At 40.5% G+C, this 555,804-nt stretch overlaps 5 protein-coding genes and 4 long non-coding RNA genes across 41 annotated transcripts; 4 read left to right on the top strand and 5 right to left on the bottom strand.

Moving 5' to 3' along the window:
- Window positions 1-2,231: 2,231 nt before the first annotated feature.
- SETDB2 (SET domain bifurcated histone lysine methyltransferase 2) lies at window positions 2,232-81,876 on the bottom strand. 11 transcript variants are annotated; one of them, XM_055542153.1, is made up of 22 exons: window positions 81,204-81,849; window positions 78,003-78,357; window positions 70,395-70,520; window positions 69,017-69,082; window positions 65,366-65,462; window positions 60,560-61,123; window positions 55,669-55,785; window positions 52,471-52,640; window positions 50,218-50,437; window positions 49,593-49,692; window positions 48,134-48,227; window positions 29,455-29,576; window positions 20,570-20,677; window positions 14,663-14,796; window positions 10,090-10,124; window positions 9,822-9,893; window positions 8,553-8,608; window positions 7,647-7,829; window positions 7,192-7,240; window positions 6,085-6,216; window positions 4,839-4,910; window positions 2,232-2,964 (listed from the first exon to the last, which is right to left on the bottom strand). In XM_055542153.1, the coding sequence occupies exons 2-22, from the start codon at window positions 78,016-78,018 to the stop codon at window positions 2,825-2,827; spliced, it is 2,673 nt and encodes an 890-aa protein (XP_055398128.1). In that variant the 5' UTR covers window positions 78,019-78,357; window positions 81,204-81,849; the 3' UTR covers window positions 2,232-2,824. The 11 variants fall into 11 exon arrangements, with proteins under 11 accessions (XP_055398128.1, XP_055398119.1, XP_055398126.1 ...); XM_055542143.1 differs by lacking the exons at window positions 2,232-2,964; window positions 4,839-4,910; window positions 6,085-6,216; ... (6 more) ...; window positions 20,570-20,677; window positions 29,455-29,576 and adding exons at window positions 40,939-41,397; window positions 41,958-42,046; window positions 45,707-46,032 and having other exon boundaries at window positions 81,204-81,351; window positions 81,709-81,875; XM_055542144.1 differs by lacking the exons at window positions 2,232-2,964; window positions 4,839-4,910; window positions 6,085-6,216; ... (6 more) ...; window positions 20,570-20,677; window positions 29,455-29,576 and adding exons at window positions 38,693-40,636; window positions 41,958-42,046; window positions 45,707-46,032 and having other exon boundaries at window positions 81,204-81,876.
- A 2-nt stretch (window positions 81,877-81,878) lies between these two features.
- CAB39L (calcium binding protein 39 like) lies at window positions 81,879-166,728 on the top strand. 10 transcript variants are annotated; one of them, XM_055542157.1, is made up of 12 exons: window positions 81,904-82,030; window positions 92,059-92,207; window positions 92,842-92,916; window positions 109,738-109,875; window positions 122,734-122,874; window positions 126,497-126,661; window positions 132,416-132,534; window positions 141,643-141,811; window positions 146,715-146,774; window positions 151,594-151,659; window positions 155,343-155,486; window positions 164,433-166,728. In XM_055542157.1, the coding sequence occupies exons 5-12, from the start codon at window positions 122,773-122,775 to the stop codon at window positions 164,610-164,612; spliced, it is 1,005 nt and encodes a 334-aa protein (XP_055398132.1). In that variant the 5' UTR covers window positions 81,904-82,030; window positions 92,059-92,207; window positions 92,842-92,916; window positions 109,738-109,875; window positions 122,734-122,772; the 3' UTR covers window positions 164,613-166,728. The 10 variants fall into 10 exon arrangements, with proteins under 10 accessions (XP_055398139.1, XP_055398132.1, XP_055398129.1 ...); XM_055542154.1 differs by lacking the exon at window positions 109,738-109,875; XM_055542155.1 differs by lacking the exons at window positions 81,904-82,030; window positions 109,738-109,875 and adding an exon at window positions 82,074-82,248.
- Window positions 166,729-187,945: 21,217 nt separating this feature from the next.
- On the bottom strand, window positions 187,946-218,167 carry CDADC1 (cytidine and dCMP deaminase domain containing 1). 2 transcript variants are annotated; one of them, XM_055542140.1, is made up of 10 exons: window positions 217,965-218,167; window positions 216,837-216,934; window positions 212,224-212,298; window positions 208,995-209,172; window positions 206,762-207,331; window positions 202,645-202,694; window positions 199,379-199,548; window positions 197,551-197,740; window positions 194,997-195,057; window positions 187,946-190,857 (listed from the first exon to the last, which is right to left on the bottom strand). In XM_055542140.1, the coding sequence occupies exons 1-10, from the start codon at window positions 218,044-218,046 to the stop codon at window positions 190,784-190,786; spliced, it is 1,548 nt and encodes a 515-aa protein (XP_055398115.1). In that variant the 5' UTR covers window positions 218,047-218,167; the 3' UTR covers window positions 187,946-190,783. The 2 variants fall into 2 exon arrangements, with proteins under 2 accessions (XP_055398115.1, XP_055398116.1); XM_055542141.1 differs by lacking the exon at window positions 212,224-212,298.
- LOC129624362 (uncharacterized) lies at window positions 217,566-220,732 on the top strand. Its single transcript, XR_008700906.1, has 2 exons — window positions 217,566-218,908; window positions 220,651-220,732. It is a non-coding gene; the product is annotated as an uncharacterized LOC129624362 (long non-coding RNA).
- A 6,308-nt stretch (window positions 220,733-227,040) lies between these two features.
- Window positions 227,041-230,169, bottom strand: MLNR (motilin receptor). The gene is made up of 2 exons (XM_055541818.1): window positions 229,272-230,169; window positions 227,041-228,469 (listed from the first exon to the last, which is right to left on the bottom strand). Exons 1-2 carry the CDS (start codon window positions 230,167-230,169, stop codon window positions 228,099-228,101), a joined length of 1,269 nt encoding a protein of 422 aa, XP_055397793.1. The 3' UTR covers window positions 227,041-228,098.
- A 3,013-nt stretch (window positions 230,170-233,182) lies between these two features.
- Window positions 233,183-245,962, top strand: LOC129624358 (uncharacterized). 4 transcript variants are annotated; one of them, XR_008700901.1, is made up of 7 exons: window positions 233,183-235,462; window positions 235,577-236,126; window positions 236,382-236,531; window positions 237,381-237,541; window positions 239,710-239,805; window positions 241,455-241,508; window positions 245,829-245,936. It is a non-coding gene; the product is annotated as an uncharacterized LOC129624358 (long non-coding RNA). The 4 variants fall into 4 exon arrangements; XR_008700902.1 differs by lacking the exon at window positions 241,455-241,508 and having other exon boundaries at window positions 233,184-235,462; window positions 245,829-245,962; XR_008700903.1 differs by lacking the exons at window positions 241,455-241,508; window positions 245,829-245,936 and adding an exon at window positions 243,339-243,467 and having other exon boundaries at window positions 233,184-235,462.
- A 55-nt stretch (window positions 245,963-246,017) lies between these two features.
- FNDC3A (fibronectin type III domain containing 3A) lies at window positions 246,018-487,839 on the bottom strand. Of its 10 annotated transcripts, none has more exons than XM_055542130.1 (27): window positions 358,977-359,292; window positions 344,966-345,124; window positions 337,970-338,107; window positions 318,937-319,012; window positions 294,835-294,911; window positions 281,814-282,051; window positions 278,837-279,106; window positions 277,688-277,746; window positions 276,154-276,311; window positions 274,170-274,229; window positions 272,818-272,956; window positions 270,669-270,722; window positions 268,272-268,396; window positions 267,736-267,910; window positions 266,080-266,166; window positions 263,389-263,527; window positions 262,801-262,869; window positions 261,898-262,016; window positions 260,423-260,528; window positions 260,160-260,335; window positions 258,720-258,833; window positions 257,871-258,020; window positions 257,492-257,775; window positions 257,179-257,391; window positions 254,706-254,872; window positions 253,404-253,531; window positions 246,018-248,548 (listed from the first exon to the last, which is right to left on the bottom strand). In XM_055542130.1, exons 2-27 carry the CDS (start codon window positions 344,966-344,968, stop codon window positions 248,234-248,236), a joined length of 3,639 nt encoding a protein of 1,212 aa, XP_055398105.1. In that variant the 5' UTR covers window positions 344,969-345,124; window positions 358,977-359,292; the 3' UTR covers window positions 246,018-248,233. The 10 variants fall into 10 exon arrangements, with proteins under 10 accessions (XP_055398105.1, XP_055398107.1, XP_055398106.1 ...); XM_055542132.1 differs by having other exon boundaries at window positions 344,966-345,121; window positions 358,979-358,993; XM_055542131.1 differs by lacking the exon at window positions 358,977-359,292 and adding an exon at window positions 358,408-358,670.
- Window positions 449,783-512,617, top strand: LOC129624357 (uncharacterized). Its single transcript, XR_008700899.1, has 3 exons — window positions 449,783-449,997; window positions 468,156-468,225; window positions 512,415-512,617. It is a non-coding gene; the product is annotated as an uncharacterized LOC129624357 (long non-coding RNA).
- On the bottom strand, window positions 507,109-512,408 carry LOC129624360 (uncharacterized). Its single transcript, XR_008700905.1, has 4 exons — window positions 511,986-512,408; window positions 511,298-511,414; window positions 508,428-508,597; window positions 507,109-507,346 (listed from the first exon to the last, which is right to left on the bottom strand). It is a non-coding gene; the product is annotated as an uncharacterized LOC129624360 (long non-coding RNA).
- Window positions 512,618-555,804: the final 43,187 nt, after the last annotated feature.

Here is a 555,804-nt window from a genome sequence, read left to right as displayed (position 1 = left end):
GTGGATGAAGCCAGGTCCTGGGATCTTGCTTCAGGGCCCTGGGCTCCCAGAACTGGTGTCAGACCCCTGGTGGGTATGGTCAGTTCCTGACACAGCTGGCTACAGGGTCTGGGGTGTCTTTTTTTTTTTTTAAACCTGTGCTGGGTCTTAGTTGTGATATTCGAACTCTTAATTGTACCATGCAAACTCTACTTCTCTGACCAGGGATTGAATCCAGGCCCCCTGTATTCGGAGTGCGGAGTCTCAGCCACTGGACCACCTGGGAAGTCCTTGGGTCAGGGGTGTCTTGAAATTGGGTTTATCTCCTGGTGGGCGGGGCTTGGGCCCATCTGGTCCCGGGACTGGTACTGGCCTGCTGGGGGGCGGGCTGTGGTTGTCCTGAGGAGGGTGAGGCTGGTCCCCAGGCCGGAGAAGGCTCACTGGTGAGTGGGCTGGGGCTCCGGGGAGTCTGGGGCTGATGTCTGCCCACTGGTGGACAGAGCTGGGTCCCAGGGTGGTCAGGTCTGCTGTCTCTGCACCGGGGCTTGGCCCTCTGGTGGGCAGGGCTGTGTCCGGGGTGGCTCTGGGCTTGGGGGTCTTAAGGCGGCAGGTCTGCTGGTGTGTGGGGCTCTGTCCCCACCCCAGTTGTTCTGCCTGAGGTATACCAGTTGCTGCTGCTGTTTAGTCGCTGTGTCCAACTCTTGCAACTCCATGGATTGTAGCCCGCCAGGCTCCTCTATCTGTGGAGTTCTTGAGGCAAGAATATTGGTGTGGGTTGCCATGCCCTCCTCCAGGGAATCCTCTCGACCCAGGGATTGAACCCACATCTCCTGCATTGGCAGGTGGATTCTTCACCACTGCGCCACCCGGGAAGGCCAAGGTCTCCCAGTACTGGTACCTGTAGGCTAGTGAGCAGGGGCACAGCTCTTACTGAGGCTAAAGCTAGAGGATTCCAGAATGGTGTAGGCCACTGGTCTACCAGCAGTGTCCACGTGGTAGAATGAGCTCCCAGAAACGGCCGGTCTCTGTGTTCCAGGTGAGCTCCAGTCGCCTCCCAGCTCTCAGGGAGACGCTTCACGATGAGCAGGCAGGTCTGTCCCAGGCTCTTTTCAAATTCCTGCTTGTGCCCTGGAGCATGAGTTCCTGTGTGCAGCCTTTAAGAGTGAAGTCTCCATTTCCCCCTGCCCCCTGGGACTCCCAAAGGCAAGCCCCACTGACCTCCAAAGCCGAATGTCCCGGAAGCTCAGACTCATTGTTCCTTGGGGACAACCTGTCGGTAGGTCACTCACCCCCAAGTGTTGGTCTTGACTATATTGTGTTTTTGCACCACCACATATCTGGTTATGGTTCTTTCTTTTTATCTTTAGTTGTAGAAAAGACTGTTAGGTACCTTCGGTCTCTGATCCATAGCAACACATAGTTGTGTGTGTGTTCTTGTGTTCACTCAGTCTCTTTGATCCATAGTAGTTCTTTGTGTGTGTGTGCACACATGCTCAGTCGTGTCTGATACTTTGTGACCCCAGGGATTGTACCCTCCAGGCTCCTCTGTCCATGGAATTTCCCAGGCAAGAATACTGGAGTGGATTGCGACTTCCTTCTCCAGGGGGTCTTCCAATCCAGGGATCGAACCCACATCTCTTGTTTCTCCACCATTGGCAGGCAGATTCTTTACCACTGTACCACTGGGAAGCAAGTTGTAATTTTGGTATGCCTGTGAGATGAGGTGAGCTCAAGAGTCTTTCTACTCTGCCACCTTCTAATCTAAAGTGTGTGTATATATATATATATATATATATATATTTTTTTTTTTTTTTTGGCTTCTGTAGTTTGTCCTCTGATGATTCTGATGTGTAGCCAAATTTGGAAACCACTGAGATTTTGCCCCCAGTTATTAGTGACTTGGGCTGGGGTTGCCATTACAGCAGGGATGGACATGTTCTTCATTTACATCATACTCTTCAACAGATATTTTTTGAGTGTATTATGTGCCAGATACCATGTTGGGGACTCAGATCAAACTCATGCTGAAATGTAGCACTGTTGTGGATCAAATAGTGTGGTAAAAAGGTAGAAACATGAATGTGAAGTTTTCAGAGGTCAGACATGAATAGGACATAACATCTGAACTGTATATTGTTAGGTTGAGAAAAACCTCCAAAGAGGCCCGTTTTAAATGTTTATTTTGAAGATGATATTGTACTCACGTGGTGACTGTGGATGAAGAGAAATTTCAAAAGCAGACAGGTTTGGTAATGTATAATATTAAAATTTATTATATCAAAGAGGCATTATGGGCTGGAACTAGTCTCAAAAGATAAAAACAGTCTATGCATTTAACGTTTACTGAGCATGCTAGCTGCTGGAAACGTGACAGGGAGAAAAACAGGAATGGGAGTTTCTGCCCACAGGCTGCTTACACTCCAGTGGTCTGATGTGCGATACAGTGGCTTACACCGAGAAGAGACGTGAGGAGAAAGGATGATCTCGGTGACGACCTCACAGCAGAACGTGCAAAGGCCCTGGGGCAGGAGGACCTGGCATCCACTTGGCTCACTGGAGTGGGGGAGGGGAGGAGGCCACTAAAAGATTTTTAAGAGCCATGGGAAGCATGGTCTAATTTACTCAAGTAGACTCTGAGGAATATTTTACTAGTGGGAGAGAGGTAGAAGATGACAGTAAGGAGGGGGAGGCAGATGTACCCATCAGCAAGAACAGGTAAGAGCGGGCAAGGACCAGAGACTCCCTGGGGGCCTGGTGCTGAAGGTGTGTGGCTTTCACAGGCCGGTCTCCAGCTTTCACCCTGTTTGCAACTGTGCTCGATTCCTGGCTTAGGAAATGGTGCTTCTTAAGAAGACAGGGAAGAATCTGAAGTGGAACTTGACTGAAGCCCAGAGCACAAGGTTTGTTTTAAGTCCTGGAGTAGCTCAATCTCTTCCTTCAGCTGCCGTCGCCTCTCTTCAGATTGATGAATTTGATTCTCTATTGCTGTGAGAAGGAAGGTATTCAGGTTACTCAGTGCTTCTGCACATAATGTACTGTTTCTGGCCGCTTCTGAAAGTGCTCAGTGCACAGCACTGTGCCCCAAATGAAAAGGGTCCAGTGTCTCGTGAGTTTTCATGCCTTTGCTTCCTCTTCTAGTTCAGGATCGAATTCTAGTATTTATCACACTTAAGGCGGGCCCATAAATCTTTAAAATTTTGTATACAATTAGAAAAGGTAGCTTCTGTATATCTTTGAGGACTTGAAAGCAGCGACTGTATAACCTTCATGCTGCACATTATCCATTTATTGGGAGAGGATGTGGTTAGACTACCGAGGGTAAGGCAGATCTTTCAGACAAATGCATCCTAGTTTTAATGTTACATAAGAGCTTCTGGCTTTATTTAGAAATAGGAGTGCTTTTATTGTGGCAACTTAGAAGCTACTTTAGTTAGGCTTTATGAATTTATACTACTACTCAATGGCAATGTCATTTTTTTAAAACGTGAAAATGGAAGAATATTAAAATATATACATACACAGAGTATCTGTATATCTGTAGTTAACTTTCTGGAACATTGGAAAGGCTGAATTAAGCATGAGAGTTACCCCTTGGAGCGTCAGAAGTTAAATCTTCTAAGTTGGTTCTCATGCAATTCCAAATAGTGTCTCCTCCTAACAGTCTCTCTTCCTGGTGCTCACAGCCCACAAACAACACACTGTACTGCTCCCAACTGACTCACCTCGGTGCTAACATGTGCTAAACATGTCACTTTAATACAAAAGAAAAATAAACACAAACGAAAGTCAAAATACAAAATTGAGTGCTTTCAAAAAAAAAAAGGTACTCCCATTAGAAGTATGCAGACAGTCTCGAGAGACTGGTAAAAAAAAAAAACAAAACAACATTGTTGGTAAATTAAAAACAACATTTTCCTGCCGATTATAAATGTAACACAAAATTCAAGCAGAAATGTGTATTATGAAAACAAAAATGAGAAAGGCTTGTGCATACTGAGAGAGGAGTATGAACTAATATTTTCTTCACAGGGAAAGTATTTTCTTAATACATTTGCTGAAAAGACAAATACATCTCAGGAAAAGAACAGAGTGTAGGCCATTGTTCATTTTCAACTTCAGGGGGAGCCCTCCGCTCCTGCCTGGGATGTGCCCGGCTGTGTGTGGCAGCCTTGTGGGGAAGTCAGGTGAGACCCATCAGTGTGGAAACCTAGGCTCTTTCAAAGGCATCTGGAGCAGCGGTGAAAGGACCCGTGCTCAGTGTTTTATGGAAAAATTATGTCTCTGTTTCCAGCAGGTTTTTTCAAAAATTTCTTGGCAGTTCTTTTTTGATGATGAACTTTAGAATCGATCACAACTTTCCCTCTCCCCCATTAGATTTGAAGGTTAATGTTGGCAGAATTGAAATTTATATACATCACACCAAGTGAGAGGGAGATGGTGGCATCATGATTTATATCACAGCCTCACCCATTCCTGCTGACGTTCAAACATGGTGCCCAAATACTTCCATTCTGCGGTCAATTTTCTGTTGTTGTTTCTACTTTTTTAAATGAGTTTTTTTCTGATTAGGAAAGTATTTTGTGTCTGTATTAAATGTGGAAAATACAATGAGCACTAAGACAACAGAAGTTACGATAGTCCAGCCACTTACAGATACCTGCTGCTTCCATCATGGGCAGGTTTCTGTGCACGTGTGTTCCTTCTGGGTGTGAGGGCTCATGTCTGTAATGGGCTTTTTAATTGAATGAAACTGAACTGAACAGTCTTCTAGAATAGGACTTTTATCACCTGACTAGTGTTATATTAATTTCAGTATGGAAGTATTTATGAACTCTGCTGCTCAGTTATAACTCACATACCTGCTTGAAAGTTTACAAGTGTGTCTTCAAACAATCTACAGTCAAAAAGTGAAGTCCCGATTTCTTCATAGTCTGGAGGGAGAAAAACATTTTCAGTTTTATATAGACAGAAACACCTCACAGAGTAACCCCAAATAAGGAGCAGCACACAGAGCAGGCACCCCCTGCAGCAGCCTCCCCAGGGAACTTGCTGGAAATGCAAACTCCTAGCACCTTCACTGGATCAAAAAGGTCCCTGGCCCCTCCCAGGAAGGGGCCACCGTGTTAACAAGCTCCCCAGGTGGTCCTGAGGGGCATGCTCAAGTTTCACATGTGCTTGATCTAGAGACAAGAATAAGCAAACAAAAGAATTTACTGGGTGATCTTTGGCAAATGTTTGCTTATAACTTCACTTTTTGGTTTTGTCCTATAGAAAAAAAAAAATCCCCTTCAAATAATCATATATTTTACACTGTTCCCTAAAATACAGTCAGGCTTTTCCTTTTAAGACAGCTATGCTGCTAACCACCTGTGCGGTCAAAAATCCAGGCTAAACTTTATAGCCAGCCCCCCAACTATGCAGTTCCTTGATCTGTGGTTTTGCATCCACAGATTGGGTAGTATTTTATCGTATAGTATTTACTGAAAAAAAATCAGGTATAAGTGGGCCTGTAAAGTACAAACCTGTTATTTAAGTGTCAGCTTTATTTATAATAAAGCTTTTAAGCTCCTAACACAGCTTATAAGAAGGGTACGTGGCTATATACCTGCGTGTACAGATGGAACTTAAGCTGCCAAAAGAGCTGTTTTGGAAAGGCATCTTTAAACCCAAATCAACAAAAACGTTAAAATTTCTTTATGTTTTATAGTTAAAAAAAAAAGGCAAATAGCTTTTTAATGAACAGAATCTGAGTCAAATCAAAACTAACATAATGAATGCCGTTCTCAGATCTTAGTAGTGAACATGCTTAGTTGCGGGGAGGGGGCAAGTGTGTGAGTGAATCTAGTTATGAACCTCTGGGAAAAACACTAAAACTTCCAGGGCACCAGGCTATTTTTTTTTCTTTTACTACATTAATGAGTTTGTGAATTACTTACATCCTGTTGACTTATAGAGATCTGGATCAATAAACTTTATTAAAGAATGAGATAAAGAAGGAAAAGAAGAAACAGCATAGAAAATGTGTACTTTAGGAGGGTGTTTGTTTTGTTCACGATGTAGGTCTGTGAGACATCTCTGTATGTAGAAAATTTGTTATTTCAGTACCTGATTCTGCAGTGGTCTCATCCATGAGTCTTTCCTGAATCAAATGGAGTTTGTCTAATATTTCTTCAAATAAAGTGTCAAGAAGCCCTGCTTCTTTACATTTCTTGAGAAAAGCAGCTTTCACAATTGCATCTAAGAATAAGAAAAGAATTTTAGAAGGACATGGTACGTCTCAGGGCAGCCATCCCACATCCACTCACTTCTTCAGACTTTCCCTAGTGGTGGATGAGCGTTATCTGGTAGCTCAACTGGTAACGAGTCCGCCTGCAATCTGAGAGACCTGGGTTCGATCCCTGGGTTGGGAAAATTCCCTGGAGAAGGGCATGGCAATTCAGTCCAGTATTCTTGCCTGGAGAATGCCCATGGACAGAGGGGCCTGGCGGGCTACAGTCCATGGGGTCACAAAGAGTTGGACATGACTGAGTGACTAAGCACAGCACAGCACCTGTATCTTTTCTATTAATTTCACCATAGCTCTTTTTTTTTCAAGCTGAAACAATGAAATGTTATAAAAAGGGAAAACAACTTCTCTGCTTAGAATAATGATGTAAATAGAATTTTCTAAAATTTAGCTTCAAATCTTTGAGATAGTAGTCTCATTTTTTTTCTGTCACAATTGACTGTTTATCATTATGGAATATCTATTTCCTTAACTGGATACTGGAGTGGGCAGCCTTTCCCTTCTCCAGAAGATTTTCCCAACTGAGGGATCAAACCCAGGCCTCCCGAATTGCAGGTGGATTCTTTACTAGCTGAGCTGCAAGGGAAGTCCATTTCCTTAACAGAAAGGTAAAATTACTGGCTCAGCCTCCTGGGGTGTGGGGAGGGGATCACAGGGTGAGGGGCATGTCACTGGACTCTGAACTCGGGCAACCCTGGCTTCTGTATCAAGAACTGTATCCTTTCCTAATACTGAAGAGCAGTGGACCATCCCACCCTGTTACCTTGATCTGTTGAGATTTTGATGGAGTGGATAGTCATGACAGAAGATTTCTACTCTCACAGTTCACTACTACAAGTCCAGAAGAATAAAGTGGGATACCAACTCTAAAATTCACAGTAATAAGTACTGTAAGTCATATTTGTTACTGAAAACTTATAGCAAACCTGTGTGTCTGCCGTCCTTTTCCTTCTTCAATGCCATTCTCTCAGGTGGCTAGGAGAGAAGAATCAAAACTACTTTACACTGATTTTTTACTGCTGATATTTAATACAGTAAGTCCTCTACATATGAACAAGTTCCAGTCTGAGAGCACGTTCGGAAGTCCAGTTTGTTTGTGATTCCAACACTAACCTAGGTACCCAACTAACACAATCAGCTGTACGGTACTGTAATGGGTGTATGATACTTTTCACAGAAATAATACAGAGCACACCAAAAGCATTTGTAGTGGCACAGTACCTTGAAAAGTACAGTAGTACAGTATAGCAGCTGGCGCACGGGGGCTGGCTGAGTGGGAGGAGGAGCTACTGACTGGAGAAGGGAGAGGAGGTGGGAGATGCTCTAGAGCTGAAGGGTCGGCAGCGGTAGGAGGTGGAGGGCAAGCCGCAGCTTCACTCACGCCTGAGGTTGAGGGCACAGGTTCTGGTTCCTTGCTGGATTCAATTCTATCTACCCTCTTGAAAAAGCGATCCAGTGTTGTCTGGATGGGAGCTCTCTTTTTCTCATCACAGGTGACGGGGCAGCACGGGACTGCGTTCTGAACGGCTGCTGCAGCCTTCGCATGCCGCTCTACGTTCGGGTCCTGTGCTTGAAATAAAGATACTGTACTACTGTGGTCTCTGTACTGTAAAATGCACAACAGAACCACCACCTGTAGAGGGTGCACACCGGTGACAGCGTATGCCAGCCAAGTAACCGGCTTATGTGACTGGACGTGCGAACACACGTCCGCGTCTTCGAAAGGGTGCAACCTGAAGGTTCATATGTAGGGGACTTACTGTATTGCATAAAATGAGAAGTTTTATCAAATTCAGTGATATGCCTATGGTGAAAGTCACGTCTGTAGGCGTAAACATCAAATGTATTTTTGTGTTGTCTAACAAAACCGTAAGAGGTGTAACAAGCCCCTCTTGTATAAAGGGTGAGAGGTGAAGGCTACTGGCTCATATTAATTTAGCTTATATGAGCTACTGCAAATCCCCAAAACATTTTCATATGCTTTACCCATAACAGGAATCCAGAAAATTATGAGTCACGTATTAGGGCAAATATGGATCCTGTAGCTAGGAAATACTTGGCTAGGTAAGGATGTTCCATGTACCACGTGTGCTGATTTGGTACCAGGGCACGTATTACAGGAGCCACGGGATGGTCACCTGGAGGTTATGTACTTGCACACCCAAGACACATCCGACTTCTCTTTTGTATTCATCTTATCATCTATCACTGTGTCACCCAAAATTCAGAATGGTTTAAAAGACTGTAGGGAGAAAATTAAAGCTGTAATAAAATGAAGTCAAATTACCTGTACATGATGACGTTTACTTCTTCCTCTTTTTCTTTTCACTCCTGAAAAGCAGGCTGAAAAACAAATTATGTAGACACTGGAATTCGTAAAGGAAAAGACTAATGCTTGACTACATAAAGTGTACAAAGTCAAACTTGGATATGTCAGACTTAAGACTAAATGTCTGCAAAACAAATGACAAAAGGGCAAATTTTAAAATATAAAAAGACCATATAAATCAATATGAAAAAGGCAGCTTAGGTAGAAAAATGGGCAAATGGGGAGCTCTGGAGAAGAGGGTTCATTAAACAGAAAAACAAATTAGGTCACAGGACTGACCAAAAGATAGAGAAATACACTCAATTTCACCCAAAGTAAAGATATTCAGAGGAAAACAATTTTTCACTGGACAGATTAAGATGAAGATGTTTAATATATAAAGTTTGCAAGGATTTGGGTCATTGTGTGTACTGCTGGTGTGGCCTCTAGAAGATAACTAGCCAACAGTTAACCCAGAGTTTCACTCTGCATACGCTTTGACCCAGCTATCTACTTACAGGAAGTCAAACAGCATTGTTAGATACCTGCACAAGGATGATTCCAGAAGAATACTACAGTATTTAATGTGATAGAAAAAGCTGGAAACAAGTGGTTCAGCTATACAACTGAGTAAGATACACAGTGGAAGACTATGAAGCCTATTTTAAAAAATGAGGTAAGATCTACTCACAGCCACTGACAGGGAAGAATCTCTAAGATACATGAAGTGAAAAAAGCGAAGTACAGTAGTAGATATGTTTGTATACACAGAACACTTTTGGAAGAATTAAAAAAAAAAGTTTTCATCCAGGGAAAGGATTCATTACAAATGGTATTACAATTTGCTTTTTGAAACACATTATGGTCATCTTTTCCTGTCAGTAAACATTGATTGACAGTATTTTTTATAGTATATCTGATAAGTTGAAAGGCTAATGGTTGAAGAATGAGGGTAACTCTTGGGTTTGGAGAGCACTGTTTAACACCGCACAGTGCAGCTGGCAGGACAGGGAACTAAGCCTTTACCCCTGAGGGCTGACTCCCACGCACAGACCGCAGCCCGGAGAAGCGCGGGCGAGACGGCTGTTGCAGCTGCGCACAAAGGCTGCCTAACGAGCGGCCAGGGCCCGGCTGTCCTCGGAACGGAAATGCTAATCATGCATTCTTAGGAAAAGTGCTTTCAGGGAACATACAGCAATTGATACTCATTTTAGAAGACAAATAGTCACAAAAGCCACAGCTTTTTACCGTGTCTTGGTTTGGTCTGCTCACTGTAGTGAGAATGGAAGACACCAGACAAAGGCTTCACCGATGGTAGATCTAGTTACAAAGAGAAATTTAGTCCATTATGTACTGCACACTGCACAGGGACCAACAACTTAATTTTAAAAGTATTTAACATTTTAACTCAAAAACTTGTATTTTAACTTACTGAGGCCAGTACATCAGATTATTCCACATCTCACCTAAATGTTTACCTTTTTTAAACCCACAACACTGAATTTTAGATACTTACCCTTTTGAGAGTCAGCATGTTGTTGGCAAAACACTCTGAAAACATGAAATTTCAGAGAGTCAGATATTTTGATTTATATTTTTCAAGTATTATGCCTATTGCTTTGTAACTTAAAAGGGAACTAACCTGTTTTTCATGAGGGCTTAACCCTAAGTATTTATTTTAAAAACAAAATTGCTGGGCTTCCCTGGTGACTCGGTGCTAAAGAACCTGCCTGCCAATCCAGGAGACACAGGTTTGATTCCTGATCCAGGAGGATCCCACGTGGCCTTGGAACAACTAAGCCTGTGTGCACCACAACTACTAAGCCTGTGCTGTAGAGCCTGGGAGCCGCAGTTACTGAGGCCATGTGCCCCAACTGCTGCAGCCCGCTTACCCTACAGCCTGTGCTCTGCAACAGGAGAAGCCATCACAATGAGAAGCCCCCGCTTGCCACAACTGGAGAAAAGCCTTTGCGGCAAAGACGACGCAGCACAGCCATAAATAAATAAAATCATTAAAAACAAAATTGCTGGGATTTCCCTGGGTGTCGAGTGGTTAGGACTCTGTGCTCCCAATGCAGGAGGTGAGGGTTTGATCCCTGGTCAGGAAACTCAGATTCCACATGCTACATAGCATGGCCAAGGGAAAAAACCCCCAAACAAACAAAAAAGCGCTGCTCAAGCCTGCATTCATGATTGACACACATCAGGTAGCCCATACCAGCGTCCCTGGTGCCCTTGAACCACGTGGACCATCAACATGTTCTCTGCAGGGGTGAGTGCTGATGACATATTTCAAACAATATGTTTATTACATAGGGGTCAGTGGGATTTTACTGTATAAAGATCCTGAGCAATCCAACAGCTAAGGCACAAATTTTCATCTGACTATACAAAGTTGCTTTTCCACAATAAGCACAAAATTGGACTTCCCTGGTGGTCCAGTGTTTAAGAACCCACCTGCCATTGCAGGGGACACGGGTTATTAATTCCTGGTCCAGGAAGATCCCATGTGCCACAGGACATCTAAGCCAGCATGTCACAACTACTGATCCTGTGCTACCCCAGCCCACGTGCTCCAACTGCTGAGCCCATGCGCCCAGAGCCCGCGCTCTGCAACAAGGGGAGTCACCGCGATGAGAAGCCCGTGCTCTCCACAACCAGAGAAAAGCCTATGCAGCAACAAAGGCCAGGCGCAGCCAAAAAGAAACAAGAAACTGAAACCGCAAATTGCATGCATTAATCTGCGGAGTGAGTAGTTCTCTAACTCCACAGGCATCGCCCCCAGATCTTTGATCGTCACAAGCCTGGAATTGATCAGCCATAGAAGAGAAGGAAGAAGTGTAGCTGCAGCAGAGGAGTGCTCTGAGTGAAGGAGCTGCCCTGGACCCGGTTTTTTCTGCAGCCTTTGTTCCTCCTCTGCCCCCAGATCTTTTGTCTTTAAGGTGCTGACCCCCAGATGCAGGGTCCCCCACGCCTAGGAGAATGTATGAATTCTTCCCATCTTATACCAGTGCCCGCCTCCTCCATGCAGTTCTCCCAGCAAACCACCCCCCATCCCCAATCAATATTAATCTCCTCATCCTTTGGATTCTGGTATCTCTGAGCACTTTTGTTTGCCAGGTACACTTAATTTTTTATGGAAATTTTCAAACAGAAGTGGAGGAGATGCGATGAACTCCCATGCCCCCACCCATTTTCAACAATTATCAACTGAAGGCCAAGCCAGCTTCACGCAAGTCCCCTCCTGCTCCCATCCTGCCACAGGCTGATAGTTCTGACCTTCTGGTCCTCCCGTGAGGTGATGGGTTTAGTCCACATCTTGTTCCTCTTTATATCACAGCACATAACAACAGGTCTTGTGCATGACAGGCACTCTGAATGTTTCAATTCAATAAAAAATCGATGAAAGTTCACCTGGTACTTGATAGTGTTAGTCGCTCAGTCGTGTCCGACTCTTTGCGACCCCAGGGACCACAGCCCTCCAGGCTCCTCTGTCCATGGGATTCTCCAGGCAAGAGTACTGGAGCAGGTAGCCATTCCGTTCTCCAGGGGATCTTACTGACCCAGGGATCAGACCTGGGTCTCCTGCATTGCAGGCAGATTCTTTACTGTCTGAGCCACCAGGGAAGCCTGATACTCGATAAAAACTATGACAAAAAAGGATTATTTTATGGAGTCTCTCTTCAGTGGTTCTAATATATGATCAGTATTTTTTCAGACTTTAAGGTATAGCAGGAACTTCTTTTTGTTTGACCTTGGAGCTCTGCTAATAATAGTCTTTCACAGTGGGTGTTTCAGGACTTTGGAGAAGTCATAATAAAACAAGCTCTTTGGGAAGGTAAGTAATAAAAGTGAAATAGAATATTACAACCCATGGGTTTCTCTGTAAATCAAATATAAAAAGAATATAAAATTAACATATTCATACATTTCCTGTCTAGTCTCAAGCAAGAAAATACCTATGGAACTTGTAAAATCAGAAGTCAAATTATTTTATAAATTACTTTAGACTTTTTGGAATGTTAGGTTTGCCCATATTTTGGCATATATGGCCCCTAAGCTTAAAGAGGATGTGGTGGCAAAGAGCAAAGTCTCTGGAGCCCTTTAGCCCAGCTCTGCTACTTGCCAAAAGTGTGGCCTGGGTACAAATTACTGTCCCTCAGGGCCTCAGTCTCCTCATAATAGTATGGGAATAACAGTATCTACCTTACTGGACTATTATATGAGTTTTAAATGAATTAATCTTTGCAAAGTACTTTGAAGTATTCCTGGCATAAAGTAAGTGGGTTATAAAGTTAGTGTTGGAAGACTTTGATAAAATTGGGGGGGGAAGTCTACCCTCCATATGGAATTTTAAAATATCATTTAGGAATGTAATAGATATTAAAAAATCGTACTAAAGGTAACCCTCTGGGAGGGATAAATTAGGAGTTTGGGATTAGCATATATATACTACTATATATACAACAGATAGCCATCAAGGACCTACTGTATACCACAGGGAACTCTGCCTAGTATTATGTAACAACCTGTAAGGGAAAATAATCTGAGAAAGCCTGAGCTGAATCACTTTGCTGTACACCTCAAACTAACACAACACTGTAAATCAACTATACTCCCAATTATAAAATAATAATCCTCTCAACACGGATCCTATTATTCAGATACTATGACTGAAAAAAATGTATATATTTCACTGAACTTTAAAATGTCCAGGATTTCCTTGGTGGTCCAGTGATAAACAATTCACCCGCCAATGCAGGGAACACAGGTCCGATCCCTGGTCTGGGAAGAGTCCGCATGCTGAGGGGCAACTAAACCTGTGCGCCACAACTGAGCCTGTGCTCTAGAGCCCGCGTACCCGGGGCCCGAGCTCTGCAACGAGAGGCCACCACAAAGAGCAGCCATCTCAGCAACTCGAGAGCGGCCCCCCATCGTCACAACTAGAGAAAGTCCGTGCGCAGCAACGAAGACCCAGCGCAGCGAAAATAAATAAAATGTCCAGTTCGATCAGAATCTATTCACATGCCCCGAAGAAGTGACAAGTGTCTGCCCGGCTTGTCCACGCTAGACCATCAGTCTCTGTTTTACTCCATCTCATAACATTAAAAAGGTCAATACTGTTAAGACCATTATATAACTTTCTTCACCTTTATATAACATATTCTACACTGCATCTATATATGAAAGAGTTCACTTACAATGACCTGAATCAATTAACAACTGGCTTACTGATTTCCTCTGACTAAACTGTATAATGACTTAACTGACATCTTTCATCAGAAGGAAGATCAAGTTTCTCCGGGTAAAACAAATACACTTGTAGTAGACTTGAAATACGCCTCACTGCGTAAACATTAACACGACAGAATTACTGAAAGACAAGGAGCAGGATCTCAAAGCCAAAACAAGTTTTTCTTCAAGGACTTGATGTCTGATAACTGTACTTGCTGCCTACTTTGTCCTTTTCAGAGGCTATAGTGAAGAGGGTGGTGACATCAGTGGGGAAATGCATCCACTTGGAGACCAGATGGTATAGGGCACCTGTGACTAAGAAGGCTCCTTCCTGTTTGCAGACGAGAGCGAGTGTGGACTGGTTCCCAGCCTTGTGGCCACCTATTAGGTCACTTGCACCCCTATGACAAGCAACACTTTCTGCCAGGAAAGACACGGTGCAGGGAGAGCAAACTCCAGACAAAACCAACCCTGCTTTCCTTCTTACAACTATTGTTGCTGTTTAGTCGCTAAGTTGTGTTCAGCTCTTTGTGACTCCGTGGACTGTAGCCCGCCAGGCCCTCTTGTCCGTGGGATTCTTTCTCCAGGCAAGAACACTGGAGTGGTTGCCATGCCCTCCTTCGGGATCTTTCTGACCCAGAGACTGAACCCACTTTCATGCACTGGCAGGTGGGTTCTTTACCACTGAGCCACCTGGGAAGCCAGGTTCCTAACTGGGCATCTCCCAAACCACATTCCTACTTGGAAAGAATTTGTATAAAACTAGCTTTAAAAAATCTTCTCTTAATCTAACCATTCCATATTCCAATCCACCCCTCCCCCAAATGTGGCTTTAAAACAGTTTTATTAAATACTTATAAATTCCTGTACGTCCATCAACTTGCAGAACTGCGTGGTCGTTCTTGGCACAGAAAAAGTGGTAATTCTTGAAACAGGATTTTAAGTCACATCCCACGGTGGCTCCTTTTTTCCCACAAAACGTGCATTTCTACAGAAGAGGAAATTTACTGAGTAAGCACCTGCTTTTTCAGAGTTTTTGTTGAAAATTAAAAGGCAAGAGGTCATCAAGTGCTATTTTTAAGCTGGCTGCCCTCATGTCCTCAGTTACAAACACTGGGTCCTGACATCTGGCTGCTCGTTTTGGAATTTCAGCACAACCTCAGCTAACTGGAATGTTTTGTAATGATCTGAGTAAAAGAAAACTCTTGTTTCCAGCTCCTGTCCCCTCTCTTTAAGAGATTTCTAAAAAGCAGGGCTGGCAACACTGCCTGGCTCTAGGCAAGAGGTTCTGCAGGCGACACTGAGCCTGTGGCCAAGGGCAGCTCCAGGGGGTGCCCTAACAGCTGTGCCATCTCGAGCAGGCCCCCTCCCCTCTCCTGGACCTACATTCTTCCCTGGGGATAACAGCGCGTGTCTCACAGACGCTTGACTGAGGAGACATGAGAGAAAGGAAGGGAAACCTCTTTAGCATCTATGCAGAAAGGCCAAAAATGTAAAAAAAACAAACATAAAAAAGCTTCTGAAGAGTAAGTTTTTTCCTTACTTCAATTCATTTGATCTCTTGCCTCTGTATTAGTCTATTGGCCTGATAGGAAGGTGGGGTAGAGATGGCTAGAAGGACAGAAACCTAACCATTTGGGGGAATCCCAGCCATGACCAAGGTTGGTTTATATCACACTCTGGCTGCACGAAGTACAAGCTCAAGGTAACCACCTAGCAGAACAGGAGAAAGCTCACACAGTATCCCAAGAGCAGCACAAACAACTCTAAATAAACAAAATGCAAATATGGGAGAGCAATTAGATTGTGCGAAAGGCAGGATGTGAAGTCAGAGTACAAAGAATGATCAGTTAACGCTGGGGGGGCATCTAACTAGATGCACAGAAAAGAAGTAACAGTAAGATCCCTACCTCACAATATATTTCTCAATAAATTTCATGTGGAATAAGGCTTTATATAAAAAATAGGTTATTTTTAAAAACCTACTGAAATCTGGAAAATATGAGAAAAGAAAAAAGTATAGTACTGAGGTGAGGAAGGCTGTCTAAGCAAGGCAGGAAACTCAGAAGCCACAAAGAAAAAGACTGATCTGACTACGTAAGAAAATGTAAGCGCCACCTTTAAGGTGATAAGATACCATAAAAAGAAAAGAGGAGGACTGTTTGCTGCATAGTTAAATGGGTTAAGAATCTACTAATGCACAGAAAAACGGGAAGAGGCAAACCACACCAGAAATACAAACAGCCAATAAACATCAAATTAGAAGATGCTTGCTCCTTGGAAGGAAAGTTATGACAAACCTAGACAGTGTATTAAAAAGCAGAGACATAACTTGGCCGACATAGGTCCACATAGTCAAAACCATGGTTTTTGCCAGGAGTCACGTACAGATGTGACAGGTGGACCAAAAAGAAGGCTGAGTGCTGAAGAACTGATGATTTCTAATTGTGGTGCTGGAGAAGACTCTTGAGGGTCCCTGGGACAGCAAGGAGATCAAACCAGTCAATCCTAAAGGAAATCAACCCTGAATATTCATTGGAAGGACTGATGCTGAAGCTCCAATACTTTGGCCACCTGATGTGAAGAGCTCACTCATTGGAAAAGACCCTAATGCTGAGAGAGATTGAGGGCAGGAGGAGAAGGGGACGACGGAGGATGAGGTGGTTGGATGGCATCATCAACTTAATGGACATGAATTTGAGCAAACTCCAGGAGATAGTGGAGGACAGAGGAGACTGGTGTGCAGTTCATGAGGTCACAGAGTCAGACACGTCTTAGCAACTGAACAATAAACACTGCCTCACTGAAAGACCACAGGGTAGCTGTTGACCTGGCAGGCTCTCTTCTAGGACAGGGGAAACAGGAGTGGATAAGGTACCTGCCATTACGAAGTAAACTTTGTGGTGGAGACAGACAATGATCAAATAAAGCCAACTTTAAAACAATGACATACGCTTTGTAGAGAATTAAGGCCAAGTGATAGAGTGTCTCTGGTTCCCTACTTCAAATTGGGTGGTCAGTGATACCCAAGGCCTCCCTAAGGCGGTAACATTATAAGGGCTCCTGCTGCTACTGCTAAGTCGCTTCAGTCGTGTCCGACTCCGTGTGACCCCATAGACGGCAGCCCACCAGGCTCCCCCGTCCCTGGGATTCTCCAGGCAAGAACACTGGAGTGGGTTGCCATTTCCTTCTCCAATGCATGAAAGTGAAAAGTGAAAGTGAAGTCGCTCAGTCATGTCCGACTCTTAGCGACCCCATGGACTGCGGCCTACCAGGCTCCTCCGTCTATGGGATTTTCCAGGCAAGAGTACTGGAGTGGGGTGCCATTCCCTTCTCCGATAAGGGCTCCTAGCCTACATCAAAGCAGAGGTAAGGACATTGTCAGCAGAAGGCCTTGTGTTCTTGTGACAGGAATGAGCTTCCGTACTGGCCAGCTTACAAGAGGGACGGGTAGTGTTACTGGAACAGGGGGGAGGCAAGGGGGAGAGTCTGAGCTAAGATCCAGGGGCTAACAGGGCTTGGACATATGGGCCTTATGAACCACAGTGATGAGCTGGGGTTTTATCTTCATGCAAGGGGAGCATAAACTGACTCGTAAAGACACTGTTCTGGCAGCTGTGTGGAGGATGGGCTGGGAGGGGTGGGCAGGAGAGAAAAGCGGGACAGGTATCCACGATGTTCAGCAATCGTCCGAGAGAGTGGGGTCAGACCCCACCCTGGTGGATGGGTGGTGGTGAGAGAGAAGAGGAGGGCGCAAGGTCTATAGGGTGACGCTGATGGGCTTGATGCTGGGATAGGGCTGTGGAGCAGATGATGGCGGACAAGCGATGTGCTGTTTGCAGAGGAGAAGCGGAAAGGTGTGGATGGACCGTGTGCAGATATGTGCAGGGGATGGAGCTATTTTTTTCTGGGCCAGTTTAACGGGAGATGCAATTAGACATCCAGGTAAGTATGTCAGGCTGGTCTTCAGGGCTAGAGATAAAAGAGTCCAGGGATAAGAGCTGTCCTGAAGCCACGGGAACTGGATGAAGTCATGGAAGAAGGATGTTCAGATTGATGGAGGAGCCCAGGACAGGGCCTCGGGCACTCCAAACCACAGAGGGTGAGCAGAGGAGGAAAAACAGCCCAGGCACCTGGGAAGCAGCAGCCCGAAAGGTAAGACATCCCGGCAGAGTGTGTCCAGGATGTGAGAAGAAGGAAGTGCTGCAAGATGCAGGGCAGGGACCAGTGTGTGAGGGTCCTGCCGGAAGGTCACCTAAGTCAGACAAGTGACCGTGTAACTGACCAGCTTTTGGTGTATGAGGGAGGATTTTTTTTTTTTTTTTAAATGACATGATCAGTTGATCATGTTTATATGCTGACGGGAATAATCAAGTAGAAAGAGGGGACACTGATATGAAGGGGCGGGGGAGGAAAATGCAAGAGCCTAGTCCTTGGGGAGCGGGTGGGGGAAGCGGCCCCAAAGCCCAAGTGCAGGGTTAGCTTTGACAGGCTGGAGGTCTGGGGCAGGTAGGTGGAGTATTCAGGAGGAGTTCCTGTCTAATTGCTTCCACCTTCTTGGTAAGAATCAGGCAAAGAAATGTATACCACCAGGAGGGAACCCTAACTTCAGTGATGGCCTCTGGGTGTTTCTGATGTATCAGTGTTGTTCATCAGTTGTAACAAATGTCCCCTCTCCAGAGGGACGGTGTTGATAAAGGGTGGGGAGGGATATGGGAACTCTGTACTGTCCCCTCTTTTTTTGTGAACCTAAAACTAAACTCTTATCAAAAAGAAAAACAGAACCAGGACTTCCCTGGTGGTCTGGTGGCTAAGACTCCAGGCTCCCAAAGCAGGGGGCCCTAGTTTGATCTCTGGCTGGGGAACTAGATCCCACATGCTCTAACAGTTCGCACGGCGCAACTAAGACCCGGTGCAGCCAAATAAATAAATATTTAAAAAAAAAAAACCCACCAAAACCCAACAGGCAGAGTCATCATCTTGGGAATGAGAAGTTGGGGTGGGGCAAGATTTCAAAGACAGATGAGAGGACATGAATCAGTTCGTGCGGAGGGTGAAGTGCTGACGGTTTGTTTGAGGTTTATGGCTGTGAATCTAAGATCAGTGAGAACGTCTGGGTTTTCTCGGGTTAACTGCTCGGCTGCCAGCGCTACTGAGCTCCTGCAGACGTCATACAGACGTGCTTCCCCAGGGAGGGGTTCTGCTCCGTGAGCACGGAGGGCGTCCGGCAGGGCGGGGAGGGCCGCAGGGGAATGACGGCTATGTTAGCCCGTGGCCAGGGATGGCCGAAGAGCCACTGCAGATGGGCGAGCCGGGAGGCCAGGACGAAGACTAAGCAGGGGAAATGGTCAGCCTCTCCAGGGGTCAGGGAAACGCAATGTAGCACTTGGTGAGACTGGCAAAAATCAGCAAGGTCTGTGACACTCATTTTTGTCTAGGGCTGGGAGAAGCGCTCTTTCATCCACTAAGAACAGACATATAAAGTGGTACAGTCTTCCTGGGGGTCATTCTGTCAGCATGTTTCAAAGATTTTAAAGGGAATTCTCTCTGACTCAGCTGTTTCTAGGACTGTGCCGTACAGTACCCCTCATACCAGCACATAAGGGTAATGCACAAAGACGTTTACTGTGGCTTTGCTGTTCCAGTGAAAACTAGAGTCAGCTCACTATCTAAGGGCAAGGGAATGGCCTCACACCTTCTATTACATCTATATAATTCTGTGAGGTCAGTAAAGAGAATGCCAGGGAGAGTCCTATGCTTGTGGTTCTATGAACACACCACATCTTCTTTCCGGCCTTCCATAAGCTTTTGCACACCCTGTCCCCCCTCTCTGGAATTCCCGGTCTTCATTTTCACCCCCACCCCCAGCGTGGAAGGCTTCCTGAGCCCCAGCTGTGCTGAGCTGCCTGCTCACTGAGTGCTCAGAGCAGGCACATCTCAAAGTGCATCGGGTGCTGCGGAAACTGCCCCCGTATATGCTGACATCGCACAAGGACTAAAAGAATGTTTGCTCTGGATCACTAACCTGACTGTGGGTTGTGGTGGTGCTGAGCGTGTCAGTGCTTACGCTTACTGTACTGCTGACTAAGCTGTGAAGGGTGCTGTCACTGGGGGAGTCTCCTGCAGCAGCCCCGGGAGGGTAACTGCCCAGGGTGCTTCCTTCCCAGGGAGCTGACCCCAGCTCCAAGGGTAGATCCTGATTACGTACGGTCGCCTCTAGCAATTGGTGCAGAAAGAGAAATGTGGCCTAACTCAGCTTTCAGGAGGGCTCTTAGGCCATGCTTGGGGAAGAAGTTTTTACAGACAGGAAGACAAAAGCTTGATGCTTCAGCAGCTGCCTGTGGCCACCCTAAGATCACAAAGGGACCAGCTGATGCTGTGGACAGCAGGGTGGAAAGGATGATGGGCCCTTGATGACGTCACTGAGCCCCTGAATCAACCAACTCTGAAGCCAGTTTTTCCTCTGGCTAAGTGAGAAAATGAGCATTCTTTTTTTTAAAAGCCAGTCTCAGCTGGAGTTCCTTCTACTTTTAACCAAAGCATTCTGACTCATTATCTATTGATACTTTGCTGATGAAACACATTGTAGCTTATTTTAAAATATTAATATATTCAATTGAATGTAAGTTTCCAATACAGATCCTACTTCTTTCAGCTCTCCAAGATACATCTGTATCCCTGGTTTATTAATCAAATAGACATTCTTTTGAAGGCATCCCCAAGGGTCTGTTCATCTTCGTAAGAAAATCATTCATACTTACCAACTTCCTTCCTCTCTTGATTTCTTTCTTTACTGATTCCACATCAAAATTTCTATCATTATTAGATGGATCATAGTCCTCACATTCCACAAGTGCCGAGGAATACAGCTGCAGATTGGGAAAAGAAAAACAATCCAGATCATGTACAAAGAAATGTTGAGAGCTACAAGTCAGAAAATGGTACCAAAAAAGTGTTCATCCGGAATGGAAGCTGACAACCTTTTGGGGTATGTGAGCAGACCTCAAGCCACCCAGCTTTTCTCTGGGAATAGTCCTGATCCCCGGGCATGTTTCACACTGCCTAACCCTGACCCTCAGTGGCTAAGTGGACTTGGTCAAGGCCCAGATCCCAAGCTGGGCCAACCAAAGTTCCTATTCTAGGAAAGTTAAATAGGCTCTGAGGCACACAGTCAGAGAAGAGAAAGTCAGTCTACTGAGAGAGGGAAAACAAAAAATGAGGGCTAGACAGGACATCCAAGGTTCCTAAGGGCTTCTCAGCTCCTGTTTCTTGGCCGCGCCTCTGGACCTGCCTTCAGGAGCCACAGAGTAGCCCTGCAACTCATTACAAAGCCTCTTGTGTATTCAGGTTGGCTTGAATTTCTAAGAGCTTCTTGAGACCAAAAAAATCCAAACTACTTCCTAATTAAAGACCAACATTACAGTATACTTAAATTATAAAGCGCATGAAAAACATAAGAAAAACATTCTGACCTGACAAGGCAAAGATTTCTAATAAAAGCAGAAACTATAAAAAAGTTGTCAAGTTGGTTGGGACTTCCCTGGTGGTCCAGCGGTTAAGAACCCGCCTTCCAATGCGGAATGTCCTCTGAGGACATGAGTTCGATCCCTGGTCAGGGAACTAAGATACCACATGCCATGGAGCAACTAAGCCGGTGTGCTGCAAAAAAAGACTCCACATGCTGCAACCAAGACTCAACACAGCCAAATAAATAGATAAATATTTTTAAAAGGTATCAAGTTGGAATTCATCAAAATTAAAAGTTTTTGCTCTTTGAAAGACATTGCTAAGAAAAAAGAAAGGCAAGCCAGAAATTGGGAGAAAATATTTGTAATTCATATGCCTGACAAAAAACGTATATCTAGGATATAGGAAAAACTGTTGCCACTCAATAAGACAATACAATTAAAAATGGCCAAAAGATCTGGACAGACACTTCAGAAGAGAAGAGTTACAAATGGTGAATAAGCACATGGAAAGATGCTCAAAATCGGTAACCCGCAGCCACAGCCACAATGAGATACCAATACACACTCACCAGATTGGTCAGAATTAAAAAGACTGAAAAATAACCAAGTGTCAATGCAGGTATGGAGCAAATGAAATGCTTACACATTGTTGGTAGAAGTGTAAAATAATGCAGTCACCTTTAAAGTTAAACATACACTTACTTTATGACCCAGCATTCCTCTTCTAGGTATTCATCCAAGAAATAAAAGCGTATGTCCACATTTAAAGAAGGCAAGAATATACAATGGAGAAAAGACAGTCTCTTCAATAAGCAGTGATGGGAAAACTGGACAGCAACATGTTAAAAAATGAAATTTGAACATCTCATCATACACAAAAATAAGTTCAAAATGGATTAAAGACCTAAGTGTAAGACTGGGTGCCATAAAACTCCTAGAAGAAAACACAGGCAGGACTCTCTTTGACAAAAAGCAGTATTCTTTTTTATCTCCAAATGCAAGGAAAATATAAGCAAAAATAAACAAATAGGACCTAATTAAACTTAAAAGCTTTTGCATCAACAAACCATCAATAAGACAGAAAGACAACCTATTGAGTGGGAGAAAATATTTGCATATGATATGACCAGTAAGGGGTTAATATACAAACAGCTCATAAAACTGAAGATCAAAAAACAACCTGATTAAAAGATGGGCAGAAGATCCGAATGGATATTTTTCCAAAGAAGACATGCAGATGGGCAAAAGGCACATGAAAAGATGCTCAGCATCACTGATCATCAGAGAAGGCAAATGGAAACCTGAAAGAGATGTCGCCTCACACCTGTCAGAATGGCTGTCATCAAGAAGACTGCACACAAATGCTGGTGAGGATGTTGAGAAAAGGGAACTCTGTTGGATGTTGGGAATTTAAGTTGGTGTAGCTGCTATGGAAAACAATATGGAGGTTCCTCAAAAAAAACCTAAAAATAGAACTATCATATGATCCAGCAATTCCACTCCTGGGTATGCATCCAAAGAAAATGAAAACACTAATTCAAGAAGATGCACGTACCACAATGTTCATAACAGTGTTATTTACAATAGCCAAAGTATGCAAGCAGACCAAGTGTCCATCAACAGATGGACGGATAATAAAGATGTGCAGTGTGTGACTCTTTGTGACCCCGTGGACTGTAGCCCGCCAGGCTTCTCTGTGGAATTCTCCAAGCAAGAATACTGGAGTGGGTAGCCACTTCAGAAGATCCCTTCTCCAGGGGATCTTCCAGATCCATGGATCAAACTCGAGTCTCTCTCACTGCAGGCAGATTCTTTACTATCTGAGCCACTAGGGAAGCTCCTATATATATATAATATATATACACACACATATATATGTATGTATGTATGTGTATATTTAGTATGCACACACACAAACACACAATGCAATACTATTCTGCCATAAAAAAAAATGAAATTTTGCCATTTGCAACAACATGGATGGATGTGGAAGGTATTATGCTTAGTGAAATAAGTCAAAGACAGTACTTGTCATCACTTATATGTGGAATCTAAAAAAAATAAACTAGTGATATAATACACAAAAAACATGCCTACATGAAGACACATATTCAGATGTGCACAGCAGAGTTATCTTAAAATTCCCAGGTGGTGCTGGTGGTAAAGGACCCACCTGCTAATGAAGGAGACACAAGAGAAGCAGGTACCATCCCTGGGTTGGTAAGATCCCCTGAGGAGGGCATGGCAACCCACTCCAGTACGCTTGCCTGGAGAAATCCCATGGACAGAGGAGCCTGGCGGGCCACAGTCCAGAGAATTGCAAAGAGACGGACACGACTGAAGCAACTGAGCACAGCACACAGCATAGCCCCACAATGAAAATAATACATATGTCTATCAACAGACAAATGAATAAACAGATTAGGACAGATCCATACAATGGAATACTGTGCGGAACTAAAAAGGAACAAAATACAGATACAAGAAACACCATGGAAGAATCTCCAAAGACTGTTAATGAGCAAAAGATGCCAGACACAAAGCATACATACTGCTTCCTTTCATATGAGATGAGAAAGACAGGCTCAACCTAGAGGTGCTGGGGCTGGGGGGGAAGTGGTTACAAGGAGGCATGAGAGAACCTTCTGGGGTAATGGAAATGTTCTACATCTTGATGGTGGTAGCGGTTACATTGGCAAATACATGAATTAATACTCTCTGAACTGTACACTTAAAATGAGTGCTTTTTAATGTAAATTGTACCAACAAAGTTAACTGAACATACAAAATGAACATTAAAAGTATATTAGGATAAACATCACAATCAAACAGTGTTATTCTCAGAATGGCTTAACAGCAGAAAATAAACAAGCACATATCTTATAGTAACAAATTAAAAGGAGAAAACTTGAGACATGAAAACCAAACATATCAGAATCTTCTGCTATAAAGAAAGTTATTGGGACACTTGAACCTGAAACCTGAGTGGTCTGAGGATCAGGTGATAGTAATATATTAATGCTGAATCCCTGATTTTGATGGTTACATTGTGATTATGTGAATATCCTTGTTTGTAAAAAAGACGCACTAAGTGTTCAGGAAAGATAAGATATCGTGTCTCAATTTCCAATGGTTCTGTCAATGAAAATAATCAATGAACAATCTATAATAAGAATGGATTTGAGCCAAATGAAGGCCTAGCCCGGAAGTCCATTTCCCAGATTACTCTAAGAAACTGCTCTGCAGAAGCACTGTTTCTAGTACAGTTTTATACCTTGTTAGAACAAAGAACGTTAAACAAGTCAGCGTTACATTTCTTCAAAATTATTTTAAAAAAAAAGAAGAAGAAAAAGAACAGACCAGCACGTATGCAGTGAGTCGGTATGACCTTGGTACCTGGGAAGGGAGGTTTATCCTCAAAGAAGGACCTGTGTTGGCATGCCAGGAAGAGAGGCATTTAATCTTTATTTTTAACATGGACTTTCTTTACCTCTGGTCAATGTGCCCTTATTTCTAACAAATAAAGCAGATGTACAATGTATATTTGATAGGCCACAGAAAGACTATTTTAGTTAGCATAAAATTCAAGTTAACTCATGTATAAGCCAGAATGACTTTCCTGTATCTCAATATGTGAATATTTCTTTGATCAGTTCCAACAAAAAAGATTCTTTGTACTGTATGTGCAACTTTTCTGTAAGTTTGAGATTTAAGAAAGTCAAAGTATGTATATAAAAAAAGAAAGCATCTAGCATTGTGCATGGCCAGAGAAAGAGAGGGAAAGAACCCAGAAGATCATTACAATAGATGCAGAAAAAAGCACTTCATAATATTCAATACTTTAACTTGTAGAAAACTAAAAATAAAAGGGAGCTATCTAATTTTAATAAATTGGAAGTATTAAAAACTTAAATACAAATGTAATGATAAAACCTAGAAGCATCCCAGTAATATAAGAACAATCAAGGCTCACTAAAATGCTTCTAATCACCAGTATAACACAATGTTCTATAAAAATGTGGTAAAATAAGAAAAAGAAATTAAGAGGCCCAAAAATTTATAGGAAAAAAAAGTCTTCACTTATAGATGAGGACTGCCCAAATAAAATATCCAAGTAAATCTGATTTTTAGATGCAAGAATTTGGCAAGATTTTTGGATGAGTTAAAAAAAAAATCAATAGTGTTTGTGTATATCAATTATGTTGTTGTCTAGTTGCTAAGTCATATCCGACTCTTTTGCAACCCTGTGAACTATAGCCTCCTCTGTTCATGGGATTCTCCAAGCAAGCATATACTGGAGCTGGCTGTCATTTCCTCTCCAGGAGATCTTTCTGACCCCCAGATTGAACCTGCATCTCCTGTATTGGCATGTGGGTTCTTTACCACTGAGCCACCTGGGAAGCCTGTATACCAATAATAGTCCATTTTAAAAATGTATTAACAAAAACAAAACAAAAACCAATGCAGGAATAGACCTGACCCAAAGTTCTGACAAAAATTGTTGGGCATTTTTGAAATTCATAAAAGATCTGGCTAATTGGAGAGACACCCCTGTTAATGGAAAGACATATTGTGAGGGTGTCTATTTTTCCTAAATTTATCTATAAATTCCATAGAATTCCAGTTAAAATTCCAATAGAAATTTCTGTGAAAACTGATAAGCTGATCTCAAATTCAAAGTGCAAAAAAAAATAACTAAGGCTTATCGTAAAATCATAGTAATTAAGAGCATTGTACCAGCTCAGGGATACATAAGTGACCAATGGAACAGAATGGACAGCCAGAAAGATATCTGTGCCCATATGACAATACTGTTAAGGGCAACAGGTAAGGATGAAGGTTCAAGAACTAGACATCCAGGTGAGAGTCCTGGCTCAGTCACTTACAGCCCTGCAACCTTGGGCAAGTCACTTAATCTCTCTGTGCCTCAGTTGTTCCACCCTTAGTTTGGGCGTAATTACAAAACCTCCGTCTTAGGGTAGTGGTGAGGATGAATAGTTCAGCACAGGTAAGCTCCCAGAGTATTACCTTACACATAGTGGACACCAAATCATAATAACAATAACCATTATTATCACTACAAATCAGTAAGGAAAGGATAGTTTGTTTTTTTAATAACAGTGCAGGAAAGTGAAAGTGTTAGTTGCTCAGTTGTGTCCGACTCTTTGCCATCCCATGGACTGTAGCCCACCAGGCTCCTCTGTCCATGGGATTCTCCAAGGAAGAATATTGGAGTGGGTAGCCATTTCCTTCTCCAGGGGACCTTCCCAACCCAGGGATCGAACCTGGGTCTCCCACACTGCAGGTGAGATAGAGCTGGGGGAAGTAGTTAATCACATAGAAAAAACAAAAAAAAAGTGAGAGAGTCAATTCCTAGGTAGGTTGATAAGAAGTCCAGGGTACTCAAGGAGGAGAGAGGGGGCTGGAGTTCCCAAAGAACAGAAAAGGACAAATGTTTTTTTCTACACTGCTTTGTCTTAGTCAATATAACAATGAATCTTGCTCAAAGACATGTTTCTCCTTAACAAGAACCTTCTGACTAATCTTGTTATCTTAAGATGTATGTTGTGGGAGTGCATCTGTAAGACCCTTTATTATAATAAGGTATATAGTGCCCTTGCAAAGACCAGTGAGCGGGGTACTCTCCACCCCTCTTCTGATGTCTGTGTCAGAAGCTTTCTCTGTCCCTTTTTCACTTTAATAATACTGCTACACAAAAGCTCTTGAGTGATCAAGCCTGGCTCCTGGTCCCAAAGCTAAATCATCTTCAGATACCATGAATCTGGCATTGTTCACCATAAGCTGTCAAAAGTAGATCCCTGCTTTATATGGTAATCCAGATAAATTCAGTTGCATCAAAAATATCACTTCCCTTAATTATTTCAATCTTTCCTTTAGCTTTCTAATTTGTTGTTGTTTAGTAGCTAAGTTGTATCGAACTCGTTTGTGACCCACAGACTCTAGCCCAACAGGCTCCTCAGTCCATGGGGTTTCCCAAGCAAAAATACTAGAGGGGGTTGCCATTTCCTTCTCCAGGGGATCTTCTCAACTAGGGATCAAACCCACATCTCCTGCATTGTCAGATGGATTCTTTACCAGTGAGCCACCTGGGAAGCCCATAGCTTTCTAATTTACCTCAGTCCTAAATGAGCTGTTTCTAAATCCAAAGGCATTCTTATTATCAACAATAAACTGATTAGCATAATTTAAAAAAGAAACTAAATGAGAACAACACAATTTTTAAACTTTTTGGGAAACAGAACCTTAATATGGAAAAGAAATTTTTAGGGTGAAAATCCTACAAATTATAAAGGAAAATGATGAATGTTAATTACATTACAAGCTTCCATGCAACAGGAAGCACCATAAATAAAATCAAAAGCCAAATATACGATAAAGCATTGAATGTATTTTTATGTAAATAAACATATGTAAGTGAAATTAAGATCTCAAAAATAAAATGTAGTCTCTGAACAGAAGTCATAGAATCAACAAACAGAACTGCAAAAAGAAAGCAAATAGAACCACACAGAAGAAGCACAGCAAGGGAGGTGCAAGCCCACTATGTCATCCAGGAACTGCAAATACAAACAAGAGACTATCTCACACCCATCTGAAAGGAAAACATTAAATTCCATAGGATCATGCCAGACACCAAACCACAGACCCAAGGAGGAACTGTGAAGAGAAAGAAAAGAAAAGCTGCAGGCTGGGAGAAAATACATCAAATATATCTGTCAAAGGACTTCTATCCAAAATATAAAGAGCTCTTAAAACTTAACAACAACAAGCTAATTAAAAACTGGACAAAAGATCTGAACAGACAACACCAAAGAAGATATACAGATGGCAAATAAATACATGAAAAGATGTTCAAAATCTCATGTCATCAGGCCATTACTGATTAAAATACGAACAACATGAACTCTCACTCATTTCGGGTGGGAATGTAAAATGGTACAGCCACTGTGGAGGACAGTTCGGCAATTTTCTACATAATTACGCACACTTTTTACCAGATCTAAATAAATAAATAAATCACACAGCATTATGTGTTGACAAAGACGCAAGAACAGTGGAAGTCGAACTTGGCGCAATCCCTTTGGAGAGCAGGTTGGCACATTTCCTGAGGTGCAGAATGCACTCTTCCTGAGTCCAGCAGTTCTGCTTTTTGCTAAGTGCCTCCCAGATCAGAGGAAAGCTCCCATGAATTAGGAGACCTATCCAGGGAAGGACTTCCCTGGGGGTCCAGTGACTAAGAATGTGCCTGCCAATGCAGGGGACTTGGGCTCGATCCCTGATCCGGGAAGATCCCACATGTCTTGCAACTAAGCCTGTGCACCACAGCTGCTGAGCCTGCGCCCTGCGGAGCCTCTGCCCTGCAACAAGAGAAGCCCCAGCGCTGAGAAGCCCACACACCCCCAACTAGAGAGTAGCCCCTGCCTGCTGCAACTAGAGAAAGCCCAGGCGCAGCAACGAGGACCCAGCACAGTCAAAAGATAATAAATACTGAAGAAAGAAAAACAAAATCATTTTAAAAAGACAGTAATTACAGTCATAAAATGGAATACTGTAACATTTAAAATTAAAGATTAGAGCTACTATCAACATGGATAAGTCTCAATAATCCACAGAATTTGATAGAAATTCTGTAGAGTCCAAGAACATGTAAAACAATATCATATTATTGTTTAGAAATACTTAAATATGTGGTGGAAGCATAAAATTAAAAACACAAGATAATAATAAGTACCAAATTTGTGTTGGTGAAGGAATGCCACGAATGGGACAGAGAAGGGAGAGTCCTTAACTATCTACGTTGTTTTTCCTTAAAAAAAATAAAAGCTGAAGTGAGTATCATATAATATCATTTAATAAATCTGGGGTAGACATTTTATAAATGTCTATGGGTATCTGTTACATTTGAAATATTTAAAATATCTTTAAAGAAGCTTCTTCACCATAATTCCTTATGTTTGATCAGTTATAAATAAAACCAAAAGTAATCAAAAAATATTACTATCTGAAACTTTAAAATGAGAAAAATATGCTCCCTAAATCCCCACTTAAAAGCCCAAACCATGGGCAGCCAATGTGTTGTTCTTTGTTGTATTCAAAGTACATTTATATATTTCAGGATGTCCTTCCCTGAAGGACTCATGTGTGTTCAAACTTACCAAACAGTTTTCATGAGCAGCTATATTCTCTGACTGTGCAAAGTACAGGACACTACACTCGAGGTCTTTGGGGCAGAGCGCGCATATCCTTTTTTGCAACCTTTCTGCAACCTGGAAGACACCTACAAAGTAACATCCCTCATGAGAAATGGAAAAGTGGAATTTCTTGGTCTGTAACTCCTCCACCCATCTGAAAGGAGAGGGCCGGGCACTTGTTTTTAGAAGAGAGTTTTAGCTCCCAGGGAGAAAAAATTCAGGACCCAAGTAGAAAAGCACCTTTGCAATTTTTTAAATTTTACTTTTGCATTTTTTAATGGCTTAATGAAAAAAAAAATGTTTTATTTAAAATGTCCAGGAACTTTCTAAAAACTAAATAAAAGATCTAAACATGAGGGACAATGGGGTTCCCAGATGGCGCTAGTGGTAAAGAACCCGCCTGCCAATGCAGGAGACATAAGAGACGCGGTTTGACCCCTGAGTCGGAAAGATTCCCATGGAGGAGGGAATGACAACCCACTCCAGTCTTCCTGCCAGGAGAATCCCATAGACAGAGGAGCCTGGTGAGCTAACAGTCCACAGGGTTACAACGAGTCAGACATGACTAGAGACACTGAGCACACACAGACATGAGGAAACCCTTTGCCTAACAAACGTAAGTAGGAATCTAAATACAAAGTTCTCACATCACTTCCCTGCCCATAGGAAGTTCTCGATTATAATTACTGACATTATAAATCAGTTGTATTCAAGAAATAATGCTCTACCTACCTATAAAAAAGAATTTAGATCCTTATACTATATTAAAAAATAAATTTGGGGTGAATTAAAGAAGTAAAGGAACAATGTACTTAAATGTGATGTAATCTAGCATTATAATAAATTAGGAGAGAAAGATACATGATAGGAAGCAGATTTTTTTTTTTTAAGAGATGAAGAAAGGAAAGAAACAAGAAGGAGAGCTAGGAAGAACAGGGAAGAGTCAGAGACGGAGAAAAAAGCCAGCTGTTTCCAGCATTCCACTTGGACACACCAGTGGGAGACAACCTTTACTCTAATCTATTAGTTGCTGTGAATTTGGCCACAAGCATCCATGTAGTATTTCTTTGCCCTTTCCAATGCTCATCCTCTTTATTCATCTGGTTTTCCATAGCAGAAGGCACTTTCAATTTTACCTTCAAATTTTAGTTCTGAAACAAAACTTCATTTAATGGTGAAAGGGTTTAATTTAGATGAGGTTAAACTGCTTAAGTGCTTCTTAAAAGCGCTTTTGGTTTTTTGGTTACTCCAAAGTGGAACATCTCTGGGCACCTCTCTTAAATTAGACTCTGCATCTCACGCTGTCTGAAGACCTCACTTTGGAGCTAGCATTTGTTTCACGTTCAGATGAGTTTCTTCTTTAATTACCATCTGTTTCCTGGATTGGAGTCCTGCTTAGTGGGGCTACAAATGAGTGATCCTCCTGCTCCTATCAACCAAGAAAACAGGAGTGGGGGAGACCGAGAGAAAATGCCTCAGATGAAATGCAACCGGCGAACTGCTGCTTTTCATTCCTCTCCAACTACCACCGAGTTGGGAGCGCCTCTTTGTACAAGAGTCACCGTGTTGAGGGCTCTAGACCAGCGCTGATTGTAGAAACACCATGTGAGCCACAGGTGCAGATGAAGAATTTCTAGAAGCCTCATTTAAAAAGGCAAAGGAGGGACTTCCCTGGAGGTCCAGTGGTTAACACTCTGTGCTCTCCATGTAGGGGGCATGGGTTTGATCCCATTGGGGATCTAAGATTCCACATGCTGCATGGCAGGTCCCCCCTCAAAAGGAAGGTGGTGAAATTAATTTTAATAGGCTTTATTCCATCAAATATATCCAAAATACTACCCTTTCAACATTTAATCAATAAAACAATTAATTCATCCTTTGTACTGAGTTTTGAAGTCCAGTGTGTTTAGTGCTTACTGCACATCTCAACTGGACAATCCACATTTTCAATGCTCAAGAGGCAGAGGCAGATGGTGGCTACCATATGGAAGATATGGTACAGATGGAAGGTACAGCAGAGGATATAAAAGAAACATGAGACAGATCTGTTGCCTGCAAGAAGCTTACAAGGTAAACAAGGAGACGAAGTAGCGACTAGGAAAGTAAAATAACAGAATACCTGGCACAGAGTAATGTAGCTGCTGAGCAGGAAAGACCTCACTTTGGAGCTAGCATAAAATACGTGCTATGGTAAGAGGAGGAAGTGCTCCCTGCGGGATGGGGTGCTGGCAAGGACATGGATTTGAGCTGGTACAACCTGGAGATGAAAAGGGGAGTCAAGGTGGGAGGGACATTGCAGACAGAAGCACAGACAGGGGAAGAGGCCAAGAGGTCTGACTGGGAGACAGCCGATCAGCGGGACTGAAGAGCAGAGTTCGTGCAAAGGAAGCTGGAAAAGAATTTGAGGAACAGATGGTGAAAGGCTGCAGGAAGGATTTTTGAGGAGGGGAGTAACATGATGAAAGCGCTGTCTTAAGCTCCATTTCAGTACAAGGAGAGAAATACGGTGCACCTGGACAGAAGGCTGGATGTCATAATGCTGTCTGTTCTATCTCAAACAAGGGCAAACAAAAACATGCTGCCTGCCATCAAGCCATCAGCCACTGCAGCAATCCCCACCCCCCAAAAATGGTGTGCCCTCAGGGGAATTCCTGGAGAGGGAAATGGCACCCCACTCCAGTGCTCTTGCCTGGAAAATCCCATGGACGGAGGAGCATTGTAGGCTGCAGTCCATGGGGTTGCAAAGAGTCGGACACGACTGAGCGACTTCACTTTCAAGTTCTCCTATGCCTGCAGTGACGGAGGCACTTTGAGCTTGCGGTGGTTTCCTTTCTTTTGGTTCTGCTTGGTTTGACTGTGTAGGGAGGCGAGGCATGTTTTTGTACCTTCAGGAATTTACATGGGAGTTCTTTGTTTTCTTTACTTCTGATTGCCACATTTTCTAGATATCCACCTCTGAACAGATCTCCCTTCCCCAGGACAATCTGCTGAAAGTCACAGCCTGACTGGCCTGGGGGATATAACCCAGTACTACCTGAGAGATGGCAATACTTTTAGAATAATATTGAATTACAGAAGACAAGTCCTTCATTGGGATGAAAGTGAAGGTGTTAGTCACTCAGTGATGTCTAACTCTTTGTGACCCCATGGACTGTGGCCCGCCGGGCTCCTCTGTCCATGGAATTCTCCAGGCAAGAATACTGGAGTGGGTTGCCATTTTCTTCTCCGGGGAATCTTCCTGACCCAGGGATCAACCCCTGATCTCCTGCATTGCAGACAGATTCTTTACCATCTGAGCCACCAGGGAAGCCCCCATAGGGTGAAACAGGTGCATTTTCTTGCAATTAATTTCCCAGGTTCTTTCAGATAGGATGACAGTTACATTAGCCACTGTTCCTTATTTTTCCTTTTTTCTCATGCAGTTGTTAAAAAAAATTAAATTTAATTAAGCTTAAAAAAAAAAATCAGTTCACCCATTTCTTCCACTCTCACGCTCTTCTCTGGCAATCACCAATCTGTTATCTGTATCTTTGAACTTGTTTTTAGTTGTTCAGCTTTTATTGTTGTTAAGATTTCACATTTAAGAGAGAGCATGCGATATTTGTCTTTACTTATTTCATTTAGCTCAATGCCCCCTAGGTCCCAGGTTGTCACAAATGGCAAGATTTCATTCTCTCCAGTGTCTCTTCTTATCATTTAGCACAGAGCCCCTCAGGGTCCCTTGGGAATGTTTGCCTACTGTGATCAGGTTTCATCTGCCCTCTACAGGCTTCCCCGATCCATCTCTACATCCTCAGAGCTCACTGTCATGTTTTCACTGTTACAGTGCCCTGTACACATTCTGATCACTGTTCATCGCACTGAATTGTAATTATGTTTGCAATTCCATTTCTTCCTGTAGATTGTCACCTCTTTGGTGGAGGGGTCCTCAGCACAGGGACCAGAAGGTCTTGGGTGCACAATATACTTTTAACTCAAGTTAGTTTCCAAAGTCTCCTTCTCCCAAAGGATAGGCTCCCTACCCCACACAACAATTGAGTAATTTACTAATTCATGTATTTCAAAGAAGCAATTAAATATGTGAAAAGGTCTGTCTTCAGTATAAACGTAATTTTTATTTTTAGTACTTGAGATATTTTGAGAAGCTAGGCGATGGCATCCCACTCCAGTACTCTTGCCTGGAAAATCCCATGGATGGAGGAGCCTGGTAGGCTGCCGTCTATGGGGTCGCACAGAGTCGGACACGACTGAAGCGACTTAGCAGCAGGGGAATTCAGGATGGTGAAACCAGAATACTTGCTCTAAATACTTACAGTGCCTTTCTAAGGAATAATTTCCATGAGCCCAGATTCTTGCATCTTCCCATACTTAGAAAAGCTCTAAAATCATTAACTTGAGATTTCGTTATTAGCAGTAGTCTTCTGATGTTCAACCACATGTTTGTTTTCAGCAAAATCTACATATCCTGGCTCCTCCCTCACCTCTTCAAAGCAGTTCCTGAGTCTGGCTCCCAGGCTACAGTCCTGAGTAAGGTCCCCACATGAAACAAAACTTGCAATTTTTAGGTTGTGTTTTTCTTTGGTTGGCATAAGTTTTAGATTTAATGCCATTTCAAGTTAAATCTCAAGAAGGTTATTTTAAAGAGGTTTAAAAATGTATTATTTGGAAGAATAAATGATTACGGGCAGTGAACAAAACTCAGGGAAAAATGAGAGAGTGTCTGTCTGATTTTAAAACATACTATAAAGGTACAGCTGGGACAGAAAGTTAGATGACTGAGTCAAAAAAGAATACAAAGTGCAGAGAGAGATGAATCATCATCTCTAATTATGAATATAGGATATCACAAGGTGGCATTTGCATTTCTTCTCTGGCACTGACATCCTTAGCCCATTTTTCTACTGGGTTATTCACTATTTCCTTCCTATTTCCTGACTTATAAGAGCTGTACTGTCTCCTGGTTTATCCAGGCTCACCATCACACACAGGAATGACCCCCAGCAGACATGCTTGTACTATGTGATGCTTTCCCTATGCACAGCTGACAGTCCTAGAGGACCTACCTGCCCGTCCCAGATATACAGAATTCAGAATAGAAGATTTTAGTTCAGACTGGGCTGGCTTCTTGAAGAAGGAGATGTAAAAAACTGAGAAGCTGTGAGTGTGGCCATCTTCTATCCCATTAGCAGGAAAACTGGACCAAAGAAAGAGAAGAACAAAGCAGATATGCTGAGTGCTGTCAAAGTTTATGAAGACTTTTCAGGCCCTGGTTCCTGGCTCTTTCTGGAAAACACAACAGCATCCATGCTCCTGGGATGAGTCTGGTCTCCCTGCTTTCCAGTAATAAGCATCCCCTTTGCTTAAATGGTATCAGGTTGATTTTGCACTATTTGTAGCCAGCAGGCCCTAGTGAACACTGGCACTAACATGGCCTGATCTCTGTGTGCAGGCACATGTGCACCTGAGAGTGAGCTGTGGCAGCAGTGTGGAAAAGTGGACTGCCTTGCCCTCACTGTCTTTTATTTGGTCCATTCTGATAAGCTCATGTCCCTCCTCCTGCTTTCCCTTGTCACGCCTCCACTTCCTTCTTCACATTACTGCCAGAGTGGGCTATCTACAATGTCCACTGTCTGTGTTTCTCTCCTGCTAAAAACCCTTCTCTATCACCCAGAGAATAGAAATCAAGCTCTTTACATGCAGACTCACTGGCTTCTTCAGTACGTGATGAGCACCTATTATGCATCCTTTTAGGCACTAGAAATAAAGCAGGGAATAAGATGTGAATTTCAACACTCATGAAACTTACATCCTAGTAGTAGAGACAGACCCTCAAACACATTATTTTCAGGTAGTAGTAAGTGCTATGAAGAAAAGCCGAGCAAGGGAAGGAGGGTGAGACTGATGAGGGATGGGGGAGGGCTCTTCTAAACAGACAGGGTGGGCAGGCAAGGCTGTCTGTGGAGGTCACCGCTGAGCAGAGATTTGAATATGGTGGGGGTTTAGAGGACTCACAAGGCAGCGAGGGGTGGCAGGCATCAAGATGGGTAGGGACTGGATCAGATCAGGACACGGGGTACACGGTAGCCACAGTAAGATTATTCTGGAAGCAATGAGACTACTGGAGGGCTTTGAGCAGGAGAATCACATTTGCTTTTTGTTTTATAAGGTCCTTTTGGCTACTGTGCAGTCCTGTCTGTACGAGAGGCTAGAGTGGAAGCCAGGAAACCCACAGTCTAGGCCTGAGATGATGGTGGCTTGGATGGTAGTGATAGAAGTGGCAAGAAGAGGTCAGGCTCGAGATACATTTTGGAGACACAACTGACTGGTCTGCCTAACACGTGAGGTGGGAGGCAAGGAGGAAAGAGCGGCACAGAGTGTGGCACTAGGGTCTTGGTCTGAGCACCTGGGTGAACGGAATGGGGAAGGCTGCTAGTGGTTGAGTAGGTCTGGAGAATGTGGGTATGCGCAGGCAAACAGGAGTTTGAGATCACTCCAGGCATTGATTAAATTGGTTATAGGAGTCTGGAGTTTGGGGGAAAGGTCAAGAAACAACCTCATCTCCAGTAACTCATCTTGCATTCTGTATGATCACTAGTGCTAGTGTTAAGTCACTCAGCTGTGTCCAACTCTTTGCAACCTCATGGACTGTATGTAGCCCACCAAGCTCCTCTGTCTATGGGATTCTCCAGGCAAGAATACTGGAGTGGGTAGCCATTCCCTTCTCCAGGGGATCTTCCCGACCAGGGATCAAACCCAGGTCTCCTGCATTGCTGAAAGAGTCTTTACCGTTTGAGCCACCAGGGAAGCCCACTAGCTAAATGCTCGCTGGCTAAAATGAAATAGTCAACATGTTGCTTCACTTGTGGCTGCCACATTTGATGTTTTGTGGCTGGCGCCTTTATTCGAGTCTTTATCTCTGGACTGCCCTTTCACCCTTTCTACCCCTGGGTGACTGACTCTTGCCTTTTAAAATGAAGACAGGGTGTCCCCTGAACACCAGGCTGAGCTGAAGGAGCCCCTCATTTGTGCCTCTGTGGTTCTCAGCAGCTCACACACGAGTTGCCTATTAGATTCTCTAGGGCAGGGTCTGCCTAGCTCATCTCTGTATTCCTGGCACCTGGTCCTGAGCCTGCACTGGGAAGAAGGTCTACACGGGTTAGAAGATCCACACCTGTTGAACTGCAAGAAAGCTGCCCCCTCAAGAGGCTGCTGTCTCACTTAAAGACAGGGCCACAGACTTGAACTACTAAATGGAAAGGAGGGCATGGTTCCAAAACATTACATTCTCTGTGGAGTTTCCAAACTGCTTCCTCAAACCCAGCCAGCCCCACCCCCTCTCCCCGCCCGGCTTCTCCGGTGGCTCAGCGGTTTAAAAATAAATAAATAAATCCGCCTGCCAATGATCCGCCTGCCAAGACACCCTGGAGGAGGGCATGGCTACCTACTCCAGTATTCCTGCCTGGGGAATCCCTTAGACAGAGGAGCCTGGCGGGCTACAGTCCATGGGATCACAAAGAGTCGGACGCGATTTAGCGACTAAACAACTGATCCTGAGACCCAACTGACCAGTCCCTTCAAAAGGGGTCCACCTCCAGCCTAGCTCCCCCTTCCCCGGGGCACTTCTCCGATCGCATTGTTTTAAAAGCGGGTGGAGCCGCGCTGGGAAAGGAAACCCACAGGCTTTTCTTTCGCTTTCCCCAGCTGGCTGCATTCCTAGCGCTGTAGGACCGCAGCAATGGGCTGTCCCATCTGCAGTTGGGGAGGCAAGGCACACGATAAACGGAGGCAAACGATCGCCCCTCCGAGAGGCCCCGGGTAATGGTCTGGGCGCGGGGCCGCCGGCGGTGGACGCCCGGGGGCCGCGAGGCAAAGACTTCAGCGCGGTCTCGGAGGGGGGCTGGCGACTCCCGTAAGGCGGCGACCGGAGAGCGGCCCTGGGCCCCTACCGAGCCCCACCCGACCGCCCCCGGCGCGGTACTCACCGGTCGGGAGCGGGACTATGTCCCGCGCGGCCTGGGCCTCGGACCAGCAGGCGCCGCGGGTCGACTCGGGCGCGGAAGGCCCCGCCGTGTCCATGTCTGCGCGCTGCGTCCCCGCCGCCGGAAGTCCGCTTTGGCGAAATCAAGCTGATGGATTTCCCCTGCCGGGGAAGCGCACCGAGGCTTTGCAGACGGCTTCTCTACCTCCGAGTCTGAATTTGAACTACTTTAAAAAAAAAACAAACAAACAAACAAAAAAAACGAATCACGCCAGACGCTCCCCACCCTGTGCCCACTTATCCGATGGTCGGAGGAAAGGTGGCCGAAGCCCCTGGACTCAGCTGGAGAAGTGATGGGTCTTCCTGAGGGATTACCCGTTATTTTCAAAAAGCCGTTATCACGTGGGGCTTCCCTGGCGGTCCAGTGATTGATACTCCACACTTCCACTGCAGGGGGCCCGGATTCAATCCCTGGTTGGGGAACTAAAATCCCACATGCCATGGGGCACAATCAAAACTAACACTCCACACCTCCCCCCCCCCCCAAGTATTAACTGAGTGCAATGCCAGTTTCCAGTGGTCAGCCATTATTTCACTCACACACACCCCAAGTTTGGGCTGAATAGGTCTATCATAAGCGGAGGCGGAATTAACAGTACAATGCCAGTTTCCAGTGGTAAGCCTTTATTTAGCACCCATAATGTACACAGCACCGTACAAGATGAGGTTACTGGCGCACGGAACAAATACACAAAAAGAACATAGTCGCGGGTAATTAAATCGCAGTTACAAAATAAGTTGCTCTGTAAAAAAGAAACATGTAATAGCTGGTGGTTTGCTGAGGCAATCAAAGGAAAAACTTCTCCAAGTCTTGCTTTTTGAGCAGGTTTTGAAGAGAGGAAAGGAGGCAAATTGGGGATAGAGAAGAGAAACTGTTAAAAAGGATAACTTAGTCTTGACCCACACACATTAATTACAGAAGCAGGTGTGTGCAGCAGCAAAACGAGAGAAAAGGGCAGGCTCTGGCAGCAGTGTTTTGCCTTCAAGCGGTAAGACTGACTCATTGCCAGGCCAAAAAGTCCTAAAGAGACTGAATAAGAGATTGAATAGCTCAGCTGGGCCAAGTGAAGCAGGTGAAGGGCCCCTTCCCCCATTCTCAGATCATAATCTCAGCTTTTCAGTGTTCCACTCCTGAGGAGGAGCAGACTGCCAAGATCACTAAGGAGAGCCTAAAACCTGAAAGACAAAGACCAAAGGAAACATAGAAAAACAGAAACCTTGCAGGTCACAGAATATTCAGGAAGAAAATATAGGCATGAATGCCTGTGTGTGATGTACTATATAAATAGTATTTTCCAAGAGATAAGATACTGCAACCATGAACCAAAAATAGGATACTATTGAAAAACAAAATGTTCAGAGAGCTCTAGAAATAAAAAAATGAGACCCCCCCCCCTCAAATAAACTAAGAAACCAAAAATCCCACCACAATAGACAAATTGGAAGATTATGTTGAGGAAATCTCCCAGAAAGTAGAGCAAGAAGACAAAGCTGGAAATTAACAGAGAAGGTAAGAAAATCAGAGAACCAATCCTGGAGGTCTACTGTCTGGGTAACAGGAATTCTAGAGAGAGAGAACAGATAAGTTATCATTAAAGAAACACTTCAAGAAAAGGACCCTAAGAACAAAGTTTTCAGATTGAAAGATCCCACCAAGCACCTAGTATCAGGTATAATAATAGACCTTTACTGGGAACAGAACACTGGGTCAGAGAGATTGCTGTAAGGTTCAAGAGAGAGAAAGACTGGTCACGAATATAAGAGAGAAAGAATGGCCTCTGACTTCCAACAGTCACTCTGAAGGCCAGAGGTGAGAACGTTTTCAGATTTCAAAGCAGCAACACTGGAATATAGTAGGTATGTTCAAAACTGGGTATGAAAGCTACTCACGAACTCACTGCCCTGCCAAAACAGCAATCAAGTGTAAGGGCAAAAGAACATGTTGAAACATATGGTCTCATTTTTTTCCCTTTCAAAAGGTACTGGAGGATGTGCTTCACCCATAAAGTGAGAGTCATTCAGTTGTGTCCAACTCTTTGTGACCCCATGCCCATATGTGGCAGTAAATCAATGAAAGGAGAAATAAGGGGATTTAACTAGAAATAGACCTGACGTCGGAAAGACAAAGGGAATCTCTAGGACGCTGACAGGAGATGACAACTGGGAACCAGTACAGATGAAGGAGATCAAGATGTCAGATCTCTGTACAAATCTCCCATACTTTTCAAGTGCCATTTCATTTCAGTGCGTTGCCTAAAATTCCTGTATCTTTACTGTGAATAAATGAACTTCTCAGCTTTCCCCATTTGTCTATGGCTGTCGGGTTACAATTTCTTGCTCACTTTCCTAGCTCTTTGGTTTCCCACTCTCTAAACTACCTTCAAGTTAAATTTTTATTTACTTCAATATTTTCAAGAAATTAAATCCGGTACAAATTTAGATTCTTGTTTGAAAGGTGCTGCTGCTGCTAAGTCACATCAGTTGTGTCCGACTCTGTGCAACCCCACAGACAACAGCCCACCAGGCTCCTCTATCCCTGGGATTCTCCAGGCAAGAATACTGGAGTGGGTTGCCATTTCCTTCTCCATTGTCTGAAAGGTAACCAAAGGTAATTAAACCCAGAAGCAAGCTGAGAAAAAAGAAAAAAAACAAACCCTAAAAAACCCAGAACTACTTCAATTACTCCTTTTTGAGCTAGTATTCCTATGCTGGTTCCAAGGGTGGGGAGAATTTCCTGACAGCCAAATGTACATCTTTGTTATAGATAAAGTTAGTTTTAACTCTTGGAGGCTCTCACCCCCTTTTCACTAGATGATCATGGTCAGGAAACCTACAACAGAGTAAATCTTTCCCTTTTTCTCTAGGAAAATAATTTGCACATCATGCCCAGGAAACTCCAACAGTCTGTTTCAGACTTTTTCAACAGAATTGTTGTAAGTGAAATTCTTACCCAGGACCATCTCTTCTGGCAATAAATAAGCCACGTCTGACTATTCTCTTAAGTTTCCTTTTCTTACGGTTCTACTCTGTCTAGAACAAAAATATTTCAGCTCCTCCAAGTTTCTATTCCCTCTTTTCCTGTGTTTGTATAGAAGGAGTGAAGAGAATCTGTGGAAAAGAAGTTTCATTTCAAAAAATGTGCCAAAACTTTCCCCTAGGAGAGTTTTCTCTTCTTTCTCATTCAAGTGGACTGACATTATTTCATGGAGCTTATCCAATTAATTTAAAATACTTGGAAGTAATTTGCATAATATTAATATTCTTCAGGCTCTGATGCCCATCTTATGGCTCACAATGGTAAATTATTCACCAGGAATTAAACATAAATAAATTTTGCAGGTAAAGAGGTGAAATTTGGCCCTGTGGGGCCCTGAAAGTCAAAGATAATAATTACAAAAGCAGTAAGAAGTGCTGAAATTAACTGTGACATTTGTTCTTTTGAATACATAATTTACAAATAAGTTACAAATTATATAGTGGTATTTCATATAAAATATATACATCCATTCTACTCATGTATAGTTGAAGAGCAGTAAGAATAAAGAGATAGACTATGCGTATGAAAATGTCCCTATTTTGTTCCAAGCATTTCTAAGTAATGCAAATAAACTCTCCCAATAAGGGTAAACTGAGAGGAATTCTCTTGACAGATCGTAATGTAAATTAATTCCACTGACCACAGGGGTTTCTTTTGCATGGCCCTAGGTTCAGCTTGATCAGCTGATTTCATGAGCAGGTATTAACTACAGATTTATAATATTTTTCTTCTACATTTATTAACCCCACATTGGCAGAGGATTTCTTTCTCAGGCATAGTCCCAGCTTCATAACCATAATCCCATGTTAGTTCTGTTCTTGCTTTCACATACCTAGAAAGTAGAAATTTTAAAAATAATCATAAATTATCCTGAATGAACCAAATTTGATTATAATCAATTTTCATATGAACATCATTAACCCTCCTCAACAATACGGTTTTCTCTCTCCAACATCCACTACTTAGGAATGCTCTCTTTATTTGAGTTTTATTTCAAATCTACTAAAATCCCAAATAAGAAGAAACTTGTCAATATCCACAAGGGAGGAAGTGTGTTTTTAAAGAGTGGGCCCCAGCAATGCGCTGAGGCCCAGGGAAGTAACCGGGGGTAGTTTTGACTTAAAAGATGTAGCATTCAGCATCATTTATTCTCTGAACTGAACTGGCTGAGACCTGCCATTTTTAGCCTTTTTGGACATTAATTCTAAGAGGAAATAAGAATTAAAATTTCAACTATTTAAAATTTTATGGCCTCTAAACAGTTTGGGATGACTGAGTATTCTAGGGTACCAGAGAGTTGGGGCTATAGCATGTATCTTCTTTTAATATTTTTGTACTGTTATTTTTATAGTCACAATTTCAAAATTAATCATATTAAAAATTTTTTCAAACCTGTTGGTGAAGAACGCCACCAAGGGAAAATTTCTGTCATGTGTTTCTACAAAAACATTCTGTACCAAAAGATTTGGGCAACAACTATGCTGTCAACAAAAATAGACAAACACATGTTAGATATAGCATAAAGCCTGATACATTGTTCTCTGAAGCATTAGAATACCATTCTGTTTCCAACACATCTTATTTTTCTTTTTTTTTTTCTGACTAGTATGCAAACTATCATAGCTCATTACAATTTTGTTGATGGCAGGAATTCATTCAGAAAGCCCTGTTTTGACATTCTTACATCTTGCCAGTAGAAATGCAAAATAGTAAAAACTCCTATTTATCATTATTATAAATGCATTTATTTTTGGATTCAACAATCCAGTATCTGGGAGTGTATTCAACAGATATATCTGCATATGTATCCGCATAAGATTATTTACTGAACATTGTTTTCAACAGTAGAGGTTTTGAAGCAATGCAAATGTCTATCTAAAGAGGATTATTTAAACTTCTGGATAGCCACACATTGGAATCATATGCACCTATAAGCAAAAAAAAATGAGGAACTCTGTGTACTCATACAGAAAGATCTCCAGGGTATATTGTTAAAACACAAGGTGTAGGACACTGAATGTAATATGCTATCTTTTAGGTAAGGGGTAGGAATAAGAACACATCCTTACATTTACTTGTATTTGCATAAAGAAACACTATAATAATATACCAAAAAGTAATAAAAAATGATTTACTATTGAGGGTGAACAAGGGCAGAGTACATTATTTTTAAAACAAAACAAAAAGTTTAATATGAAGAATATGCTATGACCTGAATTTTACATCAAACAGATCCTTTGGAAAGGGTATCTATGTAAGTAATTGATTTCTCTGCTGAACACAATCATTATTTATTGTTTTTCCAAGGCTTCTAACATGGTGATAACTATCTCCTATCACCACCATTTCAGTGTTATTTTGCTACACATGAGCTGTTATTGCTACACAGTCATCTATCACCAGATTCATAAAGGGATCGAATCCCAGGAATATTCCTCAGACACATTTACCACTGTTAAGACTTCAATGATAACTTCCCATCATCCATACATTTTTTTTCAGTTTGAGCCTGGTGAGCTTTACACAGGGTACCTACTTGGTAGGGTCAGAGCTGCTGTGAAACAATTCTGTTTGTATGTATTTTCTAAGGTGTTTTATTTTATGTAAGTTTTTAAATCATGAGAATGGATTATCTATGTAGAAAATTAAATTAAAAAAGACAGAAAAGCCTTTTTTTCTCCTCCTATTAACAAGGGGGGATCCAGCTCATGAGACCAACCATATCATTCCAGTGCAGCCACTATTCAACATAACTGACTGGAAAGAAAGCCACAACCAGTCTTTTGCTAGGGATCATTCTTTACTGATCTCCTGGCTCTCCTGGCATGTTTAGTAGCTTCCAGCATGTCTGGCAATAGTGTAGAAGTAGTGAAAGTGCAGGAGACCCAGGTTCGATCCCTGGGTCAGGAAGATCCCATGGAGAAGGGAATGGCAACCCACTCCAGTATTCAGAGAGGATTCTCTTGTTAACCAAGTGTCCTTCTAACTAGGAGAGAGAAAAAGAAAAAGGCCAAACAGATTTCTCTAGCAAGGAAAAAAAGTTCTTTGGTTTCAAAGATTTTCTGACTTAAGAGTACTTTTTCTTCTGATGGCACATGAATTACATGTAAAATTATCACGAAACATCAAACCATTCAAATGTCACATTTTAAAGAGGTGTTGAGAGAATTCCCTGGTGGTTCAGTTCTTAGGACTCTACTTTCACTGCAGAGGTCACAGGTTTGATCCCTGGTCAGTGAACTAAGATCCTGTGAGCCAAGTAGTACAGCCACAAATAAATAAATAAATAGGTCTTGGGTTTAGCAAAAGAAATACATAAAGGACTCTTGGGCTATGCATGCTTCCCATTATTTTAAGGGAAAAGTCAAAGCTGCCCATCCCACTAACTGAACCCCACAGAGAGGAAGAAGAGCTCTGATACAGAGCAAAGAGAAAAATTAAGGCCATATCCAGAGATCAGTGAACCTGAATGGACCTTTCCAAAGGATGTGCGGAGGTTATCATAAAGTTTCCGTCCTGCTTCCACGACTCCTTGTCACCCTTCTGGGTAGGATAAGTCAGAACAAAGTGGAGCCCAGAGAGGAGGAGGAATGCAGGTGGCTTCTGCACGGTCCGGCTGGCCAAAGACAGGACAGTCTATACAGACACTGGGACTAGTGGTGAAGGTATTTTTCTTTTTTCCCCTGGAAAATTTCTGGGATTATACATTCTTTGAAAAGCATGTATGATGGTAGGAGGCAGGAGAGACGAGACTGGCAGTCTGATGGGAAAAGCTAACTCCAATTCCACCATACACAGTAGTTATGGCCAATAATACAAAGTATCCCTCTCATCATGAAGATGCCAGGAGTCTTAAGTGTCAATGAACCTTGTGAAGTGAAAGTCGCTCAGTCGTGTCTGACTCTTTGTGACCTCATTGACTATACAGTTCATGGAATTCTCCAGGCCAGAATACTAGAGTCGGTAGCCTTTCCCTTCTCCAGGGGGATCTTCCCCACCCAGGGATCGAACCCAGGTCTCCCGCATTGCAGGCAGATTCTTTATCAGCTGGGCCACAAGGGAAGCCCAAGAATGCTGAAGTGGGTAGCCTATCCCTTCTCCAGCAGATCTTTTCAACCCAGGAATAGAACTGGGGTTTCCTGCACTGCAGGCAGATTTTTTTCCAACTGAGCTATCAGGGAAGCCCAATGAACCTTAAATCAGAGAAATCATAAATATTCCTCTATATAAATGAAAATAAGTCTCATTACATATATCCCAAACATATACAGAAACAGCAAATGACTATGGCTTAGGAATAAAAAAAGAGTAAGATAGTAAAATGCAATATTCTGATAAATAGTTTTCTGTACTAAGCCACTGCTGCTGCTGCTAAGTCGCTTCAGTCGTGTCCGACTCTGTGCGACCCCAGAGACGGCAGCCCACCAGGCTCTCCCATCCCTGGGATTCTCCAGGCAAGAACACTGGAGTGGGTTGCCATTTCCTTCTCCAATGCATGAAAGTGAAAAGTGAAAGTGAAGTCGCTCAGTCGCGTCCGACTCCTAGTGACCCCATGGACTGCAGCCCTCCAGGCTCCTCCGTCCATGGGACTTTCCAGGCAAGAGTACTGGAGTGAGGTGCCATTGCATTCTCCGGTACTAAGCCACTAAATCAATCAAAATTTAGTGAGAGCAGTAAAACATAAGTGCTCCCAACTAAATTTTTTTAATAGAGGCATTTCTGAATAAGACATTCTATTATATGACACAAAAGAAAAACTTATTCTATGTGCCCCATTGTTTTTTTTTGAAGGAATGCATCTTAAAAGCCTTTCAGTAAATATATATATTTTCTTACTTATAATTTCTTATAGTTTCTTTAAGCAAATGTTTACCGTGTGCTAGATACCGTTTAAGCACTTCATATATAATACATTTAATCTTCACAACACTCTAGACAGTTATTAACTCCATATTATTGAAGTGGGAAATACAGCCTGGAGAGGTCAAGTAAGATGTCCAAGGCCATGTAAGTAGAGGCCTGGCATTCTAATCCAGGTAGTGTGGCTTTGGAACCCGTCAGTCACATTTTCCTCATGATTTTGTGAGGAAGCCTAGGGAAAAAATGTATTTAGATATAGGAATCTCAGCCCACATACTCACATTAAGGAAGCGGCCCACATTTCCTTCTTTTGTGGCATCCAATAGAAACACATTCCCTTTATTGAACTTCTCTAGAGAATCAGATGAAGCATCCTTGGTTTCATTCGGCAACTCTTTACCACAAAAGACCTGCTGGTTTTGACATGCTGGAGATTTTTCCTCTTGGGGCTTTTGTATTTGAACCTCATTCTTATTATCCAGTGTGACTGCTTGGTGACATGTGTCCCCTGGCGGAGTGTCTTCTCTACACTTGGTTATATCTATCACATCGGAATCAATCACAGGGTTGTCTTCACAATCTTCAACTTGGTTTGAACTTGAGTCCTCTAATAAACATTTTGGAAGGAATTGTCAGGGAATACAAATGGCTGAGCAATACTGCTGAGAGTAACAATACTAATTAAGTGCAAGTTGTGTTAATTATTGCTAATCCGTACAATGTATTAAGGTACACAGTACTTCAATTTTACAAATGAAAACTCTGAGCTTCTGAAGGCTTAAGGGATTCACTCAACTAACTAGCAATAATAATGAGAACCAGAAATATCTGATTCTATAGTCTACCTTCTTTTTACTACCCAACAATACCTTTTTATGAATCTGTATACATGTTGCTTCCTGTTACTATAGTTAAGCTCTACTCCTTACAAATTGACTTCTCTTCAACTTTGGACTCTGCATTTAAATATATTCTAAACAGCTGTAACAGAGAGGGTTTAGGGAGCATTTTAGGCCTTTATGATACCAATGAAAGACTGGGGAGACCCTGATTAAGAGTCAGCCGCTCTAAGGTCCAGTAGCAATAACTACCGCTATGGGTTTTGTATATGTGTTTTTGCTAGAATTACACTAGCAATTTTTGCTGTAATTACACAGTAATTACACTTTTACAAACAACAATACTTTAGAAGATGAACTGCTTATTTTTCTTATCCAGTAATGCAAATAATTTTCCAAAATATTCAAAAGCATGAATGCATGTCAAATGGAATAAGTAAAATTATTTATTGTTAAAAAGTCATTTGTGCCTCCCAATTCAGTGGCAGAAAGAAATTATACTTTTCTAAAATTAATGTTTTTGATGTAATCATCACTGTTTCTGGCTGCTTTTTCCTATCATAGGTTACTTGCAGTAATATTAATAACTGATTTTGTAGTGCCTGCTATATGTACTGTAGTGGTCAATGAAAACAACAAAAGAACCAAGAGCAATAGTACTCAGATGACTTTCATGCATTAAATGGTGATATATGAGACTGTTGTCCCAAAATACACATCTTTGACATAAGAACTATTTTGAGCTAAGGGCAATTTGAGCTAAGCAGTAATACAGGAAAAGCTCTCAGTCCTCTCCTCTCTCTGCCTAAAAACAGGATATAAATTTACAAAGGTGTCCCTCTTTCTATTAATACTAGGAAGGTGGGGAGTTGGGGGTATATATGTCAAGGAAGCCCAAAGGGAGAAGAGGCCACGGTCAGTCAGTTCTTCACAAAGGGTCATCCCTCTCCACTGAGGGATATACTGAAATGTCAATATACTAAAGTCCAGTTTTGTCAGGTTTTAATATTAAATTGGGCTTCCCTTGTGGCTCAGCTGGTAAAGAATCTGCCTGCGGTGCGGGAGACCTGAGTTTGATCCCTGGGTTGGGAGGATCCTTGGAGAAGGGAAAGGCTACCCACTCCAGTATTCTGGCCTGGAGAATTCCATGGACTGTATAGTCTATACCATGGCAAGACTGGTAACACTGAAAGATGAGCACTCAGGGTAGCAATATTTTCACTTTTTGCTAAGCATCCTCTGGGGCAGCACTGGCTGGAATACTGCAGGAGAATGTCATGTCTTTATTTTAAAAGGAGCCTAAACAAAGAATCAGGAAATGGCTGCGCTGGGCAGGGCTTCCAAAGCCAGAGATGGACTGTGAGTTGTCCACGCTATTCTCCTGCCCAGCATCAGGTCACGGCTGGCATCTAGACCAGGGGTCAGCAAACTTCTTCTGTAAGGGGCCAAACAGTAAACACTGTGGTCTACCGTCTCTGTGGTGAGTGTTCAGCCCTGCCACCATAGTGCGAAAGCAGAGACAATACTAAATCAAAGAGTGTGGCTATCTTCCGATACAATTTATTTAGTAACACTGAAAATATAATTTCCTGTAAGTTTCGAGTGTCACAAAGTATTATTTATCTTCTCATCTCTTCTCAGTTATTTTAAAAGGTAAAAATTATCTCAGCTTACAGGCCATACATAAACTGGTGGTGGGTTGGATGTGGCCCACAGATCACGGTTTGTTGACCTCTGATCTAGACATACAGAAAGCCCTGTGATGAATGCAGCATTTTTGTAATAGTGTCTGAAAAAATGAGCTACGAGTATTGAGCATGAGAGACAAAAAGGCAGAAGCAGGCAACCACAGAATGAAACAAAGCCTACTTCTCGTTTCCTTGGCTTTAGAGTTCAGATGTACTTGAGCTGGATTAAGTTCCCCATTATCTTCTGAGGTGACAGACTCTGAGGAAGTAAATCCCTTAAAAGAAAACAAGGAAGATGTCTTTACTTTCTAGGTTAGGAAAAAGAATTTAAGTTAGCAGTAAGGCCTCTTTCATCAAGTATCAATCTTCATAGGCTGCAGCAATTAGATTAGTTTTCAAAGACTCAAAGCTGATACCCTGAGGAATCTCTGACAGGATGGAGCCCTTTGAGCTGTGTTCTACTCCCAGGCACTTTCATGAGCCACGGCTATGAAAATTATAAGGACTGTCAAGACATTCTTGAGGCATTATAAATTCAAAATAAAATACAAATATATCTGTCAGTATCCCTCAATTCTGATACCAGATGATAAATTTGGCTTCCACTATAAGATGTGCAAAGATTAAAAACACTCTTTGGGTAATTACTTGAAAGAAAAGGCTAAAGGAGCTGCTTATCTCCATGAGTTGAGGAGACTGCAATCACTTTATATGGTAATGATAACTTTCAAAAAGGGGTATTAGGTTTAGCACAATGCTTGGCACGGAACACATTTGACCATTATTATTCTTTTCCATGGACTTCAACGTTCAACATGTGTTGAGCACTTAGCTGGGTGTCAAGCATTGTGCTACACTAAGTTTCTGACATTATCTCATTTAACCCTCTTAATTCTGACATAGATATTATTATTCTAATTTTTCAGAAATAGAATTGTAGACAGAAGATGTTAACCAGCTAGTTAAGGTGCAGTGTTGGAGGGCAAACCAGGTCTATGTGATCTCCTGGCCCAATCTTCGCATGATGATGTGGTATTAAGGAGTTATCTTCTGTATGTTACTAGGCAGAGGGCAAGTATTTGTGTACCACCTACGTTAGAATTTTTTTTTCACCAACAAGCCATGAACTACCATTTTGTCTGTCTGTTCCGTTTCTTGCATCATTCTCTTAAGTTACAGTCTCTGACTAGTTATTCTTCTCAGGACAGACTGCAAAGTGTATCTTCACAGGCTATCATGTAAAGTGCTGCTTTCTGGATGACTCTCTCATTAGACTGCTTCTGTTCTTTCTGCTACATCTCACAACCATATCTCCTCAACCTAAATTACTCCATCCTTCTTTCTTATGTAACACTAACACTTTAGCTTCTTCCATGAATTCTTACACTGTATAGCTCTAAGTCTCAGTAGAATACACTGTCAGATCATGATCAACATTCTCCTTCTGTATCTAAGTTGGGAACATGCCAACTGTTACTTAGGATACAAAGTCATTAAAAAACATAGTCCTAACACTTCAACAGCACCACATTACAAAATAATAAAAGAAATCCTACACATCATTAACTAACACAAACAATTTGAATTAAGTAGTAGTTCATGTTCTCAGAAGGGCACCATCTGTGTTTTACACTTTTTACCATATTTTTCCCATTGTGTTGAATAATGACCGTCTTGGTTTTAGGACTTCTTATGACTGAATGATATTGAATTCTTGAAATGCTGTTATATTTCATTCCTCTGAAAAGGAAAACAAAGTTATTCTGTAAATCACTAAAAATGCTCTTTACTGTGCCCTGAAATATAGACAGCATCACTGTTATGTAAATATTCATTAGAAATTAATCTAAGCTATAACACCTATGCCTACTCCTCACTAGAATAGGCATATTTTAAAGCAAATCATTCTGGAAGTATATTTAAAAAACGAAGAAAATCTAAGAAAACCTTTGCAAATAAAATGGTCATATAAAATAAAAAGAACTGCCAAAGTCATGACATCCATAAACAATCTGATTAAAGTCAAAGTTTTTAAAGATGAAGTTCCACAGATGGAAACTGAGGAAATACAGTATGTTGGTTAGATTTTTAAATTTAAGTGCCCTAGATTTCTCAGTGTGAAACTTACAACTGGGAAGCAAATTGATATATACGAGATACAGAAGTTGGAGTGGAAAGTAAGAAAGAAGAAAAAGAAAGAACTACTCTTAATTGGTATTAAACAGTATAGGTCAGTCTTGACTGGGTTCCTATGATCTCACTCACGTAATAGGCTCTTTGGTATTATGATGGAGCTTAGGTGGATACTCCTGAGTCTCCATACTTCTAGGACGCGCTTCCAGTTCTATTGGGATAACTTCAACCTCACAATCTGCAACTTCTATTTTCCTCTTTCTGGAAAACATATTTTTCATAATATTCTCTTCTTTTCCATTTTCATCAATAGCATCAGGTTTCTCAGTGTCAGATCTGCTTAGTAATCTTCCTAAAAGAAAAAGTAAAAGAGCTAAATATGACAAAAAGTAATACAGTTACTAAGCAACAAAAGGGCATCTCTTCTGCTCTATTAGAACCGTGTATGGAACCTCATTTCTAGAATGAAGATAAACATTAATTCATCCCAGAAAACTACTGTGAGAAATAATAAAAATAAAAGACCAAGAAGAGACTTCGTATCTTCCAGTACATGAAAAACGTAGGAACAAGTATTTGTCTGAAGTGGAGTAACACAGAAGACAAGAGATTCAGCTACAATATAAAACAAAAATACAGATCAGAAAGCACTCTAGAAAATTAGAGAGGTGAACTCTAGTCTTACAATTATACCTTTTGTGTCTAGTTATGAATGCTTTATCATTTAAAAACTTTATTTATAAAGTGATGTATTTAAATCTGTGGTGATATGTGCCTGTTCTCATCTTAAGCCTTAATGTAATCAAAATGTTAGTCTGAAGTTTATGCATTTTCTTTCAAGGAACTTAAAATTACAGTTAACAAGTCAAAATTAACAGCTAGATTAGAGAGATACCCTTAGGTGCATTTTCTAGCAATGCAGATAAAGTCAGTAAATGATACTTCCTGGACACCATCTGGCATTTTATGGTAAGCTAACTTTTATCAAAGAGTTATTTTGAGAAATATGAGAGACAAATGTCTAGGCAAGTTGTGCAGTATTTGTGTCTGTAAGTGGGATGTGGCAGGGATCCAGCTGTGACCGTTCTGAACTCTGAGGATTCTTGCCCTCACTAAAGTGAACCTGGAATTCCAGATGAGGAGGACTGCTCTGGTCCCTGCTGCCTGGCACATTTCCTTCAGACTGCCTTGAGAGCCACATTTCACCAACCGTTCTCACTTCGTGGTACACACAGAAAGTGAGGACTTTTGCCTAACACTCTGGGGTAAAAGGAAGAGACTACTAGAGATGGACCTGTCTGGGCTGTGGGCTATAGCCTGAAAGAATCAGTAATTTGCACAACCGTAACACACAGAGAATTGATGCTTTTGAACTGTGGTGTTGGAGAAGACTCTTGAGAGTCCCTTGGACTGCAAGGAGATCCAACCAGTCCATTCTGAAGGAGATCAGTCCTGGGTGTTCTTTGGAAGGAATGATGCTAAAGCTGAAACTCCAGTACTTTGGCCACCTCATGCGAAGAGTTGACTCATTGGAAAAGACTCTGATGCTGGGAGGGATTGGGGGCAGGAGGAGAAGGGGACGACAGAGGATGAGATGGCTGGATGGCATCTCCGACTCGATGGACGTGAGTTTGAGTGAACTCCGGGAGTTGGTGATGGACAGGGAGGCCTGGCGTGCTACAATTCATGGGGTCGCAAAGAGCTGGACACGACTGAGCGACCAAACTGAACTGAACTGAACACACGGTGGGGAGGCTTTGCTCATAACATGGGCAACTCTCTATAGAATCCCTGAAATGGAGTGAACTGCCTTGACTGACTTGGAGAAGGCAATGGTAACCCACTCCAATACTCTTGCTTGGAAAATCCCAGGGACAGAGGAGCCTGGTGGGCTGCCGTCTATGGGATAGCACAAAGTCGGACACGACTGAAGCGACTTGGTAGCAGCAGCAGCAGCAGCCTTGACTGAATCATCACCTAAAGGTATTCATTATAACATTAACTTGTTAAATTCTAATAGCTCAAGATGTTGACGAAGACAGTCTCTGACCAATAATCTTTACCTTAGTAAATCATTTATTTTTCTATTTAAAAGTTTTCTTACTTTACCCCGAAGCATCTGTAGCCACAGAGACCAAAAAACACATCTCATGCAGTAACCCAAGTTTTATCCTTTAGCCTTTCTTTTCCGGAACACCTGGTACCTCCTAACGCATGTCATCCCTTCAGTGCTCAATTTCCCAGTCACTTGCCTTCCTCTGATACTCCTCCTATATTGTCGCTCTTGTCCTTGCTATAAGATCTCAGTAGCCTTGACTAGTAAAATGGAGATTCAGAAATGTAGATCTTACCAAAGCGTAATGTGAAAGTAAACCTTTGCTTTACCTGAATAAATGCAAACAAACGTCCCTCTGTCAATGTCATCTAGACAGCGCACTCCCCATCCCTTCTTCTCAGTTTTGAACACTTGTAGCCTCACTTGAGGTCCGTGCTGGACAACTCGGTTTTGACATATTCGTCGATCACACTTGCATAATAGGCTGCATTCATAAATGCTTGTCAATAAAATATACAAGAGAAAATCAATTAGACAAATTAAAAGCAAAAGCACTTTCTATTGCTACCTCGCTAATAATCACTGAGGGAAAGAGACTGAGTGTGAAGGCTCCCAGGGCTAGACTGCCTAGTTCCCATCACAGCTCCAGCACTCACTAGCTGCGTGCCCATGGATTTAATCTCTTTGTGCTTCAATCTTCCATTTTTAAAATGGGGATTATATGGTACTACCATACAATATGGATTATATGGCATAGGGTGGTTTTGTGAAGATTAAATGAATTGGGTAAGTCAGACAGAGAAAGACAAGTATCACATGATATTGTTTATACGTAGAATCTAAGAAAACGGTATAAATGAACTTATTTACAAAGTAGAAATAGAGTCAGAGATGTAGAAAACAGACTTAAGGTTACCAAAGGGGAAATTTGGGGAGGGGGGGGATAAATCGGATCAGGGTTGACATATACACACTACTATATATAAAATAGACAACTAATAAGGACATACTGTATAGCACGGGAACTCTACTCAGTACTCTATAATGGCCTATATGGGAATAGAATCTAAAAACAAGTGGATAGATGTATAACTGAATCACATTGCTGTATAGCCGCAACTAACACAACATGGAAATCAACTACATTTCAATAAAATTTAATTTTAAAAAAGATTAAATAAGTCAGTATTTACAAGGTGCTTGAAACAATGCCTGGCACAGAATAAGGGTTAGCTCTTTTAAAATGTCTCCCAATGTCTAAGAAGGGAAAATCGAGTAAGAATACTTTTCTGTTTGTCTTTTAGTAATAACCACCTTGAAAAGATGAAAATTCCCAATTCTCAGATGACCTCTGCACAGTATATATCTTAATGGGGAAATGTCTACCCAAAGTAAGCTAACCCAACAGGGGTAAGAGTCAGAGGCAAAGCAGATGAGTGTCAAGTACAGTCTGCATGTTACATGTGTGCACTCTGACTTCCATTTCCAAAAATGATATACAGGCCTTTAAAAAAATTCTTTAATTTAGATTTTTGGTATAAGAAATTAATTCCAGCTGAACTATTTAAAATCCTAAAAGAGGATGCTGTTAAAGTGCTGCACTTAATATGTCAGCAAATTTGGAAACTTGCCAGTGCCACAGGACTAGAAAAGGTCTGCTTTCATTCCAACCCCAAAGAAGGCCAATATGAAAGAATGTTCAAACTACTGTACAAATGTGCTCGTTTCACATGCTAGTAAGGTAATGCTCAAAATCCTTCAAGTCAGGCTTCAGCAGTACAGGAACCAAGAACTTTCAGATGTATAAGCTGGATTTAGAAAAGGCAGAGGAACCAGAGATCAAATTGCCAACATCTGTTGTCAGAAAGCAAGAGAATTCCAGAAAAACATCTACTTCTGCTTCACTGACTGTACCAAAGCCTTTAACTATGTGGATCACAACAAACTGGAAAATTCTTAAAGAGATGTGAATACCAGACCACCTTACCTGTCTCCTGAGAAACCTGTATGCAGATCAAGAAGCAACAGTTAGAACCAGATATGGAACAATGGACTGGTTTCAAATTGGGAAAGGAGTACGTCAAGGCTGTATATTTTCACCCTGCTTATTTAACTTATATGCAAAGTATATCATGAGAAGTGTCAGGCTGGATGAGTCACCAGCAGGAATTAAGAATGCCAGGTGAAATACCAACAACCTCAGATATGCAGATGATACAACTTTAAAAGCAGAAAGCAAAGAGGAATTAAAGAGCCTCCTGATGAGGGTGAAAGAGGAGAGTGAAAAAGCTGTTTTGAAACTCAAAACCCAACAAAGATCATGGCATCTGGTCCCATCACTTCATGACAAACAGATGGGGAAAAAGTGGGACCAATGACAGGCTTTATTTTCTTGGGCTCCAAAACCCTGTGGACAGTGACTGCAGTCATGAAATTAAAAGATACTTTCTCCTTCAAAGGAAAGCTGTGAAAAACCTAGACAGTGTATCAAAAAGCAGACATCACTCTGCTGACAAAGTCTGTATAGTCAAAGCTATGGTTTTTCCAGTAGTCATGAATGGATGTGAGAGGTGGACCATAAAGAAGGCTGAGGGCCGAAGAACCGATGCTTTTGAACTGTGGCGAAGAATTGATGCCTTTGAATTGTGGTGCTGGAGAAGACTTGAGAGTCCTTTGGACTGCAAGGAGATCAAACCAGTCAAATCCTAAAGGAAATCAACCCTCAATATTCAATGGGAGGACTGATGCTGAAGCTGAAGCTCCAATACTTTGGCCACCTAATGCAAAGAGCCAACTCAATGGAAAAGACCCTGATGCTGAGAAAGACTGAAAGCAAAAGGAGAAGGGGGCAGCAGAGGTTGAGATGGTTGGATGGCATCACCGACTCAATGGATATGAATTTGAGCAAACTCAGGGAGACAGTGAAGAACAGGGGAGCCTAGTGTGCTGCAGTCTATGGAGTTGCAGAGTCAGGAACAACTTAGCAACTGAACAAGAACAACAAATAAGAAATTAAGCATTCAGTTCAGTTCAGTCGCTCAGTCATGTCCGACTCTTTGCGACCCTATGAATCGCAGCACACCAGGCATCCCTGTCCATCACCAACTCCGGAGTTCACCCAAACCCATGTCCATCGAGTTGGTGATGTCATCCAACCATCTCATCCTCTGTCGTCCTCTTCTTCTTCTGCCCTAATCTTTCCCAGAATCAGGGTCTTTTCAAATGAGTCAGCGCTTCGCATCAGGTGGCCGAAGTATTGGAGTTTCAGCTTCAACATCAGTCCTTCCAATGAACACCCAGGACTGATCTCCTTTAGGATGGACTGGCTGGATCTCCCTGCAGTCCAAGGGACTCTCAAGAGTCTTCTCCAGCACCACAGTCCAAAAGCATCAATTCTTCGGCAGTCAACTTTCTTTATAGTCCAACTCTCACATGAACAATATTTATAAGACTAAATAGGCCACAATGATAAAGCACCCTTCTTCAAAGATATAAACACCCTGCAACAAATCCACAGCGTATCTTACCCAGTAGGTATCTGTCTCTCTAGTCTTTTATATTTATATCCAGTGGTTATTTTATTATTTGACAAGGGGCAAGTCTTGGCATTCCTTGCTGTCAGTTGAAGACATGCACATTTTGTTCTAGGAGGAAGACAATGGATGGAGAAGTCAGAATAAAAAAGCATCAAGTTAAGAGACTCTCTTGACAAAAGTGTAAAGAATATAATTGTATTTAAAACAGTTGTTTGGCTCATGGACAGTCAAGACTTCTTCCCTAAATAAAATAGACCTCTTTGAAAAACAACATTTACCAAAAGTTTATAAATAATTATAAACTGCCCTGTACCTCGACTTGCTCATGAAATAGTTAACTATATGAGTTTTAACATTTCAAAATGAATTCCTTTCATTTCCTATTTAGCAGAAGCTTCATTGTGAGAATTCTCCCAGGTTTGCCCTCCTACAATGGATACACTAAACGTGTCAAGCTCAGAAGAGCTTACATAGTTTGGTGTATGTTTTATATTCTCTCTCTCTCCAATGACATAAAAATAGATTGAGGAGATGGATGCCATGCATCCGGCTGTTTTTCATAGCACTGCTAAGCAGTAAACATGAAAACCTAAAAACAAATTTCCTCTCTAACTACTGAGATGACTATCTAACGTGACAGGGACTTAACACTCGATAGGCGTGAGGAACCTGGGTGTCTCAGTTACAAACCAGATGTGTGACTACTGGTTAAAAATCTCTGACTCTCATCTCCTGTGTTAAATGGCAAGTGACTTAGATCGTTTCGTCTGTGATTCACTTCAGTATTTTTCTGTATATATACATGTCAGAGTGGTAACTACTGTTTGCAACAGAAAAAATTAACAATATATTGATTGACTTGGATTCTATTTACAGATGTAGAAATCTATTGTTGCTTTTTCAATGTAAGTTTGTTTACAAAGTACAGACAACACAAACAATAACAAACACTCATTTTGACCAGACAGAATCAGCTGTCATCGTTTTGTCTAGTCCTTTCTCCGATGTATATACAGCTGACCCTTGATCAGCACGGGTTTGAACTACACAGGTCCACTTATATGTGGATATTTTTCAATAGTAAATAACAGTACTACATCATCTACAGTTGGATGAAAACTTGGATGTGGAATTATGGATGTGGAACCGCTTATGTGGAGGGCCAATTATGTTACATGTTGTATTTTTGAGGGCTGGCACCCCTAACCCCTACATTGTTCAAAGGTCAACTATAATTTACAACATATATACTGGATATATGATCTTCCTTAAAAAAAAAAAAAAAAAGATAAAACTAAGCTCTCAAGAGGTTTGGTGAGGCATCCTTTATACTTTTACATATATATTTACCCACAAACAATACAATGTATTGTTTTAAAAAATTACCATAGTTATTATCCTACAACTTGTCTTTTCATTCAATATAATGCTTTTGAGATCTACCTTTTTAACTTTTCAGCATTTAGAATCACAATTAAACTGCTTCTCGTTTTCAATACAACAATGCTGCAACATCCTTATTCTTATGTCCCTGTCTAAGCATCTTTTAGGTAGCAGCTTTCAAATATTTTTGACTATGACTCACAGCAAGAAATGTCTTACATTTCTAAGAAAAGATCCTACAGAGGCATGCATATTTATATGTGTGTATATGTAAAGTAAGAAATAGCAGTCACATATAAGTACCTTATCACTGTACTTCCTGTACACATGGTACTTCCTGTACAATTTAATTTTTAAGATTCTAGTTACAACCCTTTAAGTGATTTTACATCCTACTAAACGTAGAGCTTAATGATGCTAAAGCTGAAACTCCAGTACTTTGGCCACCTCATGAGAAAAGCTGACTCACTGGAAAAGACTCTGATGCTGGGAGGGATTGGGGGCAGGAGGAGAAGGGGAGGACAGAGGATGAGATGGCTGGATGGCATCACTGACTCGGTGGACATGAGTCTGAGTGAACTCCGGGAGTTGGTGATAGACAGGGAGGCCTGGCGTGCTGCGATTCATGGGGTCGCAAAGAGTTGGACACGACTGAGCGACTGAACTGAACTGAACTGAAACTTAGAGCTTGGAAAACAATGCTCTAGGTATAAAAATACTATTGCTGAAAAACAGGAATGCATATGTAATTGTTTGAACACCCTCTTAACACCCCCACCCCCCACCATATAACTGTCTGGCTTTTTACAGAATTCTAGATTTATATTTATTTTCCTTCAGCATTTTAAGCTAATATGCCTTTTTGTCTTCTATTATTTTTGATGAAAACTGCCTTGTCAATGTATTTTTTCTCTTTTCCATCTGCTAGCATATTTATTCTTTACCCTAGATACTTGCGAAGTTGCATCATGATATATTTAGATGTACAGTTATCTTATTTTCCCTTCCTAGTACACAGTAGGCTTTTTCACTCTGAGGACTCCTGTCTTTCTTCAGTTCTGGAAAATTCTCAGCTATTATCTCTTTGAATGATGCTCTCTTCTCAGAGGTATGTTGGAATTTCTCATTGACCTTTCATATTTTTCAACCTGTAAGTTTTTTTTCCTCGTATCTTTATCTCTTTGCATTCTGAGAGAACCCTTCAGTTTTGCTTTGCTATTCACTGATTGTTTCTCCAGCTATACCAATGCTACCACTTAGTCCCTCTACTTAGTTTTTTATTTTCATAACCATATGCTTTATTTCCCGTATTTCTAAATGGCTCTTTTACTTATATAGTATAGTTAAAAATAATCACCTCCTCATTTTATCTCTTTGGACATTTTAAACATACCTATTTTAAAGTCTCCTTCAGTCATATTCTACATTTATCTCTGATCCCGCAGGTGTGAACTCTGCCATTTGTTGGAACTTACGCTGCCTTCATGGCCCTAACTGCCTCTGTGTGCTCTGGCTATGCGAGGTTGCACTTCTGTACAGGTCACTCCTGGTACTCCTCTACACTGGCTGCTCTGGCTCCGGCCTATGGGTTTCACACTCTAAGCCTGGCTGTTATCAGTACAATTCTACAATTGCAGGCCCTGTTATTAGCCAACCTCCTAGCCTTGGGTAGGTCCCTGTTTCTGCCCCCTTTCCCTGAGAGCTCGGTGCCCACTCTCCACCATACATGGGACATGTTTAATTCCCATTCCTGTCAGTATTAGAATCCCTGGCCACAGTGCTCGTGTCCAATTCCAGATTCCCGTGAGCCTCAGCTTTTTTTTGTGACTTCTCTTCTAATTTGTGACCAAAAAAACGAACATATGTATGCTGGTGGTGCACGTTACATGGGGATTAGTTTCTATGGTCTAAGGCAAAAATCATACACCATCAAAATTATTCTTGAAAAAAACCTTGTTAAACTAACCATAAAGTTCAGTAAACACTCTCCAACCCAACAGTTAGTTTTTTCCTTTAGCACTGAAGGAGACTGGGCTTCGCCAGATGTAGACAGGTTAGAGGCAACGCTTAAAAACAACCTATATTTAAACAGAATAAAACTTGGCACAGTGAGAGGTTTCCTCTATGACAAAACCTAAAGCAACTGGGCCAAACTGTATTTATGTATCTCATCTCACACTCCTAACTGACAGGATGGTTAAAAACTACTATCTATACAATTTAAATTAATTCTCTTTATCTCTCTCATGCATTTTCTTTTTCCTAGTATAGGCAGCTAAATTTGCATTAAGTTAAATGTACATATTGCCTAGGAAATCCCATGGACAGAGGAGCCTGGTAGGCTACAGTCCATGGGGCTGCTAAGAGTCAGCACGACTGAGCGACTTCACTTTCACTTTTTTCTTTTCTTTTTTTTTCCACTCTCACTTTTCACTTTCATGCATTGGAGAAGGAAATGGCAACCCGCTCCGGTGTTCTTGCCTGGAGAATCCCAGGGACAGAAGAGCCTGGTGGGCTTCTGTCTATGGGGTGGCACAGAGTCGGGCACGACTGATGCGACTTAGCAGCAGCAGCAGCAAATGTACATATAATGCAACTCTGCTCTACCGATGCAAACCTACGAATACCAGTAAATTATACACCTTTAAAACAAAATGGTTTTCAAAGTCTTAATATATTAGAGCATGTTTTCATTTTTTTATGGAATGTCAATTTTAGGATCAGGACAGGCACCATTAACTGTCTAAAAAAGGAGCAAGGAAAAGACGTGTGAAAAGTAAAACATGACATATAACAGTTAAGAGCATAGGAGAAGGAAATGGCAACCCACTCCAGTATTCTTGCCTGGAGAATCCTGTGGCCTGAGGAGCCTGGTGGGCTGTTGTCCACAGGGTGGCATAGAGTCGGACACGACTGAAGCGACTTAGCATGCATGCTTGCACTGGAGCAGACAATGGCAACCCACTCCAGTGTTCTTGCCTAGAGAATCCCAGGGACGGGGGAGCCTGGTGGGCTGCCGTCTGTGGGGTCGCACAGAGTCGGACATGACTCAAGTGACTTAGCAGCAGCAGCATAGGTTCAAATCGTGGTGCTTAAATTTGTTGACCTTACATTTGGTTTCTCAACTTCCTCATTTGTAACATGGAAATAATATTAACTACTCCATAAGACTTTGTGAGAACTAAACAAGAAAATAGAGGGAAAGCACTTGTCACAATGTTTGGCACAGTTACACGGCATTAGCTCTAATTATTGCTATTAAGAGTTACAGTAACAGATTAAGGGGAAAACTTGTCTCTGCAAGAAATAATTCCCAAATAAATAAAATAACAGGTGAAGAGTTTCCTTCCTATTGCTAAAGAGAGAGTGCATCTATTTTCAATTCTTGATGAACTGGTTTTAGATAAGACACACAGACAAACTGATACACAGCAGGATTTCTTGACAAGTGCCCCTACATTCAGAAGATTTTTTTGAAATGCCATGTTCTTCTACTCACATGTCTACGCAGCCCTCAGAACAGTCACATGAATCAGTAAACATGTTGGAAAAGCTGTTTAGATAATATGCTCGTGGCCACATAGTCTTTCTGTACTTAAACTGTGGAAGTTTTCTATTGTCAATTTCATTACAGAAAGAAATGGGCACCGATTCCACGCCATTGCTAATATCCACATCAGAAACAATTTCTTCTTCCTTTGGGTAATTCCGAGTCAACTGAGCATAGGTATTGAAAGAAAAGTTATCTGTAAATAGAAAGTTACACTCTGTCTCAAGCAGGTAACGAAAAACTTCCTCCATGTTTCGTAGACTCCTTCCACAAGGGGTTTTATAACTCACGTGGAGTGCTGAAGAATGAGAGTTTGTCTTCGCGTGTCGTCTTTGGAAATGGCATTTGATTGGTAGCTGCAGAGGGTTTTCCCCCTTGGAGGTAAATGGCATTTTCATCAGACAGGAGCCAGAGCACTGATGCTTTTGGTAAGATAAATTTAAAGAAGATTCTTTTTCTCTAAAGTCTGCAACTTTATTTTCCATAGGGGGAATTTCCTGGTTTTCTGTAGATCTGTTTAAAATTAATTATTTATTAGAACCTCAAATTTATAGCACAATTCCCCATATTAAAAAAAAAAACCACTACGATGATATTTAATTCCTATATTAGTTTCTTCTCAGACAACATGAAAATAAGCCAGACCCTGAAATAAAACATCTATGTTTTGCAGTTATAGAAAGTTATGTAAGTGTTTTTTTTTAATCTTCTTCTGAGCACCTAATACATGGTATTTTTTTTCCAGCACCACTTCTTCAATGAGTGTCCAATAACTCAGTTCAATTCTGGCATTATCTACCTGGAGTCAGCATCAGATTCCACAAATTAAAGGGTCTAGTCCCATAAAACTGCCCCCAATCCAGATGGGAAATGCAATTTCCAGGTCACCACACTTCTGACCAATCCATGAGTTCCCACAACCTCTTCCTCTTTGTTAATGGGCTGGAAAGACTCACAGACTTCAGGAAAGCACTTTAACTACTATTACCAGTTTATAATAAAAGATGCACTCAGGAAGAGCCAAATGGGAGAGAGGCATGGGGCAACGTAGGTAAGAAAGGGCATGGAGTTCCCATATGCCCTCCCCTCAAAGCGTCTGCCAACCAGGAACCTCCAAGAGCCCTGCTGTTTTTTATAGTGGTTTAACTGCTTAAGCATGAAAGATTAAATCACTTGCTACTGGTGATTATCTCCACCTGCAGCCTTTCTCCCCTCCCTGGAGGCTGGGAGGTAGGGCTGCAAGGGCATCAAAGATTTCTTGAATGCCTGCTACTTGCCAGGTGCTATGAAAACAAAGATGAGAGCTCTGTAATCAAGGAACTTACATTCGCGGCAGAGAATTAAGTATTTATAATAAAGTATAAATGATATTATGAATAATGCCATGTTAAATAATGTTATGGAAAGACATCTCATCTTTTATTTTTCTGATTTTAAGGGTTCTAATTTTATAATTAATTTTTTAGGTTTGAGAGTTCAATTTCATCTGGAGTTTATATTGATGTAACATGAATATCTAACTTAAATTCTCCAAATGATATCCAATTGTTCTAGAGTCTTTTACTGAATACTGTAAAGAGTCTTTTCACCTAACTTTGACTTACTAGCTTAATATCTTAAGTTTTTATAAATACACAAAAGTGTTCTCTTATTTTCTAGACTCATTCTGCCTTTCGATTGAATTCTTTTTTTTTCTTTTGGCCATGCTGTATGGCATGTAGATCTCAGTTCCCCAATCAGGGAAAGAACCCATGTCCCCTGCACTGGGAACATGGAGTCTTAATCACTGGACAATCAGGGAATTCCCTAATAACAAATTTGTAAATGAAAAACATGTATTTTCATTTTCTAGTTGCTGGAACCATCCTGAAGCCTAGTTTAGATATTGTGATCTCCTTCACTGGAGCTATGAGCAGCAGCACAGTGGCCCTAACTCTATCGTCTTAGCTTGAAACTCTTAACATTTCCTAAAAAAAACATTATAACGTATGGATAATCCAGAAAATATTTCTATAGTGTTCATTAAAATCATTGGTTTTCTGGTAATAGTTTCTTTTTTAAGAACACTATTCATCATTCTCTTCTTTCTCTCATCCATTTGCCCTTTTCTTCTACATTTTGGGTAATCTTATATATTCCAGACTATACCTTTGAGTTCCTTAATAGCAACTTTTACAATGAATACTTCCTTAAAAGAAAGTTTGGGGTAAAACTGATCACTGTACTACTATTTACATTAGGTAATATTTGGAATGATCTATCCATCCTTAAAGGGATGAATAAATAAAATGTATTTTCACATTATGGAAATCCAAACAACAGTTAAAGGGAATGAAACAGATCTATAACACAGCAAACAACATGATGAGATCTCAAAACTAATGCTGAGTAAAGTAAGAAGGTACATATACGAATATTTATGTAAAATTTAAAAACTATAAGTAACAGCACTAAATATTACTTATGGCTATGTAAATATTAAAAAAATGAACTAGAGAAAAAACTGATGACAGTGACTGCTCATAGAAAGGCAGAGAGGAGAACAGAACTTTGTCAGGGTGAGAAGTCAGGTATGGCTCAAAGAGACTACAGTGTTTTGTTTTCTTTTAAAAAAGACACTGGAAACAAATACAATGAAATGTTAATAGCTGTTAGTTCTGGCTGGTGTTAGTCTAGTTTTTGCTATACTCTTTTATATGTTTTCAATCTTAAAAATTCTCAAAAAGATAGTAAAAAATATTGAATGAGAATGCAGCTAAAAGATCAATGCAAATCTATCATATCCATGGACTACAATGCAATAGCACCTAATACATTAAAAACGAGGGAAGAAACAAACAAAAAAAGAGGTAAGGTTATATTTTCCCTTAAATAACTTCAATCTATTTTAGTGGTTTTTAAATAATAATGGGGGTACATTCCATAGTAAAAATATAGTCTATAATGCATTTTTTGCTTTGTTCTTCCATTTTGCTTTGTTTTTCCATTTAACTTCTATCTTCTTAGCCTAGTCCATTTTAATAAGTTTTTGATTTATTTATTTACTTTGGTATTCAGTATTTCCTTCTTTTTTAAAGACTGTGCCTGGAATTACTCTTTCTTTATTATTAACTGCCAAGTTCCTTTCTACCACTTTTTCTTATAAAGCATTATAGTATATTCTGAGCTATAAGCACTACTATTTGTCTACCTGGGATATATATATTTTGGCTTTATTCAGTACTTACTGAAATAAATTATCTTAAGCTCTCATAGCTTTGTTCTTTGTTTTGTTCTAGACTAATTTACTCTTGAGTGATTTACATAGCTACGGTGTGGCTCAGAGGATATAGTGTCTGTATGCAATGCAGGAGACCTGGGTTTGATTCCTGGGTCGGGAAGATCCCCTACTACTACTACTACTACTACTACTACTAAGTCGCTTCAGTCGTGTCCGACTCTGTGCGACCCCATAGACGGCAGCCCACCAGGTTCCCCCGTCCCTAGGATTCTCCAGGCAAGAACACTGGAGTGGGTTGCCATTTCCTTCTCCAATGCATGAAAGTGAAAAGTGAAAGTGAAGTCGCCCAGTCGTGCCCGACCCTCAGTGACCCCATGGACTGCACCCTACCAGGCTCCTCCATCCATGGGATTTTCCAGGAAAGAGTACTGGAGTGGGGTGCCATTGCCTTCTCCAAGAAGATCCCCTAGAGAAGGAAACAGCAACCCACTCCAGTACTCTTGCCTGGAAAATTCCATGGATGGAGGAGCCTGGTAGGCTACAGTCTGTGGGGTTGTAAAGAGTCGGACACAACTGAGCAATTCCACTAGTGTTGTATAACCAGTAAACTGAGTGTTTCATTTCCCTTTTCAACTTGATTTTGAACTTTAAAACAAATAAATTATGTTTCAAGCTGGGTTCTGTGGCATTCTTTTTAACAAAATGTCATCAATTTATTTCTCCTATTTTTGGGGAAGGGGAATATGAAATACTGATGATTCAAGAAGTTCTTTGTTATGAAGGGATTAACTCAGCATATATTCAAGAGACAAAATTGTATCTGGGGTATCCTTAGTTCTAAAGTTTATTAAAAGATTTTATTACTTACAGATTTAACAAATAACCTATGTAGAGAATTATGACCCTATATAAAATACACAACTTTTAAAACTTTTCCAGAAGGGTAGGGGAAATGGATGGTTAGAGAGTTTGGGATGGACAGGTATACACTGCTATATTTAAAATAGATAACCAACAAGGACCTATTGTAAAGCACAGGGAACTCTGCTCAATGTTATATGGAAGCCTGGATGGGAGGGAGTTTGGGGGAGAATGGATACATGTATATGTATGGCTGAGTACCTTTGCCGTCCACCTGAAACTATCACAGCATTGTTAATCGGCTGTACTCCAATACAAAATAAAGAAGATCTAAAAAAAAAAACTTTTCATGGGAAAGAATCCTTTTTTTATATATTTTCCCCTGGTGGCTCAGACAGTAAAGCATCTTGTTTACAATGTGGGAGACATGGGTTCGATCCCTGGGTCGGGAAGATCCTCTGGAGAAGGTAATGGCAACCTACTCCAGTACTATTGCCTGGAAAATCCCACGGACAGAGGAGCATGGTAGGCTACAGTCCACGGGGCTGCAAAGAGTTGGACACAACTGAGCTACTTCACTTTATCTACTCTTACGTCAAATGATTAGCAACAGTAAATCGCTTTCTGGGAACAAAAGCACTAACAACATAAATAAATTTAACTTTTATACATACAGAGAGGTGCAGTCTTTTGGAAAGAAGTCTTCATATGATGTCGAGGGCAATGAACTTGATTTGTTTTCTTCTGTGTTCTTGGTCACAGATCTATGATCTACGTGAAAAAATTACAAACAAGTTAAAAATGAGTCACTGTAATATCTAACTAATAACTCTATTAACTAGAGATATAAGGAGCCCTTAAATCTGAAACCATTAAGGTTTCAAAATTGAGGCAAAAATTAGGTATCAACATTTTCAAAAATATTAAGAAAATAAGATAGGATAAAATAAGACATAGAAGAAATTTCTACTGCAGAAATTCTAATTTGGCCCAAACTTTATCTGAATTTTAATCATCCTTTAAAGCAAACATCAAGTATCCCTATTTCTGCTTGTATTTTACAGAAAAAATAGTGTAACTCTCAGAGACTCTATTAAGGTCGCAAAATGGGAAACCTTTACATTTCTCTTGCTTTCTCATTATTCTATTACTTTCTATTTTTGTAGAGGAGGGAAAAGTATTTGGGTTGCTCTTTTTGTCTTTTCATTTGTTCATTCATAGTTCTCTTAGTCTCCCCTATATTTTTCTGCACTTAATTTCATCTTGAGCCAGGATGTCCCTGGTTCGTTCTTGTCTCTGTGTTTTCCAACTTCACCTATTCTTACTCTCTAACATGACTTCACTACACAAATAAGCTATGCAGTTAATGAAAAAAAGTCAGAGATTTCCTGCTCTTATTTTGGAGAAAAAAAAAAAGCGAATATGCAGAACAGTCTATGTTTGTTTTTTAAAAAATTGTTTTTAATCATGGTTTTTCCTATGCAGTGGTAGACCTTAATAAAAAAGTGATTCTCTTCCTGCCTTATTATTAACTTGCACTGGTCCTTTAGTGTAGACCAGTCTTATTAAACAGAAAAAAAAAGTTTAAGAAAATAAAAGAATAGTTTAAGTTATAATCCAGGGTCATGTGTGTAGATGCATGTGTTGCTTCAGTCATGTCCAGCTTTTTGTGATCTTAGGCCACCAGGCTCCTCTGTCCATGGCATTCTCCAGGCAAGAATACTGGAGATGAATACAAGAATATTTGCCACGCTCTACTCCAGGGGATATTCCTGACCCAGGGATCAAACCTGCGTCTCATGTTTCCTGCACTGGGAAGCAGGGTCTTTACCACTAGTGCCACATGGGAAGCCCTAATCCAAGGTCATCCTTGGCTAACTGGAAAACAAATATCCCTCTTTAGTTATTGAGGTAAAGAAAGAAGATTTAAAATCTGATAGATGAAGAGAGCTACAATAACTGATTAATAAATAAGTTTCGGCCAGTGGCTAAGACTCTGTGCTCCCAATGTAGTAGGGGGCAAAAGTTCAATCCCTGGTTGGGGAAGTAATAACCCAATGCCACATGGCACAGCCTTTAAAAAAAAAAAAGTGTAAGTTTTTCAAATTAAGAATTTCTAATTTTTCCCAGCAAATTTCTTTGAATGAGCCATATAACGCCATACTAACAGATACAAATATAACAAAGGTATATAAGCTCAGTCAGAAACAAGATTTACTAAAAAACATGGAGATTTTATACTAACCATTAGAAAAGAGGAGAAAGGAGAAATAATAATTTCTTTCAAGAAAACAGTTTCCAGTTCTTGGTATAGGGATACATCAAATATTTATAGAATTATACACAAGCAAAGAAAAATCAAACGTAAATGACTGGTTTGGGGAATTCAGGCTGGATCTGGGATGGCTTGTTTTGACCTCAACACCGAATCCTTTTGTTTCTCCCAGTCTTAGTATTCCTTTCAAAATAAATACTAATATGAAACCTAAAGTTTAATAAAGTTACTATGAAGTGTTTAACCCCTACATTTGCTAGTAATGTCACTACATAATTCCCTGATTACTTTAAAACATTTGCTAGCTCTACCACTAGCAAACATATACTTCTATTTTGATAAATTCATTATACTTCAGATGAACATATAAAAATATGAAACTAGAATACTCTGCATTTCTACTAATGAAATCATTATTTTAAAAGAACCAAGACAAAAACCCAACTTACCTTCTTTTACTGGGAAAGATTATTTAGAAAGAAAAAAGTTGTTTAGAATTACTTCTTCTTACCACCTCTTGCACTTATAGGGTTCTCTCTTAGAAAACTAATCTAACCCCTTAAGGGTATGTTGATTCTAAGTACTACTGTAGGCCACTGGGAGAAAGACTGTTTTCTTGAAAGAATGTACTCTTTTCTAAAACTTTACATTAGCTACTGAAACTGAAAACATTTCTGAATAACAAAACCTTTCTTTAAAATAAACTGATGCATATACACAATGGAGTATTACTCAGCCATTAAAAAGAATACATTTGAATCAGTTCTAATGAGGTGGATGAAAACTGGAGCCTATTATACAGAGTGAAGTAAGCCAAAAAGAAAAACACCAATACAGTACTGCATATATATGGAATTTAGAAAGATGGGAACGATAACCCTGTATGAGAGATACAAAAGAGACCAGTCTTTTGGACTCTGTGGGAGAGGGAGAGGGTGGGCTGATTTGGGAGAATGGCATTGAAACATGTATAATATCATATGTGAAACGAATTGCCAGTCCAGGCTCGATGCATGATACAGGATGCTCGGGGCTGGTGTACTGGGATGACCCAGAGGGATGGTACGGGGAGGGAGGTGGGAGGGGGGTTCAGGATGCGGAACATGTGTACACCTGTGGCAGATTCATGTTGATGTATGGCAAAACCAATACAATATTGTAAAGTAATTAGCCTCTAATTAAAATAAATATATATTTTAAAAAATAAAAAGTAAAATAAACTGATGATGTTAAACCATATTTTCAGAGATTTAAAACTCTAAGGCTCCAAATTATGACAGTTAAAATGATTACAATCTGTTGAAAATATTTAGCAGTATTAATTAAAATTCAGAAAATGTATTTCCTCAATGCTTTAGCAAATTGGTGATAGTCTAAGATTTATAAGCTAGTGATTCTGATAACTTTTTAATTAAAAAGTTTTTAAACTGAAGGATAATTGATCGACAGTGTTGTGTTTGTTATACAGCAATGTGACTCAGTTATACACACACACACGTATGTTCTTCATATTCTTCTCCATTATGGACTCTTACAGCATATTGAACATAGTTCCCTGTACTACACAGTAGGACCTTGTTGTTTACCTAAAGTAGCTTCTCAATTTTTCTTTTTCTAATCCTAGTACATCATCTTTGTTCAATTCCTTTAAAGATGATACACCGATGTTCTAATAATAATCTAGAAATGAAAAAAGTTTCCATCAATTTATCTATACCAAAATATATCTTTCTAGTATTGTTCTTTACACAAAGCAGGTTTACAGTGGTTTGGAGTCTTGGAATTCTGTTTGTGCTTCTTATAAGAGAAGCTTTTTTGAAGAAGAGATACATTTGTTCTTCCTGAGAGGTTTAATAGAGTGTGCATTTCCTATTCTGGACGGGCAGGACTTTTCATTGACTAGGAACACTGATTTCCATAACTGACCTATATGGATCTTGCAGTTTTATCTTAAACTGTCTTTGCTTCATGCAACATAATTAAGGCTGGCTTGCTTCAAAGCAAGAAAACAGCAGAGAATATTCTAGGTTAGGATTAGAAATGTACATACCCTTTATCAATGTTGAATTGTGGTTTATAATTGCATCTTTTACTAGAATCATTGCTTGGATGTATTCTGTTAAGGAAGGGAAAAAAGAATGAAAACAATCAGCAGCAGCATCACCTTTATTCAAGATGTCAGCTCCTGTGCTATGCAATTCACTGACACATACTTTATCTCATTCAATCTTTGGAACTCCTCTGAGAGATTTTTATGAGTATCTGCTTTAAAGACAAAGAAATGGAAGCTTAGAGGTTAGTAGCTTACTGTTTACTTCAGGTTAATCAGATAGGAAGAGGTAGAAGTGAATTCAAACCTAGATATATTAGATTCATGAAGGAATGAGAATATTAAAATGAAAGACAGTATTAATTTTGTAGACAAACACACAACAGATTAATATCATAGAATATCCAAAAAGAATTAAGAATATCCTGGGGAAAACAAAGAATAGGAGGGGGTAAATTTTGTTTGAAAATCATATATTTTGATGGAATGAAGGAAGTTTCCATATAAAAGTCTATATTCTACAACTACCTGGGCTGAAGACAAAGAAACAGAAAAAATAAAAACCTGGATGACTGAACTGAGTACCTATGTAAAACACAAGGTTTGCTTTCTGAAGACTACTAAGGCAAATTCTGTTTAAAGCAGGCAAAACATATCCATATATGTCTAAGCTGTCTCTGAAAGACTGGATGATGGATAATCTGTTACATTTTTCTGTATGTACCAAATGTTCTACAAGGAGCACATACTAGTTTTGTAATACACCCCTTCCACCCCCACATAAAGATAAAGTGAGGGAGAGAAAAGTAGCCTGAGATAAAGAGAGATTTATTTATTTATTCATAATTTATTATTCAAAATAATCATCTTCATCCGCTTTTACAAGAGTTCATGCTATGCTATGCTAAGTCACTTCAGTCGTGTCCGACTGTGTGCGACCCCATAGACGGTAGCCCACCAGGCTCCCCCGTCCCTGGGATTCTCCAGGCAAGAACACTGGAGTGGGTTGCCATTTCCTTCTCCAATGCATGAAGTGAAAAGTGAAAGTGAAGTCGCTCAGTCGTGTCCGACTCTTAGCGACCCCATGGACTGTGGCCTACCAGGCTCCTCCATCCATGGGATTTTCCAGGCGAGAGTACTGGAGTGGGGTGCCATTGCCTTCTCTGACAAGTGTTCATAGTATGATAAAAATGAGTTTTTATAGAAACAGAACATACACACAAAAAAAGCAAACAGAACTGATGTCAGGTTCTTAGAAAACAAAATAAAATATTTTGACCTTTAAAAACAAATAGCAATACTGGAATTAGAACTAAACTGTATTGCCAGTGGGTAATATTTAGCATTAAATGTGTTGAAAGTTTTTATTGCTTCATACCTTTATTTGTGGCAGACCCATCTTTGATCTTTTGTTTCAGTGACTGCAGCACATTTTGCACTTGTTCAAATATGAAATCCACTTTCCCATCATCTTCCAGCTCCATCCAGAAAGTTTTTGCATCACCTAAAGAAAAAATAGGTGAATAGCCTAAGAGCTCAACAGACATAGACTGTAAATTTTCTAAGGCACATGCTATTAAAAATCCACCTGGTTTCTAAATAAAATCAAGATTTAACTGGGCTATTACTTTCCTTTAGGAAAAAGATTTTCGTCACCGTTTCTTCTTTTCTCTTTTGGCCACATGATCTTAGTTCCTTGACCAGGGAGTGAACCCGGGTCCTTGGCAGTGGAAGTGTGGAGGCCTAACCACTGAAGTCCTTGGTCACTATCTCTTTAGAAAGAATGAAAAACGAAGAAGATGACCTAGACATCTCCCTTATTTCTGCTAATTAAAAAAAAAAAAAAGTGTTGAAAACATTAGTGAAACTATTTCTTGACTGGAAAACAGAAGGAATGATTTCATTCTGGGGTGGAAGCGGGCGTACTTATGGACAACTATACATTTAAATTTTTTCAAGGACGTAACCTCCAATAAGTATGCAAGTGGATGGTTTCAGAATGAAACATCTCAACAACTGTTGAAATAATGAAATATCTAACACTAATGCTTTTAAAAATATCTTTGCTATCAACTTTTTAATAGTTATGTTGACTGAAGAAAAACAATCTAAAAGTTGCAAATTATGTTTTATTTGGGCAACTACTGAGGACTACAGTCTGGGAGACAGCCTCTGAGATAGCTCTGAGAAACGGCTCCCAAGAGGTAAGGGAGGAGTCAGAATAAACAGTTTTTGCTGAGAGGAAAAAATAAAACATGTAATTAAAGACTGAATGATTACTGCCAATCACAAAGAACAGACGTCTCAATTTAACGATGTTAGTGCTTTTTTACGTCTAAGGAGATACAAGAGTCTGGGCTCACTTAAATTATTCTTCAGATATGCATCTTAACTATCTACGTCAGTATCTAGTTTTTCTACCTTCTGAATTCTCCTCAGGGAGTGCCACTAGGGGCAGATGTAGATGTTGGCTTGATGGCAGGCAGCACTCACTATCTTCTGAAGTGGCAGGCAATATTTTTTGTTCACAGTGACATGAGGCAAAATAATGTTTAAAGCTTTTATAAAGTTATATAGATAAACCAACATTTCAGATGCTCAGCAAACTAACACTGTAATCAAAAATTTCCATCCTTTCACAGTTGAAAACAGAAATATGAGAAACGCGATGAAAATAAACTGACAAAAGTCAAATCTCACACCATGTTTCAAAGTAATAAAAATATCCAAAATGTTAAACACAAATTATTTCTAAAATAGATAACATTAATGTATAAAATGCTTAAAATGAATTGGGCCTTAAGCAAAGGAGGAAATGCACTGTAGACAGGTCACTTGAGAAGCCACTGGGAGGATTAATGAGCAGAGAGCACAGTAAGTTCACCAAAAAATACATTTTCCTTCATAAAAATTAAACCCAGAACCTCCCAGTTAGTAACGGTGGGGAATTCTTCAAAAGAGGCTTAGACTTCAAAGTCCCAACCCTCCTTGGCAGTCATCTTACCCAAAGGGGACCTCTGGCTAATGAGGGCTGCTGCTCTCCAGCAGCCTCAGGAGGAGCATTGCTTCCCTGTTAACTCTCTGGCCTATTGTGTACTACACAAGACTAAGCCTACTTTTAATTCCCCAAAGCACAGTTCAGACAAAGGTTTCAACACTTGAAAAAAGAAACACAATGTGAAAAGGCAAAAGGGATGAGAAGTGATGTTTTAGAGAAAGGTAGGGGCTGTGACATGGAGGGCCTTGTGTGCCATACTAAGCAACCTTATTTTTACATGGAAGGCAATAGGGAGCCACTTACGAGGCTTAAGCATCTTATCATTATGTCATTAATTTGTTTTTAAAAATCTCACTCACGGGGCAGTGGGAAAAGGGAGTCAAGATTGATTTCTCTGTGTCTGATTTGGTCAACCATATGTATAATACTGGTATTATTTGCAATAGTGAATAAAGGTAGAGCAACAAGTGAGAAATTCAAGCAGCGTAGGTAAAGTGGATATGTAGGTTCCAGAGTAAGATCTGGTCCAGCTATACAAGTTAATTTTGGAGTCAATAATACAAAAATTCTTGATTGAAGCCACAAAGGAGATGTGATAAGAGAGAATGCGTAGAACGAGAAGGGTTTTCTGTAAAACATCAACATGTAAGTGATGAGAATAAGAAAAAGGAATCATGGAGACTGAGAAGAAATATAGCAACAGATACTTGAGTTGAAACTCAAATCAGTAAACTAATACTGCTGCTACTTGCCTCTAGAAATGAAGAATATCATCTTACAACTCCACTGTCTATCCAAGCTTGCTCCATTATTCAGCTAGATATTAAGATTTATTGCAAGAACATAATCATGAAGCAAGAGGTACACACCATTGCAAAGAAGGAAGACAAGCAAACTATACAGTTATACTATATGCCTTCCAATCTCACATGAGCTAGAAAGTCTTTGTAAATAGGCAACGCTCATGAATCACATTGACCTGAGCTCAATTAGTAGATGAATATTTATGAACTGCTTCCTAAATACACTGATAATGACCTAGGTACATGTATATGTATGTATTTGTATTTCTCCATCCATTCCTTGAAGAGCTTCAGGGCAGTGGTCCAGAGAATCTCTAAGACACCTTTGAGCCTGTTATCAGCAAAGTATAGTTTATAAATTCTTGGATACTGGGGCTTCCTGGATGGCTCAGATGGTAAAGAATCCACCTGTGACATGGGACACCTGGGTTTAATCCCTGGGTGGGGAAGATCCCCTGGAGAAGGGAATGGCAACCCACTCCAGTATTCTTGCCTAGAGAATCCCCATGAATAGACAAGCCTGGCGGACTATAGTCCATGGGTCAAAAGAGTTGGACATGACTGAGCAAATAAGCACAGCATAGCACAAATCCTTTCAGACAATACACTAGGTCAAACTATTTTAACAGTAATACATTATTTGCCTTTTTCTTCCCTATATTGACATTAGCTGATGGTTCAAAAGCTCTGGTGAATAAAAGTGCTGGAGCCTTAGTGTGAATCAAGGCAGTTGCACCAAACTACCAGTTAGCCATTGTATTGTTTACCACCAACTTAGGGTCCTTGATCAGATCAGATCAGTCGCTCAGTCGTGTCCGACTCTTTGCGATCCCATGAATCACAGCACGCCAGGCCTCCCTGTCCATCACCAACTCCTGGAGTTCACTCAGACTCATATCCATCGAGTCAGTGATGCCATCCAGCCATCTCATCCTCTGTCATCCCCTTCTCCTCTCGCCCCTAATCCCTCCCAGCATCAGAGTCTTTTCCAATGAGTCAACTCTTCGCATGAGGTGGCCAAAGTACTGGAGTTTCAGCTTTAGCATCATTCCCTCCAAAGAACACCCAGGACTGATCTCCTTCAGAATGGACTGGTTGGATCTCCTTGCAGTCAAGGGACTCTCAAGAGTCTTCTCCAACACCACACTTCAAAAGCATCAATTCTTCGGCACTCAGCCTTCTTCACAGTCCAACTCTCACATCCATACATGACCACAGGAAAAACCATAGCCTTGACTAGACGAACCTTTGTTGGCAAAGTAACGTCTCTGCTTTTGAATATGCTATCTAGGTTGGTCATAACTTTCCTTCCAAGGAGTAAGCGTCTTTTAATTTCATGGCTGCAGTCACCATCTGCAGTGATTTTGGAGCCCAGAAAAATAAAGTCTGACACTGTTTTCACTGTTTCCCCATCTATTTCCCATGAAGTGATGGGACCGGATGCCATGATCTTCGTTTCCTTGATAAAGCAACATAAATAATTACCACAGTACAATGAATGTCTCTTTCAAAGAAAACCACTAGTGAGACCGTTTTGAGTGGTAAGATAAACTAGCTTTCTTATTCCCCATCAGTTCAGTCACTCAGTCGTGTCCGACTCTTTGCAACCCCATGAACCGCAGCACGCCAGGCCTTCCTGTCCATCACCAACTCCCGGAGTCCACCCAAACCCATGTCCGTTGAGTCAGTGATGCCATCCAACCATCTCATCCTCTGTCGTGCCCTTCTCCTCCTGTCCTCAATCTTTCCCAGCATCAGGGTCTTTTCAAATGAGTCAGCTCTTTGCATCAGGTGGCCAAAGTACTGGAGTTTCAGCTTCAACATCAGTCCTCCCAATGAACACCCAGGACTGATCTCCTTTAGGATGGACTGGTTGGATCTCCATGCAGTCCAAGGGACTCTCAAGAGTCTTCTCCAACACCACAGTTCAAAAGCATCAATTCTTCAGTGCTCACCTTTCTTTATAGTCCAACTCTCACATCCATACATGACCACTGGAAAAACCATAGCCTTGACTAGATGGACCTTTGTTGGCAAAGTAATGTCTCTGCTTTTTAATAGGCTGTCTAGGTTGGTCATAACTTTCCTTCCAAGGAGCAAGTGTCTTTTAATTTTATGGCTGCAATCACCATCTGCAGTGATTTTGAAGCCCAGAAAAGCAAAGTCAGCCACTGTTCCCCCATCTATCTGCCATGAAGTGATGGGACCAGATGCCATGATCTTAGTTTTCTGAATGTTGAGCTTTAAGCCAACTTTTTCACTCTCTTCTTTCACTTTCATCAATAGGCTCTTTAGTTCTTCACTTTCTGCCGTAAGAGTGGTGTCATCTGCACATCTGAGGTTACTGATATTCCTCCCAGCAATCTTGATTCCAGCTTGTGCTTCCTCCAGCCCAGCATTTCTCATGACCATGGAAAACCATTTTTACTTAAAAGAAACACTAATAAAAATTATGGTTTTCTGACTGGGTGTTTGGTACACATTTTCTCAAACTTGAAGTACAAAACTAACGCCAGTCATTGCTAATGATAAAATTCAAGCTACCAAATTAAAATTGAAAATTTAGAAAACTTGTATCTGCCATAAGTTTGAAAGGTTCTCACTAATTCATCAATTTTTGATGATAGCAATATTAAGAAATGTAATTTTAAAATATTGTGATTAAATGTGTCAACATTTGGAAAAATCTGCATAATTCATTGCACCAATGTTTTCCAAGTGGCCAATGCATGATGTTATAAAATCATACATGTGTAAGAGACCCATTCAAAGTGCAAGACAAATCAATGGATTTTAGTGTAGCAGTGTACAGAAAGCTCACTGATATGAATTCAGATTCCACACTATAACTAACCTTGAAGGAATGACTACTTGTTGAGTTTTGTAGTTGTATCAAATAAAAATTTCCACGATCATCTGAGAGGCTATTAAAAACTTCTTGTCTGTGTGAAGCTTCATTTTCTTTATACATTTACACCAAAGCCTCATATCACAACAGACTGAAGGCAGAAGCAGATATGAGAATCTCTCTTCTATTAAGCCAACTATCAAAGAGATTTGTAAAAATAAAAAACAGTGGTTTTCTGATTTTTTTGTTTCAGAAAATAGTTCTCTCTCACGTAATTTATGTTAACATGTTGGGTTTATTATTTTAAAAATATAGGTCAATTACCATTTTTGAAGCTTCTCAATTTCTTAATATAGTAAATATGAACAGATATGAACCACATAAACAAAAGCTATTGAGGGTTTTAAATACTTTTAAGAGTATAAAGTAGTCCTGAAACCAAAAGAAGGCTTGAAACCACTGGTCTAGATAACTGTCCAGTGAAATAGGTACTACAATCTGTGTAACAATTCACCTATTACACACATGTTAAAGGGTGGTGAAACCATTCTGTACACTACTGTAATGGTGTATACATGACATTATGCATTCATCAAAACCCACAGTACTTGAAAGCACAATGAGGGAAGCTTAATGTACGCAATATCATTTAAGAGATCAGGGATCCCAGGAAGGCATGTATACACAACTTTGCTGAAGGGCTGGGTGGAAAAGATGCTGACTGAAACAACTTTGGAAATAAGTGGACTCTGTAAAACTACCGGCAAAAGGAACTTGCACAAGCACTGAGGTTTCCCACGACGGAATCAGTATATACTTCTGATACTGCTATACATATATATTGGAATTAAGCAAATAAATAAGTGGATAACAGATAATGGGAATTTACGGATAAGCAAAGAGACTAGGTTAGCATACCCATGTGGTAATGGATTAGAGCCAGAAACATCAGTATAAACTCATGTTTAACTTAATATAGTTAGAGATGGTTACATACAGAAATATTTATAGATACGTGTAAATACAATTTATATATATCTTGCTCTGTCAGTTGAGAGGGCCTATAATCAAGACACCCCAAGAGCAACAAACACACCTACTGCCCAGATCTTGGTTTGTAATACCATCCTCCAATAAAAGGAACCAGGTAGGCTCATTCAAGAAACGGCTCATTCTAGGAGGATGGCAGGAAATATATGAGATCAACTTGGGGCATCTTTTAGTACCAGAAAATAAGAAAGTGCTAAAAACAAAAACCAACTGCACTGATGGGGTATGTCAAAGGGGGAGGAGACTGACTGAAAGAGCTCCAATGCCCAATCCTGGGATAATTTGAATAACAAAATAAAAAAGTACTGGATTATAACCCCAAATATAAAATATGTACCCAAGAATCTATACTGATATAAATACATGACTGAATAAATACATAAATTGGGGAGAGGAGACCAATCTCCCTTGCAGAAGAATTTTGAATAATAGTGTGAGTATCCTGCTCTCAAAGAGGAGGAGTATGACTTTCTACTCCTTAAGTATGGGCTGTACATAGTGATTTCCTGTCAAAGAGTAAGTAGGGAAATGGAGGGAAAAAGAGAGCAGTAATTTACAGTGGAGAAATCACTGAACATGATGTCAGCCAGGCTGAATAGCAACAGGCGAGAAATCATGTTGATAACATGTACCTTGACATCATTTGGTAAAAAATGACACTTTACCTCTATGGTCTTTCTCCCCCAAATAAACAACCCCAGGTCTAATCATGAGAAAAAGAAATATCACTTAATAATTCCGATAGAGGGGCATCTTATAAAACACTTGTATACAAAATCTTACAAAAACAATATATGTCTGAGAAACTGTTATATCCAAGAGGACCCTAAGGAAACATGACAAGTAAATGTAATGTGGTATCCTGAATGGGACCCTGGAATAGAAATAGACATCATGTAAGGAAATAAGAATAAACTATGAACTTTAGTTAACAATAATGTGTCAGTAACAATAACTATAACAAATGTTATCAGCCAAATGTTAGATTTTAATCATAGGCAGAACTGTGTGCAGGGAACTCTGTACCAGCCTTTCAATTTTTCTGTAAAGTTGAAAGTTTTCTAAAAAATAAAGTATAGTTTTTAAAGTACATTAAAGTACTGACTAAGCATTACAGATAGACAATTAATTATAAAGAGTCAAAACTGTTGTTCCATGAGAATAAATCCTTAATTGTAATTCAGGAAAGTCCATGCAATGAAAAAACTTGAAAATTCAACAACTCAACTTCATTAAGTAGTCTATATACTTTTAAATATAACTTTTAACAATGGTTTTTCAACCTACCATTTTTTTCTCCCATCTTTTGGCGCTGCTAACAAACATCAAATTCTTTGAAATTAATTTTATCAAAGAACTGAATCACTTTGATTGTAGAATATAACTGGAATCCAACTGTGGTTTCTGAAATTTGCAGTACTCAAAAGAAAATGTATTATACTGTTTTAAGCCGAATATTCTTTGACACCTGAATTTTAAACAGTGCTTGAAGAAACTTTCAGAAATGATTACTAGTCCAACTTAATGATCACTCCATGAATCTTTAACAAGTGAATACATACAGTTGTATCAGATCATCAACAGTATCTTTTTAAAAACAAAAATCAACTCCATCTTTTGGTCCATGAATACATGAAACATTCTGTAAGGAAAACAATAAGGAATGGTAAATGGCATATTTGAAAATAATAAAATATATCAGAAAAACAGGGCTGTTGTAACAATAGCTCTATCTTTTAAAATAGCATGAATTATCATGAAAAAAGAATACATATTAACTGGAAAAACATGCAAAATATCAATATTACAAATATTATAGAAAAATTCAAAATTACCTATTTAAAATATGTTAATTAATATAAACTATCTCCATTTCATAAACCTTTAAAAACTTTTAAATGGGGCTAATAATGTTAATTACTTCAAAAGACTGTTGTGAGGCTGACTTAATCCCTTAGAATAATACCTGGCACATTACAAAGGACTCAATAAATGCTAACAGTTATTATTATTCTTTCCGTATATATACTTTAAAAAAAAAATTTGAATTTTAGTATATATAAATTTTTATAATTTTCACTGATAATATATCTTGCACTTTCTCTCATCATTAATGTTTTCCTATAATATGACCTTTTAAGTGACTGTACAATATACTTTGGTCAATAATCCATTAAGTTAAATTATACTAAAGAATTTTAATAATTAAAATGTAGTAAGTTATTAAGTAAACCTCTATATCAGACATTTAGATTATTTCTATTTTTCCAATACAATAAATAATGATGGAATATACTTTATGCCTATCCCTGATTATTTCCTTAAGATACACACCTAGAGGCAGAACTAAAGGTCAAAAAGAGGTCAGCACTTTTAGTCTCAGGATGTTAGTCAACACATGATAAATTCTTCTCTTACTCCCACACCGAATTCACAGAAATCTTAATTTTTTTAATTAAAAATATAGAATCATGCTGAAAATAAAAAGGAAATTATCTATAGACTGAGTCTGTGGGACCTCTCTGTGGAAAGGAAACAGATGGGAAGTTGCAAAGATAATGCCAACCACAAACGTACCATGGCAAAATAAAGAGCAGATTCTCTCAGAGGAGATGAGTATATACAACCAAGAGTCATCAAACATCTGAAAAAAGTTACACCATGGAAGAGACTTAACAAGCCCACCAAACTGATGAATTGAATTGAATTAAAGAGAATTAACGGAGCATCCTGAAAATAATTTTAAAACAAATATTATTGTATTTAATATAAAAGAACTAAAGAAATAAAATACAATTACAAAAAATAATTAACTGGATATCTTGGATATAAAAGTAGTTGTTAAATAAACTCAATAATTAACAGTCACAGTAACAGATTCAGATGAAGAGCCAGTTAGTAAGCTAGGAGACAAAGTTGAGTAACTCACTCAGAATACAGAGCAAAGAACTGGCAAAAAAAGGGGTAAGTAGAAAGAAGACAAGGCAATAATGATCAAAAAATGCTTATAACTGGAAAACACATAGGCCACTAATGGTCCACTGAGTAACAGAATAAACTTATTAATACAAACCATGGGTAAACTTCAGAACATCAAGAATAAAGACAAAGCCTCAGAAACTTTCAGAAAATCTAGATGATTTAAAATGAATGTTTATCAAACTGGTACAGACTTCTCATCAGAAATGTCGATGCAAAATGTTAAGGGAAAATAAGTCTGAATCCAGAATACTATTCCAGCCACCTTATGTTTCAATAGCAAGAGTTTAAAAACAAAAAAAGACTCTTACAGACACTCAAAGAGCCATTCAGAGACTCTGAAAGAAATGAAGAAGTACTTCATTAATAAAAACTAACATAGAAGGAAGTACTGAGTAAAAGAAACAAAAGTGAGCAAATATATAAATAAAACACATTAATGCTAGATTAAAAACAGATTAAAAGTGGGTTTTAATGACAAATGAAATAATGCTAGAAAATAAAACCACAGGAAACGGGTTTTTTTGGAGGAGGGATGGAAGGGGATTGTAAGATTACAGAAAGTAAAGTAAATCATACTAAGTTCTTTGTAGAGAGGATATCAATACGAACTAAATGTATGAATTGCATTAAAAATATAAAAGTGACACACTGTAAAGCAACTATCCTCCAATAAAAATTTTAAAAAATGTAAAAGTACAGTACGAAAAAGAAAACCGAACAAAGAAAACTTGGGGCTAAGCTCATTTAAAAAGAAAAATGGAAAAATACAAAATACAAAAGATAGGAATAGAAACATCGTAAAAAAAGAGGATGTGAAAAAGGCCAATTATGTTAGTAATCACAAAAAAGGTTTTCAGTAAATCTGCAGAATATTGTAAAGCATAGAGAAGAAAATTTAAATCTTTCACAATCTCATCATCCAGAGACTACCAATTTAACTTTAGATTGTAACAGTATTTAAAAATTTGTTCATATTTTCCCTTCTTTTTCATTTTGGCAGGAAAATACTGTTTCGCTTCGATTTATGGTTCGTTTTCACCAATAGGCTTTTGTGAAACTGTGACCATTTCTTCTGTTATGTTTTAACAGTGATGACAGTAATGAACATTTATTGAGTATAAATCATGTGCCAGGCAGGCCTCTAAACACTTCCTGTGTTCTGATTAACCTGCATAACAATCACGAGGGACAAATTGCAGCATGCCTGGTTTTTCTCACAAAGAGGCATGTTACACTGTACATAGCAAAGACAAACTAAGGAACCAAGCAGCCTGGTTTCTGAGCCCGTTTTTGATCCTTCTAATCTACCGCCTCATTCTTAACACACAGAGAACTCACTCCAGGATTCCACTTGCTGATGAGCACAATTACATATTGTTTATTTCCTACCTATTGGGGATAACTACCTATCGGGTTGTGGTTAATGAGAGGAGCTCTGAGCATCTGCTCTCAACTCCGTGATCTTGGGGAAATGATTTTACTTATTCAGCGTTTCTGTAGTCTTACCTGTGAAATGGGTCAGTGGTTAAACCATCAAGTTCTGCTTCTGGATTTTGGACTGCAGTTCATTTTCCGCAGCCCCCATTACAGCTTCAGGTTCCCAGCTGCTTTAGGAATCACCTCTCAAGAACGTGTGCAACCGGATGACAAGAGACTGAAATGCGGGGGGGGTGAGAACTCAGGGCGCCGCGGTCACCCTCTTTAGCTCGGGACTGAACACGCGTAAAAGGGAGAAGGGAGGTCCCAAGGGCTGGGATCCAGGCGGCAGAGTTCCGCCGCGTTCCCTGGTCCTGGACCGAAAGAGCCTTCGGGAGGGCCACCCACGGCAGTTACATTAGCTCAGCTAACGCTTTCCACGCAGCCCGCGACAGCCGAGAGCTGCGCTCAGCCCGCCCCGCTGGCGAGGCTGAGTTCCCCGCGCGTCGGATTCCTCTCCCACTCCAAGCCGCCGAGAACCCGCGGCCTCAGGTGCCCCCTGGCCGGAAGTACTTCACCGTTTACTAGACCTCACCTCAGCCAACAGACCCGCCTCGCCTCAGCTGGGTAGGGAGGACCGCCCATATTTCTAAGGTCCGTGAACCCGAAATGGGAGGAGTAGGACACCGACCGCTCCCACTTCCCAGCCCCTAGCTCATTGGCTGCACACCCCACCGGGTTCACGCCTTAGAGGTTCCGAGCGCGTACAGCCTGCAACGCGGCGGCTCTTCAGCGCGCCGCCTTCCGATTGGCTGTCAGAGTTCTCGGGTTGTCTCGCGCGCTCCGACTGGACCAATGCGGATATCCACAGTCGAGAGGCCGGCATCGCTGGAGTGGTGGTTCGTCTGTTTCCTCTGGTAGGTGTTTGGCTGCCATCTTGTGTGTGGCTGGGACTGGGCTGCTGGGCTTTTGGAACCTTACTTAGCGGCTCAAGCTGTTGAGATGTCCTGAAGAAGCAGTGGAGGAAAGAAGGGGCCTGAGGAAACAGACCTGGAAGCTTCTTACCTCCCTGAAGGGGAAAGGTTTTCCTGATCTGAGTCTCAGCCCTGACTGGAAAGAGAGAGAAATGATGGAGGTGATTAGGATCACAGACTTTGGTTTGTTATTGTCAGGGCTTGGCGTGGACTCTGATGCTTTAGCAGTGATCCCTTGGGTTCCAGGGAACTATTCTAGTAATCGTTGTCTGCGAAACATTCTGACCATCAACCCTCTATACTGACAAGGAAGGTTGTCTGATGGACTGTCTGATTGAGAAAGGAACAAGACTGGTGATGGAAGAGGAGAAAGGAAAGAGACGTCTTCGTTTTCTGTCGTTTGCGAGGGAGTGACTACTCATGTGTTTTGCTTAACCTCTAAGGCCATCCTTTGGAAGCCGTGAGCCCCAGCTTCTGCGTTAGGGCAGTTTTATTCATTAGTGTACAGCCGGCACTCCTGCAGTGGTTGTTTTTTTTTTAAAGCTAGAACGTGGATGGCCTTTGGGAAGAATTTTGTCAAATCTTGGTTTTCCTGATTACGATCTGCTGAAGATTTGGGAATCTCAGGGTTAGCTTTGGCATGCTTGGTGGCTTCGTCCTGGGTAGGCAGAGGTTTGTGTAAAAGAAAGCATTTTTAACTCCCAAGCTCTATGAGATGGGAGGACAGAGGCAGGAATTACCTCCTTCTCCTCTTTATTATTTTTAAAAATCAAAGTAGAAAGCTTGCTTGGTTATTCATTTGAGGGGGAAATTATCTCAGATCCGAAAACCTAGCTAAAAGGCTAGTATTTTATTATTAACGTTAGCAGTTTTGATACTGAGAAGAAGCGAAGATACTGCCTTGAGTTTAGAAATCATTTATCAAGGTTAACTGGTAACCATCAAGTCAACAGTGCCTTGTATTTTGTGGCAGGAGTATCAAGGAGAACAGCAGCAAAATGTAAAATAAACAATTGAAAATTAATTTTCTTTAAAAATTTTACTTTTTATCCATGAATCTTAAAAACTTAAGTTATAAGAGTTCAAGTATCAGTCATTTATTATGGAGTTGATGGCTTAGGTACTAGGTGCCTAAGGAATTTTGGTATCTATGGGGAGTTTTGGAACCAGTCCTTGGCTCTGGAGAACTATATAGGCTATCAAAGGGACTGGTGGCTAACAAACACCAGTAACAAAGTAGATGCTCAGTAAATGTTTATGAAAGCCTTTGGATAACGATAACACGGTAATAGTTCTTGGCATATATTCAAAAATGGTTGAATGAATGAATTAAATAATACAGCAATTGGGAGGTATGGATATACTTTTTTTTTTCAGTTCAGTTCAGTCACTCAGCCGTGTCTGACTGTTCGACCTCATGGACTGCAGCACGTCAGACGTCCCTGTCCATCACCAACTCCCAGAGTTTACTCAAACTCATGTCCATTGAGTTTACTCAAACTCATGTCCATTTTCTTTTCTTTAGCCTAACTAAAAAATAACTTTTTAGTCTGCTTTCCAGAAAACTTGACCTTCAGTTTGTTTTTCTTTTCCAGTTTATACATTAGAATAATACTAAGGACAGGTTCATAATCCTTTTTTTCTGAGGTCTGTTTTTGAGATCCTACAGTAGAGATAATGAAAATGAACCTTTAAGTAATAATGCTCTATTTGCCATTTTTTTCTTGAAAGTATCCAGTCTCAGTAAATGATGCCAAACTTATTGCTTTCAGTCTCTTCTGCTGAAGAAAATTTATTACTCTTCTACACAACTTAAAGTCAAAATACTGTGTTTGCATTTACTATAGTGCATAAATATGTTCTGTATATAAGTAATTTTAAAATAACAAGGTAGGTGAGTATCTGCAGACTTTTGTTTGAAGAATATACTTCTCTAGATTTCGTAATATATAATCTGAAGATCCATAGAAATGTTTTAAAATAACACTTTTGCGTGAACAATGTCAAGTGATGTTAAGTAAAAGTGATTTAACTTTGATATTAGAGATTATTTTTTAACGCAGTCTCATATATACAAAGGAGAAGGCAATGGCAACCCACTCCAATACTCTTGCCTGGAAAATCCCATGGACGGAGGAGCCTGGTAGGCGGCAGTTCATGGGATCACTAAGAGTGGGATGCGACTGAGTGACTTCACCCACTCCAGTGTTCTTGCCTGGAGAATCTCAGGGATGGGGGAGCCTGGTGGGCTGTGTCTATGGGGTCGCACAGAGTCGGACACAACTGAAGCCACTTAGCAGTAGCAGTAGCAGCAGCATATATACAAATTTAGATTTTTTCCCATTATCAAGTGATACATAGTTTATAAAAGAAAATTTGATGGCACCTTTTAAATATGTTTTGTGACTGAATGTGGATTAGAATCTATCTAACACGGCATTTTAAAAAGTCAATAAAAATTGTTTTCAGAACCTGTTTGGAATTCTTTCTTTTGGTACTTAAAAATGCCAGAAGGTTTTATGTGTGAAGGTTTTAGAGTGATGATAAGCATTTCTTTTATATTATTATTAGAGTTGACTTAAATATTATATAGTTTCAGGTGTTCATTGCAATTCAATATTTTTATATATAATACTTAATACAAAGTTAATATAAAATATTGACTATATCTTTTACTGAACCAAACGTGAGTCTGCTCACCTGCCATACAGCAAAGCCAATTTATTGACAGTGCCTATGGTAAAGGAACAGAGAAGGCAATGGCACCCCACTCCAGTACTCTTGCCTGGAAAATCCCATAGACGGGGGAGCCTGGTGGGCTGTAGTCCATGGGGTCGCTAGGAGTCAGACATGACTGAGCGACTTCACTTTCACTTTTCACTTTCCTGCATTGGAGAAGGAAATGGCAACCCACTCCAATGCTCTTGCCTGGAGAATCCCAGGGATGGGGGAGCCTGGTGGGCTGCTCTCTATGGGGTTGTACAGAGTTGGACACGACTGAAGTGACTTAGCAGCAGCAGCAGCATGGTAAAGAAAAGTGCAGCGATTATTGCAGGCCCTAATAAGAAGTATGGGCAGCTCATGTTAAAAAGAGCCAAACTTCTGTGTGGTTTTCAGGGAATCGGTTTTAAAGACAGCATTTCAGGGTGAGGGCTGCAGAATTCATGACTTTCTTCTGATTGGTTGGTAGTAAGGTAACAGAGTGATGCTTCAGAAGTCTTAATCGTCAACCTTCTGGCCCTAGCTCATCTGGGGTCTAGTGCTTGAGGATGTAGTCACCATCCTCCACCTGGGTGGGGAGTTGGGTGGGGGGCTTAGTTCCCTATAAAGATATCCGTCAGATTGTTATGTCTTTATCACTGATTTATTGTCATTACTTTTCTTGTTTAACTGCTTTTCCTTTGTTTCTGCATTCTCTCGTTTTCATAATTAGTAACTGCCTGTGTCTGCTCTTTGGAACTCAGGGAAAGCCTGGAAGACTAAAGCCTTTTTCTATAAACACAGAAATGGGGAACACAGAGGGGGCTTTTGTACCAAGGAGGGCCCGCAGGAACCTGCTTTGTTTCAGTACCTCCTTTTCTTTGATACTGCTTAATCTTGAGGGGAACAGGTGGGGACAAGAAAGGAAATAAAGTTCTGGTGGGAGAGGTTAATCATAAACTCAGTAGAGGAACTCAGTTTTAGGGGGACTCAGTTTCATATTCCCTGTGCTATGCATTACGTTCTTGTAACTTTTTAGTTTTATACTTAGCAGTTTGTACCTCTCAATCCCCTTCACCTGTTTTGCCGCTTACTTATACCTCTCCTCTTTGGTAACCACTAGTTTGTTCTTTGTATATTATCTGTGAGTCTCTTTCTGCCTTGTTACATTTGTCTTATTTTTCGGATTCCATATATAAGTGAAAATACAAGCACTTTTTTATTTAAAAAAAAACAAACATTAAAATGTGATAGGTTTTCCTCTCTGTAACTAAATTGCATATAATCATCCTTTTAAAATTTATTTTGAAGTACCGGAAATACTTTGATGGGCTTTGGAATTAGTTTTGACCATGTAGATGTCACTTTAGGGGGAACATTTTGAAATTTTCAGAAAGATTTCTGTATTCTTCATTAATTTGATGTGTTTCACCATTATTTTTCTGATATTCAATAAGGTCCATTATGGGAATAAAACAATGTGACTAAAAATAAAAAATTATTTAAAACTTACAAAGATCATTCTATTGTATAGCTCAGAGAGCTATATTCAATATCCTGATGTAAACTGTATTGGAAAAGAATATAAAAAATGTATACACATATAGCTGAATCAATTTTCTGTATGACAGAAAGAGACACATCATTGTAAATTAACTATTTCAATTTAAAAAAAGAAAAAAGAAAACCTGTATAAAAATCAAAATGACTACCGCAGTTTGTGCTTTTCAGCTGTCAATGGAATTGATTGGATGTCTGAATCATGAGAGTGTCTGTTAACTACTGAATATGCTTCTGCGGTAAACACATGGTACATTTATATTTCACTTAAATGAAATGTTTAAATTATTATATATTTAGGGTTTTTTTAAAGCATAGGGGAATTGAAATACTACTTCTTCCTTTGAAATCTCACTTGTTCCTGCTGTTCATTTTTGTGTAAATGAGCCCTAATTCTAAAGTTCTGCTCTCTAAAGCACTTAACACACGTCTCACAGCCTTTTGACAGTTAGATCTATTCAATTTATGTACTACTCACCCTCTTTCATGTTCCTATCTTGATTAATGGCTTTTCAGTGGCTCAGATGTAGAACAATATTCTTATGTCTCCCTTTTGCCCAATTTTATAATCTGTAACTTCAGCCTCCAAATGGCTTTCTTCATTTTCTACTATCACTGCCACTGTCCTGATTTATTTTAGGTCTTCCTTTTCTTTTTCTTAACATTTCATATGCCATGGTAGTATTGCTGCTACTGCTGCTAAGTCACTTCAGTCGTGTCTGACTCTGTGTGACCCCATAGACGGCAGCCCACCAGGCTCCCCCGTCCCTGGGATTCTCCAGGCAAGAACACTGGAGTGGGTTGCCATTTCCTTCTCCAATGCATGAAAGTGAAAAGTGAAAGGGAAGTTGCTCAGTCGTATCCGACTATTCACGACCCCATGGACTGCAGCCTACCAGGCTTCTCCATCCATGGGATTTTCCCAGCAAGAGTACTGGAGTGGGGTGCCATTGCCTTCTCCGATGGTAGTATTGACAAAGCCCATACTCCTTAACCTTAAATTTGTATTAGTTAAGACATAAGTTTGACTTCCATGACTGCACGCATGGAGAGTAGACCAAGTAAACTTGGAAAGAAAATCAGATAGGATTAGATTTTTTTAGCAGTGATATTTTATGTCAGATGTTAACAAAGCATGGTGGTAGCTCAATGGTAAAGAATCCTCCTGCCAATGCAGGAGATGCAGGTTCGATCCCTGGGTTGGGAAGATCTCCTGGAAAAGGAAATGGCAACCCACTCCAGTATTCTTGCCTGGGAAGTCCCATTGACAAAGGAGCCTGGTGGGCTGCAGTTCACGGGGTTGCAAAAGAGTTGGACACAACTTAGCTACTAAACAATAATAGCCCAACATGTTTTAAAAATTCAAGGAAATAAATATTCCATTTCTCACCAAACTATTAAGAATTCAGGACATCAACAAGCATTTACAAACATGAAACAACTCAAGGAATGTTGTTCCTAGGAACGCTTCTTGAAGAATATGCTGGAGCATTTCATACATAATAGTGATAGGAATCATAATATAGTGATAGGATGGTATGTAAATGTTATATAATCTGATGTTGAAATAATACAACCTACAGAGAAAGGGAGGAGGAGGTGAGTGGAAGTGCAAAGTAGAATAGTGGTTGCTTGCTTCAAAGGAATTAGCTATAAGGAAAAGGATAACGCTTGAAGCTGACTGATGGACAGAAACATATTATAAATAAGTATACATACTTAGATGTGAAGCACTCATAAAAGTGTTACAATACCAAGTGGAGAAGAGGAAGTTACTAATTTTATTACTGCTAATAGCAGGGAACTAAGGGTATCTTAAAAAGGGCGGGGGGAAAATGAAGAGTATTGTATAAAGCTATTACTATAGAGTTAACCCCTGATAACAAAATACACAACACTCCCCTAAATGTTAAAAGAAATACCTACCCTAAAAAGAGCAAAGAGAACAGACCATATAATGATGTGAACACATATTCTATATATTTTTATCTGTACACACACAAAATGAATATATCAGATGTATTAATAAATGTGTATGGCTCAACTTAATGATTGTTGTATATGAAAGATACAGTTGTAAAAATCATAAATAAAGGGAGTTAGTAAATGAATAATTTAAAAATAATAAGAGTGTAAGACATCAAATAAAGGCAAATTTTTTAGAAAGCAGGGTTCATCATCTTAGTATTAGACAAGGCAGAATTTAATTGAAAAAGTATTAAGATGAAGGATATTATAAAATAGCCCTTATAAAGCTAAGGGCTATATTTACAATAAAGATTTTTTAAAATATCTATTTACCAAATGACACATCAATAGATATAAAGTAGAAACTGCTAGAGATGTAAGAAGGAACATAAGCCTGCTAATAATAGAAGACTTTAACACGTGTCTCGACGTAAGTCAGGTTAAGTGGACCAGAAAAATCCTTAAGGTAGCTCTTACAGATTTGTATCAAAGTCTGAATCCATTAATAGAGAATATATCTTCTCAAGTGCACAGAGGACAACTGTGTCTAATATAGATGAAAATCTATATTAGACCACAAAGAATATCTTGGTTCCAGAATACAAAAAGTCAAAATTTTGATCACACATAGTAAGTCAAGAAAATAATTCAAAAATTAAAAAAAGAAAACCTGGCTCAAAGTTTTTGTAGGATACTGTTAACTTTCTAAATCCAAATCTCTCCATATATCCTTTTTGAAAACCACACAGATCTATAAGGAGCGCAAAGTAAACTACCACCACCCTTGCCTAACTATGCTATGCTATGCTAAGTCACTTTAGTCGAGTCCGACTCTGTGCAACCCCATGGATTGTAGCCTAACAGTCTCCTCCGTCCATGGGATTTTCCAAGCAAGAGTACTGGAGTGGGGTGCCATTGCCTTCTCCGTTGCCTAACTAACATAATTTCAAATTATGGTTATGTAGGCAAGTTAACACTGAAATGAAACAGCGTCAGCTCTAGAAGCTGTGCTCAGAATGACAAGTGAAGTTGAGACTTCAGAACAGAGGAAAGGGAAGCAGGACCTGGGGTCAGTAGAATGCAAGTAGAAGAGAAAAGCCTACCTTAAAGAGGAAAATCCTTGGTGGCTCAGTGGGTAAAGAATTCACCTGGGCTTCCCAGGTGGCACTAGTGATAAAGAATCCACCTGCCAATGCAAGAGACGCAAGAGACATGGGTTCAACCCCTAGGTCGGGAAGATCCCCTGGAAAAAAGTCAAAATTTTGATCTTTTGCCTGGGAAAGGAAATGGCAACCCGTTCCAGTATTCTTGCCTGGAAAATTCGGTGGACAGAGGAGCCTGGTGGGCTATACAGTCCATGGAGTCGCAAAGAGTCTGACACATCTGAGCATATATGCATATTGCAAAAACAGCAAAAAATGATTCATGTTGACATATGGCAGCACCAACACAATATTGTAAAGCAGTTTCTGTTCAGTTAAAAATAAATAAAAATTTTAAAACAGCCACAAATGATTATCTTAAAAAAACCTTTCTCACCCAAATCCAAAGTTACCTTTCTGGTAAGAATACAAAAGTGCAAAGCCCAGGAGGGAATTTGACAATATCTCATAGAATTACATATGCATGTATCTTTTGACCCAGACATCTCCCTTTTAGGAATCTGTTCTAAGGACACATTGGCATAAAATATAAACTGGCATTTGTATAAATTTAGTCAAACACAATTACTTGTATTAGCAAAAGATTGGCAACAATGAAATAATTTCCAGGTTGATGGTATCCCTTCCAAGCCACCCTTTTCTTCAGAAGGCATAAAGAGAATGCAGAAAGTCTCCATGCATCAATATAGGGTGATCTGCAGAGTATATTTTGAGATGGAAAAAGCAAAGGCCCAGAAGAGTCTATGTTGCTGTTGCTAAGTCACTTCAGTCGTGTCCGACTCTGTGTGACCCCATAGACGGCAGCCCACCAGGCTCCCCCGTCCCTGGGATTCTCCAGGCAAGAATACTGGAGTGGGTTGCCATTTCCTTCTCCAATGCATGAAAGTGAGAAGTGAAAGTGAAGTCGCTCACTCGTGCCCAACTCTTAGCGACCCCATGGACTGCAGACCACCAGGCTCATCCATCCATGGGATTTTCCAGGCAAGAGTACTGGAGTGGGGTGCCATTGCCTTCTCCATAGTGACCCCATGGATTGCAGCCTAACAGGCTCCTCCATCCATGGGATTTTCCAAACAAGAGTACTGGAGTAGGGTGCCATTGCCTTCTCCGGAAGAGTCTATAGATTAATCTATAAGTAAAAGGGATGGTGCCAATGATGGAGAGATTTCTCTATAACTTGTTTATGTAGTTTTGATCTTAGAATGACGTATGTTTACATATTCAAAAATAAAGAGGTAGAGAAATCTGAAAAGGAAATAAATTTATGTAACTATAAAGAATTTTGATGACATAGCCACTCAAGAAAAGGAACAATTTTAGTAACTTTATCTTTTAAATTTATTTATGGCTGCACTGGGTCTTCGTTGCTGCTCAAAGGCTTTCTGTAGTTGCGGTGCTCAAGCTTCTCATTGTAGTGGCTTCTCTTGATGCAGAGATGAGCCGTAGGGTGTGCAAGCTGAGTAGTTGCAGCTCATGGGCTTAGTTGTCCCACAGCATGTGGGATCTTCCCAGACCAGGGATCGAACCGATATCCCCTGCATTAGCAGGCAGATGCTTAACCACTGGACCACCAGGGAAGCCCTAATTTTAGTGACTTTAGAACATAAATTCTGGACTGTACCTTGGCCCTCTGCATCTGCAGTGTCAACCAACCACAGATTGAGCATGTTCCGGGAAAAAAAAATTCAAGAAAGTTCCAAAAAGCAAAACTTGAATTTGCCCCAATTTATAGAGCATGTGCATTGTTAAATAATATAGAGATGATTTAAAATATATGTGTAATGTGCATATGATATATGCAAACACTATACCATTTTATATAAGGGATCTAAGCATCCATGGATTTTGTTGTCCATGAGGGGATTGGGCTGGAACCAGTCCCCCATGGATAACAAGAGATGACTGTACCTTAGTGGAATATATTCAGTAGTATAATTGTTGCATTGCTATTTTTGAAGTATTTTATGTCTATTGTTGGGTAAAATAAGTGTTGCAAAATAAGTGTTGCTGCTGCTGCTAAGTCGTGGCAGTCGTGTCCGACTCTGTGTGACCCCATAGACGGCAGCCCACCAGGCTCTGCCGTCCCTGGGATTCTCCAGGCAAGAACACTGAAGTGGGTTGCCATTTCCTTCTCCAATGCATGAAAGTGAAAAGTAAAAGTGAAGTTGCTCAGTCATGTCCGACTCTTAGCGACTCCATGGACTGCAGCCCAGCAGGCTCCTCTGTCCATGGGATTTTCCAGGCGAGAGTACTGGAGTGGTGTTACAGAATATTAATTCTTGAACAGAGCCACAGTAGTTTATCAGGGCTGTGACTTAGAAAATTTAGCTTGGAAAGTCCTTTGCTAGATTGAGCAAAGTGGAAATGAAGTGCAAAATTACACAGAAAGACAGCTAACATAACAAAGTGCAGGTCACAAGGCAGGCTTTGTGCTAGGCACATATATATATAAATTTGACTCTTAACAGGTGTCCTTTGAGATTTGTGATACTATTTTCATAAGAGGATCAGAGATGTTGAGATTTAAACCCAGATCTATGTGATTCCAAAGCCTGTGTTTTTTCTACTACATTATTGCAGGATATATACATCAACTATTGAGAAGAAAGAATATCAAGAGCTAAATGTTCTATTTAAACTGTAGTTGCTGCTCAGAAAATAAAGATGCAGACCCAGAGTCAGTGGTTTGTACGTTCTTCATGCAAGAGCATTATACTAAAGGAGAGAGTGTAAGTTTTCTCTTATTTCTAGTGGGAAAATGTAAACATACACACATGTACACGTGTACACCATCATATGGATATTGAGAGAAAAATTTTATAAAAGTTGCCATTGATGACTGAAATTAGTGAAAGAAATGAACTAAAGCTATGGCAAAGCAGAAAAGAAAAAAGAATCTAGTAGTCATGGGTTTTCATGGTGCTTTTATCAGCAAAAAACCTTTCAAAGCTTCCCTTTGTGATATTTCAGAATCTTCTAAGCTTTGCACAACCTTTTTGTACATATTGAAGATGTGTAGTTTAGAAAATACTAGTTTAGATAAGGTTGTTTCCTCCTGTGTAAGGTGAAGGCTGATAGAGATTTCAGCCGTGTTAGAGTTCCTCTCATCCATACCACCCTTTCACATTTCTACTTATTTCCCCCAATGTTGAAATATTTTTATTTGGTTCAGTACTACTTTTTAAAATGTCTACCAGTTAAAGTAATCGGGGTAGGTTATTTTGATTTGATTTTTTTGTATTGATCTATGGTGATGATGAAAATTCAATTTATAATTCTGTGTACCTGATAACAATAAGAAAAAACTGTTAAAATTTCTATAAAGATTTTTTAAATTAAGTTTTTAGCTTTTCTTTTTGTCAGAACCTGTGTTGATCAGTGACTGTGGTGAAGGCTGAGAAAGTTGAAGCAAATCTGCAGATGATACAAACTTCTAAGGTAAGCTAACATACTGGATTGGCCAAAAGTTCATTTGGGTTTCTCCATATCATCTAACAGAAAAGTCTGAATGAACTCTTTGGCCAACCCAATAATAACTCAGTCAAGATTATAGGTGCCCTTGATAGACTTGTAGACTACCCTAACACACTAAAACAAGATTTATCAGGAATAATTATAATATTCCAATTTAAATTGTACAAAGCCATTGCAGAAGTATTAAATAGGTTTCCATTTCTGAGAATATGATAGAGAAAAGAAAGTGAAGTTGCTTAGTCGTGTCTGACTCTTTGTGACCCTATGGACTGTATGCAGCCTGCCAGGCTCCTCTGCCCATGGAATTTTCCAGGCAAGAATACTGGAGTGAGTTGCCATTTCCTTCTCCAGGAGAATCTTCCCGACCCAGGGATCGAACCCAGATCTCCTGAATTGCAGGCAGACTCTTTATTGTCTGAGCCACCAGGGAAGATCATGATAGAGAAGACATCCATAAAATATGTAAAATAATAGATTCCATATTAAAAAATCCTTTAAAATAAATGGATGAACCTATAAGAAAACAAAGGAAACTTTCTGGGGCTAGAAACCAAGCAAGTCTATTCTGTGAGGTAAACAAGTGCTGAAATCACTGAATTCTTTGGCGGCATCCATCAATTTCTGTTGGCATAGAAACTTGTACATGGAGAAAAATGGAGACTTGGGGAAAATCCCTTGCATTCAGCAAAGTGTAGGGGGCCTGTCAGAGACCATCCTGGAGAGGCATCAGGGAGTTAAAATCTTCCTGAGCAATTCCTGGTTGCTACTGCTAAGTCACTTCAGTTGTGTCTGACTCTGTGTGACTCCATAGACGGCAGCCCACCAAGCTCCCCCGTCCCTGGGATTCTCCAGGCAAGAACACTGGAATGGGTTGCCATTTCCTTCTCCAGTGCATGAAAGTGAAGAGTGAAAGTGAAGTCGCTCAGTCGTGTCCAACTATTCTCGACCCCATGGACTGCAGCCCACCAGACTCCTCCATCCATGGGATTTTCTAGGCAAGAGTAGTGGAATGGGGTGCCATCGCCTTCTCTGGAGCAATTCCTGGTTACCAGCTCACATTTACTTGGATTTGAGGCCTTATTTTACACTATTTTCATGGTCTCTAAACTCTACAAGTAGAGAGTTTTAATTTATAATAGACTTGGGTCTGTGACAGTTTTCAGAAACCATCACAAATCCTCCATAGAGAGGATTATCAACCTAGTTATCAAATAATCATAGTTAAAATTCTAAACAATAAGCTCATACACATTTTTTTTTAGATCACAAAACACATGGGAGAAAAAATAAAAATACGTTGATCTAGAGTCAGCAGAAACCAGAACTAAAACTTATCTACAGATATTTCAGCTATTAGAAGTATCCAATATATAAGATAAATATATTTAATAAATAAAAGAGGGATTATAAAATATAAAAAGTAACAGACTATAAAAATGGCCAGGCATACTAAAATAAGAACAAATTAGGATATTAGAAATGATAAACCCCATAATAAAACTAAGAAGTAAAGATGTTAAACCCAGCATATAAGGCACAGTTAAAAAGAGAAAGAAACTATAGTTGATCTTGTGAATTTTTTTCAAAAAGTACCTACTACAGTACTACATGATCTGTGGTTGGCTGAACCCACTAATGTGGTTACTGCAAGTACAGAAAGCTAATTGTAAAGTTAAACATAGATTTTTGACTGCATGGTGGTTAGTACCCCTAACCCTCCATTTGTTCCAGGGTCAACTGTGCATAGAAGGCCATACACAAAGAAAAAAGATACAGAAAAAAATAAAAGAAATTGTGAGATGAGTTAATAGAATAACAGGATACAATTTGTGCAAGAAAGTTAATACTAAAGTAGAAAAGATGAACTTCTCTACAGAGAAAGCATCATCCCCTTTGTAAGGGGATAAAAGAAAAAAAAAAAAAAGAACTAATGAGTTCCCCAACTCATCACATAAAAGTCAGCACTTCCTCCTTGTCTTAGTTTTTGATTCAAGACAAAGAACATAGTAGAACAGGAAAGTGATTCCTAATTTAAAAAAAATCAGTTGTAGATTTATTCACAAATATTTGCTGAGAATAAAGCAGAATAAAGCAGTGAACAAAACACACAAATTCCCTCCCTTCAGATTAATTTATGTTCTAGTGTCCTTAAAATCAGTCAGGAAGTCAACATCAAGACAACAGCATGCTTTTTCCTTTCGTTTTCATTCATAACTTTCCTCAGCATGGGATTATAATGGAAATCCAGGAGTCTGCAGACTGTATCATATTCAGAGGATACAATAGTGTAGAGTGTGTACATGATGTGTATCAGAGCCTACGTTTTTTTAAATGCCTATTTAAAGAGAAACATAGCTGCTACTTTTTAAAAAATGAAACTTTCTACTTACAAATGCTATGGTAGAAAGCTCAGTGTTTTTCTTTTTAAACTAGAACATTTATTGAGCAACTAATTATCGAAACCCTTAAGACCAACTGGATGCTGCCACAGGTCCTCTTTTGGGATTCAGTTCAGTTCAGTTCAGTCGCTCAGTCGAGTCCGACTCTGCGACTCCATGAATCGAAGCACGCCAGGCCTCCCTGTCCATCACCAACTCCCAGAGTTCACTCAAACTCACGTCCATCGAGTCGGTGATGCCATCCAGCCATCTCATCCTCTGTCGTCCCGTTTTCCTCCTGGCCCCAATCCCTCCAAGCATCAGTATTTTCCAATGAGTCAACTCTTCACAAGAGGTGGCCAAAGTACTGGAGTTTCAGCTTTAGCATCATTCCTTTTAAAGAACACCTGGGACTGATCTCCTTTAGAATTAGGTGATGTTATTCAGGAATTCAAGCCTGAATCTGCTGTATACAACTTTTAGGTGCCTTATTTAACTAGTGCCAGTGGCATCTCTTTTAGCCTCGGCACTCCAGTTATATTTACTCTTGCACTTGGCAGGGTAGTCACATTTGCCACAGATCGATTTATGTCAGTGATAGGACTTAGAGCTACGACAGCGGCACAACACGTGTCTTATTGTGACATTTTCCGAACAACGACGTTGCCTTCCTCCTCGCTTCTGGTTATTACAGAAAAGAATAGAGAAAAAAATAGTAATCCTAAAAACAAAGAAAATTACTCTAAAATTTTCCACTGTATTTCCTTCTAGTTTTATCTGCATAAAAATTATATGTGTATGCTGCTGCTTGGACATGGAAATGGCTGTGTATATTGTGGTTGTTCAGTCACTTAGTTGTGTCCAATTCTTTGCGACCCCATGGACTGCAGCCCAACAGGCTCCTCTGTCTGTGGAGTTCTCCAAGCAAGACTAGTGGAGTCAGTTGCCATTTCCTTCTCCAGGTTGTATGTATATATGTAATTAAAAGTGAATTTGATGTGTGTATATGGGCTTCCCTGGTAGCTCTATCAGTAAAGAAACTGCCTGCAGTGCAGGAGTCCCAGGTTCAATTCCTGGGTCTGGAAGACCCCCTGGAGAAGGAAATGGCAACCCACTCCAGTATTCTTGCCTAGAGAACCCCATGCACAGAGGAGCCTAGCGGGCTCTAGCCCATGGGGTCGCAAGAGTCAGACACAACTTAGTGACTAAACCACCACCACCACCATACTATATGACAGCTGATTCACTTCATTGTGCAGCAGAAACTAATACCATATTGTCAAACAGTTGTATTCCAATAAAAAATAAATTTGAAATACTCATATATTTTATCATTTAATTTTTATTTAGCATATTTTTCTTATATGAATATATGAGCCTTTCAAATGTTTTCACAGTTGAAAATGTCAAATGTCATTTGTCAAATATCAAATGTCATGTCAAATGTCATATCAATTTGTCATGTCAAATGTCAAATATTTTGACATTCTATTAAATTCTATAATAAAATGGTATCATAGCAGAATTTATTCAACCATTTCTTTTTTGTAGCTATTCCAGGCTTTCCTATCATAAATAACATTGTATTACATCACTGAATATCTGGTCATATTTCTGATTACTTTCTCAGACTAGCTTTCTGTTAGTAGAAATGGTGTGTTAAAGAGCATAAATCTGAAAAATTGCTTCCTAGAAATATTCTTAGTGATTTTATTTTGCACAGCAGCATATGAGACTTTGTCTCACCGCATGGCGGTAGTCTATGTTTTAAAAAATCTTTCTTCTATTTCTTAGGAAGATTCTGTTTCTTATAACAGTTATGCTTCTTTTACTAACGTGAAAACTTTCATCTACATTTTTGATTCTGTATTGAAATGGAGAAATTGTCCATCTTTTAGTAGTTGGCACAAGAATTAGTTCACATTTTCTTTGTAAAGCAAGAGACCGTTGTGTGTTTATATTTAGTACAGATTTTTTTTTCCTGTGGTCAGTAGTTATTTATAGATTGTAATTACTTCTCCTGTTCTAGATCATGTTTTAGAAGTCTTTAGAGTTATGGTAAAATGTGTTTTATAAAGAAAATGGAATCCAACTATAGTTACCGAACCAATTCCATAGAGATTTTTCCATTCAGCATGTATGTTTTATTATAAGTTCTATGTATTTGTTTGCTCTCAATGGATTTGTTGGAATCTGAAAATTAAATATCTTGTTTAAAAGGACTTTCCATTATTAACAAGCTTCAAAACATAGAAAGGGACACTTTGAGACAAGTTTCCCTTGACATTTTAGACTGAGTAATTTATAACTGAAGGTTTTCTTTCTCTTCATTCAGGCTTATCTTTCTTTGTCCTTTCTGTGTTCTTTTTAAATCCTGTTTTCTCCTTGGCTCTAGAGCACCAGCTTACAAATTGTACTTTTAAAGATTTATAATAGAAACTATATGATTTTTCAACATAGAATTTTTCATGTAGCTCTGATTTCAATAATTTGTAGCAAAGTGAAAGTTTGTAAAAACTTGGAAAATTAGAAGATGACATACTTTATAAAAAGAGCAAACATGGGCTGAGAGTTGTTTAAAAGCTATGTTGTGTTCGTAACTGACTCAAGAAAGAACTTTTCATTGAAGTATCAACTGTGGAAAAAGTAGAAAATGGCTCCAGCACAGAAGGGCAGAGAAATACGAGACTCATCACCATCTGACCCTAGTTTTATAGCACTCAGCCCATCTTTGTTGGTTATGATGCTATTGTACATTATACCTGAGGGTTCCATGACTTCTTTCTTATGTCATTCTCTCTTAGTCCTTAAATTGGAAGCTGGAAGAATACCATAGCATGTTTCTTACCTAGTTAGTTTTTGTGGTGTAGTTTTAAGTGAAGTTGTAACCATTGCACGTAGAATTGTATGTACATGAATTACAGCCTTTAGCTTTTCTTCTTACTGCATTTATGTGTTTTTGTAACCTCACTTTTCACTCTGCTCCAGTGCACATTCTGTGACTTCACTCTTACTCTCCTGAGATGATTTTGAGTCCTTCTGAGAAAATGGAAGCAGTCATGTGCTTTGTAACTTCATTCCTCTTTACCTGGACAGTTTCTTTACTCACTTTCTCTTCCTTTTTCATTTTAGAAAGATATATATAATTCTTTGTGGGGGTTAAACTTTCCACTTACGGTCTTGATTCCATCTTCTGTTGTGGGCTTAAGACTCTTGCCTCATTAATTGTCCTCTTCTTATCTTGCATCTTCCTCCTGTCTGTTCCACCCACTCAGTCTACTGAAAGTTCAAAGTTAACAACAAAAAAGCAACAAAAGTCCCTTCAAGCTCTCCTTCTGTTCCTTATCAAATGCTTGGAAACAGTGTTATATGCTAGTGCCTTCATCAGCTCATCCTTAACCTCTTCCAGTCCTACTTTTGCCCTGGACTTCTTGTTGTGTGTCAGGAACTGTGAAGACTCTGACTTTGCTGGGTGAGGCAGCTGAGCCATGCTACCTAGATGTGAACCACTATTACCAGTTTCCCAGAAGGGCTGGCTAGGAGTCCTCGTCCTGCTTTACGCTTTGCTATAGTGCCCATATGGGCTTCCCAGGTGACGCTAGTGGTAAAGGACCTACCTGCCAGTGCAGGAGACCAAGGAGATGCAGGTTCAAGCCCTAGGTGGGGAGGATCCCCTGGAGGAAGACATGGCAACCCACTCCAGTATTCTTGCCTGGAGAATCCCACGGACTGAGGAGCCTGGCGGGCTACAGTCCATGGACTCGCCAAGAGTCGGACACGACTGAAGCGACTTAGCACGCATGGTGCCATATGATCTGGTGATCACAACCTGGCTTTGACCTCTCTATCAAGAAAAACACAAAAAGGCAAAATGATTGTCCGAGGAGGCCTTACAAATAGCTGAGAAAAGAAGAGAAGCTAAAGGCAAAATAGAAAAGGAAAGATATACCCATTTGAATGCAGAGTTCCAAAGAACAGCAAGGAGAGATAAGAAAGCCTTCCTCAGTGATCATGGCAAAGAAATAGAGGAAAACAATAGACTGGGGAACTCTAGAGATCTCTTCAAGAAAATTAGAGATACCAAGATTGCTGGGAGAAATATCAATAACTTCAGATACACAGATGACACCACTCTTATGGCAGAAAGCAAAGAAGAGCTAAAGAGCCTCTTGATGAAATTGAAAGAGGAGAGTGAAAAAGTTGGCTTAAAACTCAACATTCAGAAAATGAAAATCATGGCATCCGGTCCCATCACTTCATGGGAACTAGATGGGGAAACAGTGGAAACAGTGTCAGACTTTATTTTTTGGGGGCTCCAAAATCACTGCAGATGGTGACTGAAGCCATGAAATTAAAAGATGCTTACTCCTTGGAAGGAAAGTTATGATCAACCTAGACAGCATATTCAAAAGCAGAGACATTACTTTGCCAACAAAGGTCTGTCTAGTCAAGGCTATGGTTTTTCCAGTAGTCATGTATGGATGTGAGAGTTGGACTGTGAAGAAAGCTGAGCGCTAAAGAATTGATGCTTTTGAACTGTGGTGTTGGAGAAGACTCTTGAGAGCCCCTAGGACTACAAGGAGATCCAACCAGTCCATCCTAAAGGAAATCAGTCCTGAATATTCATTGGAAGGACTGATGCTAAAGCTGAAACTCCAATACTTTGGCTATCTGATAGGAAGTACTGACTCATTTGAAAAGACCCTGATGCTCAGAAAGATTGAAGGCAGGAGGAGAAGGGGACGACAGAGGATGAGATGGCTGGATGGCATCACTGACTCAATGAACATGAGTTTGAGCAAGCTCTGGGAGTTGGTGATGGACAGGGAGGCCTGGCATGCTGCAGTCCATAGGATCGCAAAGAGTTGGACACGACTGAGCGACTGAACTGAACTGAACTGATCAGCCTATATTTTAGGATTTTAGGGGAATATGAATACTTAAAGGTCCCCTTCCTTGTCCTACTTCTTTGGATATCACTATTTCCCCTAATACTTTTGGTTTGTAAGAATTGAAAGCGAGCCTTGGCAATTAGATTACAGGGGTACGCAGGGTGCTCTTCACTGCTCTACAGTGTTCAGTACTGTTATTGCACACTTCATATTCTTGATGCTCTGATTTTTGGTCATAGTGATGGTATACTCTTCTGGTTCTCCTTTCCTTCTCTGACTATGATTTCTTTAGTCACTGTTTTTTTCTACCACCACCTGTAGGTGTTCTTTATTTATTTATTTTAGGTGTTCTTTAAAGGTTTGTTCTTGTCTTTCTTGTTGGTCTCTCATATTGCATTGACTTCCCAGGTGGCACAGTGGTAAAGAATCCACCTGCCAATGAAGGAGACATAGGAAATGAGGGTTCGATCCCTGGGTCAGAAAGATCCCTTGGAGTAGGAAATGGCAACCCATTCCAGTATTCTTTGCTGGAAAATTCCATGAACAGAGGACCCTAGCTGCTAGCAGTCCATGGTGTCACAAAGAATTGGCCAAGAGTGAGCAGTTGATGAGCACACATTGCATAGGCAGCATGGGTGATCCCCGATGTATATCTCTGGCTCTATTTTCTCTCCTAGTTCTGTGTGTTCAACTGCCTCTGTAAACATCTATATCCAGAAGTCTTGCTGGCATCTCAAACTTGTTACATAAAAGCAAGTTGTTATTGTGTAAAGATTTGTTTTTTCTTCTTTGGCCCGTATTTACTTTGAAGATATTACCCATCTGCTCTCACATAGGCATGGAAACTCATCATCTTGTTTGTTCTCTCCATTACCACCTACATTTATTCAGGTGCCAAATCTATTGTCTCTGATACTCATGTAGTCCTCTCCTTCCCACTGTGTAGTTAGTTTCATTGTCATCCTGCTGCTGCTGCTGCTGCTGCTAAGTCGCTTCATTCGTGGCTGACTCTGTGCAACCCCATGGGCTGCAGCCTACCAGGCTCCTCTGCCCATGGGATTCTCCAGGCAAGAGTACTGGAGTGGGGTGCCATTGCCTTCTCCACATTGTCATCCTGCTGCTGCTGTGGCTAAGTCGCTTCAGTCGTGTCTGACTCTGTGCGACCCCATAGATGGCAGCGCACCAGGCTCCCCCGTCCCTGGGATTCTCCAGGCAAGAACACTGGAGTGGGTTGCCATTTCCTTCTCCAATGCATGAAAGTGAAAAGTGAAAGTGAAGTTGCTCAGTCGTGTCTGACTCTTCGCGACCCCATGGGCTGCAGCCTACCAGGCTCCTCCACCCATGGGATTCTCCAGGCAAGAGTACTGGAGTGGGGTGCCATTGCCTTCTCCACGTTGTCATCCTAGACTACTGCAATTGCCTTTCATTTCATCTCCACCTATTTCTCTACCTTGTTGATTCTTTTTTACTCTTCTAAATTCATATTCATGAAAGAGTTTGATTACCTCACGGCTCTCCTTTGCCCACAAATTAACAGTTAAACTCATTAGCCTAGTATTACAAACTCTTCATAATCTGGTCCCAATCTGTTTTTCTTTTTACTGTCATTCACATAGCATTTGCTTCTGATAAACTAAATTATTGTTTGTTATTTACATCTTGCACTTCCTAAATCCTCTGTTCCTATCTCCATGTGACCAAATGGTTCCCATCATTCAGAACTGGGGTCAGTGCACCTTTTCTCTGAACCCTTCTGTGATTCCTCAAGATACAGGTATGGTTTGGCTCTCCTGAATGTTTTGGCATTTCATTAGTCTTTTCATTTGTGATTCATAACTTTTTGCCTTACACTGTAGTGATTTTTGGTACATGTATTATACCCCCTAAGAGAATGTGAATTCCTTATTTCACTCGGTATCCCCAAAGAGCATATTTTCCTCAGATGGTTGGATGAATGAATCCTACATATGGACATGATAAGAAAGTTGTAACAGGGCCTTGCCATTGTGTTCAGGGCCATTGCATATTAGTTGTATGGTTTGTCCACTGCTCAAAACTCCTGGCTAGGGAAGTGAGTAGGGCCTGGAATCCAGCTCACATTCCCCCTTCCCTCCAATCAAACTACGTGCCAGGCTGATGCAGGGGTGCATCTGCCTGAAGAAAAGAATACTTGTTCTTTGCATGATGGTGCTATAGTCTGGTTAATCTGTGCACCTGCCTGATTGCACCTGTCCCTTTTTCTGACTCTTACCAAAGTAAGCTAGTAGCAACCCTGAAAGTACCGACAGTACTGATTGAATTCATTATGGAAACTACTTTGGGGACTTCCCTGGTGGTCCAGTGGCTAAGGCTCCCCGCTCCCAGTGCTGGGGGCCCAGGTTCAATCCCTGGTTCAGAAACTACATCCCACATGTGGAAACAAAGAGGAAAGATCCCACTTGTGGCAACTAAGACCTGGTGCAGCCAAATAAATAAATAAATATCAAAAAAACTCTGCTTTGTGTCACATAGAAAGTACCCCAGATTTGTTTGTTGAAATGAAAGATGTGGATTAATCAAGTGTAAAATAAAGCATTGTTATAGACAGTCTCCTTGATAATTTGCAATTACTCTCAAATTCATAAATATTCTGGAACCCCCTGTGATAGTTCTAGAACCTTTGAGATTTCTTGTACTATTTTACTTAGATCAATTGGCTAATATCCCATTTCCCTTTCCCCCACCTCAGCTCTATCTTTTGGTTAGAGTAAATTATACTAGACGCCAGAGTTTCTGTACTCCTGTCCTGTGCTTTTTTAAAATGCTGCATCCAGGGAATTTCTTGGTGGTCCAGTGATTAGGAATCCATGCTTTTAATGCCAAGGGCAGGTTCAGTTCCTGATGGGGGAACTAAGATCCCACAGGCCATGTGGTGTGGCAAAAAAAAAAAACCAAAAAACCTGCATCCAGAATTCTTTTTTTAATTTTAATTGGAGGCTAATTACTGTTCAATTTTATAGTTGTTTTTACCATACATTGACATGAATCAGCCATGGGTGTACATGTGTTCCCCATCTGGAACCCCCCTCCCACCTCCCTCCCCATCCCATCCCTTAGGGTCATTCCAGTGCACCAGCCCTGAGCACCCTGTCTCATGCATCAAACCTGGACTGGCAATCTATTTCAGAATTATTTTAATTGAGTTATTTTGGCCTGGTTGGTGTATAAGACTTTTTTTTCTTTTTTGGACTATGCTATGGCAAACTCAATGGACATGAGTTTGAGAAAACTGCAGGAGATAGTTAAACACAGGGAAGCCTTAGGGTGCTGCAGTTCATCAGGTCACAAAGAGTTGGACCCACCTGAGTGACTGAATAACAAAAGTGTCATACAGGATCTTAGAACCTCAACCCAGGATCAAACCCACCCTTCCTGCAGTGGAAGCACAGAGTCTTAACCACTGGACTACCAGGGAAGTCTCAAGACAAATTTAAAAGTCCTTAAACACAGAGTTAATGACTTGGTGTGTGGGTTATGTGTATCTCAGGGGCTCCTACTGTAGCACTTTGCATCTACTAAGTGTTTCATGAATGAGGTTGACTACAAACTACCTGTGACCCCCTCCAAAGGATCTGCCTCATCTGAGAGTAGTCACAGAGAAACTTCAAGTTGGATGATGTACTTTTAGAATATAAGAGTTTTGTGTTTTTTTTAGTTTTGTGAGTGGATCAGTGTCTAACATTTAACAGTTAACTAGATGCCAGACATGTATGTATATTATATTTCACTTGATCCTCATAACTAGTGCTGGAGTGTATATGGTTGTATCCAACTTAAAGATAATATTGCTTATATACAATCTGTTTTCATTCAAGTCCGGGTCAGCCTAATTCCAAAGATTCTGTGACCTATGAAACTAGCCACTTGATATAAGAAGAATGTTCACAGTAGTTTATCACATAAAGCCCTTCAGAGGCTATATAGCTATATTCATTTATTAGTGAATAGATGTACATAGAGATATATTTTATCCTGGCATTAGGGAAACAAGGTGGGCCTTCCTTAGACTGGCATGGTAGAGCTCCCTGCTGAGACCTGAGTATTTTAGCTGCCACTGCAGCGCTGTACCAGCAGGGGGCCAGAGTAGTGCTCCAAATTGAGAAAAGGTCTGATGTTCTCAACTTGGAACGACTGCTCCAGCATTTAGGAAATACAGCCAGTGGGCAGGACTGTCACCTAAATTCTCTAATCCAAGCTTCCTCCTTCCTAAAAAAAGCAGGAAGAGATGGAAGCAGAATTAGCATGACAACAAAAACAGACTAATGAAGCTTTGTTATCTTGCTGAAGATCTTTTAAAGCTTTCCAAATTGAGCCAAGGATTAGCAATTAATGGATAATTGGAAATGTGTTTTCATTCTATCAATTAACCCCATTTCACTGCAGCTTGGATACCTCTAAAGCATTTATCATCTAGCATTTCTTCTATATTCTGCTTTTATGAAAACAATTTGAATATCTTTAAGCAAGTTCCAGGGAATTATGAAAAGTATCTGTGGTACGTGGATAGCATGACAAACTCCTAAGGTAGTAAATAGATTCTTTGCTTTGGGGCTTTCTTTTTGGCTTAAGACCATTGAAGAATAAGTCAAATGTTATTCCTAGGCTACGTGAATGTGTAGCTGTGGTATTAATATTTTGTATCTACACTGTAGTCTTTAAGAAGAGAGAAAAATAGAGAAACAAAAGCATAAATGAGAAGTGAGGGGGGGAAACAGAGAAGTAAATACCACTTAAAAAAATCTTTAGTTCTCCAAATTAGCAAAATAATAGCAGTAAGTTCACAATACTTGTTAGCATATTCAAATATATATATATATATATTTTATGGTGGTGAAAGTAACAGTCATTTCTGCTTTAACACGTTTTGAAAACACAGATTTGTTCCAATATGATTGATGTATTAGGAAACATTTGAACATAATGCAGATTTCTCATTTGCTTTTGTACAGTTTCATGAATGCAGAAAGCCACCCAGCTGAACCAAGCCATGGAGAAATACACAAAACACAGACATGCACACATCTCAAACACATACCAGCCATCTCTGTATACCTCATATTATGTGAGTCACATTCATCCACCTTTGGTGTTACAACTTTTCAGCTGATAACAGACAATCCTCCCATCCAAGTACTAACCAGGCCCAACCCTGCTTAGCTTCCAAGATGAGATGAGATCAGGTGCATTCAGGGTGGTATGGCTATCAACAAGATAAATCCTATTTCCACTTTTGACATAATTCACAAGCTATAAGTCTTCTAACATCCACCTCCACAAGCAAATATCAGGTCTTTTTCAAGGAAAAATGCCATATTTATTGTGGTCTTTATTTTATGTATTTGTTTATGCCATATTTATTTTATGTATTTCTTAAACCACTTGCTGTAAAAAAATGTGTTATTTTTATTATGTTTCTACTTTAAGAGAAATAAGTATGTTTCTTATTACATTATTGAGTATTGAGCTCCAACCCAGTTTCCCCCACAATTTCTGTGGTTCTTACTACATGATACAGAGCTGTGTAATGTGGTGATTTTTAGGAACACTTACCTTCTTTTGTAGTGAAACTGATTGTACATGTTAATTATAGAATATTTGGAAAACACTGGAATATATGAATGTAATCACCAGTGTTCCAGGACTTCCCTGGTGGTCCAGTGATTAAGACTCCATACTCCAAACACAGGGGGCCCAAGTTCCATTCCTGGTCAGGGAACTAGATTCCACCTGCTGCAACTGAAAAAACAAAATTCCCACATGCCACAACTAAAGATCACACATGTGGCAACTAAGACCTGGCACAGCCAAGTTAATATGCAAATAAGTAAATAAAAAGAAATATTAAAAGAAATTTTTTAATATATTTTTTAAAATTACCAGTGTTCCAACTAACGTTAACACTTGGTATTATTTCCATATCCATATAAAAAGAAATGTTTGTGGAAAAATTAGAACAAAAATTGGGAGCTCATATTCTTTATTAAGCTTAGGATCTTGGATTTTTTAACTTGATATTATGCAATAAATATATCCCCATTTCTTTAAATATTCTTAAGCAGTTTGACGATGATATTCTGTATGGATGAATGAACTCCACTCAGTATTCAGCAGGTATGCTGAATGGCCTGGGACTATGCTAATTGTTTGTACATTTGCTTCAATTGATCAATGCCCATGCTACATGGAATCCAATGATTAAATATAGTCAATCACGTAGTTTTGGACTTTCTGGGGAGGGGTGTTTGCTGTCCGTAGTAGAGGTGGCTCAGTGGTAAAGAATCCACCTGCAATGCAGGAGGTGCGGGTTTGAGCCCTGGGTCAGGAAGATCCCCTGGAGGAGGGCATGGCGCCCCAGGCCAGTATCTTGCCTGAGAAATCCAGTTTACAGAGGAGTCTGGCGGGCTGTGTGTCCATGGGGTCACAAAGAGTTGGACATGACTGAAGCAACTGAGCACGCACGGTGTAATAAATATCTCTGTATATGCTTCCTTGCATATTTGTTATTCTTAGAATGAATTTGTAGACATTGAATTACTAAATGAAAAGGAATATGAATAGTTTAAGCCTTTTGCAACTTATTGTTAATATCCCTACAGGGAAAAGTTATATTAGTTTACACTCTGTGTTAAAGTACTAGAGTTCTTGTTTTATTTTACCATCACCAACCTTAGAAGTATAATTAAAGCAAACACAAAATAAACTTTCTTATCTGTTTAGGTAACTACAGTGTTATTGATCAGGAGGGAAGATTGTGAGGAAAATAGAGGCTGACCCCTTTCCATAGAGAGTTAAATACAGAAAGATGTGGACCATGGGAAGTGGAGTGATGTACAGAACTAATAAATAGGAATTTAGTTAAGTAATAAGAGGTCTTTTAGAAAAATGCATGCAAGATAAAGTGAAAGGAGGCTGTAAAATGTCTGCCTTCTTGCAGTAAAACTTGTTGGCTGACCCAATGATACAAATAAAGTAGAAAAAAAGAGAAAGTCTTATTTAAGACCTTCCAGATATCACTTCCAATTGCCAGATTTTAAGCCACCCTCCTCATAATATTGTAAATAAGCAAAGTTGCAGGTAAATGAAATGATCATAATCACCGAAGTGGAGTAATATGTGATTTCACAGAGTTCTACCTGGGTAGAATTTGAGTCACAGGATTTTGAGTAAAAGATAATGAACTCATATGAGAAATTTGAGCAATTGTTTTGTGTGTGTGTGTGTGTGTTTAAATTTTTGGCCACACGGAGTGACATACAGGTTTTTAGTTCCCTGACCAGGAATCGAAACTGTGCCCCCTGCAGTGGAAGTGAGGAGTCTTAATCACTGGACTTCTGAAGAAGTCCCTGAACAATTGTTTTAGATTTGTCTTATATGTTGTTACAGGGCTTCCCAGGTGGCTCAGTGGTAAAAAAAAAAATCTGCCTGCCAAGGCAGGAAACATGGTCCCTGGATTGGGAAGATCCCCCAGAGAAGGAAATGTCAACCCACTTCAGTATTCTTGCCTGGGAAATCCCCCAGACAGAAGAGCCTGGCAGGCTACAGTCCATGGGGTCACAAAAGAGTCTGACACAACTGAGCAACTAAACAACAACATATACCATTGCAGATCCTCTGGGACTTGCTTGTCTCATTTCAGCTCTGTGCAAACCCTCATGCAGGTACAATCTCACAGCTTCATCTCTCGTCCTTCTGCAAGCCCTCTGCTACCTGCCCCAAGGCTTCCCTGTGGCCACTGCTATGAGGTCTCCTCAAGGTCCAGACCCACACTTGTGCAACCCAGAAGAACAGAGGAGTTAAACTCAAGGGTAGGGGATTTAATGCCCTTTGGGGAAAGCCTTTGATCAAGAAAAGATGAGAGCCATAGGTAAATTCTTCCCCTTCCTTTTCCACCCTCCCACCCCCAAGCCCTAGGGGTGATCCTGAAATGCACTTTATATGGCTTCTAAGAGGCTCAGTCTGATGGATTTAACAGGTGGCCAGCTTGGTGAGGCATTGTCACATTGGCTGTCCTCCTTTGCTTTATTTCCTATTCCCTCACTCCTGCTCACTGTGATTGGATTTCTTATTAAAATAATATTGCATGAGCTTTTTGCTTCAGACCATGCTTTTGGTGGGGGCAAAAACACAGGCTACACGGACAGCAGCCAAAAGAATAGTGCCTGAATAATAATTGACTGAAGCATATTGAATATATGAAAATTTGTGAACCTAATAGCGATAGTCAAAAGAAAAGAAGGAATTCCCCTACCAAAAAAACCCAGTCTCTCATTTGCCACCATTGAAAGTGAATATTATGAGCCTCCTTCTCTCAAAATTGATGATCAGGACTTTCCTGGTGGTCCAGTATTTAAGATTCCATGCTTCCACTCCAGGGTGTGATCCGTGGTCAAGGAACTAGGATCCCACATGCCACACAGCATAGCCAAAAAAAAAAGATAGTTTGCTCTATAATTATACATGTATAATAATGAAAAAATGTTTTTTGTACCTTTAGCTTTTAAAATTCTCACTGAAGGGGTGTTACATATCCTGACCGATAATGCTTGTTTGTGATGAAGTGGGGAGGGATGGGGAGCGTTTGGTTTGCGCATAAATGGTATAAACCATTTTGTGTTTGGTGTTGTTCTCTATGTTCTATGTAATTTCCTTTGTATAACTCATATTGATGCTAAATTTCAAAATATGCCATATTTTTTAAAATTTTTTCACAAAATTACATTGGAATTATGAATACTCATTCTAACACCTCCCTTGCTTTTTTAAGAATCTTCTGAACTATATAGTTAGATGCATTATTCATTGCATCACTGACCCCCTATCTCCCTTGCTTTTTAAATATCAAGATTAAATTGCTAATATTGGTGTATTTACTTCCTACACTTTCTTATTATGACTGAAAATAGCATCTGCCCAGAGGAACTAGCATATTGGCAGATAAATCTGTTATTACTATCAACATGCCTTTGTTATTTACATTTTGAAACAAGATGGTCAGGGCAATTTAATCTGTTGACAAAACCCCATGCAAGTATAGGACTTAGAGGGGAAAAAATGTGATGAGAAAAAAATTTTGTTTATCCCTAGACTTTTTTTTTTTCTTGGCCAAGAATTAAATTTGCCTCAACTTAATTGCTTTACGCACATTCTTGTAACATTGCATGATTGGGAGAGAGGGAGAAAAAGATGGAGCTGTGACTGTGTGGTATGTGTCTAAAAGCGTGCATTAGAGGAGAGGAGAAAGCACAAGCAAGCTGGTTTGACCAGAAACAGAACTGCCTGTGACAGATTAAGAGACAAGCAAGGCTGGGAATCTGAGAGCAAGTAAAGAGAGTGGAAATTTACAGCTGCCCGGTGTGAGTGTTCAGTGAGCATTTTCTGCTAACGTTTTCCGGTGGTAACTGTTACTCTTCAAAGAGAGAGACAGAAAGTCAAGACAGATCGTGGAAAGTCTTTTCTCTGCCATGCTTTGGTAATAGGAGGCACCCTCTGTTAAATGGAAGATAAAGGCTGCTTCATCTAAAGTGCTTTGAGCCCCAGAGAGAGCTGTCTTCAGCACCTCACCATGGGTCTACTTTTCGCTGCTTAGACAAGCCTGGATTTTTCTATAACATTGGGTGAGTTATCAACCAGGTTACTTATCCTGGTTCACAGAAATGGAATTAATATGATAAACTTTCGTTTAGTTGAGGTTTTACAGTTACTGCTTATAAATTTGTTTTATAAACCAAGCTGTTACCTCGTTTCTTTGTGCATGATGAACTGCTGTTACTAGGAGAGGTTTAAAAAAACAACAACTACAAAACAATACTTCTCTGTTGCCTAAGGCACTTGAATCATTACCAACTATTCTGTGTCCATGGAATATCTTATTTTGGAAATGGGTTTTTATTTACAGTGTTTCCAAAAATAAAACAGTGGCAGGATACCATTTTTCATGTTTCTCTTTCAACTGAATGAAAATTCCAGTTACCTCTATCTGTTTATTGTCAGTAAATTTAATATGATCATTGTGATGTTTGATAGTGTCAATTATTATAAATTGCAGTATTCCCTCATAATTCAATTAGGAATGTTAATGATGCCATTAATTAAAGGGATATGAAATTTGAATGTTGAATGCTTCAGTTAGACTCAAAGTTCTATAGTGAAAACAAAAATTAGATAATTTACATCTCACACTTACCATTTGATACAAAATGAATGCACATTTCAAATTAAGGAATAAGGAATAAGAACAGTTATTTTGTTCTCATAGATGGTACCAAACTCTCATATAATATTGTTATTCTGGTAAAGAACTGTTGTAATCAGTTGCATTTATGTATGTAAGCAGTAGAGCAGAGAAAAAAAGAGGAAACTCTTGAAATATGTATTCACATTCCAATAAACTTCATTTTACAATCTTAACAGAGGAGATTGTATACTAATTTTACACGTCTTTTTAAAGGCATCCATGGAAGGCATGTAATCGTTCTTCTGTGGGAAGAAGGAAGTATATATTGTTAGCTGCTAAAGTGAGTCATCGATTAAAGATGCATCTAAGCAAAGTTTCTAATCTACTCTGCCAGCCTCAAAAAAGATGTCCTTAGTTACTGATTCAAGTGAGTCCTTTAAGGCAGAACAACTTAGCAGAAGTGAAAACTTAAGCAGAATGTCAGTCAACAATTAAAAGGGTTTGTACTCGAGGTATAATGTAAACTGGCTGTACTTTCTCTAATAGTTCCTGTATGTGTTCAGAAGCCTGTAGAACAGGTTTTGTTTCATGGGTTTGTGTGTGTGTATGTGTGTGTTTAAACCTGTTGACCTGTGTATAAGAAAAAACTTAGCTGGTCTGTGGAAACCTTTTCCGAACTAGTATCTTGTTCTTGAAGTCAAAAGTAAATTCAAAGCAATTATATTTATATCACAAACCAAGTTTTACTTCTTTACAGAATTCCCCACACTCAGTGCTTAGACTGATAGAATTGCACATAGCTTTACAATCTTCAGAATAAGCTTTTATTTTAAACTAGTATTTCATTGATATTATCTTAGTAGTGGCATCATTTCTTAAGCCTATAGGATTGTAAATATATAGAAATAGAGAATAAGTCATCCTCAGATTCCAAGTGTTTTGTACCTTAGAAATTTATTTGTGAGTGGGTTGTTGGGAATTTAGGAACCATCTTCCCTGGGAAATGATTTAACAGATTGCTTGATTTTATTATAGTATAAGATTATATTTTATTCACACTATAGAAAAACCATTGCCACCCTGAAAAATATTAGAAAATCAGTTATTGCAAATATTTGGACATGACTTAGCAACTGAACAACAACAGCAAAAAATGATGAAACTAAATCTAAAAACAATTCAGGGTTGAATAAGACATTTTGTTTTTCCTAAATATTAATACTTGAAGAAAAGCAATATGTTTATAAATAGCATTTCTATGTACTTTTAAGAGCTTCTAAAATTAACTGCACTGTTTTTGAGACCTAATCTTTCATTAAAATCCGTGATTTTTCTTTTCCTTGTTACAGAAATATTTCTAGCCATTGCTTTTATACTTATCAGCCATTTCTAAGATCTAGCCCAGTATCTGGCACATAAGTAGGTAGCTAATAAGTATTTACCACATGGGGACTGAACTCTTTCTTTGGTTCACAAAAATGGAACTGAGCAGTTTTTCCAACGTACCCCAAAAAGGAAAGGGGTTTAGGGGCACACAGTTTTCTTTATGAGAAAGAGATGGCCCGTCAAGAATTGAATTTTAAGAAGCAGACAAAGCAATAGTAGTACAGAATAGGCCTAACTGTTAAAAGAAGAAGAAAAGACCATGGTGTCACTTAGTGACAACCCTGAATAAGTAGGGATGGTGATGAGGGGGGTAATTTACAAGCTTGGTGTCTTGAATACATGGCACATTCTGAAGTAAGGTGTCAACTTCAGACATATTACTTATTACATAAGTATTATATATCACTCTTACTTCAACTCAGCAAATAATGGCATAATAACAATAATGGTGTGCTTTGTAATTTATTATATCTGGGAAGGCAATTCTAAGTTATGATTTTGCAGTAGGGAGAGGCCTATTTGGGGTATAACAAATACAGTAGAACTCTTATGTGAACTTTTTTAGTTTAAAATTTACATTTATTCAAATGTACCCATTTTAAGACAATGTTTCACTGAATGTTGAGAAATATATATACTCCTGCAATCTCCATTCCACTGATTTTTTTAAAAAATATTTGTTTATTTATTTTTGGCTGCATCCAGGTCTTACTTGCTATGCATGGGATCTTCTCTGTGGCAAGCGGGATCTTTCAATTTGGTCAGGTTTAGTTGCCCCGAGACATGTGAGATCTTAGTTTCCTGACCAAGGACCAAACCCATGTCCCCTGCCTTTGAAGGCATATTCTAAACCACTCAACTCCCAGGAAAGTCCCCATCCCATTGATTTTTAAAAATGAAACTTATTGGCCCAATTATTTTCCCCCATACATGTACTTTTTCATTGCATTATTTCAATCTGTGAGTTGTATATGGAATAAAAGATAAAAGAATGGGAATTTCTGAACTTTCCTGAAATTTTCTTTAATGTGGTTGTTTAATTTTTTTTTTAGTTGAGAGAAGGTTACTGTGACTTAAGTTTAAATTAGCAAGCTCTATGGAAGACTTTTGGAAATGTTCCCCTTTTAACTTATCACTGATTATAAAAGAAACCTATATGAAGGAAAAAAAGGCTCATTTTTTTAAAAAAATTACTTTTAACTGGAGGATAATTGTTTTACAGTGCTATGTTGGGTTCTGCTGTACAACAAATTGAATCAGCTATATACTTTTATATATCTATCTATCCCCTCCCTCTTGCACGTCCCTCCCACACAGCCCCACCCCACCCCTGCAGGTCGTCACGGAGCGCTGGGCTGAACCCCTGTGCTGTGCAGCAGCCTCCCACTAGCTGTCTAGTTTACACATGGTGGTGTCTGTCTATACGTCAGCGCTACTCTCTCAGTTCACCCCACCCTCTCCTTCCCCTGCCGTGTCCACAAGTCCACTCTCTACATCTGTGTCTCTATTCCTGCCCTGAAAATAGGTTCATCAGTACCGTTTTTCTTGATTCCATATATATGCATTGATATGTGATCTTCATTTTTCTGACTTATTTCACCCTGTATGACAGACCCTGTGTTCATCCACCTTACTACAACTGAATCAGTTTCGTTCCTTTTTACGTCTGAGTAGTATTCCACTGTATATAGGTACCACAACTTCGTTTTTCATTCATCAGTTGATGGACAGAAGATACGGTTTTACCCATGGAAATCCTGAGACTTTTCTTTTCTTTAGAGATAAATTTCCCACTCCCTTAAGATTTCGTGGAAAACCTTTGAAGTTAGAACTGTTATTGAACAGTACAGTTGGAGATTAGACATAAAGGCCTAGAAATTCTCATTAGCTATTTCAGTTCAGTTCAGTCGTGTCTGACTCTTTGCGACCCCATGGACTGTAGCACGTCAGGCTTCCCTGTCCATCACCAACTCCTGAAGCTTGCTGAAACTCATGTCCATTGAGTCTATGATGCCATCCAACCATCTCATCCTCTGCCGGCCTCTTCTCTTCCCGCCTTCAGTCTTACCCGGTGTCAGGGTCTTTTCCAATGAGTCAGTTCCTCACATCAGGTGGCCAAAGTATTGGAGCTTCAGTTTCATCATCAGTCCTTTCAATGAACACCCAGGACTGATCTCCTTTAGGATTCACTGGTTTGATCTCCTTGCAGTCCAAGGGACTCTCAAGAGTCTTCTCCAATACCACAGTTCAAAAGCATTAATTCTTCGGCGCTCAACTTTCTTTAATGGTCCAACTCTCACAACCATACATGACTACTGGAAAAACTATAGCTTTGACTAGACAGGCATTAGCCATTTATTCCCCTTTAAAATACTTTAAAGGATACCATGAGGGCATTTAAGGCCCCAAATGACCTCTTCTTCTAGCTTCTCCTTCCCCCTTTAAATGCAGTCCTCTCCACTTACATCATAAACATGTTTAGATGAGTCATTGGAGTGACTGACATTGGGTCATCTGTAGAGGTGCACACACGTAAATTAGGAATATGAAATATTTCACTGTGTCTTAGGAAAAGGAATGCTGCCAAAATCTACTAAAAGTCTACAGGGCCTGTGTTGCCTGGGAGCAGAGCTGAATAATTTTTTTTGGCTTTCTCTCCAGGATCTAAGCCAAGTACAACTCTTTAATGAAATTTCATAGCCAGAGTAACAGAAATCATTTGTTTGACTAATGCTTTGAAAAGACATGATGATCAAATATTCCACAGTTTGAACTTTAAAAAACGGTTATTTAGTCATTAAAATTTTCATTTATGAGAAGGTGTTTCCATTGTAAATGCATTTGCATGATCTATTAAACAAAGTTTGAAGAAAAAAAGAGAAAATTTTAAGGAAGAAGAAAATTAAATATTCATAATCCAGCTACCCAGAGGCAATCACTGTTAACTTTTTAAAATTATTTCTTTCTGCATAAGTGTTGTGTATTTGTGGTTTTGCTTGCTTTTATGTAGTTGTTGTTAGACTCTATATTATGGGATGGTGCTTTTAGCAGCCTGTACATTTTATTTCACATTCTTTGTAAACATTTTCATAGCCATATACTGTATTCCATCAAATCTAAGAAGTCATTGGTTGTAAGGCATACACTTTATGTACCACATACAAATGAACAAAAATACCCTGCCAGTTAGAATAAGGTTCCATCAATTATTAAGAGACATGCACATTTTAGAGATGTTGAAATGTGAGAAAAAAAAAAAAAGAGTTGTAAAAATAACCATTATTAGTTTATTTTCTTAAGACAAACTGATAGAAACAGAATTACTGAGTCAGAGGTTATGATATTTAAAGGCTCTAGATCCATGTTGCCCAATCCCACCAATAAGAAAAGAGAGAGCCTGTTGCATCTCACCATCAATAGACAGAATTTTCTCAAACCAACAAAGACACTATGTTACATCATGAGCAAAACAGTCCTTCATTTTTTAGCTTTGCATGTTCCCATTATAGAAAATAAACATTTACTATGTGTTTAACTATATATCCTCCTTTGTGGCTTTCTAATATGTATACATTATTTCTTCATGATTTTCTTATTTGTTTTAGATCTCCTTTTATAATGATTTTAGCCCTCTGTCTTTCATATTCATGTCACATAATTCTCTTGTTTTTTGCCTGTAATGTTATTATTATTATATCCATAAAAATTCAAAAAGTTTTGATTAAATTTGTAGCATATTCATATTAACTGATTTGTCAGTCTTTTTTTTTTTTTTGAGATTTACTTCATCACTTGTAAAATTTGAGAAATTATTTTGTATCCAGAAGTTTGAAAGTCACTTACAGTCACTTCTGTATCTGGCCTGTTTTGTTCCATTGGTCTGTTTTTCTTGTCTTACTGTTTTACTTACAGCACTTTATAACACTTTTAATTTCATTCCCCCGTAAGAAATCTTCCATTTTAAAATTTGTTATCCTTGTTCTTTTATATTCTTGACTGAATTTATTTACTAAAAACTTTCTTGGATTTGTGACTGGAGTTGTATCAAATTATGGACTTTAGGAGTAATTGACATTTTAATGATATTTAAATATTTAATATTTGATTTTTCTGTTCAAAAACAAAATAGGTTTTTCTATTCAGTTCCTTGCTTAGTTAGATGGATTTTTTCCCTCACAAATCTGTTTATTGTTTCAGAAAAGAGGAAATATGCTCATTATAGGTAATACAGAAAAACATCAAGATGACAAATCTCATTCGGATAATATGAATTAATGTTAATTGAGCCACATTCCAGAAATGATTCTGTGGTTGTATACAGTTAAAAAGGTGGCTTGCTGAAGGATTGACTAGATAAATAGACATACCTTGTACATCTTTAAGTACATCTTTCATTTGTTAGTTTTCTGCCTCAGGAACAGTAACTATCCTTATGTTGGATTATTGCTGTCAGTTTTCCATAGTGATAGATTCTTTACTTTTAACTTTTTATTTTGAGATAACTATAGATAAGAAACAATACCAAGACATCCTGTATACCTTTCATCTAGTTTCATCCATAGTGACATCTTGCATGCTAATTAGCAGTTAGTAAAGTGAAGTAAAAGTCGCTCAGTCATGTCCGACTCTGCCACTGCATGAACTGTAGTCCATCGGGCTCCTCTATTCATGGAATTCTCCAGGCCAGAATACTGGAGTAGGTTGCTGTTCCCTTCTCCAGGGGATCTTCCCAACCCAGGGATCGAACCCAGGTCTCCCACATTGCAGGCAGATTCTTTACTGTCTGAGCCACCAGGGAAGCCCAACTAGCAGGTAGTGAATTAATTTAATGGATAATGATCAGGACTCTTTTTTTTTTTTAATGATGTAGGATAGAACAGATAGAATGGAATCTATCCAGAGTTCAGGTATTGTTTCATGAGACAATTATACAACCATTTATATACTCCTTTGCTCTGGGTCACAATATAAAGTGCATTTTTTTACTATATGTCACTATTTTAAAAGGTGAGGGAGTTTCCTGGTGATCCAGTGGCCAAAATTCCTTGCTCCCAAGACAGGGGCCCGGGTTCAATCCCTGGTTGGTAAACTAGATCCCACATGCTGCAACTAAACATCCCCCAGGCCACATCTAAGACCTGGAGCAGCCAAGTAAATAGATAAAAATTAAAAAAAAATAAACAATTGAAAACAATTAGAACTCAGAGAGTGAGTGAAATTCGCTCAGTTGTGTCTGACTCTTTGCGACCCCATAGTCCAGGGAATTCTCTAGGCCAGAATACTGGAGTGGGTAGCTGTTCCCTTCTCTGGGGGATCTTCCCAATCAAGGGATGGAACCCAGATCTCCCACACTGCAGACAGATTCTTTACCAACTGAGCCACCAGGGAAGCCCAAATTGTGATATAGTCATAAGTGCATGCTAAGTCGCTTCAGTTGTGTCCAGCTCTTTGGGACCCTATGAACTGCCAGGCTCCTCTGTCCATGGGATTCTCCAAGCAAGAATAATAGAGTGGGTTGCCATGCCCTTCTCAAGGGGATCTTCCTGATCCAGGGATCAAACCTGCATCTCTTGCATCTCCTACACTGGGAGACAGGTTTTGTTTTTTTTTTTTTACCGCTAGCGCCACCTGGGAAGCCAGTGGGATGCTCTGTAGCATGTAAGATAAATGTGAGATTTGTATCAATACACAAATCTCATAAACATAATGTTGGTGGGGGAAAGAAACTGACTTGTAGTACCATTTCTGTAATGCTTCAAAGCACACACAACAATATCACATATTATCTGTAATATTAGTAAAAGTGTGAAAGTATGTATAGCTAGGGTACATGATAAATAGATACAGTACAAGCCAGAGGTGAATGGGATCGGAGAACTGAAGCTACCAAAGTGGTAGCTTGGGTTGTTTTAATTTTTGAGCTGGGTGGTAAATACACAGGAACTTGTTACATTGTTCTCTATTTCTTCTTCTAGATGCCCCAAATATTTTATTTAAACTAAATTAAAACACCTAGGGGGAAAAGCCAAGTTGAAGCATATTTTGATTAGCTTGGTGGTGTCTCAATCCGTTTGTGAGCCAACTGCTAGAGCCAGGGCAGTGGAAGAGATACTCGGCCCTGCCTGGGTCCTGTTCTCACCCTTTTGCTAGAGTAGGTGGGGTGGTGTGTGTGAGGTGGGGTGGGAAGGAGAGCAGAGAAAAACAGGCACCCAAAGTACCAGAGATTTTCTTTTCCTTTTCTGATTCAGTTATTTCTAATTTCATTGTTATTTCCATTCTTTTTCTTTGAGATTTTTGAGGCAATTTCCTTTTTGACTTATTTAGTTCAGTCCTTTCTTCTTTTTCTTCCCACATGAATGAATTGTAGATTCTCACCCTCCCACACCAAGGCTCTCTTTCAAGAACTATTTCTGGTTTTGTTGAGCTTTTGTGGGTTTGACTCCATCTCAACTTTTGGTAAAAATTTTACAAAGTGTACACAGCCTATTTGCACATAAATATGATGGCCAGAGATTTAATTATGAGGTTATAGACTTTCCTTTCAGGACTCTAGATTCTCTCCATGGCTTCATGACATGTAATTTTATGAAAGTCCAAAGACAACTTAATTTTGATCCTTTTTGTTGTTAGTCATTTTGTAGGAATGAGTTTTAAGAGAAAAGTGTTGGTTTCTTCTGAAAGCCACACTGAGTTTTGTTGATGTTGTTCAGTCGCTCAGTCATGTCCGACTCTTTGCAACCCCATGGTCTGCAGCACGCTGCCGCACAGTGAGTTTGGGGTCTCATTATTAGTCTCAGCTAGAAAAATCCTTTCAATGTTCACATTTAGATCTCTTTTCTACTTAAGCTGTTTTATCTTTGTTGCTTCTACTCCATGTTTTAGTTCCTTTTGCACTTGTTGGCTTCCTCCGCCTCTTTTCATTGTCATAATACGTGTTTTTATAGGATATAACACTGTATCTTCTCCATATTTCTATAATACTGGGTTGGCCAAAACATTCATTCAGGTTTTTCCAATGCAGGATACACTACACACACACACACACACACACACACACACACACACACACGAATACCTTATCTTGATCCATCATTTTAGTTTGAGCTTTTCTGGTGTTCTGGCCAAACCCTTCTGTGTGGCTGTCTCCCACTACATCGAGAACTCTCTGAGGCTTATTAACTCTTGCATTTAGTAGTGCAAGGCCTCGAACCTTACAGGAACTCAGTAAATATCTTTTGACTGAATAAATATGGACTAATTGTGTACCTTTCAGTTGTCCTCAGTCAATGTTCCGTGGGGTCACTCCTGCCCTGCACAGATCTGGATTGCCATGCTACCTCTGGGGGTGTCTCTACATGTGTGTGTGTATATTATGTGTTGCTCTTTTATCTTGACCAATTCTCCTCTCTTTTTGTCTAGGTCCTTTCCTTTCCTACCTCCCCACCCCCAGTTATCTCTGTTCTGTCTCCTACAGAGAATGAATTCTGGAAGTAGCCTTTCCAGTTGGAGTCCACAGGACACTTATCCCCTTTTCTTGTACTGCTTTAAAAAAAAAAAAAATACAACCTGTGTTATTTGTTGTTTGTTCTGTTTACTTACTTTGTAAATGGGAAAAGTACAGCAGGGCCTGTGTCAGTTATCTGGCATTTGCGTTGCTGCGTGGCTTACCGTCACCACTAACCTGGAGGGCAAGTTGATTTTCAGTGCCCCGGGGGCATTCGTCTGGGCAGTGTTGGTCTGTTGGACCTAACATGGCATCTTCTCTTGTTCCTGCTTCTTGTGTTGCTGAAATATAATGCATGTTCTAGAAACTCTGAGGTAGAATTTATGGGAAAATTACTAGTACCACGTTATCCCAAAGAGGCACCATTTTCAGAACTCCCCCTTACACCCTTTATCTTTGGCCTTGATAGATACTAAGAATTAGACTCAGAATGGGTGTGGGCCAGTGATGAATAAGCAAGAGCTCACTGTATTTGGCCTATCTAATTTGAAAATATGATGCTCTATCTTTGTTTATGAATCAACCTTACAATATAAAGGTTCCTCAAAAAATTAAAAATAGACTGACCATATGGTATAGCAATTCAACTTCTGGGTACTTATCTGAAGAAAATGAAAATGCCAATTCATAAAGAACTATGCATCTTTATTGCAACATTATTTACAATAGCCAAGATAATGGAGACAACCTCAGTGCCCATCTATGGATGAATGGATAAAGAAATGCTCTGTGTGTGTGAGGTGTGTGTGTGTATAGAACAGTATTATTCAGCCATAAAACAGTGAAATCTTGCCATTTGTGACAACAAGGATGGAACTTTGAGGGTATTATGCTAAGTGAAGTAAATCAGAAAAAGACAAATACCATATGATCTCACTTATATGTGGAATCTAAAAAACTAAGAAACAGAAGCCAAGCTTATAGATACACAGAATGGATTGGTGGTTGCCAGAGGCAGAGGGTGGGGTGTGGATGAAATGGGTGAAGGGGGTCAAAAGGTACCAACTTTCAGTCATAAACTAAGTAAGTCATGGGGATGTATTAAAAAATAAAATAAGGTAACTTACTTGGTACTAACAAAATGTATGTGGGCTTTCTCAGAGCCTTTGGCAACATTTGTCCTGATATCTTCATGAGTGAAATAGAAAAAATATGAGTTAAACGTTATGACAAGGTGAATTCACAGTTAGTTTAAAAAAACACTTATTAAAAACTTAAATGACATGTAAACAAGCATGATAACTTTTGAATCATAGTGGATCAGTTACCAAGTCAGAACTAGATTAGGATTTAAATACTTCATGTTTGTTTAGCAGATACGTTGAATGCCAGCGTTATAATTCTCGACCACAAACAACAAATACTGAAGAAAATTTTTGGAAGGATTCAGGTAACTTAGAGATTTGACAGAAATCCTAGGGAAGCAGATTTGGGAAGTAGGAATCTAGGGGGTGTAGTGTTTAGAACCGTAACCAAGGTTATGCTGGATCCATAACTGGTTAGAGTATTGCTATCAGTTGCTGTTATATATTTGTGTATAATATTCTTCATCGATTAATTGCATTATTGTTAATAAGAAAAATATGAGGAAAAATGGAGTTAACCCAGAAGTCTTTCTATAGAGGTATTGGTAAAATAAAATTTAATAAGAAATTACCAAATACTCATAGTAATTATATGTCTGTATAATGGATGTTGTTGTTGTTGTTCAGTCGCTCAGTTGTGTCCGACTCTTTGTGACCCATGGACTGAAGCACGCCAGACTTTCCTGTCCTTCACTATCTCCTGAGTTTGCTCAAATTCATGTCCTCTGAGTTGGTGATGCCATCCAACCATCTCATCCTCTGTTGTCCCCTTCTCCTCCTTCCCTCAATCTTGCCCAGCATCAGGGTCTTTTCCAGTGAGTTGGCTCTTCACATCAGGTGGCCAAAGTATTGGAGCTTCAGTTTCAGCATCTGTCTTTCCAATGAATATTCAAGGCTGATTTCCTATAGGATTGACTGGTTTGATTTCCTTGCAGTCCAAGGGACTCTCAAGAGTTTTCTCCAACACTAGAGTTCAAAAGCATCAATTCTTTGGTGCTCAGCCTTCTTTATGGTCCAGCTGTCACATCCATACATGACCACTGGAAAACCATAGCTTTGACTAGACAGACCTTTGTCAGCAACATGATATCTCTGCTTTTTAATATACAGTCTAGATTTGTCATAGCTTTTCTTCCAAGGAGCAAGCATCTTTTAATTTCATGGCTGCAGTCACCATCTGCAATGATTTTGGAGCCCAAGAAAATAATGTCTGTCACTGTTTCCATTGCTTCCCCATCTATTTGCCATGAGGTGATAGGCCCAGATGCCATGATCTTAGTTTTTTGAATGTTGAGTTTTAAGCCAACATTTTCACTCTCCTCTTTCACCAAGAGGTTCTTTAGTTTCTCTTTGCTTTCTTCCATTAGGGAAAGCCTAAAAAAATACTATAGCCCGAAAAATACTGTTTTTAGTACTCTTATATTTTGGTTTTAAAAATATATTTTTAAATATAGAGAGAAAAATTAAGGAGGAATATGTATAAAATCTGCTAACAGTTGTTACCTCTGGATCACTGGTTAATGGGAGCTTTTGATTAATTACATCATATTTCTGTAATGTTTGACATATTTTTGCTAATTCATGTAGAGCAAATGAATATGTTTCTCTTAACTGGAGCCTTTAATTTAGATCTTTTTCCCTAGCACATTTTTAGTATAAACAGGGTGATAATAGCTATATTTGGCTTTTTCTGCTCTATGCAAATAAATGTTCTCAAAAAGAAGAACTGATTTTTCTTTTCCCCTCCTCCTCACCTCCCCACTCCCAGCCATCATGGTAATCCTCATTTCATCAGTGAGTATGGCCAGCTGAATATTTGAAGAGTAAAAAAAAAAAAAAATAAACGGATTCTAAATAATTTTACATTGTAATTTTGTTATTGCTATGGAGTGGAATGTTTTAAAATATTGCTTTACCAGAGCTTGTGGATCTTAGTCTGACTTTTGTTTTACATGTTCTATTTTATTTATCATCATTAATATCACCATATTCCTCACTCTCTTTAGTCAAAATATCTAGTTTTAAGTATCAGCTTATTCTCTAAGAATACTCCTTTTCCTATGCTTGCATAAATCTTTAATTTCTCTTATAAGAAAAATATTAAACTCTGAGTAAAAACTTTCAGGTAAACCTTTAAAAATATCTTTCTTGAAATATTTTACACTAACTTAAATTTGGCATGAAACTTAAAACTTGTTTTAGTTTGATCGATTTTAATGTTCCATATTACTGAATTGGTTGTTGAAAATATGACATTTTGGTATAACAATTTAATCATGTTAAGAATTAAAATCATAATTTTTGTTTGTTTACTTGTTTTTAGCATTCTATATTGCATGAAGAGATTTCTATAGATGAAAAAATGCCTCTGTTTAGTAAATCACACAAAAATCCAGCAGAAATCGTGAAAATTCTGAGAGACAACTTGGCCATTTTGGAAAAGCAAGACAAAAAGACAGATAAGGTATGAGCTAAAACAATAATGTTGTTATTAAAATACATGAATAGACCAGAAGCCAATGTAAAAGCTTAATGAAGAATCCTAAACATGGTCTGCGATGCACTCTCAGGGTCTTTGTGAATACATTTAAATTGGTTTCAGGTCTTATGCCATTGATAATTATTGAATATGTTGTCTTGAACTCTTCATTGATTTTCTAGAGCCTCAGACCAACCTTGGATCCTCTAGAGTTAAGGAGTAACAGAATATTACTCAGTCATAAAAAGGAAAGGACATCTTGCCATTTGCAACAACTTGGATAGACCTAGAGGTTCACTATGCTAAGTGAAATAAGTCAGAGAAAGACAAACACTGTGCAATTTCACTTATATGTGGAATCTAAAAAACAAAATAATATTAAGGAGAAACAGTTATTGTCAGAGGGGAGGTGGGGTTGGGATTGGGGGAAGGAATTGATGAGGGAGATTAAGAGGTACAAACTTCCAGTTGCATGGGTATGAGACAGTGTTGAGAATATAGTCAATAACCAAGTAGTGTCTTTGTATGGCCACAGATCGTAACTAGACTTATGTATTTTAGAAATGTATAGAAATGTAGAATCACTATGTTGTGTAACAGAAACTGACATAGTGTTACAGGTCAATTATACTTCAAAAATATATCAACAAACAAACTCAGAAAAAGAGATCAGATTTGTGGTTAACAGAGGCAGGGATGTTGAGAAGAAGGAATTGGATTGTAGTCAAATCTTCCGGTTGAAAGGTAAGAAAGTACTAGAAATATAAATGATAAATGTGATTAACACTGCTGTATGTTATATATGGAAGTTATTAAGAGAATCCTGAGTTCTCATCACAAGGAAAAAAATTTTTTTCTCCTCTGTTTCTTTAATTTTGTATCTGTATGCAGTGATGGATAAACTTATTGTGATAATCATTTCATGATGTATGTAAGTCAAATCATTATGCTGTACACCTGAAACTTATAGGACTTTATGTCAATTATATTTCAATAAAACTAGAAGGAAAAAATTCAGAATGAAAAAAAAAACATCTAAAGGGTTTTACAGTTAAACATCTAACAGGTTATACTGTTAATACTTACACTGTGTATAATGTTATACATGAAGGGTAAAAAGTTTGTGTTTAAAGATCATCTGACAGCTTCTACTACGATGCTGCCTTTTTTCTCTTTTTGGCCACACCACAGCGCCATGTGGAATCTCAGTTCCCCAACCAGGGATTGAACCTTGCACTGGAAGCATGGAGTGGTAACCACTGGACTGCCAGGAATATCCAGTGCAGCCTCCTTTTAACATTGTTTTAAAGTCCTACTGAGAAGCACTTCCTCAAAGGAAGGTCTTTTTAGTATCTTAGATATTCCCTCAAGGGACATTGAATCTGACATATTCAGTTTGTCTCTAAAGTGACTGGGGCTTCCCTGGGGTCTCATCGGTAAAGAATCCACCTGCAATGCAGGAGACGCAGGAGATGCGGTTTGACCTCTGGGTGGGGAAGATCCTCTGGAGGAGGAAATGGCAACCGACTCCAGCATTCTTGCCTGGAAGATCCCCATGGACAGAGGAGCCTGGCGGGCTGCAGTCTATGGGGTCGCAAAGAGTTGGACACGACTGATCACACCTGCACCCCTGCACCGACTGCACGCATGCTCTAAGACCCTGCGGTTCCCTCCTAGTGTAAACTCTAGAGATGTTCTTGCACACGTGCACCAGGATGCGTTGTCAAGGTTGTTCATAGCATTGTTGTTCATAGTAACCCATCAGTGGAAACACCTCGATGTCCATCAACAGTGAAACTGAGAAGTTGCAGTCCAGCTATCAATAGAATACTATAGCACAGTGAATTTAAAGAAGTGCTGCGACATAGAGCAGAAAGAATGAGCCTTACAAATACAGTGTTGAGTGAAAGAAACAAATCATAAGAGGATACAGGTGCTATTCCAAGTCAGCAGAACTAAGCTATGTGTTTTGGGAAACAAACATAGATTTTAAAATAACCTGTAAAGAAAAGTAAATAAGTGATTGTCATCAAAGACATAAAAGGATTTACTTCTAGACTGAAAAGCGGGCATTCAAGGTGGCTTCTGGGATGCTAAAAATGTTCTCTTTTTTGACCTCTGTTTTGGCCACACAAGTGTTTGCTTTATAATTATTCTAAACTCTATATATGTTTAATCTTCTATAGGTATATATCACAATTTAAGAAAACTTCTTACCTTTAATAAATTAAGGATTTCTTCAGTCATATCATGAAATGTATCTGGAAATTCATTTTTTAATTAACAACTACTATTAGTTAGTTTTTTATTATTTTTGCCTTATTCTATTTCCTTCTTTAATTATAATGATTAGAGTACAATATTTGAAAGTACTAAAACTATACCTACTTTAAAATATTCAGCAAAGTGTTAACTAACTTGCCTGTTTGTTTTCCTTACCTGTTTTTTAAATTTTTTTGCTATAATTTCTTAGTATAATTAAGATACTACACAATCTACCATTTTAAAGTGTGCAATTCAGTGGTTATTAGTTTATTCAGAAGGCTGTGTACTCATCACCACCATCTAATTTCAGAATGTTTTCAGCACCTCATTCTGCCCTCCCCAGGCCCTACTCACTGATATACTTTCTTCCTCTGTAGGTTCTCCTGTTATTCTTCTAATTAATTAGTTTGGCTGCACTGAATCTTAGTTGCAGCACATGGAGGTTTTAGTTGTGGCAAGTGAACTCTTAGTTTCAGCATGTGGGAGGGCCCCCTGCATTCGGAGGGTGGAGTACTAGCCACTGGACCACCAGGGCAGTCCCGCTCTTGTTTTTCTTTAGAATGTAGTGAGATTTTATGCCTTTTTTTTTAAGTTTCATAGATAACAAAATGATAATGGTTATGTGTGAGGGATCAGTGGATTGACAAAGGTTATGGGTTTTGACAATATATGATTTTGTACCTGTTCCATTTAAAAAATAAGAATCATAGGGATTTGTTGAAAATCATTAACAAAAGCTTTAAATAAGACTACTTGCTACTGATAAGTCTTCAACATGGATTGAATTTAATTTCCAAGAGTTAAATTTATGATTAATTACTAGCAAAGTTCACTATGAATATGATTTAAAGAAAGATCATTTCAATTATATTAACCAAGTAGAAATACTAAAGATCTCTCTTTTATAAATTAATTTCAGTAATATTTTCAAAAAAAACAAAAACAGTGCCTACTACATGGCTTTTGTTTGTTTATAACTGTATTGAGTTCTTTAATCACAAATAAGCAGAAAATAGGTAACTAGTGGGAAGCTGCTGTATAGCACAGGGGGCTCAGCTGAGTGCTCTGTGATGACCTGGAGGGCGGTGGGGGAATGGGGTTGGCGGGGTGTTGGCGGGTAGAAGGGAGGTTCAGGAGGGAGGGGATATATAGCTGATTCATGGTGTTGTACAGAAGCAGCTCACGCAACACTGTAAAACAGTTATCATTCAATTAATAAAAAATAATAATTATACAGAATTTTAAAAGTAAATAAGCAGGGCTCAAGAAGTGGTTTTTGTTTGTTTGTAGCCTGAAATTTTTTTTTTCACTCTTAACTATTAGCGTATATATTGGTCCCTAGGCTTCAGAAGAAGTGTCAAAATCACTGCAAGCAATGAAAGAAATTCTGTGTGGGACAAGTGACAAGGAGCCCCCAGTGGAAGCTGTGGCCCAGCTCTCACAGGAGCTCTACACCACCGGGCTGTTGGTGACACTCATAGCCGACCTACAGCTGATAGACTTTGAGGTACACCATCTGCCAAAGGATGACAATTGTGCTCTTCAATTTTTATGCACATGACTACCAATATTTGACTGTCACTTTTTGTTACCGTTGTTGTTGTTCAGTCGCTAAGTTGTGTCCGACTCTTTACGACCCCATGGACTACAGCATCCCAGGCCTCCCTGGCCCTCACTTTCTGCTGGAGTTTGCCCAAGTTCATGTCCACGGAGTTGGCGATGCCATCCAACCATCCCATCCTGCTGCCCTCTTTTCCTTTTGCCTTCAGTCTTTCAGGGTCTTTTCCAATGAGTCGGCTGTTTGCATCACATGGCCAAATTGTTACTATTTATATATTATTTAAAATCCCATTTTCTCCACTAAAACTTCTAAAATCACCTTAATCTTTTTTTTTTAAAAAGCAAAAGGTATACCATAGTTAAGTTTTATGCAGCTAAGTAGTGAAGTTAATGGTCAATAATAATAAAAGATAACTTGAGTGCTTACTGAACGTTGTATAGTTTTTAAGCACTCTTCTAGTTTAATTCTTTTCTTTTTAAGTTTTAAAAAATATTTATTTATTTGGCTTGCCAGGTTTAATTAGGGCATGTGGGATCTAGTTCCCTGACCAGGGATCAAACCCTGACCAGGGATTGAACCCAGACCCCCTGCATTGGGAACATGGAGTCTTAGCTACTGACCACGAGGGAAGTCTCTCATTTTATTCTTAAAGCAACCTGTATAGGATCAGTACTATATTATTAGCCTTGATTTATAGATGAAGACCCTAAAGTTTAAAGATATTAATTTCCCCAAAGTCACTCGGTCACTAAGAGCCTAAGCTGAGATTCAAATGTAGTATCTCCCAGGCCTGTTTCTTTAATTAAAACATTTATACCAGTGATTTAAGAATTTTGTTAAATGCTACTAATATAGGATATTTCTCTCATTTTTTGAAAGCAGTTATACCTAATTACTGAAATAATATGTAAAACAATAATCTAGAAACATAAGGGGGTGAATGTGTGTAAGCATTTTATTATCTATGGTATGTCTAACTTAGAACAGTGGTTTCTCAATGAAATGTGTGGTTGTAAGACACATTTCATGATGGAAATCTTGGTTTTGATTTGATTGTTGTTTTGCTACTACTATCAGGCTTTAGATACTGTCAGGTAAGCACTTGGATCTCCATTAATTCTCAGAGATAGAAGGGAATGGAGATTTCTGAAGTAAATTGCTTTAGTTTTGTCACCGAGGAAGTAAAAGGAGACTCATTACAGTGATGGACCAAGATAAGGTCGGGGCTCTGGGGATGTGTGGAAATACTAGCTCACGGTTCTCTGGATGGCTTAGATGGAAGAAGATTTTGGCCAACTAGAGCTGAGGAGCGGAGAAGGCAATGACACCCCACTCCAGTACTCTTGCCTGGAAAATCCCATGGATGGAGAAGCCTAGTAGACTGCAGTCCATGGTGTCGCTAAGAGTCGGACACGACTGAGCAACTTCACTTTGACTTTTCACTTTCATGCATTGGAGAAGGAAATGGCAACCCACTCCAGTGTTCTTGCCTGGAGAATCCCAGGGACGGGGGAGCCTGGTGGGCCGCCGTCTATGGGGTCGCACAGAGTCGGACACAATTGAAGCGACTTAGCAGCAGCAGCAGCAGAGCTGAGGAGGAGGAATGCAGGGCAAGACTGCTCTGTGTGTTTGACTAGAAACAAGACTGTCTGAGGGCCCCCCAGGGCCCAGATTTCAACTCAGCCTCCCTTTTAGAAACCTCTGTCTTGTCTATGGCCATACCACTCTGAACGCGCCCAATCTTGTCTGATCTCCGAAGCTAAGCAGGGGTGGGTCTGGTTAATACTTGGATGGGAGAAACATGTGTCTTTTTCTTCCTTCCCTCCCTTATCTGTTTCTCTAACTTTGACATTTTCTGCTCAATTATCTCCTTTCTTAGTTTTCCCTCTTGCTTGTCTTGTCATTCTTCCTCCCCATCTTACTCCCTATTTCCCTTTTTAAAAATAGTTTGTTTAGTTATTTATTTTGGCTGCACTGGGTCTTAGTTGCAGCATGTGGGATCTAGTTCCCTGACCAGGGATCAAACAAGGGCCCTGTGCATTGGGAGTGTGGAGTTTTAGCCACTAGACCGCCTAGGAAGCCCCTCCTCATTTCCTTTTTTAAACCAGACTTAACGGAATTAAAGTGTAGTTTTATCTTTGTGTTTATATACTTTCATGTTTCCTTAATTTAGTTTAAAATGAGGTATTATGGACATTTGTAGGAGCTGTGCATAGTGGGAAAACCCTTGACTTAGATTTAGAATTGTTTATGGAGTCCCTGCTCTGCCATTTGGTAGTTAGCAACATAACCTCTTTGAGACTAAACTTTACCATCTATAAAATAGGAATAATATCAACTTACAGCATTGTTTTTAAATATTAAACTAAGTAAAATATATATACATATATGTGTTACGGAAGAACACTTAAATATATATGCAAATATATAGATGCCAAATAGTATATTCTCATCTTTTCTCCTTCTCAAACTTAAGTTAAATATAATCTGGTTTATTTTTGTTATAACCCTTGATGTCTGTTTCTTTGTTTATTATTTTAGTTTTAAATTTGGTTGATGAATGACCGTAAATGGGAAACTCCCCTGCTCTTGGAATATGGTGTTAGATTTCTGTAAATCTATTGTTTTGTGTGTTTCCCTGAAAGCAGCAGTGTATTAAGCTATTATCATCATTAATTTAGCTTGAGTTAGTTTATGAGATTAACCTAATCTGCAGTGGGATGCTGGAAGGACTATGACCAAGGTTGGTTATGTTTTGAAGACTGAGTCAAGGGTGAAATATTGTCGGGTCTGGTGACCTTGTGAAGCCTTGAGCAACCACAGAATAGATAGGCTCAAAGCGCTCGCCAAGAATTGAGGAGATGGGAGTAGACCAAAGAAAAACTTTGTATGTTTCACATCTTTGTGCTGCATTGACTTAGGTAACAAAAGAGGAACAGTAAGAAAGTTTACTTTAAAATTATTTGGGAATTAAGTCATTAAATTGCTTAAAAATGGACTTCTACATTATCAAGTAGAGTAAAATTTTATTCTCTAAAATCCTTGGGGAAAAATATTTATCTTTCTGAATATTTGAATTTTCCATGTAGCTGAAGATTAAGTTAACTCTTCAAATGGAGAGAGATAAGTAGATAAGTAGTACTTTTGTGGCTTACTTTACATTTTCTTTATAAAATGCATTGTAGACGTGCCTGTCTTCCAAAATGATGTACTAGATGTAATAATTTTCCCTGGTGACTCAATACTATCATTACAAAGGCTTGCTGTCGTGATAATTGCAGGCAGTTTTTTTTTTTCCCAGCTTTATTGAGGTGTAGTTAACCAGACAGCTCTTGACTTTGTTCATTCAGTTGTCACCTAGAACATAGTTATAAATGAATGTGATATTCAATAGGTGAAGCCATCCTCCTCAATCAAGCCCACAGAAAATAAATACTTATAAATGCTTCTTGGTTGAATGAATGAATGAAAAGCAGTTAAAGTTGAAAACAGTTTAGTTTTAAGCATTCCACCGATTACATACAGTATTTTCAGAAAGAACGCACCATTACGAGCATTATTAGACTACTTGCAGAAAGGTACTATCCATTTCTATGGACTAGAAGTGTTAAAGATCAGCCTGCAGGCAGCAACTTTTCTTCTCACGCTTAAAGTATCCACATTAAAAAGTGTGTTTTGTGTGTTAAGTCACTTCAATCATGTCTGACTCTGTGTGACCCCATGGACTGTTGCCCTCCAGTCTCCTGTGTCCATGGGATTCACCAGGCAAGAATACTGGGGTGGGTTGCCATGCCCTTCTCCAGGGAATCTTCCCACCCAGGGATTGAACCTGCATCTCTTCGATTGTAAAATCTTTGGTGTATTTTTATAACAGGAAAGGAAAATTATTTCTTTAGGGATGGGCTGCAGCTTTTGCCCGATAGCCTAAAAAGATAGAGCATTGCTTACAGAGAAAAACAGACCTTTTGTTTAGAAGACACCTACATGGGCTTTTTTATTCACTGTGAAAAGTGAGGTCTCCAGGCAGTGTTTGAAAGGAAAAGACTGCAAGAAAAGAGCTTAGATTCCTTTTGCAGAGTAAAATAACAGAAATTTGAGAAATGTCCTCTCATTGGCTAACTTTGATAGTAGAAGGAAATAGGAGATAGGAAAAGGGTATAGAGTAAGGGCAATTGAAGGCTCCAGAACCATGACAGAGGAAGGGGCTTAAGGAAAAAGATAATCAGAAATGCTGAGGAATCTTTAATAATAGTGATGTGTGGGATTCAACTGGAAGTTGTTTCTGCAGAGTGCTGTAATTACCCTTTGTTACCCTTAAACCCTTGATAAAAGGAACTATGTACTAATAATATGTTGAATGAAGGAGAAGAGGCGGTTTTCTACACTTGGGATAAACCATATATAAAATAGCTAGTTGAGGAAATAACTGGTTGTAGAAGGCAAGACAATGGACAAGGGTTGAGAGGAGCTAGGAGCAGGGATTTGAAATCCAGAGCTGACATCAGTGGTGGTGGCCCAAGGCGTTGGTTTAGATTGAGCTGCTGCTGCTGCTGCTAAGTCGCTTCAGTCGTGTCCGACTCTGTGCGACCCCATGGACTGCAGCCCACCAGGCTCTTCTGTCCATGGGGTTTTCCAGGCAAGAGTACTGGAGTGGGGTGCCATAGCAGAGACCAACTCAGCAATCTGTGTGACAAACCCACTTCCTTCTTCAGAAACCAGGAGGAAAGTAGTCCAATGGGCTGAGCAAAGTACTGGAAGACCCTGCTGGGATGTGAATAAGGGCTCATTAGAAGATAGACCTTTGGGTTACAGTTGTTTAAAAAGAAAACTCGTTACTTTATAACCATAAATTTTTGTCTAATCCTTTAAGCCTTAAAGATGCTGACAGAAAAAAAAATTACTTCAGCATATTCTTATGAGTTCCAAAAAAAAAAAAAAAGAGTTATGGCTGAGATTGCAAGCTTTCTGCTTTATGGGCTCAGGATCAAACTCAGAGCTATGGTTTTTGAGGTTTGGCCAGTATTCAAGACACAGCCCTAGACTCTTTGATGTTTTGAAACACAGTGTGATAAGAGATCAAAGGATGAAAACGTATTGTATGTAAGAGTCCATGCATTCATTTTAAAGACAGGTGTGCCTTGCAGAAATAGGGTGGATACAATCAACTGTTCGGGTTGAATTAGAAAGCAGCTCCAAAATGCAGAAAACTTCCTACTGTGATATTAATCACTAATGATTATTTCTTGCTACATTAAAAAACTAAAAGCAAAAAAAGCCCTCTAGAATCAGCTTCTCAATAAGCCAGTTTATGGTCCTAAGTTTTTGAAACTTTCTATCCCCTTAAGACCTTTTTCTGTTCCCCAACCCTAATTAAAAAGTGGTCCTTAATCTTTGATTTTATTACTGTAAAAATAGAGATCATAAAGCCTTTAGACACAAGCTTTGACTGTACTTCATGCATTTAATGATTTGAAATGCTTACTATGTGTGTAGGGCATTGATTTTATTTGGACTTGACTCTGGTTGTTTGTTTGTTTTTGTACCCATCTTTAGACAGATGAAGTCAACGAATGCACAGGTGGGAAAATATCATATTAAATGGACTGAGTATGTTTGTATATAAACAGCTTTTGAAATAATGTACATGCCATACAATTCACCCATTTAAAATATATAACTTAATGGTTGTTTCTTTAACAGGGAAAAAAGGATGTGACCCAGATATTTAACAACATCCTGAGAAGACAGATAGGCACTCGGATTCCTACCGTGGAGTACATTAGTGCTCATCCTCACATCCTGTTTATGCTCCTCAAAGGGTAGGTGGATGCTTTCCTTTAAAGTAGGTTTGAGTCTGGAGAAGTTGTTAAAAGTAGATAGCGTTAGCATCATTTCAGATATGATCGATTCCCTTTTGGATTCATATTTGCTGTGCTTGAAGTCAGCCCTCCAAATCTATGTCTCTGTGATTGTTCAGGCTGCAACAAAATGCTTTCTAAGTAAAATTCCTTCCACCTACTGCCCCTCTTTCCTCCACTTTCCTGTCTTCTCTACCTATTACATTATAGCTTACACTTCCCAATCCGCCCTCTTTCTGGCTGCCCACTTACCCTCTTTGCTTCACTAGGGGCTCAGATGGTAAAGAATCTTCCTACAAGAGACCCAGCTTCAGTCCCCAGGTTGGGAAGATCCCCTGGAGAAGGGAATGGCTACCCACTCCAGTATTCTTGTCTGGAGAATTCCATGGACAGAAAAGCCTGGTGGGATACAGTCCACTGGGTTGCAAAGAGTTGAACACAATTGAGCAACTAACACTTTCACATTCACACTTTACCCTCTTTACATAAAATTGAATCCCCTCATTACACAAATATACACAGACACGGATGCATACATACAATGTCCTTTCAATGGTTATCTTCTACTCAGGTGACATGCTTTCACGTGGGGATAGAATAAATATCACTGTACATATATGGCACCACAGGGCAGCCAAAAACCTAAAGTCTAGTCAGGTAATGAAATCCCCGATTATGACTTTTTTATGTTTGCTCATTTACAAAGGTTTCCTGGGCATTGTGAGGCTACTGTAACTCCTAGGATCAGAAATATGGATGTAGAAGGCTTGGGGATAGTAGCCTTTTGTCTTTTGTCTCCCCTTCTCTGTCTTTCTACTTTATCATTTTGAACTTCACATGCTATTCCATACCATCTGTTTGGTCCATCTCATCTGTTTTCAGTTCCCAAGTCCTTGTGCATTTTAAAATATTTAATTGTATCAAAATAATACATGCCACATAGTTGAAAAACCAGATATAGGGACTTCTTGGTGACCTGGTGGCTGACTCCGCCTTCCCGATGCAGGGGGCCCAGATTCAATCCCTGGCTAGGGAGCTAGATCCCACATGCCGCAGCCGAGACCCGGTGCAGCCGAATAAATAACCAGACTCAACAACAAACAGCGGCTCTTTGCTTTTTCCTTCTCCATCCCTCAGTCCCATTTACCAAAGACACCCACTTTGATCTTTTTTATTTGTTCATCTGGTATTTACCTCTATATTATGAATTAGGAGCTTTTACTAAGTTTTGATTTGTCCATTTGAAAAATATATCTGTTAAATTTCTCATGGACTAGGTGACAATTTTGTTTTTCCACCACCACCACTACTCCATTTTCCTTCCCCTCACCTTCCCAATATCCTTTATCACAATTTTTTATTTCATTAAAAAGGCACATTTATATTATTATAGCTATGTAGTGTACTATTACTTTGTTTTTCTGTACAAAATATTGTTTTTACTGGAGAATTAAGTCTTTAAATTCTGTGAAGGGCAATATACTTGTATCATGTATTAGGGTAGTTTAAAAGTATAAGAAACCTTAAGCTTTATAAGAAATATACCCCACAATGTAGTGGCCCCACTACAAGGTAAATGTATTTTTCACATAATAGAGAAGAACAGATGTTCTAGGTCAGCAGGGGTTCCTTCAAAGTGTGCTTCCTAAGATCACTTTGTTGATTGCCAGTTCAGCCCACAGGAAGGCAAAAATACTTGGGAGAATCTATGAGCCAGGCCTGGAAATGGCTTGTGTTACTCCCACTCACATTCCATTTGAGAGCACTTAGTCACTTGGCCTCTTAATTCTTAAGGGAACCTGAGAAATGTAGTTAGCGCCCAGGAAGAAGAGGAGAAAGGATTCTGCAGACAGCCTACAGTCTCTGCCCCTTAGTGTTTCTTTGAAAATGTATTCCCTTCCATATTCTCTGTCCTTACTTTCTAGACCTCCTGTTAGTCAAAGCAAAATCTCTGAGGTTGATTTCTTAATTCTTCTGTTTTCTGTTTGTCTTTTTGTCTCACTAGTCAGAAGATATTCTTAATTGTATCTTCCATTGAAGATAAACTCAACTGAACTTTCCTTTCAACTACCGTATTTTTAATTTATAAGAACTCTTTTTTGTTCTCTGATTATTCCTTTTTCTGGTCTCTTGCACTTATCTCTGTGACCTTGGGCAAGCCTCTGCAGCTTTCTACCAAGTCTCAGTTTCCTTATCTGTAAAGTAAGAGTAAAATTTATAATATTACCTTTGCACAAAATAATGTTACATTATATGCATTGTCAGACAGATTTTCGTGTCCAGCCAGGGTTCTGCTATTTACTTGCTAAGACTTTGGGCAAGTTACCTTCCTTAAGTCTTGATTTCCTCATTGCAATCTGAAGACAATAATAATACCTACTTCAGTAGGTCATTATGAGTCTTTTAGTGAGGTAGTTTCTGCAGAGTTTAGCACTGAGCACATGGTACTCTACTTGGTAACTACTAGTCTAAAAAATTATTATTACTATCCCTCTTAAGAGCTGTAGTTCACACTGAGTAAAATTTTGAACAAATATAATTAAGACCATACATAAGTGTCAGAATAATACTGTAAAGGGAAGTGTTCATTTTCAGTTCAGGTAGATCTTCAAGATTTAATGGGATATGATCTGCATACCTGGTCATTGGTGGAAAACACTGAAATGATCAGTTTGTACCCCCATCTGGAGATTCTAAAATGTTAACCTAAAGCATTTAACATTATCCTATAGGAAATGGGAAGCCATTGGATTGTTTTGGGAGGAAAATATCAGATTTGTGTTTCAGCAAGTGAAGACAAATTAATAGTCATTTGAAGTTGATTTATAGGACTTCCCTGGTGGTCGAGTAGTTAAATTAATCTCTGCATTAAATTAAATCCAGAGATTAAATTAACTGCCAGTACAGGCAGGAATCTGTCTGCCAGTGCAGGGATCCCTCCATGTTCGATCCCTGGCCCAGAAAGATTCCACATGCCATGGAGCAACTAAGTCCATGCGGCACAGCTGCTGAGCCTGCACGCCCTAGAGCCTGTGCTCCACAGCAAGAGAAGGCACTGCAACGTGAAGCCTGAGCGCTGCAAACAGAGAGTAGCCTGTGCTTGGCGCAGCTAGAGAACACCCAGGCACAGCAATGAAGACCCAGGGCAGCCAAAAATAAATAAATTATTTTAAGTTCATCTCCTTTGAAAAAATAAAATGGAGTTAGCTTGTAAATAAGTGATCCCTTGACAATGCTGAAATATGTTGTCCTCCTAAAATATGTTGGAGAGCACATCAGCTGATGTGGAAGAGAAGTGGTGTGGATGGTTTAAAACGGTATCTTCCGCAGTGAGATCATTATGTGAAAGGAGACATGCAGCTCCACAAACTGCATTCTTGGAGTGGGAATTATTTGTTTGGAGGATCTCCTTTCTGTAGTTGCTGTCACTGAATAGCAGTCAGATGATGGCAACTGTCTCTATTATAATGATTCTTCCTTTATTTTGTAACCCAAAGTTTAAACTCATTCCTTCACGTCCTGCTTTATAGACACCACTTATTGAGTGTTTGCTATGTGCCAGGTACTACATTCAGTGTCTTTACTTATGCTGTTTCATTTAATCCTTCTATCAATACGCTGAGGACTAGGTATTATCCTCACCATTTTACAGATGAGGAAATTTAAACTTAGAGTACGGCTATTGCTCAAGGTTATATATACAACTGAGTGACAGCCAATTTTTCAGTCCAGGTCTGATTCTAAATTCCATTTTAACCATTAATACATCCTTAAAAAGACTCGAAGCCCTTCAGATAGGAAGGAAGAGGGAATTATAGAAGACCCTGAGGACAGAGTAGACAAAAGGAAGCCTCAAATGGAATCACTGCACCTGAATCAACTTTCCCCATTACCATTTTCTAGGTTAGCTTGAAATGCCTGCAGTTTAGCTAGCCGTTTGGTGAAGGTCAGCATTTTTACTGAATTATCTCTTGCAAAGTTGCTCGAAAACTTAGAACATAACTTTACTGGTGCACTCATATATCAAATAATGTTGTTATTTAGGGATATGGTAGTAACATGCTATATTGGACCTAAGTTGAACCATAAAGAATGTAAGAAAGAAAGAAGTTGATTCTTGTCTATCAAGGAGAATCATTTGGATATGGGATACAAAACTTGGTAAAAGGATTTGGAGCCCAAAGTTTATGAAAAGATTATTTAAAAGGACTTTCTCACTTTAGACAAACTTTTCTCCTGCCCCATGCAAATGACATTCCAGGATACTGAGAGAATTTGAGAATGAGGTTGCTAAACTGCTCTCGGTGAGTAAGGAACCACTGCCAGTGGAAGATGTTTCAAGTCCAATATTAAAATAATAAATTTCTCCTAATAATCTTAATTTTAAAAATTTTATTGCAAAACTTTTTTCAACCATATACAAAAGACAAAACAAAGAAATCCCATGTTCCAACCTTCATAACCATTGATATTTTGCTGTGTTTTTTTCCCTCTATCTTCCCAACACCCCTCCCTTATTTTTTCTGGTTTTTTTTTTTTTTTTTTTTGTAGTATCATTATGAACTAGTGGACTTAGTATGTTTTCATACATCTTAAATAATTGTACTTTTAATCAAGCATCAATTTTTTTTAAGTATATCTATATAAGATGTATAAAAAACACTAGGAAAAGTTTTATAAAGTATCTTTCAGCAAACACTTGGCCTCCTCAATATAATCAAGAAGTTTTGCTTCTAATATAGAAACATTTGCTAACTTTAAAAATAACAAGCTAACACTGTCCACTGAAAAGGCCTAGAAGCAGTAACAACCCAATGTTAATGAGTATCCCTAGCATTCAGATTGTAGTTTCTAAGAACCATTTCTAACTAAAAAGAGCCAGAGTCCTTTGTTCAGTTCAGTTCAGTTCAGTTCAGTCGCTCATTTGTGTCCGACTCTTTGTAACCCCATGAATCGCAGCACGCCAGGCCTCCCTGTCCATCACCAACTCCCGGAGTTCACCCAAACCCATGTCCATCGAGTCGGTGATGCCATCCAGTCATCTCATCCTCTGTCATCCCCTTCTCCTCCTGCCCCCAATCCTTCCCAGCTGGGAGGGATTGGGGGCAGGAGGAGAAGGGTCAGCTGACCAGAGTCAGCTCTTCGCATGAGGTAGCCAAAGTATTGGAGTTTCAGCCTCAGCATCAGTCCTTCCAATGAACACCCAGGGCTGGTCTCCTTTAGGATGGACTGGTTGGATCTCCTTGCAGTCCAAGGGACTCTCAAGAGTCTTCTCCAACACCACAGTTCAAAAGCATCAATTCTTCTGCACTCAGCTTTCTTCACAGTCCAACTCTCATATCCATACATGACCACAGGAAAAACCATAGCTTTGACTAGACGGACCTTTGTTGGCAAAGTAATATCTCTGCTTTTCAATATGCTGTCTAGGTTGGTCATAACTTTCCTTCCAAGGAGTAAGCGTCTTTTAATTTCCTGGCTGCAATCACCATCTGCAGTGATTTTGGAGCCCCCCAAAATAAAGTCTGACACTGTTTTCCACTTTTTCCCCATCTCTTTCCCGGGAGAAATATCAATAACCTCAGATATGCAGATGACACCACCCTTATGGCAGAAAGTGAAGAGAAACTAAAAAGCCTCTTGATGAAAATGAAAGAGGAGTGTGAAAAAGTTGGCTTAAAGCTCAACATTCAGAAAACTAAGAGTCCTTTGTAGAAACGGCTAATGCCAGGTCTGTGTTAGGAAATGTACAGGATGGCCAGAGAGCAAGGAAATGTTCACAAACTAGTGGGAGTGATATCAAACGGACAGGGGTCATCTGGAAAAGGCCACTTTTGCTTTTGATGCTTTTCCTAGCGCTGGCTGCCCTTGTTTCTTCTATCAGGAGCAACAAAAGTCATTTTTCTCCTTACACAATATAATCTGCATTCTTAAACTGAGATATTCTTGCACAGGATCTTTGTTCAAATCATTTTATGTGTAATATTAATTTTGCTCACCACCAGATGAGGTAAGTGCTCTTACACTTTGGCTTTTATTAAATTTGAAACAGATCTTCTGTGCTATTATTTGAATAAGCATGCATATAAAATAGTGTGCCTTCTCCACACTGACACAATTAACTATACGGTCCAGACTTCCCATGTGGTTTCCCAGATAGCTCAGTGGTAAAGAACCTGCCTGCCAGTGCAGGAGATGCAGGAGACTCGAGTTCAATCCCTGGGTCAGGAAGATCCCCTGGAGTAGGAAATGGTAACCCATTCCAGTATTCTTGCCTGGAAAATTCCATGGAGAGAGGAGCCTGGTGGGCTACAGTCCATGGGGTTGCAAAGAATTGGATATGTCTGAGCTACTGAGCATGCATGTGTGCATATTATCTAAACAGCAAATCAGTAGGAGGATATGGTTCAGTTCTATAAAATAATGATTTACATTTATTGGAATAACTTTTATCAGCAACCTGCCACTAGGTTAGTTGTTGTGGAGAACATAGTGATTTGTCATGGTCCTTGTCCTTGAGACCCTTATCCACAAGTAGAATAAAATAGATGAGGTAAATATTGATTCTTTAACAAAACCTAAGGATATTAATGTTCTTGGGATTTGAAACTTAAGGTACTTAACTTATGGAGCACTTCTTTATAGAGCAATCAATAAACTATCAAAAGTCAGTATCCTGGAGGATAGTCAGGTTGAAACATGTGAATTACAAGTTCCTTAAAGGGTACTGAGGAAAATTGGAAATTTCTTTATATATCCCAGTATATTCCTAACTGTAAGAAGTTGTCAGCTCAGAGGAATGACCGTTCCACTCTTGGGTGCAAACCACTAGGATGGAATGACCAGTGTTCTGACCCAGAGTTGCATTTTGAAAAATACTCTCTTGGTTCTCAAGAATAAATAGTCTCTGCATCACAGATGGTTCGGATAAACTTCACCTAATGAAACAAACAAAAAAAAGGAACTAATTATACATAAAAGTTGCGAGTAGAAACTTTTTTTCTATAGTTTCCATTTGATTAGTTAAGAAATGAGAATGGCTAGAGATCATACAGTATTTTCTATAAGCCAAAGTTTGTGTCTCATTAGAGACCTAGTATTAAGAAGTTTAATCAGAGTTTGAAGTTTACTAAATTCTTTATACACCTTTGTGAAAGACATTATGCTAAGCACTCTCTGGAGACTAGGGTAAGGATAGAGGCAGGTACCAGTAAGACACAGATACCCCATGGAGATTCACACAGAGGAGGAAAGCAAGTAACACAATGAGTAAAGCGTATCCTTAGCAATTGAGCTGTTTGTGATGAGGTAAAGAAAACAAATGTATAACAATTTATTGCAATGGGCCATACTGAAGAATGAGAAATGTGTTAAAGTGGAATTACAGACAAGCTATTTAGGAGTCTGAAGGCGGGGAGGGTGACTCTGAATGGTAGGTGATTGGAAACACTTCAAGGAGGAGGTGGCATTTGAACTAAGTTTTGAAAAATGAGAGAGAATCTTAGAGGTGAAAACTTACGGAGCAGGGCATTCTAGGTTGAGAGAAGGCCATACCCCAGAGAATTAAGGGAGGTGATGGGAGATGAAATTGAAAGGTTAAGTTTAAAGCAAAATTATGAACGTCCATAAATATCTTACTAATAAGTCATTTTAGGATTTTAATTTTGTGCCCCTTACGTTTTTTCTCTAGGTCAACAGTCTTTTTTTTTTTTTTTTTATCACTTCTTCAGTGCTCTATTAGTAAATGACTGTTCTTCTCCTTCACATTTCAGAAAATGTACCCCTCTATGAAGGGGTACATCTTTAATAAAACCCACCTTATAACTCTTCCATGCATGCCAGTAGGCTGATTTTCAAATTCTTCTGATAAGAGAAATTACTAATACTATAATTTGGCATTTTTTAATATTCTACAAAGAATCGTACCTATCTGAATATATTAGCATTTAATGTTAACATGAGTTTTTCAGGGACTATTCAGATGATATTTGTGAATATTATTCCACATAAAAATGGGAAAAAATGAATAAATACCGCCCTGGTTTAATGACTTCTCTCAGAGACCTTTCTTTGCTGTTTTCCCTACTATAATTATAAATTTGAAGTTGCCAAGTAGCCTGTTTCCTAAATTGTGGGAAAGAGGTTTTATTCTTGAATCTGAAGTTCATGTAAATATTCTTTTGTTATTCTTGAATCCTCAATTTCCCTCAGCCCAAATTTATTCCTCAACCTACCCCAACATCTACAAGCTCTGTTGACTCTTCCTCTGAACAATATCCATGACCTACCCACAGTCCTCTATTCTACTACCATTGCCCAACCCAAGCCCCCATTGTCTCTAGCTGGGCTGCTGTTCCTCCTCACTAGCTAGTCTCCCTGATTGTCCTTTAGCTCTGCAGCCCATTTTTTCCTGTTTTACAGAATTCTCCACAGGGAGCCAGAATGATCATTTTTAAAGTATCTGATCAGCTGTGTTAATTGCGTACGTTAAACTCTGCAAAGGCTTCCTACCACATTTACCTTGGCTTACAAAGCTGCTGGTTCTTTCCTTGGACCCTTTGCACTTTTAGTTCCTTTTCCTGAAATGCTTTTCTCCTTCCAGGACCACTTAGTCTAAAGTAAAACAAATTAAGGAGTCACACTGTCTAGAGTACCTATTTTATTTTCTTCAGTTTCATAGCCCTGAAGTATATGAAATTACCTGGTCATTGTTTATAGTCTGCTTCCTCTCCCACCAGACGCATTTTCACTAAATTGTGAATGCTAGGAAGGCTGTCTGCTGACTGTTGTATCCCCAACAAAAGATACTGTTGTATCTTTTCTAATCAATTCCAAGATTTCTTTAAGTATGTTGAACATGAACATTTGATATCGCTTCAGATGCCTTTGCTACTTTTAAGGTATCCCCAGCATCTGAAATAGTGCCAGGCACAGTGTAGGTATTTAGTGGGTATTCAGTGAGTGGTGTTTGAATGAACTGTGACAGATGGTACCTATGCTTCCATTAACAGCAGTATTGAAATGGTTCTTTTAATACATAGTTCTCTCTCTCTCTTGTTTGTGCTTTAGCTATGAAGTCCCACAGATCGCCTTACGTTGTGGTATTATGCTGAGAGAATGTATTCGACATGAACCACTTGCCAAAATCATCCTCTTTTCTAATCAATTCCAAGATTTCTTTAAGTATGTCGAACTGTCAACATTTGATATCGCTTCAGATGCCTTTGCTACTTTTAAGGTAATTCCCTGTCCACCTCCCCGCCAACCCCTGCCAGAATCAGCAGGGTTATTTAGTTTCAGTACTTAAGTCACTTGGCTCTAAGAGGCAGTTTAATTTTAAAAACCAGAAAATTGTGTTTCTTAGACCTGAGCATAGCCAACCGTGTATGATATGGATCGTAAGAGAATTCAGTAACAGAATACAATCTACTAGACCCGTCTGTCACATTGTGGAAAGAGCAACTCAACATGCTTGTCATGGGGCTTCCCTGGTGGTCTAGTGAGTAACAACCCACCTTGCAATGCTGGGGACTCTGGTTCAACCCCTGTTTGGGGAAGATCCCACATGACATGAGGCACCTGGGCACATAAAAAGTCTCACCTGGCCAAACAACAGTTGTACAGTGGCTACAGATGAAGCCCTCAAGAGTCTATCCTAGAACACATGGTAAGAGGGGCCTTGGTGCGTCAAATATGAAGAAGGACATTTAACACAAAGGACCGTTCCATTTCTTTCTAGCAAATATTTGTGCTGAAATAATTAAGAAGGTGTTCTCTATTAGTAAATCCTGTAGTGCCTTTTTTTTTTTCCCCTTTTCTATCTGATGACCCTTCACCATCATGGAAACAAGTTAGTTCCTTTTTTGAAAAACCATCAATAAGACTTCACAAATAGCTGTACACCTACAACAGCTCTAATGAACGGGAGAAAAGCAAATTCAATTCAGCATTCATTTCTGAAAATTTCCCCAAAGATTTTTCAACATTTAATAGAATAAACAAATGTGATAATAATGTCTTGACATCATATGATAGACCCAATTTAACTTTCAGCACAATATTGAAGCACAAAGATAAATTACGACAGTTTGTACTTGAGCGTATTTTTTGTTGAACTTAAGTCCCTGAGAATCTAAATAACCTTAAAAAAAAAAAACTTTCCTAGTATGCTACTGATATTGAAAATGCCAATTTTCTACATTTTACCAAAATGCTGTGTTCAATATAATGTAATGAACGCAAGTCCCTTTTTAAAAATCAATTAATTAATTTGTTTTTGGCTGTGCTGTGTCTTCATTGCTGTGTGTGCAGGCTTTCTGTAGTTGCAGCTAGCGGGGGCTACTCTTCCTTGTGGTGTGAGGGCTTCTCATTGGAGTGGCTTCTCTTGTTGGGGAGCACAGTTTCTAGAGCAGGGGCTCAGTAGTTGTGGCACACGGGCTTAGTTACTCCGAGGCATGTGGGATCTTCCTGGACCAGGGGTCGAACCCGTGTCCCCTGCATTGGCAGGTAGATTCTTATCCACTAGGCCACTAGGGAAGTCCCATTTTTTTTTTTAAGTAACTGCTTTCAAAGGGATTTGTTTGCTCGATTGGTTGGCTGGTTTGGGCTTTTGTTTTTAACTTCTTAGGCTTAGCCTCTTTTTTTGACCTGTAGGATGACTGTTCTTCAGTTTAATTATTGACGTTTTACCATTATTGGATTGTATTTTCTCATGGCCTTGTCTGCAAATTTTCCATTCCCCAAAAAGATTCCTTATAACCACAGTCTCTTCCATGCCCCCCTCTAAGAATTGACATGCTAAAAAGTGGTTTGAATTCCATCTCTGTCTGCACCTGATTTGCTGTACGTCCTTGAGCAAGTTAGTTAACCCTTGGTCCTCATTTTCTTCATCTGTGAGATGAGGAATATAATCCTTGTTTTTGCAGAATTGTGCAGATTAGAAATAACCTATGTAAAGTGCGAAGCACACTCTCCAGCACGTAGTAAATGCAGCTGTTCTGAGCTGCTGTGATCTTGGGTCCCTGCCAAGGAACGTGTGTCTCTGTCATTTCACCCCGAGTTCTTCCAGGCTGTGCAGAATTCACTAAAATACCAATATCGATAATTTTTAGCATAAGACTTAGACCGTGCAGAAGCTAGTCCTGTCAAAACAGAATTCTTAGGAGGTGGGATGAAATAATACACTATTTTGAATACTTTTTAAATTTTTAAAAATTTTTTAAAATTTGAATTTTAGTTTTCTTGGCAATTTCCAGGCTTTTTCCTTTTTTGGGGGGATCCTAGCTATTTTTTTTCCCACTCAGTTCTTTGATCTTTAATAATGCAACAACTGTATTTGTCTATATATTGTGTATATATACATGTGTGTGTGTGTGTGTGTATATACACACACAGACACACATATATAAGATATTATAGAAAAATCCAAGTGAACATTTTGGCCCACCCTATATATGTATACGGGGCTTCCCAGGTGGTGCTAGTGGCAAAGTACCCACCTGCCAATGCAGGAGATGTAAGAGACACAGGTTTGATCCCTGGGTTGGGAGGAGGGCACAGCAACCTACTCCAGTATTCTTGCCTGGAGAATCCCATGGACAGAGGAGCCAGGCAGGCTGCAGTCCATGGGGTCACACAGAGTTGGACACAACTGAAGCGACTTAGCGTGCATATTTGTATATGGGGCTTCCCTGGTGGCTCGGACAGTAAAGAATCTGCCTGCTACGCAGGAGACCCAGGTTCAATCCCTGGGGTGGGAAGATGCCCTGGATATGGTACAGTCCCTCCAGTTTTGCATTATTATGTGTATAAATTTGAGGGTATATCTATATGTATAATGTGTACACACTCACTTATTGTCTCTATCCACACACATATGTGCTGGAGGAATTTTTTCCTACCCTATCATATATTCTATTGTTGGAGTTTAAAGTTATTTTTTCCCTTAGATTTGAAGGAGCGGCTGCTCACAGAACCCCTCCTTATTTCTCTTTCTTTTGTGTAGCACTAATGGAGGGTGAATGGAAAGCCTTCACAGGCAGCACGTACCCGCCGGTGCTCGTTCCGGTGTCACCATGGTTGCAGGTGTAGGGCCCGAGGCCATGGCAGATTGTGAGCCTTGTACTCAAGGCTGATGGCGTCATAGATGCAGAGCTCCATGGGTGCAGCCATCCAGAGTGCCTGCTGCAGCCCATGCAGAGACCTTTCTAACCTGAGTCAGCTCAGAAAGCCACTAGTAATGCTCAGGAGATGGGGGACGTGAAAACTGGGCATTCCAAATATTCACTTAGAAGAAGGCTAAGGACTCCAAAAGTATGCTGTGGAACTAGGGGGTCCCTGATGTAGCAACTAGTTTGAATTTTGACTGGGATGAATTCCTTAGAGGGTTTTCCCATTTTAAAATCCCAGTTCCAGAACTGTACTGTTACATTCTCCTGGGGAAACAAGTACATGTCTCCATTGATAGGTCCGGTGGTCAAACAAGTTGTGATGATAAGTAATAGGAAATGAAGTTAATAGCCAGTTTCATTATTTTGGGGCTTGAAAATTATAGTGCAAGCTGATGAGGACCTACCATATATCACAGGGAACTCTACTCAGTACTCTGTAGTGACCTATGTGGGAAAAGAATCAGAGAGTGGATATATGTGTACATATATAACTGATTCACTCTGCTGTACAGCAGAACCTGACACAGCATTATAAATCAATTATATGCCAATAAAAATTTTAAAAAAGAAAACTGTAGTGCAAAGTACTTTAAATATTTAACCTTTTATTGAAATAAAAATAAGTGAGTTTCACAACCCAGGACTCAGTGGCAGCCTGGAGGGGTGGGATGAGATGGGAAATGGGAGGGAGGTTCAGGAGAGAGGGGACATATGTATACTTGCGACTGGTTCATGTTGATGTACGGCAGAAACCAGCACAATGTTGTAAAGCTATTATCCTCCAATTTAAAAAATTGTTTTAAAAAGAAGTGAGTTTTACTGTTGTGGCTGCCTTCTTTTTCTCTGTGAGGTTATGTTGTGTATCTTGTATATACTGTTAATTAAATTAGAAGTTTTAATTAAATATGTATTAAAGCATAAGAATTTATTTTGGAAACTTGAAAATTCATGTTGTTTTTAATTAAATTCTGCATAGTACCTAGGCAAGGCATTTAACCTTTAAGCACATCAAGAGGATTAGCTGGGGCTTGTTTTCTTTTGACATCAAGGTGACTTAAGGTTATAATTTAGGTGTGGATTTCCAATCAAACGTTCCTTTATGCTTTTGTTCAGTTTCCTGGGAGTTACGTCTATAATTAGATCAGGCTGCTTGTCCTCAACTTTGAAAGGGTGCGTTGTGCTGCTTAGTAACTGCACAACACTTCACAGCCCACTAACCCAAGTGCAGGACTAGGACAGTGCTGAGATAAATGTCACCCTTGTGGGACTTCCCTGGCGGTCCAGTGGCTGAGACTCCATGCTTCCGATGCAGGGGCCCAGATTCCATCCCTGGTCAGGGAAATAGATCCCACATGCCATAACTAAGGGTTTGAGTGCTGCAACTAGAGATCCCACGTGCCACAACTAAGACCCAGTACAGCCAAATAGATAAGTAAAATAAATATAGTTTTTTAAATGTCGTTCTTGTGCTTCCGAGAACCCTAGGCACCTCCATTTCAAAAGTGATTTAGAAGAAAACTAAAGGTCAATCATTGAAAATCTGTTACCTTGTGAGATACGGTTTTAGTCCATTCAGAGTTTTTTGCTTTTAATAGTTATTAATGACATTTTAAAAGATCATCATAAGCTTTATTTGAATATTTATTGTATCATATTTACAATGTATAGTTATGGGCTTGAAGAAATATAATGTAAGTTTGTCTCTTTGGTGGCATTTGTTTCACTAGTTAAATTATTTCTGTAATCTAACAATGATACGAATTTAAAGCACTCTTTGTTGTTTTTACCATGAAACAAATTGTATTTCACACCTTAAACTAAGAAATGGAAATAATTCTGGGATGTAAATGAAAATATTCTGAAATTGTTGTGCTTCAAATTAATTGACTTAGAAAATCTTAGAAGAAAAGAATAGATTTGTAAAATTTATTACCTATAACAATTTTGTTTCATTGACTGTTCTTTTTCTAGGATTTACTAACCAGACATAAAGTGTTGGTAGCAGACTTCTTAGAACAAAATTATGACACTGTAAGTAGAAGTCATTTTTAAGTCTCTATCTCATTCTTCCTTTCTCTCTCTCCTTCTTAGATCTCTTAGCACTTACTTCTATTTATGAGAGAAGTTGAAACCAACCATCCAGCCGCTTGGTTTATTACCCGGAAGTCAGATCATTAAGAAACTATGAAAAATAGAGGCTAGCAGGAGATCAGGGCGTCCTTGTTTTTCTTATCTCTTCCTGTTGTGCTCTGGAGCTCCAGGAAACAACCAGCACCAGCTCACTTTGACCTTGACTTAAGAGCATCCACGTTGCCCTTAAGAGGCAGTGCATATGTACGTGCTAAGTCCCTTCAGTCATGTCCGACTCTGTGCGACCCATGGACTGTAGCCCACCAGGCTCCTCTCTCCATGGGATTCTCCAGGCAGGAATACTGGAGTGGGTTGCCATGCCCTTCTCCAGGGGATCTTCCCACCCAGGGATCGAACCCATGTCTCGTACGTCTCCTGCATTGGCAGGCGGGTTCTTTACCACTCGTGCCACCAGGGAAGACCCAGAATACTGGAGTGGGTTGCCATTCACTTCCCCAGGGGAATCTTCCTGACCCAGGGATTGAACTTAGGTCTCCTGCATTGTACCAGATACTTTACCATCTAAGCCATATAGGGCACCCCACTGTTAATAAAATGAATCCTTTTACATGGTTGATAACTAGTTTCCCTGACTAGTAGAAATACCAAAATATACATCTGTCTTCCAGCTCCCTTCTCTAAGGGTGAATCCATCTCATCCTTTTGATAATCAGCTATCATTGTTGCTGAACCAAACTTACCCAGCATTCAGCAAAGCCAGTCTGCTGACACTGGGTTGTGGTGAAGGAAAGTCCAGCATTTACTGCAAGGCAATAAATGCTCAAAAGACTCAAATCCTGAATAGTTTTCCAGGAAGGGGTGAGGGTTGTGAGTGGACCGTCTTCTGACTGGTTGGTAGTAAGGTGACATGGTGGTATATCAGAGGTTAACCTCATCAACCCCTTCGTTTCAACCAGTATGAGGTCTCCATACTTGTGGTCAGTGTACAGTTAACTTCTTCCACCTGGTGGGGATTTCAGTCTCTCTTAAACAACTCAAGGATATGACTCAGGATATTATCTATAGACTTTATGGAGGAACTAAAGATCCCTGACTTTGTTTTTGGCTAAACTATTACTGTTTTGTCTGGCTTGACTGTTGTTCTTTGTTTCTGCATTTTCTTACTTCTCTGATTAAATTTGCTCTTTGGAACCTGGGCCTTGGAGGGTAAACCTTTCCTAGAAACAAGAAGTGGGAGACTCGGGAAGGTATGTCCCTGGGACTGCCCTCAGGGTCCTGCTTGGTTTCATCATGTGACTCTTCTAGGAAGCTTTCCCTAACATACACCCTAACCCCCTCACCCCCAAACACACACAGACACACACACTCTCTCTCTTTCCCTCCCATTCTCCTTCTTTCTCACACGTTTTCCACATTGTATAATATTATTATGGTGTGTCTTTATATCTTTTTGTCTGGTTCATAAGCTCCCTGGGAGGCAGGAACCTTATCTGTCAAACACAGGGGTTCAGAATGCAGTACAGATTTATGTCTAGTTGCTTTGCTTCAGAATCCTGCTGAATCTCTTACTAATTATGATTCTGAACAAGTTACTGTGCCTACTAAAAAATGAGGATATTAGTAATAGCTACTTCATAGGGTTGTTGTAGGAATTTGACAAGATTTAAGGTTTTGGGGATAGCACCATGGATTAATTTTTATCATGATTACTTACATCCCTAATACCTAACTCAGTACCATATATTTGGTGGTGTTAAATGAACATTGAATAAACAGACCCAACCAAGAGCTGCTATGCTTTTGCTAAGTGTATCAGCAATAGAAACAGCATTCCGTTCAGTTCAGTTCAGTCTCTCAGTCGTGTCCGACTCTTTGCGACCCCATGAACTGTAGCACTCCAGGCCTCCCTGTCCATCCCCAACTGCCAGAGTCTACCCAAACCCATGTCCATCGAGTCAGTGATGTCATCCAACCATCTCATCCTCTGTCGTCCCCTTCTCCTCCTGCCCTCAATCTTTCCCAGCATCGGGGTCTTTTCCACTGCGTCAGCTCTTCACATCAGGTGGCCAAAGTGTTGGAGTTTCAGCTTCAACATCATTCCTTCCATGAACACCCAGGACTGATCTCCTTTGGGATGGGACTGGTTGGATCTCCTTGCAGTTCGAGGGACTCTCAAGAGTCTTCTCCAACACCACAGCTCAAAAGCATCATTTCTTCGGTGCTCAGCTCTTTTTATAGTCCAACTCTCACATCCATACATGACCACTGGAAAAACCATAGCCTTGACTAGATGGACCTTGTTGGCAAAGTAATGTCTCTGCTTTTTAATATGCTGTCTAGGTTGGTCATAACTTTCCTTCCAAGGAGTAAGCATCTTTTAATTTCATGGCCGTAGTCACCATCTGCTGTGATTTTGGAGCCCAGAAAAATAAAGTCAGCTACTGTTTCCACTGTTTCCCCATCTATTTGCCATGAATTAAAGTAAAACATAGCACAGGCTTAGAGACAAAACTTCACATGATTTGTTGCAGTGTTAGTTTAGCTGCTCTAGACCAGTATTGTCCAGTTTAAACATAATGCAAGCCCCTGTGTAATTTAAAATTTTGTAGTTAGCCACACAAAAAGATACAAGGAAACAGATAACTCTGGGAAGTTATGGAATACCCTACCCATATCCTGTGTTTTCACACATCCAAATCATAGAAATTAAACTATGGTTTTCTTCTTCATAAATTGTTTGCTGCTCTTCCTTTGAGATTAAGAATTATCAATGTAATCATGAAATCAAAAGTGATTTTCATACCCTAAAATTATCAAGAGAAAATCCATGGAATCAATGGGAGATCTTTGATCAAAGTATAAAATATGAAGGGAGAAAAAGATTACTGCCAGATGTATCCAAAAGCTTCAGGACCAGAAGAGACTCATATATTTTTGAATTTAGGGAATAAACTGCTATTATAGTTTGTTCAGTAACTGTAGATGCTGGATGGAGTGTTAAAGACTCATTGTTGTTCAGTCACTAAGTAATGTCCAAGTCTTTGTGACCCCATAGACTGCAACGCACCAGGCTTCCCTGTCCTTCACTATGGAGATAGTGCATAGTTTTTTCAAATTCATTAGATGTAATATTTATAATAAATGAAAATAAGAGGACAAAGATAGCTTATGACAAAACCTGTGTATCAACTACTCATTTTTTCTATAGAATGAGTGAAATAATGTGCTGTGCAGTTTGCACTCAAGGATAACAAGCAACAATTTGAGAGACCGTAAGCTCATTCTCTTTGATGGTTGTTTACCTAAATTTGTCTTTATAGTCACATCTTGCGTAATTTAGTAGTCTCACAGATACTGAGCCTATTGCACCGACCTGAGCATTGGCTTCAAGAACTCATGCTCCTTAAACATTTCCTACTTGTTGAGTTTCTTATTTCTTTAGTAGTAAACCTGAAGCTGGAGAACATGATATACGACCTAAAATAATCAAACTGGTAGCCTAGGGAGTCAATAATACCTTATATGCATGTATTTACATTTTATGGTTACAAGTAACATTTACCACGATGTTTGTCTGATACATTTAGTGACCCACAAAGTCCTTCTTGTGTTCCATGACAATCAGAATAAATAATAAGTCCTTCAAGTAAAAGAAAAAAAAATTACTGTGACTTTAACGTGAGCTCCATGATTTTGTTTTCTCAGTTTCTGAATTCCTCTTGGGTATTCTCATCAGTGTGCACAGCTTGTCCTCATCACTCATACCTGGCATTTGGTCTTCCAAGGACCCTTTGCTACCCTCCCCAGCCCCTAAACTCTCTTGCCTTCAGTTCTCTGCCAGGCTTGCCCTCCCACCCCAGTGGCCTCTGAGCGTGCCTATGTGTGACCAGAGGCTGACACTGGACTTTCCCAGCTGCCAGAACTCTGTGTTCAACCGAAGGGCCTAGACTGTGTTTGATGACTAATCACACTAGGAAATGGGCCACGTCACCAGTGTCCCCCAGCTTCTGGGGAGAGTGGAAGTGCTCCCAAGAGGCCAGTTGGGATTCACACGGCCATCATGTGGCAGAGTGGCCCTATTCCTCTACCTGTTCATGCTGTGAGTTTGCCAGTTTGATTTTTTATGAGTTGCTAAGTGTCTTCAATCTTTTCTCAAATTTTCCAAAGACTAATAGCTACCAGCAAGACCGCATCAATGCATTTCTTTAAAATGGCATAAAATGAGTTATCCTGCAGCTCATTAGATGAGTTAATAGATGCTTTCTTCAGGACTTCCCTGGTGTTCTAGAGTTAAGAATCTGCCTGCCCATGCAGGCAGTATGGGTTCCGTCCCTGGTCTGGGAAGATCCCACATCTGAGGGGCAATCAAGCCTCTGCTCCAACACTACTGAGCCCATGCACTGCAATGAAGACCCCACACAGCCAAAAATAAAATAGGTGTTTTAGTCAAAGTAATTTATTGGGAGGACTCAATTACTCCATTTTCCTACTCAATTTCTAATTTGAATAACTAAAATAAAACAGAGGGAAGCATGTCTCTGGTGTCACCCGCCTCGTCGTCCCCCAGTATCTCTATGAGTAAGTGAGGATGGAGAAACGGGGAAGCTTCCCCATGGACAAAGGCAATCCGCCCAGAGATAAACAGCACAACCGCTGGGCTGGGCTGAAGGACTGGGGATTTACTTCAGAAGCAAACAGACTTAATGCAGAGAAATCACTGCTGGGTTTACATTCTTAATATTTCTTTTCTTTTCATTAGATTTTTGAAGACTATGAGAAACTGCTTCAGTCTGAGAACTATGTGACTAAGAGACAATCTTTGAAGGTAATGTCAAATTTCTTTAAGTTAGAGTCTCCAGAAGTTGACATTCTTGTTCCTAAACGACTGGTTTAGTAGTGGACGAGTAGGAACTTCTCCGGTGGTCCAGTGGTTAGGACTCTGAGCTTCCGCTGCAGGGTCAGGCGTTTGATCTCTGGTCAGGGAACTAAGATCCCTCAAGCCATTCGGCACCACCAAAAAACAAACCAAAAAACAGTGGGCAAGTAAATACAGAAAAAGTATTCTCTTTTTTTGTAACTTGAGAAGTATTTTCTATGTTATGACCGTGTGTGTTAGTCACTCAGTCGTGTCCGACTCTTTGTGACCCCATGTAGCCTGCCAGGCTCCTCTGTCCATGGAATTCTCCAGCAAGAATACTGGAGTGGGTTGCCATTCCCTCTCCAGAGTATCTTCCCAACCCCGGGATGGAACCTGCATCTCCTGCACTGCAGGCAGATTCTTCACCACTGAGACACCAGGGAAACCCATATGTGTGGGTATATATTCAGATAAATATATATGTATGTATATCTGTATATATATCTTTAGAAGCTTCTTGTCAGTTTTACAACCAAGCATAATTTTTTTGAGAGTCTGGGAGCCATCCCCCTGGAATGTGAACGTTTAGGAAGATAGCACTCCTGCCTCTCCATCACTGGAGAATTTAACCTTGGTCCTGCTCTCCAAGCTGTAACCATTTGCTTGTCAGAGCGATAAGAAAAGATTTATTATCCTCTTCATTAGTTGGATAAAGGCAGCTAGGTAAAACAAATGGCTACTTCCATGGCCGGGTGAATTCAGAGTGGACTAGGAAAGAGTGCTGTCAAGCCCTCTTATAGGGGAAAGAAAGGAAAGTGAAGTCGCTCAGTTGTGTCTGACTGTTTGTGACCCCGTGGACTGTATGTAGCCTGCCAGGCTCCTCTGTCCATGGGATTTTCCAGGCAAGAATACTGGAGCGGGTTGCCATTTCCTTCTCCAGGGGAATCTTCCCGACCCAGGGATCGAACTCAGGTCTCCTAAATTGCAGGCAGATTCTTTACTGTCTGAGCCACCAGGGAAGGTCTCTTGTAGTGGGGTGACCAGAGTATATATATATATATGTACTGGATTATAACTGCCTATATAAATGAGGCAGGATTGTATGTCTTTGTAATGTCTTCTGTGTAGAGTGCCTATAGTGTCATGCTCTGGATACACATATTCAGTAATAAAACTGCTTTCTTTCTTTTCTACACTTTGTGGAGAGGATTCTGTGTTGTTTGGACTTTATTTCCCCAACAGTATCCACACACCTCACACAGGTTGTCAAGGCTCCTAACGTGAGCAGGATTTGACACATGCCCTTGTGAAGCTTGTATTCTAGATAAGTTTACAAGTAACTCTGTTCTGAAAAGCAGAGTAAGTACAACTAGGAAAAAGCAAAGAGCACAAAGGCAGGAGAGGAGATTCAGCTGAGGAAAAACTTGAGGTTGAGCTATAGAAACAGAAGGTAGAATGGTGGTTATAGGGTGAGGGGCAGGGGGATGGAAGATGTGGGTCCAAGGGTACACACTTCTGGTTATAAGATGAATGAATTCTGAAGATCTAATGTACAGCATGATGGCTATAGTTATTAATACTGTATTATAGGACTTCCCTTGTGGTCCAATGGTTAGGACCCCAAGTTTTCAACGCAAGGGGTGCAGGTTCCATCCCTGGCGAGGAACTGTGATCTCACATGCCATGCTTGCAGCCAAAAAAAAAAAAAAAATTCATAGTAATATTGTAGTGTATGCTTGAAAGTTGCTGAGAGTGGATCTTAACTAGTCTCACCACAAAAAGAGGAAAGGGTAACTACATGAGGTGATGGATGTGTTAATTCAATTGATTGTGGAAAATATTTCACAGTATGTACTCGTATCAAATCTTCATGATGTACACTTTAAATGTATACAGTTTTGTCAATTACACCTTGCTAAAGCTGGGGGGAAATTGGAGCAAGGGGAGTTATGCCACAGAAGCAGAAGAATGAGAAAAAATAAGTGAGGTGGTGGAGGGAGGGATGCAGTAGCAATGAGTCCAGTCACAGTGGGTTTTGTTTTGGATTTTTAAAAAATATTTTTATTTGTTTATTTGACTGCACTGAGTCTTAGTTTTGCTGTCCCTATGGTGAAAACAAAAGTTCAGCTATTTCCTGCCAGAGGGTCTGCAACTATTCTCGCTTTTGGCATTTGTTTTGAAGTGTCTTAGTCTGTTTGGAGAAGGCAATGGCTCTCCACTCCAGTACTCTTGCCTGGACAATCCCATGGACAGGGGAGCCTGGTAGGTTGCAGTCCATGGGGTCACTAAGAGTCAGACATGACTGAGCGACTTCACTTTCACTTTTCACTTTCATGCATTGGAGAAGGAAATGGCAACCCACTCCAGCGTTCTTGCCTGGAGAATCCCAGGGACGGGGGAGCCTGGTGGGCTGCCATCTATGGGGTCGCAGAATCGGACACGACTGAAGCGACTTAGCAGCAGCAGCAGCAGTCTGTTTGGGCTGCTGTAACAAAAATACCATAGACTGGGTGACTTAAAGAACGCACATTTATTTCTCACAGTGTGGATGCTAGGAAGTCTGAGATCAAGGGGCCAGCAGCAAGAAAGCTCCCGGGGTCGCTTGTGTAGGAGCACCAAACCCATGCATGGTGGCTCCACCTTCATGTCCTGTTGACCTGCCCAAGGCCCCACTTCCTAATACCATTGCGCTGGGGATTATGATTCCAACATATAGATTTACAGGGACAAAACCCTGCAATTCATAACATGGAGTAGTGCTGCATTTTAGGAATTATTGTCCCCAGAAAATGTTCTATTTTACTGTTTGATAAAAACTTGCTATACGTATTAAATTTCATACGGACTCAGGGTCAATGAATTTTTTTTTTCTGGCTCTATATTAGGTTTTGTCATAAGATTTAGGGAGAAGGTAAGAGTCACTTAATATAGTCTGTTTTTCCAGTAAACTACCAAAGTATATTTATTCAGATAAGGGAGGTATCATTGTTGAGTCAGTTTTATTATTCTTTCCTATCTCGGTGCCTAAGGAGCAATACGTTAGTGAGAATCACATTAAAGCCAGGGATAAAAATTATAAACTAATTTCTGGCTAAGTCTTGATGAAAGCTGCAGAGAGAGCTTTTGTTTGTCTGCACTGGGTCTTCGTTGCTGCGTTTCTCTAGCTGTGGCGAGTGGGAGCTGCTCTCTAGTTGCAGTAGGCGGCCTTCTCATCACAGTGGCTTCTCTTGATGCAGAGCACAGGCTCTAAGGTGTGAGGACATAGTTGCCCCTGCGCATGTGGGATCTTCCCGGACCAAGGATGGACCCGGTGTCCCCTGCTTTGCAAGGTGGATCCTTAACCACTGGACCACTAGGGAAGCCTGAAAGAGCTTTTTTTTAAGCTGCAACAGTGAATGGCATTAAAGAAAAACAAAAGACTCAGAAATGCATTAAGCACTGACTTTAGCAGGATGGTATGAAAAGTTTAAAAATAACAAGGATAACTACAGCCTCCATGCCTGTGCTTTAAGATGCACTTTAGGACTCTGATTTTTTTTTTTCTCATCAACATTCATAACTTACATTTTGTTTTCTGGTGAGAAAGGAGTGGGATATATTTTGAATAAGAGGACTCTCAGATTCTACTTTGATTTTGTGTTTTTCTGTAGCTGCTAGGTGAACTGATCCTGGACCGGCACAACTTTACCATCATGACCAAGTACATCAGCAAGCCAGAGAACCTCAAACTGACGATGAACCTCCTCCGGGATAAAAGCCCCAACATCCAGTTTGAAGCCTTTCACGTCTTTAAGGTAAACAGCACCCTGCAGAAATAATGTGGACATTCCTTTTCCAGTTTCAAATGGCAAAATCCCATTTTGGATCTTCCTTTTGACTCGAGAGAACATGAACTAAGCAATCTGTAGGTTTTGCATGACTTAGGTGAAATTCTAGAGTTATTTGAGTGGATGCCTATTTGTTTCAAAAAGATTTGCTGACGAATCTGTATCTCGAAATATTTGCATCTTTTTCAGTAAGAAAATAGGTGGATACTGTTTCCCAGGAGTTACTAAGATAATCAGTGATTGAGCTAAAACCCAAACCCTGAGTGTCAGAATTTGAATGTTTCATTTCTGCCTTAAATGTTCCTTTGAACTTTAAATGAAACCGAAAGAAACACAGTGTACTACTCATTCCTAGCTTAGAAATATTTTAATGCATTTTAAAAGAACACTAGTCTATATAATACCTGCTTTTTCGAATATTTTTTCTGTGATGTAAGAGTAATAAAATCATCTCCTAGAAACTTTAAGCAGTAGATTTGTTTAAAAGTAGAGTAGGAGCTTCCCTGGTGGTCCAGTGGTTAAGAATCCACCTGCCAATGCAGGGGCTGTGGGTTCAATCCCAGGTCGGGAAGATCTCACATGCCGTGGAGCAGCTAAGCCTGTGCGCCAGCCAGGACGCCCTAGAGCTCGCGCTCCACAAAAGGAGAAGCCCCTGCAGTGAGAAGGCCGTGCACCGCAGCTAGAGAGTAGCCCCAGCTCACTGTGACTTGCAAAAGCCCATGCGCAGCAGTGAAGACCCAGCACACCCCAAAATAAATACATAAAATCTTTTTAAAAGAGTGAAAAGAAAGTGACGTCACTCAGTCATGTCCGACTCTTTGTGACCCCATGGACTGTATGTAGCCTACCAGGCTCCTCCGTCCATGGGATTCTCCAGGGGAGAGTACTGGAGTGGGTTGCCATTTCCTTCTCCAGAAGATCTTCCCAACCCAGGGATTGAACCTGAATCTCCCGCATTGTAGGCAGATGCTTTACCATCTGAGTCACCAGGGAAGTCAAATCTTTTTTAAAATAAATTAAAAAAAATAAAAGTAGGGTAGGTGAGAGAAATCTAATCTATAATGCACTAACTGTGACTTAACTCTTGTAAAGATTTTAGTAAATTTTATTTTCCTGTGCACGTATGTAAACGTTTTTTTCTGCAGCTGAATTCACATTGTACACAGTATTGATACACTAATTTTATCACTTAATACTATACCATATGTGAACACTAATTCATTGTTGTTATATATAGCTTTTTAAAAGAGTCAATAGTTTTACTGGTATCATAGTTTTTCACTGAGTATATTTAGTTTACTTAAATATTCCCATGTTGTTTATAGTTAGGCTATTTTCAATTTGAGGCTACAATGAGCATTTTATGTTTCGAGCTAATTTGTTTCCAATTTAAGGATTATTTTCTTAGGATCAGTATCTAGAATAGAATTAAGGGTGGAGAGAGTTTCAACTCTTTTTCTTTTTAAAATCTTTGTAAGGTATATTCTGTGATTGAATTTATATATATAAGTCAGAGACACAGCAATTTTTAAGGTGCGTAATTGTTGCTTTGAAAGGTAAAAAAAAATTTTAGTTCATTTTTCAAGCCATCAGATCTTTATTGTGCAAAAAACCACTAGAGCCATTCGAATCCCATATTAATTTATAAATTCTATTTAATTGCATTCAGAATCCTAGCAAGTCTTTTTCTGGAACTTGACTAGCTGATTCTAAAATTTGTATGATAGAGCAATGGCCTGGGATTATCTGTGACAATTTTCAAAGAAAACAAGGTAGAGAAATCCACCCAACTATATATTAAGACTTCCTCTGGATTTATCATAAATGGAAATAATACTGTACTGGCATGGAGACAGATAAATAGAGCAACAAAACAGAGTAAAGCCCAGAAATGAGCCTGTGCAAATATGAAAATTTGATATTTGGTAGTGGAGAAATTATAAATCATTAAAGAAGGGGTTACTGTTTCTTAGTTCAGTTCAGTCGCTCAGTCATGTTGACTCTTTGTGACCCAATGGACTGCAGCACGCCAGGCTTCCCTGTCCATCACCAACTCCTAGAGCTTACTCAAACTCATGTCTATTGAGTCAGTGATGCCATCCAACCATCTCGTCTTCTGTTGTCCCCTTCTCCTGTCTTCAATCTTTCCCAGAATCAGGGTTTTTTCAAACGAGTCAGTTCTTCACATCAGGTGGCCAAAGTATTGGGGTTTCAGCTTTTGAGCATCAGTCCTTCCAGTGAATATTCAGGACTGATTTCCTTTTTTTTTTTTTTTAATTTAATTTTATTTTTATTTCCTTTATGATTGACTGGGTTGATCTTTTTTCAGTCCAAGGGACTCTCAAGAGTCTTTTCCAACACCAAGTTCAAAAGCATAAATTCTTCAGTGCTCAGCTTTCTTTATAGTCCAACTCTTAGATCCATACATGACTACTGGAAAAACCAGAGCTTTGATTAGATGGACCTTTGTTGTTAGAGTAATGTCTCTGCTTTTTAATATGCTGTCTAGGTTGGTCATAGCTTTTCTTCAAAAGAACAAGCGTCTTTTAATGTCATGGCTGCACTCACCATCTGCAGTGATTTTGGAGCCCCCCAAAAATTGTCACTGTTTCCATTGTTTCCCCATGAACTGATGGGACCAGATGCCATGATCTTAGTTTTCTGAATGTTGAGTTTTAAGCCTACTTTTTCACTCTCCTCTTTCACTTTCATCAAGAGGCTCTTTAGTTCTTCTTTGCTTTCTGCCATAAGGATGGTATCATTTGCATATCTGAGGTTATTGATATTTCTCCCGGCAATCTTGATCCCAACTTGTGCTTCATCCAGCCCAGCATTTGGCATGATGAACTCTGCATATAAGTTAAATAAGCAGGGTGACAAGATGCAGTACTTGATGTATTGGGAACCAGTCTGTTGTTCCATGTCCAGTTCTAACTGTTGCTTCTTAACCTGTATACAGATTTCTCAGGAGGCAGGTCAAGTGGTCTGGTATTCCCATCTCTTTCAGAATTTTCCACAGTTTGTTGTAATCCACACAGTCAAAGGCTTTGGCATAGTCAATAAAGCAGAAGTAGATGTTTTTCTGGAACTCCTTTGCTTTTTTGATGATCCAGTGGATGTTGGCAATTTGATCTCTGGTTCCTCTGCCTTTTGTAAATCCAGCTTGAACATCTGAAGTTCACGGTTCATGTACTGCTGAAGCCTGGCTTGGAGAATTGAGCATTACTTTACTAGTGTGTGAGATGAGTGCATCTGTGCTGTAGTTTGAACATTCTTTGGCATTGCCTTTCTTTGGGATTGGAATGAAAACTGACCTTTTCCAGTCTTGTGGCCACTGCTGAGTTTTCCAAATTTGCTGGCATATTAAGTGCAGCACTTTCACAACATCATCTTTTAGGAGTTGAAACAGCTCAACTGGAATTCTATCACATCCACTAGCTTTGTTCATAGTGATGCTTCCTAAGGTCCACTTGACTTCACACTCCAGGATATCGCGCTCTAGGTGAGTGATCACACTATCATGGTTATCTGGGTCATGAAGACCTTTTTTGTATAGCTCTTCTGTGTATGGTTCTTAGGATAAGGGATTATTAATATAGAAAACTCCCATCCACTATATTCAGAAATAAATTATCAGTAGAGATCTACACTTGAAAAGCAAAACATCTTTTAACTTTTAAAAGAAAAAATAAACCTTTTATGACGTTGGGGAAGGAAGAATTTTTAAAAAGAATTTGAAATCACAAAGCATAAAAGGAAAGAATATTTGACATTTAAATTTAACACCTATTTGAAAAGACATCATAAACAAAGTGAGAGAACAGGACAGAATGTGACACATAGAGTTGACAAATCATTTAGAAAAAGGCAAACAGTTAAATAGAAAAATGGGCAAAGGATACAAGTTGGTAACTTACAAACGAGGAAACCTGTTTTTGTTGTTTTTGTTTAGTCAGTCAGTCGTGTTGGACACTGTGACCCCATGGGCCGTAGCCTGCCAGGCTCCTCTGTTCGTGGGATTTCCCAGGCAAGAACACTGGAGTGGGTTGCCCTTTCCTTCTCCAGGGGAAACCTGATTGGCCAACAAATAAAGGGGAAACCTGATTGGCCAACAGATAAGTAAAGATGCTCATCTCAGTGGCAATCATAGAAATGGCCATTAAAATATCAATGAGATGTCACGTTACATTTTTCATATTGCCAAAACTGTTTAGGTCTGACAATAGCAAACTGTGGTAAGGCTGGGGGAACACTAGCTTTGTACACTGTAAATTAGTATTAATACAAGTACTTGGGAGAGCAGTTTAGCAAAATAAAGTACTGAAAGTGTCCATTCTCTTCATTCCTAAAATCTCATTTCCTGGACAGTCTTGCTCACAGGCATAAGGAATTCTGTACCAAAATGTGTATTGCACATTGTTTAGCATGTTGCAAAATAAAAAAAAATGGGTATCTTCAGAAATCTAGGACAATAAATTGTGATATGTTTATCTAATAGCATATAGTAATGGGTTAAAATTAATAGAGTTATATGGGATCAATGTAGGTAAGTCTCAGAAACATTGAGTGGAATTAAGCAAGTATTAAAAGGATTTTATTTATTTAAAGTTTAAAAGCATGAAAAACTATACTATGTATAGATTCATACGTATGTAGTTAGTGTCTAAAAACCTGCATGGAAATGATAAATAGCAAATTCAGGATAGCAGTCACCTCACCGGAGGGAGAATGACGTCAGGAAAGAGAATGACATCAAGAAGTGGCTGATGGCCTTTAATTTTATCTGTAATGTTTTATTTTATTCAGATTCTGAAGGCACATATGGCAAAAATGATAGAGCTGACGGTGGGAACTTGAAATCTGCAGTGTTACTGCTGTGCTCTTCTCTGTGTTTGGATTATTTCATAAGGAATAAGCACAAATTGGATGGCATAAAAATAGGCTCTTGTAGGACAGGAAAATGCCTGCACAGTGTAAAATGACAGACTCTTTTAAGATCCTTCCTTTCTGACTGAGGAATTACAGGCTTGCCACTGTTTGTCATCCCAGCTCCCACAGAGTTTTACTATGCCATCGTAGGTAAAAACATGCTTCATATAATTTTGTTCCAAAATGCAGTATTATAGAAGTATTCAGTGGGTGGCAAAATAGAAATAACCTACTTCCACCCTGTGAGGTCAGAATTGGATCGTCTCATTATTGGACAGAGTAGGCACATTTAAAAGTAGTTGGCCACTTGTTTACTTGCATGTGTGTAAACTGGACGTGCCCCGGACCCTGACTTTCCTCCTCCCACTGAAGTGCACACTGAATTGTTTACTTGCCAAAAATAATATTTTGTTATTTAGAAAAAGAAAGTTATTTTTCAGGTTTGTTTGTTTGTTTTTCAGTTTTTTCACAGTTCTTTATTAATAGTCTCTTTCCCCAAGTACCTCCCATAAGATACAGAAAATGTGGTCTAAAAATGTCTTCACCAGATTATTAATGGCCAGTTTTCATTAGCTTGCTTGAATCATCCAAGGACTTGAATGAGATGCCATTTCATGTTTTCTCTGCTATTGACAAACAAGATTGTATGATGGGAAAGGACTGGCTGGAACACAAGAGACCTGGGTGTTTATTGTGGCCCAGTTGCCATCAGTGACTTTGGGCAAATCCCTTCGGATCTGTTTCTTCACTTGCAAAATGAAGTGGTTCAGCCTGGTGGTTCAGTGGCTGAGACTGCAGGCTCCCAGTGCCCTGGGCCCGGGTTCGATCCCTGGTCGGGGAACTAGATCCCATATGCCGCAACTAAGAGTTCACACGCCACAACTAAAGAACTAAAGGTCCCACGTGCCACAACAAAAATCAAAGATGCCACACGTGGCAACTAAGACCCAGCACAGCCAAGTAAATAAATAAAAATTTAAAAATGTTTAAAAGTTACAGTTCGATTAAAATGAAAGAAATCTGGACAAGGTGGAAGGGAGGCTCAAGAGGGTGTGGATGGATGGATGTATTTATACATAGAGCTGATTCATGAACAGCAGAAATAATAAAACATTGTAAAGCAATTATACTCCAAGAAAAAATAAATAAGCATGCAGTATTTTTTTTTTAAGTGTAATTCCAGGATACTAGGTTTAGGAGACCTTTGTCTCTATGATCCTGCCTCTTCCAGAGATGCACCCAATATGAATTTAGGAATCCACTATGAGCTGGTATCTCTTTCCTTTCCCTGTTAGCCTCCTTAATAGCGAAGGACCAGACTGCCACTTTCTACTAAGCCATGTAGAGGATGGGGGTGGTCAGTGCCTTTTGGCTCACCACTCTCAGAGCTGCTGGAACTTGAGCATATGTGTGGTGCTTGAGTGAGAAGTCGCTTCAGTCGTGTCCAACTCTTCGCAACCCTATGGACTGTAGTCCCAGGCTCCTCTGTCCATGGGATTCTCCAGGCAAGAATACAGGTGTGAGTTGCCATGCCCTCCTCCAGGGGATCTTGCGGACCCAAGGATTGAACCCCTGTCTCCTGCTTTCCTGCATTGGCAGATGGGTTCCTTACCAGTAGCACCACCTGGGAAGCCCAGTTTTGTCTCAATTATTACATTTAGCCATATGCACAGAAAAAATGGGCTTCCCGGGTGGCTCAGCAGCAGAGAATCTGCCTGTCAATACAGGGGACATGGGTTCGATCCCTGGGTTGGGGAGATACTCTGGAAGAATAAGTGGTAACCCACTCCAGTATTCTTGCTTGGAGAATCCCATGGACAGAAGAGCCTGGTGGGCTACAGTCCATGGAGTCGCAAAGAGTTGGACACGACTGAGCGACTGAGCACACAGCAGGCACTAGTCACGTTGCGGTTTCCATTTGTGTTTCCTAGTGATCTAATGATGTCACACTTTTTTTTCACATTCATATTGATAATTTATATATTTTCTTTGGGGAAATGTCCACTCAAGTCCTTTTCCCCTTATTTAAAAAGCATTGTGTGTATTTTTGTTGTTGCATTGGAAGAATTCTTTATATATTCTGGATAATAGACACTGGTCATATATACGATTTGTAAATATTTTCTAACAATTTTTATGTTGTCTTTTCACTCTCTTGATAGTATCCTTTGATGCACAAATGTTTTAAATTTTGATGAAGTTTGCTTTACCCATTTTTTTCTTTTCTTGCTCTTGCTTTTGATGTAGCTATGAAAACACTGTTAAATCCAAGGTCATGAAGATGTACCCATAAATTTTCCTCTAAAAGTTTTATTAGCTCTTATATTTAGGTCTTTGATCAATTTGAGTTAATATTTGTTTATGGTGTGAAATAAGGGTCCAACTTAATTTTTTTTTTTTTTTTGCATGTGGATTTCCAGCTGTCTCATGTTGAGTGTTTGCTTTTTTTAAATTATCATGAAAAGGTATTGGAGTTTGTCAAATACTTTTTCTGCATGAGTTAAAATGATCATATGTTTTTCTTTCAATGTACTTATGTGTCATATTGACTTCCTAGAGCTGCTTTAATGAAGTACCATAGGCTAAGTGTCCTAAAACAACAGAAAGTCGTTGTCTCTGCATTCTGTCGACTAAAAGTCCAAAATCAAGGTGTCAGCAAGCTTGTTTCCTTTTAGAGCTTTCAGGGAAAATCTATGCCTCTCTCCTAACTTCTGGTGGTTGCCAGCAGTCCTTGGCACTCCTTGCCTTATAGATGCATAACCCCAGTCTCTGTCTCCATCTTTTTTGTTTTTCTTTTTAATTCAAGTTTATTCATTGTGTCTGAAGTAAAGCTGATTTTGCAGCATTTCTGTCTGTCTCCATCTTCACATGGCATTTTCCTCTGCATATGTTTGTGTGTTTCTGTGTCCAAAATTTCCTCTTCCTCTAAGGATACTGGTATTAATAGTGGGGTTCAGGCCCAGTCTAGCCCAGTATGAACTCATCTTAATTTGATTACATCTCTTCTTCCAAATAAGGTCATATTCACAGGTACCGAGGGTTGGGGCTTGAACATTCATCTTTGGAGAGGATGCAGTTCAGTCCAGTACATCTGGTGTATTACATTGATTGATTTCATTATGTTGAGCCATGCTTGTATTTCTGGGATAACTCCCACTTGGTCATAGTGTGTAATCCTTTTGCTATTATTCTGGACTTCATTTGCTTGTTTTTTGTTGAGGATTTTTGTATCTTCATTCAAAAGGATATTGGTCTGTAATTTTCTTGTGGTAGTTTTGTCTGGCTTTGGTAACAGAGTAATGCTAACCTCATATAACGAGTTAGGAATTATTCCCTTCTCTTTTATTTTCTGGAAGAATTTGAAGTAGATTGGTGTTGATTTTTCTTTTTTTTTTTCTTTTTTTAAAATAAATTTATTTATTTTAATTGGAGGTTAATTACTTTACAGTATTGTATTGGTTTTGCCATACATCAACATGAATCCGCCACAGGTATACACATGTTCCCCATCCCGAACCCCTCTCCCTCCTCCCTCCCCGTACCATCCCTCTGGGTCGTCCCAGTGCACCAGCCCCGAGCAACCAGTATCATGCATTGAACCTGGACTGGCGATCGTTTTAAAATGTGTAGAATTTACTGTGAAATCATCTGGTTCTGTCTGGACTTTTGTTGAGAGGTTTTTGGTTCCTGATTCAACCTCCTTATAGAAATAAAAGATCATAAGAGAATACTACAAATAATTGTACATCAATAAATGAGGTAACCTAGATGAAATGGACAAAATCCAAGGAACATACAATCCACCAAAGAAGAAAGAGAAAATCTGATGCATGGACTCATGTCACCTATACCATGATTTTCTTCTAAAAGGGAGTAAAATCGCGGGCTTTCTGTGTTCAATAACCCAAGTACCGAATGAGACGCGGGAGGGACCGTGTTCCTAGGTGTGCGTCCATTGACCTAGGTGTGTTTCTCATGCCTCAGGTGTTTGTGGCCAGTCCTCACAAAACACAGCCTATTGTGGAGATTCTTCTGAAAAACCAACCCAAACTCATCGAGTTTCTGAGCAACTTCCAAAAAGAAAGGACCGACGACGAGCAGTTCACTGATGAGAAGAACTACCTGATTAAACAGATTCGTGACCTGAAGAAGGTGGCCCCTTGAAGTCCCACCGAGTTTCCTGCCACGTCACCGCCTCGTTTATTCAGTTCGTGTGACAAGTGTTATTTCAAAAAGTAGCCATTCTTGGGAAGGCTGTGGAGGTGCCTGTTTTTCCTCAATCTGTCATTCAGGGTAGGTGGAACATAATCATTTGAATGAAAAAAAATTAATTTAGAATAATATATTCATTTTAACCTGTGATTATTTATATGAAATCAGAGCCATTGTATTGGGAAATTGATGAAAGCAACTTTAACCCTTTCTTAGTGAAAGGCAGCAAGGCTGTGGGCTTGCAGATGAGCCCTCAGTCACCACAAGCCACCAAGTACTGGGAACTCAAAGGGTGGATGTCACCCAGTCCTCAAAGAGGATTAAATTCTCAGAGGAGAACTGGGAGTTGGGGCAAGATGCACAAAACTGTTTTGCCCATCTGCAGCTGGACCCACAAATTTCTTAAGGCACTAAGAAAGTAAGATCCAGTATTTTCAGCCATTCTACATTCTATTCCCTGCCCACATCTTTTAACCATAATCATTCATTCTTAACTTCCTAGGAAACTGATACCCTCCTTTCTGCTTATGACCTCACATTCCATCTCAATGAATCTCCTCTGCACACCTGACTCATGGTACACACACACACACACACCCCCCCTACTCTGACCAGGTCAGTATGGAACCAACTAGGTATAAGCAGGGTGGTCTAACAAGGATCACAGGCATGGAGGACCCACCGGGTAGGACCTGCTCACTTGAAAACTTGTAACAGACGGTTAAGAACCACAGCTCTAGCAGAAGTAATTGCTGTTTCACAGACTTCTATAGGGTTAGTGAATATTTGGAATATTTCATTCATGCTTCTTTTTTTTTTTCCATACTTCTTAATTTGGAAAAGAAGTTTTATGGTGAAAGTGTTTTTCAGAGTAAGAATCATTGCATCGAGATGCCTAGTGTGTGTAAAACCACAGGTCCAGAGGGTCACACAGGGCTTTAGACCACTTATACATAAGGGAACACTGCAGTTGGAAGGACAAATGATTACATGCATGAACCATCCTCAAAGGACTAAAAAAAATTTTCACTCTAATTTCTGATCTGTCATTGTAATTTTACATCAGATTCTTCACTGAAAAGGTTTCTGTAAAAATGTTGGTCTCAAATACTCTCTTGCATACTAGGATGATTTAGGAATTAATTTGTGTTTTCTTAAAATAAAGGTCACGGTTTGTTTTCAGACAACAAGTGGACAAAATGGAATTTTAAAGCTATATTTACGAGACATTAAAGGTACAATTGTTAGTCTGTATTTTTTTTTAATGATTCTGTTTCCAGATCATGAATTAGTGCCTTCCATAGGAATCTTCACTTTTTACAATGTAGGGTACTGTGTTCTTGAACCAGATATTTCTCCAGCCAGAGAGGGGAAGATCCCTCTCCAGGATCCATGCTCTTGTAGATTTAGCATCTGAAGCATCACCTGGCGTGGTTTGATCCTTCTTGGCTACATTTATCCCCGCCCCCAGCCCCAGCGTTGAATTCTGAGGCAGATGCTATTGGGTCTGCGGGAGCTTCTTGTAGCAGCCCTGACCAGTGCTGGACCATCTGATGGCCTTCAATCTTGCATCGCTGAGGTCAGATTATTTTTATAACATTCCCTGACAGTCCAGAGTCTCTTTGAATCTGACTTTTCTGGTTTTGTTTGTTTAAAAGAGATGAGTGTAAATATTAAAAAAAAAAAAAAAGAAAGAAGGCCCAGCACTATTGGAAATTTATTTCTTTGCTTAAATACTGTCCCACACATCATGGGACATGTACTTTCAAGTGGAAAGCAAAACCTTGTTAGAATTCTTTTTTTGATAAGTAAAACATATTGTATTTCCTCTGAGCTTGAATTAGCTCTTTCCTAGCAAACCCCCGTATAAATGAAGTAGCTGGGGTTTTGCTGTGATACAAATTTGTAAATTATTAACGTGAGAAAGAGGGAGCCAAAAGCTCACGGTTAAAGTACGTTTGCATAAAAGTCACTGTAAATATTGTGAGATTTGAGTTTCGAAAAGGTCATATTTAATAAGCCATTTCAAAAGCACACATTTAAATAAAGACTGACTAAATGAAAAGGTGCCACATGCTCCTTGGTCGGTTTCATCTCTCTCTGCGTGTCCCGCCCCTGTGTTCTTGTCACCGCTCCAAACAAGGAAAGCACCGGGCTGCCCGGAGGCCCCGCGTCCCCAGCTGTCCCCTTCCGCGCTGTCCCGCCCCGTGCGGCTCACTGCCCTTGACCGAGGGCTGCCTGTCAGGCAGCAGGCATTTCACAGCTGCCCCACTACAGCCAGAGTCATCCCCATTTTACATTCGAGGAAACCAGGCGCTGAGGAGTTTATCCCAGACAACGAGCACCAGAGCTGGGGAACAGAGCCACGGTGGCCAGAGGCCAAACTCCTACTCTTACTCTTACCAGGGCTGTGAACGAAGGGCGGTCCTGGGGGTCTGCACTCATGCTATGCCCTCCCCGACTGCCGCCGGGTAGGCTCCCAGGGGTGAAGGTTCTAGAATGAAGCCAGGATGGATTGAGATCATATTGTTTTTGGATGGGGCTCTGGCTCAAGCCAGGCGTTTGCCCAAATGTTAGGATTACTTATAGTGGGAGGAAAGGCCAAGAGGCACGCGGTCCTTGAGCAACCGTTCTGACTGCCAGCCTCTGTGGCTGCCCGTCTTTGGAGGGCTCTGGGGAGCAGTACCTACTGGAGGGGGGTGGGCAGCGAGCTTCCCAATGCCTCTGTCAGCGACCACACTAGCTGGTCCATGTGACATGCAGCTGCTCTGAGCCACGGTGCAATCTGGAAATGACATACGACCTGAAAGTGACTGGAATCATGTGAAGGAAAATGAAGTTGAAAAATCACTAGGATTTTTAAAATATGAAATGATAGTTATTTTAAAATAACTTGACGGGTCTTTCTAGTCTTAGAGACTTAAGATCTATATCTTTTACTTGTTTTTTTCTGTGTTATCCAAAAGAATATTGTATGTATGGATGAATCACCACCATCTTTTCATGCCTGTTCTTTCAGGAACGTTTTGGCTATTTTAATGAGGGCCCATAACGGAGAAGACAATGGCACCCTACTCCAGTACTCTTGCCTGGAAAATCCCATGGATGGAGGAGCCTGGTAGGCTGCAGTCCATGGGGTCGCTAAGTATCGGACCCAACTGAGTGACTTCACTTTCACTTTTCACTTTCATGCATTGGAGAAGGAAATAGCAACCCACTCCAGTGTTCTTGCCTGGAGAATCCCAGGGACAGTGGAGCCTGGTGGGCTGCCATCTATGGGGTCGCACAGAGTCGGACACGACTGAAGCAACTTAGCAGCAGCATACTTAGACAAAGCCCGAAACAAAAAGAGACCTGGAAAAGCTAGACTTAGTCTTCCTAAGAAGATTGAAAAGACAGAAGAGGGCTGTGAACACGGATGTGATTGTGTATTTTGGGTGGTTTTTTTTTTTTTTTAAATAATTTTATATATTTTTGGCTTTGCTGCGTCTTCATTGCTGCGAGCAAGCTTTCTCTAGTTGCCGCAAGTGGGGGCTACTCTAAGTGCAGTGCCTGGGCTTCTCGCTGCGGCGGCTTCCCTTGTGGACCACACAGGCTCAACAGTGGGGGCACTCGGCTTAGTTGGTCTGTGGCATGTGGGATTTTCCCAGACCAGGGATCAACTGCATTGGCAGGCTGATTCTTTACCACCCTGAGCCACTAGGGAAGCTCGTGATTTTATTTTTGATGTACAGAAAGCGCTGTTATGGGGCTTCCTTGGCGGTCCAGTGGTTAAGACTGTGCTTCAGTGCAGGGGGCGTGATTTTGACCCCTGGTTGGGGAACTAAGATCCCATATGCCATTTGGGGTGGCCAAAAAATTTAAAAATACTAAAAAAAATTATTTTAAAAAGAAAGTGTTATTATATGACTACCTAATTAAAGCAAAGTACAGCAAAATGAGCAGCCTAGCCGGCGCTAAGCCTCTTCAGACAGCCCTTTGTATCAGTCCCAGAGTTGATGGAGGAAGCACTGACTCATAGAAAGGGTGAGTAACTTCACCCGATCAAACGGCTGCAGCAGAGCAGAGCCGGGATTGAGGGCTGACCCCCAAGTCCAGGCTGCACGCCTGGGCCGCCTCCCTCCAAGCCTGCTCTTCAGCTCCACCCCCAGGACAGACACATCCTTCATCATGGCCCCCAGGGAAAAGAGGAAATCCTGCTGAAGGAGAACTCAGCAGGAAGATTTCAAAAGCTAGCTTCATTTCAGAGGGTAGCTTTGTTCCACGTGGTTGTCTGATGTTGGAAGAAGACATTAGACCTACATGTGGGACAAGAGATTCCATCTTGAACTTCTGGATCCTTTTGAGCAATCGCTTGACTCTGAAAAACGAAAGTGAAAGTGTCAGTTGCTCAGTTGTGTCTGACTCTTTGCGACCCACCAGGCTCCTCTGTCCATGGGATTCTCCAGGCAAGAATACTGGCATAGGTTGCCATGCCCTCCTCCAGGGGATCTTCCGACCCAGAGATCAAACCCGTGTCTCCTGTGTCTCCTGCATTGGGAGGTGGGTTCTTTACCACTGGCACCACCTGGTAAGCCTGTGGTCAACTGCAGGATGGCGCAATTCACTGTAGAGCTCCCCTGGCTGAGCCCAGATTTGGAGCAACTGAAGGAGAGGGTGCCTGGCTGGGGCTGGACCCCGACGACAGGCCCAGCCAGGAGGCCTGAGCTGTCATGGCTCCACCTGCCCAGTGAAAGGGTGTCTGCCACCTCACTTCCATTTGCAACGCTGCCAACTTTCTTTTGAGCCCAACCAGGCAGGAGAGGAGACCCTGGAAGCCTGTTGCAGCTCAGTTAAATGGACATGTTCCAGACTCCCCGTGTAGGTGCTGTACTGGGGGCTGTGTTCTCACATCCTCTTAGCATCTTACCCCCTTGAGGACCTCTGGCTGGTTTTCCCTCTTAAATGACACAAAAGGGTTGTGTGGAGTTGCTGGAACTACACAGACAGCAGGGACAACCATACCTGGACTTCATCCCAGCTCCACAACAAGGATTCGATCTTGGGAATCACTCACCTTCATTTTCCTACCCGTAACACAGCGGGGAAAGAGAAGCTGATTCACAGAGAGTCAACGAGATAAAATCTGTGATGTGCCAATCCAGGGTCACTCCCATGTTGACTCCCTCAGCTAGCCCTCGGGGTTCACGGCCAGTGGGAGAGGGAGTCACGCTCCAGTGTGGAGTCCGGGTGGAAGGGGCCACGGGCAGGAAACACACGTGGCCAGAGATGACAGGTGTGTGCCCTGAGCACTGAGCGTGTGGACACGGGGAGGGATCTCAGAGGGGAGCCTTCAGTGGCGCCTCAAGGGTTTAGGGCCATCATGGAGGCAGCTGGCGTTTCAGCAGGAAGTGACCTGCATCCTGCCTGTCAGAGCAGTGTTGGTCTGGAGGGCAGTGGCCTGGTCTGGGGAGTGCTGAGCGAGGGGGTGCAAGACAAGGAGGAGCCTCTAAGAGCAACTATGGCCGATCTGAGCCTTCTCTGGGTTGACCTGATTCCAGGTGTTTCACAGATACTAAACTCAAACCTTAGAACCTCTTGTGAGGCAAGAGCTCTTATGATCCTGACTTTACAAATGCGGGAACCAAGGCTGAGAGAGCGTGGGTCACTGGCCAGGCCTTGCCGGTAAGCACGTGGTGGGGCAAGGTTCAAACCCAGGGGCCAGAGGCAGGAGCCTTGGAACCTGTGAGAGAACTTAGGACTTGACATTGACTGGGCTTAGTTCCACATCCCTTCTCAAAGATCACGGCGTTAAGAGCACGCGAAACTTGGCTAAAAGGATTCCTGGGAGATGGCCTCTCAGGGGACAAATAAGAGACTGCTGTTTGAGGTGACAGCGAAGAGGAGGTTCAACTTGCTAGTCCAGCTCCTTCCTCCAGGTGCTTCTTTCCAGAAAAATATCTCCTCTAAAAAGTCACAGTCACCTGGCCCAGTGTGCCCCGTGCATAGAGATGCCATGTGAAGGACCCCACGACGCCCAGGTCAGCTGGCAAACTGCAGCTTTTATGGAAGATGACAAATGACCATCTAGCATCATACGCCTTCAGGTTGGTTTGTTTGCGCTTTGGGATATGCCCACGTGACACAGAACACTTGGATAAACATATAAAAAAACTCCCCGTGAACCAGAGACGCAGGTGTTCGATGTCGAGAAGACAACACGGTCAGATGACTGGCAGCTTCTCTTTCTTCCTGCTTCTCATCCAGTCCAGTTCAGTTCAGTCGCTCAGTCGTGTCTGACTCTTTGCGACCCCATGGACTGCAGCACGCCAGGCCTCCCTGTCCATCTCCAACTCTTGGAGCTTGCTCAAGCTCATGTCCATTGAGTCCAGATGCCATCCAACTATCTCATCTGCTTCTCATCCAAGGACCTGCTGTATCTAAAACGCACTTAACCTTGCTTCAGCGCCCTTCCCTGCCCCCCACCAGTTCACTGGTTTCTATAAAAATAAAAGGAGATCTGGACTCATTGATCATCTGCTGAGAATCACATCAAGTTACATCAGCTCTGATTAGATGACTTGACTCAGTAAAACTTAACAAAGACCATAGAGCATTCAGAGTCAGTGCCTCTGGCTGAACAACAGTGGACCATTTCATACCAAAGGAATGTATCTACCAGGCCTTCTCAGGCCCATTAGACAATATAAAGGATGGGAAAGAGGAGAATTCCAGTCATTAGCCCACTATTAAACACGGTTCTGCTGCTAACATTACAGAAAAGCTGCCAGCACTTGAGTCCAATTATCCATTTGCTTCTGTTACTGTTTCCCTGATAGCTCAGTTTCTCTGCTAGCTCAGCTGGTAAAAAATCTGCCTCCTAATGCAGGAGACCTCGGTTCGATTCCTGGGTCAGGAAGATCCACTGACAAAGAATAGGCTACCTACTCCAAGGCCCTTCCTTGGGTTTCCCCGGGGGTGGTGTTTGCCCCCAGGAAACCTGAAAGTAAGGCATAGTCACAAACTTTCAGGAACTGTATCATTTTAAAATATTTTTTTGATGTGGGGCATTTATTAAGTTTGTTACAAGATTGCTTCTGTTTTATGTTTTGATTTTTGGGCTTCCAGGCATGTGGGATATTAGCTTAGTGACCGGGGACAAATCTACACTCCTGCATTGGAAGGCAAAATGTTAACCACTGAATCGCCAGGGAAGCCCCATGAACTGTAACTTCTAAATGCTCTTGGCTGGGATAGAGACCCTTTGGTGACAGTAAAGCCACCACATCTTAGTTCGTCCTGCTTACCTGTTGCTTTTCCTTATCATAAACACACACACATGCACACACGTGTAAAAAAGGGGGTTCCAGAGCAGGTCAGGCTTATATTTAGAAAGCCATCATCACTAGAAATACAGGCCAAGGCTTAAAAGAGACCCTCATATTAAAAAATAAATAAATAAAAGTTTCTTCATTTTTGATGACTACAAAAGTCATTAAAACAGGTCAGGGCTCAGAATCTAAGAAAGATGTTACTATTTGCAGCCTGGTTTAGTGCAGTGGTTCTCATTTCTAATGCAGTAAATATTTTTATATCTTACACAGTAAACATTGATAGGTGGCTCAGACAGTAAAAGAATCCGCCTGCAATGCAGGAGACCTGGGTTCGATTCCTGGGTTGGGAAGATTCCCTGGAGGAGGGCATGGCAACCCACTCCAGTATTCTTGCCTGGAAAATCCCACGGACGGAGGAGCCTGGTGGGCTGCAGTCCATGGGGCCGCTAAGAGTCAGACAAGACTGAGCAACTTCACTTTCACTTTTCACTTTCATGCACTGGAGAATGAAATGGCAACCCACTCCAGTGTTCTTGCCTGGAGAATCCCATGGACAGAGGAGCCTGGTGGGCCACAGTCCATGGGGTTGCAAAGAGTCGGACATGACCGAGCAACTAAGCAGCAAACATTAATAGATTTAACCCAAATAAATGAATCATTTGGGTCTTTAATAACTTTTAAAATGGTTTTATTTATTTATTGGCTGCGTTCTGGGTCTTCGTTCCTGCATGGGCTGTTCTGTAGTTTCACAGAGTGGGGGCTATTCTCTAGTTGCAGTGCTCAGGCTTCTCATCGCGGTGGCTTCCATTGTTGCAGAGCACGGGCTCAAGAGTTGAGGCGCACGGACTTAGTTGCTCTGTGGCATGTGGGATCTTCCTGGATCAGAGATCGAACCTGTGTCTCCTGCACTGGCAGGCAGATTCTTTATCACTGAGTCACCAGGGAAGCCCGGGTCTTTAATAATTTTTGAGAGTGTAAAGAGGTCTTGAGACCAAAAATTCGAGAACCTCTGGTTTAGCTGAAAAACGGTACATTTTGGAGTAAAATGATTTTTTAAGTTTGTTTTATCTCCCACTAGCTAGGTAACTTTAGAAATTTAACCTCAGTGGCCTTCCACTTTCTATGGGTCGAACTAATTGCCCTTGCAAGTATCTGCTCAAGCATGTTTCCCTGATTGTTTCTGTAGGGTTGGTTCCACAACCCCAGAACCTAGCACAGCATGATGCATGATACAGGACAGGGCCTCAGTAAATAACTATGAACTGATCAGTTGATCGGTGGGGCAGATATGAGGATTACATGGGGCAATATGTGCAAAGTGCTGCTGAGGCACCTGCCTTTGGGCACGCTAAGTCGTGTCTGACTCTCTCTGACCCCATGGACCATAGTCCACCAGGTTCCTCTATCCATGGGATTCTCCAGGCAAGATTACTGGAGTGGGTTGCCATTTCCTCCTCCAGGGGATCTTCCACAGCCAGGGGTCGAACCCAAGTCTCCTGCATTGCGGGCAGATTCTTTACTGTCTGAACCACCAGGGAAGCCCCAAGGTACCCGGCACAAAGCAAGGGTCATAGGTACTCAGTAAATGTCAGATCTCTTTCCTCACCACAAGGCTGTCCTCTGTTAATGCGCGGTTCACCTAAATAAAGTGAATATATAAAGCATTGGGTCTCAAAGTGTGGTTCCTAAACCAGCAAACAGCAGTAGCACCTGAGAAATTGTCAGAGATACAAATTATTTGACTCTTAACACTAGACTCACCCAGTCAGAAACCCTGGAGGTGGGGGCCCATGGATCTACATTAAATATTGTTGCAAAGTATTGTAAGGGAGGAAGGTGGTTAGGCGGCTGAGAGGTGGAGTTCCCCCTGCTGCAGGCCCTGGGACCGCACAGAGCCTCGCCTCTCCCATAAGACGTGGGAGCCAAAGTTCTCCTAGACTAAGACGCTGCCAGCAGCTCTTCCTAAAGAGGAAGGCGAGGCAATTGGGGCGGGAGAATCAGAAGAAGTGAAGTGACGTGGAAGTCGCTCAGTCGTGTCCGACTCTTTGCGACCCCATGGACTTATACAGTCCATGGGATTCTCCAGGCCAGAAGTGTCTGGTAACCAACTCCGCCTCTTTGGGGAAAGGCTCCACCAACCCCATCCCTGAACCTAGAGGTCTGAAACCGCCGGTGCTCTGGCGCCCTCTAGCGACCCATCGCTGTGGGGTCAACTCTCGCCTCTCCCCTCTGCCTCGGTTCTCAGCCCGGGGCCCGCTAGGGGCTTTGAGCACCTTCCAGGCTGATGCTGTTCCTCCTCTCCCTCAAAAGTGCAAACAAGCGTCCTCCGGAGGTTTAGGATCTGTTGGAAAAGGAAGCTCTTTTGGTCAATACGCTTTAACTCTGAGAAGGTGGATTTCTAGAATGAACCTGAAATACTGTGTTTTCCTCCCGGTGTTTGCAAGAAGAAACAACCCAGAGTGCAGTGTGCTTGCTGGCCCCCTCGCTGACAGCAGCCTCTGGACATCAGGGGCCCAGGAAAGCCCGTCCCCCCTCTCATGGCAGCGCCCTAGCTTGTTAGGCAGGGAGGCTCCCAGCCAGGAGGCCTGGGCCTCTCCGAGGGACCCTGACGCATGGGATCACCATGGCGCCTGGGAAGGTGGAGAGAGTGAGAGCTGGGCACCTGGCCTGCATCAGCTGTGTGATCTGGAATCATTTCCTGACCACTCAGTGCCTGGCTTTCCAAGCAGGACATAGAGGAGGCCCTGAACCAGAGGGAAGAGTCAGTCTCCCCAAAAAACCTCCTTTCCCACGGGCCCCAAGCCAAGCACAGGTGCCACACGTCATGAGCTGATGTGCGACAAGCCAGGGAATGCAGTCCAGCACCCCGGCCCCCGGCCCTGCCTGAGGGACCCCCCTTTCCCTCTTCCGTGACAGCAACTCAGAGCCGGTCCCAGCATCCTGGGATGTCTGAACTGCGCTGGTGTGGCCTGCTCCACACAGCTCAGTTTCCAGGTCATTCCGACAGGGAACAAGAGCACCTGCCGGGTGTTCCAGCTGCAGGGTCCCCGCTTTACAAACTGCCCCATGACTTTTACAGTTGGGAGAAGTGAACATCAAAGCCCAAGACCAGCAATCTTATGCATTGATGATGCAAGTAGAAACTGGGGTAACCTCTTTGAGGGTACTTGATAATATTCAAATTTCCTCAGAATTTTAACTTCTGGATATTATTCCACAGATATCCCTGTGAAATTATTTTGACACACAAGATATTTGTGCAGAATATGGCGAAGGTACAGGACTGGAAATGACTCACATTTCCATCAACAGAGACTGATTCAGTAAATTATGACAGGGCCATAAATTCAAATACATGGTTGTATTACATATGTGTATGTGTAAAATATAAATACATATGTATATATTTTAGTTTTGCACCATGTGAATGTACTACAGATTCTAGATACTAGTTTTCAAAGTACAAAGCATCACATCTACCCTTTTAGAATGGAAATTCTAAAACTGAGGAAAAAGAGATAAATTATCTGCTAGTCTTAAATAGTAGGATATGTGCACAGAACTCAAAAACTGTGTGTGAGTGTGTGTGTGTGTGTGTGTGTGTGTGTGTGAACTTGCCTAAATAGAACTGTGCTCTTGGGAACACTTCCTGGTACTTTCCTGTGAAATAAAAACTGTTATCTTGCTGATTGAGCTCATGGGGGTCATGGGATTTAAGATGACTGATTTAATCAAAAGGGTCACTTTGATTTAAGAGGGCTGATTGATCAAACGAATTTTGTGAAGAAAAATTGCTCATGCGCAGTTTTAGCTTTCTCTTTCAAATGTCACAGCTGAATCAACCAAGTCCACAGAGAAATTGCATGTATTTACATTTCAAAGGATCTACAGGGGAATCTTTTATTCTATCTTCAATGAAAGATCCATTCAAAAGGAACAAACTTTCTAAAGTGTTAATTTTACAGTCCTGGCTCAGAACATCAAAAATACATTATAACTTTGTCTTTTTAACTGTGTATTTATTTGGCTTTATTGGGTTGCGGCCCGGGGCCTCGTCACTGGGTAATGTGGGAATCTCTCATAGCTGCCCAGAACTCTCTAGTGGCACGCAGGCTCAGTAGTCCCGTGGCATGAAGGATCTCAAATCCCCGACCAGAGAGCAAACCTTCATCTCTTGCATTGCAAGGCGGATTCTTAACCACTGGACCACTAGGGGCGTCCCTAACTGTATATTTCTTATAACTTGGAAAACTAGAGCTCTTTCTCCTTGGAAATACATGGAGAAAAATAACAATAACAATAACAATATTTCAGGTTTATGCTTGAAACCACCTTCGCAGGGTCAAGGTGCATTGAGCTTCCTACTCTCAAGAGATCCTAAACGTCTGTAGGGCACTTCACGGCGCTTAGGGGGAGCGGAGGAGCGCAATCAGGCTGGCAGACGGCCGAGTGCTGGGGATGGAAGGCAGGAGGAAGGGTCGAGCGTCGGCTTTAGAGAGGACGGCCTCTAGAGGGCGCCGGGCACCAGCGGAGCCCACCTGCTTCTCCTCAGCCAGACCTCCAGGCTGCGAGATGCGGCTGGTGGAAGCCCAAGGATGTGCCCAGAGAGCAGAGGTTGGTTCCCGGGCGCCTCTGACTCTCCGGCCCAAACTGCTTGGCCTCACAGAGGCCCCTTCGGCATCCGATGGGTCACTTCCCCTCTGATCGGGTGGCTCAGGGGCTAGACAGGCTGACGGGATGTTTCTGAAGAGGCAGGGCGCTGGATCCAGAACTACCTGGCTTGACTCTCGGACTTGCGGCTTGCCTGTTGGCATTTGAAAAAGGAGGGATGCGGGGATGGCGGTCCTGAACGGGCAGCCTGTAAAGGCGGCAGTATTTTGGCGGGTGGGCTGTGCTCATCCCTGCGCCCTTTCTCTCGAGAGATCCCCCCCAAACTTCTTTTGTTTTCCATCTGAGCCTCTCTCCTGTCCCCACACCCCTTCTTCCCTCAGCAGAAGGGTCTCATGTATCCATCTGTTGCCCAATCACTGATCCTAGACTTGGCGTCAAAAGCTATGTGAGGTGCTGGGATCAAGGAAGCCTCCAACTTTTGAAGTTGCAGGCTTAAGGGGCAGACGGAGCGGTGGAGCTGGGTTACGTGACTAAAAGCCGCCCACCTGCCTTCCATCCCGGACACCTGGCGTTTAGCGCCCGGGGCGGGGCGGGGCCTGACAACAGACCCTGCAAGTGACTGGGGGCCCAGCGCCCCGCCGACCGGAGTGGAGCTGGGGGTCACTGCGGAGCCCGAACTCCTTGCGCCGCGACTCTGCTATCCGCCCCCGCTGAAGCCCAGACCACACCTGGGGCCGCCCTCCAGGTGCGCTGGCCCGGACCCTGCACCGCGTGGGTCGGGGTGGAGGTGGGGGGCGCGAGGCCGACTTTTGAGGCGCAGGGGGTTCGCTCCGAGCTGCGGCTACTCCTTCGGAAGAGCGGCCCCGCAGCACCTTCCGTTCAGTTCAGTTCAGTCACTCTAAGTAGTGTCCGACTCCTTGCGACCCGGTGGACCGCAGCACGCCAAGCCTCCCTGTCCATCACCAACTCCCGGAGTTTACTCAAACTTGCGTCCATTGAATCGGTGATGCCATCCCACCAACTCATCCTGTGTCGTCCCCTTCTCCTCCAGCACCTTAGTCCAGGGGAATGTGGGTCTCTCTTTTCGCCCCTTTGCCCTCTGCCCGGCTGGCTCGGGCCCGCGTGGAATCGGGGAGCGGGGGGGACAGAGTCCAGGCTTGAGTCGCAGAGCCCCTCCTCCTGTGGGCCGGGAGTGTGTGCGGGTGGGTGCGGGGGTCCTGGGTCTGCACCCCCGGGGGCGGGATTCAGCTTCCTAACCTGCCCCCACCTTACAGTGGAATTTCCAGTAATACTTAATTGCCTCTCGAGTTCTCGGGCTTAAAATTGATCCATAGATTCGCAAGTCCCTTGTTTTAGCCAAGTGCCTCTGTGCTCCTTCAGCTGTTAGATCCAGTACCAGCGGGGAGGGGCCAGCGGATGCGACTGGAGGAGCCCCCGAAGCCCTGGGCTCAGCAGACTAAGGCCCGAGCCGCGCTGTCACAGAGGGCCTTGGGGTGATCGAGGATGATAGTTAATTGTAAATGGAATTATTTTATTTCTTTATAATATTTGGTCACTATTGTACTGTGATGCTGGGCAAGATTGAGGGCAGGAGGAGAAAGGGGCGACAGAGGATGAGATGGTTGGATGGCATCACCCACTCAGTGGACCGGAGTTTGAGCAAACTCCAGGACATGGTGAAGGACAAGGAAGCCTGGCGTGCTGCAGTCCATGGGGTCGCAGAGAGTCAGACACCACTTAGCGACTGAATGATAACAGATTGTATTAATATGTAATGCAGCTGACTTTTGTATGTTGATTCTGTATCCTACAACCTCATTGTACTTACTACTACTATTAATACCATTGGGGGCGGGGAGCCATATATAAGGTCACGTTTTCTGAAAACAGAAGAAGCTTTACTTTTTCCTCTCCATTTTGGATGCCTTTCTATTTCTTATTTTCTGTCCGATTCCTCTGCTTAGGACTTCAGTACTGTCTGTAATAAGAGTCGTGAGTGTGGATAGCCTTATCTTGTTCCTGATTTTACAGGAAAAGCTCTGAATTTTTCACTTGGGATGGAACCCGGGTCTCTTGTATCTCCTCCGTTTGGCAGGCAGATTCTTTACCACCGCACTACCTGGGAAGCCCATATATCTGTTAGGTTTACTTTTCTAAGGCTTCCCTGATGGTTCAGTTGGTAAGGAGTCTGCCTGCAAGGTGGGAGACCCGGGTTCAATCCCTGGTTGGGGAAGATCCGTGGGAGAAGAAAATGGCTAACCCACTCCAGTATTCTTGCCTGGAGAATCCCATGGACAGAGGGGTCACAAAGGGTTGGACATGACTGAGTGACTAACACTTTTTACTTTTCGAAAGCGTTATGCAGGTCAGTGTTTTTCATTAACTTTCTGCCTGGAGATCTATCCGTGTTTACAGATGGGATATTGAAGTACCTTGCTATTCATTACTGTTCCTTTGTATGTAGTTTTGTTCATATTTGCTTTAAGTATCTACATGTTCCTGTGCTGGGTGCACACATATTTGTAATAGTCTCTTGATAATTTGACCCCTTTATCACTGTGGGGTAACATTCTTTGCCTCTTGTAACTGATTTGGATGGAAAACATGTACTAAGTACAGTTACTCCCGCTGTCTTTTGGGCTGCTATTTGCATGGAATATATTTTCACATCCTCTCACTTTAATCTATATATGTCCTTATGTTGAATTAAGTCTCTTGTAAACAGCATGTTGCACGTTCTTTTTAAAATTACTGTTTTATTTTGAACATGCCGCTTGGCCTGCAGGATCCTTGTTCCCCAACCAGGGATTGTACCCAGGTTCCCAGCAGTGAAAGTACAGGAACTTAACCTCTAGATCTCCAGGGAATTCCCTGTAGGTTCCTTTCTTAAATTAATTCAGTCTCTTTGTGTCATTTAATTGGAGAATTCTATCCATTAATGTTTAAGCTGTTGATAAGGATTTTCATTGTTTTCTGTCTGTTATTGTTGTTGTTCTGAAGGAGGAAACAGAACAGGTTGTCTTGAAAGCAGGACTCCACCTAGGGCCGGACTGTGGACTTTGAGCTATATGCACAGTATCTATGGAAATGACATACCAACTGGAAAACCAGGCCCCCAGAAGGAAGCAGCCCAGGGCTCTCCATCGCCTAAAAGAATACCCTAATTATCTGTGTAACCGAATAGAATCATACATTCTATTATGCTTATTGGGGTATGACCACAGGCCTACTGATAATTGTCCACTGTTAACTACCTAGGCTTAAGGCATATGAATCATGGGTTAACTTTGATTTTATCTTTCTTTTTCCTTTGTTCAGACTAGTTTCAGGGAATTTGGGGTATATAAGGTTTTCACAAAAACTGGTCGGGGTCCCTGCCTAAGAGGAGACTCTGCCTCGGGCCTGCAGGTGTAATAAACTGCACTCCACTATCCGCATTGTCCTGAGTGAGTTTGTTTTCCGGAAAGCTGGCTGCAACAGTTCCTTTAGGGGTTTTGTGGTTTTTTTTTGGATATGGTATGAATTAATTCTTTGTCTTTTGTGTAACTATAGTCGATTTTTCCTTTGTAGTTTCCATGAAATGTATGTAAAGTATCTTGTATGTAAAATATATTTAAGTTAATAACTAACCTTTAATTTCATAAAATATTTCATGTAAACCATAAATTATCCTCAGAAAAATACTTATATATGTGTTTGTATATATATACACACACAGACATACACAAATATCCATTACACATTTGGATATTGGTATATTTTTCTTTACATGTAAGATTTCTTATTATATTTAAGGAAGTCATTTTTTCCTTTTCTTCAGTTATTTTTTCCTGTTTTATCTATATGAGGAGTTCACGATAATTTTATTCATATGAGCACTTTCCACATGTGGTATTAGATTTATTTTTATTTTCTTTTATACTTTTAAAATCGCAGCCTCCCTTTTAATATACCTTTTAACTGATGTGTCTATGTGAACTGTGTACGAAATACTTACGCTATAGTCTTTAAAATATTTTGTCTTATTTTCTGTAACAAATTTCCATCGGTTATTCGGACTTATTAGATATAGATCCATGTGCTCTACAAATGGAGATGACTTTAATTCTTCTTTTCCAGTAGTAATTCTTTTACTACTCAAACTGTTGTTAGGGATTCATGTCTACTAGTGATCTTTCTGACAATTACAGGAAATTAATGTATAGGTGAACTCATGGGTATTGGAGATTTCTTTGGGTACATAAGCGTTAATATCTTTTTTATAATTGTTCCCTGTAATATTCTACCATGCTACTTTGTGTCTATCAAGTTGATCACATGCTTTTCCTAAATTTATAAGTCAATTAGTTATATTAATATATTTCCTAACAACCGAAACATTGGATTCTTTGGTGTTGGACTCACTTAATCTTGGTATAAAGTTTTTTCCCAAGTTAGCTTTGAAAGTGAATGTCAAAGTCACTCACTAGTGTCCGACTCTTCGTGACTTCCATGGACTGTAGCCCACCAGGCTCCTCTGTCCATGGGATTCTCCAGGCAATAATACTGGAGTGGGTTGCCATGCCCTTCTCTGGGGAATCTTCCCAACCCAGGGATCGAAGCTGGGTCTCCCTTATTGCAGGCAGATGCTTTACCATTTGAGCTGCCGGGAAGCCAAAAGTTAGCTTTATTAAGGCATTATTCATTTCTTCAAGTCTAATTGAGATATCAGCATACCGCATTGTGTAAGTTTAAGGTCTACAACACAGAAGAACTTTACAAAAAAGATCTTAATGACCCAGATAATCACAATGGTGTGATCACTCACCTAGAGCCAGACATCCTGGAATGTGAAGTCAAGTGGGCCTTAGGAAGCATCACTACAAACAAAGCTAGTGGAGGTGATGGAATTCCAGTTGAGCTATTTCAAATCCTGAAAGATGATGCCGTGAAAGTGCTGCACTCAAATGCCAGCAAATTTGGAAAAGTCAGCAGTGGCCACAGGACTGGAAAAGGTCAGTTTTCATTCTAATCCCAAAGAAGGGCAATGCCAAAGAATGCTCAAACTACCACACAATTGCACTCATCTCACATGCTAGTAAAGTAATGCTCAAAATTCTCCAAGCCAGGTTTCAGCAACAAGTGAACCGTGAACTTCCAGATGTTCAAGCTGGTTTTAGAAAAGGCAGAGGAACCAGAGATCAAATTGTCAACATCCACTGGATCATGGAAAAAGCAAGAGAGTTCCAGAAAAACATCTACTTCTGCTTCATTGACTGTGCCAAAGCCTTTGACTGTGTGGATCACAATAAACTGTGGAAAATTCTGAAAAAGATGGGCATGCCAGACCATCTGATCTGCCTCTTGAGAAACCTGTATGCAGGTCAGGAAGCAACAGTTGGAACTGGACATGGAACAACAGACTGGTTCTAAATAGGAAAAGGAGTATGTCAAGGCTATATATTGTCACCCTAGTTATTTAACTTATATGCAGAGAACATCATGAGAAACGTTGGGCTGGACGAAGCACAAGCTGGAATCAAGATTTCCGGGAGAAATATCAATAACCTCAGACATGCGGATGATACCACCCTTATGGCAGAAAGTGAGGAAGAACTAAAGAGCCTCTTGATGAAAGTGAAAGAGGAGAGTGAAAAAGTTGGCTTAAAGCTCAACATTCAGAAAACGAAGATCATGGCATTGGGTCCCATCACTTCATTGCAAATAGGTGGGGAAACAGTGGCGGACTTTATTTTTCTGGGCTCCAAAATCACTGCAGATGGTGATTGCAGCCATGAAATTAAAAGACGCTTACTCCTTGGAAGGAAAGTTATGACCAACCTAGACAGCACATTAAAAAGCAGAGACGTTACTTTGCCAACAAAGGTCCGTCTAGTCAAGGCTATGTATGGATGTGAGAGTTGGACTATAAAGAAAGCTGAGCACCGAAGAATTGAACTGTGGTGTTGGAGAAGACTTTTGAGAGTCCCTTGGACTGCAAGGAGATCCAACCAGTCCATCCTAAAGGAGATCAGTCCTGGGTGTTCATTGGAAGGACTGATGTTGAAGCTGAAACTCCAATACTTTGGCCACCCGATGCGAAGAGCTGACTCATTAGAAAAGACCCTGATGCTGGGAAAGATTGAGAGCAGGAGGAGAAGGGAATGACAGAGGATGAGATGGCTGGATGGCATCACTGACTCAATGGACATGGGTTTGGGTGAACTCCAGGAGTTGGTGATGGACACGGAGGCCTGGCGTGCTGCGGTTCATGGGATCGCAAAGAGTCAGACACGATTGAGCGACTGAACTGAACTGAACTGAAGGTTGACAGCATAATGATTTGATGAACATATATCAGGATTATCCCAATCAGTTTAGTGAACATTCAACACCTCATATAGGTATAAAATTCAAGAAATAGCAAAAAATTTTGAGATAACTCTTATGTACTCTCTTAACAACTTTCATATATAACATAAAGGGGTGTTAATTATATTAGTCATGTTGTAGCTTAAATCCCTAGCACTTATTAATTTTATAACTGGAAGTTTGTAACTTTGGCTGCATTCATCCAGTTCCTTCTCCACCCATACACTGCATCAGTCAGTCTGTTCACTCAGTCGTGTCTGACTTGGCGACCCCATGGACCGCAGCATGCCAGGCCTCCCTGTCCATCACCAACTCCCAGTTTACTCAAACTCATCCATTGAGTCGGTGATACCATTCAACTATCTCATCCTCTGTTGCCCCCTTCTCCTCCTGCCTTCAATCTTTCCCAGCATCAGGGTCTTTTCCAATGATTCAGTTCTTTGCATCAGGTGGCCAAAGTATTGGAGTATCAGCTTCAGTATCAGTCCTTCCAATGAATATTCAGGACTGATTTCCTTTAGGATGGACTGGCTGGATCTCCTTTCACTCCAAGGGACTCTCAAGAGTCTTCTCCTACACCACAGCTCAAAAGCATCAATTCTTCGGCACTCAGCTTTCTTTATAGTCCGACTCTCATATCCATACATAACTGGTGGAAAAACCATAGCTTTGACTACATGGACCTTTTTGGCAAAATAATGTCTCTTCTTTTTAATATGCTGTCTAGGTTGGTCATAACTTTTCTTCCAAGGAGTAAGCATCTTTTAATTTCATGGCTGCAGTCACCATCTGCTGTGATTTTGGAGCCCCCCAAAATAAAGTCTGTCACTGTTTCCACTGTTTCCCCATGTAATTGCCATGAAGAGATGGGACCAGATGCCATGATATTAGTTTTCTGACTGTTGCATTTTAAGCCAACTTTTTCACTGTCCTCTTTCACTTTCATCAAGAGGCTCTTTAGTTCTTCACTTTCTGCCATAAGGGTGGTGTCATCTGCATATCTGAGGTTATTGATATTCCTCCCGGCAATCTTAATTCCAGTAGTTTGAACATTCTTTGGGATTGGAATGAAAACTGACCTTTTCCAGTCCTGTGGCCACTGCTGACTTTTCCAAATTTGCTGGCATATTGAGTGCAGGACTTTCACAGCATCATCTTTCAAGATTTGAAATAACTCAGCTGGAATTCCATCACCTCCTCTAGCTTTGTTCGTAGTGATGCTTTCTAAGGCCCACTTGACTTCACATTCCAGGATGTCTGGCTCTAGGTGAGTGATCATACCATTATGATTATCTATGTTGTGAATATCTTTTCTGTACAGTTTTCTATGTATTCTTGCCGTCTCTTCTTAATATCTTATGCTTCTGTTAGGTCCATATTATTTCTGTCCTTTATTGAGCTCATCTTTGCATGAAATGTTCCCTTGGTATCTCTAATTTTCTTGGAGAAATCTCTAGTCTTTCCTATTCTATTGTTTTCTTCTATTTCTTTGCATTGATTGCTGAGGAAGCCTTTCTTATCTCTACTTGCTATTCTTTGGAATCTGCATTCAAATGGGTATATCTTTCCTTTTCTCCTTTGCTTTTTTGCTTCTCTTCTTTTCACAGCTATTTGTAAGGCCTCCTCAGACAGCCATTTTGGTTTTTTGCATTTCTTTTTCTTGGGGATGGTCTTGCTCCCTGTCTCCTGTACAATGTCATGAACCCCCATCCATAGTTCATCAGGCGCTCTATCAGATAATCCCTTGATTCTATTGCTCACTTCTGTATAATCGTAAGAGATTTAATTTATTTCATACCTGAATGGTCCAGTGGTTTTCCCTACTTTCTTCAATTTAAGTCTGAATTTGGCAATAAGGAGTTCATGATCTGAGCCACAGTCAGCTCCTGGTCTTGTTTTTGCTGTGTAGAGCTTCTCCATCTTTGGCTGCAAAGAATATAATCATTCTGATTTCGGTGTCGACCATCTGGTGATGTCCATGTGTAGAGTCTTCTCTTGTGTTATTGGAAGAGGGTGTTTGCTGTGACCAGCGCATTCTCTTGGCAAAATTCTGTTAGCCTTTGCCCTGCTGCATTCTGTGCTCCAAGGCCAAATTTGCCTGTAACCTGGAGTACACCGTGTCTGGTAACCACAAGTTTCTCTTACTCTGAGTTTGTTTGTTGAACTATAATTGACCTATGGCACTGGTAGTTCTGGTTGCCCAATGTAGCAATTAGATATTTCTGGACATTTCAAAATGATCAAGTAAAAGTCTGTGTATGTCATCTTATATAGGTAAGTATTACATAACTATTAACTACATTTCTCAAATCTCATACCCAAGACTGTTTGTTTGCAAGTCTGTACCTCTTCATCTCCCTCACCTTCTTCCCTCCTCCCACTCCCCTCCCTGGTGACTACCTACTCTTTCCTCTGTATTTACAAATTTGTTTTGTTTTGTTATCTGTTCATTTGCTTTGTTTTTTAGATTACACCGATAATTGAAGTCATACAATAATTGTTTTTCTAAGTCTTATTCACTTAGCATAGTACCCTCTAGGTCTATTCACGCTGTCTCAACTAGCAAGATTTCATTCTTTTCTATGGCCGAGTAATATCCTGTTGTGCATAGGTATGTATGTATTTATCCATTAATGGGCTCTTGGGTTGGCTATTGTAAATAATGCTGCTGTGATTGTAGAGGTGCAGATATATTTTCTTATAATTGTTTTGATTCTTTTCAGATAAATAACCAGAATTGGAATTCCTAAAATATATGGTAGATCTATTTTTAATTTCTTTTGAGAAATAGCCATACTTTTTTTCCAATTTTTTCCACAGTGACTATACCAATTTCCTTCCCACCAAGAGTGAAAAATGGTTGCCTTTTCTCTGTTGTCATCTGTTATTGTGTTTTTGATAACAGAATATTCTGACAGCTGTGAGATGGTATCTTCTTGTGATTTGATTTGCGTTTCTCTGATGAGTGATCCTGAGCATCTTTTCATGTGCCCATTGATCATCTGTATATTTTCTTTGGAAAATTTGTCTCTTCAGATCCCCTGCTCATTTTTTTAAACTGGGTGCTTTGTTCTATTTAAGTTGACTTTTATGAGTTCTTTGTATATTTGAGGCATCAACTCTATCAGATAATATACTGTGCAAGTAAACTTGAGCCTGAAGCCACCTAGTGGACCAATTCCAGCAGATGTTTAATATGAACCAAAATACATGTGTTTTCTGTTTTCAAGCCTTTTAAAATATATAATCAGAAATAACAAATAGAAAGACACCCAAATGCTATAGTGGTGTTGAATAGATTTTAATTCTTTATCCCCAAAGATTGTGTTTTAGAAAATCTGTATTTCTCAGGTATGCCTTCCTCACCTTCATCATCTAAAAAATAGCCCTCAGCAGAAGAACACATACTCCTCTGACACAGTATCTTTGGGGCTTATCCCCAGGGGAAAGAGACATAATATTAGAGGGTGGCTATTTGTACTAAATGGGCTTCCCCAGTGGTTCAGCGATAAAGAATCTGCCTGCAATGCAGGAGACGTGGGTTCGATCCCTGGGTTGGGAAGGTCCCCTGGACAAGGGCATGGCAACCCACTCCCATGGAGAGAGGAACCTGAAGAATCCCATGGACAGAGGAGCCTGGCAGGCTACAGTCCATAGGGTCGCAAAGAGTCAGACACGACTCAAGCAACTGAGCCCATTTATACTAAATACATTAATTTTTTTAAATGACTGCAGGAAAGGAATTTCATGCTTAAAGCCAAAACATTACAGAAAATATGAAAGCAGAGAAGTAAACATATTAATTTACCTCTGTTTATGCCCCTGAAATCATAACATGAGAGTGAAGTTTTGGCTTTCTCTGTTAAACATAAGCTCAGGACAGACAGAACAGAGGACTCAGTGAGGACAGTCAGAGGCTCTGCCCGGGAACGCGCTGCGTTGCACGAGGCTGTGCTCTGCTCTATACTGTCCTGAAAGATGTTGCCCAGCAGCCCTCGTTGAATCTCGTGAGTCTGATTGACAGCCCAAACCTTGAAACTCATTCCAGTAGTGTAACCAGGATCATGAAACAAGGCCTTCAGAATTGTGAGGTGGGGTGCGGGGCCGGGCGGGGGTGGTGGTTATTCTAGAATTCTACACCCAACAAACTATCTAAATTGAGGGCAGAATAAAGACATTCACAGATACTCACAGCATTGAAACTGTTCCCCAGCAACATCTGTTCTGACAGTCATCTCACCATCATGTACCTTTTCTCAGGGACCTTCTGAAAGATATGCCCGCCCAACTGAGAAAAAGTCTGGATTCTGGGGGTACCAGTTCAAGAAGGTGGAGGATGCCTCCGTCCCCACCCTCCCCCACCCCAGGAGCGCCGCGGAGGGAGAACCCGGGAAGACAGCAGTGCAGAAGGTCCAGTGACTGATCAGCCAGGTGGGAGGTGGTCAGAGGCTCTGGGAGGCACTTCTTCAACAAGAAAAGCTTTTTAGGATGCCCAATGTGCTTGAGTAGGGAGAGAAGGTTACACAGCTGGGAGAAGGGTTTGGTTACAGGTTAGCAATGAAATATACAAAACCAAGGTCCCCACAGCCCCACACAGAAAAAACAAACTTGAAATGCACGAAAATACATTTTATCCAGAAAGTCATCACAGTACATAACGTGATATAGCTGTGCGTAGCACTTACAGCCATAATACCAAACGATGAATACTGATGCAACCAAATTGAAAGAATATTAGGAAGATGGAGAGATGGAAGTGTGTGCTGAGGAGAAGGAGGTGAAAGCAAGCCCTTCCATGATGGAAATTCAAAAGAAAATACTTAAAACTGAAACACTATTAAGAAACATGTGATTTGGAGACAAATACAAAGTCAATCAGCTAAAATCCTTGAGCCTGGTGGCCTCTGGGGAGGGGTGATACAGAAGACAGAGGGGGTCTTACTGTTCCAAAGAAAGGGTCAAAGCTCATTTTAAATGTGTAGGTGTAATTTTACTTAAAAAATGACTTAATTTACAACGATAGAAGTCTTTTATTACTGTCACATACATGTTAAAATCAGCTAATACGTCAACAGGTACAGGACAAATGAGCACGGACATTGAAAACAAAACTGAAAATGTAAAGAGAAAAAAACCAAAGCTGATATGATTTTAGGCCCTTGTGACATCCTGAGCTAGACTTTAAGAAATCATTCACCTTCTGGACACTTGTGCTTCCAGTTCTGCAGAGGAGTATTCTAAATAGATGAGATCTAAGTTCCTTTGAAATCTGAGTCTGTTTAAGTGCAGTAGTTGAATAGGGTAAACACATTTTATGGGCGCATTTCTAAAGGGTATTCCATTTAAACAGGCCTTGTTTTCAACTGGTACTGATTATTAGGGCTTTTCACTTTTCTTATATGTAAAAAATATGTAATAATTTTAAATGATCACAGAAAAACCCCTTAATATAACACATGAAATGAAGGTTCTAAACTGTTCCTTGACTTAAGAAGCAGTAGTAACAGCCGCAGCTCAATGCTAAGCGGCCACTCTTGGCAATACCAGAACTTCAAAACATAGCTCTAAAGTGGGTTAAAAGCAGACTGCTGTGGTAGATCTGAAAGCTCAACTGTTCATGCATAAACCGAGGAAGATTTATGAGAAGGTATATTCTCAAACTCATTAAGTAACCGAGGAAGAGAAACCCATGGAAAAGCCGAATAAAAGAAAAAGTGCTGGCAGTGATTAGATACAGGTGAACCCTCACACTCCCCACCTGACAGCCGAGCGCCGAGCCAGACCTGCACTCACCCCACCTCCAGTCGGCGTGGCTGCTGTCCTTGGCAGTAATCAAATGTAGAGCTCTTTTTCAAATTATACATTTACTCTTGTCTTCCCAATCTTTGAAATTAATGGTGATGTATTTTTAAGGGCAAGTTCCGATTTCTCAGCCTGAGGGGTGAGCCCTCTTGACTGTGGGTGACTAGGTTCAGGCAGCGCTGTTGCTGACCCAGGGGGCTCCTGGTGCAGGTTAGCAATCTTTGCATGAGTTCCCAATCGCTTCCCTTTCCTACTTCCCAGGGTGACCACCCATCTCCATTACTTTCTCAGATGTTCATCTCACCCCCACTGTTTGCCGGCCCACTCCCTGCAGCCCCTTCAGGGCCTCCACTTCTACGCAGCCTCCACTTCTACAGGCCCTTCTCCCGTGACTCACCCGAGTGTCTGCCTGTCCTCCTGTGTGTTCCTTCCACCACTGTTCCTTCAGTTACATCCACAGGGCAGTTTTCAACCTTGAAGGTCATCAGAGTCACCTTCAGGGAATGCTGGCTGCAGCCCTGGTGTTTGATTCAACAGGTCTGGGTTAGGGCTTAACAATGTGCACTTCTAACAAGTCCCCAGATGAGGCTAACGCTGTTGGTCCAGGGACCCCACTCTGAGAAGCACTATTATTAACACGTGACTTTACGCTTACATCTGTCACTAGACTGCAAGCTTCTTGAGGTCAGGGAGCATTTCTTACACGTCTCATCTCCAGGGTCTAGCCAGTGTCCAGCAGTCATTCAGTCAACAAATATTTATTGAATGCCTGTCACGTGCCAGACGCTGTTGCAGGCACTAGATTCAGCAGTTAAAAAAAAAAATTTACACACACAACACAGGCTAAGCGGGCTGCTGTCCAAACAGGGGCACCGGCCCACATGTGGGGTGGCCTGTGCACTCTCCTAAGGCTGGTAGGAGGCCCTGTGAGGATACGAGAGGCCCCGGGGAGAAAGTGGGTGACAGCCCAGGTGAAGCTGACTCCCCGCACAGAACCCATCACACCCCAGGGCCGCCTGCGGGCCACCAGCCATGCGGCTCCCTCCCTATCTCCAGGAAAGTACAAAGCTGTGCCTTCATCTTTGGGCTAATTTTCTGAAAGTTTCCTCAACAAATAAAAAATGAGAGGACTCATGAAGAGCAATCTGGAAAATAACTGAACTGACTGTCATGTTCACTGACAAGGCTTTCAGTATTCTTAAGGTTTGCAAATGTTTTTATAAGGCCTTCCATTCAGAGCCCTGAAACGCTCTAATTATATGGAGGGGATAATGGGCAGCATTTATGAATGAATTCCAGACTAAAATATTTCTTCTCTTGTTAGTGGTTTCAAGAGTCAGTGAGATCAGAGAATAATATTGTCCAAGAATAATGCTATCTTCCTATTGCTGCCCTGAATCAGTCCAACAAGTGATCATGATTTTTACACACTGAAAGACTGAAAAAAAAAATGAATAACCTTGTTAGGAATACACTTTTATAATGGAGAGCAGGTCCACCAAATTCATTTTTATGACTCCAGGCTAATCAAGTAAATTCTGATTACCAGAAAGCTTTGGGTATAAATGGGGCCTTTTGGTGAGTCACACATTGACTTAAAAATGGTCAGGTTGCTGTTTATTTCCCTGGAGTAGATTACTAATTATCACCTTCATAATCCAAAGGGATTAATATTTCTGAAAAGGTGTGTACTTCTCTGCTGAGATATGACCTCCAATGAACCAGCCCCTTTCAGACTGGATCCCCTAAAGCTAAGACCAGGAGAAACCAATCCCTGTAGCCGACTGAACTGGTCTCTTGAAATGATTGACACCTGCTTCAGTGTAAGAAAAGAACACATCACTATACTCTGGAAAACATACAAATAAATCTAAATAAAAATATTCTCCTTAGTATCATTCGTATGCTAATAATAAATTAGCTTCCTTTAAAAATTTTTTTCAACTATTTACAAAATCCATTCTTATTTTCTGAGTTAACAAGGCTGGATTTTAAAAGTGCAATAAAAATTCTTGAGGCCTTCACTCCTTGTTCAGACAAGACTTCTTAGTGGTTTGCAAGACGCAGCTTCTTGTTCTGGTGCGGTTCTTCATCCAGGGCTACGGACCCCAACACGCCATCTGACGGTCAAGAATAACTTAACGTCAGGAAAATGTCACTTCAAAGAAACGAGCATTTGTTAAAGTCAGAAGCTGTAAGATCAAAACAATGCTTAAGCTAAAGAGGAATATTTAAAAAATAAAAATTTAAAAGGGCATATTGATTTTATCTTTAAAATTCTCAACTGTTAAAGAACAGATTCTAGGTAAGTCACTCACAGCTGACACAATGTATCTGACCTTTTACAAACTGGATTCATCGACAGTGTATAGACAACAATTCACAAAACTTTTTGGGGGGCAAAGTTATTACTGTTAGGCTGGAGAAGACAAAATGACCCGTGTGTTGTCCAGGGAGAGAAGGGAGTCGTCTGTGGGGCAGCGAGGTGTGAGCGGACACAGCCCCCGCCGGAAGGCAAGCGGACTCACCGCCTTGGTCATGTGGGAGACGGGCCTGGCTTCCACCTCGCCCCATGACCCGATTTCCCTGGCTTTCCTGGGACCACACTGTGTGCGTGTAAAGTGCACAGTGTGATGGGTTTCAACACAAGCACACATCTGAGAAACCACCACCACCCTTAAGATGGTAAGTATACCCACCACCTCTGAGAGTCTCCTTTTATCCTGCTGCTTTCTGTCTTTCCAGGGATCTGCCTGCCCTCCAAGCCTCTGTGCTCACCTCACTCTTCCTAGTCTTAAGGACACCTGCATCAGGGTGCAGGGAGAATAGATCTGGAAAGCTTTCTCTCTTATTATGTAATATTGGAAACATTAAAAAAAAGAAAACTGTGTGTGATACAGATGGGAGTCCTAAAGCCTAATAATAAATTAACACTCAAGAACCTACTTTGTTGGTGCTCAGTCGCTAAGCCGTGTCCAACTCTTTCACCCCAGGCTCCTCTGTCCTCCACTCTTTCCCAGAGTTTGCTCAAGAACCTACCACCCAACCCCAAAACTAGAATGGTACCACCTCTCGGGTGCCCCCCAGCCTAATCCCATCCCTCTATACCCCTTATTTAGAGGTAACCACTGCGCTGAATCGTTGATCATTCCATTGCTTCTTAAAAATAATTCTGCCACATGTACTAACCAATACACTGCCTTCTTGCTGAACTTACATAGACATTGCCTTATAATGTATTTAGTCTTCCGAAACTTGATTTTTTCATTCAGCATTATATTTCTAAGATCCACCCATGTTTAAGAATGTAGCTGTAGTTCATTTTACTTTCACTGCTTTATAATATTCCACTGTAATATTTTAATTTCCACAGATAAATTTTTGTGGTAGTTCCAGTTTTTGCTTTTAAGAGCAATGTTGCGATGAATTATCTGTCTCTGTCTTTTCTACAAAACATGTAAGAATTTTCCTAGGGTATATGCTTAGAGGTCAGATTGCTGGGTCATGGAATAGACACATCTTCAGTTTTACAAAGATAACATTAAACTGCTTTCCCAAGGTGGCTGTATGCATTTTCAGTCCAACCAGCAATATACAAAAGTTTCTAAGGATCCACCTCCTCACTAGCACTTGGTGTCCTCAAACTTGAATTCTGCAACTCTGGCACCCCACTCCAGTACTCTTGCCTGGACAATTCCATGGGCAGAGGAGCCTGGTAGGCTGCAGTCCATGGGGTCGCGAAGAGTCGGACACGACTGAGCGACTTCACTTTCACTTTTCACTTTCACGCATTGGAGAAGGAAAGGGCAACCCACTCCAGTGTTCTTGCCTGGAGAATCCCAGGGACGGGGGAGCCTGGTGGGCTGCCGTCTATGGGGTCACACAGAGTCGGACACGACTGAAGCGACTTAGCAGCAGCAGCAGTAGGTACAGCAGTAGGGGTGTAAACATTGTTGCAGTGATTTTAATTTGCATTTCCATGACTGCTAATGAGCTTGAGCATTTTTTCATGTGTTTATTAGATGTCTGTGTTTCTTCTGTTGTGAAATACCTGAAACTATCTTGTACCCAATTCTCAAATGAACTCAACCATTAATCAACTGTATATAATTGACAGCCATGGACTACTTCATCCAACAATAGCAGAATACACATTATTCTTAATCTCGCATGGAATGTTCACCAAGAGAGACCACATTCTGGGCCATAAAACACACCCTAATAAATTCAAAAGGATAGAAAGCATACAGTGTCTGCTCTCAGACCACAATATAATTAAACTAGAAATGACTAGTAGAAACATAACTGGAAAATCCCAAAATATATGTGGAAGTTAAATAATACATTGCTAAATAACAAATGAGTAAAAAAAAAAAGAAAAAAAAACAAAAAACTCAAGATCAATTTTTAAATATTTTGAAATTTTGAACTAAATAAAACACAACTTATCAAAATTTGTAGCATTCGGTGGAAGAAATGCTAGAGAGAAATATACAGCAGTGAATGTATATATGAGAAAAGAGGAACGATCTAAAATCAATGGCCAGAATATATGAATCCAAATAACCAAAGTAGATTCGTGGTAGCCTGGGGCTGGAGGTAGGAGGAAACAGGGATGACTAATAAACGGGCAAGAGGATTCTTTTTGAGCTGATGGAAAATTCTGAAATTAGGCAGTGGCGATGGTTATAGAACTCTGAATCTACCAAAACCCACCCAATTCAGTACTTTAAAAGGGTAAATTTATGGTATATAGATTATACCTCAATCAAGCTCTTATAAAATTGAAAAACAGATAAGGATATTATTTACTGATATAAAAATACATACAAAAATACATTATATATTATATTAACAAATTTTTTTAACAAATATGTATTTGTTAAAAAATACATACAAAACACAAACCTGCAGTTCAGTGGACGGTCATAAAGCAAACACATTTAACCATCACCCAGGTCAAGAAATAAAGCGCTGCCAGCAAAATGAAAGCTCTCCTCTCACCCCCTCACCACCACGACCCCTCCTTCTCGTCTCAGGACACCCCCCGATAGCACGTCTCCCCTTCCTTAGTGATCTAGGGACAGGGAATCCTGGCTACAAGACTCTTGATTGTAAGTGGCAAAAACCTCCTCTTTCATGGCTTGCCTTTGTACTCTTTTAATGCTATCTTTGACAAACAGATATTCTTTATTTTAACACAGATAAATGAATTCATTTTTTATGTTTAATGCTTTTTTGTGTCTTCTCCCTAACAACAGGGAATTATTAACTCACCCCGCTCGAACACTATTATTGAATACATACTCTTCAATCAGATCCATATTTTTTCATTTCCTTTTATCTTTAACCACTTTTTTTCCCCCTGATAAATTTTTAAAAAGAAAGTTGGAGTGGATATATACTTTTTTTCCTGACTGCAAATTAAAATTTCACTACTTGAATAAAATAAAGCTAAGTTAGAACACAGAAAATCAGGATATTCACATAGACATTATTTTCATAAAGACTTTCATATTTACTGATTTTTCAGAGTAATCAAATCATTGTTATTATCAAGAAAATTTTACTTATTATATTGAACTTCTACTTACCTTGAATCCAAACAAAGATAACAACTAATATTTTAAAATAATATTGTACAGTAATAATTAATATTTAAAATAATATGCATGAGGAATTGCAAGGTCTCCTAAAGACTATATTGCATTAAAAATATGTGTTAATATATAAACAGTAAAACTCTGAAGACTAGTAATTCATTTATGGTAACTGTGATGACTCTTAATTAGATTATTAAAATAACCAGGATATTTCCATTCTCTGGCCAATCTGAGCTAATGTGGCTTTACTCTAACAAGAATGTACAAAGCCTCATAATTTGGCCCTGGTTCCATCTGTATTAATTAGATGTATTTTTTTCTTTCTAACTGCCCAAAAGGCTTTTGTTTTGGTATAGAAGAGCACTGTTGCCTATAGTCTCATATAAATTTAACTTATAAATTCAATTTGTGCATGATTATTTGTATTAAACTGCAGAGTCCATAGGACTACTCATTCATCAGCACTTCCCATGACATCTAGCATATAGTCGATACACAAGTGTTTGTGCACAAACTGAATGGCAAAAATCTAATCTGCAAAAAGAATATGCTCCACCTCCAACCACAGCAATTTCCAACACCTGATCATTATAAGTCACTATTTTTCTTTTCTTAGCAACGAAGTCAACCTCAATAAAGGACTTGTAGATACTTACTCTCTCTGCTTTCAGGCTCATTTTGCTCAAGAACACCAGTTCTTGATGGATTCAGTTGCCACTATAAAAGGACACAAACATTTTATGTATATGTTTAAGAAGGTTTTAATAAGTAGCATTTCAGCATTGTGCTTTCAAATATCAAAACAACTTAAAACAGTGAGAAAAGTAAGTGTGTCATACCACCCAAGCCCTAATAACAACTCTGGATGACCCTGAATGATATGACTGCTGGATTAAGGATCAATATTCTTAGAGACTCTTATATATATGGTTTAGTGAGTATTTTTTAGGTACTTTATATATTCCAGGCACTCTGGACACAGAAAAGTCAAGTTGAAATCTATAAACAGTACTATTATATCTTTTGTACTTACTGCAAACTATAGCATATAAAAGTTATATTAAGTGCCAGAATTATCATTAAAAAGTAACACATAATTCTGGACAGGATCCTTTTGCTATAAAGAACTTTATTGGGACAACTGGTAAACCCTGACTGAACTCTGTGGATTAAATGGTAGCAACATATCAATGAAAATTTCCTGAGTTCTGTGGTTGTATTGTGGTTATGTAGGATAATCTACTATTTCAGGAAATACACAAGAAAGTATTTAAGAGTGACTTGGCATCATGGCAACAACTTAACTCTCAAGTGTTTCTGGAAAAAAATTCTTTGTAGTATTTTTGTCACTTTTCTGCATGCTTGAGATTATTTCTAAAAAGAGAAAGGTTTTTAGAAACAAGAGTAGTTAAAAATAACCATGAGGAATTCAAGTTCTGAGTTTTCCACAAAACAATTACCACCTCAGCAGTTCTTTGGAAATATCAAATACTAGGCTAGGCTAAGTCACTTGAGTCGTGTCTGACTCTGTGCGACCCCATAGATGGCAGCCTACCAGGCTCCCCCGTCCCTGGGATTCTCCAGGCAAGATCACTGGAGTGGGTTGCCATTTCCTTCTCCAATGCATGGAAGTGAAAAGTGAAAGTGAAGTCGCTCAAATCGCTTCTAATTTTTTCCTGATTTTTCTCTGAGAAATGCATGTGTGTGTGTGTGTGTGCACATGCGTGTGTATGTGCCCCCTTCTTTTGTGTAATCTTAAACTTTAAACTATGTTCACCTCTATCTACTACTATCTACTACTGAATTTAAGTTGGCTTAAAGCTCAACATTCAGAAAACTAAGATCATGGCATCTGGCCCCATCACTTCATGGCAAGTAGATGGGGAAACAGTGGAAACAGTGGCAGACTTTATTTTGGGGGGCTCCAAAATCACTACAGATGGTGACTGCAGCCATGAAACTAAAAGACACTTACTCCTTGGAAGAAAAGTTATGATCAATCGAGACAGCATATTAAAAAGCAGAGACATTACTTTGTCAACAAAGGTCCATCTAGACAAGGCTATGGTTTTTCCAGTAGTCATGTACGGATGTGAGAGTTGGACTATAAAGAAAGCTGAGTGCCAAAGAATTGATGCTTTTGAACTGTGGTGTTGGAGAAGACTCTTGAGAGTCCCTTGGACTGCAAGGAGATCCAACCAGTCCATCCTAAAGGAAATCAGTCCTGAATATTCATTGGAAGGACTGATACTAAAGCTGAAACTCCAATACTTTGGCTACCTGATGTGAAGAACTGACTCATTTGAAAAGACCTTGATGCTGGGAAAGACTGAAGGTGGGAGGAGAAGGGGATGGACGACAGAGGATGAGATGGTTGGATGGCATCACCGGCTCAATGGACATGAGTTTGAGTAAACTCTGGGAGTTGGTGATGGATAGGGAGGCCTGGCATGCTGCAGTCCACAGCGTCGCAAAGAGTCAGACACAACTAAGCGACTGAACTACTGAATTTTAAAAAAAGGCTGCGGGAAGAGGTGGGTCAGGTACTTTCTTTTGTCAGCCACCAGATGGCACTATAGAACCAACTAATTCAAGGTCTGTAAGGTCAAGTTCTTCCCTGGTAGCTCAGCTGGTAAAGAATCCACCTGCAATGTGAGACTTGGGTTGGATCCCTGGATTGGGAAGATCTGGAGGAGGGCATGGCAACCCACTCCAGTATTCTTGCCTGGAGAATCCCCATGGACAGAAGAGCCTGGCACAGCACAGCACAAGGTCAAGGTAAAATTCTCTCTCTAGAGATATATATTCATAAGGCAGATCCCAAGCTGAACATCTGTGACTAGGCAAGTGCTTGCGCATAAAAATAAACTCAATGATAATATTTTGTTGAAACTCTTTAAAAGGGCAAGAATCACTAATTTAAAATATGCAGCAGAGTAACTTAACAACATGGGCTTCCCAGGTGGCTCAGTGGTAAAGAGTTCGCCTGCCAATGCAGGAGACAAGGGTTCGATCCCTTGGTCGAGAAGATTCCCTGGAGGAGGAAATGACAACCTACTCCAGTATTCTTGCCTGGAAAATCCCATGGACAGAGGAGCCTGGTGGGCTACAGCCCATGGGGTCACAAAACAGTCGGACATGACTTAGCGACTAAACAACAGCTATCAACATAATACAAAGTATATTTGAAAAAAATGTGTATCTACTTACTGTAAATTTGCTGACACCTTCAAGTTCCCCAAATCTCATGTAAGAGATGTCTGCCTTCTTTTTTCCAACATCTACATCCCCTGCATAGATTTGTTTTATGCCTGCACCTTTAATTAAAGGTACACATTCATCACAAGGGCACTTGGTCACAAAAATCATACTTCTTTCTTCTGGCTTTATTTCTTGACACCTACAAAAATATATATACGTATGAAAAAATTAGGAAGGTAGTTTCTAAAAGGGTAAGTTATGTTTTAGAAAAATCTTTGAACATTAAAACTGAGCCGTTTTGGAAATATATTTACAACATTATACACAATAATGATCAAGCCTTATTCTTGCTGAATTAGTCAATGCCAAGATTTTCAGTATTTAGACAACGAAGGAAATGAAAACAGAGGGAATAATGCTTTCTAAGTAGGAAACTCTTTATAAAGCCAGAATTACGGGCCAGAACTAATGCCTTCCCTGAGAATGTGCCATGTGTGATGAGACATTAAGTCATCGTGGTAGCCCGAAGGTCTACCTCTCATCTGGTGCCTGAGAGATATTTAATAAATGCTTACTAAATGGATTAATGTTAGAGTTCTGTTTTGAGTTATAGTTCCCTTACTGCTTTTACCTCACGTAGGATAATTTAACAAACACTTGGATTTGACAAAATGAAGCAAGTAAATCTGTAATGAAGAGTTCAAGGAAAAAAAACCTGTGTAGTGAAATTTTGCATATGCTGGGGTAGTTTAGGACTGAGGATAGAGGAGTTGTACTTCCGGGTTCTGTGGTTTACAAAGCTCTGGGTTGTATGCTCCCCAACCAGCCTTCCGCATACATGTCCTCAGTTTAGAGTCTCATTCTCTTCCCCTGGACCAAGGAAGCAGAATTGTATGTATCTAGCCTGTTCAAACTGTATACCTGCAACCTAAGTAATCATTACTGTAGCTCTGTCAATGTCTTTCCATTTGTCCACTACTACCAAAGGAAGTCTAAACTCGAAGTCCTTGTCAGTCCCAAGCTGGCCCGCAGTCCAGCCTAACTGGAACATCTATGTTCCTAAACACACAAGCATTTTCTGTCTTCTAGCCCACTGCTATGCCTCAGGCAAGAATGGTTTCCCTTCAGGTAAGCATCTTCAATTGCCACAATCCTACCAAAGCTTTAAAGCTCAGCTCAAATGCCAGTTTCTCCATAAAGGTTTTCCCTCACACTCCCTCTCCATCTATTGCAGCCCCTGAATTTCCACCCACTTTGTGTTGGCCCTTCCCACACAACTGACCATGTTAGGTTGAGTACAGTCTTATATCCCACACTGGACTATAAACTCCTCAGGACAGAAACCATGACTCATACAGATTTGAATCTCCCAAGAGCACCCACTGAACGGTAAATGCTGAGAAATATTTGTGGAAATTATCTAAATTAACGTTAGAAGGAGGTAATGCCAGCGATAAGCTCTAACAAAAACTATGTTAAAGCAATTTGGTTCATAATAAAATCTATATATTCATAAATACATGTTTAGAATTTAGAAAACAAAGGTGATCTTATAATGCAGAAATATGCAAGACCCTAAGGACACACTTCAAGCAGTTTTATCCTGGAGAGAGAAGGAAGAAAGGAAAAAAGATTTTCTTGATAAATCTGAAGGCCTGGAGGATCCCTGACAGTGGCCTCTGGTCACATAGCAAAACCAAGTACGACCGGAGCTATACTTCTGAAAAGGATATGTCTTGGAGTTTTTAAAAAGGCAATAAATTACAGCAAAATGAAAGCTAATTTCAACTAACCCTTGCTACATTTTATACAATATACACGCAAACGGATTCCATACCTAAATGTTAAGGCATTCTGTTCCGCATGTACGATGTATCTGAATTTCCTTATTTCTCTGTCTTTCTGTTTGTCGTCCATGTGCGGGAAGTCAGCATACTCGGATCCAACAGGAAAAGCGTTATAACCGCATCCTATGAAGTACATGGCGCCTGTCCCATCACAACTTCTCTATGGAAAGTGAGCGAACCAACAAAGCTGTGTTCAACATTCTGAAAAGGCATCTTACATTGTATCTTTAAAGCCTAGCATCACACTTTGTATAATGGATTCACTTTTTCATAATACACTATAAAGCTATGGCAAACCTAGACAGCATATTAAAAAGCAGAGACCTGGCTGACAAAGGTCCGTCTAGTCAAAGCTATGGATTTTCCAGTAGTCATGTACGGATGTGAGAGTTGGACCATAAAGAAGGTTGAGTGCTGAAGAACTGATGCTTTCAAACTGTGGTGCTAGAGAAGACTCTAGAGAGTCCCGTGGACAGCAAGGAGCTCAAACCAGTCAATCCTATAGGAAATCAATCTTGAATATTCATTGGAAGGACTGAAGCTGAAGTGCCAATACTGTGGCCACCTGATGCAAAGAGTAACTCATTTGAAAAGACCCCAATGCTGGGAAGAATTGAGGGCAGGAGGAGAAGGGGACAACAGAGGATGAGACGGCTGGGTGGCATCACTGACTCGATGGACATGGGTTTGAGCAAACTCTGGGAGATAGGGAAGGGCAGGGAAGCCTGGAGTGCTATAGTCCGTGGGGTCGTAAAGAGTTGGACATGACTTAGTGACTCAACAATGAACAACAGTGATAAACTGAGCCATCAGAAAAATACAGTATTGGATTTTCCTTCAGCAGGGTGATCTTGTCAAAGTTAAATTTCAAGCAGGCTGATCATCTCTAGTATATAATATCAAGACAGTCCTTCATTTTAGCAGTTAGTTAAATACTAGCTTAATTCACAAACTGTTTCACTTGACTCAGCCATCCCTCCTTGATTGGTTATAAGGCCCTAGAGAACAGAAACCATGTTTTATACTGTCTTTCTGGCCCTTGCTGCTGCTGCTGCTGCTAAGTCGCTTCAGTCGTGTCCGACTCTGTGTGACCCCAGAGACGGCAGCCCACCAGGCTCCCCCGTCCCTGGGATTCTCCAGGCAAGAACACTGGAGTGGGTTGCCATTTCCTTCTCCAATGCATGAAAGGGAAAAGTCAAAGTGAAGTCGCTCTTAGCGACCTCATGGACTGCAGCCTACTAGGCTCCTCCGTCCATGGGATTTTCACCTATTATATTATAGTGGTCCATACAGAGCAGGTACTCTATATTATTATAAATTATTGTTGATTTATTATATGCTCTGTGCTGTGCTACTGGTTAGCAAGTCAGAAATTCCAAAAATATTTTGAACAATTTCTGTTTGGGGTTAAAAATGTGCTATTATATATATAGTTGGAAAATCAATAATGTATTTTCCTTTCATCTTTATGTTTACTGAGCCTCTATTGTGTGTATGTGTGTGTGTATATATGTGTGTGTATGTGTGTATATATATATATATAAATAATAGAACTTCCTACATAAGTGGCATTTTTCTTTCTCCTGGTCAGTGGCATATTAGGTGTTAATATGAATGCTTTATCAACTCTAAGAGTAAAATATTTAATAAACCAAACCTGTTCATAATAGTTTGGAAAATGCCATAAACCTCACTAAATTTCAATATATTAATTATAATTACTCATGTGATAGTATCAACAGTATCATATTTACTGTCTCCTAGCTCCATTCCTTCTCAACACATACCCATAATTTCAAGTCCTCATCATCTCTTTTCTTAATCTCCCTACTTCCTGTCTAGCCCCACTTTATTTTTAAAATGCAGATCTGGTCATTTTCCCACTGAAGATGTTCTTGGACTGCACTGTCCAATACACTGGCCATTGGGCACACGTGGTCAGTGCAAACTGAGAGGGGCCAGAAGATGCCCCGGAGAAGGAAACAGCAACTCACTCCAGGGTTCCTGCCTGGGAGACTCATGGACAGAGGGGCCTGGGGGGCCACGGTCCATGGGGTCGCAGAAGAGTCTGACACGACTGAAGTGCCTGCTGCTGCTGCTGCTGCTAAGTCGCTTCAGTCGTGTCCGACTCTGTGCGACCCCATAGACGGCAGCCCACCAGGCTCCGCCGTTCCTGGGATTCTCCAGGCAAGAACACTGGAGTGGGTTGCCATTTCCTTCTCCAACTGAAGTGACTAAACAACAACAAATAAGTATAAAACACACACAGAATTATGAAGACTCAATACTCCCCTCAAATGCAAAATATTTTATTAAAAATATTAACCAATATTTTTATATTGGTTACATGCTGAAATGGTAATATTTCTCAACAGGTGATTAAGTATATTCCTAAAATTAATTCACCTGTTTCTTATTTTTTTTAATGTGGCTCCTAAGAACTTTTAAATCACATATGTGGCTTGCTTTTTATTTCTACTGGTTAGTGCGATGCTAGGGCATCCCCACTGTCTAAAAGATAAAGTCTAAACTCTCCATGGTATATGAAGCTCTTCACGGTGCAGCCTAATGTTTTTGCTATTCTACTAGACACAGGACTCTGGACTCCAATGTACCAAATCGCTTGCATTTCCCCGTATTCTTACGCACTACCTCTGCGTGTTGCCCTCCGAGTCCCACTAACTTGCTCTGCTGATGAACTCCTCCTCATTCTTCAAGACTAATAGCACCCGACCTCCTCCAAGAATGCTTTACTTATTTCTCCAAGCAGAGCAAGAGGCCTCCTCTATGCTCTCACGGCGTCATGTTATGATTACAGTTATATGCCCGTCTCTTTTTCACCTCTGTCTCCATCAGTAGACTGTGTAAGGCCATGAAGGGTGGGAGTGTGGCCTGTAACTCCCCACTGTTCACGGGGGCACAGAGTCTACCCTGTCCTGTGGTCTCTTTTTCACCTCTGTCTCCATCACTAGACTGTGTAAGGCCATGAAGGGTGGGAGTGTGGCCTGTAACTCCCCACTGTTCACGGGGGCACAGAGTCTACCCTGTCCTGTGGAAGTTGAATGAAGGTTTACTAAATGAATGTATCTATCTAGAAAACTGCTGAAAGAAAGCGCAAATGTTTTTAGAACTTAATAAACAAATACCCTAATAAGAAATATGAATCCCCATGGGTCAACAAAATGTCATGCACTTAATATCAAAATATGTTAAACAAAATCAAGTTTAAATTATAAAGAATTAATTTCACACTTACAGATTTTCCTTCCGCCCAGATGACTGCCCCGACTCCTGTTTTATGATCCTCTGAAAGATACATGGCATGTGACTCAGTGAAAACCAATATCTGTTAGTTTCAGAAATAGATTGTTTTTCCAAAAATAATAAACATGTATTTATTGAAATACACTTCATAAATGTAGCGGCAATCCTTGACAACCTCACTAATTATGGAAAAGTATGAGAATACTGTCAAGCATAGACTATGGGAGCTAGGTATGAACTCATTATAGACAGTATCACTGCCAACCCAGTCACAGACGATGCATGTGCAGAGATCACTGCAGAAGCAGTGCCCACACTCGGGTGACTTCAAAGCTGTAACCAGACTTTAGGGTAACTTTACTGAATCTCCACCAAGTCAGGTTTTAAATACCTATTTCTAATAGATGATGAAAGTAAGACAGAAGTTCCTGAACTAATGGATTTGGTGTAATATAATAACCATTTACAACAATCAAATCTGTCTTCTCCTAGCATTTTTTGCACTCTATCAAGGAAAACACATTTCATGGATGTGTTCTTACTATGAAAAAAGTTCAAACTCATAAACATATATCCTTATGGGCCTTCACACACACACACACACACACACACACACATATATTGCTGGAAGGTACACGAAAGGAATTTTAATTTACACAAAATGATGTCCTTTCCCTGACCTTCAGAGTTTACTTTGTGGGGAGAAGAATGCCAAGTTGTTGACATGATGCTCGTTTCTAAATCAAGTGGTAGAAGTTATAAATATTAGATTAAAATTTCCCTACAGAACCAATTTAATTACTCTGCAACAGGCAAAGCTGTATTTCTTTAAGCTATTAACCTTAAACAGAAAATACAAAACCAAAATACAAATTCTACATATTCAAAGTGAGTGATTAAGATTTAGGTCTCTTCACCCAACCTGCTTGCCTCCCTCTGACATGAAGAATTTCATAACCAAGACTTCCGTTTCCTGCATACCTGAGTCCCTACACTCATGAAGCTCATGTCTGGTGTGGGAGGAAGGTGGTAACAAGAAAGAGTCTAAAAGCAAAGACAGTGTGCTGGGCTAAAAGGAAAGGAGCGTGATGCCGAGGAACAGGGTGGCAGGAATGCACTTTAGAGGCGGAGACTGTCAGCAAAGGGATTTGGGGATAAACAAAGTCTTGTGCCTTCCAAGATCTTCAGAATATAACATGGTGAGAAAAGAACATAATTATGGCTTTATGCTCATTTCTAAGGCAAGTTGCAGAAGCTAAAAATGAAAACCTCTAAGTAAAATTGTACTTAATACATGCATAAATCTGGAACAAAAAATGAAAAACTCATAGAAATTCTTCAAATCCCAAGTTTTTAATTTTAAAAGTTAAAAATATTAACTTTATCTAGAGAGCTCAGGGCAGTGACTAACATGGTAAAAGCTCAAAAACCATTTGCTGAATGAAAAAAACAGAGTAATATGATTTTAATGAAATAAGAATATCTGTTTGCTGGGGGGGGAGGGCGGAGAAATTCTTCATATCAAGTCTACTTTTCCTACCACTGATGCTAAGTATTCTTCATATTATTATTTTTTAGTCCAGGAGCCACCTTTTCTGTTTCAGTCTAAGGACAGACTAAATCTTGTCAAGAGGGGGAAAAATGTGATTTAAAAAAAATTATTATTATTCTTTTTTTTAGAATTTTATTTATGGCTGTGCTGGGTCTTTGTTGCTGTCCAAGCTTTTCTCTAACTGCGGTGAGTGGGGGCTATTCTCTAGTTGCCGTGCAAGAGCTTCTCATTGAGGTGGCTTCTCGTTGCAGAGCATGGGCTCTCCTCTTGGTCGCCCAGGCTTCAGGAGCTGGGGCACATGGGCTCAGCAGCTGCAGCTCCCGGGCTCTACAGCACAGGTTCAATAGTTGTAGCATACGGGCTTAGTTGTCCCAAGGCATGTGGATCTTCCTGGATCAGGGATTGAAGTCGTGTCTCCTACATTGGCAGGCAGGTTCTTTCCACCGAGCCACTTAGGGAAGCCCCCCAAAACATGATTTTTAAACTAAGCTCCACTGTTTAGCTAAGGTTAGTTTCACCAAGAGAATATACTTTACTACATGTCTTTTGAAATCGGAATAAAATTTCATCCATATACAATGGAGTAGGTTTCACCCAGCCCTCAAGGTTGGATGACAGATGAGGTAATTTCTCAAAAATCTTTTCACATCTGTAATTTTTATGTAAAACTTCTTAAAAAAAAAAAATCTTTCATGTCTATAAATTGCTACCCAGGATCTGCTCATTCACAGGGTTTTCTCTGTATACCCTTGAAGGAAAGGTCAACTTGTAATCACTGAGCCAAACTCCTCGGACCCTTTGATCACCAAAAGTCAGAGGACTCTTTATGCTATTGTTCTGGAACACAAGTGTGGTTATTTTCACTCCCAATACTGTGGTCACATCAGGGTTTGTCCAAGTGTGGTCCACAGACCAACTACATCAGAACCATTGGCCGCTTGTTCAAAAAGCAGACTCCTGACTCCCATGGAAACCCCCTGAATTAACCTTGCCAAGGGAGGCAGCAGAGTTGGGAACCTAGACTTCTCATGAGCATCGCCTCAACTGAAAGTTGAGAACTGCTGAGTTATGATTTGAAACAGTTAAGCCTTCTTGGCTATGTCACCCTACTTTCATCATCAACATTGTGTGGTTCAGGAGGAAGGCATGATTGTCCGCTTTGGAAAACACCTAGTGTAACGGAAAACAGGACATAAAAAGAAATCAAAACTCACACTTAAACCAGATAGATAAGATTAGACGCCCTACCGTTGCTTGGCATCATACACTTTGTGCCTGTAGCAGAATCAAATTCTTTTAAGGTGATGATTAACCCTGTTGAATGTTGGAATCCCTTGCAGAATTTTAAAAATTCACAGGCCTAGGACACACTCACAGGGACCAGGCTTAGTGTGTCCGGGTTAGAATTTGAGCATTTGTACTTAGAACTTCCCTGGTGGCTCGGATGGTCAAGCATCTGCCTACAATGTGGGAGACCTGGCTTCAACCCGAGTCAGGAAGATCCTCTGGAGAAGGAAATGGCAACCCACTCCAGTATTCTTGCCTGGAAAATCCCATGGGCAGAGGAGCCTGGTGGGCTACAGTCTGTGGGGTTGCAAAGAGTCAGACATGACTGTGACTAAACTTTCACTTTTAATAAAAGTTTCTATGGTGATCCTGACAAGCTGCCTTTTGAAAACCTCCATTTTACTGAAATTACTTCAACCCGAGGTCTCTGTTGAGCATGTACTGCAGACCAGTGTGTCTGTATGGACTTTTTCTGAAGATTTTCTCTATCCTCCTTCTCTTCTTGGGATAAATTTTAAAATTCCTACTACAGCCCACTCACCAGGCATTCCTCTGCTGCTCCTCCTGCCGGCATTTTCTTTTCCCTATTCTAAAGTCGCATTTTAAAAAGTGATCATCATTCTACTTTCAAAAATGTTATGTCTGGTAAGATGTAAAAACACTATTCTGTAACTGGAAATATAGATACCACCCTTTATCATGGTAAGGTAAAATTCCCAAGTTATATTTTCCTTCTTCACATACATACTCATGTACAACTTAATAAAGTTAAAAATGTTTGATTTCTCCCCTTGCTGTTTGAAAACATATCAGAAATTGGAAGAATCTGCCAAATTTTCTTTGATTCTACTGGTTATTTGAAATTCATATTTTAAAGATTTTTCTAAGTTTTTACTAAATATTGAATAGATATAGAATATTGAGTAGTTAAAAAAAGAGGAATAATTCTGGTTCTCTCTCTCTTTTTGTCCTTTCTCCAGTGGAGGGCTCATTCAACTGGGAAATGATAAAAGCAAGCAGCAGAAAGGGCTGAATTAGATCCTGATTTATAAATGCAGCATCCAATATAGGCCACAAGAAATCCTAAAACTGCTCTAAGAAAGAGTTGTCTACTCAAGGGTCTCACTAACTTCTCTATATTGGTATGAGCAGCAACACTTTAGTATCTAAGAGTCAATAAACACTACCAGAAGTGAAATGAACACCACTTTATGTCTGACACAAATACGACCCCATCAACCCCGATTTAGGAACTAAGCGTGTAACTCACCAGTTCGATATGCCAGTAACCTGGCCTGAATCATGCAGTGCCTTGCAATTTCTTGTGGCAAACTTTGATTGTGAATTTCATTACTGTGTTCGGTGTTGCCACAATAAAATCCGTAGTGTTTAAAGTTGGGCACGCTGGAAGCTACTGCGGCCAGGAGAAGGACAAGGTCTTTCATGTTCTGCCTTAGATTGCTAAAGTACGGATTCTCACACAAGTTCTCCAAACCTATAGTCATCAGTATTTGCTTATGCATTTCTTCATTGGAAACCAAAAATATCATTTCATATTCTTTTATTCTCTCTTGTTTACATTCAGAATAAAAATCAAAGTTAGTGTCTGGCAATGTTTTGGAAATTTTTTGAATAAAGTCACATTTGTAAGAGGTCTCCTCTACAAACTGCACCATGTAACACACCAAAGGCTGAAGTAAGACACACACGTGGGCCCGACTGTTTGACTTCAGTCTTTCCACTGCTTTGGCATCTAACTTTGCGTCTTCGAAACCAGAAGCCTCAGTGAGCAAACTTATTTCTGGGTCAGCAGGCCAATATGAAATTCGATTAACTCCAGCTAAAATAAAAAATATGCAAGGTAATTAGCAGATGCCCGCCGAAATTAAGGGTTTTCTTGATAAATCCATCATATCATGCAGTTGATCCTGAGGTCCCTGTAGCCCGAGTGTTCTGACCTGCATCAAAACCAGAAGCCGGATCAAACCCAGCAGTACTGCAGGTGGGTTCTTTACCACTGAGCCACCAAGGAGTCCCATCTTTAACATACAGAGATCAAAATTCTTGAGAGCACATGTGAATTGACAAGGGAGAAAGTAAATTTACAAAAGAGAAAGCAAAACTGAATAACAAACATGAAAACAGTTTTAAATTTGTGTTTGGAACTGAACAACAAGATGCCGGATACAGAAACACATAAACGTTCATCAATTAATTAGTATTTAAAACAAAGAAACCCCTTTGCTCATGTCTCATATAATTTCCATTAGAAAAGGCATTTATTTTTTTATCATTGTGCCCAGAGGTTTTCTATATTCAAAATAATAAACATCTGAGTTGAACAAATGCACATTTCTATCTACTCCTTGCTACTACAGACTCTTACTGTGGCTTGGGCTGGAAGGTAACTGTGAAGGCCTCCTTTGAAGGAGGCTCTAGCCGTGTGACCACTTCTTCTGGAAGTGCCTATAGCTCAAGGGAACTCCCCTTACCACCAATCTGATCTTTACTCTCCTGCACTGGCAGGCAGATTCCTTACCACTAGCCACTTGGGAAGCCCATGTAAAAGATATACCATTTTTTAAATAGGAAAATGGTCTGGATACATACCTAGGTGCAAAACAGAATCATAAACACAAAGATTAGAGAGGAGCCCACTGTGTATAGATAGCTATACATTAATTCTTTGTGTTCCTCCTTCCAAGGGGTAGAGTAGTCACTGGAAGGCAGCCACCCAGCCAGGAATTACAGTTCCCACAATGGACACGAACAAAAATGATGTCTGTGACTTCCAGGCCAGGGTTTTTAAGAAACAGGTATGCTTTCTCTTGCTTTCCCTAGTGGCTCAGTGGTAAAGAATACGCCTGCCAACACAGGAGACTCGGGTTTGATCCCTGAGGTGGGAAGATTCCCTGGAGAAGTAAATGGCAACCTACTCCAGTATTCATGCCTGGGAAATCCCATGGACAGAGGAGCCTGGTGGGCTACAGTCCCACAAGGTCGCAAAAGAAGCAGACAAGACTTAGAGGCTAAACAACAATAACAAAGCAACATTTTTTAAACATTCAAAGAGTCGGACACTACTTAATGACTAAACAAAAACATGCCTGCTCTCCTCTGTCTCTAGATACGGGAGAGGCCAGTAGGGATTCCAGGAGCTTACAACAGAAGATGCTGAGGCCCACACATCAACCACAGAATAGCTGGCTGCTGTTTGATAACACCTGCACTGGACTATTACATGCATGATGAGTGTCTAATATATTAAGCCACTGAAATGTTGTTGGTGTTTGTTAAAGTAGCTAGTATTAGTCTACCAGTACACTGAGGGTCACCTAACTAGTGACACAGCTGAGACCAGAGTACATCTTTTCCGATTCTTCTTCTTACAGTATATCAAACTATCTTCAGATACATATGTATATTTTAAAATTATATTAGGCAATTTGACTTGTTCTCAGATAAATGCTATTAATCCCCAACAAAGCCTTATCTACACTTACCATTTACAATCATTTTCAAACAAGCAGAACATGGCTTTCTGGAAAAATAGAGATCACAGTTTTTCAGCTTTGACCCATGTTTTATCAGAGCAATTTTCCCAGCATGTAAATCTTCACTTGAACAGTGGAGACCAACAATTTTCATATTTTTCACCACCACAAGACCAGTTCTCTTCACCTATATTAAGATATAAAATAGTAATTTATTTTATAATATCTAATGATCATCTCATGGATTATACTTGATGTATGAATAAAATGAAAGTTTAATCTTCATCTGAACATAGTTTGAACAAATACACATTTCTCATTAGGTCCAAAAAATTTTCTGAAGGTTTAAAATGTTGACTTTATACCAGAAGTCTTCTAAATCTAGGCTTTCTTAACCAAACAAGCATTTAATTATCACAAATTTATCCTAGTAAAAAATGAATTACTTTTTACCCTAGTAAAGGGCTATAATGGGGTTGATTTGACTTGTTTCTTATAGCATCTAGCCTAAGACTACTTAGTATTAAGGTTCTAGATAGTAAGAAGGAAAATTTTGGCAAACCCTGTGATTTTACACATGGGTAAGTGAAGCCCAGAAAATTTACATGACTTTCTGAAAGACTCACAGATGGTAAAAGCCAGAACTAAATCAGAGGTCATCTTAAATTAAAAAAAAAAAAAAATTTTTTTTAATTGAAATATAGTTGATTTACAATGCTGTATTAGTTACTGCTGTAAAGCAAAGTGATTCAGTTATACATATATACATTTATTTTTTTATATACATTTTTTTCCGTTATGGTTTACAATAGGATACTGAATATAGTTTTCTATGCCAATTAATAGGACCTTGCTGTTTATCCATTCTATATAGATAAAAGTTTACATCTACCAACTAAAAAATTTTTAACTTATCATATTTTACTTTTTATTCCTATTTATTTACTTATTTGGCTTCGGCATGTGGGATTTTAGTTCCCTGACCGGCGGCTGAACCTGTGCCCTCTGCATTGGGAACACAGTGTCTTAACCACTGGACCACGAGGGCAGTCCCTAAAATACTTTAAATGCTGACTAAAATAAGATAATTCTCAACTTCTTTCTAACTAATGATTCTACTGATTTTTAAGACTATGGCAGTCTAAACTAATGTGGTTAGGATTCACCTCCCACAAAAATATAGGTTATTTATAATTTTTAAAATGTTTAAAAACATATATTCAAGCTCAAGGAAAGGAAGACATAACCTCGGGTGTTAGAAAGGAGAGAGAACTCAAAGCAAGAGCAGTCAGCCACAGCCGTCTCAGCGGTCTCCCGCCCACAGTAAGGGCTGGGCTGACTTTTATTTTTCAGTCCCAAAAGCTGGGCATGGGCTGCAGGGCTAAAGAGTGGTTCCTTTAAACCTAAGGTGACCTAATTTATACAGATACTAATCAAAAAGGCAGCTGTAACAATATTACATCAGATAAAACACATTAAGGTTAAAAATTAGTTCTGCGTGTGCCACAAAATAGCTGTTTTCACAGCAAAAGATTCTGAAGGAAGGGACATAAAACTAATCCTTGGGTTCATAAGGGATTTCACAATATGAGGGGGACTTGGGCTGAGAACACAGTGTCCATTATTCCCTATTCCCTTTCAAAAGATTCTACTCTAAAGTTATTCCCAAGAGGACACGTTTGAAATCACTTTCAAGACGAGACCAAACTAAAAGAGCCAAGTTTCGGTTTCAGTTATGAGTATAAATTTCTGTAACAGTGGAAAATGAGACTCAGTGAAATATCTAAAAATCATTCTTAAAAAATGAAGCATTACTCATGTTAGTTTTTTTATTGGAACAATCTTTTAGGCCACATTTATCACTTTTTTGTTGAGAGTACTTTTTACTTTCGAAAATATCTTTTTTTTCTTCCCATTTTGTTTCTAGCCAGGGCCAAAACCTCAAGTTTGAGACCAGGATTCTTCCATCCCAAATTTAAAGCCAATAAAGGCCTCTGTTGCCTTCCATTCTGGGACTTCTGCTTACTCCGACTCCCAGAACTAAATCTGTGCAGTGAGTCACTGTTCTGGATCCTGATTTTGCTTCACTTCACTAACATCTTGACAAGTCATCTATGTAAACCTAATCACAGAGTTTTACAGTAAAACAGAAGTGAAAGAGGACAGTCTGTTTTGTATATGTTCACTACTTTTTTCCTTTTTCCTTTCTTGTAATTAAAAACATCTACATATTCTAAAACAAATAATTTCTATATTCTTGTTGGGCATTTTCGAGACTCACTCTCAGAAACAACCAGAAGTCTCCAGGAATGTACATCAAGTAACTTTTTTGAACAACAAAAATGTACAACAAGGTAACTTTTTTCAAAATATGAATGTTTTGTCTCCACTCCACACCCGATGAATCACAGAGTCTCTGGAAAACTCAAAAGATTAAGATGGCAAGGAAATACTAGGCATATTAAAAAGAATGAGGCTCATCTGGTCAGGTCTGGGCTTTGATGTTACTCTACTTATAAGCTAGTAAGTCGGCCTGGTGCCGCTTCACAGATGCTAGCAGAAGACACCCTACGTCAGAAAGATGGCTATGCTTCACGCACAGCAAGCGGGGCGAGCATCACATCTGCGATGGCCCCTTGCCCACAAGGGGTCATGCGGACGGGCCTATACGGATTTCTAGACACAGAGTGAGCGAGCTGCGTCACAGGAAAGGAACACTGCACTCGGGAATTCTGCTGTGTTTTATTGAGAATAGTGCAAACCTGTTCTATGTCCCAGAGAGAGACATTACTTCAACCCTCAAGGTTAACTGCTGCAAACTCAACTCCTGAGAAATGGCCTGGGCAAGGCAAACGAGGGCCTTGCATTCTTGCCAAGACCAGCAGGATGTGTTGGAGTTTGAGAGAATAGGGAAGAGTGTTTCTCAACACATTCTATATGAACTCACATGGGAAGGTGACGAGAGTGAAATTTGAAAATGTGAAAAAAAAAAAAAAGAGCAAGATGTAGGAACAGCTTATAGATTATATAATCCTATGTGGTCTCACCTCCCCACCCCGAGCCTTTGGAGAAACATACATAGTCTTGTAAATGTATGATTTTTAGAAAGATACACAAAAACTCTCCTGGAAATGGGAATGGGGAACTTGAATATAAAAGAAACTTTTTTTCTACTTTGTATCATCCCTTTTGCTTTGTTATTATGAACATGTCCTTTTTTAAAATCATAAAAATGCACCTGTTTTTTGTCAGCAGATATTCTGGACATCTCTTCATTGTCTCCTAAGGGTCCATGCTTTCCTTCCTCCTTTTCCTAATTAAAAGCAGATTAAGGCGGGAGGGGGGGGGAGGATTAGTACATAAAATGTGATTAATTCAATATTTCCTATGTAAAGAACAGGAAGTGGAGGAAGCAATGATGTTGGTAATGAAATGATGGGGGTGTGGGGGGTGGTGGTGGTAATGCTGACTGTATGTACGATGCTAATAATAATACCTAACAGTTACCATGTATCTGGTCCTAAATCACCTTCTTTAATTTTCCCAGCTTTTACAAAGTAGCTATGATTATTCTCATTTCCCAGATGAAGAAACTGTGGATAGAGATAAAATATCTCAACCATGGTCACAGAGCTAATAAATGGGTAAGCAGGGATCTGAGCCCCTAATCCATTGTCTTCACCATTATGCTACATTACTTCTGTCCTGGAAAGATATGTGAGGTCTTTCAGCATAAAGATAAGGTCCCAGAGGACACCATGGGAAGAGCTGGGAGAGAAAGACAATACATGATGTATACAGAAACATGAGGGAACAACGCAGTTATTCTAAAGTCTTAATAAAGTAATATTCGGGAAAGTTTAGATAAGTCTTACTTAACTGAAATTTAAAACTATGAACCAGTAGGACATATAACTATTTTTAAATGACAGCCATGTTCAATAGTATTCGATTTCTATTCCAAAATTTTTTTTTTTAATTTTTTATTTTAATTGGAGGCTAATTACTTTACAATATTGTGGTGGTTTTTGCCCTACATTGACATGAATCTGCCCCGGGTGTACACGTGTTCCCCATCCTGAACCCCCCTCCCTCCTCCCTCCCCATCCCATCCCTCAGGGTCATCCCAGTGCACCGGCCCTGAGCACCCTGTCTCATGCATGGAACCTGGACTGGCGATCTGTTTCACATATGGTAATATAAATGTTTCAATGCCATTCTCCCAAATCATCCCACCCTCGCCCTCTCCCACAGAGTCCAAAAGACTGTTCTATACATCTGTGTCTCTTATGCTGTCTCGCATACAGGGTTATTGTTACCATCTTTCTAAATTCCATATATATGCGTTAGTATACTGTATTGGTGTTTTTCTTTCTGGCTTACTTCACTCTGTATAATAGGTGCCAGCTTCATCCACCTCATTAGAACTGATTCAAATATATTCTTTTTAATGGCTGAGTATATCCCATTGTGTATTATTCCAAAAGTTTTAAGTACTTTTGGTGGTTTTTCTTTTCCTCAGAAGTCCCACTCATTTATCTAGTTTTAGACTGGATAACTAAAAATTCTTACTCTTTATACTGTGTACACTGCTGAACAAACCTCAAGACACATTCATACAGTGTAAATATTTGACAACACAGAAAACTCAGATAGCAGTTATATTCAGAAATGGTTGTAGTTAATAATTCCCTAAGGTTGGCAAAAGTTATAATTTAAATGTCCAATAATAAGGAAATAGACATATTACATTGATAGAATGGATTGTTATGCAATCATTAAGATGACAATAAAATGATAAAAACCTAGAAGAAAATAGGTGGTAAGCTTCTTGACATACGTTTTGGTAATTTTTTTAATCTGACACCAAAAGTAAAAGAGCAAAAGCAAAAATAAACAACTGGAAATACAACAAACTAAAAAGCTTGTTGAGTTGGAGAAAATATTTGCAAATCACATATCTGACAAAAGGCTAATATTCAAAATATATAAAGAACTCACACAACTTAACAGCAAAAAAAAAAAAAAAAAAATCCAATTAAAAAATGGGCAGAAGCTGAATAGACATTTTTCCAAAGATATACAGATGGTCAACAGGTAAACAAAAAGATACTCTACATCGTTAATTATCAGGGAAGTGCAAATCAAAACCACAATGAGATATCACCTCACACATGTTAGAATGGCTATCATCAAAGCAGCTAGAATTGACAAGTGTTAGGGAGGGTGTGGGAAAAGGGAACCCTCATCCACCGTTGCTGAGAGTGTAAATTGGTTCAGGCACTATGGAAAACAGTATGGTGCTTCTAAAAATTAAAAATAGAACTGTAACATGAACCAGCAATTTCACTTCTGGGTATTTATCGAAAGAAGATGAAAACACTAACTTGAAGAGATATATGCACTCCAGTGTTCACTGCAGCATTATTTACTTACAACAGCCCAAATATGAAGACAACCTCAGCGTCCATCAACAGGTGAATGGAGAAGAAACACTGTGTGAGTATTCAATACACACAATGGAATATTATTTAGCCAAAGAACAGAATGAAATCTTGCCATCTACAACATAAAGGGATCTCAAGGGCAATATGCTAACTGAAGTAAGTCATACAGAGAAAGACAAAGACCATATGATCTCTCTTATATGGGATCACAAAAGAAACAAACAAAAATCCCCAAGTTTTTATAGACACAGAGAATAGGATGATGGTTGGCAAAGATAGGGGTGAGGGTGGGAGAAATTACTGAACCACTGGCTACTCTGAAAGCACCAGACTAAGTCGCCACTCCAGTGTTTATAACGGTATTACAACATGAGCATTTTCAATATTGTTAAGTCAAAAGGGCAGCATCCAGAATTAAATGATATCCAATGAATAAAGGAAATAGATCAAAAATATTGTGAAACAGCACAAAAATGTTAGTAGTCTCCAAGTGGTGCAATTATGAGGGATTTTTTTTCTTCTATTTTGTAAATAATAAACATGTATTATTTTTGTAACACATAAAAATATTTTATTTTTAAAAAGACAAAGATTTTTAGAGTGTCAAAAGCAGTGTTTCCAATACAAGTACATATGAAATTGCATCTTAGAGTTTCTGTGGCTTACTATCTATAGCAAAAGCAAGATAAAGAATTTAATAAGTGAAACAACTTTATTACTTTAGAGAACATTTTTCTTAATAGGAAAAAGATCTTATCAAATTTGTGAACATCATGTGCAATTAACAGTGGAATTATTTATATAAATTAATGTGCCTGTCTGATGAAAAAGAACAAGATATATTTTGGGGTGTGTGTGTATGTGTGTGTGTGGTGTGTATGAATGAATTAAAATGATATCAAATCTTTATATTAAAAAAGGTTCTTCAAAATTATTACTCAATTTGTAAAAAGCCCCACTTTTAATTAATGTTTAATTGAAATACATTTGACATATAACATTGTAAAAAATTAAGGTGTACATTAATTTGATAAATGTGTATATTATAATATGATTGCCATTATAGCAATAATTAGCACCTCAGTCATATTACTCAACTACTCACTTCTTTCTAGTAGTTGGAATAATTAAGTCCTAGTCTCAGAATGTTTGATGATTATAAAATAACATTGTTTTCTGCATTCTCTGCGACTGGGCACTAGATCTCCAGGGCTTATTTACTACTCATAAGTCCGTACCCTTAAACAACATCTCTCTTGTCCCCTCAGCCCCCAGTAACCACCATTTTACTCTCTCCGAGTTTTGCCATACAGTACTTGTCTTTCTCTGTCTGACTTACTCATTTTGCATAATGTGCTCAAGGTCCATTTATTGTGCTGCAAATAGGAGGATGTCCTTCCTTCTTACAGCTGAATAACACCGCAACCTAAAGTCCAGCTTTTAAATGCATTTTAAAAGGCTTAAATCTTAAACATTTGCTTCTGTCTTTTTTAGACAAATTTCATCAGCAAAAAAAAATCCCAAAACCAAAAAAACCAACAGCTTGGCAATCTTCTATTTTCATAAAATAATACTAAGCTATTAACAGCTAGGAAGAATAAAGGACTTCAAAATCCATGAAGAAAATGAAGAACTTTCTCAAAGCCAATAATAGTAAGTGGTTGAAAAATAGGAAATAAAAATGCACAACATCTGAAATAATGTTTTATTTATAAAACATTTCACATAGGTATTGGGAGAAAACCACTCTGAGAACTATCATTTTATCATAAAAATTCCCTATCTACACATAGACCTTACATTCTTCACAAAAATTAACTTAAAATGAGTCACAGACCAAAACTATAACACTCCTAGAAAATAACCATAGGAGAAAACCTAGATGATTTTGAGTATGGCAATTTCTTTTTAAATACAACACCAAAGGCAAGATGCATGAAAGAAATCAATGGTAAGTTGGACTTCATTAAAATTAAAAGCCGCTCTGCAAAAGACAATGTCTCAAGAGAATGAGAAGACAAGTCGCAGACTAGGAGAAAATATTTATAATAGACACATCTGATAAAAGACTGCTCTCCAAAATACACAAAGAACTCTTAAAACTCAACAATAAGAAAACAGACAACCTGATTAAAACGTGGGCGAAAGACCTTGGCAGCCAGCTGACCAAAGAAAATACAGATGGCAGTCTGAGAGGGTAACTGTTAATATTCTATTTTTACTCTGGAAAGCGAAACCATCACAGCTATGAACTACAAGCATCACACTAAACCACGAGAGTGTTTTGCAATTTGAAGGCTTGTTGAGTTTGTTTTTAAGTGTGAAGGAAACTAGAGCAATAAAATCAGATTTCAGACCACCGCTTGTCTAAAGGTTGAAAAACTATCTACGAAAAAAATTATACCTGAGATTTCCGTCTTTGGGTTTTCACTGCTGGGAAGAGTTCCATCCAGAGACTGAGCAGAGTGAAAAGGTTGACTTTAGAAAGCCTTGGTATTTCACCTATAAAAAAAGAGGGCAAACACTTAAAGCTTTTACTGATGATGAAAATAAGAACTAAGCTCGCTGCCACCTGGGTGCTGCAGTCTGGGCTTCGCTGTTTTAGCAAGAGGCAGAGAAAAAGGCGATGGCACCCCACTCCAGTACTCCTGCCTGGAAAATCCCATGGACGGAGGAGCCTGGTAGGCTGCAGTCCATGGGGTCGCTAAGGGTCGGACACGACTGAGCGACTTCACTTTCGCTTTTCACTTTCCTGCACTGGAGAAGGAAATGGCAACTCATTCCAGGGTTCTCGCCTGGAGAATCCCAGGGACGGGGGAGCCTGGTGGGCTGCCGTCTATGGGGTTGCACAGAGTCGGACACGACTGAAGCAACTTAGCAGCAGTAGCAGCAGAGAAAAAGGATTCGTGTGCAAAAGAATCAAAGCACTTTCTTATCAGAAAGTTTCAGCCTCAGCACCTTCCGAAGTTGGGCCCTCTTTCACCCAGCAGGAAAAAAAAAAAAAGTACAAGTGATGCACGTAGCTATGGGAATTATATATATATATATATAGTTATGAAAAATCCTTGCATCAGAGATCACGGTGGAGCAACCTTTACTCTGAACTGTGATGAGGCGCGGCAACAAGGGCAGGGATTAGAACACAGAACTAAAAATACGGTGACCTTAAAAGGTAAGGGAGCTGAAATACAGGAAAGCGCCGCGTGCGGTTAATTTTGGAATCAAATTTTAAAAACAAAACAAAACACGGTTTAGGGAATTTTCAGGCTCGCCGATCCCCAGAAATCCCAGCTCCAGGTCCTGGGAGGAAAAAGTAAAGGGGAGTGAGGAATGACCACAACTTCAGAAGCCAGTGCAGCCGGGCCAGGAGATCCCGGTGACGGAGGGGGTGACGCGCCCCGGGCAGGGATGGGACACCCAGGAGCAGAAACGCAGGCGAAGAAGAGCAAGCAGGAAACCCGGAGTGAAACGGCGGGAGACGCTCAGAGCCAAGCGAGAGGCTGACGGCGGGAGCAGGATTCCGGGCACTCACCGGTCATACTGCCCGTCTGGGTGCTGACTGACCGTCCGGCCCCCGCGCTCTCCAGATTTTGCATCTGCCCGGCTTCTCTCATCCCCAGCCTAGCGGCCTCTGCTGCCCAGGAAACCTCTCGCTGTCGCTGTCCTGCATGATCTTTGCCCCAGCAACCCCACCTCTCGCCTCCTCCCAGCAACAGACAGGACGGCGACAGCTAACTCGGCGCGGTCAGATGACGCACGAGCTCGACTGGCATTTCCGGGCGCCCTGTGTGACGTCACGGCGAGGCGCGGCAGCGGTGGCTTAGGGGCTATTCCTCCCTCAGCAACTCGGCGAGTAGAAGGGACACGGAGCCGTGAATCATTTGACGCTCGTGTTTGCGTTCTTAGGACTTGCTGAATGAAGTCTGGTCGCTTGAGGATGTCTTGGCTCGAAGTCCCAAGTTGCGCACACTCGGCGAGGGCGATGAGGGTTTCGCATACGTGAGGGTAGGCCCGAGAGTGAAGGAGAATTGAAGTGGAAGTCAGTGTTAATCACTCAGTCGTCTCCCACTCTTTGCGACCCCATGGACTGTAGCCCGCCAGGTTGCTCTGTCCGTGGGATTCTCCAGGCAGGAATACTGGAGTGGGTTGCCACTTCCTCCTCCAGGAGATCTTCCCGACCGAGCGATCGAACCCAGGTCTCCTGCATTACAGGCAGATTCTTTACTGCCTGAGCCATTAAGATGGAAACTAGCCCCCATACAGTTAGCGGTCAGGGTCTCAGAGAGTTTGAGAGGCGAATGAGGTGGGAGCTGGGCGGTCCCAGGTGGTTATCCTCTAAGATTGGCCAGTCTGTGCAACTTAGTGCCAGGGACCGCCACAAGAACATTCTGCTGCTGCTTGAACACATGAAGACATTGAGGGTAGAACTGTCCTCAGGAAATTGATGGAGGAAGTGGCCCTTGGAAAATCTGAGAGGTATCAGACATTGTGGATTTGTGCTCAGTGCAATTTAGTTTTATTATTTTATGTGTCCTAGGCATGACTCAGAATGAAGCTCCTCCCTCCCCCCAGTGACTCAGCCCATTTTCCGTCACCAACCTAAGCTGTTATCATAATTTGAAATATTTAAAAAATAGGCACAAAACCCGCTCCAAGACTATGAAAGCAAAAGCCAGCGTTATGAAAGTACATTATTTTGTAAAAGACTGAAGAGAATTTTCAGTGTTGATGGATATGACGGTGGTTCATTGATTGCCACTGTTGTGTAGTATTTCATTGTAACTATATACCACTATTTATCCATATTTGAGTCGAGACGTTTGCTCTATCTCTAGCTTTTTGCTATTGCAAGCAATGCTGCTTTAAACTTTTTTGTATATATTTTCTTATGTTCATATGGATGCGCTTCTTTAGAGACTACACTTAGGAGTAGAATTCTTGAGTTGTCAAGTTTTCCAGATACTGCTGAAAAGTTTTCCGGAGAGATTGGACCAATTTACATAGCTCTGTATCCCCACTAATTCTTGGGTGTTGTCAAACTTTTAATGTTTACCAGTCCGGTTGGCATAAAATGATATCCTGTGGTTATGATTTTCTCTGATTTCTACTTAGGTGCATTGGCCATACATGTGTCCTCTCTATGAAATCCCTGTTAACCATTTTTCTATTTGGTAGTTATTTCTTATTCATTTGTAAGCATTCTTTATATATCCTCGATACTCATTCTTGGGTGGGAATGTGTATGGTAAATATCTTCTCCCCATTTGTCACTTGCTTTTTCACTCAATTATTTTTTCAGTGCATAGTTCTTTATTTTAATGTGCCAAACATACGAATAATTTTCTTAGGTGGGTTTTGTATCTTTTCAAAAAGCATTTTTATCCGTTTATAAAGATATCTTTTATTTGTCAATTATATCTCAGTTTTTTAACAGTAACTTTTATATTTCCTCTAAAAGCCATAAGTTTTTCCTTTCATGTTTATATCATCATTCATCTAGAATTTAGTTCAGTGTATGATGTTAGGTCGGGATCCACTTTCTTTTCCACTTGGATGATCAGTTAGCCCAGCATTATCTCCTTACTGATCTGCAGTGTCGCCTCTGTCATGTATCAAGTTTCCATATACACGTAAATCTATTTCTGGGTTCTATATTGTATATTATTGGTTTATTATATCTCTGTCCCTTAACTCCCCCTACCCCCCAAAAAAAGCCACCTTATTTTCTTCAGGAGTATCTTGGTTAATCTTGACCCTTTAATCTTCCATGTAAGTTTTATTTATTTTTAAAATGCTTATTTATTTCTTTGGCTGTGCCGGGTCTTAGTTGTGGCATGCGGGATCTTCAGTTGCACATGCAAAATATTAGTTGTGGAAAGTGGGATCTTAGCTTTCCGACCAGGGATCAAACCACACCCCCTGCATTGGAAGGGCGGAGTCTTAACCACTGGGCTGCCAGGGAAGTCCTGTCAAATGACTTTTTGACCAACTTATTCAGAGAATGGGGAAAGAAGGAGGGAGAGACAGATGGAGGGGATAGAGGAAGGGATGGAGGGTTATTATGTTTATCACAAATTTTCTTAAAAACTCAATGATCCCAGGTAGCGCGGTACCTGTAAAGAATAGGTGCTCAACATCACTAATGAGTATCCTTCCCCGCTTTGTGTTTCATTTACTTATTCTTTGTAGATAACCCAGATCTCTTCCTTTTATTCTAGGTCCTGTTGATTGGGAACATTGGTCCCAGCAGTGTGTGTATTTGGATAGAATCCTCTTACAATAAAACATGCTGAGGTGTCTGTGATGGATTTGTTGGTACTGGTGAAGTTTGGCAGAGACTGAATACCTGGCTTGTAGAAGAAAACCTACCTCACCCTCGGTCTTGCTCTGGTATGTAGAAGGCATACCACAACCAAGGACCATGCCTCCTGCACGCCTGGAGATAAGGTCGCCGCAGGACTGACAGGGACCCCTGCTGGCCAGTGCGCCCTTGTACAGAGGATCGGCCCTCATGTGGTCATTTTAGGCAAGGATGTAACCATAAGCACCACCCTGAATCCAGAAATTGAGGTTTCCTAAAGAGTTCTTGGAAGGCAATTCCTGGCAGCACTTCAACCTCAAAGAAGCAAAGAGAAGCCAAAACAAAGTCCAGATGCCCTTCATGGCGCATTTGCTTTGTTATGGAGGGCAGAGCTGCCAGAGAGAAGTCACTTCTCAAGTTTTCCATATGTTGTCCCTACTGGTATCCTCAGAAAAGTAAACTTGGTGCCACATAGATCAATGTGCTACAAAATAAGACTGTCCAGGGACCCTGAGGACGTCTGTGCCTCACGAGGTGGGAAGGACCGGCAGGCCCGCCTCCTGTGATGTCCATGACCATGCTTCGTGAGGGTCCCCATGTGTGCAGCACCGTCTGGACTGGGTTTGGGCGTTTCTGAATCATCAGCTGAAGAGGTTCTCTGATGATTCATGTTAGAAGTCCAGGGACTGGAGGGAGGGGTAGGAAGGAGAGGACAGGTAAGACAGGGAATAGGGAACTAATGCTGGTGGAATAGCTACTTGAATCAACTTTATAACAATGATAGTGGTAATAATAATGGTATCTTACAGTATAGAGGGTTTTCTACATTCCAGACTCTGTTCTAGCCACGTTGCATGTGTTCAGTGCTCAGTCACTCAGTCATGTCCAACTCTTTTGCGACCCCATGGACTATAGCCCACCAGGCTCCTCTGTCCATGGATTTCCCAGGCAAGGATACTGGGAATGGGTTGCCATTTCCTTCTCCAGGGGATCTTCCTGATCCAGAGATTGAACCCACGTCTACTTTGTTGGCAGGCAGGTTCTTTACCATTGAGCCAATTGGGAAACCCAGTCCCTTTTACACATTCATTCACTCCTTCCAACAACCGTATGAAGTATGTATTTTTATTTTTATCCCTACTGATAGGAACTGAGACATTGAGTACCTTGATCAAGCAGACTCAGCTTGAGGGGTGGGAGAAAGATATAAATGCTCATCACTTCATTTAATACAACATCTATGATGCAGATTTTCATCATCTCCATTTTACAGGCAAGGAAGCTAAGGCCCTTGGACCAGCAACATCAGCATCATTTAGGAGCTTATTAGGAATGCAGAACCTTGGGCCCTACTTCAGACCTACCAAAGCAGAATCTGTACAGAACCACCTTTTTTTTTTAATCACCTGAAATTCTGCAGGCCTTTCTGATGTCAGTGCTTTTATTGGCCTGTGAGCTGAATCTGTGGTTCAGATGTATGACTGTAGATGATACAGTCATACATTTCAAGGCCAAAAAGGCCATTCAAAAGTCGAGATGATTTCAACCCCATAACATGAACTAATGTTTCTAGAGTATTTTGCCATATACTTTGCTCAGTGAGTATTTGTGGAGTCAATTAATGAAACACAAACCCTTCCCCAAGGTTGGTGCCTCACTTGAAAAGAGCTGGGGGACTCAAAGAGAGCTCTTTCTGGGGTCAGCGAGAGTTCCCAGTCAGGGCATCCAGGACACCACCTGCAGGATAGAGGGAGGCCCAGGACTGAAATCGCAGCCACCCATCGCTCTCCAGTGACCCTTGACTTGAGACCTGTGAGGCCACTCCTCACGTCTTCCCATGATGCCTCTCCCTTTTACAGCTAGTGGTCAACTCAAGAGGACACTTTCTGCTGTGCTAGAGAACACTTTGGGGGTTCCCAGGTGGTGCTAGTAGTAAAGAATCCACCTGCCAATGCAGGGGACATGGGTTTGATCTCTGGGTCAGGAAGATCCCCCTGAAGAAGGAGATAGCAACCCACTCCAGGATTCTTGCCTGGAAAATCCCATGGACAGAGGAGTTTGATGGGCTACAATCCATGGGGTTGCAAAAGGTTAGACATGACTGCTGCTGCTGCTAAGTCGCTTCAGTTGTGTCCGACTCTGCGACCCCATAGACAGCAGCCCACCAGGCTCCCCCGTCCCTGGGATTCTCCAGGCAAGAACACTGGAGTGGGTTGCCATTTCCCTCTCCAATGCATGAAAGTGAAAAGTGAAAGTGAAGTCGCTCAGTCATGTCTGACTCTTAGCAACCCTGTAGACTGCAGCCCTCCTCCATCCATGGGATTTTCCAGGCAAGAGTACTGGAGTGGGGTGCCAGTGCCTTCTCTATAGACATGACTAAACACAGAACAATTTTAGACCTTAGAACAACTTTTCAAATATTTTTGACTATGACCCACAATGAGAATACATTTTATGAACCATGAAAGATACCAACCGATATATAATTGCAAAAAAATTTTCACAACATAACAGTTGGCCTTACTACACATGATACACTGATTATTCTATTCACATTCCAATAAACGTGTCAGACTGCACTTATCTCACAATCCGCCAATGGATGAGGTGGGCATTTTGAAAGCAGGTGCCCAGCCATCCAGAGGAGTGATGGCGTTCAGAGACTCCATCTCAGGGACCCAGTGGTAAGGAAGGGTGATGCTCCTTGTGACACCTGGAAACACGCGTCTGTCACAGGACAGTGTGATGCAGATCCCTCTTTTCTAGAATCTGAACAAGAAAGCTCAAAGGAGAGCTCTTTGCTTCTAAACTTTATACCATAAATAAAACATTATAAATAAAAACATAAAAGCATTATACTATAAATAATGTGTCAATTCTTAGCCATGATCTTCCACAGGGAAGAAGCCACTCCTGACTGCCCCAGAGAGGAACTCCCATGAGAAGAAAGACTGTGTGGTTGCAGCTCCGGCACGTGTCCACTTAGTGCCACCAAACAAACGAGGGGTGGAGGCACAAGGCTGCACCGAGAGCACGGTGAGCCCCCCAAGCAGTGTCCCCAGCAACAACTTCTCAGAGCCTCCGACATGATCTTTTGTGATGTGTGACTCTTGGGAAGGTGGGTACAGCATGCAGTGTTTTTCTATCATAGCTGACCACAGAATCCTTTTTTCAAATGCTCTCTTAAAACCCACAGAACACAGTTTAAGGACTGTTGCTCCAAGTGACCAGTATGCCTCCTCCACTAGTTGGAAGAAACAGTGTAGACGGGAGGCTTCCTCGCTGCTGCATGAGGGCAGGGTCAGGGCGTTAGGACGCTTCAAGGGGACTTGAAGGCATCACGTATATAGCTAATCACATGAAAAAGCATGAAAAAGGACCTGGTCAGCATGTGGAGCAGACCCTTGTTTATGGAGTCAACATTTGTAGCTCACAGCTGAGCTAGTTGTATCCTGCCTACCTCCAGGGGCCACCATTCATAAGACCGTGGCAGTGGCTGAGGCCCTTTGGAGTTCCCAGAGGCAGCAGCAGCCCTCTAAAAACAGGTTTATGTTTCAAACTGTAAAAAATGTTACACAGTTGTTGGCCAGAATATCCAGTACAGTCTCACCCTGACTGCATGCATTGTTGCTGTTCAGTCACCCAGTCGAGTCCGACTCTTTGCGACCCCGTGGACTGCAGCACACCAGGCTCCCCTGTCCTTCACTGTCTCCTGGAGCTTGCTCAAACTCCTGCCCATTGAGTCTGTGATGCCATCCAACCATCTCATCCTCTGTTGCCCCCTATCTTTCCCTTGACTCATGTTTTTCTGTAAGTGTAGCTTCTCAGGGTGGGAGTGGGTAAGGCTCTTAAGAGATTAGACTCAGAGGAAATGCTTTCAATTTTTCACCATTGAGGATAATGTTTGCTGTGGGTTTGTCATATATAGCTTTGATTATGTTGAGGTATGTTCCTTCTATTCCTGCTTTCTGGAGAGTTTTTATCATAAATGGATGTTGAATTTTGTCAAAGGCTTTCTCTAGATGCAGAGAAAGCCTTTGACAAAATTCAACATCCATTTATGATAAAAACTCTCAGGAACAAGACAAGGGTGCCCACTTTCACCATTACTATTCAACATAGTTTTGGAAGTTTTGGCCACAGCAATCAGAACAGAAAAAGAAATAAAAGGAATCCAAATTGGAAAAGAAGAAGTAAAGCTCTCACTGTTTGCAGATGACATGATCCTCTACATAGAAAACCCTAAAGACTCCACCAGAAAATTACTAGAACTAATCAATGACTATAGTAAAGTTGCAGGATATAAAATCAACACACAGAAATCCCTTGCATTCCTATACACTAATAATGAGAAAACAGAAAGAGAAATTAAGGAAACAATTCCATTCACCATTGCAACGGAAAGAATAAAATGCTTAGGAATATATCTACCTAAAGAATCTAAAGACCTATATATAGAAAACTATAAAACACTGGTGAAAGAAATCAAAGAGGACACTAACAGATGGAGAAATATACCATGTTCATGGATTGGAAGAATCAATATAGTGAAAATGAGTATACTACCCAAAGCAATCTATAGATTCAATGCAATCCCTATCAAGCTACCAACAGCATTCTTCACAGAGCTAGAACACATAATTTCACAATTTGTATGGAAAAACAAAAAACCTCGAATAGCCAAAGCGATCTTGAGAAAGAAGAATGGAACTGGAGGAATCAACCTGCCTGACTTCAGGCTCTACTACAAAGCCACAGTTATCAAGACAGTATGGTACTGGCGCAAAGACAGAAATATAGATCAATGGAACAAAATAGAAAGCCCAGAGATAAATCCACGCACATATGGACACCTTATCTTTGACAAAGGAGGCAAGAATATACAATGGATTAAAGACAATCTCTTTAACAAGTGGTGCTGGGAACTCTGGTCAACCACTTGTAAAAGAATGAAACTAGAACACTTTCTAACACCATACACAAAAATAAACTCAAAATGGATTAAAGATCTAAACGTAAGACCAGAAACTATAAAACTCCTAGAGGAGAACATAGGCAAAACACTCTCTGACATACATCACAGCAGGGTCCTCTATGACCCACCTCCCAGAATATTGGAAATAAAAGCAAAAATAAACAAATGGGACCTAATTAACCTTAAAAGCTTCTGCACATCAAAGGAAACTATTAGCAAGGTGAAAAGACAGCCTTCAGAATGGGAGAAGATAATAGCAAATGAAGCAACTGACAAACAACTAATCTCGAGAATATACAAGCAACTCCTACAGCTCAACTCCAGAAAAATAAATGACCCAATCAAAAAGTGGGCCAAAGAACTAAATAGACATTTCTCCAAAGAAGACATACAGATGGCTAACAAACACATGAAAAGATGCTCAACATCACTCATTATCAGAGAAATGCAAATCAAAACCACTATGAGGTACCATTTCACGCCAGTCAGAATGGCTGCGATCCAAAAGTCTACAAGTAATAAATGCTGGAGAGGGTGTGGAGAAAAGGGAACCCTCTTACACTGTTGGTGGGAATGCAAACTAGTACAGCCACTATGGAGAACAGTGTGGAGATTCCTTAAAAAACTGGAAATAGACCTGCCTTATGATCCAGCAATCCCACTGCTGGGCATACACACTGAGGAAACCAGAAGGGAAAGAGACACGAGTACCCCAATGTTCATCGCAGCACTGTTTATAATAGCCAGGACATGGAAGCAACCTAGATGTCCATCAGCAGATGAATGGATAAGAAAGCTGTGGTACATATACACAATGGAGTATTATTCAGCCATTAAAAAGAATACATTTGAATCAGTTCTAATGAGGTGGATGAAACTGGAGCCTATTATACAGAGTGAAGTAAGCCAGAAAGAAAAACACCAATACAGTATACTAACGCATATATATGGAATTTAGAAAGATGGTAACAATAACCCTGTGTACGAGACAGCAAAAGAGACACTGATGTATAGAACAGTCTTATGGACTCTGTGGGAGAGGGAGAGGGTGGGAAGATTTGGGAGAATGGCATTGAAACATGTAAAATATCATGTATGAAATGAGTTGCCAGTCCAGGTTCGATGCACGATACTGGATGCTTGGGGCTGGTGCACTGGGACGACCCAGAGGGATGGAATGGGGAGGGAGGAGGGAGGAGGGTTCAGGATGGGGAACACATGTATACCTGTGGCGGATTCATTTTGATATTTGGCAAAACTAATACAGTTATGTAAAGTTTAAAAATAAAATAAAATTTAAAAAAAAAAAAAAAAAGAGAGATTAGACTCAGACCTGAGACTTGAATCCATCACTACTTATCCCGCCAAGCCAAGGCGAATAAGGCATATTAAAGCTCTTATCAATGTGATCAGCAGTCTCTTTGTGGAAGCCAAGTCCTGCTGCAGCTCCCTGCCCTCAGACTTCAGTGACTAGGTTCTGAACAGAGGGTACTGTGCCTAAAGTAAATGATTTTCTCCGAGCCTGAGAGAGGTGAGACCCCTGATCACTGGACTCTACCCAGAATTCCTTTCACTTGTTTCTAAACATTTTTGCTGCCATACGTAAACATTAAGTAACTTCTTGAATCAAACCCTCATTATCCTGGATTCCTTGTAGATGCACCATCACATTTATCTAAACATAAAACAAAAACAACACACAGCACATATATCTAAAACAAAATACACCTCTGACCTCACAGGTGACAGTTTTTATGGCAGCGTCTGTCTGGATTACTTGTTAACTGGAAAATGAGTGTCATATCCCGAGAATAGGAGAGTGAGGACTTAGAAAACCTCTCCAGAGCACATTTTGTGATGTGGGATTTTAGGAGGATGAAATGAACTTCCCCAAGGAGGTACATGAAAAGAAAGCCAGAGAGATTGGTACAGATACATCCCATACCTTTGTTTAAAAAAAAAAAAAAATTCATGCTAAGTTGCTGACAAACAACCATTCTTGTTGTTTAGTTGCTAAGTTGTGTCTGACTTTGCAGCCCCATGGACTGCAGCATGCCAGGCTTTCCTGTCCTTTACCATCTCCTGGAGCTTGCTCAAACTCATGTCCATTGAGTCAATGATGCCATCCAACCGTCTCATCCTCTGTGGCCCCCATCTCCACCTTTCCCCAATCTTTCCCAGCATCAGGGTCTTTAACAGTGAGTCAGCTCTTCTCATCAGGTGGCCAAAGTATTGGAGTGTCAGCTTCAACATCAGTCTCTCCAATGAGTATTTAGGGTTGATTTCCTTATATTGCAAAATGTCAACTACTCTTTCCAGTTCTCCCCGTTCCCCCCTCCAACATCCGTTCCCCACTCCCGATTCTTTCCTCCCTACAGACCTGTTTTCCCTTAAGTCCCAGAACCATGGGACAGGGCGCTGGGTTTGGCAGTGCTGGTTGCTGATGTCTGCATGTTGGCGCTGTTCTCCGTGCAGCCAGCCCTGTCTCCGTCGCGGTTCCCTTCGGCCTCCCTGCTTCTGCAGAAACCTCTCTGTCTGGACCGTCTGGCCAGCAGCAGTTTCCAGGCCGCTGCTCTATACTTCTTGGAAATGAGGTTGTAGAGGATGGGGTTGATGGAGGCGCTCAGATAGAAAAGTTGCAGAGCAACGATGTTAAAGTACTGAGAGAAGTACATCATCTGGGAATCTTTGGTATTTATGTAAATGATTCTGCCAACGTGGAAAGGCAACCAGCACACTATGAACGCCAGAACCACCACCACTGCAAAACAAAACACAGGCACCAGAATTAGCTAAAGCATCCGAAAACAAGAGTTCCCACTAAAGCAACAATTAACAGCGAAATAAATAAAACTCTTGCCTAGCCAGATCCCCACCCCAGAAAAACTACCAGGTTACAGACAGCATCGATGTTTGCTTTGAAATTGAATATTCGAGAACAACCAACAACAACTGAGTATTCAGCTCATACATGCACTAGCAAGGCCGGACATAAACTAGAGTGATTTCTACTAATAAGTAGAAATCGTTTCTTTCCACAAACCTATTTCAGAAACATGTTCTCTATTTTCCGTTGAAAAGAAGTATGCAACGTCTGCACGATCTTTATTTATTTATTTGTTTATGATACGGGCACGATTCACTTTTGTCTTCAGAATAACATAACATTTAGTCAAGAAACTTTATCTTAACGTGAGGTATCCCGTCTACGCCAGGGTTCTGTGAATAATTCCACATTTGTGGCATCTAACGGACACAGGCAGTGGGCTTAAGAGCCTGCAGTCATTCATCTTGGATCAGTCTAGCTCTCTGCTCACAGAAGCTTTGGAAAATAATAGTTATTTACCAGACCTGGCTATCCCACCGTCAGGGGGCTCCCTGGGTGACACAGAGCTCCTAGAAGACGGGAGATGGTTTTCTACGGAGACTGGAGGGACAAGCAGGTGGAGGCTGGGGTCGAACCACAAAAGGAAGCGTGGCCAGAAGGGGTGCCGAGGGCTGGGAGATCCGGGGAAGGGGCACCGCGCGGTTGGGGTGTTTGGAGCACAGGCGGCGCCACTTACGCAGGACGCGGACCGTCTGCCGGTGGCCCTTCTCCCGGCCGGAGGTGGCCGGGCCTCGCAGCTGCCCGCGGCTCCTCCACAGCTCGCGCCCGATGAGCCCGTAGAGGACGCTGAGGCATAGGAAGGGCAGGAAGAAGTAGGCGGTGGTGACCCACAGCATGACGCGCAGCGCGCCCAGCTGCGCCGGGCTCGGCCGGCACTCCCGGCTGAACAGCGCGGCGGCGTCTGCTTCGGGCCCCGACGGCGGGGACCGCGGGGAAGCCAGAGAGGACTCCAGGAAGGGCGGCGGCAGCGGCGGCAAGGGGGAGGGCCGCGCAGTGCCGTTTAGGTCCTGGAGCGCATCGTGGCCGGCGTCCTGTTCGACGCCCACCAGAAAGAAGAAGGGCCCAGCGGAGAGCAGCGCCACGGCCCAGAGCGCGGCGATGAGCGCGCGGACGCGGCGCCGGGTGACCAGGACGCGCGCCCGGAGCGGGCGGCAGACGGCCAGGTAGCGCTCCACGGCGAGCGCCGTCATGTGTAGCAGCGTAGCATAGGTGCAGCCCTCGCCCACGTAGAGTGAGAGGCGGCAGAGAAGCTGCCCAAACACCCAAGGCCGCGAGCGCCACAGGCGGTACAAGTCGAAGGGAAGCCCGAGCAGGATGAGCAGGTCGGACACGGCCATGCTGCCCAGGTATAAGTTGGTGGTGGTCCGCATGTCCCGGTAGCGCCCGATCAGTAGCACCGTCACCACGTTGCCGCTCACCCCGACGGCGAACAGCCCCAGGCACACGGCGGTCACGGGCACCAGCGCCCCCAGGGGGAAGGGCGAGCAGCGGCGCTCGTCGCACGGCAGCAGGGCGGCCCACGGCGGCTCTCCGGCGCCCCGCGAAGCGTGGCTGCGGTTCCCGGGGCTGCCCATGGGCGCGGCGCGCGGGGCGGACGCACGGGCGCGCGCGGTGTTCCCGGGGCAGGGCCGTGTGCCTAGCGCCTGGCCCCGCTGCGAAAGCGCTTCCTTCGGCGGCCGGGGCGCGAAGTGCGCGCGGAGCTCCCGCCGCCCGAATAGCTCGAGCCCCGCTGCACCGCGCGCCGGAACGCGACTCCGCGGGGTCCGCTTTGAGGGCTGCAGAGCGGGTGGCGCGCAGTCCCCGCCCCCGGCCGCCGCCCGGCCCGCCCCGGCCCCGCGGGCGCTCCCGCTCCCCGGCTCGTCGTGTTCCAGGCTCTTCCCTCCCCAACTGAACGCGGGAGGCGGCCACCCCGGACAATGCCTGCCCCGACGCGGGAAAGCGATTTCTGAGCCCCCAACCACGTAGGTTACTGCACCCAGCGGAGTGCGGGCGCTTTTTTTGGGTTGGGTTCTGAGAGGGACCTTCTGAGGGACCTCGGCTGGTGGCTGCGTCTTGATGGCTCGGGAGGGAGCCGCAGGACTAATAGCGGGAGGGGAGCTTAGACTAGAATCTAGAGCCCCTCCTGGGTTCTGATAGTGGCTCGACAGCCAAGTCATCTCAGGTCAGCCCCAGCCTGAGGGGGCAACAGCCAGTTCTCCTCGTCTAGTAAATTTTCAAATGGTGATGGAGTTGACCAAGTAATTTGAACGATCTCTTATGACTGAAATCTATGGACATGACCATGTCTGGTCATTTTAAGGGGCTTCCCTGGTGGCTCAGACGGTTAAGAATCCGCCTGCAATGCGGGACCCCTGGGTTCGATCCCTGGGTCTGAAAGATCCCCTGCAGAAGGGAATGACAACCCACTCCAGGATTCTTGACTGGGGAATTCCATGGACAGAGGAGCCTGGCGGGCTGCAGTCTATGGGGTTGCAAAGAGTCGGACCCCACTGAGCGACGGTCACACAGGAAGAAATAAAATCCTGGGGGAAAGACTGAAAACAGTCATGAGCCCATTCATTGTGGTCTTGATGACAGTAGCTGACGCTGAGAGCTCAGGATGTGTCCGGTGCTGTGCTTTCCATTTAATTTGCAAGTCATTGGAACTGAGTTCTTTGTGGATGGACACCGTCTAGCGATTTTTCCATCCATCCTACCGTGGTTTAAATCCTCAACTTCTTTTCCCGAGTTCCCTTCCTCTTCCTAGAACTGAAAGCAGGCTTTGCTCTAGTCTGGCTCCCCCTGCTCCGCTCAGCCCTTCAGAGGAGGGGTACCGGTCACTACCCTCATCATCACTGTCCTCGTTGTCCTAAAGCCTATCTTTAAATCTAACCTCCTCACACTGTGCCCTCTCCAGCCCCTCCCCCCTCATTCATCCTCATTCTTGAGAATTTTAGTGCCAGACCTTCATTTTCTCAAGAGCTCCTGATATTAATAAAATACACACCCCTACACAATTCCTCTGCCTCTCCTTTCTATCCGTGGTCCTGTCCTCCACCTGGCCTCAGGCAGTGGCCCCTGTGAACACATCCCTTACGCCTTATCATTCCCAGGACCTGGGGGCTTGCCTTCATCTCAGTTTCAGCCACCCCAGATTCTGACCTCCACCCCCTGTCTTTCTAGCTCACTTTCTCTGATAACTTCTGCAGTCCTCCAACTGCAGGAGTTCAGTGGGACCTCCATTCAGCCTCTCCTCCACCCTGTCCCTCACGAGCCTCAGGTCCACCCTTACCGACTGTAACGAATTTAAACTCCAAGAGCAATATTAATGGCTTCCAGGAAAATACTCTCAATGCCTGTGTTCTTTTCTTTCTGGTCCCCTTGGCCAGAGTAACCCTGGTGAAGCTGAACCCTCTGCTTACTTTGTGCAGGCTTCCAAGTATCTTGAGTAGAGTTGCATGTCTTGAAATTCACAGCCTTTAGCTGGGGGCTTAGTTTTCTCCCGCCATCCTCATCCTTATCCTATTTCATTTACTTTTCCCACCCTCCAGACCACTCTGTACATCCTCCTCTCTTCTTGATCCTCAAGACTTCCTTCCCATCCTCACGCTCAGGTGGTGACCTTGTACTTTAATTCCTGGGAAGAATATAAGCAGTTGGAATAGAACTACATGCTCCCATCACCACAGCCACCATCCCCCCAATCCCCAGACAGATGAATGAGTGGACGTTGTTGTTCAGTCACCCAGTCTGCCTCTTTGAGACCCCATGGACTGCAGCATGCCAGGCCTCCCTGCCCCTCACTATCTCCCAAAGTTTGCCCAAGTTCTCTTCCATTGCATCGGTGATGCCATCTGGCCGTCTCATCCTCTAACGCCCTCTTCTCCTTCTGCCCTCAATCTTTCCCAGTATCAGGGACTTTTCCAATGAGTCAGCTGTTCACATCAGGTGACCAAAATACTTGAGCTTCAGCTTCAGCATCAGTCCTTCCAATGAGTATTCAGGATTGATTTCCCTTAAGACTGACTGGTTTGATCTCCTTGCTGTCCAAGGGACTCTCAGGAGTGTTCTCCAACATTACCGTTTGAAGGCATCAATTCTTTGACACTCTGCCTTCTTTATGGTTCAGCTCTCACAACAGTATGTGACCACTGGGAAGACCATAGCCTTGACTGTATGGACCTTTGTTGGCAGAGTAATGTCTCTGCTTTTCAATACACATACCCCCTTCCACTCCCTGGACAGATGAATGAGTGGATGGTACTTGTACCTGAACTGAACTCTGCCCCTCGGCACTTCATTCACCTCCTCTAAATCCTAGAAATCACTCTGGAAGTTCTCTCTCACACACATCATCAGATTTTCCTCCCTCTTCTGGATCGTTTCCATGTTTTCAGCAAAACTCAAAAGAGTTTCTGCATCCACTGTCTCCCCTTTTCTCCCTTCCCCCTCCCTCTCTGCCTAAGCAGCGGAAATGTAATTTCTCCATCTCTAGTTGATCTGAACTCTCCCTTCTCCCTCGGGTAGCAAGAAACAATTATCTAGCCTGCGTAAAGCATTGTCTGGTTGAATGAATTAGACAGCTCCTCTCAGCAGTGCTCGGCCCTCTTCTCTCTGATGGCTTTCTCCTTCTGCCCCATCTTTCCCTAAGAGGGCCCAGGTGGGCGGGAAGCGAAGGTCAGGTGGCTTAAAGGGCCTTAGGAAACCAGGAGGGAGGGGGGTGCCTAGCTTTGTGTTGGTTCCTGGGGGGCTGGCATTTGCTGGACTCCAGCTCAGGGTCCTCGTCCCCCTTGGTCACCAGGCACTCTGCTGACTTGAAGGCAGAGGTCTGTGGCTCGTGAACCTGTGGTCTTTTTCTTGCTCCCAGAAACATGTAGGTACCAGCTGATAGGTACCAGCTGTCGGCTGTCACAGGCTGCAGCCCCCACAAGTCTCTGTCCTTGGGTCCTTTCTGCTCCTTAGCCTGGTGGTCTGCCCACATCTGCTGAAAGGCTCCCTCACCCGTCTCCGCCACATGACAACTCTGAGAAAGACCCACTGGGGCTCAGAGCGTGTGTGCACATCAGGCTCACAAAAGCCAGCTCCATCTCGTCTGTACTGCCCACCTCCGATCAGACCCTCCCCTGCCTGCTGTATTTTCTCCATGGAGCTTATGACCAACTGACCTGCTATTGAATCTACTTAGCTGTTTGTTATCTGGCCCCCTCCATCTCCCGACATCACATGCTCCGGAAGACAGGATTTCATCTTTCCCTAGTGCCCGGGACCAAGTGAGAATTCAATAAATATTTTTTAATCTCAGAGCATGAATAAAACTCTGCAGAACAGGGCACCAGCTATTTTCTTTACAGTTCCTGGCAGTTGAGAACAGTACTCTGATTACAGGGGCTGTTCAGCAAGCACTCCTTGATAATCTGGTTGGAGATGGAATACTGATACGGAGAATTTGATTCATGGACAGGTTTTTATTATGTTTTGGCTCAAGTATGACTTGGCCCCTGGGGCAGATCTGAACCCTATTATGGTGGCTTGGCCTTCCATGTTTTAGGAAGAAATGGGGCCAGATATCTGAAGAATGACTAAACCCTCTTTCTACTTTGTATTTCTAAGTCATCCACCAGCTCATGACGTTGTATTGCATTGGAGGAGAGGGAGAATTTTCAGTTGTCCAGGTGTCTGGCTCGGAGAAGGCAATGGCACCCCACTCCAGTACTCTTGCCTGGAAAATCCCATGGATGGAGGAGCCTGGTGGGCTGCAGTCCATGGGGTCGCAAAGAGTCGGACACGACTGAGCGACTTAACTTTCACTTTTCACTTTCATGCATTGGAGAAGGAAATGGCAACCCACTCCAGTGTTCTTGCCTGGAGAATCCCAGGGACTGGGGAGCCTGGTGGGCTGCCGTTTATGGGGTCGCACAGAGTCAGACACGACTGAAGTGACTTAGCAGCAGCAGCAGCAGCAGCAGCAGGTGTCTGGCTACCCTCCTCCTCTACCAAATGTGAAGTATCCACCTTCACATTTGCTGCTTGTTGTGGCGGAGGGTGGGGGCAAAACTGAGCCTAGGTCTGACCCAGATCTCCCCTTGCTTCCCTGGAACCAAGGGCTGATGTCCTTAATAGGCATTTCACCCCTGGCTGGAAGCCTCATGGGCTGGAATATTCTGGAAAAAAAAAATAGGGTGCATTTTCAAGTACCTGCATATGGTAACTCATTGAGTCTTTAACCACAGCCTTTTGAGCAGGTGCTTTCAGTATGTCCATTTTATAGATGAGGAGACCAAGGCACAGAGAAGCTGCCTTAGGTCACGCAGCGGGTGAGTGTCAGCTTCCCAAGGCTGGAGGCACGACCTCTGTGCCAGGGCCTCTCTCTTGGTAGGCCATAGCACAACCAGTCTTAGGAATGGTTCGTGTGATCGGCTTCTGCTCGGAAAGTATCTTTTAGTTCGTATTCTATAAACCAGATTTTTGTGGACAAATGGAAACAGAAGTTTTTTTTTTTTTCAGTTGAAGTATAGTTGATTTGGGGTTTCCCTGGTGGTTCAGCAGTAAAAAATCTGCAATGCAGAAGACTTGGGTTCGATCTCTGGACGGGGACAATCCCCTGGAGAAGGAAATGGCAACTCACTTCAGCATTCTTGCCTGGGAAATCCCATGGACAGAGGAGCCTGGCAGGCTATAGTGCAGGGGGTCACAAGAGTCGAACATGACTCAGCGACTGAACAACCACCGCAGCTGATTTACCATGCTGTGTTAGTCTCACATTTACAGTGCCATCTCCCGCGCTCCTGGAGCCCTTGTAGGGTTGAGTCATCACTGAGCAGGCTCCTGCCACTCAGCTTCATCTCACTCGGAGCTGCCCTTGGGCTGCAGCCTCTCCTATCTGCACAGGTACCTGGAGACTGGGCCACAGTAACCCAGCCTGGTCCTCAGGCAGAGTGAGGGGTCAGCGTGGAGGTTCTCTGCTCAGCTGTAACAGAGTAGAACCTTTGTATTCTATTACAGGTTAATCACTAAAGAGATGTTGCCTGTAAACGTAAATGGCCCACCTCTAAGGAGCCCTGCCTCCCAGGTAATGAGCATTAAGCTAAAACACCTTTGGGTAGCTGAACCACCCTGACCAGGCCCACCTGTGAATGACTGCAGGGAGGAAGAAATGAACACATCCCCTTTGGAGGCTGACCTGGAACCGGACGTGTTTGTCTTTACTTCCTACGCTTTTAGCAAAAGAGAAGCCTGAATTCTGACTCAGGCAAGATGGCTCCCCAGCTTCTTGGTCAGCTGGCTTCCTGAATAAAGTTGCTCGATTGATTTGGCCTGTCGTGTGGCGAGGGGTACCAGCTTGGATTTGATAACAAATTTTGGTGCAGTCAGCCAGGAGCCTTGCTACTCATGGCTAGCTGGTCCCCTTTGGGGAATTTTCCGGTAAGGCCCTAGCAACTGCTGGGACCACTTGTCTTGAAAAATTTCCCTCAGAATGGCTCTGGCTGCCCCAGCGCTTGGCAGTTGGAGCAAGGAATCAGCATTTGGAGGCTGACAGGCTCCATATGGTAGGGTAAGTTGCTCTGGTGGGTACAGCCAGAAAATTTATTTCCTCTCCGTTTGGGGCTTTTCTCCAGAATAAGCCAATTTGTTTTGTATTTGAGTGGGGAACCCCGCTGGAGAAAGGAAAGAGCTGTTGGGCTTTTACCTGATTTATGAGCCCGTTCGTTTGTTTCTTTGGGTGCTAGTGTTCATATGTGCTGTTTGTGCTTTGTCTTTTTTTTAAAAAAGTTACTCACCTTTTAATTGAAGGATAATTGCTTTACAGAATGCTTTGTTTGTCTTGAATTTCTGTCTTTCAAAACGGAGAAATGTTTCAACTATCCCCGAAGAAAGTCCTCTGAAGTGCGTTTTGGATCAGTGATCTGATTACAGCTGTGAACCCATGAGTGACAGGAAGATATTTTATTGAAACAAGGTGTGGCCACAGTGCCTGTTAGGATCTCCAGGAGGGGTTGAGGCAGGTTATCTGGGGACCCTGGGCGCCTTGTACTGCTATCCTTGTGTTAATTAGGTCATTTAGGGTCTCCTACGTCATTGGCATATGTAAAGCCCCCAAGACCAAAATTGAGGGTTTATTTAGATTTTCTGATTGTCCTTTGGGTTTTTTCTTTTAATTTTGCTTTTGATACTCTTTCCCCATTTATAGCCAGCCTGCTTTTGTGATATTTAAAATTTTTTTACTGATGTCAAGTGGAGGTAAGGAACAGGAAAAAAAAGCAAAGAGAAAACAAAGTCTTTTTTTTGTCCAAGAGTGGGATATTCCCAGGAAGAAGAGACATCTTCCACTTGGTTCCTAAAATTACCGAAAGCTACAAATAGAAATAGATGTGTCTTTTCCATGAATATTAGTAAGGGGTTTTGCCATCTAGACTGCTGCTGCTGCTAAGTCGCTTCAGTCGTGTCCGACTCTGTGCGACCCCATATGTGCAGGAGACATAGGTTTGATCCCTGGGTTGGGAAGATCCACTGGAGAAAGAACTGGTAAACCGCTCCAGTATTCTTGCCTGGGAAATCCCATAAATGGAGGGACTATAGTCCATAGGGTCCCAAGAGTCAGACATGACTTAGTCACTAAACAACAAATAGGAATAATTATGTTTTGGGAATATCTATCTAGAATAGTTTCTCTAGATTTATGTAACTAGAAATTCAACAAAGTTAAATGAAGAGGATCCATTGAATATCTGGGTCATTTCCAATGGGATAAAATATTAGGGCATTAATTGCTGGGCATGTCTAAGTTTACCTACCTTTGCCTTCTCAGGAGAGGAAGACTAAAGCTCAAGTTTGTCAGGAAATGCGGTATGACAGTTTCCAATTCCTTGCTTCTTGGTTCTTCACTAGAGGTGAAGGTTTTAAGGTTCAGAATTGCAAGCTAACATTTCAGCATGCGAAGATATAGGACATGTGTTTTCAGCAAAGAAGGTATGAGGAATGAAAATGCATTTTGCTAAAGCAAAAAAGGTGGTTTTGTCTTAGAGATGACTGTTTCTTTTTAATACATAAGTTTATTTTTAAAATTTTGGCTGCACTGGGCCTTCATTGTAGCATGTGGGCATCTCTTGTTACAGTGTGTGGGTTTAGTTGCCATGTGGCACTGACCAGGGATCGAACCTACCTCCCTTGCATTTGAAGGTGGATTCTTAACCACTGGACCACAGGAAAGTCCTGAGCTGATTGTGTCTGAATGGAAAAGAAAGGGAGGGATAGATTAATACAGATACATAAATTGTAGAAGGTTCTTAGAGCAGGAGCACTGAAAGAGTTTTGTGCATGGTCAGGACTGGCTAAGATAACACTGAACTGAGTTAAGAAAATGAATTTTAAAAGTAATGTACAAAACCTGAATTTCGTTCTCTAAAGAGGACAAGATTTTCTTAACATATTGAACTGCTTTTGATAATTATGCGTTTCCTTAAGTGTTCTGTATTTGTCATTGAGATACTTTTTTATCACTGGTTAAAACTTTTGATATTTCTGACAAACTGCCCAAAGATCAAATTCTAAATGAAGTTCATGTGACCTCAAGCTAAGTTTGAGGCTTTCCAAAGGGTCCCTGGAATACCTCAAATTATTGTCTCCATCTCAGAGGAATATCAAGCTAATTAGGCTTGTTTGGTATGTTAAACTACATAAGAAGCATTGTCAAATAAATGGTGATGAAATAGATTTTATCATAGAACTTCTTAGAGTGTATGTATGGGTAAATGTTAATATACACATTTTAGAAAGGTGAGATTCCTAAAATTCTGATATATCCTGGTAAATTATAATGTTATCATTTTAGTAATTATTTTAAATTGTATGTCACAGAAGTAGCCAAGTGTCTTTTCATCCACTTTGTAATCCTAATTGGTTGATGCCAAAGCAAAAAAGCATCTTTTTAATAGTTCAGTTCAGTTCAGTCGCTCAGTCATGTCCAACTCTTTGCGACCCCATGAATCGCAGCACACCAGGCCTCCCTGTCCATCACCAACTCCCGGAGTTCACTCAGACTCACGTCCATCGAGTCAGTGATGCCATCCAGCCATCTCATCCTCTGTTGTCCCCTTCTCCTCCTGACCCCAATCCCTCCCAGCATCAGAGTCTTTTCCAATGAGTCAACTCTTCCCATGAGGTGGCCAAAGTACTGGAGTTTCAGCTTTAGCATCATTCCTTCCAAAGAAATCCCAGGGCTGATCTCCTTCAGAATGGACTGGTTGGATCTCCTTGCAGTCCAAGGGACTCTCAAGAGTCTTCTCCAACACCACAGTTCAAAAGCGTCAATTCTTCGGTGCTCAGCCTTCTTCACAGTCCAACTCTCACATCCATACATGACCACAGGAAAAACCATAGCCTTGACTAGATGGACCTTTGTTGGCAAAGTAATGTAATAGTTAGAGATGAGCAATTGCTATTTATGGCTTTACAGTGGCTTTTGAATGACTCTGTAGCTATATCAGGGCTTCCCTGATAGCTAGCTGGTAAAGAATCTGCCTGCAATGCAGGAGACCCTGGTTTGATTCCTGGGTCAGGCAGATCCCCTGGAGAAGGGGTAGGCTACCCACTCCAGTATTCTTGGGCTTCCCTGGTGGCTCAGTCATTAAAGAATCTGCCTGCAATGCAGAGACCTGGGTTTGATCCCTGGGTTGGGAAGATCCCCCAGAGGATGGCACGGCAACCCAATCCAGTATTCTTGGAGAATCCCCATGGACAGAGGAGCCTGGAGGGCTACATACAGTCCATGGGGGCTGCAAAGAGTTGGACATGACTGCGCGACTAAGCACAGCACACATACCTATTTTGTGAAGAAGCAGGATTTCATCAGATTCAAATAGTTGTAGATAAAAAAAAAAGAATTGATTAGAGATTCTAAGAATATTCATCACCTCCATTCAGTAATAAGTAGCCTGAACCATCTTCATCCTTTTTCCCACAAGATTCTGGAACTGACATTGACACTGGGGAATTGTAATAGGGAAGAACCTGTGTATCCTATTACAAATTAATCACTAAAGGGATGTTGCCTATAGGCTTAAATTATACATAAATGGCTCATTTCTGGGAACCCTGCCTCCCAGCTAATGAGTATTGAGGTAAATACCTTTGTTCAGCTCACAGGAAACATCCTGACCAGGCCCACCTGTGAATGAATGCAGGCAGGAAGTAAGAAACACGTTCTCTCCAGCAGCTGGCCAGAACCAGGCAAGGTTTGACTTGATTCCCTTCCCTTTTAGTATAAGAGAAGCCTGAATCCCAACTCAGGCAAGATGGTTCTTTGGGACCCTAATCTACTATCTTCTTTCTCGGTCTGCTGGCTTTCCAACTTAAGTCGCCGTTACTTGCCCCAACAACTGGTCTCTCAGTTTACTGACCTGTTGTGCAGTAAGCACTGCAAGCTTGCACTCGGTAACACAATCAACAGGCTGACACCCCAAAGGCTGGGAGATACCTGGGGAATGGCATCGCGGAAAGCTCATTCTCTCATTGTCTGGCCTGGATCCAGGAAATTTGAGGACAAGGGCACCTGACCGGAGTGCCTGCATTATTCTGCACTTTGTCATTTAGCTTAACGATTTATCTTGGCGCTCTTTCCAGATCAGTCAATGGGAGGCTACCTTAATTTCTTTTGCTATAGCTGCATATGGTATTCCATTGCATTGGGTGTACAATGTATTTAACTAGTCTCGCATTGTTGCTCATTTAGGTCATTTCTGGTCTTTTGCTGGTACAAATGGGTCTGCAATGAATGGTGCTGTCCAGTGTGTCATGTCTGTAGATAAATATTTGTTAGTGGACTGCCTGCTCAAAGAGTGTAAACAGAAATTTAATTTCCCTTCATATGGATTGTATAGCTTAAGCTCCACCAGCACGATCTTGTTTTTCTATAGTTATCAATGGTGTGTAATCAAAGCTTTGCATTTTTGCCAGTGAGAATGAAAATGGTTTTTCTGGGTTTTTATGTTTCTTATTTCATTTCCATATTTCAGAACTTACATTTTCCTTATTAGAAAGATTACATTAGCCCTTTTCTGGGATATTAGTGCAGATATTTCCTGGTTGGCTATTTGCTATAACTATTTTTGTTTGTTTACTGCTATACAGAAGTCTCTACTTTTATGGCATTACAATGATTAGTTTTTGTGACTTCTATGTCTTGAGGCACAATTTGAAAGGCCACCACAACTCCAAGATTATAAAGGAATTCTCCCATATCTTCTCATTTATTTAGTTTCATCATTTATATTTATAATCATTTGGAATTCATCCTGGTATAAGGTGTGAGATATGGCTCCAACTTTAATTTTTAGGTGGCTACCCAGTTTTACCAATATCATTTGTTTTGGTGGTTTAGTCGCTAAGCTGTGTCTGACTCCTTGGGACCCCGTGAACTGTAGCCTGCCAGGCTTCTCTGTCCATAGAATTCTCCAGTCAAGACTACTGGAGTGGATTGCCATTTCCTCCTCCAGGGAGGAGTTGGATCTTCCCAACCCAGGGATTGAACCCGTGTTTCCTGCTTGGCAGGCAGATTCTTTACCCATCATTTGTTGACTTGTTCATTTTTACTCTACTGATTTGAGGCACCAGCTTTATTAAACATGAAATTCTTCTATGTACTTGGGTCTATGGGCTTTCCAGTCAGTTCCAAACAAATCTTTTCTGCTGGTATTATTAAGGCTTTATAATTTAGTGCAGCTAGTCCCCTCTTATTGCTCTTTTGCAGCATTTTTCTATTTTTGTTTTCCCAAATGAATGACAGTGTACTTATTTACAGTAGATTTATACTATCTTTTAAAATTTGGTGTCCCTTTAAAATGTTATTGATGATATTGTTGTAAACTGTGTGTGTTCTTTCTAGAATAATGTGTACTCCCTGGATCCTTTGTAGTTTTATACTTGTCACCCCTCTGAGGTAATTAAAAAAATTTTTTTTGGTTAATTCATTAGACTGCTTCACATCTCAGTTGAGGTACTCTGATCTTCATTGTCAAGTGGGCTCTAAAGTTGTGGCATGCGGGCTGTTACTCCTTGGCATGTGGAATCCTAGTTCCCCAACCAGGGATTGAACCCGTGTCCCCTGCATTGCAAGGTGGATTCTCAACCACTGGATCACCATGGAAGTCCCCCTCTGAGGTCATTTTGAGCCAGATTTACAATGATTGGAATCCATGTTGTTCAAAGCATGATGGGATACTAGATTTCATGCTGGTTTTAAAGGTCTGAATCACATTTAGAGAATCATAAATTAATTCTATGAGTATTAGTACTTGAAAAAAGTGGAAGTCGCTCAGTCATGTCTGACTCTTTACGACCCCATGGACTGTAGCCTACCAGGTTCCTCTGTCCATGGAATTCTCCAGGCCAGAATACTGGAGTGGGTAGCCGTTCCCTTCTCCAGGAGATCTTCCCAACCCAGGGATTGAACCTGGGTCTCCTGCATTGCAGGCAGGTTCTTCACCGTCTGAGCCACCAGAGAAGCATTAATGCATGAATTTTCCTCACATGATTTTTAGCTTGCTTTTCAGAATACAGGCTGTAAGGAAAAAGGTCTTATGCTACCCTATATGAACTTCTTACCGCACACCTACTGTCATCGGTAAAGTGAAACTGTAAAATGTAACTTCCTTTCCAACATCATGGGGTCATCCTAGAAATGGAGCTGGTAACTAGTGGGCAGGCCAAATCATTTAATAGCTATTAATGACATCCATAAAAGACTCCATTTTGCCAGGCACAACCCACCAACTAGAGGGGATGGGAACACCCAAGGACATCAGAGAAGTTGGAAAAGGAAGTGAGAAGTTGGTCTCTGTCCTTAAAAACGTGGACTTAATGACTAGGTCAAGTTATTTTATTGACTCAATGTCCAGGATTCTCTAGTCATGTGCTATCTGTGTATCAGTCTTTAGGAATGTCTTATAGTGCCTTCTAGAAATTGAGGTAAAAAAGTCACTGAAAATGAACCATCTTAAAGTGAGCATTTCAGGGGCTTTTATTTTTGTTTATTCGACTGTGCCGGGTCTCAGCTGCAGCATGTGGGATCTAGTTCCCTGACCAGGGATTGAACCCGGGCCCCCTGCATTGGGAGCATGGAGTTTTAGCCACTGGACTGCCAGGGACTTTTAGCATAGTCACAATGTTGCGCAACACCCACCTACTTCTATCAAGTTCCAAACCATTTCCCCAGTAAAACACCATACACATTAAGCAGTTACTCTCCATCTCCTCCTTCCAGGTCCTGGCAACCACTCATCTTTCTATCTATATGGATTTATGTAGTCTTGATGTTTTCAATGAATAGAATCACACATGTGACCTGCTGTGTCTTTCACTCAGCCTGGTTTCAAGTTTCAGCCACATTGTACTGAGTTTATCAAAAAGTTCGTTTTTCTGTTAAGATGGCACGGAGAAACCCAGATGAACTTTTTGGCCAACCCAATAGCTATATTCCCTTTTTGAACAAATGAGCTTGTCTCACCTGTGGATGAATGAGTGTTTAAGAGAATGAGTTAAACCTAGGGCAGGGTGGGGGCTCAAAATGGGAATCAGTGTATCCAAGGATGAAACTTTGGAGGAAAGAAATTAGAGCTTTATGTTTGGTCTGAAATGCCTGTACCAGATTCTCTATGTACTTGGGACTACGGGCTTTCTATTCTTTTCTGTGTATGTGTGTGCCGGTATTGTAAGTTCTTAAGGCTTTATAATTTAGTGCAGCTAATCCCCTCTCATTGCTCTTTTTCAGGGTTTTTCTGTTTTTGTTTTGTACCAGATTCTCCTAGTCTGATTTTCTGTTCAGTTTTAAGAGGACTGTGAGCTGCTTTGGATGTGGTGAGGTGTTCAGCTTGACATTCAAGAAGTACTCAATAAATGCTATCATAAATGCAATTCAGTTCAGTTCAGTTGCTCAGTCATGTCTGACTCTGTGACCCCATGAATCCCAGCACACCAGGCCTCCCTGTCCATCACCAACTCCTGGAGTTCACTCAGACTCACGTCCATCGAGTCAGTGATGCCATCCAGCCATCTCATCCTCTGTCGTCCCCTTCTCCTCCTGCCCCCAATCCCTCCCAGCATCAGAGTCTTTTCCAATGAGTCAACTCTTCGCATGAGGTGGCCAAAGTACTGGAGTTTCAGCTTTAGCATCATTCCTTCCAAAGAAATCCCAGGGCTGATCTCCTTCAGAATGGACTGGTTGGATCTCCTTGCAGTCCAAGGGACTCTCAAGAGTCTTCTCCAACACCGCAATTCAAAAGCATCAATTCTTCAGCACTCAGCCTTCTTCACAGTCCAACTCTCACATCCATACATGACCACAGGAAAAACCATAGCCTTGACTAGACGGACCTTTGTTGGCAAAGTAATGTCTCTGCTTTTCAATATGCTATCTAGGTTGGTCGTAACTTTCCTTCCAAGGAGTAAGCGTCTTGTAATTTCATGGCTGCAATCACCATCTGAAGTGATTTCGGAGCCCAAAAAAATAAAGTCTGACACTGTTTCTCCATCTACTTCCCATGAAGTGATGAGACCAGATGCCATGATCTTTGTTTTCTGAATGTTGAGCTTTAAGCCAACTTTTTCACTCTCCTCTTTCACTTTCATCAAGAGGCTTTTGAGTTCCTCTTCACTTTCTGCCATAAGGGTGGTATCATCTGCATAGCTGAGGTTATTGATATTTCTCCCAGCAATCTTGATTCCCGCTTGTGCTTCCTCGAGCCCAGCGTTTCTCATGATGTACTCTTCATAGAAGTTAAATAAGCAGGGTGACAATATACAGCCTTGATGTACTCCTTTTCCTATTTGGAACCAGTCTGTTGTCCCATGTCCAGTTCTAACTGTTGCTTCCTGACCTGCATATAGGTTTCTCAAGAGGCAGGTCAGGTGGTCAGGTATTCCCATCTCTTTCATTATTTTTTAATTAAAGTCAATTGTTATCTTGATTTCCTTGAGTTTAGGGCTTCTCTGGGAGACAGCAGAGGATAGTGGTCAAGTTTGGGGGCACTAGACCAGTCACACGGATTCAAATATCTAATTTTGGGTTTCTCACTTATTAGCCATGTGCTCTTTAGCAGATAATGCTCTGTGCTTCAGTTTATTATACTTAACAGAGCAATTAAGAGGACTGTGAAATAACTAAGGTAAAACACTGAATACAACATCTTTAACACACTTAGTGGTCAATAGATGCTATTATGATTTGAATGGGTCATGTGGCTTTAAACTGTTTTTGAAACTTTTCTCTTGGCAAATTTCCCACAGCGTCCTGTTATATATAAGATGAAAAATAGTCCTTATAACATCTAAACATCTGAAGGCACCACTGCAGACACTCAAGGTTTGCTGACCCCAACTATTAAAATCTTAGTTCTTCTTTCAACTTCTCCTTTAAGAGAGTCAGGGAGAAAACAAATGAGTAGAGGGACACGTACAGATTATTCTCAACCTGTAGTATTTAAAGGCTTTCCTGGTGGCTCGGACAATAAAGACTCTGCCTGCAATGTGGGAGACCCGGGCGTTTAAAAAACACAAAGCACTATCTATGGTCACCTATGTTGATGGTAGGTGTTTAGATTCTAGGATGACAAGTGTTAGGTTTAGGAGACCCATTTCCTTTTTGCAGTCTGTTTGCATAACTGAGCCACCACAGACATGGGATCCTCCTGCAGAGAATCTGTTGATGATGTTAAGGTACATACACGTGTTGGAAACCAACCCACAAAATGCTTAAGCACAACATGTAACATTCCTATTTCCAATCTATACGGGAAAAAAGAAAAAAAAAAGCGAGGTGCTGTGGAACCGTGAATCCAGCATCCTATTCTTCTCAAGGGTGGATTGCAACTCTGGCTTCCATGCAGCAATGCCCCTACGTCGTTTCTCCTCTTCCCCAGCCTAACATTTTAAACTTTCTCATGGTGCCTACTGTTGCAGCAATTATAGATCCACTTGGATTTTAAAAAGCAATGTATCCCTGGATGAGGTCTGTGGGATGGAAATTTTGAGATAAATGAGAAGAGATGTTGAATGTCCTGGTACCTGTGAGAACTTTATGGTATTAAGTAGGAGGGAATGTTGAACCTTCTGGTGGAAAGCCAACCTAGTTCTGGGCCCCTGTAGGTGGGAAAGAAGGCAAAGAATGCAGGATAGGTGAGGAGAGGTCCGATTTTCTTTCCAATGGCAAGTTTACCTCAGACCCATCTTTATTCATTAGATATCTTGTTTTCTTTATATATAGATATATAATGAATTGCACAAAATCAGCTCACCAGGATAAAACTTGACCTTCTTGAATATGGATCCTCTCCTGTTGAAGATTTAATTATTTTGGGAAAACTGTTGTAAGCCAATTGCAAGAGGGGAGACCTTAACATTTCATTCTCCAAAAGAGGCAGCAAATAATGTTTATGAATACAATAAACATATCTCAAAAAAAGAATGATACAACTTTTATTTTCCATGGATTTTAAAGATATTTTTGCTACATAGTTTATGTATTTTTATGAGATTATATTTTTTCATCTGTATGAAGTTCATCCTTACACAATTTTAAGGTGATATGTTTGGTAGTGTATCTATAATCTTTAAAAAGTTTAGAGTTTTTGGAATGTACAGTATATGAGGTAAAATCAAGATTACATTAAAAATTGTTTCTCCTCTGCACTCATTTTGCAGTGAGGCTCAAATGGCAAGTACACTATTAAATGACATTTACTATCAAAAATAGGAGTTCATTTGAGATACTATGAAAAACATAAGCCACTGTAACTGCCACAGTGGCACATTTTACCATTTTAGACATTCAACTATATAGAAATCTCTGGGCTGTTACACTCAAACTCATTTGTACTGCCACATGTGGCACTTTTAAGAAGTTTCTAGAAAACAATCACTGTTTCGGGGGAAGTTATCAGCCTACATATAAGAGATTAAATTTAAATAAAATGTAAACATACAGTATTTTATAGTGACAGATCATTCTTACCACTTGGGAAGGCCAAGTTTATCCATTTCTTTTTTGAACAAAAGTTAATGTTTTTTTTTCTACAGCACAGATCATTTGACATAAAACAATTACAATACATGCCCATTCTAATAGAAGAAATTCTTCAGAGATCTTCAAAGCACAAAACATACGTCCTTTTTTTCAAAGACTGACAGAAGTGCTTAGTAATCACTAAAATGCTAACCTCAGCAACTAAAAATTAGTGATTCACTATCCTAAAATTCAAATAATAAATTAAAAAGGCTAGTTACAAAGTGTTTTACAGATAACAGATGTGATAAAACAAGAATTTTAGATAGTTTCATTACAAACTGTATTATTACTGGCAGTCATGGACATCTATGCAAGATGTACAATGTGATACTTGACAAGATTCAATCTGATCATCCAATAACTCACAAATGCAAGCTCACAAAACATTAATGAATTATGTAACTGCAAAGTGCTCTAATGCAACATTAACCACATGCAATCAACAACTGGAACAGTATCCAAACAGACATTACATTAAACATTAGTTTTTCAAGAAAGAAAGCAGCTTGAAGTTTACTGGTGCAAATTAATTTTGTCTTCAGATTTGGTGCCCCAAACAAAAAGGTTAGGTTTGATTATGAATTCTGATGGTGATGGCAGCAGTTATGGGAGAAGCAGCAAAACTTACGGGAGTTCTTCAAAATTAGCCTATACCAGATAGATGGAGTGAGAGAGAGTGTGTGTGTGTGTGTGTGTGTATATTATATATATATATTTCTACACTTGGTATATATAAAGCCATATGTACGTGCATGTCCTTATACACACACGTATAGTTCAAAGGCTCAAAAATAAAATAAGTCTGAAATTCAGGATTGATTATGAATTACTTTTAAAAAGTTAACTATCTAAAAGCCCTCTGTTCTTTTCCATGTTTTCAAGACCTGAAGATGTGTTTCTGAGTAAACGTTAAAATATTTTTAGGCCAAGTAAACTGTCTGTGCTTTCTTCAAGTGACTTATCTGTGAATTCATGAATATATACTTGTAATGAAGAACTCCACATTTATCAAACAAGAAGCTTTTTTCCATGCATATTCTTTCATCCAGTTTTTGTCTGCTAAGCCCCTCCAGTTATTCATCATAATCCCACTTACCAAATTAAGACAAATGAGGAGGTAGAAATATAGCACTAGATTGCTTTCACAGCGTCATCATACTTTAACATTTTTATATAGCGTGTTAGTGTGAATTTTAACCATTCTGAATTTTTCACTAGGTAATAATCTTTAGAACAAACAGATCAGGATGTCACTGTTACACTCATGCCGACTGGTCAAAATATCAATTATATATTGTATTGTTGCCTCTCAGAAATTTTGTTTCACAAGAAGGCATGTCAAAAAAAGAAAAAAAGCAAGAAAGAAAGAGGAAAAAAAAAAAAGAGCCCCAACCAAACAAAAAGCCAAAAATTGCTATTTCTGTGGCTTGCATTCTTATAAGGTGCCAGCCTCTACCTAGCAATATAAAGCATTAAAAATGGCCAAAATGATGTACTAGAGTCTCAATGCCAGTGCTTAATGCCACTGTTTTTGTAAAAGCAATACAGAAATAATTTTAGTACATGACAAAATAAAATGTAATATTAAAAATAAAGTTATATTTTCACTTGATTACAAAGTACTGAATGATAAAGGCAATCAAAATGGAAAAGAACGCAAAGAGCACAAGGATGACGGCCGCGCACTGCTCGTCGCTGAGCGCCCGCCCGGGGCTTGTGCTTTCCACAGTGCCTCTGCTGGCGCTGGCTGGTGGTTCAGTCCTCTGAGAGATGAAGAGCACTGTCGTGCTGTAGGGACCGACGAGGTCCTGATGCCCCGCGGGGTCTTGGCACTGGCGAATGGCACACACGCGGAAACGATATTCACAGTTCAGCTGAAGGCTTGAATACCGGAATGCAGAGTCAGGACCTCTGTAAATCTGATAGCAAGGCATGAGGAAAAGAAGAACTGTATGTGAAGGCTGGGTAGAAAATCTATGTTAAAACTGGCTAGGTTTAGAGTTATTTTTGACACGGAAGCTTGTGAGAGCCACCGCCTGGCTCTTTTAAATGAGATTTTAAAATACCTATATATTAAAGAACTCAACTGTTTGCTGTATAATGGCAGGGGAAATCTGAAGAGTCAGGGTGTGCTCTCTGCCCTCACAGAGCTTACAGACCAGCTGAGAGGGAAGCTGTGCCCCCGGAGTAGCTAAAGAATAAGCACAGTCAGTCCACAGCATTTCTCTGGTTTCACCAGATGTAAGAAGTCAAACTTGTGTGAAACCATTCCATGAAAAGAAGAAGTGTCTGATCTTCCTCTCCCATGGTATCTTTGTAAAACTGGTTTTCTGTAATGTTTCAAACAGATGTGATGAATGAAACAATAAATGAAAAAGGAGAGCTCCCTACAGGTGTCTGTGGCAAATCATTTTATAAACTTTAAAGTGAGAGACCACTTAGAACCAAAGAATTAGATCTTAAAACCCAAATCCTCTGCTCAATCCTCCAGAAGGGCAATAAGAAGAATGGAATTCCACAGATTTTCAAGGCAGAGTGCCAGTGGCTGCAGGGACTGGGCTCCGAGCTCTGCTCTACCCCTGCACACGCCGTGATGGTGTGACAGCAGTCATCCTGAATTACGAGAATGAGGTCAACAACATGTTACGGCACCGTGCCCAGCATATAGCGAGTGCTCAATATACGGAAGCTCTCACCTCCACTACTGAATCCCTTCACTCATTCTCTAAATGAAAAGACCAAGACTCAGTGGTTTCCCAGTTGAGATTCCCCAGCTAGTTGGTGGGTTACAAGTAAGGTCAAGCAATTTTAGCTGCCTTGTTTGTATCTGTGTTATAAATCTAAATTTTTACATACTGGTTTGCTCCCAAAGGAGCAAGGTACGATCTTTCCCTCAATTTTGTGTCTCTAGCATATAATAGGTACTTATTAATAAAAGGCCACTATATTAGTACTGACTATGTATATATCAAATGTATATTGGTAGATACTGAAAAGATATATAAATGAATTTTTATTGAAAAATGAATCTTTAAAAAATGCTGAATATGCCTTAGTCCTAAAGATGCAGATGAGCATTTCAGGGAGTGGGAACATAGAAATGATTTATGTCTCAGTGATGGTAAAAGGATGAAGTTAAGTAAATCAGAACACTGTATTAGAAAGCAGTGTGAAACAATATACATACAGTGGGTCAATTTAGTAAAAGTTAAAAAATATGTATTTGTCCTATAGGTACAGTGAATGATACTCATTTTTGCCTTTGAAGTTTTCTTTACTTTCCATTTGTCTCCAAATGATCATGGTAAAATGATTTGGGAAAAAGCCTCAACAAATGGCATGAGGGTGACAGGTGAGGCGATTTGACACCGGGAAGAGGACCATGTTAATACACTAACTGGAAACTTAGGGCCACCTTACTGTGTGTATTTAAACAGTGTTTAAGGAATCCTGATCATAAGGTTGAGTGAGGGATTGAGGGAATTGGGCATGACGGGGGCTCTTGGTGATAAAAGCACAAGGTTTCAAGTGAAAGTGTTAGTTTTTCAGTTGTGTCTGACTCTCTGCGACCCCATGGACTGTAACCCGCCAGGCTCCTCTGCCCATAGAATTCTCCAGGCGAGAATACTGGAGTGGGCAGCCATTCCCTTGTCCAGGGGATCTTCCCGACCCAGGAATTGAACCAGGGTCTCCTGCATTGCGGGCAGATTCTGTACCACCTATCAGGAAGTGTTTATGGATACCAAAGTGTTTATGATAGTGATAAATTAGGAGGAAGCTGGAGAGAAGAGACTGGGAAGGAAGATGATAAGATCATTTTGTTTTAGATGTCGGGAAGATGTCTGAACAGGGAGACATCCTATAGGTAACTGTAGATACAGGACTTCGCTGAATGTGAATAAGCAAGAGTTCCCCGTGGCAGGCAAGGAACACTGAGAGAAACTATGTCCCTGATGACTGCATTAAGCTCCTGGATCAACCTGTCTACCTACAGGGTTCTCTCTAAGAGAATTTATACTTTATACGCCAATTTGAATTAATTTTCCTGGTACTTGTAACATTAATGAGCTTGGACACAAGAACTGTCTCAGGTATAGACTCCCAAATGGGAATTATCTACTTTGAAGGTGGTTCTACTGTCCCCCAATATTTTTACTTCACCCTGTTATACCACTTGAAATGCTGCTTTGGTTAAAAAGCACTTACTTTAAAAAATGTATACACTGCTAGGAGGATCAAAGAGCCAGCAGACACTTGACTTTTGATATGAATTTTCCCAAGCAAAAAGTTTTTCTCCTAATGCCCATAAGGTCACTTATACTGTGGAGATGCGAGTTACAATGTATGTGAGGGAGGAAGGCAAGAGTCAGGGCAAGAGTGTAATTTTAGAGAACTAGGCCAAGCCTTGGTGAGGTGCTACCGAGTGGGAAGTCTGGTCAAAGCCAATGACTGATCAAACAGGGCAGAAAAGGAAGAAGATAAACAACTCTAAGTGCGGTCTAGGGTCAGAAGTACTAGTTGCTGCCACGCTGATTTGCTTTCAGATCCCTCAAACCAGCAACATTACAGGTTAAATAGGTTTTTATAGGCTCGCCTAGAAAGTCAACCGCCAACTTTTAAAAAAATAATCCCCTTCTTAAAAACATCAACAGTTCCTACTGCTGTAGAATAAAGACCCACCAAGACCTGGCCTCCTCCACTCCACACTCCATTCTTGAGCCTTATTCAACTCACACTTGAGAGGTAACCAGCCCCCTCAAGAGTCCCTTCAGTGATAATCCTTTTGGAAAACATTCTAAAGTCCGGGGGTGGGGGGCGGGGAAATAATTCCTTTTTATAAAGTCATGTTTTATCTTTATTATGACCTTTTATTTGTTTGCTTACACAAAATGTCAATTATAGTATTTCTGCTTGCTTGCTAATGTGTAATAAATGGAAAATAAGAACAGTAATATTAATAATGTATTTCTTCATATGTAGTATTTCTACAAGAAATACAAGAAATTTCCTCAATTTCTTCATATGTAGTATTTAATACATGTGTGTTGAAGATCAAGTAAATTTTAAGTAAAATACTAAATTCCATGAATGAGATCAAACTCTTAAAAAATGACCTTCAAACTTTTGGAATTTGTCAGTAAATTATAAAATTATATAAGCATTTAAAAGATTTAGATGAGCATATGCACATGCATATATATGATGAAGTTCTAAGGAAATCAGTTTTACAGTATGCTTACAATCTAAAGAGTGTTGATGGGGATAATTTAGCTTTTAAATTAGAATTAGCACTGCTGTTTCATGTAGTGATGTGTTCACATACTACTCAATATGGGATCCCTATTTCCTTTAAACATGTAGTGCAATTACATTTTCTTTAGTATTAATTTGATTTCTTCCTTGGAAGGAAACCTGCTTATCTGTAAATTATATTCAAATCCAATTATCATGTCAATTTGCAGATGACTTAATAAAGAAAACAACCACATTCCAAATTTAATCTGACCCTTTGGGGCCTTCTGTAATTCTGGTTAAGAAATTATGCTTCCATATTTAGCAAAACTTGAAAGGAAAAAATTATACCTATATTGAGAAGTAATCTATTATTAATAATTATAACAGCACAAGAGTGAAATAAAATAGATGAATGACTGGTTTTTCTCCTGGGAAAAGAAAATACAAGGTAAGATACTAAATTAAAAACAACCCAGTTTAAAAGCCCTCAAAAATCACGAAGTTTGACAGCAAAAAGGGAGAAGCAGATGAAATGCCTAAAAGAAATAAGGCCTTTGAGCTGCATAAAGACTTCTTTTCTAAGTATAATGAACACTGACAGCTCCTCACTTCATCGGCTGTTCACTCTCTACCAGGAATCCGTCTTTGAAATTTCTTGGCTGGGAAGGGGATAGTTCCTCTAGGCTTCCATACGGCAACTCTGCACTCTAACTAGGACTATTACCAACACTGTCCAAGCCTCCTCAGTGGTGTCTCTGCATCTGTCCACATCCAATGACCTTGTGTCTGATCATGTGACTATTCTGGTCACAACCCTCCACTGGCTTCTCATTTCACGTGGAGTAAATGCTGAAGGGTGGCCTGTAACACCCCGCATGACCTCCATGCCACTCACAGACCCTCTATGATTAACTCCCTGACCTCATCTATTATTCCTCCCTTTGGTCACACTGCTCCAGCCACAGTGACTTTCTTCTTGTCCATTAAATGTAACAAGCATGCTCCTACCTCAGGGCCTTTGCACCTACTGTTCCTGCTTTTTGGAACACTCTTCTCCCCATATTCACTTCCTTTGAGTCTCTGTTCAAATGTTACCTGCGGTCCTGTATGAAACAGCACTAGCTGTCCCTTGCCCTAGTTCTCCCTACTCCTTTTATCCATTTTTTTTTCTCCATTGTGCTCATCACTATCTAACACTGATACAGTGATGTGTTTATCTGCTTTTAGTATCTCTTTTTTTCTGCTAGAATGTAAGCTGCATGAAGGCAAGGACTTTCTGTTCTGTGCATGTCCTGAGTGACTGGCACAGAGTTCAATAAAGCCTATCAAATGAATGCATACTCTGTTTAAGTACAGCTCACACCTAAAAGATTTTGCATCCTGATATACTGTGTAGTTACTAATCTTTGGAACATAGTAAGCACTGAACAAATGTCTCTGAATTAGGAAGATAAAGGTTAGTCAAATCTTGTACTGAAAACACGTTAAAGTGAAAAATGGTAAAAACATGTATCTACAGAATTATATTTTGACACATACCTGTTTGAACTCTGAATCTTTTCCCACCATAACCTGGAGACTGTAAATAACTGGATCACCTTTCATTGGCTGTAAACACTCCCATGTAATATCACAAATGTGATCATTTACTTTCTCTATTTTGGGGGCTGTAGAGAAGAAATATAAATAAAATCTGCTTGACTTGGTTTTTCACTTGGCACATCACACAGACATTTGTTTTAATCAAAATCAACAGACTTTAAAACCTAGTTATAAACTTGAAGTAAGCATCAGTGAATGTTTGAAATTTGCCGAGAAATGGTCAATGGCTCACTCTTACTATCCTCCAGGCCATGCAATCTATAAGCATTACAATGCAGACTGATTAAAAGATCTGTCAAGAGAAGTACTGTTTTCACTGAGCTAAAGAGCTAGTGGTAGTTCTACAACATCTTTTATGGTACTTCAAAGAGCATAACTAGAACATGAAATTTTATAATTTAAGAAATTTCCTAAGAGAATGAGTTGAAAAACACCCCCAAATTCTTGACCACACATATGACTACCTCACTCAGTACCAGGGTAGAAGGTGTTAAAACCAGCATTCTTCTTAAGGTTAAGAGACAACTAAACCAGATGAAGGAACAGAAAAATAACTTCGTGAAATCCATCAACATTATTAGAAGGCGTATTATGGGTCCGGTTAACAGATGGTGCATTCAAGTATACGATCCAGGACGCTGTACTAGAAGTGTTTGTGATTTGTCCTCAGAGGGAAAGGAATTTTAGTTTTTTCTTGGCTAAATGCACAAAGTACAATACTTGTCAGGGTCATTTTAAAATAAGAACTCTGCTGAAATTAATCTTAAATATATAATACATGCACAAATGTGTGAATGTGTATGTAAATTTGACTTAAAAATTCAAATTAACTGAGTATTAGGTTTTGCTAAACAGATGACCTCTCCCCCTGAAATCCGAATGAAACAGCAATGACTCAAAACAACAAGAATTGTGTTTTTTTTAAAATAGTAATAGTGAAAATGGTAAATGGACCTATTAGAAAACCAGCCTATCTATTCAATTTAGTACTTTTATGTTTATTTAAAAGATGAGTGACAAAAAACAGCAGTGTCTGATTATCAATATGCCAGATAAAATAGCTTTTATTATTAAGTGAAGCTCCCAGTAAGTAAGCTTGTCTAGCTCATTTCCTTTTTATAATTTAAATGTTAGACACATACTAGATGATAAATTTTAATTGTACAAAAAGTACATTATGAAAGAACATTTAAAATTAATTTACTATTAAAGAAAGTAACTTGAGGATGGAGAACTTACCTTTCAGGGCAGCTGGGACAGATTTTGGAGTAGTGAAAATATATTCTTGGGAAAGAGGACCTTCCCCTGCTTCATTACAAGCTTGAATACAGAATTTATAGGACGTCGACTCGTTAAGTCTTTGTACTTTGTATGTATGACATGGACCTCTGTATAAGGATACAAACCTAAAATGGAAATGACTTATGAAAAATAAACCTTGACTACCTTATGAAAAATGTTTAAAAACCACTGAAAAAGAACAGTTCAGACATTATTTAGCAGCAATAAGTTACTCCTAGAATTTAACGCCACAGTGTTTTGTCACTCAATAAATCCTTATTTTTCATCAGATGAAAAATCACAGAATTAGTTAATTTCCCAATTTGCCATAGTTTCCTGAAAATTTATTGCAAAATTTCATATCCAATCACAATAACTGTTTCTTTTTAGGCTTCTGGTATCGCTTTGCTTCTGACTGCTGTTTTTTAATGTATACATCTTAAAAGATACTCAGAACATCACAATTTTCATTATCAATTATTTCTAACTAGAGTTATAGGCATACAGTTTGTCACATAAAAAAGGTAATTCCCTTTCCTAGGCATAATTTTAATTGATTTAGTGAGGTTTTCTTAATATTTACCCAATAGTATGAGATAATATTGTATATAATTTCCCATAAATTATCCACTTGAACTGTTCAATGCAAAGTTTAGTGTCATATATGACATACATATGCTGAATGTTCTCCAAAATTTTAATTGGCTGTTTTAAAAATTTTTGGAAATTGAGGAATGAGTTCTACATTAGAACTTATGTAGTTCTAATAGTCTGAAAATTGTAGTTAGTTTAAAATGAAGGAATACTTAATGATCGTTAGTAACACTGTTTCCAAGAAGTAGTAATTGGATAAGCCTTGCCTTTTGAATCTCCATTTTTTTTTTTTTTTTTTTTTTTAAACTGAGAGGATTAAAAAACCAGTGGCAAAGCCACTGTTGTAAAAAGCTGAACCACGATAAAAAACCTGTGGTCAGGGAACAGATGAGGTAGCATTCTGACACGATCCCACAACAAATGTGAAGAGTTGTGAAAAATCAAAGGAAAGTAACTAAAGATATTAAATTGATCTATGAAACTTATGTGGTAAATTTACAATATCATAAAACACTTTAATTTCTTTATTTTCCACGAAGACCATAAAGCCATACCCCACACCCTGCAACAGTTCTTTAGATGCCAGCTAAACATTAATCATGCTTAAAGTTCTACAATATAGAATAATATCTACAATAATATCTACAATATAGACTAATATCATCTATACTTCATAGAATCTTTGTTCTATTATTTTTCAACCAAATACCAATTAAATCTGTTTCTAGTAAATCTTGCACAACCCTAAATATAAATTAATTAATTCACCTAACAATAACAACATATATTAAAGATAAATAGCTATACCAAAAATGTGCAGCAAGGCAAAAATCTTCCTTCCAGATATAAGGTTACAAAGAGTACACAAATTCTGCCAGGAGCAAAAGCTAACATTCAGAGAGGCACAGATTTCAGGAAATAAATGATCAATACTATTTGCTCTGTGTAATGCTCTTATGATTGATACAGGATGTTTAATTCTATACGCTATTTTAAATGCATAATTATTTCTGATAAGGAGTACTGATATACAAGTACCCTGAGTATTCCATTATTGAATATTTGGCTGACATACAAACCCAATGCAAAAAAAACAAAGTAACCTAGGGAAAAATTGTCATTAGTACTCTGAATCTATCAGACATACAAATTTATTTCTAACAAATTGAGTGAAACATAAAAAACAAAAACAAAACAGAATTCTTAAAAGATTAAAGTATCAACTGAGGAAGATATATGGCATTGTTTATTTTGGATTTAATATCAATATACTGCCCCAGATTGGATTTTGAATAATTTACACTAATTACTTTGAATAACACTATAATTCAAATGCATGATTTAGTGGAATAAAACAGCACACATATAATGAGATGGCAAAGGACAGAACAGAGAAGAACCTGAGTAGCCAGGGGACTGGACTATTTATCAGAGGGTCTAAGATCTGATGGTGAGGAAGTGAACTCCTGCATTCACATGGTGTTCACGCCGTGAGAGTGTGGAGGGTGAGACATAACCCTCAAGGATCTCAAAAATCTTATGCTAATCAACTGTTTACTGTAAAAACTACCTCTTGCTGGAAATCAGCATTGATGAACTTATTTTGCAGTAAAGATCGCTCCTTTCACTAGCTTGAAGAGAGTGAATGGGTTAGAGAGCCAAAGAACAGATCCCCTATTTTCTTTCTTCACTTTGTCTTCTGATGTTTCAAAAACGGCATACTTAAAAATTATTTCTTAGGAGAATTGTTTTTGAAAATAATTTATTTCTAGTGTTAAAAAAATTTATATACTTGAGACCTAAGAGACAATATAAAGAAGCAATTAGAAACACCCACCTTCCATTCTTATCCTCCATCTGAAGGTGGTACTGAACCGAATCTGTCGACAATGTCTTTGGGGTTCCTTCTCCCCACTTCAGTTTAAGGTTTTGGTGGCTGAAGGCAACGCATTCCAGACGAGGTGGGTCAGGAGGGAGGGGTTTAGTTTTTAATTTTATCATGTGGCTGAAAGGACCAGCTCCAAGGCTATTCAAGGCTTGAATTCGTATTCTAAGTGCCATGTTAAAAAAAAAAAGGTTTAGTTTATGATTATTCTATTTAAAGTGTCTCTCTGGTCTAGGCAAAAATTAAGATAGTTTTTACTGTGTACCTGTATGTTGTATCTGGCTGCAGATTGTCTAGAATGTAGTTTGTAACCTTTCCCACTGTCAAGGGCTGTTTATCTCCAAAGTCTATGCTGTAGGCAAGAATTTCTGAACCATGATCACAAGGCTTTTCCCAGCTTATTGCAAGGCATGTAGATGGTGAATAATTGGGATTTTCTATATCATCATCACTTATTTCTTGAAGACAAGTCACAATAGCAGGAACTGATGGTGGAGTCATACAGGCTACTACTTCACTAAAAGGGCCTGCACCCACAATGCTCAGAGCCTACAAATTGACAGAGCCCCAAAGTTAAAGACATAATCATGCAAATGCTCACAAAACACAAAACTCTAGAGTGACAAGACCCTGACCACCTTTACCTGGACTCTGCAATAATAGGTGGTTGCTGGTGAAAGTCCTTTTAATTCGTAACTGAGACCGGGCCCGCAGTAACATATCTGCATACTTCCTTCAACTCCTCCCCATTCCAATCGGTATTCAGTGACATCAGTTCCATTACTCAAAGGGACCTTAAAGTTAAGAAAAGGGGATAAAGTCTTTTGTCTTAAGTTCTGATAATGATTACATAGTTTGGGGGCAAAAATGTTATTTACCCAAGCACATAAAAAAGTGAACTGTTTTTGGATTTCTAAAAAAATGTTTAACAGAACATAAACTGTTTAATATTACATTTTTATTCATTAAGGCCACCTGAATTAAAGATCTGTCAAAAAATATAACTGTTTTCAATCAGACACAGAAATATGATTCAATCACTTTAAAGAGTATCTTAAGGTAAATACACTTTAAATAATTCTATTAAGTAATATAAATGTTAAATCATACAAGGATATTTTGTTAAATTTCAAAGGAAACAGAAAATGTAATTATCATTATTGATTACTACTATATGCAGTAAGTATACTGGAGATAATAAACATGAGAGAAATAGTATACACTAATTCCTATGAATGTCTGTTCTGAACATTAAGTGCACCATGGGTAAATATCTCAGTACTGAGATGGGGCACCATCATGAACAAGAATCTAAACACTTGTAAACATATACCTTATTTAAATACTTCAAAGAGAGAAAAGAATTTACTTTTTACCAAGTGGATTTAACTAGGACTTTACTCTTTGTATAATTTATGGAGATGAAATGAATAGTATCTTCATTCTCTTTTTTAATCATTTAAAGCAAATATAAGTGAAGGAAATTACAATACCTCCCAATTCACTTGTGCACAAGTTGCAGATCTGCACGTCACTTGAGGGGGCTTACACTGATCTGGTGGTCCAGGGGCTGTAGTAATATCATGTTTTTCTGAAAATGGCCCAAACTAGAAAAACAAATATTAATCAGTGTTTTCATTTTTCACCTACCAATTGCACAGCTCTCTATAAATATTCACAGATAATTAAATTCATCATCCTTTTCCTTTAAGACTAATTAGTCATAATAAAATTCTCCTAAAAGAAATCACAGAAAGTAAAGATTTAATTAATGATCATGGAAGTAAATATGTGAGGTATTTTAAAGTTTCCTTTACTGTAGTTTCTTCTCTTGCCCCTTATTCTTTAATGAATTGGTTTTTTGTAAGAACGGAGGGGAATTTAGGAATTAGGTCGAATAAAAAGAAGAAATCATGTCAAGAGTGAAGAAATGAATACCAATTAAAAGCACGAGAGATTGCAGGCATAAATTATAACTTAAACTTAAGTAACAGCTTTAATAGGGTATAAAAATGCATTCTGTGAAAATATAGGGAACAAATATTTACTTGAGATGATTCTGACAAGTTATCACAAACCTGAAAACACAGATTAAAGACACTAGTATTAAAGATGCTACCCCGTGTCCTGCAGCCTTGAGGGGCTGCCAAGATCATCAGAGTTTACTAAAGTCTGAAGTAATGGGGAAAGACTTGTCAGTTTAATTTCATGAAATTTTAATTATACCGTAGTTTTAAGAAACACAGTGCTAACTCAAAGTCAGAAGTGACTGGTTGGTCCTCAGAGAACTTTTAATTCAGAGAGATGAGAGATGTCCCAGTTGAGCGGAAAGGGTTTTGGCTCCAGAGTTGGACAGAGTGACTGATGTCTCCCACTTTTTAGTATGTGTGAGTGCTGGGGCAAGGAGTTTAGCTTTCCTGAGCCCCAGCTTCCTCAGCTGTAAAATGGAGATATCACCTATTCTATTTTATGGAGTTCTACAGGTACAGAGATAATTAAAAACAAAAACAAAAAAATACACAAAACCAGAAATGCTTAGAATATAAGTTTTTTCCCTTAGGTAAAAAAAATAAATCACGAGTAGTTGTCAACTGGAAATAAACACTGCGTACAACCAGCCTCAAAACACTTACTTATTTCATCTTATGATCATGTTTCTCCTCTTCTTACTAAGTAAACTCCATTAGTACTGCCTGAAAGGCTCAGCTCAAGGTCAAAGTGTCACATAATAGTAATTGGAGTTTTAAAGTACTGATATTCTATAACTGTTAAGCTATGGTAAATACTGAATTCTCATTTATCAACAGAGGCTTATTAAAAATTATAAAATTTGGAGTCACATGTTGAAAGCAAAATGGTCAAATAATGGGCACATTGACATGTTATATGAAATACCACTGGGATTTATAATTCAGTCAGCTCGGTTTTCCTACCCCCATTTTGTTAGCTGCACGTAGTCTGAAGCTGTAAGTCTTTCCAGGAAGAAGGTTGCTCACTGTACACTCTACTTCAGGACCTTGGTAAACTTCTCTGGGTTCATCTCTTTCTACAGGAGACATTTCCACCCCATAGCAAGAAATGGGTGATCCACCATTGACCAGAGGGGGTCCTAAAGGTGGAAAGATTCACACAGTTAAACAAGAGGAATATATTTAGTACCAACTTAATTATAATTTATTACCAAAATGAAAATTACCCCATCGTAACTGTATTTCTTTTGCTTTGGGTCTACCCTGTAATCTGGGAGGGAGGCATGGGCCAGGAGGCACAGCTGGAGTCTGCACAAGTAAAGATTCAGATACCTGCCAAAACAAAAGCAAAAACAAAACAAAAATGCCCCAAGCCAAATAATCAGACTGCTTTTGTTAAAGGAAAATAAGACAAACACAAAGACTGTACCAATATTTTGCATCTGAGTATCAAAAGAAAAGGAATAAAGTTCTGAATAAAATCAAATCTAATTAAATCATTAAAACACAAATTTTATATAGGCAAGTAAAATAAGGACAAGTATTACGTGCCTACTAGATATAAAGTTACCAGAAAAAAAAAAAAAAAAACCCAACAAAGAACTCTTTTCTTCTTTCCATAATTAAAAAAAAAAAACTTTCCTCATAACCTAATGGACATTATTTCTGGTGTCCAAAGGGATCTACAAATCTCTTCTAAAGAATGTTCTAACATTCTATAAATGCTGTTTGCTGTGTTTTTAGGAGGTTTAGACTATTTTGACCACTTGACTGTATTTTTTCAACCTAAACGCTAATTTAATATTAACAAAAAAAAGTCTTTTCTTTCATCCTAAAAATAATTTAAAAATCAGATAAGTGTTCTCAAGTATTTAGCATCTTTCCAGGTATTTGGTATTACTTTTCATTTCTATGCTACTAAAAAAACTTTTAGTTTTATTTTAAAAGACATTCTCTTAAAAGCACTGACACAAACTCAGTGCTATATTCATTATCTGCACAGTACTAAGGTTTATACTTAACATTTTATAAACAGTAAGGTTCACACTTAAGATTTCATATTAAAGAAAATGAAGCAATTGGATCCAAAGCCTGTTGCATAGGACTTGCAACTCAACTTCACTGTACTCTTATTTTCAACAAAATGCTCCTAATTCATAAAAAAAAATTACTTTCATTGCATTAAATCTCATTTGAAAAAAATAACAATTATGAATGCTCTAAGATACATTATTGGTTGAATTCATTAAAAAATCACTCCTATTAAAAAACATTATACTTTTCCAGAACATTACAAATGTCTCATATATAATCAATGGCACATTTAAGTCCATTTCTGTCTCTAGTAAGAAATAAAATAATTGCCAAACTTTTCTGAAATAAGTGTGTATTTAGAATTTGTGTTTAAATAATGATTTTGTTTCTATTTCTGTTAGGTAGGGTTAATTGAGCATCATCCTAAAATTTATCTTTATAAAATTTTCTGCAATGTTTTTGTATACCTATTTTTTCCAAAGCTAAACAGCAACCAGACAACAGATATTCACAAAAGCTAAATACTACATTAGTCTAGTCTGGTCACTAAAACTTAACCATCTGGGTTATACATTTTATGGATGTACTTCAATATTTGAGGTGGCATCGGATGATTTCATCTCATTTGACCAAACTTGAGAAAAAAAAATCTACACATAAGTATTACCGCACTCTGTCCTCCGTCACTGATGCAGTAAACTCGAAAACGATAGAAACAGCCTGGATTCAGTCGATCACAAAGATGTTCCCTAGTAGCGCCACTGTATATCATATCCCATTTGTTTCCTGTAAGATGGAAGAATCATGCTCCATCAGCGACAAGGTAATTTTTAACATTTTGGTATCAAGGACATGGCAGGTATCCTAGCTTCACTTCACTAAGTAAGCGTTTATGTAATTTGTCAGAAATGATTTAAGCCTGTTTTTTGAGTTTCCTGGAAATGATATAATTTTCTTTATGTGTACAGCTTCCTAGACAAATTTGCATGGCTTTGTTGAAGTGAAATCTCTCTGTAACTCTGTACAGACTCTGACTTAGATCGATAATTTGCTTTTAATTAAACATTTTAAATGTGCTTACTGGCCCAGTAATAACATTATAACACACAAAGAATAGAAAGAACCAATACCATAGGAAGTTTAGTCTTAATTAAAAGACATCTTAATTTTTTGCAAGGAAATAGGCCATTTGATATAAAGATAAAAATGTGTGATTCAAGAATAAAGATCACTAGACAAAGAACTTATTATTAAAACTACTATAAGTTAAATTTTAGAAGATTTTTCTGATACATCTGGGTATAAATCTGAGTGAGCTAACCTTCAGAAGACTTTAGGTATACTAATTGAGCAATGCAAACCAATGAGGAAAAAATAAGAAAATGTAATAATGTAAGTATACAGCAGTCTTACATTTGAGTCACTGTATATCTGGAGATTACAACTTAGAGTGGGTCATAACAGGCAAAATCTTATCTGCTACAAACAAAGGAAAAAAATCAAGAGGAAAGAAAAGACATCATGTAAAATTTAGAACCATGAAGACTAAAGTTTTAATAGTTATTCTTACCGTTAGAACCTTCTGCCATCTCCACTACATATTTATTGATGGCTGCCCCTCCATTGTCTTTTGGTGGGTCTATCCAAACAAGCAAAAGTGGTATTAGGCAGAGTATATACAATTCAAAAAATGACATAAACTCATAATAAACAGAACACCAAACTCAGGATTGCTCTAAAAGAAAGAAGAATCACCTGTAATGACTTTTTAAAAATTAATACCAGCACCTTATTTATTCTTGTTTTTACAGAAGCAGATTCTCAATAAATTTTTGTTTTAAATGAGTAAGTGATTTTAATTTCTCATGAAAACCAGAATGAGCCATGAAAACTTTAGCTATGAATTCAATACTCTTTCATCTCACGCAGGTGGCCCCTGTTCAGAGTTCTACAGGTGACCCCAAGTTCTTCCTCCATCAAACCTGAACTTAGTATGTATGAGTACAATGCTCTCCATAAAGCAGATCATCAAACAGTGAGTCTCACATTTCTCACTGAGCTAACAAATCTACTCAAGTATCTTAAAAATGATCTAAATATTCAAATCATTTAAATCAAATATAAAAGTAATGACATACAAATATGCATAATATCTTACCCCAAGTTATTTTAAAACTATGTGAATGTATCTTTCCTTTAACTGAAGGCTTTACAGGGACTCCGGGTTTATCAGGACAGGTCGTAAACTCGACGACTTCACTTGGACTACTTTTACCTTCTGAGTTATAAGCAATAACCTATGATGAGAACACCAAGACATAATTAATGTCTGATACTTAATGATACTGGCTTAATGAACAAAGTGATGGGAGACAAATAGGGTCAATCAAATGATTTATGTGAGAACTGCTTGTCTGCAAAAGGAACTCAGCACATATGAAGAGAATTCAGGTATAATCCCCTTTCAGTCAGTCCTGAAAATACAAGTGAGTCTAACATTTTGGCACTAAACAAGAGTCATCACTGGAACAAGCTATATAATCTGATCATACTTGGCGAGGCTTGATTTAACTTATTTTTTTAACAGTCTTCAGGGATTTAAAAAAATGTCAGATTCTCTGAATTTCCTCTCTTTAAAAGATAAAGGTTAACTCCTCCTCCTTTTGAATTGTCCTTAATAACTTGCTTCTAACAAAGTGTGTAGCAGAAACGATGATGTATGTAGCTTCCCTATGGAGAAGCCCATGTGGTGAGGTTTTATAATTGTTAACTGAAGCAAAAATGCAATCCAACATCGTAAGAGGAAAACTGGAATAAATGTACATCTTCCTTAGATACTTTGTAAATTGTGTCAATATAAAAACTGTATTTGAAAATTAAAATGACCCAGTGCTATCAGAAGTTTTGAAAATGAAGCTAGTATACAAAATAAGTATTGCAGGCATACTCCTTACTGTCTGAGCCACCAGGGAAGCCCCAAATAAAACATAACAGATATAATTATGCACTACATAAACAAATTTCCTATTATCACTAAAATTTTCTTTCTTAGGTTCTCAAGGAGTAATAAAACTTTTCTTTTTAATAGTGAAAACACTTTACAATGGCTTCTATCATTTATTTGGAATAATGTGTTTAAACAAACAATGGTAGGAAAATTCAAATGTTGAATTTGTCAACTAGTAAGCATCCTGTTACCTTTTTGGGAAAACCCCTGTACGAAAATGAAGGTTGGCTTATATTAAATTGTATGTTAGCTAATTCAAGGCCCTGTCTGCCAAGCAATAGCAATGTGTATCACTGACCAAGTCAAAGATAGACTATATCCTAGAATGGATGCTTGGAAAGATTCAGGATTTCAGAAGAATCCTGAAAATTCTCACAGGAGAATTTTCAAAGCTTGCTATTGCTTCAAGTGAGCAAGAATGATATGTAGAGTCTCCTCTCCAGGCCTCCAATGAGCAAGAATGACATATAGAGTATCTCTACTTTCATAAAATAATTAAGTCTGAAGGCCATCAGATGGGACAATGAGACGAGCACGTGTGCTGGAGGATGGACAAAGGTTGGGCAGAGGCAGCAGCATTCACCCTGCACAAACTCAAGTGCTCTGGATACGACTTTCGGGAAGGCTATGAGGGCAAGAGGGGTTTCATCCAGTAAGTAAAATACCATGAACATAAATAGGGAAGAGTTTCTCACTGATGATGATGGGAGTTAGAAATAAGGAAAGTGAGAAAATTAGAATTAATCTGTGGCACTAGATCAAATGGAGGTATAGGGTGCAAACTCATGATTTTTAAAAACAGATATATATGTAGAAATATGTGTTCCTGCATGTAAAGGGTCTACGTGTGTCTACACACACACACACACAAAACATACACACGTACATCTAGTTCTTGGCTTTGTCCACTGAGAGGAGGCCTCGGAGTGACAAAAATCCTATAGCATTAAGTATACTTACTACCCAGATCCTGACTTCTAAACACCACTGTCTGCTTAAAGGACCCAGGTGCTCTGAGAAATGGTCAATGTCAAATTTGAAGAAGAGAAAGTAAATGATGAGAATGTAGTATGTGCCAGAAAGGAGGGGCTCAAAGAATGATGGGGTGGGGACATGTCAAAAAAATCAGAAGTCAGCTTGACAAGGGCTCCCAAAATCTAAGACAATTTGAACCTCATAACTGATAAGCACAGTAACAAAATATAACCCACTCAGTAAACAGGAATCCATGAGTTCATACTAATATAAATGAGAAGACAAAGCTTTTCCTTTTAGTATAATGCCAACTAATCAATGTAGAAGAAATTTTAAAAACCACCACTTGGCAACCATTAATCATAGTTACTGAATGATTCAGGGCAAGAATAATCAATGGATGTTAAAACTAGTGGGTGAGACTTTGATGAGGGACAAGATGTCTATACAGTATTTACAAAATACTTATTACAAAGGGAGAAAGAACAACTTTACAGCAAAGAAACATGGTAGATATCACCTTAAGTAGCTACTAGTAAGTGGACCACCACTTCAAAGAGCATAACAGCATTACTTTTTTCTGATACACCTGCCAAAAAAGCATATTCTGACTATGCTCAATGACACCCACATTTTAAAAGATGTTTTGTTCACATTTTACAGAGTCTTGTTAAACATTAAGACTGCTTTGAATTTAAATACATAAAGTTTGAGAAGCATTATTATATAGTAAGAGAGTAAAACAATAAAGCTCACTAGAAAAGGCCAAAATATTTTAAGATTTAAAATTATGAGAATGAGGCATGTACTTGGTTTTAAAACAGAACAGTAAGAACAATAAACCTTTCAAGGGCTTTCAAAGCTTACCTTAAATTTATACTTTGTACTGCGTCTGAGATTTTTCACCGTGTAAGCAAGGTCTTCCCCGTCATATTTAGGCTTAAAACCATATCCCTGGAAAGGGAAAAAAAGTCTTCATTAGATGGCTAACAGCAGAAATATGGTGAATAAGCAATATGTGAAAAGATTCAGGCCCTCTTCATCTTCTGCTGTGTGCAATGTGAGTAATGGCCTGGTTGACTGTAATCTTCTCCTTGATGTTTCTATCTTGAGAAGACAGATCAAGAAATGCTGCTGACCATTTGTAGGAGGATGAAGACCAGCACTTATTCTCAGTAAATACAGTAACCAAGGGAAGCTCTTTGTGTTGAGGGAAAATCAGAGGCAATGGTAACATCACCATCGGTAAGCTTATCCCTAAAACTAAGGTGACTTTCCCAGATGGACGTTGCAAGAATTAAACAAAACTGTAACTATTTAACATATTTAACTCTCCCTGAACACACACTTGTGTTTCGGTGAAAGATGAGTGATTGGTTGGGCTGGCAGGTTGAGATGTTATTTAGATTTGGCATTATTATTTCTAGCCCTAGGGACAATGCTTCACTACTTTCACAATGTTATTTTTAAAAGTTAAAAAAAAAACTGGTATAATTCACAAACCATGAAATTCCCATTTGATGGTTTACAGTATATTCATAAGCTTGTAAAACCATCATTTAATTCCTAGTTCCAGAATAAAGCCTAAATAAAGTACTTTTACTTTCTGGTTAGCACTCACTTCCTCTCTTTTCTTATACACTGATATACTTTCTGTCTCTCTGAATTTGCCAATACCTATGTAAATGGAATCACATGGTGTGTGGTCTTTTGTGACTGTGCTCTTTTATTTAGCAAGACGTTTTTAAGGCTCATTCATGTGTGGTACTATGCATATGTCAGTACTCTATCCCTTTATATGGCTGAATGATATTCTACTACATGGATATAGTACATTTTGTTTATCCAATTCTTAACATTAGTTGACGGATATTTCAGTTATTCCCACTTTTTGGTTATTATGATTAATGCTGCTATGAACACTGGGGTACAGAGTTTTATACAAACATACTTTCAATTCTTCGGGGTATATATCTAGGATGGACCTTTTCAAAGTAACTTTTCAAAGTAACTCTGAAAAGCTATGGAGCTATAGGTAACTAACAGAGGACAGTCTAACACTTGTTCAGCTCTGTGCTATCTCACAGGAGATGAGACACTAACTGGATAGTATCATGTGAGGCTCTTCAAAGTCTCTGTGGCACTCGGGGAGGCAGCGTTTGCACACAGTTGGAGAATGCAGACACACTCTTTTCTTATCTTTTAGAGTAGCTTGGTCTAAGGCTGTGATGATCTTGCCCTCTCTTTATTCTCCTTAAAACATATATACTTACATGGGGTCTGTGTTGTTCCCAGGCACGAAGTGCATATATACATACACACATAAAAAACAAACCCCCCTCCAACATATTGAGAAAGCAAAAGACTGAGCTGTTCCTCACTTCCGGTCCTTTCCAAACAGTAACCAACCAAGGTTTCAAAGGGCCTGGGGAAGGAGCTAGCTATTGTGGCAGTATTTACTGTATCAGGATTAATGTCACACTAAAATGTTCTAAATATCCTATTTAAAATACATATACTTACTGAAGTTTCTTCCTCCATCTCTAAAATGTAAGAAATTCCTTCATCTGATGGTGTTCCTGAGGGTTTACTCCATTGTAAGGATAACCAAGTAACCCCAGCTTTAGTTAATACAGGACTTGATGGCATAGATGGGGCACAGCCTGAGGTGTAATATAAGACTTCTTCACTAAAACCGCTGTTGAAACAAATGGTTTTTAAGAAGGAATGAAAAAAAGTTAATTTTCTAAAGCCAAAGAACACAGTTTTGATAAATGACATTTTTGGTGAAAATGATAAATTTGATAACATTATTGGATTATCTTTGATGTGATAATATCTTTATGGTAACTAGGTCAGATACCTAACGATGAATTATTCTTTTAAAACTGCCATTTACATAATTAAATTTCTCTTATAGCTTTTGCTAGGTTAGTAACACGTCTTAACTGTATCAACAAAGTGATAATACACTAAGGCAGAATTTTTAGTGGTTAATTTGGACTGTAAATAATTTATACAAATGAAGTCTAAAATACCTATATTAAAATGTATCTTACCTTGTACCATAGTCATTTTTGGCTGACAGTCTAAATTTACAACCCATTGCTGGTGACAGTTTAGTAATTTTAAATTGCTTCTGTAAGCCCATATAACACTGACAAAATTCTCCATTTCCTTTTCCCTAAAAGAAAGTTTTTATACATCACTGTACATTAATGTAAAAAGAAATCCACATTAATTCCTGACAGTAACATATTAGCTAGTATACATTTAAAGTCATCTTTGTTACATACATGTCATGAATCTCAAGAGAAGGTTGAGATAACACATCCTTTATACGATACTCATTGTTCATTAATGCAAATTAAAAAACCAAAGAGTAGGCATCTCTGTATAGCTTCTTGAACTAAACATACGATTTTAGAGCTGATGCTAAACCTCTGGCTTTTAATAAAAGAAACTCTTTCTGAGTATGGACCCCACAACTCTATGGGGTGACTGGTAGTGGCAGAAATAGGTTGATCTTCAACATAAGTATCTGGCTGCTCTCCTTAACCTATGAAAAATTTTATGCAAACAGTTTTAAAAAAGGTCCCTCCTATGCATCTTCAAACCACCTGGACAGCTGCTAAATGTCCTTAAAGTAAACGCTGATGCTACTACTGATTAGATTTAACACTGAAAAAATATAAATAGATAGAAAAACTCCATTATATGTATTAAGATGGGAGAGAGAAAAGCTTGCAGTTCAGGACAAGTGAAGAGTTTCAGAAATTTGTGTTATATAAAATTGACAAATTTCTCATTTTCTACCCATTTCTCTTTGTTGTGTGGTAGAGGTAAAGGATAGGGCTTCCCAGGTGGTGCTAGTGGTGAAGAACCCGCCTGCCAATGAAGGAGACATAAGAGACGTGAGTTCAATCCCTAGGTCGGGAAGGTCCCCTGGAGAAGGGCGTGGCAACCCTCTCCAGTATTCTTACTTGGACAATCTCCTCAACTGAGGACCCCTGAGGGTGGGCTACAGTCCATAGGGTCACAAAAAGTCTGAAGTGACTTAAACACACACACACACACACACACACACACGTAAAGGGTGGTTACAGTGACCTCTGTCAGAGAAAATCTTTAGTCTGAATTTGGTGCTTTGTTTAACTCTCATGTTAGTTTTAATAATGTTTATAGTTTATTCTATTAAGTTATCTAAATAGAAACTCATATCATCTCTAAACAATGATAATTTTGTCCCCCAGGCCAGCCACCATAGCTCTACCTCCTTTTTTTGATACTATTTAGCTATGATTTCCTGAGTAATGTCAAATAAAGGTAGGAAAAACTGGTAACTTTGACTTATTTTTGTTTGGCTGGAAATGCTTTTATTGTTTACTGATAGTACTTCACTTAATACAAAACTATCAAAAAAGGGATTACCCTTTTATTCCTAATTTGAGTTTTAAATGAAACTGGTAATAAATTTTATCAAATACTTGTCATAATTTATCAAGATGATATGGTTTTTCTTCTCAAGTACTCTGATACTGCAATAGATTGCCTAATTCTGTATTCACTTAGAACTTCCGGAATAAAACTTCCTTGGGTTGCGCCTCATTACTGTTTTAATATATGACTGGAATTTCTTCTACTCCCTCTGGCCCCTCCTCTTTGCTGCAGTGAAGCAGCAGGGCAAAAGAGAGCATGACAAATGACAGTAAAACAAAGTACTAAATAGCAAAGCCCAGGATGCTTGCTGTGGTAGGCTCCCAAAGATACCCAGATCCTGACCCCTGGGACCCATGAATATGACTTCAGATGGCAGCAGAGGCTGTATAAATGTGGTGAAGGTCAGGCTCCTGAGATTGGAGAGATTATGCTGGGTCATCTGGGTGCATCCTCAATGGAATTACAAGTATCTTTTCTAGAGGAAGGCAGAGAAGGACCTGAGATGGTCATGTGATAAGGGCAGTAGGGGGAGAAAAGGCAATCTGATGTGGCCATGAACCAAGTAATGAGGACGCCTCCAGGAGCTGGAAAAGGCAAGGCAATGGGTTCTCCTCTAGAGTCCCTGGAGTAAGCAGGGCTCAGGTGCCACCCTGATTCTGGCCCAGTGAAAGCCAGTTTGGATTTCTGATTTCCAGAATTATAAGAATAAAAGTGTTGTTTTGAGGCGCCCAGTTTGTGGTAATTTGTTAAAGCAGTCCTTTAAGGCTGATGTGAAAGAAAATACTCCATCAAGTTAATTAACCAAGTGATTGCTTTGCGGTTGGTTTAGTTGGAAAAAACTCAAACATCAGGAGGTCTGGTCAGTAACATTTTCTAAGAACACCATCAACTGACTCAAGCACCACATGAAATCATTCATATTGTTTTTAAAGAGGAAAAAAATTAAACAGAAAGCTATTTCTGCCTGAAGGTATACATACATTTTAGGCTAATTTTAAAAGTTCAAATGTACTTACCTCATCCCATTCTAAAATAAAACTTTGGATTTTAGAGCCATTGTCACTAGGTGCCTAAAACAAACACCAAAAAAACCCCAAATGAGTACAAGTTAGTACGTGTATAAAAGGTATTGGTGCTGATCTAATCTAAGGCATCTATTGTGCTATAGATGTTCTCTGGGATTTAGCCCTGAAAAATCTGCACAGAGAATACAGACACAGATGTACATCCTATAATCCTTTTAACTGCCAGAAAAGAAAGCAAAGCAGGAGGCTACTCAGATTTCTCTAAACTCTGAACAATCTTTTATCAAGAACTATCTTTTATCAGAAGGTTTTTATCATCTTTAAGCTTCTGGGACAGATCCTGTCATTTTCATTAAAACTCAACTTATCAATACAATCTGCAAGTGATACCATGTAATACACTAAAAAGTAAAAGAGCAAGAGGAACTTCAAGGGTGCATACTATCTGGATCTCCACTTCTGGGCTCCATGTGTTGATTGCCTAAGACTGTTAAATCATCAATCTGTTAAATTTTCAATGGTGAAAATTTCAGTTCTAGTCTTTCTCCCAGGATTTGGTCCCTCTAGAACTAAAGAATTTCACCTTTCAGAACAATGAAAAATTTTATTTTTTTCTCCAGGACATTTTTTTTTTGAGAGCCTATGATAATTTAAGTTTTTTCTATTTCTTTTTCCATCCTCTTTTTGGTAATTTCTTTAAAATTTATTTATTTTTAATTGGAGGATAATTGGTTGGTTTCTTCCTCCAGGACTTGTGAATGTATTCCTGGATATCCATATAGATGAATATCTGTTTACAATTATTATAGCCTAGAACTTGATTCCATTTTCCAAGGTATCAGTGGTATAATTTTAACAGTGTATTCCCCTAAATGCAACTACTATGCAATTTGGGAAAGACTGTACTTAATTTTCGGAGAAGGCAATGGCAACCCACTCCAGGGCTCTTGCCTGGAAAATCCCATGGATGGAGGCGCCTGGTAGGCTGCAGTCCATGGGGTCGCTAGGAGTCGGATACGACTGAGCGACTTCACTTTCACTTTTCACTTTCATGCACTGGAGAAGGAAATGGCAACCCACTCCAGTGTTCTTGCCTGGAGAATCCCAGGGACGGGGGAGCACACAGAGTCGGACACGACTGAAGCGACTTAGCAGCAGCAGCAGTACTTAATTTTATTCAGAAATTTACCAAGACCTATGTTAGGATTTCAGAAAATCATGTCACCAATGACAACAATGCCTGTTGTATCTAGGATCCAATTCTATCTAGTGTCTATCCACTTTATTACATCTTCTTGTGTAATATTGGGTCCAAATATTTATACACTAAAAAAAATATAAAGAAACTGCCTGTTGATGCAGGAAATGTAAGAAATGTGGGTTTGATCCCTGGGTTGGTTAGATCCCCTGGAGGAGGGCATGGTAAACCACTCACTCCAGTATTCTTGCCTGGAGAATCCCATAGACAGTTCATGGGGTTGCAAAGAGTCAGACATGGCTGAAATGACACAGCATGCATTCTATTAGAAATAATTTTATTCCTCCTTTATGGCATCATATTAATATTTGGGTTAAGTTATTATGAATCTCATTTTAGGATACAATTCAGGACATAAAGGCGTTATTACAAAATATAGAAAGCAGTAAGTTTGAGAAACACACACTGCAGTGTCATCACACATTCAGTATAAGGACTGCTAATTATAAGCCAATCTTTTCTGTTATGTTTATGTTATGTAAATGTTACATTTTTATGTTTCTGTTTATTTTTATGTTTCTGTTATACATGTTATATATAACATATTTTATGTTTCTGTCATAAAAACATGTCATAAATATTTATCTTTCATAAAAGTATGTCATAAAAACATATTTTATGTTTCTGTTATATATATGTTATATATAACATATATAATTTATTTATAACAATGTTTCTGTTACATTTATATTTGTGTTATATAAGAAAAACTGATAAGAGTGTTATTTTCGGATATAAGGAACAAATGCCTCTTTAATATATGTGAAGAGCAAGAGCAAGTTAGCTTAAACCTCCTTTTGTCTCCGAAAACAAATGAAGTTTAATACTAAAGGGAAAAAAAAAAAGGAAACAAATGTCCAGTTGGAAACACTCTAGTCTTACCTTCCACTGCAAAGTAAGTGAATTTTTGGTCCGGTTGGCTATCCTTGGTGGGTTAGGTATGTCAGGTTCACAGCTCAAGGTGGTAAAGGTTTCAGCTGCAGAAGGAGTTCCCTTTATAGAATTGTATTCTGCCTGGACTCTGTGGTGATAAAATAAACTGTGGTTTTATCCTGCAGAATCACTGTATCCTACCATTCTATAACATCACCTTTAAGTATGTGCAAGTCAGTAAAGTGCCCTCTAAATGTTCTATCGAGAAATACGCATATCAGAAATAAAGGGTAACCTTTAAAAAAAAAAAGAAAAATAGAATAAACAAGTGGCTTTCATATTTTTCTAACTGCTCAAAGAAATACATTTTACACTATGACTCTGTCTCTGCAATATGTATTTATACATACGCACACATATACATCATACACACATATACACAACAAAAGTAGTATTCTGAAACAATATCCTTAATTGGGTAATATACTGATATTTTCTATTCCATTTGATTATATTAAAACAATTCTGACTATAACCCACAAAATTAGTTTCATGATTCAACAGTGGTTACAATCCACAGTTCGAAAAATATTAGGTTGGATAATACTTAGGGTTCATCCACAGGGAGTATAATTGAAGACAGTTTAATAGGATAATCTCAAGTACAAGTGTTCTTTTTAAAAATAGGTGACTGAATAAACTGTTACATGAGTCCCAGCTGGGGAGGCCCTATAGTCTAAAAAATAATTTTGTGAAATCATAATAGAAGAACTGTGCAGAGTAAAACAGTAGTATCTAAGCTATCCCAATTAAATGTTACCAAATTCTAGGAGTTTTAATATTCCAAACTCTTACAAAATAGGATGGAATAAATATACATAAGTGGAAATTATTATTTATGATTTTGCTTTGTAAAAATTTCAAAAGCTGGCACAGTCTTCCAGTGCTAAATCAGGTATTACAGATACAGTATACATATTATCTGTCAGTTCAGTTCAGTTGCTCAGTCGTGTCCAACTCTTTGTGACCCCATGGACTGCAGCATGCCAGGCCTCCCTGTCCATCACCAACTCCCTGAGTTTACTCAAACTCATGTCCATTGAGTCGGTGATATATATTCATTCTAAATCCCTAAGTCGTACAAACCAGGCCATTTACCCTTCAATATAACATTTGAGATAAATGTTTTTTTGGGGAATGTGTTGATAATTATAGCAAAAGAAAAATCAAAATCCACAAACTCCCATGTTTTTAATCCAAAATTAATATTGAAATTATAGTCTAGACTTTTAAGGAAATCATTAAAAACAAACCCTATGCTACAATACATCACATAAAAGTAGCATATAGGAATTCCTTACTTTGCATGGTAATCTGTAGCTGGTTTGAGATCATTTAAAGTGACACTGGTTTCTTCTCCTCTGGGGGGAAAAAAGGTAACATATCATTATTTGATAAATATAGCATTTTTAGAGAATGTGTTATGTATACTACAGTTTGTGGAATTTTATGAAATTATACTGCTTTTTACTTTCTTACTTGAAATTATACTTGCTTCTTACTTTGTGGTTCCCAACTGTAACCACATTCAGACTGTATCAATAAGCAATTTGCGTATTTAGGCTATATGCCACACTTAGGTATGTACCTGCATAACACTTGAAAACAAAAAAGTGTGCTAAGTAAATGGACTGTATAAGCAAGACTTTGTGTGTGTATGTGTGTGTGTGTGTAGTTACGATAGCTATTTAGCTTAACTGAAGAAATAGAACCATTTTCAATTACTGGCATATAGTTAAAATGCTAAGTAACACATGAAATCAAAACTGAAATCAAAACTATCAAATTTTTACAAGGAGTCTGCCACTATTGGATTTTATTTAAAATATAAGGTGGAACTTTATTTAAAATGTTAGAATTTAATGAGTAGGTTTCTAAAAAGTGAATCACAATTTAAGGTAAAGCATTTTTCATAGCCACTATTACATTTTCAAATATAACAGCACATATTTTCCTAATTATTTGCTACCACTATTATTTGGGCATATAGCCAACAAGTTAGCCTGTTTTCTCTTCCTTTTCTTTTAAATCACTGTTCTCTGTTCCATTTCCTTCAGTCAAGTTTCTCTCCTCTCCACTTAATGGACTTCTTCCTCCCGTCCCCCTCCCACTTTCCTTCCAGGTATCCTGTTTCTCAAATCAAAGCCAGTGAACAGTATGAAAAAGGAAACATATCTCACTGATGGAAGGACACCTTACTGAATCTGGGCAGTTGCAGTAGCAGCCTCAGAAAGAGACTTTAATTGGTGCAGGATAACGAGATGACTGAGGTTGACTAATGTCCCTCTTGTGTTCTCTGGTCAGGCTGCAAATGGAGATAAATTCTTTCCCTTAGGAAGCAGTCATATCAAACTAGAACAGCCATTAACACAAAAAAGAAACCTTTATGTTGATGGTCCTTTATTTAGCCCGTAGGTACGGTTTGCTCTTTTAAGAAAATGAAATAAAATACACACAAGGGAGTCTCAACAAAGAGGAGGAGACCTTGTTACTAGATGGCAGTCACTGAAGCAGTTTCACTTTCCTTTCTTCCCCATACTAGCTTTTTTTTTAAAATACACCAAGAAGGTTGATTTATCCAGTGTTTTGTTAGTAACGATCATTCAAATGGCTAACCACGTCCTCTTTTACAATCTTCCTGGTGAAGTTATACAACAGTTATCAATTTTACTCTTTTTCACCAGAATAAACAATTTCTATATGAACAAGAACAGAAAAATAATTTATTTTACAGCTGTCAATCAAAAAGTCACAATTTTAGCCACTGAGACTTTCTAAGGTTTGTTGGAGTATAATACACTTTTGAACCAAGAAAAGAGAACTATGGCATTTTCAACACACAAATGAGGAACAAGGATACTAAATTCATTTCACAATAGGACATGAGGTTGTATATGTAGGAATGAAATCCAACTCCCTAGGGGAGCAACACTGCATGAGTTCACAATGTAAGAGTTCTCCATTTCTGGTCCTGGCTTCTACATACTACAATTTATATTTATGTCTCAGGAATATGTGGATAGTGAAATATCTATTAGGGAGCCTACTGAAAAATAAAAAAGCTGAATGTGGCCAATGAAAGTGAATTATTCCAAGGGAGTTGTAGACAGAAATGTGAACCAGCTGGCATGTGGACTATTTACATTGAAATGAGAATCACCGGTCAACTTATAGATTCAAAACAAAAGCATGAAGAGGGAAAACAGTACAGAATTAGTATTAAGCTCTTTAGGATAAACCATTAACTTATATAACGGGAAGGAGTAAAACAAAACAAATACCTACGCAAAAACACTTTTGTATTTCCCATCTTTTCCAGTGCTTGAGACCAGAATTTCATAACCATAGAGATCTGGTACAGTGGTCTCATCTGTTTCACCATTTATGAGGCTGGAAGGTGGTGACCAGGTAAGAACCACTGTCCTTGCCTGGATGTCTGAGGCCTGCAAAAACATAACATTTAAAAGCTCTCTGAAACAACTGTAATGTGCGCAACAAACACCACAAAATCTAACAGGGTTTCAAGATTAAATAAAATTTATCTGTAGTTACTTACATAAAATGACTCACCAATAGAAACCTGCCCATTTGTAAATGAGATACAATCTGCCATGAAAGGGTAGATGGGTTTGACCAAGTTCAAAGACCATTTTTTTGGCTGTTTAAAATAATTACTGTAAACATCATATACAGTTTAAAGAATGGCAGAAAAAAATCACTTGTAACATACTTGAAAGGATTCATTTCCTCACTTTAGAAAGTGTCTAACAATAAGAAAAAGATCAAAACCTTAAGAGAAAAATTAGCAAAAGACTGGGACTGTCCAAAGAAATATAATTGAATCATATTTAAAAAACAAAAATGTATCTAACTACCTTCATAATTAAACAATCTGTACAGAGCATAACTTTCTCTTCTTTTCATTTGTGTAAGTTTTTTACTGAAAAATAAGACCTCACCATTTGAGAAAAGTTTATATTTCTTTTAATCACTAGTGAAGAACACTTTGGGGTCTTAATGGGTCTAAAAATTCAGTTTGTATGAGCATTTTACTTAATATTAATCTTTTATCTGATGGAAATATTTTTCCTATCAGAATGATAGCCTTTATTTAGGCTATTTTAAAACACACAGAAGCTTTCCAGATGGCGCTAGTGATAAAGAACCCACCTGCCAATGCAGGGATGCAGGTTCGACCCCTGGGCCAGGACGATCCCCTGGAGGAGGGCATGGCAACCCACTCCAGTATTCCTGCCTGGAGAATCCCATGGACAGAGAAGCCTGGTAGGCTATAGCCATAGGGTTGCAGAGTTGTACACGACTGAAGCGACTTAGCATGCATGCATGCAAAATACACAGAAAATTTTATGTAGCCAGTTTTGCTGTCATACATTTTTCTGACTTTTTCTATTACATCTGCACACAAATAGGATTGGGGACTATTAACTTTCCTCTATGGTTTGATTTTAACTCTTTTTGAAACTGGAGTTAATTGGATGCATTTTATATGGAAATAACAATTTTTTTAAAAAATGATAATCAGTTGTACCTACACTCTTCATTAGATCTTTGCCTGGTCCAGTGATTTTGAATGTCACTGAGCATGTACTAAAACCTTGTTTAAAAAATGAACTGCTGGTTGAGTATTCTGCCACACTGATTAACAGCTTTGCTCTCCTTATGTCAGATCTGTATTGATCTATTATTACTGATCTCACATTCCTGACATATAGTTAAATTGTAAGTAAGCCCTGAACCTACCAAAATCCTTTGTGAATATACTAAATGTAAATGTCAAGAAAATACATGTGATACTTACCACTGGTTTGACAATGTTGGAAAGAAGTGCTTCAAAAGCTTTAGTTTCTTCATCTTTTTCTTAAAAAAATAAAATAAAAAATTTTTTGGAATAATAAAAGAAAAACTTAAATGCAATCATTCTGCTCCCTTCACAATATGTCTTCAAAACATGTAACAAGAGGTTGGTATTTGAGAATTTTATTTTCTAGTTTTTACTCCTTTAGTTCATATTCAGCAGTTTGTGGCTTTTTATAGAGTTGTTCTGCCTCAGTTTCTATTTCCCTTTTAACCATAATAACTACTTATAGTACTACTATATATAATCCCTTTAAAAAAATAAAGTACTCTCTCTTAAAAGTCCTTATTTGCCGATCTCATACCTCTTAATGACAAGTTAACTAAGCACTTGTTTCATATATGCCTTAATTGTGGTTCCCAAATAGGAATATAATTGACTTGACCATAACTTAAAACCACCATTGAAGTATCTGAAACTTTAGCTTAACTCCTCTGAAACATCAGTGCTGAAAAGAATGATCAGAAGGTCTCAAAAATATGGGAGAACATTTTAATAAATGTTTATATTACAAGCCAAGAGGCTGTGAAAGCACTAAATTGATGGGAAATAGAAATTTTAAAGAAAAGGAAGTAGTGCTCAGAGTTCGTATAGTGGAAGTCACAGGTTAGAGGAAGGATCTAAGGGAAACAGAAAAGAACTTTTGAACAAAGAAATGGACAAGACTCTATCCTAACTATAACATTTATAGAGTACATAAATGGATTGGTGAACTACATAACTAGTTGCTATCAGGGACTTGTATAAGAAGAAGCTGGGAAGAGTAAGAGTTTTGATTAAAAACCAGTTTAGCCTTATTTAGGTTCAGAAAGAAGGAATCTGGATGAACTTTGAGTTTTCCTATCAAACAGAAATTTCCCGTGGTTAGTAAAATTTGATATAGGTGTAAGTGTTAACTGAGCTTTCCCAAAATGTAAAAAGAAATACCCTAGTAACAATTCAGGTTCTAAAACTTACCCCTCACATTTAGACCGTGTTATGCTATTAACCTACAGTTTATGTGAAGCATGATGAATGACTGAAAGGTCAGACTATATACTTTTAGTAGGTTAAATGATGATAAAAAGACAATTAGAATATATAAATAGTTACCTTCTATTTCTGTATCAACTTGTGCACCACCTTTCCCCTTTCCTGACTTGTTCTTCACTGATCCTGTGTTTGTACCACTAGCATTCTGCCCTTTTGTAAGCCCATTATGTTCACTTATAGGAGAAGGGCATTTCTGGGGTGATGATGGTGGACTGCTCATCTTATCTTTCTGTGTTCCTTGGCGATCCTTTAATTTTTTCTGCAAACGTTCATATGTTTTACTAGATCTTTCATCTCTAAAGTTGGACCTTCCATGTGAAGAGTGAGCATCTAAGAAGAAATAAAGTAAAAATCATTTAGAAAAGGTTGCTTTCTCCAAACACATTTATGGCACGAGAAAAGAGTAGGAAATAAATCTATCATTATATAAAACTTGTACTTCAAAGAAAAACCTTGCACAACACAAAGCTATTTCTGTGTCTCCACTAACTGAAGAGAACCAAGCTTTATGACTTGATTATAATTATAATCTTACAGATATTTCTTTCCTTCTTCTTTTCTCAAGTATTAATCTCCATAGAAACAGCTTGGTCCTAAGCTGTGACTGTCACAGGAGTGGAATAAGACCTGAACAGAGCTGTGTAGAGTTCTTTTATTCTACATTAATTTTAGCATCTCTTTCAACTTCAAACATCTCCTCTGACTAACAGTGGCTTTTAACAATGTAAAATAGTAGTATACTGTAATAGCTAAGATTTTTCTTATAATTTTCTCACATTAAAAAAAACTACGTCATAATTAGGACTAAAAAAATTTAAAGAGACTGATTTGTAGTATAAACTCTTGCTATCAGAAGTATGTTTATTGGGCTACCGCACGAGACTTATCTGGGAATTTGTTAGAAATGCAGAAAAACAAACCACACTCAAACCACACTCAGATCTACAGAATTAATACGCATTACTTGGGCAATAGAAATAAGTTTGAAAAAAAGGTAATATATGACATAATATGTAATATATCTACTACTTACAGGCTGTGTTGCATTATTTAAAATTTGTATTTAGAGTTATTTCTTCTACAAATTTACTAAGCTTGAATGACAAGTACTGATTAAGTGCAAGGAAAACAGTGATTAAAAAACAGATTCAGTTCTTCAGGGGTTTACAGTTACATAAGGGAAAAAGACTTCTAAATAAACAAAAATAATCAAGTTGTGTTCAATTCTGTGAAAGAAACAGGTTTCAGAGATTGACAAGGAAAGGTTATGGGAAGATCTCTGAAAGCTAACATCTAAAGCAAAAAAAAAAAAAAAAAAAACAAAACCCAAAGCAGCAGCAGCTTGCATGTAAAGGGGGGAAGAGCACTTCTGGGACAGAGACCACCATGTGTACAGGCATTGAGGCAAGAAAGAGCTTGGTTCTGAAAAACCGAAGGTGGGGTGTGTGCATGGGAACAAGTAAGACTAGGCAGACTGAGGCCACAGAACAGGATCTTGTCCAAGGCAGTGGTTGGCAACCAGGCCCAACTGTGGCCCCCAGGAGTCATCTGGCAGTGTCTGGAGATACTTCTCGTTGTCACAGCTGAGTTGGATGAGGGTGAGGGTGGAGTTGTGTGCTACTGGCATCTAGTGGGTAGAGGGCAGGGATCCTTCTAAACATCCTACAAAGCCAGTTCTGTCCTCCACAGTAAAGACTCATCCTTCTTCCAAGAGTGCTGAAGTTGAGAAATTCTGGTCAAGGGGAAGGGTTTAGGATTTTATTCTAAATGTAGTGGAAAGTTACTGAACTCTATTAACCAGAAGAATGGTCTGATTTATATTTTAAAATGATTACTCTGGCTGAGTGTGGATGGTTGCGGGCAGGAATGACAGCGGAAAACCCACGGGAAGGCTGTCGTTCCAGGCGTCCTGACCAGAGGTGACGGGGGACTAAGTCTGAGTAGCAGTGGAGAAAAGCAGTCACATCTGGGAATCTTCTGAAAGTAAGATATCAACTGATGTGGGGGTTGAAAGAGGAGGAATCAAATTTGGTCATCTGGTTTTTAACTGTGCAAACTGAGTGGACAGCGGTACCATTCATAGAGATGAAGATGACACAGAAAATCAAGTTCCATAACTATGTTTAAAAATACTATAACTGAGATGTATGAGACACTTCAGTGGAGTTATCAAGAAGGCAGTTAGAGGAGTAACCTGGTGGCCTAGTGGTTAGGATTCCAGAGTCCAGGCTTTTAATTCCATGGCCTGGATTTAATCCCTGGCTTGGGAATGCAGCACAGTCCAAAAAAAAAACAACCACAGACAGAAATAAAAGCCTGGGGCTCAGAGGAGAGGTTTTTGACTGAAGATACAAATTAAAAAAAAACTGTCAGTCTATGGATGGTATTTAAAGCCACAGGAAAGAGTAAGATGATTATTTTGTGTATATGTAGCTGTCTAGTCTTCTCAACAATTTATTAACTCCCTGAGGGCAGAGATTATGTTTCGTTTTTTTCCCCCAGTATCTTATAGAACCTAGCAATGTTAGTGGCATCAGAGGCTTCAAAATTTAACAGTAGCATGATCACCCCTAACTAAAAAATTTCCTCAGAGAGCAGCGGGACAGACAAGTAGACCTCTTGTTTGAGTGCGTCCCCAGTGAACGCTGCTGCACGATCTAAGTTACTTTCCCTTTCTGATTTTCTGTTTACTCACCTGCTTTGAAGGGTGGGCATGAAGATGAAACATTTAACATGTTTTTTCAAGTTAATTTTTACTGGAGCATAGTTGATTTACAATGTTGTGTTAGTTTCTGCTGTATACCAAAGTGAATGGGTTACACATATACATATATCCACTCTTTTTTAGATTCTTTTCCCATATAGGTCATTACAGAGTACTAACTAGAATTCCCTTAACACAGTGTTTGAGTGATAGAAAATTATTGTGATAGTTACCATTTTTTGGTTTCTTTTATATAATGTGATAATAGCACCTATTACATCCAAGCAAAGACCAGCAACTCCACAAAACAAGAATGCTTTCTACATGTCTTACCTACATCTCCATATACTTGTGAAGACTGATACTGTGGCATATACTGCGTTGCCATGTCTCCGGCTCCGGTTACCGGTGAGTACATGTGGCGTGGTGGGGGGGGCATGATGGTTGGGACAGGAATGAAACCAGGCAGAGGAGGGTGTGGAGAGCGGTGGATGACTGTGTGACCACCAGGATGAAACTCTGGTGCCTGAGGAACCACAACAACTCTTCGAACACCATTGTCTTCAATAACCTATAAAATGAACAACAGATTAAAAGTTTCTTCCATAGGACGTATGCAGTTTTTTCCAGATATGTGACAGTAAAAATTATTACACTGATCAGGAGTTAATTAAGAAATTTTACAGAACCAACATGAAAAGATTTTATTAAATACATTACATACATATGAATTAGCACCGAACAACATGAAGTAGTTTTTGTTATACAATGCAATATAAATCTTAAAACACTGACAAGATTGGCTAAATAATAATATACACAGTGAGTTAGGATATTCGGTATTTAGGTGTGACATGCATTTAGTGATACAGTTAAAATGTAGCAATGGGACCAAATGTCTCAAGGGACCTTCTGGTTTCAATATAACAGGGTCAGGAATTTCTTTCTTTTTGTGAGGTAGGGGAAAAATAAGATATGGAAAGAACAGAAATTGTGAAACAGCAATGGGGAAAAAAACCGGATCCAAACTCCCCAGATTAACTGTATACTGGCAAAAAATTTAGGCATAAAACTCTTAGGACCATGACCAGAACAATTTTAATAGTTGAAGATCATGTCAAGGGAGGCAAAAACACTCCCAGTTAAGGAAAATATCTGTGGCTCTAAGTCTTAGAAATTACACATTTCTACATAGGGGTCACACTGTGCAAAAATATTTTTTAAAATGACAGATTTCCCTTTGAACCTCACTGGAACAAGAACAAACAGGAAGGACTAAAAAGATACAAGATTTTACCTCAAAATTAGAAATACTTCTAAAAGAAGAGTTCTTTATCTTTTAGACTTAAATAATCACTACTGAAGTATAACAAACAGCTAATAACAGAAAATGATTAAAATGTAAAGTAGTAACTTAAAGGCAAATCCTAATATTTTCGCATTTTACTATGGAAGAGTACGTTTTACTACGCCTAAATGAATAGCAAATTTTGTTTATAAACAAACGTGCTTGGTAAGGATGTTAGAAAACACAGTTACTTGGATACAGATAAGCCTAACTTACAAATTAATTACTGCTTTAGGAAGAATATAGTTGCTATTAAATAGGTTATTAAACTTTCCCTGATGAAGTGTGAGATGACTTGTGAGATAACACGGAACCAGAAAAGCAAATGAATCACTGTCTTGATACACTCGGTGAAGACTACAACATTTGTTTCCAGCACAGTGGAGACCTCATATCCCATGTCTCCCTATTTAACCCAGTTCTGGATTCAAGCCTGGACAACTGCCTATGATTGGTGGAAACAACACCCTATCTGGAACCCTAGCTGAAGATAATCTGGAAACTGTTTACCATTTTTCAGCCTCTAACCTATAGGAAGGGACCTGAGAGGAAGTCTGAAATGGATTCTGAGTGAGCCAAACCACAGTGTCCGCCATTAACACACCACTTTCACCTTTATCAACTGTCTGACTCAAATCTTAAATGACCCCCACTGCTGATAGGACTGCATGGTGCACACTCTTCAACCTAGTGTTCCATCTGGTTCCAGCCTCTCATTATAGCTGTTCTCTTTCTTCCACACCAAGCTCTGAACCCTTCATTCCAGCCAGGCTGATACACTAAAACACACTAAAACACCTATCTTCATACTTACCTGCATATTTCTTTATCTTGTACTTTGGCTTATGCCATCTTCCCTCTTCATTTTACTTTCCCCCAGTCTGTACCTATGAAAGTCCCATCTATCCTTCCAAATCTAGCACTAACCACACCTCCATTCATTAAAACAAAATTTGTTTTTGAACAAGAAGATAGTGGTAATTTAGGAAAGAAAAAACCAGTGACACGTTTGTGTGGGCACACACATTAACAGGGGCAGACGAACATGACAGCAAGAGTCAGTCATTTAGCACGCTGCATGGCGATAAACACGACGGGAAAAACCGCACACCAGGGGAGGGGGATAAGAAGTACGGCAAAAGGGGGACGGTTGTAGTAGAAAAGAATGATCAGGATAGGCCTTATTGGTAAAGTGAAATTTGAGCAGAGATGTGAAGGAATTGAAGGAATTAGCCAGGCAAAAATCTGAAAGACTGTTCTGGAAAGAGGGAACAGTCAGAACAAAGCCTTTAAAGTAGGACTGGCTAGGAGGAAGCCAGTGTGACTGGATCAGCGTAAAGAAGGAGAAAAGACAGAAGCAGATAAGATCAACAGACACAAAATGGTAGAGATGATGGCCAAGTCAGGCAGGTTGTACTGTATAGGCTATTAAAGACTATATGTACTCAGTGAGATGCAGGACCATCACAGAAACAAATGGTTTTCATTGAGGGGTGATTTTACTCCCTAGAGCAACAGTCTCCAACTTTTAGGAAGACTGGTTTTATAGAAGACAGTTTTCCCATGGACTTAGGGTAAGGATGGATTTGGAATGATTCAAGTGTATTACATTTATTGTGCACTTTATTTCTATTATTATTACATTAGCTCCACCTCAGATCATCAGGCATTAGATCCTGGAGGTTGGGGACCCTTGCTGTAAAGGACATTTGGCAGTATCTGGAGTCATTTTTAGGGCTTCCCAGGTGGTGCTAGTGGTAAAGAAGCTGCCTGCCAACGCAGGAGACATAAGAGACGCAGGTTCAATCCCTGGGTTGGGACGATCCCCTGGAAAAGGGCATGGCAACCCACTCCAGTATTCTTGCCTGGAGAATCCCCATGGACAGAGGAGCCTGGTGGGCTACAGTCCATAGAGTTGAGCATGAATGAAGCGACTGAGCATGCTTGGAGTCATTTTTGGTTGTCACACCTGGAGTTGGAGGTACTATTTAGTGAGTAGAGGTCAGGGATGGCGCTAAATGCCCTACAACACAGAGGACAACGCCCCCCCATAACAAAAAATTATTGGCTTACAATTGTTTATTGTACCAAGATTGAGAAATCCTGATATACCTTTACATTTACTAGGGTTACTCTGGCTGCTGAGTTGAGGATAGATTGTAGGGCAAAGCCAAAAATGGGGAGATCATTCAGGAAGTCATTGTAGAAATCTAGGCAAGAGATGGTGGTGGCGTGGGCCACGGTGCAGCAGTGCAGGGAGTGAGAAGCTGCCCACAGCCTGCATATCTTTAAAGGCAGAACAACAAGCTTAGCTGATAATTCCACTGGAGAAGTGTGAAAAACTTTTGGAATCATGGTATTTCACCAACAGTGAAAGGGAAAGCTATAGGTTAGAACAAGTTACTTTAGCAGAGTAGGGAGAAGATCTGGAGTTTTAGGTTTTGCACATGTAAGTTTGGTAAGTCTGTAAGTGGAAATGTTGAGTAGGCAGTTAGATAATAGTGGCCTGCAGTTCCAGAAAGATAGGAAAGGACAAACAGGTAAGGGAGGAAGAAAACTTAAGAGTGTAGAGTTTGGTTAAGTATATCAGGGAGAATGGATCGATTTTGTTAAGTGTCGATGACAGGTTCAATAAGATGAAGACCAAGGACTGACCCTTGGATTTAGCAATTTGGAAGTCATAGGGACCTTGATGACAGCAGTTTTAGCATAATCATAGGGGCAAAGCCTGAGTGGAGCGGACTGAAGAGACAAAGTGAGGAGAATTAGAGAGCTAAATTTTCTCACAATTTTGGAAAGTTTTCCTATAGAAGGGAATATGTAGGGTGGTAAGTGACAGAAGAGTCAAGCAGCTTAAAAAATCTGTTGCTGTTTTTAGTGGGAGCAATTACAACATGCTGATATACTAATGAGCATGATCCATCAGAGAGTAAGAAACTGTGATGTAGGGGAGAGAGAGAGAGCTAGAGTAATGTCCTTGAGCAGGCAAAAGGAGAGGACAGTCAGGACTCCAGCTGGGGCACAGGATTTAGATAGGAGCAGAAAAGTCTGATCTAGATGAAAGAGAAGTACAGACTGATGAGATGAGAAGGTAAAGAATGTAACTTCAGATGCTGAAAGAGATGTGGGGTTAGCAGCTTGTAGTTTCCTCGACTGCTCTCTGTGAACCCTTTCCTAGATACCAGAATCTCAGTGTTCTCTCTTTCCTATCACTTCTATTGCATTTATTCTCTATCATCTGTTTGGTATCCCTAACACTGTAGTATTTGTTAATTTTCCAACATGTCTTACTCTATAATTTAACTGTAAGTTTCTCAAGGGACATGTGTTAACTATTTAATCCTCAAAACAATGCTAAAATAGGTAGCATTATTATTTCCATTTTTTTTAGACAGGGAAACTGAGGCATAGAGATGTTAAATAACTTGCAACGTCACACAGGCAGTAAGTGGAGGAACTAGTAACTGAGCTCAGATAAGCTGACTTCAATTCCATGGTCTTATTCACTTTGTTAGCACAAAATCCACAAATACCTGCCTCCTGGTGCCTTTTTAAATTTCACAAACACAAGTGAGATCTCATCAGTTAAAAAAGAAATGGCTAAATTGCTTATGAAATTAAAACCACTTTTCTGCTGAATAAGAACATTTCAAATATACAGATAAGCTGAGGGAAGGGAGCCTGGGGAGTTAATTGTTTTAAAAGGTTGTGAAATGAGATTTCAACAAGAAACCTGACTTAAAATAGTCTGGAAGCCCTGAAGAGGGGAAACTCTCATGCACTACTGTTTGCTATCCCTTGCAGACTCTGGCGGGAATCACATACCTTGCATTTCCCAACCGTAAGGAAGCTTACTTTACATACCCCAGCTGGAGGAAGGAAAAATTTTCTCCTTGCTTAGTATGGCCAATGAGAAACTACCATAACTAGCCTAATCAGAAGCAGCCATAACCCTCAACTCTCTTTCCTCCAATGGACTTTGCTCAAAAACCACCCCTTCCCAACTCCCCTCCTTTCTTTAAGAAGGGTCCTCTTCTTTATTTTGGGAACTTGCCTATGGTTTGCCATAGTTTGCATGTCCTGCACTACAATTTCTCTGCTATTCATGAATAACATCATTTTGCTGTTAACTATGTATTTTATTTTTAAGGTTGATAAGGTACAGAGTTCAGTTTTGCAAGAAGAGTTCTGGGGATGGATGGTAGTGCAACAGTGTGAACGTACTTAATACCACTGAACTGAACCTTTAAAACAGTTATATTTTTAATGTGTATTTTACAATTAAAAGAAAAAAAAAAACAAACAAAACTAAGATACAGAGATTAAAAAAAAAAAAGAGCCAGATCAGGATCAAGAGGGTGTGGAGAACTCCACCACTTCAAGAAATCATCTGAGCAGCCAGTAATGTTAGAGTGAAGCCAGAGACCTCAAACTATCCGCCTAGTCTCTAGCTGCCGAGAAATAGCCAAGACAATGAATTTTACACCAACAGGGTACAATGATGGCAGAGATTAAGATAAAATCAACAAGTTCTGAGAAGGAAAAAAAGGTAAAATATAATCCAAATTAGTCTATGTTAAAGAAATTAAAGACGATGAGATAAATGGAAATATCAACACAGTCTGACCACCTAACCACATACACCATGCAATATCTAATTAGACAAAAGCCCTGTTTTGTTTCCTTCACTGAACACAGACATAATTGAGAGGGGCTGCAGAGAAAGGAGGTTGTGTTTGCTATCTGATATTTTATATCGTGCTCCAGAATGGACATTCCACGACAGATCTGTTCTGTATCCTGTTTTCTCCCCAATAACTGGTACGGTACATGCAGTGTATGACAGATGCTCAAAAAATGTTTGTTTGATGACTGATATGACCGGAAATATATGCTATTAGTTCTACTCAAATCTCCCACCCCCCTTAAAAATAGCTAACTACTAGGGTTTTGTGACTTCTTCAATTCCTACAACCTTTGCTTCCCTGCTACTTCTAGCAACCTACTTCTATCGCACCATTCTGAACAACTCCAAATTTAAGCTATTGAACAGTATTACAGATATTTCTGGCCATTCATCTGACAGATTCATCCAACATCTAATCAAGCACACAGCAACGTAAGCAACTACAACCTTTCTGTCCAGCTCTTACTGTGTCTTTTCATCCTCATCTAAACCTCTAAATCCCCTTTCAGTCTCTTACACTGCTGTCCATCTGTTTTGGTTGTTCTTTCCAGGAGAGACAAAGACTGAGATCAGACTTGTTTGTACAATCTTTGAAAGATTTACTAACCTCATTGCTGTGTGCTGACATAAAGGCACAGTGAAATACCAAGTCCAGCTCAAAGGAGTAATCTGAAACTTTTCATGAAGCTGACACAGGCCCTTTCCCCACATTATGAGATCTACAATCCCCTCCCTGTTAGGTACCCTCTCATCACCATAACAACCCACATTCCATAAAAAACAAGGAGCCATTACAGAAAGGCAGAAGGAAGAAACTTTTGGTATTACCTTTCAGGAGTCCCATTCATAAGTCTACATTATTTTCTTGATAATTCATTAACTTCATCACTAAAATATCAAGTGTTATTCTGAGCTGCAATGCCCTTAGGGACTACAAGTTGTTATTATTTGCCAGGAAACTAAGTTCCTTCTACACCCGTCACCATATGCTTTCTGCGTCATCATTTGTTTTCACTGTTTTTGTTTACTGTACTGTTTCTCCCTTTGGTGTCTGAGTTCAGCTGGCACATATTTCTGTCTCTATGCAGTATGTCAATCACTTATAAATTTCCCTTTCTTATTTGTTAAACTGTAATAATCAAGTTCCTTAAGGTTATGTCTAAAATTATGCCTGTAATTAGAGAAAAGGCTAAGGGGAAACATACTAAATGTTTACAGAGAGTATCTCTGGGTTATAACACTCGATGGAATTTTTCCCCTACCCTCTTACATGTTTTCCAAGTTTTCCATATAATAATGATCAGAAAATGTACAACTCTATTTGTTCTTTATCACTAAATATATTTCCCATTGGCTTACTTGCAAAATTAATATTCCTTGACATTTAAGCTTCTGGTGAACAATTACATTTTCAGTTCAGTTCAGTCGCTGTCGTGTCTGATTCTTTGTGACCCCATGAACTGCAGCACGGCAGGCCTCCCTGTCCATCACCAACTTCCGGAGTCCACCCAAACCCATGTCGATCGAGTCGGTGATGCCATCCAACTATCTCATCCTCTGTCGTCTCCTTCTCCTCCTGCTCTCAATCTTTCCCAGCATCAGGGTCTTTTCCAATGAGTCAGCTCTTCGCATCAGGTGGCCAACTATTGGAGTTTCAGCTTCAACATCAGTCCTTCCAATGAACACCCAGGACTACTTTATGCATAAAATTTTAATTAACTTTAGGCTTCCCAATCATATTGCAAGTACCTGATGGTTAATAAAAAATTTTAAAAAATGATGATCCATTTTTCTGATCCAACAACAAAAGCTATGCAACTAAAAAATTAAGACTGACTATTTTCATTACTGCTATGTAGAATGCTGAAGTATCAGAGAAATAAGGTACAAATATAAATTAACAATATTATAGAACTCTTAGATAAAAGAAGCAAAGAAAGTATAAAAAAATTGGCAATTTTAATGGCAACTTTGGGCTTTGCAAATTGCAAATGAGAAAAACAAAACCAATGAATCCCCAAATTACCTAATATATAATACCCTGTCTGTTATTCTCAAAAATCAAGTTAAAATATATGTGAATTATTGATAAGTGCTTCTAAACTTAATGGCATTCGTACAAACAAAAAATTTGAAGGTTGATTTATCCTGGGTAAATCATGATTTCTTCATTTCTACTTAAGTACTTTGTTAAATCTTGATCTTCATCTAAGATTATTTATCTTTTGAATCTTTAATTTTTCCGCCTCAATATGCTCTTTGGTTTGTAGCATGATTACTTCCTCAGTGGTAGAGCTAGAGAGTCCCAACATTGGATTTCAATTTTTTAAAATTAAATTTATTTATTTTTAATTGGAGGATAACTGCCTTACAACATTGTGTTAGTTTCTGCCATACTGGATTTTAGTTTTTGCAGTCCTTGCTTGTCTGACCAAATGTTTTAGGATATTTACATTTGCTGAATCCTGTTAGTGTATGTACTGAATTACATGATGGTATAGCAAAAAACACTGCTGGGAGGGACTGGGAGCAGGAGGAGAAGGGGACGACAGAGGATGAGATGGCTGGATGGCATCACTGACTCAATGGACGTGAGTCTCAGTGAACTCCGGGAGCTGGTGATGGACAGGGAGGCCTGGCGTGCTGCGATTCATGGGGTCGCAAAGAGTCGGACACGACTGAGCGACTGATCTGATCTGATAGCAAAAACATTCTTGACCCTCCTTCGACCACTGGCCTTCAACAACAGATACACAGAAGGCAGGGATGGAGTTGATTAAACTGCTGCCCCAAGGGGAGAACAGTGTACAGAAGTCTAGAAAGAGACTGCAGATGACAGCTATTCCTGGATTTAGTCTGTGTGCTCCTTAGTTCCCACCGAGCCGAATACAACATGCACCTTCTAACAGCCATCCACGTGTCTTAATGTTTGGTTCAACTCCCAGCTTTATTTTTGCTAATATAATTATGTTTGCTTATGCGTCAAATTTTGGACAATTACCAAGCTCTTAGCTGTGCCAAGAACTTGGCTCTTGGTAAGTATTTTCTAACATGAGAAATTGTGTATGTCAGGCAATAGGGGTTGTACTTCAAAGGTGATGTCAAAATGTTAGAATTCATTCTTACACACTAGGTACTTAAATTATTTCAATAACGATGAGAATAGATTTTTGTCTTTGGATTACCACTGTGTGCTTAAAAATGGTACATTTCCTAGAGACAATGATTACTGTTAAAGTTCATTCACTTATTTGACAAATATTTATGAAATACATACTGTATTTGAGTTACTACAGAACAAAAATAATAAAAGGTACCTCCATACACTCAAGGAACTTAAAATCCCATTTAAGGAGAATATATAGACACAAAATTATAGTATCAGGTACGTATATGTAACTAAAGAATGGTACAAATAACTCGATCTAGGTTCTCAAAGATGGGTAGAATTTCAAAAGGCAGAAATGAGGGAATGAATAACATTCCCCGGATAACAGCATTAAGAAAACCATGGAGAAAGAAGAACATCAAGTGAGCATGTGAGTAGTCATGTTTGGCTGAAAAAATAGATAGGTGATTACATTTACCAAGAGAAGGGTACAGAGACAAACCAGAACAGAACCATGTTAAGGCCTTATGTGTCAAGAAATCTAGACCGCACTGAGTGGACAAGCCAACTAATGAGCACAGAAGTGAAAAAATTCAAGAAGTTATATAAGAAGATTATTTTAGTGGCTCTTGCCCTAAAAATACAGCACTTTGGACTTCCCTGGTGGTCCTGTGGTTAACACTGTGCTTCCAATGCAGGGGGTGTAGGTTTAATCCCTGGTTGGAGAACTAAGATTCCACATGTTGTGTGGCATGGCAAAATAAAATTTAAAAAAGATACAGAATCTTAACTTGGATGACCATTTGATTGATTTACTAGTATTTACTGAGCCCTTAATACATGACAGGCACTGTACTCAGCACTGAGGAAATAAAGATGAATGAGAATTCTGTATGATCTAGTCTTACTATCTCTCTGACCTCATGTTTACTATTATCGTGCCTTAAGGACTCAGTCCAGCCGCAACGGCCCCCTTGTTCCCAAGCATGCTCTCATCTTAGGCCTTTTGCACCAGCTGTTTCTGTTCCCAGAATCCTCTTTCCCTGAATAAATGCATGGCTAACTCCCAACTGTCCTTCAGGACTTAGTTCAAAGGCACCTTTCCAATGATGCCTAGTCTGACAACCCTATCTTAAAATATAACTAGCTCCGTTTTCTTTCTTTTCCCCCCATTTTACTCACCACCTAATACATTATACAATTTATGCATTTATTATGCTTATTGTTTCCTTTTTCCCACAGAATGTAAACTACAGAAGTACAGAGGTCCTTGCCTCTTTTTATTCAAGCACTGAGTGCTCCTAACATGTAAGAGCACTCAATGCATATCTGTTGACTACTGTTAAATACAGGAACTGTATGAATTCATAATCTTCTCTTCTCAGGAAAGAGAATTTATTAACTAAACAATGTGAAAAATTTGTTAAAAGACGGATATACATAATGTGCTATGAGAACCCAAACAGAAAGGCACGTGAAAAGGTTCAAGGAAAGTTAATTCTAGAAGGTCATAATTGAGTGAATTGAGAAGAGTAGAAATTTGCCATAAAAATGAAAGATACTGTTAGCTGAGAGAACAGCAGAATACCTACAGCTGCCTTTGAATAATGTATTAATCATCTTTATGTCACTAGCACCCAATACAGAGCTTGGCATATGATGCCATTCAACATGCTTGTTAAACTGAGCTATGCTAGAGAGAAAAGACTACGTAATCCTCTTTAGGGAGATGGAGAAAGGTCTGAAAAGGAGCAAACAGAAGTAGGAAGAATCAGGATAGCATTACTTCAAGAAAATCTGGGGTAATCTGGGGTAAATCATATGAATGTTGTTTAGTTGCTAAGTAGTGTACAATCCTTTGTGACCCTACAGACTGTAGCCCGCCAGGCTCCTCTGTCCATGGGATTTCCCAGGCAAGAATACTGGAGTGGGTTGCCATTTCCTTCTCCAGGGGATCTTCCTGACCCAGGGATCAAACCCAAGGCTCTTGCATTGGCAGGCGTACTCTTTTACCACTGAGCCACCAGGGAAGAGTCAAATGTTCAGAGGTCAAAGAGGACTGTTGCTGTTCACTCACTCAGTCGTGTTGGACTTTGCAACCCCATGGACTGCAGCACACCAGGCCTCCCTATCCTTCACCATCTCCCAGAGCTTGCTCAAACTCGTGTCCATTGAGTCAGTGATGCCATCCAACCATCTCATCCTCTGTCGTCCCCTTCTACTCCTGCCTTCAATCTTTCTCAGCATCAGGGTCTTATTTTCTAATGAGTCAGTTCTTCACATCAGGAGGCCAAAGTATTGGAGCTTCAGCATCAGTCCTTCCAATGAATATTCAGGATTGATTTCCTTTAGGATTGACTGGTTGGATCTCCTTGCAGTCCAAGGGACTTTCAAGAGTCTTCTTCAACAACACAGTTCAAAAGCATCAATTCTTGAGTGCTCAGTCTTCTTTTTGGTCCAACTCTCCCATCTATACATGACTATGTTTTTAACAAATGTTTGGAGGTCAAAGAGGATTATGCTGGAAGAAGGCTTTGGTTTGGTGTATACCAGAGAGTAGATTTAGTAGGGTAAAAAAGGCAGGCAGGCTAAGGAGTCAGCGTGCTAAACAAAAGCAGAAATAATGAGCGGATTATTCTTCTGGAACGCTTACAAAGTACTTTCAAATATGAAAGAAAGTGAAAGTATCAGTCACTCAGTTGTGCCTGACTCTGCGAACCCATGGACTGTAGACTGCCAGGCTCCTCTGTCCATGGGATTTTCCAGGCAAGAATATTGGAGTGAGCTGCCATTTCTTTCTTCACTTTCAACTATGTTATGTCATATATGTTATCATCTTATCTTACAGTGAGGACACTGAGGCTCAAGGAAGTTAATTTGTCCAAGGCCATGCAGCCAGCAAGGGTTTTAAACATGATATGGATCCAGCTTTTTGACTCTAGTTCTCATACTATTTTCATTCTCCCCAGCATCATGGTCCTCTTTTGCTGTCAATCATATAGTGGGGTAGGCTTCACATAGTGGCCAGTGAAACTACCACAATAGCCCACCAGTATTTTGGCATAATCAGGGAGGATATGAGAGAGGAATTTTCTGAAGAAAATTCCAAGTATAGGGGCTTCGCTGGTGGCTCAGTGGTTAAGAATCTGTCTTATTATATTAAGATATATTATATCTTAATATAATTATTATGTATTTAATATAATCAAATATACATTAATTATAATATATTTAATATATTAATATATTATATTAAGATTCTGCCTTATTATAATGCAGGGAACATGGGTTCAATCCCTGGTCTGGGAAGATCCCACATGCTGCGGGACAGCGCATGCAGCCTGTGTGCTGCAACTACTGAAGCCTGTGCCCCTGGAGCCTGGGAGCGGCACCAGGAGAAGCCACTGCAAGGAGAAGCCCGCACACGGCAGCGAGCAGCAGCCCCACTCACCACAACTCGAGAAAGCCTGCGTGCAGCAACGAAGACCCAGCACAGCCATAATTTAAATAAATAAATACATCTTAAAAAAATTTTCAAGTATATATTCAGTGCTAGGATAAGACACTGGCTATTTCCAAAAAGCTTTTGAAGCAATGAGTGCTGACTACGTAGGATCTCAGTAGCAGATATTGACACCTATAGATTTTACAGTTTTACTAAGTTTGCTTGTGCAAATAAGTAAGCTAAGTCAGAGCTTTTCAACTTGTATGTAAGAAAGAGCTACAGGTGTGTGGTGATAATGATCCCCTTAGCCCTTAGGGTTGCAGGTCTACAGGTCTAAATTCTCTTGTACAGACCAGAATGTGCCATGCAATGATCATGGGCACCTGTGAATAAGTGTAAAAAAGAAGTTGGACGCACTGGCTTGGATTACTTTTAAGTAAATGGTTAATTTTAAAATGTTAGCATGGGTGCCTTTAAACCTTATGATATTAATTATATTATTCATATATCCAAGGAGAAAAAACTCTAAAATTAATTCTTTATTATAATTCAACACCCAAAGACAAGGCCAAATGATGAGTGCTATTAACTTAATTTTTCCTCCTTTCCAAATAGCACTGAATGTGCTAAAATATTTGAAATAGATTTACCAAAGATATACTATACTGGGTAATAAGCTTTGGCACCTAAATTTTGTTTGCATTAAATAGTAATGTTACGATCACTCACACACACATATATAGACAAAAGTAACACAAAACATACCTGTGGGGCATAGCCAGGAGGCACATAAATCGGAGGCACAGAACCATTTGGGGACATCATTGGAACCTGAGCAGGACCTGAACAGATCACAGAAATCATGTATTAATCCTGGGTTACTTAACAAGCAAAAACTGAAAGCAATTTGAATTACATTTTGAATTTCTTCATTTTAAACTAAACCCTTAAACTAATAGTGTATAACCATGAAAGGAAATTCAGATGATTCGCCTGCTAAAATAGAAATGTTTATCTTGTAAAGGGCACTGACTGCTCTTTACCTACAGTTGTGTTTTTCAAACCTGCCTGGTGATCATAACAGTCACCTGGGGAGATTTTTAAAGCACAACTTCTCTGGCAGTCCAGTGGTTAGGACTCTGCACTTCCACTGCAGGGGCTGCGGGTTCAATCCCTCGTCAGGGAGCTAGAGATTCTTGTTTAGTATGCTTACAGTGGGGGTCTTGAATCAGTGTACTTACAAATGTCCCAGGTAATTCCTGTGCAAATTGTGCAAATTAAGAAACAATGACCCACTGGAAAATCAAACCAAACTTTGCATATAAAATCAATGAAAAATACAAAAGGCAAAATTTGAAAAAACAATAGAAAAAATCAAGAAAAAGTCAAGAGGAAGCAGCAGTAAGAGGAAGGATAGTTAGAAATTTGGAACTTGTTTTCTTAGGGTTAAAAATCTCTTTTAACCCTGTAATGCATTAAGTCATGCCTTTGGGGGCTTGAGAACGTTACAAAAATGGAATATACGAGTATTTACCCAAAGACACCTTTTTTGTTTCTTACACTGAAAAGTCCTTTTAAAAAAAAGAAAACTCAGCTTGTCTTATTCTACATTTCCTTTCATTTTTATAGTAATATCCTTTCCCAACAACTTTTTAAAAAGTTGTTTCATATCTAAGGATATATTTCTACTATGTATTTAGTAAACACTAAAATATTATGTATTTTTTAGCAACTGATGTAATGAGCTTTAAGAAATATGCTCTGATGCTTCTAAGAACAAGTAAGGCCTTCTTTATTTTCATATCCTTGGAAAACAAAAACAAAATTTTTCTACATCTAAGTCAACATTACCTATAAATTTACTAAACAATACTTGTGAAGTGCTTTACACCTCTAGGCAAGAGAGGCTTCATCCAAAACTCACCTTTCAACTTCTATATGCTGGACTCAAGAAATGACAGCAGTTTTAAAGTTATGCTGGTTTACTTCTGTTAGCTAATTTATAGAAAACTATAGCAAGCTAGCTTTCTGAATCCTGAGGTCTGGCTTAGAGATTATTCAGAATGTGTGAAATTTAGCTGAGAACCAGAAAGAGAATTCACTGAAAACTATTATCTATAATCTTAATAAAGGAAATTACTTTATTGTGTTTCTACTGTATGTGCCAGAGACTGGTTCCTTGCATATGTGGTCAAGTTTAATCCCTATTTCAAGTTATCAGAACAAGCTTTTGTTTTTTAGCCATCAGAGTAAAAAATAAATTATTACCAATTACATTTAAACTTATAAAACTACATAACTGCTTTGGGTTGCTCTTCTTTCACTAAAGATATGAATATATAAATACTAAGTAGTTGCAATTCAAACCATAATATACTTTGAAAGCTGCTAAGTGTTTATAATTTAGTAGTACAAAATTCTACTTTATTCTTTAATTATATCTAAGTGTGATTACTGAAGAGAGCTCAAAACAAACCTAATCTCAAATAAACCAGCAGTAAACCCATAACTAGATGCAGTCCAGGAATAATCATTAACTCATATCCCTATGAAGTAATCTTTTCACTTTAGCAAGTGAATTTTCTTACCCTGAGGGAAAATGGTGCAAGGTTAGATTTTTTTCTTAAAACAAAACAAAACAAAACACAACAAAAAACACACACACTTCATGTATAGCATTATTTAATATCTAAAATACTGGTGTGAAGTAACATGCAACACAACCTATAAAACTCCCATTGTATAAACAAAATAAATGTAGATATTTATTTTGTTGCTTAGAACTACAATATTTACAGCACCATTTCTGTTGCTATTCCTGTCTAGAGCAGCAAAACTCCAAAACCTCGCATACTTGATGATGCAGTTCCATCACCTCCTTAGTTCCAACAATACTTTTTAATTTAGGAGGTATGAAAAGATTAACTACAAACTCTTGATTAAGGGCAGTGACGGAGCTCCTGTCCCAGTGAAGAAGCTAAGTCTGTTACAGACTGTACCATTAAACACACATCTGGCAGGAGAGTAGCTGTATCTGAATCACTGTAGATCCACCAAGTAACTCCTTAATAATATATACGATTTGAGCAAAATCTACCACAAATCATATACCTATTGATTTTTAAGGGCATGTTTCCTTTTCTAAAATCTTGCATAAGAGTAAACAACTCTATTTACCAATTGCCTTAAGAAATTTGAGAAGCCTCAATTCCTTAAAAATTGCCATCAATGATTTAGTAAAGACGGTATTTCATCTAGTAAAATGTCAACTCTTTTAAAATTTTTTCTTTATTAGCAGACATTAGATTAAAAAATAAAACAAAACGAGAGATCTGTCTGGGTTCAAATTCTTAACATTCAACGGGCTGCTGACGTGCCACACATTCTCTCTACAAGCAAGCTTTCACAATGGCTTCCAAATAATCTGATGCCAAATTGCAGATTTTAGTTGTAAAAAGAAAATCCTAGTAAAGGCTCTGGAAAGGAATATTCTGTGGAATATAAAATCAACCCAGCTCTAAACAAGAGTCTAATCTTTTTATAACTACATGGCCACAATGTAAAATTTTTACAGAGACAGATCTGGCATCTATTGAAAAAACACACGGCATGACTTTAGAGTAATACAATACTTGCTACGTTTTAAAATAAAAGCAGAATGTTCAAAACCAGTAAATCTTACCACTCATTTTGTTTTTACAGTAGCAGCAGAGAACAAGAAAATCCAGCAAGGAAACAGCGTAGTACACGTTAACAGCTTTAATTGGAGAACCGCGGCTGCTGCTTTTTTTTTTTTTTGCAAAGCTACGAGGAAAAGATCCTTTGACCGAGTCACGTGATACTGACCACGTGACCTGCAGTGACCCGCGGAAAGGGAAGGGGGAAAAAAAAAAAAAAAAAGGCAAGCGTTCCCTCTGGCAGTGTTTGGCATACAGTAAATGATTAAAAGATTTCTACTGATTCTGCCCTGAATTTGAAATTTTTCAGACTGCTTTATGAACCAACTCAAAAGCTCATCAAGATATTCATGGAAACATAGATATCTGATGTAAAATAATTCCCTTTGTTCTCATTTTCCTCTTATAACTAATAGGCCTGTGTGCTAAGTCGCTTCTGCCATGTCCGACTCTGCGACCCTATGGATTGCAGCCTGTTCTGCTCCTCCGTCCATGGGCTTCTACCGGCAAGAATACTGGAGTGGGTTGCCACGCCCTTCTCCCGGGGATCCTCCCAACCCAGGGATCGAACTAGCGTCTCATTAGTCTACCTGCATTGGCAGATGGGTTCTTCACCATTAGAGCCACCTGGAAAGCCCTACACACTATCTACTAATTCAAATTTTATTACCCCAGCCGGCTGCTTTTCATTTATAAATTTTAGGACACATATAACACTAATTTAGAAGATTCACTCCTAAATGTCCTCGTGTAACCTGATGCACTCTCCATACTCATCCCTTAAAATTCTTGTGTGTATTGTGGGCAACCCTTAAGAAAAGCCCACAGTACACAAAAGAATTATATACAGAATACAGGCTTGATCAACTTGTTCCTTAAGCATGGGATTTCTATTTCAGACTGGCATTTAACATCTCGTTAATAAACACTACCTTTTTTTTTTATTACTGGTTTTACTTTCTTTTCTTCTGATTTTTTCTTGTTGTTTCTAAAGGTTTAACCTGGACACTAATACAGATACTTGGTAGATGGTATTCTCACTCATGCTCATGAAATCTGAAAAGACAGGTCATGACTGGGGCTTACTTTACTCAAGCATGTGTAGAGACGAGGAAGAAGACTAAATGTTCAGTTGTAAGAGAGGGGAATAAGACTGTAAGAACTTTGGAGGGCTTTTCATTACTTTATGGTGCTGTGTAGTTAAGTAAATTTATTTATAGCTAATACAAATATACAGGTAATGATAATGAATGTGATTTGTAATAAATTGAACAGTGGAAAGAAAGTGGATTTTGGTATCAAAGATGTAAGTTTTAATAACAGTATCAATATTTATTAGCAAGGCAATTTACTGCTCTTCTCTGAGACTCAGTTTCCTTCTATAAAATGGTTAAAACAATCAACTTCACAGCATTGTTGTGAGAATCAAACTAGATAAATTTTTTTTAAATTTTATTTTATTTTTAAACTTTACATAACTGTATTAGTTTTGCCAAGTATCAAAATGAATCCGCCACAGGTATACATGTGTTATACATAGATAAATTTAAAGTACCAAGTACACTGGCTGGCACCACTTAATAAATGATAGTTATTATTATAAGAATGGTCACTATGGGGCTTCCCAGGTGGCTCAGTGATAAAGAATCTGCCTGCCAATGCAGGAGACAAATGAGACATGGGTTCAATCCCTGGGTCAGGAAGACACCCTGAAGTAGGAAATGGCAACCTGCTCCAGTATTCTTGCCTGGAAAATTCCATGGACAGAGGAGCCTGGCGGGCTACAGTCCAAGGGGTCGCAGTCAGACATGATTGAACACACACACACACACACACACACGTTTGAGAAAGTAATAATGGACAGGGTACTATTCAATGTTTTACATGTGTTAACTCAATCCTCACAATAACTGAAATAGGCATCACTTATAGGTAAGGGAATTGAAGCAGAATGCAATTAAGTAACTTGCCAAGAGCACACAATGAGACAAAGCCAGGATCATTTTAACAATAAGGCAATATTTTAAACATATATAAACCATGTTCAAAGACTCAGTCTTCCAAAAAGCTGGAAAAGAACTGGCAAGGGATAGCCTGGAGGTTTCAATAAATACACGCCAGACATTTCAGAGGAGATAAGACACTGAAGTATCATTCTCACTAGTGGGGAAGGATAATTGTTACCTTCTAAGTCTCACTAAAAGGCAAAGCTGCCCTGAAGAGCATAGCTTAATACCTAAAAGTCTCCTGGTCTCAACAGAATCTTCTCATAAATGTTGGATTCAGGCTCCCAGTAAATCCAACCATGCCTCTGATCTTTAGCCCCTAAACAAAAAGCAAGTCCCGGCAGCCCACTTCCTCATTTTGGCTCATGTTCTCACACAGCTGTGTTTCCGTTTCTCGACTTTCTTTAACGGATGATCTTCTTATTTCTTCCCATTGTGCTCACTGGAACATTTTCCTTGTTATAAATTCCCCTAGATCCTCAACGTTTTCACAGAACACCTGCTCATGGGCTTTCTTTAAATGAAACCCAGCTCGCCTCCAGGACAGCTTTTCCAGTAGCTGGTGGGAGCAGTGGCTTCTCATTCTCTCCTGAGGCAGGCTCCAGACACCGGAGGGCTGCTTCCCAGCGCACTACTGTTACTGTTTCATGCTTCGGTTTCTTTTCCCTTGAGATCATGCCATAGTAACACAGGGTAACACACTACCCTCTGCCCCTTCTCACTGCTGTCATTTATTGAGAACTTCCGCACCATGTTCACAGTGTTTTTCCCAGCTCTTGCCCATCAGCAAGACGACTTCCGTGTCCAAGAAAACCTAACTTATACCTTTCTTGAACTCTTCTATTCTGTTTTTAGTAATGCATGTTCAATGATATATCTTAGAATTTATCACTTAGAGTTCCACTACAGGATCTCATCTTTGAAATGTTAAAACTTTCATGTTTCAGTCTCTGGTCCCTGTATCTATCATTTCACTAGCTGTCTTTCTTCTACGACATCAGGTCTTCCTCATAGTGATCTCCTATTTCTCCTGATCCACCTGTGTCTTCATGGCCTGATCTTTTTTCCCATCCATGTCTTCCTTTTACCTTGCCTTCACTAAAAATACCCAATTTTAATAAATCAGATTTAACCATTTTCTCATAGACCTGAACTGTAGAAATCAAATGTTATGTGGGCTGGCATGTTTATGAATTTAATTATATCCAACCTTAACTCAGCCATCAGCACTGCTCAGGAATCCTTTCAGGAATTTATTCCTGGCTAATAAACTTATATGCTGTTTTCTACAGGGATTATCAGAGATCCCCACCACTCTTTAAGGATGTCCCCCAATTCAACCTCAACTACATATTTCAGCATAAAATTGAACTCTTTCAATGTTTACAAACTCTTCTCACCTCTTCTATTTTCTGAAGAATCATTGTCCTTTCACACTGTATTAAAGCTATCTCCCCCCTTCTAGTTTTGATCTGATCTCCACTTCCTCCTCTACTGGGGTCTGCTTCAGTTCAGTTCAGTCACTCATTCATGTTCGACTCTTTGCGACCCCATGAACCACAGCACACTAGGCCTCCCTGTCCATCACCAACTCCCAGAGTCCACCCAAACTCATGTCCATTGAGTCGGTGATGCCATCCAACCATCTCATCCTCTGTCGTCCCCTTCTCCTCCTGCTCTCAATCTTTCCCAGCATCAGGGTCTTTTCAAATGAGTCAGTTTTTTGCATCAGGTGGCCAAAGTATTGGAGTTTCAGCTTCAACATCAGTCCTTCCAATGAACATCCAGGACTGATCTCCTTTAGGATGGACTGGTTGGATCTCCTTGCAGTCCAAGGGACTCTCAAGAGTCTTCCCCAACACCACAGTTCAAAAGCATCAATTCTTCAGCGCTCAGCTTTCTTTATAGTCCAATTCTCACATCCATACATGACTACTGGAAAAACCACAGCCTTGACTAGACGGACCTTTGTTGACAAAGTAATGCCTCTGCTTTTTAATATGCTGTCTAGGTTGATCATAACTTTTCTTACAAGGAGTAAGCATCTTTTAATTTCACGGCTGCAATCACCATCTGCAGTGATTCTGGAGCCCCCCAAAATAAAGTCAGCCACTGTTTCCACTGTTTCCCCATCTATCTGCCAGGAAGTGATGTGACCGGATTCCATGATCTTACTTTTCTGAATGTTGAGCTTTAAGTCAACTTTTTCACTCTCCTCTTTCACTTTCATCAAGAGGCTCTTTAGTTCTTCTTCACTTTCTGCTGTAAGGGTGGTGTTATCTGCATATCTGAGGTTACTGAATATTTCTCCCAGCAATCTTGATTCTAGCTTGTGCTTCTTCTAGCCCAGAGTTTCTCATGATGTACTCTGCATGTAAGTTAAATAAGCAGGGTGACAATATGCAGTCTTGACGTGCTCCTTTTCCTGTCTGGTTTACCACCAGCACCACCTGGGAAGCATGAGGTCTGTCTTCAGTACCCTCCTAACAAGATTCAGCTCTATCCCCCCACTATCCTCAACTACAGGAAAACATTTTGCAGTGGTGAATACATTTTTCATTTTCCCTTTTGTACCTGATTATATGACAATTTTAACAAACAAAAGGCTCATGGTTTTTATTTTCTCAACACTGCCTCAATGTTTGCAGAGGGTTACTGGAGGCCTGGTGACACCAAGTGGCCATCAGGGGCATGAGCAACACATACTGCTGTGGCCACCGGCAGGAGACTGGAAGGAGTTCTGTCCTTAGCCCTCCTTATCAAAGACCACTCTGCTCTACTACTAGGTACCTTAGCTGCCATGCTTGACTTACTTCTGACAGGGGTCACGAAAAGCGAAATGGTTTATTCTAGTTGCCTTTAAGTATAATCACAAGTTAAAGTAAAAACAAGAGATAGACAAGCTGCTTAGAGGAGATCATGGCAGAAACTGGCAACACAAAATGATGGCTGATCATATACATCAGAGCTTATTTTAATGGAACTATTAATTATACTCTGTTAAAAAATGAAAAGTCTGGAACAAATGTTAAACCAGTTAGATATCAAGATGAGAGGAATAAACTGGGATTGTCCTAGACAAAATGGGACATAAGGTCACCCTATTAATAAGCGATGCTTATTTGTTAAGGTTACAAAACACCTGATAATTTTTTTTCACATGAGGCTGGCAAACAACACAAGCCTACACAGTCTTGGAACGGAACTGAGTTAGTCGACTGTAATTTGATTGTATGTGTTTTTTTTTATCATATTTTCCTTAGTGTAACTGAAAGGTCCTTGCAAGTATGGACTCTAACACTAATCCCGCGCATTAGAAGTGTGTGACAACTGTAATCTGGGAAAAGAGTGAAGTAGGAGATTAAAGAAAAAAGATCAAGGAAATTATTATTCACTGCTGTAGGGGCCTTTCTTTTCCTTGAAAATTTATTATTCCTTTTTAAGGCTGGATGAAGTAGACTATTAAAATCAGGAGTCTAAGGATGATTCAGAATTATGGGTAATTTCATTTATCTGTGAACAGGTAACTAAAAATTTCTATAATCAGACTTGCTAAGCATTCAGATGTATCAGTGACAAGCATATCAAGTAGGAAAAGCATGAAGAATGACTATCATACTATGGTTAGAATGTATCTTTAGCACTAAATCAAGCTGTATATAGATAGAAAACAGTAGATATGTTTACCAAGCAAGCACCTGCTTCTAAACAAGAGTTATTTTTAGGGCTTTTGTTTAGAAAGCTACTAAGGCTCTGATATTAATGTGCGTGGATGCAGCAGGTTGTGAACATCACTATTTTTAGCACCAGTCCAATGTGAACAACCATGAATCATTCTTTGTTATCCTAGTAGGAAATAGCGCTTGGGATTTACTACAGCACATGAGGTTAACTAGGTCTCACTAACTGCACACCCACATGCTGACATCACACAGGCAGTGATATGGATCAGTGACGCAAATCCTGTAAGGATCAAACATTAAGGCCACAGAGGTTAAAAAAAAAATAGTGCCTGCATGGCAGGGCAGACCCATCATCCAACATGTACAGACTGCATTAAATCAGGACTGCTGCTGATGAAGAGGCTTGTGTTAGTCCTTTTTATACAACAGTTTAACTTTTTTATTTTAATTATAGATTTCCCACATATAGACTCTATATTTATCTTTAAGTTTCCTCACAGCTTCTGTGGTTTAAGGTCTGGACCTTTAAAACATATGTTAAGGCTCTGCCAGCCACATGAGTTATCTGGAAAATGGCCTCCATAGCCAGGCTCTTTAGACCAATCTTTTGAAGACTACACCACCACTAAGTATTTTATATAACACATGCCTAACAAACAACACTCAGATTTAGATGTGAAGCACTACTCCGTGGCCTCAGTGTTTGCTGCTCCCTCAGTCTTCTTCCCACCGTCACCTTCCTCTTTGAGCAGTTACTGTTTTCAGTTTTATTGGCATCCAAATATTAATTTCTTATAGTTACAGATTGGAAAACATAGCTTATTAAGAATAACCATGTATCAGGTTTCAAAATACCTTCTCTTTGAATTATGCGTACCCACCTGGAATTAGAGATTTCATCTCCTGTAACAGGAACAGAACCTATCCCTGGAGATGTGCCACATTCCAACGTTCAGGTTCTTCTGAAAAGGAACTTGGTCTCTACACGTAAAGCATCACCCTTCCTTCTCATTTCTCATGTTCTCCTCAAGGACTGTCACTTCCCAGGAGAACTGGAGGGCCGGAAGGAGATGAGAGCTGGAGGTGTTTCCTTCTATCACTGTTTGACATAATCAGGCTAACATGAAACCATGTCTTTCCCAAGCTCTCAGGAACCTGTTTTCATGTTGTTTCCTCAACTTATGGTGCTTTTTATGAGAACGTAAAAAAGGCTGGTGAGTTGTTGTTGTTGTTTTAGTGTTTGTTGGAGTATAACTGATTTACAGTGTTGTGTTAGTTTTGCGTTTATTGCTGTATAGTTGATTAACCATGCTGTGTTAGTTTCGAGTGTATAAATCTTAATGGAGGTATTTAATGCATACAAAAGCAATTATGTGTCTACTCTTTTAAAAATACAAGTGACAGGACACTACACACATTGTTCTGCACCTTAATAATATAGTTTGCTCAGAGAGGTTTCCATGTGGGCATATGCACAGGCTGCTCCAGTCTCTTAACGGCTGCATAGTACTCCACCATAACAATGTCCCATAATTTAACTATTTCCCTACTGATACTCAACTTATTTTCAATATTTTGCTATTACAAACAATGATGTAATGAACATCTCTGCACAAACATAATTCATAGATGTATCAGTATGTCAACAGGATAAATTACTAGACGTGAAATAGCTATATCAAAGAGAATTTGTTTTTCAAGTTATCAAATCTCAGAGTTTGTATTTATATTCTTATCAACACACCCTTACCAGCAGTTATCAAACTGGGACTTCCTGGAGAGCCCTAAGACACATTACAAACCTTTCTTATGAGAAAGAGCTATAAAACCAAAAAGCATTTTGAACCTAACATGCTCAATAATAAATTAATCATCCCTATCCTTCTACCCAAACCAATTTTTTTTTCTTCCTTGTATATGTTGCAGCACAGTGAAAGACACTGTCATTTATCTTTATGCTCAACTGACTATGAAATCTGTAAATCATTCTAGTTTCTTCTTACCCTCCACACTGAGTGCCTAGGTCTTATCCTTATTACTTATTTGCTTTTGTTGTTGCTATTTTCCTGTTTAAAATTAATCCTTCAGTGGCTCTTTGGTCCTTTCAGGATAACACCTGAACTCTTTAGCATGCTATAAAGGTATTTGTAACACACCCTATGGGGCTTCCCAGGTGGCACATTGGTCAAGAATTCAGCTGCCAGTGCAGGAAATGCAAGAGACGTGGGTTTGACTTTGGGTTGACTAAGCACCTATGTTTCCATTTTTAGTCTCATTTTCAGATACTCCTCAGTGTATTCTGTTTTCCATTATATTTCTTTATTCATACCTTTTCAGTCTCCTCTAATTTCTCTGTGCTATGCATTTGCACATGCTATGCATTTGCACATGCTATTCCTTCTACTTCTAAGATATTTCTCAGTTATTTTTCCTCTTGGCTAAACAACTATTTCTTTAATCATCATCTTTTCCTGCACATGCCTGTCTGTGTCCTCAGTCACTCAGCTGTGTCTGATTCTTTGTGGCCGTAAGGACTGTAGCCCGCCAGGCTCCCCTGTACATGGAATTATCCAGGCAAGAATACTGGAGCGGGTTGCCGTTTCCTCCTCCAGATCTTCCCTACCCAGGGATCAAACCCGAATCTCTTGCATCTCCTGCACTGGTAGGTAGATTCTTTACCATTGTGCCACCTGGGAAGCTTTTTCCTGCACATGTGTGTGCCTAGCCGCTCAGTCATGTCTGACTCCGTGCAACCCTTTGAACTGTACTCAACAAATATTCCTAGCTGGGTTAGGTATGTCTCCTCTGGCCTCCCACATATATCTGGGGATACTTAATTCCATCATAGTACATATCACCCTTTCGGTTTTAACTGTAGATTACTTGCCTTTCTTCCCCACTATGCTGTGAGGCAGGGTCTAAGTCTTTCAAATGGCTGTCAAGAATGAGCTGTTCTTCAGAATAGTTAGAGATTTGGGCAAAGTCTCTTTCCAGGAAGAGAGCATGCACACACTTTTAGGTATCATGTCTTCTGTATTCCGACAACACCCAAGCATGGGAGACTGAGAACAGGATGGTGAGAAATTCCAACATATTAAGACTAAAAATTAAGTAAAATATTGAAATATGATCTTTCATTGTAATGATAAAGAGTTTTTCCCCCAAAATTGAGGGATTATATGATAAAATGAAGCAGAAGAGGATGTCAAAGACAAGAGAACTTTGCTGATCCATAAATAATGGGAACAGGATTTGACTAAAGTTCACCTTCTAAAAGTGAATCAACATCCTTAAATAATGTTACTGCACATATTTTGAGATCAGAGTCCTATGTTAAAATTATGACTCTGGCAGACAGTAACTTTGCCTCTGGAGCCTTAGAGAAACTAATACAGACTTGCAAGGAAAACTTCTCCCACCACCCTTATTATGTTGTTGCCTGACTCTTACGGTTAATGGCAGCATGTGTGGATGTGCCTTAATATAACACCATAACCACAGTCAGAGGCAAAGTCATACTTTTATAAATATAAGAAGGGTCTGTACTAGATATGAAATTATGCCTCGTGTTAGCTGCTGTGACACAGGAAAATGAGAATTGTGAAAGAATGATTTTTTCCAGCCCTTTATTATCTAGGTAGGTACTAAAAATCACATTCAATATTGTTGCCATATAAAGAAAGGAGCCAGAAAAGATCTTTTCTTTTTCCTGGGACAGTCTCTGCAATAGGTAAAAGGATATATAAATCAGATTATATAATTAATTCATGGTAGTCTCTTTATAACTTTATACAAATGTTATTGAAGATTGTAGCCTTGTGTTGTCCCAGCTACGCTTTGGGGGCAAAAAAACAGAAATGTTTATGCCTAAGTTAGACTGCTTAATTAACACTTCCCTGAGTCCAAATTCGTGGTTGCAGTCACTACAGGGCTAAAATAAGATAACTCTCTGTATCAGTTTGTATTCAGTTGCTCTTCTCACCAGGAGATCCTTCCAGTGATGCTAACTTTAGAGAGTCTGGTCTTTATTTTTAATAAGGAAAGTGATCTTTCTAGACATTCTGACATAAGGTTAAGAAAAAGAATGCAAAGCACAAAGTAGGTCTGTAGTCAATACATGTTCCTTTTCTAGCATCCCTTCACAGAATGATTTGGTTAAATAGAGGGGATCCAAACAAACACTTCTCCTTTCATAAATACGGACTAGCCTACTTATACTGGTACTTTTTTGGGGCTGACAAAAATCCTCAACGTTTAATGGTTTTTGCCCTGGGTTCATATCTGTCCATTTGAATGTCAGAATTCTTTAAGCCAGTTCTAAATTATGGTATCAAATTTACACATTTCTTTTTTCCACCCCCTTGATTTCAAAAATTGTCAGACTATTATTAATACTATATACTTGTAAGCTTGGTATGTCCCATATTTTTAGCTTTCACTAGTTAAAAAATCACTTATCTGCACCAAAATGGTCCACCATTTTCCTTAATAAGCTCAGGGTCTCAGCTTAAAAAAAACCCAAACTCTAAATTTTATAAAATAAAATCAGGACTAAATTTTAAAAGAGTTACAACATTTATATGGTTATTTAAGCAATTAATATTCATCAAAATTATCAAGTTATACAGAAAACATAAACAAGGAAAGACATTCCTATAATCCTACCACATAGGGGCAGGCACTTGAAGGAAATGTGCTCAAATTACTTTTGATGCATATGTACTCATTAAAAGTAATATTTTTCCTTATTACAAAAAAGCTAATTATGTTGACACACTCAGTAATATATAATCAATAAAGAGACTTCAAGATTCAAGTCCTGATTAAACAAAACTACTAATTAATAATCTTTTTAATCTTCCATTTTGGGGAGATAAAAAGCAAAACCAGAGCTTATCCTTGTGTGTCCCTCAGGAAGTCTTTCCTAGTCCCTGGGCTGGTTTGGATGTTCCTACCAGAGCTTCTATAGCACCCTTCCTGTTTTCCTCCACCACAGCCCTTGTCTCATGTTACTGACAATCTCCCTACGAGATCACAAACTTTGTGGAGGGCAGGGATAGGGTCTATCTTACTCACCAGTAAATCCCCAGAGTTTTGGAATAGTGACTGTTCATATCGAGTTCATAATAATTTGCTAAATAAAAGAATGGCTTTTAAATGAAACCTAATATCCTAATCTAGACTCAGCAACTCAATCTTCTAAATAATCTATGCTATACCACCATACAGTTTTAATGCTTATAATGATTTAGGGCACTGGAAGATTCTAAATTATTTTCAGTACATTCTGTTCACTAAGGCTAAATTTAAGTGTTTATTTTGTAAATATTTTCAGTTACATGATTTGGAAAAAGATTTTCTGGTTTTCAGTTAATCAGAAAGGTATTTTAACAAGAACACCTTGCCCCAGGTTAAAGTTTAAGGCATATGCCTTACACCATACTAAGTTAGACTGCTTAATTAACACTCTAATAATATCATCTTTAGCAAAAATACTTAAATCCAACTGATGAAAATTTCTTCCCCAAAAGATGAGAAGGTAGAATTGAAAGATACAAATCTTCCTGTCAACCATCCCCATCATTTTAGGGTAATAAAAATTAAGATCTTTCTCAAGTATAAATGAAAAAGAACCTTTTCAAATTCTAGTATTTAGAGAGTTTGAATTCGCTCAGTCGTGTCTGACTCTTTGCGACCCCATGGATTGTAGCCCACCAGGCTCCTCCATCCATGGAATTTTCTAGGCAAGAGTACTGGAGTGAGATGCCATTTCCTTCTCCAGGGGATCTTCCCAACCCAGGGATCAAACCTGGGTCTCCCTCATTATGGGCAGACACTTTACTGTCTGAGCCACCAGGGAATCCCAATATATAAAATACAGTACTATTTACTCCTTAAAGTTCTTATGGTAGATTCTCTCCTCGAAGATCAATAAATGAAATGAAACATGCTTTCTCAGTGCTCTGAGGAAAAAATTATATCTTACAATGAAAAGTAAGAGGGTTTTCCCCCCCCAGCATCATGTAGTACAACATACATAAAGCTATGTTGTACTTTTTGATAGGGTTGGTCTTAGGGTTCAGAGATGAATCTATAAAGTTCTTAGGGTATAGTAATTTGGTTTTGGATCTTTTGAAATAAGACACTCCCGTTTCTAGAATAGAATTTTGAATGACTTGTAGTAAACATATGAAAATATTTCGGAAAAAAGTATGTGGTTGAGAAAAGCTAACTATTGTTAAGTCATGAGTAGAGTGCCATCTCAGATACTTATGTTTGAGAAATGGCTGTAAAGTGTGGATTTTGCAACCAGACTACCAGAGTTCAGGTCCCAGCTCAGCTGTTCAGTCACCCGAAACTGGGCAAGTTATTAACCTAGGTCTCAGTCTTCTTGTCCATAAAATGAAGGCAGTAATAGCTATCTCACAGGGGTGATAGGAGAATTAAATAGATTAATTACATTCAGAATGTTTACAAAAGGAACTGGTACAGTAATTGTTCAATAACCATTAGATAGTATAATACATGCTAGTTAAATTATAAGTCACTTTCTGCCCTTTTAACCATTACTTGCAGTTCTATAAAGCATTGGTTTTACAGTTAGAAATAAGTGCTGAAATAAAGACAACTTTGTTGCTTATTCCTAAAATAAGTCAAATAACATTTACAGTTTCTATAAATGCAAGGGACAGTTCCAGGTACTAATGGGGAAGGAAAGGAGATCTAGACACAATATGGTCTGTACCATAATCATTTGAGAAAGGCTAATGTGGGTCTAGACACCTGCATGTTTAAACTTCCCTGTTGAGTCTGATCCCTTGGTGGAGGGATGAAAATTATAATCTTTACAGTCAGAAAGACCTTCCTTTGAGTCCCAGATCTTTCAGTAACTAGCTATGAGACTAATGAGCCTCAAGTTTCTCACTCTGTTAAGGTTTAATAAGATTAATTGTACACACCACAATGCTGTCAGACAATGAGAACTCAATTACATGATTAGTGGTGGACTCTAAAACAGAAAAAAGACAAAAACCAGTAAGTGACATATAAACCAATAAAAGACATACGCCAAGTTAGAGATATAGGCCAGACAATGAGTGGAAAAGGAAACTGAGGAGTACTTTTTAACCCTGGGGTGGTCAGAAAGAATCTCAAGAGATGGGGAACTAGTTTGTACTGCGTTTTGAAGAATTGCAAAAAATTCAGAAAGCTCTTGTGTGTACACATGTGAATGCACACTCTTACGTAATTTTTAATGAAGGGGCAATGTAAACAAAGGTATGAGAGGGGTCTCTGTAAGAAATATATGGAGACTGGTACTGTGCTTAGTTGTTCAGTTGTGTCCAACTCTTTGCGACTCCATGGACTGAAGTCCACCAGGCTCCTCTGTCCATGGGGATTCTCCGAGCAAGAATACTGAAATGGGTGGCCATGCTCTTCTCCAGGGGTAGAAACTGCAGTATCTACTAATTCTAGTATATCTGGAGTAGAAATTTCTGAAACTAAAACTAGAAAGAAAGACTGGAATGAGTTGATGGAGTGCCTAGAAAATGAGGCTAAGAGCCCTATGCTGTATGAAATGAAAGAAGGCAAGGTTTTTTAGTTTGTTTTTAGCATAATAATAAAAAAAGTCATGCTTTAGGAAGGCCAAACTTGTAGTTACAGAAACAAATATGGAAAATAACATTTCTGTAAAGAAATCTGAATCCAAATCAATGTGGGACTAATGTGCTTATTAAAAGACTTCCCTTGTGGCTCAGCTGGTAAAGAATCTGCCTGCAATGCAGGAGACCTGGGTTTGATCCCTGGGTTGGGAAGATCCTCTGGAGAAGGGAAAGGCTACCCACTCCAGTATTCTGGCCTGGAGAATTCCATGCACTCTATAGTCCATGGGGTTACAAAGAGTTGGACACGACTGAGCGACTTTCACAGTAACGTGCTCAAAAGGGCATGAAACTACTCAATTAGGTATGCTGCAGCTAAGTCGCTTCAGTCGTGTCTGACTCTGTGCGACCCCATAGACGGCAGCCCACCAGGCTCCCCCATCCCTGGGATTCTCCAGGCAAGAACACTGGAGTGGGTTGCCATTTCCTTCTCCAATGCATGAAAGTGAAAAGTGAAAGTGAAGCCGCTCAGTCGTGTCCGACTCTTCTCGACCCCATGGACTGCAGCCCACCAGGCCCTCCGTCCATGGGATTTTCCAGGCAAGAGTGCTGGAGTGGGGCGCCATTGCCTTCTCCGTCAGTTAGGTATAATACATACTTAAACAGATTTCTGTGACAAGTTTTAATCAAATCCAGTTAGAAAGTATAGCTCTCTAATGTGGCTATTTGTGAAAATTTCTCCAGTTTATCAAGGGCTTTCCTGGTGGCTCAGATGGTAAAGAATCTGCCTGCAATACAGGAAACCCGAGTTCAATCTCTGGGGGAGGAAGATCCCCTGGAAAGGGAACGGCAACCCCACTCCAGTATTCCTGCCTGGAGAATTCCATAGACAGATGAGCCTGGTGGTTACAGTCCATGGGGTTGCAAAGAGTTGGACACAACCGAGCAACTAACATTTTCACTTTCCCCAATTTATACAGCTAGTCAGATTCATTTGATAAATTACAGTATCATCAGCCTTGGTTTCCTCATGTAGGAAGAAGCTGCTTCATACCAACAGTACTCAACTTATTAGAAAGTCAACTGGCAAAATAGGTATTTCAAACCCAGAATGTACTACTCCATGCTTTCAAGTTTATAAATGGTAGTAAGGCTCTGCTATAATTAAAAACTCACAAAATAAGTACTGATATGGCCTAAAAAGTAGTTAAAATATTGTGCATGTGCAATGACAACAGAGTAGAATGACCTTTTTCTATTACTGTAAAATATATCAGAATGTATCAAATACTTAAAAATACCTTATATACTTAAGGTATACATATATATATGTATATGCAGTGTATATACATATATATATGTGTGTGTGTGTGTATATATATATTTGACATGGCCTCCACTGGGCTGAGGTCACTGACTAAACAAACTCCAAATGATGAAAATCTCAAGAGGGACAAGGAGGAACAGTGGAGAAATACTAATCACATCGGGACAGGTAAAACGTGGCTGAGGGAAGGTAGACAAGTATCTTTTGGGTAAAAAGAAAGGGGGGCGGTTCTTATATACAACTCTTTTATTTTACAAGATTCAAAAATGAAAAAGTATAAAAAAGAAGAGAAGAAAAACTTTCCCTTCATCCCTGCTCCCAATTTTATGCACCCCACTCCATAAGCAAACACTGTAATTATTTTTGGAGGATCTTTGAAGCTTTTCAATTATTATTATTATTTAAAATAGCCTGTGGCATCTATCAGTTGTTTTCTGGTATTTGTTCTTCACTTCTTCCATAGTAATAATCTTCTGAGTGTTAGCTGGATCCATGGGCACCTCATCCAAAGGCAACTTTTAGTTTTCTTATTTAGTTAGACATGATCAGCTAAGCTATGGCCAGTGAGCATAAGTTACCTGTATAACCTCCAAAGTATGTCCTTAAAGAAAGAGGGCATATCTTTTATCTCTTCTTCTCTTCCTCTTTTCCATTCTGTCTGGGCCATGAACACTGGTGGTGAGCCACCATGGATCATGCAGACGAGTGTAATATTCTAGGGATGGCAGATCAAGATGGAAGTAACCTGAGTTCCTTTACTACCTATGGGGCAAAGAACTCCATACAAATACTAACAGACCTCTGAACATGACGCATGAGAGAAAAAATGTTCACATTATTATTGTCATAGTTTTCTATTGCTCTTTTAACATTAGCACAAACAGTGGTTTTAAGAAACACCCATTTATTAGCCCACAGTTCTGTAGTTCATAAATCCGTATGTTGTATAAACTGGGTTTTCTACTCAGGGTCTCACAAAGTGAAAATCAAAGTACTGGCTAGGGTGTGTTCTCATTTGGAGGCTGGAGTCCTTTTCCAATCTCATGAGGCTGTGGTGGAATTGAGATTCTTACGGCTCTAGGACTAAGATTCTCATTTCCTTGCTAGCTATTTTACGCAATTATATTTCTAGGTCTTACGTTCCTTTTGCCATCACCACTCATTAAAGTTTTTTTAATTGAGATTTTTCTCACTTAAAAAAAAAAGAACTCACTGAACTGGTTGAGATTTCCTATTTTCAAGAGAACAACTTTAACAATATTTTATTCATTAGGAACATAAAGAATTGAAGACAACTTAATTTGCCTGAATTTTCCTTTTTAGCATAAACATTGCAGTTTTATCTTAACTAAGTCATATATAACACAGTTTCTCTTGAAAAGTAACATTTAATAGCATTTAGGGACAATCTGGGACTATTACACAAAGTACTCAGGATGAATCATTCACTTAACCTAAAATGGGCTGAATTTATGAATGGATGACCCATTATGTTTCATTTTAAAAAACAAGACTCATTAATATTTCAAAATGAGTCTTTTGAACCTCTCTAGGCAATGGCACCCCACTCCAGCACTCTTGCCTGGAAAATCCCATGGACGGAGGAGCCTGGTGGGCCGCAGTCCATGGGGTCACTAAGAGTCGGACACGACTGAGCAACTTCACTTTCACTTTTCACTTTCATGCATTGGAGAAGGAAATGGCAATCCACTCCAATGTTTTTGCCTGGAGAATCCCAGGGACGGGGGAGCCTGGTGGGCTGCCGTCTATAGGGTCGCACAGAGTCGGACACGACTGAAGCGACTTAGCAGCAGCAGCAAAACTGATATTTTCATTTTAGAAGGAAAAATGTAGAGGACAAATTTTTTAATAATGGGTTTCCACCACATAGTTACTTATGCTTTTAGAGTATTTCCTAAGGGTAGTTAAGCCTTCCTAAGTAATGTATAAAAGATATAACTTCTCCATGATTTAGTTTGTTAAATTATGAAAAAAGTAAATAACAGCTAATCATATGGTAAAGAGACTACTACATATGGTTTGGACTTGACTTAATTACAATTTCCATATACCTTAAAACTTCATTTAGTTCAGTCATATTTGTAGTAAAAAAAAAAAAGCCCTTAGTCCAAAGATAATCAGTGGTCTTTTAAAAAATTCTTGGAATACTGATCTCAGTTTAGTTCAGTCGCTCAGTCGTGTCCGACTCTTTGCAACCCCATGAATCACAGCACGCCAGTCCCCCCTGTCCATCACCAACTCCCGGAGTTTACTCAAACTCATGTCCATTGAGTCGGTGATACCATCTAGCCATCTCATCCTCTGTTGTCTCCTTCTCCTCCTGCCTCCAATCCCTCCTAGCATCAGAGTCTTTTCCAATGAGTCAACTCTTCCCATGAGGTGGCCAAAGTATTGGAGTTTCAGCTTTAGTATCAGTCCTTCCAATGAACACCCAGGCCTGATCTCCTTTAGAATGGACTGGTTGAATCTCCTTGCAGTCCAAGGGACTCTCAAGAGTCTTCTCCAACACCACAGTTCAAAAGCATCAATTCTTTGGCACTCAGCTTTCTTCACAGTCCAACTCTCATATCCATACATGACCGCTGGAAAAACCACAACCTTGACTAGACGGACCTTTGTTGGCAAAGTAATGTCTCTGCTTTTGAATATGCTATCTAGGTTGGTCATAATTTTCCTTTGAAGGAGTAAGTGTCTTTTAATTTCATGGCTGCAATCACCATCTGCAGTGATTGTGGAGGCCCCCAAAATAAAGTCTGACACTGTTTCCACTGTTTCCCCATCTATTTCCCATGAAGTGATGCCATGATCTTCATTTTCTGAATGTTGAGCTTTAAGCCAACTTTTTCACTCTCCACTTTCACTTTCATCAAGAGGCTTTTTAGTTCCTCTTCACTTTCTGCCATAAGGGTGGTGTCATCTGCATAGCTGAGGTTATTGATATTTCTCCCGGCTATCTTGATTCCAGCTTGTGCTTCTTCCAGTCCAGTGTTTCTCATGATGTAATCTGCATATAAGTTAAATAACTAGGGTGACAATATACAGCCTTGATATACGCCTTTTCCTATTTGGAACCAGTCTGTTGTTCCATGTCCAGTTCTAACTGTTGCTTCCTGACCTGCATACAGGTTTCTCAAGAGGCAGGTCAGGTGGTCTGGTATTCCCATCTCTTTCAGACTTTTCCACAGTTTATTGTGATCCACACAGTCAAAGGCTTTGGCATAGTCAATAAAGCAGAAATAGATGTTTTTCTGGAACTCTCTTGCTTTTCTGATGATTCAGGGGATGTTGGCAATTTGATCTCTGGTTCCTCTGCCTTTTCTAGAACCAGCCTGAACATCTGGAAGTTCACGGTTCATATATTGCTGAAGCCTGATCTACTTATTATTAAAATAAATTTAAGATATGGCATAAGATATTACCATAATTATGAATATCTAAAAAATTGAGAGCTGGTAGAAAAATTGTTGAATCTAATTCACACTAGTGCATCCTCATTTCACAGATGTGCAAAATAATGGGCAGAATTTAAGTAATCTACTGAAGGATATAGAATCAGAACATTTTAGACTTGTGAAGAACCTTTAAAGGCATTAACTCCAACCATCCACTGAAGAGAAATTAAACCTGCTAATGGCCCCATCAAGTGAAGACTCAGTAGATGCATTACCACCTACAAAGGCAGATGGGAAACTGATTGCTCCTGAGTCTCTCTGACAGCTCTGTTTATTACAAAGTTGTTCCTTGTATTAAGCTAAATCTGTTTTCCTTTAACTCCCACCCACTAGTCCCAGAACCCAGGCTGACCTACTCCCAGACTTGTACCTTTAAAAATACACCATTAAGTAATTCATACATTTTGTTATTAATATTTCTTTAAAGTTTTATTGTGAATTTAGTAAGAAAAATTATATTTCATTCTGTGAGTTATAGTAATATAGCAAACAATATAGTGACCATGATATATAAAACAGACATTTAACTTCTAATAAATTTCAGGCATTTTTAATATCAAAGATCTGACAAATCTAACAAGATTCACAGGGCCTAAGGTATAGTTTGTACACATGTCTCAGGGATTCTAGATTATCAGAGCAGGTCACTAGGGATCCTACTTGGATGAAATCTTCCTCTCCCATCCCCAACAAAGACATCCTGGGAGAAAACGGCCCTTATTTAAAACACGAATATTCGCAACCATTTAATTTATGTTAGCCAAAATCTGGAAACAACTCAAAGGTCCCTCAACAAATGATTAAACAGACACAATATGTGGGTGTTCATGCAATGTAACACAACTCAGCAATAAAAACGAGCGAACTAATGACACATGAACAACACGGACGGACCTCAAAGTTGTTATACTAAGTGAAAAGAAGCCAAAAGGAAAATTCTGTATATGCTTTCATTTATGAGCTACTACTAGCAAAGGTAAAACTATAAAGACAAAAGCATTCTGAACAGACCTAACGAGCACAAGGATTCAGACTAGAACACAGAGGCCAGAAGTGCCAACATCTGGAGTGCAGAGAACTCACTCTAGGGTAACAGAGTTGGGATAATTGGGATACAGAGCTTGTAAGTATTTAACAAAATGTTGTTTTACTAAGGACCTAAATGTCATGTGGCTCAGTTTAGGAGAGACTTACTAACACAATGCTCTGCAAAGGAGATGGCAAATACGAAAGAGCTGACCACGTGTGTGCTTATCCTCACCATAATCCCAAAACACATGGAGAACAGAGTGGTACTTCCTGGTGGGGACAAACGTTCCCTAACGTCAGAAGCCCCTATAAAGGCAGGAAGAGTCAAGATCAGGTGTATGAGGAGAGAATGTGAGAGCAGAAAAGCAGTAATCAAGAGCAGCAGCAGTAAAGGGAAGACAAACAGGAACAGCGGTGCTGACAATAACCGCCCGGGAGCAACAGTGCTGGTCACTCTCTGAGTTAGATGGCAGCAGGAGCACCAAGGGTCCAGCAACCTCCCACCGGCAGACTAGAAAGAGACACCAGCAGCAACAGTGGTGAAACACACCAGTAACTACTGAGAAGCTGGGCAGAGCTACCTGGAAACGAAAAGGAAAGCAGGAAGATTTAGAGGCAGCGGTAGCATCAATGGCATACTAACTCCAGTGGGTGAAGGGGCGCGGAATCAACACACCGGGGAACTGTCGATTAGCTCCTGACTTCTCGAGGTAAGGTGAGCTACTGCTTTCAACAAACCTGAATTCACTTTAACAATTTTTTTTTACACTTGAGAGTCAAATCATAAAAAAATAGCCAGAAATCCAGGATTTGGCTAAATGATTAACATATAGGCATTACTTATGGCTCACTACATTTATATTTTTACATTAAAATTTCCATATTACCATGCAATCTTAATTGGTGCTCATATTGAAAACTCTAAGGCATTAAAATACCTCTGAGTATAAAAATATATTTTCAGTACATAGTGGTTACCAAGGCAAACAAGCATACCAATATACTTAAAAATATTTTAGCAGTTAGTTTTAATAAATATCAACAGCACACCTACTAAGCAAAAGGCATTATTTTAGCACAGAGAATCAAAAGTAAAAATGACACAGTTTTTGTTGTTAAGAAATCAAAACAGAAGGAAGCGAATACTCCTTGAACATTTTTATTAAGTAAGGTTTTATGTACCAAGCTAAAGACAGCATCATTATTTCTATAAATTTTGAAGTTTAGTGGAAGTTTCTCTTACAAGTGTTTATTTCATTAGGAATTTGAATTAGTAAATTAGCTACTGGGCATCCTATTTATACAGGTCTATTAGGAGCAATAACTATTCACTAGCTCAATTACTCTTTGAAATGTGCCTCTGCACAGGTATACTTGTTAAATTTAGGACTCTCATTCAGAGTACTCACTTCCAAAATTAACTAAGATTTTAGTTTAATTAACAGGTTACTTTGGAATCAAGGACTCTTCAGTTAGAATGAATGCTGGAACTTACACAACCAAAATTCTTTTACTACACAAGAATTATGTAGTAATTCAACCAACCAGTACATGAGTACACATAATGATGGGTCTTTATAAAAAAACCTTTTAAAGATAAGATCTGAGCTCAGCCTGGAAGCACTTGGATAGGCTGGAGGTAGTGGTGATATGGATAAACTGTAGATAAGAACAGTACAAAAAGTATTCAATATAAAAAGGGTTCAGAGAGAGCAGATAAGCCAACTTAGCAAGACTAAACGAAAACAGTATTGAAAGGAAAGTGGGGAAAAAAGCAAGCAAGAATGATGAAATGATCTTTCAAAAAGACTAAGGAAACTGAACTGGATTCACCAAAGATTTTTGAGCAGGGGAGTGACATGAAGACCATTACAGTATATTAACCAAGAAACCCTGGGAAAGAGACTAATTAGGATGCTACTACAATAGTTAAGCCATAAAGTCTGGAAAGTTCGTGCCTTGGTGTGGTGGCAGTCAGAAAGAAAGGAAGAAACCACAAGCATACAACACTTGTATGTTATCATAAACTTTACTCTTGTCTCAAAAGATAATAAATTACCATTCTTACCTGTAATGCACTGAAACTGTCCATCTTCTCTTCTTATTGTAAATGCTTCCCCTGGGTTAACTTGTACCAGAATAACCTTAAAATGAGGGGAAGAAGTATTAATTATAAGAACAGCAGATCAAATCTGCATATCAAGATGTTAAATGTTGCAAGAGAGTAGATGTATGCTATTTAATAGGGAAGGAAAATGGGGACTACACATTTGCTGAAAAAATTAATTACTTCACTTTTCTGGAGATCAGACTTAAGCCAAAAGTAAGGGAATAAAAAAAGACACTGCACTGCTGACCTTCTAATTCCTAACCCCTTTAGAAAACCAGAGTTCAGATCTGACAGTTACACTACTCTCTGTAAAATTGCTGAATAAGTTCCCTTCTCCATTCAGCTTCTTCCATTTCTTACATCCCCGTATCCATGCTGCCATGCTTGAGACCTCACTCAGTTCGCAGGACAGATCAGCCGGGCAGTTTTCTTTTGTCACTCTTTAGAGAAAATGCTTTTAATGCCTGGTTTCAGTTAATACTGTCAACAGGGGGTGAGTGGACAACTGATAAAGGTAACTGCCTGAATATTTGCCAATAGTTAACTTCTAGCTCTCTTACCATTTTGAACAGAGATACATACAGCTATTGAGCATTAAGTATTCTGAACTTAAATATTACTAATATTTATATTACTTCCTAAATAACAGATAAAACATATGCTTGAAATATATGTTTTGGATAAGATGGCTACCACCAAAGGGCAGATTAAAGTTGACAATGACTGTAAATAATGCCATATCATGGAGACTTTTAAATTATTTTTACAAGTAGGCTATGATGATACATGGGCTTCCCGGGTAGCTCAGAGGTAACAAATCCATCTGCCAATGCAGGAGATGTGGGTTCAATTCCTGGTTTGGGAAGATCCCTGGAATAGGAAATGGCAACCTACTCCAGTATTCTTACCTGGGAAACCCCATGGACAGAGGAGCCTGGAGGGCTACAGTCCATGGGGTTGAAAAAGAGTCAGATATAACTGAGCGACTTAACAACAACATGATGATACATGCAAATACTAATACAAAATGGTACATAAATGTAACAGAAAAAAGTGTAATGAAAATGTCCCTGATTAAAGTTATAACCATGCTTAGTATATACACTAATGAAGACCAGAAAAATCTAAAAAATGTAATTAACATTGAACATTTCTTAAATTTCCTAATAAATAATAAAAAAAAAATACAGTGGCTTGGTGAAGTTATGGAAGAAAACAGATAAAATTTAAGAGGATCAAATGTAAAATTATTTTTTCTTTTTTTTTTTTGTTCTACTGCTTTTATTTTATTTTATTATTTTTAGAGCTTTTTTTTTTAAATTTTATTTTATTTTTAAACTTTACATAACTGTATTAGTTTTGCCAAATATCAAAATGAATCCGCCACAGGTAAAGAAAGAAATAATTTTCAAAAAAAGCAAGACAGCAGAAAAAGACATCTCTGGAATGAGAAGGAAAGAGAAGGACCAAGATGCATTGATAGATAACAGAAATCAGGAAGCCTGACATGAATACCTCTAAACAAACAGGGCATACAGCCTGGGGAAAGTCAGAGCTAAGGAAACCTGAGGTATCATTTAGTCCGACGCAGATTTTTTTTTTTTTTAAGTAAAATAAGAGATTATTGTCGTTACTGAAAAGTTACTTCATTTTACAACACCATTCAAACAAACTTTCTCTTAAGGTAAACTCCCAGTGCAGTGGACTTAAAACTTATCAATTAACTACTTAAAGTGAGGCAATTTCAAATGGACATTTACCACCTTGGAATCTGAACTACTACATAAAAGTGCCAAACTTTATCCAAATGTCAGGGCATAGTCATTTATTAGTAATATCTACGTGTATTTTAAAGGAAACACAATAATGAGTGAACAATTTTTTATTATTTTTATCAGGGCAGATCTATTTTGCTTTAAGGATATGCCCTCTAGCGTAGGAGAAACGCACAAATTTACAGGACAGAGAAAGAACATACACTGGACACAATGTTTATAAGATTTCTCCTGAACTGATGCTGGACACCTGCCTGCCTCTTACTTTCCATATTTTCCTGTACTGACCGCCCTATAGCTTTTCAGCTATCCGTCTGCTCTATTCCGTTCAATCTAGTATTCCATAGTCAGAAGTTTCATCATCTTCATTTCCTGGCCTATGATTTATTTACTATTCTCCAGCACTATCTGATACACACTTGACTTCTGCTGACATTTTCCTATGAGGAACTACTTTCTTCTTCAGGAAACACTACTCATCCTTCAACAAGTTGACACCCTAAAGCAGAGTTAGGTAATTCCTGTATTAGAGACATAGCACTTTGTATATCCTTCCATTAAAATACTTAGTACATGACTGTATTCACTTGTTTGCATGTTGTCAACTCTGCTACAACACACATGAGCCCTTTACTTCAGTCTATTTATTTTTATACGCAGAGACTACAGAAGATGAAGAAATGTTTGCTGAATTAACTACTGTTCAGTCTCTAAATAGCTCCTAAATCTTTTCTTCTGGCTTTGAGAACAGGGCTAGCTGATAAAACTTTCTGTGATGATGAAAGTATTCTATAATGGTGCTGTCTGATAATAATAGCCTGTAGCTATATTTGGCTATACATGGCCTGAAAATGTACACAAGTGCTACTGAGCATTTGGAATGTGACCAGTGAGAATGAAGAACTCATCTTCTTTAATCCTCTTAATTTTAATTAAATAGCCACATGTAGTTAATGGCTACTGAGTATAGCTCTAGATTCCCCAAACTCCAAAATTGTATTTCCAACTAATTTCTGGATTTATTTACCTTGATAAAATGCAGATACCCAATCTTATTACATCTAAATTTAAATTCATTATATGATTTTCCTAAGAAATTAAGCCAGGAAATTGATTTCACAAACAAGTATGAACTACTTAAACATCAAAATGTTATTAAGCTGACTTCACTATTAAGAACTTTGAATCATGCTTTGTTCTTCACTGGATCCTGTCAATCTGTAGGGGGGCTGGCTGATGTAACACATTTCAGCTGAAGTCTACAAAGAGATTAATAACTGTAAATAAAAGGGCAGCTATCAAACTAATGAATTTGAGTTTAATTCTTAGTCCTATGAAGGACTTTTTAAACTCAGGTAAGAATACCAGCATATAGAGAAACAATTGAGATCTGTTAACCATTTACTCTTTTAACTGACAAGTAATTAATGAGCAAATACTAAACATTAGGCACGTTTTGCAGAGCTGAGGATATACGGATGAATCATTAAGGGAAATTAGTTACAGCCAATTACAATGCTAAGCTAGAATACAAGGTATGCAATATAATATGTGATAAACAGAAAATACTTTCTATTAGGGTCATCTGTCTTCACAATTGCTTTTTTAGAAATAAAGCACTATAATAGAAAAAATATGAATTTGGAATCAGACAATTCTATACTGGAATTCTGCTCTATTGCTTAATAAATGTGGTTTTTAGACAAATTATTTAAACTCCATGAACTTTAGTGTGCTCTTCTAAAATGTAGTGTTTTTGAAGGATTAACAGAAACACTGTATGTAAAATGCCAGCACAGTGCCTGACATACAGCAGACCCTCAAAAACAATTAACTTTTCCTTTAATTAGGATTCTTTTTGTTTTGCATTTAATCTTTTATCTAGACTGTGGAATACTTCATTACAGTTTATGGCAGAATAACATTACACTGTATCACATTTCGTTTATTCATTTGTTGATGGACATTTGGATTGTTACCACCTTTGGGCTTTAATAAAAAAGCTGTACAAATTTTTATATGGACATGTTTTCATTTCTCTTGAGTAAATACCTAGAAGAACTGCTGGGTCACATCATCGCTGCATGTTTGATTGGGAAATTGCCATATTGTTTTCAAAGTGGATACACCAGTTTATATTCTCACCAGCACCGTATGAATGTTCCAATTTTTCCATGTTTTTGTTAACACTTGCTACTATTTGACTTTTATTCTAGCCATTTTACTGGGTATGGTTTCATTTGCATTTTTCTAAACATTAATGACAACATTAGTTAAATTAACTGAACATTAATGCCAACAAAGGTCCGTCTAATCAAAGCTATGGTTTTCCACTAGTCATGCATGGATGTGAGAGTTGGACTATAAAGAAAGCTGAGCGCCAAAGAACTGATGCTTTTGAACTGTGGTGCTGGAGAAGATTCTTGAGAGTCCCTTGGACTGCAAGGAGATCCAACCAGTCCATCCTAAAGGCAATCAGTCCTGAATATTCATTGGAAGGAGTGATCCTGAAGCTGAAACTCCAATACTTTGGCCACCTGATGCAAAGAACTGACTGTTTTGAAGAGACCCTGATGCTGGGAAAGATTGAGGGCAGGAGGAGAAGGGGACGACAGAGGATGAGATGGTTGGATGGCATCACTGACTCAATGGACATGAATTTGAGTAAGCTCCAGGAGTTGGTGATGGACAGGGAGGCTTGGCATGCTGCAATCCATGGGGTCACCAAGAGTCAGACACGACCGAGTGACTGAACTGAACATTAATGAAACATTACTGAAACATTAATGATGTTGAACAACTTTTAATGTACTTATTGGTCATGTACATACCTTCTTTGAAGAAATGAGCATTCAAAACCTTTGCCCAGTTTTTAATTGGGCTAATTGTCTTTTCATTGCTGAGTTCTAAGAGTTCTGTAAATATTCTGAATACAAGATCTGACAGATTTACAATGTTCCATCAGAAGCTCTTTTGAAAAAAGAAACATGTTTATAGTTAATTTTTCCCTAAACTTGTGGTGTATCTTTTTCATTTTTGTTCAATATTCATGTTTGTATATATCTAATATTAGTACTGATACATAACTATTGATTTGTAAGGCTTTTTTTTCCAGTTTACGTCAGTGGCATCATTATATTAATATAATGATCATATATAATATCCCTCCTCTAATTTGCTGTTTTATGCACCTTTTTACTTTTTAAGATTTATCCATAGTAGAGGTTCATACAATGGAATACTGGTAATCATATTCTAGCATTCCATCATATGAGGGCTTCCCAGGTGGCGCTAATGGTAAAGAACCCACATGCCAATGCGGGAGACATAAGAGACACATGCTTGATCCCTGGGTCAGGAAGATCCCTTGCAGGAGGGCACAGCAACCCAATCCAGTACTCTTGTCTGGATAAACCCATGGACAGAGGAGCCTGGTAGGCTACAGTCCATGGGGTATCAAAGAGTCAGACAGGACTGAAGTGACAGCACGCACACAGGCATTCTATCATATGAATCCTCTAAATCCTATTCATGTCTCCGTTAGATATTTATATTACTTCTTGTTTTCTTGTTATTACAAAGCAATGAACAGGCACGCACATGTGCCCTTGTATACACGTATACGATTTTCTGTAGGAGAACTACCTAGAAGAATATTATATTAGGTTTTGGGTCTGCACTTTTTCAGTTTTATTAAATATTGCCAGGCCACTTCCAAAAATAGTTGCGCCAGCAGTGCATGAAGGATTCCACTGCTCCACAGACTTACTATATTTCAGGTTTCTTAATATTTACATTATCACTAAGGTTTTAATTAGCATTTCCCTTCTTCAAAACAGTTCCAAACTCCTTTTTCTCCCAAAACCCTTAATTAGTCCAGTGAATCATCCCCAAGAAGATAGGGTACTTTGTTACATACAGGCACTTTGTTGCCAACTTTGCAGCTAACATGAAATTCTTTCCTTATACACTAAGCACTCATTAATGTGCCAGTTAAGTTTATCAATGGTTTTAGTTTTAAAAGATCAGTTTTTATATTACATAGGCATGTGTTAAGTCGCTCAGTTGTGTCTGACTCTTTGTGACTGCATGGACCGTAGCCCACCAGGCTCCTCTGTCCATGGGATTCTCCAGGAAAGAATACTAGAGTGGGTTGCCATGCCCTTTTCCAGGGGATCTTCCCAACCCAGGGATCAAACCTGGTTCTCCTGCACTTCAGGCAGATTCTTTACCGACTGAGCCATTAGGGAAGCATACATAGGTACACAGACCAATAAGCGGTCAATTATATGTTTACAGATACTTATGAGACACTGGAATTGATGTTTACTAATAATAGGTATTTTATTTAGATATTCCCCAAGTGGAGGCATATCTATTTTTGTTCACACAAGAGGCATGTGGATATTTCCTTTAAAATTCGAATAGTATATATATCTATCATGATAATAGATAAAATGAAACAAACAGACAATTCCAAATGTTGATCTGACTGCAGAGCAAACGCAAAAAACATACGCTTCTGGAACTGGTGCTGCCTCTTTGGAAACCTTTTTTTTTGCCAATAGCAGGACAGGAAAAAATAATCTTACCCTAGAGGGAAGCAGCAGCTATTTGGGGAAAATAATAGTACTCTACAATAAGGAAAAACTGAAGCAGTAATAAAAGCTTGGTGATTGAGGGAATATGAGAGGAGTTCAATTGTATTTGAGGTATTGGGGATGTATAAGTAGAAATAAACAAACAAAAATAATAGCAGTTACTACTTGAACATATATTAATATATTCCCTATGACCCATGCACTCCATTACTAGGTATATACCCAAAAGAAAAGCATACACATGTGCAGAAGTTGTGTACAGGAATGTTCTTGAAGAATCACTTGTAGTAAGCAAAAACTGGAAACAACCCAATTTTCCATCAACAATAAATTGAAGCAACTAAGGCATATTTATAGGATGGAATATTATACAGCAAATACTATGTATAGCTATGAATGGTAACAGGAATGAATGTCATATGTTGACCAAAATAATGCATACTGTATAATTCTACTTATGTAAAATTCAAAGACAGGGAAAACTAATCTTTGGTTTGGGGAAGTAAAAAGGGATAGATATTCTTTGGGAGAGAGGGAATACTTCTAGGAAGGATTAAAAGCATAATCCTTCCCAAGAGACTTCTTGGGATTACCTTTCAAATCCTTCCCAAGAAGCCTTTTGGGAGTGCTGGTAAAGTTCTATTGCTTGACCTGAGGATGGTTACAGGGGTTATGCTCCTTTTAGTTTTTTTAACTGGCCTGTACAGAAATGATTTGTGCACTTCTCTGACTTATGTTGGTTTTAAATAAAGACATTCTTAAAATCTTCAACAGTTCAGATAAAGCAAAATTTTAACCTCTTGCCAACAAGCTTCTCTTTCCTAAGAAGAACCACTGTTAATAAATGGATATATATGTGTACAGAGCTTTTCTTCCTGTGATATATATTTATGTACACTTGCATGGCTTTTTTCCTTTTTTAAATTGTTAGAACTTTTTTTTTAAGTTTAAAAAGTAATAAATCCACAAGATTAAAAAAATACTCAAACACTACAAAATGTTGTATAAAATGTAAACTCTTTTTCTGGGGTCAGTCCCTGCTTATAATTTCTTGTATAATTTTCTGTCATGTGTTTATATACGTGTGCATATTTGATTTTCAAAATGTTCTTTTTTGAAATATCACATAAATGCATTTCAGGAATTTGACTCCTGGGCGTTTTATCTGGCGGTTAAGTAGATATACAACAGTACTTGAATATAAAACAACCATAAGTATATTATTGAAAGGGAAACATTATGAGAACTGAAAAAGCAGAATTCAACTTCTAGTTCTACAAACATCTGTATAGTTTTTGACAAAAAAAATCTTGCTTTGTATTAAGCTAACGTAAGAACATACAAAAGATCATGGGAAAAATCATCTTTGTAAAAAGTCTCCTTTTCATTTAGTGTCTCTTATTACAGAAGTTTACAATCAGATTCACTTTAAAGAATTTTCAGTATCCCATGGATAAATTTCAGTTGAATGCATTTCCTTATTTATTTAGTGCTGCTTACCAGTTACTCTTTATTTCTTCCTCACTTCAGTCCAACTTACATTTCTTAAAAGTCAACAATTCTTACATGATTCTGGGGCACAGGAGCTGACTAAGTACAGAATTCCTTAACTAGAGAATTAGGAATTATTCTAACTGTATACTATCCAGGAGTTAATTTAATAGAATATCTATTGTTTTTAGATCAGAGTCCATCAAAGTTCCATGACCATTATGCTTTATTTCACTAAGATGCTGTTCCCTTTAGATTTGATGATTCTGTCTTCCACAACAGGTTTAAGTGTATGTATATACTCATAAATATTTCACTAAAATAATGTAAAAATTTTAATGTTTTAAGTTATAGAAACAGCTAAGTGTCAATACATTGCAGGGCTGCAGCAAGGTTTCCTAGGAGGTGGCATATGCTCTAAATTGGTGTCCAATATATGTTGCTGTTTCTCTCATAGCCAGTCCAAGTCCAAGAATCAAGGGATAAAAACGAGAGGGATACCACTCTCTTGCAATAAAAATATAGTAAGAGATTATTATCCTGCAAGGTTGCTAGATATTAAAGCAATATACAAAAATAAGCTGTGTTTCTATTTACCAACAACAGAACATGAAATTTCATACACATGGATACAATTTATAATAGCTTAGATATACCAACTTGAACTTTAAGGACTGAAAAATTCGATACTGTAAAGATGTCAATTCTCTCCTAATTTGATCTACAGATGCAAAGTAATCCAAATCCGAATCTCAGAAGGTTGTGTCTGTGTATACTGAGAGGCTATTTCTAAAATTTGTATGTAACGTAAAGGCCAAGCATGTCAAAACACTCTCAAAGAACAACAAAGTGAGACAGTTTGCCCCACCAGGTTCCAAGACGTTATTTAAAGTATTGGTGTGTTCTTGGCATAGGGATAATCAAAACAGATCAACAGAATAGAATTAATAATTCAGAAAAGATTCCACAGATTTATGGTCACTTAATTTATGGCATAAATATCACTGTGAAGCAACAGGAAAATGACAGTTGTTTCAATAAATGGTGTGAGATAATTTGATATACCTATGGAAAAATAATCAAATTAACACAATTCACAGAAGAAAACTCCAGTGGATTTTTTAATAAGATGTTCAAAGTGAAACCATACTTTTTAGAAGATAATGTAGAAAAACATTACCTCAATGTAGGGAAGAATTTTTTAAACAAACAAAAAATACAAACTCTAGATAAAAGAACTGATAAATGTGACTACATTAAAATTAAGAATTGTTCATCAAGATACTGAAAAGTGTGGTTACAAGGATAAGAGAAAACATTCACTACACTGCTGCTGCTAAGTCGCTTCAGTCGTGTCTGACTCTGTGCGACCCCATAGACGGCAGCCCACCAGGCTCCCCCGTCCCTGGGATTCTCCAGGCAAGAACACTGGAGTGGGTTGCCATTTCCTTCTCCAATGCATGAAAGTGAAAAGTGAAAGTGAAGGCGCTCCGTTGTGTCCAACTCTTAGCGACCCCATGGACTGCAGCCCACCAGGCTCCTCCATCCATGGGATTTTCCAGGCAAGAGTACTGGAGTTGGGTGCCATTGCCTTCTCCAATTCACTACACTGGTGCCTGATAAAAGGTTTATATCCAGAATATATACAAAGGGTTTTGACAAATCGAAAGAAAAAAACAGCAACAAACTAGGAACTGCCTAGATGTCCATCAAGAATAGAAGAGATAAATCAATATACTGTTGTAAATTCATACATGGAATCCTATACAGCAAGGAAAAGAACACATTTCAGCAACATACAACAATAAATGAAAGACACAAAAGATCAGTTATAGTAAAGATTACTTTAAAGATCAAGAATAGGCAAATCTAAACCATTATTGCTTAGTGATATATACATACATAAAACTATAAAGAACAGTCTGGCAGTAATTCCCATAAAAGTAAAGATAATGGTAACCTCCAAAAATGGGTATTGTGATGTAGAAGGAATACACAGGGGATTTCTAGGATGTTGGCAGTTAGTCTGGCTGGCAGTTATAAGAATTTATGTTTTATAAATTATAAAAAATATATAAAATTATATAAATATAATAAATATATAATAAATAAAATAAATAAAAATATATAAAATATATAAAAAATTATAAAATATAGCACGTTTTATTCATGTGCTATATTACATCTTTGTTTTATGTACTTTTCTATATATATAGGTTGTAACTTACAATTTAAACAGGTTTTGAAAAAAGTAAGCTGAGGGTATGTTCCCTGTTTTCTTAAATTCTCTTTCTAGCATCTGTTCATCACAGGACCAATTACTTTAACCATATTTTCTTATTTTGTGTGTTCTTGATGCTTTGGCATTTATGATTGAGCTGGCTAGGGAAGAGACTGCCCATCCCAGGGCTAACCAATTCTTAGAAGTGGCAAAGGGCTCAGTCAGGAGCACACCCCTCACATGCAAACCAACCAATTACAAGTCTACAGATCCAACTAACCCCCTTACTGAACTCTTACAAGCCAGTATTTCTGCTGCTCTAAGTCATCCCAGGGCCAAGTAACAGGCAACTAAAGACCACCTGTATAGCCCCAAATCTGCCAGAATCATTTTTTTATTTTCTTGAGATTTAATTGACAAAACATTGTATTGGTAGTTTTAAGTGTACAGCAAGATTTGATATGAATATATTACAAGATAATTACCACAGTAAGTTTAGTTAACATCTACCACCACACAGTTACAAGTTTTTTCTTGTGATGATAACTTTTAAGATCTACTCCCTTAGCAACTTTAAAATATGCTGCTGCTAACTATAGTCATTCTGCTGTACATTACATTCCTAGGATTTATTTATCTTATAACTGGAAGTTTGTACATTTTGGCCATCTTTACCCTGCTTGCCCACCACCCTAATTTCCCACTCTGCAATAACCAATCTGTTCTCTGTATCTACGAGCTCATTTAAAAATATATTCTATATAAATATTACTCAGCTATTAGAAAGAATGCATTTGCATCAGTTCTAATGAGGTGGATGAAACTGGAGCCTATTATACAGTGAAGTAAGTCAGAAAGAAAAGCACCAACACAGTATATTAATGCATATATATGGAATGTAGAAAGATGGTAATGACAACCCTCCCAGTCCATCCTAAAGGAAATCAGTCCTGAATATTCATTTGAAGAACTGATGCTGAGGCTGAAACTCCAATACTTTGGCCACCTGATGTGAAGAACTAACTCATTTGAAAAGACTCTGATGCTGGGAAAGATTGAAGGCAGGAGGAGAAGGGGACGACAGAGGATGAGATGGTTGCATGGCATCACCGACTTGACGGACATAAGTTTGGGTAAATTCTGGGAGTTGGTGATGGACAGGGAGGCCTGGTGTGCTGCAGTCCATGGGGTTTCAAAGAGTCGGACACAACTGAGCAACTGAACTGAACTGAATGACCCTATACATGAGACAGCAAAAGAGACACAGATACAAATAACAGACTTTTGGACTCAGTGGGAGAAGGTGAGAGTGGGATGATTTGAGAGAACAGCACTGAAACATGTATATTACCATATGTGAAATAGATGGCCAGTCCAAGTTCAATGCGTGAAACAGGGCACTCAAAGCTGGTGCACTGGGATTACCCAGAGGGATGGGATGGGATGGGGAGTTCAGGATGGGGAACTCATGTACACCCGAGGCTGATTCATGTCAATGTATGGCAAAAACCACCACAATACTGTAAAGTAATTACCCTCCAATTAAAATAAATTAATAAAAAAATGTATATTCCATATATAAGTGAGACCATACCATGTCTTTGCTATTGCAAACAATGCTGTAACAAACACAACACAGGGGTACATATATCTTCTTTGAGACATGATTTCACTTACTTCAGATAAATACTAGAAGTAAAATTGCAGGATCATGTGGTAGTTCTATTTTTAATTTTTTGAGGAATCTCCATATTGTTTTCCATAATGTCTGCAACAATTTACATTCCCATCAGCAGTGAACAAGGGTGCCCTGTTCTCCACATCCTTCAATACTGATTTCTTCCCTGCCACAATTAATGAACAGCCAAACCAAAGCTGTTTACCCTGTTGTGTCTTTCCTGAGAAAACACTAATTAATGGCTTTGGTCTAGGCTTTCTGCCTGTTTCTGCTTCCGCTTCCGGACCAAAATCTGGTGTTTTCCCTGTGGTCCAGCGTGGCATGGCATGCTCTCTTCTTTCAGGAAATATAAGTAACACAAATTTAGTCTCTCTATGTCATTACTCAAGTCACCTCCATAAATTAAAAAGCTGCAGGGACAAGTGAGATAAAATAGTAATGGAGATTTATAAAATAACAATTAAAAAATTAATGAAATGGAGAAGATTCTGATAAAAACACTAGACAGGCACTGAGTTTTGAAAGACCTTAACCAAAAGTGGCAGTTTAGTTCAGTCATTCAGTCGTGTCCAACTCTTTGCGACCCCATGAACCGCAGCATGCCAGGCCTCCCAGGCCACCAACTCCCGGAGTCACCCAAACCCATGCCCATCGAGTTGGTGATGCCATCCAACCATCTCATCCTCTGTTGTCCCCTTCTCCTCCTGCCCTCAATCTTTCCCAGCATCAGGGTCTTTCCCAATGAGTCAGCTCTTCGCATCAGGTGGCGAAAGTATTGGAGTTTCAGCTTCAACATCAGTCCTTCCAATGAACATCCAGGACTGATCTCCTTTAGGATGGACTGGTTGGATCTCCTTGCAGTCCAAGGGACTCTCAAGAGTCTTCTCCAACACCACAGTTCAAAAGCATCAATTCTTCGGTGCTCAGCTTTCTTTATAGTCCAACTCTTACATCCATACATGACTAATGGAAAAACCATAGCCTTGACTAGATGGACCTTTGTTGACAAAGAAATGTCTCTCTGCTTTTTAATATGCTGTCTAGGTTGGTCATAAATTTCCTTCCAAGGAGTAAGCGTCTTTTAATTTCATGGCTGCAATCACTATCTGCAGTGATTTTGGAGCCCCAAAAAATAAAGTCAGCCACTGTTTCCATTGTTTCCCCATCTATTTGCCATGAGGTGATGGGACCAGATGCCATGATCTTAGTTTTCTGAATGTTGAGCTTTAAGCCAACTTTTTCTCTCCTCTTTCACTTTCATCAAGAGGCTCTTTAGTTCTTCTTCACTTTCTACCATAAGGGTGGTGTCATCTGCATATCTGAGGTTATTGATATTTCTCCCGGCTATCTTGATTCCAGCTTGTGCTTCTTCCAGTCCAGCGTTTCTCATGATGTACTCTGCATAGAAGTTAAATAAGCAGGGTGACAATATACAGCCTTGACGTACTCCTTTTCCTATTTGGAACCAGTCTGCTGTTCCATGTCCAGTTCTAACTGTTGCTTCCTGACCTGCATACAGGTTTCTCAAGAGGCAGGTCAGGTGGTCTGGTATTCCCATCTCTTTCAGAATTTTCCAGTTTATTGTGATCCACACAGTCAAAGGCTTTGGCATAGTCAATAAAGCAGAAATAGATGTTTTTCTGGAACTCTCTTGCTTTTTCCATGATCCAGTGGATGTTGGCAATTTGATCTCTGGTTCCTCTGCCTTTTCTAAAACCAGCTTGAACATCTGGAAGTTCACAGTTCACGTATTGCTGAAGCCTGGCTTGGAGAATTTTGAGCAGTACTTTACTAGCGTGTGAGATAAGTGCAATTGTGCGGTAGTTTGAGCATTCTTTGGCGTTGCCTTTCTTTGGGATTGGAATGAAAACTGACCTTTTCCAGTCCTGTGGCCACTGCTGACTTTTCCAAATTTGCTGGCATATTGAGTGCAGCACTTTCACAGCATCATCTTTTAGGATTTGAAATAACTCAACTGGAATTCCATTACCTCCACTAGCTTTGTTCGTAGTGATGCTTTCTAAGGCCCACTTGACTTCACATTCCAGGATGTCTGGCTCTAGGTGAGTGTGAGTGATCACACCATCATGATTATCTGGGTCATGAAGATCTTTTTTGTTCAGTTCTTCTGTGTATTCTTGCCACCTCTTCTTAATATCTTCTGCTTCTGTTAGGTCCATACCATTTCTGTCCTTTATCGAGCCCATCTTTGCATGAAATGTTCCCTTGGTATCTCTCATTTTCTTGAAGAGCTCTCTAGTCTTTCCCATTCTATTGTTTTCCTCTATTTTATTGCATTGATCGCTGAGGAAGGCTTTCTTATCTCTCCTTGCTATGCTTTGGAACTCTGCATTCATATCTTTCCTTTCTCCTTTGCTTTTTGCTTCTCTTCTTTTCACAGCTATTTGTAAGGCCTCCTCAGACAGCCGTTTTGCTTTTTTGCATTTCTTTTTCTTGGGGATGGTCTTGATTCCTGTCTCCTGTACAATGACATAAACTTCCGTCCATAGTTCATAAGACACTCTATCAGATCTAGTCCCTTAAATCTATTTCTTACTTCCACTGTATAGTCATAAGGGATTTGATTTAGGTCATACCTGCATGGTCTAGGGAAATTTCTTCAATTTAAGTCTGAATTTAGCATAAGGAGTTCATGATCTGAGCCACAGTCAGTTCCCAGTCTTGTTTTTGCCATTGACGTTCATTCTTGCCATCTCCTGTTTGACCACTTCCAATTTGCCTTGATTCATGGACCTAACATTCCATGTTCCTATGCAATATTGCTCTTCACAGCATCAGACCTTGCTTCTATCACCAGTCCCATCTACAACTGGGTGTTGTTTTTGCTTTAACTCCATCCCTCATTCTTTCTGGAGTTATTTCTCCACTGATCTCCAGCAGCATATTGGGCAGCTGCCGACCTGGGGAGTTCCTCTTTCAGTGTCCTATCATTTTGCCTTTTCATACTGTTCATGGGGTTCTCAAGGCAAGAATACTGAAGTGGTTTGTCATTCCCTTCTCCAGTGGACCACATTCTGTCAGATCTCTCCACCATGACCCGTCCGTCTTAGGTGGCCCCACACGGCATGGCTTAGTTTCACTGAGTTAGAAAGGCTGTGGTCCGTGTGATCAGATTACCAAAAGTTTACATGCATTCAATATTTTTGGAAGGTAAATGAACAGAAATTAGAGAAGGTAAAGTTAAAATAGGAAAGTGTTGAACCACACAAGAAACCAAAATATCTGAACTTTCCTTTTGTTGGTACCAATAGTGACTAGAACTAAGAGCATTTCATGTACTTTAAAGCTCAAATTCCCTAAAGCACACGTGGGGGTTCTAACAGGGTAGGAGGAACACTCATAAGGGCTTTACCAAGAAAAGATACAATCTCAGATCAAGCAGGTGCCTGAAGATGTGAAATGACACACAGCCACTCTGGAAAACAGCTTGTCAGTTTCTTATAAAGCTAAACATAGATCGAGCAATGATGTTCCTAGATATTTATCCAACTAGTTGAAAACTTATGTCTAACCAAAAACCTACATATAAATGTTAAAGCACTTTTACTTATAATTGCCAGAAACTATTAACAACTAAGCTGTCCTTTAATAGGTAAATGAATAAAGCAGTACATTCATACAATGAAGTATCATTCATATAATGTATTATTCATACAATACAATCATACAATGAATGATACAACAGCATCATTCATACAATAATAAAGAGAAATGAGCTACTGAAACAGCCACAAAAAGAAATTTTCTAGATCATATTGCTAAGCGAAAGAAGTTGGTCTGAAAGGCTACATACTGCATGATTCAAACTATAAGATATTCCGGAAAAAGATAAAAACTATAGTGACAGTAAAAATACAGCTATTTGCCAAAGTTCCAAGGGTGGGGAGTGAGGGAGGAATAATGGAGCATTGGGGAGTTTTAAGGAAGTTAAACTGTTCTTTATAATACTATAATAATGATACATAGTATTACACATTTCTCAAAACCCACAGAATTGTACAATGCCAAAAATGGCACCCCACTCCAGTACTCCTGCCTGGAAAATCCCATGGACGGAGGAGCCTGGTGGGCTGCAGTCCATGGGGTCGCGAAGAGTCGGACACGACTGAGCAACTTCACTTTCACTTTTCACTTTCATGCAATGGAGAAGGAAATGGCAACCCACTCCAGTGTTCTTGCCTGGAGAATCCCAGGGACGGGGGAGCCTGGTGGGCTGCCGTCTATGGGGTTGCACAGAGTCGGACACAACTGAAGCGACTTAGCAGCAAGAATGAACCCTAATGTAAACTGTGGAACTTAATAATGTATCAACATTGGTTTATTGATACAATAATGTATCAATATTGGTTTATTTATTGGGCTTCCCTGGTGGCTCAGATGGAAAAGAATCTGCCTGCAATGTGGGAGACCTGGGTTTGACACCTGGGTTGGGAAGATACTCTGGAGAAGGGAAAGGCTAACCACTCCAGTATTCTGGCCTGGAGAATCCCTGTGGACAGAGGAGCCTGGCAAGCTACAGTCCATGGGGTCACAAAGAGTCAGACACAACTGAGCAATTAAGCACATTGGTTTATTAATTGCAACAAATGTACCTATAAGATGTTAACAACAGGGGAAACTGTGTGTAAGATGTAAATGAGAAAACCTCTCAGCTCAATTTTTCTGTAAACCTAAAACACTCCAAGAATAAAAAAAAGATGAATAAAATTTTTCAAACACAAAAAACAGTAAAGGTGCTGCCAGTCAAAATTAAAGATAAATGTCTATCACAGCTTCCCTAAAAGCAACACTAGCAGTAATGATGTCAGGAGTGATTCCTTCCAGTTTAATTCATAAGCCAAAAGACCCACTATGTATGTGACATTGTATAAAATGTGTTTGCTATAAAAAAGTGAGAAAATATTGATGAGTATTTTAGATAATCTGGATGGTCAACCATAAGAAAATTAATTTGATCTCAAGAGGTAGAACAGAAATCATCTCATATTCCCAAAAAGAAACAGAATGATATTCCCAAGACAGTAAAGACAAAGGACAACCGATCTGTTATCCTAAACTGTTAACATCATGCACGTACACGAGACTTCCTTCTGTCAGGAACTGTCTTCAGCTTGCCTCTTTACTCTGGGCACCAACCCGGTGGTGTCATATCACCACAGGCAAGCTCTTAATTTGGCCATGCTTGGCACAGCAGTAAGTTCCTGAGTTAAGACAGAGGGGTGTGTTGTCAACTGTTACCTACTTATTGCTAGCTTCAGCTCCTTACAGTCTACCATAGCTATGGGCCTATTTTGTTACACCTATACTCAGCATCAGTCGTAATTATTTCTCAGCTTACTATATCTGTTGACTTAAGTCCTGACTGACATACCTATAGAGTTTCTTCAGTCTTTTAAGCATTCATTGAGTGCTTCAATTCAAATTCAGCAAATATTTACTGAAGCTCATTTCACCCTCAAAGGTACACCTACTGTAAGCAGTTATTATTACCTCTCTCTCAGAGAGAAGTGATTTGTCTTAAGTCACCGAAATCAAATCTATCGACCAATCCTATGCTCGTTCCATTCACTGATATCTCTCCCCTAACTAGCAAAGAGTGCTAGTTAGAATTTAAGGCTTTATTCCACCTCTTGACACCTGACTTTTCAAAGCCTACATAGAAACCTGTCTTCTAGAACTACTGACTCCACCCGATCCTTCAAATCTTGCTCTAGTAAGCTCTTCTATTCCCAGCTCCTTTCTCTGTATCCGTCTACACAATCACTACTATATGCTAGCCATGGTGCTCTTAAGCTCTCAAGAAAAATTCTGCCAAAAGAATCTCCTTTTGAAAGAAAAGAAAGAAATAAGTCTTAAGAGGGCATTCTGGTCTTGATTCAGCCTTTTGTCTTCCCTTTAACAGACTATACACTATAGGAACTACATCAGTGTACTGTAATTAACTGCTTCAGAGATTCTTTCTTGTATTACACTATAAACAACTTGAAGCCAGTGATTTGCCTAAGGCAACAATGATAAAAGGCACTCCCAGAGCCTTAAAGTAAACGAATATCTGCCACATCTATTATTTTTAAGGGAGAAAAAAACCTGTTTAACAGACTTGAATTTTATCATAAAAAGCAACTTTAGTGAAATGAAGTTGCTGCTAAAAGCTATCAGAGCACATGTGAAAATAAAAACCAGTGTATACTTTTCATACCACGTTTATTCAAAACAGAAAAGCTCATCACTCAATTTTTCAATAGCAAAGTGAACAGAGTAGTTCATTATCTGGTAAGCAAATAATTGCCCACTGTAGATACTATGTTTATAAAGTAACAAAATACAATTATATTTCTCTTAGTTTCCCAAGGAAGCAATATGAATAATGGAGCAAAAAAGCTTTGTGTGATCTTGGGCCTTTCTGAAACTCATTTCATTTCATCTGCAATAGGGACAGGATTGCTGAAAAAATTAAATAAGATCATAAAGTTCTTAGCACATGTTTTTTCCCATAGTGAGAACTCAAATTGATCCTTCTCTTCTCTCATTATTATTTATTATCTCCTTAATCTTTGTTTCCTTACTCACAACATTAAAATCCAGACCATACAAGGTAGCCGTGAGAATTAAGTACATCGCTTGGCACATCACAAGTACTTATGAAAGCCCATCATTCTCATCCCTTTAGGACTGCTGAGGGAATGAGGCATCAACGAAATAACAGAACTTTATTTATAAAGCCCTGGGAGAAAAACACACCAGGAATTGTGTGTTTGCTTTTAGAGGGGAGGGGGATTCCGGTGAGAAGAAAAGATTTTAATATAATGCAGGCAGTCATTTAACCATAAAATTAAATCATGATTTCATAGTGATTTGAAGTAATGATCTATAATAACCATTGAGGCACAAGGTTAAACTTAGTTAAAAAACGTTCAGGGACTAGTATACTGTTTGCCTAAAGTAAAATGTTAAAAACAAGTTCAGTGGCAACTAAATAGAAACACAAGCAATTGAACGATTAATTAGTTAGACATTTTAGAAGCAGCTTCAAAAACAGTCTCATTTCATTTTCCTATGAAACCAGAACAACAGTGTGAACTGGATTTTAAAATATTAACAGGAACCCATTGTTGTGATGCCTCATTCTGTTCTAAATTTTGCATTCTTCTGAAAGAAATACATGTGTACTAGACATCAGAAATAAACATTTCAGTTTCCTTACCTGTTGTGTTCCATCTGCACTTACAATAGGGGCAGACAGAAGAGAAATATCACTACTTAAAATCTGAGTTGTATCCAGTAGTGGTGGATGTTCTGCCATTATCAGTAAGACATTAATATACCGGATAACCCTCCAACTCTGAAAAACAAAAATATATAGCCATTTGTATGTACATCCTTAAAAATACACTAAAATACAACACATTCAAGATAAAGAGATGTTCTGACTCTTTTTTCTGTCAACAGATCATTTAAGGAAACACATTTCTTGTTTACCAAACATCTGTCAATGTAGACAGCAAATCAAGATACATTATCAGGAGCTTCTATTTAAATGCCATGTCTGTCTTGTCTGTCTCTCTATTCCTTCCATCTCTACATACCATTTATTTAATTTAACCGCCACTACTTTAACTAAACCCTGGAATAAGAATTAAAATGCATGACTGAGTGAGGCAACTCTATCACTGATTCTTTTTAATTTGAGCCGAGAAGGTGTTTATGAAGAAATAATTAACTCTCATCACCCTATCAGTCTCTAGGAATTACACAAGAACTACAATCTTTTATTGATTCCTCAGAGCAAAACGGTAGAAAAATTTCTTCAGGATTAGAAAAAGAAACTTCAAGTGTTAAGTTCTGGCTTTGGTCTTCTGTCATTCTGGTTTTATTGTTTCTTCCTAAGAACCTTACAATAAGCCAAATCATTTCAGTGATGAAAGCTCATACATTTAGAACACTTTAACTGTATACACAGTATCACCTGTTATATATTTTAAAAAAGTAAAAGATTTGAGGTAGTATCAATCTACCATGTATAACATCAACCAATGTCAGCAAATTACATGTCAAAATGAGCACAACTGAGGTCAATCATAAATTTTATCAAATCTATACTGAAAGGTAAAATAAACATTGTTGGATGCTTGTAGTAGTCTACAATTCAGTAGGGTCAAAATGTTTAGCTTTTTTAAATGGAATTTTGTTTTTACTTATTCATCACAGCTGTGCTGCACGGCATGTGGGATCTCAGTTCCATGACTGGTATCAAACCCTCGCCCCCTGCAGTTTTCTTGGATTGCTTTCTTGTATGGCCATATTCACACTACATGCAAAGCAATTGGTTTTATTTCAGCTTGCAAACTGGAAACTTCAGTCATGCAACTAAAATGTTGCATTTGGAAACCTAAAAGTTCCTTTCATTCCTGCCCTGCCAGCTTCTTTCAATCAATTTCTTTTAATTTTGCTACTACTCAGTTTCTATGTTCTCATTTTGTGACCACATTTACCCATTTGTTTTAAATTATGCATCTATTTTCACTTTTTTTTTTTAATAAATTTGATATGTGAAAAAAAAGAGAAGTGATTTGTCACACTTGCTAATTTCTATGGAATGAATACACATTCCCCCATGGTCCATTCCAAGCCACCATGGTTTAAAAACTGACCTGAAAATGCCTGAATTTTTAATAATCACTTTTGTACATAAGTACAAGATGGCTCCAACATATCAGTCTCTATATCCATATGTCAATATTTGCCCATCTATGTGATAGTAATTTAATGTCTGGCAGTACTACTGCAAATTTTTTTTCTAACTACTGTCAAATTAAACAATGTTTAAAAAATTGATGCCAGATAGATTGCATATCTGAATGCAAAAGGTAAGACAAAAAGCTCCTAAAGATAACACAAAAGAAAATCTCATAACTGTGAGACAGAGAAAGGTTTTTTAAACAGGGAATAAATTATGTTTCTTAAATCATAACGTAAAAGAATGACATACTGAACTTCATTAAGTACTATGATTCATTTAAAAAAAATCTTTAAGAGAATGAGAAAGCAAGCCACAGAATGAAAGATATTTACAACATATATAACTGTAAAAGAGCACATATTTAGCAAATTCAGGCCTCCTAACAAATTGAGTTTTAAAAAAAAAAGAAAAATGAGATGAGACCTGAATACACTCTTCACAAAAATGGAAATTCAAGGTACCAATAAACGTATGAGAAGATTCTCAAGTTCATTATTGAGAAAAAGTTAATTAAAATCACAATGAAATGCCTACCGCATACTAGGATGATAAAAATGGAAAAGACTGATGATATCAAGTATTAACGAAGCTACAGAGCAACTGACACAATCATAAGGAATGCGAATGAAAACTCATAAAAATCACTTTGGAAACCAGTTTGATATTATCTACCAAAATTGAACATGAATATGAATATTCTATGACCTGGCTATGATTCAGCTATTAGACTCCTGCTGCTAAGTCATTTCAGTCGTGTCTGACTCCGTGCAACCCCAGAGACGGCAGCCCACCAGGCTCCCCCATCCCTGGGACTCTCCAGGCAAGAACACTGGAGTGGGTTGCCATTTCCTTCTCCAATGCATGAAAGTGAAAAGTGCAAGTGAAGTCGCTCAGTGATGTCCGACTCTTAGTGACCTCATGGACTGCAGCCTACCAGGCTCCTCCATCCATGGGATTTTCCAGGCAAGAGTACTGGAGTATGGTGCCATTGCCTTCTCCAATTAGACTCCTAGTATACACCAAAAAGAAATGCATGAGCATGTGTATCAAAAGATAAGTACATGAAGGTATATACAGCAGCATTCATCTTTAATAGCCCCAAACTGTAAGTAATCTAAATGTCCCTCAACAGTAAATGGAACACTGTATCTGATTCATCCAACTCACTACTATACAGCAATAAAAATTTAATGGACTAGTGATACAGAGAACAAAAAAAATGAATTTTACAAATACAATGTGAGTGAAAAATAGACACAGAAGAGTACATACTGAACAATTTATAGAAAGTTTAAAAACCAATTAAATTTGTCTGGTATTAAAAATCAGGTAGTGATTGCCTTTGGAAAGGAAGAAAGGATGGGGACCAGGAGGGGCAGGAAGGCAGTTTTGGGGGTGCTGCTACTGTTCTACATCTTGACCTGGGAGGCTGTTACATGGTAATTACTAGAGTGTTATAAGCTTCCCTGGTGGCTCAGAGGGTAAAGAATCTGCCTGCAATGTGGGAGACCTGGGTTCAATCTCTGGGTGGAGAAGATATTCTTACCTGGAGAATACCCATGAACAGAGGAGCCTGGTGGGCTACAGTCGATGGGGTCACAAAGAGTCGGACATGACTGAGCAACTTCACTTTCAGTGTATTATAAATTTAGCTGTATACTGTGTATGTACTTCTCCGCATATACTTCAATACAATTATTTTTTAAAGTTAAAATGAACACATGATCACCTCAATTGATGCAAAAAAAAAAAAACACTTGATAAGATTCAACACACTTTGATGATAAAAATACTCAACAAACTAGGAACAGAAAGAAACTACTTCAACGTATTAAAGGCCATGTGTGAAAACGTCAGGGCTAACATTACACTCTGTGGTGAAAGGCTGAAAGCTTTCTTCTAGTCAGGAAAAAGGTTAGAATGCCCACTCTCACCACACCTATTCATAGTATTGGACACAGTACTAGAAGTCATAGGCAAAGCAATTGGGCACGAAAAAGAAATAAGAGACATACAAATTGGGGATAAATAAGTAAAACTATCTTTGTTCACAGATGACAGGATCTTACATGTAGAAAACCCTAAAATTTTTTAAAAAAACTATTAGAACAAATAAATTTGGTAAAAAAACACAATGCAAAAATCAATGCACAAAGATCAGCTGCATTTCTATACACTAACTGAAACAATCTGATATCTGTTTCAGGTACTTTTAAAAAGAATAATTAGGAATAAATCTAACCAAGGAGAACAAAGATTTGTATTCTGAAACCATGAAATATTGCTAAAAAAAATTAAAGAAGACACAAATAAATGGAAAGATACCCTGTGTTCAGAGTTAGAAGGCTTAATATTGTTAAGATGTCCATAATACCCAAAGCAATCTACAGACCAAATGTGAAAGTGAAAAGTGAAAGTGAAAGTGAAGTGGCTCAGTTGTGTCTGACTCTTTGCGACCCGTGGACTGTAGCCTACCAGGCTACTCCGTCCATGGGATTCTCCAGCAAGAATACTGGAATGGGTTACCATTTCCTTCTTCAGGGGATCTTCCCCACCCAGGGACTGAACCTCAGTCTCCTGCATTGGAGGCAGACGCTTTAACCTCTGAGCCACCAGGGAAGATCACAGAGCAAATGTAATCTCTATCAAAATCTCAATGGCTTTTTTTTTTCCCCCCAGAAAAATTCATTCTAAAATTCCTATGGAATCTCAAGGAATCCAAAACAGAAAAATAATTTCGAAAAGTACAAAGTTGGACGACTCAAACTTTCTGATTTCAAAAAACATACTACAAAGCCATAGTAATCAAACAGTGTGATAATGGCATAAAGACAAATACACCAATGGAATAAAACAGAGAGCCCAGGAACAAACTGTCACGTATATGGTCAAATGATCTTTGACAACAATGCCAAGACCAGTCAACAAGGAAGGGCAGTCTCTTCAACAAACAGTGATGGGAAAACTGCATATTCACATGCCAAAAAAAAAAAAGTTAAACCCTTGTCTTGTACACCACATTCAAAAATTAACTCAAAATGAATTAAAGACCCAAATGTGAAACCCATAACTCTCCAAGAAGATAACAGGGGGAAAGCTTCAAGACACTGGACTTGGCAATTGTTTCTTAGATATAACACCAAGAGTAAAGGCTACAAAAACAAAAATAGACAAATAGGACATCAAACTCAAATACTTTTGTGCATCAGAGGACACACTGAATAGAGTGAAAAGGCAACCTATGGAAATGGAAAAAAAAATTTGCAAACTTAGCTCCAGTTGCTACAAAATACCACAGATTGGGAGGCTTAAACAACAGACATTCTCACAATTCTAGAGGGTAGGAAGTCTAAGATCTGGATGCAAGCATGGTCAGGTTTTTGGTGAGGGCCCTTCTCCCAGCTTGCAAAGGACTATCTTCTTTCTGTACCCTCACATGGCCAAGAGAGAGAAAGCCAAGAGAGAGAAAGCTCTGGTCTCTCATCCTCTTCCTGGATTTAAAGGGCACTAATCCCATCATAGGGGCTCCACCCTCATGAATCACCTACCTCACAAAGGCCCCACTCCTTAATATCAACACATAATGGTACAGGGTTATGACATATGAATTTTGGAAGGACACAAACATTTAGTCCATACTAAATTCTGCCCCTGGGCCCCCCCTCCCCCCGGCTCTTTTCATGTAAATTTAAACACACACACACACACACACACACACACAAACAACACATTCATTCCATCCCAATAGCCACAAAAGTCTTAACTCATTTCAACACAGAGTCTAAAATTGCATCTAAATCAGATTTGGGTGAGACCTGAGGTACAATTCATCCTGAGACAAAATTCCTCTCCCACTGTGAACCTGTGAAACCTGTTAAATTTCATGCTTCCAAACTACAACAGTAAAATAGGCCTAAGATAGATAGTCTCATTATAAAAGGAAGAAATCAGAAGGAAAGGGTGACAGGTCCCGAGGAAGTTCAAAATCTAGCAAGGCAAATACCATTAGATTTTTCAGGCCAGAGAATAAGAATATCTTTGGTTTCAGGCTCTGCCCTCTGGACCCTAAGAGGTGTGCTATCACTTCCAAAGACATTCCTTTCGCTTGGCAGAGTCTTGCCCATGTGGCTCTGCAAGGCAGAAGTTCCATTCTGTGAAATCAAAGTGGAGGTACCCTGCCCTTCAGGCCTGTGCACTCTGCCCTGATGACCCTGATCCTTTGGGATACTTCTCTATTCTTGAAGAGTAACACATGTTTAATGCCTTCCTTCATTGCATTCTCCTTGCTTCCTTGAGTCTCACACCTGGCCCTTTAGCCCCACCTGGCAGTGTTTTTAATGGTATAATTCCATCTCTTCCTAGCTTCTGTTGAGATGCTGATTAAGTCCTTGGCTCAGGTCCACACTAATATCCTTATTAAATGGTTGGTGAGCCACACTCTTGGTGTCTTCTTCTGAAGGTGCTTTCTCATTTTTGCAACCTGGATAGGCTGAGAATTTTCCAAATACTTTTTAACTTCTGGTTCTTTTCTGCTTCACAAACCCTTCTTCAATTCATTTCTCTCTTTTCACATTTTGCTATACACAGTCAGAAGGAATCAAGCCACTCCTTCAACACTTTGGTTAGAAACCTCCTCAGTTAAATATCTAGTTTTATCACTCACAAGTTTCACTTTCCACAAAATGTTAGAACATGAACACAACACTGCCTAGTTCTCCACTCCTTTATAACAGGGATCACCATTTCTCCATTGTCCAATAACAAGTTCCTCATTCTCATCTGAGACCTCATGAGAATGGCCATTACAGTCTATATTTCTACCAACATTCTGTTCATGATCATTTATGAATTCTCTAAAATATGGAGCTTTTCTCCTCCAGCTCTCCTCTCTTCTTTCTAAGCTCTCACTATTTGCCTTTAGCAGTCCCTTAATGACAATTCTGGGCTTCCCTGGTGGCTCAATCGGTAAAGAATTTGCCTGCAAAACTTAGGCAACACTCCATGAACCTGGGAGTAACTAGTTAGTGCAGTAGTTCTCGGGTTCCTCAGACTCAGAGGCTACCTTCATATAATCACATATTTTGAGATATCCCTTTTCTATTCTGAAATGAAATTCACAGGTAATGCAATCTAACTATACAGATAAAAAATAAATGTGAAATACCACCTGTCATATGAAAGAGAAATCTAAAGAATATAACCTGATATGTATGTCAACACGTACATGGTTAAACTGGAAGATAAATTCTACAAATTTCCAAAACACTTCATGGGGAGGAGAACTAAGCTGGGTGAGACCACTTAGTGCTCTGTTCTCGCTGGTGCTGGATGGTGCAACAAGTGATTGACAAGTAAGTTCTTTGTGACTTAGAGCAGGTTACTTTTTCTCTGAGCTGGAGTGTCCTCATACTGAAATTAGAACACTGCTTATTTCACAGGAATGCTGCCTGTATCACTTACCATCACATGAAGCACTTAGGACCACATCTAGCCCATAGTAGGATCTCAATGAATGTTGATTCTCATCATTTCTTTCTTGGAGGGGTCAAAGTTACTGTGGGTCCAAGGGTTATTTGTCCTCTTTGCAAGGTATACCTGATTGGGCTTAGTGTTCTCCTACTGGGGGAAATGAGAAGTGGGAGTAATTCAAAGACCAAAATGTTAAAGAAACAGTGACTTTTACTGCTCTCCACTGCTCCCGCCCCTTCTCCAAGCAGGTGAAATTAACATGGGTCAAATTGCCCTTCCTTCTCCCCAGCTCAGTCTTTTCATGCTGGGGACCTTGGTTCCATTCAGTTGCGTCCAACTTTTTGCAACCCCATGGACTGCAGCACAACTTTTTCTGGCACATACGTCAAAAGTTTGTCCAGCCTCTACCCATTCAGTTCAGTTCAGTCGCTCAGTCGTGTCCGACTCTTTGCGACCCCATGAATCGCAGCATGCCAGGCCTCCCTGTCCATCACCAACTCCTGGAGTTCACTCAAATTCACATCCATCGAGTCGGTGATGCCATCCAGCCATCTCATCCTCTGTCGTCCCCTTCTCCTCCTGCCCCCAATCCCTTCCAGCATCAGAGTCTTTTCCAATGAGTCAACTCTTCGTATGAAGTGGCCAAACTCTACCACCCATTACCCAGTTCCAAAGCCACTTGTACATTTTTAGATAAATATGTTACCATTGCACTCTACTTATCATACCAATTACTGTCTTAGCTTGTGCTACTGGAACAAAATACCATAGACTGGGTGGCTTAAACACCACACATTTATTTCTCACAGTTCTTGGAGGCTGAGAGTCCAAGATTAGGTGCCAGCACAGATTCTTGGTGAGGGCCCTCTTCCTGGCCTGCGAATGGCTACTCTCTTGCTGTATCTTCACATGGCCAAGAGAGAGAAAGCTCCGCCCTCTTCTGTGTCTTATAAGAATTAGTGAATCCATCATGAGAGCTCCAGCCTCATGACCCCATCTAAGCTTAATAATCTCCCAAAGACTCCACCTCCAAAAACAATCACACTGAGGTTTAGGGCTTCAAGATATGAGTTTGTGTGGGTGGGTGGGGGGAGGAGATATTCAGTTACAACACTACTAGGTTTAGAAACAGCACTGTTTTCTCACTCAGTCCCTGTCGTAATTCTGAAGCTGTACTAGTTTCCTTGTGCATACACTTTATTTCCTAACCTTATTAACAACCATCCATTCGACATGAATTTGTTCTATTTTAATGATGCTGCTGTCATAATGATAACAGTCGAGACCTAGAAGCCAAGGTAGATAACTCATGGAAATAAGCTTGGCTGGGGGTTTGAAACTTCAGCTCTACTTGTTCAAAAAGTATGTGGGAAAATACAAAGAAAGATCCTACTTGGATTACAGCCAGAGTGTAATTGACAGACACATAGGAAAATTATGTACATTTATTAATATATTGAGAAATTCAATATGTTTTTTTGGTCTTTTGCCTTGTCTAAATCAATGAAACTAAAAATTATAGGATTCCAAGGCCACACATGATATCACAAGACTTTTATACACTCCAAGGTAGATTTAGTACATTTAAATCTACATTTTAGGATTACTTGAAAATATACATATGAAAAAACATTAGGTAAAAGTATTAAAATTACAGTAGCAACTATATTAAGATAGTGGAATTACAGTATAACTGTTTTGTAATGTGGCTATGGTTATATCACTTTTATCAAAATTCTGATTTAAAAATGAACAGTCTCAAGAAGCCACAACTTCTCAAGGCAACTACAGAGTCACATCCAGCTGTAATAAACTATCTAAATACCCTTTCAGGGAAATTTCAAGAAATTCTGCTTGAACTTGGACTTTTATCCAAATTACTAATTCATCTGAACTGATATCCTAAAATGTATTTTTCCAATTTAGATCCTATTTTTTTTTTCAAACGTCTGGACTTTTTACTTTCTAAACTTGACTGCTGCTGCTGCTGCTGCTGCTAAGTTGCTTCAGTCGTGTCTGACTCTGTGCTACCTCATAGTACATTAGATTAAAAAAGAGGAGGGGGAGCATTTTAAAATTCCTCTGCAGTGAAACTTACCAAGATGAAAGTCACAGAATCACTATGCAAAATCTTATTATTTCTTACCAGAACCCCAAAACAAACATTTCACAGATCTAACAATAAGTACATGATGTTAGATTATATTTTTCCTAAGACTAATTAATTAAATTACCCTGTTTAATGTTAATGGTACTCCAGAAAAATGACTCTTAAAAATATATGTAATTTGGGACTTCCCTGGTGGTCCAGTGGTTGAGAATCCACCTTGCAACGCAGAGGATGCAGATTCAATCCCTGGTCAGGGAACTAAGATCCCACATGTCGCAGGGCAACTGAGCCTACACATGGCAACTAGAGAGTCTGTGCACCACAAGTAAAGATCCTGCAAGATGCAACTAAGACCTGACACAGCCAGGGCTTCCCTGGTGCTCAGTGAATGCAGGAGACACAGGTTCGATCCCTGGTCTGGAAAGATACCACGTGCCACGGAGCAGCTAAGCTCATGTTTCATAACTATCGGGGCTGTGGTTAAAGCCTGGGAACGCAACCACTGAAGCCTGTGCACCAGTGTCTCCTGCTTGGCAAGCAGATTCTTCACTGCTGAACCACCTGGGAAGCCTGGATGAGGTTTAGGGGAGTGGTTTAAATATAACTGTATAGACTGGTAAGTGTCTTGCTTTTTCACATAAAATGTCTTAAGAGTTTTCTAGAGAAGTGTATCTGTATCTACTCCATCCTTTTTCATGACTATCTAATATTCTACCAGGGGGTACACTGTAATTTATTCCAGTGATGAGCACGACATGCTTTCATCTTTCTTCATGTATTTCCCTTTCTTCAAGGAAAAATCATGTTATATTCTCTATGAACCTATGATATTGTTTCTGTATTACAGATACACAGAAATGAAACTTTCGGTTTAGAAGTATACACTTTCAAAATTGATAGATACAACTAAACTTCTACCCTAAAAAGATAAAACTGTTCATACTCTGTTCAACAGTTTGAGTGGCTACTTTCCAATTTGATACTTAGCTAAGGTTTTCCAATTTTTGCCAATTAGCAAAGATTTAAAAATATCTTATCTCATCGATGTTTTACATTTCTCTTATTATTGGTGTTTGAGTATCTCTTCAAAACTGTATAGGCTACATTTCTACTTCTATGAATTTCCTACTTACATCCTTTCTCGTTTTCTACCAGGTTGATTTGTAGGCACACCTTGTATACCTTGACTATTAACTTTGTCTATTACATGTCAAATATTTTAGCCCAGGCCATCACTGCTTGTCTTTTTTAATGCCATTTAAGTTTGACATCTCATTTGAAATGGCTTTCACTGCCCTGAAATTTTTTTTAAATTCATGTCTTCCAAAATTTTTGCCATTTTATTTTTTACTTACTGAATGTATTTAGTCCAACTGGAACTTAGTTTTGAGAGTGCCACAAAGTGAGTACTTAATTATCTTTACCTCAACAGGATAGCCAATTGTCTAACATCATATATAGACTAGCTCTTCCATTACTCACTTGTTTATCATATAATAAATTCTTCTGTAACCATGGAGCTCCTCCTGAATTCCTTATTCTGTTCCTTTGATCAACATGCTCATTCCTACTCCAAACTCTTATTAATAATTATAATTTTATGGTATGTTTTTTATCTTTTTTTAAATTTTTAATATAAATTTATTTATTTTAATTGGAGGTTAATTACTTTACACTATTGTATTGGTTTTGCCATACATCAACATGAATCCGCCATGGGTATACACGTGTTCCCCATCCTGAACCCCCCTTCCACCTCCCTCCCCATACCATCCCTCTGGGTCATCCCAGTGCACCAGTCCCAAGCATCCTGTATCATGCATCGAACCTGGACTGGTGATTCGTTTCATATATGATATTATACATGTTTCAATGCCTGTTTTTTATCTTTGAAAACACAAGGTAAATTCCCTTTTGTTATGCTTCATGTTGAAACTTAACTGTCCATTCTGGTGCACTTTCTTTCTCAAAACTTGAAACATCAGTTGGTCAAATCCCATTTTAAAAATTCTGTTGGATTTCTAATTAGGATTACACTGTCTTTACTGATTAATTTGGTAATTAAGTTCTCACATTCAGGAATATACTATTCTATCAATTTAAGATCTTCTTGTACTTTTTTTCTTCAGATGGTACAACATATTTCTAAAAATTTCTTAAGTATTTTATAATTTAGGCTTCTACTTTTCTTACTGTTTTTCACAGTTGGTTATTGCTGGTTTATAAGAAAGCTAATGAATCTAAGTTTATCCGATAGCCACTTGATTTACTGAAATCTCTTTTTGATTCAAATAATTTTCTGTTGCCTGTCTTATATTTTCTAAGTAGATAATCATATCAATTGCAAATAGTAACCATAATATATTCCACCTCACTCCTCTTCCCCATTATTTAGAGGTTATTTTTCTTGTTTCTTAATGTACTAGCTACTTTGACCAATGTTCCTTTCTTTTAATGAAAGTACTCTAATAGTTCACTATGACATTTAATATAGGTTTCTGGTAGTCTCTTTACAAGATTATTTTTGGTTGATAAAAAGCTGTCAGGGATAACTGAATTTTAGAAAATGATTTCTTTTTTTTAACATCAAAGAGAGAAACATACTTTCCCCCATTAACCTATTAATATAGTGAATTACATTAATATATTTCCTAATACTGAATCAATATTACACTCCTGGAATTCTACATATCAGAACTGGTATGATTCAAAGCTAGGCTCTGGAGTCAGATGCTGGGTTCAAATCCCAAATCTTTCACTAACTAGTTACATGATTTTAAGCAAAAATGCTTATATGATTTAACTTCTTTGTGCTTCAGTTTCTTCATTTTAAAAATGATGACAATAATATCTACCTCAAAGAATCGTTTTAAGGATTAAGTAAACTAATATATATAAAGTTGTTTACAATAGTATACAGAATACAGAAAGCATTTAATACATAAATAATTATTATCATTTACTGAGTGCCTTACATTCGCCAGCCAAAAGGTATGCAGCATTATAGGGGTCAGCAAACTAAGACCTGTGCACTGAATCTGGCCTCCTGCCAGCTTTTATTGGAATGTGGTTATACCTAATATTTACAATTTATCTCTGGCTATTTTTAAGGCTTCTAAACCATAGTTAAGTAGTTGCAACAGAGTTCATATGGCCACAAAGCCTAAAATACTTGCTATCTGCTCCTTTACAGGAAAAAAAACAAAACAAAATTGCCAACCTGTGAAGTACTCCTCAAACTCACAGAGTTCAGTCTAACAGATGAGACATATATATATATATATATGAGATGTATATATATATACATGCTACAGTATGTTATGTACACATTCATGATATTCTGAGCATACTGTGGAAGCATACAGCAGTTCAGTACTAAACTACAGAAAGGATTCACACAAGAAAAGAGAGATAAGAGAAGAGGTATTTTATTTACTTTTCATTTTAAAATATTTTTATATGCCTTTCCCTTTTATCCAAGTGTGTGAATTGCTACACAAAAGGAATACAATGTTGATTTCTGTGACATTCATATTCTAAGTATCCAAAACATTTAAGCTTTTTAACAAATGATAGATATATAAGTAAATGGTGAAAACAAGAATTTGGATACCTAACAATGACTAGAAATACCTATCAAAGGTCTAGATATATGTATCCCACGGCAAGTATTTTACTTGCCATGTTAAATAGGCTCTTTCTTTTTTAATCCCTATAACAGCTAATTCTAGGAGACAGATCCCTGTATTACCCCTCTTTAACGTGAAGAAACTAAGGTAAAGTAATATGTTCATGTTCATAACAGCCAGTAAGGGAAGAAGTCAACAAACCTATACCTGCCTAACATAAAACACAGGCTGTGTATACTACAAAGCTGGCAAGTGATGGGAAATAGATAGAGTCAAAGAATTTGTTGTTGTTTAGTTGCTAAGTCATGCCGACTCTTTGAGACCTCATGGACTGTAACCGGCCAGGCTCCTCTGTTCATGGGATTTCCCAAGCAAGAATACTAGAGTGGGTGGCCATTTCCTCCTCCAGGAGATCTTCCCGACCCAGGGACCAAACCTGCATCTCCCGCACTGCAGGCAGATTCTTTACCACTGTACCACCCGGGAAGCCCAGCTACAGGATATCATCAGAGTACAAACTCTTAAGATAAAGACAGAATACATTATAATTGACACAGCAGGAAATGTAGTGTAGTTTAATTTCTAAAACTGAGCAATGATTTAAATAAATTTGTATTTTTGAAGGAACAGTCTGGAAGCAGCCTGAAGATGAACTAGAGGGACAGCTGCCCACACATTCTACCCAAAGTCTACTCTGTCACACACATTAGACCAGTTTTGGCTAGGTTCAAGTAATCGATAAAAAAATATAATTCTAGGACACTATGGCATTTGAGGAATAATGATCTGAAGTATTGGAAAGAGCTAGTCCTAATACAGAAGAAACAAAAATATATTTCATAAACTACTAACTAAAATGTAAGGGAAAATATATATTGCAAATGAAAATATTACATAGAAAAAAATCAAGTCTAAGAATGAAACTGTGACTGAGAATGGCTGTCACAAAAAAGACTCATAGACTTAAGAGAATGAATTTATGGTTACTGAGGGGAAGGGTGGGAGGGAGAGATACAATGGAAGTTTGGGACTGACATGTATACACTGCTATATATAAAATAGATAACCACCGAGGACCTACTGTACAGCAAGGGAACACTGCTCAATACTCTGTAACAACCTAAATGAGAAAAGAATTTGAAAAAGAATAGATGCATGTATAACTGATCTCCGGAGAAGGCAATGGCACCCCACTCCAGTTCTTTTGCCTGGAAAACCCCATGGACGGAGGAGCCTGGAAGGCTGCAGTCCATGGGTTCTCTAGAGTCAGACACGACTGAGCGACTTCACTTTCACTTTTCACTTTCATGCATTGGAGAAGGAAATGGCAACCCGCTCCAGTGTTCTTGCCTGGAGAATCCCAGGGACGGGGAAGCCTGGTGCGTTGCCGTCTCTGGGGTTGCACAGAGTCAGACACGACTGAAGTGACTTGGCATAGCATAGCATAGCATAATTGATCTCTCTGCTGTATATCCGAAACTAACAATGCATGGTCAATCAACTATACTCTAATAAAAAAAAAAGAAATCTTTGGAAAACAAAAAAGAATGGCTATCACAAGCCAACCAAAAAATTTAGAGAATGAAAACATAATAAAAATCACAAAAAATTATGTCCTCACTTTTATTTTTATTTAAGCCAATCTTATGACAAATGGATTTTGAAGTAAATGAAATCATTACTCCCTTCAAGCTAGATCTCAACAAAAGTACACAGTTGTATTTGACATCTATTCCTGCAAAGAAAGCATATAATTACTTTTTAAAGAAAAGTCTTAACTGTGCTTTAAAATGTACTTAAACATCTGTTTAGAACTGCCAGAGAAGTAGGCAGATTTTTTTTTCCTCCTCACTAGGGAATTGGATTTCACTAAGAAATCACTTAAATTGTTTAAATTATTCTGTTCAAATACATGTTAAAATGTGGATTCTGAAGAAGGAAAGCAGAACACAGTGACTTTCAGACATTTTTGATAGAGGCTGATGAACAATCTATCAAATTTAGAGATCTTTTACGCCAAGGTTTATTTCAAAGCACATATCATACTTACTTTGTATTTCTAACAACTAGCACATAAGCAATCTCAAGAAGTGAGGCAGGAAGAGATGAAAGTCAATCAGAATAGTTTCATCTGTAAAATGAGAGTACCACCACATATCTGGCAGTCTATATAGGATTTTAAAAAATATAATCAACTTTCCAGTCAGAGTTCAAGTGGATCTTATTACTATACATACAGAAATAGTCATCTACTTGAAAAAAAAAAACACACACACATAAGGAATTCACTTTTGCATATTTCTATCCCACTGTGGAAAGACTAGCTGAATTTCCTTGGAATACATCAGTATTCTCCTGCAAAGAGGAACACAGGCGTTGGATAGGGACAATGAAAGATTAATAAGAATGGAAAGAAAGCTTTTAAAATGTGCACCCTCTTTGCCAAGAAGGCAGTTAAAAGTTTTGAGTAAACTAAATGTTTACTGGAATACTACTATTTACAGAACTTTGGAGGATAAAGCTTGAACTCGTGATTTCTGGTCTTACTAAAAATAGGTTGCACTGCTTCCAATGTAGTAGTATTAATGTAAAAACATATGGTACATTAATACCATCATGGTTTCCAACATCTCTTTGGATGCTCACAATATTTCTGTGGGGAAAACAGGATATATATTACTCTCCATTTTAAGAACTGGGAACCCAAGACTGAAAAAAAAAAAAACACCTAATCTGAAATCATATGGCTAATAAGGGTAAGCTGGAACTAAAATCCAAAGTTCTTTATCTCCTATCTAGGAAACGGAAACAGCTGGAATAATGAAGCTGTTTCAAATTCTGACAAAAGTGGGGTGGCAGAGTGAATTGTTAATTTCTCCTTAAAGTGAAATTTAAAAAGCTGAACTTTTATTATGTAGCAATTCATGAAGGCTTGAAATTTAGTTCAAAAGGTCTATAATGCCTTAAAACTGAAAACAGTACACACATACACAAAGTATGGAAAACGCTAGTACAAGTAAAAGGGCAAGAGTTAACTTCAGTTTGGGGGTTTTGTTGGTTTGTCTGCTTTTAATGTCTTTAAGAGGAAAAAAAGAAACTCTACTGATTTTACCCAGACAGCTCTCCATCTTATATATCTTTACTTTTCCCAACACCTAATGCTATCTCTGATATACAGAATGTACTGATTCAAAGAAACCTCTCATGCTATATTCTTACTTTCTTGATAAGACAAAATACAGAGTAACCCAAGCCAATTTTATTCATGCAACCATAACCTGAAGCACCACTATTTAGCTGGTAATGGTACATGAAACACAATGTGCTGAAGGAAACAGAACTGCCGAAACATACACCTATAAATTTAGAAACTTCAAAAGAGGTATTTCATGTACAGGAATCTTCAAAATAACCGATACTTACCCTTTAAATCACTGTAACTTATCTCTAAACAATCATAATGAAAATATTTTAAAAGAGACGTCTAGGTCTTTTTTCTCTGCCTCAATCTACATGTGATACAATCTTTTCTTGATGACTCAAGCTCATCAATGTGAATGTCAATTATGTGACTCTTGGAGTTACTGAGTGATGTTGCAACTGCTCTCCTCTTTACTAACTCCTCATCAACTACTTTTACAGACGCTGTTTCCTGCTGCCTGCTCCCCAATTGTCACTTGCAGGCCACCAGCATCCTAGCCAAGGCTTCTACAATGACAGCTGTAGTTTACAATATACACAACCTGAATAGGCAGTTGATATACTTAATCTTATACAGATTCTAAATCAAGCCCTGGAGTAGCTATTTTCACTGCTCTAAGGACTAGCTCAAAGGCTTTTCTTCTTTCACTTCCTAGTTGTGAAACTCAGTCTAGGCAGTTGCTAGAAGTCTGGTCACAAAATAACAATTACAATAGAAGTTATTTCTGCATGTTCTCTTTATTTTTATCTTAACATATGGAAAAAGATAAATGATACTCAAAACACACAAAACAACCATGTAGACAAATGATGTAAGGCAGCTCACATTATGTGCTATATGGACAATTAACTAGCCAATTATTAGCCAACAGTCAGCAAAGTAGGCCCGCTGGTCAAATTCTGCGATTGGAAGAAAACAAATAAAAAAGGATATTCAATAGAGACTATAAGTGGCCCACAAGGCCTAAAGTATTAGCTATCTGGCACTCTACAGAAAGTCCGCTGATCCCTGATCTAAGCTATAAACACACACATATAAAATATATAAGCTATTCTTCAAACATAAAGCTTAAGTTATTAATATGTCAAAGTAGATGCAGCACTCTTTCAGTGATGGCTTCACAATGATACGGGCAAACTGTCCTGTCCAGCCTTGCCTGTTCCTTTCTTGACCATGTCATGGCACTTAGCCAAAATCTTGTCTTTAACCTTCTTTTCATCTTCCTCCTGATACTTACCCTCTCAGACTGGTCTCCTTGAATGTCCTTCCTTTTGCTTGATCCCGAAATCCTTCCTAAGATTCAAGTCTGACTTCTTCTGAATGCCTTCCAGGATCATTCCTGCCCTCAGTAGCCTCACTTTCCTTTAAATTCCAGTCCTTACCACATAATTTAATAAGGACATCTTGTATTTTTTGTTAAGGATTTCTTGTGTGTTAGTCTAGTATCCCCAACTAGTCTGTAAACTACTTGAAGGAAGGAAACACATCCCATTGCTTTTGTATCCCCACTCTAATAGCTCACCATCGTCTGAGCATGTCATCTCTCCAGAGATGACACATGCAACTCTCTATCTTGAGAAAAAAAAGCCTGAGGCCTGGTAATGGATGATAAGTGATTGGAAATATCAAAGGAAGACACATACAAAGGAACTTGATGTAAGACCATAGATTACACCACAAACTTATAAAGTATATGTGAAAGGTAAGCAAAACTACCACAGTGGGAGGATGGAGATAAGATCAAGGGATAAGGAGGCCACAGCATAACACTCTGAAATAAAATGAGGCCAAAATATTAAGAAAATACTAAAAGCTCTCAAAACAGGTTAAAAAAAACTGTCTTTCACCATTATTGGTCATTCATTTCTTTCAAGCAAGCAGCTCTCGACACTGATATCCACAGGGGCCATTTTTCTTTTTCTTTTTGCAATGTGATAAACAGAAGCACTGAAAAAGACTCAGTGGAATTGCAGGCAGAGCATTCTAAACCCTTGGATTTACAATATTGTGAATTTATTTGAAATCTGCTAGAGACTGCTCGAGGGAAGAAAGCAATCATTTATCTTTTGATCACCTGGCTAATAAAACTGGAAATCATATGCACAGCCCTACATCATTCTCAAAGACATCATCTAGACTCATTTTCATAAAAAAATGCACCAAGAACATTAAAAAAAAAAAACCTTTAGGTTACCTCATCAAACTGTACTTTAAAAATACAGGCAAAATAGAAGATGCACAAGCCTTGGGTATATACACATTAAAATAATCAAATATTTTTTAAACAGACATAACTATTAACCATCAATCTAAACTAAAATTATAAATTAAATGCTCTTTACCCAAGTAAAGCTACAAAAGATGATGAGAATATTAATCATGCATCCCTGTTCTTTTCTGCGTTTTGTAGCCTCTCAATCCTGACCTCTGCCTGGCTGGTCAGAGAAGAGGAAGAAATTTTTCCTTAATCAGTAATAAAATATGCTCAACATTATACCATAGAACTTAAAAAATTAGAACATAATTATTAAATGCAGGAGAAAATAAATCAGCTTTCAGTTACTAATATAAAGGGGGAAAGTGATGACACAGATGACATCAAAAGATAATTCTAAATCTGGTTTTTTGAATGCATACCATTAATTTGTGAGAAGTAAATTACCCCTATGTTTGATTGAAACCAATGTTAACTAGCAGTTAATTTTTCCTAAACAATGATTTTTGAGGGTTCAGACAAAATGGAAAAAGAGGGAGTTCATTCAGAAGCATACAGGTGGTTAAAAGCAGCCAGCCTGAGATAAAAAAAATTTCAGTTAACCTACCCAAGAAAACTGAGACATGTTCTCTGAAAGGAAAAAAGAAAATTTCATAAAATTTACTACGATAGTGCTAAAATTCTTAAACAAAATTATTTATAAACAGTTTAACAAAATTTTTTTTTTCCTGTCAAGTCAGTACCCTCTCTTCCCACTAACTGGTATAAGTGGTGATGGCAAGAATTATCAGTGGGTTAAGAAGCTGAAAGCAAAATTTTAGGCACTACATTATAGAAGATGTGTTACAACCAATCCTTTTTATCACTGTTTTAAGTCCACCATCTGTCTCAGTGTGCACTTTTATCTCATTACTTGAGCAAAATCAAATCAACCGAGAAAATATCAAAAAGGCAGGAGACTCATTTCTCTGGACTATTTTTAGGTGATTTAAAAGCTTACACGATGGCAAGAACTACAGATTTAGCAAATACACAAAAACTAAATATTTATCCAAATACAAGATCATAGCCATAAGACTCAATTAGTTTCTGCCTAACATATGGCTCCAGCTCCTGGGTGGCATATGTTTAGCAGTAGTGCTGGTACTATCATGGTGATAAAATATTATAGTAACAGTTCAACTTTTCATTCTTATAGTACAGAAAAATACCAATTTTGCTTTCAAGAACTAAAAACACGGAAAGAAGCAAAATCGTTTTGCCGCTCAATTTCGAGTCCACAAATTACATGCACATGAGCTTTACAGAGCCAAAAAAAATCCTGTCAGCCTGGTATTCTTAGTTAATAGATGCTCAGACGCAAAGGTGTTCAAAGGAACTTACATGAAATTTCACAAAAGAAAATCCCGAATTGACGATTCCTAGCACCCCCACTATCCATTATCCACCCCCTACCCCCACAAAAAAAATCCCAAGGTTTTTTTTTTTTTTTTAACGCTAACAATTTAATAAAAGAACGACTCACATTAATTAAAATAGCCCCTTTTCTGCCCGCGATTTTACGGCTAAATTATGAGTTCATTTTCCTTTACCTAACACATGACGTCCTTCCACCGCCGTGTCAAAAGTTCAAAGATCCAGGTTGTTAAACAGGGCGAGGACTGCAGCCTGGAGTCCAACCCCCCCGCGACTGAACAGGTGGTTAACTCAGCCCGCTGAAGGAACGGCCAGGTACCGGGACCAGCCAAACAAGATCAAACACACCGGGGCGGATTTTCGAGGTTTGAACCCCAACAGGCGCGGGGGGAAAGTCTCTTCAGAGGGGCGTTCAAGTTCGGCGGCCGCCGGGCGGCCACAAGCCCGGGCGCTGCGGACGCTCGGCGATCCTCTCCTGGAGGGCTCCGGCACTCGACCCCCGCGCCGCCAGGAGAGGCGCTGCTCGCCGCGGGCCGCCGGCCAGGAGGGGCGGAGGGCGGACCGCCCGCGTCCCCGCGCCGCCTCCGCGGGCTGGTGGCGGGGCCGTGGCCGCGCCCCCGTGAGCGCCTCCCGGAGAGACTGGGGCCCGGCAGGTGCCCGACAAGCGGATGCGTCCCGCCCGCGGCCCACTCCCCCCGCTCGGCAGACCGCGCGCCCCCAGGACGGGGTGGGCCGCGCCCCTCGACGGGCCCGAACCCCCTCTCGGCGCCCCGGCCCTTCACACACAGCCTAACGGATTCCGTGACGCCTGCCCCGGGGCGCGACGCCCGCCTTTCCCGAAGGGAGCGCCCGCGCTCTCACCTCCGAGTCACGCCGCTCTGAGGCGGAGGAAGGCGGCTACCCCGGTGCCTCCTCTTCGGGTTCCTGATCGTCCTCGCTCCACCTCAGCGGCAGAGCCAGCTCTCGGGGCCGCCGCAGCCGCCGGCGCACTGACTGTTGGGGTGGTTTCCCGGCAGTGACGGCGCCGCCTCAGCCCCGCTCCTCGCTCCCTCTCCGCGTAGCTCCCGCTTTCTGTTTCACCCGAGGGACCGCGAACGCCGCCGCCGCCATGCTTACTACGGAGCCGGGAGGAGGAGCCCGGAGTCGGCTCGCCGAGTGCGGCTGCGCGAGCCCCGCCGACGGCGCCCCCGGCCGGCCCGGACCCCGCGTTCCCGCCCCGCGCCCGCCGCCCCGCCGGTCTTTCCCCGGAGCGCCGGACGGCCGAGTAACCCCACCTCGCCGCAAGCCGGGACGCCCACCGCCCTCCCGGGCTCCGGGCTTTTTCCCGAGGCCCGACTGCGCCCGAGTCGTCGTAGCCGCCGCGGCGGCCAGGCTGCTGGCGACACCAGGGAAATGAGGAGTTAATAATGGACGTTCCTGGGACCACTCACACAATTTCTCAGTCCAAACTGTAAAAGGCTCCCTGTGAGGCGCACCGGGTCTGCCTCTTTCCGAAAGCGCAAAACTTAATGCCGGCAGGTGCTTTTAAAGACACTCCCCCGAGGAACAGGAAGCCAACCGAAGTGGGCTTGGATGTTTTCAATTCCAAACGCTTTAGTGCCCGGGATCTCCTCAGCAAGCAAAAATACTTAGATATTTACTGCAGTTGAAAATGTGGGGGTTAGTTTTTTAGCCTCTTCCCCAGTCAAATCGCGTGGAATCCCATTACCTTAATTTGTGCAACAGCCCGAAGACCTGGAAGGGAACGCAGTCGAGATTTCCCTGAACCTCCAGCGACTGGGGGCGCTGCAATAATGCCTGAGGGCTGCCCTGGGCTGCTTCCTTTTGCGGGTTCTTCTAGAAGACTTGGGATGGGGGTAGTCCTTGGGACGGGGAGTCTAACCCAGGAACTGCCCCTTCAGAAACAATGGTGATGTAACCAGGCTTCTTTGGCTTTATTTCGGTTTATTAATTGTGCTGCCTTTCAAAAATAGCAGTGCTTTTTTCCTCCACCTTTTAACAGGAATTCTCTGAAAATGTATTTATTCCCTACCTTTTTAAGGAATACAGTGGTTAATGAAATCCTTTGTTGACGACTGGCCATCAGATGCCATACCTTGGCCATAACCTAAAGTCCCAAAAGATTGCTGAGGTATATAGGGTCTCTACTTAGGTGATTTCTCTTTTTTTTTCTCTTTGGAATGTTCTCATCACCTTTTCTAATATCTGTTACTGCTGCTCCTCTTCTCATCTGCCTCTTGAACCACTCAGATCCTTCCTCTCATCCTTTCTACTTTACTGTTTATTTTTTACTCTTTTCTCCTTTCTTGTGTTCTTTATGGCTCCAGGTAATGATTGTTGAGGTGTTTATATCCACAATCAGCCAATGGGAGATTTGGTTTCTTCCTCTTCTTCCCATCAGTAAATAGGACAGTGACTCTATATAAAGTGGTATCTTGAGATATTTTCATTGTTGTTCACTCTCAAAAGTTCTTTTTCTGCAAGAGAGAGAGGTGTTTCCTTTTCTTAACTTCCAGATTTGGCCCTCTTCCAGACAATTGCTGGAAAGCTGATCTCTGAATAACTGAAGCGTAACTGTATGTTTTAAAATAGGATTTATCAGACTGTGGGTGAGTTGGGTGGCTTCTCCATATTGCTTCCCTAGCTCTATTTGGTCTGAGACTAAGCTACTGCTGCTGCTGCTGCTAAGTCGCTTCAGTCATGTCCAACTCTGTGTGACCCCATAGACGGCAGCCCACCAGGCTCCCCCGTCCCTGGGATTCTCCAGGCAAGAACACTGGAGTGGGTTGCCATTTCCTTCTCCAATGCATGAAAGTGAAAAGTGAAAATGAAGTCGCTCAGTTGTATCAGGCTGGTAGTGACCACATGGACTGCAGCCTACCAGGCTCTTCAGTCCATGGGATTTTCCAGGCAAGAGTACTGGAGTGGGTGCCATTGCCTTCTCCCAAGACTAAGCTGCTGCTGCTACCGCTGCTGCTAAGTCGCTTCAGTCGTGTCCGACTCTGTGCGACCCCATAGATGGCAGCCCACGAGGCTCCGCCATCCCTGGGATTCTCCAGGCAAGAACACTGGAGTGGGTTGCCATTTCCTTCTCCAATGAGTGAAAGTGAAAAGTGAAAGTGAAAAGTGAAAGTGAAAAGTGAAAGTGAAGTCGCTCAGTCGTGTCAGACTGGTATCCGCCGCATGGACTGCAGCCCACCAGCCTCCTCCATCCATGGGATTTTCCAGGCAAGATTACTGGAGTGGGGTGCCATTGCCTTCTCCGCAAGACTAAGCTAGTGGTTTCCAAAGACAACTCTAAGTAATTTCCAAAGCTTCCTATTCAGGAGCTTTTTAAAAAAAAACAGAATCTTGTAATCTATCCCTCAAAATTTAATTCCTTTGGCATTGGGGTAGGGATGAGGGGGAAAAAATGTCATTTAAAAAAACTATATTATTAAAAATTATATTTGGGGCATACCTACATGTATAGGCACAACAAGAAAGAACAGCTATTTTGGAGGAGACTAAGACATAATTCAGAATACCATTGAAGTAGACATAGATTAGTCAACAATATGCGATGCTGTAAGGTTGAGTCAAGTGAGGACTGGGGAATTTATGTTCTGTGGAGAGAATGAATCACACACATAAATAACCCTAGCATGGCCACCAGTATGAATTCTTTGGGAATCCAGAGAGGGACACTAATTTACACTGACTGAACAAGTCACTGAGAAGTGCTTCATTTTCCTTATCAATAAAAGTTATTTAAAATCCTCATCTTTCTTGAGCTCTGAGTAATACCCAACACTTGGATCACTTATTTCCTCAAATAGTTCTTCTTCCTTTGGCACTATACGCTCTTAGCTTTTCCCGATACCTTTCTGGGTATCGTTTCTCTAATTCCCTCACAGATTCCTTCTCCTCTCCCTAACTGTTAAATATAGGAGTACCTCACAATTTAGTCTGGGTTCTTTTCTGTTTTCGTTATAATCTCTTGGTCTGAACATCATCACCCACCCCAATTATTTTAGTTACCATCAAAAGTTGATGATTACCAGGTATGTGTCTCTAGCCCTGACCCTTATCCTAAATTCCAAATCAACTGCTTCATTAACTTAGTCACTTAAAGTCTCAAAGTTACAAAGTTTAGACCAACTTAGTTGATAAACTCTTCTTGTTTTCCTTTCCCCTCATCTATGTGTGTGTATGCACATTTTAGTCGCTCAGTTGTCAGACTCTTTATGACCCCATGGTCTGTAGCCGGCCAGGCTCCTCTGTCCATGGGATTCTCCAGGCAAGAATATTGGAGTGGGTAACCATTCCCTTCTCCAAGGATCTTCCTGACTCAGGGATTGAACCCAGATCTCCCGCATTGTAGGCAGATTGTTTATATTAGTGTTTATTATCTGAGCTATCAGGGAAGCCCTATCCTCATCTATCTAGTTGTTCAAATCAGACAGGCAGTAGTCACCCCCTGACATCTCCCTTAGATTCATTGCAACACCAAGTTCTGGCAATTTTCTCTCCAAAATCTCTCAAATTGGCCTACTTCTTTCCTGTTGTCACCAATCTAATCTGGTCTCACTGCATATGATCTGAGCCCTTCCACCAGTTCTCCACTTTGCAGTTAAAACAGTTTTACTAAAAGCAAGTAAGACTATTCCTCTTCTCACATAAAACCCTTAAACAGCATCTCCCTGCTCTAAGATAAGACTAGCATTCTTAAGGTGACCTAACAGAGCATGTGAGGTCTTGCCTTTTCTAGTCTGATCTGATACCACTCTCCCCTGGCTTCCTGTGTTGAAGACTTCCCCACTACCTTTTATATTTTCAAACATGCTGCAGTCTCAACAGCACAGGCTCTGTGCACATGACCTTCTTCTCCCTTTTAACTTGAGTATGGAAAAAGCATTTCTAACTTCCCAGACAAGTTCAAGACCCCTTGTTGATGAAGCCCTTCTACAACTAATGTACTTTTCCCTCTATGACTTACCTCAGTTTTTAGCATTTGTTTGGAGAAGGAAATGGCAACGCACTCCAGTATTCTTGCTGGGAAAATTTCATGGACAGACGAGCCTGACAGGCTACAGTCCAAGCGGTTGCAAAGAGTCGGACACGACTGAGCACACATACGTAGCATTTGGTATGCGTATATACTGCATATGTGTCTGTTGTTCCCTTCAAGAGGAGGACTGAACCTACTTTTGCTTACACAGTGCCTGGCATTTAATAGCTGCCCAATAAATATTTCTTAAGTGAATGTTGTCCTCTGACGTTCGTTATGGCATTCTGGAAAGTTGAATCATGCAATTAGGAGATCAGAGAGGAAACGTTTGTATGATTAGTAGAAAGAGATATGGTATACGTTGGCAGACAATTCTTCACAGAGCTGTCATACTTCAGTTACATCTAGTAAGCAGAGACACCAGCGCTTTTTCTCTAGACTATCTTTTCCAAATGTTTGTATATCAGATTTAGAAGGTTGAGATTGTGTTTCCCACTGGAGCAGGAGGCACACCTTATTTACCATCCAATATGATAACTTCTCCTTCTGTAGTGAAGGTTGAATGGGTTTACCTGTTCAGTTCAATCGCTCAGTCATGTCTGACTCTTTTCAACCCCATGGACTGCAGCACGCCAGGCTTTCCTGTCCATCACTGACTCCCAGAGCTTGTTCAAATTCATGTCCATCGAGTCAGTGATACCATCCAACCATCTCATCCTCTGTTGTCCCCTTCTCCTCCCGCCTTCAATCTTTCCCAGCAGCAGGGTCTTTTCCAATAAGTTAGTTCTTCGCATTAGATGGCCAAAGATTGATTTTGAAGTGAAGTGAAGTGAAGTCGCTCAGTCGTGTCTGACTCTTTGCGACCCCATGGACTTTAGCCTACAATGCTCCTCTGTCCATGGGATTATCCAGGCAAGAGTACTGGATTGATTTTAGATATAAGTAAATGGACACAGGGAGAAAAAATAAGTGGAGAAGTAAACTGAAGGTAGGATGTCTTAACTCACACAAAGATAATGCAGTTACTGGAAGCGACAAGAAATTCCATCGTATTTAAAGGTTAAATATAAAGAGGGCACTTGAGTGAACAATCACTGTTCCTCCTTCCTAATGCCCTACCCTACCTATCCCCATTCTCTTAACTCAGGACCAGGCTTATTTGACACTTTGATCTAAGTGTAGTCATCTTTTATTTTCATATAGTCTATCTATGGGCTCCCCTGGTGGCTCAGTCAGTAAAGAATCTGCCTGCAATGCAGGAGAGGTAAGAGACCCCGGTTCAATCCCTGGATCAGGAAGATCCCCCCGGAGGAGGAAATGGCAACCCCCTCCAGTATTCTTGCCTGGGAAATCCCATGGACAGAGGAGCCTGGTGGGCTGCCGTCCATAGGGTCTCAAGAGTCAGACACAACTGAAGCAACTTAGCATACAGTGCCAGAGTTAATTAAAACAACTATCCAGATTCTTTATTCAACAGTTCCTTAATTTAGAGAAGTAGTTGTCAACCTCAGTAATAGTTGTCTTAGCCTTCATAGACCTCCTTTTTTTTTTTTTTAACTGCAAATATTGGAGCTTCAGCTTTAGCATCAGTCCTTCCAATGAATATTCAGGGCTGATTTCCTTTACGATTGACTCGTTTGATCTTCTTTCGGTCCAAGGAAATCTCAAGAGTCCTCCAACACCACAGTTCAAAAGCATCAATTCTTTGGTGCTCAGCTTTCTTTATTGTCCAACTCTCACATACAGTCGTGACTACTGGAAAAACCGTAGCTTTGACTAGACAGACCTTTGCTGGCAAAGTGATGTCTTTGCTTTTTGATATGCTGTCTAGGTTGGTTATAACGTTCCTTCCAAGGAGCAAGCATCTTTTAATTTCATGGCTGCAGTCACCATCTGCAGTGATTTTGGAGCCCCCCAAAAAAAAAATCTCTCACTGTTGCCATTTTTCCCCCATCTATTTGCCATGAAGTGATGGGACCAGATGCCATGATCTTCGTTTTTTGGATGTTGAGTTTTAAGTGAAAAGCCAACTTTTTCACTCTCCTCTTTCACTTTCATCAAGAGGCTCTTTAGTTCTTCTTTACTTTCTGCCATAAGGGTGGTGTCATCTGTGTATCTGAGGTTATTGATATTTCTCATGGCAGTCTTGATTCCAGCTTGTGCTTCATCCAGCCCAGCAATTCACATGATGTACTCTACATATAAGTTACCTGTAACTTATCGTAAAAGATGTAGGCTTCTTGAGCTTGAGGTTCTTCAGCTCTGATGCAAACCCACTGCATGTGCAGCATCACCTGGGTTACTCCGTATTTTCCTGGCTGAGACCCGGGAGGCAAGGGAACTGTTATGAACAGGAAGCTGGTGCTCCTTGCTGTGAAAAAGTGAAAATCAAAGTCACTCAGTCATGTCCGACTCTTTGCAACCCCATGGACTGTACAGTCCATGGAATTCTCTAGGCCAGAATACTGGAATGGGTAGCCTCTCCCTTCTCCAGTGGATGTTCCCAACATCCCCTGGGATCGAACCCAAGTCTCCTGCATTACAGGCTGGTTCTCCAGCTGAACCACAAGGGAAGCCCATGCCATATGTATTACACTCCTTTCACCCAGAAGATTCAGATCTTCTGCTAGCATCCAAGAAACTGTAGCAGGCTAAGTTATTAGCTTGCAAGGAGCGTAAAATCTCAGACCCTTCACAGCTCTTAACAAGCTACAATGCGTTGAAGTGAAAGAAAGAGATGAAAAGGTCAAACAGCAGGTGGAGATTTGTCTTTTGGGAAATTGGGGGGAAAGTCTCGTGAGGAAGAGAGCTGGGACAAGAGATTGAAGTGGGAGCATTTTGCTGGTCAAACCTGAGCAACCCTGGGAGTCATAACTCAGAACAGAGCCAGAGAGAACACTGATTGTCATTTGCTCCTCTTTGGATAGGGAACTGTTGCAAGTCAGGAAGAGGAAAGGGAGGTAAAAGCAGTTGATCTGGAGGTACACCAGTTAAAGCAGCCTGAAGTTTTTCATTTGTCTCTGAGGGGTGTGATGTAATGTGGAGGAGGAGATAAAGGCTTATGTGTGAGAGTGCTAAGTCACTTCAGTCATGTCCTACTCTTTGTGACCCTATGGACTGTAGCCCACCAGGCTCCTCTGTCCATGGGGGATTCTCCAAGCAAGAATACTGGAGTGGGTTGCCATGCCCTCCTCCAGGGGTCTTCCTGACCCAGGGATCAAACCCAAGTTTCTAATGTCTCCTGCATTGGCAGGTGGGTACTTTTACCACTGGCGCTACCTGGGAAGCCTGAGAAAGGCTTTGGAATCAGGTAAATCTGGGCTCAAATCTCAGCTCTATTTCTGACTGATTGATCGATCTTGGGCATGTTATCCTCCAGAGCCTCAATTCCTCACCTGTAATCTTAAGATAAAATATCTACTTTGCAGGAGTAAGTGGCATGATGCATGACAATGCCTGGTATATGCCCGGTGCGCAATAAATAAGTAATATTACCAACTGTATGATTAGGATGTCCTGGATAATTGTGTCCTGGTGAGGGTAGGAAAGTTCAGAACCTTCCTCAGTATTTCCAAAGACAGGAATTGGTCAGAGTCCAATTTTGCTTCAAATTCTTGATCCTATTGCAATTTCCATGCTTCACTGCACTTTCCCACCCATTCTTTCCTGTGTGGATGAAATAGCTGCTTCCCTAAAAGCAAAGGAAACACGGAATAAAATAGAAAGCAACTTGACATTGAACGCTGGCCATTCTCATCACAGGAAATTTCTCACAGGCCATCATTCTCCTCAGATCCCACTCTGCCACTCTGTTACCTCGGATTCTCACTCTGCTAAGAACCTCCCCCACGATTTTTTAAATTTCTGGGACCCACCCCCCAAATCTGTCTTGGGACAATTCCCAAATTCTTGTTCAATTTATTACTCAGAAATTTTGCTTTTTGTTTTCTGGTCTTCATTTGTATCCCAAATAGCTTTGGAAGCCTTATTTTCTTTTCAAAAAATAAAAAAGATCTATTCAGTGATTTTTGATAAAGAGTTAACTCTGTTTTACAGAAGTAGTTCTTAAAATTTGGCATGAATGAAAAACACCTGGAATGCTTACTTAACATATAGTGGTTCTACCATGTGTCCTCCACACAAAGATTTGGATTCATGAATCTGTATTTTATAAGCACTCCAAGAGCTTCTGAAAAAGGCAGTCCATGGGCCATACTTTGAATATCTTAGAACACCTCAAACAGCAGTCAGCTTTCACAAATGAGATGGTTTTTCTGTGACATGGAGTTAAACTAGGATTGACTTAGTTGTTCAAGAAACCTGATCGTCTATGGTTCAAGTCTTTCATGTTGTTTCTTTATAGAGAGACCAATTAGGAAAGACTAATTCCTAATGCCTTAATCACAAAATGATATCCTAATAGTCCAAATTTGTTAATGTTAGTGATATGATTTCAAAGCAATGCTACAGGAGACAGTCTTACTTCCAAAGAGGGAAAAGTCTTATCTGATTACTGGCCAGGACTTATTGAATAGGTTCCTGATTTGAAGGGGCCGTACAATAATAGCCAGATTATAAGGATTTTCTCTAGGTTGAGAAAATAAGGTTTTTATATCTGTCTTTTAGACTGTCAACGGGTCTTTGATGTTTTGTACAGCTTTAGGAGGCAGTGATAGCAGACCTGGAGTTGAACACACCACAATCATTATCCAGCATAACCAGATGACATATGAATCAGTTTTAAAGACAGAAGAAGGAGATAGCCATCTATAAGGATAATAAGGCCAAAGATGACTTAGGATTCAAAAAAAACTATCTCCAAACTACCTACTTTTTGTTTCTCAAAAAATCAAATTTCAAAACCAGAGCAATACTTTATCAAGATAACAATGGGATGTTAATCTGGAAAAAATAAAAATAAAATTTAAAGAAATTAAGAAATGAAAATTCAGATAATCTGAATGCAATTGTCACCAAAGTTCTTCCGCAAACTTCAGAAGTAAATATTTAAACTGAGTTGCATTTTCAAACTAACAGGCAAATCAACTATTCGTGGTAAGTAGAGCAAATATCTTTATATAATAAGTTATCATTAATTTTTACATATACAAGTGAAACAGGCATCTTTTAAATAAGGACAATGAGGTATAGTAATGGGAAAAACTGCTGCTGCTGCTGCTAAGTCGCTTTAGTCATGTCCGACTCTGTGCGACCCCAGAGACGGCAGCCCACTAGGTTCCCCTGTCCCTGGGATTCTCCAGGCAAGAACCCTGGAGTGGGATGCCATTTCCTTCTCCAATGCATGAAAGTGAAAAGTGAAAGTGAAGTTGCCCAGTCATGTCCGACTCCTAGCGACCCCATGGACTGCAGCCCACCAGGCTCCTCTGTCCACGGGATTCTCCAGGTGAGAGTACTGGAGTGGGTTGCCATTGCTTTCTCCGAATGGTAAATAACTAGGGAAATTGTTTATAAATTGAATACTTTCAATGAGGTAAATAAAATACTAATTTAATTTCAAATTTTCATTATAAAGTTTTTAAAAATCAAGACACATTTGACCTTTGATCTTATTTTCTCTTTACAGTGTACATCCAAGATATAAATCTAGTACCATTCTATTGAAAAGACAAAAACTAAAATGAATGACTAGAAGTAATTACCATTATTAAAATAAAGTAAAATGAAGAGATTCACTTTAAAAAGAATGAAAGATGACTTCACCAACTACATATTTAGATTCAAATTAGAGAAACTACTGACTTAAAACATTAGAAATTCAGATGTAGCCCATTTTCTCAAGTTACAGCAAACTAAAATTAAAAACGGAGCTGTGGTAGAACTCGCAGAGTAGTCTCACACTCTTCTCCCGTCCACCTGCAAATTTTTTCCACAGGATTCTAACAATCTCCAGGGATTTGCACAGGTACAGTCCAAGAAATTAGTCCTCTGAGAAACCCCATGGCATTCACTGACTTCCTCCTTCCCTCCCCTGATGTACTGAGGTATTTTCTCCTGTTATTTCCAAACCCAACAAAACTCCCCTGCTGCAGTTCTGTCTGTGCCAAAGGGGCCAACCCCTAACTTGAAGGGCGCTCATGTCTGTACCAAGATACAGTTTGCCATTGGCACTATTTCCCCTTGCTCTTGTCTTTAGCTCCCTAACTCCCATGTACGTTATTGCAAAACATATAATTATATAATTTATTTGTAGCTCTAGGACTTAGGCATGAGTTCATGGAATAGACAACATGTTCCACTAAGCCTTTTTCTCTAACACTGGGCAATTGACCTTAAAGCGAACTTTTCGTACTTCTCTTCACTTAGGGTGAGCTGCTTTTTCCCTTCCTCTGTAAATAGACTGCTCTACTGCTTTGCTAATGTGCCCAAACATGCTCAAATCCTAGACCAAAAAACAGCTTAGCTCAAACTGTGACCCCAGCTACAAAAACAACTTCTGAAGAGGGTCTTGGATGTTTAAGAGATGATTTACTATATTAATATTCTTTTTTTTTTTTTTCTTTTTTTTTTTTTTTTTTTTATTTTAAATTTTATTTTATTTTTAAACTTAACATAACTGTAATATTCTTAATAACAGCTTCTATTGAACATTGGACTTCCCTGGTGGCTCAGATGGTAAAGAATCTGCCTACAATGCAGGAGACCCGGGTTCGATCCTTGAATCGGGACGATCCCCTGGAGGAGGGAAATGGCAACCCACTCCAGTATTCTTGCCTGGAGAATTCCACAGACAGAGGAGCCTGGTGGGCTACAGTCCATGGAGTCATAAAAAAGTCAGACATGACTGAGCAACTAACACTTCACTTTCATTAAACATCCATATTAGACTAGGCATCTTACTCAACATTGAAAAAGAACAACTACTTCCTCCTAAGAATTTAAACTGATAATCCAAATCTGCTTCAGAGAGAAGTCCATTGCAAAAAAGTGAAGTGAAAATCACGTCCAACTCTTTGCAACCCCATGGACTATACAGTCCATGGAATTCTCCAGACCAGAATACTGGAGTAGGTAGCCTATCCCTTCTCCAGCACATCTTCCTGACCCAGGAATCGAAGCAGGGTCTCCTACAGGTGGATTCTTTCCCCACTGAGCCATCCAGGAAGCTCTCCATTGCAAAGGAATCAATCAAGAAATATTTATAGAATACCTTTTATATTAAAGGCTCTGTACAAAGACGAAATGCCTTGACCTTAACAAATTTACTTCTTGTGCTGATTATTTATGTTGTGCTCTCAGCTCCATGCCCACCCTTTCATATTCTGCTCTGGGATGCTGGGTCTGGGTCTGGAAACTACATTTCCCAGACTCCCTTACCAGTTACCTTCATCTTAGGGTCACCTAGTGGAGGCTGTGGTAATTAAAGAGATATTGGAAGGGTGGTAAAGGGGAGACAGGGCTTGCTTTCTATTTGCAATTCCTGTCAAAATATAACAGCTCCAAAATAATTTCAATATCTTTGGGCATATTTAGACCAGCGATGCCACACCTCTCCAATGCTGCTAGGACTAGTCAACTTCTGCTTCCTTATTAGTGTAAACACCAGCCATACAACACCTCCCTCATCAGTTCGGTTCAGTCACTCGGTTGTGTCCAACTCTTTGCGACCCATGGGCTGCAGTGCACCAGGCTTCCCTGTCCATCACCAACTCCTGGAGCTTGCACAAACTCATGTCCATCGAGTCGGTGATGCCATCCAACCATTTTATCCTCTGTCGGCCCCATTTCCTCCTGCCTTCCATCTTTCCCAGCATCAGGGTCTTTTCCAATGAGTCAGTCCTTCCAATTAGGTGGCCAAAGTTATTGGAGCTTCAGCTTCAGCATCAGTCCTTCCAATGAATATTCAGGACTGATTTCCTTTATGATTGATTTGGTTGATCTCCTTTCAGTCCAAGGGACTTTCAAGAGTTTTCTCCAACACCACAGTTCAAAAGCATCAGTTCTTCAGCTCTAAGCTTTCTTTATAGTCAACTCTCACATCCAAACATGACTACTGGAAAAACCATAGCTTTGACTAAATGGACCTTGTTGGTATGCTGTCTAGATAGGTCATAGCTTTTCTTCCAAGGAGCAAGTGTCTTTTAATTTCATGGCTGCAGTCACCATCTGCAGTGATTTTGGAGCCCCTCCCCTCCAAATAAAGTCTATCATGATTTCCATTGTTTCCCCATCTATTTGCCATGAAGTGATGAGACTGGATGCCATGGTCTTAGTTTTCTGAATGTTGAGCTTTAAGCCAACTTTTTCACTCTCCTCTTTCACTTTCATCAAGAGGCTCTTTAGTTCTTCTTTACTTTCTGCCATAAGGGTGGTGTCATCTGCGTATCTGAGGTTATTGATATTGCTCATGGCAGTCTTGATTCCAGCTTGTGCTTCATCCAGCCTGGCATTTCGCATGATGTATTCTGCATATAAATTAAATAAGCAGGTTGACAATATACAGCCTTGACGTTCTTTTTTTTCTCATAGACCCAGGTATTAACAATACAAAGACTTCCTATAAGCAAGAAGTTTTTTCATTTAGTTCTCTGTCCTGCCCCAGCCCAACCCAGCAGTTTCTAGCTATTAATTCTTTCAGCATTCCTGTCGCCCTTTCAGTTTTTCAATACCCCATGTGAGTGTGGTTTAGTCACTAAATCATGTCTGAGTCTTGCAAGCCCATGGACTGTAACCCACCAGGCTCCTCTGCCCACAGAATTTCCCAGGCAAGAATACTGGAGTGGGTTGCCGTTTCCTTTTCCAGGGGATCTTCCTGAACCAGGGATTGAACCTGGGCCTCCTGTATTGCAGGTAGATTCTTTACCATTCCTGTTGCCCTTTCAGTTTTACAGTATCCATGTGACTAATTCCTTGAATTAAATTCCTCCATCTGAAATACCTAGCATGGTTTCTGATTTCCTGCCTAGACTCCTATTGGTAGATTTTAATCAGGCAGATTTAAAATATCTGGTCAAGGAGACAATATTTACTCATGCCAAGAAAAAAAAAAAAAAAGAAACATTCAGAAAAATAACCTTTGAAATAAACTATTCTGATAAAATATCCTTCTGGGATTCAAAAAAGCAGCCAATCAGTTGCTATGGGTTGATCAAACACAGGCATCATGCCTTTTCTTTCTTAAAAAATAATTTTATTTATTTGTGTGGCTGTGCCAGGTCTTAGTTGCAGCATGTGAGCTCTTAGTTGCAGCTTGTGGGATCTTAGTTCCCTGACCAGGGATCAAACCCAGGTCCCCTGCACTGGGAACAAGGAGTCTTAGCCACTAGACCACTGGGGAAGTCCCATGCTTTTTCAATTAATTTTTTTTGGGTTTAATCTTCAAGAGTGTGATCAAAGTACTATTAGTTCTCATTCTATAGATGAAAAATACTGGTTCTGAGAGGTTAAATATATGCTCACATACAGCTAAGATGGTAGCAAAGCTGAGATTCATACCTAGGCCTGTGTATCCATCCTTTCCATTATTCCATGTTAGTTCAGAAGGGGTGATACTTGAGGTGGATCTTGAAGAATAAGCTTCAGATAGAATGGTCAGAGGAGAGCATTTTAGTGGAAACGATAGCTAACAAAAGGCATGAGATTGGGGAAATGCCAAGTATTCCTGGGGATAAGAAATAAAACTTGTGCAAAAGTTTGTGATGAAAGCCATCACACAGGGCAAAAAAAGTAGGTTGGGGCCAGATTAAGAAGGACCTTGGGTGGCACATGAGGAATTTAGAAACCACATATTTTAAATCAGGGATCAGAGAAGTGAAATGGCAGAAGTGAAAAGCTGTTTGGTATTGTTGATTAATGGACTTCATCTCTGTTACTTGTCAAGCCGATGTTGTTACCAAAGGCTTTTTAAAGAATCAACAAATAAAAACAAGACAAGAGAAAAACCTTTATGGATTAACCATCAAAACAAGTGATTAGAAAAGGAATTTTAACTTTGCATAGATTTCAGGGTTAGCAAAAAAGCAAACATCAAGCAAAAAAAAAATAAAATAAAAACTTGTAGAGAACAAAACTGGTTTTTATCACAGAGGAAAAAGAAGAGTACTGTTTATCCTTTGCTGTAAGATAAATCAAAGTCCTAAAATAATCTACATGGCTATGAAAAATGTTAAGTACTTTTTGTAGAAAGGTATTATTATTTGACTAATACATTTTTCAGGGATAAAATGAAGAAATATTAAAATGACAAGTCAGCAACCCTAAATTGAGAGACACCAATAAAGTGGGCCACCCATCAACCTGTCAGTGGACTATTACGTTCTGTTACAAACCTCTCCTTGAAGCAATTGGATTCAGACACATTATGGGTTAGATAGACTTTTGTGGGCTAGTCTGGAAATTCAACTGTCATTTATAACTTTGTTTCCATGGCAAAATGCCTTTACAAGTTCTAAACAGCAGACTTTCAAATTAACTTTTGGAATATAACCCATTTGCAACTTAGGGACTGCCTGTGCTTTGAATGTAGATTGTCTATTATAACACGGTTTTAACTCTACTGAATCTCAGAGGATTTCAAATTAGTATCTTTCTTTCAAATCCAATACCATATTTGGGAAAAGGGGATTTAAAATCGCAACCCACCTAGTGTGAAGAAAAGGCAAACCCAATGACTTTTTTTCCATTAATGGTCTGATTATAAGGAAGCAAGCATTTTGTCTATAAGTAGAAAGAGTAAAATGATGAATTAAAAAAACACCTGAGCATTTATCTCATGAAGACAGTATTTGTTATCTTTTTGCATAGCTTTTCTCTACGATACAAAGGTAACTCAAAGAAAAGAAATGCATACATTAATCTTAAAAAGCCTGCTTAAACTATGCTTAATGATGATCTTTGTATCCTGTAGGTGAAAATTTTCTAGACTAGAACTGTAGGGATTATTGCAGGAATTTTCCATTGAATACTACACCAAAAGATGTAGGCAAACACGTGTAAATGAAACCTGGTGTTAAATTTTTTCTTTTCCAGGGAATGAAATATTTGTTGTTCAGGAAAAGGATATAAAACATTTGCCTGGATTTCCAGTTAATTTTACTCTTTCAGCGATTTCTTTTTTCCTCTTTAGAAAGAATTGAAATAGATACAGCAAAATGAGATATTTCTCTTTTCTTTCAACTTGTACTTTATTGAAGACATTTATTTACTTAAATTTATTTTTAATTGGAGGATAATTGCTTTACAATGTTATGTTGGTTTCTGCCAAACAACCTGAATCAGCCATGTGTATACCTATATCCCCTTCCTCTTGAGCGCCCCCATCCCACCCCGCTAGGTTGTCAGAGCACGTGGCTGAGCTCCTTGTGTTATACAGCTGTTTCCCACGAGCTATCTGTTTCACACATGGTTGTGTATATATTTCAATGCTACTCTCTCAACTGGAGACTTCTTTAAGCTTTTTAAATTCATAGCTGATAGTTTTGGGACAGTATATGATATGAAGTTCTGATTTGCCATCAGTTAGAATGGTTTCCATTATCATTCTTAATGGTGGCTTATTTGTTTACCCCTGGAATTTTTGTTTGCTTCTTTTATAAACCAGATTTCTTCCTGGTCTATTTATCATGTAGGTGGTAGGGATAATACCCTTTATGCTGCTAAGTCGCTTCAGTCGTGTCCGACTCTATGCGACCCCATAGACAGCAGCCCACCAGGCTCCCCCATCCCTGGGATTCTCCAGGCAAGAACACTGGAGTGGGTTGCCATTTCCTTCTCTTTATAGTGAGATCTTAATAAATATATCTTATATTTAAATCTTTATATATAAGATTTATATAAATATATCATATTTATATATATCTTATATATAAAGATCTTATAAATACCCTTTATAGTGAGATCTTAAAAACATTTAAATTAAAATTTAAATTAAAAACATTTTTGTTTCATTAGATACCCTAAGTATCTTTAGAAGCCAGCCTGACAGTTTGAAAATTGTTATCTTTTTTATTTAGAGTTTACCTGGTCCTTTATTTTCATCTGTTGTTTTCAAAATTCTTAATTTTGTATTTTTCATAATAACACTTGAAAGCCACCAACCTGGGAGTCAAAAATTCTGGATACTAGTTACTCTTTCAACAAGTACTTCCTGAGGGCCTTTTTGTGTAGTTCATCCATTGCCATTCAGTTCTACAAATGTTTTACTTCTTATTGTGATTTTCTCTATGATCCATAGAGTTTTTTAGGAGTACTTTTTGTTCTTTCCAAACATTTTAAATTCACGTTTTATTCTTGAATTTTAATATTTTTTATCCTGGGCCGAGAACATATTTTATACAATAGTTGATTCATTGAAGTGGTTGAACTCTCTTTGGTGATGTATATGTAGTCATTTAAAAAAAAACATGCACTTGAAAAGAATATATATTTTCTATTTGATGCAAAGATCTATTCATATCTATTGGCTTAAGCCTTTTAGTTTTGTTGTTCAACTCTTGAAAATTCTTATTAGTCATTTTGAGTTTGAGCTCTCCATTTAAAATCTCCCACTGAGATTATCAATTCATTCATGTCTCCTAGTAATTTAGTAAGATATTGCTTTAGAAATTTTGGAGCTATGTTTTAAAGTACCCATTGGTTTCCCTGTTGGCTCAGATGGTAAGGAATCCTCCTTCAATGCAGGAGACCCGGCTTCTATCCCTGGGTCAGGATAGAAGGATAGAAGATCCACACTTCCCTTGGAGGAAGGCGTGGCAATCCACTCCAGTATTCTTGCCTAGAGAATTTCATGGACAGAAGAGCCTGGTGGGCTACAATCCAGAGGGTCGTGACTGAAGTGACTAACACTTTCACACTACATGTTGAAGGTTGTTATATTTTCTTGGTGGATCATTCTTATTATTCATTGTCTCTTTTATCTTATTAATACCTTTGCCTTAAATTCTCTTTTGGCTCATTTTACTTTTGCTATTAAATGCTTTTCTATTTGTCTGATTTAGCATACATCATTTTTCTCTCTCTTTATTTTTTTGTCTTTCTGTGCAGTTGTTTTATTTGTGTCTTGTATAAACATCTAGAGCCTATATTTTTATACATTCTGATTATCTCTATCATTTTATAGGTGAATGTAATTTTTAAATATTTATCGTGATTACTCATCTATTTAGACATATTTCTACACACTAGTTGTATTTTTTAAATTGTATTTTTCTTTGCTTTCTCCTTTTGTGCTCTCTAATGGGTTAAACAAAGTTTTTCATGTGCCCCATAATTTTCTCTGCTGGCTTGGAAATTGCAGATTATTTTTCTGTTCTTGAGTGGATTGATTTATTTATTTCTGTTTCTATCCTCTCGATGAGCACAGTTCCAATTTTGGCAGACCTTTTGTGCGTGCTAAGTTGTTTCAGTTGTGTCCGACTCTTTGTGACCCTATGGACTGTAGGCTACCAGGCTCCTATGTCCATGGGATTCTCTAGGCAAGAGTAATGAAGTGGGTTGTCATGCCCTCCCCCAGGGGATCTCTCCAACCCAGGGATCGAACCCGTGTCTCTTATGTCTCCTGCATTGGCAGGCTGTTCTTTACCATTAGTGCCACCTTGAAACAAACTTTCAGTTCAGTTCAGTTTAGTTGCTCAGTTGTGTCCGACTGTTTGCGACCCCATGAATTGTAGCACGCCAGGCCTCCCTGTCTATCACCAACTCCCAGGGTTCACTGAGACTCACGTCCATCGAGTCGGTGATGCCATCCAGCCATCTCATCCTCTGTCGTCCCCTTCTCCTCCTGCCCCCAATCCCTCCCAGCATCAGAGTCTTTTCCAATGAGTCAACTCTTCTCATGAGATGGCAAAGGACTGGAGTTTCGGCTTTAGCATCATTCCTTCCAAAGAAATCCCAGGGCTGATCCCCTTCAGAATGGACTGGTTGGATCTCCTACTCTTTAGTAAATACAACTCCTCTGCCTTCTTAGTGCTCCCATTTTGTTACTTTTTTTTTGGTTATATCTAAAGTTTTAGTGTATTTCTTAATTGAGCAAAATACATATTTGTGCATTAGTTTATACTGTTATTCATATTTACTGGCATATTTTTAGCTATTTCTGTTCTCCATGTTACATCTCATATCCTAGACTTTCCCTGTAAGTTCATTTTTCTTCTAGTGGAATGAAGCATGTACTTTAATAGCTCTTTTGGTGAAAATTTTGGTCAGGATCAAATGATTCTTAACCATATCTGACCTAGATACATCTTTTCGTAATTAGTATTTTGTAGTGCCTTCTTGACTTCATGAAATAAAATACATAGATAATATAACAGCAATACATAAAAATTTTAAGCAATCAATATAATGTCGCAACTGCTTAGTAAAAGGAAAGTAAATTATAAAAAATAATGTGCTTCCTTGGAGGTCTTCCTTGGTAGTTAAGAATCTGCCTGCCAATGCAGGGGACATGAGTTTAATCCCTGGTCTGGGAAGATCCCACAGGGTGCAGAGCAACAAAGCCCATGTGCCACAGCTACTGAGCCAGTGCCCTAGGGCAGAAGAGCCACAGCTACTGAGCCCACACTCCACAACTATTGAGTACCGGGTGCCTAGAGCCCGTGCTCAGCAACAAAAGAAGCCACTACAGTGCGAAGCCCTAGAACCGCAAGGAAAAGTAGCACCGGTTTCCCACAACTAGAGTAACCCTGTGCACAGCAACGAAGACCCAGTACAGCAAAAATAAACAGATTTTTAAAAAGTACTATTTTTTTAATGTAAATAAAAGTTTGAATACAACCACTAGAAAGCATGATGAAGTAATCACATGCTTACATATACTTATCATGTTTAAGTTTGCATTTAAGGGAAGGAAAGCAATATTTAACTCAATATTATCAGTATTTTTATTTCACATTTTAATTTTACATTTTCTTTTTTTATGTTATTTACTGCTTATTTTATATTTTACTTCATATTTGACATTTAAATAAAGAGGCTAAATACGTGTGCACATCCATGTATGCACGTCCATGCATAGAACCATATGACTATGATAGCTACAAGGTGCAGATGTGTTGTTTATTGGGACTCAGATTTCTTCAATGGCCTTGCTATTGGTGACATGGTTTTCCAAAACAGTGAAAAATCTTTAGTACAAAGTTTTAAATGACACAAATTACAATGGTCCCTCTCTGAATTTGCATCATAGTTGTTTTTCTGGGTAATTCAACATATATTATTTTTATGATGCTTTTGAATTGTGGTACTGGAGAAGACGGAGAAGGCAATGGCACCCCACTCCAGTACTCTTGCCTGGAAAATACCATGGGTGGAGGATCCTGGTTGGCTGCAGTCCATGGAGTCGCTAAGAGTCAGACATGACTGAGCGACTTCACTTTGACTTTTCACTTTCATGCATTGGAGAAGGAAATGGCAATCCACTCCAGTGTTCTTGCCTGGAGAATCCCAGGGATGGGGGAGCCTGGTGGGCTGCTGTCTATGGGGTCGCACAGAGTCGGACACTGAAGTGACTTAGCAGCAGCAGCAGCTGGAGAAGACTCTTGAGAGACCCTTGGACAGTAGGGAGATCAAACCAGTCGATCCTAAAGGAAATCAACCCTGAATATTTGTTGGAAGGACTGTTGCTGAAGCTGAAGTTCTAATTCTTTGGCCACCTAATTCAAAGAGATGACTCACTGGAAAAAACCTTGATGCTGGGAAAAATTGAAAGCAAAAGGTGAAGGGGGCGACAGAGGATGAGATGGTTAGATAGCATCACTAACTCAATGGACATGAATTTGAGCAAATCCCAGGAGATAGTAGGGGACAGAATAACCTGGCATGCTGCAGTCCATTGGGTCACAAAGAGTCCGATATGACTAATCTTATGAACAATTTTTGTGTTCCTATGTAAAAATGGAGATAGGTCTTAGGTTCAGAAGATTATAGAGAGGATTTTCACCTCTATGTATATATGGTAGAACATTAGAGAGTCATTCAGGACAGAACAGTATTTTGTTGAATGGGACTTCCTCAGCATAGAGCTGACCATCCAGCATTCTTGGCCCGCCTGTCTTCTAATGACCAATAGTATCTTCCCAATTACTGTGATAACTCAAATTGCCTCCTCACATTTCTCACATACACCATAAGGGCAGTAGTGCCCCATTTGAAGCCAACTCAACTAGTTAATCTCCTGCATAGTGGTTCTTCACGTTGGGTCCGCAGAAGCTCATGTGATTTCAGGAGATCCATGGACTCCAAAAAAAAATACATAGACTTTCACACTTGATACAACATACTTTGTTGCTTTGTCAAAGACCACCGTTAACACTCTGTTCAAGCCCAGCAACAATAACCTTCACATATAACGTGAGAACTTACAGACCCCATCTATTTATCACTGTATAACCTATATAACTTATATCTTTCTGCATATAATTTATATACATTTGCCTGTTATATAGAACATTAAGAAAAGCATATAATGGTAGGGCAAATTTACTTCCTTTCAATATGGTGATAACTATTTTTCAACATAATTGATGTACTTTGTTTTATGTGTTTAATTTTATGTATTTTAAAACATTATTTTTAGAAGTGAGTGCCATATCTTCACTAGATTACCAAAGGGATTTTTCACCCAAAAAGTGGATAAAATCTCAGACCCAGGGCTTTAACATCTTCAAATTATTTTGCATACATTGGCTCCATGGTAGGGGTTCAGAACCAAGACCTCAGTGAGGGAGTGTCCAAGAATGAGTCAGAAGTCAACATAACTCAGAAATATAGTTAGACTGTACAAGATAGGAATACAAGAAGCTACTGATAAGGTAATAGTCTCTTTGACCCAGTTTCTGTTCCATCAAGCTAGACCTAGGGTTCTCAAACTTTGGTGTGCCTAAGAATTCTGAAGAGTAAGTTCAGAAACACTGAGTTAGTAGAATCAGAATCACTAGGGGTTGGAGTATCATATTGGTGATATGGGTGATTCATAGACCAAACTCTGAGCAACCCGGGATACACATGGACTTCTTACACAATATTTTAAAGGGACTAGTCGGAACCTGATATACATTGCATTTTCCCACTCCATTGCCCTGAAAAGTCCTTCTCTTATTTCATCCCCTTGATGTACTTTTACTTATCTGTTAAGCCTACTGCACAGGGAGACCCTATCTTTATTCCTTTCCAAAGTTCTCCCACCCCTCACATATTCCTTTATACATTTCTCATGCAAAAGGGGTTTTTATATTAAATTATTTATTTGAACACCTGTGTCACTAGGCTAAGATCCTTGAGGGCAGGGAAATATTTCTATCCATCATGGGTTTTTTCCTTCTCATATCTTAGATATTTGTTAACTTGAACTGAAAATGAAGAAATTCTCTTTTCATTGAAAATTCTCATAGACTTTATTCTAAAATCAATCTCATACTTTCAGACTTCTCTATCTATACGAAAGTTTTATTCATTTTGGGGCACTTTGTGCTCCAGGAAAACTGGTGGAACAGGTCTTTAGATAGTTAGATATTTTCAGGAACTGATTTCATGATCCCAATCCTTGCATCTCCTCATATCTAGAAGAGCACTAAATCCCTTCATGGTGACATCAGCTGTTTGTGACTAGCAGAAAACCTTTGTAAGATAAGTGCTTAATTATGTGAACTCCTCCTTCACCAAAATCACATATATTGATCTCCCACTGCCTCCTAGGAGCCAGCTTCACAGAGCTGTCTGAGATGCTGCCTCCAGGGCTGCAGTCCTCATTTTGCCCCAAATAAAACTTGACTCGCAAAAAAAAGTTTTATCCATTTCATCTTTTCCTTTCTTCGATCAAGTTTCTTGGGAATATGTACATATACATTCACCAACGTGTATTGAAAATACCACATATTAGTTATTGTGGCAGAGATAGTTGCCCTCCTAAAGTGAGAATGCCCCTTCTTACAAGCAAGCTGCCAAGACAAAACAAAAACCATATTTCCCAGTCTTCCTTGCAGAAGAGGACAATCCTGTTCCCAATGCTGAGATGGGAACATAAATTATTGAGCAAGACCTCCAGGAAAACCCTTAGAAGGAGGACAGGTTTAGCTGGTTTGAACATTTTTGCCCTTTCCCTTTAGACCTTCAGCTTCCTTCCATCAGGAACATGGACACACTGTTGGGAAGTGAAGTGGCCATCTTGGGAGCCCAAAGTGATGAGCAGAGTAGCATGGCTGAGTAAAGGATACAGCAACCTGGACACTGATTACATCATGGAACTGCTGACCAGCCCTAGAATTTCTATTTCTCGATTTCTTGCAGCTAGAGAAAAATAAAACCCCAATTTATTCAAGTTATTCTTCCCTTTCTCTCTTGTTTCCCCCCCTTCCTTCCTCCTCACACCCCTCCTTCTTTTCCCCACCTTCTATTTTTTGGGGGGTTTCTGCAGTAGAATGCAAACACTTGGCTGATAATTACCTAGCCTCATCAATGAGTAAGGTTGCATTCCTGTGAACCTATGTTAGCGCAGCAGGACACTGAAAGAACTTGTTATTCAGTTCAGTTCAGTTCAGTCGCTCAGTCATGTCCGACTCTTCGAGACCCCATGAATCGCAGCACGCCAGGCCTCCCTGTCCATCACCAACTCCCGGAATTCACTCAAACTCACATCCATCAAGTTGGTGATGCCATCCAGCCATCTCATCCTCTGCCATCCCCTTCTCCTCCTGCCCCCAATCCTTCCCAGCATCATAGTCTTTTCAAATGAGTCAACTCTTTGCATGAGGTGGCCAAAGTTCTGGAGTTTCAGCTTTAGCATCATTCCTTCCAAAGAACACCCAGGACTGATCTCCTTTAGAATGGACTGGTTGGATCTCCTTGCTATTACTTGGTTGTTTATTTGACCACTATAGAGATCAAATGGAGAAGGCAATGGCACCCCACTCCAGTACTCTTGCCTGGAAAATCCCATGGATGGAGGAGCCTGGTAGGCTGCAGTCCATGGGGTTGCTCAGAGTCGGGCACGACTGAAGGACTTCACTTTGACTTTTCACTTTCATGCATTGGAGAAGGAAATGGCAACCCACTCCAGTGTTCTTGCCTGGAGAATCCCAGGGATGGGGGAGCCTGATGGGCTGCCGTCTATGGGGTCGCACAGAGTCGGACACGACTGAAGAGACTTAGCAGCAGCAGCAGCAGAGATCAAATATATATTCCATCTGCTTTCTCCATGACTAATTTATAAAGTGGCATTTTTTTCGGGGTTGGGTCTTTGTTGGCATGGTCAGGCTTTCTCCAGTTGCAGAGAGTAGGGGCTCCTCTCTAGTTGCGGTGCATGGGCTCCTCATTGTAGTGGCTTCTCTTGTTGTGGCAGCCAGGCTGTAGGACACAGGCTCAGTAGTTGTGGCCCTTGGGCTTTGTTGCCCCGTGGCATGTGGCATCTTCCTGGACCAGGGATCGAACCCATGTCCCCCGCATTGGCATGCAGATTCTTACCACTGGACTACCAGGGAAGTCCTAAAGTGGCATTTATAAAATCAATGTCATGTTTATAAAGTCACATATGGTGTGTGTATATACAATAAGTATATATGTATACAAATACGTAGCTATTTAGAAAGATGTTTACCAAAGCCCCCGATAATTGACAGTGGTGGGATTTTAGATTATTTTATTTCATTTCTTGAAATTTTATATTTTTCTTGCATCTCTTACATGACTGTGGATGTATGAACTTTTAATACCAAAAATAATAACACAACTTTTAAAAAGTTAGATATAATAGTAAGAACATTTGTATTATTAAAAACAAAACATCTTTGCTAAGAGTATTAGTTAATTAAACAACAACTGTAGGGATGAAACAAAGGACAGCTTTTAAGTCATCAGAAAGGATTTGGGCTCTTGTACTTGGGCTCCAGGGGTACCCTGGGAGCCCTAAGCTGCCACTGAAAGTCTGGCTGGACCACTGTGATGGAAAGGCCACATATAGGTCCATGCCCTACTTGAGCCCAGGCTTCTAGCCATTGTCACCAAGGCACCAGGCAGTGATGGAAGCCATCTTGGACCCTATCAACTCCACGTGGAAAAGAAGAATCACCTGGCTGATCCCTGACCTACAACATCGTGATAGATAATAAAATGATTTTTGTTAGAGAAAAAGAGAAGATCTTGAGTTCTCACTATTCTCTTCTCTTGGGATAGTGGTCTTACCTACCCTGGAATCCACTTCGAAGGCTGGAGACGTACTGTCTAAGGGTGACTCTCCCCCACAGTGTCCTGGCCCTGCTTGGGACTGAGGGCATTGTGCCAGCGTTACTTTTTGTCCTGTCCCACCTGTTTTACAAGCAGCCGTCTTAAAATCTTTCTATAGTTAAACACAGGAAGCTACAAAGTGATCAGTATGTTTAAGAAGAAGAATGGGGACATTGGATAAAGTAGACAGGATTTAAAGCAGTTCTTTTTTTTTAGTTTATTTAAAAATTATTCATTGTTAATTTTTTAACTGTGCGGCATGGCATGTGGGATCTTAGTTCCCCAACCAGGGATTGAACCTGTGCCCCCTGCAGTGGAAACAAGGAGTCCTAACCTCCGGACCACCAGGGAATTCACTAGAGTAGTTCTAAAGAGAACATGTACTAGCATATACAATCATCACTGTGAAAATCTCCAGGGCTACAGTGTTGCAGCTTTTTAGGATTTTATGTAAACAGAATCTCCTGCAGTTACATAGCAACAGTGGTTTGGGAGGTACTCTGGGAAAATACAATGAAATGTAAGGGATACAGCTGTATGAGGCAGGGTTCTCCAGAGAAACAGAACCAACAGGATATATGTGGATGTATAGATATAAGAAGAGATGTATTATAGGAATTGGCTCCCATGGTTAGAGAGGGCAAGAAGTTCCATGATCTGTGTCTGCAAGCAGAAGAACTGAAAGCCTGGGTGTAATTCAGGCCTGGTCTGAAGGTCTGAGAACCAGGGGAACTGATGGTGCGGCTCTTGGTCTGAATCAAAAAGTACCAGAATCAGGGGCACCAGGTGTGTTAGGACAGGAGAAAACAGAAGTGCCAGCTTTAGCAAAGAGAGAACAAATTTGCCTGCAGGTGGCACAGTGGTAAAGAATCCGCCTGCCAACTGCAAGAGACACAAGAGACTCGGGTTTGATCCCTGGGTCTGGAAGACCCCCCTCTGGAGTAGGAAATGGCAACCTACTCCATTATTCTTGCCTTTAAAATCCCATAGACAGAGGTGCCTGGAGGGTTACAGTCCATGGGGTTGCAAAGAGTCTGACGTGACTGAACGGCTTGCATCATTTCATCATCCACTCACATGGGTGACAGCGATCTTCCTTATTCAGTCTACTGATGCAAATGATATTTGTGATGACCTGAGGACAAAAGAGCAGATAAAACCCAGGAGGGTCTTGGAATGCCAGGAACAGAAAAACCAGACTCTTATTGACCTTCCCTCCCATCCCCAATGATGTAACTATTAATGAATTTTAGGTCCTTCTGACCAGTATAACCTTCCCCACCCTTTCCCCATATAGGGAGAAGGTATTTGCCTTACTCTTCACCCCCCACCCAACATACCTACCTCATTCAATCAGCAAATGACCCATAAGACCCCTTTCCCACTCCTTACACCCAGGGTATAAAAATGAATCAGGAACCCCTGTTCACTGTCGGCTGTCCCTGACTGTCAGGAAGCCGGTCTGCTGTGCTGCCAGTGACTTGCCCCTCCCCACTCTAATAAACTTTATTCTTCTTTCATTTTGCCTCGTGTCTGGAAATTCTTTTCCAACCCATGCCTGGACCACGATGATAACGTCTTCCAGAGATACCTTCACAGACACACCCAGAAATAATGAGTTTTTTTGGCTTGTTTTAGTAACATTAGCCATCACAACATTTCCTCCAAGGACTTTTAATCCGGCTTGAGAGGGCAAATATATTCAAGCAGCAAGATAACCAATAAGATTTCTGTCTTATATGCATATCTTATGTACAACACACGTATAATAAGTGCCACAGAATTTCAAGGATAGAAGACAATCACATAGGCCAGCATGATCTAGAAAGTGCCTGGAAAGAGCATCATCCTGTTGGTCCTTGAAGGTAGGCAGAAAATCTTACAGGCACACAATAGGGGAAAAGAACACCTTCCCTATTCCAAAGGAGCTCATTGAACTAGAAGTTCTTTACTTATTAAGAGTTAAGTAAAATGTTTTTACCCTTAAAAATTTTCCTACCCTATAATTTATATAATGTTTCTCTTAGCAGTGAAATTCACATTCCATGAAGTGTTATATATGAAGCACAGTAGGTAGTTTCTCAACAGAGGACACAGGTCTATGTAGTTTAGATAAGGCTCAAGTATGTAGTCAGAGAAGGCAATGGCACCCCACTCCAGTACTCTTGCCTGGAAAGTCCCATGGACGGAGGAGCCTGGTGGGCTACAGTCCATGGGGTCGCTAAGAGCCGGACATGACTGAGCGACTTCACTTTCCCTTTTCACTTTCATGCATTGGAGGAGGAAAGGGCAACCCACTCCAGCGTTCTTGCCTGGAGAATCCCAGGGATGGGGGAGCCTGGTGGGCTGCCGTCTATGGGGTCGCACAGAGCTGGACATGACTGAAACGACTTAGCAGCAGCAGCAGCAAGTATGTAGTATGAAAAATAAATCCTTAAATCAGCCTGATCTAGAATCTGTTGTAAAATATTACATTTAAAACAAAACAAGAGAAATCCGAGACCTTTAAAGATTTTTATTTTCTAAATACTTACTCAAATCTTTCTTTCTTATGTTAGTATTATTTACTTATAATGTTAAAAATTAGATGAATCCAATTCAGGGAACAAGAAGTCAGATTCTCAGTTTTTTTTTTTTTGGCTTAAATACCTTTTTCAGCTCCTGGCACAAGCTGTTCACACATGATAGTCTCAGTACTTAATTGCTGAATGAATAACTACATGAATAAAGAACAAGGAAGATTCAGAGGGGAAAAAAATTAGCAAAACCTGATTAACACATTCCAGTAAATGTTTTGGCTGTTGAAATTGAAACCAAAGCATCTTGTTTAAGAATAGCTGGCTTAAAATTACATACAAAAAAAAAATCAAGTTGCTTGATTTAAATGTACCTTGCTCTTTCTCATTAATGTACATACTCATTGTTTTCTCTAGTTTCATTGCAACTGCTTTCAGGTTTAAACCTTCAGTCTTTTATTGTGATTCATTGTATGCGTGTGTGTGTGTGTGTGCCTGTGTGTGCTCAGTCTCTCGGTTGTGTCTGACTCTGGATTGTAGCCTGCCAGACTCCTCTGTCCATGGAATTTTCCAGGCAAGAATACTGGAGCAGGTTGCCATTTCCTACTCCAGAGGATCTTCCTGACCCAGGGATGGAACCCACATCTCTTGTGCTTCCTGCGTTGGCAGGCGGATTCTTTACCACTGAGTCACCTGGGAAGCCCATTTGCACTTTTTTTTAAAATTTTATTTTATTTTTAAACTTTACAAAATTGTATTAGTTTTGCCAAATATCAAAATGAATCCGCCACAGGTATACATGTGTTCCCCATCCTGAACCCTCCTCCCTCCCCATACCATCCCTCTGGGTCGTCCCAGTGCACTAGCCCCAAGCATCCAGTATCGTGCACTTTTTAAAAACAAAAAAGGGACAAAAAAGGGTCATGAGGCCAACCATCACAACATATAAAGTGAATTAGCAATTAACTAAGCTTTTTTTTCCCCTTGCTTGAGCTTCTTAAGTTTTTTGCAATAAGCATATGTTCCTTTTGTAAAAAGAAAAAAAAATCCTAAATGTTTATTTGAAAATACAGTAGGTTTGAAAGGATATAAAAGGGTTCAGGATTTTAACCAGTCACTCTATGATTTTATGGTATGGGGTGATTGTAGATCAATTATTTCCTACCTATTTCCCACTCTCACTGCACTTTAACAAGTGCCATTCAGCAGTTAGATGAGGTTGGAGGTAAGAGGCTCCCCTGGCCTGCTGGGTACAGATTCTAGCAGGTAGTTACTGTATTTAAAACTCTTTGAAGAAGAAAGGTATTATTTAGGTATTAAGCATTATTATGAACATCCTGTTTTTTAAGAGCTCAAAGGAAAAGACAAAAGGACCTGTCCTTATTAGTACTTCCAATTAAACTGGGAAGGATAAATTATTTCCAAACCATCTAATCTTTCCTACGAGTCCCCACTACCCCCACTGCTACATTTCAGTCAAATCTACACGTGGAGAGAGACAGGAATCTAACCTCTAATTTTCCTCTTAGCTCTAATAAACACAGTTTATTACAGGGCTTCCCTGCATGTTTGTTTGTATCTTCGAGGAGTCAGGTTGCTTCTGCTAATGAGGTTTAACAATAGTCTCATAAGTGGTACTACTTGCCCCTTTCCCCCCAGTTGAGTGAATAACACAAGAACATGTGGCTGTTTAGCTCGGGGTCTCATAAAGCATTGTGCAGGCCCTTTAACTGCAGTATGGTGATGTAAATTTGTCTGGGTATTCCTAAAAGAGTCATATACTTCTAGAGATTAGTTACTGGGAAGTTTTTACCCTTTTCAGGGAATTAACAATAGTCTTCAGCTCAGTTCAGTCACTCAGTTGTGTCTGACTCTTTGCGACCGCATGGACTGAAGCACACCAGGCCTCCCTGTCCATCACCAACTCCCGGAGCTCACTCAAAATCACGTCCATTGAGTCGGTGATGCCATGCAACCATCTCATCCTCTGTTGCCCCCTTCTCCTCCCGCCTTCAATCTTTGCCAGCAGCAGGGTCTTTTCAAATGAGTCAGCCCTTCGCATCAGGTGGCTAAAGTATTGGAGTTTCAGCTTCAGCATCAGTCCTTCCAATGAATATTCAGGACTGATCTCCTTTAGGATGGACTGGTTGGATCTCCTTGCAGTCCAAGGGACTGTCAAGAGTCCTCTCCAACACCACAGTTCAAAAGCATCGATTCTTCAGCGCTCAGCTTTCTTTATAGTCCAACTCTCACATCCATACATGACTACTGGAAAAACCATAGCTTTGACTAGATGGACCTTTGTTGGCAAGTAATGTCTCTACTTTTTAATATGCTGTCTGGGTTGGTCATAACTTCCAAGGAGCAAACGTCTTTCAATTTCATGGCTGCAATCACAATCTGTAGTGATTTTGGAGCCCCCCAAAATAAAGTCTATCACTGTTTCCATTGTTTCCCCTTCTATCTGCCATGAAGTGATGGGACCAGTTACTTTTCTGAATGTTGAGTTTTAAGCCAACTTTTTCACTCCCCTGAAAGAGGAGTGAAAGACTTTCATCAAGAGGCTCTTTAGTTCTTCTTCACTTTCTGCTGTGAGGGTGGTGTCATCTGCATATCTGAGGTTATTGATATTTCTCCTGGAAATCTTGATTCCAGCTTGTGCTTCATCCAGTCCAGCATTTCTCATGATGTACTCTGCATATAAGTTAAATAAGCAGGGTGACAATATACAGCCTTGACGTACTCCTTTCCTGATTTGGGACTGGTCTGTTGTTCCATGTCCAGTTCTAACTGTTGCTTCTTGACCTGCAAACAGATTTCTCAGGAGACAGGTCAGGTGGTCTGATATTCCCATCTCTTTCAGAATTTTCCACAGTTTATTGTGATCCACACAGTCAGAGGCTTTGGCATAGTCAATAAAGTAGAAACAGATGTTTTTCTGGAACTCTCTTGCTTTTTTGATGATCCAGCGGATGTTGGCAATTTGATCTCTGGTTCCTCTGTCTTTTCTAAACCAGCTTGAACATCTGGAAGTTCATGGTTCATGTACTGTTGAAGTACTAAAACTGCAACCACAGAAAACTAACCAATCTGATTACATGGCCCACAGCCCTGTCTAACTCAATGAAACTATGAGCCCTGCCATGTAGGGCCACCCAAGACAGACGGGTCATGGTGGAGAGTTCTGACAAAACGTGGTCCTCTGGAGAAGGAATGGCAAACCACTTCAGTATTCTTGCCTTGAGAATATATGAAGAGTACAGTATGAAAAGGCAAAAAGATAGGACACTGAAAGATGAACTCTCCAGGTCCGTAGGTGCCCAATATGCTACTGGAGATCAGTGATCAGCGAAGAAATAATTCCAGAAAGAATGAAGAGATGAAGCCAAAGCAAAAACAATACCCAGCTGTGGATGTAACTGGTGATGGAAGTAAAGTTCAATGCTTCAACAACAGCCTTAACTTGCCAGTTAAATTAATTGAATTATCAGACCCTTTGTGTGAAGTCAGTTTTGACTTGGATGCTTCCCCAGCAATCTCCCATAGCTTTCAACCTCCTGAGTTATAATTCCAAAGTCATCCAGCTTTAAACTGGCCAAAGAGCTCATGATTTGATAGAAATGATATTTCGAGGGATATAAATTGAATTTCAAAATGACGTTAAGGAGTTCCAAATAACAACCTGAATATCTGTCACAAGTACAATGATTCAGAAAAGGGTGTCTAAACAGATTAGAGACTCAATAGAGAACATCATAAATTTAGACCAGATAATTAGAGGATATAACTTTTAGCCTAGAGAGATGTGTTTTGAATTCAACACCAGCTAGTTTTGGTAGAAGGTTGAGTCTGAATATTTCAAATGAAATGGCACCACATTAAATTATGTGTTCTAAAATAAGGAACTTTGTCCTCTTCATGAGATTCCCTCTTAGAAGTACAGTGTAATAAATTAAAATTTGAACTGCATACTAAATTGAAAGCATGAAATCCCGTTTTTAATTACTTGAGAAATCAAGCGTTTGCAAAATCATGGTATCTCAGAGGACTATTTTGCTTCCACATGTGTAAATGAATTGATTTCATAAAGACCCAGGAGGAGGAAATGGTGACCCACTCCAGCATTCTTGTCTGAAAAATTCCACTGATAGAGGAGTCAACTGGGCTACAGTCCATGGAGTTGCAAAGGAGTTGGACACTACTGAGCGACTGAGCACGTGTAGAGACCAAATTTCTTGCCCCATTGCAAAATAAAGAGTTTCAGTCAAAAATATAGCTTCTTTCTGTATGTATGAATTTAAAAGCCTGAATGCATTTGCTAGTAGTCAGGCGGTTGTTACAGCAGTCTAAAATGAAGAGCTCACTGCACCCTTCCAGAAGGATCATCAGGAACCTGATGACATCATTTAGACTATCTAGAGGGTCTCTTGAACCATGTTCCTGTCACCTGGGAGCTCTATTAAGGTGATGGAGACAGTCATCATGAGTCATCAAACTTATTGATCACAAAATATATGAGAGAGTAATGTTAGCATTCACCCTGTTAATGTGGGAAACCTACTCTTAAAAATAATTTGGGAGCCAAGGGTTACCTAATGCTAATAGACACTCTCCCAATCTTGCCCTCATACTTTGATCCCCTATCAGATTCTCTCTTCAGGAATAATACTCTCATCCCCCAGCTGCTGGGCACACTGGCTGCTTTCAGCTCACTCTGTATTTCTCACTGGAACTGCCCCCAAAGATCTGCTGTCACTAAGCAGCGGCTTGTGACAATGACTGGAGGATATAGAGAGAAAAGGACCAGCCCCCACGCCTCAGTATGGAACCACACCCAGCCCCAGAGCCCTTTAAAGGGTTGGCTGAGTGGCCAATAAAAGTTCGTCTAGTCAAGGCTATGGTTTTTCCTGTGGTCATGCATGGATGTGAGAGTTGGGCTGTGAAGAAGGCTGAGTGCCGAAGAATTGATGCTTTTGAACTGTGATGTTGGAAAAGACTCTTGCGAGTCCCTTGGACTGCAAGGAGATCCAACCAGTCCATTCTGAAGGAGATCAGCCCTGGGATTTCTTTGGAGGGAATGATGCTAAAGCTGAAACTACAGTACTTTGGCCACCTCATGCGAAGAGTTGACTCACTGGAAAAGACTCTGATGCTGGGAGGGATTGGGGTCAGGAGGAGAAGGGGACGACAGAGGATGAGATGGCTGGATGGCATCCCCGACTCGATGGACGTGAGTCTGAGTGAACTCCGGGAGTTGGTGATGGACAGGGAGGCCTGGCATGTTGCGATTCATGGGGTCGCAAAGAGTCGGACACAACTGAGTGACTGAACTGACTGAACTGAACTGAGGACTCAATTGCAACAACTTTGCATGTCAGCTCCTTTGCTTTTCATTTCGTTTTTCACTCCCTTATAGGACAATGTCCTGAAAGCACTCTCTAAGTGAAGTTTTTGCAGTTCACACCTCATCTATCCCTCTTCTCAGGGAAGCCAATTTAACACAGAGATAGTCAAAATGCATGCATGCATGCTGCATGCTAAGTCGCTTCAGTTTTGTCTGACTCTTTGTGATCCTATGGACTGTAGCCCACCATCCTCCTCTGTCCATGGGATTCTCCAGGCAAGAACACCAGAGTGGGTCACCATGCTCTCCTCCAGGGGATCTTCCCAACCCAGGGATCAAACTCAAGTCTATTACATCTCCTGAATTGGCAGGAAGGCTCTTTACCACTAGCGCAATTTGGCCAGTTGTGTTGGCAAAAGCTGTGGCTACTTAGATTGACTTTCTTGTCAAAAATATTACTACCACCAACCTGTTCACTCTGGTGTTCAATATTATCATGGTCAAACCATTTCTTTGAATTAGTCATGAAGGCATGGGATATGTGGGAAAGTTGTGTAGCAGAAAACAATACCCACCGTGGAAGATAGTCTAATGTATAGTAAGATTGGATGAAATATAGGAAAAGAAGAGGGAGGAAAGATCTCATGCAATCTACTTTGAAGAAGAAGTTCATAATGGGCTTCTCTGCACCCACTGGTGCTGGATTTATATGTGATTGAGGGAGGCATGAGGAAGGTGACAGGAGGGAATGGGTACCTGGAGGCAGGGGTATTGAAAGGAAGGCAGTGGAAGGGAGCAACTTCTTCAGTTCATTTCAGTCGCTCAGTCATATCTGACTCTTTGCGACCCCGTGGACAGCAGCACACCAGGCCTCCCTGTCCATCACCAACTCCCAGACTCAAACTCATGTGCATTATGTCAGTGATGCCATCCAACCATCTCATCCTCTGTCGTCCCCTTCTCCTGCCCTCAATCTTTCCCAGCATCAGGGTCTTTTCAAATGAGTCAGCTCTTCGCATCAGGTGGCCAAAGGATTGGAGTTTCAGCTTCAGCATCAGTCCTTCCAATGAACACTCAGGACTGATCTCCTTTAGGATGGACTGGTTGGATCTCCTTGCAGTCTAAGGGACTCTCAAGAGTCTTCTCCAATACCATAGTTCAAAAGCATCAATTCTTCAGCACTCAGCTTTCTTCACAGTCCAACTCTCACATCCACACGTGACTACTGGAAAAACCATAGCCTTGACTAGATGGACCTTTGTTGGCAATGTAATGTCTCTGCTTTTTGATATGCTGTCTAGGTTGGTCATAACTTTCCTTCCAAGGAATAAGCGTCTTTTAATTTCATGGCTGCAGTCACTATCTGTAGTGATTTTGGAGCCCCAAAAAATAAAGTCAGCCACTGTTTCCACTGTTTCCCCATCTATTTGCCATGAAGTCATGGGACCGGATGCCATGATCTTAGTTCATTATCTTGGCTTTAAGATGACTCTACAATGAAGCTACTCTAGACCACTCCTGCCCACACACATAGTTTTCTCTTTTGAATTCCTTTCACCACTCAGTTTATTGCTAAATTTTTGTCTTATGTCACTTAAATATTTAATAGGAGTGTGCCTTTCCTCATGCTTCTTTTGAAGGACTTATGGCACCAACACAGAACTATATATATAAGTACTGTTGAATGGATGAATGACTGGATAAACATTAAGATGGAAAGTTTAACACATTAGAAACAAACACTTGTGATCCAAAGGTCCTAAATATACTGTTTTGGAAACTTTTAAATGTGGGCTTTAACACAATGTTTTGGGTTTTTTTAGCACAATGTTTTTGATAGGGAACAAGGGATAGACATCATTTTATGTTGACCAAATCCAAACAGTATTTTTGAGAGGGCAATTTCAATCTCAAAATCATAATGATATCAATATCTTGTCACAGGAAATAATAGATTCATGTAATTTCAGTATCTGCCACAGCTCAGTGAGAGCAAAGAGACTGACTGAAAAGTTACATGCTTTATGTAAACGCTGAGCAGTAAATGACTTCTTTTTGTTAGGGTATCTCCAGACACCCCCTCCTCCTGTTGAACACAAGTTTCTGCCTTGTAAGAGAACAAAGGTGCGGATGGCAGAGCACTTCTGTCTGGAGGCTGACCTGGCTGTAAACTGACTCCATTTGCAGACGAAATGACTCGGATCCTATTTCTCTTGGACAAAGTCTTGATACATTCCTTTCTTCCCCTTAATCCCACTGACCAAAATACTCAGGTGAAAACATTTCTAGGAATAGTTTGAAATGAGGATAATGACCATTTGCTTCTACCACACTCCACTTTTCCAGGAAAGATAATTTCTTCTTTAATTGATGCTTATTAAGAACACTCCACAGTTACTTCTTCCTCCAAATAAAACATCGAACTAAAAATATTGAAATCAGTTTGCACGTATTCATAAAGTAAAAAGCTGTGGGCTAAAGTCTATCGTAAGATTGTTTAAAACAGACAGAAATGTGAATGGCTGTAATAGAGAACCAAATAATGAAACATAAAGCATTTATGTTTGAAGAAACCTCCTTTGAACTGCAGCCACAATCCTTGAGGTGGTCTGCAATGACATTATTCATTTGAAATAGGACAAGCTATTTTGAAAAGGCATTTTTAAAGTCACATTCAATACATGGAATCTATGTTGAAAAAATTATTAATCATTTATAATAGTAAGAGCTCAATTATCTAGAAACATCAGTTAACCTGAAATGCATTTGTTACACTTTTTAGTTGGGTGATTCAGACAAGCTACAGGAAAAGCTGGTGAAGATAATAATTTAATATCGCAAGCAACTTTGAGAGGAAAAACTTTCTTCAAGAAAGAGTGAGCCCTCTTAGGCCCATGAAAAATATATGATTGAATTCCTGAAAGTTTTAACCCATTGAGCATGACAAATAATTTTGGCCAAGAAAAATCTCAGTAATGCTCCCATGGAATATTTCTTTTTTTAAACAAAATAGCTTTCTGATGAACTCACCATGTAATTCAAGTTACTACATGGATTAATGTTTTGCCTGGAATCAGGAAATATGAGTCAATTACCCTTTGGAGGACATATTTTAAAGATAGTTTTAGTTTCAGGGACTTATATGAAGTCTTTTTTTTTTTTTTCAGAAGATAATCAGGCATCAGAAATAGTTAAGTAAAATAAACAAGTGAACAAGTAGAATAAAACAAAACAAAATGAAAATATCACTAGGTTTACTAGAGGAGAATGGAGACCATGCCTTCAAATAATTGAAATAAAAGTTGAATTGTTCTGTCTGCACTGCAAGGGTGTTTCCCATTTGGCCATAAATATTATAGTACAGACCAGTCTATGAGGATCAATAACTGAACTTGTGTTTGTGCTGCGTTGTCTGTAACCAACTCTTGTTTCTCAAATGAATGCAAGTAAAGATAACAAAATGTTTACAGATTCATGTGATTCTTGACAGATTTCTCCACAAGGTAAATAATATGACAATAATCAGTAAATGTCTAATTGTACCTGAATCCTTTTGCTCTTTGGTGTTAGTCCTTTAGTCGTATGGCACTCTTTGTGACCCCATGGACTGTTGCCCGCCAGGCTCCTCTGTCCATGGAATTCTCCAGGCAAGAATACTGGAGTGGGTGACCATTCCCTTCTCCAGGGGATCTTCACAACCCAGGGATCAAACCCAAGTCTTGTGCATTGCAGACAGATTCATCACCATCTGAACCATCAGGGAAGCCCTTGAACAAGATGATGAGCTGAGAAATCCAGATTGGTAGTTTGAGAAGGGAAGCTGGTCGAAATTTTATACAGCATTCAACAAACTGACACATCTAAATTTGGGGGAGAATAGGGAACTTACTGAAGAACAGAAAGACCACATTTGCATCCTTGTATATGTATCATGCCTGTGAAGGTAAACAGGTGAGTCCTACAGTCCCCTAATTAGAGCAGGCTTTGACTAGTTCTGAGAGACAGAGGTCTTTAGCCATGTGTGCTATATAATCTTAAAATTTTAGCCAAATGAGAGATTAAAATGACTCTTTTAAAATCAAATTCATTATTTGCCAAAAATCTCAATTCTTATGTGATTGTTCAGAGTATAAATGTTATTTTAATAATGTGTAAATGAAGTTACTCTCTTCACTGTGATCTATAAAATGCCTTCCACTACTTATTATTCATTACCTGGGAATAATTTTCTTCTCTATGTGGCTCTATACCTTTTCTATCTTTAATCTAATTGTTCTGGCCAGCTGCTGTGATCTGTTGTGTCATGCGGATGGGGAGAATAATTTCTTAATTGGGGTCTAAACTGAAAGCAACTTTTCCATTAGGCAGAAACATGGGTGCCATGGCGACTTCTGGGTCAGATTATTAAACACAATTGCGGTTACCCAAGGACGTTTATGCTTAAACTTTTCCATGGCCGATGTCACTCACAAGGTCAATGTGTTATGAATCTTTCTTTTTGAAGCATTTCCTGAATAACTGTATCTCCAAATCTGTGTCATTAATTGCTTCTAATGGTCAAAGCCAGGACCTCCCACACTGACTTATTACAGATCTTAGTGGATGATAATGAGATTCAAATTTCATTAGCATGGTCCATGGGCTGTATCCTCTACTAGAAGCTGGGAACACAAGGACAGAAAGGCTTGTCTTGAATTGTCTCTTTCAATTCCCATTTCACGTGCACCTTTGCTATGTTGACTTCTATCAGGCTTTATATTCAATAAATATATTTTGAAATAGCTCTGCAAAGCTTATATTTGGGGGCCAGGAAGGAAGCCTCTCTCTCAAGGCAAGCAAAAAGGAAACTTCAAAAGAAGCACTGCCAAAGTCATACACTTATACATTTCTGATGGACTTGGAGAGCTCTTCATTTCAGGACAATGTTTGTACATTAATGCAAGACAATCAATAAAGGGTTCAGGTATATTTCCTGTACTCTGTTCACTCACGAAGAAAATCATGTATACATAAAATCCCAAGTGATTATCTTCTCCCAAACCTGCTCTTTTCCCCATAATCCTAACTCAGATAATGATACCAGCGTCCCATAAAACCCAAGTCGTTGCCTCTAGCATTGGTCTCCGAGTCATGTGGATTCTACCATCCAACCATTTTTTGAATCCATTCTCTGTTCTCTACCCTCACTGCCACTGAGAAGCTTCGAGTTTTCATCACCTCTGTCATGAATTACTGCACAGACCCAGGATTTCCTCATGGGCCCCATTACCTACAGTATGTCTCTCTTCAGTCTGTCTTCCTATACTCAAATTTGTCTTTTTAAGATACAAGTGTGATGGTGTCCCTTTCCTCTTTACAATGTTCATTGGCTCCTTGAATGATGTAGCTCTTCATTTGATCTTTTATCTTCATCTCCCATTTCTTCCCTGGTGGCTCAGATGGTAAAGCATCTGCCTACAATGTGGGAGACCTGGGTTCAATCCCTGTGTCAGGAAGATCCTCTGGAGAAGAAAATGGTAATCCACTCCAGTACTCTTGCCTGGAAAATCCCACGGACAGAGGAGCCTGGTCCATGGGGTCGCAAAGAGTCGGACACGACTGATCAAACTTTCACTTTTCCCATCTCTTCCCATAGTATGCCCTTTGTACTTCTCTGCCCTTCCATGTATACCTCTAATCTATGTGCAATGCCTTTGACCTTGTTTGCCTTGTTTTGTTTTAATGTTTCAATGTCACAGCCTCTAATTCTTTTGCCGTTTTCTCTAACCAGAGAAGATTGTACTTTTCTCTGTACTTTCTGGTTACTTGGTATGTATTTCTAATTTAACTGATCATTTTATCTTCCAATTATTTGATTATGTTTTGTTTCTCTCTCCTACATGCTAAGCTACTAGAGACTTGTTGTTTAGTTGCTAATTCATGTCTGACTCTTCATGTCCTCGTGGACTGTAGCCTGCCAGGCTCCTCTGTCCATGGGATTTCTCAGACAAGAATACTAGAGAGGGTGCCATTTCCTTCTCCAGGGGATCTCCTGAGATCAGGGATTGAACCTGTATCTCCTGCATTGGCAGATGGGTTCTCTACCACTGAGTCACCAGGAAAGTCCCTATTAGAGAGTAGGGGTTATCTTATTTGTTGTTGAATCTCCAGACTTAACTCATTGATTGATCCAAAGTTGCCACCCAATCAATGTTGGATGAATGAAGAAACAAGAATTGATATGTCCCTGAAATTTATTTATTAGGTGTGTATGGAATATGGTGCCATCAGCAATGTGCTGGTAATGCATGATATTGATAGCAATAACATAGCCAGACTTTTCTTACTATGCTTTGCACTCCATAGAGGAAAGCCACAGATATGCATCTAATTTGCTTGAATTCTGGAGATGAAGTGCCATAATTCCCCAAAATATTAGATGAGAAAATTGTACATGGCTCAGGAGAACAATGTATTCTTTGACATTAGCTATGAAAGCTTTCAAAACAAAAATATAACTTCTCCTCACCTCTGAGCTGTTTTCCCTGGTCTCTTTCCTATGAGAGATCACATTTTTCTTTCTGTATGCACAGTATTTTTAGAGCACTCTGCTGTTACGGAGCATTCTGCAAACCCTAGTTAACCTATTTAGATCTCAGTGTTCTTATCTGTATGATGAGGCTAATGGTACTAAGCTGCTCTATCAGGGATGTTTGATTAAATATGTTTCTTGACATTGCACAGACCCTGCATACATCAGCAAGGGTTTTCAAAATAAAATGTTCTATACGCACAGAAAATTGTTTCATTTGGCATTGTCTTAAAGGCAAGCACATTTCCAACAGGAGTGTTTGCATCATCAGCAAACATTTCAAAATGGATCTAAGGTAAAAATTGTTATGGCTGCACTGAACGTTTTATTTGGATGATAAGATAGGCAAGTATTTCAAAACATCTCCACCCATATTTTTTTGTGGGAAAAGCAAGGCTTGGTGGACTGTGAGGTAGTTTTTGCTCAGCATGCTGGTTCTTACAGGGAATTTTCTAATATTTTTAACTTCAAGACAGGCCTATGTTGGGTCATGTCTTTGTACAATGCCTTGACACTTCAAATAGGAATGGAGCCCAGAATTGCTGATGGCATGCCGTGCCCTGGTGATTTTCCTGTCATTTCACGGGGGCAAGAAGGCCTGCATTCATCTCTCACATGTGCAGAGCAAGATTGGCTTAGGTAGATAGAATCTCTTCTTTTACAACTCATTTTCCTGTCCATCTGACCTCTTCTTTACTTCTACCTTTTTTTTTTTCTTTTTTTTTTGCCGTACCACATTGGCACTTGGGATCTTAGTTTGCCAGCTGGGGATTGAACCTGTGTCTCTTGCAACGGAAGCATGGTGTCTTAACCGCTGGACTTCTAGGGAAGCCCCTACTTCTACTGCTTTTTGTGACAATGGCCAGTCTTTCTCCAAGTGAAAGGTAGCCCACACAGAGGAGAAGCCAGTAGAGAGAGGAGAAAATGAATGGAAATCAATAAAAAATATAAACAAAACATATCCTAGAATGCTTCCTAGAGGCTGAAAATTGGTAGCATGAACTCAGATCTTCCCAAAAAATGCAGAAGAATATTCCAACTCACATTCTCCTATCATCTGTTTCAAACCTACATTCAGTTGTCAATATGTGAATAAATGAGTGCCTCAGTAAAATTGGTGTGAAAAATAATGGCAGTTAAGCCAGGAGAAATAGCATAGATAAAGGTTCTGATTCCAGAAACTAGTTATAGTCAAGTTTTGATTAAGCTTCTTTTCTGTGCTTCCATAGCTTGACATGCAACAGAATCGTCTGGAAATATTTTTAAACATTAAGAGAAACTCTTTTTATTGAAGCATAATATATATTTAAATTTTTTTATTAGAGTATAATTGCTTTACAATGTTGTGTTCATTTCTGCTGTATAGTATACATCTTAAATGCATATATTTTAAGGAGAAATGCTGAATTTTCACAAACTGAACACATTCATTACCAGGTCTCCCACACACTGCAGGCAGATTCTTTACCAGTTGAACCACCAGGGAATCCTGATTACTTATTAACAGAATTCTAATTTTCTGTTAGGAAAATTGTCAGAGAGACATACAGTTACCTAGAATCAACACTAAATCTTGACCTCTCTTGCAGTTAGATGTAGGCATGTAACTAAAATATAGCCAATGGGATTTAAGCAGAAGTGTCATATGTGACTCCTGGGAAATCTTCACAGGCTTGTGGTGTTCTCTTCTTGATCCTTTCCCTTTAGCTAGTGGCTGGAATACGGAAGCATTGGCTGGAGCTCAAACAGCCATTTTGACCCAGGTCAATAAAGCCCATATGTTATGGTTGGCAGAGCAGAAAGCTGGACGGAACTTATGTTCCTTAGAACTTTATGGATTTCATACCAACTCTGTAGTTAGTATCAATTCAGAAATTTAGAATAAAGTATTTCACGTTTTGGCTACTATTAATGTGAGTTTTCTAATACTAAAGCTGAACCTAATCCCAACTGACTCAGGATTTTCCTGTTCTATATGCACATGTCTGAAGGATCCCAAGAAGAGGTGGTGATCTCTCAAGAACATGGTGTTCTATTACTTGCTAAGAAACAACTGAGAGCAAATTTGGGTTTTGATAATCAGTTCTTAAATAAGACAAATGTGTGCAATTTTGTACAGTAGGACTTTCTTTCCAGGAGCTATGTTAGTGATTGGTCTCTTTCCATAGTCTTCACAGGGCTCATGTCTTCTCTGGTATCTGGAGCTCTTGGGTGACATTCTCCAGAGAGTGGTTCATTCTTTGCAGGTCAGTGTTGGCCTTAACGTATTGTAGTTTTAGGGGAATTCTATGGGTTAGGGCTTCCCAGGTGGCTCAGTATTAAAAGAATCTGCCTGCCAATGCAGGATACATAGGAGATGCAAGTTTGATCCCTGGGGTGGGAAGATCTCCCAGAGGAGGACATGGCAACCCACTCCAGTATTCTTGCCTGGAAAATCCCATGGACAGAGGATTATAGCCCATAGGACTATAGCCCTATCCCTGGCAGGCTATAGTCCATGGGGTCGTAAAGAGTCTGAGACCACTGAGCTCACACACAGACAAGATAGATGGATTAGAGCAAGTTTCCAGCAGCAGTTAAGGTACTGGATTCAATTCCTAAAGAGATGAAGCTGGCATGAGTTTGGCATATTGTCAGGTTTTAAGCCAAGGCGAGCGGGAGTGGGCTGTCACTGTAACTCCAGTACCAGGGGGAGAACTGAGATGGGAACCAGGTTCTGGGATGGAGCTGAAGCAGAGGCAGGGAAGAGTAGCAGGTCCCCGGGCATCAGAATGCCCAGGATTGGCTGACTCTGGTGTGCACCAAGACCAGCTTCAAACCTCTATTGATCAGTGCCTGAGGTTCCTAATGTTTGTATACCCTCTACCTTGGTTAGAACTCAGACAGGGCTGAAGTTACTGATAAAAGATAGCACTGCCTGAGGCCGAAATGCATGAGAAAGATCATTGTCTGACTTTTTGCAACTTACTTAACTCTTCTTGGGCTTCCCTGGAGGCTCAGACACTAAAGAATCTGCCTGCAATGCAGGAGATCCCCGAGTCAGGAAGAGCCCTTGGAGAAGGGCATGGCAACCTACTCCATTATTCAGTCCATAGGGTTGCAAAGAACTGGATATGACTGAGTGACTAACACTCTCTTCTTAGCCTCAATTCTCTCTTCTGTAAAATTGGAGCTAATAAGACCTGGCTCAGAGGTATTCTGTGATAAATTAAAAGAAAGAAAGCTATGTGCAAGGAATTTGCAAATTGTGAAAAGTTATACAAGTGTAAATTATTATTACTCTCTGGGGAGAAGGATGGCAGCAATTTAACTGTGCAGAGCAAATCTCCCTAGCATTTAAGATGAGATGAATATAATTCATCTCATCTGAAATGAAAGGGGGGTAGATTTATAGCATCAGGATATAATTACTAGATTTGTAATCTGGTCAGGAAACTTATGTCAAAGACATACTGTATTCTTATTTGAGAAAAATGCAAGGCTTTTCAAGAGATCACACGATGGACTTGTTTACCTTTTAATCATTTCATAGGCAATATGGTTTATCTTAGTGAAGCCATGATTCACAAAAGTCCAGCTTATGATCTATGTGCATCAAGAACAGCCATGTTGAGAGAGATTAAATGTTGTGTGTTATTCAAGACAACCATTCAGCATCAAATACAAGAGTCAAGAGTGCTTGCTTTTTGCCATAAAACAGCATTGGGGTGTATAGGTTTACAACTGTATTTGTTGTAATAAACCATATTTTATAGGCAACAGGTGTAGCTGACTTACATCCTAAATTGTGTAAGGCTGTGCTGTCAGGCAGGCTCTAAAGGGATTTGGAAAGATTTATGAGACTGAGTGACAGCCAAGGTGATTCTTGAAATTGACTTTTTTAAGGTGTCATTTTGGTGAATGACAGGTTATAGTTACTAAAAAAAAAAACACCCTCATAATAATAAGGAGTTTGTCTTTAAATGGCAGTAAGGCTGTTTAGTGGGGGGGGGGGGGGGACTCATTTTTAAACTAGAAATTGCTACATTTTGGACATCCGGCAAATCTAATTGGCTCTGAGCATGTGGCCTGACTTGCTCAGCCATTCAGAATCACTTCTTCCCCCAGCCAAAGGCCACATGCCTTCAAACAGGGTTATAATCTACTCGCCCTGCTTAAACAGAGTTTGCTCTTAATTAGGATCTTTTCGATTATTGCAATTAATTTTAAGACAAATGAATCAGCTATGCATCAAAGAGAAAGAGGAAAACAATAAAAGAAGGAAAAATGTATTCCATGGTCTTGTCAAATGAACTTCTCTTTCCTTCTGTCATCCTGCTCAGGGGCCCCTATGCTTGCTCCTCTCCCTGAGATAAATCATTTAATCTTTACCCTCCTCTCATGTTTCAGACCGGTCAGCTAGTCTCACAAAGCTTGTCAGCATTTGAACTTAACATTTTCAGGTTGAATAAGAAGCATTTTTTTTTTCCTTTCATTTTTGATTGGTTGTTAAATACGATATCATAACTGTAGAGAAAATTTTAGAGGAAAAAAAGGCCTGTCATTCTCCTTAAGGTAATTGTTTCTTTTGTATTTTTGTTACTAAGTCATTTGTTTATATGACAAATAATTATTGCGAGCCTTCAATAGCCCGAGCTCTATTTTAGACTGGGGATATAACTGGAAACAAACCACTCTGCCCTTCTGGGATTTTCATTTTAATGTGGGGAGGGAGAAACAAACGAATATTATGTCAGATGGTATTGAGGTCTAAGGAGACAAAACAGGGTAAGTGTTGGGAGTGTGAGGTTGGGTGGGGAAGCTATTATTTCCTTTCTATTTTCTTTCAACCACACACATACTCCCTCCGCACTCTGTAAGACCATGTAGAAAATGCTAACATGCTCCACCCCTCCCCCACAAAAAACCCAACCTATAAATATATATTTAGAGATACAGTCTAAACTTTATTTTTTTGTAGCATTCATGTGACATTTAACGTGACAACACAAATAAGAGTCTTCCCTGGTGGCTCAGATGGTTAAGAATCTGCCTGCAATGAAGGAGACCCAGGTTCAATCCCTGGGTGGGGAAGATCTCCTGGAGAAGGGAATGGCAACCCACTCCAGTATTCTTGCCTGGAGAATCCCATGGCCAGAAGAGCCTGGCAGGCTACAGTCCATAGGGTCACAAAGAGCTGGACACGACTGAAGCAACTAACACTTTCACTTTCTTTCAACACAGAGAAGAGGTTTGATGCTAATTCTCAAATGGAGAAACTTGGAAGAAATAGACATAGAGAGATAAAGCATCAAATAAAAGAGGAAATTGGCACGAGACAGAGGAGAAAAAGTTCTAGTCATTAAAAATTTGCATTCATATCAAACTCTGAGAATTTGGGGCAAGACCAAATTATAGGGTAGAGAAATCCTGAGATAAAGTTAGAAACAAATCAAGGAAGATTAAAAGCAGTTTATGTCAGGGGCTTCCCTGGTGGTCCAGTGGTTAAGACTTCACACTTCCAATGCAGGGGGTGTGGGTCGATCCCTGGTTTGGGAACTAGGATCCCACATGCTGGGAGGCCAAAAAACCAAAACAGAGCAAACAAAAAAGCAAATGGAATGCACATAACAAAATTTTTTTAAAGAGCAGTTTATGTCAGAGTCAACAGTCTTGTCCAACCTGTGTACACTGATTGTTTCTGTTTTGCATAAAGTTCCTGCATCCCCTCTGGTCCTAGAAAAGAGTCAGAAGGTTAAAAATATTAAGTTCTGCCTAGTTAGAGATGTTAGGACTATTAGCAATTTGAGAGATGCACTAACACCTTAAAATTGAAAAGTCTAAAATCAGAAGATGCTAAGTTCTGATATGGGCTTTTTCAAGAGTCTACGCCAAGTTGAAAGTTGAGTAGTTCAATTTTCCCTGCCCCCTTTAAATGCAAGTATATTTGTATATGACTAATTTTCATTAAAATAATTAGAATCATAAAAATAGTTAGAATCATCACATGTAAAATTCAATAGCCCCCTTTACTCTGGGAGCCACTAAGGACCAGCAGAATGAGCTCAGCATTGGCAGTAGGCAGATTTGGATTTAAATCCTGGCTTTTCCAGGTATTCATTGACCTCAGGCAACTCAGTTCACCTCATTGGAACTATTTGCTAGCCAGTGGGGACATTTATGGTGCTGAAAATGATATGCATTCAAGGATCTAGTCTTGACTTGCACACACGAATGCTCAGTTGTGTCCGGCTCTTTGTAACCGCATGGACTGCAGCCAGGCTCCTCTGTCCATGTATTTTTTCAGGCAAGAATTCTGGATTGGATTGCCATTTCCTTCTCCTGATATAGTGAGTATTCAGTTAAAAGTAACCATTATTGGGACTTCCCTGGTTGTCCAGTGGCTAAGACTCTGTGCTCCCAATGCAGGGGGCCTGGGTTTGATACCTAGTCAGGGAACTGGATCCCACATGCTGCAACTAAAAATCCCAAGTGCTGAAAATAAGACCCCACACTGCCAAATCAAAAATTGCCATTATTATTGCCATGCTCATTCAGTATTTTAAAGATTTATTTTCTTGAAAAATCTTACCATATTTGTATATTGATGAAGGCTTTTAGGTGTCCAAAGGACAGTCATATAGTTTTTTGTTTCACCAGTAGCTTTATTGGATGTAATCCACGTTTCATAAAACTGATCCTTTTAAAGTACACAAGTCAGTAGTTCTTAGAATATTCACAGAATTATGCCACTCTCACAACTAACTTTAGAAATTTTTATCACCCCTTGATGAAACCCCATAACTTCTAGCTGTCACTTACTGTTCCCTCTCTCCCTAGCCCTTGGCAACTACTTATCTACTCTCTGTGTCTGTGACTCAGACTATTCTGCACATTTCATATAAATGGAATCAGATAATATGTGGCCTTTTGTGATTAATTTATTTCACTTAGCATAATGTTTTTAAGGTTTAGACATGTTAGAGCATATATCAGTATTTCTTTCCTTTTTATGCCTGAATACTATTCCACAGGGTATTCCATTTGGTTTACCCATTCATCAGTTGATGGGCATTTGTATTGTTCCACTTTGGGGCTATGTTGAATAATGCTGCTATGAACATTTGCATACAGGTTTTTATGTAAACATATGTTTCCATTCTCTTACAAAGGAAACTGCTGGGTCATATGATAACTATACGTTTAATGCTTGAAGCTACTGCCAAGCTGTTTCCTTTATTCCAAATGGCTAAGAAGTAGATGATTCTAGCAGAGAAAATACAAGATGAGCTTGGGGCATCTGTAGTGCAAGAAAGCCTGGAAGTGCTAAAAAAAAAAAAAGATGAAGGCATATTAAAGGGACACGGGAGCCAAACTAAAGGAGCTACAAATGACCTGGAACAATTTGAATGGCAAAGGAAACAGCACAGTGTTAGATCACAATCCAAATATAAAATAAATACATGTTGGTTCACACTGATATAAATAAATGATTGAATAAACAGAGACTTCCCTGGTTGCTCAGTGGTAAAGAATCTGCCTTCCAATGCAGGGAAGCTTAAGCCCAGGTGCCACAACTCCTGAGCATGTGCTCTAGAGCCTGGGAACCGCAACTACTGGGCTCAAGTGCCGCAACTGCTGAAGCTGTCTTGCCTAGAGCCCGTGCTCTACAAGAGAAGCCACGGCAACGAGAAGCCCAAGCACAACAAAAAGGAGCCCCCACTCTGTGCAACGAGAGAAAGCCCACGCAGCAGTGAAGACCCAGCACAACCAAAAATAAAGAAATCAGTAAAACTTAAAAAGTAATTGAATAAACAAATAAATAGGAGAGAAGAGACAAGTCTTCCTTAATGAAGAATTTCAAATAATATAAGTAGATATTCCCCTCTCCATAATGTGAAGTTTGAGTGTGGACTGAACTTAGTGACTTGTTGCCAAAGAATAGAGTATGGAAAGGAAAAAAATAGTAACTTTATGGAGATATCTGGCAACCCTATCTTAGCCAATGATCCAGGGTAGCATCACCAGCAATAAGTCATGTTGAGATCGTGTGCCCAGTGATACGATGTGATGAGAAGGGCACCTTGCCTATGAGGTATTCTTCCCCAAGATCCATAACCCTGATTTAATCATGAGAAAACATTGTATAAATGCAAATGGAGGCACATTCTGCAAAATGCCTGATCAATACTCTGCAAAACTGTCAGGGTTAGGAAAGAAAGCAAAAGACTGGGAAACTGTCCTAGAGCAGAAAAGACAAAGGAGACATGATTGAATGCCAAGTGGCAACTTGCTTGGGATTCTGGGGCAGGTAAATGACCTGAGTTGAGGGACTTCTCTGGTCGTCCAGTGGTTTAGACTCTGAGCTTCCACTGCAGGGGGCACAGAATCAATCCCTGGTCAGAGAACTAAGATCCCATATGCTGTGTGGCACTGCCACAAGTTAAAAAATTTTTTTAAAAAGGATCTGAGTGGGGAAACTGATGACATCCAAATAAAGTCTGGAATGTAATTAAGAGTGATGTACCAATGTTGGTTTCTTAGTTTTGGCAAATGTTCTACTATAATGTCATATGTTGGGGGTTCCCTGGTGGCTCAGTGGTAAAGAATACAGCTGCCAATGCAGGATATGTGGATTTGGTCCCTGGATTCGGAAGATCCCCCGGAGAAGAAAATGGCAATCCACTCCAGTATTCTTGCCTGGGAAATCCCATGGACAGAGGAGCCTGGCGGGCTACAGTCCATGAGGTCACAATAGAGTCAGACACAACTAAACAATAATAACAATGTCACATGTTAACATCAGGGTTAACTGAGTGAGGGGTGTATAGGAACCATGTACTATCTTTATAACTTTTCTGTCAATGTAAAATCACTCCAAAATGAAAAGATTACTTAAAAAAATAAATCCATTACATGTAAACGTAAGTAATACGTTTTATTTGAAATATAACTATATGTGTCAACACACAAAAATCCTTTAATGAAAAAAGTCTAGTGAGTATAGGAATGGTTAGCCAGGATATTCAGATAAAAGAATTTGTCACTGAGAATGAATGCTAAGATTGATCTGAACTGGTGGCTTGCATGGATTAAATTTGCCAGGGAATTGCTTATCTTTCTATCAAACTTTCTCAAGTTACAAGGTTGGCTGCCTAAAGCAGCAGCAGCTACTGCGGCAACAAAGATTTCGAGCATTTGATCCCTGGCATGGGGCACGTGGGGCACAGATCTGTTGTCTTCTTCTGTGGGTTAACTTCTATCTTTTCTTAAGCAGTATCAGCATTTACTGAATTAGTGAGTTAGGGTTACACCAAAGAAGATATTCATTTCTCTTGGCCTCCTTTGCCTGGGGTTGCTGAATACACTTTGCACATGCCTGCCAGGAGATCTCATTCCTAGTTCAGGACTCAGGACTTGTGTAAACTGTGACGACTCCCAAATCTGGATTCTCACACTTCCCCCTTGACTTTCCGTATTCTGACTTTTTCTCGACGTAAACTGGCTGTCCCACTGGCACACAACTGAAAAGACTGCAAAGTTAAACCTATTCTCTTGCTACCTTTCATTCCTGTTAAAATTGCTCCTCCACCAATATTCCCTTCCTGAGGTCTAACGACTCAGCGCTGCTGTGGCAGCACAAAAACAGCCATAGACAATACGTAAGTAAATGAACGTGGCTGTGTTTCAATAATACTTTATTTAAACAAGGGCAAAGGTCAGATTGGGCCTGGGAGCTATAGCTTGCTGACGTCTTGTTTAAACCATAGCATTGGGTGAGATTGCCTGGGGCGGGAGGCTGCAAAGGCCAGAAGCTCTGGAAAGAATCCAGAGGAACATCAGTGTTAAAAGTTGTTGACTTGGGAAAGAAATTCAAAGGAGGAGAATGAAGAAGAGTAGTCAGAGAGGCAGGAGAAAATTAGAATATATAAGTCTCCTGGAAGTCAAAGTAATAGTGTACCTGCATCATTAACAAATGCTTTCAGAGAGATGAAGGGCTTCTCAGGTGGCTTAATGGTAAAGAATTGGCCTGACAATGCAGGAGATACAGAAGACGTGGGTTCTATTTCTGGGTCAGGAAGATCCCTGGAGAAGAAAATGGCTACCCACTCCAGTATTCTTGCCTAGCAAATCCCGTGGACAGAGGAGCCTGGCAGGCTACAGTCCATGGGGTTGCAAAGAGTCAGACATGACTTAACAACTAAACAAAAACAACATAGAGATGAAGTAGGAATGTTGGATCTGGGTGAAATTGGACATAAAGCATCCTGAGACCACTGTGCTTTGTAACAAAGGTGAACAAAATTTTGGAACTGGGATAATGCAAGCTGAAGTTCAACCATGAGTCCCAGACCATTCAAGGAAGATTGGGGTGAGGAGAAAGAAGTCAAGTTCTCGATGTATCTGAGATCCAGGGCTTGCTCAGGATGCATCAAATATTAGTTCTGGATAGCAAACGTGTGCTTTGGAGTGGTGGAACTGTGAGCTCCATGGCTTTACTTTTTAATTTTAAAATGTGGATAACATGTCTTAAAGAAGCATAAAGACATTGACTTAATAAGTTATCACTGTAAGACATCATTTCTCAGTAAGATAACAGTGTCTGTTGGTGGTTGGCCGTTTGGTCGCTAAGTCAGTACTATTCTTGCAGTTCCACGGAATGTAGCCTGCGGGCTCCTCTGTCCATGGAATTCTCCAGGTGATAATACTGGAGTGGGTTGCCATTTCCTTCTCCAAACACTTTCTATTGGCTTGGTCAAAAAGTTTGTTCGGATTTTTCTATGGAAAAATACCCGAATGAATTTTTTGGTTAAACCAATTCTTTCTGGTGGGGAGATTGGAAATAGAAAGTTTCTGGAAAGCTTGACATCATGGATAAAAGCAAGCAAGCAAGCAACCGACCAATCCACCAGTTCCTAACTGTGTCTCTCGATTTCCTTCCCCAGCCCTGCTTTTGTAGGGGTGAGGAGGCAATCAGACAATTTGAGAAGAATTTAATTCCATACCACATAGCCCCCAAAATAATTTTCCATTGTCATCCTCTAAGAACATGATTGCACTTGACATATCATAATTAGAAAGATAGCTCACAATAACCTATATGCACTAAACTGACTTTGAAACGGTTTTACTGACTATGGGAATACAACATGCCTCCTCAGTGTACAAATACTGAGATTACCTCACATGGTTAATGATTCTGAACCTAAACCTTTCTTTTCATAGATTTGAGAAATCATCTCAAAAAGAAAGAGCTGATAGCCTTCACTGGTAACCTCATCTCAAACATTTTATTCATCATTCACATGACCACATTTTTCAATTAAAAAGATACTTAGGATGGAATTCTTGTTTTTTCTTTCTCGTCTTTTTTCCACGTCTTTTTTCCACTTCTGGGACACAGACATGAGAGATTAACCACCTCAGAAACATCCTGAGGCTCAAATCACAGTAAAGCCCAAGAACACCCCATGACCCGGCTACCTTTTTTGTTCTAGGAACTCTGCTCTCTAGTTCTTGGAAAATATGAGAAGTGGATTAGTGTTACAGTCCAGTGTTTACTTGAGAGTCGAAAACAGAGACGCCGAGAGAGGCCTGTGACTGCTCATTTGCCTTTTGATCAGTGGGAATAAAGCCTGGTACTGACCATTTCACCTCATTAGTGGGGTTCACTGACCACACCTCTCTCTTTAATTCTTTCCTGAGTGAATTTGTAATTTGCCTTTGGTTTCTGCTTTTAAAAGAACAGATTGTAAAGGATCAAAGAGGAACTGGATAATGACAAGGAGGAAGTGGCAAGTTAGTGATATCTTTGTAGAAGGACTAGTAACTATACACAGTGTGATTAATCAGAATCAGTGTTCTGAGAAGTGACCAGAGATTAAATTCCAGTACAACAAACTCTAAGACTAAGTATCTTATTTATTCTTTATTTCTTGTCCAGCCATGAAGCTTTTATTGAGCATCTACTATATGTAATACTTGGTAAAAAAAAAAGAAGTATAAAATAATGGATAAGAGACTGAGATCTTAAACGGGACTGTATATAAGTCCCTGATTCTACTATTTACTAATTGTACTGGGTTATGTCAACCAGAAACTTCAGGAAGTGACCTTATTTGGAATAAGTCTTTCAGATGTAATTAAGGTAAGGCTCTTAAGACGAGATCATCCTGGATTAGAAAGTGAAAGTGTTAGTTGCTTAGTCACGTCCAACTCTTTGCGACCCCATGGACTGTAGCCCACCAGGCTCCTCTGTCCATGAAATTCTCCAGGCAAGAATACTGGAGTGGGTAACCGTTCCCTTCTCCAGGGGATCATCCCGACCCAAGGATCGAACCTGGTTCTCCTGCATTGCCCTAAATCTAATGATGATTATCCTTATTAGAAGCAGAAAAAGAGAAGAGACAGAGATACATAAGAAGGCTACATGAAGATGGAAGCAGGGACAGGAGTTCTGCAGTCCCAAGGCCAAGAACACCAAGGGCTGCAGAGAAGCTAAGAGAGAGGCATGGGAGGGATTCTCCCTCAGAACTTCCAGAGGGAATCGTCTCTGCCAATGTCTTGATTTCTAGACTCAACACAAAAAAATTTGTGTTGTTTTGAGCCAACAAGTTTGTGATAATTTGTTATGGAAGCCCTAAGAAACCAATACACTAGATGTGACTTTGGGGTTAATTAACCCTTTATATTTTAGTCTCTGCCTCTATAAAAAGAAGAGGATATTATTACCTACTCCTAGAGTTATTGTGATGACTCAATGAGATAATACTTGTAAAGTGCTTCTGGCACACACTGAGAGCTCCATATGTGTTGGCAATCATTATTACCATACTTATGGTTCACGTTGATTTCTAATTTATCAATATTGTGATTACTTGCATAATTACCTCCCTTGCCTTTTTTATTAGGGAGATCTTTTACCTTTAAAAGGAGTAGAAGAGGGAAGGAGAGGGCCCATCATGCAGATGAATCACTCCTCCCAATATTGTTAGTTGCAGAAACCATATGGACCCCAGAACTTCTGCTTCTATGGCAAGAGCAAAGTATACATTCCTCGAGGGGCTGCCAAAGGCTTGGTTGGAGCAGTAAGGACTTTAAATATTGTTTACAGACTATAACTTTTATCAAGCTAGGTTATTTATGTCTCTCCAAGTTGATGGAAATCCCAGCAGTCCTCCAGGGCAAAGATTCATAGAACCACGCCCCTTTCCCCTCCAAAAAAAAAACATCCCTGTCTTAAAATTGTGCTTGGGGGAACTATTTCTTTAGGTCTTTTTAAAGAACATTATATTTAATAACAGTCTAAAGTTTTTTTATAAAGTTCTTATAGATATGTATTACATTTATTCTTAAGTTTCAAGCTTGCTTCTATTTCTACATTATATTTTCTGGTTTGCTGAAAATTAAAAACTTTTTTTCCTTTTTATTGTTTTTGTTTTTGCTTTTATTTTTATTGAAGTACAGTTGATTTGCAGTGTTGTGTTAGTTTGCAGGAACTAAGATCTGGTGCAGCCAAAAAAAAAAAAAAAAAAAGTGGTATAAATTGCCTCCAAAATCCAAAATAAAAGCCCACCACGTGTCGTGCCACTTTTTTAGTGGTTGGTGGTAGAAGGTGCAGCAACTTGTTTTTCTTTTTGGCCTGGATGGATGTCTCAGCATGTTCTAGTTCATGGGAATCTGGAAACTTTACTGAGGAGATGGGTGCCTGAATTTTCATGGGGTTCATCTTTCACCTTCTGGTTTACATTCTCACACATTTTCTCCATGTCTATGTCAGCACAATCAACAACCCTTGCACTTCTTTAAGCCATTTTCTCCTGAATCACCCTATGTACTTTCCCCATTTGAACACAATGAGATCTAACCTTGTAGGTACCTGGTGACAACAAGGAACATTGAGGCAAATTCTTCAGGAGGATGAGTGCCACTTTATAAGGCAACTGCCTCAGATGACGTTATTATGGGGTATTCAAGCAAGAAATAGAGGGTTTCCTTAGACAGGAAGGGGCTTCCCTTGTGGCTCAGCTGGTAAAGAATCACCTGCAGTGCAGGAGATCTGGGTTCGATCCCTGGGTTGGGAAGATTCCCTGGAGAAGGGAAAGGAGTCACACTCCAGTATTCTGGCCTGGAGAATTCCATGGACCGTATAGTCTATGGAGTCGCAAAGAGTCCGACATGACTGAGCAACTTTCGCTTCACTTTAGACATGTAGGGACGGCTCCTTCTACTGGCGAGAGAATCTCAAAGTGATTTAGTAATGGTGATGGTGGGGCCTGTGCGGGGGAGCTGGTTAAAATTCTCATCTTCTGAACCCAAGCAGACATCTCCATTCCAAATCTCATCTTATTCTTATCCAATCAATTCCTTCACTTTTACATTAGAGACGTAGGCCGACTATGAATTCAATTTACATTGTAATTCTGCAACCTGTATTGTTAAAATTTGCGTTCAGTTTTCAAAGATATTTGCCTGTGGCTACCAGAGGAAAACAACAGAATGTGAAAGACTAGAGATCTCTTCAAGAAAATTAGAGATACCAAGGGAACATTTCATGCAAAGATGGGCTCGATAAAGGACAGAAATGGTATGGACCTAACAGAAGCAGAAGATATCAAGAAGAGGTGGCAAGAATACACAGAAGAACTATACAAAAAAGATCTTCACGACCCAGATAATCATGATGATGTGATCACTGACCTAGAGCCAGACATCCTGGAATGTAAAGTCAAGTGGGCCTTAGAAAGCATCACTATGAACAAAGCTAGTGGAGGTGATGGAATTCCAGTTGAGCTATTTCAAATCCTGAAAGATGATGCTGTGAAAGTGCTGCACTCAATATGCCAGCAAATTTGGCCACTCAGCAGTGGCCACAGAACTGGAAAAGGTCAGTTTTCATTCCAATCCCAAAGAAAGGCAATGCCAAAGAATGCTCAAGCTACTGCACAATTGCACTCATCTCACATGCTAGTAAAGTAATGCTCAAAATTCTCCAAGCCAGGCTTCAGCAATACATGAACTGTGAACTTCCAGATGTTCAAGCTGGTTTTAGAAAAGGCAGAGGAACCAGAGATCAAATTGCCAACATCTGCTGGATCATGGAAAAAGCAAGAGAGTTCCAGAAAAACATCTATTTCTGCTTTATTGACTATGCCAAAGCCTTTGACTGCGTGGATCACAATAAACTGTGGAAAATTCTGAAAGAGATGGGAATACCAGACCACCTGACCTGCCTCTTGAGAAACCTGTATGCAGGTCAGGAAGCAACAGTTAAAACTGGACATGGAACAGCAGACTGGTTCCAAATAGGAAAAGGAGTATGTCAAGGCTGTATATTGTTACCCTGCTTATTTAACTTATATGCAGAGTCATTATGAGAAACACTGGAGTGGAAGAAACACAAGCTGGAATCAAGATTGCCGGGAGAAATATCAATAACCTCAGATATGAGGATGACACCACCCTTATGGCAGAAAGTGAAGAGGAACTCAAAAGCCTCTGATGAAAGTGAAAGTGGAGAGTGAAAAAGTTGGCTTAAAGCTCAACATTCAGAAAACGAAGATCATGGCATCCGGTCCCATCACTTCATGGGAAATAGATGGGGAAACAGTGGAAACAGTATCAGACTTTATTTTTTTGGGCTCCAAAATCACTACAGATGGTGACTGTAGCCGTGAAATTAAAAGATGCTTACTCCTTGGAAGGAAAGTTATGTCTAACCTAGATAGCATATTCAAAAGCAGAGACATTACTTTGCCAACAAAGGTTCGTCTAGTCAAGGTTATGGGTTTTCCTTTGGTCATGTATGGATGTGAGAGTTGGACTGTGAAGAAGGCTGAGAGCTGAAGAATTGATGCTTTTGAACTGTGTTGGAGAAGACTCTTGAGAGTCCCTTGGACTGCAAGGAGATCCAACCCGTCCATTCTGAAGGAGATCAGCCCTGGGATTTCTTTGGAAGGAATGATGCTAAAGCTGAAACTCCAGTACTTTGGCCACCTCATGCAAAGGGTTGACTCAATTGGAAAAGACTCTGATGCTGGGAGGGATTGGGGGCAGGAGGAGAAGGGGACGACAGAGGATGAGATGGCTGGATGGCATCACTGACTCCATGGATGTGAGTCTGAGTGAACTCCAGGAGTTGGTGATGGACGGGGAGGCCTGGTGTGCTGCGATTCATGGGGTCGCAAAGAGTCGGAACGACTGAGCGACTGAACTGAACTGAACCAGATATAAGAGATTCTTTCAGGGATAGAACAGAAATTACCTGATAATCTGTGACAAGCTGGAGTGTGTAGAGACCTGGAGTTGTAATTTTCTTTCTGTAACTGCTCCCTTTGCACTCAGAAGAATCCATTCAATGCCACAGTCGTTGTAGTCAGCATAACAATCAAGCGAAGCAATCATTTGTGTCTCCAAAGTACTTAATCCATTGAGAACTTATCATAACCAACCACAGGTATAATTTGATTAAATGTACTACCAATGAATGAATCACTAGTATTCACTCTAGGCACTACATTCAAGCTCAAGGACACAACCAAATCAGTCCCCAAAATCATAGTTTTAAAAATTTCCCTTAGAAATTTATGGTATTAATTCATGTGTAGTTGATGTCTCAGGAGACAGACTTTATACAAGTTATTTTAACAGAGATAATTTAATATAAAGAGTGATTAGGTATTAAATTGATAATTAGGTGGGACTTCCCTGGTGGTCCAGTGAGTAAGACTGCCTTCCAATGGAGGGGGTGTGGGTTCAAGCCCTGGTCACGGGAGCTAAGATTCCACATGGCTCTCCGCCAAAAAAACCAAAACATAAAACAGAAACAAAATGTAACAAACTCAATCAAGACTTTAAAAATGGTCCACATTAAAAAAAAAACAAACTTAAAAAAATATTTATTTATGGCTGTGTCATGCCTTAGAGGCAGCACGAGGGACCTTTGTTGCGTTATGTGGAATCTTCAGTTGCTGCCCATGGACTCTCTAGTTGTAGTACAGGGGTTCCAGAGCACACAGGCTTGGTTGCTCCGAGGCACGTGGGATCTTAGTGTCCCCACCAGGGATCGAACTCACATCCCCTGCATTGCAAGGCAGATTCTGAACCACTGGACCACCAGGAAAGTCCCAAAATAATCTTAAAAGAAAATTTTTATAACTAGGTAACAGAAGAGGTAGAACGAGAACACTAATACATCGTGAAGACAGCAACTGTGGGGACAGTTCCCATCTTTGTGGCTGGGCAATCAAAGGGAAGAAGCTGGAGTTATTAAAACTCAAAAATTTGGAGGAGACGCCTCCCACCCTCCCAACTGTGAATAGGAACTCACACCACTGGGAAGGGGACACAGTTTGTCTGTGACGTCTCTGAACCTGAAGGAGAAGCCCTGTGGAGGTGGGGCCCAGACTCCTGAGGTGGGGACACTAGCCAGTTGGTGCTCGTGTCTCTAAGGGAGTGTAATGAGGTTTGTCTGTGAGTGTTGGAAAAATTGCAAACTCATTGAACTACTGGGACGGGAAGGGACTGAAGTTGCCAGGATGTAGGATGATAGTCACAGGAACCGGAAGCAGACAAGAAGCAAAGAGGACGCAAACAGGAAGTGCAAGTCCTTTCTTCTTCCTCCAGCCTTGCAGTCTCCCTCTAGCGCTGCCTTATGGTGTGTCTGACAGGGAACTAGGTGGCAAAGCAGAAATGTGGTTTGCAAGGTCCTGGCATGGGCACTACAAAGCAGAGAATGGAAGGATATGTTCGAAGTTATGGGACAACTGTTCAGACCCCTGTTTGACTCTCTTTCTTACAATTTTCTTATTACTCTAAGTGAGTAATACTCTGAGACAGCAAAGCAATGACAGAATTGAAGAAACATTTATTTACAAACCATTAGCAATAATTATCACTTTAGTAGAGGCAACTATTTACTCAGAAATCCAGTGTTATAAAACAAAAGCCTTTAAAGGATTGTGCTTATTGCTTATAAGAACTGGAATTTATATCCCAATGACAGAAGTCTTGAAGGCTGGAAAAAAGGTAGAATTGAATGGTTTAATTAGAAGGAAAAATAATAAAGAAAAATGCAACTTGGAATTTCATTTAAACATAGATTTATTTGTGTTCTTATTGTGTAATTTGCAGCCATTTGACATTCTACTGATTCCTTATAAAATCTTGAAACTTATTGTGAGAAAACTCTTTTAAAAGGCAAAATTCAAATTTAATTGATACCACACTAATAGAAAAAGGCTCTCATTCTTTATAACTTAAGATACATTTGTTCCAATTCAGTGATTCATAGTAGATTCATGGCTGATGAAGTTCGCCTTAAAAATAAGGAACAAAATATGGAAACATTTTAGTCAGAGAGAAGTTTCCTACAGGGTCTAATTGCAAGGATTCTCTGTAATTAAACTCTTCTGAATGTTGGCTTAAGTTTTAGTAAGCTGATGTCTAACTTTCCCATGACTATCCTTACTCAAAACAAATCAGACTTAAGAAAAATGTTTTTTTTTCCCCCTGAAACTGCAGTGCATTTCAAAGACAGATATACTTAAAATGTATTCAAATTATAAAATGTAGTACCAAGTGCTGCATTTAGCCCTTAATGCATTTAGTATTTCCAAAGCAGTCTTACAACTTTTTTTTTTAGCATTGTCATAAATCATAACACAGATGGTGTTTCTTGATATCTTTCAGTCAGATTTCAGTCCTGTGTAATAGCAGCAACCTCTATCAATATGGTTTTTTGGTAACTGGCTTCATTTTGCTGTTGACAAGGCTGATATAAACAAGCTGTGTAATTTACTCTACTACTGAATAAATCACACGTGAACATTTAAGTTTAGCTGTGCCAGCCTGATAGTCTGGCAAGTGTTTTTGTCTGCATAGAGAATATTTGACATTTCAGCTCAACCCAGACAAACAAAATAAATGCTTGAATTTATTCTCCTGTGTCTGGAGAAGAGTGAAATGTGGTTTAGCTCTAAGTTCAATAATGAGGTTAAGGAGTCATACTTTCTATGGGTCTTTCTAGGCAAGTTGTTTTTGAGGAAACCCCAAGTCTTCTCCTGATAAGGGAAATGATATCTTATGGTGATTTTGATGTAAGCATGAGTCTGTGATTGAAACCTAAGGATGCTTGATTACCTATTGGTAAAATGTGTACATCCTGAACTTCTCTTGCTAGGAGGAATTAGTTAAGCACCTCCTGGGTATAGGAATGACACAGGACAGGTATGCCCAGAGTCTCTTACATTATTGAGGAGATGTTTTTGTCTTCCTCATTTCTTTAGATTCTAAGGTGACGGTTGGGTGATGAGTGTGTTGAAAAGATGCACATGAAAATATGCTCAACATCATTAGTCATTAGGGAAATGCAAACCAAAACCATAATGAGATAATACTTTACACCAGCTAGCTTGGCTATAATGAAAAGGAAGGAAAAATAAATGTTGGTCAGGATGTAGAGCAATTGGAACTCTCATATATTGCTGATGGGAATGCAAAGTGATACAGCAGCCCTAGAAAACACTTTGAAAGTGAAAGTTAGTCTCTCAGTTGTGTCTGACTCTTTGTGACCCCATGGACTGTAGTCTGTCAGGCTCCTCTGTCCATGGGGATTCTCCAGGCAAGAATACTGGAGTGGGTTGCCATTTCCTTCTTCAGGGGAATCTTCCCAAATCAGGGATTGAACCTAGGTCTCCTGCATTGCAGGCAGGAGCCTGCAATTTACTGTTTGAGCCACCAGGGAAGCCCAGAAAACACTTCAGTAGTTTTTAAAAGGTTAAAGATAGAGTTAGTATATGATTCTTTGTACATACCCAAGAGACCTGAAAATAAATATACACATGAAAGCCTGTACATGAATGTTCACAGCAGTAGAATTCTGAAGAGCCCCAAAGTAGAGACAAGGGAAGTGTTAATGGATGAATGGGTAAAGAAAAGGTAGATCCATACAATGAAACGTTATTGAGCAAGAAAGAGGAAAGACACATGTATGTGCCAATACATGCGGCAGCATGGTTGAACCTTGAAAACAGTAAGCCAGCTGAAGGAAGCCAGGTAGATTGTCTGATTCCATCTATATGAACTGTCCAAGTTGGCAAATTCATGGAAACAGACAATAGGTTAGTGGTTGACAGAGATTTGAGGGTTGGTTGGTGTGAGATTTCTTTTAGGGTAATGAAAATGTTCTGGGGTGAACGGTAGTGGAGACAAAACTTTGTGAATAATACTGAGAATTAAAGTTCGTAGTTTAAGAGGATGAACTTTAGGGTACTGAATTATATCTTAATAAAGCTAGCACTTTTCCCCTCCACTTTTTTCCTTTTGTTTTGGCTGAAAATCTTACAGGATCTTAACTCCCTAAAGAGGGTTTGAACCCACACTCTCAGCAGTGAAAACACCAAGTCCTAACTATTGGACCACCAGGGAATTCCCAATAAAGCCATTATTTAAAAGAAAAAAATAAGGTGGCATTCATTTCGGGTGTGAACCCCACACTTGCATGAGCCTAGAAGTAAATGCCTCATTAAATTTTGACCCCTGGGTATCTTGCTTGCCTTTCCCTAGTCTAGGCCCCACAGAGACACGATGGAACTCTGCCATTGGCCTGGTCTTACGTTTTGAGTCTTATCCTTTGTTTACTTGTACTGATTCATTTCATAACGCTAATTCCCCGCATTGCTATCCACTGACTGGCCCTCCCCAAAAGCCTATGACCTCCTTTGCCAATCCTGATTGGAAGGTGAGGTCTGCGTCTGTCTTGTTCCGAGGCAGCCAGCATGCCTAGTGTGTAGTAGGTGTTCCAATACCTGTTGAACAGAAGCCATTTTCTTAGAAAATGTCATCCAATGACTTCCTATCACTTTCAAGTTAAAATTCATACTTCTTCCTGGGTTGGCATGTAAGGTCCTTGGGACTGTACCCTTATCAGGCTGTTCCATCTCCTGCTGTCTTGCTATTCGGAGCTGCTTGCATAATATTCCTGTTACACTGAACCTTTTGTAGGTTGCTGAATACATCATACTTTGGCCACTTGATGAGAAGAGCTGACACTCACTAGGAAAAAAAAAAAAAAAGACATGATGCTGGGAAAGATTGAGGGCAGGATGAGAAGGGGACCCCAGAGGATGAGATGGTTGGATGGCATCACCGACGCAATGGACACGAGTTGGAGCAAGCTCTGGGAGTTGGTGATGGACAGGGAAGCCTGGCGTGCTGCAGTCCATGGGGTTGTAAACAGTCAGACACAACTAAGCAACTGAATGACGATGATAAATGCTTCATAAGCTTTCCTTTCTGCCTTTGTATTTGTTCCTCCTTTTCCTGGAACATTCTCCCCCAGTAGTAGCTCGGATCTTACTCAATCCTTCTTCCTTCCCCCGTCCCTCATGGATGTCAGATCTGCATCGGAGTCTGTCTAAGGTTCTTTCTGCTGTCTCTGACTTCAGGCTTGTTCTCTTTCACAGACTTTTTCTCCAGCAAACCTCTTGTTTTCCTAATCCTCTTGTGGTATCTGCTTCTCCATGAACTTGAAGTAACAGACTAGCTTAACAGTCACACCTTCATTTTTATTCTTGCACTGGTTTTCACTCCCCCAGAAATTATACCATGGGCCCTAACTGACATCATTCCAAATTTAATAGCTTAACTTTCTTTCCAGATAACATGAAGACTTCTGATTCTTACACTGCATTTGTTCACTTTCCTCACCAATATGGTATAAATGTTAAATATGTAATTCTTACTTTGTTTTAAACATTAATAATATAGTATTATTACTATTAGTAATATAGTAATTATTACTATATAAGTATTATTGTTGTTTCATATGATCTTAATTTACATTTATGTACATATTTATTATTTTCAGTGCACTTCTTTTCTTCCATTTGCAATCACTTTATTTTGGCCTGAAGTACATCCTTAAGCTTGGACTGTGAGGAGATCAAACCAGTCAATCCTAAAGGAAGTCAACCCTGAATATTCATTGGAAGGACTGATGCTGAAGCTCCAATACTTTGGCCACATGATGCGAAGAGCCTACTCATTGGAAAAGACCCTGATGCTAGGGAAGATTGAGGGCAAAAGGAGAAGGAGACAGCAGAGGATGAGATGGTTAGGCAGCATTACTGACTCACTGGACATGAATCTGAGCAAACTCCAGGAGATAGTGAAGGACAGAAGAGCCTGGTTGCTGCAGTCCATGGGGCTGCAAAGAGTTGAACATGACTTAGTGACTGAACAACAATAATACCTTAGCATTTCCTTCCTTGAGGTCCTGCTAGTGGCTGACTCTTTCTGTTTTTGTTTATATAATGTCTTCATGTTGACTTTGTTATTGATAGGTAATTTCACTGGATGTAGAATTCTAGGATGGTAGTTATTTTCCACAACTTAAGGATGGTGAGAACTGGAGAGCTAGAAGGGTGTGTTTGTTGACTGAATAATCCAGTGAAGCAAAGGGCTTGTGATAGAGAAAAATTTATTGAAATCAAGGAAAATCGGCAATGTCAGTTAGTTAGGAAATAGGGGGAAAGTAGGTTACATATTGGAGTTGCTGTGGGCAGATAAGAAAAACCTGCTTGGGTGTGGGTGGGTGAAGGAAAAGAATCAAAGAATTTCAGTAAGAGATGTTTATCTATTCTTAGAGTGGGAAGATAAGAGCCCAGCTGGAACCTAACTACCTGCACACAGACCTCCTCCCCTCCTTCCTCTTCAGGGGTATTTCTCTCATGTATCATCAAATTTCCCCTTACCACTGGATAATTCTCAATGTTAAAATTTCTTTTTTTTTAATTATGCATTTATTGTTTTTGGCCGTGCTGGGTCTTCGATGTGGTGCAGGCTTTTCTCTAGTTGTGGCTAGCGGGGGCTACTCTCTAGTCGTGGTGTGCAGGCTTCTCACTGCAGCGGCTTCTCTTCCTGTGGAGCACGGGCTCTAGGTGTGTGGGCTTCAGTAGTTGTGGCTCCCAGGCTCTAGAGCACAGGCTCAGTATTTGTGGAGCATGGGCTTAGTTGCTGCTCAGCATGTGGGATCTTCCTGGACAAAAGGGATCAAACCTGTGTCTCCTGCATTGGCAGGTGGATTCTTCACCACTGAACCACCAGGAAAGCCCTCATTCTCATTAAAAAAAAACACACACACACACACAAAACTTATTTATTTATTTGTCTGTACCAAATCTTAGTTGCAACATGTGGGATCTAGTTTCCTGACTAAGGATCACGAACCCAGGCCCCCTGAGTTAGGAGCATGGAGTCTTAGCCGCTAGACCACCAAGGAAGTCCTGGATCATTCTGATTAGCATTCAAAGAAGTGATAGTGTCTTCCATCAAAATAATTGCCCTATAACTTCCCCATCCCTCTCGAACTACAGCTATGTTTCTCTGTCCCATTAATAATATTTGACAGAATTGTCTCCACTCACTGTTCCTATTGATACTTTCATTTCTTCTCATCCTCCTTTGAATTTATCTCAATCAGGTTTTTGCCCCATTACTTCACTGGAACAGTTCTTCTAAACACTGTTATCGATCGACCCACAAATTGCCAAATCTGCAGGTCAATTCTCAGTCCTTATTTTACTTACTCTCTTAGCAGCTTTTGAAAACAATCTTCCTTCCTCCTTGAAACAATGCCTTACAGCACACCACTTTCTCAGTTCCTCTATTCAACACCTCCTCTTAAAAGACTAATGGGTGTTTCACATGTAATATGTACGATATTTAACTTCTGATTTCCGCCTACAAACCTCATCTATCTCTATCCTTCCAGTTGCTCAGGCGCTCAAAGTCAACTTTAAGTCTTTCTTCATCTCACATCAAATCCATTGGCCAAATCCAATTGGTACCATCTTCCAAACAAATTCAGAATTTGACCACTTCTTCACCTCAACTGATGCCCTGACTGCAGCCACCATGATCTCTTCCCTGGGTTATTGCAAGTGTCCCCTAACTCTTCTTTCTGATGTTACTCTTGGCTCCTTCCAGCTCCTTGTCTTAGTCTATTCTCAGCACAGCAGCCTTTTAAAACCTAAAGATTCTTTTAAAATCAAAGGTTATGTCTTTTCAACATTTTCCATTGGCTTCCCATCTACTCCAGAGCAAAAGCCTCAGCCCCCCCAGCCCCTATTACCTCTTTGACCTCTCCTACAGATCGCTGCTGGTCTCTCTGATCATATTGGTCTCCCGATTGTCCCTTGACCACACAAAGCCCACTTTTGTCCTAGGACCTTTGCATCTCCTTTTCTCTGTAAGACACGCTTTTTTGCCCTCCAAGAGCCTTATAGTTTACTCTCTCACTCCTTCAGTTCTCTGCTCAGATGTCATATTGTCAAAGAGGTCTTGCTTTTTAACCCTTTCGAAAATGGTACCTCTTCCCTTTACTCTCTTACATTGCTCCATACTCATTTTATCATTGCCACATGTTATATTTGTATATTATCTGACTCCCCCTTCTACTATGACTGCGTCTTTCTTGCTTACTGCTATGTTTCCAAAGCCTAGAATAGTTTGAGGTACATTACTGGATGCTTTAAAAGTATCTGTTGTGTGAACAAATGATTCCCTTCAGAGAGGAAAACAACATTGCAAAGGTCACTGAAGTCCTTTTAGGTACAGTATCCAGGACAACATCCATGGTGTAAGCTTTCCAGCCATGGCCAAGGATTTGGAATCCAGCAAAGTGAACTAAGAGCATGAGCCCCCGAGGTAGTGGGCTGTCCAAGTGTTAGTAAAATAGCTAAAGCTGAATCAGCCCAGTAGAAATCTGAGGAGCTCATGCCAGCCTGTCACTTGTGTCCCGTGTGTGTTGAGTGTGGCTTCTGAGATTCCTCCCTGCAGAACCGGAGTTGCTCCTGCTGTGATGTAGGGACGTTTGGTTGCCAGTACCACTTTGTGTAGGACTGGGGAGATGGGTGCAGTGGGATGCAGTTGAATTGCTCCCAAACATAGACTCTTCTGTGTTGCTACAGTGATGAAATAAAGAAACCAGCAAAGAAAGTGAACAAGGTAGTTTATTTTTAATCAAATAAATATGCTGATCCCTCTGTCTCTTTTTAACATTTCAGCACTATATCTGAGTGCCTTTGAAAATGATGAAATATTATTGGAATTTGACAGCTTAAGGCAACTAATATTTATTGAGTAATTAGCCTTCATCTGGATATTACAAGAGTAGGAATTGAATCAATCAAAATCACTAAACGTTGCCTTGAACAAAGCAATATGGTTAAATGTTTTAAAAGACAGAAATAGAACCTGGGTCATTGGTTCATGTAGTCATTGGATGTCCACTGTGGAGACCTCTGTAAGACTGACTGTTGACTTTCTGCATTCCTCGTGCTCAGAGCCTGGAATACTGTAGAGTTCTTTGTGAAATTGTTTTCCAGTCTCCCCTGCTGGTAGGGAGGCTGTTAGACACTAAAGCCAAACTCTGCAGTGGAGAATGGTTTTCTCTCTAGAATTTTATGGCTTTGAGCAAATAAACCAATACTCAACATTTTCTTTTGTTTCTCTGTGATTCTTTTAGAGATCTACCAACATATCTTTTTGATCTACTGATAACCATTCAATGTATTTTTCAGAAATATCAATAGGCTTTCCAGAGAGTCTACCAAGTTCTTTTCTGAGGCTGTTGATAAATAATCAAATATCGTTGTTTATGGCCACCTGATGCAAACAGCTGACTCGTTGGAAAAGACCCTGATGCTGGGAAAGATTGAAGGCAGAAGGAGAAGAGGGTGACACAGGATGAGATGTTTGGATGGCATCACTGATTCTTTAGAAATGAACTTGGGCAAACTCCTGGAGATGGTGAGGGACAGAGAAGCCTGGTGTGCTGCAGCCCATGAAGTCGTGAAGTCGGACAACATAAACAAATTCCATCTCTAGCTCATTCCACTCCCAGAGAAAGGTCTAAGGAACTACAGAATAGACAAAATCTGGTCTGGTGAGGCCAAGAAAAAACTACAAGCAGGGAAATAGCTATTACCTGAATTCGAAAAATGTGTGCCCTCTGGGTAAGAATTAGAAAACCGTCCCATTCTTTCTCCAAGATTGACAGAGCTGAGCCTGGAGCACCCAGTTTGGTGAGTGGAGCCAGACCCATACTTGGCAACCCTTCCACCCTTTCTGGGCTCCTTGAGATCCCTTTGCTTGGGTGTAGTCACATGGTGCTGTTACCAGACCGAACTGGGGTCTGCGTGTTCACTAGGCAGCCAAGTCAATTTACTCACAACAGGTTGTGGTGAAGGAAAGCACAATGTTTATTGCGGGGTCAAGCAAGGAGTACGGGCAGTTCAAGATCAAAAGATTTGAACTCCTTGATGGTTTAGGCGGAAGAATTTTTAAAGGCAAAATTTGGGGTGAGGGTTGTAGGGTGTGTAATTTTCTTTGGATTGGTTGGTGGTAAAATAGTGGGGTGGTGCTCCAGGAATCTTGTCCTCAGCTTGAAGTTACCATCCTCTCTCTGGGCGAGGGCCTTAGTTCCTTTAGAAAAATTCAGAGACATATTTGTATGTGTATCTCTTGAGGAGGAACCAGGACTCTATTTTATTGCTGCTCTATTGTTGCACAGCTTTTCCTTTGTTTCTGCATCCCCTTATTTCCTAATTAGTAACTGTTTGAATATACCCTTTGGAACTCAGGGAAAGTCTAGAAAGCTGAAGCCTTTAACCTACAGACAAGAAATGGGGCTTTTGTATTGGGAGGGCCCCCCAGGTTTCAGTGGCTGGAAAGTTTGAGTTGTTGTTCAGCTGCTAAGTCTCCTTAGGGCTTCCTAGGGGGCTCAGTGGTAGAGAATCCACCTGCCAAGGCAGAAGCCACAGGAGATGCAAGTTTGATCCCTGGGTTGGGAAGATTTCCCTGGAGGAGGAAATGGCAACCCACTCCAGTATTCTTGCCTGGGGAATCCTGTGGACAGAGGAGCCTGGTGGACTTCACAGTCCACGGGGTCACCAAGAGTTGGACATGACTGAACATGCACGCAAAGACAAATCCTTGGCTGGGGAACAGATAGCTGCATGTTGACGCTCCTTTGCTGCATTTTTCTCCAACAAAAATCCCGAGTGGGAGACTTCAAGTTGCAGGGCCTTGGTGTGTGCAACACAGGGTGCAGTGATGGAGGGAGTAAGATGAATGCTTTGTTCTCAACACCATGTTTAAAATAAGATATCAGTTACTGTCTTCTCTAGATCTTTCTTGCTTGATCTTCCCATTGCACTCCTCTATTGGATGGCCCACCACAGTGGTTCGGTTTCATAGCTTCTGCTTTTTTTCCGGTTTCCTTATAGGTCTGAACAGGTATATTTTAATAGACAAGCACATGGCTTACCAATGATCATACACCTAACGAGTGTACAATCCACAGGAATGGGCGCTTGTTCTCTTACGTCTCTTTTCAGAATATCAAGAAGTGTTTGATCTAAAAGCAAGGGTTCTTGATGAAACAAACCTGAGTTCAAGTCTAAGGCCTTTCCCTTACTAACTATGTGATTCTGGGAAGTTGCTAACTACAAGAGCCTCCTTTTCTTCATGAGGATTAAATAAGAAAGCATGTAAGTGCTCTATTAAGCCCAGGGCCTGATGTACAGCAAGCATTCAAACTTTAGAAGCTCTCTCTGTCATCATAGTTAATATAAAAAGTACCCTGCCCATGGCAGATCTTGCCAATCATAGTATGTACTACAGCTTGGGCTCAGAATACTTTCCAAAAGTAGATTTTAAGTAGTCACTACTAAGGGGTTGGCCTGGTCAACCAGGCAAGGTTATTAATACTTGTGTAAATGTAAGGTATCCTGTTGTGGGGACAGTGGGGTAGGGTGGGCCAAGCCAGGAAAGGTTGGGGCTAGAAGCCCACTCAGGGACAAGAAGGTGTGTTGGAACAAGAGGGAGGAGACAGACTTGGTACTGTGAGTCAAAAGTATGAAGCCACATCCTTAAAAAACCAAAGACAGAGCTACTACATGATCCAGAAACTCCACTCCTGGGCATATATTCAGAAAAGATGAAAACTCTAATTCAGAAAGACACATGAGATATATATGTATGAAAGTGAAAGTTGCTCAGTTGTGTCCAACTCTTTGTGACCCCATGGATTATACAGTCCATGGAATTTTCCAGGCCAGAATACTGTAGTGGGTAGCCTTTCCCTTCTCCAGGGGATCTTCCCAACCCAGGAATTGAACCCAGGTCTCCTGCATTGCAGGCAGATTCTTTACCAGCTGAGCTACAAGGGAAGCTTAAGAATACTGGAGTGGGTAGCCTATCCCGTCTCCAGCAGATTTTCCTAACCCAGGAATCGAACAGGGGTCCCCTGCATTGCAGGTGGATTCTTTAGCAACTGAACTATCAGGGAAACCTGATATATATGTATATACCACATCAAAAGGAAGATGTGATATATGAGTTGAGTTGAGTTGAGTTGAATTCAGTCACTCAGTTGTATCCGACTCTTTGCGACCCCATGGACCACAGCATGCCAGGCCTCCCTGTCCATCACCAACTCCAGAGTTTACTCCAACGCATGTCTATTGAGTCAGTGATGCCATCCAACCATCTCATCCTGTCGTTCCCTTCTCCTCCCACCTTCAATTTTTCCCAGCATCAGGGTCTTTTCCAACAAGTCAGTTCTTTGCATTAGGTGGCCAAGTATTGGAGTTTCAGCTTCAGCATCACTCCTTCCAATGAATATTCAGGACTGATTTCCTTTAGGATGGACTGGTTGGATCTCCTTGCAGTCTAAGGGTCTCTCAAGAGTCTTCTCCAACACCACAGTTCAAAAGCATCAATTCTTCGGTGCTCGGATTTCTTTAGAGTCCAACCCTCACATCCATACATGACTACTGGAAAAACCATAGCCTTGACTAGATGGACCTTTGTTGGCAAAGTAATGTCTCTGCTTTTTAATATGCTGTCTGGGTTGGTCATAACCTTGCTTCCAAGGAGCAAGCATCTTTTAATTTCATGGCTACGGTCACCATCTGCAGTGATTTTGGAGCCCAAAAAATAAAGTCAGCCACTGTTTCCACTGTTTCCCCATCTATTTGCCATGAAGTGATGGGATCAGATGCCTGGATCTTAGTTTTCTGAATGTTGAGTTTTAAGCCAGCATTTTCACTCTCCTCTTTCACTTTCATCAAGAGGCTCTTCTGTTCCTTTTCACTTTCTGCCATAAGGGTGGTGTCACCTGCATATCTGAGGTTATTGATATTTCTCCTGGCAATCTTGATTCCAGCTTGTGCTTCATCCAGTCCAGCATTTCTCATGGTGTCCTCTGCATATAAGTTAAATAAGCAGGGTGACAATATACAGCCTTGATGTATTCTTTTTCTATTTGGAACCAGTCTGTTGTTCCATGTCCAGTTCTAACTGTTGCTTCTTGACCTGCTTACAGATTTCTCAGGAGGCAGGTCAGATGGTCTGGTATTCCCATCTCTTTAAGAATTTTCCACAGTTTGTTGTGATCCACACAGTCAAAGGCTTTAGCATAGTCAATAAAGCAGAAGTAGATGTGATATATATAATGGAATATTACTCAGCCATAAAAGAGGATGAAATAATGGCATTTACAGAAACACGGATTGGCCTAGAGAATATCAAACTAAGTGAAGTAAGTGAGACAGAGGCAGCTATTATATGATATCGCTTATATGTGGAATCTAAAAAGCAATACAAATGAATTTATTCACAAAACAGAAACGGATTCACAAAGAAAACAAACTTATGTTTACCAAAGGAGGATTAATTAGGAGTATGAGTGTAACAGATATGAACAACTACAGATAAAATAGATAAGCAACAAGGATTTACCATACAACACAGGGAACTATATTCTATATCTTGTAATAACCTATAATGGAAAATAATCTAAAAAATAAAACTAAACTGCTTTTCTGAAAACCTGAAACTAAAACAATATTGTGAATCAACTATACTTCAATTTAAAAAAAAAACCACAAAAAAACGAGTATGAAGTCATGCTGTTGCTGCTGCTGCTAAGTCACTTCAGTCGTGTCCGACTCTGTGCGACCCCATAGACTGCAGCCCACCAGGCTCCCCCGTCCCTGAGATTCTCCAGACAAGAACACTGGAGTGGATTGCCATTTCCTTTTCCAATGCATAAAAGTGAAAAGGGAAAGTGAAGGCGCTCAGTTGTGTCTGACTCTTCGAGACCCCATGGACTGCAGCCCACCAGGCTCCTCCATCCATGGGATTTTCTAGGCAAGAGTACTGGAGTGGGGTGCCATCGCCTTCTCTGATGAAGTCATGATCAGGGGCCAAACCAAAGGGAAGAAATTAAAAAAGAAATCTGAGAAGGAGAGCCAGAAAGAAGTTTAAAAATTCCTATGATGACTGGGAGTCTGGATGTTCAGTTAAATGCAGGCCCAGGGGAGAAGGAGGACAGTGAAATCCAGACAAAGGACTCCTAGAATGGTGACTTGCAGTTGTTGACATGAGTGTGAATCCTCCCAACAGTGCCCCAAGCTATAACTTGGCTTATAGACAGGTGCGGGTAGTCTTCTGACCTTGTTTGCGACTGTGTGAAAGTGAAAGTGATAGTCGCTCAGTCATGTTCAGCTCTCTGTGACCCCATGGACTGTAGCCCACCAGACTCCTCTGTCCATGGAATTCTCCAGGCAAGAATACTGGAGTGGGTTGCCATTCCCTTCTCCAGGGGATCTTCCGGATCCAGGAATGGAACCGGCATTTCTTGTGCCTCCTGCATTGCAGGATTCTTTACCTTCTGAGCCACTGGGGAAGTCCTTGTGACTATGTATTACTCTACAATATAAGACATGGCTACTCCCATGACCGGACTGCTGTTAACCCATTTTCTGGTACATAGATGAAGATAGTATTTGTTTAAGGTAAATGTTCCCTTATCTATCTGGATCCTCAGTTCCAAAAGGAATCCATACATCTGGTAAACAATCCCACTTTGAATTTCACAGGAGATTGAAATGTATTTTGGTCTTTTGAGCTGGACTGCAATGCGTTTTCCTATAGGCATATGCTTTACTTGGGAGCAAATGTAATCTTAGTGGAAGGATTCTACATTTAAAAATTTGAAGAAGTGTATAACTCAAATATTTTGTCCTACTGTCCTTGAGAATTCTAAGGAATTTTGAATATTCCAGTTCAGTTCAGTCATTCAGTCATGTTCGACTCTTTGCGACCCCATGGACTGCAGCACGTCAGGCCTCCCTGTCTATCACCAACTCCCAGAGTTTACTCAAACTCATGTCCATTGAGTCAGTGATGCCATCCAACCATCTCATCCCCTGTCGTCCCCTTCTCCTCCCGCCTTCAATCTTTCCCAGCATCAGGGTCTTTTCCAATGAGCAGCTCTTCGCATCAGGTGGGTAAAGTATTGAATTGAATATCCCAGATTATTTTAAATCCTGAAGAGGTGTGAAATTTTTTTGAATATAATTACTATAATTACAGTTTAAAAGGATACCTGAAAAATGTTTATGTTTACCAATGTTTATTTGGTAAGTTAACCATTGCACAATATCGGTTCTTTGAAAGAATGACCATGAAGTCGTGAGCAACTGATTTTCAAAGAAGCATTGTTCATTTAGAGAAGATAAACAGTTTGTAGAAAAACAAAGAGTTCCTCTTATAGGCTACATAACTCCATCTGAAGCTAGTTTATTGAAAATGCGGCAACAGCATATGAGAAAGAAACCTCTAACCTGTGCATCCTTATCTGTCTTGAGGACAGTTTCTTTCCTTATAAGTTAGAAGGTTCTAGGGAGCTGGCCATGGCACAGAGCTTGAGTGTATCCTAGACTAGGTTGCTCTGCCCTTTTCCTGTCCAGCTCTGTTTCACAGGGGCTGATCCCTGAAGCCTGCATCTCCCAGGCTTTCTTGCCTTTTGGTGTCTGACTCGATTTGGCCAAGGGGAGGCTGTGGTGGGAGATAGAAGAGCAGGAAGGAGACGCAAGGCTCTCTTCTTCATCTTTTTTTTTTAAAACATGTATTTTTAAAAATTATTTTCTCACTGCTGTGGCTTCTCTTGTTTCAGAACATGGGCTCTAGAGCACTGGATCAGTAGTTGCGGTGCATAGGCTTTGCTGCTCTGAGGCATGTAGGATCTTCCCAGACCAGGGATTGAACCCATGTCCTCCTCATTGCCAGGCTGATTCCTTTCCACTATGCCACCAGGGAGCCCCCTTCTTCATCTTGACAGCGTCTTCTTTCTCCTCTCCTGGCATAGAAAGCTCTCAGCCTCTTCCTGCTCCCTTGCCCCCTTATTCTTTATAAGCATCTCCTTCAATAAATATTTGCATCTCTGATTCCATCTCAACCCCTGCTTTCCAGAAAACCCAGACCAACACTGGTATCTTCAGAGACCAGCAACAGGTCAGGGTTGACATTTTTGCTAGGAAAAACAAAACTTAAACGTCACCATTCTTTTAAAGAAAGGCTTAAGATTTCACTTATTTTGGTACTTATGTAACAGAAGGGAAAGGGGCAGGGCACAACTGTTGAAAGAATGACGTAGCCCAAGGATACAACATACACCCATTAGAATCAAACGGGACCAAGATGGCAGACAAGACTAGACCTTGATCCTCAATCAGCAAGTGAAATGACACACCCAGAGGCGTCATGACAGTTCCAAAGTGAAAGTCGCTCAGTCATGTCTGACTCTGCGACCCATGTACTATATAGTCCATGGAATTTTCTAGGCCAGAATACTGGAGTGGGGAGCCTTTCCCTTCTCCAGGGGATCTTCCCAATGCAGGGATCGAACCCAAGTCTCCCGCCTGCAGATTCTTTACCAGTTTAGCCACCTGGGAAGCCCAAAAATCCTAGAGTGGGTAGCCTATATCTTATCCAGCATATCTTCCCTATCCAAGAATCAAACCGGGGTCTCCTGCATTGCAGGCGGATTCTTTACCATTTGAGCTATTGGGGAAACCCATGACAGTTCCAAGGCACTATCAAAAGACCAGGGAGTAGGCGGTAGCCCAATTCCTGAAAATCTCCACCCTTTCTCCAAAATAGATGGAATAACCCTCACACTCATTAGCATATTTTACCCAGCCTATAAAAACTAATCACACCACATTTTGTGGCTGCATTTGTCCTCTGTGATGGCCCACACTCTGTGGCGTGTGCTTCTCTCTGAATCTGAATAAATCCACTTCTTACCTATCACATTGTCTCTCACTGAATTCTTTCTGCAATGAGGCATCAAGAACCCGAGCTTCATTAGGTTCTGAAAACAGATACCATGGATTTTGGTTGGGTTTGAGTCCCAGCACATGTGTTCAAGTCCCAGTCCAAGGTAAACAGTTTCAGTTAGACCAGAAATACCCAGATAAAGTGTCATGTTGTTTTATTTTTGGTTTATCTCAGGTCCTAAAGTGTTTAATTTTTCCTCCGACAGTGGGTTGTGCTGTGCACACTTATTGCACGAAGACACGAGGGCACAGCACAGTTTCTACGAGTTCTGCTTTCACTCAAATTGCCAGAGGTGTTGTGAGCAGACATTAGAGGAAAAAGGCAGCTCAGTCAGTGCTATTTGTCCCAAAGGTCTTTGTGATAGGTGGAAAAAACAGCCCCTCAAAGATCTCCATGTCCTGATCTCTAATACTTGTGAATGTCACCTGCATGGAAAAGAGACTTTGCAGGTGTGATTACATCAAGGAACCTAAGATGAGGAGATTATCCTGGACTATCCAGGTGGGCCAGTGAAGTCACCAGGGTTTTATTAGAGAGGAGGGCCAGTCATGCTACGCTGCTGGTTTTGAAGATGGAGGAAGGGTTCACAACCAAGGGATACAAGCAGCCTCTAGAAGTAGAAACAAAGGCAAGGAAGTGGCTTATCCTCCAGAACCTCCAGAAGGAGTGTGGTCCTGTGCATACCTTGATTTCAGCTTCAGTTCAGTTCAGTTGTTCAGTCGTGTCCAACTCTTTGCGACCCCATGAACTGCAGCACGCCGGGCCTCCCTGTCCATCACCAACTCCCAGAGCTTATCCAAACTCATGTCCATTGAGTCGGTGATGCCATCTAACCATCTCATCCTCTGTCATCCCCTTCTCCTCCTGCCTTCAATCTTTCCCAACATTTCAGCTTAGTGAGAGTGATTCTTGACCTCTGACCCCCAGGATATTAAGATAATAAATTTGTGTTGTTTTGAGCCACTGCATTCGTGGTGACGTGTTAGAGCAGCAATGGGAAACAAGTACAGTCCTATTCAGGCTTGTAATTTTATCTTCTTTGGCACGTCCTGACATTCAGCATTTACTCACGGGCTCTGAAAAGTTTCATACCAAAGATATCTCTTGGGTCCATCTCTATGTCATAATTTCATTCATTAACTCAAAAATGTCGATGTAGCACAGTTGATTAAGACTCAACCAGGTTTGAACTTTATGGGCTTCCCCAGTGGCCCAGTGGTAAAATTCCACCTGTGTTGCAGGAGATGCTGGAGACTCGGGTTCAGTCCCGGGGTTGGGAAGATTCCCCTGGAGAAGGAAATGGCAACCCACTCCAGTATTCTTGCCTGGGAAATCCCATGGATAGAGGAGCCTGGTGGGGTCACAAAGAGTCAGATATGACTGAGCACACACGACCACTGCCATTTCTCAGTTCTGTGACATTGGGCAAGTTACTTAACCACTCTGGGTTTCAATTTTCCCATCTTTGTAATGGGAAAGGGTTTAGAAAATTATGGGCTTTAGCAGCCTGGATGGGAGGGGTGTTTGGGGAGAATGGATACATGACTCCCTTTGCTGTTTATCTGAAACTATCACAGAATTGTTAACTGACTACACCCCAATACATGGAGAAGGCAATGGCACCCCACTTCAGTACTGTTGCCTGGAAAATCCCATGGACAGAGGAGCCTGGTAGGCTGTAGTCCATGGGGTCGCGAAGAGTCAGACACAACTGAGCGACTTCATTTTCACTTTTCACTTTCATGCATTGGAGAAGGAAAGGGCAACCCACTCCAGTGTTCTTGCCTGGAGAATCCCAGGGACGGGGGAGCCTGGTGGGCTGCCGTCTATGGGGTCACACAGAGTCGGACATGACTGAAGCGACTTAGCAGCAGCATACCCCAATACAAAGTGAAAAGATAAGAATAAATAAATATTCACACACACACATACACGTGTGTGTGTGTATATATATATGTATATGTATATGATATTACGGCTTTGGGGCCAAACTCATCTTCTTGTCTCTTTTTACAAATACAGTTTACCTGGAACACAGCCATGTAATTTGTTTACATATTGTCTGTCTATGGCTGCTTCCACACTATAACAGCGGTGCTGAGTAGTTGTGACAGAGATCATTTGGTTATAGTACCTGAAATATTTACTATCTCACCCTTTAATAGAAAGCTTGCAGATCCCTGAAATAGAATAGATATTATGTACATCATGGCATTTTTATGAAGCTGAAGTTAGGCATGAACTCAAGAGGAGTTCTTGACACATAGTAAGACCTTAGTAAATACTAGCTAGCGTTTTTAATACCATCATTGTATGATTTATTATTATCACCATCATTGTTGGGCAATTCAGCACCAACTCGACAGCAGACATTGTGGGTCCCCACTACCCCTGCGGTCACTGCTGGGACTGACTCCTCCTTGAGTCTGAGCTACAGGGTTTCTCCTGGAGTTCTCTCTGTCCACACCAATGCCCACTTCCAGGTTTTGGGCTGCCTTTAGCCTAGACCAGGGGAGACAGTAGGGGGAAATATAAGGGAAATATAATGAATTCACTGTGGATTTGAGGGTACTTTGAAATTGGTTTTCTCCCCTAATCTGCCTACCACTCTACAGAATCCTCGAATGACTGCCCCATGCATTCTGTATTCAGTGGAAGAAACAGGTAGCATGTGCTTATTCCATCTTACCTGAAACTAGAACCTCTCCATGCAGTTTAGTATCGTAAATTTTAAGGCAAGATGCTAATTATTTCTGGGATTATTAAAAAATAGTATGACTTGGTTCCTGTCTTTAAAAAGTTTAATGGAGGGATTTCCCTGGTGGTCCAGTGGTTAAGAATTTGCCTTTCAATGCAAGGTCGAAGGTTCAATCCCTGGTGGGGGAACTAAAATGCCACATGCCAAGAGACAACTAAGCTTGAGTGCCACAACTAGAGAAGCTCACGCAATGCAAGGAAGAGCCCACACTTTGCAACGAAGACCCAGTGCAGCCAAAAAAAACAAAGCTTGGTGGAAGGTAAGAGGTCAGGATAATCCCCATATGTCAGAGTTTGGTCTTTTTTTTTTTTTTTCCCTGTGTATATGTGGGGAAAGGTTAAAGAGTGGGTTGAGCTCTCAGCCAAGTGAAACTAGTAGGGAGCAGGTCAGGGTTAGGGCTATAGTCCATGGGGTCACAAAAGAGTCGGACACGACTTAGTGACTAATCAACAACACAATGAACACCCAACATTCTCCCAAGTAGGGTTCCCTAGCCAAAAGCTGTGTTTTCAAGTGTGGCTTAGACTGGGAGGCTCCAGCAAGGCTCTGGATTCATTTCCGCTTGAAAACAGAAGGGCAGTGTCTCTGTTCATTTGGAATAGAATAGAATGGGCCTGAGAGAGGCCTTGACTGGGCTGTTTCAGCAGCAAACCTTGCAGGCTAGCTTAGCTCACAGGTTCAGCAAGAGAAAAAGCCGAGCATGACTATCTATCTTTTATATCGCACAGTAAGTTGGCCCACTATTAAACACAGTGCAGTTAGCATTTAATCTCTAATCAGATCGGCAATTCTCCTTCCCTTTGGGGAGGAGCTTGTAATAAACTGGAGAGAGGAATAAGAAATGTTATTGGACACTCCTTTATCTATGGGAGAATTTGACTTCCCAAAAGGGATGAAAGTGATTTTGTACATTTGAACAGAGAAACTCCAAAGGATATTAACCCATGTTAATACTTCCTGGATTTATGGTAGTAAACATAAATGAATGTCTGTTCCCCAGGCAATTTTGAATAGAGTCCAAACTTCCTCTTTAATACCTATGCTTGCCCAGAATTGTTTTCATAAAAGAGTGACAAACACATCCCTTGGTTGGTTTTCTCAAAAGCCCTCAAGTGAACTTCGATCTCCTCTGCAGGTCTCGTCAAAGACAGCTGAAACCTTTAAGCCTTTCTGGAGCTCCTCAGGGCCAAGCTGAGGACAATTTGCGCAGCAGAATAAATAATGATAGTGATTGATTATAATGCATAAAATAAGACAAATAACCAAGAATCCATATTGATGTTAATAAATAATTGAGTAAATAATGAGAGGGAGAGAGAGAACTGCTCTTCCTTATGGACTACCAGTTAAAGAATGGAGAAGGAATGACTGAAATAGAAAAACCACTCTTTTGCAAACAGTTCTGTAATAGTTGTTTCAAGTACCATCAGTGGATGGTAAAATCAGCAGTGAAGACATCATGAGAAACAGATATTTGTACAATTTCCCTCTCAAGATATTCTTAATGTAAAAGGAAAATAGTAACTTTTATTTATTTTTTTAAAGACTTTTTTTTTTTTAATGTGGACTATTTTTAAGGTCTTCATTGAATTTGTTACAGTATTGTTTCTATTTTCTGTTTTGGTTTCTTGGCTTCAAGGCGTGTGGGATCTTAGCTGCCCGACCAGGGATGGAACCCACACCCTTTGCATTGGAAGGCTAAGTCTTAACCACTGGACCACCAGGGAAACCCCACATAGTAACTTTTAAAAGCATAAACCTGGCAGAAATCCCTTTAACCAAGTAATCAAAGTTAACATCACCACAATAAGACATGCAGATATCAGGTACCTCCTGGTCTGATGCACTAAGAAGGTTGAACTTCTGTATTCTTGCCCCCAAAATGCATAAACTCAACTAATCATGAGAAAGATCAGACAAATTTAAACTGAGAGATATCCTACAAAATAACGGACTCTATTGGACACTTTCATAAAAGTCTGAATGACTTTTCCAAATTGAGGAGACCAGGAGACATGACACCTAACTGTAGCATGGGGTCCTGGCTTGGTTCCTGAACCAGAAAAAGGACATAGGTAGAACAACTGGTGAAATTGAAGTAAGATCTATGGATTAGTTAGTTTTATTGTACTAGTGTCAATGTTCTAATTTTAACCATTTTATTATAGTTATGTAAAATGACAAAATTTGGGGAAGCTGAGTGTAGAGGATATGAAACTCCCTGTACCTACAGTCCATGGAATTCTCCAGGCCAGAACACTGGAGTGGGTAGCCTTTCTCTTCTCCAGGGGATCTTCCCAACCCAGGAATCAAACCCAGGTCTCCTGCATTGCAGGCAGATTCTTTACCAGCTGAGCCACAAAGGGAAGCCCTTCTTGAAGTCTAAAATTGTTTTAAAATTAAAAGTTAGAGAATAAAGTCTTTCTGAATTCTGTGACGATATTCCTTCTCCTTTAGATTTATGCAATGAAGTAGGGCAGAAATTATACAGAAGATAAAAATTTGGTATATGCCATTAAATATTTTGTAGCATAGATTAGGTATATAATTTGTAATTGATGAAACATAGTCTATAGGTTCATTTTAAAACAAAGTTGGATATTAAACCTTTAATTAGGAATTTAATGCCCTAATATGACTTTAAGTCTGTGAAGAAACAATTTTAAGCTTACATAATTTTGACTTAAGCCACTGTTTCTAGAAAAGCAATCCTCTGCAAAATGGGAGTGGTCCACAACGAATTGTATTTGTCAGAGACTAAGTAGATTGATAGAGTCTGACTTGCAGGGAGGTTCTGACCATCTTGATTTTTTTCTTTCTGATTACAAATCATCATTGATTTCGATAGATAAACTTAATTGCAGCTAAAGTGTGGCCATCATACTGAAGGACTTTGGGGCATATATCATTATGCAAGAATGCTTTGATTAAAAACAATGGAAAAGAAAGACAAAACCTAATTCAGTTCTGGCTTCTGAGAAGAATTTTTAATCTGAAGGTCTCAGAATCAACAGGGACATTCTTTGGGAAGATTCATTACCTGAAAGGACACTTTTGTTCATTCAGGAGCATGTATTACAAGAACCAAGGAAGACGTATGAGAACATGCCAAGATTCTCCAAAAGGAAATGACATTGGGCATAGACGTTATTCCTGTCTGCTTTGCATGATGAATGTATTCCCAGATCCTGTGCTACAGAATACCAATCTATTGATTTTGGGAAGCACAGAGCCCTTAGTACTGGGTAACAGGAATGGAAATGGTGTGATAGTTCGTGTGATGGTCAGTGTGTATGGAGGTGGAAGTCACTTGCAAATACTCAGGTGAATTTGTGAATTTTGTAAAAATGCTGCTTTATTTTCTTGGGCAACACTAATCATGAGTAGAAGCTAACTTACAGAGTGCTTGCTACCTGTTAGGTTCTGTGCTGCACACTTTCTGCGTAATTCATGTAATCATCACCGCAACCCTACAGGGTAGATACTAATGGAGAGCTCTACTTTACAGATGAGGAAACTGAGATCTGGCAGTAACTTAACTTGCCAAGTGGGTGAATCTGGGTGGCCTGAGTTATGCTTTTAGCCACTGTACTATATTTAATGTAGGGCTTTCCAGGTGGCACACTGGTGAAGGATCCACCTGCAAGTGCAGGAGATGTGGGTTTGATTCCTGGGTTGGAAAGATCCCCTGGAGAAGGAAATGGCTTCTCACTCTAGTATTCTTGCCTGGAAAGTCCCATGGACACAGGAGCACGGTGGGCTACAGTCCATGGGTCACAAAAGAGTTGGGCATGACTGAGCGACTGAGCATGCATACTTAATGTAGTTTAGGGTTTTGCTTCCTTGGTTTATTATGTTCACTTTTCTCTTCTGACCATATGCTAGCCATGTTCTATTGGTTTTGGATATATAGTAAGTACAATCAGCATTTTATAAGCACTTAATAAAAATTAAATCATTTAATTCCCATAACTAACTGGTGTGTGAATTTCAATGTCTTTGTTTCGCAAACTAAGGTTAAGTAAAAGTCCTAAGTCCCTAGCAATTCATTAGCCAAGGTGAGAGTGGCTATTAGAGAGACAGAACTTCTATTCTTCCCTCTCCCCTCACTTTTTTTTTTTTTTTTTTGCACGTGGGATTCTACTTCCCCCACCAAGGTCTCAATCCAAGCCGCTGGCGTTGGGAGTGCACAGTCTTAACCAGTGGACGGCCAGAGAAGTCTTCAGGGCTCCTATTCTTTTTTTCTTATTTTTTTGGCTGCATGTTTTGACATACAGGATGTTAGTTCCCCGACCACGCACCAAACCCTCGCATATTGGGAACATGGAGTCTTAACCACTGGACTACCAGGAAAATCCCCAGGGCTCCGATTCTCAAACGCTGCTCTGTGCTAACTTTGGAGGATGTGGCAGATTGCTTTTCCTCACAACCCAAGTTTGTTCTCCCCCTTCTTCCCTATTGTGGAGTTTGGGGTGAATAACAGGCCCCTCTGTAGGGGCTTTGTTAACCAGATGCCCTTGAAGTTAGATTTGGCCATTCAACTAAGCTCTAGCCAATGGAATGTAAGCAGAGGCGAGTCTTAAATTTCCATCAAAAAATTGGCCGGACTTCTCTCTTTCCTGTGGGGGAAAGCAGAGTTGCCAAGCTGGTCTGGATCTGCTGGACTGTGACACCAAATTTGTTCTGACTGAGGATAAGTCATAGCTCTTAAACAACTACTCTCTCCCGCATCATCTGAAGTATTCTAATGACAAATGTTTCCTGCCTTCTGACAAAGATGTTTTGTTTTTTTTCTTACAGCAGCTCAACTTCTACCACAACATCAAATGGTTCAATAGTCATGTACCAGAACCGAATATAATATTCCAAGCAGTCACCTATGAATTCGGGATCTAAGCATTCTGAGAACAACTGCTGCCTAGAGATGTTCTAGGTTCATTAGTTTGTAGACAGAAATATTGCTTTTCATTCGACTGTGATTTCCCAATGACCTGTGTAACTTTTATCATGCATCCATTAAAAATTATGGGGCAGAATACTACTTAATGACACAGAAGGGAAGATGTTCATGATATTTTCTAAGTGAAAAAAGTGCCTTCCAAAATGATAGGTCAAGTATGACCCCTGGTTTATAGTAGTAGATCTCATTACGTTGAGTAATTACAGATTTTTATTTCCTCTTTCTTGACTTATTTGTATTACAATATTTTTTCAATAAAATTATATTATTTTTATTAAAAAATTTAAAAGATGAAATAGAGGTGGAATGTATAGTATATATTTGTGTGTGTGAATATGTGTATATGTGCTGTGCTGTGCTAAGTTGCTTCAGTCGTGTAGAGCTCTTTGCAACCCTATGGACTGTAGCCCACCAGGCCCCTCTGTCCATGGGATTCTCCAGGCAAGAACACTGGAGTGGGTTGCCATTCCCTTCTCCAGGGGATCTTCCCACTCAGGGATCGAACCTGTGTCTCTTATGTCTCCTGCAATGGGAGGCAGGTTCTTTATCACCGCTGTCACCTGGGAAGCCCCATTTGTGTGTGTGTGTGTGTGTGTGTGTGTGTGTGTATATATATATATATATATATATATATATAGCAGCTCTTTATGGAAAAAAATTATATATATAAAATTATGTATATAATATATATGTAATTATGTGTATTTACATGTGTATATATAGATACACCTGTGTGAAATAGAGATGCTCTAACAAATTAAACTGAAAAATATCCTGGCTTAGAGAACTAGAGTTTCAGTTCTTGCTCATGTAACGGAGCAGAGAGCAGGTTCCAAGGTGGCTGGTGGGGGCTCTACTCCCTGCAAGTCATTCAGGGGCTCAGGCTGCAGAGGCTCTGCTTCATTGAACAAGCGGCTTTCAGGTCACCATAGTCATCTTCATTCCCACCAGCAGGAGTGAAGAAAGAGCCCAGAGAAATGCACATGGCAGGTTTTTTAGGGTCAGGCACACATTCTACTCACATCCCATTGTCTAGAACTCAGTCTTGCCACATCCAACCATGCCCCGTCGTCATTAACCTAAGACGCAATATCATAGTTCCCAGTTATTCACTCAGGTTGAATAAATAATTGAACAATATGACTTTTTATTTCTCATTGTTAGATTATTTTTTGGTTCAAACTTAGTGCTGCTAAAAGATAATTTATCAATTTTCCTGTCAATTTTTTTTTTCCATAAAGAGCGGGAATAAGAATCTTCTCTCCCCAAAGATTCAGGACCTAGCCTGTTGTACTTCAGCTTTGTAACAATCATATTGATTCACTTTGGTATATGTTCTAACTAAGTTTCATTTCAGAGCAAGTGGCACCTATTATTCACAGGTCAGGAAAATAGTTGACATTCAGTCCCATCTCTGGGGTGAAACTAATGAATTGTGAGATTGGGTCATGGTGAATACATTACTCTGAAATTGTGGAATTCAGATGTTTGATATTTTCTTTTTTGAATCTCAGTTTGCTCTCTGTGACTCCCTGCTGTTTGCCTTTTGATTTTATAAATTGTATGAAATAAGCTCTTTGCATCCTCATATCTACCCTCGTCTTTTCTAACCTCTCCTCAAGTAAAAGGGTAGTTTGTTAAATACTGAACATAATCCAAAGAATCAAGTGAGATTGATTTGCTTGAGTGATGGTTACAATAAATTTCTTCTGATCAAGGATAACTCCCAACTCCTTAAGCAACTTCTCCCTCTCACCCAGTCTGAAATATTCTGATGACAGAAATGTTTTCTGTATTCTGATCATGTTATTCTGATATTGAAAGAGAGGAAGCAGTTAGGAGATGTGAAATTCTGAGTCAGAGAGTAAGAGTGATGGATAAATAGCCTTGAAGCTTTAAGAATTAAGGTTAGGAAAAATTATGAACAATGTTTTGAAAGCTAATTCATGTCTCAGAGGACAGTGAAGAAAAAGAACCAAGATCTGAAATGTACGGATGTGAGAGTTGGACCATAAAGAAGGTTGAGCGCCGAAGAATTGATGCTTTCTAACTGTGGTGCTGAAGAAGACTCTTGAGAGTCCTTTTGACTGAAAGGAGAGCAAACCAGTCAATTTTAAAAGAAATCAACCCTGAATATTCATTGAAAGGACTGATGCTAAAGCTGAAGCTCCAACACTTTGGCCACTTGATGTGAAGTGATGACTCTTTGGGAAAGACATTCATGCTGGGAAAGATTGAAGGCAAAAGGCGAGATGGTGAGATAGTATCATTGACTCAATGGACATGAATTTGAGCAAACTCTAGGAGATAGTGGAGTCAGAGGAGCCTGGCATGCTACAGTCCATGGAGTCAAAAAGAGTTGAACATGACTTAGCAACAGGACAATAATAACAACTGAAATGTATGGTTTAAACAAATAGAACTGCTTGTAAAAGTGGGTTTTCCAACACTCAAGAACCTATCAAGTCTTGTCTTCCTTCTCATGGCCTCCTTTTCAACATATCCCTCTCCATCATTCATAAATTCTCTTTCTTTTCTCTCCTTCTCCTTTCCCAGACTTTCTTACCTGTTCCTTTCACACACCTGTTTTTTCCTGGTACCATCCTCAACTCTCTACACCTCTTTCTCACACCTTAAGGTAGCCACAAAATGGAATGGTATAATCTAAAATACATACATTTATTTACAAATAATTTTAAGCTCTAAATGTCAGTGTCCACATTAGGATCCGGACATCCAAAGATGAACAAGGTATATTAATGATTCCTGATCTCAAATAACTCATAGTCTATGTGGTCAAATGCATCCACTCTTTGGGAGTATGAAAGGCAGAAAAGATAATTTTACCAAGGAAAAGCTTCCCTGATTCTCCCTGGAAAATAAGGGGACAGGTAGGCTTAACAGATAATTAAGATTTTCCTAGGTAGAAAAGGAGGGAAGACACTTTCAGGCAGAGGGAACAGCGTATAAACTCTTTTTTATTTTTCTTTGAAAAGAGATTTCCCAGTACTGAATGAATTTCTTCAAAAATTATCGAAGAGAAAGGATTTCCTTTCTTATCTATTCTGAGATACGTTACACTGACTAGTGATGTCAAAGCAAGATTTTCCTATCTATAACCCAGTTATTTAGAATTCCTATCTCTTGAGAACACAGCTGAACATCAAGCAATAAGCAGACAAAGATATCAGGGTAGCCAAGAGTTTCGCTGCAAAGTGTCTTGGCTTAATGAAGAACCGTTCAGTCATCCTCTTTCTGGTTATTACAGACATCGTTCTAACAAAGCAAATCAGACAGTCATATGGGGTGAGATCAGAGAAAGACCTGAGAGTTAGACCTATTTCAGGCAGACTTACTAGGAGTTGTTGTTTAGTCACTAAGTGATGTCTGACTGTTTTTGCAACCCTATTAACTGTAGCCCGCCAGGCTCCTCTGTCCATGGGATTTCCCAGGCAAGAATACTGGAGTGGGTTGCCATTTCCTTCTCCAGGGGACCTTCCTGTCCCAGGGATTGAACCCATATCTCCTGCACTGGCAAGCAAATTCTTTACCACTGAGCCACCAGGAAAGCCCTTACTAGGAGAAGTAAAAAGTAATGGCGAGAACCCTGAGAGTCTGAAAAGAATCATAAAAACTAGCAGTGGGTTCCGAAGCGTCAATCACAGCTGCCCTGAGACCACTGCATGAGAAGGCAAAGAAGCTGGCCTGCTTTGGTCCGCTCTGCACAGTTAGCTAGTTGCACTGATGTTCTCAGTGATGATAATGGGTCATGTACAAAGGAGGTTAAATTCAGTTCCATGTGCTCTGCCTTAGAAAGCAGCTTATGATTAATTTTAGAAAAACTGCCACCTAAGGTAGCTAAAATTTTCTTTTGAAATGTACTGCTGTATCCTAAAATAGTCTGCTCTATTAATTCCTTGCAAGGTTTTCTGATCTTACTATATATTCCTTAAAAATCACTACTACGTACATTTTGCCTTAAAAAAAAACAACTCCTATCTTAAAAAAAAACTCTTTTAACTGTCTTTACAACTTTAAATCAAGCAGTTAACTGGCAGGGTTGGGGAAAGATACAGGCACCAGAGCCTTCTTCCTGCCCGTCGGAGTCACCACCAAGCTTGGGTCTGCACAGAGATGAGCCAGAGCATGCTGCCTAGGAGATGGGTAACATTCTAGGGGAAGGACCACATTAAACCAGATAGTTCAACATTTAATTTCAAATGAAAAATTAGAGCATATTCAAAGCCCTGTTTACATTTAACCACCATTTGTTTATATAAAAGAATCACTGGCAGGGAGCCATCTTGGGTTAGATTGAATCCCTGAAGCCTTAGCATGGCCACTTCTGAATATTTTGCTGAAGATCAGAGCCTCCTTGACCACTTCTTTCTGGATTGTTTTCTGCTGCTCAGTCTTTTGACTTGACTAACTTTAGGGACATGCAACCCATAATTGGAGCTTCCCTGGTGGCTCAGATAGTAAAGAATTTGCCTGCAATGAGGGAGACCTGGGTTCGATCCCTGGTCAGGAAGATCCCCTGGAGAAGGAAATGGCAAACCGCTCCAATGTTCTTGCCTGGAAAATCCCATGGACAGAGGAGCCTGGCGGGCTACAGTCCATGGGGTTGTAAAGAGCTGGACACGCCTGAGTGACTAGCACTTTCACTTTCATACAACACATGTTCATTTGGGGCTCTAAAGGAGACACAGGCAAGGAAACTGGGGTCAGGGCAGAGATGAAAGGCATTTGTCTTGCCCCTCCAAGAGTTTGGTGGGGCGCAAAGGATGTTCACAGAGAATTCAGGTCAAGGTATAATGTGAAGAGCTTGATAAAAACTACAAACAAATGGTATTACAAGCATTGGTGGAGTGAGATTATTTTCAGCCCAGCAGTCAGTGGCTTAGGGGTTGAATCAGGGAAGATTTTGTAAATGAAGAATATGGAAACTTAGTCTTAAGGCTAGGTATGATTTCAAAGGGGAAAGATGACAAGGAAGACTTCTCTGGGTGCTAGAGGGGACAGTGTGTGTGAAAGCATGGGGTTAAGAAAGCACATTATTATTAGAGGCTTCCCTGGTGGCTCAGTGGTAAAGAATCCACCTGCCAATGCAGAAGAAATGAGTTTGATCCCTGGGTGGGGAACATTGCACTTGCCACAGAGCAGCTACTGAGCCTGTGCTCTAGAGCTGGTGAGTCCTGACTACTGAACTCACATGTTGCGGCTACTGAGCCCATGCACCCGAGAGCCCAGGCTGCCCAACAAGAGAAGCCCCCACAACAAGAAGCCTGTGCACCGCAATTAGAGACTAGCCCCCACTTGCAGAAACTAGAGAAAACCCTCCCACAGCAACGAAGACCCAGCACGGCCAAAAAAAATAAATGGATAAATCTTTAAGAAAGGACACGTTAGGTTTTCGAGAATCAGGTTTTGAAGTGTGCAAAGATGGAGAGGGATTGGTATCGGAAAGAACCCTAGGCAGGGAGCCCGGAGCTAGGCTGTGCGGTGCTATGTCTCGGGCCTCACCTGTGGGCAGTGAGATGTGGGGGAGGAACAGTTTGTGGCGCCTGCGTTATAGCCAGTGTTGCCGCCCAAAGTGGAAAAGCATCTGCTCCTTCCACGTGATTGGAGAAAGCTGGAGCGGGGAGCTCGAGGCTCGGAGCAAAAAGTGAGAAAGAGCAAAACAAATATTGCACAGCAACACATATATGTGGAATCTAGAGAAATGGTATAGACGAACCTATCTCCAAGGCAGGAGTAGGGATGCAGATGCAGAGGATGGATTTGTGGACATGGTGGAGGGGAGGGGAAAGTGGGACCAGCTGGGAGAGCAGGACTGACATATATACTACCAGGGAGAAAGCAGATAGCTAGTGGGAACCTGCTGCAGAGCATAGGAAGCTCAGCTCGGTGCCCTGTGATGACCTAGAGGGGTGGGATGGGAGAGGGGAGGGAGGGGATGTATGTATGCATATGGCAGATTCACATCATTGTATAGCAGAAACTGACACCACATTGTAAAGCAATTCTATTTCCATTTTTTAAAAAGAAGAAGCTCTCTCAAGCACCCCTCCATCTCAAGCCTCCCTTCTATCTCTTGAGGCCCATAGCTGAAGACCCCAGAGCATGGCCTGTGCTCAGCTTCTTCGAAGCCCCTTCTCCACTATGTGCCCCCACTCCAGGAACACAATCACCTTCATTCTTGAGCCCCATCAACACTGGCCTCTTTGATCACTACCTTAGGGTCTTTTGCTTCATGAATGAACTGATTTCAGCTCCCCTGAACTAGATATAAACTCCTGGAAGGCATGAATCGGTTCTTTTGCTTCTTTTGTTTACCCCTATTTTGTGACAGGTGCATAGTAGGCTTGCAAGAAAAAGGTCTTATTTTCTATACCAGCCCACTTTCCTCCCCACAAAATGGCTGAAGAAAGAGTATTAATATAGCAAGCTACTTAATCCTTTAAAGATTCCCAAGAAGAAAGCTATAGTTGTCAAATAACTTAGATGGTTTTCCTTCAATTAGCAGCTTTGATTGCATGCATATTTTTAGATTTCTGTTCAAGGTATAGAAGTCCCCAGAGTGCCAGTGGCCGCTTACACCCACTTCTTGGCCAATATTTTTTTTACCAGGCCCTGAGTCATAGCTCTGAAATCAATTCTGCCCTTTACTGCAAAATCATTACAGGGCCAAGAAAAATGATCCTTGCTGTTTAATCAGCGGGGGTGCTGGAAAATCAGGAGACATTGATACTGTACCATGTGATAAAGGTCTGAATGAAGTATGCCACCCAGAGACGTGAAGGATGTGATCATGTTCAATCTCAAGCCTGGCTCTAAAATGAACTCAAAGGAAATGGTGTTCTGTTGCACTCTGTGTAATGCACAGAATCACAAATTTTTTGCACATTCAATTTCTCTCAGAGTCTTTTAAATCTTTCTTACCCAAATAAAAAGAACATTCTAAAGATGAAGCATGATCATAAGAAACTGAACCTAGGTATAAAATGATGTCAATCTACTGCCAATTTTTTTGGTGTGCTATCCTCCTTAGTTTAAAAAATGAAGTTGGACTCCAAGAAAACGATGAGAGAGCAAAGATAAAATATTCCCCATGCAATCAGAAAAATCACAGAACTGAGGAGACTCCAGCAGGAAGACATCACTGTTCTTGCTGTATCATACAAGCCAACAGCTATAAGACTAAGGCTCGGGAAAGATGGGAATTCAAGAGTTGTGGGGACGAAATGGGTCATTTCTTCATCTTTTCCTGGAAACCCTGATGCCTTTACTGGAGACCCTAAATGAAGGCTTGGTCACCAATTCCCAACTTTAGTACGTCAGAGCCAGGATGGAAGGGACCATAAGACATAAAGCCTGATAGTTTAAATAAGGACCTGCTTCTGGCCTCTTTATTTGGGGGTAGTTTTGGGGCCTGTAGAATCAGAACCTCTGAGCCCATGGTCAGTCTACAACTTCAGGTTCATGGGATTTCCTGCTGTTTGCATTGTGAGTTACTGAGATCAGAGCCCTCTTTACCAACCATGGCAAATAGATGGGGAAACAGTGGAAACAGTGTCAGACTTTATTTTGGGGGGCACCAAGATCACTGCAGATGTTGATTGCAGCCATGAAATTAAAAGACGCTTACTCCTTGGAAGGAAAGTTATGACCAACCTAGATAGCATATTCAAAAGCAGAGATATTACTTTGCCAACAAAGGTCCATCTAGTCAAGGCTATGGTTTTTCCGCTGGTCATGTATGGATGTGAGAGTTGGACTGTGAAGAAAGCTGAGTGCTGAAGAATTGATGCTTTTGAACTGTGGTGTTGGAGAAGACTCTTGAGAGTCCGTTGGCCTGCAAGGAGATCCAACCAGTCCATCCTAAAGGAGATCAGCCCTGGGTGTTCATTGGAAGGACTGATGCTAAAGCTGAAACTCCAATACTTTGGCCACCTGATGCCAAGAGTTGACTCATTGGAAAAGACCCTGATGCTGGGAGGGATTGGGGGCAGGAGGAAAAGGGGACAACAGAGGATGAGATGGCTGGATGGCATCACCGACTTGATGGACATGAGTTTGAGTAAACTCCGGGAGTTGGTGATGGACAGGGAGGCCTGGCGTGCTGTGATTCATGGGGTTGCAAAGAGTCAGACAGGACTGAGCGACTGAACTGAACTGAACTTTCTGGATTGTTCCCATCAATCAGTCTCTTGCTTTGACTAACTTAGGGCCATGGAACGAATACTCATTTAGTACTCTGGGACACACATACTAGGAACTGGGTTGGGGGGAACTAAGGTGAATAAGATATTTTTTGTTTGTTTGTTTTTGCCCCTGGGTAGGTTTGGAGTTGGGGATGGGAAAGGATGATCACAGAGAAATCTGTACAAATACCTCTGTAACTAACCTGTGCATAGGTTGCTGCTGCTGCTGCTGCTAAGTCGCTTCAGTCGTGTCCTACTCTGTGCGACCCCATAGACGGCAGCCCAGCAGGCTCCCCCGTCCCTGGGATTCTCCAGGCAAGAACACTGGAGTGGGTTGCCATTTCCTTCTCCAGTGCATGAAAGTGAAAAGTGAAAGTGAAGTCACTCAGTTGTGTCTGACTCTCAGCGACCCCATGGACTGTAGCCCACCAGGCTCCTCCATCCATGGGATTTTCCAGGCAAGAGTACTGGAGTGGGGTGCCCTAATTAGCCTATGCATGCTCTCTTGCTGGGCCAGTGGAGATACTCTCTTTGAGGATCTTGGCCATGGAGCCCATGGAGAGAGAGGCACAGTAGGGTGACCAGGGAGCTTGTTTATTTCCCCTCCTTGACAATAAGGTACTAATCTTGTTTCTCTTTATGGGTCTTGATCTGTGGGCAGTGACTGCACATACTGCTCTCTCAGCAATTATTTGCAGTTGCTGCTAATAATAATGGGGCTTTCCAGGGGGCGCTAGTGGTAAAGAACCCACCTGTCAATGCAGGAGACACAAGAGATGTGGGTTCCATCCCTGGGTCAGGAAGGTTCCCTGAAGGAGGAAATGGCAACCTGCTCTAGTATTCTTGCCTGGAAAATTTCATGGACAGAGGAACCTGGCTGGCTACAGTCCACGGGGCCACTGAAGCACAGCCAAACAACAACAGTAATAACCATTTATACGCACCCAGAACTTTTCATACATTATTTTCAGCAAATCATTATGAAAATCCTTCTGAAGTAGATACCACTATTTTCATTTTTCAGACGGGTCTTTCAGAGATCAGAAGCCCTACAGAGTATCTGAATAGTATGTCCTTGTCATCACAGACAGACAAGGCTATGCTTTGGATAATTAAAAAAAGCATTGGTTTCTAGTCCTTTCATCAATTTATCCATTTAACAAACTCTTATTGAGTGCTACGACTATGTGCTAGGAGGCCCCAAGATAAGAAATAGATGCAGAACAAAGTGTTTGAAGACATAGTTCCTTGTTTTGAAAAATTCCTTTTTATGCAAAGGAGATAGACACATGAACCAACAATTTTATTTCAAAGCCCTTAATGGGACTATTGAGCAGAACTACCTGCCTAATTAACAGGTTATGAAAAACACAGTATTCTAAAACATTTGTGATGCTAATTATAAGACTATTTACAAAAGTATCTGAAAATGGTTTAGGTGTAAGGAGATAAGCCTTTATTCTAATTATAAATTTTTTTTCCTGTGATACCGTTTTCTAAGATGATAGTACCGCTGTTGACGTTTCGTTCCCCCAGTGTTTTTGTTTTATTGAAACAACTTGATGGAAACCTAATAGCTCTTTCGAAACACTCTTTAAATTTTCTTCTTGTCATTCTTCCAAATACTTTCTCTCAGCACATTTTTTCTTTCAGATATTTTATGGTCAGCATTTTAGAGACAGCTTCCTTTTTAATTTGGATCTTGGCACCTTAAAAATAGGGCTTGATAAAGGAACGTGCTACAGTTCCTCCCGCAATCTTGAACTGCCTAAGACTGCCCTCTTAATAACGCTTCACATTTATCTTAGTACTTAAGAGTTTGCAAAGTGCTTTCCTTTGCATTATCTTAATGAACCTTCTTGATTACTTGATGGGATAGGCTAGAAAGTATTCTTATTGCCATTTTTATTAGTGCTACAAAAACAATAATGAAGACAGAAAACCCCCCAACAATACAGACAATTACAAAATAATTTTTTTTTTTTTAAAAAAAGGGCTTCCCTAGTGGCTCAGATGATTAAAAAAAATCTGCCTGCAGTGCGGGAGACCAGGGTTTGATCCCTGGGTTGGGAAGATCCCCTGGGGAAGAGAATGGCTACCCACTCTAGTATTCTTGCCTGGAAAATTGCGTGGACAGGAGTCTGGTGGGCTACAGTCCATGGGGTTGCAGAGTCTGATGACTGAGTGACTAAAAAAAAAATCTCTTGCCAGACCTTTCCTCATATGTTACCGTTTTTAACTGCTTTTCTTTTCTCTTCTGGTACTTTTCTCTATAATTTCAAATAATAGCATCTGGTCATTTCTTTGCTTGTCAGCCTTAGGTAGAATCTAAGAATCTAAATGGATTCCTTTCTGTGAAAGTGAGAAATTTAGCTTATTTATAATACCTTCCTCTTTCACTCAACTTTTTGTTAGTTATATATTTATTTTAGTTCTTCATTGCATATCTTTATAATACTAAATAACATAGTGCTTAAAGTCTGGAATGCTTCATATTTCAATTTTAGAAAAAATATATTTACCCATTTTATGGCAGATGAAGAATTTTCACTCTTTACCTCATCAAAGAATATTATCCTTTACCTCATCTCTCTCCCTTTTACTCCAAACTTCTATCAGTCCTATCATTACTTTGTATGTTAAGGTTTTAAATTTTTACCTTGTGTCCTGTAACTATAATTAATTCTTACATGCTTTGTCTATGGGTTGATTAAAAAAATTAAAACATGATACTTATTCTAATATGATTATGAAAATACCATGCACTATATATAGTCCATGAGGTCAAAAAAGAGTTGGACAGGACTTAACAACATCTAATTAGTGATTAGCTACACAGCGGTGAAAGTAGTCTTGTAATTAAACCTATGTAATTTAAAGGAGAATGTTTAAGTGTCAAAGTCAAATGAGATGTAGGTGATATTGATTGTCCAAAATTGGACTACAATGCCACAATTTGGGTCACATTTGGATCTATTGTTTTCTGTTTTTTTACAGCTTTTTGTTTTTCCTAGAATTTTAAATTGCTTAACTTTTCCCCTATGTTGTCATTTCACTTTACAGCCATGTCTCAGCTGCAATCAGCATTGGCTTCTAAGAGCTCATAAATGCCCACTTTTCCAGAGAATTGTCCTGGGCCTAATGGAAGCTGCCTTTCCAGGGAGGTTACCCCTTCTCACACAAGCCTGTAGCTGGTTGACTGTCTGAATGACTGACACCGGGGCAGTAGACCAGTTTACTGCGAGATGGGGCCCATTCTCTCCTGCAATTTGTGATCCCTACTTCCGTGTGGAGGTACTATACAGCTTGTATTGAGCAGAGCCACATTTTTGCTTAGTTTTTTTTTTTTTTAATCTTTTATTATTTCCCTCATTCTCCTTCTCCAAAGAGCGTTTCCTCAATAAATCACTTGTAACAGAATCCTCGTCTTAATCTCTGCCGGCATTATCAACTAAATATTTTTCCTCCTCAAAAATTTTTCTTTTGAAGTCCTGATCCCTACTGTGATGCTATTAGGAGGTGGGGCCTTTGGGAGGTAATTAAGTTCAGTTGAGGTCATGAGGTTGGAGCCCTCATGAAGGGATTAGTGTCCTTTTAAGAAAAAAAAAGTATCCAGAGCCCTTCCTCTCTCTCCATCCAAACACACCACAAAAAAGCCAGTGAGCAAACAGCAAGAAATTTTATCTGCAAGCCAAGAAGAGGACTCTCACCAGACACCAAATCTGCCAACACCTCAATCTTAACTTCCCAGCCTCCAGAACTGTGAGTAATAAACGTCTGTTGTTTAACTCACCCGGTCTACGATTTTTTGTGATAGCAGCCCAAGCTGATGAAGACAGCTAGGATATCCAGTCTAAGACGGTTTTGATAGAAGATCACAAGTCCTAACCATATCACTTACAATTACATAGTTGTTTTTTTTAAAACCTTACTATGTATTTTAAAGGAATCCACTTTCTTCTTGAATACATTTTTTGTTAGAATCCTCTGACTTCTAAGTTTGGATCAACTGCTCTCTAGGTATACCGTGGATCTAAAATACTGAAATTTCTTTGCCTCACTTCTGGGTTATATCCCCTAATATTTGTATCATACCGTACAGTTTCCTATTTCTTGGATTCCCTTTTGTGTTAAAAGAACACGTAATAAGATTTACAGCAATTGTCACAAAACTTGGACAGGGGCTTAATTTTGTGAGTCATAACAAGTATGAAAATCTGTTTTCACCGACGTTATGATTGACAGTTTGGCCAAACATATAATTCTTGTTTCAAAATAATATTCCTTCACCCTTTAAAAGGCAATTCTGCATTGTGTTTTAGTTGCTAAGGTTGCTGATGAAAAATCCAATGTCAATCTGATTCTCTGGGGGTGGGTAGGAAATCTATTATTTGTCCCTGAAGTTTAAAGAATTTTTTTTATCCCTTTAAGTTTCCTGAACTTTCATCTATTTGGTCACTCAATGGGCTTTTTCACTCTGACAGCTCCAGCCTTTCTTCAGCTCTAGGAAGTCTCCTTGAATTATTTTTTTTAATTGTTAAAGCTCCTTTGTTTTTTTCTACCTCTTTCTGGATTTCCTCTTAGATGCATAATGACTCCCCTGGATTTATCTTTTGTATTTGTCTTAGTCCCCACCTCCACTCTATATTTTAAAATTATGCTCTACTCTCTGGGAAGTTTTCACAGTTTCACCTTCATCTTGGTGTCCTTCTTTGGGGCTGTTTTGATTTTTTTCTCAATTATGAGGACTCCTTAGCTTTCCATTTATATTTATGAATAAAGTACTAGATTATTATTGTGAAGATCTGGTACAACTTGCCCCTGGGGTATGTGAGGTTCATGGAGAGGGAGAAAAGTAGTCTGCTTCTATAATGGATATTTAGTGTGAGCATGCTCAATCACTCAGTTGTGTCCGACTCTTTGTAACCCCATGGACTGAAGGCTGCCAGGCTCTTCTGTCCATGGAATTTTCCAGGCAAGAATACTGGAGTGGATTGCCATTTCCTTCTCCAGGGGATCTTCCCCACCCAGGTGAATCATTCTTATTGTCGTCTGCAGCTCACTTTTGTTCTCATATCTGCTAACTCTGGGCTTAGAGTTTCTTCTGATCTTACAGGGAGGGACAATTTCAACTCCTGTCTCTGCTGCAGTCTCCTGTGTGGGTCCTGGGCTGTGACTTCCTCTCTCAACATGAGTCATTTCCAAGGCTTTAGTTTTTGATACTGTTATGGTTGTATCCTCCTCATACATCTTTATTATTGATCTAAGGGATATCTGGGAGGACAGCGAGGTCATCGGGTGTGTGCCTTCTACCCTCCCGATTGAGATCTTGATCACTGCCATTTTCTAGTTCCCAAAACATGGGCACTGAGTGATTAAATGCTTTGTCTAATAACTAGTAAGCTGTGGTGAAAACTAGAATCCCAGTTTTCTATCACCTAATGTTCTTTCCATTTCTCTGTACCTTTTTACCACCTCTTGTCCTCTCAGTCCTTATCAGTGGAATTCGAGACAGCTGAGCAGGAATGTTTACAAGCAGATTTTTGCCCATGTATCTCATTAGAGCCAGATGTGAGAACAGATAATGTATTTGTATTTGCTCTGAATGTTTTTCCCGAGTCAGTGTTGCTCTCACTCTCTTCTTGGGCTTATGCACAAACGTCAGAGATAAAGAGATATGGAAAGTTTTTAGTTTTAAAATCAGTGTGAGTCACTTGCAATAAGAGCTTTAAAATCAATTAGTTGACTGGGGGGAAAATCGCTTTAAAAAAATCCTTATTATGACCTGTGAACATCACATTTATTAGGGCCTAGTTTGGTTCTAATTTCTGAAAACTAGCTTTGTGTGGGATGAAGGAAAGATACATAAATTACTTTTGTCCACTGGGTAGTCAAAGCATACAACTCCCTTAATTTCATTCAGATCCACCTAATATTTTTCCTCTCGCAACCAGTTTTTATACCCATTAATTATTAAAAAATGAAAGCTGGAACATGGAATTATGGCTGTTATTAGACACACAGGGCCTATTAAACAAAGTAGATTAAAATTTCTCACCTTCATTTTGAGAAAACTATGGTTAATATGAAAGAAATAGTGGATAAAGTAGGGATTCCTTTTCATCAGGGAATGGGAGAGCAGAGAGTAACAATTCACTCATTCAATGAATGAGTATGTATTGTGTATCTCCTACTATATTCTATCTCCTACTATATTCAGGCATTGTTGGAAATTTGGGATAAAAACAGATAAAATGGTGAGCATCTAGTAGAGAAGGCCTGTGTGAAGCAAATAATAGAAATATATGGTAACTAATGAACTGGGAAGACACCATGAAGGGAAAGTCCACACACAGAACCATGGATAACTGGGGGAAGGCAGTCAGAGAAGGCTTTTCTGAAGCAGGGACTAAATGAGTTCTAAATGGGAGGGAGCAGGGTCAAAAGGGAAGAGCATTTTAGGCAAGGGAACAGAAGATGAAAGGGCCCCACAACAGGAGGGGGCATGGTCTAGACTGAGAAGAGCCGGAGCAGCTGTAGAAGGGAGAAGAATCCACAGCACAAGAGCCTGTGAGCTTGGGCAGCAGGGAAAGACACTGAAGATGGTGTGGGGGTCTGACTGGATTTGTGCTCAGAAAAACTGTTCTGTATCATGAGGTACAAGCTGGGGATGGGCTAGAGAGGACCTAGCAGGTCAGCTGGAAGACCATACTAGTAATCCAAGTGAACAATGGTGCTGACTTGGACAAAGGTCTTGTAGTGGAGATAAAAATTGGTGGATTCAAGCAATATTGAGACAATAGAATTTCTGGGGCTGGTGGTAGATTGAACACAGAGACAGCGTGCATCTGGACCTCAAGGATGACTGGTTTCTCACAGGTGGAGGAAACACCATATTTTGGGAATATGGTGATTAAGATGAGCTTGAGAATGGGTTCTGTACCAACAGTTCAGAATGAGGGTTGGACTGCTATATTTAAAATGGATAACCAACAAGGACCTACTGTATAGCACAGGGAACTCTGCTCAATGTTATGTGGCAGCCTGGATGGGAGGGAAGTTTGGGGGAGAATGGATACATGTATATGTGTGACCGAGTCCCTATCATATCATTGTTTATCGGCTATACCCCAATACAAAATTAGAAGTTTTGTTTTTTTTAAAGGATGAGTGTTGGGATGAGAAATGGCTTTTTAACGTAAGGGAAAAGATGGAAACAAAAGATACAGGGGTAATATAACCCAGGGTACAACAAAAGTGGAAGAGCATGAGGAAAGGATTAGGGTAGGTGGGAGAAGAGAAATGTGAATAAGAAGTTAGAAAGGCTGGAAAGATAGGTTAAAGCTAGATTTTTCTAGAGCTGTGAGGGCCATCTAAGGAGTCTTGGCTTTATTTCTAGACAGTGGGCTCCAGAGATTGAGAAGATTAAAGTGAATGGAGCCATGGCTCTAAGATTTCAAGCCTGAGTGGGTAGAAGACTAGTGGGCTATCCTCAAGAATGGATAAGACAGCAAAAACACATGATTTAGAGGCGCTGATAGTGCTAAAGAATCTGCCTGCCAATTCAGGAGATGTAAGAGAAGTGGGTTCGATCCCTGGGTCTGGAAGATGCCCTGGAGGAGGAAATGGCACCCCACTCCAGTATTCTTGCTGAGAAAATCCCCTGGATAGGGAAGCCTGGTGAGCTACAGTCCATGGAGTCACAAAGAGTTGGACATGACTGAGCATCTGAGCCCTAAAGGGGTTCTCAAGATAGCTAAGGAGAAACATTTACCAGGCATTTGAAAATACATGACTTGAAGCTCAGGATTGGAGGAGTGTATTTGGAAGTCATCTCCAAATAGTTAAAGCTGGGATGGGGAAAGGGGAATGTTGATGAAATCACTAAGGAATTAAGAGTAAGGATTTCAGAAGACAGACCCAGATGAGAATCTCAGGAAATGCATCATTCAAAGGGCATAAAGAAGAAGTGTTGTCAATAACAGGAGTACGGATGAAGCCAACGGAGAGGCAGGAAATGAGTGGGAGGGGAGTGACGTCAGTCAAAGCAGGGGATCAGCTTTGTAGGATGGGGATCAGAATTGTAGGAGGGACAGGGTTAATAGTGTTAAATGACTGTTCAGGTCATAAGATTGAGAAATCTGGGAAAAAGCTCGTTAGGCTTGAGGCAGAGAAGCAGAAAAGACAGGACCAATCAGAACTGAAGGGAGATAGGGACTGGCTCAGGAAATGCTTGTTGAATGAAAGAAGGCTGGAAAGTGGGCCGGCCTCCCTGCCAGGGAAAGCTGTCAGTGGTACCTCTAGAGCTTATTTTTTAATATTTTTCTTACTAATTGTATTTATTTATACTTGGCTGTCCTGGGTCTAAGTTGCTGCACAGGCTTTTCTCTAGTTGTGGTGCATGGGCTTCTCATTGTGGTGGCCTCTCTTGTTGTGGAGCACGGGCTCTAGGGCACAGGGGCTTCAGTAGTCGCAGCAGGTGGTCTCAGTAGTTTCAGCTCCCGGGCTCTAGAGCACAGGCTTAGTAATTATGGTGCATGGGCTTGGTTGCTCCATGCATGTGGGATCTTCCTAGATCAGGGATTGAACCCTTGTCCCCTGCATTGACAGGTGGACTCTTCACTACTGAACCACCAGAGAAGCCCTAGAGTTTTAATTTGTAGCTGCGCATCTTCCATTGTTTTTAATTGTGTTCTGAAGACCATAAAATAATGCAGCCGGAATGATTATTCACCCCTAGGTCTTTTCTGGTCATTGTTTGATATTCAAGGTAAAGTTATTGTAAAAGTTGTATTTAATCCACTGACTCAGTAACCTGGGAAGTTTGGCTTCCATTTAATGGCTGCACGAATGACTGATTGGGCTCCAGGTCTTGATACGGTTGACATACTGATGCCTGGCGCTTCCTCCCACACAGCCTCCTTAGGTAGCACAGGAAACAGACAGGGATCTAAGGTACCTGTGAAAGGAGGGCTTCTCTGACCGTTTGTACTCTTTGGGGTGGATTACAGAAGCAAGGAAGGGAACTTTCAGATGTTACTAGATTACTTTCAGTTTAATAGAGAGTTCTTGTTGGAAATGCATCCAAAGGACTAGGATGAGTAGCTGGCCTGTTGTCAGTAGGTGATTTGGTGGCTGCACAAGCTGCAGAATCTGCATAGCTACACAATAAGACATACTTACATTTCTCTATATGTTCTAGAAATGGAAATCTGCAATGGAAATGAAAGAGCATGGTTCTGCTGTAACATCTTCCTGACACTCCTAATCAAAGCACATCATTACAGCTGCAAATATCCATGGAAAGGGCAAAGACAGGGGATATGGGGAAACTAGTGTTTAAATCTCTGCCTTGCACCTATTAGTATGACCCTGGGCATGTTACTTCACATTTCTGGGTTTCAGATTTATCATTTAAAATCAGGAAGTATGGGACTTCCCTGGTGGTCCAGTAGTTAAGAGTCTGCACTTGCACTTCAGGAAACATGGGTTCGATCTCTGGTCGGGGAATTAAGATCCCAAATGCTGCATGCAGTTCAGCCAGTTCAGTTGCTCAGTCTTGTCTGATTCTTTGTGACCCATGGACTGCAGCACGCCAGGCCTCCCTGTCCATCACCAACTCCGGGAGCTTGCTCAAATTCATGTCCATTGAGTCAGTGATACCGTCCAACCATCTCAAACTCTGTCGTCCCCTTCTCCTCCCGCCTTCAATCTTGCCCAGCATCAGAGTCTTTTCCAATGAGTCAGTTCTTCCCATCAGGTGGCCCAGGTATTGGAGCTTCAGCTTCAGCATCAGTCCTTTCAATGAATATTCAGGACTGATTTCCTTTAGGATGGGCTGGTTGGATCTCCTTGCAGTCCAAGGGACTCTCAAGAGTCTTCTCCAACACCACAGTTCAAAGGTATCAGTTCTTCAGCACTCAGCTTTCTTTAGAGTCCAACTCTCACATCCATACATGACCACTGGAAAAACCATAGCTTTGACTAGATGGTCCTTTGTTGGCAAAGTAATGTCTCTGCTTTATAATATGCTGTCTAGGTTGGTTATAATTTTTCTTCCAAGGAGTAAGCATCTTTTAATTTCATGGCTGCAGACACCATCTGCAGAGCTGCATGGTATGGCCAAAATATTTATTTTTTTCACTTAAAAATAAAAACAAGAAGTAACATGTTGATGACTCCCAAATCTACACTTCTCCCAAGCTCCCTACCCTGATATTCAACTGCCTCTTGGACATTATGTAGGTGTTTCATGGGCAACTCAATTTGTTTGTCCAAAATCAAACTCATCTTTATCCCTACCCTGGATAAAACAAAGTATTGCTCTTTCTGCAGGTTTCTAACTAATTTCATAAACTGGAAACTTGAGTGGCATCTTTGGCATATCTTCTGCCCCTCTCCATTTTCAGTTCATCACCATGTCTTATCAACATCATTCTCCAGTTGTCTGTCCATCCTGACTTTCACTATAATACTGATGTTTTCCTGTCTGGACCTCTCATCTCCTGCCACTTGCCCTCTTGTGTCTTATACTGCAGCCACACTGAGCTGCTTTTAGTCCTTGAGATGTACCATGGGCTTACTTTCCACTTGACCTTTGAAACAGTGGTTCTCTTTGCCTGGAATGCTCTGGCCATATTGCATCCTGTTCTTTCTTCTGCTTAAATGCTATTTCCTTTGGGAACCTTCACTCATCCTCACCGCCCTCTGGACCAGGTTCGGTGACCCCACTCACCAGTTCCATAATACTTGTGATACTGCCCCTACTATAGCACTTGTCAAAGTCTATTTTGGAGACTTGACTAATTACTTATTTTCGTCCTAAACCCTTAGTTCAGGAATTGTATCCATCTTGTTTACTAGTGGGGCTTCCCTGGTAGCTCAGATGGTAAAGAATCCACTTGCAGTGCAGGAGACCCATGTTTGATCCCTGGGTTGGGAAGATCCTGTGGAGAAGGGAATGGCTACCCGCTCCAGTATTCTTGCCTGGAGAATCCCATGGACAGAGGAGCCTGGCAGGCAACAGTCAATAGGGTTGCAAAGAGTAGGACATGACTGAGTGACTGAACAACAACAGTGGATTGTAATAATACTAAGTAGTATTTTTTGAGTACTAAGTACTTTACGTGCATTATCTTGCCTAATTCTCATAACAATCCTATGAAACAGACATATTATTACTGTCTGTATTAGGCAAATAAGGAGAACAAGGTTTAAAGAACTAAAAATAAAAACATTGTCCAAGGTCTTCTCAGCAGTGATTTTCCAAGATAGCTGCCAATGATCCTTCCTTCTAGTGGTAGTACTGTGGTGAAGTCCCCTCTCACACTGAATCAGGACTGACCAGTGTGACCGGTAGAAAATGGCAGAGGTGATGGTCATGCAACTTCCAAGGCAAGATTGTTGTGGCCTCTGCCTTGCTCCCTTGGCTCACTTGCTCTGGGGTAAGCCAGTTGCAAAGTCATTAGATCACTTAAGCTGCCTGGGGAGCCCATATGGAAGGAAACCAGTCTCCCTGCCAATAGCCTACAGCACCTTGCCATATGAGTGAGCTACCTGGGAAACAGAATTCCCAGGCCCAGTCTAGTCTTCAGCTGATTGCAACCCTATGAGAGACCTTGGGCCAGAATCACTTAGCCAAACTGCTCCCAAATTTCCAAACTACAGAAGCTGTGAAAGATGAAAAACAATTATTACTGTTGTAAGCCTGACAGTTTGGGGGTAATTTGTTTCACAGAAGTGGATAACTCGTAGACAGTTCAGTGGCACGCGTGTGTGCTAAGTCACTTCAATCATGTCCAACTCTGTGTGACCCCATGGACTGTAGCCCACCGGGGTCCTCTGTCCGTGGGATTCTCCAGGAAAGAATACTGGAGTGGGTTGCCAAGCTCTCCTCCAGGGGATCTTCCCAACCCAGGGATCGAACCTGCGTCTCTTATATCTTCTGCGTTGCAGGAGGGTTCTTTACCACTAGCACCACCTGGGAAGCCCCAGTTCAATGGCAGAACCAGGATTTTCTCCCAGGTCTGACTCCAAAATGCTCTTAACCATGAGTGCTCTATTTTCTTACACACTCATTTTTAACACAAAGAGTTAAAAATGATAGTTATGCAAGCATCTCACAAACTCTCTGTCACAGATGACAAAACAGAGGCACAGAGAGATTTAGAAATTAATTGGCGAATTCAAGTTTTGGCATCAGGTGGTCTAATTTTAAGACCTGTGCTTTTTGTTACCATACTGAGCTAACATTATAATCAGAACAATGTTTCAGGAAAATTAATCTGGAGTTGGACTGCTAGATGGAATGGAAAGGAAAGAGCATGAAAGTGTGGTCCTTGACTGGGAGGCTACTGTGATTATCAAAGAGAATATTATTGGAGAGAAATCAAGACCTCTGTCATGGAGAACAACTCTGAAACTATTTCTCAAAGTATCTTTGAGTACTATTTTTAAAATAAAGCTTTAATCTTTCATTGATATTATTTTTGTTTTGTTTCTTAAAGAATTGTTTATTTGCTTATATACTTTTGGCTATGCTGGCTCTTTGTTGCTGCGTGCGGACTTGAGTTGTGGCGATCGAGGGCTACCCTTTGCTGCGGTGTGAGGGCTTCTCATTGCACTGGGTTCTCTTGTTGTGGAGCATGGGTTCGGGCTCAGTAGTTGGGGTGCATCAGCTTAGCTGCCCTATGGTAAGTGGGATTTTCCTGGAGCTACGATAGAACCCGTGTCCCCTGCATTGGCAGGTAGATTCTTAACCACTGGACTTCCAGGGAAGTCCTCTTTGATTACTGTTATTGCCTATTAAAAATTTGGATGGGCAGGTCATTGATCTTTAACAATAAAATATTTCTCAAATTGCAATAATCTCTACTTATCACTCAGTATTCTAGAAAGAGATTAACCGTGATCATTGTCCAACCGGAGAAGGCAATGGCAACCCACTCCAGTACTCTTGCCTGGAAAATCCCATGGATGGAGGAGCCTGGTAGGCTGCAGTCCATGGGGTCACGAAGAGTTGGACACCACTGAAGTGACTTAGCAGCAGCAACAGCATTGTTCAACCTGACCTCCCAAATGGTGGGAGTTGGGCCAGCTGAAGACTGTTGTCAGCATTCTCTATAATGTGTAATTTCTATTTTCCTGCAGCATTCGATATTTATTATTAGCTATATTTAATTTATTTTTTAATTGGAGGATAATTGCTTTATAATGTTGTGTTGGTTTCTGTGGTACAGCAATGTGAATCAGTCATAAGTATACACATATCCCCTCCTTCTGGAGCCTCCCTCCCACCCACCTCCAATATTAATTTTTATATCAAAATATTTGTACTGCTGTTTTTAAAAAAAAAAATTTTAAGTTTTTATTTTGTATTGGGTATAGCCAATTAACAATGTTGTGATAGTTTCAGGTGAACAGTGACGAGACTTAGCCATACATATATATGTATTCATTCTCCCCCAAACTCCTCTTCTATCCAGCTTGCCACATAACATTGAGTAGAGTTCCCTGTGCTGTACAATAGGTCCTTACTGGTTATCCATTTTAAATATAGCAGTGTATGCACTCTGTTTTAGATTCTTTTCCCATTAGGTTATTACAGAGCATTGAGCAGAGTTCCCTGTGCTCTACAGTAGGTCCTTGTTGGTTATCCCAGCTCCCCATCCTGCCTCCAACACCCCCTGGCAACCATAAGGTCATTCTCTAAGCCTGTAAGTCTCTTTCTGTTTTGTGGTTCCACTGTTTTTAAAAGAGGAAGGAGAATGGACCAAGATTTTCTGCCTTTAAGGTAAGCTAACAGATCAGTGATAATTGAAATGAGAAATCCTGGTGCAGGAAGAGAACTGATTGTGCTCTGTCCTTGGTAGAGTTTTGAGTCATTCATGCAGTATAGTGTCTGGAGAGTTCTAGTGAGTCATGCATTGCTAACTATGGAAGAAAATGTATTTTCTAAAGCTGTCTGTTATGACTCATGTCTTTCAGTGAGCATCAGCAGATGTTGGTACCCTATTGACCGGTGATCTGATAGAAAGTTTCTCAGAGAGATCTGTGACACAATTTCCCTCTTGGATCAATCTGGCACGGGTCCTTTCATTCGGCTTGCAAGATGCTTGTATTAACATTATTTTTGGCTTGGTGTTAAAAAGATTGTTTAGTAACAAAAATGGAGCATTTGGATATTGTGGCAGCTGGGAGGAAGGCTCTTATTTTAAAATGAAACAACCGAATGAATGTTTTTTACAGCAATTCATTCTTCATGTGGGAAACATATCTTTGTATATATATTCTCTCTCTATTGGATACGTGAAGCTATTTTACCTTCAATATTTAGGCAGAATTTCCTAGCGAGCGATTTGGGAACAATATCTATAAATGATAAAGATAGGTTCCCCTGCAAAATAAGCAGTATGGAAACTATTAGGATTGAATGTTAGGAACCACTTGGATTCTACTCCTAACTGGGTCAGAGTCTGTGTATAACCTTAAGCTATTCACGTAATCTTTTTTAAACTTAGGTTTTCTGTCTGAAATAGTCAGAAAATTGCTTACCTATTTAGCCAAGGCAGAAACAATTTCCTGATAGGAAGATGACTCAGCAGCCTGAGGAGGCAATGTAGCCTCTTGTCCTGGAAGCCTTCGGGGAGACGGAGGCAGCCAGCTGCCTGGATGGATTAAAGTGTAGTGCTTGAAGACTGGAGACCAGAACACGCAAATGAAGCCTGACCTTTAGGAACAGTAAAGAGATGTAGTCATTAAGGTCATGCGGTTTGCCAGGCACTGAGCTAGATTCTGAGAGATAATGGTGAACCAGATGTACCCAAAGTTTCTGCCCTTATGATGTTTATTGTTAAAGCTGCTTTGTGCATGTTTGAGATGATTCAGAGAGAGGTTCTATTATTTTTATTATTTTAGTCTCTGGATCTGAGGCTTTTTTTTTTTCCTTTTAAAATATGGGATCATGCAGGGTCACTGCTCAAGAAACACAGTTGTGGGAGTCTTACAGGAGAGGAGTCTGATGTTGTGTGGGGTATTGTTAAAACAGGCCTTGTTAACACAGGGCTTAACTGCCGCAACTCAGGTGGGAGTAATGGAGTCACACTGGCATTGCCAATTACCTGAGATGAGAGTGTGGGGAGAGTTTAACATATATCACAGGGACTTTCGGGTCAAAGTTAATGGGGTCTCCACTGCCCCCAGAGGGGCTTTTCACCAATGTGCTGATGTCCAACTTAGATGATGATTATGGGGCTGCAGTAATTAAACCATGGATTCTGAACACACGAGCCGTTCATTTTCAGTGGTCAGGAGCATGTCCAGTGGTGGTGTATAGATGGTGTAGTGGTATCACTGGTCTTGCACCAAGGTTTTGTTTAGAGCTCACATCTTACAAAGCAGTAGTTCTTCCTACCTTAAGAAATTTGAAAGCTCTTTCTCTTGCCATTGTGCCTGTTGCTCATGCAGGGGAAAGCTGCCACAGGGGCTGAGATTAGGATGGTGGAGAGAGAGCTGCAGCATCAGACAACAGGTCCTTTGAACAGATATCAACTGGCTGGGGTATCCCAAGTCTTTCAGTGTTATTGGCTCATTTGTTCCATTATAGTTTTAATTTTTTAATGGCAATATTTGCTTTACTGAAGTGGTCAGAACCGAACCCATTGTATCTCAGAGGTCTGCCTGTACCCCAAAGAATGGGAAGCTGAGTCTCGAAGAGATACTTGTAAACTCACATTCACAGACCGCTATTCATGATAGCCCCAAAGTGGAAGCAGCCCAAGTGTCGGTGGACAGATGCTTGGACCAGCGAAATGTAATCTAAACATACAGTGGAATATCACTCAGCCCGAAGTGTCTGACTCTTTACGACCAATGGAGGATAGCCTGCCAGCCCCCTCTGTTCATGGAATTCTCCAGGCAAGAATATTGGAGTGGGTTGTCATTTCCTTCCCCAGGGGATCTTTGTGGCCAGGGGTCAGGGACGGAGAGTTAGTGTTTCCTGGGAACGGAGTTTCAGTTCAGGAAGATGAGAAGGTTCTGGAGTTGTTGGTGGTTTGTGGCGGCTGCCCAGCAATGTCAAAGTACTTGATGCTACTGAGCTGTGCACTTAACAATGGTTAAAATGGTACATTTTTAAAAAATGTGTTTTTATAGTTGAAAACTGCTGCCTTCTGTAGTTCTTCTGGCACAGGTACCCTGGGAGGAGCCCAGCTGAGGGGCCCAGTGGGGCCCTGTGGACCGCTGCTCCCTGCTTGGCTCCCACCATCCAAGGCCATGGACTGGCTCCTGGGGGTGCCAGCTCCCTCCCTGGCCTAGTCTAGCAGGATGAGGCCCGCTGGGGTTTGACTGCACCTTGATGTTGGCCTGAGACACCTAGATGCTGATGGCGCCTTGGCCCTTGGCAAGGACATGCTCTGCGAGGCTAGTCCCAAGAGGCTGTGGCCAGGCCCTGAGCCATGGCTGCTGCTGGATAAGCTCACGGGGGAGGTGGCAGGCAGCATGCTCTGTTCAGCCTACTGCATGGACACGTGGCTCGGATGGCTGTGCATCTGGGCCATGCCCACGGGATCAGTGAGGCTGCCCTGGGGAGTGCAGTTCCTGCGCAGAGCCACTCGGGGACACACCTCGGGGGCCCAGCATCGTGCTCCGGGTTGGCTGGGCAGAAGCGGGGACTGCATGTTCTGACTGGAGTCCCATATTGTGGCCAGGTAGACTGGGTTCCTGTGCAGGATCTCCTGGCACTGGGTGCACTCGCTGCCTTGCCCTTGCTGAGGTCGTCCAGGGAGCACTGGGTCAGGTGGAGGTTCTTCTCCAGCACCTTCTGGATGGTTCGCTGCATGAAGCCCTCCCCTTTGCCTCTTGGCCTGGCCAGGGACACGGCGGTGGATGCCCCATTATAGTTTTTCAATTAAATGATTTTTAATTATAATTTTTAAGTGAAAATGACTCCAAAGCCTATCCTACTTCGAGGGATGTCCCAGCAGCCATGGAATATCGCTCATGATTCTTTTTTTAAAAAACTGAAGTGTATAGTTGATTTACAGTGTGTTAATTTCTGCTGTACAGCAAAATAATTCAGTTATACATGTATATTACATTCTCTTTTATACTCTCTTCCATTATGGTTTATTTAAGGACACTGAATATAGTTTCCTATGCTGTACAGTTGGACCTTATTGCTTATCCATTCTATATATAATAGTTTGCATCTGCTTATCCCAAACTCCAATCCATCCTTCCCCAGCCCCCTTCCCCCTTGGCAACCATAAGCTGTTCTCTACGTGAGTCTGTTCCATAAATATGTTTGTTTGTACCGTATTTTAGATTCCACGCATAAGTGATATCATATGGTATTTGTCTTTCACTTTTTGGCTTACTTCATTTAGTATGATAATATCTAAGTCTCTCTGTGTTGCTGCAAATGGCATTATTTCATTCTTTTTTTATGGTTGAGAAGTATTCTGTTGTGTATGTGTACCACATCCTTCTTATCCATTCATCTGTTGATGGGCATTTAGGCTGTTTCCATGTCTTGGCTATTGTGCACAGTGCTTGTGAACATAGGGGTGCATGCATCATTTTGAATTAAAGTTTCGTCTGGATATATGCCCAGAAGTGGGATTGCTGGATCATATAGTAATTCTATTTTTAGTTTTTTGAGGAACCTCCATTCTGTTTTCCATAGTAGCTGCACCAACTTGCATTCCCAGCAACACTGTAGAAGAGTTCCCTTTTCTCCACACCCTCTCCAGCATTTATTTGTAGACTTAATGATTGCCATTTGGACTGGTGTGAGGTGGTTTTGATTTGTATTTATCTAATAATTAATGATGTTGAGCATCTTTTCAAGTGCTTTTGCTCATCTGTATGTCTTCTTTAGAGAAATGTCTGTTTAGGGCTTCTGCTCATTTTTCAACTGGGTTGTTTGTTTTTGTGGTGGTGGTAGTGGTTGAGTTTTATTCTGTTTGTATCTCATGATTCTTAAGGGTTTACATTTCTGAGATCCTATAACAAATGGTGACTATCTGATACAGGAATGTAAAAAAATCAAATCTCTTGCCAGAAATAAAATATTGAACTGTTATCAAGTCTTTATTCTACACTGTCTTCCTGCTTCTTCTACAATTGGAAACACTAGCCAGTTTCTGGTGTTTGGTGTAAGCGTCCCCAAAACTGTACGTAAGACTAGATTAGGAAAAGTCACCCTCACATCCGCCATCTTTAGAGCTGATGCATCCTGAGTAATGATTTGTAACTGTGAACCTGAAAATTTGGGGATGTACTATGCTAAAGTAAGGCAATCAAACTATAAACTCATCAGATTTGTTTAAACTATAAACCCATATTAGCCTGTTTGACGATACAGGCTAGTTCGTTGGCATTTGCACTGTGTAAAGGAAGATGGTTTACACGAGGAAATACATTGCAAAGAACTCAGAAAATATTTGAAGGGAAGTTGTTGAGTTTGATAATAACAGCCACCAAAATCATCTCTCTTATTCCTTTGTCTTTGGTTCCCGGATAACAGTAATTTTCCCACTTAAATCTGACTCTCTAGGTACCACACAGAGACCAGTGGGAATGGGAATTCCAGTGTTCTTGATGGTTACATTTCTCAATGAAAAATAATAGATGTTCCAGTTTATATATTATTCTTTTGTGAATTTTATTAATGTTAACTGGAACCCTAAAGCCTAACAGTCTCTAGGCATACCAATAGAACAGACCCTTTAGTCATCAAGTTGAGGACTAGACTCTAAATGAGATGACCAAAGACACTGTCATCCCCAGAGACCCTGCCTGGCTCCTAGCCTAGACAAGAGCTCTGTCTCAGCTTTCTTTTACTGCCACATGTTGGATTGATAGCATGCTTTGAGAAGGCAATGTCAGAACCTTAATGTTCTGAGCCAAAATCATCTGGTGGCACAGGCTGGCAGCCTGAATACGTTTTTCAGATGAAAGTAGCACGTGGTCGAAGCAGTCACCACAGCAACGGTGTGGCTGGAACCCTTGGGGATTTTTGACTGAGGAATAAGGCTTCTACTGGAATTAATGGTGACTAACTGCTTTTTTTTTAGTAGACATAAATACACACTGTGATTGTTCTTCAACATGAAACACTTCTCTTGACTTTCATTCGATACTACGACTCTGTTTCCTCTTCTAGATTTTACAAATGTTAAGTAAATCTTCATAAGGGGCTCCAATTTAAAAAGAGGGAGAAAGGTGAAGACTTTGTTTTAGGCTACAGAAAAACATAGGTTTTATCTCATTTTCAACCCTGCATTCCTGAGTTTTCCTTTTGTTATCTACCTACTGCATTGTACTTATCTTGATTGAAAGAAAGGCAAAAAAATGATGTTAAGGGGAGTAGAACAGTGAACTTGAAGAGTTGTTTAGAATCTATTCTATGAAATCAGAGTCTTTTATGTTTTTTTTTCACACTATAGACATACCAGTGCTAACATCAAATTGATAACACTTAAATTCATATCAAAAACCAAAGACTGGGGGAAGAAATCAGGAAAGCTTTATAACAGATTTCAGACATGTATTCAAAATTTTCCATAATGGCTTACTATTGGGGAAAAAAGAAAGATAAATAAGATAGGTATCTGTCATGAGAGTGGTGGCTACAAAATTATATGAGAATAATAAGCAGTATTTTTTAATAGATTAGTGTTTGGAAATATATATGGAGTATATTGTCACTGAAAAATATATTATGTTGGAAAGTTATGCTTTTTATGCAGCTCTAAAGATAATTATGATTAGAATCTAGAAAATAGAAAATAACTTTGTTTTCCCCCCTGGCTTTGTTGAGTAAAATTGGCAAATAAAAACTGTATGTATTTAAGGTGTGCAATGTGATATTTTGATATATGTATATCTTTTGAAATGATTACCACAGTCAAGTTGATGAAGATATTCATCATTTCATATAGTCATTACTTTTTGTTAGTGTGGTAGGAATACTTAAGATCTATTCTCTTAGAAAACTTTAAGTATGCAATGTGTATCATTAACTATAGTCACCGTGCTGCACATCAGATCCTCAGAAATGAAGTCAGTGAGATAACCATTTGCTTATTGATTGCATTTAGAATTCAGTCATAACAACCTTTTTGGTTGTTAAGGTGCGGTGATGTTGCAGGTATTACTGTAGTGGACGTGAATAAAATATGCTTAGCTGGTACTCTGGGCTTCCCGGGTGGCTCAATGGGTAAATTATCCACCTGCAACGCAGGTTCAACCCCTGGGTCAGGAAGATCCCCTGGAGGAGGGCCATGGCAATTCACCCCAGTATCCTTACCTGGAGAATCCTGTGGACAGAAGACCCTGGCAGGCTACAGTCCATAGGGTGGCAAAAAGTCAAACATGACTGAAGCAACTTAGCACGCACACAATTGGTACTCAAGGAATGGTTCAAATTGTTAAAAAAAAACAAAAAAAACTTCAAGGAGCACAGATCTGAGAATGAAAGGTAAGGACATCTAGACACAGGGCTTATTGATGGTGTTTATCACATACTAATGTAAGTTCATAGACTGAAGTGAGGTGCCATCTTGGTGAAATAGACTATGGTCAACAGGGTAGAGCCAAAGATGGTGACTTATTTAAGGTGCTTGTGACTTAGAGCAAATAATTGACTCACCATGTGGGCTCTTAGTTCCCTAACCAGGGATTGAACCTGTGCCCCCTGCACTGGAAGTGTGGAATCTTAACTACTGGACCACCAAGAAAGTCCCTATGTACTATTTGGAAAGGCTTCAGTTTAGTGATTAAAGAGATAGCCGTGGGGCAGGATAAAGGTCTGTCCATAAGGACTAGCACTAATGATGAATATGGCCTGTTTCCTAGTTTAGCCTGGAAACGTGGCTTTCAAGTCTCTTGTTTTGTTTTATTTAGCATTTAATTATTGCGCCTCTGGAGTAAAACCTCTTTTAGCCCCGTCAGCAGTTGGTGACTAGTTAGTATATCATACATTGCTCAAATAGCATTCCCAGAGATCAAGGAATTTGCACAAATACAAAATTAACAGGCATCTGTACTGAAAAGTTCACTTACCTGACACTTTCAGAGAATGAGATGGGTTTTCCAAATAAGGTCAGGACCTTCCCCAAGGTGAAGGGCCTTGGGCAACCCAGTCAGTGTAGGTTCCTGAGATAATCAATCACACTGGAAAGGAGACCCTCTGCCAGCATCTTTCGTAGGCCTCTTGGATTATCTTTATTCAAGACAGAAATTTTTACATTGAATTTTAAAATGTTCCAAAATAGAAGAGTATGGTGTAGCACCACCATGGGACCGAGGAAAACTGGGTCCATTGCCCTCCCCAAGGCATGGATCTAACTGGAATTTACCATGTAAAAGGCCAAACTCATTTTAATTTAGCCATTGTTGTTCCAACATTTGCTCCCACTTCCTGTTAATTGCCTCTTTTCTAGGAAGAAGTGTCCTGAGAAGTTGAAACAATATCGTAAGTCCAGTTTCACTTGAGTAACACAACTGCGTGTGCGTGCGAAGTCTCTTCAGTCATGTCCAACTCTTGGCGGCCCTATAGACCACTGCCTGCCAGGCTCCTCTGTCCTCGGAATTGTCCAGGCAAGAATACTGGAGTGGGTTGCCGTGAGACATAAATCAACCAACCTCACCCCCAAAAGGGCTTACCACTGATTCTTCCATAATTCCAGTTTCCACACGGAGAACTACTTTCAGACATAAATTGCATTTTAACATGGGTTTTATTCATGGTTTTACTCTTTTTCTTCATCTTAGATTACTAATATGAATGACTTCAAGTACGTAGTCACTCTTTCAACCATTCGTCTTTGTCTTTCCCAGGTGTATCTAAAGCTGTGAGGTGAGAGAATGAAATATTTGTGGGATGATGACTTGTTCTGTGCTTCCTTTTTATCTAGCCCAAGTTCTCCATCAAAGGATCAGAAACAAGCTTTGAGGAAAAGAAGAAACAAGCTCTGTTTGTTTCAGGTATTTAATAGTTCTTTGTTGGTTTGCACGATGAAGGATGTCAACAACCAACTGTTGTATTTTTGTAAAGAAAATTTCTTCGAGTTAGACTATTTGATACTGGGTTGTCGATGGTGGCGGTGGGGGGTGGGGAGCCTGTTGTGGCCCCTCCTCTGGGGAGAAGTGTGTATTTCAGCTCCCCTCAACCCCCATACTACAGTCTATGATTTAAGAGTTTCAGATGACAGGAAGAGAAAGAAAAACGTCTGTTCTTTTCTCTCAGGTATTCTTAGAAATGCCAACTCATTTTTCTGGAGTATATATAGCACAGGTTAACAAGAAAATGAGTCACTTCCAGCCCTGCGTGGGAACTATGACACAGTAGTAGCACAGCTTCCTTACTGTAGCCCGGGAGCAACATCCTCTTGAGTTTTTAACGTCACAATTGAATTACCAAATGGAGAGAGAGGCTAGGAGAAGGGTTGTCATCAAAGTTAATTGGATACACATTTATTATTTTTTAAATAAATATTTATTTATTTTTCTTTTTTTAAAATGGATACACATTTAATAATAACATAAGGAATTATTGTGCTGAATGGCAATTAAGTATAAATGGTGCTCAGTCTATAGAACTGAGCTCAATTCTGAGTATACAGTGGGCAAGTGGGGCTCAATAGCCAAGGATCAGGGTGCGGGGGTCAGTAGATGGAAAATCACCAAGAGGAAACATCAGGGGTACAGAGGCATTCTGAATAAACCAACTTGATAATATTTTTGCTGAAGGCAGGGCCCTGGGGATGAAGAATTTGTTCAGACATGGAGGGTGAGGTTCTTGGTCAACTGACATGGCAGGATTTTTGCTAAAACTGGGTGATGAAAAGATGGACACAGAATTTCAGTGGTTGGCTCCTGGTTGAGAAGAAAGTTCTAAGGAACCTGATCAAAGTTGGGTCAAGGAAATAGTCTCTTTTTAAAAAAATTAAATAATTAATTAATATATATTTGTGGCTGTGCTGAGTGTTCGTGGCTGTATGGGCTTTCTCTAGTTGTGTCCAGTGGGAGCTTCTCTCTAGTTATGGCGCATGGGCTTCTCATTGAAGTGGCTTCTCTGGTTGTGGAGCACAGGCTCTAGAGTACGAGGGCTTCAGTAGTTGTGGTGCATGGGCTAACTTGCTCCACGGCATGTGGGGTCTTCCCGGACCAGGGATCGAACCCGTGTTCCCCACATTGCAAGGCAGATTCTTAACCAGTGGACCACCAGCGAAGCCCGAGGAGATAGTCTTTGTCATGCCTCATGTGTCCTGCCACAGTTCTCTTTTCTCTGAACCACTCACCCATTTCTGCTGACGGTCCCCAGTCTCTATTCAAATCTAAGTCTGGACAAAAGCAATCACAAGAATGGCAAACAGATTTCAGAGATGCTTGCCCTGCTTGATTGGCAGTAGCTTCCAGCTCAGATGAAGAGATGCCATAGGATAGGAAAAGATGCTACAGCCAGCACCCCCTGGGACATACCAAGATTGATAAAGTTTAAGATTTGCACAGCTTACAAACAGACATGACCACATGAACAGATTGTCAGGGCCTTGGAGGGGGCCTTTGCAAAAGAAGGGTCTTAAAGCTTAGCTTCCTGGTAGATCTGCCTCTGATTGAAACACAAACATTTCTCACTCTGATCCAACACTCTAGATCTCAGTGGCCCATTGTTCTTGCAACTAATCCAAATTATCTTTCCTTTATGGCTAGTGCTCCTTGTGTCCTCCCTGAGATATCTTTGCCTATCGTGATGACATTTTCCTTTCCTCCTCTCTAATAATCAAGGTACCCAGACATCATTGTCATCCTCCTCCTCCTTGTATTTATTAAAGCCCTGGTGTACACCTGGCAAGGTATTAAGAACTTCTACTGTGTTCTCTCTTTTAGCCCTCATAGCCACTTAGGCAGATACTATTGCAGTCATTCCTACTAGACTGAGTTGGGCAATGAGGTTTAGAATGGTTGGCCACTTGCTCAGGGTTAACTCGCTCAAGAGCCAGTAAGTGGCAGAACCAGGTTTAAAACCCAAAGTCTAAGTTCTTAACCCACCACAAAAGAATTAGTACTTCCAAAAGAATTAGTACTGCCAAAAGAATTAGTACTGCCAAAAGAATTAGTTTGGATTTATGGAATCTGTCTGCAATGCAGAGACCCAGGTTTGATTCCTGGGTTGGGAAGATCCCCTGGAGAAGGAAATGGCAACCCACTCCAGTATTCTTGCCTGGAGAATCCCGTGGACAGAGGAGCCTGGCAGGCTACCGTCCATGGGGTTGCAAGAGTTGGACACAACTTAGCAACTAAACCACCACCATGAAATTTAGGGCAAGAGAGAAGAGAGAAGAGATGTGATAAGTCTAAAGTCCTTCCTTATCACTACATTAGTGGCTGTTTCCTTATAAGACAGTTTGGCCACACTTGAAATCGAAAGTACTTCGCTACCATGAATCTCAGATATGGCTTCTATTATTTAGTATTACAGTTTCAGTTTCTGTCTGTCCCTTTTGATAAATCTTGAGCTCCTTGAAGGAGCTCAGTTATCCTCTTTTATCTAGTGGAGGATTTGGCATCCAGTAGGACTCAATAAAATTTTGTTATAAGAGGGCAGCTGGGGAGTTTACAAGGGTTGCAATCAGAACATGGGTTTTGATATTTAATCCTGCTGCCTACAGGCTTTTTGATACTGGGCAAAGCATTTAACCTCTCTGAGGGTCTGTGTTGCTCCATTTCTAGAATATGGATGATTATTTCTTTAGAGCCTTAGGGGATCTAAATGACCACATATATGTGAAGACCTTTTGAAATTTGTAAAACTACCTAAATGTGAAGTGGGCTTTCCAGCTGGCTCAGTGGTAAAGAATTCACCTGCCAATGCAGGAGACGAGAATTTCATCCTGGGTTGGGAAGATCCCCTGGAAAAGGAAATGGCAACACACTCCAGTATTCGTGCCTGGAGAATCCCATGGACAGAGGAGCCTGGTGGCTTATAGTCCATGGGGTTGCAAAGAGTTGAACACGACTGAGCGACTAAACAATTAAAATGTGAAGTATATCTGAGTATTGCTCCTGTTTTCAATGTCAGCTGCTGACAGAATGCCTTTTCTGGCCCAGCATCCCGGGATGGTTGAGTCTCCTAAGCTCATTTGTCTCCCCAGCACCCGGCAGTGTTCCTTCAGGGTGGTAGGTGCTACTAATCAGTATTGCCCATGTCATACAGAAAATCTGCTTCATTTCGAGTTGACTGTAACAAAACTGATGAATTTGAGGTTTATATTCTTTCATGTCTTCTGCCCACGTTTGCTCTAGGTCCTAAGGAGATGTTAAATGAGCATAAATCTGGGTAACTATTAGGAAGAGGAAAGAAAGTAAGGGTCTACACAGCTCAGGTTGCAGATAATTGGCTTCTTAGCTATTGAAGGTTAAGTATAGTGACTCACCAAAGCACAATGTTCTTCCTAACAGTCTTTATCATCGACATTTAACCGGGTTTGCTAAATGCAGCAGAGAACATAAAAACCTTAGGAAGCTGACATCTGAAAAAGCTTTTAGAAAGGAATGAATCAAAGATTCAAGAATTTCTTCAAATTTAACATTCATCACAAATTCAGCCTTCTTGTGCTTTTATTTTTTCTTATAATCAACTTTTCATTTTGGAAAAAAAGACTATATCTTCAATCTTAACAAATTCTCTCAAGATATTCTGAACACCTACTACTCTGCAAAGATAGGTATGATTTGCAACTGTCTTCTTTTCTTTTTAAAGATTTATTCATTCAAGTCAAGATGATGGTTTTACCAAAAGGATTTTAGCTATACAAAGCTAATAATGCTATATTTAGTATAAGCTTGACACTTTCTTTTGGACAATCATATAAAGAACAATAGGAATACTGAGAATCATTAAATTGTATGTAGGAAAAAATGTTTACAAAATTATAAAAGTTCTCTTGACTCAGTAATTCTGTTTTTAGTAAACAATCTTGAGGAAATATTGAGGGAGATGGCATTTCTCATAACAGTGAAAAATTGGGAAAAACTGAAAGGCCCAACTTTAGGGAGATGGTTAAATAAATTATTGTTTATTGAATAAACTGCAGCCATTAGAATGCTATTTTCCAAAAAATTAATTACAGGAAAAAATGCTGGCTAACATAATATCTAGTGAAAAGCCAAGTATATGTATTTTTATATTATAGGCATCCTACTTAGAAAATATATACATATTTATGTAGAAAATAGACCTCTGTCCATGGGATTTCCCAGGCAGGAATATTGGAGTGGGTAGCCATTCCCTTCCCCAGGGGATATTCCCGACCCAGGGATTTGACCTGGTCTCCTACATTGTAGGAGGATTCTTTACCAGTTGAATCACCAAGGAAGCTCAACTGAAAGGAAACCCACCAATATATTAGTGATTGAGGTTAAATTATTATATAATATAGTGATATTATATTATATTGAGGTTAACTGTGTGTAAGATTCATTTTTGGTTTAATTAAAAACATTTTTTTTGTATTTCCCAGATTTTCTGCAATGAGAATGTTTTAAATTTGTAACAGACACATGTACCGGGGGAACACAAGTACACCCATGGCTGACTCATGTCAATGTATGGCAAAACCCATCACAATATTGTAAAGTAGTTAGCCTCCAATTAAAATAAATAAATAAATTAAAAAAATTTACAATCATAAAAAAGAGTTACTTTAAACATGCCTAACACAATATTTATAGTTATTACACAGCAGATGGTGACTGCAGCCATGAAATAAAAAGACACTTGCTCCTTGGAAGAAAAGTTATGACCAACCTAGACAGCATAATAAAAAGCAGAGTCAGTACTTTGCCAACATAGTTAAGGCTATATGGTCTTTCCAGTAGTCATGTATGGATGTGAGAGTTGGACTCTAAAGAAAGCTGGGCGCTGAAGAATTGATGCTTTTGAACTGTGGTGTTGGAGAAGACTCTTGAGAGTCCGTTGGACTGCAAGGAGATCCAACCAGTCCATCCTAAAGGAAATCAGTCCTGAATATTCATTGGAAGGACAGATGCTGAAGCTGAAACTCCAACACTTGGGCCACCTGATGTCTTGGAAGAACTGACTCACCTGAAAAGACCCTGATGCTGGGAAAGATTGAAGGCGGGAGGAGAAGGGGATGACAGAGGATGAGATGATTGGATGGCATCACCAACTCAATGGACATGAGTTTGAGTAAACTCCAGGAGTTGGTGATGGATAGGGAAGCCTGGTGTGCTGTAGTTCATGGGGTCAAAAAGAGTCGGACACGACTGACCGACTGAACTGAACTGAACTCAACACTGTCAGATTCTTACATTATGATAAAACATTGAAAGCTTTATATTTCTCCTGAGATGGCTTCCTATACATGTTTATTTCCTGATTTTGTATGTCCACTTGACTGGATAGACCACAGAATTTTCTGGAAGAGTTCCATAAATCCTTCAGACTAATAAAGCACTTTCCATGTCCCCCTTTGTTGGGTCCTCAATCCCAATTAGACTGGGGCTGTGTGTAGCGAGGGCAGGAGGGACTGGTGACCTAGTTTAGTGAAGAGAGTTTAGTAGCTGTGGTTATGGCAGGTCATGGGTTTCAATCCCAACTGCATCTGTCACTAGCCACTACCTCTCTGCAGCTCTGTTTCCACGCGTGGGTTAACCGACATAATGGAGGTTAGCGTGATGTCTGGCACTATAGTAAGCACTCAGTAAAAGTTAGCTTTTGTGTATGTGTTGCGCATGCATACTCACTTGGTTGCTTAGTCGTGTCTGACCCCCATGGACCAAAGCCCTTCCGGGGGCCTCGGTCCATGGGATTTCCCAGACAAGAATATTGGAGTGGGTAGCCATTCCCTCCTCCAGGGGATATCTTCCCAACCCGGGGATTGAACCCCCCATCCCCCTGTCTCCTGCATTGCAGGCAGATTCTTTACCACTGAGCCACCAGGGAAGCCCATAAAAGATAGCTTTTACTGAACTTCAAAAGAAGTAGAACCCTTTCATCAACTCTGCAGGCAAGAGTTAGAACAATCTCAGCAGATGTAGTCAACTGGTTGCCCTCCTGGTAGGAAGGAAGCAATTAACAGGGTGGACTCTGTGTTTTGTTGTTACTGCGGGTGGGGAGGGAGGCGGGGCTCAGAAAGCCCCATAAAGGCTGTGCCCAGGGAAGCACAGAGTTGGAGGCGCCAGATCAAGTGTTGTAAAAGAAGATTCGATTTTGGAGGGGCAGTTTAGGGACAGAATTGGGCAGAGCTAGGTGACAAGTGTTTTAGGGACAGCTGACTGGGAGTGTGAGAGCTGCTCACGTTCCTGAGTTTTCCAGACATCTTGGCCCAATGCACAAGGAGAGGAGGCCACCCCTGCTCTGGTCACTGTCCCCTCCTCTCCAGCACAATGCTTCCTTCTTCTGAACCTGCCTCTCAGGGAGAGTGAGGAATAGATAATTCTGGTCACACTGATGAACTACTTAGCCTGGGGGGAACCCTCCTCCCACCCCTCACCAGGGTGGAGTATCAGGGACAACAAGCTGTGGAAAGCGTCACTCCTCCACTTCTTGCTGCCAAAGGTGATAGATGCTGTTTCATTGGTTCAAAAGTGTGTTCACGTGCACTCAGGGGAAACGAAGCGGCGAGAAGTGTCCAGGGCGGCAGAAAAGTCAGGGATTTGACATCTGTGGTTTTGAACTGCTTAGAAAAAAATTAGTTCCCTGAATGGTTTGTAAAAGAGGATCCTTGTCCTCTGTGATAGGAAAATTCGAATTAAAAAGAAAAGTGACATGCTTTGGTAATACAGCATTGGAGAGTGAATTTTTGAGAAATCAAATTTCCTTTTTAAGGATGTCTGGGGAGTTCCGCTGGTTCTCGGCAGACCCAAGCAGCAGAATGAGGCTAAAATCAGTCTAATCATTTGCCACCTGACTGGCAGCTCAGCGGGACCGGAGAAAGGTGGTCGGCTCAAAGCCACCATTTGGCTTGGCTCATATGCAGTGGGTCAGGGACAAATTTCAGCCTGGGTTGACTTTATTTATATAATTCTTTTTTATCTTTGTTTTTACATTTCTTATTGAAGTATAGCTATACAATATTATATAAGCTCCTGCTGCTGCTGCTAAGTCACTTCTACAGGTGTACAGTAGTTACAATTTATATATTTATATATAATTTATATATATTATAATTTATATTCTCCATTTATAGTTGTTATAAAATAATGGCTATATTCCCTGTATTGTACAGCATATGCTTGCAGCTTATTTTATACCTAACAGTTTATACTTCCTGGTTGACTTTAAATAGTGCCTGTTCCAGCTGCCAGGCACCAATTCTCATTCTCATCTGAATTTAGTTGTAGTATCCTTTTGTGTGATCAGTTGCTCAGTTGTCTCCAACTCTGCGACCCCATAGACTGTAACCCACCCAGCTCTTCCGTCCATGGGATTCTCCAGGCAAGAATACTGGAGTGGGTAACCATTTCCTTCTCTGGGGGATAATCCTGACCCAGGGATCGAACCTGCAACTCGTATGTCTCCTGCATCTTTTTACCTCTGGTAAATAAGAACTGTTTCTCCAGTAAGAATCTGACATCAAAGGCCCGGATAATAATCCAGGAAAACTCAGGCCTCTGATGGAAATTGTGGAGAATTGGTAGAGGAGGATATTTACTTACAAAAATATCTTCTTTCCGTGGTTTGTAAATTGTGAGACAGGCAAGGTCTTACCTGCTCCCTGCCTCCAGGCCTTTCCTTTCATCTGGAAGTCTCCCTTCAGATTGTAACGAAATACTTTGCATTTGAAAAAGCTCATCCTACTGAATACTAACTTCTTTGGGATTTCAAGGCTTTTTCTTTAAGAACTCTCGGTTAAAATGCATGGAATTCCCAGGTGGCTCATTGATAAAGAATCTGCCTGCCAATGCAGGAGACTTGGGTTCGATCCCTGGGTTGGGAAGGTCCCCTGGAGGAGGAAATGGCAACCCACTCCAGTATTCTTGCCTGGAAAATTCCATAGACAGAGGAACCTGGCGGGCTATAGTCTGTGGGGTCGCAAAATTGGATATGACTGAGCATGTTCGCACATTAAAATGCAAGCATTCCAGGAAGGAGTCAAGTCTGCCGTGCTGACAGTTAATACTTTATCACCATCAGTCAGAATCACTTTAGCAAACATTTACTGAGTCCTTCCTACCTACTTATTTATATGTTTATTTGTTTATTTAAAAAGTCAGGTTTATTGAGGTATAATTTACATACAGTCAAGTTTATGCTTTTTAATGTACAGTTAGTTCCGTGCCTTTTGGAAAAAATACAGCAGTCATGTAACTAACCCTACAACCGAGGTATTAAACATTTCACTTTGGGGATGGTCCCAGCGCCTGGCAACAATGCACCTGTTTTCTGTCCCCTTTAGTTTTGCCTTTTCCAGTCCTTATTATTATTTTTTTTAATGTTTTATTGGAGTATAGTTGATTTGCAGTGTTGTTAGTTTCTGCTGTACAGCAAAGTGAATCAGTTATATGTACACAAATCCACTCTTTTTTAGATTCCTTTCCCATACAGGACATTACAGAGTACTGAGTACAGTTCCCTGTGCTATTCAGTAGATCCTTACTAGTTATCTATTTTATATATAGTACTGTGTATATGTCGATCCCAAACTCTCACTTTATCCATCCCTTGGTACCTCTGCTCTCCCCCTGGATAACCATAAGTTTGTTTTCTGTTAATACATCTGTGCCAGTCCTTATTATTTATAAAAATAAAACACCCTTTCCTTAAAAAATAACCCCAAACTGTATTCGACTCTGTTTGCAGTCTAGGTTATTAACCATTTCCCCTGAGGAGAGTATGGATAACCTTTCAGACTCATTTCCAGTCTCTATAGCCAGCCAAACACTTGTTAACCGGGGAGCTAGTGAATGGGAGCTGGGGAAGGAGAGAAGAGAACCAGGCAGGGTGGGCATGTTGGGGGCAGAGCCATTGACTTAGGAAGTACACAGTAAGTCCCTACACACTAACCTTCAAGCTGCAAACTTTCAAAGATGCAAACATGCGTTCCATCAATGTCAGGCATGAGTGAAATTCCAGCTTACCCTCCTATTGCTGACGACCCTTCAGCTCTACCATCTCCCATCTCCTCTCTCTCCTCCAGCTCTTCTTGCCTGTTCACTTGATGCCAGCCCCTATACGCCAGCTGTTGTATTGTGCAACTATACTTTTCAAGGTACTGTACTGTAAGATTAAAAATGTTTTCCTTATTTTTTATGTTTGTTTTTTTTTTTTTCTGAGCATTTGCTATGTGTGCAGCGCTCTTTTACGTATCTTACATGTAGCAATAGTACTGGTTCCCAAAACAGCCCCTGGTGTAGGTACTATGGTCTCTTCTTGTGCTTGAGGATTAGTGTGCCTGAATTTTGCTCAGTCATGTCCAACTTTGTGACCCCATGGACTGGAGCCCTCTGTCCATGGGGATTCTCTAGGCAATAATACTGGAGTGGGTTGCCATGCCCTCCTCCAGCAGATGTTCCCAATCCAAGGATTGAACCCAGGTCTCCTGAATTGCAGGCAGATTCCTTACTGTCTGAGCCACCAGGGAAGCCCTGGTGTTCAATTCAGTTCAGTTGCTCAGTCATGTCCAATTCTTTGCAATCCCATGGACTGCAGCACACCAGGCTTCTGCTCCAGGCTTCCCTGTCCATCACCAACTCCCAGAGTTTACTCACACTCATGTCCATTGAGTCAGTGATGCCATCTAACCATCTCAACCTGTTATCCCCTTCTCCTCCCACCTTCAATCATTCCCAGCATCAGGGTCTTTTCTAATGAGTCAGGTTCTTCGCATCAGGTGGCCAAGTATTAGAGTTTCAGCTTCAGCATCAGTCATTCCAATAAATATTTAGGACTTATTTCCTTTAGGATGGACTAGTTGGATCTCCTTGCAGTGCAAGGCACTCTCAAGAGTCTTCTCAAACATCACCGTTCAAAAGCCTCAATTCTTTGGTGCTCAGCTTTCTTTATAGTCCAACTTTAACATTCATACATGACTACTGGAAAAACCATAGCTTTGACTAAATGGACCTTTGTTGGCAAAGTAATGTCTCTGCTTTTTAATATGCTGTCTACGTTGGTACTAGCTTTTCTTCCAAGGAGCAAGCATCTTTTAATTTCATCGACTCTTTCAGCAGTATTTTAAAAGATAAGATTTTTTAAAGTGATACCTGGTGTAAAGCACTTTAAAAAATTCTCTTTTAAAATACTGTTGAGAGAGTTAATTGCTGGGCAGGTTGATAAGTCCGGGATCCCCAAGGAGGAGAAAGGGGTCTGGGGCTCTTGAGGAGATAGGGATCTGGAATTCTCAAGGAGGAGGAAAGGACAAATGTCTTTTTTTTCTTCTACATTCCTTAGTCTTAGTCACATAAATGGTTTTTTATCTTTTGTTTGTTTTTTAATGTATTATTTGTGTGAAAAGTATTATAAACCCATTACATTACAGTAGTATGTAGCCAATTGTGTTAGTTGGGTACCAAGGCTAACTTTGTTGGACTGAATGAACAAATTGGACTTATGAACGCACTCTGGGAATGGAACTTGTTCCTATGTAGGGAACTTACTGTATTCATCTGGCCGCCAGCCCTGCAGGTGGGCAAGTCACAGAGCGCCCTTCACCCGGGCTCCTGTTGGCCCTCTCATCCAAAAAAATAAAGCCAGGTCAGAGGCAGACTGTCAGCTTTATGAGGATGGATCCCCTCTCTTGGTCTCTATCATCCCCTGTACCCATTTGGTGGCATCTGCTGTGAGTGACTCTGGCTGTGGTGGGTCAGGGACAGAGGAGGGTAGAATCATTCCCACATTTCTGGCCGCAGAGACTGGGTAGGTGATGGTGCCAGGAATAAGGGAGGAAAATGAGGAGAAATAATATTTTTTGCACTTCTTCCATGTCCCAAGCACACATGATTTCATTTAGTCCTCTCGTGCATCAGATGAGCCTCTGAGCCAGAGGCCAGTCCACGCCAGCTCTGTTCTCCCACCCCACGTTGCGCAGCATCGATGGTGACTGTGACCGTCAGTTTGCCGCTTAACTCCTTCCTCTCCCTCCCTCTCTTTCCTCCTCACTGCTCTGTCTTCATTCAGTCTCATCATCTCTTGCCTGGATGCTTGCAATCATCTATTAGGATTCTCTCCACTCCAGCCTGGTCCTCATTTATCCCTTTTGTGGCTACCAAGTTATTTTTCCCAAAAGCAAATCGGATCTTATTTGTTCCCTGCTTAGATTTCCTCTGTGACTTCCCATTATCCTCAGCGAAAAGTGACAACCCTGACTCCTGGTAAACAAGGACCCCTGATCCAGTGCAAGCCCCTCTCCCTATCTCCTCTATTGCACCCAGAAATCTGCTGGTGGCCCTAGGCGACCACACTAGTTCATGCTCATCTTCTTCTCCTCCCTTTCCTAGTCGTTCCCTGGACTGCACAGGTCTTTCTTGTCTAGACGCAATATTACCCTCTCCTGTTCCCTCTCCAAACATACTGTTGACCTCTCCTTCCCTTGTTCTTCACGGCATCCTGACAATGTTCTATTACAGCCTTTGTGTGTGCGTGTGTTTTCAGTTACTTACGTCGTGTTCCACTCTTTGCGACCCTATGGACTGTAGCTTGCCAGGCTTCTCTGTCCATGGGGATATTTGAGGCAAGAATACTTGGGTGGGTTGCCATGCCCTCCTCCAGGGGATCTTCCCAACTCAGCGAAAGAACTCGAGTCTCTTATATCTCCTGCATTGGCAGGTGGGTTCTTTGCCACCAGCGCCACCTGGGAAGCCCCATTACAGCCCTTACCAGAGTTTATTGCACTCATGTGCTCACAGCTCTGCCTTGTGATCACTCTTTTCCCTGCCTTTCTTACAGTTCTTAGTAACTGGCAAAATATAATTCTTAGTAACTGGCAAAAGTCCACTTGGTTTTACTTTTTTTAAAGGATTTAAAAAAAACACTTATTTTTATATATTTATTTGGCTTTGCTGAGTGTTAGTTGCAGCACAAAGGACCTTTGATCTTTGTTGTGGCATGCAGGAATTTTAGTTACAGCATGCAAACTCTTAGTTGTGGCATATGGCATCTAGTTCCCTGACCAAGGATCAAACCCTGTCCCCTGCATTGGGAGCGTGGAGTCTTAGCCTCTGGACCACCAGGGAAGTCCCTCAAGGACCCATTTAAATTCTTGCTTTCCACAACATGACTATCTCAAAGAGTTAAAGCTTGAACATAGAAAATTGGCTGATACTCAAGCCCATGCTGCTTCTACAGCATAAACTGTAGAGGCACATTTGGGAAGAAAGACGATTTTACTGGGGGTGTGTTGTATTTGAGATGCGTGGAGTCACTGAGGGGACTGTGTGTAGTAGACAATTGGAAAGGAGAACGTGTACTCGGAAAGCAGTTTGGGGTTGGTTTTCAGTAAATAACTCTGTTTGGTAGACCTGAAGCACTCTTAGCTTTGGAGGTTCTTTTCCACATCATATAAAATATATCAAAGTAACTCATGTACAATATTTTAAATAGGTAATCATATGAGTTACATTGCAGACCACTCACACGATTTAAAAACTGTTGATTAAACATTAATTTTTTTTTTCTCGTGTTTGGCTGCACTGTGGGGGCATGCAAGATCTTAGTTCCCTGACCTGGGATTGAACCTGTGCCCCCTGCACTGGAAGAGAGTTGTCTAAACCTCTGGACTGCCAGGGAAGTCCCTGACTAAACATTTATTCATTTCAGTTTTCAGTTTTCCCGCCTTCCTCTTTCTTTTCCTTCCTCCTTCCCCTTCTCTCTCAAATATTTCCTTGACATTTGAAAAGATACGGTACTTCTTATACCAGGACCCAATAAGCTGTCCCAAATAAAGAGAGTTATGCCAATACAAGTATCTAGATTCCTCTGTAAACTCAGCCTCAAGGCAAATCTCTACTTCTCCCTGTAGAGAAATTCTGGTGTCTCTGCTGGGTTTGGATCAATGATGTTCCTTTATCAAATGAGAAGATGGCAGAGAAAATCCAACAGAACCCTAACATTTGAAGTATCTGGCAGAGGAATAGGGGTCTGGAGAGAGGGCCAAGAGCCTAGAGGTATACCAGATAGTAAAGAGTGGAGGGTTTCTAAAAAAGAAAAGGTCAATTTCCTTTTTAGAAAGAGGGAAGAGGGGTTTGCTATGAAAAAATGGAAAATAGTTCATTGACAGGCAATTTAGGAGCCATTGGTGGGCAAAGCTAGGTCATCTCAAGATGACACAGGAGAGGGAGCTAATTGAGCAGACCAAGTGTAGACAATATTTTAAAGACACTAGACTGTTAAGGAAAGGAAGGAGAGATACAGGGCATAACTAGATGCAATTGCAGTTTGCTTTGATTTGCGATGGGGAAGCCAAAAGATTCTTAAGGAGGCTGAGGGGAAGGAGCCAGTGGAAAGCATGAGTTGTCCATACTCAGCGCAGGCCAACCCATTTATTTCTACTCAGTCCCATTGCTCCTGTACTCAAGGACATTGCTCCAGTAATGTTCTTTTTCTGTTACCTCCCAGTAAACCTCTTTCAAGGTGTTGTGTTGAGGAGGAAAAGAGAAAGCCAGGCAATGGCTTGAAAGGGGAACATGAATTTCAAAAATTTAGTTTTTAAGATGAGAGAAAACTCCATGGGTTTGTATGTGGCTGGGAAAGATCCAGGAGAAAGGAAAAAACTTGTGAAAAAAAGAAAAGTGAAAGTGTTAGTCACTCAGCTGTGTCGGACTCTGCAACCCCACGGACTGATGCTTCCCTGGTGGCTCAGATGATAACGAATCTGCCCGCAATGCAGGAGACCTGGGTTTGATCCCTGGGTCAGGAAGATTTCCTGGAGAAGGGAATGGCAACCCACTCCAGTATTCTTACCTGGAGAATTTCATGGACAGAGAAGCCCAGGGGGCTACAGTCCATGGGGTTGCAAAGAGTCATACATGACTGAACAACTAACACTTCCACTCTTCATTTTTTCACAAGTTTTTTTCATTTTTCCTGGATCTTTCCCAGCCACATACAAACCCACTAAGATTTCTTTCATCTTAAAACCAAAATCTTTTGAATTCATGTTCCCCTTTCAAGCCATTGCCTGGTTTCTCTTTTCCTTCTCAACACAGCACCTTGAAAGAGGTTTACTGTATTTATTGTCTCTAACTCCTCATCTCTCATTCTCTCCTGCATTAACTCTAGTAAGTGCTAGTGGGGTCGGGAGGTGTGCCCACCTTTCTATTGAACGTTCCCCGTCAAGGTTATTGAAGACATCAGGTGGCTAAATTCAGCAGTCAATGAACAGTCCTCATTTCCTGCTGACGTATTTGCGGCATTTGAGAGGTGTGATCACTCTTATCCTGACACACTCTGTTCACTTAACCTCCAGTCTTGTCTTTTTTGGTCTATACTCACTTCTATGGTGATTTCACCCTAATCTCCTGATTTAAATACTAGTCTGGACTTCTCCCCAGGGTTCCAACTTGATGTTCAACTTCTCCACTTGGATGTCTAATGAGCATTCAAAACTGAGCTCCTGAGAGTCTACCCCATACCTGATCCTTCCAAGACCTTCCCCATCCCAGCAGATAACAACTCCATTCTTGCAACTGTCAAAGCCCAAAGCTTCAGAGTTATCTTTGACTCTTCTCTTATTCTCATTGGAGAAGGCAATGGCAACCCACTCCAGTACTCTTGCCTGGAAAATCCCATGGACAGAGGATCCTGGTAGGCTACAGTCCATGGGGTCACAAAGAGTTGGACACGACTTATTCTCATGCCCTGTGTCTATTAATTAGTAAGTACTGTTGGTGTCCATTCAAAATATATCCAGCATCTGATCACTTCCTGCCACCTCCACTGCTAACACCCTAGTGACTAGGGACTTTCCAGACCACCATATCTTTCACCTGGATCTGCTACATCAGCCTCCTAGCTGGGCTCCCTCCCTCTACCCTTGTGTTTTTCAATCTAGTCTCAGCACAGCAGCCAGGATGTTCCTATTAAAGTGTAATTCAGGGACTTCCCTCATGGTCCAGTGGTTAAGAATCCACCTTCCAATGCAGGGGACATGGGTTCAGTCCCTGGACAGGGAACTAAGATCCCACATGCAATTAAGGCCACATGTTGCAACGACTGAGCCTGAGTTCTGGAGCCCGAACCACAACTAAAGAGAGTCCTGAGCACTGTAACGAAGAGCCCATGTGCTGCAACTAAGACCCAAGACACCCAATAAATACATAAATACATTAAAAAAATAAAAGTGCAATTCAGATCACATTACTTCTCTGGCCAAAACCTCCCATGGCTTCCCGGATCACTCAGAAGAAAAGCCAGCTTTGCCATGATTTCCTTTCATTGGCTCCTTCACATACCTTGAGCGCACATTTGTCTGACTCCAAGGTCTTTGTACTTCTGCCTGAAATGTTCACTCCCTTGCCTCCTTCAGGGTTTTAAGCATCACCTTCTTAGGCTGACACCGACCCCTCTATTCAAAGTTGCAGCATTCTTTCCTGGATACATGACTTTCTATCCTTTGCTTTGTCTTTTCCTCCGGGAAAGGACTTCTATTTTATCCCCTGTGATTGATCCAGCACCTAGGCCCTTGCTTGGCACTTAGGATATTGAACGAATGAGAGCGATCCCACTGGAGGACAGAGGGATTATTAATAGATGAAGGCTCAGAAGGGAGCACGTGGAAAGACAGATGTAAAAAAAAACCACTACATTTTTATCTAAAGAGACAGGGCAGAGTAGGGAACCAAGAAAACTCCTGATACCATCATTTGCACGTCGACTGAAGCAGATCAATACCAGTATGTCACCTTTCCTATGCATTTCTATTTTTTTAAGGCTTTTATCTCTAATTGTTGTGGGACAAAAACTTTGTCCCTCTGTTAAAGGAATTGCATGTGCTATTAAGAAGATTGGTGGAGATTTACTCACAAAGCACAGAAGGCTTCTGGACCTTGACATTGTCTTACACCTGAGATAAACCAGCTTTATTCTTAAGACCTGTCATCCTGAAGCATAAAACAAGTCTTCTTTTTATTACCATTATTAGTAGTAGTAGTAGTGTTGGCTTGCCCAGTTGTGAGTCTGAACTCTGGACATTCTAAGCACTGGTCCCATTGTATCCTTTCCAGCTTTGGACCCAAGACTCATCATATCCTGAGGAATCAGAGCTAATGTTGCTAAACTCTTTTTCTTCTCTGAGTGTCCCTTTCTTCCTCTTCAACATGAAAATCCTGCTGATAATCCCCACAAACAATCACAAGCCCCAAATCACAGATTTTCTTTGACCTCAGGTCTTTAACACTTAACCGTAAGGGAAGCGAGCAATTACATAACCGCTCAAGGACAACTGTAGGGGTAGGGATAGCAAAGATGGAAGGAGAGACGACCCTGAAGAGGACTCATGCCTAAAGGAGTAAGCAGGAAACTGAGGAAGCTTGTCTGTGCTTGATTTTCTTTATCAGATTAATTTTGTTCTAAGTTTTATCTAAGTATAACCATGAACCCTCTATAAGAGCTAAGCATATATAAGCCACTTACGATATTGGTTTCATTACTTTGCACTCATCCCTCATATTCTTGAGACTGCATACTTTTTGCAACTAGAAAATAAAGAGGGAGTATTTTCAGGAAACCGAAGACAAGCATGGTCTTCTGTGGGTGAGGTGAATTCATAAAGTTCAAGGGATTTTAACCCTTGCTTCATCAGTAGATTACCAAGTACTTAGCAGGTTTCTGCTGTGAATGACTTGTATTGCTACCGAAGATAGATCACTTTGACCTTTTCATGCTTCTGTTTGTTTGAACATAGTAACAAATGGGCTTCCCTGGTGGCTCAGTTAGATCCCCTGGAGAAGGAAATGGCAACCCACTCCAGTATTCTTGCCTGAAAAATTCCATGGACAGAGGAGCTTGGTGGGCTACAGTCCATGGGGTCCCAAAGAGTCGGACACGACTGAGTGGCTTCACTCACTTCACTGGTGGCGCAGTGGTAAAGAATCTACCTGCCAATTCAGGAGACACAGATTCGATTCCTGGGTCCGGAAGATCCCCTGGAGAAGGAAATGGCAATCCAATCCAGTATTGTTGCCTGAGAAATCCCATGGAGAGAAGAACCTGGTGGGTACAGTCCATGAGATCACAAAAGAGTCAGACACAACTTACAAACTAAACAACAACAAAGGAGTAGCAAATAGGGATGAGATGACTGTGAGAAGCCATGGTGGTAAAATAAAGCAAGAGATAAGCAGGCACCCTCGTTGAGGTTGGAAAGAACGGAAATGATGCAACATCAAAGTTCTAAAATTCTCATTGTCTTTTGTTGATGCACCATAAGGACCTATATTAAAGGACTTATAAATGAACTTGGTTTGGGGTCCACTCTAGTAGTTTTGATGCCAAATAGATTTTGACCTTTAGGTGTCTCCATTTCAGAGAAGAAAATTCTTGGAAGAGGTACCCTCAAAAGGATCAATTAGACAACTTGGGCTACACATCCTTTCTTTGAATTCCAGTAATATCACAGGAACACCCTGTGATTGCTATTTGCTATGCAAAGCCTGCATGGTAGATCTAAGAAGATTGGTCTATTGACAGTACAATGTGACCATCATAGCCAAGTCCCTTAAAAACATACCGGATCAGAGTTTTCACACAACCCACAATTTATTACTCTGTGCTGCCTCTTTTGTGGAAAATGAGAAGTTTATTTTTAAAACTCCTAAGTATAAAGGGTTATAAAGGTTGTATATTTCAGTTTTAAATACTGAGATTCTATTCTGTAATAGGATACAGAACAATAGTCTTAAGCCTCTAATTGTATAAAATGGAGGCATATTAAAGATTAACCTCATTTGCTTTCCTTACTGTGGCCCGTGTTTTATTTATAATATTCTTTCCTAGTTAGATGTGGTCAAGATAGTAGAGTTCATTCTATACCATGTAGCTGTAAGCCCCACAGTTGTTCCCACTGGCAGTCTGTGGCTCTGTGTTACTGGTTTTGGTCACTTCATACTCATATGTAAGCTGTATTATTAATCTCAAGACGATATGAGGTCAAACACACACATTCAATGTTGGATTTGGACCTTGGGTCCTCTGCAGGATTTGAAATGTGAAATTTAATCTTTTAGTATTCTATAAAGGAAAAACAATATTGTTTTTTGTACAAATACAGCCTGAATAAAATTTGAAACTTCAGCTTCCTAGCACTAAGCACCCTCCCTCCATTAAAACATGGTTTCTTATCAAAAGAAATAAACTTGGAAAAGTCAGTTTGGTTCTAGAGAAATCCCGTGGTTTCTTCTTATATTGTATACGTGTTGAATGAGGGACTTGTTGAAAGGCATTGATCCCAAAATAACAAAAGAAGAATGGAGGAGAATTTATTATTCCCAGTGTTCTCTTTACTCTTATTTCTAAGAGTTGGAGGGAGGGCAGTTTCTGTCTGCATCAGACAGAAAACCAAACAGGTAAATTAGTTGGACATGCTTACTATTAATACTTTAAAGTAGCCCAAAGTCCAGGTTTCCCTGGAGAAATGCCCCAGTGAATATGTTAGGACTCTACAGACAAGTGAAATAGGGAATCCCCTTTTCATGGCTCTGGCCACAAGAGACTTAGAAACAACAGCAAAATGAGAAGCTACCTCTTGTCTCGTTTTCCCAGGGCTAAATGAATCCTATTTCCAGCTTTGTGTATAGCACCCACTCTGTAGCTATTGCCCTCTAAGCAGTCTATCCTGTCACCCCTACAGGGCAGGGCTCTAGGCTTGATTTCTGACCCTAAATGAGCATTTGAGATGTGAAGGACAATATATCACAGAAATGGACTTTCCAGTGAAAAGGAAACTTATCCTTTCAAATGAATTTGGATTTTACTTTCCTCTCCCCTGTCTCTGTTTAGAAATAAGTTTAGTTTATTTTAAGAAACTTTGCACTTGTATGTCAGTAACAAAGACTCTCAGTTGAGACTTGAAAAATGCTTGCATGTCCCAACTTTTAAAGGAAATTTAGAGTCAACTCTCCATGAACTTGGGAGTAGCTAGTTAGTCCCGTGGTTCTTGGGTTCCTTAGACACAGAGCCTTCCTTTAAAGAACCACGCATTTTGAGATATCCCTTTCCTATTCTGAAATGAAAGTCACAGGTAATGCAATCTAACTATACAGATAAAAAATAAAAGTGAAATACCACCTGTCATATGAAAGAGAAATCTAAAGAATATAACCTGATATGTATGTCAACATGTACATGGCTAAACTGGAAGATAAATTCTACAAATTTCCAAAACACTTCATGGGGAGGAGAACTAAGCTGGGTGAGATGACTTAGTGCTCTATTCTTGACGGTGCTGGAAGGTGCAACAAGTGATTGACAACTAAGTTCTTTGTGACTTAGAGCAGGTTACTTTTTTCTCTGAGCTGGAGTGTCCTCATATTGAAATGAGAACACTGCTTATTTCACAGGAATGCTGCCTGTATCACTTACCATCACATACGAAGCACTTAGGACCACATCTAGCCCATAGTAGGATCTCAGTGAATGCTGATTCTCATTGCCTTCTCGGAGGAGTCAGAGTTACTGCGAGTCCAAGTGTTAGCTGTCCTCTTTGCAAGGTTTACCTGGCTGGGCTTAGTGCTTTTCTACTGGGGGAAATGAAAAGTGGGAGTAATTCAAAGACCAAACTGTTAAAGAAACGGTGACTTTTACTGCTCCCCACTGCTCCCGCCCCCTCTCCAAGTAGGTGAAATTAACATGGGTCAAATTGCCCTTGTGTCTCCCCAGCCCAGTCTTTTCATGCTAGGGACCTTATGCAGATTCCAACTACCTGTCATGGGAGGTAAGGGCACTTTGCAAGCTGTTGTTAGGTGGTTGAGGCCTGGATTGTGATTTGGAAAGCAATCTGAAGTCTCTGCTGCTCTAGGATAAAGGTTTATGAGGGTGAGCCATTTGTAGGGGCAGGTAGAGCTGGTGGAGAAGAAGAGAGGTGGTAAATAGTTCCTCCATTCTCAGCTATTTATGCTGTTAGCACCCTATGCTAACTATAAAGCAGAAACCAAGGAGGCTTTCTTTTTAATCTCTAGAAACAACGTGCCAGTTCCTTTTTAAAACTAGTAGCCTCCAAATAAAATCCTCTAGAATATTTTGGAGGTGAAACAAGCAGCTCTCTTAAGAAAACAATCCAGGCTATAGTCTATGCTTGCAGTTTGGGAAAAGATTATTTTTGTTGTTGTTTAGTGAACAGAGAGGAGATTTTAAAGTAGATGTTCCCCCCCTGTTCATTTAGAGATCCCTGCAAACAATGATGTTTTAACCATCGTGTTTTCACGTTTTAGAAAGCATTAGCAGGATGAAGTCCTCATTCTGCGTTGCCAAACAAGATCCTTTAAAAATTATCTGGACCAGCAAATGTCATCCTGTATTTTATACCCTCATAAACAACCTCAAATGGATGAAAAGCACTTGTTGGGGGTGGGTGGAGGCAGGCCTCTCTGGTTACTGCCTCTTCTCGGTTTCCCTTCTCTGTCTGATTCTGCTTTTTGATAAGAGATCAGGTAACCATGACAACGCTGCACCGTGGAAGTCCTTTCATTTCTGTGCTTTACATAATTCTGAAAATAAATCTGCTACCTGTTTGACATTTGCTTCCTTTTCTTACAAACTTTATTATTTTTTTTTTTCCTTTAATCTTAGCACAGTATCTCCTGAAAGAAACTTGCTACTTCAGAGGATCTGCTCCCACCAATATACTTCCTGTTGGTAGCAGGGTTGGCTTTGCATTCTCTGGCGCTTGGATTCCCACTGGAAATTCTCCCCACACACACTTCAAACTAAATTGTAGCTCTATTATCCAGTTATTGAAGAGGAGCAAGATTGTGATGGTTCACGGGGATCTTTTCTGATTTAAGACTCACGCAGTTCAAGTCTATGTCATCCAAAATGGCAGCTGTTGTTATTAGGACAGTCCCTAGAACTCAGCATCACAGGGCTGGTTTCATAATGGATAATTCTCGTAGGAATCTTCCTAAAGTCCACGGTGGATTTGAAGCATTGGTTTTACACTCAGATTTTGACAGTGTGAAAAGACAGTTTAACCTAGTCTTCCTTGAAACATCAAGACTGGAATATAATTTAATATATGATTCTTGACCATCTGCCCTTCCATTGAGAGCGTGTATTGTACACATTTGGAAATGTTAGAAAAATTTTTTGGAAATGTTAGAATTTTGTTGTTGTTGTTGTTGTTCAGTTGCTCAATTGTGTCTGACTCCTCGAAATGCTATGGACTGCAGCATGCCAGACTTCCCTGTCCTTCACTATCTCCTGGAGTTTGCTCAAACTCGTGTCCATTGAGTTGATGATGCCATCAACCATCTCATCCTCTGTCATCCCCTTCTCCTCCTGCCCTCAATCTTTCCCAGCATCAGGGTCTTTTCCAATGAGTCTACTCTTAACATCAGGTGGCCAAAGTATTGGCGCTTCAGCATCAGTATCAGTCCTTCCAATGAATATTCAGGACTGATTTCCTTTAGGATTGACTGGTTGGATCTCCTTGCAGTCCAAGGGACTCTCAAGAGTCTTTCTCCAGCACCACAGTTCAAAAGCATCAATTCTTTGGTGCTCAGCCTTCTCCATGGTCCAACTCTCACATTCATACATGACTACTGGAAAAATTTTGAGCCATCCCCAAAGACTGATACCTTCTTTTTTCCTCTCTCCCTCCCTCCCTTCTCTCTCTCCTATCAGTGAGAAGAAAGATTTGATTCCATGCTGTAAATTCTGAAGACTTCCACTTTAATGAAGACTTCTCCTATAATAAAGGAAATGATTCAGTTTTTTTTTGGTTTTGTTTCCTACATTAATGGCTTCATGGAGATTCAGAAATTTGAATGCTGTATAGCTCTTGGTTGGATGGGAGGAAAGTATCATTAGGGTCAGAAGCAGGTCATTGTTTTGAAAGCAGACCTGGTTCTTACCGTTACACACTGACTTGGATTGTGTGCAGGCGAACTGTTATTGATTGGGTTTATTTCCCTAATGGTTGCGTTCTGCTCTCTCTTGGGATCTTTAATGTACAAGACACATAGAGCTTCCCCCTGCATGTCTGCCGATTAAGTGTTATTGAGTTTAATGAGTCTATTCAACAGCACCCAACTCTCTAGTCTTTACTCAGACAATCTCCTAGGAGTTGGAGCTCAGAGAAAGGACTGCAGAAAGAAACCTACTAATTTGAATAACCTTATATTTGCTTTTAAGTTCAGGCTTGTTCTCCCTGGAACATAAGACAGTGGGTGTGTAATTACATGAAGTGTAATCATATTGCTGTCATTCAAAATGACTGGATATTCAAACGACCTTTATTCGAAACGACTGGGCTAACCTCAGGGTCTCTGTGCATACTGCAGAGGTTGTGCCTTGGCTAAAGGTGGTAGCAGAGAGTTAGAGCGAATCTAGCCTGTGTCAGCTCAGGGGGAAGGTGCCTTTTTCTAACTCCCCCAAAGACTCTGCCTATGATGGATTTGGATGAAGTGGTTTTGGTACCTCACTGTTCACATTCAACCACCTGGGTGAACAATGTCTCACTCTTCAGTTCAGTTCAGTCGCTCAGTCGTGTCCGACTCTTTGCGACCCCATGAATCGCAGCACGCCAGGCCTCCTAGTCCATCACCAACTCCCGGAGTTCACCCAAACTCATGTGCATCGAGTCAGTGATGCCATCCAGCCATCTCATCCTCTGTCATCCCCTTCTCCTCCTGCCCCCAATCTCTTCCAGCATCAGGGTCTTTTCCAATGAGTCAGTTCTTCGCATCAGGTGGCCAAAGTATTGGAGTTTCAGCTTCAGCATCAGTCCTCCTAATGAACACCCAGGACTGGTCTCCTTTAGGATGGACTGGTTGGATCTCCTTGCAGTCCAGGGGACTCTCAAGAGTCTCCTCCAACACCACAGTTCAAAAGCATCGATTCTTTAGCACTCAGCTTTCTTCACAACCCAATTCTCACATCCATACATGACCACTGGGAAAACCATAGCCTTGACTAGAGGGACTTTTGTTGGCAAAGTAATATCTCTGCTTTTGAATATGCTATCTAGTTTGGTCATAACTTTCCTTCCAAGGGGTAAGCGTCTTTTAATTTCATGGCAGCAATCACTATCTACAGTGATTTTGGAGCCCCCAAAAATAAAGTCTGCCACTGTTTCCACTGTTTCCCCATCTATTTCCCATGAAGTGATGGGACCGGATGCCATGATCTTCGTTTTCTGAATGTTGAGCCTTAAGCCAACTTTTCCACTCTCCTCTTTAACTTTCATCAAGAGGCTTTTTAGTTCCTCTTCACTTTCTGCCATAAGGGTGGTGTCATCTGCATAGCTGAGGTTATTGATATTTCTCCCGGCAATCTTGATTCCAGCTTGTGCTTCTTCCAGCCCAGCGTTTCTCATGATGTACTCTGCATATAAGTTAAATAAGCAGGGTGACAATATACAGCCTTGATGTACTCCTTTTCCTATTTGGAACCAGTCTGTTGTTCCATGTCCAGTTCTAACTGTTGCTTCCTGACCTACATATAGGTTTCTCAAGAGGCAGGTCAGGTGGTCTGGTATTCCCATGTCTTTCAGAATTTTTCACAGTTTATTGTGATCCACGCAGTCAAAGGCTTTGGCATAGTCAATAAAGCAGAAATAGATGTGTTTCTGGAACTCTCTTGCTTTTTCCATGATCCAGCAGATGTTGGCAATTTGATCTCTGGTTCCTCTGCCTTTTCTAAATCCAGCTTGAACATCTGGAAGTTCACGGTTCACGTATTGCTGAAACCTGGCTTGGAGAATTTTGAGCATTACTTTACTAGCGTGTGAGGTGAATGCAATTGTGCGGTAGTTTGAGCATTCTTTGGCATTGCCTTTCTTTGGGATTGGAATGAAAACTGACCTTTTCCAGTTCTGTGGCCACTGCTGAGTTTTTCAAATTTGCTGGCATATTGAGTGCAGCACTTTCACAGCATCATCTTTCAGGATTTGGAATAGCTCAACTGGAATTCCATCACCTCCACTAGCTTTGTTCATAGTGATGTTTTCTAAGACCCACTTGACTTCACATTCCAGGATGTCTGGCTCTAGGTGAGTGACCACACCATCGTGATTATCTGGGTCGTGAAGATCTTTTTTGTGCAGTTCTTCTGTGTATTCTTGCCACCTCTTCTTAATATCTTCTGCTTCTGTTAGGTCCATACCATTTCTGTCCTTTATCGAGCCCATCTTTGCATAAAATGTTCCCTTGGTGTCTCTAAGTTTCTTGAAGAGATCTCTAGTCTTTCCCATTCTGTTGTTTTCCTCTATTTCTTTGCTTTGATCACTGAGGAAGGCTTTCTTATCTCTTCTTGCTATTCTTTGGAACTCTGCATTCCAGAGTTCCAAAATATCTTCCCCAAATGGGAATATCTTTCCTTTTCTCCTTTACTTTTTGCTTCTCTTCTTTTCACAGCTCTTTGTAAGGCCTCCTCAGACAACCATTTTGCTTTTTTGCATTTCTTTTTCATGGGGATGGTCTTGATCCCTGTCTCCTGTAACAATGTCACAAACCTCCATCCATAGATCATCAGGCACTCTGTCTGTCAGATCTAGTCCCTTAAATCTATTTCTCACTTCCATTGTATAATCATAAGGGATTTGATTTAGGTCATACCTGAATGGGCTAGTGGTTTTCCCTGCTTTCTTCAATTTGAGTTGGGCAATAAGGAATTCATGATCTTGTTTTTGTTGCCTGTATAGAGCTTCTCCATCTTTGGCTGCAAAGAATATAATCAATTTGATTTCAGTGTTGACCATCTGGTGATGTCCATATGTAGAGTTTTCTCTTGTGTTGTTGGAAGAGGGTGTTTGCTATGACCAGTGCATTTTCTTGGCAAAACTCTATTAGCCTTTGCCCTGCCTCATCCCATATTCCAAGGCCAAATTTGCCTGTTACTCCAGATGTTTTTTGACTTCCTACTTTTGCATTCCAGTCCCCTATAATGAAAAGGACATCTTTTTTGGGTGTTAGTTCTAAAAGATCTTGTAGGTCTTCATAGAACCATTCAGCTTCAGCTTCTTCAGCGTTACTGGTTGGGGCATAGGCTTGGATTACCGTGATATTGAATGGTTTGCCTTGGAAACGAACAGAGATCATTCTGTCATTTTTGAGATTGCATCCAAGTACTGCATTTCTGACTCTTTTGTTGACCATGATGGCTACTCCATTTCTTCTAAGGGATTCCTGCCCACAGTAGTAGATATAATGGTCATCTGAGTTAAATTCACCCATTCTGGTCCATTTCAGTTCGCTGATTCCTAGAATGTCGACATTCACTCTTGCCATCTCCTGTTGACCACTTCCAATTTGCCTTGATTCATGGACCTGACATTCCAGGTTCCTATGCAATATTGCTCTTTACAGCATCAGACCTTTCTTCTATCACCAGTCACATCCACAGCTGGGTATTGTTTTTGCTTTGGCTCCATCCCTTCATTCTTTCTGGAGTTATTTCTCCACTGATCTCCTGTAGCATACTGGGCACCCACTGACCTGGGGAGTTCCTCTTTCAGTATCCTGTCATTTTGCCTTTTCATACTGTTCATGGGGTTCTCAAGGCAAGAATACCCAAGTAAAACAGTATGTGTTGAGAGGGCATCAGAGGGCAGACACACTGAAACCATAATCACATAAAACTAGCCAATCTGATCACACAGACCACAGCCTTGTCTAACTCAATGAAACTAAGCCATGCTGTGTGGGGCCACCCAAGACGGCCGGGTCATGGTGGAGAGGTCTGACAGAATGTGATCCACTGGAGAAGGGAATGGCAAAGCACTTCAGTATTCTTGCCTTGAGAACCCCATGAACAGTATGAAAAGGCAAAATGATAGGATACTGAAAGAGGAATTCCCCAGGTCTCACTGTTAGGATGCTATAATAATGAGCAGGGGAAATGAGTAAAAAGATATAAGGTGGAGGTAAAAGGAAAAATAAATGCACAGACATCTGAATATCATAACACATTATAGATTGGAGACATTAACGCCGCAGGCATTGGTTTCTGCAAAAATCCCCCAGTCAATGGTGTGTTAACCTGATTGTTAGATAACTGATATCTGGTTGAATTCCAGATTTGGTGTGACCTAGGGGGCCTCTTTGTGTTACATATGTCTGTGACTTTGATTCCTCATCTTTCCTACCTTGTGGACCTGCTGTGGGGCTTCCCAGGGGGCACAGTGGTAAGGAATCTGCCTGCCAATGCAGGACACACAGGAGATTCAGATTCGATTTCTGGGTCAGGAAGACCCCCTGGAGTAGAAAATGTCAACCCACTCCAGTATTCTTGTCTGAAAAATCCCATGGACAGAGGAGCCTGGCGAGTTACAGTCCCTGGGGTGGCAAAGAGTAGGACACAACTGAACACACACTCACCTTATAGAGCTGTTGTGAGGATTCCTTGAGACAATGAACACAGAGCTCTTGGTGCAGTGCTCAGCAAACAGTAAGTGCTCAGTGAAAGTTTTCAGGATTGCCACTCCCCTCTCCCAGTCCCTGACTGTAATTTAGTCTTAACTGGCCACTTTGTAGGAGCTGATAGTCAGTCTGTGATGCCACATGGAGTACAGGGAGAAGAGGAAGGGAAACGAGTGTGGGGAATGAGTACAGCATATGGGATGGGACTCGCAGCATGTCGGGCTACAGGGGGATTTAATCAGCAACACATTTAACCAGGAAGAATCTTTAAAACTCAGACTAGGTTTATCTAGGTTTTTGTTCTGGTTATTTTTGTAAATCATATCTTATGATTCTAAATACACAAGAAATCTGCAGATTTCTCTGAAGGTGGTAAAGAGTTTGCTTCTGATAATTACTGCTTGTGAATTCAAAAAGTAGAGGGCAGGTTATATTTACATCTCTGTCTCTGACTACCAAGACTATCGCTCACATCAGAGGAGGAGTAAATCTTCTGTCCCCTGTTGTCCAGTGTGGTCATCTGACCCCAGTGTCCACTATGGGCAGCGACCATATAATACTCAAGGAAACAGGGCCGAGGCCCTCCGCTGTCCACATTTAAATACAGCGTATGTATTTTTGTCTTCCAAACCTAACTGGAAACCAACTGGCTCTACAACCGGATATTTAGCCTTAATGGTTTCCCATGATCACTCTCAATGCTGTATTTATATACTATTTACTTTCTCTAGTGAGGGGAAATTCGAGGCTCAGAAATATGCTTACTTGCTCTAAACAAAATGCCACAATGCCATCTGAAAACCCTTTGAGAACCATCTGAAGCAAATGTGTCTAACTTGGTTGAGTTCAATCCCCGGGTCAGAAAGAGCCCCTGGAGAAGGAAATGGCAACCCACTCCAGTATTCTTGCCTGGAGAATCCCATGGACAGAGGAGCCTGGTGGGAGCCCCTGGTGGCACAGAGGAGTCCATGGGGTCGCAGAGGTCACAGAGTCAGACACAACTGAGGTGACTGATTACAGCACGTAGGAATCCCTAGTTTTAAGCTAATTTGGTTGTTTTGGGATTTTTTTTTTGTTTGTTTTTCCCAGCCTCAAGAATGACAGGAAGAGCACTGGCCCAGAGTTGGACCTGAGCTGTAGAACCTGATCTGTTTCTAACTGATCTTGGGCACAGTGTTTTCCAGCCTCAGTTTTGTCAGACGTGAAATGGGAGGTTGAACAATTGTCTTTAATAGGTCTGGCTTCACAGTGAGGCCCAGTGTAAAATGAAAATGTAGGACCCGTTGTTCAAATGGCAGGAGCTATGAAAGGTATATAACATGGCACATTTCCTTTCTTCCAAGTGTTCTCGAGTTGTCATGGTGGTTTTTTTATTGCTGTTGTATCATGCTTGTTGTTGTTATTGCACTGCATGGCTTATAGGATCTTGGTTCTCTGACTAGGGGTTGAACCTGTGCCCCTTGTAGAGGAAGAGTGGAGGAGTCTGAACCACTGGACCACCAGGGAAGTCCCAGAGGTTTAAAATTTGCTTTTAAATTTGCCATTTAATGTCATTCTAAGTGAAATCAGAATTTTAAATTATTAATGTGAATTTTATCATTCGTCTTTACATTATGCAACTTTTAAATACCAATGTGACAGCGTTTAACTTCTGTGGACTCACAATAGCAATTAGAACATAGGGGTCCATGCGTATGTCTTTCATTCTTAGAATGGTGGGTACAGGGCACAGACCACACTCAGCTGTTTTCATCTCACTTCTTGATATGAGTACCTCCGATTAACACCTTCTATCTCCACTTCACTGATGAGTAAGAAAGGATGCAAAGGAAAGGGACCCAGGGAGGCTCCTGTCTTTCCCTTTCTTCTATGTCGTCATCTTCAGCGGAAGTAGTTAGCTGATACACGGAAGTTACGCAAGTCTGAGGGGATGGGATAGTTTTTCTTGGTTGTTCCTACTTAGAACTCCTTTGCCATCTCTCTGTGTTGGAAGCGAGTTCCATTTCAAATAAAAAACGGTGGTATCTCGGGGGCTGTCATTCCCCTCCCCTCACCTACTTAGTTGTAGAAGGAACCCACTTACCTCCTGGTCCTTCTGAGCCTTGCAGAACCCCCATGCGTCGTGGGTCACCAGAACTCTGTGCTTATGGGATATCAGGAGTCTTTTTGCTGTGTGTGAAGGGGGCGGCAGGGGACTCTGGGCACATATACTGCACGTCCCCCCTCTGCTCCGATATCGTGTGGCCTTCGCTTACAAAACACAAGTTAAAAGATGAAATAATTAAGATGGATTGCAGTCAAGACGGATGGCAACCACGGCATAAAATGGAGGGTGGGGCCCTTCTGAGCAGCGGGGCTTTGTGTGGCTCCGCAGGTCTCCCCAGCCCCAGGAGGCGGCCCTGATCTGGAAGTCTCTAGATTTCATATAATCATCTGATTGCATCATGACTTTGTTCATTCCTGGAGATGTTCTATCTTTGCAGAGTGACTGTTTAGAGTGACTCCAACTTAAGGAATTGCCGATCTGGTCATCACATTAAAGAAAGTCAGCCTATTAAGGTATACTTTATGTAACTTTGTGTGTGTTAGTCTCTCAGTCCTGTCTGACTCTTTTTGACCTCATGAAGTGTAGCCTGCCAGACTCCTCTGTCCGTGGGATTCTCCAGGCAAGAATATTGGAGAGGGTAGCCATTTCCTTCTCCATAACTTTACATAGGTGTAATTCACCCACTGCAAATGAACAGTTTGATCATTTTTAGCAAATGTATCCAGTTGTGCACCTATCACATCAATCCAGTTTGAGAACACCATCATCACCCCCTAAAGTTACTTGTGCCCACAGCAGTGCATTTCTGTGCCCACCCAAGCCCAGGCATCACTTCCCATCATGAAATATTTATAGAGCAGCCTTTTTGGACGAATTTGCAGTGGCAGTTCTGTGTCTATGAGGCAACTAGTGATTCAGACACAAGGGCATTACAGAAACGTTGGCTCACATAAGGATACCCAAGGCATGGAAATGGATTGGAGAGGTTCTTGTGCCACTCATGAAGTACCTTTCAGTGGATTTAAAAACCGTGCCTGAATGCCACAACTAAGACCTGGCTCAGCCAAATAAATAATTAAAAAAAAAAAAGTTTGCCTCTTTCAGACAGCCAGCTCCATGGCTTGGAAAGCTTAGCCTGGGCTACACTTTTATCTCCAATTCCCCCACGACCTACACTCGAAGCTTGGAGCTCCTTTGTCAGATACAACCTGCAGGTATAGCCCAGTGGTCTTAGGAAAAGTACTGTTATCAAGAGTGGGGAATGACAGCTTAGACCCCTTCTCAGTACTAAACCTGGGTACCATATTAACTTTTCTGAACCTCTGTTTCCACATCTACCCAGTGAGGACAGTAGAATTTACCTTGCTGAGTTGTGGGAACAGTGTGGCAGGCGGCAATATACATTTAGAGGCTCCAAAATGTGCAGAGTGCTCCAAACTGTTAGCAATTGTTTTTACTGGCTGAAAAGTATTACAGGTGCTGTTATTTTCAGCACTGTATCTCAGGAGCAACAGCAATCCAGGAGTGTCTGGTTCCCTCTTTAACTCTTAAATTACCAAGTGTTTTCTTTCTTTTAAAAAAAAATATTTATTTAGCTGCACCAGGTCTTCGTTGCAGCACAGGGGATCTTTAGTTATAGCATTTGGGATCTAGTTCTCCAGCCAGGGATTGAACCCAGGGCCCCTGCATTGGGAGCGTGGAGTCTTAGCCACTGAACCACCAGGGGAGTCCTGCAAATGCTTTCTGCTGAGTTCATTGATAGACTCTACTCTCAACTCTATTTCCAATTATAGAACAAAACATTAACGGGTACCTAGAATTTCATTTTAAAAATTCAATCCATGGACAAGTGCTGAAATACAGGTACTCCAGGAATTTACCCTTCACTTTCTCCTTCCTATTTTTCCTTTCATTTAACCAAAAAACTTTGAAAATGCAAGAAAGGTTCTGCCAATAGCTAGTTTTTTCATGCTAGCCACATCATTTACCTTCTCTGGGTATCAATTTCTTCCTTTATGAAACGAACAGTATGGACTATAGATATTCTAAGGGTTTCTTCCGGTTCTAAAATGCTGTGGTCAGTGCTTACCTCTGGGGAAGAAGGAAACACACTCATACAAAGAAAAGCCCTGGTCTATTTAAATCGAATTTCTTTTTGCCATGTCTTTCTGTTCCTTTTTTTTTTTTTTTCCTATTTGCAATAAAATTTGTGGGTATTGTACCTGATCAGATCCCAGCTGTGATGTCACAGCAGGAAGGAGCATCAATCTTTGGGTCCCTCTCACTCCCAGTCTTTGCAAATTGTTGGGAAGCAGCCTCCTGGCTCAGTGTGGCTCCTGGGTGTCATCATGGAGTAAGTAGGGCAGGTTTGCTGTGAAAAGGGGAGAAGTGAGGAGTAGAGAGGGCAGAGTCTACACTGGGCAGATGATGCCCGCATGTACATCCTGACAGATGGAAGTGCTGTAAGCGTTTATCATTCTTGACTCTGAGTTGTAACAGGATGTGATTGCATTTATTGCTTTTTCTGATTAAAAAATAATTAAGGAAAGTTTTGCCCTTTTTTTCTTTTTAATTTTTTAATTGAAGGATAATTGCTTTACAGAGTTTTGTGGTTTTCTGTCATACATCAGCGAGTATCAGCCATAGGTACACCCATGTCCCCTCCCTCCTGAACCTCCCTCCTATCTCCCTCGCCATCCCACCCTTCAGCCCGTCACAGAGCCCCAGTTTGAATTCCCTGAGTCATACAGCAAATTCCCATGGGCTATCTATTTTACATATGGTAATGTAAATTTCCGTGTTATTCTTTCCATACATCTCCCCTTCTCCTGCCTGTCCTCCCCCATGTCCATAGGTCTGTTCTCTGTGTCTGTTTCTCCATTGCTGCCCTGAAAATAAATCATCAGTGCCATCTTTTTAGATTCCATATATGTGTATCAGTATATGGTATTTATATTTCTCTTTCTGACTTACTTCACTCTGTATAATAGTTCATCCACCTCATTAGAACTGACTCAAATGTATTCCTTTTTATGGTGGAGTAATATTCCATTGTGTATATGTACCACAGTTTCTTTATCCATTCATCTGTCGATGGACATCTAGGTTGCTTCCATGTTCTAGCTATTGTGAAGAGTGCTGCAATGAACAGTGGGGTACATGTGTCTTTTTCAATTTTGGTTTTCTCAGGGTATATGCCTAGGACTGGGATTGCTGGGTCACATGGTGGTTTTGTTCCTAGCTTTTTAAGGAATCTCCATACCATCTTCCATAGTGGCTGTATCAGTTTACATTCCCACCAGCAATGCAAGAGTGTTCCCTTTTCTTCACACCCTCTCCAGCATTTATTGCTTGTAGACTTTTTGATGATGGCCATTCTGACTGATGTGAGGCAGTATCTCATTGTAGTTTTGATTTGCATTTCTTTAATAGTGAGTGATGTTTAGCATCTTTTCAAGTGCTTGTTAGCCATCTGTATGTTTTCTTTGGAGAAATGTCTCTTCAGGTCCCTTTCCCACTTTTTGATTGGGTTGTTTGCTTTTCTAGGTTTTGCCCTTTTTGTGAATGACATCTCTGCCTTGGTTTTTATAATGTGTATGTGTTCAGTTGTTTGTGTCCGACTCTTTGTGACCCCATGGACTGTAGCCCACCAGGCTCCTCTGCCCATGGGATTCTCCAGGCAAGAATTCTGGAGTGGGTTGCCATGCCCTCCTCCAGGGGATCTTCCTGATCCGGGGATCAAACCCTTGTCTCTTTATGTCTCCTGCTTTGGTAAGCGGGATCTTTAGCACTAGAGCTACCTAGGAAGCCCTTTTTAAAATGAAAAGTAATTAAAAAATAAAGATGGCATGTCTGGAGAAGTGAAAAGAACTTTGAAAAGGATTCGTGTGCACTTCTTTCTTTTTAAAACTTTTTACAGTGGAATACACAAAAGCAGAAAGAATAACATGCAATAACAATTACCCATCACCCATAATCAACAGTTATTCACTCTGGCCACTCTTGTTTTTTTCTGCAGTGTTCCTGCTACTCACTACCACTCTGTAGATTGTTCTGCAGTAAATCCTACACATCATATCAGTTCCACTCTAGTGCTTTAGTATGTATCTCTAAAATGTAAGTACTTTTTAATAAAAGCACGATCAGAATATAATTATCATGCCTAAAGAAGAGAACAATTGATTAATGTTAGCAAATAGTCACTAGTCATATTTTCCCAATTATCTAAATTTTTCCACAACTTGTTTAGGGTCCATACTGGTGCTAGTGGTAAAGAACCCACCTACCAATGCAGGAGACATAAGAGACACGGGTTCGATCCCTGGGTCTGGATTATCCCCTGGAGGAGGGCCTGGCAACCACTCCAGTATTCTTGCCTGGAGAATTCCATGGACAGAGGAGCCTGTCCATAGGGTTGCAAAGAGTCGGATACCTGAAGTGACCTAGCATGCATGCATGCAAGGTCCATATATTGTAATCCGTAAATTGGTCTCCTGAGTCACTAATCCAGTGGTTCTCAAAGTGTGGGTCTCAGACAAGCATCATTAGTACCAGCTAGGGTCTTCTTAGAAATGCAGTTTCTCTGGCATTAGTAGCCAAGACCTACTGAGTCAGAAACTTTGAAGGTGGGACACTGCAAGCTGCCTTCTAGGTGATTCTGATATAAAGTTTGGAAGTGCTGCTCTAATCTTTAAGTTTCTCTCTCAGTAGATCTGTTGAAAACACTGATTGTGTGGTCCTATACACTTCCCCATAGGTTGGATTTTGCCAGTTGTGTTCCTATAGGAATGCAACAATTGTTTTTTAAGCAAACGGAATGATAGTCAATGTGCTGTCTCCATATGGATCAATTCATATAAGGTATCACACCAGTTAGCATAATGAGCCCCTATCAGCTGACGGTATTAGTTACTGTTTGTTCTGCCAGTTTGAAAGTGTGACTAAGAGAAACCAATGGATGTTTTGAAACTATTTGGACTTTATTTTTATTGTTAGAATTATAAATACCCCATTGTTGGACTTGTTAGCATGCGTGTTATGCCAAATAGCAGACTTATTAACACATATTAAAAAGCTGACACATCCAATGGCATGATGGTAGGTCAGCTGTTTGGCTCCCCGATCCCCACCTCCCTGCTCTCCTCCCAGTTTATAGAGTCCCTTGCCCATGGATGATTCCATGCTACCAGAGTGACGTCATTGACTTGACGTCGCTTAATTGCTGGCACAGTCAGCAGTCAAGAGCCAATAGGAGCTGGCTCCATCACACCACTGGCTCGGCCTTTTAGAATCTGGTCTTTATGGCCACAGTAACTTGTGTAGTTTAGGCAAAACCTACTATTTTCCTTCATCTGTGTGAATCTAAACTAAGGTGCATGTGATCGTTGATTTTACATGTTAACTTGGCCGGGCCACATGTCCAGATATTTGGTTAAACAGTATGTTAGGTATTTCTGTGAAGATGTTCTATGGAGGACATTAACATTTAAATCAGTGGACATTTAACATTTAAATCTGATTGGAGTAAAGCAGATTGCTCCCTGCAATGTGGGTGAGCCTCATCTAATCAGTTGAAAGTCTTAAGTGAAGAATGACTTTCCCTGAGGAAGAGAAAATTCTGCCTTTAGACTCAAACTGCAGCATCAGTTCTTCTCTGAGTCTCCAGCCTGCTAGCCTGTTCTGCAACTTTTGGTCTTACCAAGCCTCTACAATCTTGTGAGCCAATTCCTTAAAATAATCTCTCCCCTTCTCTTTCTCTCTCTCTCTCTGACTCCCTCTTCCCCTGCTCCTTGATTTCTCTCTCTCTCCAAATGTATATGCATATACATACACATACACTCTGTTGGTTGGTTCTATTTATGTTCCATAAAGCTAATTTTCCATAGAACTTATATATTTTTTTAAAAAATTGGGTTGACCAAAAAGTTCATCCCAATAAAAAAGTTAGTCATAACTCTAACTTTCAGTTCAGTTCAGTTCAGTCACTCAGTCGTGTCTGACTCTTTGCGACCCCATGAATCGCAGCACGCCAGGCCTCCCTGACCATCACCAACTCCCAGAGTTCACTCAGACTCACGTCCATCGAGTCAGTCATGCCATCCAGCCATCTCATCCTCTGTCGTCCCCTTCTCCTCCTGCCCCCAATCCCTCCCAGCATCAGAGTCTTTTCCAATGAGTCAACTCTTTGCATGAGGTGGCCAAAGTACTGGAGTTTCAGCTTTAGCATTATTCCTTCCAAAGAAATCCCAGGGCTGATCTCCTTCAGAATGGACTGGTTGGATCTCCTTGCAGTCCAAGGGACTCTCAAGAGTCTTCTCCAACACCACAGTTCAAAAGCATCAATTCTTTGGCACTCAGCTTTCTTCACAGTCCAACTCTCACATCCATACATGATCACTGGAAAAACCGTAGCCTTGACTAGACAGACCTTTGTTGGCAAATTGGTCATAACTTTTCTTCCAAGGAGTAAGCATCTTCTAATTTCATGGCTGCAGTCACCATCTGCAGTGATTTTAGAGCCCCAAAAAATAAAGTCTGACACTGTTTCCACTGTTTCCCCATCTATTTCCCATGAAGTAATGGGACCAGATGCCACGATCTTTGTTTTCTGAATGTTGAATTTTAAGCCAACTTTTTCACTCTCCTCTTTCACCTTCATCAAGAGGCTTTTTAGTTCCTCTTCACTTTCTGCCATAAGGGTGGTGTCATTATAACCCTGTAATAGACTGAGATCTGTGATTGGACAAAGACTAATTTAAGGGTCGTTTTCCCCCAAGCATCTTTCTATTGGCTTTTCTACAGCACTTGAAACTCCTACCTCATTTACATAAGGTGAGGCCTTGATGCTTGCATGCATCAGATCAGATCAGATCAGATCAGTCACTCAGTCGTGTCCGACTCTTTGCGACCCCATGAACCGCAGCACGCCAGGCCTCCCTGACCATCACCAACTCCCAGAGTTCACTCAGGCTCACGTCCATCGAGTCAGTGATGCCATCCAGCCATCTCATTCTCTGTCATCCCCTTCTTCTTCTGCCCCCGATCCCTCCCAGCATCAGAGTCTTTTCCAATGAGTCAACTCTTCGCATGAGGTGGCCAAAGTACTGGAGTTTCAGCTTTAGCATCATTCCTTCCAAAGAAATCCTAGGGCTGATCTCCTTCAGAATGGACTGGTTGGATCTCCTTGCAGTCCAAGGGACTCTCAAGAGTCTTCTCCAACACCACAGTTCAAAAGCATCAATTCTTCGGCGCTCAGCCTCCTTCACAGTCCAACTCTCACATCCATACGTGACCACAGGGAAAACCATAGCCTTGACTAGACGAACCTTTGTTGGCAAAGTAATGTCTCTGCTTTTGAATATGCTATCTAGGTTAGACATAACTTTCCTTCCAAGGAGTAAGTGTCTTTTAATTTCATGGCTGAAGTCACCATCTGCAGTGATTTTGGAGCCCAGAAAAATAAAGTCTGACACTGTTTCCACTGTTTCCCCATCTGCATACTCAGGTGCTAATTCGTGTCTGACTCTTTACAACCCTGTGGACTGTAGCCCACCAGACTCCTCTGTCCATGAGATTTCCCAGGCAAGAATACTGGAGTGGGTTGCCTCTCTAGGGGATTTTGGAGATTTCCTCCTCCAGGGGATCTTCCCAGCCCAGGGATTGAACCCGCATTTCTTGCATTGGCAGGCTAATTCTTTACCACTGTGCCACCAGGGAAGCCCCTAAGGCTTTGATAGCTCCTGTTAAAATATGGAGCAGGACAGCAATCAGGCTAGTATCAGCTGTCAGCATCTTAATGGGCTATATGTGCAGATTTTTTGTCCAATCACCCCTGAGAAATCTGTGCAGACAAGTTCTAAATGTGGTCCTCTGGCAGCTAGAAGTCCTCATGAAGCCCTATCTAGGACACAGGTGGGCCTCTGTTCACTAATTTATGTACTTAAGTACATCCCGACTAGCTCTGGAAAGGATTTAAGATGGCTTTCAAAGAAATAAGTAATACAGCAAGGCCAGAGGGATTGAAAACAAGTGAGGCAAAGGGAAAATGATGGTAGAAGATGGAACCGGGAGCAAGGGAAATGTGCAAATTAGATTTCCTGAAAGCTATGTGCTTCCAGAGGTGTGTTATACAATTGAGTTAAAAACTTCTAGGAGAATGTGTGAAGGGGGCTAAAGGGAGTCATATAACATAAAAGATAAAGAGTTAATCTGTTGCTTAGATAAGTCCAAGTCCTTTGGTCATTAAGGCCAGAGTGAGATTTCTTCAGTAGGTCTTCCAAGAGAAAACTCTGGATAATGTAAATAATTATGTCTTTGCAACATCTTTGGACTAAAGGAAGTGACTCACTTCAAAGGACCCCTTTTGATCATACTCTTCACTTAGCCAAGAGGATTATATCAAAGTGCAATTCAGTAGAAGTACTTTTCAGGTACCTGCCATGATACATCCCAGGTGTAAAGTCACTAGTGATCTGGTTTCATCCAGGGATAAGTTATAAATTATCTAGCTCTTCTCAAATGCCAGTCTGGTAGGCAGTGATGAAAGTTCCATGGGTTCATGATGAAAATTAAAAAAACAGTGCAGTCACTAGTGAATTTTCCATAACACTAACTTCCCATAAGACTTCAGTTTAAAATACTGTCCTTAAAAGAAAAAAAAAAAAAAAAAAAGACAGTCCTTTTGTTATATCCTTACTTGATAAAAATAAGTTAGCAACCTATGTCAGTAAACAGCATTAAAAAAAATTTTTTTTTAAACTAGCCTGTGAAATATAAAAATCTGGGAAACCACTGACCTAAGAGAATGGAAAGACACACAATCCTCCATGAATATTATTTTTCTCAGCAAGGCTTTTGGTATCTTCATAACTTGTAGCAATATGCTAGAAATCATACCCTCCGATGGATATCTGGAATGCAGCTCTCCAACGTTACAAGTCTAATACAAAACCATACGTTTTAAAAATCAGTCAATCTGGAGGTAGCACTGATATACTGTTACAAACATTTAGGAACCAGACAAGGACCATACCTAACTAAAAAACACCCCCACTGTTGCTTTGAGTTGAACCAAGGGAGGGCTGGGCCAAGAGTGTCCTTGGAATGTTATTTTGAATGTTCACTACCTCACGGGCATATAGATGAGAGAGAGTCCCAAGTTTTACACCATTGAGCACTGCTGCAATAATTCTAATTTGAGAATTATTTTAAAGTAGACATAACCAAGTAGACTGTTAAACATCTGAACCACACAACAGCAACAACCAAAATTGCCAACAAAAGCTACACAGTAATAAAACCTACAGAATCCTTTGCTTTGAGTCACTGGGCTTTTTTAGTTTCTTGAGAAGTAAGCAACTGTGTGTTAACAGATGATATCATCTGGTAGACGGGACGTGGTCCATATATAGATAGTTAATATTTCTTGGGGCTTCCCTGGTGGCTCAGAAGTTAAGAATCCATCTGCAGTGCAGGAGATGCAGGAGACTCAGGTTCAATCTCTGGGTTGGGTAGATCCCCTGGAGAAGGAAATGGCAACCCACTTCAGTATTCTTGCCAGGAAAAGCTCATGGACAGAGGAGCCTGGTAGGGTATGGTCCATGGGGTTGCAGAGTCAGACACAACTGAAGCAACTGAGCAATATTTCTTGAGCACTGTTTTAAACATTTTATGTGTAAATACCTTCAATCTTGACAACAACCTTATGAGATATGAATCATTATTATTATATTCCCAATTTACAGATGAACAAACTGAGGCCAAGAGCTATTAAATAAATGTCATCCAATGACTACGAGGTAGAACCAGGTTTCAAACTCTGGTAGAGTAACCCCAGAGACCATACTTAGAACAAGATGCTTCATTGACTCTGTAACTAGCTAATACATCTGGAGGAAGCTAGGCGTTGATTGCTAGAAATGATGCCCTTGATCTTAGGACAGTTCATTTGTGACCGTTCTTTCTGGAAGTTACCAAATGACAAGGACAATTTTCTTGGAAGGCCATTTCTAGCATGTGTTAATAAAATTGTATCATCTTCAGATAAGAAGGTGCTTCTTGTACTGTTCTTTAGAGTCCTTGGCCTCAAGCTCATTAGAAGCAGCATCAAATTGTTTCAGTATGAGCTGAAAACAAGGGGGATGGGGAGTGGAGTGTGACTGGTGCTCAGAACATATCTTCACTCTACACACAAATTTTTTTAAATTTTATTTTTAATTGGAGGATAATCACTTTACAATATTGTGATGGTTTCTGCCATACATCAACACAAATCATCATCGGTATATACTTGTCCCCTCTCTCTTAAACCTCCCTCCCACCTCCCTCCCCATCCTACCCCTCTAGGTTGTCACAAAGCGCTGGTTTACACACAAAATTTTATTGGTTTGGCCAGGTCACCCCTGAATCTCTGGCTTATAGAAGGTACTGGGCGGCAACCTCTGTGTGAACGTCAGTATCTGTGGTGTCTCTGTTGAATTCTGGTACTCTCACCCACATTGAATTCTGTCCCACTGAGTCAAAGACCTAAGAAAGATTAAAAATAAATTGCAATCTCTCTTTTATTAGGCCTACCCAATGTCTTCCAAGAAAAGAGCATAAAGAATGGTCAGCAGCAGTTAGCTGTGCCTACTGCTGACCTCCTGGGATGGAGGCAGAAGCAGCAGACAGCTCATTATCAGTGTGTTCCCCAGAGCGCTGGGGGCCGCCATGTTGTGCTTTCAGCCTGGAAGCCCTCCAATCTCTCACCCCAACCCCCAAATCCAATTTGTAAGTTGTCATCATGACAATACTCACTCCATGCCCTTCTGGTCTCTGGTCTGCTGTAATACAGGCTGTCTCCAGCCAGTGAGTCAACAGAAGTTCAAAGTATTTACAAGTGAGGAAATCATGGTTTCCCAGAGCCGGTAAGTGTCTAGCTTTTGAGACCATTCTCCCCAATTTCCCTGAGTCCAAATATCTTTTTTCTTTCATTTGGCTGTGCCAGATTTTAGTTGTGCTGTGTGAACTCTAGTTGCAGCATGCATGATCTAGTGTCCTGACCAGGTATTGAACCTGGGCCCGATGCACTGGGTTTTGCAGAGTCTTAGCCAACGGAGCACCAGGGAAGTCCCCTAATACCATGCTTCTGCCTGCAACCTTTGGGAAGAGTTTAATCTCTTTGTTTTGGGTTGCTCAGGGGATCTGTTCTCCTTCTACTTCAAATGCTTCTTTTTCAACTCACACTTTTCTCTGATTTCCTAACCTAGGCTTTCTTTCTTTCTGACCAGCACTGTGGCATCTTTGTTCTCTTTGACTGAAAGTCCTAGAAGTCTCAGAGTCCCTCCTGGGGAAAACGATCTTGTTTATCCACAGTTATCAGTCCTGTCATTGATGCAGGAACATGCAGTAAACTACCCACAAGAGGCCAGTACGCACGGTGGATGCTTCTCACCACAGGGGAGGGACAGGGATCCAGAAATAAAGCTACAGGGGCACAGAGGACAAATTTGCCTGGTCCCCAAATTGTTACTTTTGACTTGCCAGAGGAACATTAAACATTCACACACAGACTCATTCAACAAATGTTTATTGTCAAGCACTGTGCTCAAGCCAGTCATGGAGTTACCTGGGCTCTGCCTTTAAGGAGTTTTTGGTCTAGCAGGAAAGCTGTGGCATGCATTGTACAACACAAAGATTATATTCCAGGGACTTCTGTGGCAGTCAGGAGCAGTCCCTGTCTTCCAGTGAAGGGGGTGCAGGCTTGATTCCTGGTCCCAGAGCTAAGATCCCACGTGCCTCATGGTCAAAAAGCCAAAACATAAAACAATATTGTGACAAATTCAATAAAGGCTTTAAAACATGATCCACATTTTTAAAAAGTCTTTAAAAAAGAGATTATATTATAGGCAGAAAGTGATACAGCTCTAAGAAATGTACAAATAAAGTGCTGTGGGTGCCTAGATCACTTCACTGAAAAATCTGAAATGAATCAAAATTTTAAGAAGTAGGAATAAGGATTTATAGTGGGAGTGAATTTAAAGGTCAACCAGTTCATCTGATTTACTTTGTAGATGTAACAAGCTGTCAAAATGCATTTTTTAAGAAGCTAGACACAAACCCAAGTTTATTAGTAATTATATTACAGAGCAAATGCACTAAGTTAAAAAATAAAAGTATGTTAAGAATGGATTTCAAATACTTAGGTATTTTATTTTGGATTTTATTTTTACTTTTGGCTGTGGTAGGTCCTTGGTGCCTGCGAACGGGCCCTCTCCAGTTGCCAAAAAAATGCATTTTAAAAAGTAAAAAAGGAGATATACAGTTTAATTGTGACAAAATTGGTCTAAAACATAAGCCCCTGCATTTCTAGCCTGGAGCTATTTTCTTTACACCAAGCAGCTTTCCCCAATAAGCCAAGAACATGTGGACCACAAATTGAATCTAAATTAGCAATAGCCAGCAAAGCTGTTGTTTTAAAAATGGGGATGACCATATTAATTGGAGAACGTCTCAGAAAATACGGGAAAGAACTCTCTGGTTATATTTGGCATTGATTCATTTCTTGTTATAAGAAACTACATCCAAAAGAGAGCTATAAAAATACAGGAATAAGAAATGAGACCCTAAGAAAGGTTATGGAAATCAGAGTTAGTCTGAAAAAAAGAATGTTAATGGGGGAATTCTTCAGCCTTCAGGGATCAGGCGGTCCCCCAACAGCTGTTCTCCATTTCTCCAGAAGGTAGAAAACAAGAGAAAATAGACTTGACTATCAAGCAGAAAAGATGAAGTCAGAAGTAAGGAACAGGCCCCTGATCTGAAGATTCTAATACACACAGACAGAGGAAACTGCAGGATCCTGTGGCTTGTCTTTCTCTTTCAGTCTCAGGAAAGGGAACCAACGCCTTTCCTAGAAGTTCTGTAGACCTGGCTGCAAGTGAGGATGGAGTCATTTAAACCTTTTAAGGATTCCTCCCGGTATTTGGGAGATTATTCCAACTCCAACACCCTTACTCTATTTGATCTTACAAATGAGGGGAAAACAAAAAGATAAAAATAAAATGCTGCTTAATATTTCCTGGCAATTATAAACAGAATTGTGGTGGTTTAATTGTTAAGTCGTGTCTGACTCTTTTGTGAACCCATGGACTGTAGTCTGCCAGGCTCCTTTCTCCATGGAATTTTCCATGCAAGGATACTGGAGTGGGTTTCTATGTCCTTTTCCAGGGGATCTTCCCAGCTCAGGGAAGAAACCCATGTCTTCTGTACCTCCTACATTACAGGCAGATTCCTTACCACTGAGCCACCCGAGAGCTGCTGCTGCTAAGTCACTTCAGTCGTGTCCAACTTTGTGCGACCCCATAGACGGCAGCCCACCAGGCTCCCCCATCCCTGGGATTCTCCAGGCAAGAACACTGGAGTGGGTTGCCATTTCCTTCTCCATTGCATGAAAAGTGAAAAGTGAAAGTGAAGTCGCTCAGTCATGTCCGACTCTTAGCGACCCCATGGACTGCGGCCCACCAGGCTCCTCCATCCATGGGATTTTCCAGGCAAGAGTGCTGGAGTGGGGTGCCATTGCCTTCTCCAACCCAAGAAGCTGGAGCTACACAAATAGAATGGGATCAGACATTTCCATAAGGTGTCTGATCTAAAATTGCTAAAGAGGGGTCTTGTTTTGCAAATAGCCATTTTGAGTCAAGGCTAAACATGAGACTGAGAAGGAGCCATGCTAGTTTCTCAAGCCTTTCCATGGAATTCCAGAGCCTTCCCATTCTCGCTCTTTCCTTTCCCAGACTATCATTTCTGAAAACATCTCTCAGGTGTTGATGAATCCTCAGAATTATTAACTGAGGATGGCATAAGTCCCTGGTTCCAAAACCTGGGCATAGAATTATCTGGAAAGTTGAAAATAAAATATAAAAGTCTAGGTCTTACTCCAGAGCTTCTTACTTAGTAGGTGGGGGCGGGGGGGGGGGGGCAGCGGGGACTCTCCAGGTGGTCCCAATGACCAGGTCTAAGGATAATTAACTTGTGATATTTTCCTCTCCTGAGGTATTTTCACTTTAAGAAGGATCTCTTAAAGACCTCAGAGAGTTTCAAATCCCCAGTAATTCCGAGATGGTGAAATCCCTGCTGCAGGTGGTCAGAGAAGTGATTTTGGGGATTTCATCCCCTGAATTGTTCCACATGGACTCCACCTCCTCTGCAGACTTGGTCGTGACCTTGGCTTTGCAAAGGGGAGTGTCGCCCTTGCATGGGAATAATTCTAAGGAAAGGAGCAGAACCGAAAATCCTGGGACAAGTGACAGCAGTCCTTAGGGAGGGATGAAGTGAAATGCAAGGCAGGCAGACCAGCAGACTGTTTTGGGGGCTCTGCATGGGTTGTGTAAACCCCTCTAGCCTGCTGTTTTGTATTCTTTTATGAAATGGCCAGTTAGGTGTGGCCAGAAAAGGTGACAGCAGAAAGGCTCAGGAAAAAATAAAGTTTGTTATACTCACAGGTCCATAAGAGCACAGCACGCCACGCAAGGCTACATGGGAAAATCATCAGGGTGGCCAGGAGGCAGAAGGCAAGAGGGAGGGGAAACTTTAGCCCAGAGACTTTATTGGCGTTTCCTTGGCAAAAGCAACACAGAGCAGGGTCAACAGTTTAGGATTGGCTACTTTGAGTAAGTTCTGAAGGCTTTGGGCTCTTGGGGTGGTCCCTAGAAGCCTGGAACTTGGCTCAGGGATGACGAAGGCAGAGGAATATTGCCTCCTGGGGCCTGTGGGCCCAATAGAGGAAGTAGAGCTCTGGACCGGTTAGTTTGCATAACAAGGGCATGTTCCTGACTGGGTCCTTTTTCATGTCTCTACAAATTAGCTAGCCCAGGTAGACAGTCTCTCCCCAGCCAGAAAGGTTTTCTAAAGATGTCAAAACATTATAATAAACCAAAAATTAAAAATATTTACAGGACAGTTGGTTTCCTATCTGAGGGACTGTATCACTATTATTTTTATTTTATTTTTTACCATACCCCGGGAGCTGGTCCCCATAGTGTGATAGGTTGCTGAAATTGTTGAAATTCTAGATTTGCCAATTTTCCTCCCATCTTGAGACATTAAAAAATAAAAAAATTAGCTAAGGAAACTAAAGGACAATAAGAAACAAGCCTAAAAGGAAATAGACTATGAATTGTTTACTGACTCTTAAAGCTCAGACTTTCAGCACTGATCCTCAGCCCAGACAGATAATCAGAGCTGTTCTGAGAAATTCCTTGCTTCGTAATTGGAGTACTTGAGTATCACACTGACAGGAACTCAATATTTTTCTTGGAAGGATTTGGTCAGCCTAAACTGGCCGTTCATTAATAAATGGAGTCATGCCCAGGTAGTGATTACCAGCTAGTGTTTATCTCAACTACAGTGTGGCAGAATCTTAGTTTTTCTTCTAAAAATCTCTTCTTCCTTTCTTATTAACTGGTCACCTAACTGCCTAGTTAGAGACTGAATTTCCCAGTCAACTTTGCAGCTAGCATGACTATGTGATTCTATTGTCCCTCAATCAGTAAACTTGGGGATGATCTGATGCTAGTGACTTCAGCTTAAGCTAATTGAAAGAAAATTGCTTGCCTAGGACTCTCTTTCATTAAATGGAAAGCACACCTACCAGAGAGTCAGCTGCAGTCATGGAGAAGAGGCTAATGCCCCACGGGAGCAGAGCAATGAGATGGAAGGAACCTGGGACCCTGAGGCATCTCCCAGAATCCAGCCAACCTAGCAACCGAAGTACTCCCCTTGGGACTTCTACAGAAGAAATAAACTTCTGTTTTATTTAAACCTTGTATTGTGGATCTCTTTGTTATGACTGCAGAGTCATTATCTAATTAATATACATAGTTATAAGTTGCCACTTTTTTTTTTTTCTAGAAGGAATTATGGTTTTCACAGAAACAGAGAATCTTAGAATGTAGAATAGACTCCCATGCAGGAGTCCCCTCTACACTAAGCCTTCAGGAGGTCACTCAGGCTCTCTAACCCTTTTGTGATGGGATCTATACCTCTTCACCAGGTGGCCCAGACCATGGGGCTGCTTTGTCTATACTGTGGATGAAGAATGTTGCCTCCCATGTCAGTAAACAAAGGATGTTGTAGCCATCAAGCCACCAGCCTCTGCAGCTAACCCCAAAGATGTACCCTGAGGGGATTCAGGATGGAGAAAAGCAGGATACTGGCCTTAGATAGTTAAGGTGCTTATCAAAGGAACAAGGTCAATAAGCCCTTGCTCCGGTATCTTCCCATACACAGGAAAGCACTAAATCTGTTAACTTGAGATCTAGTTTTCTTTAATTGACAATAATCTTTTATAATGTTCCCACTACCTGCTTTTTCGTTTGTTTGGTTTTTTGCAAAATTCCTATATATCCTGGCTCCTCCCTGATCTCTTCCCTAGAGCAATCTGAGAGGCTGTCTCCTGGGCTTAAGTCCTCAGTAAATCCACTGAATGAAATGTAATTCTCAACTTTTAGATTGTGCAGATTTTCAGTACACAATACTTTTATATCTTCCTCCTGTGGCCAACGGTGTAGTGTGTTGCTGCAAAACTAATTGGCCTATGAAACACATAACCCCTCCCTCCCCTAAGTATGGTCTTGTAACAACCATTCTAGGAGATGTTCCTCAGATACAGCATTTTGGAGCCAAATAAATTTTGAAAATACCTACACTATACCTACCTCTAAAGAGTATATATTAATATTTCAGGTGTAGAAAAGTCTGAAATAAATTTGTTTAACTTGATTTAATCCAGATTTTATTAAACATATTTGGCTATAAACCATCCCTAATCTAAAAAATTAATTTTTCCTGAATAATATCCATCTCTATCATGTAAAACTAATGTGTTCTATAAAACACATTTAGAAAATACAGATCTAACCCATGACCTGGCCTTAATTGGCACTGTTTCCTAGACCACTGAGCAGGTCAGTCATAGACACATGGAATGTTAACTCCACACTGGATAGAAAAATGTTGGAATTTGTTTATATTGCTTGGTTATTGGATGTGAGCCCAGTCAGTAGTAAACAGGAAATGTTTTTATTTGAGAATATAGCAAGAACTCCAGAGACAAAGGAAATACACACCCCAAATAAAATCCTTACCCAACAAACCATGAACACACAACTAAACTCTTCCTTCCCACAATTCCCTTTTACAGGGCTTACTAATAGAGAATCTAATCTTTACTGATAAGAAAACCTAGGTTGTCTTCTGTGTAATCTCAGCCTGGTTTAGTAGGAAGTGTATGGACTCTGGAGTCAAACAGCTTGATTTGAATCCCACTTACTGTCTTTGTGATTTTTAGAAAAAGTTGTTTATTCTAACTGAGGCTTAATTTCCTTTTTTATAAAGTGGGAATAAAAATACCTCATTATGGGGGACTTCTCTGGTGGTCCAGTGGTTAAGACTTTGTCTTCCAATACAGGGTGTGAGGGGTCGATCCCTGTAGGATCCCACATGTCTGGTGGCCAAAAAACCAAAACATAAAACAGAAGAAATATTGTAACAAATTTAAAAAAGACTTTAAAAATGGTCCACATCAAAGAAAATCTTAAAAATATCTCATGTTTGCAGGGATTAAGTGAGAATGCCAACAGAGCCCCCACACAAAGCACCTGGCAAATAGTAGGATTTAAAAAAAAAAGAATTATGTCAACTTCTCTATTCTTACCTCACCCTCCTCTTCGTAGATATTTCTATTTCAGATTGACCTTTCCATATATTTCGTAACTATAGGATGCGTGCCATATTCCTTAGCCAAATCCAAGAAATTTATTTAACATCTGTTTAAAATTAATAAATATAATTTGTTCATCTTGCTGCCCAGATAAAGTCTTTCTCTTCCTGATAGTTGTTATAGGATATGAATAGTTAGGCCCCCCTCTTCTGTTCAATGAAATTTTTGAGTTCTATCATTGAGGGCACTATGGTGCCTTTTTACTATAATAATTGATTAATACTTGAAGAATATCAAAGACAGACACATTAACATTTTTCAACTAAATTGGATTTTTCCTCTTTATGGGGACAGGATATTGTGTCTATAATTAATTTTTCATTTATTCCCCTACAACTCTATTTTAACAGATGTGAGCAGTAAGTGCCACTGAAAGTCAAAAGTACACTTTGAGTAACCAAAGAATTTTTCAGGAACTGAAAGAGGTCAAAAGGTTAACTAATGGTTAGGGATTTGTTTGAAGTTTTGTTGGTTCATCACATTTGTAAAAGGCAAAAGTTTTGTTTGTGGCTATCATCGAGTAGCTTATGACAGACCCTCCCCTGAGCACAATTATAAGAGCTGAAGAGCAATTTTTAAAAGAACTCAGCTATTTGAAGATACCAGAAAACAACCATGGCAGCCAGGACTTCAAGGGCCAAAATTCCAGAGATAGCCCTTGACATAAGAATCTGATAAAAACGGAACAAGAAAAGAATGTTATAGGCTTTTCACACTCATAAGCCTAGTTGCAGAAATCATAAACAAAATATTTACAAATAGAATTCAATATTATATATAAAATGAATTAATTATCATGACCAAGTTGAGCTTATTCTAGGAATGCATGATTGTTTAACATTAGAAAAATCAACCAATGCAAATTTCTGTCTTAACAGAATAAAGGGGGAAAATTATATGATCATCTCAATAGATGCAGCATAATTATTTGGTAAATTTCAGCTTCCCAAAGGACTTGCAGAAAGCTAGAAACAGAAAGAAATTTCTTTAATTTAAAATTAAAAATGTTTCTGCAACAACCTACATCAAACTTTGTACTTAATGGGGAAATATTAAAAGCTTTTCTCCTGAGATCAGTAATAAGTCAGAGATGACTGCATCAGTTCTAATCAACATTTTATTAGAGTTTCCGGGCAATGAAATCAGGACCAAAAAATAAAGAAATATCATAAAGACTTGAAAGGAATATATAAAACCATCATGATATGCAGATAATATAATTTAGTACATTGAAAACTCATAAAAATAAACTTAAAATTAAAAAATGAATTTAACAAAGTCTCTGGATACAAGGTCAATATACAAAATTCAACTGTATATCTGAACATTAGAAAGAAACAAGTAGAAATAAAACTTTTTAATGATATCATTTATATTAGCATAAAACATACTTATTCAAATATGTGTTATACCTCTATACCCAAACCCACAAAACACTAGGAACAGAAATCAAAGAAGACTTAAATAATAGATTTAAGTCTTCTTAAATATACCATACTCATGGATTGAAAGACTCAAAACTGAAAAGCAGTTCTCCCCAAACTGATTTATAAACTTCATGGAATTTCAATCAAAACTCTGCAGAGTTTGTGTGCACATATGTGCGTTAACTGATAGATTGCTTCTGAATTTTACAGGGAACAACTTAGGGCCAAGAATAATCAAGACAATCTTGAAGAATCAAATTGGGAACTTATCTTGATGAATATAAAGACTTATACAATGCAACAGGAATTACGGGGGCTTTCCAGGTGGTGCTAGTGATAAAGAAGCCGCCTGCCAATGTAGGTCAGACGTAACAGATGTGATTCCGTCCCTGGGTCGGGAAGATCCCCTGGGGGAGGAATGGCAACCCACTCCAGTATTCTTGCCTGGAGAATCCCATGGATAGAGGAGCCTGGTGGGCTACAGTCCGTGGGGTCGCAAAAAGTTGGACATGACTGAGCGACTAACACACACAGTAATTAGGACAGTGTGGTATTATGCAAGGAGAGACAAACAGGCTAAAGGGGAAAAAAAGGGTTCAGAAATAGAGGAACACCTATTATGCCGTTTGATTCATAACAAAGATAACTACTAAAAAACAGTGGAAATGTATATAGTCTTTTCCATAGATAATACTAAGCCAATTGGACATCTAACTGGAAAAAATAAATATTGATTTCTACTTTGCACCATTCATTACACCAATTCTAAGTTGATTGTGGACTTAAGTGTGAAAATAACATAGGAATGTAACATTGGAATATGCAAAGATATCTTTCATGGATTACCAAAAGTATTAAGCATAAATGAAAAAATGGATAAATTGGAATTATTAAAGTTAAGAACTTTACTAAAAAAAAAGATGAGAATGAAAAAGCAAGCCTCAGATATGGCTATTTATGATACATATATCTGATATATCCAGACTTGATGTGTGTGTAATCTCTTCAAGAAAATTAAAGATACCAAGGGAACATTTCATGCAAAGATGGGCTCTTTATTGAGACAGAAATGGTATGGACCTAACAGAAGCAGAAGATATTAAGAAGAGGTGGCAAGAATACACAGAAGAGCTGTACAAAAAAAATCTTCATGACCCAGATAATCACAATGATATGATCACTCACCTAGAGCCAGACATCCTGGAATGTGAAGTCAAGTGGGCCTTAGAAAGCATCACTACAAACGAAGCTAGTGGAGGTGATGGAATTCCAGTTGAGCTATTTCAGATCCTAAAAGATGATGCTGTGAAAGTGCTGCACTCAATATGCCAGCAAATTTGGAAAAGTCAGCAGTGGCCACAGGATGGAAAAGGTCAGTTTTTATTCCAATCCCAAAGAGAGGCAATGCCAAAGAAAGCTCAAACTACTGCACAATTGCACTCATCTCACATGCTAGTAAAGTAATGCTCAAAATTCTCCAAGCCAGGTTTCAGCAATATGTGAACCGTGAACTTCCAGATGTTCAAGCTGGTTTTAGGAAAGGCAGAGGAACCAGAGATCAAATTGCCAACATCCGCTGGATCATGGAAAAACCAAAAGAGTTCCAGAAAAACACCTATTTCTGCTTTATTGACTATGCCAAAGCCTTTGACTGTGTGGATCACAATACATTGTGGAAAATTCTGAAAGACATGGGACTACCAGACCACCTGACCTGCCTCTTGAGAAACCTATATGCAGGTCAGGAAGCAACAGTTAGAACTGGACATGGAACAACAGACTGGTTCCAAATAGGGAAAGGAGTACGTCAAGGATGGATATTGTCACCCTGCTTATTTAACTTATATGCAGAGTACATCATGAGAAATGCTGGGTTGGAAGAAGCACAAGCTGGAATCAAGATTGCCAGGAGAAATATCAATAACCTCAGCTATGCAGATGACACCACCCTTATGGCAGAAAGTGAAGAGGAACTAAAGAGCCTCTTGATGAAAGTGAAAGAGGAGAGTGAAAAAGTTGGCTTAAAGCTCAACATTCAGAAAACGAAGATCATGGTGTCTAGTCCCATCACTTCATGGGAAATAGATGAGGAAACAGTGTCAGACTTCATTTTTGGGGGCTCCAAAATCACTGCAGATGGTGATTGCAGCCAGGAAATTAAAAGACTCTTACTCCTTGGAAGGAAAGTTATGACCAACCTAGACAGCCTATTAAAAAGCAGAGACATTACTTTGCCAACAAAGGTCCATCTAGTCAAGGCTATGGTTTTTCCAGTGGTCATGTATGGATGTGAGAGTTGGACTATAAAGAAAGCTGAGTGCCAAAGAATTGATGCTTTTGAACTGTGGTGTTGGAGAAGAGTCTTGAGAGTCCCTTGGACTGCGAGGAGATCCAACCAGTCCATTCTGAAGGAGATTAGCCCTGGGTGTTCTTTGGAAGGAATGATGCTAAAGCTGAAACTCCAGTACTTTGGTCACCTCATGCAAAGAGTTGACTCATTGGAAAAGACTCTGATGCTGGGAGGGATTGGGCGCAGGAGGAGAAGGGGACGACAGAGGATGAGATGGCTGGATGGCATCACTGACTCGATGAATGTGAGTCTGAGTGAACTCTGGGAGTTGGTGATGGACTGGGAGGCCTGGCGTGCTGCAATTCATGGGGTGGCAAAGAGTCGGACATGACTGAGAGACTGAACTAAACTGAATAACTCCTATAAATCAATAAGAAAAGATGGATATTACTACTCTCTCTTCTTTCCCCAAAAATGGACCAAAGTTTTCTGCAGGCATTTCACCCAGGAGGATATCCAAATGGTCAACAGATGTATGAAAATGTGCTCAACATCATTAGTTATGAGGTAAATGCAAATTAAAGTCATGGTAAGAAAGCACCCCCCATGTACCTTTTCTTAGGAATATTCTAGAGGAAATGTTCTGCTAAAGTTAGAGATTAATCCAAGAAAGAGGATCCAGAAAACCAAAGAGCCTACACAAGATGGGGTGCCGGTTATTCCCGGGAGAATGGTCAATGGGGAGCACAGTGGAGACCAGTGTATAACAGGTTGTGAAAACAGCTGGTCCAGATGTAAGCAGCTCAGAAGTTTCTGGGAGATCTGTCTTCAAGAATATGAAATTTGTTCCACACCTTTAGGAGTTTTAAAATATAATATAGACACAACTATAGGGAATTTGAGTTGGATTTGTGATTATGCATGGAAAATTGGTCTTCCCAGGTGGCTCAGTGGTAAAGAATCTTCCGGCCAATGCAGGAGATGCAAGAGACCCAGGTTGTATACCTAGGTCAGGAAGATCCCCTGGAGTAGGAAGTGTCAACCCACTCCAGTATTCTTGCCGGGTAATTTCCATGGACAGAGGAGTCCATGGGGTCACAAAGAGATACGACTAAGCAACAGCACACATGCACACACATAGAAAATTAAGCAAAATAAAAACATAGTAATTGTTAACTTCGGGGAAAAGAAAACAGAAAGGAAAAGCAATTATGATACACTTCATAGTTCAACTGTAAATAATATTTACATCATCAAATTAAATATTGATTACCGATCTAAACAGAATTATAATATAACTACACAGAGAGAAGAGAGGATTGGAAAATGTGTGTTTTCTGTTTCAAGCTATACCTGAGATTGAAACAATAAAATATTTAGAGATATTAAAGTAAATAATAGAATCAGTTAAAAACATTTTTAAAAGTAACTATTTTGGGGGATTAGGAAAAGGAGGGCGGGTGAGAATGGCTATTTTTCGTAATAGTCTTGTAGAGCTATTTGACTGGAAGCATGTTCAGTTCAGTTCAGTTCAGTCGCTCAGTCGTGTCTCACTCTTTTCGACCCCATGAATTGCAGCAGGCCAGGCCTCCCTGTCCATCACCAACTCCCAGAGTTCACTCAAACTCATGTCCATAGAGTCGGTGATGCCATCCAGCCATCTCATCCTCTGTCGTCCCCTTCTCCTCCTGCCCCCAATCCCTCCCAGCATCAGAGTCTTTTCCAATGAGTCAGTTCTTCACTGAGGTGGCCAAAGTACTAGAGTTTCAGCTTTAGCATCATTCCTTCCAAAGAACACCCAGGGCTGATCTCCTTCAGAATGGACTGGTTGGATCTCCTTGCAGTCCAAGGGACTTTCAAGAGTCTTCTCCAACACCACAGTTCAAAAGCATCAATTCTTCGGCACTCAGCTTTCTTCACAGTCCAACTCTCACATCCATACATGACCATTGGAAAAACCATAGCCTTGACTAGATGGACCTTTGTTGGCAAAGTAATGTCTCTGCTTTTCAATATGCTATCTAGGAAGCATGTTGAGATCAGATCAGTTGCTCAGTTATGTCCGACTCTTTGCGACCCCATGAACCGCAGCACACCAGGCCTCCCTGTCCATCACCAACTCTGTTAAATTGTGATAAAAATAGAAACAAACAAAAAAGAAAACTATGGAAACACTTGAATTTTCTGTGACCTGTAACTTCTCAGGACATGATTTGTAAAATAAAGGGATAAGTAATCTTCTATTCTGGATGATCTCTGGCCCAATAAATTTGTGTTAAGCTGCTTAGTTCTAACTTCAAAATGCTTAACATCCCAGGAAATGACTTCAAATTTTAGACTTGGAAGGGTTAATGACATCATGGAGTTAAATCCCTCAGTTTCCAAACAGGAAACCCTGAGAAGCCATGTCTGTGCTTTCTTTACAGGCAGCCGCTCCTGAGTGGCTGGGAACACACTGGGACATGAGTATTCATCTCTTGATCCAAACACCCTTTCTATTTTACCCCAACACCAGTGAGAGACCAAAAAACCAGAGAAGCATAACTGCCCTGCCCCGCCCTGCCCCGCCCCGCTGCCCCCAATTCTTAGAATATCATTTCCTGTGGTTGAGCAGGAAAAGTCATTTGATTGAAACCTCTCCCATCCACCCCACCCACCTCCTTCTTGATAGATTTGTGTGTCTAACTCTAATTGCATCAAAAGGTCAAAGGCCAGAGAAGCCCATTTCTAATACAGAGATAAATCCAACTTCCCAATGCAGAGATTACACCAGAACCAATTTTACTGTGTGTCACCAAGCCTTCCCTGAGGCCATTAGTAATTTTCCAGACTTCGGTCCCACACTGAGTCTGCAGCTGAATCAATGCTGGGGTTAAAACAGAGATGCAGAGCGAGCCCATAAAGCACGAGCCGATCCTCAGACCGTGTCACAGGCGACATTCTGCCTAGAGCACACTCTGTATGCGGTGAACCTCTTCCCTTCCCCCAGTCAATTTGCTGTGCTCGCCTGGATGCAAGCATAAGAGGGACATCTAAGAGCAGTTACTAAGGAGACAAAACAGGTGCTTGGCATGAGTCATCCTCTTTGGAAGGAATCTGGGTAAATTTTCTAGGGTGGAAGCTTCAGTGGTGATTAATTCACTTTTGACATCCATTTCAATGCACAGGGGCTGAAGAATTAATTTCAAATTAAACTGTACTTTTTTTTTTTCCCCACCACATTGGCAGGTGAAAGTAGAAAATGATTCACTGCAGTCTCGTCTGGGGTTACAAGAGTCCCTCTGCTCTGCTGGGGGAAGGAGCGACAGAGGCAGAAGCTGCTGGTTGCCTAGATGGCTCTGCCTCTGGGCTGAGGAAAAGCGTGGGTGAGAAATCAGTCATTTGGCTCAGCAGAAAGAGCCGGGGAAAGGACCGGATGTTAAAATGCTCCTAACCTGTGCTAAGCCCTACAGGACAGCCAGTCCCATTCAGGCAGTCAATCTTGATAAACCAGGTAAAGGATTTGGAATGGGAGACAGGGCTTCTGTGGTGGCACAGTGGTAAAGAATCCGCCTGCCAGTGCAGGAGACGCAGGAGCCAAGAGTTCGAGCCCTGCGTCAGTAAGATCCTCTGGAGAAGGAAATGACAACCCACTCCAGTATTCTTGCCTGGAAGATCCCGTTAACAGAGGAGTCTGGTGGGCTACAGTCCTGAGGGTCGCAAGGAGAGAATACAATTTAGATTTGACTTTCCTCCTGGGAGGCAGCACAATCAGATCAGTGATAATTACCATCCCAAGAATGCCAGGTAATGGCTCTGGGTCCTCAACCTTTCTGAGCATGGGTAATATGGGAACAATGCCTGCGTCAAAGGTTGTTGTAAGGACTTACACAGAGCATGCTCCTAGAAAATTGTGGTATTTCTGTCCCTTCTCCTATGAGTTATGAACACAAGTTTAGATAAAAATCATAAACCCACCTCTAGAAAGGGGCATTTGGTCACTTGGAATGCTTAAGGAAACTCTAACCCCCCTAAAAGGAGTCCAAAATTTCTGCTCAAACACCTCTAGTAAAGAGGGAATTTCCATTTCCAGAAGGAAGTCCTCTTTTAAAAAATTTTTTGACTGTGCTACATGGCATGTGGGATCATAGTTCTCCGCCCAGGGATCGAACCTGCAACCCCTGACTGGAAGCACAGAGTCTCAATCACTAGACCTCCAGGGAAGTCCCATAGAAAGCAATATTTTAATCTTCTGATAATTATTTTGGAAAGTCCTTTACCTGTATGTCTCAGTTTGAGCACCTAGGGCCATAGAGAATAAACTAGTCTAATCACTTCCACGGGAAGCACAACACTTTTCTTCCTAACATGATATGCAACTTTCTCCCATCATTCTCATGGCTGTTTCTCTAAGAGTTTATAGCAGAGAACTGTCATCTAGCTACCTAAATTCGTTCTTCCATCCCTTTGTTACTATAGAATTATAGTTAGGAGATTTAGTTAATTAGCTGAGCCACCTAGTTGCAATTCTTGGTCAGCACTTGAAAACGGTGAAAATGTCCTTCCTCTGCTCCCTCAGTTGTAACCTGGTCATTTTAGTAGTGATCCTGTTTCAACATCATTGTTGTTGTTGTTGAGCCGTTAATTCACGTCCAACTCTTTTTGTGACCCCATGGCCTGTAGCCTTCCAGGTTCCTCTGCCCACCGGATTTCCCAGGCAAGAATACTAGAGTGGGTTGCCATTTCCTTCTCCAGGACATCTTCCCAACTGAGGGATTGAACCCACATCTGCATTGGCAGGCAGATTCTTTACCACTGAGCCACCAGGGAAGCCCCAGTAGATGATAATGCCCTGGTGGATGACGAAGCAATGATTGTGGAAGGAACCTGGTTCTCCAAATGACCACAGGGAACAGAGCCACTTACCATCTTAGAATACTCACCTGGGGCTGTTGATGCGAGAGAAGCAAGTTTCTTTGTTCCTTAAGCCATTGACTCAATAGATCTCATTGTATCAGCAGCCTGTTGTTCAGTTGCTAAGTCGTGCCTGACTCTTTGTGACCCCTTGGACTGCAGCACACTAGGCTCTCTTAGTAGACCCTAACTAAGACAGATCCTCTCCAGGTGTTCCCAAGAAATGGGTGCAATAATCAGGTGGTGGTATGGTTTCACTAGAGAAAAGACACTTATTTTTCTTTTGCCAGATACTATTGCATTTTACGAAAGGAATCTAGGACTAATTATTCTTGTGTAGTCACATCATATTGGCTGTGAAAAGTGAAAGTCTGACTCTTTGCGGCTCCGTGGACTATATAGTCCATGAAATTCTCCAGGCCAGAATACTGGAGTGGGTAGCTTTGCCCTTCTACAAGAGATCTTCCCAACCTAGTGTTTGAACCAAGGTCTCCTGCATTGCAGGCAGATTCTCTACCAGCTGAGCCACAAGAGAAGCCCAAGAATACTGGAGTGGGTAGCCTATCCCTTCTCCACCGGATCTTCCCGACCCAGGAATTGAACCGGGGTCTCCTGCATTGCAGGTGGATTCTTTACCAACTGAGCTACCAGGGAAGCCCTGGCTGTACAGTAAGCTAAAACCTTACATTTTTTCCTGTGTTGTTGCTGAACTACATAGCCTCCAACCAATACTTGTGGAATGGGTTTTTGAATGCAAAGGAAATCCCTTATACTTATCATCCTTATTAAACCTCAACTTGACAGATAGAATCCATCCTCTAGTTTGCCAAGATCCTATTGTTTTCTGGTTGTCAGCCACTGTCTTGGTTCCTCCTCTCAACTTCCATTGATCCATATTTTTGAGCACCATGCCAGCTATAGCCTTTGATTAGCTTCATCTTTTGATACTTGGGTTAAGGAATAAAATACCTTACATATATTTTTCCTGCAAAAATGAACCTAGAGTTCTCAGTCTACAGCTTAACAATATGATTATGATCCCCTGTGATGCAAGTAATAAATAATACTCATAGGGTTGCCCCTGATATGGTGCCTTACCAGACAGTACAAAAACGCCGTGAGCATCACCATGCTGGGACCATACTCAGTTCAGAGCCTCTCTTTCCTCTCTTGCAGGTGATGTCAAAACCTTGTCCACCCACAGGGGTACACTGCTTATTTCTAAATGGAAAAATGGTCCAACCCTGAGTTCCTTTTGTTCCTTTCTCACTTGTAGACATACATCTGCAGACACAAACTTATTAAAAAGTGTGTTACCATTTTAATTATCTGTCATCTGTAAATGGATACGTTAATGTAGCAAGCTAATTAAAAATTAACGACGCAGCATCACTCTGAAGCTAAAAGCCAAGTTTTAGCTTCTAGTAACTGTTTGAGATTAGAGTACAGTTACTGAATAAAAATAGTCTGATTCTGTTTAATTTAGTAGAAATGAAGGAGCTGATGATACTTGCCAGAGGTAGCTGGAATTAGCACATAAGTTACCTTACATTTCTGTGTGTTTCTGTTGCCAAACACAATGCCAGTGCTGACCGAATACTGGATGGGAGGCGCAGTCTTAGACTTGGACCTGTTCCGAGACCCCTGCTAGGCTCTGTGCTTCTGTAGAACCACTGCCTTCCCTTGCCCTTGGGCCCCACCATCACCTCTTGAATCCCCAGGCTTATTAGGAAGTTTCCAGCTGGTTGTGCCCAGGACTCCAATGCTAGGCTAACTTAAGCTAGTGGCCTTCAGAAGGTAGATGTGATCCATACCCAGAGGATCAAAAACATACTGAGCCATCAAGGACATGATGGCCTGTGTTTTGAGTCCTGTTGGAGTGAATTCAGCATTACCAAATTTTAGGAGTCCCACATTGTAGACAGACGCGTTACTGTCTGAGCCACCAGGGAAGTCATAAATTTTAGGAGTAGAATGAACTCCAGAGATCCTGGAGGGATTTGGTATGCTCCCATAAACTAAGAACCTTATCAACCATGCCTGCAGCAGCGTGGAGGTTCCATAAAGCATGACCTCTAAACTCCAGCTGTCATCTGTTAGATTCTTCTAGTTTCTCTGCCTTAACCTCAGAGAAAAACACTTAAAAAATTGACCCATGGTGACTACTTAGGAAGTTCTTTCCATTTTAGGGCCTCTTCCACATTTATCTGCATAGCTTCTTTATGTGTCTTATTTTGTTATCTGAATAAAAAATGGTGTGGGAAATAGTAACTACCAGTGGTTTCCATTGAAGCTGTACCTTTTGCCACTAGCCCATCTTTTCTTTGTCTTGTTTTCCCATCCAGTTCCCATATGCTTCTCTGTAGACTGGGCAAAACCACCATGGTTCCTTCCCAGCCGGAAGAAAACATTTCATCTTTTAAAGTTTTTCCATCGGATGATGTACATATCCAAAGCCTAATCTGGTCCTCCTCCTATGTTTGCTTGTCTTAGCGAATGGCACTATTATGGGTTTTTAGCTCAGAGATAATTTATTCAGCCATGTCCAATCTACCAATAAGCCCATCAAAGGCATTCTTCATTTCTGTTACAGTGTTTTGTTTTGTTTTATCTCTAGCAATTTTTTTTTATTCTTTCATAGGATTTCCATCTCTCTGCTTACATTGCCCATCTGTTCTTGCGTGTTGTCTACTTTACCCATCAAAGTCCTTAGTATATTAATCATAGTTGTTTTAAATTTCCTGTCTGATAATTTCAACATCCCTACCATGTCTGATGTGTGTGTGTTTTGCTTGTAATTTTTCCTTGGTGGGTGGACAAGATGGACTGGGTAAAAGAAACTGCTGTAAATAATCCTTTACTAATCTGATGGTGACGTGTGTGTGTGTGTGTGTGTGTGTGTGTGTGTGGCGGGTGTGTTCTATCATCCTGTGATTACGTAGATCTCAGTGTTTTTAGTGCCTGTGTCTGCTAACTGTGAACTTTGCAAGTGTTTCTGCTTTTTCTTCCCCCTTTAGTGTGACCGAGTGGCTAAAGCAGTCTGGAGTTGGGTATTTCCCTTCCCCCAGATCAGTTAGGCTCTGAGCGCATCCCAGCAGGTTAGGTCTGGTTAACTAGTTGCCCCTAAGGGCAGGCTTTGTTGAGAACACAGTGCTCTGACTTGTTTCACAATGGTTTCTTTACTCCTCTGGCTGGGGGCACAAGGGGATTTTTTTTTTCCTCTGATGTTTATTGTGGGAACCTGATCAAGCTCCTGGAGGTAAGTCTCACCATAATCGGGGCCCCTGTGTGACTGGCTTACCCTGGAGTTTTTAACTCTTGGAACTGTTCACTCCACATCTCCAGCAACTCACTTATGACAGTTCAGATTTTCTAACCCCACTACTGGCTTCCATAGGTTTCTTTATTTCTTCTTCTTTTCTTCCTATAATTTACTGAAAGCTGTATTATAAAAAAGAATTCTTTTTTAAAATTCAGCTTGATATGGTGGATTTATGTTTTTATTTTTTATTGCAGAATGATCGCTTTACCGTGTTGTGCTGGTTTCTGCCGTACAACAACGTGAACCAATGTTGACTCAACAACGCGAGTCAACCATAACCATATACATATAGCCCCTCTTTCTTGAGTCTCTCTGCTCCCCCGCCACCATCCCACTCCTCTAGGCCATCACAGAGCGCCAGACTGGGCCCCCTGTGGAAGCGTCGGCTTCCCGCTGGCTATCTGTTTACACAGGGTAGTGTGTGCATGTCGGCGCCACCGCCTCAGCTCGCCCCGCCCTCTCCTTCCCCTGCTGGGTCCACAGTCTCTTCTCTGTGTCTCCATTCCTTCCCTGTAAATAGGTTCATCAGTACCGTTTTGCACAGGTTTCTGCTCACAAGTTTCTGGCCCGGTAAGCCGAACTGCTCTGTGTTCTCCTGTCTCTGTAACCTTGGCGCAGCAGTTTGCGCTGTGTTCCCCTCTCTCATATGGATCCAAGGAGAGTTGGTGATTTTTCAGCCTATTCAGCTTGCTACTTGTTGTTAGAATAGACTGGGAACCCCCAAACTCCTTACATGCAGAACTGGAAACTGACAGTCCTCCTGTTATGAGTTTTTAATGAGTTTGGAAATCCATCTAGTTGTGTGATTCATAAACTAGAATCTCATCTCCACATCACCTCCTGAGCCTGTTGACACTTAACTCCTAAATATCCCTTGGACTGTTCCCTTTCCCTCCTTTGTTGTCTCCACACTGGTCCAAGCCACCTCACCTCCTCACTGCTCTCAGCAACCCCCACTGTGGACCTCCTGTTCCACACACTGGAGCCAGAGCAATACTTCCAGAGCAGAAATCTCTGTATTACTAACCTTCTTTCGAAACCCTTGTGGCCAAAGGACAGTGAGGCCTTGCCCATGGAAAGCCCCTAAATGGACAGAGAGAATTTCCAGATTCTGCAACAAAGATGCAGAAAAGTCTTAAATATAGCCCAGCAAGAATTTCATCACTCAGGATGGGTAATGTGGACTTCTGAGTGGGCAGAATTGTTTCCTTAACCTGGGTGGGCAAATAAATACCGGAAGGCTCACAGTTCAGGGCCTTTCACACTTAAAGGACTGACCTCTCTGATAGGCTGCTGACCACAGCTGATACCCTGAGAAGCAGAGAGGGAGACTCAGGAGGTGTCTTTTTTTAAGTCTTAATTGAATTTGTTACAATTTTCCTTCTGTTTTATGTTTTGACTCTTAGCTCCCGACCAGGGATAGAACACATACCCCCTGCACTGGAAGGCAAAGTCTTTTTTTTAACAAATAATTCAATTAATTTATTATATATTTTGGCTGTGCTGGGTTTTGGGTGCTGCGTGGGCTTTTCTCTAGTTGCAGAGAGCAGGGGCTAATCTCTAGTTGTGGTTCACGGGCTTCTCGTTGCTGGGGCTTCTCTCATTGCAGAGCGTGGGCTCTAGGGTGCCCAGATTTCAGAAGCTGCAGCACGTGGGTTCAGTGGTCGTGGCACACAGGCCTAGTTGCTCTGTGGCATGTGGAATCTTCCCGGATCAGGGATGGAACCTGTGTCTCCTGCATTATTAAATGTGCATTAATTTTTTTAAACACCATCCTTGTAGAGAAGGGGGACAAAAAGAAGCAAATGTAGACAAATATGGGAAACGTATTGAAAATGTGTTCATTTCCCCAGTACCCCTCGACTCCCCCATCCTGCAATACAAAATTAGTGCAGCTCACATTTTCATCAAAATTCGGCTGTAACTCAAAAAGCATTGGTAGGTGGATTCTTTACCACTGAGCCACCAGGGAAGCCCCCAGGAGGCGAAGTCTTAACCACTGGGTCACCAGGGAAGTCCTAGGAGGTGTCTTCTGTCCATGTTGTTCTTATATGCACCATGATGCTTCAAAGTGCTTGTGAGGGGAACTGGTTGAGGCCCACAGGTTTCATGGTTCCTACCCACAAGCCCAGCTCTCGTTCCAGGGCCTAATAAACCTTTCAATGGTTTCTCATGACTCTTAGGATAAGGCAAACTCCTCAACTGTGGTCCTTGGCTGGGTTTTCAGGTTCCTGTCCTGCCCTACTTCTCCTCCCTTCCTCTCTCCAGATTCAGTGACTTCCTAGTTCTGTGTATCTGCCACTCTCTCCCACCCCAGAGCTCTTCCTTTAGTCAGGGATACTTTTTTCTGCTTTTCTCAGCTACATCACTTGCACACATCTTCCTGATCTTAGCTCAAGGACCATCTCTTCAGAGAAGATGTTCCTGAGCTGTCTAACTACTCAAATCCCAGTGTAGGTTTTTATAGCATCTTGTATCTTTTCCTAACATTGGTCACCATTGTAGTTTGCATGTGTGTGTGCTAAGTCACTTCAGTTGTATCTGACTCTGTGTGACCCCATGGACTGTAGCCCCCCAGACTCCTCTGTCCATGGGGAGTCTCCAGGCAAGAATACTGGAGTGGGTTGCTGTGTCCTCCTCCAGGGAATTTTCCTGATCCAGGGATTGAACCCATGTCTCTTATGTCTCCTGCATTGGCAGGTGGGTTTTCTACCACTAGTAACACCTGGAGAGCCCCGTAGTTTGTATGTCTGTGTAATTATTTGATCAGTATCTGTTGCTCCATGAAGGTAAAGACAATGGCTTGTTTTGCTTATTTTCATTTTCTCTGTGCCTGGCTTGGTGCTTAGCCATGGGAGGCACTCAATGAATGTAATAAGTGAATGAGTGAATGCTCGTGTATTGGTTATAAAGAGGAATCATTGCGTAACTGACATTTTCTTTCCTTTTTTTGGATGGGGTTTGGCTGTTCATCAGCAAGTATTTATTGAGCTTGTATGAGGCAGAGAGTATTGTTTGTTGCTCTATTTTGTAATAGTCCCATGGTATGTGGTATGTGAATTCTGTGCTGTGATTCCAAGGAAGACAAATAAGGTATACAAATAAGGTGTAAGAGGCTGATCTTCTTCATCATCTTTATGCAAAATGCTAGCATAAAAGAAGTAACCAGAGACCAACAAACAAGCGATGAAATTGCTTCCAAAAATAACACAAGTCAGTGATGGAGCTCAGAGTGATGGAAGGAAAGTTACCAACCGCTCCCTCTCCCTTCAGCCACTTTGTACATTTCTGTTAAGAGTTTCTCTGTTCTAGGTAAGTGTAGTGTGACCTGGGGACACATGGTAAGTAGTACGGAGTGAGCGTTACATAATACATCACAGGCAGCCAGTGAAAGTTGCTGTAAGTTTCTCTCACCGGGAGAGAGAGAGAGAGAAGCCATTCTCCAGCAGGGCCCTGGAGAGGGTCCCCATCTGCAGGCCTGTGACCCAACACAAAGGGAACAGTTGTCTCATTCCCCTTCTATAGGCTGCTGCTGGTTTAGAGGCATGCCCTGTTTTCACCACTCATTAGTGTGGACTGCATGTCCTTACTGAGTGGTTGTGTAACAGCAAAAGTGATTCAAGGGGAATTTAAGGCAGAAGGCTTGTTTACCAAACGTTAACTTTGGTCCAAGTACCGAGGCACTGATGTGTGCCATATGCAACAACACAATTTTGTTGGCCAGAGCCGGCACTGTGTAGACAAACCTCCTCCTTCCTGGGAAGGAGGTTTAGCTGGTACAGAAGAGCCTGGAGTGAAGGCTGAGCTTGAAGCCCTCCCTGATGGCCAGGGGAACTATAGTGAAGCAAGGACTCACTTTGTAAATATCTGATGCCTGTTGAACAGCATGTGTGTGTGTCTTACTGGAGAAATACTGTGCATCTTAACAGCATTTTTTGTGGAGAACATGCTGTTTTGCTGATTGTTAAACCAGTTGCATAAGAAAACACACACACACACTTATTTATTCCAGATGTCTACTGGAAACCCAGTGTAGTCTCATTTGGACCTGATTTCCAGGGACGGTAATAGACCATCTCTTCACACTTCACCTTCATTAAGTATTTTGGAGATCATGAAATTAACTTCTCAAATAGTTTGTAAAAACCCCAAATCACTGATGATTCAGCCCCAGATTAATACCCTTTCGAAAGATGTGGATGAAGAAGTGAACCAAGGGAAGTGGGAATTGGTGAGGTATCGTGGAAATGTGGAGTTGTGAGAATTTTTATATTAAAAGGATCAGTCATGGGTTTGAGAATATTTGTAATAGATTCTATTTTGTAGTTTTAGGTTCATAGCAAAATTGAGCACAGTTTTCCCATATATCTCGAAAATACAGAGCCTCTATCCTTCTGGATTAGTCATGGATTTTGAAACATAAGATAATGGGTAGGAAATGGCCATTTATTGATTTTGGCTGTCCAATATCAATGCCCTTCCATAGCATCCTGGTTTCACTGGAAAGAAGTGTCCTTCCCCCATGGATATTGTCCTCATGGCATAGAGAAGACATCCCTTCCTCTAAGCCGCAGGGGTCCCCAACCTCTGGCATCTAATGCCTGATGCTCTGTAGTGGAGCTGATGTAATAATAATAGACATACGTGCACAATAAACATAATGCACTTGAATCATCCCAAAGCCACCCCCCACCCCCGCCCCAGTCCATGGAAAAACTGTCTTCCACGAAAGTAGTCCTCAGTGCCAAAAAGGCTGGGGACAACCGCTCTAAGGAACCTGAAAGGAACCTACGCCTCCCTCTCCCTCGGGGTCAGATGGCACGTGATCTGGGCTCAACCGATCTGACTCACTGTCTCAGGAACTGGAATCTTGACAAAGTGTTGAAAGGACACGAGAAAGGGGCCACAGGGACCTGAAGCAGTGACCCACCGCACTGGGTGGCTGTGGCCCTTCTGGAAACCCTCAGTTTCTGCTGATTTTAATGGTTTAATGCCTCAGCCCCTTGTGGATTCTTGAGCCCTCACGTCCTTCCAAGAAATGCCTTTGGCTTAAGATTGCCAGAGTTGTTGTTCAGTTGCTAAGTCATGTCTGACTCTTTGCGACCCCATGGACTGCAGTGTATCATGCTTCCCTGTCCTTCACCATCTCCTGGAGCTTGCTCAAACTCATGTCCATTGAATCAGTAATGCTATCTAACCATCTCATCCTCTGTTGCCCCCTTCTCCTGCCTTCAATCTTTCCCAGCATCAGGATCTTTTCCAATGAGTCGGCTCTTTACATCAGGTACAAAGTATTGGAGTTTCAGCTTCAACATCAGTCCTTCCCATGAATATTCAGGACTGATCTCATTTAGGATGGACTGGTTGGATCTCCTTGCAGTCCAAGGGACTCTCAAGAGCCTTCTCCAACACCACAACTTGAAAGCATGAATTCTTTGGTGCTCAGTCTTCTTTATGAGTTGCTGACTAATACGCAAGTGGTAAATTAGTAAGAAGGTTGTTGAGATGGTAAGACATTAAAAAACGACTCAAGAGTGTACGCTCAGGAGGAAACGGTAGGGCTGGGGAAATTCGGGGCCAGAGTCAGAGGGCGCTTTTGGGTCAGGTTTCCACGAAGATGAGAGAAATGAGAGATGGGAAACTACTCAGGTTTCAAGGTAGACTTCAGAGTCAGTATAAAGCTACCTTACCTCCCCACACTGAGTCATCAAGGACATAAAGGAAAACAGCACTACTTTGGCAGCAAGACAGAAAAGACATAGTGGAATCAATATGGAAAAGGATACATCGTGTTCAGAATAATTCAAAAAGTGAACCACTTCCAAAAAAAAAAAAACCTAAAAATAAAAAAAAAAGGACTTCCCCCAAGGCTCAGTGATTAGGACTCCGTGTTTTCATTGCCAAAGACCTGGGTTCAACCCCTCATTGGGGAACTAAGATCCCACAAGGTGCGAGGTGTGGCCAAAAAAAAAAAAAAGTGAACAGAGGAAGGTGAGGGAAAAGACATAAGCAAATAGGAAGCAGCAACTACCTCCCACCTTTGTCTGGAAGGACAAAAGAAGGAGGTGGTAGAACTATGGTGGTAGGTGGGTGGGACATGGGTGGGGGAGATTCCTGCACTGTGAAGGCAAGAACTTTGGAGAGACCTCCTGACAGGTGGGAGCCGGAATTGCAGTATATGTAGCAGGAGATGTAGTAACTCCCAGAGGTACCGTTTCCGTGGTCTGGAGAGAAGGTAGGAAATGCACTGGCTTCTCCTCCCATCCTGCCTGCTGGTCTTCTAATGCCTGCCATTGGCTGAACCCTGCTGGTAACCAGGTGATGGGAATCTGGAAATTACAGCCTGCAGGGAAAGGCAGATGAGAGCCAATAAACAATGACCCCACTGAGTAGAAATGTGGTTGTCTAACTAGAGAGGCCTCATAATATTCAAAGACAAGATCTGGAGAGGAGTCATATAACATGACTGAAACTAGAGCTGTCTGGAAAAGACTGCTCCTATTAATTTCCTAACAAATGATCACAAATAGATTGGCTGAAACATTACACATTTATTCTTTCACATTCTGGGAGTCAGAAGTCTAAAATCAGTTTCACTGGGCTAAAGTCAGAGTGTCACCTGGGCTGGTTTATTCTAGAGGCTTCAGAGGAAGATCTCTTTCATTGCTGTTTTCAGCTTCTAGAGGCTGCCTTCATTCCTTGGCTTGTGGCCCCTTCCTCAAATCACTCCAACCTCTTCCTTGCATCATTACACCTCTTTCTTTGGCACTCACCTTCTGCCTGCCTCTAATAAGAACTATTTGTAATTCCATTGAGCCTATCAGGAAAATTTAGGATCATCTATCCATCTCAAGACCCTCAACATAGTCATATCTTCAGAGTGCTTGTTGCCATATAAGGTCACATATTTGAAGTGTCCAGGATTAGGACATGAACGTCTCTGGGGGCCATTACTCAGACTACCACATGTGATTACTTGGAGCTGAGTCAAACCATGGCATGGGTCTTCCTTGGGACTGGGAATAGTCATTCATTTTACAGCTCGAGTCCTGAGACCTTGCTCATCACAGTGAGACAGGACACACTGCACTTTGCACACTTGCTGTACTGCTGTGGAATTGACATCTCAGCAGAGAAGGAGGTTTGAGTGGGACTCTCAGAGGGAGGTTGTTTGGAGTAAACATTGTCTTTGGTCCCTCTTTGGCTGAGTCACCCAGCTCAACACCAGGGACAGAATGAAACCACCTGCAAGGCCACCTCCTTTGCTTCATTTCCTCTTGTCTCACACCAGCTGTAAAGTTGCAACCACATGGCATGAAGAAGGTGTGAGAGGAGTGCAGAATCTAATTGGATCTGCCAGGAAGTGGTGTGGTCTACAAATAATCAGAAGAGAACCTACCATTCAATGAGGTACATAAAAAAATAGCTTAGCCTGGGTAAGGGTTTGAAAACTTGAGATCATCACATAAGGGGATGACATAAAGTATAACTTTAAACCTGGATCGACTCAACTCATCTGCAGGATATAGGATTTGACGTCTTTTATTGTCAAAGAGTCTATCCCCAAAAGGCTCAGGATGTCTTTCAGTGACTCAGAAAGAATCCTCTTAGATTTATTCATCCCCTATTCCTGCCTACTGACTTCAGATCCATGATCAATAAGCAATCTCAGGCTGCCTGAGATGATGATCCTGTTGTGGTCACTGGCAAGGCAATTGCCTCAACTCTCTATAGGAAACTATAAGATAAGAAGAACTGAAAGCAGAGATGACAAACCCATATATGAACACATGCGTACTAAGTATGGGAGTATTTCATGGATGCTTGACAATAAAAGTACGTGTGATACCTTAGAGAATTTAGCATATTAGAGAAACTGACAGCTTAGTCTTATGCCCTTGATTTAAAATGTATAATTGGTTTTAGGCTTGTGTTTTAAGCATAAAGCATAAGAAAAATGGACCTCGCCTGTAAGTGGTATTATACTGTTTAAAAGGACTTACATTTTAATTCACTAGATGGACAAAAGTTTCTAATAATACTTCTTCTGGTTGTAAGTTCTTCCCTTTAGGCATTTGAAGGGCTTAAAAAGCAATCAAATACAATACTTTTAAATTAACTTCTTTAATTAATTTCTTCTATAATTAATGAAGTTTAAAATTTTAAAAGGGGGAATTTCCTTGTTGTCCAGTGGTTAGGTCTCGGCATTTTCATCTCAGGGGGCATGGGTTCGATCCCTTGTCTGGAAACTAAGATCCCATAAGTGGCAAGGCATGGCCAAATAAATAAGTAAAATGTTTAGAGGGATCTGATTAAGTTTGTAAATGGGATTTATTGTTAGAATGTTCAGTGTGAGTGGATCAAGTACCCATCAAAGGCCTTCTTATTTTTATTTTACTCAATTTGCCAGACTTATAAATAGCCTAATAAGATTTTTAAGTGAAACCTCAGGCCATAATGTAAACAACATTTTACATTTATCAATCAACTAGTTTAATTTTATGGGCTTCCCAGGTGGCTCAGTAGTAAAGAATCTGCCAGCTAATGCAGGAGATGTAGGAGACATGAGTTTGATCCCTGGATTGGGAAAATCCCCTGGAGAAGGACATGGCAACCCACTCCAGTATGTTTGCCTGAAGAATCCCATGGACAGAGGAGACCGGCAGGCTATAGTCCATGGGGTCTCAAAGAGTTGGACATGACTAAGCATGCATGCACATCAGTAGCTTAATTTTAAACTTGATAACTATAAATATTATTTTCTGTGCACCACTCCAATATCAGAATACTCACACTGACAGTTCACAAACCTATATGGGAAGCTCAGGGCTGGGTCAGCTCGGAGTTCTCTCCAGCAGAAAGCAGCTTAACTAGGATTACACTGATGGAGATTTTGAGAAGCCTGCCCAACACATAACATTTCATGTTGGAGATTTCTGATATGCTGCAAATCACATATCTACTCCCAAGCGTGGCCTTCAATTCATCCTTACCATTGCCACCTCTGTGTTAAGACCTGCCATTCTGTTCTGAATTGATCTGTTTGGTTGGTTTTGCAGCCACCCCCAAAACAAACTTGGTTCTCAAACTCTCTCCTTTATGGACATACCTCATCATGCTTCTACTCTGTGGGTCTGGAGCAACTGTTTGCTTTTCAGTTTTGCTTTGAAGTCTGTAGCACAGAGATTGATTCAGTTTGGCATCTCTCTCTCCAAGTTTACAGCTTGTTTATGATTTCCTACTTTGCATCTATTAGATTGTTGTCTTTTTTCCTCATCCTCCTGTCTGATTCATGACATTTTGCTTGGCTTTGGAATCAATCTCTCAGGAAGTACTTGGTGAGGTTTTGTGTTGATGACATAAGATGAACATGAATGGCATTTTGTGTTGCAAAGGAAAAAGGATTGCATTTGTGTATTTTGGAGTAATGCAAGGAAAGGGAGCTTCTGTATGATTGTGGGGAGAAAGTGACAGGATCTTGTCTAATTTTTAAGGCAGCAGGGAAAACAAATTTAGACTGAAATAGGCAGAATGGAGCTGAAAGGCATCCTATTACCTGAGCATTAGGGCAGAGAGCTAATCAATCTCAGACAGCCCCGCCAGCTCACATTTTCCAGGTCATCTGTCTTATCACTCCATTGTGTAACTCAGGACAATTCATCGCCTGCTCATGGTCATTTTGTGTTTATGTTTTTCAGAGTATGTGCTGAAAAGCTCAAATTCAGCTGATTCTGCTGAGTTCCTCATGTGTGCATTTGTCTTCTTTTTTGCCTTGATTATTTTGCAATAGGAAATTTACTCTGACTTTAGAATCCCATCTTAGGCAGGTAATAGTTGTGGATCTCACTTGAAATTGATACAAAATATACAAATATAAAGGGGCTTCCTCTATGGCTCAGAGGGTAGAGAATCCATCTGCAATGCAGGAGACACAGGAGATGTGGCTTTAACCTGTGGGTCGGGAAGATCCCCTGGAGGAGGAAATGGCTATTCACTCCAGTATTCTTGCCGGGAGAATCCCATGGACAGAGAAACCTGGTGGGCTACAGTCCATGGGGTCGCAAGAGTTGGACATGACTGAATACACACATACACACGCACACACACACATACAAATATAGAATGAATGATGAAGTCTTAGGGGCATTAGCTTCATCTTCATCTGGGAAAATTGATCCACATTATTTCCACACTCAGGAGACCCTCACATTTATGATAAGGCACCCCCAGATGAACTGCTTTTTCACAGGGAGCTTGTGTTTACATATGAGACATAAATAGTTCAGGAGATTGTTGTTCAGTTGCTCAGTCGTGTCCAGCTCTTGCGACCTCACAGACTATAGCCAGCCAGGAATCTCTGTCCATGAAATTTCCCAGGCAAGAATACTGGAGTGGGTTGCCATTTCCTCCTCCAGGGGATCTTCCCAATCCAGGGTCGAATCTGCATCTCCCACACTGGCAGGCAGATTTTTTTTACCACTGAGCCACCAGGGAAGCCCGGGAGAGAGCAGGGACTGCAGATAGAACAAGAAAACAAGATAGGCCATGAGTTAATAAATGTTGGAGCTGGGTGATGGGTTCATGAGGGTGCATTATACTGTCAACTTTTGTTTACACCTGTAAGACTCTGATGCTGGGAAAGACTAAGAGCAGGAGAACAAGGGAGCGGCAGAGGATGAGATGGCTGGATGGCATCACCAACTCAATGGACATGAGTTTGAGCAAACTCTGGGAGTTGGTGATGGACAGGGAGGCCTGGTGTGCTGCAGTCCATGGTGTCACAAAGAGTTGGGACATGACTTAGCAACTCAACAACAACATCATAATAACATAAACTTTAGTTTTCCCTACTGCTCAGAATATAGTCTAAACTCCCTGACAAAATTATCACTCTAAGCACTTCTCTGGTGCCCAGTGGCTAAGACTCCATGCTCCCAATGCAGGTGGCCCAGGTTTGATCCCTGATCAGGGAACTAGATCCCACATGCCACCACTAAGATCCAGCACAGTCAAATAAGTAAACAAATATTTTAAAAATAGAATAAATGAAAAGTCAGTTTCACCAAAAAAGTCAATTTTGTTTAAGAAAAAAACAAACAAAAATTATCACTTCATGTACTTGAGAGAAGGTATTCTTTGGGCAAACCATAAATCATGGTTTAAAATTTTAAAAATTATAGCCCATAACTAATTTACAGTCTTAAAAATAATTTGCAAATGGTAAAGAAAATCTGCATTTTAAACAATTCTTATCAAATCTAAAAATTTTCTCTAACCTCTTGTTGGCTGTGGCAAAAATGGGGTAATTTTTCACTAAAATTCTCATTCTCTTCTTCCTTGGCTACATTTCCTGGACTTTTTGCCTCTGGGTGGGGCAGTATGACTAGTGGCCTTTGAAGGAAATAGACGTGTCACCCACAAACCAGGCAGTTAGAAGTTGGGGTGCTCTTACTGTGCAATCTTCTTTCAGTTCAGTTCAGTCACTCAGTTGTGTCTGACTCTTTGCGACCCCATGAACCACAGCATGCCAGGCCTCCCTGTCCATCACCAACTCCCAGAGTTCACCCAGACTCATGTCTATCGAGTCGGTGATGCCATCCAGCCATCTCATCCTCTGTCGTCCCCTTCTCCTCATGCCTCCAATCCCTCCCAGCATCAGGGTCCTTTCTAATGAGTCAGCTCTTCGCATCAGGTGGCCAAAGTATTGGAGTTTCAGCTTCAGCATCAGTCCTTCCAATGAACACCCAGGGCTGATCTCCTTTAGGATGGACTGGTTGGACCTCCCTGCAGTCGAAGGGACTCTCAAGAGTCTTCTCCAACACCACAGTTCAAAAGCATTAATTTTTCAGTGCTCAGCCTTCTTTATAGTCCAATTCTCACATCCATATATGACCACTGGAAAAACCATAGCTTTGACTAGACAGACCTTTGTTGGCAAAGTAATGTCTCTGCTTTTTAATATGCTGTCTAGGTTGGTCATAACTTTCCTTCCAAGGAGTAAGCATCTTTTAATTTCATGGCTGCAGTCACCATCTGCAGTGATTTTGGAGCCCAGAAAAATAAAGTCTGACACTGTTTCCACTGTTTCCCCATCTATTTCCCATGAAGTGATGGGACCAGATGCCATGATCTTAGTTTTCTGAAGGTTGAGCTTTCAGATCCAGTGCTGAACCTGAGAGCTCTTCTAAGATGGCAGAACCTTTGACTCAAAGCAACCTGGGCCCCTGAGTGATTGTGTAGAGCAGAGCTCCCTGCTGACACTCACTGGAGTGTGAAAGTGAAATCACTCAGTCATGTCTCACTCTTCGTGACCTAGGGACTATACAGCCCATGGAATTCTCCAGGCCAGAATACTGGAGTGGGTAGCCGTTCCCTCCTCCAGGGGATCGTCCCAACCCAGGTATCAAATCCAGGTCTCCCGTACTGCATGTGGATTCTTTAGCAGCTGAGCCACCATGAGCAGTAAAAACATCTATCATGTTGAGCCACTAACATTTTGACGTCATTACTGCAGTTATTTTGCCCTGATTAAGATATTGTATAAGCATTAGTACTTGCTTAGGAAAATGACTCTCAGCTAACTAACTGGCATTTTCCCCCTGCAGAATGGTTTCAGTGGTCTTATAGCTCTGACAGTGCATGGGGAAAAAAAAAGTTTACACACGTCCTTGCCAACATTGACTATTATTCTATTTAAATTTTTTTGCCAACTTATGTTTAATATAAAGAAGTATTTTATTCTTTGATTTTGCATTCCTCTCATTATTAATGAGGTTGAATATCTTATTTATATACAAGTTAACCATTCTGATTTTCCCTTCTACACATTGTTCGTTCATATGGTTTGCCCATTTTTAAAATTGGGATCCCGAGTTTTTTCTTATTATTTTACTAGTGTTCCTTGAAATACTAATCTTTTATGATTTTTTGACTTGCAAATATTTTCTCCCAACCTTACACTCAATTATTAAGTTTTTCTATTGTGCTGTTTGTTGAAAAGATTTCCTTAACTTTGATGTAGTCAGATCCATACTTTTGGTCTTGTGTTTAGTACTTTTGAAGTCTCTCCTGGGAAACTATTTGTACTCCAACGTGACAGAGGTAGGATCTGACATTTTTCCATTTATATTTTTAAGCAATCTGGAATGTTTCTTTGTACACAGAGTGAGTGAGGTAGGAATAAATTTCCTTATTCTCATTATGTGAAAAAGGCCAGAATTTCCCACAGTATTTCCCATAGAAGATGAATCATGTGAGATGTTAAGTGGGCAGCAGAAGAAAAAGAGTTCCATGGTTAAATACATTTGAGATAAATCCGATTAAACAATGGCAAATACACTTTTACCCTCCATATCTTTTCCAAGTCTTTAATGATTGCCAGGAGAAATATCAATAACCTCAGATATGCAGATGACACCACCCTTATGGCAGAAAGTGAAGAGGAACTAAAAAGCCTCTTGATGAAAGTGAAAGTGGAGAGTGAAAAAGTTGGCTTAAAGCTCAACATTCAGAAAACGAAGATCATGGCATTGGGCCCCATCACTTCATGGGAAATAGATGGGGAAACAGTGGAAACAGTGGCAGACTTTATTTTTGGGGGCTCCTAAATCACTGCAGATGGTAATTGCAGCCATGAAATTAAAAGATGCTTACTCCTTGGAAGGAAAGTTATGTCCAACCTAGATAGCATATTCAAAAGCAGAGACATTACTTTGCCAATCAAGGTCTGTTTAGTCAAGGCTATGGTTTTTCTAGTGGTCATGTATGGATGTGAGAGTTGAACTGTGAAGAAAGCTGATCGCCAAAGAATTGATGCTCTTGAACTGTGGTGTTGGAGAAGACTCTTGAGAGTCCCTTGGACTGCAAGGAGATCCAACCAGTCCATCCTAAAGGAAATCAGTCCTGGGTGTTCATTGGAAGGACTGATGCTGAAGCTGAAACTCCAGTACTTTGGCCACCTCATGCGAAGAGTTGACTGATTGGAAAAGACCCTGATGCTGGGAGGGATTGGGGGCAGGAGGAGAAGGGGACGACAGAGGATGAGATGGCTGGATGGCATCACTGACTCGATGAACATGAGTCTGGGTGAACTTCGGGAGTTGGTGATGGACAGGGAGGCCTGGTGTGTGATTCATGGGGTCGCAAAGAGTCGGACACGACTGAGCGACTGAACTGGACTGAACTGGACTGAATGCGCTAGCATACATTTTGAACATTAAGGGAGAATCCATAGCAGGGTTAGGCAAACTACCCACCAGTCCATGGGCCAAAACTGGCCCGTGATCTCTTTTTTTGTACAACCTGCAAGCAGTATTTGTCACATTATAAAAAGGTTGAGAAGAAGGTGCAGCCAGGCAGGGGGAGGAAGAGAAGGAAGAGGGAGGCAGGAGGGGGAAGAAGGGGAATATGTAACAGAGATCATACGTAGTCCATGAAGCCTAAAATATTTGCTGGCTGGCCCTTTCTAGGAAAAGTTTGCCCATCACTAGTCTAAAAGGTGTTCAACATAAACTGACCCCAGAACCTTTAGGATGAAGGTGGTCTCATGGCACTTGATTTCTGCCACACAAATACCAGGCAGCACTGACCTCAGCTAGGTTGAAACCATATTAACAAAAGCAAAAAATCTGGTGATTTTCCAATTAATTTGAATGCTGTAGAGTCACACAATTATTAAAGATTTAGTTGACCTTATTGGTCGTTCAGTCACAACCTTCTACCCAAAGTGGGTCCAATCAATAAAAACATGGCTGCAGAGCAGAAACACATCTGGAGGCAGCTCCACACACATTTCTTTCCCCGAAGCCATTCTGCCACCTACACTGCCACTGAGGTCTGTCTGTGCTTCTGCTTCACCCACTCACTCTGAACTCTAAATTCTATTTTTATTTTTCCATTGCTTCGAGGTTGCTGAAAATATTGATAAACCTTCCATTTCACAGCCTTGCACTCCTGCTTTTTTCCTGAAATTGTTTCTTAAGGGATCTATCTAAGGTGGTTTCCTTTCTATATATATTTAAAAACACTTTGAAAGAGACAGATTAGAAATTATTTACTATGTGAATTTCTAATTACTGCAAAACAGTTATGGGGTAGGACAATGGGACAAGAATCAACACAATGGACCAGTGGATAAGGTGCAGAAATTTTAAAGATGTTTATCCTCCTCTTGACTGAATCTGTATAAAAGGATTCTCTGCCTTTTAGAGATGAACTTTGGGAAGAGACATGGAGAATTTAGAAAGTTCCCCCAATATGCAGCCAAAATAATTAGGTGGTTAAAAAGGAGTGTGAGGGGTACTTTGAATGTGAGCTAGACATGTATCCAAAGAATGAAGTTGCAGTTCAGTTCAGTTGCTCAGTTGTGTCCAACTGTTTGCAACCCCATGGACTGCAGCACACCAGGCCTCCCTGTCCATCGACAATACTTGGAGCTTACTCAAACTCATGTGCGTCGAGTCAGTGATACCATCCAACCATCTCATCCTCTGTCGTCCCCTACTCCTCCTGCCTTCAATCTTTCTTCGCATCAGGGTCTTTTCCAATGAGTCAGTTCTTCACATCAGGTGGCCAAAGTATTGGAGCTTCAGTTTCACTATCAGTCTTTCCAATGAATATTCAGGACTGATTTCCTTTAGGATAGACTGGTTGGATCTCCTTGCAGTCCAAGGGACTCTCAAGAGTCTTCTCCAACACTACAGTTCAAAAGCATCAGTTCTTCAGTGCTCAGCTTTCTTTATGGTCTAATTCTCACATTTATACATGGCTACTGGAAAAAACATTGCTTTGCCTAGATGAACCTTTGTTGGCAAAGTAATGTCTCTGCTTTTTAATATGCTGTCTAGGTTGGTCATAGCTTTTCTTCCAAGGAGCAAGCATCTTTTAATTTCACGGCTGCAGTTACCATCTGCAATGATTTTGGGAGTCCCCCAAAATAAAGTATCTCACTGTTTCCATTGTTTCCCCATCTATTTGCCATGAAGTGATTGGGACCAGATGCCATGATCTTAGTTTTTTTAATGCTGAGTTTTAAACCAGCTTTTCACTCTCCTCTTTCACTTTCATTAAGAGGCTCTTTAGTTCCTCTTTGCTTTTGCCATAAGGGTGGTGTCATCTGCATATCTGAGGTTACTGATATTTCCCCCTGCAATCTTGATTCCAGCTTGTGCTCATCCAGCCCAGCATTTCTCATAATGTACACTGCATATAAGTTAAATAAGCAGGGTGACAATATACAGCCTTGACGTATTCCTTTCCCAATTTAGAAGGAGAAAAATATAAAATTTATAGTGGTGAAAACTGGCAAATACTACCTTAACCAGATGAATAAGGTTAACTTTACCAGTGATGTCCTATAACTGATGTGTACCCCCATTACGATATGATGAGAAAGGTACTTCACCTCTGTGGTATTCTTTCCAAAATCCTATAACCACAGTTTTCTCTTAAGGAAAGCAACAGACCAACCCAGATAGGGGGACATGCTACAAAATGCCTCAAAAACTATCAAGGTCAAGGGGGTGGAAAAAAAAAAACAACAAGGAAAAACTGAGAAATTTTCAGTGGAAAACAAGAACATACTAAGGAAACATGACAAGTAAATGCAAAGTGGTATTCCAGATTGGTTTCTGGAACAGGAAAATAACTTAAAGGAAAACCGGGTGAAATCAGAATAAGATTTGGAGTTCAGTTAACAGAACGTGCCAGCGTTGGTTTCTTAATTTTCACTAATGGAGTCTCATTGTGTGGGATGGTAGCGAGTGGGTGCTGGAACTGGGAGAGGGGAGTGAATATAGGAAACCTCTGTAATATTTTTACAATTCTCTTGCAAATCTAAAACTGTGCTAAAGTATGATAAGATGTTTATTTAAAAAATGAAATTGGAGGGGGAACAGAAAACATGTGAAACAGTGGTGAATGGTGATGGTATTAGGAAGTGTTCAGTTGTGGAGTGCAGATTGAATTCTTCAGGCGTTCAAAGCAGAGAGAGAGAGTAGTAAGGGCTGAGATGGAAGGTTTCATGGAGCATTGGATGGGAAAATGAGCACCTTACAGATGACAGGGGCAACATGAGTGGACAGAGGACTGAAGGAGTCCTGCTCAGGGACCAACGCAAATGAGCTCACCAGAGCTGTGTGGGCAGAGGTCGGAAGGAGATGGGTTTGGACAGGTAGAGTGAAGCCAGGCAGGGCTGGAGCTCCTGGATAGGAGGGGCTGCTCAGAACAGATGTGTCTGTATAAAACCACTGAGTAATTATTGGAAAGAAAAAGATCTTTATTGGCCAGAGGAGAGAAAGCATGGTTAATAGTTCTCTGCAGGCACCTTAATCATTTTAATAACTGGGAGGTGCAAATTATAAATGAAAAATAAAAGTCTTGTAATAGGTAAAGTGCTTTTTTTTTTCTTCAATATTTGGCTGCACCTTGAGGCCAGTGGGATCTTAGTCCCCTGATCAGAGATTGAACCTGTGCTCTTGGCAGTGAAAGCATGGAGTCCTAACCACTGGACCACAAGGGAATTTCATAAAATGCATTGCTATGAAGGAGAATAAGCAGCCCTTTTGCATGGGCGTGATGATCTGATTGTGTGTGGTAAGGGAGACTTAAATTAGACAAGATACAGTGCCTTTTGACTGAGAAGCCATTAAGTCTTAGAATACACCATGAGGGCTGGCATAGAATCTCTTACAGAGATGGGAATACAGATCAGGCTGGAGGGCTGGTGTACCTTCTCGGCAGGATAACCCTTTACTCCAGGTTTCTACCAGATCTATGGCTCTGTGATTTGAAAAACAGTTTTGAAGACCTGGGTCATGGCTCCTGGTGAAAAAAATCAATGGCTGTACAGGGCTTTCCCACTTAGCTTTTCATTTTTACATTCTTAGGTCAAGCTGGTGACTGTAACACTCAGGAAAATGATAGACTGCCCTGCTCAGAGCTCTGGGAAATCGGAGGAGAAATAGAGTACGTTCCTTTGGGTGCCTGGTTCTTTGGGGCCTGGCCTATTGCATTCCTGCTAACCCTCATGGGCCTCACCAGCTGTTGATATGATGAATCCATTGCTTCTGATTCTCAATATGCTCTTTGATCCAGTCACTCTTGGCTACATGCAGTCTGTTACAAAGAGCAGGAGCAGGCTTTCAGAGACGCAGAGAAGCTTCCATGAACATCTGCTGAGTCTCACAAGCTTCCGGTCCCGGGGGAAGGACACCATTTCTCAATCACAGCCTCTGAGATTTTTTTGCATCCATCCCATACAAACAAGAGTTTTTCTGGTAGCTCATTTCCCTGGTATGCTTTCTGGAAAAGCAAATAAAACTCTCTTATCATCTCGACTTACACACTCTTCCTGTTATCCACATGTTGCTGCTGTGAATAAGACATAGCTTGGGTTCCTACAGATACAGAGAGCCATGGAGAAGATGGGGGCCTTCTGGGCAGGAGCAGATGTGTTTATGTCCTACCTGTGTCAGACTGATGGGGTCCTTGAGGCTGTCAATAGTGACACAAGCTGATTTTTTCCCCTTATCACACTGAGATCTCCCCTCCTGCCAACATAGCATCCTCTGGCCATCACAGCAGGCAGACAACACTGTTATCTTGCCTCCAGTCAGAGTGCTCTTTCACTGGCTCCCTGGGAAATGAGGTCTACCTTTACTGGTACCCTGATGTCAGGGGGAGGGTAGGTAGGAGAGGGGTGGTGGGGTCAGCAAACTGAGCTGCTTCCATAGGCTCCAGCTTGGAAGAGGGGTTCAGGCTCACCATTCCCCGTGGCTCCTGAGAAAACAAAAAGTGAAAGTTAAACCACCACCTACTACCCATCACTGCTTCTGTGATTCATAGAAACTGTAGCCTGAGAGCAGCATATATACATCAATCACTTAAATGGAGGGTAGCATTTCAATGTTTTGTTTCATCTCTAACTTCTTCTCTACCCTCTTCCTCATCCCCACTTCCAGATGACGCTTTTGCCCTTCTCTTATTACTGACATTCTCTACACAGTGTCTGAGACGATGCTCGATAAATGGAGTAAGGTTGACTCTCCATGAGAAGAGAGATGTCTATTAAGATACAGCTATAGAATTCAAGCTCTTGAGGGAAATGGAACAAAATATCAATAGAAGATATTGACCACTGAATTCAGGGACCATATAATTTGGCAAGATGGAGGCTGTAGGTGGCCTTGCCTAGAGTAGTCACAATGGAGTGCTGGGGAGAGGATCTCAGTTAAGTTGGTTTGAGGAAGGAAAATGTAGGAAGGAAGTGGAGACACTGACCATGGGCTAAAGGTCATGTCAAAGGGCATGAAGTCAAGGGAGGGTTTTAGAGGCTACTAAAGCATGCCTGTCTGCTGGTGTTGATGCTGTTTGCTGATCTAGGGGAAAAGAGAGAACTGATGAGACCCATTCATTTCTTTTTCTTACTTTTAAAAAAGCAAAGTCCATTGTGAAGGATTCAATTTCACTTCATGGCCACTGCTCTTTCTACTAGTTTATAACTCTGTCAGGGTGGAAATCATATCTGATTCACTTCTGCATTTCAAAAAGTGCTTGGACATCAGGTCCATCGGGGCAGGGATCAGGACTGCCTTTATTCTCATTGTGTCCATAGTGGCCAGCACCATACTTTGAGCACAGTAGGTGCTCAATAAACTGTTGTGGCATTGAGCAGTTGCTTAAAGGATGATGGCATGAGCACAGGCATGAGCGGACTCGACTATCTACTTTATGGAGTTTCTGTCGGAAATTTTGAATCATGAACTGCCTTCTTTTCTCTGCCTCTGTCAGTTCTAATAACTTGCTCTCTAAAACACAGACTCATACTCAGGAAACATTAAATTTAATTTACACCTAGAAAAACAGGTTTGTTGCAAAGGAACCTACCTGTAAGTTTCAAGTTCCCAGTAGGACTGATTTTGGGGGGTTTTCCTCCATTTTGGAATATCTTTTAGTTACAGTTTTCTGTTGTTTGGCCATGCTGTGTAGCTTGTGGGATCTTAGTTTCCCGACCAGGGATAGAACCTGGGCCCCTGCAGTGAAAGCAGCACATCCTAACCACTGGATCTCCAGGGAACTCCCTCATTATAGTTTGCTTTATAAAGTGTGTTCTCACCTGTCATCTCAAGCTTTTATCAGTCCTGAAGCAAAGTGAGGGTCGGATATGATTCCCATTTTAGAAATGGGGAAGCGGAGACCCAGAGGACTTCAATTTCCTTGAGTTCACACAGCTCATTGCTGCAGATCAGGAACTTGACCTCAGATATTCTTGCCCTCCGTTTAATGAATTAGTATTTAAGTTCTCAATTTAGTAAGAGCTCTTCACCCACATCCTGTGACTCAGAGGACCCACTCCTGTTTTTCTTCCACTTGTTTCATTTCTGTGCAAAGCAATGACAAATCTGTATTTCTCCAGGGCAGGCCGTGGTTCATCAAAGCTTCTGCCAAGTTTTAACCTTTTCTAATACTTGAGACAGATGGGACAGGCCATAATAAGGCTGACTTTGCTTTGTGGGAATTGCTGGGTTGGACCAGATGCCATGCATCCAGCCTGGAGGCCGAATCCTCCAGTGGCATTTAGGGTTTTGTGATATGTGGGCTTCTGAGCAGGCAGGCAGGGGCTGAAGCACTACTGTTTACCAAATTGAAGCAGATGTTCCACTCTTTGAAAGGTGAGGTGGAGGCCCCTCCCCTCTGAAATCTGTTTTAAAATGTGTCAATCTGGGAAAGGTAGGCTCCAGATACATACACCTGAGACTCTGTTATGAGACAAGCTTGACTAACAGGCTTCCCTGGTGGCTCAGCTGGGAAAGAACCCACCTGCCAATGCAGGAGACAAAAGAGACTCAGGTTCAATCCCTGGGTCAGGAAGATCCCCTGGAGGAGGCAACAACCGACACAAGAGCCTATTGTATCTTCTGGGAAATGAAATAAACATAATGATAAAGTAAAGACAGTGAATATTAGATGCTGAGTTGAGATTCACTCATACATGTGTCTAGGACATACTCTTGGTTAAGTGTTGGGCTGACATATGAGCATAATGAAGTGAAAGTCGCTCAGTTGTGTCTGACTCTTTGAAAGCCCATGGACTATAGAGTCTGTGGAATTCTCCAGGCCAGAATACTGGAGTGGGTAGCCTTTCCCTTCTCCAGGGGATCCTCCCAACCCAGGATCGAACCCAGGTCTCCCACATTTCAGGCGGATTCTTTACCAGCGGAGCAATGAGGGAAGCCTGACATATGAACACAGCAGATTCAACCCCACAAGCCATCCAGTGTTTACAGACCAGCCAATTAATTAAAAGACTCAAAATGTGAACAACTGGATTATATTGCTGCACTCTATCAACTCCTAAAGGGATATGTGGTTCTGTTTCTTTTGTTTTTCCTTTTCTTAATTTTAGTTTTATTGAGGCATAATTGACATAAAATTGTAAGATGTGCATAGTGTACAGAATGGTGATTTGATATACATATACATTGCATGGGGCTTCCCAGGTGGCTCAGATAGTAAAGAATCTGCCTGCAATGCAGGAGACCCAGGTTTGATCCCTGGGTTGGGAAGATCCTCTGGAGAAGGGATAGGCTACCCACTGCAGTATTCTTGCCTGGAGAATTCCATAGACAAAGGACCCTGGTGGGCTACAGTCTAGAGGGTCGAAAAGAATTGGACACAACTGAGTGACTAACACTTTCACTTTTCATACATTGCATTGTTTCTTTATTTTTAATCTATCATAAAATAGAGTTAGCTGAAGCATTTGACATTGTCAGAAGTTGACCACTTCAGTGAAATAAGGATGTACATAAGAATATACATGCATTTCTATATACATTTTGTCTTCACCTAATCATGAAGGAGTTTAGTGGAAGAGTTGATGATTATGGAGCTTGGATCGACTTATTTCCTCCTTTCACCCTCTTTCCTCACACTGAACACACACTCTGTATTAGACCCTTCTCTAAGTATTGGGGATACAGTAGCAAATACGGTGGACATGGTCCTTGGCTTTACGGAACTTACAGTTGAGGTGGGGAGAGTATAGTAGATGGGTTGATTGGAATTATGTAGATAATTAATTATAGTGTTTGTAAAAACTGCATAGAAATGTAAAGTGCTTGAACGGGGAAGACAGAGAGCAATGGATACATTCAATGTCCATTCAATGGATATGTGAGCTGAATCAACAGGGCTGGTGATTCATTCGATATGGGTGGGGGTGATATTTGATATGGGAGGGTAGGTGAGGGGTCAAGGACAGGACTGGACGATTAGCCGGATGGATGGTGGGAGAAGATGGAGGAGGAACAGACTAGTAAGAAAAAAATCCAAGGGAAACTGGATTTTTTTCTGGGTGAAGATATCCTATACCGATTTCCCTTCCTCTCTCTCTCTCTCTTTCTCTCTCTCTGTCTCTCTCTCTCCAGTATCTTCATTCCTACCCACCTCCACCCCACAAAGAAAAGAGAATTTCTGAAAGTCCTTTTTTGATTCCCCAAAAGAAAATTATTATCTCAATGAGCCAGAAAGACAGGTCCAGAAAAAGCCTGTTGTGCAGGCTTTTTCACTCCTGATTGTAAATGGCACTCTAATCTCACCCTTTGTAGGAACCATGATGGTGATCTGCTTCTCCATTTGATGGCCTGCCAGCCTGTCTTTTCCTTGTTATGTCCTATATTGTGAGCTTCCTGAAGGTCAGGGTAGTGTTCATTTTTTTTTTTTTTTTTTTTGGTCTCCCTCCATCTAAATAGAGCATGGCATTTAGTAGGTAACAATAATTATTTGTTGAATTGAATGATAAGACAGTTGTATGAATGCTGGCTACAATGAACTTGGGTTCTTTTATGCTTGCCTAGACTTTATGTGATCTTCCTAAGCACTGTGTATTTCTGCGTGTGGCTCCTTTTAAGGAAGAGGTGTGTCTATCTTTCCAACCACTGCCTCTCCAATCCTGATATATGGTTAAGTTCAAAAATACTTGTTCAAGAGCGGTGGTTGCCAGAGGGGAGGAGGGTTGGGGATGAGTAAAACATGAAAAGGGTTTTAGGAGGTACAAGTTTCCAGTTGCAAACTAAATAAATCACGGGGATATAAAGTATGGCATGGTAACAAGGGTCAATGAGAGTGGAGAGCGTACTTGAAAGTTGCCGAGAGAGTAAGTCCTCAAAGTTAACTTTGTGCAGTGACAAGTGGTAACTAGACTTACTGTGGCAAACATTTCACAATATCCACAAAAATAAAACCTTTACGTGGTATACCTGAAACCAATATAATGTTATATGCCAGTTAGAACTCAGTAAATTTGTTTTTTTTTTAATACTTGCTCCGTTTTTGAAAAGAAGAGGGCAAAGTTATTAAAAACCTCCAAAAGCATTCTGCATATTACGCGGGTAAGGAAACGACAACAGCAACAAAGTACACCACTGATGAAACTGAAGAGCCTCAGAAGTACTGCTGAGGTTTATTTTATATATTTAATTAATTTATTTATTTTTTGGCTGCACTGTGAGACATGTGGGATCTTAACTCCCCAACCCAGGACAGAACTGATGCTCTGAAATGAGGAGTCTTAACCACTGGACTGCCAGCCAAGTTCCCCCTATGGTTCATTATACAGTCGAGTGTTTTTACCCACAGGCGGACCATCTTTAGATTAGACGAGTTTGATTCAGATATTAGACCCTAAATTAATTTTCACAGTCAACAAGATTGGACGAATTTGACATTTTGATTCTCAAACTAGAAAGGATGGTGGCTTTTCTTCATTGGTTTTCAATGATGTTCCGCAGAGTCTTTGGGGTTTCTTGGAAATCTTGAGCAAGCCAGTTGAATGGGGCTCTGACCTGTTACTTCTGCCTTCACACCGTGCACCTCATCTGTATTTATTTTGCTTACGTACCTGTAAAATTTCCTTTGAAGAACAAGTTCAATGACTTTAAAGAAAAAAAAAAAAACCCAATGTCAGATAACAACCTAACACTGTTCTCAAATAATAATAATATTCCTATATGTAAATTTCTTACCTGAGACGTGATGGTGGCATCTGCTTGTCTTTGGGAAACAACAGCTTAGTCTCCTAGAAAGTACGCAAATCAGTATCAGTTCAAACATCAGAAAGTTACAGATGCTTGTAAAATGCACATCTTTTCCTTTTTTTTTTTAACTTGCCTGTTTTCTGGTGTAGGTTTCCCAACGGCTTGCCTCTTTTCTTGTGTCTACTTTCCATTGTGAACTCTTTGAGAGCAGTAGCAACAACTTTGGTTTCTTTTGAGGTTACCACAGTGCCTAGCACAATAAAGTTATACTAAATAAATAAACGGATGTTTGGATGCATGAACGGATGGATGGACTAGTAGAAGAGTGACTGTGACAGAATACAAATGCCTGAGACTTGGTAACTTTTTTCTAATCCTGTCTCAGCAATCCTGTTTGGTAAGACCCTGAATACATTGATTTTGTATCTCATTATACTAAATATAAAAATTAAAAATAGAGTGTGTTTTGCAAATTAAGGATAATGAGTCACTGTTTCTTGGGAATAGAGAGTGCATGAACAAATTAATTACAAAGTCTTATGTTATTATCATTATAATGTTAATTATAAGATGTAGCTGCTGTTGAGGAAACTAACCCAGGAAAGAGAGGTTATATGAGCAGTTGGTTCAAATTTTGGGCCAATATTCTGGTGAACAAAATTATTGTTTATAACACAGAGGACCTCAGACCAAAGTTTGACAGAATATAGGCTGTATTGGGTTTCTGCAGATTCAGTAACAGCGATGACCTAGTAGCCAAAGGAGACATTGAAAACCAAGGCAGATTTGAAGAGGAAGAGCCAACAGTTGTGAAGGGTAAAGATTTCCATCTCTTGTCAACTGCTATGCTGGATGAATGTACGTCTGTATGAATAAATTTAGTAGAACTTATTAAGTTGTTTTCCTGTGCAAGAGCTGGTGCTGAAGGAAATGAGAGATGAGTTACTAAGTCAGGGGAGACAAGACATAAACATATAACAAAGGAAGTATGAAGGCCACAAGAGAAATAGTGTTCAGTGGGATGAGAATTCACGAGGAGGAGAACAATCTTACTCTAAATATTGCTTATTACTTGGATTACTTATGCCTTGGTTTTCAAATAAAATAAAACCTTTCATCTTCTCAATAGAGCCTTTAGAATAAATAAATATGTAGAAAGTATTTCTGGCAAAGGTATGCATTCCCCAAAGAAGGAGGCCATTTTCATACACAATTGTGTTTCTTCGTTGGGACAGCCGGCTCCATTTCGCTTCCATCATGTCGTGAAGGCTCTTGACGTTGCAAAGTTGTCCCTGATTCTGAGTCAAAATTGAATCATCAGATTGACTGACCTCGCCACACCATGTGTTTTGAATTAAAAAATTTGTGTGTGCATGTGTGTGTGTGTGTGTGTGTGTGTGTGTGTGTGTGTTTAGCACATGAAAACAAGGACTCCCCAGGCCCCATATTCTTTGTTATTCCTACATTTACCAATGTTTTCACAATTCTGTGAAAACAACGTATCTCTGATATATTCAAAGTACCTCATTTTTACAAGGCAGGATATTAATATAATCCGGAAAGACTAAGAATAAGTTGATACGTGTACTCCTCCAAAAAACAACAGTAACTTTTGACCTTCATGCAAATCTTTCGATTGGAAGGGGTTAGTTCAGTTTTCAATTTAGAAAAAAAAAGGATAAATAGATGATAGATCTAAAAGAAAGTTTGAAGAAAAAAAGACATATATAATCTCATTCTAACTTAATACACAATTTTTTATTTTCATGCATTTCCTTTCAGTTATTTTTTTCTTCATGTCATTACCTTCCACTCATTCCTAACTCACCCTACCTGATTCTACTGCCACCGGGCCACCAAAATTGCTCCTATCAAGTCACCAACGGCCTCAGCAGCTTGCTTTCAGTCTTCATTTGCCTGATCTGCCAAGAGCCTTCAGCACAGTCGAGGCCCCATCTCTTTCTTCCTTATTCTCTGTGTTCCAACACGTTGGGTTGACTGACTTTGGGTCCACTGTGTTCTTTTCTGTTAATGGTTTCTGCCCTCTGTGTTCTCTGTTCTGTCTTACTTAGAACTCCTACTATCAGATCTCCTGGATTAATTCTCTAGTTTTCTTACCTTTAATGTCTGATTTCCTGTCCCTTTTCATGGCTGGGATATTCTCTTATCTCTCTGAGGATATCGATGATTTTTTTTTTTCCTTCTCCAAGCATAGTCTTTGTTTTTTCCAAGTTACTTTTTAACTGAGTATTTATTTTGGTCTTAGTCTTTCAAGATAACGACTGTCCAGATGTGTGCTCACGTAAACGTTTCAGTAAGTTTGTTTGTAACTGAGAGATTGGGAGCTCTGAGAATGTGGATGGTATTGACAAAGCATTGTGGTTTGCCTGGGACTCCTAAGTTTTAATACTAAATGTCCCTTGAACTAGGGAACCCCTCAGTCCTAGTTAAGGTCACCCCCTGGATGTCAGATCATCTAGAGGGTGAACTGTCTGGAAAGTTCCTAGGGAGCCCAATGTCAGTGTCTTCATTTCCTTTTTCCGTGAGTTGGCAGATTCCCCAAAGCATACTTTTCCAATTTCCTGCATGGAGGTCAAAGCCCTGCCTTCGAACGTTTTTGGACTTTAGTTGAGGGAGTGCAGCAGGGATTGTCAGCTTCCAATATGAAAATAGCCTCTTAATCTCACTTCAGCTGTGTCTGGATTTTCCTGTTCACTGTTTACTGAGTGCTTGCCATGGGGCAGGCACTGTTTTTAAGCACGGGAGAGGCTACAGAGGATAAGACACAAAAATATCTGCCTCTGTGATGCATGTATGAAAACAGGCAATCAATCAGTTAATTCTTAAAAATTATGATTTGTCAAAAAGAGATAAATGCTTTGAATTAAAAAAAAAAAAACAAAACAGGAGTGAAGGAAAGATAGAGCTAGGGTGAAGTGAAGTGAAAGTCGCTCAGTCGTGTTGGACTCTTTGCAACCGCATGGACCGTAGCCCGTCCACTGGCAGGCAGGGTCTCTACCACTAGCACCACCTGGGAAACCCCTTATTTTATAAATAGTAGTAGGTATATTGGACACAACTGAGCGACTAATACTCACACACGCATATGAATTTAGGGCTTCCCAGGTGATGCTGAGTAAAGAACCTGTCTGCCAATGCAGGAGACATAAGAGATGCAGGTTTGATCCCTGGGTGGGGAAGATCCCCTAGAGGAGGGGATGGCAACCCACTCCAGTATTCTTGCTTGGAGAACCCCGTGGACAGAGAAGCCTGGCAGGCAACTGTCCAGGGAGTCACAAAGAGTTGGACACGACCGAAGCAACTTAGCACACACACACACATATGAATTTAAGGCTATTTTAAATAGAGTGATCAGAGAAGATCTTACTGCGAGGATGACATTGAGCAAAGACCTGAGGGATGTAGGTGGTGCTGGAGGAAGAGCCTCCCAAGCAAAGGGAATGAGCAAGGTCCCTGAGGCAGGAACGTGCCTGATATCTTTGGGTATGGTTGTAGCATAATGTGTGGGCTTCCCTGGTAGCTCAGCTGGTAAAGAATCCGCCTGCAAGGTAGCAGACCCCAGGTTGATTCCTGGGTTGGGAAGAGCCCCTGGGAAAGGGATAGGCTACCCACTCCAGTATTCTTGGGCTTCCCTGGGTGGCTCAGAGGGTAAAGTTCCACCTGCAATACAGGAGACCTGGGTTCGATCTCTGGGTTGAGAAGATCCCCTGGAGGTGGGCTTGGCAACCCACCTCAGTATTTCTGCCTGGAGAATCCCCAGGGACAGAGGAGTTGCAAAGAGTCGGACACAACTGAGTGACTAAGCACAGCACAGCATTGCATAGTGCGAAAGGAGGTGACTAGTCATTTTAATTATTATGTGTAAAATAGACTGCATAGGCTAAGAGAAGAACAAGTAACCCAGTTAGGAAACCATTGTATCACTCCAGTCAAATCATGGTGGTGCCTTGGACCAGGACCAAACTGTGACCAAATTGCTGCTGAGAAATGGCTAGTTTCCAGATATGTTTTCTGGATTCACGAATGGATTGGTTCTGAGGAGACAGAGAAAGGAAGGAATCAAGGATTGACTCCAAGGGTCTTAGTCTGAGCATCTGGAAGAATGGAATTGCTACTTGCTGACACGGGGGAGACTATAGGGAAGCAGGTTTGGAAGAGACATCATGAGTTAGGTTTTACACGCCATATTTGAGACATCTATGGAATGTATGTGTGGAGTAATAAGTGGCTGTAAAAGTCTGGTGTTACGTGGTTCTGCACCCAATTCCAATGCGTGGAGGGGCAGCTCCCCCAGCCCTCCCACATCGTCAAGGAATGCTGGGGGCATCAGCTGGATGTACTATATCCCAACTCAATTCAGACCCCATTTTTGCAGAGGTGACTCAGGCCATAAAGAATCTGCCTGCAATGCAGGGTTTGATTCCTGCCTCAGGAAGATCCCCTGGAGAAGGAAATGGCAACCCCATCCAATGTTCTTCCCTGGGAAATCCCATGGCCAGAGGAGCCTGGTGAGTTACAGTCCAAGGGGTTGCAAAGAGTCGGACATGACTGAGAAATAGCATCAGACTCCACAGGCAAAGTGTTCAATCCCACAAGACCACTTTCCACTTCAGGTACCAATCACAAGTCCAGTTTGGTCCCTGTGCTTCTGACTAACTGGCCATAACTGAGAGGTCCTCATGACCCTGCTGCTGCTGCTGCTGCTGCTGCTAAGTCACTTCAGTCATGTCTGACTCTGTGTGACCCCATAGACGGCAGCCCACTAGGCTCCTCTGTCCTTGGGATTCTCCAGGCAAGAATACTGGAGTGGATTGCCATTTCCTTCTCCAATGCATGAGAGTGAAAAGTGAAAGTGAAGTCGCTCAGTCTTGCCAGACTCTTAGTGACCCCAGGGACTGGAGCCTACCAGGCTCCTCCGTCCATGGGATTTTCCAGGCAAGAGTACTACTTGGGTTCAATTAATTTGCTAGAAAGGCTCACAGAACTCAGAAATCCTGTTTACTCACTAGGTTGCTTGTTTATTATTAAGGATATTAAAGGGTATGAATCAATAGCCAGATGAAGAGATACATAAAGGGGACTTCCCTGGCAGTCCAGTGGTTAAGACTTCACCTTCCAACACAGGGGGTGAGGGTTCCATCCCTGGTGGGGAGTTAAGATCCCACGTGGTTCGTGGGCAAAAAATAAAACAGAAACAATATTGTAACAAATTCAATAAAGACTTTAAAAATGGTCCATT

The sequence above is a fragment of the Bubalus kerabau genome, chromosome 12 (genome assembly GCF_029407905.1).
Source record: "Bubalus kerabau isolate K-KA32 ecotype Philippines breed swamp buffalo chromosome 12, PCC_UOA_SB_1v2, whole genome shotgun sequence".
NCBI classification, from domain to species: Eukaryota; Metazoa; Chordata; class Mammalia; order Artiodactyla; family Bovidae; genus Bubalus; species Bubalus kerabau.
Note: the sequence above shows the minus strand (reverse complement) of the source record. Positions and strands in the feature narration are given on the sequence as shown.

What these genes read in the sequence shown, in the direction of transcription:
- FNDC3A (XM_055542129.1), bottom strand. Translation starts at nt 343,655, where the DNA reads ATGGAACTTCTGCCTTGCAGAGCCACATGGGCAAGACTCTGCCAAGCG. An exon ending in AAAAATGACTATGGTACAAG is followed by an intron (nt 267,911 to 268,271) that starts GTAAGATACATT and finishes TTGTTTCAACAG; the next exon opens with CGGTTTTAGTGAAGAAGTCT. An exon ending in GATGGCAGAAGGTTCTAACG is followed by an intron (nt 262,017 to 262,800) that starts GTAAGAATAACT and finishes TCCATCTTACAG; the next exon opens with GAAACAAATGGGATATGATA.
- MLNR (XM_055541818.1), bottom strand. Translation starts at nt 230,169, where the DNA reads ATGGGCAGCCCCGGGAACCGCAGCCACGCTTCGCGGGGCGCCGGAGAG. An exon ending in GCAGACGGTCCGCGTCCTGC is followed by an intron (nt 228,470 to 229,271) that starts GTAAGTGGCGCC and finishes TTTGTTTTGCAG; the next exon opens with TGGTGGTGGTTCTGGCGTTC.
- CAB39L (XM_055542154.1), top strand. An exon ending in AAGACAAAAAGACAGATAAG is followed by an intron (nt 122,875 to 126,496) that starts GTATGAGCTAAA and finishes ATTGGTCCCTAG; the next exon opens with GCTTCAGAAGAAGTGTCAAA. An exon ending in TACAGCTGATAGACTTTGAG is followed by an intron (nt 126,662 to 132,415) that starts GTACACCATCTG and finishes TTTCTTTAACAG; the next exon opens with GGAAAAAAGGATGTGACCCA.
- SETDB2 (XM_055542153.1), bottom strand. An exon ending in CCAAAAGACTGCACCTCTCT is followed by an intron (nt 61,124 to 65,365) that starts GTATGTATAAAA and finishes AATTTTAAACAG; the next exon opens with ATCTACAGAAAACCAGGAAA. An exon ending in CTGCTCATGAAAACTGTTTG is followed by an intron (nt 20,678 to 29,454) that starts GTAAGTTTGAAC and finishes CCCAATCTGCAG; the next exon opens with CTGTATTCCTCGGCACTTGT.
- CDADC1 (XM_055542140.1), bottom strand. Translation starts at nt 218,046, where the DNA reads ATGAGAGAAGCCGGGCAGATGCAAAATCTGGAGAGCGCGGGGGCCGGA. An exon ending in CCAGACGGGCAGTATGACCG is followed by an intron (nt 216,935 to 217,964) that starts GTGAGTGCCCGG and finishes CTTTTTTTATAG; the next exon opens with GTGAAATACCAAGGCTTTCT. An exon ending in TTTGAAAATGATTGTAAATG is followed by an intron (nt 207,332 to 208,994) that starts GTAAGTGTAGAT and finishes TTTTTATTTTAG; the next exon opens with CTGGAGTTAATCGAATTTCA.